The sequence below is a fragment of the Acomys minous genome (genome assembly GCF_964271855.1).
Source record: "Acomys minous genome assembly, chromosome: 13".
Taxonomy (NCBI): Eukaryota; Metazoa; Chordata; class Mammalia; order Rodentia; family Muridae; genus Acomys; species Acomys minous.
This window is the reverse complement of record NC_140495.1, coordinates 26,325,244-26,874,353: the sequence shown is the minus strand read 5'-3', so window position 1 is coordinate 26,874,353 and position 549,110 is coordinate 26,325,244. Positions and strand designations below refer to the sequence as shown.

At 44.0% G+C, this 549,110-nt stretch overlaps 6 protein-coding genes, 1 long non-coding RNA gene and 3 pseudogenes across 26 annotated transcripts in view; 5 read left to right on the top strand and 5 right to left on the bottom strand.

Annotated features, from left to right (window-relative positions):
• The window catches only part of XRN1 (5'-3' exoribonuclease 1), a 108,107-nt gene extending 18,574 nt beyond the window's left edge, over positions 1 to 89,533 (top strand). Inside the window, exons 9-43 of one of the 3 annotated variants that reach the window (XM_084751735.1) lie at positions 611 to 678; positions 996 to 1,133; positions 4,133 to 4,199; positions 4,407 to 4,512; positions 6,323 to 6,412; positions 9,516 to 9,672; positions 11,846 to 11,965; positions 14,723 to 14,892; positions 16,699 to 16,819; positions 17,720 to 17,818; positions 21,829 to 21,932; positions 30,533 to 30,664; positions 31,833 to 31,995; positions 34,407 to 34,520; positions 37,319 to 37,417; positions 40,144 to 40,259; positions 40,838 to 40,984; positions 45,648 to 45,737; positions 45,952 to 46,087; positions 52,184 to 52,240; positions 52,488 to 52,620; positions 55,983 to 56,052; positions 58,444 to 58,651; positions 60,915 to 61,010; positions 67,964 to 68,072; positions 73,154 to 73,215; positions 74,301 to 74,411; positions 74,567 to 74,689; positions 75,693 to 75,852; positions 79,382 to 79,557; positions 80,547 to 80,660; positions 81,176 to 81,278; positions 83,042 to 83,202; positions 84,281 to 84,582; positions 88,277 to 89,533. In XM_084751735.1, the coding sequence (XP_084607861.1) occupies positions 611 to 678; positions 996 to 1,133; positions 4,133 to 4,199; positions 4,407 to 4,512; positions 6,323 to 6,412; positions 9,516 to 9,672; positions 11,846 to 11,965; positions 14,723 to 14,892; positions 16,699 to 16,819; positions 17,720 to 17,818; positions 21,829 to 21,932; positions 30,533 to 30,664; positions 31,833 to 31,995; positions 34,407 to 34,520; positions 37,319 to 37,417; positions 40,144 to 40,259; positions 40,838 to 40,984; positions 45,648 to 45,737; positions 45,952 to 46,087; positions 52,184 to 52,240; positions 52,488 to 52,620; positions 55,983 to 56,052; positions 58,444 to 58,651; positions 60,915 to 61,010; positions 67,964 to 68,072; positions 73,154 to 73,215; positions 74,301 to 74,411; positions 74,567 to 74,689; positions 75,693 to 75,852; positions 79,382 to 79,557; positions 80,547 to 80,660; positions 81,176 to 81,278; positions 83,042 to 83,202; positions 84,281 to 84,577 (4,217 nt within the window). In that variant the 3' untranslated portion in view covers positions 84,578 to 84,582; positions 88,277 to 89,533. Of the gene's footprint in view, positions 1 to 610; positions 679 to 995; positions 1,134 to 4,132; positions 4,200 to 4,406; positions 4,513 to 6,322; positions 6,413 to 9,515; positions 9,673 to 11,845; positions 11,966 to 14,722; positions 14,893 to 16,698; positions 16,820 to 17,719; positions 17,819 to 21,828; positions 21,933 to 30,532; positions 30,665 to 31,832; positions 31,996 to 34,406; positions 34,521 to 37,318; positions 37,418 to 40,143; positions 40,260 to 40,837; positions 40,985 to 45,647; positions 45,738 to 45,951; positions 46,088 to 52,183; positions 52,241 to 52,487; positions 52,621 to 55,982; positions 56,053 to 58,443; positions 58,652 to 60,914; positions 61,011 to 67,963; positions 68,073 to 73,153; positions 73,216 to 74,300; positions 74,412 to 74,566; positions 74,690 to 75,692; positions 75,853 to 79,381; positions 79,558 to 80,546; positions 80,661 to 81,175; positions 81,279 to 83,041; positions 83,203 to 84,280 lie in introns of all 3 variants that reach the window. The other 2 variants (XM_084751736.1, XM_084751734.1) reach the window with 2 other exon arrangements.
• Positions 89,534 to 112,339: 22,806 nt separating this feature from the next.
• Positions 112,340 to 186,273, top strand: GK5 (glycerol kinase 5). The gene is made up of 16 exons (XM_084751757.1): positions 112,340 to 112,604; positions 122,962 to 123,055; positions 128,907 to 128,982; positions 136,764 to 136,857; positions 138,298 to 138,429; positions 144,473 to 144,548; positions 149,934 to 149,995; positions 150,597 to 150,670; positions 150,853 to 150,913; positions 153,256 to 153,382; positions 155,730 to 155,834; positions 171,204 to 171,298; positions 173,828 to 173,931; positions 175,407 to 175,466; positions 176,623 to 176,756; positions 180,563 to 186,273. The coding sequence occupies exons 1-16, from the start codon at positions 112,440 to 112,442 to the stop codon at positions 180,709 to 180,711; spliced, it is 1,608 nt and encodes a 535-aa protein (XP_084607883.1). The 5' UTR covers positions 112,340 to 112,439; the 3' UTR covers positions 180,712 to 186,273.
• Positions 186,274 to 196,902: 10,629 nt separating this feature from the next.
• Positions 196,903 to 354,709, top strand: TFDP2 (transcription factor Dp-2). Of its 12 annotated transcripts, none has more exons than XM_084751772.1 (14): positions 196,903 to 197,173; positions 203,474 to 203,521; positions 226,631 to 226,735; positions 233,614 to 233,680; positions 278,611 to 278,714; positions 293,633 to 293,754; positions 297,305 to 297,352; positions 301,460 to 301,622; positions 304,028 to 304,174; positions 307,204 to 307,272; positions 317,913 to 318,064; positions 321,805 to 321,971; positions 328,906 to 329,011; positions 351,942 to 354,709. In XM_084751772.1, the coding sequence occupies exons 3-14, from the start codon at positions 226,721 to 226,723 to the stop codon at positions 352,003 to 352,005; spliced, it is 1,224 nt and encodes a 407-aa protein (XP_084607898.1). In that variant the 5' UTR covers positions 196,903 to 197,173; positions 203,474 to 203,521; positions 226,631 to 226,720; the 3' UTR covers positions 352,006 to 354,709. The 12 variants fall into 12 exon arrangements, with proteins under 12 accessions (XP_084607898.1, XP_084607896.1, XP_084607894.1 ...); XM_084751770.1 differs by lacking the exons at positions 278,611 to 278,714; positions 351,942 to 354,709 and adding exons at positions 244,913 to 244,947; positions 329,166 to 330,379; XM_084751773.1 differs by lacking the exons at positions 226,631 to 226,735; positions 351,942 to 354,709 and adding exons at positions 244,913 to 244,947; positions 329,166 to 330,379 and having other exon boundaries at positions 196,904 to 197,173.
• On the bottom strand, positions 343,317 to 381,164 carry ATP1B3 (ATPase Na+/K+ transporting subunit beta 3). 2 transcript variants are annotated; one of them, XM_084751777.1, is made up of 7 exons: positions 380,763 to 381,164; positions 362,293 to 362,421; positions 359,526 to 359,633; positions 356,402 to 356,586; positions 354,735 to 354,785; positions 346,569 to 346,655; positions 343,317 to 344,283 (listed from the first exon to the last, which is right to left on the bottom strand). In XM_084751777.1, the coding sequence occupies exons 1-7, from the start codon at positions 380,869 to 380,871 to the stop codon at positions 344,113 to 344,115; spliced, it is 840 nt and encodes a 279-aa protein (XP_084607903.1). In that variant the 5' UTR covers positions 380,872 to 381,164; the 3' UTR covers positions 343,317 to 344,112. The 2 variants fall into 2 exon arrangements, with proteins under 2 accessions (XP_084607903.1, XP_084607904.1); XM_084751778.1 differs by lacking the exon at positions 380,763 to 381,164 and adding an exon at positions 373,188 to 373,391.
• A 12,614-nt stretch (positions 381,165 to 393,778) lies between these two features.
• On the top strand, positions 393,779 to 394,602 carry LOC311580964 (U6 snRNA-associated Sm-like protein LSm7; annotated as a pseudogene). The gene has a single exon. The product of its transcript is annotated as a U6 snRNA-associated Sm-like protein LSm7 (transcript).
• Positions 394,603 to 403,499: 8,897 nt separating this feature from the next.
• Positions 403,500 to 447,846, bottom strand: LOC311580314. The gene is made up of 3 exons (XR_014773419.1): positions 447,249 to 447,846; positions 445,022 to 445,207; positions 403,500 to 406,176 (listed from the first exon to the last, which is right to left on the bottom strand). It is a non-coding gene; the product is annotated as an uncharacterized lncRNA (long non-coding RNA).
• On the bottom strand, positions 431,371 to 432,036 carry LOC311580306 (small ribosomal subunit protein eS24-like; annotated as a pseudogene). Its single transcript has one exon. The product of its transcript is annotated as a small ribosomal subunit protein eS24-like (transcript).
• LOC311580311 (large ribosomal subunit protein eL37-like) lies at positions 438,768 to 439,115 on the top strand (annotated as a pseudogene). Its single transcript has one exon. The product of its transcript is annotated as a large ribosomal subunit protein eL37-like (transcript).
• Positions 447,847 to 490,082: 42,236 nt separating the features above from the next.
• On the bottom strand, positions 490,083 to 497,342 carry RNF7 (ring finger protein 7). 2 transcript variants are annotated; one of them, XM_084754250.1, is made up of 3 exons: positions 497,043 to 497,342; positions 492,900 to 492,947; positions 490,083 to 490,424 (listed from the first exon to the last, which is right to left on the bottom strand). In XM_084754250.1, exons 1-3 carry the CDS (start codon positions 497,208 to 497,210, stop codon positions 490,368 to 490,370), a joined length of 273 nt encoding a protein of 90 aa, XP_084610376.1. In that variant the 5' UTR covers positions 497,211 to 497,342; the 3' UTR covers positions 490,083 to 490,367. The 2 variants fall into 2 exon arrangements, with proteins under 2 accessions (XP_084610376.1, XP_084610375.1); XM_084754249.1 differs by having other exon boundaries at positions 497,036 to 497,313.
• A 4,971-nt stretch (positions 497,343 to 502,313) lies between these two features.
• Positions 502,314 to 535,230, bottom strand: LOC311581315 (uncharacterized protein). 2 transcript variants are annotated; one of them, XM_084753430.1, is made up of 12 exons: positions 534,626 to 535,230; positions 534,241 to 534,528; positions 530,631 to 530,841; positions 528,810 to 528,962; positions 526,403 to 526,551; positions 523,099 to 523,239; positions 520,889 to 521,037; positions 517,375 to 517,470; positions 509,124 to 509,256; positions 506,722 to 506,828; positions 504,016 to 504,128; positions 502,314 to 502,746 (listed from the first exon to the last, which is right to left on the bottom strand). In XM_084753430.1, exons 3-12 carry the CDS (start codon positions 530,808 to 530,810, stop codon positions 502,735 to 502,737), a joined length of 1,233 nt encoding a protein of 410 aa, XP_084609556.1. In that variant the 5' UTR covers positions 530,811 to 530,841; positions 534,241 to 534,528; positions 534,626 to 535,230; the 3' UTR covers positions 502,314 to 502,734. The 2 variants fall into 2 exon arrangements, with proteins under 2 accessions (XP_084609556.1, XP_084609557.1); XM_084753431.1 differs by lacking the exon at positions 528,810 to 528,962.
• Positions 535,231 to 549,110: the final 13,880 nt, after the last annotated feature.

Below are 549,110 nucleotides of genomic sequence, written 5' to 3'. Positions count from 1 at the left end.
ACATCTTAAAAAAGCCAGCAGACCTCATTGGTTTCACTTCATTTTGTTCATATTTCATTACAGAAATCCAGTTGTCCTAAATATACATTAAAGTTTTCAATATAAGCCAAAACAGTAAAAATAGGAAGTTGGCAAAAAAAATTTCTCTAACTTACAGGATGTTGTTGTTGTTGTTGTTGTTGTTCCTTTCTTTTTCTTTTTGAGGCAGTCTTACTATGTGTCTCAGGCTGGCCTCAAACGCAGATCTTCCTGCCACAGCCTCCCAAATGATAGGACACAGGTGTGCACCCCTGAGCCGGCCACAGGTTTTCATATATGGACATGTCAAGTTAAATATCACATACACTATAATGCACATGGCATTGCTACAGATACAGTTGGAAATATGGAAGCATTATTATTATATAACCTGGAATTTCCAATGTTTTACTTCAGTGCCCAAAATACAATAATATAAAGATTATAGAAAGTAAAGCTGGCTTATAGAAAGTAAAACAATTAGAGAGTTTTCTTCATTAGAAGAATTATTCAGTTTGTGAAAGGAAATTTAGAGAGCTATTTAGAAAATAATGTCAGTTTTTACTACAAGTTTAGATTTGGTTTATTTTAGGTTATATTAATGAAGGTGGACATCTCAACTTACCTCGGTTTGAGAGATACCTTGTGAAACTATCAGATGTGAGTAACTACAAGATTTTTTGTTTGTTTCTTTCTTTTTTACTACTCTACAGTTGCTGTAAATGACCATTAATTATTTAGTTAATACCAAAAAAAAAAACTGTTTTGTAGCTTTGTTCTGATAGTTATTCTGTATAGTTTCACTTGAATTATTTCAGCTTTACTTACTTCTGTTTAACTTTGAGAGTTAATGCTGTTATATGTGTATGTATATATAAACATTCTTCAATTTTCTATACCCCAGAAAGTTTATGTTAGAAATTTAGTTTGTATTCTTTCAGACATGTTTAGATAATTTTAAACTGTATTTTCTTTAGTTTGATCGAGAGCACTTCAGTGAGGTTTTTGTGGACCTCAAGTGGTTTGAAAGTAAAGTTGGTAACAAGTATCTCAATGAAGCAGCAGGTATGGCAGCGGCCGAAGCTAGGGACTGCAGGGAGAAGAGGAAACCAAAGGTGAGCCGCCTCCAGGGCTTTTTTTAATAAACTGTAACAGTAAAACTAATATTTCTTGTCTCTCATTTTCCTTATGTTTCAGGGGGTTGTTTCATTTTTAGTTTTTCTTAATGAGCATCTAAATCTACATTTCTTTCTGCCAATGTGGGTTTTTTTATATATTAAATATGTATTTAAGGAAAAATGAGTTTCTTATTTTCACCTCTAAGGAATAGCATTATGCTTCCTCTATTAAGGAGCTAATAGAGCCGGGCATGGTGGCGCACGCTTTTAATCCCAGCCCTTGAGAGGCAGAGGCAGGTGGATCAATGTTGAGTTCAAGGCCAGCCTGGTCTACAATGTGAGTGTCCAGGACAGCCAAGGCTACACAACATAACCCTGTCTCAAAAAACAAAACAAACAAAAAGAAGCTAATAAATGGGCTAAAGAGATAGCTCAGAAATCAAGAGTACTTGCAGAGGATCCAGGTTCAGTTCTTATGCCCCACATGGCATCTCACAACAATAACACCAGTTTCAGGGGATCTACCGCCCTCTGCTGGCCTCTGTGGGTACCAGGAATATATGTAGTATACAGAGAGACAGACAGACATGCATACATACAAGATTTTAAAAATTAAGGATGCTAATAAATTAACTTTTAGAATAAATTGTTTAAGTTGTGTTATTTGAAAATATCAGACCACTGGACTAATTTATACTTATTTGGGGCCTCTGGGGGTTATTTACTTGTTTGTTTGCTTGTTTACTTGAGACCAGGTCTCATGTAGTCTAGGTTGGCCTGATCTTCTGCCTACATCTCCTGAGTGGTAGGACATATAAGTATGTTACATGGTGGTCTTCAACTAGCTCATTAAGTGTGAATATATATAGCATTTAATTTTGTGACACTAGGCCAGCAGTGGACTGATTAAAAATAATTACTAGTATCCTCTCTAGGGGCTGGGGAGATGGCTTAGTGGTTAAGAGCACTTGCTACTCTTGCACAGGACCCAGGTTTGCCTCCCAGCACACAAGTGATGGCTTACAACCATCTGTAACTCCAGTTCCAAGGGATCTAGCGCCCTCTTGTGGCCTCCACGGGCATCAGACATGCATGCAGTACACTTCACATACATACAGGCAGACCATTCATACACATAAAATAAAGATTAATCAACCTTTGAAAAATAGTACAATATCTAGTAAATGTTTCTGCTTAATATGAGTGATAGAGTCAATGAGAATATTCTAGTGTTCTATAGAACATCTCTAATTACAGTGTCTTGTGTGTGTTAGCCTGTCTCCAGCCTATTTATAATAATGGGATCCTGGCTTTATTTAAGCTCAAGACTAGTAAGTTTTCCTCTAGGAAATGTAACTACCCTGATTTTCCCTGGTACAGTTTTTCTGTTTTAATTTTTCTTCTCATCTTTTTCACATTTATGTGGTCTGGGGTGGGTGGGTGGGTGTGTGCATGTAGAGACCTGAAGTTGTAATCTTCAGTTGCTCTTTGCTTTTTTGCTGGTCCAGGTGAACCACAGCCAAATCATAGCTCGCCATAGCTTCTCTCTAGTTTGCTAGCCACCTTGCTCAGTGTATCCCCCATGTCTGCCTCCCAAGTGCTAGGATATAGGCAGCCACCACAGCTGTCGGGCTTTCTGATGGGTGCTTGAGGTCTAACCCAGTCCTCACTTGGCATCGGGTGCTCTATCCACCAAGCTGTCTCCCCAGCCTGACGTCGTGAGTAGCTTTTCCAGTGGACCTGAGCAGTAATCAGTCTGATTCCACCACATGGATTTCTCCTAAGAAAACAGCTTTTGTTCTGGGTGTGATGGTACTAAAAGTCTTACTTGAAATTCACAGTATTGAGGATTTTGAACTTCAGATTAGCCCTGGGCTACACAGCAAGGCCACCTCAAATAGAAAGAAAGGAAAAGGAAAGAAAGAAGAAACTGTGCTATTTTGATGGGAACTTGTATTCATAAAACTCACCATGTTAATAACTCCTGCCTCCTCCACCTACCTCTGTCTTCCAGGTTATATTAGAAATACATGTAGTCATGATCCGTGAGCTAAAACTAGTGGAGGCTCGAGTTATATGACGAAAAGCTAATGGGATTCACTGCCAGTACCTAGGCAATCAAAAACAAGAGAGAAAGGATTAGATCCTAAATAAATAAAAAACAAAAAACAAAAAAATAAAACCCCATAAAAACAGATAGCCAGAACATGGCTGAAAGAATAGTCTTAAGAATAACAAGATCAAGCCAGGAGCAGTGACAACTCGGTCTCCCCCGGTACTCAGGAGGCAGAGGCAGGGGATCTCTGTGAGTTCGAGCCAGCCTGGTCTACAAAGTGAGCCTAAGACAGCCAAGGCTACACAGAGAAACCCTGTCTCAAAAAACAAACAAACAAGAGTAACAAGATCAGCTAGGTGCAGTAGCCTGTAACCCCAGCTCTCAGGGAGGCAGAGGCAGGCAGATCACTCTGAGTTCAAGGCCAGCCTGATACAAAATGAGTCCAGATCAGCCAAGGCTGCACAGAGAAGCCCTCTCTCAAACCAGCAACAACAACAACAAAAGGATAATAAGATCCAGAGATTCCGACAGCACCCATTAAATCCAATACAAATAGATTGTATTAGTAGTAGCTCAAGATTTGCTGTTTAGCAATGTTAAATTGATAGATGGTAAAATTATTTCATTTTCTTTATATTATAATTAATATAATTTTTAGATATTCTTGGTTTTGTTACATATACTTAAATATACTTTTTTTTACTTTAACACAAATTATAATATATCTGAGTTCCATATAATAAAGATGTATAACTTTAGAGAACAATTGATAACCAAAACACATATACTGTTTCAATTTTTTTTTTTTAAGTAAGCTGGTACAGAGTATCCTTTAAAGATCATTTCAGTTACAGTTAGTATTTTTCTAATCTCCCACTTACATTTCTGATTTGGAAACATATCTTACTGTTTATCTTATGGTGATTTATAATTTTTATAGGGCCAGGAAAATTCCTTAAGTTGGGCTGCGTTAGACAAGCGTGAAGGTGAAGGAGGGGCTTCTCGAGGTGCGTACACGCTCTGCGCTTGATGTCACTTCCTTGGCATCATAGTTGTCATGCCTTTCCTTTATAAGTACAACCCAGTGGCACTGGATTGGATAGATTCCTATGATAGCTTATAAGCATCAATTTTGATATGCATTGATCACCACATCACTAGGTGAAAAACAATATTCATAATTATCAGTCACATCTTTCTGGTTTTTCTCACAGATAATTTTGAAGATGAGACTGAAGATGATGATCTGTTTGAAACTGAATTTAGACAATATAAAAGAACATATTACATGACGAAGATGGGTGTCGATGTAGTGTCTGAGTATGCTTTTACCGATGGCTTTATTTTGTAATAGAAACGGTAGATTTTGCGGTTCTTCGGAAAACATGATTTTGAGGAAGTAGTGAGAGATTATTGGTTTCATAAATTATGCATTTCATGATCGTAATTCTGGCATGTGTTCTATTGTTATGATAGGATTTGCTGAATAAACCGGCCATGATGGTGCACTTTAATCCCTGCACTCAGGAGGCAGAGGCAGGCAGATTGCTGTGAGTTTGAGGCCAGCCTGGTCTACAAAATGAGTCCAGGACAGTCAAGGCTACACAGAGAAACCCTGTCTTGAAAAACCAAAAAAAAAAAAAAAAAAAAAAAAAAACCTCTACAAAGTGAGTCCAAGACAGGCAAGGTTAACACAGAGAGACCCTGTCTTGAAAAAAAAAAAAAAAAGATTTGCTGAATAGATGAACTAGGGAGACGGCTGAGGGGTAGCGTTTGCCTTACTACCTGAGTTGTGCTCCCTCGCACCCATGTAAATGCTCAGCTCAGCTCCATAGCGAGATCTTGCCTTAAAGAAGGCTCACCAACCTCTGCCTCATCATCTCTTCCCTCTGTCTCCAGGATCTGTACAACTATCAAATGGTGATTGCAAAAAGTTCCCAACAACTCAGAAAGATGCTTATAATCTAAAGACAGAAAACAAAGCCACATATTTATAATACACACATTTTCGATACTTTTTAAATTGGCTAAACAAGAAAGACTAGACTAGGTAGTGTGTGGCTAGTCTGAGCTCTTTGGGAAGCTAAACCCACAGGCTCACTAGAGCCCAGAGAGTCACTGAGCATGATAGCAATGCCTCCTCCTAACAGTGGCTGAAAGCAGCACACTGAAATGGCTAGTCATTGCTGGAAGGTGAAAGAATGGTTTTCTTAATTACCCAGGTTCCTAGCAATCAGGAAATACTTATTTAAAATAAGAAGGCAATATATTTCATGTTAAATGCATAACTACCAAGAGAACCGACTCCTGAACGTTATCCCATGACCTCCACACAAGTATCATGGCATGCATCATGGCATGCACACGCACACACAAAAATAAACAAGTTAATAATAAGACATTTAAAGATATAAGCATACCTACCGGAAATACAGAGATAAGAAATTTGTAAGTGATTATTTGTGGCTTTAGACTATGGCTTGTTTTGTTGTGGAGATTTGAAGATTGGTTTTACCTAAATCTTTTTTTTTTTTTTTAAGATTTACTTATTATTATGTATACAGTGTTTCACCTGTATGTCAGAAGAGGGCATCAGATCTCATTACAGATGGTTGAACCACCAGGTGGTTGCTGGGAATTGAACTCAGGACCTCTGGAAGAACAGGCAGCGCTCTTAACCACTGAGCCATCTCTCCAGCCCTTAACCCAAACCTTAATAATGGGATTTGGCTTGAGAAAGGAGACTAGAAGAGAATCTTGTTCAAAGGATACAGCACTTTTAAAAAGCTGTTGTAGATGCTGTTGCCAGATTTCTAAGGACCCCTGGGTTTATTCTCATTCTCACTACTGAAGAGCCGATGGTACCACTTTGTAGGAAGTTCATTAGATGGCTCTTCAAACTTTATGTGAAAATAAGACATACTAACAACTTAAGTACGCACAGCAGGCTTAACTACCTTGATAGTTGGTTTAGGAACTGTAAAGCAGCCTTTCGTGTGACAAGATGGAATTGGAAAATGTTGTGGAATTTTTCTGTTTATAACTTTTAGATATTAAAAATAATACACTATAGACATTGGCCTATCCTCAGAAAACAGTGTTGTAATGAAAATGCCCCTTTCTGTTTCAGTGAGTTTCTGGCTGACCAAGCTGCCTGCTACGTTCAGGCGATACAGTGGATCTTACACTATTACTATCACGGAGTTCAGTCCTGGAGCTGGTAACGGCATCTCATTTTATAATGGTTCCTACTAGTAGAGTCTCATCTACATCTCTTTCCTTTTATTTCTACTTATTTTTCATATACCTATGCAGTCAAGTTTAAGTTAAATATAGTTTTGCAGGATATTTGATTACACTGTGAACCCCAAGACTGTGTTGTTTACTGGGAAAACGTGTTTATAGTTATACTGTGGCTGAGCCCTAACACTACCTTTAATTCAAGACAGGATTAAATAAAATCAACCATAGGTCAAGAGGCAGAGCAAGCAACCACTTGGCAGGGCGTGAACAGAGGAAAAAAACAATAGAGAGTAAGAGGAAGTGAGGAGGCCGGAGGGAAGGAGACATACAGGAAGTAGAAGTGGGAGACATTGAGTATGAGGGCTTGAGACAGTGTGGGGCAGGAGGTTTCCTTCTGGGACATAGGCTGAGAAGGAAGGTCAGGTGGTGCTTTCTCTGCCTCTCTGAACTGGCAGGCTTTCACCCCAGTATCTCACTGGTAAAATCAAGCAATTGAGATTTTTTTATTTAAAAAAAAAAGTCTTTTTAAATGAAAATATTTTAAAGACTTTTGACTAAGATATTTATAGCCCTAGCCTGTGTTAATCTAAAGTTCCAAAATTCTCTATCAATCTGAATCAAATGGGCTTCGATGCAGCTGCCAATAAAGCACTGGTGGAAGCTCTAGGTTCAGTCTCCAGCACCAGAGAGAAAGAGGGAGAATCAAGGCTATAGTTTCACAATACAGTTGCTTATCTAGTGTGGGCGAAGTCTGGGGTTTGATTCCTAGTACCCCCAGAGAACTAAAATGAAAGAATCCGATATGAATGACGGTGTCTTGAAAATTGTTTTCAGTCTAAGTGATAGTTACATGAGAGAGTTTGTAATAGTCTCACCATTTTTGTGCACTCAAAAACAGTTCTCTTTAGCAGGAATAATTTCGAAGAATAAACTACTTAAATGTGTGGCAGAAACAATGAAAGAAAGTCTTTGGTTATTTTACTAAAAATAGTAATAATTTTTCTAATATTTCCTGTCATAGTCAGGTTTGTCACTGACAAATTTCCAGACAGAACAACTTAAAAGGAGAAAGATCATTTTGATTGATGGTCCCATGCTTCAGTTTATGCTTAGCCAGCCCCACTCTCCTTAGGCTTCCTGGCTGGGTGGGCTACAGGAGCAGAGGTGATACCTTAGTGTGACCAGAAGCAGAAGGAAAGATAGAGGAAGGCCTGGGATAAGATACAGCCCCTCAGGACCTGCCCCAGTGGCCCACATCTACCTAGTCCCACCTCCTAAAGTTTCCAGAACCTTTCTAAGAGCACACCAGGTGGGAACCAGGCTTCTGTACGTGACCACTGTACATCTGACATGCTACTTCATATCAAAAGCCTAACACTTCTGATCCAAGCAAATTGCGTCTACTCATTCATTAAAATAGAAGAATAACAGCCAGATGTGGCAGCTTGTATATGCAATTCCACCACTTGAGAGGCCAAGGTAGGAGGATCACTACAAGTTCAAGGTGAGCTGTACTGCATAGCAAGACCTTGCCCCCAAAAACCACTAAAAAAGAAAAAGGAAAGAAGCAAAAATAAACTCAAATCATAATGGAGCATACAGTAAAGACTATTGGAATGACAACTATTTTGTCTTCAAAGCACTTGTGGTAGACTGCCTTTCAGAGCAGCATCAAGCTCAAAACAATGCAAAATAATGTGGAGTTAGGTATTAATTCACTTACTAGCCAGCTCTGAAAAGAAACTCTTATAGAGTGTAACATGCTTAGGGCCTCTCAAGAATAATCTAAATTAAAGATCCTTGTTTTGTTTGTTTGTTTGTTTGTTTGTTTGTTTGTTTTTTAATTTTGTGTGCATTGGTGTTTTGCCTCATTTATGTCTATGTGAGGGTATCAGATCTTGGAGTACATAGTTGTGAGCTGCCATGTGGGTGCTGGGATTTTAACTCGGGTCCTCTGGAAAACAGTCAGTTCCCTTAAGCACTGAGTCATCTCTCCAGCCCCTTATTTGTTATTTTTAAAGAAAGCTAAGTGCTAGTCGTTTCTGTTTAATTGCCAAGCAGTAAAATTGGACGCTTCAAAATCATATTTTCATATGCTCAAAGTAAACAGTGTTTTCTACTTGCTACAGATGAAATTAAAGCTCAGAAAACTTAAGTAATTGTCCCAAGATTGTCCCAAAGCCTATCTGCTTTGAACGTCAGTTTATCTTGCGCTGTTTCATACGCCATTCTCCCTTTTAAGCCTTCCTGTCTGAGCTGTGTGCCATAATTACGGAATGTGAAAGGCTCAGGCAGCCCCGTTGGCTAAGTAGATAAAGGCGCTTGCCACCAAGCCTGCCGTCCTGAGTTCAGTCCCTGGGATCCACATGATAGAGAGCTGCCTCCCACACGTTGTCCTCTGAACTCCACGTGCACGCACACCCCCATACCCACAACTAATAAAATGTCTTTTAAAATCTTTTGGTTTCTCCCTCTTTTCTCTTCCTTTCTCTGTCTATACTCTGTCTCCCTGTGTCCAGTGATTCAAACACCTAGAGTAGATAGAAATATTTTTAATTTTATATTCAAAGCTTTATTAAAACATGCCTATGGTTAAAGATGGAAAAATAGAATGAAGAAAATGTGTGTGGATGGTTGGTTCCATCTTGATCACCAGTATAGTGACATGTGCACTGATTTGAAGATAAAAGTTCTTAGAGTTGACTAATAATGGCTGTGTGAGCCGAGACCCACTGATCTTCTCCCCTTAGGAGCTGCTTGGAGCTTTATCTCAGTAGTCAGCAGAGGCAGGCGGATCTCTGTGAGTTCGAGGCCAGCCTGGTCTACCAAGAGAGTCCAGGACAGCCAAGGCTGTTACATAGAGAAGCCTTGTCTAGAAAAGCCGTGTGTGTGTGTGTGTGTGTGTGTGTGTGTGTTGTGTTGTAAGCTAAATTTTACAAAGGTGATAATTTCTTATATTCAAGTGATAAAATTATGAATATGTTTTTAATTATTCCTGTGTTATTAAATAAATGTAGGAAAATGTTTACGATTGACCATTTTGCATAAAGTTTTCAGTGTAAAACTTATTTTTCCCACAGGTATTATCCCTATCATTATGCACCCTTCCTCTCTGATATCCGCAATCTCAGTTCACTCGAAATCCACTTTGAGCTGGGGCGACCCTTCAAGCCATTCGAGCAGCTTCTGGCTGTGCTCCCGTCGGCTAGCAAAAACTTGCTCCCCACGTGCTATCAGGTAGGCTTTGGAATTGAGTGACTTTTCTTAATGTTCTTTTTTTTTTTTCCTAAGGAGTTATGTATTTATATTAAGTGTATGGGTGTTTTGCCTCTATGTACATATATCTATGTCCATAAAAGCCAGATGAGGGCATTGGACCCCCTGGAACTGAAGTTATGTACAGCTGTGAGCTGTCGTGTAGATGGTGGGAAGATAGTTAGGGTGTTTAGCCACCGAACCACTCTCCAACCCCTTGTAGACCTTTTGTATTAATTCTTCATATAAGCCTGGAAACATTGCTACCCAAATTAATTAAATAAACAATATTTATTTTTGTATGTTTTTTGAGGTATGGTTTCTCTGTGTAGCTCTCGCTGTCCTAGAACTTACTCTGGAAACCAGGATGGCCTCAAACTCCCAGAGATTTGCCTGCTTCTGCTGGGATTAAAAGTGTGTGCTAACACTGGTTAGCTTTATTTTCAGCTAGATGCAACATTTTTAGCAAATAATTTTGGCAAATAATTCCTTTACCTTTAATTGATTTTTTTTTAATGCAAACTCTATAAACGTTTCAGTACCGGTTTTCTTCAGTTCTGCATTTTAAGTACACTATCTTAAAACAGGTAAAATCAGATGCCATCTCCATTTCTAAATATTTAAAGGATAATTCCTATTCTCTTAAGTCCTCTATTAGAGTGAGGGCAATTCTAATGAGTTATTATCTTAATACTAGTATTACCTTAAGATAATTTACATTTTTAAGCATTCCATTTATCAAATTAAAGGACTTTCCTCTTATTAACGTATTTCATATAACAAGAGGAAGACGGTCTCCAAAATCACTAAGCATACTATGCAGATTATAAAAGTAATCATCACTTATTTTTTCTAGGGTCTGTGTCAGCACCGCTAGTTCCATGCCTAGTATCACACACACACACACACACCCATTGCTCATTTAGCTTTGTCACACTCCCTTCTGCCTCTTGCTGAGCCCTGCTCTACACTTGGTCCTGGGCCCAGCCTCCCTTTCTGAAATATCTTTGACGTCTCCTTTTGTTTTTTCCTTCACCTAAACTAAGATTTGATGCCTTACCACTGTTAGCCATAAGTATGTTATAATCACATTTGTTTAGTGCTCATGCAATAGCAATTAAGTTTTAGATTATCACTTTACAGGTATGCTATTTCTTTTTTAATTTCATAATCTTCCCTTTTCATTTCCTAATGCTTTTTGCATAAGACACTGATATGCTGTCTTTGTCTCCCTCTTTTATAAGCAAAATAAAAATCTCTTATTCCACTCTGTTATTAATGATATTATGGGTCTTGAATTATACTTTTTTCCTTTTTAGACTATCTTTGATACTAGTAGTCATATTACTAGAATCAATTGGTTGGGAAGTAAATTATTAATTTGAGATTGAAATGGACAACTGTTGGGAAGTGTGTGAAAGAAACTGAGCTGAACTTATAAGAAAATAGAATTAAGGTTGTAGATCTTACAGAATGAAAAGACAATAGAAAAATTAAAATCGAACTGGCAAGAATCTCAGCAAATAAAAGTGCTCGCTGCCGTACATGGTAACTTCAGTCCCCAGTGTCTGCATAATGCTAGGAGAGAACTAACTCACAAGCTCTCCTCTGACCTCCATGGGCACACCACGACACATGGGCATGCACATACAAATACATAAAAGTTTCTAAGAAAAAATGACAGAATTAAAGTTAGTAGTTGCTGGGGTGTGGTGGAACACACCTGTCAGTCCAGCATTCTTGAGACTGAGGCAGAAGGATCTTGAGTTCAAAGCCAACCTAGACTACTTTGATTCTGTCTCAAGACAGGGGTCGAGTAAGGGAGAGAGAAATAACTCATAGTAAAGGTAATTTTGCTACATAACTAAGTTTTTAAGAAAGGAAGTAAATTAGTAAGAATACAGTTGAAATTCGTACAGTTTGCTGAACAAGCTGTCACAGGTTTGTAATCCCAACACTGGAGGCTAAGGCCAGGTGTGTCTTAAGACCAGGGAGATGCTGTCTCAGAAAAAAGAAAAAACATTTAGTTGGAAACTATAATATAACAAATACATTGTAGCCACCTAGTAAAGCAAAGAAATATTCTAAGTACATTAATGAAAATATGTATTAATTTTTCACGTATATCTCAGTTTTCCTGTTTGTGTTTTTACAGCATTTGATGACCAGCGAAGACTCGCCAATTATAGAATATTATCCACCTGATTTTAAAACTGATCTGAATGGGAAACAACAGGAATGGGAAGCTGTGGTATTAATACCCTTCATTGATGAGGTCAGGATGTCAAGTATTACATAAGGCACGGTCTTTTTATTTGAGGGGGCAAAGATAATCTTAGGTGTCATTCTTCAGACACTTTCTTGGCATTGGAGCTTGTTTCCTAAGGGCCCTCCTGTCTCCATGTGCCAAGCACTTAGCGTGCACGTGTGCACCATGAGCTGCCATGCTTAGCCTTTTACATGGGCATGCTAGGAATCAAATCCAGGGCGTGATGGTTTTTTCATCTAATCACTTTACCAACTACTTAATTTTTCAGGGTCACTATAGATTCTAGATATTAATCCCCTATCAGATATATAGATATCAAAGATTTTCTTCTATTTTATAGGCTGTCTCTTACCTTTGAAGATTGTTATTTTATTTTGTTTTACTGTTAAAAACTTCTTAATTTCACTCAATCTCGGTTTTGAATTGTTAGAATTATATCTTGTGTTCTTGGGTTCTTTCAGAAAGTCCTTGCTATCTGCTGTTTGGGGATGTGTCTTATTGTTTCATTTCTAAGGCCTTGAGGCATATTATTTATTTATTTGAGATCACTAATTTTTTTCTTAAATGTAAGCACTTACAGTTGTCAACATTCATCTTATAACTCCCTTAGCTGGACAACAGAATTCATAGTATATTGTACCTTCATTTTCAATTGATTCCAGAAACTTTTCAATTTCCTCCATGATTTCTTCAATCACCCACTTTATGCAACTGCATATTATTCAGTTTCCATGTATTTTATGGTTTTCATACTTTCTCTTTGCTATTGAAGTCTATTATTATTCCACTATGATCTGATTAGATAAACACGAGGAATTATTGTGATTCCCTTTTTTGTGACTTTTTGAGACAATCTCCAGCTTATCTTGATTTGCTGTGTAGTTGAGAATGACCTTAATCTGGTCCTCCAGCCTCTGCTTCCCAAATGCTGCGTTTGCTGAAGTGTACCACATACCTTGATTCTTTTGTGTTTGCACACGCCTTTAATCCCAGCACTCAGGCGGCAGGGGCATATGGATGGATCCCTGTGAGTTCGAGGTCAGCCTGGTCTACAGAGGAGTCCAGGATAGCCAAGGCTACACAGAGAAACCCTGTTTCAGGTGGGGGTGGGAGAAAGAAAAAAACTATAAAAAAAAATCTGTGGCCTAGACTGTGGTCTGTTTTAGACACAGCCCCGTGGGCTGCTCAGAAGAATGTATATTTGATATCTCTTGTAGATAGATGCCTCGTAAGTCTATTTGGTCTGTGGTATAGTTTAACTATGAAACTTCTCTCTTAATTTTTGTGTGGATGACAGTGCAGTACTAAAGTCATCTGTATTCATCAGGGTTCTCTGGAATAGGAGTATAGAGTGAATATATATATTCACACACACACACATACACACACACACACACACACACACACACACACACGAGAACTTATAGAATACATAAAGAGAATTTATAGAATGAATATATAAAGGATATATACAAGATTTATATATAAAGGAATATACATATATTATATGGATTTATTGGAATGACTTACAGGCTGCAGTCCAGCTAATCTGACAGTGGCTGGCTGTAAATGGGAAATCCAAGAATACAGTAGTTAGTTGCTCAGTCGCACAAGGCAGGTTTTCTTAGCTGCTCTTCTATATATGCTGGAATCCCAAAGAAATGGGCCTCAGTGCCGCTGAATGAATGGTCATGCTAGCAAGGCGAGGGCAAAAGCTTCCTTCTTCCATGTCCTTATTTAGGCTTCCAGGAGAAGGCATGGCCCAGTTAAAGTGTCTTTCCTTCTCAACATCAGATCAAAGATGTGCATCTTCCTAACTCAAAGGTCTGCTAGAAATGGATTTATCGAAGCAAAAATACTCTCTCACAGGTGTGCCCTGCATTCCTAGATGGTAGTTCGTTCCAGATGTGGCTGAGTTGACAACCAAAGGTAGTCATCATAGTCTTCGTTAGCATTCTGTCAAGACCTGTGAGGTTTGTTTATGCCTACTGGTGTTTATGAAGCTGAGAGCTGCAGCATTTAGTGCATGTATCGCAATCATTACATCATTCTGATTAATTTTCCCTTAATATGTAATGTCTTTTTATCTTTTCTAACTTATTTTGGATATGAATCTACCTTTTCTTTTTTTGGTTTTTTCGAGACAGGGTTTCTGTGTGTAGCCTTGGCTGTCCTTGGCTTACTTTGTAGACCAGGCTGGCCTTGAACTCTGCCTCCCGTGTGCTGGGATTAAAGGCATATGCCACCACGCCCAGCTGAATCTACTTTTTCTTATCCTAATTTTTTTCTATACTGAGGCAGCTCCTGGTTTACCTTCTTACTCGGTAGTCTCTTCTCTCAGGCCCTTTTTGGTTGTTTTGTTGTGTCTTTTATGTTTTGAGACAAGATGATGCATAGCTTGGTTATGACACTGAACTCTCGTTTTGACTTAGTTTTATCTCTTGTGTAATTTGTGTGTGTGTGTACCTGTGTGTGTCTGTGCGCGCACACACAAATGTGTATGCACGCACTCATTCATGACACTGTTGACAGGTGAGGTCAGGACAATCTGTAAGAGTTGGTTTATCTCCCTCCATCATATATGTGTCCCAGGGGTTGAACTTAGGTCATCAGACTGGCAACAGGTGCCCTGACCTGCTGAGCCACTGCATCAGGCCAGGCTTATATTTTTTCAGAGCTGGTAGTATACAGAGGAGAAAATACTTTTCTGTATGTTGAGATTATGGGATTTTTTTTTTAATCTTCTACTATTATTTACATCAGAAACGATTGTTGGAAGCCATGGAGACATGTAACCACTCCCTTAAAAAAGAAGAGAGGAAAAGAAACCAACACAGTGAATGCCTAATGTGCTGGTATGATAGAGAAACAGAGTTCACCTACTCCTCTCCATGGCCAGAAAAATTCCCTGCCATAGAACAATGTCATACCAGGTAATGTTATTTAGTAATAATTCTTCCCAACAATAAAAGATTTCTCTCTCTCTCTCTCTCTCTCTCTCTCTCTCTCTCTCTCTGAGTATCCGTGAGAATTAACATTTTGTTATAGTTAATTGATATTCAGTAAGCTGGGTATTCCCATCTATTTAGGAGGCTGAGGTGGAAGGATCTTGTTTGAGCTCAGGATTACGATAAAAATGAAATGAATAATGAATGAGCAACCATCTTGTTAAACATCTCTCTCCATCAATCATATTATTCTCCACTTGGAGGAGATGCTTATTCGCTTTCCTTCTACTGCAGTTTTGTATGTTTTTTCTTTCTAGTATATCTCTGTACTTATTTCTAGACAATTTCTGTTTTAAATCTTGTATATTTTTGTTTTCATTGTCCATGTCTGTATTCCGAGCATTAAGCTATAACTTGGCCTCTTACAGCCTTCAACTACCCAGCCAGAGATAAGAGAAAAATAAAGGACCCCTATTTTACTACCTTAAATCTGTTTTTTCATTCTCTTCCCATTAAAATGCTATCCCCATTGGCATTTCCTCTTTTCTTACCTTCCCTGAAAATAATGTATATGACAACTGAGTGAACAGTTTTCAGTTGTAGTATTTTTTTGTAAAAGTACAAAGAAAAACAAAACCTACTGTGGGATGTTAATCTTTTAGAACATGAGCTGAAGAGTGATGTTGTGCTTTGTGTTCGTGCATGAGTATAAGCCAGAGGTTGATGCCTCTTTCAATCACTCTGCTCCTTCTTTTCCTTTTCTTTTCTTTTTTTCTTTTTTTTTTTTTTTTTTTTTCTTTTCAAGACAGGGTTTCTCTCTATTCCAGGCTATCCTGGAACTCACGATGTAGACCAGGCTATCCTCGAACTCACAGAGATCTGCGTGCCTCTGCCTCCTGAGTGCTGAGATTAAAGGCGGGTGCCACCATACCCGGCTTATTTCCTTGAGATAGGTTCTCTCACTGAACCTGGAACTCACTAATTTGGCTAGACCTGGCTAACCAACAAGTGCAGGATCCTCCTGTGTACCCCTCCCCAGCACTGGGATTGCAGAGACATTCTGCCACACCTGCCTTTCAAGTGGATGCTGGGGATTGAACTCAGGTCCTCAAGCTTGGGGGGACAAGCACTTGACTGCCTGAGCCCCTCAGTTTTTTGAAAAAATAGATTATATGTAGGTTGTTTTAAAGTAGTGGGATTAAAAACCTTTACTTAATAATCTATAGGCCTAGTAGTATCTAGACTAAAAACAACAAAGAAGCTGGATTTCTCTGCATTTTTGTTTGTTTGCTTCACTTTAGGTTTTTTTTTTTTCCACATTTAGAATTTGGGAGGCTCTTTACCTGTGTGTGTGTGTGTGTGTGTACATTTAGATGTGTGTATGAGCAAGTATGCTATGAGTATATGGAGATTAACAGACAACTTTTCGGAGTCAGGTCTCTCTTTTTACCATGTGGACTCTGGGGACTGAACTCAAGATGGCAGGCTTGGTGGCAAGAACATGCACCCACCTCATTAGCTCCTGATTTGTTTGTTTGTTTTTGCTTTGTTTTTTTCTGTGACATAGGATTTCATTCTATAGCCCAAACTAGCTTGGAACTCAGAGCCTCACAGGTTTGTGATTATAGATATGAACCACTATGCCAAAATTTTCTTTAAAGGAATAATTCTCTTCTATTGTGTGTGTGTGTGTGTGTGTTGTGATTTTGTGAAATAGTCAAGAGAAAGTTGAAAGCTATCATTGCTTATAATGTTTGAATTTTAAATTAAATACTTTGAATTCTTTTCTAGGTATAAAATAATATCATTAGATGCTTGGCGCGTAGACATAAGCAAGAACAAAATAACCAAGGTTGACCAGAAGGCATTATATTTCTGTGGATTCCCTACTCTGAAACACATCAAACATAAAGTCAGTGGCTATTTAATTCAGATTATTTTTTTACTTTACTAAAGCGGGGGGGGGGGGCCTCCTCTTTTCTGAGGAGAAAGGGAGGGAGAAGATGGTGGGACCAGAAGAAGAGGAGGGAGGGACCTACAATAGGGATATAAAGTGAATAAACATCAGTTAGGGGACCTGACTTCTTGGACTGTATGCTCTGTCCACTCCTTGGGACACAGCCTGCTCCTGCTTGTCATTGATTGTCCTATGTTCAGATGATGATGATGATGATGATGATGATGATAATAATAATAATGTGAATAAATACTTTTTTTTAAAAAATCAAGCAAACATCTAGCCAGTGGAGAGCACATTCTCCACAGATGTGTGGAGAGCGGGGACTGACTCTGACATGAACTCTGGTGCCCCCCTATTTGACCACTTCCCTTTGGTGGGGAGTCCTGGTGGCACTCAGAGGAAGGAGAAACAGGCTACCAGGATGAGACCTGATAGGCTGTGATATATAGTGGGGGAGGAGGTCCCCTTCTGTCACAGACCTAGGGGAGGGGAATAGGGTAAAAGAGGGAGAGATGGGGAATAGGAAGATACAAGTGAGGGGACAACAATTAAGATGTCATCTGAATAAATTATTTAAATTAAAAAAACAGGAAAAAAACTGTATAGACTAATACTTTTTTTTTTTAGTTAAAAGTTAACCTAGCCAAACATGGTGGCACACGCCTTTATTCCCAGCACTCGGGAAGTAGAGGCAGGAGGATCGCTGTGAGTTTGAGCCCAGCCTGGTCTACAAAGTGAGTCCAGGACAGCCAAGACTACACAGAAAAACCCTGTCTCAAAAAAATAAAATAAAATAAAAAACAAAAAACAGCAACAAAGAATTAAAATTAAATTCTCTGAATTATTTTAAAGTTTTTTTTGAAGAAAAGTGGTGTCCAAGTATTCCAGCAGAGTAGTCGTGGTGAGAACATGATGTTGGAAATCTCAGTGAATGCAGAAGCAGATGAACTTGTAAGTACTTGTCCATTTATAGAGTATTTGCCATGCATAATACTGCTTATCCCTGCCAAGGTGTTCATGTGCCATAACTCAGATTCAGCTCTGAGGATAAGGACGGAAGCAAGCGCTAGACATCACTGAGAGCCTCATAACTAGCGCCATGAAGGAGATTGGAAGAAGAGGTAAACTCTGCTGCCTAGTGATTAGGGCACACGTGTGGCTGGGCAGAGGCCTGAGCTGGGTGCTGGCAGGGACGGAGAGGCATTCTCACCTAAGGAGGTGTTATCAACTTTAAGACAAGTAGTTGTGTGCATTGTCTTTTTTTTTTTAACCTTTCTGTTTGCCATGTTAGCATTTTTTCTCTTTGAACAATTTTGATCTATTTGAGGAGAAGGAGTAGAAACAATTGACTGAAGGGAAGGACTTGTGTTGAGAGGTAGTGGCAGATCAGGGTAAAAGACAAACTAAGGCAGATTACGGAGGATCTTGAGTACCAGGCTAAGGAATTTGGATTTTGCCTCCTCTGGCTATTATTTTGAAATGCATATCTTTATAAAGATTAATCTGATAGCAGTATTCTAGAGTAAGTTGAAAAGGGTTGTAGGCTTGAGTGCTAAGGATGTAAGTGAAGCAGCAGTAGATGTGGGAGCAGCGGGCAGCTGCACTGAGCGTGCGGGCTCGTGAGCCAGGACGTGACAGTAGTTTGCTGGACAAGAAAAGATAAGATAGGAAAGGTGGTGGCTTAGATTAACCGTGGTGGTTTTTTGGTTGTTTGGTTGTTTTGTGACAGGGTTTCTCTGTGTAGCCCTGGCTGTCCTGGAACTCGCTCTGTAGACCAGGCTGGCCTTGAACTCACAGTGAACTCCACCTGACTCTGCATCCCCAAGTGCTGGGGTTTCAGGCGTGAGCCACTGGACCTGCTCATGGTGAAATCCTAAGGTGGTTACTAAGATATTTAACTAGGGCTATCCTAGTAAGCTTTTTTAACCAGTGTTTCACAAAGGTGGAAGCATAGTACTCTCAGTTGTTCATTGTGAATAACAGCCTGTATCGTATACACTCTACTCTACACTTAGAAATGTACAGTCTTGGAAAAACTGAGAAAATATCCTGGTTATTACTTTGTACACTGTGGTTCAAATGAAGAAAAGCAAAAAAGAAAACACGACAGGACCTCACTTTTAAAGGCTGCTGATGTATAGTTAAATTCCTCAAGCTAGAAGTTGGTGACAGATATTTTTAGTGTTTCCAACAGAGAACTGATGACTAAGACCTTGAGATTTAGTTCCCTAAACAAAGTTACACTGAATATTCATGGCCTCAACACTTAAAAAAATATCCACAATTAGGGCTGGAGAGATAGTTCAAATTGTCACTCTTACAGAAGACCTAGATTTTGTTCCCAGCTCCCACAGTGGTGTATAAGTCCAGTTCCAGGGTATCCAGTGCCATCTTGTGGCTTCTGTGGGCACCAGGCACACATGTGATATATATTCATACATGGAACCAAATCACTCATATACACAAATAAATCTTTTTTAATAAACAAATGTAAGGGAAAAATAGAAACACCCACAATTATAAAGACTGCAAAAAGGAACCAGTTAAAGTGACATAGGACACAGAAGTAAAATAGACTGATTCCCAAGTTAAGTGGTGTCACAAAGACTTGGAGCAAAATCTTTATTTTACAAAACTTTGAAGGAAAGTGAAAAATGAAACAGTGTTTGAATTTCATTACAGTGCATTGGTGAAGGCAGAAAATTGGTTTTTCAAGTCAGGGTTTCTCTGTATAACAGCCCTAGCTGTCCTGGAACTCACTTTATAGTGCAGGCTGACCCCCAACTCACGGAGATCCGCCTGCCTCTGCCTCCCAGGTGCTGGGATTAAAGGTGTGCGCCTCCACTGCTTGGCTTAGAAATTTAATTCTTAAAGATGAAGTGATGGGAAGAGTAGGTGGAGATAAAGGAGGCAGGCATGATGTGCTTCACCAAGAAAGCTGTGGTTGGGCTCAAGAGATAGCCCAGTGGTTAGGAGAGCTTGCTGTTGTTGTGAGGGTCAGAGTCCTGTTCCCAGTGCCGGTTTCAGGCTGCTGTAACCCCACCTCCATGGATCTGACGCCCACTTCTGCCTAGCATGAGCACCTCACACAAATGCACTTAAACATGTGTACACATAAAATAAAAATACACTTGTAGCTACTATATATCTTTAATGCCAGTACTCACAGAGGTAGAGACAGGTGTATCCCTGTGAGTCTGAGTTCCAGGCCAGCCAAAGCTCCATATCAAAACCATCTCCAAAATTTTTTTTTCAGTTTAACTTTTAGCAAAGAGCTAAAAGCATAACTGTAGGCAGAGAAGAAGAAAATCATCCAGAAAAAAAAAATTCTATAGAAGAAAGTAGAGCTCTTGGGAAATCTTTGGGCTTTGTAATGGAAAAGGATTCATATAATAGCAAGAGAGCACATGACATAAGGGTGGGTTTCACCTAGCACCTCAGAAAGAATTAATGTGAAACAGAAAGGTGCTTTTTTTCAAACTAAAAGCAGGGCTGAGATAAGAAAAAAAACTAATACAGACAGGGGAAGAATAATTGAGGGAACCTAGTTCTAATGTTGAATTTGCTTTCTTTGACAACATTGTTTTTCTAAGTTTTAGATGTTGACTTTAAGAAAAGTCTGATTATCAAATAGAATACCAAAATAGCCATCTCTTACTGCTTAATTTTTTTGTTTATTTCTGTTTTAAGACCATATCTAATGTATTCCAGACTGTCCTTAAGTTCCCTAAATAAGTGAGGATGACCTTGAATTCCTAACCCCCTTGCCTTAATTTCCCAAGTTCTAGGATAAAACCCTGTTACGTAGTAGTGGGGACTGAATTCAGGCCTCTGTGAATGCTAAGAAAGCTGTCCAGCAGCGCAGCTGGGACTGTAGCTCTATTGCTAGAGTACCTGCCTGGGATGCATAAAGCCCTGGCTGAGATTCCCAGAACTGAATTAAGCTGGACATGGGTAAGGGAGCACATCTGCAATCTCAACACTTGATAGATGGAAGCAGAAAGACCAGAAAATTCAAGGTAATCCTTGGCTACCGAGCAGGTTCTAGGCCAGCCTAGGCTGCATGAGACCTTCCTTGTCATAAACAGCAAACAAAAAATTAAATATAATTTTAAAGAATAATAAGATTTATGTTTAAACTTCAGTTCCTATTACAAAGTTGTTCTCTAACATGTATGTGTAAGTTGAATAATAGCTTCTTTTTGTACCTGGAATTTTTACTTAAGATATTACTTTATGCAGAATACTTTATAGTATTTCACAGTAGCAAGTTTCACATGTATTATATTTCTTTATCATCAACATTGCAATGAAGACATCATCCATTCCATTGTTCATAAAGGAAAACATAATTTAGTCAAATTCTCAAAGGAGTAAAACCAAAATTTGAAACTGTGTCACTTGACTTCGAATCTAGATGTTCTTTTTATTTTTATTTCTTTAAGATTTATTTATTATGTATACAGTGCTCTCTGCCTGCATGTACACCTGCAGGCCAGAAGAGGGCATCAGATCACATTAGAGATGGTTGTGAGCCACCATGTGGTTGCTGGGAATTGAACTCAGGACCTTTGGAAGAGCAGTCAGTGCTCTTAACCTCTGAGCCATCTCTCCAGCTCTAGATGTTCTTTTTTGTTAACATGCTGCATAGTGAAATGAGATGCTTCTTTTTTTTAATGAGATATTTCTTAGATTCTGCTTTAAGTATCAACCAAAATGAAAGTAAAGCAGCATTACTACTATTCTTTTCAGTTTTTGTTATTATCAGAGAAGTAAAAAAGGTAAATATGACTCTAACCAGTAGAATCAGAGTTTTCCTAGTTAGGGGAATTTTATCATATCACTAATGCACCTCATTCATCTTACAAGTTTAAACTTAAGTGGAACTGGAAAACTTGGCCTCTGAAAAGTTTTCTCTTGCACTTAAACTATGAGTGAACTTTTCTGTTTTTGTTTTTCAGAGTATAGAGAACATAGCTTCATTGGTGCTTGGCAAGTCGGTCTTTGTGAACTGGCCTCATCTTGAAGAAGCTAGGGTTGTGGGAGTATCGGACGGCGAAACCAAGTAAGACGCAGCTTCCCGTTTCTCTGACATAGTTGCTTTGTTTTTTGGTAACTTTCACTTAATTTGGGTGATAAAATTATTTTAAGAACATTTATACTCTGGTGAAAAGCTATCCCACACCTCTTGAAGTCAACCACTATTGACAGTTGCCCCTTAGGATATTTTAAATACATAACACTGTGTTAGGTTTTGGGGCTGTTTGTTTGTTTGTTTGTTTGTTTGTTTGTTTTGGGATTTTTTGGAGGAGGGTTGTTCTTAATATGTTTGAAGTTTTACCACCTAATTCTTCTCTGATTGATAGCCACTGTAATATCTAGCAAATATATTTCTCTTTTTGATAAGAATTAATAACTGATGAAGGCCAGCTTCAACAGGTCAGATACTGAGGAGGGGCGTGTGTGGAATAAATGATTAATCAATGAGCAGACTTTTCTCTAAAGGAACAAAAGTAATTCTCTGGAGCCAGTGGAAATGGTGAGGGAGCAAACTTAACTCTTGCAGGGGCCAGCAAAACACTTTATGGCTGGTGAAAAGGGAAAAAACACATACACATACTTTACACATTACACGCACACACACCCATACACACTTGATGGATGAAGCAAGGCTACAGCAAGCTCCAACAACCTTACATATATATGTATACACACACACACACACACACACACACACACACACACACACACACTTGATGGATGAGCCAGAACTCCTACAATTTTATTTTTCCTCCACAGTTTATATATCCCAGCAAAATCTTTCAAGCAATATAAAAGTTATAGTGTTGTTACATTCTATTTTTCAAGTGAATGATTACAATGAGACATGATGTTTTCTGTACTATAAGTGAAAAAAACAAATTATTCCCAAGAACCCATGTGAATTTATATCTCAGCAACTTGCTATAGATGAACAAAGTGTAAGCAAACAAGGTTTCACTTACAGGCAGTTTGCTGTTACAAAGAAAGGATCAATCTTCTTATTATTTATCTTAAAAAGAAATCTTTGGTGTGGTGGCACACACCTATAATCCCAGCACTCAGGGAGGCAGAGGCAGGTGGCTCTCAGTGAGTTGAAAGCCAGCCTGGTCTATAAAGTGAGTCCAGAACAGCCAAGGGTACACAGAGAAACCCTGTCTTGGGGGGGAAAAAAATCTTAAATTTTTATGTATAAAAAAAAATCAGTCATTTGTACTTAAAATCTTCAGGGTGCACATCTACTCCTTAACAATTTTTTTTTACTAAATCATATCAGGAAGCCAAGGGCAAGCATGGGTGTAAGAAATTAATTATTCGGGGCTGGAGAGATGGCTCAGTGGTTAAGAGCACTGTCTGCTCTTCGAAAGGACCCGGGTTCAATTCCCAGCACCCACATGGCAACTCACAACTGTCTGTAACTCCAAGATCTGACGCCCTCACACCAATGCACATAAATTAAAATTAAATAAAAAATATTAAAAAAAAAAAAAGAAATTAATTATTCTTTTGATCAGCAACTCAGCTTTGGCAAGAGAGGCATGTCTGCTCTTGTTCTTGTTCCCTCACCGTAAAGACAGCTCTCCTCGGCTATCGAGAGTGTACCTTTCTGAGCTTTAAATCATTCCCCAAGATTTTCTATGTCAAAGCCACTAACAAAAACATTTTAACCTAACTTTATTCAATAGTCTACACCTCTTAAGTCCTCCCTGAGGGTGGTAGTTAAATCACTAATCTGCTCTAGCAGCAATGCTTGGAAAAGATCAATCACTAATATTGTAGGTGCCAATGACACTGCCCACTGAGGGGCTGGAAGCCACTTAGAGCTTTCATACAACTCTTAGATTATGAGGGAAGTAGTGACCCTGAGGGCAGCAAGCAGAGAACTCCACAACAGCATGAAGACCTCAGGACGCATAGTCCTCGGGGCGTTGTCTCTGAGGCACACACATCTTGGTTGTGCTAACCTGTGGGCCACATCACGTGAGTTCTAAAGCCATTTGATGGTTTTTTTTTTTCACAGCCACCAACAAAGAACATATGTAACCTTACTTTTTCCATATTCTTCCCAGATGTTATTTCAGTAATACACTGATTTGTGTGTGTGTGTGTGTGTGTGTGTGTGTGTGTGTGTGTGTGTATGAGAGAGAGAGAGAGAGAGAGAGAGAGAGAGAGAGAGAGAGATGGATGGATGGATGGATGAATGTGAGTGTAAATGTGGGCATGCAGTGGAACTCTGGGGAAAACGTTTGCAAGTCTGTTCTCTCCTTCCACCATAGATTCTGGGCGTTGTCAGGCCTGTACAGTAAGGTGCTTCTACCTGCTAAAATAGATAATAACATTAGCTCTTTAAATAATTAATGAGACAGGACCTTGCTATGTGGCACTGGCTTATCTGGAACATAGTATATTAGCTTGGCTTGCCTTTTTTTTTTTTCTTCATTCATTTTATGTATGTGTAAGGGTGTTTTACCTGCAGATATGTCTGCAGATATGTGTGCCATATGTATGACTGTTTCCTGTAGAAACCAAAGAGGATATTAGATGGCGTTGTAAGTGGTTATTAGCTGTCGTGTGAGTGCTGGAAATCTGGAAGAAGGCATGATGGCGCACACCTTTAATCCCAGCACTCGGAAGGCAGAGACAGAACTCATTGTAAGTTCAAGGCCAGCCTGGTCTACGAAGCCAGTCTGCCTCTGACTAAAAAAAAAAAAAAAAAAAAAAAGAATAATTTTTGCCACTTTATATAAATTCATACTCTCTTAACAATAAGTAGTTAGTCAGGTCTTTATTAGTCATTTCACACTTTCTTTTATATAATCTTGTCTTCTTTTTTGCTTGCATGTAGATAAAACTAAGTTTTGTTCAGAGAAAATTGGGTCAGAGTAGTATTTTCTAGTTACTACATTTCAAAAAACATCTTTTTATTTTCTTTGTACATAGGATTAGGATTTTAGAAGACCAGTCATTTGTCCAGTTTTCTTTTCCCTTAACCCTGTATACATCTACTAGTTGTGCTGTTTCATAAATGTTATTGATTAAAAAAAATAACTACCATTATGATTTTTTACTCTTGTTGGCAGTATTTCTCTGTGAGAAATCTTTTTTTTTTTATTAATTTATTCTTGTTACATCTCATTGGTTATCCCATCCCTTGTATCCTCCCATTCTTCCCTCCCTCCCATTTTCCCCTTATTCCCCTCCCCTATGACAGTTCCTGAGGGGGATTACCTCCCCCTCTATATGATCATAGGGTATCAAGTCTCTTCTTGGTAACCTGCTGTCCTTCCTCTGAGTGCCATCAGGTCTCCCCGTCCAGGGGATATGGTCAGAGGTGAGGCACCAGAGTGTGTGAGAAAGTAATATCCCACTCTCCACTCTACTGTGGAGAGTGTTCTGTCCATTGTCTAGATCTGGGTAGGGGTTTAAGGTTTACCGCCTGTATTGTCCTTGTCTGGTGCCTAGTTTGAGTGGGACCCCTGTGCCCAAATCTGCCTATCATAATGTTCTATTTGTAGGCTTCTAGGACCCTCTGGGTCCTTTTACTTTGCCTTTCTCCCATGAATCTCACATCTAGAGTCCCACTAGTATGTCCTCTCTTCTGTCTCTGTTTCCTGGTAAGTGAAGGCTTTTGTGGGACATGCCCATTGGGCTAATATGCAGATATAAGTGAGTATATACCATTTGAGTCTTTCTGCTTCTGAGTTAACTCACTCATTATGATCATTTCTAGCTCAATCCATTTATCCACAAATTTTGGGAATTCCTTGTTTTTAATAGCTGAATAATATTCCATAGTGTATATGTACCACAGTTTCTTTATCCATTCTTCTATTGAGGGACACTTAGGCTGTTTCCATGTTCTGGCTATTATGAATAAGGCTGCTATGAACATGGTTGAGCAAATTTTCTTGTTGTGTGCTGGAGCATCTTCTGGGTATATTCCAAGGAGTGGAATAGCTGGGTCTTGAGGAAGCCCTATTCCCATTTTTCTGAGATAGCACCAGATAGATTTCCAAAGTGGTTGTACTAGTTTGCATTCCCACCAGCAATGAAGGAGTGTTCCTCTCTCCCCACATCCTCGCCAGCATGTGGTGTCGCTTGAATTTTTTATCTTAGCCATTCTGATAGGTGTAAGATGGAATCTCAGCGTTGTTTTGACTTGCATTTCCCTGATGATTAAGGAGGTTGAGCATTTCTTTAAGTGTTTCTCAGCCATTTGATATTCCTCTGTTGAGAATTCTCTGTTTAGTTCCATGCCCCATTTCTCGATTGGGTTATTTGGTTTGGTGGTATTTAATTTCTTGAGTTCTTTATATATTTTGGATATTAGACCTTTGTCAGATGTGGGGTTGGTGAAGATCTTTTCCCAGTCTGTAGACTGTCGCTTTGTACTCTTTACGGTGTCATCTGCCTTACAGAAGCTTTTCAGCCTCATGAGGTCCCATTTATTAATTGTTGACATTAATGCCTGGGCTATTGGTGTCCTGTTCAGGAAGTTGTCTCCTGTGCCAATATGTTCCAGGCTCTTCCCCACTTTTTCTTCTAAGTGATTTAGTGTCTCTGGTTTTATGTTGAGGTCTTTAATCCACTTGGATTTGAGTTTTGTACAAGGTGACAAATATGGGTCCAGTTGCATTTTTTTACACATAGACATCCAGTTAGACCAGCACTATTTGTTGAAGATGCTATCCCTTTTCCATCGAATGGATTTGGCTTCTTTGTCAAAAATCAAATGACCATATGTGTGTGGATTCATATCTGGGTCTTCGATTCGATTCCACTGATCAACCAGCCTGTTGCTGTGCCAGTACCATGCTGTTTTAATTACTATTGCTTTATAGTACAGTTTGAGATCAGGTATGGAGATTCCTCCAGAGCACCTTTTATTGTACAAGATTGTTTTAGCTATTCTGGGTTTTTTGTTTTTCCATATGAAGTTCAGAATTGAACTTTCAATGTCTTTAAAAAATTGTGTAGGTATTTTGATAGGGATTGCATTGAATCTGTAGATTGCTTTTGGTAGGATGGCCATTTTTATTATGTTAATTCTCCCTATCCATGAGCAAGGTAGATCCTTCCATCTTCTCATGTCATCTTCAATCTCTTTCTTTAGGGTTTTGAAATTTTTTTCAAACAGGTCCTTCACTTGTTTAGTAAGAGTAACTCCTAAGTACTTTATATTACTTGTGGCTAATGAGAAGGGTGTAGTTTTCCTAATTTCTTCCTCTGCAAGCTTGTCATTTGTGTATAGGAAGGCTACAGACTTTTTTGAGTTAATTTTGTATCCAGCCAATTTGCTGAAGGTGTTTATCAGCTGTAGGAGTTCTCTGGTGGAATTTTGAGGGTCACTTATGTAGACTATCATATCATCTGCAAATAGGGATAATTTGACTTCCTCCTGTCCCATTTGAATACCCTTGATCTCCTTATGTTGTCTTATTGCTCTGGCTTAGAACTTCGAGTACTATATTGAAGAGATATGGAGAGAGTGGGCAGCCTTGCCTTGTTCCTGATTTTAGAGGAATTTCCTTGAGTATCTCACCATTTACTTTGATTTTGGCTATTGGCTTCCTATATATAGCCTTTATTATGTTGAGGAAAGTGCCTTGTATTCCCGATCTCTCTAAAACTTTAAACATGAATGGGTGTTGGATTTTATCAAATGCTTTCTCTGCATCCAAAGAGATGATCATGTGGTTTTTTGTTTTCAGTTTGTTTATGTGGTGGATTACATTGATGGATTTCCGTATATTAAACCATCCCTGCATGCCTGGAATGAAGCCTACTTGGTCATGATGAATGATATCTCTGATGTGCTCTTGTATTCGTTTTGCAAGTATTTTATTTAGTATTTTTGCATCGATGTTCATCAGAGAAATTGGTCTGAAATTCTCTTTCTTTGTTGAGTCTTTGTGAGGTTTAGGTATCAATGAGACTATGGCCTCATAGAATGAGTTTGGTAATGTTCCATCCCTTTCTATCTTTTGGAGTAGCTTGAAGAGTATCGGTATTAACTCGCCCTTGAAGGTCTGGTAGAATTCAGCACTGAAGCCATCTGGCCCTGGGCTTTTTTTGGTTGGGAGACTATCAATGATTACTTCAATTTCTGTAGGGGAAATGGGACTATTTAGCTTGTTTATCTGTTCTTCACTCAACTTTGGCAAGTGAAATTGATCAAGAAAATCGTCCATTTCCCTTAGATTTTCAAATTTTGTGGCATATATGCCTTCAAAGTAGGATCTTATGATTCTTTGTATTTCTTCAGTGTCTGTTGTTATGTCTCCCTTTTCATTCCTGATTTTGTTGATTACAATACTGTCTCTCTGCCTTTTAGTTAGTTTGGCTAATGGTCTGTCTATCTTGTTGACTTTCTCAAAGAACCAGCTCTTGGTTTTGTTGATTCTTTGGACTGTTTTTTTAGTTTCTAATTTGTTAATTTCACCCCTGAGTTTGATTATTTCCAGGCGTCTACTCCTTTTGGGTGTTTCTGCTTCTTTTTTTTCTAGGGCTTCCAGTTGTGTCGTTAAGGTGTTTATGTGCGATGCTTCCAATTTCTTTTTAAAGGCACTTAGTGCTATGAATTTTCCTCTTAGCACTGCTTTCAGTGTATCCCACAAATTTGGGTATGTTGTTCCTTCATTTTCATTGAATTTCAGAAACTCCTTGATTTCTTTCTTTATTTCTTCCCTGACCCAGGTGTCATTTAGCAGAGAGTTGTTTAGTTTCCACATACGTGTAGGCTTTTTGTTATTTCTGTTGTTGTTGAATTGCAGCCTAAGCCCATGATGATCTGATAGGATACAAGGTATGATTTCAATCCTCTTGTATCTGTTGAGGCTTTCTTTGTGAACTACGATGTGATCAGTTTTGGAGAAGGTTCCATGGGGTGCAGAGAAGAAGGTGTATTCTTTCTGTGAGAAATCTTGATTCCTTTTTGGATCAGTAAAGTTTTTGATGTAGTCCAGGTTGCTAATATTTCCTTTGAAATGCTTTATGGTTTTACTATCTTTTACATTAAGTCATTGACCTATTTTAAATGATTTATGCATAATTTTACAAGTTTAGATTGTGTAATATATTTATGTATGAATCAGTTGCTACATCATTTGTGAAAGATTTATCTTTGCTTTGTTGGATTGCATTAGTCAAAAGTTACAGCGGCTGGAGAGATGGCTCATCAGTTAAAAGCATGTGCGCTCTTACAGAGGGCCTGTGTTTGGTTTCCAGCACCAACTCAGCAGCTCACAACCACCCCTAACTCCAGTCCAGGGATACAAAGCCTCTCTGGCCTCTTCAGGCCCTAGGCATGCACGCAGGGCACATACATACATGCAAGCTTTTACACTTTAATAATAACAAACATTGTTTAAAGCTGAGTCTGTTTGTGTGCATGTTTTTCTACTTCTCTAGCATATTTGTATTTATGGACTCATTTTATGCCAATTTCTTGATTACTATAACTGTGTTCCAAGTCTTAATAACATCAAAGTGATTCATTTGAGTTTTCCTCTTAAACTATTTTTTTTTCTAAAACCATTTAAAAATGGTTTTAGTTGTTCTCATTTGTTTCCTTTTTAAGAAAGGTGGTTCTATATCTATTAATATTGAAAGGATTTTATAGAAATTTTATTAAATCTAAAGAACATAATTGCTTACACTCATTATCCCAGTGCTTCTGAAATATTGAAGATCTCTACAAATTCAAGACTAGACCAAGCTATGTAAAGTTGAAGGCTAGCCTGTACTGCACAGCTATGTAAGGTTGAAGGCTAGCCTGTACTGCACAGCTATGTAAGGTTGAAGGCTAGCCTGTAATGCACAGCTTTATAAGGTTGAAGGCTAGCCTGTACTACACAGCTATGTAAGGTTGAAGGCTAGCCTGTACCGCACAGCTATGTAAGGTTGAAGGCTAGCCTGTACCGCACAGCTATGTAAGGTTGAAGGCTAGCCTGTACCGCACAGCTATGTAAGGTTGAAGGCTAGCCTGTACCGCACAGCTATGTAAGGTTGAAGGCTAGCCTGTACTACACAGCTATGTAAGGTTGAAGGCTAGCCTGTACTGCATAGCTGGCCTCTGTCTTGAAAGAGAGATGGGACAGAGACGCGGAAAGAGGAAGGGAGGAAAACCTTAAAAACAAGAAACAAAAAAAAAAGTATACGTATAGGTTAATTTGGGAAAGTTTGATACTTTTACTAATCCATAAATACAATACCCTCTGTTATTTAAATATTTGATTTGTTAGTGTTTTATCTTTTTATTATACAGGTGATATATGCATCTTTTTATATTTATACCTAAGTATCTGATCTTTTGTTGAAGTGAGAGAGGGCTTGTTGTCTTGTGTAGGCTGGTTTCAAATTCATGGACACAAGACATCCTTTTCCCTCAGGTCTTCAAGTTGCTGGGTATCCAGGGATATACCAACATGCTCAGCAATAGAAATATCCACACATCTCTATTCTCTACTTTATTAGTATTGTATCAAGAAAAGGTTTGGGTTTGGGGGTTTTGGTTTTGCAATTGTACCATGCAAAATTTTTTTACTATGGACAATAATCCTACAAAAACTCTACATTAAAGCAAGTTTGGGCTTGTGTAATTTTTACTTTGTTTTCATTCTTAAGGTTTTGCTTGGAAGAACCTCCAGGAACACAGAAGGTTTATTTGGGGAAAACTGCTCCACCATCTAAAGTCGTTCAACTTGCAGATAAAGAACAGTCGAACTGGACTAAAGAAATACAAGGAATTTCAGAACAGTAAGTGCCGTAGAGACATGGCTCAGAGGCTAAAGCACTGGCTTCTCTTAACAGCGCTGAGACCCAGCATGATCAGCATCCACCTGGGGCTCTAGTCCCAGGGCATCGATGCCCTCTTCTGGTCTCCACAGGCACCAGTCACAAACATGGTACACAGACACAAGATAAAGGCAAAATAACCATACACATTAAATGAATACATTAAAAAAAATAATCTAGTTGAGCATGATGGCCTACAACTTTAATTACCACATTCAGGAAGCTGAGGCAGGAGGATTGTGAGGCTGATGTATTTACATGCCTAGGAAATGCAGATAAAAAAGTGTATGGGGCTAGGATATAGCTCAGTATGTTCAAGGCCTGAACTCAATCCCTAAAGCCATTAAAAAAAAAAAAGCCAGGCATGGTGGTACACAGCTTTAATCCCAGTAGTCACAAGGCAGAGGCAGAAGGATCACTGAGTTTGAGGACAGCCAAGGCTACACAGAGAGACCCCATCTCGAGGAAAAAAAAAGAAAAGATTGGAGTGCAAATTTTAATTGAAAACCAAAAGAATCAGTAAGGATAAAGTAGCTATTTATGAAAAGTTTGTAGCACATATAAGTGAAACAAACGAGCCTTTGCAATGAGTAGCATACTTAAAATACTCCTCTGTTGAGTTCCATGGTGCCTTTTTTACACTTTCTTTTACATTTAAAATTTTTATTGTGTTTAATTTTTTTTGTGTCTAGCCTTCCTTGAATGTGAAGTTCTGGAGTTTTTACAGACTGATTTCTTACTTAGTCAGACAATGAGAAATGGGCCACAGACTAAAATCAATACTATGAAAGGTTTTATAATTGCAACCCCTTTGGGAGTCAAATAGCCCTTTTACAGGGGTCACCTATGACCATAGGAAAACACAGGTATTTACATGACAATTCATAACGTAGAAAAATTACAGTTATGAAGTAGCAATGAAAATGCATAAGGAATTGTATTAAAGGGTCACAGTATTACGAAGGCTGACAGCCACTATTTTATAGGGTGTTGAGAACTGCTGTGCACTTATTTGCAGTCTATATAGGTAATTGATATTGATTGTAAGTAATTGGTTTATTAATGCATTATCACCTGGACTGCATGCATACTTCTACATATATAGCTTCCTTTTGTATTCTTCCTTTAGATATCTAAGAAGAAAAGGAATAATAATAAATGAAACATCTGCTGTTGTGTATGCTCAGTTGCTCACAGGTCGTAAATATCAAATCAATCAAAATGGTGAAGTTCGTCTAGAAAAACAGTGGTCAAAACAAACTCTTCCATTTGTTTATCAAACTATTGTTAAGGTAAGATTCCGCCAAATCTCAATTTTCTCCTAATGTACATTGTTACACATTGTATTAAAAACAAAAAATCCTTCCAGCAAGGTCAGGGCTTTAATCCCGGCTGCTTGGAGGTTGAGGTAGAACGATTACAGGTTCAAGGTCTATCTAAGCCGAATAGCGAGTTCAAGGCCAGCCTAGGCACCTGGGCAACTTAGCAAGAATGTGTCTTAAAAGTAAAAATTTTAAAGTACTAGAGATACAGCTCAGTGGAATATTTGCCTAGCATTCATAAAGTCCTAGGTGTTTGAAGAATCAGCATCACAAAAAAAGAAAAACAAAGGGAAAAGACATCGCAATAATTCATATTTATTTACGAATAGAATAGTCATTTAGCAATGTGTAATAAGGTACTTAACATAATTCAAAAAATATATTATTTGGGGGCTTCCCAAATGACTCAGCAGGTCAGAGTGCTTGCAGCCAGGTCTGATGACCTGAGTTCTATCTCCAGAAGAGCCACGCTTGAGGCCAGTCCTGCAGCCCTGAGGCAGGAGGAGAAGCAGCTCCTACAAGTGTCCCCTCACACAACACACTCACTAAATTAGTGGTTTGTTCGTCTGGTTTGCGGGGTTTTAATTTGTCAATATTATTCTGTATTAGGACTATCCATGCTCTCTCAGCGTGGTACAGGTAGGGAACATGGTTTTGATTTTGTGTTATAGGTTTTTTTGTTGTTGTTGTTCATTTGGTTGATTGGTTGGTTGGCTTTTGCTTTTTTGAGACAGAGTCTTTCAATTATGTAGTTCTGGCTGTCCTGGAACTCACTATATAGAACAGGCTGGCCATGAATTCAACAGAGATCCCTCTGCCTGTGCCTCCTGAGTATGGGATTACTGATATGTACTACCATGCCTGGCCAATTTTGTGGTAGTTCTTATTTTTATTTTTTAATTTATTTTTATTTTTATTTTTATTTTCAGTAGTTTTTAAGAACTTACTTTCTAGAATAAATTTTTTAGAACATACACCCTTTATTCTTAACATGTTGACTTTTTTTTTTTTTAATCCTTCAAAAATATTGGCCTTAGCTGTAATCCTAGCACTTGGGAAATTGAAGCCAGAAGATTGTGTATTTAGACCATCATGGGCAACATATCAATATCCTTTCTTTAAAAATTTTTTTCTTTTTCTAGAAATAAACTAATGAATATTAAAGGCTTTGCCTTTGTTTGCATAGTCTCCAATAATGTAAGGAGGCGATAGGTACTCTTTAGTCAAGGCTTGGCGTTTCACAGCCTCAGTCACCTACGTTCAACCAATGTCTAAAAATATTACCTGGGAAGTAGTATCTCAGCACCAGCTCAGCTGTGACAGTGTCATGGTGCATGGTAACATTTATGTTAGTCACTACATGACTCCAAAGAGCAAGGGTGGTGTTACCGGCAGTTACAATATACTCCTTTTAAATGAAAAGATGAGATTTTTTTTTTCCTCATATGCTGAGGATGGTCCAGTTACAGATAGTAAGGATGACTGTTCTATCTATGAAAGTAAAGGGCAGTACTAGTTTTACTACTGTACTGCACTTTAAGCTTGGAGCATACACCTATATTTCCTAACTTCCTAGTCATTCACCACATTTCATCATGGCAGTGTTGTATTGTCACATCATTACATGAAGGGAAAAGGTGAGTAATGTGCAAGACACTTTGAAGAGAAGAGACCACATTCACAGTCTTCTATTACTGTTATCTTTCAGTGTTACCTAATGCATAAAGTAAACTCTGTATAAAAAGTATTTATAGAGCTAGATGTAGTGTCACACGCCTTTAATCCCAGCACTCATGAAGTAGAGGCAGGCGGATTTCTGTGAGTTCAAGGCCAGCCTGGTCTACAAAGTGAGTCCAGGACAGCCAGGGCTACACAGAGAAACCCTGTCTCAAAAATTTAAAAAAAAAAAAAAAGTATGTTTTGGTACTGACTGTGGTTTCAGACATACATTGCATAGAAGGTACTTGAAATCTAACCATACCCCATGCATAAATAACGCTATATGTACTAACCCTGTAGTCTGGGAAATAAGTTATAGTTAGTAATTAAGAGTACAGGTTGCCTGAGGTAGCTTTTTTGCTATGTGACCTTGGACAAGATTCACCCTTTCGCGTCAGTCTTCATAAAGTGAGGTTAGTAGTAAACATCTGCCACCAATGACTGTGTAGGAAGTAAATGAACTAGATAATGTGTGAAGTTCCTAGAAGAGAATATGATAAATAACAAGTCAGTGTGTCTTAGATCTTGGTATTGTTGTATAGAAATCTTCATATTTGACATTTGTAGACAAACAGATCTAATCCCATAAGGAAAAAAACATGGTATGTGGGCTGTAGGAACACTAGCTGTGGTGATTGACTTTTATATTTCATTTTATATAGGACATTCGAGCTTTTGACTCTCGTTTCTCCAGTATCAAAACATTGGATGATTTGTTTCCTCCCAGAAGTATGGTCTTTATGCTGGGAAGTCCTTATTATGGCTGCACTGGAGAAGTTAGTTTCAATCTTTTTATTAACTTTTTCTTTCTTTTATGTTAATATAGTTATTCATCTTAAGTGTAAAATAAAATGTAATGCCAAAAGGGAAATGTAAAAAAGAGATCACTCACGTAATTTAAGAACACATACTCATAAGCAGGTGATCAGGAGGTGGGAAAAGAACTCAAAATCTTGTGTGTTGTAATACTGTTTTTTCTTGGGTTATATCTGAAGCAATTATAAAATTGTCTCATGTAGACTTCAGGTACAAGGCTAATGAGTTTTTAAGTATATTGTTATTTTTAATAATTCATACACAAAAAGCGCATATAGGTATGGAATAGGAGGAAATAAGCGTCTGTGGGCTACAGATGTGAGGTACTGTTAGGAATTCTGAAGCATGTATACACATATAGGCACATGTTTGTGTGTATATACATGCATATTTTTCTGGCTCTGTTTTTCAAAAGAATAAGAAGCAGACACTCAGGGAGCATTGAAGACACATAGTGCCCAGGCCTTGACCTCGAGCATCTGACTGTAGGTCTGGAGCGGGTAAGACAGAAAATGAGCTGCATACACCTGATGCCAGAAAGTAAGAAGCACTCGGAAGAATGCAAGGCCGTGTCAGTCAGCGTAGGAAGAAGGGGGGAGGGCTCCTACTGGCCAGGTCTTTTTTTTTTTTTTAGATTTATTTATTTATTATTATTGTATACTTTGCTCTGCCTGCATGTATGCTACCTGCCAGAAGAGATCATTAGATCACATTGTAGATGGTTGTGAGCCACCATGTAGTTGCTGGGAATTAAACTCAGGACCTCTGGAAGAGCAGTCAGTGAGTGAGTGCCCTTAACCTCTGAGCCATCTCTCCAACCCCCAAGTCTTACTAGTTTAAGTAGCAGAATAATTTAGTACAGTAATGAATTAGAAATTACTGAGGGAAAAACAAGAATTCATCATTGCATAGTAATAATAAAAAGGAAAAATGATGCTGGGTGCAGTGGCACACACTTATAATCCCAGCACTCTGGGAGGCAGAGGCAGGCGAATCTCTGTGAGTTCGAGGCCAGGTGGTTCTACAGAGCTAGTTCCAAGACAGCCAAAGCTACACAGACAAACCCTGTCTCGGAAAAAAAGGAAGAAAGAAAGAAAGAAGACAGTGTCTTTCCATAGACTGTTGATTAATTACAAGGAAAACAAAAACTGTAATTGTATAATAAGAAGCTGAGCAGCATAGTGACAGTGTGATCACTTAGTAACAGCCAGGGATAGATTGGTGTTGTGTACTTGCAGATATGATGCCCTAATGCAGACACATCACATATAGGACATCCTGGCAGATGATAACGTCACCACACAGTGAGGAACTTTAAGGGGAAGAGTGTTTGCCTAGCACACTAGTTCAAGCTCCACTATTACACAAGAAGGAGAAAGGCAGAATGAAAAGGGAGGAACAAATTTAAGGTGCACAGCAAGAAATGGCCTGGATATAGTCTAGATTATAGGACGTTCAATATACAGCTAGGAGCTGGGAACATAACAAAATCCTTTTTCAAAAAGGACAATAGTGGGTGTGAACGTGCCTACAATCTTGGCATTTGGGAGGCTGAGGCAGGAGGATGAGTTTAAAGCCTGTCTGGGCTACGTAGCATTGCCCTGCCTCAATAACAAGAAGACAGACAACTGGGTTCAATATCTGATGCGAGCTTGGAGAGGGGGGAAAAAATTCTACATAGAACATTGTTAGGAGACTGGGCGTGGTGTTGCATACCTTTAATCCCAGCACTCCCTATCCAGATCTAGCAAATGGACAGGACATTCTCCACAGTTGAGTGGAGAGCAGGGACTGATTTTCACACCAACTCTGGTGCCCCATATTTTGACCGTGTCCCCTTGATAGAGAGGCCCATTGGCACTCAGAGGAAGGATAACAGGCTACCAAGAAGAGACTTGATACCCTATGATCATATACAGGGGGAGGAAGTCCCCCTCAGTCACAGTCATAGGGGAGGGGAGTAAGGGGAAAATGGGAGGGAGGGAGGAATGGAAGGATACAAGGGAGGGGATAACAGTTAAGATGTAATATGAATAAATTAATAAATAAAAAAGTAAAAAATAAAATCCAAGCACTCAGGAGGCAGAGGCAGGATGATCTCTGTGAGTTAGAGGACAGCCAAGGCTACACAGAGAAACCCTGTCTCCAAAAAACAAACAAAAACAGAAAACAGCAACAAAAAGAATATGCACTAAAATACTTAGAGATAAAGAACATGGTGTCTGTTAGGTATCCTCAGAGCACTGAGAAGAACTGAGGATTGTAGTGCATGCTTATATCCCCAGCACTCAGGGAGCTGAAGCAGGGGGTTACCAAGTTTGAGACCAGCCTAAACAACACAATGAGTTCAAAGCTAACCTAGAAATACATACTGAAACTCTTTTCCAAAATGCTAGTAGAAATTGTTGTTGTTGTTGTTGTTGTTGTTGTTGTTCATATGTAAATATGCATGTAGTATACAAATGTTAAAGATAGATTCTTTATGGTATTAAGAGTGAGTGAATCTAGGTAAATGTTTTCAAATATTACTTGCAACATTTTGGTAACTTGAAGTTATCTATAAGTAAGTTAATGTTTATATGTGATTAATATCTACTAAAGCAAATATGAAATGACTCACTCTTGCAGTATTTTAAAATCCTGCTATAAATTACAAGAAGAGTTCCATTGTCTAATTTTAGAAGAGTAAAATGCAAATAAGGAGAAAAGTAAAGGAATATATGAAAGAGAGTAAACAGTGTTATTACCCCACCCCCAGGTTCAGGATTCAAGCGACGTGATTACAGAAGGTAGGATTCGTGTGGTTTTCAGCATCCCATGGGAACCAAATCTTGATCCTTTAATACAGAACCAGCATGTAAGTACAATAGTTGGTATTAACTTTTTTAATGCTAGGATTTTTTTCTTACCTCAAAATTAATTTCAGTATTTTAAGAATATAAGTATAAGGGCAATCTCCAGTACCCACAGATAATAACTGGGCTTAAGTGGCACATGCTATAGTGCCAGTACTGGAAGACAGGTCTGTGGAGCTAGCTTGCCCGCCAGCTGAGCCTAGTTGATGAATGTCAGGCAGAGATCCTGCCCGACAAAAGGAAAAACTCAAGAAGAGGGATGACACCATGTTTATCTTCCACACATGTACTGTGGTATGCATGCCCACTCAGAAAAATACACATACTCTGAAAATGTAAGGGAAAGTACAAATCTAGTCCCCAAAATTCATGTCAATTAGCATAGCATGTTTAAATACCCAGGTTTAATCTTTAGAATAGAAATTGTATATACAAACACGTAATTCTTTAGTAAAAAAAAATCACAAAAATTACATTATTAATTGGTGTTTATGTTGGATTGTCAAGATTTAAGGCATTAAGAATTGGCATACCCTGAGGGAACATTAGGTATAGAATGCAGAGGTGTCCCTAAAAATCTTACTGTCAGCTCTCTATTATAGAAAGAATTTAGACAACATATTCTGAAGCCATCAGATGAATAAGCTGAGACTTTGTCTTAAAGTCAGTGAAGGGGGAAGAACTTGTGTTTCTTTTAGACAGAGAACACACAAAATGTTCCTCTCACTCTCATTTTCTCTACTCCAGTATTTTAGGTTTTCTTTTTGTGTTTTGTAGGGTATTACTGATGATTTTAGTTTACTTCTTAATTGCAGCACAGCTCAGAATTCTCAAATGGAGTACCATTAGTACTTGGAACAGAACACCTATGGCAGCCATGTAAATAGGACATTTGTCCCTGGGCACTACATGATAGTAATCTGTGCTAATTATCATGACTGAATGTGCCTCTACACAGTTAAATGCTTATTAATAAAGTGATACTTCTTATAATTAAGAAATACCACTTTAATTCTTTTCATCTGCTTTGCAAAGCAAGCTTGTTTTATATTGTATTATTACTAAATCTGATGGCATTCTTGTTGAACAACATGTTCTGAGTGTCTGTGTGAGTGCTGAGACAGTGTTTCGTGTAGTCCAGCCTGGCCTTTGCCTGACCGAGTAGCCAAGGATAACTTTGAACTCCTGATCCTCCTGTCCTCATCTCGATATAAATATTAGGGCTATGGACATGAACCACCACATTTGGCTACTGACATATTTATATATTTTAATAGTAATTTGATATTGCAGCCTACCAAAAACAGTTACCTATTTGAGCATCATTGTAGATACATGTGATCGATAAAATAATGGTGGCTGATTTAATCCCTTACCAATCCCAGGAAATTGATTATATGTTGGTAAAAATATTCCTACATTCATCTGTGAGCATAAAGTAAGAATATAAATTATTGGGACTGAGGACGTAGCTCATTTGGTAGAGTGGTTGTTTAGCATACATGAGCCTCCTTGGGTTCAGTGTCCACCACTGAATAGACAAGCTTAGTGGCCCAGGCTTGTAATCCCAGCATTTAGGAGGTGGAGCAAGGAGGATCAGAAGCTCAGGATCATCCTCAAGCACATAGCAAGTTCAGGGCCAACCTGAGCTCCAGGAAACAGTCTCAAAAATAAAGTATAAAAAATAAATAAATAAAATTAAAAATATATATATATTCATATAACTTACAAAATATTAGGCTATGAATAAAAGTTAGTCTTTCTATGTACATTATAAAGAAGTAGATATGGTTGTTAGTACCAGTTGGTTCTGGATTTGTAAATTGTTTGCTTCCTCGTTAAAAAGTATCCCGTCTGATACTTGTTTTTTCTTTTTTTTTTTTTCTTTTCTTTTTTCTGTCCTGCCACTTAATATATTTTTACATTGAAAATAGATTTTTTTCTGTTTTCTGTATATGTATATATACAGTATATTCTGATCATAATTTCCTGTCCCACTTCTTTGTCTTAATTTCACAGTCATTAACTACAAAACTTAAGTTTCCATTTATTTGACTGTGACTTTCTTTTTTGTTTTGGTTTGTTTTTTTTGTTTGTTTGTTTTGGTGTTTTTTGTTTTTTGTTTTTTTTCCTGAGACAAGGTCTTTCTGTTTTAGCCTTGGCTGTCTGGGACTCACTTTGTAGACCAGGCTGGCCTCAAACTCACAGTGATCCACCTACCTCTGCCTCCCAAGTCCTGGGATTAAAGGCCTGTGCCACCACACCCGGCTTTGACTGTGACTTTCATATGATAGTAAATATTAGAGGGAAAGAGTACCTACATTCATACATGAAGGACACTTTTTACTTCCTTCACTTGCAACTGTTTTGATGATGTGTTTATGTTTGACTTCAGTGTAGTAATTTTTGAAGCCTTTTCTTATTCCATATACTTGCCAGCTAGCCCTGCTTAAAGTATGAAAAACAGTCTTTAAAAAAGGTTATATGAAAATTTTTCTGTTTAGTACTTACAGAATTTATTTATTGAGACAGACTTATAAGCCACTTCCTACTCCTTCATCCTTGGGAAGTCTGTGCTTTAAAGAGAAAGAAGGGGGGGCCTTCATATCCTTGGGTGGGGGGGGTTGTCAGTGGTGTCGTAACTATCTACAGATCTCAAAGGTAGCCAGATAGTACTTAATACATACATGTGTTTCCATAATTGACCTCTTTATTTTTATATTCAAAGAAATACTCTATAAAGTACAACCCAGGATATGTGTTGGCCGGTCGCCTTGGCGTGAGTGGATACCTTGTTTCAAGGTTTACAGGAAGTATTTTTATTGGAAGAGGATCTAGGAGAAAGTAAGTTTGTGTAGGGATATTTATTTACTTAAAATAGCAGAAAAATTAAGTGATAGCGATTAAATGCTTACTCTCTCGGTATTGATTTTCTCCAATTAATGACTGTGGACTGAATTGCCCGTACAGTCCTCCAGAGGTGGTCCCGTTCATGGCGGCATGTGTCTTAGATGCTTCCAAAGACAGTTTGCATTTTTAGCAGCTAACCTTGAAAAAAGGTATCAGAGGGTGTGTGTGAACCTCAGTAATAGATTTCTGTGAATTTTGTTTTCCTTTTTTTCTAATTACATAATTTATTTATATGCTTTCTTAACTTTGATTTTAAAATCTGTCCTGTAGCTTTTTAATTACTGCTAATTAGAATAACCATACAAACTAAAATGTAAAACGATCAGAACTAAGCTTTTCTAAAATTTGAGAGCAAATGTTGGGTTTGTGGTGTAGCAAAATGATGTACTGTTTGTCTGGCATGTGCAGGACTTTGGATTCAAGCCCTAGCACTGTCCAAAAAAAAAAAAGACTTTAAAAAAATTTTTGAACAAATTTTAAAACTCCTATGTGTATATGTGGTTTAAACTTAGCCCTCATGGAGACCATAAAGCAAATGTGGGTTTAAATCTCAAATTCAACAAGAAAAACGAGGAAGTCCCTGGATACACAAAGAAAGTCGGGAGTGAGTGGATGTACTCGTCAGCCGCGGAGCAGCTTCTTGCCGAGTACATAGAGAGGTGAGTGCAGCAGGCCTGCCGGCCTCTGAGCCCAGGCCGCACTGCTACCTGCCTGCTCAGACCCACTTGAAAGGGAGGTTGTGTTCTGCAGGAAAATGTACAGCAACAGCTAGGCGTGCTGGCGCATGCCTCCAACTCCAGCACAAGGGAGGTAAAGGCAGAGGGATCAGGAATTGGAGGCCATTCTACCTAGGTAGTACATTTAAGGTCAGCCCGTCTCAAGGGAAAAAAATATGTGCAACAACACATTTGCGTTAGTAACCCCATAGGAAATGTGTTACCGTTCCTATTAGCAAATGTTAACTGAGTTACTTAGATGTATAGTTAATATACTCACCTCTGATTTACAGCTTAGCATTCTTTCTACTGTTGCCCAGGTTTCTAACCTCCTTGTTGTGGAGGACCCCTGTACTGGTTCCCAGGGCTCTCATGGTAAAGTACCACAAGCTAGGTGCTTTCACCAAGGGGAACTTAATTGTCTCACCATTCTGGTAACCAGAGTCAAGGGGAAAGGGCGTTATAATCCCCTGCCTTTCCCTTGCCTTCCTATAGCTTTATGTGTTACCTGGCTCACAGAGCGGTCATTCCGGTCCTCTGTCTTCAGGTGACACTGTGTCTCCCCACCTGTCTTCACGTAAGCTTTCACCTGTCAGTCTGTCTACATTTCTCCTTTATTCAGTGGTACCAGTCGTATTGGATTAGAGCCCTCTCTTAATAGTTGTCTATATTAGAACCCCATTTCCAAATAAAGCCATATTCTATATCTTTTTAAATATTATTTTAAATTTACTATTAGTGTATTGTGTACATGCACAAGAGAGTGCACATACACCCAGTTCTTCATTCCCTCAGTTCCCTAGAGACACGGACATATTTCCTCTCACTACAGTTTTTACATGATTATGATAGTCACAGCTAGCCCATGTCCTGTATTATGATTTTATTTCTTCCCTGTCCACATTTTTATTTTCTCTCCTGTCTTTTTTCACTTGATTATTATCTGTGTACACATACATTAACTGCCATATGGACCAGGGGATGTGTTAGTTCATCTCTGTCCTAAAGCCTTCAGCCTCTGCTCAGCCTGTCACCCAGCTCTCTATCCAGACACGCTATCACTGTGGCCCTATACAAACCTTTACTATCCAGAGACGCTATCACTGTGGCCCTATACAAACCTTTACTATCCAGACACGCTGTCACTGTGGCCCTATACAAACCTTTACTATCCAGACACGCTGTCACTGTGGCCCTATACAAACCTTTACTATCCAGAGACGCTATCACTGTGGCCCTATACAAACCTTTACTATCCAGAGACGCTGTCACTGTGGCCCTATACAAACCTTTACTATCCAGAGACGCTATCACTGTGGCCCTATACAAACCCTTGCTCTCTGCTCCCATTCCTTATCTTTATATCTCCATGTTGGTGGTACATTTAATTCCACCCTCCGCCTTTGTGTCTGGAAATACTTTTTTTCTTTCTCTCACACTAAATTAGCTTGTCTAGGTAGAGTCCTAGATTGAGCTTCTTTTCACGCAATTTTGAAAGCATTGCTCCATCCTTTTCTTGTCCCTTTATTGGCACTGGTAAATCTTGTGCGTTTCGGTTTGATCTTTGTATTGTGATCTTTTGCTTTTTTAAAAGATACTAATTGTTTCAGGTTATGTTGTGTGTATGGGTGTTTTGTCTGCATGTGTGCCTGTGCACTGGTTGTAGGCATAGTGCCTGTGGAGGGTCAGAAGAAGGTGTCATGTCCCCTGAACTAGGTACAGATGTCTGGGAAGTACCATTTGGGTGCTGGGAGCTGAACCCTAGTCCCAGTGCTTTTAACCTCTAATCCATCTCTCCAGCCCCTTGTGACATATTTTCATTTTCTGGACTCTTTTCTGTTAATTGTGTTGCCTCTGATGATATGTGCCTTGATACAGATCTTTTCTCTCTCTCTTCTGTTGTTTAGCCCCTGGAACTGATAACCTTTTAATTCTGGGAGCCTGCCTTATACTATTTAATAATTGATAAAATCGACATTTTTTTTTCTGTTCCCACTTTGTAGGACTCTTGGATCTATCCTTTTGTCTCCTTCTCTTCATCCTTTTTTCATATTACTCTACTCTAAGAGACAGTTTGAGCTTTATCTGGTTTTTTGTTACTTTTGGATGGTTGGTTTTAATTTTAGTTTTTGTTTTTAAGGACAAGGTCTCCTGGTACAGCACCCCTCCCACATGCTGGCCTCAAACTCAGAAAAAGTATAGACTGGCCTGTAACTTGTACTCTTCCTGCCTCAGTGTCCTAAGTGCTGATATTATAGGCGTGCATCACCATACATTCATAATGTCTTTTTTTATGTGTCTGCATATACCACATGTTTGTGGGTTTCTGTAATGCCCAAAAGAAGGCATCAGATCCCCTGGAGCTGAATTTACAGGCAGCTGTGAGCCGCCTAAATGTTTGTTTTTGGTTTGGTCTTGGTTTGGTTTTTTGCTTTTTCGAGACAGGGCTAAATGTCTTTTTTTAACCTCCATTTTCTCCAAATTATTTTTTCTCCTGTATGTTAGAGTTTAGTTGTGTGTGGTGGTTTGGGTTTTTTTTCCCCTCTGCTTCCTAAGTGCTTCTTGGTGTCTGTATTTAACAACGATGTGCCAAAAAGACTATTGGGAATTTAGTGCACATGGGTGGGGCTTATCACTTGGGACGTTACTATTTCTACAAATGACCTTCTAATATCATTGCCCTATATGTATATCGTCTCTCTAAGTGGGTAATTTTTCCTAGAAAAGTATCTTCTAGCATTTTCCTTGCATGATGGATGTAAGGAACAAAACTGACCACTAGTATTCTGGAAATTAACCAGGTAAAATGGGTTTCATTGTCCCATGGATTCTGCAATTACTTCCCACTCACTCCAGATCTTTCTTAGCAGAAGGCTCTTTTCCCCTGGGAGTGGTAGCGTTGCTGGTAGCCCTCCACCTGCAAGCTCTCTTCTGGAATTGTGTGGACAAACTACTACCTCACCTTGAGCCATGTTCCCATTGCACAACACAGTGCCTGGTGTGGGAGATACGAAGGCAAATGCAACTGCCTGCCCAGTCCAGGACAAATCTCAAGGGCTCTCCCAGTTTGAGATTTTTGTGGGATTGGCTATGAAATTCACCGTCAACAACTCACAGCTCAACATGTTCCTGCTTCTATTGTCCAGGTCTCCTTGTTTTCTTTTCCCTTCCCACAAGTGTTGATTTCACAAGTCTCCCCACTAAGCGTGTGCATGTCTGTCTCCTTCTCAGAGTCCGCTTCCCAGAGAGGCTGTGCCCCTGACATGTGTGGTGTCTACACATGTGTGAATCCCAGCTGCACAGCACCTGTCCTTCCTTCTGGCACCATCCATACCCCCACAGCTCTCTGTCTCTGGTATAACCTAGAGTATTGCTGACCTGTCTAAAATATAACTGCAGGTATTATGCAGAGGTGGTAGGCAAGTAAACAGCTATCCCAACTGCATGCTATACATTTTCAGTGTAAATGCTATTAAATATGCCTAAAGTCCATACTTTGCAAATTCAGGAAAAAGAATTTTTTTGTTGTGTAAGTTGATTGAGCATAACAAGAAGGCAGTTCACAAGTGAGAAACGGAGCTAAGAGTGAGAAACTTGCTGTTAGTGCAGCTCCTCAAGCACTCAGCAGCAGTGCTGCGACACTGGAGGCTGGCCTTTCACCCGGTGACTTGCATGTCCATCGGTTCAGCTAAACCACATCCATCCAGTGTCCAATTTCTAAAGGTTTGCCCACAGATCATATGACATTACATAGCCCAGTTTTCTTCATTCCTCTTTTTTTGGTCTATGTTCAGTTTTCTATTTTATTGTTTTTTAGTAGCTTGAGGAAGGACCAAAGATTTGTTTAATCTGCCTGGATATACCTGAGAGTCCTACATGATTCCAAAAGAAACGTAATTTTAAATAATAGCATAAGAAATTTGTAAACTGTTTTAATTTGCTATATTATGAAATATTCCAGATTTGTTAAAAAAAAAAAAAGGTAGAAAATTAGCTTTGAAAACTTCCATGTTCTTGCCGGGCATGTGGCACATGCCTTTAATCCCAGCACTCAGGAGGCAGAGGTAGGCAGATCGCTGTGAGTTCGAGGCCACCCTGATCTACAAAGTGAGTCTAGGCCAGCCAAGGCTACACAAAGAAACCCTGTCTTGAAAAACCAAAAAGAAAAAAGAAGAAGAAAAAGAAAACTTCTGTGTTCTTGTAGTATTGTTATCCCAGCACTGAGGAAGCTGGGCAGGAGGGTTACCAGTGTGAGATTAACCTGGCTTACATAGGAAGCCCTGTATTTAAAAAAAAAAAAAAAGAGCCTATAAATACCGTTTTTCATGCATCTACTCTCACATTTTAATCAAAGAAGAATCAAGAGTCACAATGATTTTTTTTTGAACTATTGAACTATTTCTTTCTCAGCCAGTGGGAATATTCTTATAGTTACAGGAATACTCTGGCTATCCAGTGTTTCAGTCTCGTTCCTTATTAATACCATCCTCTAATAGTACTGTAATAAGCTTCAGTGCATTTTACATGTCCCCATTATAATACATAGCCATTTAATAGGAGATTAATTTCATATTTTAAAGCAATATTTTATTTCTTTGTTAACTAGAGCGCCAGAACTGTTTAGTTATATAGCCAAAAACAGCCAAGAGGACGTGTTCTATGAAGATGACATCTGGCCTGGAGAAAACGAGAACGGGTAAGCAGAGTGTTGGCGCTCATTGCCCGGAAGTTCCACTCCAGGCTCCCCCGTGAAAGTTCAGCTAATGTGCCCTTTTGTTTTATATTATTTCATTTTGCTTTAATTACTTAGATCTGATAATTCACAGTTTCCAGGAAGTTTATCAGATCCTTAATATAAACCCTCAGAAAGTTTTCATCAAGTAAAAAAGTCACTGCTGTTTTTATTGTAGTGCTGAGAAAGTTCAAGAAATTATTACTTGGCTAAAAGGACACCCTGTCAGTACCCTGTCACGGTCTTCTTGTGATTTACACATTCTGGATGCAGCTATTGTTGAAAAAATTGAGGAAGAAGTTGAGAAGTGCAAGGTACTAACTTTCAGTAACCATGATTACTAATGAGAGCAGAAGTTAAAATGGACAGCGTGTTATCATTTGTTTATGTGTCAGCCAACTAATGTATGTTCTTAATGATCCTGTAACATTCCTAGCAACCATTAGGAAATTTAAACAGATAAGTGTAAATATACTTCAGTATACCAAAACTATAAAGTTTTTAATTTGTTTCTCTGTAATAGTTCTAATTTTATAATTCTATTCATAAAAGAAAGTTTGTGGATGAAAAATAATGATGATTTCCTCTTCCTTACTATTGTAATTGCATCCTTTAAAGACACAATTCAGAGCTAGTGAAATGGCTCAGTGGGTGAAGGTGCCTGATGACCTAATTCAGTGACTGGATCCATGTAGTGGAAGGAGAAAACCAACTCCCCAAAAGTTGTCCTCTGACCTCCACATTCATTTCCTGGCCTATGCGCTCACACAGCGGCATGCCACACACACACCTCTATCTTTCTATTTGCTGTTTCAAAGCAACAAGTTTTTGTAGTTGACTTAACCTATTTTATCCATTTTAAATAAATGGTATAATAGAAGTGGGTTGGTTATATTGATATTTTTTAAAACTTTACTTTCTCTTAATTTGCTTTTTATTAATGATGCCTTGACAACACACTATTTTTAATTAATAGCAAAATCAGATAAGACTTTGGTTCCTTCCTTCTACACTGAACTTAAGACTCTTCCAACATTTTAATTTTTTCATGCGTCATCATTGGTAAATCAGTTATAAAATGGTGCCTACCTCACATGTTATGATCCCAGGCAGCTGGGATAAAAACATGTTCTCTTCAGGAATGGGAATGTGACTCAGCCAATAAGGTGTTTTCCTCGAACACACAGCATCCTGAGTGTGTCTCAGTACCACATAAAGCCAGGCATGGTGGTGCACACCTGTAATCCCAGCAATCCAGATGCAAAGGCAGCAGCAGACTCAGGTGTTAACAATTATCCTGTAAGCCTGCAGGTAGTCACACATGCATATAGTCCCAGCACTCCGGAGGCAGAAGCGGGTGAATCTCTTGAGTTCAAGGCCAGCCTGGTCTACAGTATGAGTTCCAGGACAGTCAGGGGTACACAGAGAAATCCTGTCTCAAAAAACCAAACCAAAACAAAAAAGGTTATCCTATATAATAGGTCAGAGGCTAGCCTAGGCTACATAAGACTATGCCTTTAAGGGTTGGAGAGATGGCTCAGAGGTTAAGGGCACTGACTTCTCCTCCAGAGGTCCTGAGTTCAATTCCCAGGAACCATATGGTGGCTCACAACCATCTATAATGTGATCTGATGCCCTCTTCTGGCCTGTGGGTGTACATGCAGGCAGAGCACTGTATACATAATAATAAGTGAAGACTATGCCTTTAAAAAAGAGAAAGGAAGAAAACTTTGCTCATGCTATGCAGCTGCTGTTACTGATGGTGGTAGTAGTGTTTGGATTGCCATGGCATATACTCAGAAACTGTGAGGATAGCCACGAAAACCAGAGCTCCATGGCCTTTTTTCTTTGAAGAAAAATCAATAGACTCAACCAAGAGAATTTTTGTGTCATGCTTTATTTTCAATACTGTGAAGTAGGCAAGGACATTATCACTGAGATAAAAAACCCTTAGGCCTCAGAGTTTACTATTCAGGCCAGGGCTGGAGAGATGGTTCCATGCTTAAGAACTCCTGGTGCTTTCAGAGAAGCCCTGGGTTCAGTTCCCAGCTCAGAGCCACCTGTAACTCCAGTTCCAGATGACCCAACACCCCTTTCTGGCCTCTGCACGCACTGCATACGTGTGGTGTACTTACATACCTACAGGCAACGTCTTTATACACATAAAAGAAATATATAAGAAGAATTTTCAGGCCAATGAGCTCATTTGGGAACAAAGGATTCTATGGTGGCTCCCATCTGTGATCCCAGAACCTGGAAGCTGGCATAGGAGGGCTGCACTAGTCTGAGGCCAGCTGGTCCGTATGGTTGAGTTCCGGGTCAGCCAGAGCTACAGAGTGAGACCCTGTCTCAAAACAAAAACAAGGTTAGGAAGATGGCTCACTGGATAGGAGCGCTTGCTGTGCAAGCAAGAGGACCTGAGTTCATCTACCATGAACTCACACAGAAGGCCAGGCGTGGCCACACATGCCTATAACCCCAGTAGGGGGCGTGGAGAGTAGTAGGCAGGCAGGGTTTCTGGAGCTTGCTAGCTGTTAGTCTAGTGGGGTGGGGGTGGGGGTAACAGCAAGTTTCAGGTTCACTGAAGAGGCCTAGTCTCAGACTAAAGCAGAGCATGAGTGAGGAGGACATTTGATACCCTCTTCTGGTCTCCCCATGTGTGTGTGGACACACTCTCATATAATACACACACAACAAAATATTTTACTCAATTTTTCTTTATATTACAAACATAAAATACATATACAAAATTGTAGTTTATTATCTTTATTATAACATATGCATATAAATAAGAATTTAAAGCTTCTTTATGTGTGAAAGGAGTGTAATTAGGGTTCTAGTGTATGATTAGACTAATAAGGACAGAAAGACAAACTAAATACAACAATCAGAAAATGAATAAACTTCTTTATACTGCATCATTAAATAAATATAGCAGTAGCTTTTAGACTAGGATGTGCCTCAGTGATAGAACACTTACCTACATGTCTAAGATTTGGATTTGATACCTCACACCACAAAAAAAAAAAGAGTTTTCTTATTAGGCAGTAGTTCTCATACTGGAAAACAATTTGGGTTCCACCCAAGAACAGTGCTTCTTAAACTTTAAGATACAAGTAAATCTCCACAGTATCTTGTTAAGTACTGGTTCTGAAAAGCCAAACATGGCAGTGCACACCTATAATCCCAGCATGTGAGAGGTAGCCACAGGAGGACTACAATAAATGTAAGCCCAGCTCATTCTTAGCAAGTTCCAGGCCAGCCATGGCTACATAATGTGCAGGACCCTGTTGGAAAGAAAAGGGAGAAATCAGATGTGCTCAGTCTGATGTGCAGAAGAAGATGGCCTATGCAAAGCCAGTCCCTGAGCCCAGAGGAAGTGAGAGGGTAAGTCCAGTAGGGCCTAGAGGGTAGTGTGAGAAACTGCACTCCGCAGTGCAGAGCCAAGCCAAGTAACACTTGGTTATGTGTAACGATTCTTGGCCAGGAACCTTTATTATTTCTTTTTTCTAATTCTTATAAAAGTTTTAATTAATTTATTTTTAAATTAATTTTAAAATAAATTTCATGCCAGGTGGTGGCAGCTCATGCCTTTAATCCCAGCACTCGGGAAGCAGAGGCAGGAACTGTGAGTTCAAGGCCAGCCTGGTCTACAATGTGAGTCCAGGACAGCCAGGGCTACACAGAGAAACCCTGTCTCGAAAAACCAAAATAATAAATAAATAAATTTCAAAAGCAAAATTGTACATACTTATACACAACATATTGTCATATTTAGAAGGAATACTTAGTAATTTTTTTCTTGTCTATCAGTGTAAAATGAGGTAGTGGGTTTTTTTTGGCAGGGGGGAGGTTGAGACAAAGTTTCTCTGTATAACCCAGCCTGTCCTGGAACTCACTCTGTAGACCAGGCTGGCCTCAAACTCAGAACTCTGCCTGCCTCTGCCTCCCAAGTGCTGGAATTACAGGTGTACGCCACCATTTCCCAGCAAAATGAGTTAGTTTTATATATAAGTTGTCACAATTATAAATAACTAGACCTTTAGAAGATGGCTGTGAACTTGACTGCAAGAGCTGTGGATGTGAGATCTAGGTTCCAGAGTATGTCAGAGAGCTTGTGTTTATGAGAAATAAAATGGTTTTTTATTGTTTTGTTTTGTTTTTTGAGACAGGTTTCTCTGTGTAACTTGGCTGTCCTAGACTCTCTTTGTAGACCTGGCTGGCCTCGAACTCATAGCAATCCCCCTGCCTCTGCCTCCCTAGTGCTGGGATTAAAGGTGTGCGCCACACTGCCCAGCTGAGAAGTAAAGTGTATTATATACATAGAAATAGAGATATGTGTGACTGGGGACAGGCAACAGAACAGATGGAATACCTCACAATTTTATGTCCCAAATCAACCTGCTTTCCATTTGTTTTGTAACAGAGTCCAAGTTTTTAACCCGTGTGCATTTCCCAGGCTGTGCTTCCCAGCCTCCTTCATGGTTAGGTGTGACCACAAATGTGTTATGGTCAGAAACTTGGGAGGAGGGCAGTTACTGCTCCCAGAAAGGCTCACTGAAAGCTCCTCCCACTGTCTCACATGCTCTTTTAGCACTCGTTTTTCGTCTTTCTACTCTCTTCCCTCCTGCCTAAAAGACTAAAGAGTGATGGCTTTGTTAGCTGTGTTAGTCTCTTACTCCTTGAGTGTGGAAATCTATTTTAACAGAGCTAGAAAGAAAAGACTTCATTTAATAATCATTTTATCCTAGGAATCCAATTCTTTTCTTCTTTCCCCTTACTTCTTAATATATGTGTATTGGAGGGATGGGTATTGACTTCTGTTTGTTTGTTTAGATTTTCTTTTAAATTAACAATAAATTCCAGTCTGTTAAAAAACAACAACAACAACCACCTGGTTCTAGATCACTTGGTCTAAGTACATACACACACACACACACACACACACACACACACACACACACACACGAGATGATTTTATAGATGAATGCTTCATATATTTTTCTCTTTAATATAAATCTTTCTTAGCATAGCATGGTAACTGGTGCCTGAAATCACAGCACTCAGAAGGCTGAGGCAGGAAGATCATCATGAGTTTGAGGATTCCTGTGTTACCGAGTGAAACCTTGGGGTAAAAAAAAAAAAAAAGCTTATGTTGACTATTCTTTAGAATTCTTTTTAGAGAAAAAAAATTATATACAGTTGAAAACAAAATATAACCTATATTAAAAGTAAGTTTCTTAGATGTAATATGAATAAATTAATAAAAATATCTATATTTTTTTAAAGTAAGTTTCTTATGTTGTGCTTGCCTCACAGCAGTGCTGGAGACACAGCTCCCAAGTAGCGTGCTTTCCCAGGACTGCTAAGGACCCTAACTTAGCCACCAGCACTGCACAGGGGGCACTCTGTCCAGACCTTCTCACCTACTCATGCAGTTAAAACTAACTTGATTAGCTCCCCTCTTACTGCTGCACTTGAGCAGTTTAAAGTACCTAATCTGCAGCTTACTTCTACCTTTGAAATTTTCTGTCTTATACTTAAAAACGATTTACTGGGCCAGTGAGTGAGGTAGCTCAGTGGGCAAAAGTGCTTGTCGTCAAGCACAGTGAGCTGAGTTTTAGTCCCCAGGACCCACATGGTCAAACAAGATTTCTGACTCCGTCGGGTGTCCTTGTATGTCCATATCTAGGCCCCGGCATACATGCACACACACAGATAATAATAAAGATAAAAATAAATAAATATAACCTAAATATTTTACTTTAAAACTTACAGATATGAATTTGGAGCCGTGGTATGTGCCTTTAGTCCCTACATTTGGGAGGCAGACAGGTAGATATTGGCGAGCTCAAAGCCAGCCTGGCTTGCATAGGAAGCTCCAGGACAACCAGCACTATATAGTGAGACCCTATTTTGAAAAAAAAAAAATTAGAGCCAGCAAGATGATTTAGCAGGTAAGCAGTATTTGCCACCCAATGATCCAAGTTTGATCTCTGTACATAAATGTAAAAGAGAGAACCAACTCCATACATATAATAATAATAATACCTAAAATAGCAAGATATAAGAATGTAGGCTATACTAGCTGGGCATGGTGGTGCAGACCTTTAATCCCAGCACTCGGGGAGGCAAAGGCAGGCAGACCTCTGTGAGTTTGAAGCCAGCCCGGTCTACAAAGTGAGTCCAGAACAATGACGGCTATACAGAGAGACCCTGTCTCAAAAAAACAAAATATAAAACAAAAGAAATGTATGCTATACTCATCTTATGAATGTGTATTTCACTCCTCCTATAGAAATAAAACTTTAGGTATTCTTAAAATTAAAACCTGTATTGGCTTTATAAAATTCATAGATGTCAGAACTGATGAATGGCTTTATAATTTTCTGTTTGAATTTTTTCTTCAGCAAAGAAAGAGTAACAAGAAAGTGCGAGTGACAGTGAAACCCCATTTGCTGTACAGAGTAAGTGTCTACAAGCTTAAAGTGCTGCTTTTACTTTACAAATATAAAGGAAACAACTTTTTTCAAGCTGTGCATGGTGGCGTGCCACAGAGTCAGAAGACCGCTAGTCCAGCATAGCTGAGGCAGTAGAATAAGTTGCAGTCTGCCTGGCCTGCCTAGGAAGACCACACTCTAAAAACAGAACTCAGATGTCAAGACAGGAGCAATCTCAAATGTTCCTTAGAATACACAGCTCTCTTCTGTTCAGCCTTTAGAGCAGCAGCATGGAGTCATTCCCGATCGGGATGCGGAGTTCCGTCTCTTTGACCGTGTTGTAAACGTGAGAGAGAACTTCTCAGTGCCAGTCGGCCTTCGAGGCACCATCATTGGCATCAAAGGGGGTAAGGCCAGTACTTGATGTCTTCAGCTGCGTTCATGTTGTGAGGGAGAACCCAGATCTGTGTGTTGTGTGCATCTAAGCAGAAAATAAGCCAGAAAAAAGGCTAAGTCCCTGTGTGCTCTAGCTGCTCTTACTCTTTTGGTTGTACTTTACAGAGAAAATTCTCCTGTCTCATATAATCATCTGAGAAGTGGTTGAAAGGAGGGGAAACTGAGAAGACCCATTGACAGCTCAATAGTTTATATATATATCACACTAAAATTATGCCATGTCTTATAGGGTGTACTTGTATTTTTATGAAACTGAAAGGAAATTTCCATCAGCTCTTAAACTTTTCTCTAATCTTATTCATAGTTTTGCCTTAATTTGCATTGTAATCTATAGATTTGAATAAGCTTTGTAATCTAGAAATCTCTCAGAATAGACAGTGTTATTTACAGTGAAACCATTTTAGATACATATTAATTTTAGTTTTATGAGTACAACTAGATTATAGCCAGTCCTGGTGGTCTACACTTGTAATCACAACACTGGGTAACTGAAACAGGAGGATTACCACAGGTTCAAAGCTAACCTTGCATATATAGAGAATTCCAGGCCAGTATAGGCTACAGAATGAGACTTTGCCTGAAAAATTTAAAAACAGGCTGGAGAAATGGCTCAGTGGTTAAGAGCATTGTCTGCTTTTCCAGAGGTCTGGAGTTCAATTTCTGGCAACTACTAGGTGGCTCACAACCATCTATAGTGTTATTTCATGCCCTCTTCTGTCACGTAGGTGCAAATGTTGGCAGAACACTATATACATAATAAATAAATAGAAAAATTTAAAAACGGGGCTAGGGAGACAGTGCTTGCTGCATGAGCATAAGGACCCAAGCTCCATCCCAAGGATTCATAAAAACCCGGGTGGTGGCGCACGCCTTTAATCCCAGCACTCGGGAGGCAGAGGCAGGCAGATCTCTTTGAGTTCCAGGCCAGCATGGTCTACAAAAGCGAATCCAGGACAGCCAAGACTACACAGTGAAACCTTGTCTCAGAAAACAAAAACAAAAAGCAAAAAAAGAAAGCCTGGGTGTCCTAGTGAGGGTTCCTCTTGCTGTGATGAAGCACGATGACCAAGAGCAGCGCTGCCCCCTTACCCCAAGTGTCCTCCATTGAGGGAGACCAAGACAGGAACTCAAACCAGGCAGGAACCTGGAGGCAGGAGCCATGGAGAAGCTAACTGTAGTTCCCATGTGTATGTTGCGTGTGGGTACATGTGGAGGTCAGAGACAATGCCTGGGAGACAGTTCTTGTCTTCGATCATCTAGGGTTCCAGGGGTAACGCTTGGGTCACCTGGCTTGTCAGCAAGTGCCTTTGACACTGAGCCACACCTCAGCTGCTCTTTCTAAATAAGCATAATAATTGAGCAGGTATTTTACCATAGAGATATGTACAGGAAAAGAAAACATGCTGCCAAATAGCAGCTAGACTGACTTAAGTGAAGAGAGGGTTGTGGATGCAGTTCGGTAGGTAGCTCACCAAGAATGCAGTGAGGCTCCAGGCTCAATGCTAGAGCCACAGGCAACACAGGAGTAGGAATAGAAGTTCAAGGTCATCCCTGGCTGCATAGTGGGTCATAGCCAGCCTGGGCTACATCAGGCTTTCCATCAGCCTTCCTCAGAATAGAAAAGAAAGAAGTGTCTACACCATGGAGTAACTGGAACTCTCCTACATTGTCAGTGAGAACATGAAAACAGCACAGCCACTTTGCAAAGTGGTTTGTTATGTTCTTTTTAATTGAAGATGGATACCCAGGCTAACACTCATGATCTTTCTCCATTTGCGTCACAAGCTTTGGAATTAGTTTGTGCACTGTGGTGTCTGGCTTCATTTGTTAAGTTTGTGTGTGACCTGGCCTTGCTATGTAGCCAAGACTGTCCTGGAACTTAATGTGTAGCACAGGCCACCTAAATTCAAACTCCTTCTGCTGCAGCATCCCAAGTGTGAGGATTATAGGTGTTCTAATAAATTATTTTTCTTTACTTTCTTACCGCTGTACAGTGGTTGTGTGTATGCTCATTTCAGTGCCTGTGTGCGTGTGTGTGTGCGTGTGCGCGTGTGCATGTGTGTGTGCGTGTGTGTGTGTGTGTGTGTGTGCGCGTGTGTGTGTTTGTGTGTTAGAGGATAATTTGCAGGAATCATTCTCTCTTTCTCCCATTGGGTCCTGGACATTGTACTTGGGTCATCTTATCAGCCCCTGATAAGTCTTTAAAATGGGAGCATCCACCATCCAACTCAGTCATTTCATTCCTAGATACTGACCTGGGAGAAAAAAGACTTGAATTTGCATCAAGCCTTATGAGGTAACCAAAAATTAGAAAAGTCCAAATGCTTACCAGTAAATGAATAAATAAATTGTTGGATGCTATACAATGAAATGTTTCTTAGCACTATCTTATTTATTATGGCTTCTTGGCTAATTACATATGGTAAGAATTATTAAATTATATAGTTTAAATATGTATAACTTACCATGCCAATTTCAATTTAAATGCATTCTTTAACAACTAGTAATTTCACTTTTAGGGAAGGATTTGCCTACATAGAGGACACATTTATATGATATTCATAATAGCATTTTTAATAATTGGAAGAGTTATAAACTAAGTATCCATCATCAGAGGAAAGAGATAAATGATGGTATATTCATGGATAGAATACGAGAAATACTAAAGCATATTCAGGAAACAGGAATGAATCTCATAATTCTGAAACAAAACAAGTGTGTTACAAGAGTACATCCCCTATGGTAGGTAGATAGGTACATGGAAGATACAGTTACAACTGTGAACTGATAATGCTTTAGGATTTGCAGACACTACTATACATTATTTCAGAAATGTCTGTAAGAGTTAAACTGTAAAGAACTATATAGGAAATCAAATTGCCATGGTAAAGATCGTGGCTGCCTGTGAGGGAACGAGGACGCAGTGGTCTTCTACCACGTTTGCATTTGTTTCTTGCCTTGGAAGAGTCCATGTGCTATGTCCGTCTTCATATTTAAAATGGGTTTTGTAAATGGCTTTAAAATAAAACATGCTTCTGAGAATTCTTAAAAACTTAACTGCTGGAGCTGGAGAGATGACTCAGAGCTTAAGAGCACTGGCTGCTCTTCCAAAGGTCCTGAGTTCAATTCCCAGCAACCACATGTTGGCTCACAACTGTCTATAGCACGATCTGGTGCCCTCTTCTGGCCTGTAGGCATACATGCAGGCAAAACACTGTATACATAATAAATAAATCTTTTTTAAAAAAACAACTTACTGCTGGTTTCTCATTGTATGGTTTTCCAGTCTGACTCATTTCTTTGTCTTTAACAGCTAGTAGAGAAGCTGATGTGCTGTTTGAAGTATTATTTGATGAGGAATTTCCTGGAGGCTTAACAATAAGGTTTGTATTTCTAAATAATAATTGTCCTTTGTGGATAGTTCATGCAGCCTCTCTCTGATTTTCTGTCACTTGTAAATGTGTCTGTTCACTGACACCATAGTAGCTACTAGTGTTAAAACAGTGCGTACCTGTCTACCCCCTTGATTTTTCACTTTCACCAAGAAGAGTCAACAACTGACTGTAATGTTAACTACTTAATTAAATGTGACAAATACATGAACAGTGGGTAACTGGGTAAGGAGGGAGGAATAGAGTGAAAATATTCAGAAACATGGGATAGAGCCTGCAACAAAGAACATTTTCTGATTAAATGGCTTTAGGAATAGAGCTGGCTGAGTCCAATGACATGTACATCTTTCCATCTGTAATGGAGACAGGAAATTTGACTGTGAAGGGAAAAGAAAGCAATAATTGGAAGTTACCAGGTTTAAGACAGTAGAGTTGAGTTGCTTTTATTTTAAAACATGAAGTATGATATAATTTTTGCGGGAGTTGTACCACAAAGTTTAAAGTTGTAGGAAATAATAGTTAGGATGAGCTCTCTCACTTATGTTGGTAGTATCGTCATCGTCATGAAGATTACTAGAATATTGGGAAGAAGAAATGAAATCCTTTTCCAGTTTTTCTTTCTAATTTAACTACAAGCTGACATCAACTTAGTTTCCTTTGCGTCTGTGTTTTGGCTAGTGGGTGATTACAGTTCTTACATCGCTGTCACTTAGGCTCCTGACATAAGTCCTCAGTGCGTACTCAGTGGTTCCTAGACGGTGCCACTATTGAGCCAGCTAGACGATGTAGCAGGTGTAAGTGACTGCTGCACACGCCTGCCAGCCAGACCTCTATCCCCAGGACACAAGAGTGAAAGGAAGGAAGGAAAGAATAGAGCCATCCTCCAGCCTCCTTCCCATGTGCACACTCAATAAAGTTATACAAACTTTGTTGTTTTGAAACTTGAATATGTTTGTTCCTCTGAGACCTTACAGTTTGTACTCTTCAAATGCAGCAACAGAATTTGGATCTTTTTTTTTTTTTTTCAAGACAGGGTTTCTCTGTGTATCCTTGGCTGTCCTGAACTCACTTTGTAGACCAGGCTGGCCTCGAACTCACAGCAGTCTGCCTACCTCTGCCTCCCAAGTGCTGGGATTAAAGGCGTGTGCCACCAGGCCCCAGGAATTTGGATCTCTTACTCAATTGTTTCATTATAATGAGTTACCTCTGCACAACTGCACATGCATTTAGTATATGCTATATGACTTTTTTTCTTTATGTGTGTTTTGAAACAAGGCCTTGATCAAAGCTGGACTCTAACCCAAGGTCTTCCTCCCTCTACATTCCAAGTTCAGGGATGAGACAGCCATGTGTCAGCACACTGTCAAAATACACCTGTAGGTTGTAGGCTTTGGGTTTTGTGTTGCTTTTTCATTGTTTTAATTTCTTGGACAAAGGGTTTCATCGACGCAGACTAGTTTCAATTTTGAAATGAAGCCAAGAATGCCTTTGAGCACCTGACATTCCTGCCTCAGCCTCCCCTATACAGTGATTCCAGGATGCGCTGCCAGACCTGACTTGGTTTGGGTTTTGGTTTTTTTTCTTTTCTTTTCTTTTTTTTTTTTTTTTTTTTTTTTTTTTTTTTTTTTTGGTTTTTCGAGACAGGGTTTCTCTGTGTAGCCTTGGCCACCCTGGACTCACTTTGTAGACCAGGCTGGCCTCGAACTCACAGCGATCCGCCAGCCTCTGCCTCCCGAGTGCTGGGATTAAAAGCGTGCGCCACCATGCCCAGCGGGTTTTGGTTTTCTTGATATCTTTTTCTCCTACTTCTACTTAAGAGCATCTGATGGGAGAGCTGTGTGAAAGATTACCTAGAGGCATATTCACTTTTATAATGCAGAATCTGTAGTAAGTGTAGTTCTCATGAAAATAGGTGTTTTGTAGCAACCTGGAACTCATAAAAGAACTCTACTTTTTCAGTGTCCTCAAAGAGGAAAAAGTAATTGAGTTGAAAAAGTTCGTGGTTGCACATGCCTTTAATCTCAGCACTTGGGGAGACAAATGCAGGTGGATCGCAGTGAGTTCGAGGCCAGGACAGCCTCGGCCACCCAGAGAGACCCTGTCTTGAAAAGCAAAACATTAAATTAAATTAAAAAAGAACAAGAAAAAGTTAACAAAGACTTTTTTACCCTTTTCTCAAGTGCTGGGATCTATCTAGCCCTGAATTAATTTCTAGTGTTTTTTTTTTCTTTTGTTTCCCCCCCTATTTTATGAGGCAAGGTCATATGCTGTAGCAAGGCTGGCCTATGTTGAACTGCTGGTCTTTCTACTCCTGCCTCTCATCCGCTAGCATTCCAGGGACGTACAACCAGACCCACCTCTAATGTAACTTCTTGACTGTAGGTGCTCGCCTGCTAGAGGATACCGACTGCCAACAAGTGCCTTGGTAAACCTTTCTCACGGGAGTCGCTCTGAAACTGGAAATCAGAAGTTGACAGCCATTGTGAAACCACAACCTGCTGTGAATTACTGTAGCTCAAATTCATCCGTTTCCTCTGGGCATTTGGGATGCCTCAATCACTCTCCTCGCTCACTTTTTGTTCCTACTCAAGTAAGTTTCTCAATCTTTCTTTCCATTCCTTTTGCAAATCAGAAATCATAGAGACTTCATTTTCTTTTTTGATTTAAAAAAAAAAAAGACATCCAGACATAATGGCACATACCTGTAATCCCAGTACTCTTGAGACACAGGCAGGTGAATTTCTGTGAGTTCGAGGCCATTCTGGTCTACAGAGAAAATCCAGGACACCCAAGGCTACATAGAGAAACCCTGTCTCAGAAAAACAAACAACAACAACAAAAACCCACCACGTCCAAAAGCAACTTGGAAAGGGGAGAATTTGTTTCAGTTTACAGTTCCACATCTCAGCCCATTATGAAGGGGAGTCAGGAGTCAGGACAGGACTGCAAATAGGGCTGGAACCTGGAGGTAAGAGTTCATCCAGAGGCCATGGAGGAGTGCTGCTTAGTGCCTTGCTCAGGTTTGTTTTGTTTTGTTTTTTGAGACAGGATTTCTCTGTGTAGCCTTGGCTGTCCTGGACTCACTTTTGTAGACCAGGCTGGCCTTGAACTCACAGTGATCCAACTGCCTCTGCCTCCCAAGTGCTGGGATTACAGGCATGGACCACCACGCCCGGCTCATTTTGCTTTCTTATAGCACCTGGACTACAGCCCAAGCCTGGTGCTGCCCACAGTGAGCTGGGCCTTCCACATCAATCATCAGTCAGACTTGCCTCCAGGCATTTTCTCAACTGAAAGGACCTCTTTCCCAATGACTCCATCTTGTATCATATTGACAGAAAGCTGACTAGCACAACACCTAAATTTCTTATATAGTCTAAATGCCCTGTGTTATCTCTGATGAGTGACAATAAGTTTGAACCATAATGAGAGAATTACATCATAGTCATCAGAAACAAGTTTCAAGCTTGGATGCAGTGGCACTCGCCTGTAATTCCAGTACTTGGGAGCTGGAGGCAGGAGGATGAGGGGTTTGAGGTCATCCTCCACTACATAAGGTTGAGGCCCTCCTGTGCAAACCTAACAAGAAGCAACTTCAGAGTCTTGCCATGCACTTCATAATTAAGTTCTTCATTTTTCTGAGCATAAAAAGACACAAGCACAATTCTCTCCAGCTTCACAAGTAATCACAACGAAGTTTTTCTTCGCTTGTGGGTTTGTTTGTTCTGAACTCATGTAGACTAGACCGGGCTGGACCCACAGGCTTCTGCTGCCTCAGGGTGAGGCCAAAGGTGCTGCCTCTAGTAGCCCAGTGTTAAGTTTTGGTTCAGGTTTTTTCCTAGTCTTAATCTGTCTGAAACCCTTTACCTACAGTGGCTAGTTTTTAAATGTATTAGATTGTTTCTGCATAAGAGGGAAATGTACTTGTCTGTTCTTAGGTAGGTTCTCACTTTGTAGCTCAGCCTGGCCTTGAGTTTGTGTTCTTGATGCCACTTCCCAAGTGCTGGGATTCGGGGTGTTTAAAGTTTTCCAAATACAAGTCCTTAGGTCTAAGTTTGACAGATTCAATAGGTTAAACATTAGAAAATGTAAAATAAATCTGTTGGTGGGGATATTTTGTATCATCCTTTGAAAGGGAGGCTTGAGGCAGGGTCTCGCATAAGCCCAAGTTGGCTTCAGACTTGTTACATAGCTGAGGCTCAAACTCATGACCTTTTATTCTTTCCCCCCCCCCCAAGACAGGGTTTCTCTGTGTAGCCTTTGCTGTCCTGGACTCGCTTTATAGACCAGGCTAACCTCAAACTCACAGCGATCCAGGAGTGCTGGGATTATAGGCATGCGCCAAACTCGTGCCTTTTCTATCTCCACTTATAAGTACCATCTTTATAGTGTGGTTGGCTTGGATTTAAATACTTTTAAAACCATTTATTTATGAAGACTGGTTACATTCCAATGTTACACTCAGCTCCAGAGCAGGAGACTGAGAGGGTCATGTAGTGTCAGTTGAGTGTTCTGTTTATCACTCAATAATTGTAATAAACAGGGCTTTGTTGTTGTCTTGGGGGGGGCTTTTTTGTTTCTGCTTTTTTCTTTTTTTCTTTTGGTTTTGTGGGGTTTTTTTGTTTTTTGTTTTTTTTGTTTGTTTGTTTGGTTTTTTTTTGGTTTTTTGAGACAGTGTTTCTCTGTTTAGCCTTGGCTATCCTAGACTCTCTAGACCAGGCTGGCCTCGAACTCACAGCAATCCATCTGCCTCTGCCTCCTGAATGCTGGGGTTAAAGGTGTGTGCCACTATACCCAGCTAACAATTTTATTTTTAATATCAAATTTCATATAAATTTTTGTTTATTTCCTAGGCACCTACAAAAGGTGATGATGAATTTTGCAACATTTGGCAATCTCTACAGGGATCTGGAAAAATTCAACACTTTCAGCCTACGGTACAAGAGAAGGTTAGCATTCTTTGTTTGGTGGACAGTTTGTTTATTTTTTGTTTTGGTTTGGTTTGGCTTTAGAGACAGGGTTTCTCTGTGTATCCTTGGCTGTCCTGGACTTGCTTTGTAGACCAGGCTGGCCTCAAACTCACAACGATCCATCTGCCTCTGCCTCCTGAGTGCTGGGATTAAAGGTGTGCACCACCACAGCCAGCCTGGACAGTTAGTTTAAAGAAGAGTTTTTCTTTTCATTTGCAGTGTTATATCTCTCCAAAGTTTCAATCATTAATTTTCATAATTCCTTTTAGGCATACATAAGTTTTGACCAGTAAGTAGGAATATAGCTTTGAAATCAGTTTTTATGTCATTTCATTATATTTGAAAAAGTTATAAAATCATAACTTTTATTTGTTCACAAAATTGAAATAATTACATTTTGAATTTAACAAAGGCCCCCTTGAATACATAATGCTATTCTGGGAAATGATTTTTTTGGGGGGACATTCTTTTTTTGTTTTTGTCTTTTTGTTTTGAGACAGGGTTTCTCTGTGTAGCCTTGGCTGTCCAAACTGGCCTTGAACTCACAGAGATCCGCCTTCCTCTCCCTCCCAAGTGAGTGCTTGGATTACAGGCATGTGCCACCACACCTAGATAAGGGGTTTCTTAAATATGAGTAGACGTTTACAGAGATCATGAAGAGGTCTGGGACCATAGGCAGCAATACTAAGCTTCCCTGTCTTCTATGAGTTTACCCTTGGCCTTTCCACACAAGACAAAAGAGGCGTTGGGGAGTTGGCTTGGTTGGCAAAGTACTTGCTGTAAAAGCCTGTGGCCCTGAGTACAATCCTCAACAGCCACGTAAGGAAGCCAGGTGCCGCCCACCTCTAACTGCATGTAATTCCAGGGCTGCAGGACCACACGGAGAATAATCCCCAGGCTAGCTGAGTCAGTGAACTCAGGCTCAGCAACAGACCCTGTGAAAGAAAGAGAGTGGTGGGCAAAACACCTAGTGCACACATGCATATGAGTGAGCACACATTCACGTGCGGCACACATGTATGTCTGTCTATACATACATACACACAAAAGAATGAAGTCCACCATTCCTGGTGCTGTCTGCCTGTTATCCAACACTCAAGTTGGAGAGGCAATAGGATCAGTTACATAGGGGATTTGAGGTCAGCCTAGGCTCCTCTGAAAACTTGTCTCAGAAAAATAAAAAACTCACTAACCTGAGAAAGTTGTTCAGTGTGGTAGTTTGAGTAAGAATGGGCCTATATGCTGATATATTTCAATGCTGATATATTTCAATGCTGATATATTTCAATGCTGATATATTTCAATGCTTGATCACCAGGGGGGGAACTATCTGATAAGATTAGAAGAATTAGGAAGGTCTGGCCTCGTTGGAGGAAGTGTGTCACTGAGCTTTGGGGTTTTCTTTTTCTTTCTTTCTTTTTTTTTTTTAAGATTTATTTATTATGCTTGCATGACAGAAGAAGGCATTAGATCACATTATAGATGGTTGTGAGCCACCATGTGATTGCTGGGAATTGAACTCATGACCTCTGGAAGAGCAGTCAGTGTTCTTAACCTGGTCTACAAAGTGAGTCCAGGACAGCCAAGGCTACACAGAGAAACTCTATCTCAAAAAGCCAAAGAAAGTGTTGAGATTATAGATGTACACCACTTTACTGGCTCAAAGAATTTTGCTCTAAAAGGAATCATTAGCAAACTGTCCATAGTGGCACATACTTGTAGTCCCAGCTTTTCTCTAAAGCTCAGAAGGCTAAGACAGAAGAGTCGCTTAAGCCAAGACCAGCTTACATAAGACAGCAAGATCTTACTTCATAAAAGGGATGAGTGGGTAGGTGAGTAGAGACATTTCCCCGAATCTTGCGTGCACTTTCTTTCTTAACTCTTGCTTTTCCAACATTTCACTAGAAAAATAATTCACTGAACTGAAAAGCTTCATTCCCCTTTTGCCTTAAGCCTGACTTTGACTCTTAACCTATCTGTTAAGTTTAACTAACCTATAATCTCTGGTTCTGACATCTCAGTCTAGTATTTAATCCAGTATTGCCAGTCTATAGGGAGAGTCCATGTGGACACTGCACTGTCACATTGGCCTCAGGATGTCCCAGAGTAACCCCGAGTGAAGCCTCTCCTTGTGTTGTTTCTACACCATCATTGCCCAAGCATCCAATCCAAACAGCTTGGAATCTAGAACTTTTGTCTCCCCCACCCCCAGCCCCAGATCTAGCTGCGTCCGTGTCTGTCCTCTTCTGTTGACACCGGTTTCCTGCTGCTGCTTTGGTATGCTATCACCCTAAAAGAAATTTTTAGTTGCTGTCTTCTTTCTGGTATCTTTTTGTAACAAGATCCTAAATCCTTGAATTTCTCAGTTCCCACAGTTAGATCCTAGCTTTTCTTCCCAGACCTCACCTAACCTCTTCTCAGTGTTCTCCCATATGTTCTCTCTTTCACTTCGCCTTCTTTGTGTGTAATAGTTCCTACTCTTTCTTAACGATCCTTTCACCTGTGTTGCCTTCAAGGCATAGTTGTGTAAAGTGTCTTCTACGTTGAAGACCAATTTATGCCCTGTGGCAGTAGATTGTAGTAAGTGTTAATAAGCCTCAAGTTCATGACACAGGTTACACAAATGTACTTCTCAGGGCTGCTGTGATGACACATATGAAATGAAGGCATTGGAGACTGCTCAGATCTTTGCCAGTCCTAAAAATGTGTTACTCTAATACTTTTGAATACATAGGACTTCCTGGTCAGTACTATTAGATTCTAGCCTGACTCCTCCCTCTTTCTTTCTTTCTTTCTTTCTTTCTTTCTTCCTTTCAGGTCTTTCTTAATCTATAACTGATGTAGAAGATAAGTAGGGAGTAAATAACTGGCCAAAAACAATAGTGTCAAACTTGGCTTTTTAAAGTATACCACCTCTACAAGGAGACTAATGGAGCCAACAGATCCGGGTTGGGGGGATGGGTGCTGCAGAGACTGACGCACCAACCAAGGACCATGCATGGTGAGGACCTAGACCCTCTGCTCAGATGCAGTAGGTAGGCAGCACAGTCTCCATGTGGGTCCCATAATAGGGGGAGTAGGAGCTTCCTGTGACAAAGACTCTAGTGCCCACTTGTTAATCACTTCCCCCTGGCAGGGCGGTCTTGCTCGGCCACAGGGGAAGAGGATGCAGGCAGTCCAGATGAGACTTGATAGGCTGGGGTCAGTTGATAGGGGAGAGGAGCTCCCCTTTCTGAAGACTAGGGGAGGAGGAGGGGAAGGAGGGAGGGTAGAACCAGGAGGCGATGAGGGAGGGGGCTACAATTGGGATGTAAAGTGAACCAATTTTTTTTTTTTTTTTTAATGTAAGGGGCTGGAGAGATGGCTTAATGGTTAAGAGCACTGACTGCTCTTCCAAAGGCCCCAGGTTTAATTCCCATCACCCACGTGGCAGCTCACAACTGTCTGTAACTTCAGTTTCCAGGGGACCTGACACCCTCACACAGACAAACATGCTGGCAAAACACCAATGTAAAATAAATAAAAATAAATTTAAAAAATAATTTTTTATTTTAATTTAATAAAGTGTTCCCCCACCTGTGACTTCATTGCCATGCACCTAATTGTGTGGTATGGTAGTCCCTGTGGGGCACTCAAGATAAAACAGTTCCCTACTGATGTGTGGAAAGATCTGTGTTCCATGGGCAAGACCCTAAGAAAAACCCAGGCTAAGAAAAGCATGAGGAGGAGCATTGACTCCTGAGATACATTAGTACTTTGCTCTAACAAGCCTGGTGTTGTTGAGTCTCCTTTCTGTCTTCCTTTGAATTCTTTTCTCTAAGACCAGAAACCTCTGGGAACTCTGGTCCAAGCATGTAACCACACTAATTCACATAAAATATGTCCAATCAGTTTGCACTCTTTGTTTTCCTTTTCCCACAACAAATGATTGCCATTTGGGACTATGTGTTCTTTTTGTTCTTTCCACTTACAATATACTCTCTTCCTGTACTACAAAATCCTTCTAGATCTGGGTCAAGGTCTGCTCTTTCCTTGAGACTCACGGGATATATTGTTTCATAATCTGCATGTAAGTTCTGTTATCAGATACAACTCATTTGAGCAGAACACAGCCAAGTTTTGTCTATCTCCTGTCTTTTCTAAGAATTGTAAGCTACCTAAATCAACACTTTTAAACTCATGAAGTATTAATATTAAGAAACTGAGGTTGGCCAGGCAGTGGTGGCACACACTTTTAATCCCAGCACTCAGGAGACAGAGGCAGATGGATCTTTCAGTTCAAAGCCGACCTAGTCTACAGAGCAAGTTCCGGGATAGCCAGACAGCCAGAGCTACACAGAGAAACCCTGTCTCAAAAAAACAAACAAAAACAAAAAACAAAAAAAAGAGGAGGAGGAGGAAGAAGAAAGAAGCAAATTCTAGGAATTTAATGAAAGTTTGAAAAAAGAATCCTAGCATTAATTAGCAAAATATAGTAATATGCCCAACACAAATATCTTTACAGAAATGTCAAACAGAATAACCCAAAGAGGGTGCTGCAGCAACAGCTTAGCAATTAAAAGTGGGCACTGCTGTTGCAGAGCGCCCGTTTAGTTCCCAGTGCCTCTGTCAAGCTGCTCACAACCACCTGTAACCCCTGCACATGCACATGCACACATAAATAAGTTGATTTGTTTTTTAGTGACCCAAAGGACTGTTGAAAACTACAGTATTTGCTTTCCTTTTGGAATTATACATCTGTGTTTTTGAAGTACATTGAACTTAAGATTTGGGAGTTTGAGCTCAAATATCAGTAATTCTTCAATGAAATTATCACTTTTGGACTTAAGCTTATTTATATGTAAAACAAAATAAAAATATATCAACATTATTATGATGGTAGCATTACTATACTGATACTGAGATAATGGAAGCAAAATACATTTAACATGCCTGACCGTAGTAGGCACACAATGCTTATTCATGCCTATCTATTGATCCTTAAGTTCTAATTCACTTCCTTAGGCCCAAAACCCTTCAGAAAGTGCTGCTGTTCCCAAAACTCTACCAGCCATCTTGCTCTGACGGTGGAGTCACGTGCCATGTGACAGTGTGTGTGAGCTCACTGGGTTCCCCCAACTCCATCCTGTACCACAAGCATTTTAAAACAAGCTCAGTGTTGGCTAAGACATGATGTTTCTTCCTACCCAATGTGAATTTGTGTGTGCCCAGAATTGAAGATAAATAAGACTTGCCCAGAGCAAAATGATGAAAATTATTTTGTATTAAAGCTCTCCAGCTTCTGCTTTTACTCCCTCAGCAGATTCAGCCATAGAAAGTTGTTTCTTTTCACTTTCCAGCTTTCTCTTCCTTTCAAAAACCAAAAGAGCTTAAGATTGGAGAGTTGGCTCAGTGGGTAAAATGCTTGGATATGAGTTTGTATCCCCCAGCACCCAATTAAAAACCAGGCATAATGTCACATGGAGACAAGGCAGAGCCTAGGGGTTTTCTTGTCAGTCAGGTCTGGCTGAAATGTTGAACTCTAGGTTCAGTGAAAGACCTTGTTAAAAAATTAGGTGAAGAAGAATTTAAGGAAGGGATTCAGACATCAGTGTGTAAGCACGTACATGCACACACACACACACACACACACACACACACACACACAGGAGAAAAATTATTTTATAAATGTTATATGAAATGTAACCATGTCATTTTACTATTGTGCCTATTTATGTCTCTTTTTTCCTATTTTGATACAGAATTTTTTTTATATGCATTGGTGTTTTGCCTGCATGCATGCCTGTGTGAGGGTGTCAGATTCCCTGGAACAGCTGTGAGCTGCCATGTGGGTGGTGGGAATTAAACCCTGGTCCTCTGGAAGAGCAACTATCGGTCTTAACTGCTGAGCCATCTCTCCAGCCCATAAACTGTCTTAATTACTGTGGGTTTGTGAGCCGTCTTTCTGGAAAACCGTGTTTCATTTGGTAGTATAAACATTAATTTAAAATCAGCTATTGGGAAAAGAACATAGAAAGGAGTGTGAATGAGTTAATATCTTCGCCTTTCATAAAACAAGAAAAAGTGTTAATCTTAAACCCTTTTCAATGGAAAATCTTTAGCATTACTGAGCCTAGATAATCATGTGGGCAACGCCACATGTCCCCATTCCTTAGCTTGCTCTTCTGTTGCACACGCTTGCTCCTTATTCCCACTAAACTAAAAGCGGGTTTGCCTTGAAGCAAATCTAGAGAAATTTTTAGAGAAGTTTCTAGAGGCTAGAAAGATAGATGTTGCTCTTGCAGAGGACCTAGGTTTGACTGCCGGTCTCTCCATGGTGGCTCACAGCCATCTGTCACTGCAGTTCCAGGGGACCTGATGCTGTCTTCTGACCTTCTCAACTACCAGGCAAAACACCCATATGCATAAAATAAAGGAAATCTTTTTAAAATATTAAAGAAGTTTTTATTAGAAGAAATGTTCAAAATTTAGTGCTTTCTTTAGTTTCTGTATTTGTTTTAAGCAAAGTTAGATTGGGGGCTGGAGAGATGGCTCAGAGGTTAAAAGCACTAACTGCTCTTCCAAAGGTTCTAAGTTCAATTCTTAATTTTTTAAAAAAAGTTAGGTTGAGTTATTTCTATTGAAAAGAGAACTGTAGGAAGGTACTTGGGTTTTTTTGGGTTTTTGGTTTTTTGTTTTTGTTTTTGTTTTTTTTTTTTACCTTGCTTTCTAATTAACACATAGAGAAAAAAAACACATAAAGGAATTCTGGAGTGTAATGGCCATTATATTGATGATTCTTATTTCCAAGAGTGATTTTTGAGTAGTTTTTAAAATTCTATATAGTTTTCTGTGTGTTTTTCTAATAAGTTATATAATTTTTATTAAATTAAAATTTGAAGTTATAATATTAAGGTTTTGTTTAATTGATTTCTGAGAATTTTCACTTTCAGGGTGCAGTTCTACCTCAAGAAATAAGTCAAGTAACTCACCCACATAAATCCGGCTTCAATGACAACAATGTCAAATATCAGCAAAGAAAACATGACCCTCACCGGAAATGTAAGTTTTAAGGTAGAAAAGTGTTTATGTGCTATCTGCTTTTGGTTGTTGGGGGTTTTTTTTTGTTTTTTTGTTTTTTTGTTTTTGGTTGTTGCTGTTCATTGGTTGCTTGTTGTTTAAACAAACAGCTTTGTTGAAATATATCTCATACTTGAAAATAAATTCACCAGGCAAGCTAGGTGGCCCTGCAGGTAAAGGCTCTTGCCGTTCAAGCCTGACAACATGAGTTCAATCCCCAGGACACACATGGTAGACGGAGAGAAACAACTCTCAGAGTTCTCCTCTGACCTGCATGTATACATGGTACGCATGCACATGCCACACAGATACACAGAGACACCAAGGATAACAGATAACATAGACCCATCATTTAAAGTCTGCAGTAGCCACGCATGGGGGCGCACGCCTGTAATCCCAGCACTCAGGAGGCAGAGGCAGGCGGATCGCTGTGAGTTAGAGGCCAGCCTGGTCTACAAAGAGAGTCCAGGACAGCCAAGGCTAACACAGTGAGACTCTGTCTTGAAAACCCAAAAAAAAAAATAAATAAATAAAGCCTACAATGATGAGGAAGGGGTAGACTATTAATGCTTTTGCAAATAGATGCCCAGTTGTTGCAGCACGGTCGTCAGAAAGACTGTTCTTCCCCTTTGCGTTCCCCAGGTTCCCTTACTAAAAGTCAGCTGACTGCATCTTTGTGGTGAGTTCTGAGCTGTGAGTCCCAGCCTGCTCATCTCTACGCACAGCGTGCTGTCCGTGCTGTCCTCCTTACGTTAGCTCTAGTGTTGCAGATGAAACAGTTTTGAGTCTCCCGGCTTTGTTTGCCTTTTTCCAGGATGGTTTCATTTATTCTGGGTCTTTGCATTTCCATATGAATTATTTTCATAGATCACATTGGATACAGTGTCTTCAACACTATCCCATTCGCCGCTCATGAACACAAATGTCTTTCCATTTGTCTAATTCTTTCTAATTTCTTCCACTGATACCTTACCATTTAGAGTACACAATACAAGTCTTTTAATACCATTATTGATGAAGCTATGTTAATTTTTGTTTTTAAAAACAAACAGGCAGCTGGGCATGGTGGTGCGCTCCTTTAATCCCAGCAGTGGGGAGGCAGAGGCAGGTGGATCTCTGTGAGTTTGAAGCCAGCTTGGTCTACAAATAGAGTTCCAGGATAGTCAGGGCTGTTACACAGAGAAACCCTGTCTTGGGAAAAAAACAAAAAGCAAAAAACAAACAGGCATCCTTGCCTAACCTTGACCTTAGAAGTAAACTTTCTGTCTGTTACAAATCAGTTCACTTAAATGCGTCTGCCTGTGCATGCAAAAACATGTGGGTGACATGTCAAGTATCTTCTTGGTCTTTCTCCACCTTTCTCACTTTTTATTACATTCATTTATTTGTTTTGTGGCATGTGTAGCAGTCAGAGGACAGTTTACAAGAGTTGGTTTTTTCTTCCACCATGGCAACAAGGACCTTTACACATTGAGACATCTTGCTGGTTCATCTACCTTTTTTGGTTGGTTTTTTGGTTCTGTTTTGTTTTTTCAAAATAGGTTTTCTTTTTGTAGCTCTGGGTGTCCTGGAACTTGCTCTATAAACTTGCTCTGCTGGCCTCAAACTCACAGAGATCCACCTGCCTCTGCCTCTCTGAGTGCTGGGATTAAATGTTGTTCCACCATGCCTGGCGTGCGTCTGTCTGTCTGTCTGTCTGTCTGTCTGTCTGTCTGTCTGTCTGTCTGTCTGTCTGTCTGTCTCTCTCTCTCTCTCTCTCTCTCTCTCTCTCTCTCTCTCTCTCTCTCTCAGATTTATTTAGGTATTTTATGTATGCAGTGCTCTATCTGCACATACACCTGCAGGCCAGAAGAGGGCATCAGATCCCAGTATAGATGGTTGTGAGCCACCGTGTGGTTGCTGGGAATTCAACTCAGGACCTCTTGGTAGAGTAGACAGTGCTCTTAACCGCTGAACCATCTCTCCAGCCCCTTCTGCCTCCTTTTTAAAGACAGAGTCTCTAAATCTGTAGCTCAGTTGGTTGAGTAGACTGGCTGGCCAGTGAGCTCCAGAGATCTTCTCATCTCCGCCCTTCTCCAAGAGCTGAGGTAAGAGATCCATGTTTCCAGTCCAGCTATTACGAGGTGCTGCTGCAGCTGACATGACACACTTCTGGATGAGCCCCGCCTGTCCTCACCACCAGATCCTTGATGAGTTATGCTTTTGTTTTTGTCTGTCCTGTTTCTGTTGGGATGATTTGTCGTGTATTCAATTTATCTGATGTGTCCAATTATATTTCCTATGCTGAGACAATGTTGGATTCTTATGATAAATTCTACTAGGTCATGGTTCATAACCATTTTGACACGTTTGAACAGTTAGATTGCTAGTGTGTTTAGAGTTTTTTGTTTTGTTTTGTTGTTTTTTTGTTTTTTTTTTGGTTTTTCAAGACAGGGTTTCTCTGTGGAGCCTTGGCTGACCTAGACTCGCTTTTGTAGTCCAGGCTGGCCTCGAACTCACAGCGATCCGCCTGCCTCTGCCTCCCGAGTGCTGGGATTAAAGGCGTGCGCCACCACGCCCGGCTCTGTTTTGTTGATTGTATATTAATGAGGGGTATTTTTAATTTAGGGATATCTTGGTAATGCTGGCCTCAGAAAAAACTGAAATTTAGGCCTTTTTATAATTTGAAGAGTTTTAGAAAGAATGGTAATATGTCCTCCTTAAATTGTTTGATAGAAATCACCAGAAAACCAACTGGACTTGAAACTTATTTCTTTTGATTTTCTATTATTCATTAGTATATTTTAGTTATAGCTATTAATATGGTTCTATCTATTTCCACGCATGCATACAACACTTGCAAGTCAAATCCAGCCTTATTTTATCGACTCTGCCAATGCACTAGCTTATTCAGCTAAAGATTGTATATTTAAGGCCGGGCGTGGTGGCGCATGCCTTTAATCCCAGCACTCGGGAGGCAGAGGCAGGCGGATCGCTGTGAGTTCGAGGCCAGCCTGGTCTACAAAGTGAGTCCAGGATGGCCAAGGCTACACAGAGAAACCCTGTCTCGAAAAAACAAAAAAAAAAAAAAACAAAAAAAAAAAAAAAAAAAGATTGTATATTTAATGAAAATGTACTAAACTTTTTCCTGAGATTGTTTCTTGTTTGTTTTTTGTTTGTTGGTTTTGTTTTGTTTTTTCGAGACAGGGTTTCTCTGTGTAGCCTTGACTATCCTGGACTCACTTTGTAGACCAGGCTGGCCTTGAACTCACAGTGATCCACCTGCCTCTGCCTCCCAAGTGCTGGAATTAAAGGTGTGTGCCACCACCACCCAGCTGAGATTGTTTCTTTACAATGATTTAGGTTTCCATACAGTGGATTATATGTCTCAACAAAGCCTTACTAATCATGTTTGTCCTCACATTTTCATTTCCTTTATAAAAGATTACTTTCTTTCTTTCCTGTCTGCCTTATTTCCTTCCTTTTTTCTTTATTCCCCCTTCTCATGTTCTTCTGCTTTCTTTATTCTCTTTCCTTTATATCTTCTTTTCTTTCTTCTCTTCTCACCTATTTTTTTGCTGCTGGTTGTGTGATGTTTTCATTGTTGTTTAACACAAGGTCTCCCGTAGCCCAGGCTTGCGGGACCCTCACTGTGTCCCTGATGATGGTGTGCCTGATCCTCCTGCTCCTGCTACCTAACTGCTGGCAACACAGGCACATGTCACCATGCCCAGTCGTTTAGCCTTTCCTCTCCACAGTGACTTAACAGTCCAGTAGTAAGGAGTTAAAAACTGAGTTATAGGGGGCTGGAGAGATAGCTCAATGGTTAAGAGCACTGGCTGCTGTTTCAGAGGACCTGAGTTCAATTCCCAGCAACCGCATAGTGGCTCACAATCATCTATAGTGGGATCTGATGTCATGCAGGTACACATGCAAAAGGATGGAGCACTCATATATACATAAATAAATAAATCTAAAAAATAATGAGCTATAGAATAACTATATAACTTAGTGTGTCTAATACAATAGAATATTGCTACCATTTTCATATCTTCATCTCCTTCATCACTATATTCTTTCATTTCGTAAGTCTTGGTTTGGGTTTGGTTTATTTGGGGGGGAGGGGTCAGGGGCGCAGTTCGAGATAGGGTTTCTCTGTGTAGCCTTGGCTGTCCCAGACTCGATTTGTAGACCAGGCTGTCCTTGAACTCACAGCAGTCCACCTGCCTCTGCCTTCCTGAGTGCACACATAAACACAAACACACATACACTCAAAAAATGAGGAAATTGTTAGTTTGGTTTTTGTTTGTTGGGTTTGTTGTTGTTGATGGTTTTGACACAGGGTTTCTCTGTGTAGCCCTGGCCCAGGCTAGCCTCAAAGTCAAGAGGTCTGCCTGCCTCCCCCTCCCAGTACTGGGATTAAAGGTGTACACCACCACCACCCGGCTTCAAAAATAAAACTTTTAAGAACTTTGTCTTCTATTCTCCGTTTATTTAGCCAATAGTATATCACTCATAATTTAATCTCACTAAATTACAATTCTGATCAGATTACTACCTGCTCAGAACCTTCCTGTGGTGTTTGCCATTGCGTACAACCTGATTCCACATGTCAGTATCCCCCACGTTGTGGCTCAGCTGCTTCATTAGTGCCACTAAGCTTAGTATCTGTCCTTAACCTCCTGCAGGGCTGACCCATTTAGAATTGCAGAAATACATTCCTTTCTGGTTTCACATCTTTTCTGGAGTCTCCCACCTCCAACATCCAATTCAGATGCCACTTTCCTTCCCCCATCTGATTATCTGCAGTTATCCTTCTCTGTCTCGCCTGGTCTTCAGTTCAAATGTCTTCTCATTTGGGGGTGTGCTTGGTGGTAGAGCACTTGCCTGGCATGGACCAGCACCGACAGCAGGGAGACGGGATGGCGAGAGGGAGGCACAGACACAGGAGGGAACTGTACACCTTCTTGAAATCTTTTAACCGCTGTTCTGCTACAGGGGAATACTTGATGAATTGAACTGGTGTTTAGTAGGCTCTTTCACGTCCCAAAATGTCTGTTGTTGTTTTTTTTTTCTCTCTCTAGTTAAGGAAGAATATGAGAGTCTGAAAGCTGAGTGTCAGAATCAAAAGTTGCCCAATAAACAGGTAATTTTTCTCTAAATGAAAATTTTAATAGCTGGATTTTTTAAATATACATGGTTGTATAGTATCTAAGTATATTTTGCAGCTTCTTCAACAATCTATAGGGAGTACAGTGAAAGCCATAGTCACAGTCACTTTGATGGATCGTTGCACAGCTGGAGTCAGGGTTCAGAAGAGAGACATCTGTCATCCTTGTTTTAACACTTAAGAGTTAGCCAGGTGTGGTGGCACACACCTTTAAGCCCAGCACTAGGGAGGCAGAGGCAGGCGGATCACTATGAGTTTGAGGCCAGCCTGGTCTGCAAAACAAATCCAGGACAGCCAAGGCTACACAGAGAAACCCTGTCTCAGGAGGAAAAAAAAAAAAGAGTACTGAAATCAGAGTTGTATGCCACTACACCCACCAGAATAATGTTTCTAATAATAAGGTAGGAAATGTAAGTTTGAGAGAAATAATGGTGCTAAAGCACAGTTAGGGTCTGGTATGGTTTGGTGTCCTCAAAGAGCTTTCTTCTTGGCCCTTAGGTAGAGGCTCCAGTCTTAAATTCTCATATGTTAGAAAGAAAAAGCTATTTTTTTTCCTTTAAAGATTGCTTATCACATCATGAGAGTTCTTCATGACCTCATCTGAAGCTGATTATCTCCTGATTGAGGAGGGGCTAGGGGCTGGGCACAAACTTAGAGTTTATATCAATGGTTATTGTCCATATTCACAACTGAAAGAAATATAAATCTTATTAATAGGCTAATGAAAAAAAGATAATTTTCCCTATTCAAGCTAGTAGTCCCTCTCCCTCTTGTTTTCTTACAGCATTAAAATAACCCAGTTCTTGGGGCTGCGCATTTGGCTCACTGGCTAAGGGCATTGTCTGCTCTTCACAGGACCTGGGTTCAGTTCCCAGCACCTACATGGTTGCTCAGTTACTTGGCATACACAGACATAAATGCATGTAAAACACCACACACATAAAAAGGAATAAATCTTTAGAGAAAGAATACAGTACATAAAGTGTTGTTTAATTTATGTAAAATACTGTTAAATAGTAACTATAAATTTACTTGCCCAAGAAACTTATTCTTTTTTATAGACTTCTGGGGCAGCTGCCAGATGTAATATTAAACTATTGAAGAGAAATGAAAGTCCAGGAGTCTCAGAAGCCCAGAAGATTGTGACTGGTTACCCATATGCTGTTGAGAAGGTAAATAAATAAATAGGTAAATCCTTTATTTGGTGTCTCTTCCTAAACTCTTACATCTAGGAAAATGAATGCATAAAAGTTGAATTTTTAGAGTAAAATCTAGCTTTTTACTATTTTCCACTTTTATCTTTATGCATAAATATTTCTTCTTTTAGCCTCACTCTGGAATTGAGAATCTTTTATCATCTTTGAATATCTCTAAGGAGAGTGAAGTACAGTTACCTCATCAAGAGGAGCCGGCAGATGAGGCGAATCTATCACCGCAGTCATTTGCTATGGTTCGTATGTTAAGCAGCTACATGTGCATACCCCATGCCTATGTTCAAAGTCTTTGTGTCCTGTTAGATGCTACCTTTCATCACTTTTATCATCATGTGAGGAAAGGCAAGATTACTTTGAGCAATTTAGCATTGGTATTTTACCCATATGTATGTCTGTGGATGTCAGCTCTTGGAGTTACAGACAGTTGTGAGCTGCCTTGTGGGTGCCAGGAATTGAACCCAAGTCCTCTGGAAGAGCTGCCAGTGCTCTTAACCACTGAGCCATCTCTCCAGTCCCTAGCCTTCTTTTTATGTTGTTGTTTTGTTTTGGTTTGGTTTGCTTCCTGAGAGAGGATTTCTCTTTAGCCTTGGCTGTCCCGGACTCGCTTTGTAGACCAGTCTAGTCTGGAACTCACAGAGATCCACCTGCTGCTACCTCATTGAGTGCTGGGATTATAGGTGTGCACCACCACGCCTGTCTTATGTTACTGTTTTTGTTTTCCCGTTAGACCATAGAGCCCTGTTGTTTAAACATTGCTATTGTTTGAATAGGTAAAAGTTAAATAGGATAAATATTATCTCTGTACTTTGAAATGTGAATGTTTTTTAGCCTTGACCATCTCTTTTTCTTAGACAAATTTAGTTAGCATCTTAATCTTTTTGTTTTGTTTTGTTTTTTGTTATTGTTGTTTTTTGTTATTTTTGTTTTGTTTTGTTTTTTAAGACAGGGTCTCTCTGTGTAGCCTTTGGTGTCCTTGACTCTTTTTGTAGACCAAGCTAGCCTCAAACTCACTGAGATCTGCCTGCCTCTGCCTCCCGAGTGCTAGGATTAATGGAGTGCACCACCATTCCCGGCTAGCATTTTAATCTTTAAGAGTGGAAGTTCTTCAAAAGAAAGAGCGAAGGCTGGGGAAGAAAAAAACTAGCCTCAAAAAATCAAGAAGAAAAAATAAATACGCTACATAAGCCTAACACTTACTTTCTTCCTACCCCATCTACCTATGAACCATTTTCTAAAAAGAAAGGAACACGGATGCTTAAAGAAATTCTAAAAATTGACAGCCCTGACACAACAGACAGGAAGAAGGACGTGAAGCCATTTGATGATGAAGTCGCCGTTCCTTCTAATAGAAGAGATGAGCATGGGCTGTCATCACATCCTAAGCCAAATAAGAAGGCAGGTGAGTTAACTGAGTGCTATTGCTAATAGTGATGTCATTTCCAAAAGCTTGGGTCATTTGGTTCCTTTGAAAAAAATCTATTTTGTTTCTTTGTTTGGTGTGTGTGTGTGTGTGTGTGTGTATAGATCAGAGGACAACTCTGGGGAGTCAGTTCTCTCCTAACATTGTGTATGTCCCAGACAGACATTGAACTCAGGTCATCAAGCTTAACAGCAAGCACCTTTACCCATTAAGCCACCTCACCAAACACATTTGTTTTTGTTTTGGTTTGTTTTTAACTAGGAGCTAGAGAAGTAGTTCAATAGTTAAGAGTACTTGCCACATATTTATGAAGATCTGAGTTCACATATAGCACACATATAACAAGCCAGTTAGCAGCTCATAAACAGCTACTGCTCCAGCTCCTAGGAAAGTAGAAACAGGTGGATTGCTCGGGCTTGCTCACTTCCAGCCTATCCAAGAAAATCAAGCCCCAGGTTCAAGAAGAGACCCTGCCTCAAAGGAATAGAAAGACAGTGATAGCAGAGAATAACATGCAATGCTATGACCTCCAAGTGCGTACAGACACACATAAATAAAGAACCAGGGCGGAGATGGCTCAGGGTTAAGAGAGTACACTCCACTTGCAAAGAGCCAGACAGATGTCAGTCCCAGCACCCATAGCAGGGAGCTAACAGCCAGTCACAGCCCCAGCTCAAAGGGACTCAACACCTCCTCATGCACCTGCCTTCATGTTCATAAACACACACACATGGAACACACACAGATAATTTAAAAATATCACAACAAATCTGTAAAAATTAAGTAGCCGGGCATAGTGGCGCACACCTCTAATCCCAACACTCAGGAAGGCAGAGGCAGGCAGATCTCTTGTGAGTTAGAGGCCAGCCTGGTCTACAAAGTAAGTCCCAAGACAGCCAAAAAAAATGAAGAAAGAAAATAAGTAGCTGCTCTTTGAAGCCTGTCATGGTGCCTCACGCAGGCTGTATCTGGCCTTAGGAGGCTAATGCAGAATTTCCATGAGCCCAAGGCCGGCCTGTGCTGCATAATTAGTTCCTGTTCAGCTGGGGCTACACAGCAAAACCCTATCTTCAGTAGCAATAATAATAATTGTTGTTGTTGTTGTTTTGTTAATAAAGCTTTTGTTTTGCTTGATTTTATTTTATATTTTTGGTCTCTTCCTTTTTTAAGATGGAGTCTCACTGTAGAGATATATAGTTCTGCAGTTCGAGCTCACCAAGAACTCTTTTTTGTTTGTTTGCTTGCTTTTTGTTTGTTTTTCAAGACATGGTTTCTCTGTGTAGCCTTGGCTGTCCTGGACTCACTTTGTAGACCAGGCTGGCCTCAAACTCACAGCGATCCGCCTGCCTCTGCCTCCCGAGTGCTGGAATTAAAGGCGTGCGCCACCACGCCCGGCCCCCTGACTTAGCTTTTTGAGTGCTGCAATTACAGGCCACCTTACTTTGCTTGGTTTTATTTGGGGATTTTTGTTTTGAGACAGAGTCTTACTTTGTAGTTCTGGTCTGGCTAGCCTAGAGCTCACTCTGTAGATAAGGCTGGGCTTGAATTTACAGAGATCCACTTGCCATCCCCCACCCCTTCCCTCAAGAGCTGGGATTAAAGGCCTATGCCACCTCACTTCAGCTGAGACTAATTTTTTAAAGCCAAATTTGGTGGTGGCTGGAGAGATGGCTCAGAGGTTAAGAGCACTGCCTGCTCTTCCAGAGGTTCTGAGTTCAATTCCCAGCAACCACATAGTGGCTCATAAACACCTATAATGAGATCTGGTGCCCTCTTCTGGTGTGCAGGTATACCTGTAGTCAGAATACTGTATATATAGTATTAAATAAATAGATATTTTTTTCAAAAATCCAAATTTGGTAAGGTACGCCTTTAATCTCAGCACTTAAGAGGCTAAAACAGAAAACTGTTTCAAGTTCAAGACCATCCCAAGGTATATAATTGGACTCTGTCCAAGATAATGAACTTTTTTTTGCCTGTATCACTTATAGAAATATAAATATGTAATCAAAATATTTGTAAGCTCTACATCTTCTTGTGACCACTTAAACTACTACAGATAAGTACACAAGCCTTCAAAGAGTGTCACATCCTTTTCCCTACGTAATTTAAAAGTGATTGTGTAACCTTGTCTCGGAAAAAACAAAACAAAAAAAGTGATTATGTATTAAATACACTTTCCCTTTCCTAAATATCTTTCCAGCTTATAAAATGAGCACAGTCATTCAGATAACTTATAAAGAGCATGATCTTACTGCCCCAGCTATCAAAATACCTACAATTAGGGATCTGCACCATCAGGCCTAGCTGTTTAACCTCTTTTCTGTGGGAAAGGTTCAAGGCTCTCATAGCTCAGCTGGTAGAGTGCCTGATGAGCATGTACAAGGCCCAGGGTTCAGTTCCCAGGGCTGCCTAGGGGTGGGAGGCTTTCGTGAATACCCCCGTATTCTCAGCCCTTGGGAGGTAGAGGCAAGAGGACAGAGGTCAAGACCAGCCTGGACTGGGTAATAAGTTCGAAGCTAATCTTAAATTTTATGAGACCTAGTCAAAAGTAGGAAGTAGGCGGTAAGTATGGTGGCACACCCTTTAATCCCAGCACTCTGGAGACGGGGCAGATGGATCTCTGTGAGTTGGAGGACTATGTGGTCTGCATAGGAAGTTCTAGGCCATACCTAGTGAGAGATCTTCTCTCAAAAGAGCGGCAGGTTCATTCTTCATTGACGTGTGCTTTTGTTGAGGTGCACTCCATCATGCCTAGTTGAAAAGTTTTATCTTGCCAGGCGTGGCGGTGCACACATTTAATCCCAGCACTCGGGAGGCAGAGGCAGGGGCAGGTGGATCGTTGTGAGTTCAAGGCCCGCCTGGTCTACAAAGCAAGTCTAGGACAGCCAAGATAACACAGAGAAACCCTGTCTCAAAAAAAAAATTATTTTTATCTTGGTAATTATCATTAATTAACTATATCCATCTAAATTTGCTTCTTGGTAATTTTTTTTAACCTTTCTATTGGTTCTTGGAGACAGAATCTTATTTTGTATCCCAGACAAGATTCAGACTGGTGACAGTGCTTCTACTTCAGGCTTACAGGAGCAAGCCACCACGCCCACCCTGTCACTTTTTAACCACTTAGCAGTTTTCTGTGTTGTCTACATAAAACTGCAGTACCCAGTGGTTTGGTCACTGTTCTGTTGCTGCCCCCCCTCCAATGACCAAGACACTGCTTATAAAAGGATTTAATTGTGGGCTTGCTTAACAGTTTCAGAGATTTAGTCCATAATTATCATGGTCCCACTCATGGCTCTAGAGCAGTGGCTGGCAGAGAGACAGCCTACCATGAGCTTTTGAAATCTCAAGCCCACGCCAAATGACATTCTTCCCCCAACAATCTTTCTAATCCTATCAAACAGTAATATTCCCTGGTGATTAAACATCAAATGTATTCACACCACACAACTGGATAGCCCGAGACCATTCTGTTAATATGGATATTCCCTTTCTTTCATGGTAGCATGCTATATGAACAAGCCTCACAGTACGAATGAATACCAACATGTTCCATCTGTGGACAGTGTATGTTGGCCGGGCCAGATCCCTCCTGTGTCCACACCAGTGACTGAGCTTTCCCGAGTTTGTTCCCTTGTGGGAATGCCACAACCAGATTTCTCCTTTCTGAGGACAACACAGGTATGGTATACTGCTGTTTGATGTCTACACAGATATAAATCTTTAACTGAGCATAACTGACTATAAATCTTTAGGTGGAAAAAATAGAGTGGTATTGAGGTTGTTTTGTGTGTGTGAGGCTTTTTGTTTGTTTGTGGTTTGGGAAGTTGGTGCTATTTTTTTCAGCAGCATTAGGAATTGAACTCAAGGCCTCACATGTAAGAGGCACATACTGTTACAACAGAATGTATAAGATCACTCCTAAAGCTCAGTAACTCAGAAGTGAGCAAGACATTTAAATAGGCATTTTTTTTTTCGAGACAGGGTTTCTCTGTGTAGCCTTTGCTGTCCTGGACTCACTATGTAGACCAGGCTGGCCTTGAACTCACAGAGATCCACCTGCCTCTGCCTCCCGAGTGCTGGGATTAAAGGCGTGTGCCACCACGCCCAGCTTTAAATAGGCATTTCTAATCTATAAAGGTAATATAGCGGGGCATTGCGATGCATACCTATAATCCAGCACTGGAAGCTGAAGTCAGCCTGGGCTACATATCAAGGTCTTGTCTCCAGGGGCTGGAGAGGCTCAGTGCTTAACACTGTCTGGGGCAGGGTGTGGTGGGGCACGCCTTTAATCCCAGCCCTCGGGAGCCAGAGACAGATCATTGTGAGTTCAAGGCCAGCCTGGTCTACAAGGCAACTCCAGGACAGCCAAGGCTACACAAAGAAACCCTGTCTCAAAAAGCAAAAAAAAAAAAAAATAGATAAATAAAAAGAAATGTTATACTAAGTGAAGCAAGCCACATGTCTGATGTACTTAAATAGTGGTTTCCATGGCTTGAATGGAGGGGAAATTATTGATTAATGAGTATAGAATTCATTTAGAGTTTTGGTTTGCATTTGGGTTTGGGTTTTTAGTTTTTTATTTGAGACAGGGTCTCTCTGTGTAGCCTTGGAAGAAGTTGGGTTCCTAGACAGATAATCTTACAGACATCTATATTTTCTGGTTTTAGACAATGACAGTTTGTCAGGTAAAATTGTCTAATGGCTTATTGGTCCACGGGCCACAGTGTCACTCTGAAAGTGAAGCCAAGGAGAGAGCTGCACTTTATGCTTTACAGCAACTGGTAAGAATCATTCATGAGTTCTCTACTAAGTTTTTTAAATTGGTGTGTGTGTGTGTGTGTGTGTGTGTGTGTGTGTGTGTGTGTGTATGAGAGATGGGGGGCGGGGGAGAAGACCAGAAGAGGGAAGGAGAGACAGAGACAGACCAGAAGAGGGAAGTCGGATAGATCCCCTGGAGCTAGATGCATCATGCATGCTGGATATCAAACTTCCATCCTCTGAGATAGCCTGTCCATTAGATTTTATTTTATTTTTTAAAGATTTATTTATTTATTATTATGTATGTAGTGCTCTGGCTGCACGTACACCTGCAGGCCAGAAGAGAGCATCTGATCACATTATAGATGCTTGTGAGCCACTATGTGTTTGCTGGGAATTGAACTCAGGACCTCTGGAGGAGCAGTCAGTGCCCTTAACCTCTGAGTCATCTCTCCAGCCCAATGTCTGTTAGATTTTAATTAGTCTCTCTAGAAGGTCTTGTTGGTTTTTGTCTTATAACTTTTAAATACTTGCACAGGGTTCCTTGGGTGTGAATTTTCCTTTGCTTCCACCAATATTTCCAAATTATCCTCCTGCTGTACCACCAGGAACCGTTCCTCCAGTTTTTTCCCAACCTTCAGGTAATAATTTTGCTTTTCTAAGTAATTATTCTTAAAGTATTATTTTCTCTAAATTCTTTTTAAAACTACATTTTTGTTGAAGTTTTCTCAGGGAGTTTAAATTATATTTAGTGTGTATACACATACATCAACATATCCCATTTTGGGGGTTTGGGATTTACTTTTTTTTTTTTTTTTGACAATGTCTCCAGACCAACTTTGAATTTCTAGTTTTTCTCCCTCTATCTCCTGAGTGCTGGCATTAAGGTGTACCCACCATACCCATACCCAATTAAAGAACGATCTTTAAAAATCAAAAAAGTTTACAATCTGCAGTTACCTTTTTTTTCTGCCCAAATTCTATTAAATTAAATAATAAGTAATTTTAAAAACAAAACCTCTGAGGATAAGTAAATAGAAAAAATGTCAGCAGACTAGAAATTTGAAAACAGCCGAGTGGTTGTGACTCACGCCTTTCATCCCAGCACTTGGGAGGCAGAGGCAGGCAGATCTCTCATTTGGAGGCCAGCCTGGGCTACAGAATGAGTTCCAGGGCAGCCAGTGCTACACAGAGAAACCCTGTCTCAGAAAAGAAAGAAAGAAAGAAAGAAAGAAAGAAAGAAAGAAAGAAAGAAAGAAAGAAAGGAAGGAAGGAAGGAAGGAAGGAAGGAAGAAAGGAAGAAAGAAAGAAAGAAAACAAAACTTGAAAACAGTTTGCAGTGAATAGTCAATTTAGCAGAGCAGGGTTCAGGGGCAAATCACAGCCCTGGAGTAGAGGATGCAAGAGTTCTTCATCCTCCTCACAGACTGCACTTGCCAGGTATATGCAAAGCCCTGGGCTTAATCTCTAGCTCTGTCTGCAGAACTAGAAAAATGAAAACAAGATTTATGAAAAAAGAATAAATGCTGGGCTTAGTGGTGCATGCCTGTGATCCCAGCACTCTGTGAGGCAGAGGCAGGTGGATCTCTGTGAGTTCAAGGCCAGCCTAGTCTACAAAGTGAGTCCACAGCTACACAGAGAAACCCTATCAAAAAAAAAAAAAAAAGAAAGAAAAGAAAAGAAAAAAGAGTAATTGAAAACAATGTTACTGTTACTTCCTGTTGCTGCAGTAAAGCATTTTGGAAAAAAAAAAAGGCATCTTGCAGGAGTTAGTTTAGCTTACTGATCCAGGAGAGGCACGCCTGATGACAGGGAGGCATGGTGACAGACGGTGGTGGCCAGAAACTGAGAGATCACATAATCAAGTACAGGCTTGAAATAGAGAAAGCAAACTGGATGTGGAGCAAAGCTATAAACTCAAAGCCTGCCCCCAGGGACATACTTTCTCCAGCGAGACTACACTTCTGAAGGGTCCATAACCCCAAACAGCACAACACACTGGAGAGCAGGTGTTCAAATATGTGAGCCTATGGGGCATTCTGCTCTGGCTTCTGTGGGCGCGTGGCTGTCCCATAACACAAATTGCATTTACAATACTAGAACAGAGAAAACTCTTCCTGAGCTTTGGGGCTTTGTGTATGTTCATCTCACTGTGGAAGAAACTTAGCATTTGGTAAAGTGATTTGTGTCTTTGTTTCCAGGCCTTTCTTAAGGAATCACTTCATGATCATGTGTGTGTGTGTGTATATATATATCTGCAGTTCTGAGGCTAGTTCAGGGTTCTAAGAAAGGACCTCAGGAGTGAGTGATATAGACAAGATTAGTTACAGTTGCCAGATGAGGTGGAGAAGCTAAAAGGGCTGATAGAGAGGAGTCTTAATCTCTGGATCTTGGTTTTTGACAGCCAATATAATGCCTTCATCGTCTCATTTCTTTGGCTCAGTGCCATGGAGACCACCAGTGCCAGTGGCTGGGAAGGCCTTCCATCATCCTTCATATCCTGGAACCGTGCCCTTGGCTGGAGGAATGCCAAGCGGGGTGCACAATCAGTTCATACCTCTGCAGGTGAGAGCTGCAGACAATTGTAGTTTGAACAGTTACTTCTTTTCTTCTTAATATTCAGAACAAACTATTGATAAAAATTTATCTAGTTAGTACTGACTAGAAATCTTGTGTATATGAACTAAGCTGGCCTCTCTGGTCTTAGTTTATGTTCTAATAAGGATAGCAAGTAATATAAATATCTTTTAAAGATTTATTTTGGTTTAATTATGTGCATGGGGGAGTGTAATAGATAATTTGTTAATTCATAGGGCTTTTCTAGTCACCTGTTCTAGCTCCCAAATAAAAGACACAGAGATTTATTAGATTTATTAATAATCTTTAGATTCAGTAACTGGGCAGATATTAATCCTCTAAGCTAGACTGGCTACTTTCTAGCCATAGGCCCCAAGTTACTTGCCATATTTGTCCTGTCTGGGCTGTTTCTCTTCCATCAGTCTAGCTCCTCTTGATGATGCCCCCCCCACTCTTTCTTTTTCTCCTCCTCTTCCCCTCTTCCTTCTGGTCCCCCCCCACCTGAGACCCTAAGCCTGGGAACGGAAGTTCTTGCCTACCTCTCTCCTGCCCAGCTACAGGCTGTCCAGCTTTTTTATTAACCAGAGATAATTGGGGAGAAAAGTTTATAGAACATTGTTCAGAGTGGCAATGCACTCATCTGGACTGCAGCCAGATCTCAGGGCCCAGAATTCAGCATTTGTACACATAGAGCACCAGACCAACCCCCAACAGGGCAGGGTATGTGTAGACAAGCTCAGGTGCCCTGGGAGGCCAGAGGTATTGTAGCCCCTGAAGCAGAGTTACAGCCCAGCAAATATGGATGCTGGGGACCAAACCCAGATCCCCTGCAGGAGCAATGCACTCTCATCTGCAGAGCCATTTCTCCAGCCCCTATTGCAAGTATGTTTTTGCTATTAGTAGGTGGAAGTCAAAAACCAGCAGTGAATAGCAAATATTAGTAGCCTGGTTTATGGTGTTTTCTAACACAAGCGTGTGTGTGTGTGCACACGTGCGTGCATGTGTGTGCATACATGTGCATGCGTATGCCTAGATTGTTAGTTAATAATGCTTTTATTCCTTAAAGGTTACAAAAAAAAGAGTTGCAAACAGAAAGAATTTTGAGAATAAGGAGGCCCAGAGTTCTCAAGCCACACCACTTCAGACTAGCAAATCAGGGTCTTCTGAAGCCACCAAAACGATTCCACAGGAAAGTCCATCAGCCTCTTCAGCATCCTCTCAGGCTGCGCAGCCTGCATCTTCTCAAGTTGAAACTGCCTCCCAAGGCCGTGCTGTGCCCCACCCGAAGTCAACGCCAAGCTCCTCAAGAAGAAAATCAAGGAAACTGGCTGTCAACTTTAGTGGTTCTAAGCCTTCTGAATAAATTTGGTACCTAGGAATTCATTTTCCTTATCTCCATCTACCTTTTTATAAATTGATATCTATATGTCAGAAATATATTATTTTAGGATATGTTTAGATTGAATATTTTTTATTTTTAAGTTATCAGGCACTTTTCATGCTATTTAAGACTATATATCAAATTGTGCACTTTAAGTATGTGCAATTTGTTGTACATCAGTGATACCTCAATAAAGCTGTAAAAAAAAATAGATCAAATTAAATCTTGTATTAAAATAAATATCAAACTGGGCATGGTAGTAACCTGTAACACTCATGCGTGAGAGGCTGAGACAGGATTGCCATATATTCAAGGTTTTCCAGGGCTTCACAGTCAGTCCCTGGCCATCCTGAGACCCTGCTTCAAAAACCAAAAAATACGTATCAGTGGGCTAAATGTTGAAATGCAGCACTCTAACCACTGACTTCGTCATTAGAAGTACCCTTGAGCTATAAATTACTCATCATGTTGTTATCATAACAAGCTTTTTTACACTATTATTGAGGGATAACTAAATGCAGCATGAATTAGGCCTCATAATTTCCTAAATGTGGTTTTTATCTCTTTTTAATGATGTAGCAACACGACTGGGAGAGTGGCCCTTGCACGGTCATCACATCAGTCTGTTGCCAGAGTTGGTCAGTCCTCGGGTGCTGTGGAGCCAGCACACTGGCTGGTGCCACCAGAGTTGCTCTGCTCTAAATCTTGTACAAAAGCAACTTTAGAAAGTTCAGAGTGTTCATCTGACTAATTTGAACTAGGAATAGCGGTCTAGATTGGAGAAATGATGTTTTGGTTTTATTTTTAGATTACTCAAGAACCAGCATTAAGAATTTCTAATAAAATTAAGTTTCAAAATCTCTACAGGGTACAGTGATTAAAAAATCAGTCTTCAAGTAGAGAACAGTACAGAGTGTCAGGCACTGTTCTTTTTTAGGCTTCTTAGGTTCTGCTTGGTTGGTTGGTTGGTATTTTTTCCTTTGAGACAGGATCTTGCTGTGTAGTCCTGGCTGGCCTAGTACTCATAGCAATCCTCCAGCCGTGCATCACCACACCCACTTGTGCAGCTTTTTCTCTGCTTGCTTCACATGTGTGAAACCTCACTGTGGGTCCATGTGCAGAGCCTCCCTGCACTGGTAATACTTTAAACTTTTTAGGACATCCAAGATGTATGTTTATGTGGCCATTACTGCCTGCCTGCTCCATTCCAGCTGTTCAGCACCTGCTGAGCCACTCAGTGGCACCACGTTTTGTCTCGCATGTCACTCGTGGATGCGTGCTATTCACACTGTTGAAATGATTTGGAATTTAAAAAATTTTTCTCAATGACATCAGGGCCTGCATTTATATATAAACATATATTTATCTTTTAGTTTTGTGATATGCTTATATTTTTAAGGAGTAAATTGATCATACTTTTTAAAAAGTAGGAACCAGTCTTAATATGGAGCCACTTATTGCTGTGTGTGATTTTATTTAGCTCATGGAAAACTCTGCCATACGTCTTAAAATAGTCTTACTGTTTTTTAAATGCTAGTGTTGAACTTGATGAACTCCTTTCTCTGCTGACTTCAGTGTTTCTCTGAGTGCCGGCAGGGTAGATGTGTAATAGTAGTGCCTTTAGTATTAAATGATCGTTATCTTTATTTTCTATGGTCATGTGAATTTTTGTAATTTTGTTTTCTGTTAATAGAATTTAAGCTGTTTGCAGTGCCCAGCACTTACTCCCTTACAGTGGGACCCTGTGGGTAAGGCCCATGCTTGTCTCCAGTGCCTCACAAACTCTGTTTTCAAGGGAAATATCCGATGGAGACACAGGGGGAAGTTGAGTTGTGACAATGTGATGGCAACTCCTTCTGAGAACTTTGTACTGCTTGTTACCTCACTTCACGTTTACTCTGCCATTCACTAACTCGAGTGAGATAATTCATGTTCAACTGTGTTCCCTGGCAAACACAGAGGAAGTTGTTCTTTTGAAAATTCTGTGAGAAATTTTAATAAACATGCCATTGAATCTGTGAGGATATTTCTCTAAAATCTGAGCACAACAAACTAAGTAACTCTGTATGGAAAGCCAATAAGAATTTTTGACCTTCCTCTTAAACCAAACAAACAAACAAGCAAAACAAATTCTAAGGGTCAAGCTTGAAGAGAAAATAAGAGAAGATTCCATATTGGCAGATACAGAGTAGTGAGGTACTCTCTGTTCCGGGCCCCTCACAGCCCTGTTCAAATGCAGGCCTGATACGTGTGCAGCCTCTGGAAGGTGCGAGAGGCCAAGACTTGTCTTAACAGCAGCATAGCTATGAGGACAGTGGATCTGTTGTCACGTGTGTGCAGGGGTCTGGCACATCTCTGAAACAGCTGGACTGTGGCAACCATACAGTTTTCCCTTTGGGATAGAGCAGGCCAAAACCACCCTTAAGCTTGTAAAATATGCTCAGCCAGCTATTGGCTCTAAGAATTTTGGGTGGAAATGGTGGACTTTGGTGACAGAAGGAAAAAATCTCCCAGATTGTCTGTGTTTCCTTGTACCTAGAAGTGTTATTTGATTCAACCTTCCTCTCCTCACCGGAAATTGTTGTAAATATCCTTGTTGAGCACGTCTTTATTTTTCAAGCAAATTAAGTTCATCTAAAGATTGACCCTCTCAGCCATTGTTCCTTTCCACAGTTTTGTACGTTACCTGGTCATTGCCCTCGTTTTATAATTTAGCAGATAAAATGCGTTCATTGGCTTAAACACTTGAGAGACTAAAGGCTTAAACGTCTAAACCTCTGTTGTATCAAAAAAAATTACTCATCTGAATCTTAGTTTCAATTTAAGATTTCCCTTCTCTGGGCACGGTGGCGCACATCTCTATCGGCAGCACTCGGAAAGCGGCCGCAGGAGGACTGTGAGGTCAAGGCCAGCTTGGGCTACATAGACCCTGGCTAGAAAGAAAGATTCTCCTTACTTTTCAAAGCAGTAAGGAATAAAGCCTGGAGGGCCCCCTCCTCCCCTGACGAGCAGAACAAAGGACGTTGGTGCCGCCTCTCTGCTGCAGTGTTCTCTCTCCCCTGATCGGACGCTTGCTGTGTCTAGATAGTTCCAGATTCTTGGTTCTCAGTTCTCAGGGAAGGAGGCAAAGAGAGGGAGCCAGGTAAGATGCAGTAGTGTCTGCAGACTTCCATGTACCTTTTTAGCTCAAGAAGATAAACTATGGGGTCATTTTATTCACTCCCTTCTTTCCATAGCTGTTGTATTTGTATCAACAAATACTTTTCTAGTTTCCACCTTGTGTGACGGAACCCCATGGCTCTCCACTGAAGGAGGCTCCCACATACTTCTTCTCTGAGGAATTGTCTTGGTACCATCTGGCTTCCAGCTCTGCATTTTGCTATAGAAGAGAATTTGTTAGAAATTTCGATGAAAGGTATCCTGTATCTTTTTGTTTTTTAAATTGGTCACACACACACACACACACACACACACAAAATCATTATTTTTTTAGAGATAGGGCCAGGACTCAAACTGCAGCTGTTTGTGTGCATTTTATGTTGGTGGTGGTTGTTGTTTTCAACAAAGTGGTCTTTTTTTGCAGGTATTCTCTTTGCTTGTAAAAAACAAAGCTTAAGTTTTTAGTGTCTCTCAGACTGACTTAGTTCGTATTCCTGTTCAGACATCCTCACTTTCTGCCAGGGTACAGCAAGAGACAGCTGGAGAGCAGCGGCAGCTCTCCTGCAACAAGGGAGAGCAGACAAGCAGCGCCACCTTTACCATAACACGCTGTGTAACTCACCCAGGAGAAAATAGTCCAAGTGTCAAGAGTGGTGAGGACCCCCTGCCTGTGGGTAAAAACTCCAGCACAGCTGCTGAAGAAGACTGCTCTCCAGGGGCTACAAGCTGGCCTGGAGAGGTTGATCTTCTCACCAGCTGGCCCATTACTGCCAGTTATTGCAGCAGGTGATGGTCTTTGTAGCTGCTTGTTTCTCTCAAAATGATGGGGTGAGAATTTGCTCCACGGCCTGCTTTAAGTGCTTACTCTTGCTCACCCGGGCTTTGTCTCTCTTCCCCCTCTTCACTCCATTCTCCTCCCTCTTGCTGCACCGCCCTCCCTCCTTCAGTCCCCCTGCCTCGGCCTTATAAATTCTGAGGTTACAGAATGTGGTACCATGCCCAATATGCTTTAAGCTCTGTTAATCCTGCCTTTCTTTTACAGTTGCAGGCTGGAGGGTAGGGGGATTTTTGTTTTGTTTCTGTTGTTGTTGTTTGTTACTGAGACAGGGTTCCTCTGTGTAACAGAGCCCTGGCTGTCCTGTAACTCCATATGTAGACCAGGCTGGCCTTGAACTCACAGAGATCCACTTGCCTCTGCCTACCAAGTGCTGGGACTAAAGGGGAGAACCACCATTGCCCAGCTAGATTTTATTTTTTAACCTTTTGTGGGGAGGGGCTCAAGAATCTTGTATTTTCTTTTGCCTGCATAAATTACTTTTGAGTGTTTTCACTTAACTTTTGAGTGATCTAAGGTGTGCTGTGTAGTAAAGTGTTTAACATTTTCTTCATTTAAATACTGTGATTTCATACGTATCTATCTTCCTTGATTTCTTTCGTCATGTAACTATTTTGTAAATAACTGGAATTTTTCATTAGATCTTAGACAGAGCAGTATTTTATTAAAAATTCCAAAGGGAAGACTTCTTTGTGCTCATTTTGTAATTTTTATTTTAAATATCTTTACATTGTATGTCAATTGCAGTTAAAGATTTTTTAACTTCATGGAATGTACTCCAAATGTATTTTTATGTTGTACATTTGTAAATTCATAGCACGAAGTTAGCCTCAAAATGTTGTGCAAAGGGATTTTTAACATGCAAATGTCACTGAAGGTCTAGACATTTATTTTTAAGTGTTAAATGCTCTGTGGGTTTGATTAAAGACTGAATGACGGCACAAGTGCTTGTTCTTTACTGTTCTGTGCATTAACATGAACACTGGAAGTGTCAGCTTTTATCTCAACCCTGCTGTGCTTAAGATTTAGTTGGAGTTTTTCTTGTTTTAAGTCAGGGCCTCATTTCCCACGCTGGTATCAAAACATGAGATTCTCCTGTCTCAGACTCCAGAATGCTAGTGTCACAGGCCTGTGCCACCATGTCTCACCTGAGTGTCCTTTTATTTCTCAGTCTGCTGCTCCATTTCTGTGTTAGCTCATCATGTTTGCTGGAAATCTGAATTACAGAATCAGAGGGTATCACTGACATCTTGGCTCTATATCTTACTATTTGTAAGTATGTCACAGACAAGTCATGTGAAGTTTTTGTTCGGACTTTGCACCCCCTAAAGGAAGGAAACAGAGACCCTTCCCCAAGGTCTACCTGGGTAAGTGACGGAAGAGAAAAGACCCAGAAAGACTGATGTCTTGTGTTCTTTCTCATCTGAGCCTCCTAGCTCTGAATCTTCAGATGTGAATACATGGCCTGGAGTAACTGCAGCAGCCAGGAAAAGTGAAAGGGGACCGTTGTTATAATAAATTGTATCGATTCGGCCTAGGAGGCCAATAACTGACATAGAGAGACTGAAACATACTTTAAAGCTGCAAGCACTACTCCTGGCAGAATCTAAACTGATACTAATCTACTCGTAAATTAAAATAAACTACTCTAAACCTCATAACATGCATATATCCCAAGCACTTGCCAATCTGATCCTTGAAGGCTTCCTCCTTCCCCGTCAACTGTCAACCATCTTCTCTCCCCATTAACTGTCAATTCTGGCTCCTTCCCCTCTCCAAGAAGTCCCACGGTCCACTTCCTGTCCTGCCTAGCTTATTGGCTAAACAGCGCTTTATTGACAGTTGTTATATCCACTCAAGGCATTCCTCCACAGACGGGTGCATGGCTTGGGGGATCTAAGCTCCAATTTTTCCAATCCTACGTTATTTGGGCTTCTTTAAATGCTTATACCTCCCTTCCAACCCACCTACCCTAGATAGGAGATAAAGAGGGTTTATGGGAACAGGAGAAGTAGACCTTGTTGGATTCAGTTCCTGTGAACGATTTCCCTGGCATCAGCAGGATTTCAGCACACCAGCAATTCCACCAAAATTGCTGCTGGAACCTAGAGCAACCAGAACCCGGAGCCTCAGCCGGAGCCCAAAGCCTTGAAGCTTTCACCAAAGCAGTTCTCTCTAGGAGCTTCTCAAAGTGGAGCCATAAACAGCCAAACAATACCAAGACCCAACCCAAAAGGTGTGTGTGTGTGTGTGTGTGTGTGTGTGTGTGTGTGTGTGTGTGTGTGTGTGTGTGTGTGTGTGTCCTCTCACAGTCTGTACTAGGATTTTTTCAGCTGGCAAAAACCAACCCTACTTCACCCCCCGACGAAGTGGTTCGACTTCTAAGTGGATAAACATCACCTGCTCTCTCACAAGTCTGTTCCCCATCCCACACTTGGGATCAAAACAAAAACATGTTTATATCCACGACAGGGGCAGCACACCAGGCACAGGGCCAGAGGCCCCTGAACTGGATCTGATCTGAAAATCTCTCTGAAGACGGCCTTGCATAGTAGCAGAAGATTCCGTGCAAACTTCCAAAGGAGAGAACAACCAACCAACAGTACTACCAAACTATGATGAATCAACAACATGGTACAGTAACCATGAAGGTGCAGCAGTGGGTGAATGCCCTGTTAGTAACCAACAAGCTCTAAGTGGAAGTGACCCCCTTAATAAGACGAAAACAATTACTGGTAGTAGAAACCTAACCAACAATCTAGGGCTAGTGAAGGCACAGACAGATCTTGGAGGAGAATCTGGAACTGCTACTTTACTAAGCCAGTGTACTAATCCCTAGCTGCATCCCTAAACATCTGTCTTTATACATATGAATATAGTCTTCACCTCTCATTAAGGGAATTTCACTTTGCAACAGATGGAGACCATTTAGAAAACTACGACCAATGAAAATGCACAGTTTTGCGGCCCAGTCCCAGTTGATAAAACAACACAACTCCTGCACCTAAAGGTCAGATACCATTGAGGAAGAGGGGATGGAAGATTGTTAAGAGCCAGAGGAACAGGATTGGGTCTCCTGAGATGTCAGATGCTATACCCATGAAGTCTTACCAACATGGCTGTCTGAACATGACACCAAGGGATGGGGAGGCTAGTGTGGCCTCAGCTCTTGGCCAAGAACTACAGGCAGCTAGGGAATGCTGAGAGCATGGAAAAACTTCCCCCAACTGATTGTCCAACACCAAATGGTCAGCCCTGGAGACATGTACATACAAATAACATACAGACTGTGTGGGTTGTACTTAGGCATTTAGATACACACGCATTTGTATGTAACAACCACTTTGGGGTTTTTTGTTTTGAGACAGGGTCTCTGTGTAGCTCTAGCTATCCTGGAACTCACTTTGTAGACCAGGCTGGCATTAAACTCACAGAAATACACCTGCCTCTGCCTCCCAAGCTACTGAGACTAAAGGCGTGCACCACCACCACCACCACCTGGCTATAATAGTTTTTAAAAAGAACCCACAAAATGTTTCTTTCTATATAAAGTATGAATTTTATTTCAGGCTTTAGATCCCAATCAATTACAAAACAAAAACAAAAAAAAACCTCTGCTTTCTCTCCTTAGAGTAGCTGCAGCCTGCATGTTGGGGTGATCTCATAAAGGCAGCACATTTCATCAGACTTGGCAAGAGTAAGTCCCTGATGCCCACCACACCCCAGCCTTAGGAAGGGAAAGAAACAGAACTCACCACCACAGGGCTGGACAAATGGACACACACACACACACACACACACACACACACAAATGAATGAGATTGGGGTGGGGGGGTACATTAGAAGGTTTGGAGGGAGGAGAGGGAAGAGGGGGAAATGACGTAATTATCTCAATTTTCTTTAAAGAGATGATGTCTCTTGATCTGTTCATGTGCACAAAGTGCCAGATACACAACGGATGCTCTTCTGGTGTTAGCAGTGATACAGACTGACCATCTGAGAGCTCAGCTCTGTTAACTGGATCCCAGGCACACCCAGGATCCTCTGCGCCGTGAGCCTCAGGTCCTGTGACCACCTGTATATCAAGTTTCTATTGATGTGTTAGACCAGTGATTCTCAAACTCCCTAAGGCTGCAGCTCTTTAATACAATTTCCAACCATAAAACTGTTTTCATTGCCACCTCATAGCTGTAGTTTTAATACTTTTATTAACCATCATGTAAATATCTGTTTTCTGATGGTCTTAGGTGACCCCTGTGAAAGGGTCCTTCAGTCCTTAAAGAGGCCACAGCCCATAGGTGGAGAACTGCTGTGACAGAGGGACAAGGAGGTAAGTCATAAGGGTTGGCTGTTCCTCCTGCGCTCTTGGTTGACAACACATTCAGAATTCTCTGGTACTTGTGTAACCACTGATTACCCTAATCCCAGAAGTCTTGGTTTGGTTTGGGGGGGGAGTAGGGAGGAGACAGGGTCTTAACTCTGTAGCTCAGACTGGCCTGGAACTCAACCTTGTAGCCAGTCTGGCTGTAAACTCCCAGGCATGCCTCAGCCCCCCCCCCACTCCCCGCCCCCCACGTGTTGAGGTTTCATGCTTGTTCCTCCAGAAGTTCCAGTCCAATTGGTGTTATGGTTTGGATGGAAAGTGTCTTCCACAGGTTCATGTGTTTGAACGTTTGGTCCCCAGATAGTGGCAGGGAGGTTGTAGAACCTTTTAGAAATGGGTCACTGGGAGCTGCCCTTTGAGAGCTAAAGCCCTGCCTTTCCTAGCTCTGTTTTCAACCCACTGGAGGGGCTGATGTGTCTTTGAAGCCGGGCGTGGTGGCGCATGCCTTTCATCCCAGCACTTGGGAGGCAGAGGCAGAGGCAGGCGGATCGCTGTGAGTTCGAAGCCAGCCTGGTCTACAAAGTGAGTCCAGGACAGCCAAGGCAACACAGAGAAACCCTGTCTCAAAAAACTAAAAAAAAAGAAAGAAAGAAAGAAAGAAAAAGTGTCTTTGAGCTAGGCAGTGGTAGTGCACGCCTTTCATCCCAGCACTCGGGAGGCAGAGGCAGGTGGATCGCTGTGAGTTCGAAGCCAGCCTGGTCTACAAAGTGAGTCCAGGACAGCCAGGGATACACAGAGAAACCTTGTCTCGAAAAACAAAACAAAACAAAACAAAACAAAAAAGAAAAGAAAAGAAAAGAGTCTTTGAAATGAATTCAGGAGAATTGGTAGCAGCATGTGAAAGAGGCAGCCAACGAAGTTCTGGGAGTAGGAGTCAGGAGTTGTCTTAGCATGTTGCTATAACCATAGGGTGCTGTAGAGAGTAACTTGGAGGATGGGCCCAAGATCAGGATGCAAGAGGATTGGGACTCAGGCAAAGGCTTTCTCTTCTTGAGAAGCAAAGCCCAGCTGGGCGGTGGTGGCGCACGCCTTTAATCCCAGCACTCGGGAGGCAGAGGTGGGTGGATCTCTGTGAGTTCAAGGCCAACCTGGTCTACAAAGTGAGTCCAGGACAGCCAAGGCTACACAGAGAAACCCTGTCTCGAAAAACCAAAAAAAAAAAAAAAAAAAAAAGAGAGAGAGAGAGAGAGAAAAGCAAAGCCCTCTATTATATATAATTAATAAATAAAAACGTAACATATAATTAATAAATCAAAAGTTTCTCTCTAATTATTATTATTGTTGTTGTTGTTATTTTGGTTTTTTGCAGTTAGAGGTAGAGGCAGGAAGGCCAGAAGTTCAAAGTCACTCTTGTTTGCAAAGTGATTTCAAGGCTAGCCTGGGGTACACCAGACCCTGTCTTCAAGGAGAAAAGAAAAGAAAGCACATACGATGGGAACCTAGGTTCAATCCACAGTGTTGCATCCAAATGTCTGAAGTATAAAACTTTTAAAACTTAGATCAAAAACACAGCTTCAAAGAGAATAAATTGAAAATGGGTCAGAGAAGTTACCTATAATGTATTACAAAATAGTAAATACAATAACAATAGGGATCTATGGGGGATACTTAGAAAACAAAAGAGAAATCAGATGTGGTCTGTCTTTGAGTTCCATCTCAGGTACCAAAAGAAAGGAAGGAAGCGAGGGAGGGAGGGAGGGAAAGAGGGAGGGAGGGAAAGAGGGAGGGAGGGAAAGAGGGAGGGAGGGACAGAGGGAAGGAAGAAGGGGAAAAGTACCTTTACTAATTTATACAAAAGGAAGACAAACCAAAAATTAATTTGCTAAATCAGGCATGATAGCTCACACCTGTAGTCCAAGCATTTGGGATCCAGGGTTCAGAAAAAGAAAGATGGCCAATAAGAAGCATATACACACACACAAACAGGAAAAAGAAATAGATACACTCAGGAGGTAGAAGTAGGCAGATCTCTGCGAGTTGAAGGTCAGCCTGGTCTACATAGTGAGTTCCAGGACAGCCAGGGCTACATAGAGAGACCCTGCCTCAAAAATTAATTAATTAGCTGGGCATGGTGATGCACGTGTTTAATCCCAGCACTGGAGAGGCAGAGGCGGGTGCATCTCTGTGAGTTCAAGGGGAAGCTGGTTTACAAAGTAAATTCCAGAACAGCCAGGGCTGTTTCACAGAGAAATGCAGTCTCAAAAAACCAAAATAATAATAATAATAATAATTAATTAACCAATTAATTAAATATAACAAATGCAATTTGTGATAGGCTGAAGATGCAGCTTTAGAGAGAGAGAGGGAGAGAGAGAGGGAGGAAGGGAGGGAGGCGCAGACAGAGGAAAAGGAAATGAGTAGGAGAGATTGTCGGGCTAAGTATGGAGGGTGGGAAAAGAACAGACAAATGAGAACAAGATGGATGGTGCTCCCTGAGCACAGCTTTGTATAGAACTATGCTTTTCTAAAAGATGTGAATGTTTACATATTCAAAATATGCAAACGAATAAAACCAACAAGCCCAAGGGACAGCCTAAAAGGGAATGCAAACAGAAATAACTCTAACACTCTTTTTTTATTGTATTTTATTTTTCAAGACAGGCTTCCTCTGTGTAGTCTTGACTATCCTGGAGCTTGCTCTGTAGACCAGGTTGGCCTTGAACTCCCAGAGATCTACCTGCCTCTGTCTCCCAGATTTTATTTTATTTTTGCTTGTCTGTTGTGCTTAGTTTTTTGATGGGGTCTCTTATGAAGCCCTAGCGAGCCTGGACCTTGCTATATAGACCAGCTGGTCTCATAGCTGCATTGACCCTCCTGCCTCTGCCCCTCAAGTGATGGCATTACTGTTAGATACCACCTACATGATTTCTTAAATCATGTTTCAGCCCCAAGCTCTAACCAACTGAGCAAAACAGCTGGCATTAAATCATATTTCAAATGAATAATGCATCCACATTTTGAAGGACAAAAAGAATTACAGCAAAAAAAAAAAAAGAATTACAGCAATGAACATTTGACCCTCTGCCATCAGGTTAGACAAATATTGGCCTCTAGATAGTAGACTTTGATTTCACACAAAGAGTAGACATTTTGGAAGTGATTTATTTGCATTGTAAGATCAATTGAATTAGTAAATATACACGAGTCTCAGGAGTGAGACTTCCCTCTTACAAAGTAAATGAGTTACAGATTTGGGGAGAGGGGATTAGAAAAACTCTCCTCCAAGGAAACTGGAAATGTCAGTATAAACCGTTCCTTTAAATGTGGGCGGGGCTGGAAAGATGTCTCAGCCCTAATTTGCTGTTCTACCTGAGGACCCAAGGCTGGTCCCCAGCATCCATGTCAGGTGGCTCACAACTGCCTGTAGCTCTAGCTCCGGGGGAGTCCAACACCCTTTTGTGACCTTTGCACATATCCAAACACATGTTCCATCCACTCACACAAACACACTAATAAAAGTAAAGAATAGATAACGGCAGGCTGGGCCCAGGCAGAGGTGAGTGGATCTCTGTGAGTTCAAGGCCAGCCTGGTCTACAAAAGGAGTCCAGGAAAGCCAAGGCAACACAGGAAAAACCCTGTCTCAAACAAACAAACAAACAAAACAACAACAACAATAAAAATAGATAGTGGGGTCCAGAGAGATGGCTCAAGAAGTCAAGGCACTTGCTGCCTGATTACTGAACACACACTTCAGTTGCCCTCTGACCCCTTGTACCAGTGCATAGATTGCCTGTACACATCATGCGCGTTACACATGAGAGGTGGGGGAAATTTTTTTTAAACGTTTTTTATTTACGTATATGAGTGCTCTATTTGCATGACAGAAGAGGACATCGCATCCCATCATAAATGGTTGCTGGGAATCAAACTCAGGACCTCTGGAAGAGCAAGTAACCAGTGCTGTTAACCCCTGAGCCATTTCTCCAGCCCGGGGGGAAAAAATTATTTAAATAAAAATATACTTAAGGCCGGGCGTGGTGGCGCACGCCTTTAATCCCAGCACTCGGGAGGCAGAGGCAGGCGGATTGCTGTGAGTTCGAGGCCAACCTGGTCTACAAAGTGAGTCCAGGACAGTCAAGGCTACACAGAGAAACCCTGTCTCGAAAAACCAAAAAAAAAATATATATATATATACTTAGAAAGCTGAAGAGATGGCTCAGCTCTTGAAGAGGAACTTGGTTCCTTTCCAAGCAACCACAGCAGACAGCGCACAGCTGCCTGAGACTCCAGCTGCAGAAGAGCTGACACGTCTCTCCTCTTTGGGCATTACACTTGTGTGCACATACCTGTCTGCATACAGTTTCAAAAATCATAAAAGTAAATCCTTTAAAAATAGATGGTTAGATAAATATAAATGCAGGCAGGTCTAGAGAGATCCATGTATACAAGTGTCAGAACCCAGATGAAATTCTTCTGCAGTGGCACTTGCATAGCTAGGGCACAGATGTGCCTTTCAACACCCATGTACACTTAAAGGCCTCGGCTTCCTTCCTTCTTTCTTCCTTTATTTCTTTTTTTCTTCCTCCTTTCTTCCTTCCCTTCTTCCTCCTTCCTTCCTTTCTTTTCTTTTCAAAGGTTTCCTGAAGAAGTGGCAGTGTCCAGGACTCAGGTAAAAGGATAAGGTGTCCAGATTAAGGCACAAGAATGTCATGGAAAACACAGAAGGATCAAAGGTCCCTGGTTCTCGGGAGGCAGAGGCGGGCGGATCGCTGTGAGTTCGAGGCCAGCCTGGTCTACAAAGTGAGTCCAGGACAGCCAAGGTTATACAGAGAGACTCTGTCTTGGGGGGAGGGGGAAAAAAAGGTCCCTGGTTCTATCAGAACACAGGCTGAGCAAGCTACGAGGAGCAAGCCAGTAAGCAAGCAGCAGCCTCCAGGGCCTCTGCATCAGCTCCTGACTCCAGGTTCCAGCCTCGCTTGTGTTCATGTCTGACTGTTTTCCCGTGATGACTATGATCTGGAAGTGTAAGCTGGATAAAGCCTTTCCTCCGCAACTTGCTTTTTAGTCACGGCATTTTCCTTGCAGCAATAGAAACCCTAACTAAGACCTGGAGATCAATCCCAGGGACCATGGTGGAAGGACAGAATTAACTCCTAAAGGTTGTCCTTGACCTCCATATGCATTCTCCATGGTGTTAGGCTTTGGGAATAGCCACATACTGACCACTCAGACAGCAGAGTCAGACTGACAAGAACTGACCACTCAGGGCCACGATCATTGGTCTGTTTCTAAGGCAGGCTTTTTAATAAGAAAAACTGTAATCAGGGTAACAACCAGGTAACCAGGTGGGAAGCAAGGAGGAGGATGTCATTACATCATTTTGACCAGTTAAACACAAGAAGTATCCATTTTGTTCTGAGCACAGTGTAACCAGGTGGCTAGACAAAGCACTTTAAGCTGATTGGCTGGGATTTAGAGTAGGGAGAGCTCTTGGGGGCTTTCCAGCCTTCTGGGAGTAAGGAACATAGCAGGATGTTGCAGTCTTAACTCTAATAGAACATAAGCAGAATGTGCATTTATCACCTATTTTGTAAAAGGTTTATTTATTATTATGTATACAGTGTTCTGCCTGCACATACACCTGAAGGCCAGAAGAGGGCATTAGATCACATTGTAGATGGCTGTGAGCCACCATGTGGTTGCTGGGAATTGACCTCAGGACCTCTGAAAGAGCATTCAGTGCTCTTAACCTCTGAGTCATCTCCCCAGCCTTATTCTTTTACCGAAGCAGCAAGCATTGAACCTTCCTGGTTCTAGGCACGTAGGGCCTAAGAACTTGAACTTAACTTCACCTTATAATCAAAATGGAGACTTGGAATCAAAATGTTTTCTGATGTGCTAAGAGCTACAATCATGCTAAGAATTAAAATAGATCTCAACAGAGGGGCTATAGAGGTTACAACACATGGTACTCACCTGCACATGCGCGCGCGCGCGCGCACACACACACACACACACACACACACACACACAAATTTTAAAAATCTAGCTGGTGTTATTACCTAGGGTTCTCTAGAGAAACAGAACCAATAGAACATGTAACAGACAGCTGTAAATGGGAAGCCAAGCACCACAATGCATGCCCACAACAACAACACTTGGGAGGAAGAAACAAGAGACTCGGAAGCTCAAGGTCATCTTTGGCTACAAAATAAGTTTGAACCAGAGGCTAGCCTGGGCTACCTGAGACCTCCCAAAGCATCAGAATTATAAGAGAGCTTTATTGGCTTCACTTCATTGATCAGGGACTGCGTAGTCCACAGGGGCCACGTGAATACTGGAGAGGCAGAGACCAGGAGCTACTCAATCCAGAAACCTGGAAACCTCACAACACTGGCAACCAGTGAGGTAGCCCTGGTCCAAAGCTGAAGGCTCAGACGCCTCTGGAGTGTCAGTGTTGTAAGGCTACATTGGAAGGTGGAAGGAGCAAGATGGCTAGCGATGGTGGCGACAGTAGACACTTAGGGAGAAGGGCACTCATACGCTGCCTGCCCTTCCTCTCTTGTCTATTTTGACATTCAGTCTACAGACATTAAAAGGCATGTTCAAGCATAAAAGGCTCTGTTGTTAGCCGAATGGGTTCATGGCTGTCTCCTCCTCCTCCTGCTCTTCCCTCTCTTCTTCATGTTCCTCCTCCTGCTCCTCTTCCTCCTGTTCCTCCTTTTGCCCCACTGTCTCCTCCCCCTGTTCCTCCTTCTGCTCCACTTCCTCCTGCTCCACTTCCTCCTCCTCCTGTTCCTCCTTCTGCTCCATTTCCTCCTCCTCCTCCTGCTCCACTTCCTCCTGTTTCTCCTCCTCCTGTTCCACTTCTTCCTCCTCCTTCTGTTCCACTTCCTCCTCCTACTGCTCCACTTCTTCTTGTTCCTCCTCCTATTCTTCCTTCTGCTCCACTTCCTCCTCCTCCTCCTCCTGTTCCACTTCCTCCTGTTTCTCCTCCTCCTGTTCCACTTCTTCCTCCTCCTTCTGTTCCACTTCCTCTTCCTCCTCCTGCTTCACTACCTCCTGTTCCTCCTCCTCTTCCTCCTGCTCCACTTCTTCCTGTTCCTCCCGCTCTACTTCCTCCTGTTCCTGCTCCCCTTGCTCCTGCTGCTCCTTCTCCTCCTCTTCCTGCTCTTCTTCTTTCTGAGATGGTCTCACTTGTAGCCCTGACGGGCCTGGACCTTCCTATGTAGATCTGCCTGTCTCATATGAATGCTAAAATTAAAGGTGCATACCACCAAGACTATTTATTTATTTATTTTGAAACAGGGTTTCTCTGTATAGCCTTGGCTGTCCTGGACTCACTTTGTAGACCAGGCTGGCCTTGAACTCACAGCGATCCGCCTGCTTCTGCCTCCCAAGTGCTGAGATTAAAGGCGTGCGCCACCACCGCCCAGCGACTATTTATTCTTAATTGATTGATTCTTTGTCATTATAGAATGTCCCTCTGGCAGGGCATGGTGGTACATGTTTTAATCCCAGTACTCGGGAGGCAGAGGCAGCAGGATCTCTGAGTTCAAAGCCAGCCTCTACAAAGAGAGTCCAGACTAACCAAGGCTACACAGAGAAACCCTGTCTCGAAAACTCAAAACTAAATAAAATGTCCCTCTTTGTCTCTAATAACATCTTCATTTTAAAATCTTATTTATAGGGTAATAGGGCATCCATTTGGAGTGATTTTTTTTTGTATACTGTATCTTCTTCCAGACTTTTACTTATAGTCACTTTGTGTACTTAAATATAAACCGTATCTCTCAGCCACTTTGGTGGCTTACATACTGCAATCCTGATACTCTAAAGACTGAGGCAGGAGAATTACTGTTAGTTTAAGGCCATCCTGGGGCTATATAGCCAGTTCCAGGCCAGTTTAAGCTACAGTGTAAGAACTTGTCTCATTAAAAATTAAAATTAAAATAAAAAAGCAGCTCTTCAATGTTTTCCCACCCCCTCTGGGATTTACTAAGTAGCTTAGGCTGACTTCAAACTCACAATTTTTCCCTTTCCCCTTCTTCCCTCCCTGTATTTCCTTTTTCTTTGTTGTTGTTATTGTTTGTTCATTAGTTGTCTCTCTACATATTCCTGGCTAGCCTGGAATTCACTATGTAGACAAGGTTGACCTCAAATTCACAGAGATTCACTCCTTGCTGAGTGCCAGGACTAAAGGTGTGTGCTACCACACCTGGCTGCTGTTAGCTTCTTGACACAGGGTTGAATAGAGCCCAGACCTGCCTCCAACCTGTTAGTAGCTGTGAGTGACTTTGAACTCCTGCTAAACCCAGCTAAACTCAATCCTGCCCCAGCCTCCCAGCCCCAAAATGGCTTTTGAATAACTTGAAGAAAATCATTCATGCCATTGTCTATAGTATCCTTGTGTGTTCCCTTTCAAAGATAAGCTGTTTTCTTCTGTGCTTTCAAGGTTTTCTTGTCTTGGAAGCTGGGCTTTGTACTCTGGGTTTTTTTTTGGGGGGGGGTTGGGGTTTTTGTTGTTGTTGTTTTTTGTTTGTTTTTTTGAGACAGGGTTTCTCTGTGTTGTCCTGGCTGTCCTGGACTCACTCTGTAGACCAGGCTGACCCCAAACTCACAGAGATCCACCTGCCTCTGCCACCCAAGTGCTAGGATTAAAAGCGTGCGCCTCCACGCCAGGCATGGCTTTGTGCTCTGACATGCCTGTTCGTGGATTTCTTTGTGTTTTTCCTGTTGAGTCCACTGAGATTCGGGGATATATAGGTTAATATTTTTAGGTAACATAGGGAAGTAAGCAGCCATTATTTCTTTGACTTTCTTGTCTCTTCACTCCTCTGCTGTTTTTTAAAATTGGTACTGGGTTTGAACATAGGTTCTTCTCTAGGTCTGAAGAGGCCAGGCAAGTGATCTACTACTAAGCTGTAGCCCAACCTGCTCTCCCTGCCCTTTGCCACAGCTGCTGAAACAGTGTAAGGTACAAAGGACCAATTATGAGCCTGGTGTGGTGGCGCACACCTTTAATCCCAGCACTCGGGAGGCCAAGACAGGATGAGCTCTGAGTTGGAGGCCAGCCTGGTCTACAGAATGAGTTCCAGGACAGACAGGGCTACACAGAGAAACCCTGTCTTGAAGAGAAAAAAAAAAAGACCAATTATTAGATACTGGTTTATTTATGATTTACCTGAAGCCTTCCTTGTGCTGCAGGCTTTTCAAGCATAATTTCACTTCCCACCTGGAACAGAATGACCTGAAAAACAGCTGAAACAATGGGTCTTTTTTTTTTTTTTTTCAGAGACAGAATTTGTCTATGTAGCCTTGGCTGCCCTAGACTCATTTTATAGACCAGGCTGGCTTTGAACTCACAGAGATCTGCCTGCCTCTGCCTCTGCCTCTGCCTCTGCCTCTGCCTCTGCCTCTGCCTCTGCCTCTGCCTCTGCCTCTGCCTCTGCCTCCTGAGTGCTGGGATTAAAGGTGTGCACCATCACCGTCCGGCTAACAATGGGTCATTTTTCATTTAAAAAATTTTAGGGGTGGGTTTCAATACAGAGTTTCTCCATGTAGTCCTGGCTGACCTGGACTCTCTTTATAGACCAGGCTGGCCTTGAACTCACAGAGATTCGCTTGCCTCTGCCTCCCAAGGGCTGAGGTTAAAGACATGAGCGACCATGCCCCTTCCCATATGGTCCTTTTGATGTAATGAGAATTTTGTATTTTTGGTTTCTTTTGAAAACACAGAACTAAGGGCCGGGCGTAGTAGCTCACACCTGTAATCCCAGCACTTGGGAGGCAAAGGCAGATAGATCGCTGTGAGTTCGAGGCCAGTCTGGTCTACAAAGTGAGTACAGGACAGCCAAGGCTACACAGAGAAACCCTGTCTTGGAAACACACACACACACACACACACACACACACACACACACACAAATACCCCCCCCCAAAAAAACCCCACAGAATTAGCTGGAGAGATGGGTCAGTGGTTGGGAGCCCTGGCTGCTCTTCAAGAGGACCCAGGTTCAATTCCCAGCCCCCATATGGCAGCTCACAACTGTCTGCAAATCCAGTTCTAGGGGATCCAAGACCCTCACACAGATATACATACAGGCAAAACACCAATCCATATAAAATAAAAATAATTAAAAACACAGAAATGTTATAAGAATAAGCTTTTTTTTTAAAATCCCAGGTATGAGGATAAGAGGTTGCTTCACAACAGATGACGATGATTTGCCTCATGGCATGATTTTGACAGCTGCGAGAGTGTGACATTTGGAATTCTGGGAACTTTCAGAGGATTAAATACTAGAGTCACCATAGGTGGGTGGGTGGCTGTTTGTTATTAGTGGTCCTGTGCAAAGAGGAAACAACAAGAAGAAATTAGATATCCTGACAGTGAAGATTAACTTGCCCCAAGGAGCCCGGTAGGGTGGCGCAGCCCTTTAAAGTCCCAGCACTTGGGAGGCAGAGGCAGGCGGATCACTGTGAGTTAGAGGTCAGCCTGGTCTACAAAATGAGTCCAGGACAGCCAAAGCTACACAGAGAAACCCTGTCTTGAAAAACAACAACAACAAAAAAGACCAAAGAAACAAGCAAAAAAGCAAAAACAGAAAACTTGCCCCCAAGGACTTGATGCTCCCAACCAGCAGGAAGTAGTCTAGGGATAACATCACCCCCGCCCCCATCCTTTTTTCTGTCCTATCTAGTGTTAGGGGGTTGAAAGGGTGGAAGAAAAAAGTGGCAAACGCCAGCTACCTTTTTATACTTTCTATTTTATTGACATTCTTTACTTGGCTGGATGTTTCATACATGTTTATAATGGCTGCTTTGAAGTCTTTTCTTCTCAGTACAACAGTGACAACTGTTCCTGTTGCCCGATTCCTCAGGGTGTATAGGCCACGCCCTTTAGCTTCTCTTCATGCCTTGTAGATTTCTTGTTTGTTGGAAAATGAAAAGATACCATCGCATCTCTAGGTCCAGTCCTCCCCTCCAGAGTTCATTGCCTGTAGTAAGCAAGTTTCTCCTTCTGAGAGTCTCACTACTGTTCTTAGCTTAAGAAGATTGTCCTGGGCCAGAGAAATGGCTCCGCAGGGAGGTGTTTGCCACCACTGCTGGCAGCCTGCGTTCAATCCCCGTGTGGACAGAACCAATTCCCACAAGACCTTCTTTGTCCTCCACAGCTGCAGTGGCAGGTGCGTGTGCAAAGAAGTCTGCCGCTGCTGTGGTAATCCATGCCTATAATCTTTGACACCTGAGAGGCTTAGGAAGGCCAGGAGTCATTCTTGGCTACATCACACGTCCAAAGCAACAGGGAATATGTGAGACCCTGTCTCAACCAAAACAGGCCAAAAAAAAAAACGTGACCGAAGGTTTGCGGGAACCTGAATCTCAAGTTTCTTCTCAGAGCAATGGTCCAGTGTTTGCTACTTCTGCCTTAGAAACCACTATTGTATTTATTTTCCAGACATGTGCTTCCGCATCTAGCTTTTTGTGCTCTTGGAGATGCAGCCCAGGGCTTCAGACATGAGAAAAAAAAAAATCTCTACCCACCATTTCCCCAGCCCTTGTGTGTGTTTTGCAAGACAAAGTCTCCCTCTACCCCAGGCTGGCGTAGTAGGGATTGTGGCAGTCGTGTTGCTTCAGTTGTGCATTGCCAGCAGCCATACCTGATTTAGCAGAGATGTAAGTAATGAGTAGCTGTAGTTTCTTTTGTTCTGCACGCCCTCCGTGTGTGTGTGTGTGTGTGTGTGGTGTGTGTGTGTGTGTGTGTGTGTGCGCGCGCGCGCCCCCCCCCTGCCCCCCCCCCCCCCCCCGAGATCAGCTCCAGGGTCATTCTTCAGGTGTTGTCTACCTTCTTTACTGAGCTGTTGTCCCTCACTGGCCTGAAGCTAGCTGGCCAGCAGGCCCCAAGGATTCACCTGGCTTTACCTCCCCAGCACTGGTATTACACATGCGCCCAGCTCTCTTTAAAAAGCAGTTTGAGGGGAGCTGGAGAGATGGCTCAGAAGTTAAGAGCACTGGCTGCTCTTCCAGAGGTCCTGAGTTCAATTCCCAGCAACCACATGGTGGCTCACAACCATCAATAATAAGATTTAGTGCCCTCTTCGGGTATGCAGCCATGCATGTGGACAGAACACTGTATACATAATAAATAAATCTTTGGGAGGAAAAGCAGTTCTAGGAATTAAACATAGGCTTTCATACAAGGACTTTACCTACTGAACTATCTGCCTAGTCCCTGTGTTTTGTTTTTGTACGGCTTTTTTTTGTTTATTTTTGTTTTGTTTTGTTTTTTGAGACAGGGTTTCTCTGTGTAGCCTTGGCTGTCCTGGACTTGCTTTGTAGACCAGGCTGACCTTGAACTCACAACGATCCACCTGCCTCTGCCCAGTTTGTTTCATTTTAAAAATAATTTTTAAAAAAAGATTTATTTATTACTTACGCAGTGTTGTGCCTGCAGGTCAGAAGAGGGCACCAGATCTCATTATAGATGGTTGTGAGCCACCATATGACTGCTGGGAATTGAACTCAGGGCCTTTGGAAGAACATCCAGTGCTCTTAATCTCTGAGCCATCTCTCTAGTCCTGCCTCCATTTGTTTTAAAGACCCTGGCTGACCTGGAACTTATTATGTATACGAGGCTAGCTTCAAACTTGCCGCACTTTTTCCACCTCTGCCTATTGAATGCTGGGTTTACAGGCCTGCACCACCACAGCTGCTGTTTCCTTTCCCTTCTCATCCTGGCTTTACCCTCATTTGTTTGTTTTGAGACATAGTCTCACATACCCCATGCTAACCCACTCCCGATTCTCCTGTCTCCACAGTCCAGGTGCTGGGCTTACAGGTGTGCACCTGGGTTGAGCGTTCCTTTTCCAGCATGTTCCCATGTGCACTCACTATTTTTGTCTCGTTGTCATTTTGGATTGCATTTCCTTATATTGAATTACCACTCTGTTAAGAGTTTTAATAGGAAATGTCTCTCTCAAGATTCATGTTTTTGAAAACTTTATCCCCAGCTCGTAGTAGCATTTGCGGTTCTGAAAACTTTGGGAAGTGGAGCCTCATTAGAGCAAGTAGTCCCTGGAAAGCAGGTCCTTGTGGGTCCCTAACCTGGGTCCCTTCCTCTCGCCCTGATGTGACCTTCTCTCCCAACCATGGCGTCTGTATTAGGCAGGGCTCACTACAGACCCAGAAGGCATAGCCTGTGTATCAACTAGAAAGGAGTGTTATTCGAATGGCTTCCGCCCCACAGCGTGGGATAGTCCCACAACAGCCATGCGCACACTGGAAAGGCTGAGAAGCCACTAGATGCTCAGCCCACAAACCTGGGGGCCTCAGCACTCTCCATCTGGCCCTGAAGGCCTGGAGGATTCTTGGGGAGTCATGGGTCTTCAGTTCATGGTGGAAAGCTGAAGAAGCAGCTCTCTGCTATCAAAGAGGGATGGCCAGGGTCACCAGGAGCAAGCAAAGGCAGAGAGACAAATGACAAGCTTTTTCTTGGGACTTCTTCCTGTGTACTGTCTATCAGGAGGTGGTGCCTACTCTGTGAGAGGGTCTTCCTCCTCCAGATAATCCTCACAGACCTGCCCGGGTTAATTCCAGCTCCTGCCGTGCAGACAATCAGTATTAGCTGTCACACCCTGGATTGGCTCTTACTTCTGAAACCATGAGCCAAAAATTCGCAATTCCTCCTTCTCACAGGTGTCTTTTGTTGTTGTTGTTGTTTTGTTTGTTTGTTTGTTTGTTTTTGGAGACAGGGTTTCTCTATGCAGCCCTGGCTGTTCTGGACTCACTTTGTAGACCAGGGTGGCCTCGAACTCACAGTGATCCACCTGCCTCTGCCTCCCGAGTGCTGGGATTAAAGGCATGCGCCACCATGCCCGGCTTCTCACAGGTGTCTTATCAAAGCAACTGAGATCTGCTATTAATGTGCATGCTACACCTCACAAATCTGTAACTGGCCAGGTGTGGTGGTGCACACCTACCATCCCAGCACTTGGGAGGCAGAGTACTGCTAGGCTGCAGGGTGAGCCGCTGTCTCAGAACAAGAACAAATATGTACACTGGAAATAATGATCATCTTGCCGGGCGTGGTGGTGCAGGCCTGTAATCCCAGCACTTGGGGAGGCAGAGGCAGGCTGATCTCTATGATTCTGGGGCTAGCCTGGTCTACAGAGTGAGTTCCAGGACAGTAGGGGATACACAGAAAAACCCTGTCTCAAAAAAAAAATTAATCATCATCATCATCTTTAATGACTTAAAACTCATCTGGAAACTGCAACATGCTCAGATGGGCCACATCCATGATCATTGAGACCAGTGCCAAGTTCAAGAATTTTGAGTCACCTAAGTGGAAAGAACTGGCTTTTGTGCTCACCTAAAGCACTGTGCCAGACAGGCCTTCCCAGAGGGTGGAAATGCTCTCCACCTTGACCCGGGTGCTGACTACACTGCTGCCATTCCTCCCTTTTGTCAAAAATCACAAACTTGGCTGGAGAGACAGAGAGTGAAGGTACCTACAGCCAGGGCTCTCAGAGACCACATCTCACCGTGGTGCTCACCGAGGCCACCAAGGCTGCTCTGGGCTAGTCCCGAGGTCTCCATTGAAATAACCTCTGTTTCAACTCTAGTGTAAATGCCTTATCTGGCCTGGTGACCTCAAATTCCACTATGCTTATCTTTTTTTTTTTTTAATTTAAAAAGGGTTCATTTACTTTTATGTGTATGAGTGTTCTGCATGTGTCTGTGCACCTTGTGTGCGCCTGGTGCCTTATCTGTAGCAGAGGTCTGGAAGAGGGCACTGGATCCTCTGGAACTAAAGATATGGACAGATGTAAGCCACCGTGTAGCCGCTGGAAACCAAACCCAGGACTTTGGCAAGAGCAGCAAGTGCTCGGCACCGCTGAGCCCTCTCTGTAGCACCGCCTTTCCTACCCTTGCTAGTGCTTGTGTTTCATTCCTTTCTCCTCATCTGGCCCTTCCCATGAGATCCGGGCAGGGGCTCTTTAGCACAGATCTACCTTGTCCTCCCTAGTCCTCTTGTATATCCAAGTTCTGCACAAATCAAAGACTAACTCGGAGGATGCTAGCTACAGCTCCCTTTTTGTTACGATGTTTCCTTTATACAAACAAGTCCCTACTTGGCTACAGTCTTGGCCTCAGATGCATTTCTTACTCCACACAGAATCGGTCAGGTCGCCTTCACAGACACTGATTGATAATCTCTGCCCCAGCCTGCGGGGGTTCGACTAAAGCTCGGGTGGAGATTCACCTGTATGAAAATACAAGACACAAGCTGGAGAGATGGCTCACAGGTTAAGAGCACTGTCTGCTCTTCCAGAGGTCCTGAGTTCAATTCCTAGCAACCACATGGTGGCTCACAACCATCTGTAATGAGATCTGATGCCTTCTTGTTGTGGGCAGGCACACATATGTGCCGAATACTGTATAAACAGTAAATCTTTGAAAAAATGTTAAAAATACATACACATACATATATATTTAAGCCGTGCGGTGATGGCGCATGCATTTAATCCCAGCATTCAGGAGGCAGAGGCAGGTGGATTGCTGTAAATTTGAGGCCAGCCTGGTCTACAAAGCGAGTCCAGGACAGCCAAGGCTACATAGAGAAACTCTGTCTTGAAAAAACACACACAAGAAAAAAAAAAGAAAAAAAAAAGAAAAAGAAAAAAAAAAGAAGACACAAAGAAGGAGAGCAAGTCTGAATCTTTGATCAAGCTCTCAAATTTTATTTTTCAAGCAGCAGTATTTATAAGGCAGGATATAGGGAAGCCTATTGCTATGGCAACCCAGCAGCAAGCTATCTCAAGACAAGGGGAATTCCAAGCAGGTCATAACGTTCTGCCACACCGAATATTTTGCTCTATCTTTTTCTAGTCTTAACTGATAAACTACAACAGGTTGGCTCCATCTTAATCTTATCTTTAATCTAACTGCCGAACCACAACAGGGTCAGCTGGTTTCTGGTAAATGACAGACTGCTGGAGAAATAGAAACCTAAAGGTGCAGGCTCTGACAAGATGGCTGAACATTGGCCACATGGACTAATGTCCCCAACAATCTCAAGTCGTTTTTTTGGTTTGTTTGTTTGTTTGTTTGTTTGTTTTGAGACAGGGTTCCTCTGTTTAGCTCCAGCTGTCCTAGAACTCACTTTGTAAACCAGGCTGGCCTTCAACTCAGAGATCTGCCTGCTTCTGCCCCCTGAGTGCTGATATTAAAGGCATGGGCTACTACTACCTGGTAATCTCAATTCTTATGTGCTCCTCTCAAAGACTACAAAAAATATCCCTAGGCCTTTAACTACTCTCAGGGTACCTCCACAGTCACCCACAGACCCCACTCATCAAGCTGGTATGCTACCCCTTATTGCATAGATGACGACTGTTTTCCCAGCTTTCCACCCACAAACATTCTAATTACTGATGTCTCCGCTTTAGTTGAGCATCTCACTCACCATAGCAAGAACCATGCACCTGCCGCCATAGCACTACCACACAGAGAAGAGACGGATGTTTTGGGATGCCCTCCAGGGACACTCCACCTCAGGCTACTCAGCCTGGGATGTGTGCCTTGTAAGTCCAGAACCATGCAATCATCCCTCCTCTTTGAAAAGCATTGCTGCCAGGTGGTGGTGGCGTATACCTTTAATCCCAGCACTCAGGATGCAGAGGCAGGCAGATCTAAGTTTGAGGCCAGCCTGGTCTACAAAGTGAGTCCAGGACAGCCAAGGCTACACAGAGAAACCCTGTCTCAAAAAAACCAAAAGAAATAACAATAATAATAACAATAATAATAATAATAATAATAATAATAATAATAATAATAATAATAAAGCATTGTCACTGAGAGGAGAACAAGATGTAAGTGCTTCTTTCAAGCAAAGGACTTTCTGAAACGTATCAGTACTGTGTGCTTTCTTCCCTCCCACAATTTGATACAGATAAGTCAGTGGACAGAGGGATTTCCTGCCATTTAATACGCTTCAGGAGGGATGAATTTAAAAGCTAAGGAATGAACCTGCTCATGTGTCTGACACTGGATGCTTCTCAGGGGCCCAGAGATGGGCAGGTACCCAGGGCAGGTGAGCCACAGGACTTCGGGTTCCCTTAGTTGAGAGGCCAATCCTGTTGAAGTCTCCCCAAAGATCAACTACAAGAAAGACCACAATTTCTGCCCTGCCTGAAACCGTGTAGCCATTTAAGTTCCTTTCAAGGCTGGAAGCCAGACTCAGTGTTGGCTTTTGTGCAGTCTTATCTGGGAGACAGGTCACACTTTAATTCTTACCTCTGGAAAGAGAGGAGGTTTCAGGATTCCCAAAGGACTATCAGGTAGGGAGAAATCCTACTCCCAGCATTTATGGGCTGTGCCGCTCCCCCCCCCCCCCCCCAGCAACGTGGTGGTCCACTGCTGGGTCCTGGGAGACTTAACTGGGGTTTCCATTGCTGTGACTGGGGTGGCTTCTGGCTAACCCCAGCGCCAGGGACTCTGTCCAAACGTCTGGAGCATTGCGGCAGGTTGGTACACAGAGTGGTAACCCCGGGTCTGCTGAAAGAGGATAGGGTACGAACGGTGAGGAGGATGAGGAAAGAGTCAGGACAGCAGCCAAGCCCGGAAGCGGAGAAACAGCTGCCAGCAGGAATGAAGATTAAGGCGATCAGGTGGTGAGGATCAACGAAGCAGTGGCCTCTGGATCAACAGGAACACCTGTAATCCCCGCTCTCGGGCTGAAGCAAGCGGACTGAGTTTGAACTTAGACTGAGATACAACGACACTGTAATTAAAAAGAAAAAGAAGAAAAAAGAAAACAGCAAAAAAGAAAAAGAGGAGGAGGAAAGCAAGCAAGCTGACGTACTATCTGACTAGGGAAGGGCATTTGAGGCCTCCAAGGCCTTGGCCTATATACCCTCTCTAAGGGGAGGGCACAAGGAGGTTCCCGGCTTTGATTGCTAAAAAGAAGGGAACCAAGTCTCTTTACTTGAATTGCAAAGTCACTGTCTCCAGTGTGAGGAGCCTTCTGGCATTGTGAGTTCAAGGCTGGCCAGGTCTACACGGTTCCAGGCTTGCCTGGCCCTCCAACTGTGTATACCAAATTCCTCAAAGTCTCTCCCTCAGGTACTAAGTGAGATGGCTCAGTAGGTAAAGTGTTTGCCAGTCGAGCATGAGGACCTGACTTTGGTGCCCAGCACCCATGTTAAGAGCATACATAATCACAAAGCACTCTGGGCCCTAGTGAGAGACGGCCTTATGGGACAAGCTCAGACTTAAATTGTGACTCTCGGGCTCTGTCTTCCTTCTGGTATTTGTTCGGTTTCAGTTTCTTAGGAAATCTAGAACAGCGTGACTATCAGTCAAGTGTACAGCGCTGGGAAGTCTCACGTACACAACACACACACACTCCTAACCCCAAATGGTTAGCAATGGTAGGGCAGACCACTGCTGCGCTGTTGTGTAAGGTAGACTACAGAGAAGCAAATAAACATGGGATTCATGTTCAAGCTTTAAGTAACACAGCCCATTGGCAAGCAAGTAGGCTAACAGGATAACGTGAACAAGAAAACAACATTCCGCCGGGCGGTGGTGACACACGCCTTTAATTCCAGCACTCGAGAGGCAGAGGCAGGTGGATCGCTGTGAGTTTGAGGCCGGCTTGGTCTATAGAGTGAGTCCAGGACAGCCAAGGCTACACAGAGAAACCGTATCTCGAAAAAAACAAAAAAGAAAAAAAAATATTCCTTTAAACTAACAAATTATCCACAAAACATTTTCATGATATCTAAGCTTTCTCCATGGCGGCGAAGGTCCTTTAGTGCCGTACATAACTTGGACATCTATTAATTTCTGTGTATTATACGTGCAAGCTTTTTCTGGGCAGAGGAACCTTGTTTACTTTTGACTGAACATTTTTTTTTCATGAGACTGGAAAGAAGGCTCAGTAGTTAAGGGCACGTGTTGCTCTTGCAGAAGCCCAGGGTTCGATTCCCATCACCTACATGGCAGCTCCCAACCGTCGGACGGCACGCACGTGGAGCACCTACATAAACGCAGCCAAAGCACATACATTCTAGAAGAAAAAAACCTCAAAACTTTTTCTTCATGCCACTTGATTTTTCTCCTAACACACATCCGTTTAAAGTAATCCGGGTTAGAAGGGAACTTAAAGTTTCAAAGTAACGGTCGTTGAACCGCGACACCAACAACACCGCAGCGGCAAACGCCATCTTCAACAAGTTTCAACGCGGCGCTGGGCGCAGGGCCCTGACGTCACGGCGCTAGGGGGGCGGGGAAGTGGGGAGGGGGAAGCCGGGCTTCGCTAAACCGGCTGACTAGGCGGGGCGGGGTCTCGTGAAAGGGGCGGGGCCGAGTCTCGCGGAGGGGCGGGGCGCTGGTCTCGCGGAGGGGCGGGGCAGGGCGCGGCGGGGGCGGTGTCCGGGCTGCGCGCGCTCTGCCCCGGGGTCCGGCGTTTATAGCTTCTGCGCTGACCAGCCACAAGCTGGGGTACGGGGTCGCGATGCCGGTGCTGAAGGTTGCTGCAGAGCGGTGGAGCGTGGAGGAGGCGAGCGCGCCGGCCTCGCCCCACTCTCGCTTCGTGCTGGGGCTGGACGTGGGCAGCACGGTGATCCGCTGCCACGTCTATGACCGGACGGCGCGGGTGCGAGGCTCCAGCGCGCAGAAGGTGACTGGGCGCGGCCGGCGGGTCTGGGGCTCCGACTGCACCTATGCTTTTCCTGCACCTCTGGGGGTTCGAGCCGGCGTGGCCAGGTGCCTGTCGCTCGCTTCCGCGGGACTCCTCACGTTAGCTTTACCTGGGTGGAACCGAAGTGACTCAGGGCAATGCGGGCAGGCGTGTATGTGGACAGAAGGTGGTTTATGATTTGCTTTTTTTTTTTTTCACTTCCTCATGACCTTCTAACTCTTGTTTTCACACATTTTATTCAGTTCTTCAGTTTTTGACGGGATGTAAACTGTTTTTCGCTTGTCTTATTTTAAAAACAATTAATTGCTTTTATTACGCCTGTATCTGTCTGTGTCTGCTCACATGCTAATAGTACACATTTAAGAGTCAGGACAACTTTCTTTTCCTTCCACCAAGTTGTTCCCTGGGATTGCACTCAGGTTGTCGGACTTGGCAGAAGTACTTTAACCTGCTGAGCCATCTTACTGGTTGTCATCTTTGTGTTCCTAAAGTGCTAGGTCCTCACACTGGCATCTGACTTCCGCAGCCGCTGGAGATACTGAGCAAGTTTTGAAAACTCAGTTGGCCTTACTTCTTTATATCTTTGAGAATTTACAAGAAATTTCTTCTGTCTTGAACTTTGCCAAGGCACTGGTTGGTCTTTGTTAGGAAAGCCTCAAACTGCAGATATTGGTCAACAACCAACACCCATTTCAATGAAGCACAGATTTCTATACAATAGTCAATGCAGTTGATTGGGCGTAGTGTTCTTACTTACTTGCTCCTTTCAATACCAGAGTTTTCTAATGTTTAAAATACTAGAGAAGATAAGAGCCATTTCACTCCTTCCCTACAGTGTTGGGCGCCTCCCCCCCCCCCCTTTTTTTTTTCAGTGCGCTACCCTGCTTCTTACTCTCTGGGTGTTTTTCATCTCAGCAATTTGCCAGGACCCCGTGAGCTAGGGTGAGAAAGTAAGTAATGACTGGCCTTGAGAATTTGCTGTGAGGAAATAGCTTCATTCAGTGTTCTGTAGCAGGAGGTGAGTTGCAACTGCGGCAGTTCTCTCTGGCTAGCTGTGTAGAAGCCCTGGCCCGCCCACTCAGCCCATCCCTGTGCCAACGAACTACCCCGAACTCTTGTTTCTTTGCAAGTCTTTCTCACAAGCACAATGATATGTCTTAGTTTTTCCTAGTTCTGGGCACAAAGTCCTTCTGCGTAAGCAGTGTGCTTTACAATTGTTTGAGATGGATGGTTCAAGTAGGTAAAGGTGGTTTCCATTGCTCCTAAGCTTGACAGCCAGAATTGGATTCCTGGATCGGACATCTGCAAGTTGTCCTCTGACCTTGGCACTTTAAACTATGGCACAAGTGTGCCCCCACCCCACCTCGTAGTAAATATAAATTTGGGGGAAAGTTCAAAAAGTTGGTAGACAGTACAGCTGCATAGTTGTTGCGTAGTTTGAGGAAAATTGATGTTTTAGAAAGTATTGGGGTTTAGTGGCAGACACCTTTGATACCAGGGCCCAGGAGGTAGAGGCAGGTGGGTGTCTGAATTCAAGGCTAAGCTGCCCGGTTTACAGATGGAGTTTCTAGCCATAGCCAGGGCTGTGTGGAGAAATGTAATGTGAAGAACCCTGCCTTAAATTGTGATGGTTGATGGCAGTACTTAAACCTGTGCTTCTGGGGCAGATAATTAAATATATAAATAAATAAGTCGTGGTAGCCTTTTTGTGTGTGTTTGTGTATTTGTGGTTTTAGGATCTTGCTCTGTGTCCAAGGCTGGTCTAGAACACTTTCCTGTAGCATAGGCCATGTTGGCTTTCTCCACCCCATCCCACCTCTGCTGAGACGCCACCAGTGTAGTTTTGAAGAATAATTGTCTGTTGTCTCTATGTAGTGATAAAACACACGTTTTTGTGTGTGTGTGTGTTTGTTTCCTTGAGTCAGGGTTTCTCTGTGTAGCCTTGGCTGTCCTGGACTCACTTTGTAGACCAGGCTGGCCTCGAACTCACAGACAACTTCCTGTCTCTCTGAGTGCTGGGATTACAGGCGCTTGTCACTATGCTCAACTAACAGGGTTTTCTTTTGGCATTTTTCTAGAAACTTAATTGTGTATTAAATTCTTAGTTCAGGAGTACTTGCCTAACATGTGCAAGGCCCTGGGCTTTATTCTTTAACCCGCCCCACCCCCCTACCCCCCCCCCCAAAAAAAAAGAAAGAAAAGAAAAGGCAACATCTGGAGCTCTGCTGCGGCGAGCAGACTGCATTAAGAATTCGGTCTTGCTGTCTATGTTGTTATTTAGCACCTGTCTTAGTACTTCACGGGTGCAGAGTGAATTATATGCAGGCCGGGCATAGTGGTACACGACGCCTTTAATCCTAGCGCTTGGGAGGCAGAGACAGTCAGATGTCTGGGAGTTCAAGGCCAGCCTGGTCTTCATATAAAATTCCTGGCCAAACAAGGGCTGCACGGTGAGAACCTGTCTCAAAAAAAGAGAAACTTAATAGAATAAAATCAAAACAGAATAAATGCTAGGAATCTAGTTTACTTCGTGGGTTCTGTGACTTAGCCATATAACATCTGTCTTCTCAATGGAAGGTACACCCCTTCTTATATAATGGAAAGATTATCCATAAAACCTAAAATCTTAGTTGAGGAGGATTTGATTCATATAGCCAAACAAGGCATGTGGAAAAGAAATAAAAAAGGGAAAGAGACCATCCTTTGGATATGGGAGCAAGACAGATTTCCATGATCTTTAAGTTAAAATTGAAGTCCAAACATGTATGAGGCTTCTCAGGAGACGTTGGTTATATTCCTTTTTATTCTTATTGTCATTGTTATTATTATTATTTTAACAGTGATGCTGGGGACACCCCACCCTCACGCTCACACACACACACACACACACACACACACACACACACACACCAGATCCTACATGTTACATCCGAAGTCCCAGTCCCAGCAATTGTATTTTTTTCCCTTTGGGCCATTGAGATGGCTGAGCAGGTAAGGACACTTTCTGTCAAGCCTGGTGACCTGGGATTGATTTATGGGCCCCACATGGTAGGAGGAGAGAAATGACACATCGAAGTTGACCTCTGACCTTCTTACATGCTCTGTGGCATGAGCATTTATATACACACACAAAATACCAAAAGAGGTTTTTTGTTTTGTTTTGTTTTTTCTTTTAGCCTTGGCTGTCCTGAAATTGCTTTGTAGACCAGGCTGGCCTCGAACTCACAGAGATCCGATTGCCTCTACCTCCAGAGTGCTGGGATTAAAGGCGTGCGCCACCATGCTCGGCTCCAAAAAAATCTTTAGTGGAACCTTAAATATTAGTGTTAAATACTAAACAGTGGTTGTTTTGTTTTGTTTTGAAACAAGGCTTCTCTGTCACTCTGGCTGTCCTGGACTGGCTTTGTAGACCAGGCTGGCCTCGAACTCACAGAAATCTACCTTCCTCTGCTTCCCAGTTGCTGGGATTAAAGGTGTGCGCCACCACCTCCTGGCTTCTTTTGGTTTTGTGAGATAGGATTTCTCTGTGTAGCCCTGGCTGTCCTAGAACTCACTCTATAGACTGGGCTGGCCTTGAACTCACAGAGATCCACCTGCCTCTGCCTCCCCGAGTTGAATGCTGGGAATAAAGGCGTGCGCCACCACAAGCTAGTGGTCCATATCTGAAGCCCTCACGTGTGTATATGATAGCTTACTTTGGAAATGAGAGAAAATTTATCATGTCCCTTCTCACTGGGAGGGACATCCTGCTTCTCTGAAAACCCATAAATGTGACGGTTGGAAGAACAGGATAGAAAGTCCCAGAGCAAGGGTGTGGGGCCCTCCGGCATTGGAAAGCCGAGTTCGCTTGAAAAACAGGCTCTGGAGATACTTTCCTCCGGGCCTTCACTGTTTTCTTCCGTAGAAGGCACGTGTCTCATGTTACTTGTTGAGGGTTGCCGGTGGTTTTGAGTTTGTTCCTGAGGATTAAGGCTGTTGGAATCTTGGCAGCCAGTGTGGTGCTTTGGGGAGCTGTAGAATCTATAGGAAGTGGGTCCCAGGAAGAAATCATTACATCTTAAGGGAGCTGTCCTTAGAGGGAATTAAGGTACTTTGCCAGCTTAGCACACAAGAGACGGTGTTGTAACTGCTAGAACAATTCCTTCCTGCTCTGTTTCCTGTCTCTTGCCCCCCCCACCCCGCTACCCCCCCCCTGCGCGCTCCGTTTTCTCCCCTCCCTTCTCTTTTCTTTCCCTCTTCTCTCTAATCCCCTCTTTCCTTTCTCCTCTTCCCACTTCTCTCTCCTCCTCCCTCCTCCTCCTCTTCCTGTCTGCTCATCGACTCCGCAAGATCAGCCTCTCCAGAGAGTGACCTTGGCACCTGGTGCCTGCTGATGCGAAGCAGCGGTGTAGCTGACGAAGACTTCACCCGAGCGGTCCCTTTCCCGGGGCTCAGCCTAGAATCTCTGCCCTCTGCTGTGGGCTGTTCTCAGGGGCGTGCACCCCCTTTATCTCTGCAGCGCCTGTAAAGCCCTGGGCACTCACAGATGCGGAGGGTGAGATAAACAGACGTCTCCTGCGGGTGAGGGGAGGCGACCTGACTCGGGTCTCATAGAGCGTGAGGAACGGCTCTTCCGTTAGTGAGATGGGGAGAGGGCATTGATTGGGGCGCCCGCTGTAATCCGAGCAGGGCATTGTCTTCTGTGCCAGGCTTTACCCACCTGCCTGGCCCCTGTTCATATTAAAAACACCTGTTAAATCCGGTCTGCTCCTGTTTGCCCTCTTCTCTTTGTCCTTGTCCTGGTGCCTTCCATTTGAGACAGGGTGTCTGTAATCCGTGCTGCCCTGGGCCTCAGCTGACTTCCTTAGTGCTGGGATGATGGGTGCCTAGCCCATACCTGGTTATCCTTAAGCCATTTTTTGATTTATTTATCATTTTATATATAGAGAGAGAGCTCTGCCTGCATGTACACCTGCATGTCAGAAGAGGGCATCACATCACATTACAGATGGCTGTGAGCCACCATGTGGTTGCTGGGAATGGAACTCAGGACCTTTGGAAGAGCAGACAGTGCTCTTAACCTCGGAGCCAACTCTCCAGCCCACTTAAGCTATTTTTGATGTTTTTCTGTTAGCAGAGTCTTGAAAAGTATCAAGGGCAAACACATACATTCAAGCCATCAGTTAAACTTTAAGCTATAGGCTCTTAAAACATTTTTAAAAGATTATTAAAATAAAAAATTGTGCTGGAGAGATGGCTCAGAGGTTAGGAGCACTGGCTTTTCTTCCAAAGGTCCTGAGTTCAATTCCCAGCAACCACATGGTGGCTCACAACCATCTGTAATGAGATCTGGTGCCCTCTTCTGGCCTGCAGGTAAAACACTGTGTACACAATAATACATTTAAAAAATTTTTAAAGATTATTAAAATAAAAAATTGCTGGAGAGATGGCTCAGAGGTTAGGAGCACTGGCTGTTCTTCCAAAGGTCCTAAGTTCAATTCCCAGCAACCACATGGTGGCTCACAGCCTATAATGTAGGCACACATGCAGGCAGAACACTGTTTAAATACTAAATTGAAACATTTTTATGTGTATGTGTGTTTGTGTGTGAGAGTGTGTGCCACATGCCTGCCAGTGCTTGCAGAGGCTGGAAGAAGGCATCAGAGTCTCTGGAGTTGGAGTTAAAGATGGCTGTTGGAGTTAAAGTTGCCTGGGGTGGGGAAAAAAAAAACACCAAAAACCAAAATACAAATTAGATGCAGTGTGCAAGGCTCACCTAGCCAGGTACCAGGAGTTGAGGGCTAGCCTGAGCTACATAGCAAGTCCTCATTGAGGAAAACATCAAGGCTGGGTCGAGGCTCTGTGGCTAAAGTGCTTGCAATGCCAGCATGAATATCGAGTCACAGCGAGCAACAGCGGCAGAGGCCGGCAGATCACTGGGAGCCTGGTGGCCAGCCACTCTACCTGAAGCAGTGAGGGACCATATCTGAAAAACTGAGAGAGGAAGGCTTCTGGCCTCCCTACAGTACAGACATGCATACCTGCATGTGCACATAAGTATGCACACACAATCATACATACACACACACACACACACACACAAACACACACACACACACATCACCTCCACACACCAAACTCCCACCTCCCAATAGCAAGAAGGAATGGTTTTATTTTCTATTTTTTAGTTGTTTTTTTCCAAGACCGGGTTTCTCTATGTAGCCTTGGCTGTCCTGGACTCACTTTGTAGACCAGGCTGGCCTCGAACTCACCGCGATCCACCTGCCTCTGCCTCCCAAGTGCTCGCATTAAAGGTGTTATAAAAGCTGAGCGTGGGACTGGGGGTGTCAGTGGCTACTGTATACTTGTCATACGAGCATGAAGACCAGAGTATGATCTCCAGCAGCAATGTTTGTGATCCCAGTGCTTGTGTGGTGGAGGGAGGGGGTCTTGGAGCTAACTGCCTAGCTAGACTAGCTGAGTGGATATGCCCCAGGTGGAGGAGGTAAGAGACTCTTCATCAATGGCCTGCGTGTGCAGTTAGTGCTGTCAACCTGACCATCTGGGAGTGGGAGTGTGCCTCTGCCTGTGGTCCTGAGGGAGAGTCTTGAATAGGCTAATGGTGGGGGAGGACCATCTTACCTGTGGGCGGGGCCGTTGCCTGGGCTTCCTGGACTGTGCGCAGAACCTTGAGCTCTCTGCTCCTGAGCATGGATGCGGTGTGACCAGCTCCTGGCACCTTGACGTGCCCAGCATAATGAGCTGGGCCTTTGTTTTTTTGTTGTTGTTTTGCTTTGTTTTGTTTTTTGAGACAGGGTTTCTCTGTGTAGCCTTGGCTGTCCTAGACTCTCTTTGTAGACCAGGCTGGCCTCGAACTCACGGTGATCCACCTGCCTCTGCTTCCCAAGTGCTGGGAGAGCTGGGCCTTTGAACAGTGACCCAGAGTAAATTCTGCCTTTGAAGCTGCCTTAAGTTGTTGTTCTTTTTTCCCCTCAGAAGGGAGAGCCTAGGAGAAGGGAAGCAGACGGCTCCTGTGTAGCTGGAGTGGGTCCCGAGAAATGGTTACCCTTCGGTTGGCTTTTATCCGGGGCATTTTGTCATAGCGAGAGGCAAAGGAGGAAGGCATCCATCCCCGCACACATGCACACACACATGTGCACCCACACACACACACGTTGGATATGGTAGGGCGAGGCCTGAGGCAGGAGGGGCAACACAAGGTGGTTACTCTGCAGCCTGCCACCTCTTGCAATGTGCTACATAAACACTTCTTTCTATTGGAATTTTAAAAAGAAAATGAGAACTGTCGGGAAAAAAAAAGAAATGTCTCATATTGAATCATACAATAAGTAGGTGTCTCAGGGCAGCGTTATTCACCTGATTTTTTTTTTTTTTTTAGATTTGCCCGTGCTGTGTATATTCACAGTTCATTGCTGGTTTGTTCATTTGTTTTCTTTCTGGTCCTGAGGACTGAACCAGGGCCTTGCACTTGCTGGGCAAATGTTCCACCATTGAACTGAATCCCAACCCCGCCCGTTCCATCTTATTTCTGGTAGTAATCTGTCATACACACGTCCCACATTCATTCTCCTATTGAGGTACATTTATTTAGATTGTTTCCAGTTTCTGGCAGTTGTGGATAGATTTGCTATAAATGTTTATGTACAGATTTCAATGGGAGCACGTGCTCTCATATCTCCGGGGTAAATACTTAGGAGTGGGTGTGTTGGGGCATATAGGAAATGAATGTTTATCATCTTTTCCCCCCAAGACAGAGTTTCTCTGTGTAGCCTTGGCTGTCCTGGACTCACTTTGTAGACCAGACTGGCCTCACAGAGACCCTCCTGCCTCTGTTTCCTGAGTGCTAGGACTAAAGGTGCCTAGCATACCTAGAAAGGGATGTTTATCTTAATAGGAAATTGCTGAGCCCGGGGTGGGTTGGGGGTGGTGGTGTGTGGGGGCACACACCTGTGATCCTATACTTAGAGGTCGAAGCAGGAGAATTAGCCGTTCAAAGCCATTTTAAGTTAAGCCGAGAGTTTGGTCCCAGCCTGCTTGCCTGAAGGACATTTGATACTCTGTCTCAAAACAGATCAAACTACACCAAAAATACATACATACCAAGCAAAACATCCAGACCTTCTCTAGATTGGTTGTGCCATTTTGCCTTCTTACTAGCAGTTTGTTGAGACCCAATTATTCTTCATACCCGTCAGTATTTGTTGGTTTGGCTTATGCATTTTTCTACAGTTACTATTATTATTGACTGTGTGTGTGTGTGTGTGGGCATGCATGTGTATGTGTTGGCATGGTGCCATGGCACTCGTGGATGCCAGAGGAGCAGCTTCGTGACATTGGTCTTCTTTGAACCTTGATGTGCGCGCTGGGCCTGGGGCTCAGGCACCTTCATCTGCTGGGCCACCTGGCCAGTACCCAGCTTCCTATTGTCACCTTTTATTTACCTACAATTGCTGCCAACACATTGGTTTTGTTTGTTTGTTTGTTTAATTTTTTGGTTTTTCGAGACAGGGTTTCTCTGTGTAGCCGTGGCTGTCCTGGACTCACTTTGTAGACCAGGCTGGCCTCGAACTCACAGCGATCCGCCTGCCTCTGCCTCCCGAGTGCTGGAGTTGAAGGCGCGCGCCATGATATCCGGCCCTTATTTATTTATTTTTTTAGATATAATTTTTTCATTAAGTTATTTCTATTTTATGTGCATTGGTGTGTTTTGCCTGCAAGTATGTCTATGTGAGGGTGTCAGATCATGCAGTTCACAGACAGTGGTGAACTGCCATGTGGGTGCTGGGACTTGAACCCAGGTCCTCTGGAAGAGCAGTCTTCGCCACTGAGCCGCCTCTCTAGCCCCCTTTCCCCCCAGATTTAAAAATTTTTTTTTAATTTAAGTGGATGGGTCTTTTGCCTGCAAGTGTGGCTGTGCACAGTGTGTGTACAGTGCCCATGAGGACCAGAGGGGCGGGTGTTAGATCCCCTGGGAGTGGAAGATGGATGTGCACTGATGTGTGGGTGCTGGGACTTGAACCCAGGGCTCTTAACTGCTGAACCATCACGCCAGTCCCAGCTGCTTGCTTTCTTTCAGTTGTTTGTTTGTCTATTTATTTATTTTAAATTTTGGGACAAGGCCTTCTGATGGAACCTTGGCTGTCCTGTGACTCCCTCTGTAGACCAGGCTGGCCTCAAACTCACAGAGATCTACCTGCCTCTGCCTCCCAAGTGCTGGGATTAAAGGTGTGCATCACCACCACTCAGCTACACAAAACTTTTAATTTTTTTTCTTTTTTAGCATATACATTTATTTTATTATACACGAATAAAACAAGCTACATACAGCAGGGAAAACCATGTGACAATCATGAGTTATATAAATGTTATATTCATAGTGATTTGGCTATTTGTATTTGTCAAACTTGAAGTAAACATCTTTCCTATCTTGTTGGGTCTAGATTTCTGAATGAAACTCAATATCTATCATATCTCATCTCTATTAACTTAAATCCTTTATCTTGATCTAAATCGATCTTATTCCCTAACCAACTGAACTGATTGTAAAACTAAACTATCTGGTTAAACCCCCCTCAGACTTGAAAAGGAATAAAACTTGAATGCCTTAGTGAACGGGTAGTGCAGGTTGGCGGCTTCCAAACTGAAAAAAAAATGACTGAGACAGACCCAGTACTCTGCATAACATTGGAGCCTCATCTTCGGCCAATATCTCTGCCAGACTCATTCGCAAGGCAGGAAGTATTGAGGCCCTGTCTTGGCAGAGTTCGGCTGTCGACTCTGCCTGCCTCCAAGCTTGCCCATTTTTAGGCAGAATTCTGTCCGCAGAAATGCGGACATTTTGCCCAGTGTCTGTTTGCCACATTTGAAGCCAACTACATAAGGAGGTTCTTTGATGCTCGTCATCCTCTTTGAGGTCGGCTGGGTGTTACCAGCAGTTAACTTGTCTTATTGTCAAAAAATCTTTAGAATAATAAAAACATTTTTTAAATGCCATATTCTGTGGATCTCTGAGGCTTTTATAAGACTTTATTTAGGTATTTTACCTTCTTTATCTATAGAATCATATCTATCTGTTAGACTTAGGATATACATTCTTGTGCTAAATCAAACTAGTATTTGACATGACCACACAAAGCTTTTTAAAGAAAGGTTTTTATTATTAAAAAAGACACCTTTGGGGCTGGAGAGATGGCTCAGAGGTTAAGAACACTGTCTGTTCTTCCAGATATTAATTAAATGCAGATATGTGAATTATTTTAACCAGTAGTCTTGGGATGCAGATATTCTCAGTATGGTCTAATGGCATTTTCCCTAAATCTTCTGTTTTCCTGACTAGGTAGAAACTATTTACCCCCAACCTGGCTGGGTTGAGATCGACCCTGAAGCTCTCTGGACTCAGTTTGTTGCTGTAATAAAAGATGCTGTCAAAGGTAATGGGGTTTACAAGGAGGACCATCGTCTTAAGGTGGACTTCTTCCTGATGAGTTCTCCTTAGATTTGGGAGAATTTATAATATATATATACACAAAATATAAATTATATAACATATATGGTCTTTTTATATTTATATATCATATACATTATTTGTCATATATATGTATAAACATATTTATAAATATAAATAAGTATCAAAGCCAGGCATGGTGACACACACCTGTAATTCCAGCTCTCTAGGAGGCAGACGCAGGCCAATCTATATAAGTTTGAGGCCAGGCTGGCCTACAAAGCGAGTCCAGGACAGCCAAGGCTGTCACAGAGAAACCCTGTTTCAAAAACCAAAACAAGGGGTTGGAGAGATGGCTCACAAATTAAGAGCACTGGCTGCTCTTCCAAAGCTGAGTTCAAATCCCAGCAACCACATGGTGGCTTACAACCATCTGTAATGAGATCTGGTGCCCTCTTCTTGTGTGCAAGGGTTCATGAGGCAGAACACTGTATATATAATAAATAAATCTTTAAAAAAAGAAAACAAAAAAAAATACAGATGTATAAGCATTTTTATATATCACAAATATTTTTATAATATATATTTTATACATATGGTTTATATTGTATGTATCAGTTGTCATAGATATGATATATAAATATGTATTTATAAATATAATTAATAGTTTATGGATACATAAACATACTTTACATATTACATATATTTCATTATGAAAAATATATATATATACTTTTAAATGTGGGTTGTTTTTTTTTTTTTTGGAGGAGGTGTTACAGTTTTCCAGTATTCTGCTGGGAGATTTGTGGTTTATAGTCAACTACTTTATAAAGGAAAAGTAAGAGCAGCCATGTCCTAGTTTGCCTCCTTTCCACTGTAGGATAACAAATGCCCCAGGTTAGCGCTAGGGTGGGTACAGCATCCAGGGTTAGAGAAGATTAACACAAGCCATTCCTTCTTCACCCATTCATGGCCCATTTACCTTTGTTGTAAAATATGTTTTGTTTTCCTACATGGTCATTTGGTGCAGTGTGTTGGTGTCACACACTTGTTGTAACATTTGAGATCAGCTTAAGCTACTTAGGAGACCTTGTCTTAAAAAAGGAAAAATGAGGCTGTGGGCATGGTGGCACACGCCTTTAATCCCAGCACTTGGGAGGTGGAGGCAGGTGGATCGCTGTGAGTTCGAGGCCAGCCTGGGCTACAAAAGAGTCTAGGACAGCTAGGATTGTTAAACAGAGAAACCCTGTCTCGAAAAACCTTTAAAAAAAGGAAAAATAAGAGGGCTTAGGAGCACTTGCTGCTGGCTCTTTCTTTCTTTCTTTCTTTCTTTTTTTTTTTTTTGAAATTTATTTACTTTACATCTCAACTGTAGACCCTCCCTCCTCTCCTTCTGTTCTCACCTTTCCTCTCTTCTTCCTGTCCCCCCTCCCCTACTCTTCAGAGAAGTGGAATCCCACCCCACCGCAGCCCACCACACCCTACCCTGATTTGCTGCTGTTTCAGAGGATCCAATCTGGCTTCTCAACACCAACATCCACACACCACATACCACAGCTTGTAAATCCAGCTCCAGGGATCCAATGCCCTCTTCTAGTGTCAGCAGGTGCTGTATTCAGAACATCCACACACATATACACAATTTTTTTTAAAGAAGAAAAAGGGGAAACACTGGCTTTAGTATAATGTTTAAGAACACATTTGGGGGGCCTGGATTGTTTTTGCTGCTTGTCTTTTTAGTTTTTTTATTTTTATTTTCTTTCTTTCTTTTTTCTTTTTCTTTTCTTTTCTTTTTTTTATTTTTTTTTAATTTTTTTTTTTTTTTGAGACAGGGTTTCTCTGTGTAGCCCTGGCTGTCCTGGAACTCTCTTTGTAGACCAGGATGGTCTCACACTCAGAGATCTGCCTGACTCTGCCTCCCCAGTGCTGAGGTTAAACGCGTCCATCACAAAGCCCAGCCCTTTTAGTTTTTAATATCTCTGAATTTCTTTTACCAATTGCAAGAATAAAAGTTTGGGGCATATCTCAGTAGTAGAAAATGTGCTTCATAATGCCTTGTTTTTAATCTTCAGTTTCTAAGAAAAAAAAGAGAGAGAGAGAGAGCCAAAGACTGTACAGTGAGCCTGTTGTTAGTAATAGTAGGGAACACTCTGACCAAAAGCAACATGGGAAAGAAGAGGAGTTATTTCACCTTACAGCTTAGAAGTCAGTCCTGTGATCACTCAGGGAAGTCAGGGCAGGAACCCAAGGCAGGAACCGAAACAGTGGCCTTGGAGGACTTGCTTCCTCTGGCTGGATACCTGCCCTGCCATAGTACAGTAGGCTGGACCCTCCCACATGAATTGTTAATCATATGTATGATTAAGTCCCATAGGCCTGCCTACCAGCCAATCTGATGGCCGCATTTTATCAACTGAGGTTCTTTCTTCTTCATCTTTTTTTTGGTGGGGGGATTTCTCTGTGTAGCCCTGGCTGTCTTGGAACTCTCTTTGTAGACCAAACTGGCCTTGAACTCACAGAGATCTGCCTGTTTCTGCCTCCCAAGTGCCGAAATTAAAGGTGTGTCACCACCACCACCTGGCTTGGTTCTTTCTTCTTCTTTTTTTTTTAAAGATGTATTTGTTTATTATGTATACAGAACTCTGCCTGCACGTACACCTGCAGGCCAGAAGAGGGCATCAGACCACATTATAGATGGTTGTGAGCCACCATGTGGTTGCTGGGAATTGAACTCAGGACCTCTGGAGGAGCAGTCAGTGCCCTTAACCTTTGAGCCACCTCTTCAGCCCAGTCCTTTCTTCTTAGGTGACTCTAGCTGTGTTAAGTGAGCAGGCCAGGCTGTACAATCTAGAAGCATAGTTTTGCTTTGTTTATGGTTTTCTGCTGAGCTCTTTGGCCAGTTCTGATGTAAGTTGTCACACCTACACACTACAAAATGATCTCATAGGAAGGTGCACTTCCTGTGTGACTAGAACACAGTCCCCACACTCCATAGCAAGTATTCATTAAAACTACTTCCAGCCGGGCAGTGCTGGTGCACACCTTTAATCTCAGCACTCGGAGGCAGAGGCAGGCGAATCTCTATGATTTTGAGGCCAGGCTGGTCTACAAAGCGAGTTCCGGGACAGCCCGGGTTACACTGAGAAGCCCTGTCTTGAAAAAAACTAAAAACCAAACAACAACAACAAAAAAGATAACTTGATTTTCAGTCTAGGATCCAAGCATGTGTGGCTTTCATGGCAGTCTGCTCTGCCCATCTATCTAGAGGCACTCTCTTTGAGACTGACAGTTAAGTTTATAAAAACATTTTTAAGATCTATTTGTTTTTCTTTTATTTGTATACGCAAACTTTAATGTACGTCTGCCCACCGTGGCTATACCTGGTGCTTGTGGAAGCCAGAAAAGGACATCACATTTCCTGGAACTGGAGTTACAGACTCCAATTGGAAGCCTCCATGTGGGTGCTGGGTGTCGAACCCAGGTCCTCTGCAAGAGCAGCTCTGCTCTTAACCACTGAGCCATCTCACCAGCCCTTTTTCATTGACCCTTTTCAAAAGCACAGGCCAGTTTAGTAGACTGTTTCTCATTTTGGGTCGTCCGATTCCCCCTGGGTAGATTCTGGGTTAAACATTTTTGGAAGAAATACTATATAGGAAATGACATACTCTTCTCAGTACTCACATAAATTGATTCTAAAAGAATATGACAAGCCGAACATGGTGACGTGCCATGTCATCCCAGCACTCGGGAGGCTGAGACAAGAGGATGGAGGCCATCTTACACTACATAATGAATCCTGGTTGCAAAGAAGAAAAAAAAAAAAGAACATTATAAGAACACACATTCCTAACTCAGGAGGCAGAGACAGATCTCTGTGGCTTCAAGGCCACCCTGGACTTGTGTGTTCCAGGACAGCCAAGGCTGCATAGTCAGATCCAGTCTAAAAACAAAACAGAACCCACATGTCTATGTTTTAGGACATTTGGTTCACGATGCTCATTTTTTGGCCTCTGACCTAGCTTAGTGGTGTACAGTGCTTACGTAGCATCCTTGAGGCCCTGGGTTCTAGTCCCAGCAGCATGAAAGAAAAACAAGAACTCTAAAACTCTGCACAGGGCCAGCGGGAAGGCTCGCTACGTAAAAGCACTTGCTGCACGCACGCCTGGTGACCTGGGTTTGATCACTGGACCCACGTAAAGGTTGAAGGAGAGAACTGACTTCACAGATACATATATGTGGCATGTGTTTACACCCCCAATCATATAACTGCCCCCCCCCCAACAAAACAACAGCTTACTGGTTAAGACTGCTTGCTACTCTTCCAGAAGCTCAGTTCAGCTCCTAGCACCCATATGGGGGGGGGGGGCTCACAGCTGCCTGTAACTCCAGCCCCAGGCTTCCAGATTCCTCTCTGGCCTTCACATGCACCAGCACATATGTGTCGAACACACACAGATATGTACACACACACACACACACACACACACACACATACACACTCTTTACAAAATAACAACAGCCAAACCTTAGAGGGTTGCTGTTGGCCTACGTAATGAGATCCGAGGCAGCCTGGGCTACAGAGTAAGACCTGTCTCAGAAAAACAGAACATACGAAACCAAAACTCAAGGTTTTTATCTCTATACTTAACATTTGTTTGTGTTGAAATATTTTATCTCAACTTCAGTAATTAAACTAATTTCTGTGTAAAATAAAATCTAGGGATAGTCCCAGTACTTAGGAAGCTACAGAGTGAGTTCCAGGACTGCCAAGGCTACATAGAGAAACCCTAATTTGAAAAATCAAAATTAACTAATTAATTAATAATATAATGAATCCAGGGATTTTCATTCAGCTTCATCATGGTTATTGCCTAAACTAAGATTCAGGTATTTAGCTGGGAACAGTGGCGCACGCCTGTAATCCCAGAACTTGGGGAGGCAGAGGCAGGTAGATCTCTGTGAGTTCAAGGACATCCTGGTCTAACAAGTGAGTCCAGGACAGCCAGTGCTACACAGAGAAACCCTATCTCAAAAAGCCAAACCCAAGGCCGGGCGTGGTGGCGCACGCCTTTAATCCCAGCACTCGGGAGGCAGAGGCAGGCAGATCGCTGTGAGTTCGCGGCCAGCCTGGTCTACAAAGAGAGTCCAGGACAGCCAGGACAGAGAGAAACCCTGTCTCGCAATCCCCCCCCCCAAAAAAAGCCAAACCCAAACTAAACCAAAACAAAAAATCCAGGTTTTTCTTAGTATTATCAGGGAAAAAAATATAGTGTGATTGACAGTATTTTTTTTTATCATTTTAATTTTTTAGATAATTGATTTATTTTTATTTTACATGCACTGATGTTTTGTCTGCGTATATGTCTGTGTGGGGTGTTATATCCTCTACAACTGGACAGTTGTGAGCTGCCGTGTGGTGCTGGGAATTGAACCCACCCTGGTCCTCTGGAAGAGCAGCTAGTGCTCTTAACCACTGAGCAGTCTCTCCAGCCCCCTATTTTAAGGTTTTTGTTTTGTTTTGTTTCGAGACAGGGTAAGATTTCTCTGTGTCGCCCTGGTTTCCTAGAACAGGCTGGCCTTGAACTCATAGAGATCTGCCTGCCTGCTGGGATTAAAAGTGTATACCACCACTGCCTGGCCTTTTTAAGTTTTAAAAGAACAGTTTTTTTCATACCTAGGGTATCTTTTTTTCCTTTTAAATAAAAGTAATTCAAAATTTATCTTAGTAATGCTTTGCTTATTAAACTCAGCCGTTGTTGTCAGAGATTCCTTACTGTATGCTTACACAGCTAAACTTCCCTGGCTTTTAAACATAACTCACCTGTCTTTGTCTTTAGCCGCAGGAGTGCAGATGAATCAGATTGCCGGTCTCGGCATAGCGACACAGAGAGCCACTTTTATCACGTGGAACAAGTAAGTGCTTTTTGTGTGGCCAGCACTGTTTCAGGGGGTTGGCTGCTTGGGGAACCTGCCTGGGAGTTTCAGTTTGTGTTTAGAGGGCACTTGTATTTGGCTAAGAGGGAATAAAATGGGCTTCCATTTGGCTCATCTGTGTTGCTTGTCATCTGAGCTTAATTTACCATACTTAAAATAATGAGAAAAGCCAGGCATGGCATCCACTTCAGTGAACTCGAAACCACAGAATAGAAGGCAGCAGAGTAGCGCATAGCTACACTTCCAGCGCTCGGGAAGCCGAGGCAGGAGGATTGCTGAGTCTGAGGGCAGCCTGGATAATACAGTGAGTCCTCATTTCTTTCTTTTTTAAAAGATGTATTTCTTTATTTTTATTTGCATTGAGGTTTTGCTTGCATATATCTGTGTGAGAGGGCCAGATCCTCTGAAACTGCAGTTACAGGCAGCTGTGAGCTGGGAATTGAACCTGGGTCCTCTGGAAGAGCAGCCACTGCTCTTAACCACTGCACCGTCTCTCCAGCCCCGTGAGTCCCCACTTCAAAAGAAAATTTGAGCTGGGCATGGTGTCACACCCATGTAATCCCAGCACTCGGGAGGCAGAGGCAGGCAGATCTCTTGTGAGTTTGAGGCCAGCCTGGTCTACAAAGGGAGTCCAGGACAGCCAAGGCTACACAGAGAAATGCTGTCTTGAAACTCCTCTCCCCCCATAAAAGAAAGAAAGAAAGAAAGAAAGAAAAGAAAGAAAACTTGCAGTTACAATAAGGAGATTGCTATTTTCATAAATGTTCTCTATTGCTCTATTGTCTTTGTGAACACAAAGGTCTGCGAAATTTGCCTCGTACTTACAGAGAGTCAGAGGTCCTGGCAAGTGTGAAAAGCGCAGCAGTGGGGTAGGCTATATGTTCTCAGACTTGGTCACAGTCGTGCGCATCTCTGCAGCATCTGAAGAGGACACAGTGCAGACACAGTAGCAGGGCTGTCATAGCTGCTGAGGGAAGAACGAGTGCCTTCGCTGCTCCAACTTTAATTATATGAACAGCAAACCAGGAAAGAAACTGAAGCTTAGAAATCACTAAATTGTTCAAGGTCACTCAGTGAATACAGCCAAGGTTTCAAACTGCCCATTTGGCTTTGTTTTATGTTTAAGATTTATTTATTTATTTATTTATTTATTTATTTATTTATTAATTATGTATACAGTGCTCTGCCTGCATGTACACCTGCAGGCCAGAAGAGGGCATCTGATCACATTATAGATGGTTGTGAGCCACATGTGGTTGCTGGGAGTTGAACTCAGGACCTTTCAAAGGGCAGTCATTGCTCTTAACCTCTGAGCCATCTCTCCAGCCCTTGGCTTTGTTTATTACTTTTTTTTTCAGTGCTGAGGATTAGACCAAGGCCCCAAGGGGCTAGGCCAGCACTCTTCCACTGACCAGCACCCTGAGCCCCTAATAATTTTGTGAGGGTTTTTGTTCTTTTTGGGTTTTGGTGTTTTTGTTTTGTTTGTTTAAGATTTCTTTATTTATTATGTATACAGTGTTCTGCCTGAGTGTCTGCCTGCAGGCCAGAAGAGGGCATTAGATCACATTATAGATGGTTGTGAGCCACCAGGTGTCTGCTGGGAATTGAACTCCGCACCTCTGGAAGAGCAGACTGTGCTCTTAACCTCTGACACATCTCTCCAGCCCCCTGCTTTTTGGTTTTAACTGTGAAGCCTATTTTTTCTTTGAAGCCTATTATTTTTAATCACTACCATCTTGCCTTCAACGCATGTCTTCCCCCCCCACCACTTTTAAAATAAAACAATAAAAGGAACCCAGACACGGTGGTAGCATGTGCCCAATATCCCTGCACTTGGGAATTTGAGACTGGAAGACCAGCCTAGCATTGTAGAGACAGGCATCAAAATAAAACCAGGAACAAAACTGTAAAATGTTTGCTCTGGACTCTGTAGGACATCTTGAGCTTGGGCAGCCAGGTGAGCAGGTGAGAGGAGTTAAGCCTGCAGAGAAAATCAGGGTGAGTGAATCAAAGGCTTTGATGGCATATTAGGCTGGCGGGAGAGTTGTGGCTCGGCGTGGTGGCTCACACTTGTAATCCCAGCGCTCTGGTGGCTGAGGCGGTATGGATGCAACCAGTTCATGGCCAGCCTGGGCTACACAATGAAACCTTGTCTCAAAACACACACACAAATGGTAATAACTGAATAAATCCAAGTGAGCTGTCCAGCCAGTGGCACCTTGCTTGCCCTCCTCTGCAGGATGGTGGATGTTTTGTGCATTGTAGATGTCCCATCCCTTGGGACAAAATGTCTTCACACATTGTAAAATTGCTCCCCCTTGAGAATTGCCAGAAGAAGCCTCCAGAAGTAGCCATTTTCTCTGGTAGAGACTATGTGGAAGAAAGAGAAGCAGGCCACAGTTTTACAATTGAGGTTTTCTTCCTTCCCAGATGATTATTATTATTATTATTATTATTATTATTATTATTATTATTATTATTATTATTAGTTTTTCAAGACAAGGTTTCTCTGTGTAATAGCCCTGGCTATTTTGGAGCTCTCGTTGTTGTTGTTGTTGTTGTTGTTGTTGTTTTCCTCCTCGAGACAGGGTGTCTCTGTGTAGCCCTGGCTGTCCTAGACTCACTTTGTAGACCAGGCTGGCCTCAAACTCACAGTGATCCACCTGCCTCTGCCTCTGCCTTTGCCTCCCGAGTGCTGGGATTAAAGGTGTGCGCCACCCCGCTGGGCTCTGGAACTGTCTTTGTAGACCAGGCTGCCCTTGCACTCGCAGAGATCCACCTGCCTCTGCCTCCCTAGTACTAGAATTAAAGGTGTGGGCCACCACGCCCGACTTCCCTCCCAGATTTAAAGAGATTCGGAGTGGGAAGAATGCTGGCAAAAGGTACCAGGCAGATGTGAGAATTATAGGGAGGTGACAGCTAGGGAGAGTTCCCAGGGAAGGAACTTGCTGGAAATGTCCCTATTGGTGACAGTTGGAGATGAGGTCATTGGTCCCCTAGTTTGCTCTCACCAGGACCAGGTGGCTGTGTCATCCACGGCCGGAAGGACAAGTATTAGACAATAGTTTTTCTGTGACAGTGAGACAGCGCTTTGATTTTTGAAAAAGCAGGTGAGGCCCTGAGATAGCTTAGGTACCGAACTGGTATAGAGCAGTCAAACAATTTATTATCTTGAAATGCTTATATTTTATGAAGTTTGGAAAAACTTTTTGCAGGCAGAGTCTGGTTTTGCAGAAATGAGTGTGGCCCTGTCCTTGTCCTTGATGATGACAAAATGGAGTCTTACTCTGGGCCAGTGAGCCAGTGTGGTGCTTTTATGCCCACTGCACAGTCGTGAGCCATTGCGGCATGTCATGAGGGCAATATCTACCTATTCCCACAAATGCCAAAGCCAGCACCAGAGTAGATAGCTCCGAGTGAGCAGGAAGTACGTCTTGTTCCACTGAGAGAAGGGCAGACCGGAGCCTGTGCAGCAGTCACTGTTTGTTCTAGCACAGTCAGCATCTCACCCCCACCCCCACCCCAGTGTGTGTGTGTGTGTGTGTGTGTGTGTGTGTGTGTGTGTGTGTGTGTTCATGAATGCACACGGGTATAGAGACCATCAGTCAACATTGGGTATCTTCTGTTGGTTTCCACCTTAGGTTTTTTTGGCTTTGTTTTGTGTTTTTTGTTTGTTTGTTTTTTGTTTTTGTTCTGTTTTTGGTTTTTTGAGACAGGGTTTCTCTGTGTAGCCTTGACTCTCCTGGACCTGCTTTGTAGACCAGGATGGCCTGGAACTCACATCAACCCACCTGCCTCTGCCTCCCGAGTGCTGGGATTAAAGGTGTGCGCCACCTTAGTCTTGAGTCAGGGTGTTTGACTGAACCTGGGCTGACCCGTTGGCTAGACAGTCTGGCCAGTAAGCACCAATGGGTTCTCTGGTCCTCACCTCCCCAGCTCTGGGGTTACAAAAGCACATTGTATGTCACTTATTACCCACTGGCCGCTCCCTGGCCATGTGGCTTTGTTTGAGAAAAAGCTTTCATTAAATATGCCCTCAGACTTATAGCAATCCTCCTGCTGCAGCTCCTTGACTCTGAGGTTATAGGTTTGAGCCATTGTGTTCGGCTTTACTGGTTTTTGTTTGTTTGTTTGTTTTGTTTTTGTTTTTGTTTGTTGTTGTTGTTTTCAAGGAGGAGGGGGGCGGGGCATGGCACATTCCTGTATTCATAATCACAGAAGCTGATCTTCCTTGTGGTATTAATATCATGTTTTTCCCTTGAATTCGCCCCCATATGCGTACAAAGCCAGGAAGCTCAGTGTTAGTGTTTTTCAGTCCTTAATTTTTTCCCCCATATTCTTCTGAGCTAAACTTTTTCTGTTTCTTTTTTTAAGTCCGTGATGTACTTAGCTTGCTTTCTGCAATAATTAGAAGCAGCATATTAGCTGCTTTTGATAAACTACCACTTGTTTTTTACTTCAGCTGCCAAGTCCCCGAGGGAGACCTTGCCAACCAGCCCCAGATCGGGGCATGTGCCAATTAGCAGTGTAAATGTGGGTCACAAGCTGAGATCCCTCGGTGACTGCTGAGGCTCTCAGGCAGGAGCTCCCTGTGTTGTTTGAGGAGCCGACACTAGCCCTTGGGGCTTTTATGTTCTGTATCCCCAATTGTCTAAACTATTCTCTCCCTAGTCAAATGGAGCTTTTGCTGTAGGATTTGATGCTTTGTGTTAATGGTTATACTAATTGTCTGTAACACAGACACAGAAGGGCATACACTGTTACCAGGACGGAAGGCAGTTTGTTTATGATACTGTCATTCACGTTCCTCCCTGTTTTCTCCTTTTATAGAGCTAAACGTGTCTGAGCTCTATGCTAGATGGACGTTGGGAGTATATGCTGCCACTGCAGACCAACTTCTAGCTTCCTTTGTATTGTGTTTTGAGTTAACCCCATTTTCTTTCCTTTTTGTTTTTTTGTTTGTTTTTTTGTTTTTGTTTTTTCCTGAGACAGGGTTTCTCTGAGTAGCCTTGGCTGCCCTGGACATGCTTTGTAGACCAGGCTGGCCTCAAACTCACAGTGATCCACCTGCCTCTGCCTTCCGAGTGCTGGGGAGTTAACCTGTTTTCTTTTCTTCTTCTTTTTTTTTTTTTTTTTTAAAGAATTATTATTTATTTAGTGCTCTGTCTGCATGTATACCCGCAAGCCAGAAGAGGGCACCAAATCTGACTATAGATGGTTGTGAGGGGCTGGGGAGATGGCTCAGAGGTTAAAAGCACTAATTGCTCTTCCAAAGGTCCTAAGTTCAATTCCCAGCAACCACATTGTGACTCACAACCACCTATAATGAAGTCTGGTGCCTTTTCCTCGTGTGTAGGTGTACATGCAGGCAGAACATTGCATATATCATAAATAAATCTTTTCTAAAAAAAAGATGGTTGTGAGTCATCATGTGGTTGCTGGGAATTGAACTCAGGACCTTCGGAAGACCAGACAGTGTTCTTAACTTCTGAGCCATCTCTCCAGCCAGAGTAAACCCCATTTTCATCTTGTGATTTTTCTCCTTTAGCCATGCTAGCCTTTCAGCTCTGCTATGTGTCACCTACCTGAGGATCTTTGAGCACAGAACACAGCCATTCTGTCGGAGCGCTTACCTCCTACACGGTGCTGTGGCGCCTCAGAGCCAATTCCAGTGTCATTTCTCAGTGAAGCCTTTTTTCCCTCCCTGCAGGCAGCGTGTCCTTAACTTACTCTCAGATTCCTGTGTTTTCTTCTTCATGGGCTTCGCTCTTGTTGTCTGTAAGCGCTGGAGAGGTTATTTCTTTGAGTACCCGGGTAAAAGTACATTCACCAGGGCAGTGATGCCTGTGTTCTGTTCTCTGTACTGTCTCCAGCGTCTGGAACACAGTCCTTCAAAACTGTTTGCTGAAGCCATGAAGGCGTGGCCAGGGGTGCGGGCTGCCCAAGCGAATGGTAGAGTGATAGCATTAGGATTGAAGATGGTTCAGTTGGCAGAGAAAAAGAACTCCTCAGGTAGGAGAGGCCGGGGCTGGGCTGTCCATGTAGCTCAGGTTCAATCCCCAGTACTGCAGGAGCGTCAAAAGAAAAGGCTTTTTTCGGGCTGGAGAGATGGCTCAGTGGTTAAAAGCAACTATCTACTCCTCCGAAGGACTCGGGTTCAATTCCCAGCATCCACATGGTAGCTCACAACTGTCTGTAATTCCAATTCCAAGGGATCTGACACCCTCATAACAATGCACATGAAATAAAATTAAATAAATCATTAAAAAAAACCCAAAACACCTATATGCACGGATAAAGTGGAATATGATCATATGTGTCTGTATGCTTTGTAGACCAGGTTGGCTTTGAACTCACATTGAACTGCCTGCCTCTGCCTCCTAAGTGCTGGGATTACAGGCATGTGCCACTGGGCCCAGCTCTTTTTTTTTTTTTTCCCCAGGCAGGTTGTCTATGTGTAGCCTTGGCTGTTCTGGGCTCCCTTTGTAGACCAGGCTGGCCTGAAACTCACGGAGATCCACCTGCCTCTGCCTCTCCATGTACTGCAGTTATAGGCATGTGCCCAGCTGACCAAAGCAACTCTTAGAAAGGCAAACATGGAATTGGGGCTGGTTTACAGTTTCAGAGGTTTAGTTCATTGTCATCATGGCGGGAAGCATGGCAGCATCCAGGCAAACATGGTGCTGGAGGATCATGCTATGTCTTCATCTAAAAGCAGCCAGGAGGAGACTGGATCTCCACACTGGGTGGAGCTTGAGCATAGGAGACCTCAAAGCCTGCCCCCACAATGACCCACTCTCTCCAACAAGGCCACACCAGTAGCATCGCCACTCCCTATGGACCAAGCATTCAAACACATGAATCTATTAGGGCCATTCCTGTTCAAACCACCACAGTGAGTGATGTGTGTGTGAGTATGGCCATGTGTCACCATGTGTCTGTAGAGGCACTTTGGGGAATTGGTTCTTTCTTTCCACTGTACACTCCTGGAACTGGAGTTACAGACAGTTGTGAGCTGCCATGTGAGTGGTGGGAATTGAACCTGGGTCCTGTGAAAGAGCAGCCAGTGCTTGTAATCACTGAGCCATCTCTCCAACCCCTCACCCTTTTTTTTTTTTTTTAGACAGAATCTTACTATGTAGCCCTGGCTGACCTAGAGTTCACTGTGTAGAGCAGTCTCAGCTGGAACTCAGGGAAATGCCTGCCTTGGCTTCAGCCTCTGCCCCTGCCCCTGCCTCTTACAGAGCTTGTCTCTAAGGCCTTGTCAGTAATTTTGTTGTTACAAGTATACATGTTACATTGTTTCAAAAAGACATTTTGGGTATAGTCTATTCAAAACCTGACACTATATGTTACATAATATTTTTAGGGTTTTTTGTTTGTTTGTTTTGGTTTTTGTTTTTGTTTGAGGAGTAGTATAAGACAAGGTCTCACTTTGTATTCCAGGCTAGCCTGAAACTTACGGCAATCCTCCTGCATCAACCTCTCAAGTGCTGAATAAGCCATGATCCAGCTAACATCACATATTTGTTACGTCATGTAAAGAGAACACAATAAAAAGTGCCATTTAATGTATTGTATTTTAAAATTGTAGTGTGTCTTTTTTTATTTGTTTTCTCTTTTGGCGTATTTGTTTTTTTCAGGGCTAGGATGGAACCCGGGCCTCACACATTCTAAGTGTCCTGACAATATCCCTGGCCCTCTGTGGCAGACCTTTAGGGTAGATTTGATTTATACTTTACTATTTCCATCTTTCTTAGGAAAACAGGACAGCACTTTCACAACTTCATTAGTTGGCAAGACCTAAGGGCAGCTGAACTTGTAAAGTCGTGGAATAATTCTCTCATAATGAAGGTAATTTTCTTAATCAAATGTTTTTGTTTTTCTATAACTGTCTCTTAACTTTAGACTTAATTGTAGAGTCCCCTAACTTGTTTGTTTGTTTGTTTTCTTAGAAAGTGAGCAGACAGTGACATAGCCAGCAGGCTTTCACAGCTCAGCACATTATAGTTGCTGCAGTGTAGACCACCAGAATACACTGGCGACAGTGCTGACAGTGAGAACAGTGTTGACATCACTGCCAGCTGCTGTTGCATCATTTCCCTATAGAACCCCACAGTCCCAAGTGTGCTGCTATTCAGGGAAAAGATGAGGCTCCTCAGACGGGGTGCAGCTTGTAGATTTATTACCGATACTCAGTATCTCTGATCTTGCCTTCCCCCCCCCCCCACCTCCCCATGCCCCCAGACAGGGTTTCTTTGTGCAGCCCTGGCTGTCCTGGAACTCACTTTGTAGACCAGGCTGACTTCGAACTCAGTGACTTGCCTGTCTCTGCCTCCCAAGTACTGGGATTAAAAGCCTGTGCCACCACCACTCAGCTCTAATGCTGACTTCTTTTGTTTGTTTTTGTTATTGTTTTTTTTGGAGATGGTTTCTCTGTGTAGTCTTGGCTGTCCTGGACTCGCTTTGTAGACCAGGCTGGCCTCGAACTCACGGCGATCCACCTGCCTCTGCCTCCCTGAGTGCTGGGATTAAAGGCGTGCGCCACCACCGCTCAGTTCTGATGCTGACTCCTAATGCCCGTCTTCTCAGCTACTGCAGTATTACATGGTGGCTCAGGAGGTGTGTCGGGGGAGTTGCAGCTGGGCCTCCACACCCATGTGACATTTACTTCGGTTCTGGGAATCAGAACTTCAGTCCTTTTATGTGCACAAGCTCCTTGACCTCAGAGCCACCTCCTGTTCTTAGGGGCATTGGCTTCCCCTACTGCTGGAGTTTCAGAGAGTTATGAGCCACCATGCGGGTGGTGGAACTGAACCCAGGTGCTCTGCAAGAGCAGCAAGTGCTCCTAATCACTGTGCCACCTCTTCAGCCTTTGTGTTTTGTTTTTATAAGAAACTGATTAAGTTGGACATGGTGGTACACATTACTAATCCCAGTACTTGGGAGGCAGAAACAGGTAGGCCTCTGTGAGTCTCAGGCCAGCTACAACTACATAGTGAGACCCTGTCTTAATAAAGGGGGTGGGGGGGCGGGGAGAAGAGGTAGGGAAGAAGGAAAAAGAAAATCAAGTACTCTTTCTTTCTTTTTTTTTTTTTTTTTTTTTTCCTGAGACAAGGTTTCCCTGTGTACCCTTGGCTGTACTGGACTCACTTTGTAGACCAGGCTGGCCTTGAACTCACAGAGATATATATGCCTGCCTCTGCCTTCCTCAGTGATGAGATTACAGGCATACGCCACCACCACCCAGCCTAAATGTATTTTCTTGTAAGTATCTTTTGTTTTTTAAAACAGCTACTGCGTGGTATGTGTGGAGTCCTTCACTTTTTCAGTAGAAGCAAGCTCATGTCAACGGTCAGCCACTTCTATTTCTCCACCCAACATGCTACCTTGAGATTGATCTGGGTTTTACAAAACCTATCTGAGGTAAGAAAAGATGGTGTGTGTGTGTGTGTGTGTGTGTGTGTGTGTGTGTGTGTGTGTGTGTGTGTGTGTGTGTGTAGAGGGGTTCGTGACTGTGGGAAAGGAAGACAGCAGTCTTCACTTGATCTCTGTTTAAAATCGTGTCTTGTCATCACACCGATAGGAGGGTAGGCAGAACGGAACATGCCACTCAGCAATGTCTTGTGGGGTAAATGTCTGTGTGACACCACCCAGGTCAAGTGCTGGGCATGGTGGTGCACACCTGCAAACCCAGCAATTGGCAGGCTTGAGGCAGGAGATTGACAGTAAGTTTGAAGCTGGCCTGGGCTACATTCAGGAGCTCTAATAGTGGCGTGACATTCCTATAGGGGACGCATTCTATAACCCTGCCGTTACCTGTCAGACTGTTAGTGAGTGTGCGCCCTGGACAGGTTCTCAGCTCTTTGGGTAAGTGAGGCATGCTGTGAGGAGCTGAACTTGAGTTAGACGCAGGTAAGAGCCGAGTTGGTCAGGCTCTGCCGAGCTGATGTCCCTCCTGATTGCAGACAGTTTTAAGCTGGACAGCCCAATCTGGCCTTATTTCGAGGTGATTATTTCACTCCCCCTGCCAAGCGCGTAACCTCTAAGCCCCTGGGCATTCTTATCTCGGAGCAGGCGTAGCTCTGCTGCGGCACTTAGTCCCTTGCTGTACCATCCTCCTCTGGCTCCTGCGGCAGGACGAGGCAGCTGGTACCTAGGCGTTCTCGGTATATACCTGTGTTTCTAGTTCTTAGGACAGCTATTTGTCCTGTGATGTCAACCCTGACGGATCAGCGAAGAACTGAACACCTGTTCCTCCAGCCTCTGCCTCCTAAATGCTGGGTTATAGGTGTGCACCAACGTGCCCTGAAGATTTTCCTGAATTCTATCAGAAAATCCCCATTGATCTTAGTCATCTTTGGCATATGAGGAAAGCTGTGTCTTGTGCTTCCTTGGGCAGCACACTTAGTAAAACTGTAACAGTCCTGAGAAGATGGGGGAGGCGCCTGCACACATTCCACGTGCAAATTCATGAAGCATTCCATTTTTTTCTTTTAAAGTTATATGTTGAAAAGACTTTAGATTTTAAAATTTTAACTTAAGAATTCTAAGTTGAAAAGACTTTAGATTAAAAAAATTTAAGAATTCTAAGTAAGGGGGCTGGAGAGATGGCTCAGCAGTTAAGAGCACTGTCTGCTCTTCCAGAAGTCCTGAGTTCAATTCCCAGCAACCATGTGGTGCCTCACAACCGTCTATAATGGGATCTGATGCCCTCTTCTGTCATACAGGCATACATACAAATAGAACACTCATATGTATACATAAATAAATCCTAAAAAAAACTAAGTAACTTTAATCCCAGCACTCGTGAAGCAGAGACAGGTGGATCACTGTGAGTTCGAGGCCAGCCTGGTCTACAAAGCGAGTCCAGGACAGCCAAGGCTACACAGAGAAACCCTGTCTCGAAAAACCAAACAACAACAACAAAAGAATCCTAAATAAGATATTACTTTAAGCTAGGCATGGTGGTGCACGCCTTTAATCTCAGCACTGGGGAGACAGGGGCAGCTGGATCTATGAATTTGAGGCCAGCTCGGTCTACAAAGCGAGTTCCAGGACAGCCAGGGCTGTTACACAGAGAGACTCTTGTCTCTGAAAACAGGGAAGGAAGGAAAAGAGAGCAGTGGAGCTAGATCTTTGATGCTGACTTTTGACCTCTGTATACATGTGTAGGTGACTGACTGCAGGTGTACAAACATGTATACACTTGTATATCACACATAATGAATATAAATAGTAAGTGCCAATTCCCCGTGGGCATGGGGCGGTCCAGTAAAGATGTGGTAACTGAGGTAAAGGCTACAGGGGGGACGCCCACAGTGCAGTGTGGAACGAGTTAGAGGTGAGGTAGAGAGACAGGTTGAACAGATGAGACCAGAAGAGGTAAACCATGTTTTAGGAAATCATTTTTGGGGTCTAGTACTAAGATCCAGAATTTCCACTTTTGTATTATCTGATTTGAAGGTATTTGACACCTGTTTTCCCTCTGGCGTGCTTTGGATCTGGGCTTGGTACTTCGCTGAGCAGCTAGAGGATGATGTTTCAGGAACTGAGGACCGTATGAACTGTGTCGAACCTGCTCAGCGGTTGTAGCTTGAACAATTAAACCTAGCTGGACCAACTCAAACTTTACTTAGAGGTTCTAAAATTTTAATTTTTTTATAGTTTTTGCCATAAAATATCTGAGTTTTTTTTTTTAACCAATATCATGACATAAATCCTTCAGTAATTTTAAACCAACAATCTTGAGTCTTCGTAGTGTTTATGTGCAGCAGCTGTGATGGAAAATCTTGAGACAAGAGTTTAAGCCAGGCGTGGTAGCGCACGCCTTTAATCCCAGCTCTTGGGAGGCAGAGGCAGGTGGAGCTCTGTGAGTTCGAGGACAGCCTGTCTACAGAGTGAGTCCAGGACAGCCAGGGCTACACAGAGAAACCTTGTCCTGGAAAAAACAACAAACAAACAAAAAACAAGAAAAAGTTTATTTCAGCTCATAGTTCCAGGTTATAGTACGTCACAGTGGCAGGAGCTTGAGGCATCTGGTCACAGAGAACACAAGGTCACATTACATCTTTAACCAGAACAGAGAATACAGGGTCACACTGCATCCTTAGTCAGAACAGAGAACAGAGTGCATGATGCTGGTCAGTACGTGTCCACTCTCACTCTAGCTTTGACTTGAGATAGGGTCTCTCTAAGTAACCCTAGCTGTCCTGGAACTCTTTTTTTTTTTTTTTTTTAATTTATTGTATATGAGTGCTTTTTCTGCAGGAGAGGGCATCAGATCACATTATAGATGGTTGTGAGCCACCATGTGGTTGCTGGGAATTGAACTCAGAACCTCTGGAAGAGCAGGCAGCGCTCTTAACCACTGAGCCATCTCTCCAGCCCTGTCCTGGAACTCTTATTAAAGACCAGGCTAGCCTAGAGATTGCAGAGACCCTTTAGAGGCCTCTCCCTCAAGTGCTTGAATTAAAGGTGTGTGTCACCATACCTGGCACGTTCTCTGCCAGGTCTGTAAACAGACCCAAATACAAGGAACAACAGAGCTCTCTTTAGGCTCAGTCTACCTACATCAACCAACATAGTCAAGACATTTCCTCCACAGATGATTCTAGATTGTGTCAAGTGGACAACTAAGACTCCCACACCAACTGTAACTTAGAGTATTTGGGTAAAGTTTTCAAATAACAATAAGTGTGCCTTGGATAAACCTCACTGTCTGTGAGACTACCATTTTTCTTTTCTTTTTCCTTTGAGACAGGGTTTCCCTGTGTATGCTTGGCTGTCGTGGAGCTCACTCTGTAGGCCAGGCTGGCCTTGAATTCACAGGGGTGGATGCCTCTGCCTCCAGCGTGCTGGGATTAGTGTGCCACCGTCACCCAGTGATACTGCCATTTTTCAAAGCTTCTTTTAAATTTTTAGCCACTAAATTTTTTTTTTTTGGTTTTTGAAACAGGGTTTCTCTGTGTAGTCTTGGCTGTCCTAGACTCACTTTGTAGACCAGGCTGAGTTCACAGCGATCCGCCTGCCTCTGCCTCCTCCCAAATGCTGGGATTAAAGGCGTGCACCACCACGCCCGGCTAGCCACTAAAATTTGAGATTACCAGGGCACAGTGGTGCAGGCCTGTAATCCCAGCACTCAGAGAGACAGAGGCAGGTGGATTGAGGCCACCCTCGTCTACAAAGCAAGTCTAGGACAGCCAATGATACACAGAGAAACCCTGTCTTATAAAAACAAAACAACAACCAAAAAAAATGAGATGGCTGAGGGATCAAAAGCACTTACTTCCTGGTGTTGCAGAGGAGTTGAGTTCAGTTCCCAGCACCCATCTGATGGCCCACAAATCTGAAATTCTAGTTCCTGGGAACCCCCACATACTCTTCTGGTCTCCAAGGATACATACCTGACACATAAGTGGTGCACATACGCGCATTCAAGCAAATGAGCACTCATCCACACACAAAAATATAAAAGTAGATCTTTAAAAATAAAATAGGGCTGGAGATGTAACTCAGACGGTTAAATACGTCCTTAGCATGACCAAGCACTGGGTTCAGTCAGCAGTCCCCCAAGAAAAGGGGGTCGGGGAGCAGGAGTGTAATCTTTTGTGGAGCCCTTGATTAGCCTGTCTGAGGCGACGATCCAGCATTCGTATACAGGGGTCGGAACGCTCTCCACATTCCTGGAAGTCACATCCCTCGGAGGCCGCAAGCATCAGGAAGGGAGAATGGCTTTATAAAAGCCATCTTAGCAAAACGAGGGCACAAACACAGCTAACAGGATGAGTCTTCTTCCTGTTGCTTTCCTGAGAATCTATTTAGCACTGGCGCTCCCAGCAGCCTAAGTCCTAGAAGCCTTTTGTATCGATGATCCCCACTACTGCCTCAGCTCTGGGTGTGTGTGCACACGCATGGGCATGCGCACCAGCCGCTTGTGGGTGCCTGTGCAGGCCAGAACACATTGGATCCCATAGAACCAGAGTTAGAGGTGGGCGTGAGGGGGAGCATCAGAAGCGCCTGATGGTCTCGCAGGAAGCTCTTTTAACCGCCCACTTCTGCCCCCTTCTCCCTTCCTCAGTTTTTACATTTAAAAATTGTTTTGTTGAGGCTTTCAGACCTGAGTGCCACATGTAAATCACTTCTACCCCTCCCGCTCCACCTTCTGCCTCCTGTGTCTTTTACGTTCCTTTTCAAATTCATGACCTCTTCTTTTTTTGTTGTTCTTTGGTTCATTTTGTTTTTTAAGAGAGAGTCTCTCTGTGTAGCCTTGACTGTCCTGGACTCACTTTGTAGACCAGGCTGGCCTTGAATTCACAGCGATCCGCCTGCCTCTGCCTCCCAAGTGCTGGGATTAAAGGCGTGCGCCACCACCGCCCAGGTCATGACTTCTTCTTTAATTATTTTTAACATATTATAAGTGTGTACATACATATAAATACAACCTGCTAAAACCACTTAGTGCTGCACATTATGTCTATACACACACACACACACACACACACACACACACACACATGTCCGTGTATGTACACTTAGGGCTCACCATATCGGATTGTATAGCCTATTAGGGGACACAGGCCAAGAGAATACAGATTTTCTCTCTCTACATCAGGCAATGGGGCCTTGTTTGATCTCCCCTATCCATGCTGGCATATAATAGTGTTCTCACGCAGATCTTCTTTATGTAGCCATATTGTTGTGGTGTCATGGGTGCAACTGCCCCATTGTGTACAGAAGACACACTGTCTAGCAACAGATGTCTTTGTCCTCTGGCTCCTTAAATCCTCCCAACCCCTCTTCTACAGTGTTCTCTGAGACTTACATGTAGGAGTTGTATTGTAGGTGTGCACCCCACAGTCACTTATTCTCTCTCTATTTTAACTAGCTTTCGGGGGGCGTAGTAAAAATTTTAAAGAATAGTCAGTTGGTTGAATTTAGTTCTTGAGCCGTACATATAGTGTGTTATCACTTCAGGTTGTACTAGTGTATTTAAATTAAAAGTATGCACGCTCTGCTTTTTTTTTGTTTGGTTGGTTGGTTGGGTTTTTTTCTTTTTCTTTTTTCTTTTTTTCTTTTTTCTTTTCTTTTTTTTTTTTTTGAGACAGGGTTTCTCTGTGTAGCCTTGGCTGTCCTGGACTCACTTTGTAGACCAGGCTGGCCTCGAACTCACCAAGATCCGTGTGCCTCTGCCTTCCAAGTGCTGGGATTAAAGATGTGCACCACCACCGCCTGGCCCTCTGCGTTTTGTTTTTAACTAAAAGTTTTCAGGGAGCACAGAGAAGAAAGGAGGAACTGTCCCCTAAATCCCGCTCACCGATAATTAAAACCTTTGGACTGTGTTCTAGAAATGGTCTTTGTAGGTGCATTTCTCTTGATTGGGATTACAGTGTATCTATTGATCTCTCTTTTTTCCTATGTTTGATACTGTAGGCAGCTGTAGCTGACTAAATGTTCTTCTGTTTTCAAGGTGAAAAGGGCAGTTGAAGAAAACAACTGCTGCTTTGGGACAATTGACACCTGGCTGTTATATAAGCTCACAAAAGGTAAAGGTGACCGAGGGACCAGAATTGCCTAAAATAGAGTGGACGTTCCATCCGCCACAGGTGTTCGAGACAGGGTTTCTCTCTGTACCCTTGGCTGTCCTGGAACTCACTCTGTAGAGCAGGCTCATATTCAGAGACCCTCCTGCTTCTGCCTCCCAAGTGCTGGGATTAAAGGCGTGTGCCACCATCATCCAGCCCACAGTTTTTCTTAACATATTCCAAACATTCTGCTGTTTGGCACACTAGTAACTACATGTTGCGCTAAAGCCAGATATATTGTCATTTATTTAGAAGAGGGAGATTGGTTTAAAAGTCTTGATGAACTGGGTGGGATCCGATGCCCTCTTCTGGCGTGCAGGTGCACATGCAGGCAGGGTACTCATGCACTAAGTAAATAAATGTAAACACAACAAACACTGGAGGAGCTAGCCAGATGGCAACACAGACACAGGACAAGATGAAGCCACATGACCCCCTCAAAGGTCATAACTTCTCTTACATTTTTGGTCATGAGCCTAGCCTTTAACGGCTGAGCCATCTCTCCAGCCCAGGTCATAAGGTCTCAATGACCAAGCCTCATTAAAGCCAGTGAAGCAGGTAAAATGGGAGGTGACGATTTCACATTGATTGGTTTAAAAAGTGATGGTGACATGAAAGAGGATACCAACAAGCAAATTGATGAAATTCAAAGCCCAGAAAGGAAGGTCAATATTTTAAAAGAAAACATCAACCATCTGGATGACCACATGGAGGGAAAATCCAGCAAGAAAATTGATATTCTGAAAAACAACAAATAGAAATGTTGGAAATGAAAAACTCAGGGAATCAAAAAATAAAAAAAAATTAAAAAAACAGTGGAAAGTTTCACCAAGATAGTTGACCAGCAAAAAGGATAAATAAAAGGAACAGAGGATAGTATTCATGAAATACTACATCCAGAAACCAAAAGGGGGGAAGGGATGAACAAATATGACTACAGCATCCAAAAAATCTAGGATGTTATCAGGAGTCCAAAGCTTAAGCATCCATGGAATAGAAGAAATGAATAAACACTAAAAAGCACGATCTAGTCAATTAAATTATAGCAGAGAATTTCCAAATCAAGAGAAGAAATGGGGGCCTAGAGAGATGGCTCAGAGGTTAAGAGCACTGGTTGCTCTTCCAGAGGTCCTGAGTTCAATTCCCAGCAGCCACATGGTGGCTCACAACCATCTATAATGAGATCTGGTGCCCTCTTCTGGTGAGCAGGCACACATGCAGGCAGAGCACTGTATATATAGTAAATAAATAAATCCTTTTAAAAAAGAGAGAAGAGGTGGATGTCCAATAGAAGGGGCATTTAGAATCCCAAATAGTTAGTACCACAGAAGAAACTTTTCGTGGTAGAGTCAAAATCCCAAAACACAAAGCAAAGAACACCAAACGCTGTAAGGAGGAGGAGATGCCAACTCACTTAGAAAAGCAGCCGCATCCGAGCTACATCCGATCCCCCGGCGACAGCCAGCTCAGAATGATGTTCTCAAGCCCTGAAAGTAAATGACTGCGGGCCAAGCCCAGCAGAGCTGGGGAACAAGGGCCAGTCAAGCCAGCGATGCAGAAGATGCATCAAGGAATACTATACACAGAAGAGGAAGAGCGTCTCAATCGTAAGACCACAGGAAAGAATAAATTTGATGAGAGGAATTGGTCCACAGAGAACAGGGAAGGAACCCACCATGTCCAGCAAGGCCTTAATACCAAAGAACAAAGGTGCCACCAACTAGAAAAGTGACCAGGAACATCGTAGTCATCCGGGCCTGTGGAAGTCAAAGGAAGAGCTGCTGGAGTCTGTTCTCTCCTTCCACCACGTGGGACCGGGGGATGGGGCTCAGGTTGTGAGGCGTGGTGGCAGGCGCCTTTGTGGATCCTTCTCACCAGCCCGCAAAGGCGTTCTTCGCAGAAAGCAGTCCTGGAATTGGTGCGACATTCCTCTAGTCCCTGCACCTCTGAAGCAGTAGCAGGTGGATCTATCTCTGTGTGTTCAAGACCAGTCTGGTCGACACGGCAAGGTCCAGCCCAGCCAGAGCTACACAGTAAGACTCTGTCTCAAAACAGAAAAAGAACACAGAATAGCTGAGTGTGGTGGCACACGCCTTCCAGCCCATCACTCAGGAGGCAGGGGCAGGTGGATTTCTGTGAATTCGGGGCCAGCCTGGTTCACATAGCAAGTACCAGGACTGCATAGAGAGACCATGTCACAAACAACAGAACAGATTATTTGGGCTTGGAGAGATGGCCCAGTGGTTAGGAGCACTTGCTACTGCTCTTCCACAGGACCTGAGTTTGGTTCTCAGTACTGTCTGTCACTCTAGCTCCAGAGATCACACACACACTTCTGGCCTTCGTGGGCACCTGCACACGTGCACATACACTGATGAAGAAATAATAAAACTTAAAAAAAAATGGCTCTTAATATAAAACATGAAACAAAAATGCTTAGAATATAACATGGGCAAAATATATGAGGATATTATTGGCAAGGAGTTTCTGGAAAGCACCCTGTTAGCACCAGAGTAATTCCAATAATCGGTTAATAGGGTTGCTTGAGATTAAAAGCTTGTGCACAGCAAAGGAAACAGTCATTTAAGTGAAGAAACAGCCTACAGAGTGGGGAAAATAATCATGTTTTGTCATGTACACGTCAGACAAGAGGTTAATATCTGATTGTCTACAGCAGAATGTAAAAGTTAGACACAAAGCTCCTCAAATTTCCTTAAGAAGGAACAGAAATGAGTAATAATTCCTCTTGAAAGTTTCCATAATTTAGTCCTGAGAGGAATACAAATTTAAACTGTTTTGAATTCTTTCTCACCCAGACCAGAATGGCTATCATCAAGAAAATAAAATGGGGCTGGAGAGATGCCTCAGAGGTTAAGAGCACTAACTGCTCTTCCAGAGGTCCTGAGTTCAATTCCCAGCAACCACATGGTGACTCACAACCATCTATAAAGTGATCTGATGCCCTCTTCTGGCCTGCAGGTGTACATGCAGACAGCACTGTATACTGTATATGTATTAAGTAAACAAATTTAAAAAACAAAAAACAGAAACACCGAACATGGTAGCACATGGCTTTAATCCCAACACTTTGGAAGGCAGAGGCAGGGGGATCTCTGTGAGTTCCAGGCTAGCCTGGTCTACAAAGAGAGTTCCAGGACAGCAAGGCTACACAGACATTGTCTTGAGAAGCAAACAAACAAACAAAAAAGAGGATAAATAAAACCAAGTGTGGTGGCTCGGGTTTTTAATCCCTGCATTTGGGAGGTCTATGAGTTTGAGGCCAGCCTGGTCTACTTAGGAAGCTCCAGGACACCCAGGACAACACAGAGTGACTCTCTAAAAATCAAACAAACAAAAAGAGGGCAAATGTTAGCAAATGCGAGCGAGGATGTAGGGAGAGGAGCCTCACTGTTGTGGCTGGGAATGTGAGCTTGTGCAGCCGTGATAGGAATCAGCACAGAGACCTCTTGACAAGTAAAAAAAAGATAATTACCACGTGACCTGGCTGTCCCACTCAGGCATGTCACTGAAAGACTCTTAGGTAATGCCACAGAGGTACCTCCATACCCACGTTCACTGCTGTACTATTTCATACAGCCCAGGAAAGAACCCGGCCAAGAAGTTCACCAGAACCTGAACCAGTGCAAGAAAAATGTAGCACATACACAAGATGCAGTTTTAAAAAGGAGTCACCTGAGTGTGGTGGTGCACGCCTGTAATCCCAGCACTGGGGACGTAGAGGCAGGCGGATCTCTGTGAGTTTGAGGCCAGCCTTGTCTACAAAGAGTTCCAGGACAACCAAGGCTATTACGCAGAGAAACCCTGTCTCAAAAAACTAGAAAAAAAGGAGCCTCGAGACTTTCAGGAAAAATGGATGGAACTGAAAATCATGTTAAGTGAGAAAACCTAGGCTTAGAAGAAAGGATGACACATTATCTCTCAAATATGGAACCTATATTTGAGAGTGACAGAGCTACTGTCTGAGTGTCTGGGTCTGCTCATTAAACCAGAGAGTCATGAGAGGAGGAAGGGATTGTAAGGGATGGGAACACAGAGGGTGGGATACATGTGACATCAAATGAAAAGGCCAGGCCGACTCGGGGCAGGAAGGGAAAAGTTAGGATGGGTGTGGGGCATAGGAGGAGGGTCACATTAGAACAGAGTATAATAACATGAAAATGCCATAATGAAACGCATTGCTTTGTGTGCTAAGTTTAAAAAAAAAAAATTTTTTTTTTAAGGGACTGGAGAGCTGACTCAGCTGCTGATTGCCAGAGACCCACGTGTTGGCTTCACCGCCATTTCTAACTGCAGGTCTAGGGGTCTCCGTGCCCTCTTCTCACCCCCAAGGGCACCAGGCACAAACGTGTTTCACAGACATAGGAAACACATAGGTGAAACACTAATGCACATAAAGTAAATAAATCTAACTTAAAAAATTTTTTAAAATAAAGTAGTGATAGTACTTGGATATACTCGGGGGGTGGGGGGTGGGGAGTGCCACGTAGCATCTGTGCACCTCTCCCTTAAAACTCAGGACCCTGATGCTCTATCTGTAAAATTACTTTGGTAATGTTTAGGAGCTGGTAAGATAGTTTAGCTGGTAGCGCGCACAGTAGCTACACAAAGAAACCCTGTCTCCAAAAACGGGGGCGGGGAGGGAGGGTGTGGAGGAATGGCATGGTCCCTAGAGCCCACGTGGTGGAGTGAGCTGACTCCCAAAAGTTGACCTCTGACCTCCATGTATGGGCATTGGTGAGGAAAGCAAAGGCCTAGTGGGAAGGTTTAGCCAATAAAGGCATCTACTGCAAAGCCTGAGGACCAGACATGATCCCTGTGACCCGCATGGTGAAGAGAGAACAGACTCACAGGGTTTCTCTGTGTAGCCTTGGCTGTCCTGGACTCGCTTGTAGACCAGGGTGGCCTCGAACTCACAGTGATCCGCCTGCCTCTGCCTCCCGAGTGCTGGGATTAAAGGCGTGCGCTGCCGCCACCACCACACCTGGCTAAGAACAGACTCTTGAGATTGTCATCATATCTGCACGTGTGTGCTGTAGTACATATGCATACATACATAATTGTAATTTTGAAAAATCTAAATAAAGTCCCAATCAGAATAAAACACTATAAAGGAGAAACCCTGTCTTAAAAAACAAAACAAAACAAAAACAATAAAAACACTATAAAGGTTCATAAAGATTAGGTGGGTATTTTCCTGGAAATTTGAATGTTGCAAGCATCCATTTTAGGATGAATTTGAAGATAGACAAAGGTCTAGATTGTAAACCAAGATTAGACGATGTATATTTCCTGATAATAAATGTGTTACTTCTAATGTAAATTTAGGTTCTTCATTTGCCACGGATTATTCAAATGCCAGTACAACTGGATTTTTTAATCCATTTAGGGTAAGGACTTCTATGTTCTTTTTTGATTTACCAGTCTATAAAGTAGGCTAGATTCTTCTTTAATTGACTGTAGTTGACAACTCTTGTATATGTTGTTGCATTCAGTATGATGTTTTGAAATGTGGGTAGGGGTCTGGAGAGATGACTCAGACGTTAAGAGCACTGGCTGTTTTTCCAAAGGTCCTGAGTTCAATTCCTGGCAACCACATGGTGGCTCGTAACCATCTATAATGAGACCTGGTGCCTTCCTCTGGCCTGCTGGCTCACATGCAGGCAGGATACTGTATAAATAATAAATCTTTAACAAGTTATAAAAATGTTTGAAAAAAGAATTTCATTTAAAACAAGGCAGTGGTAGCACACTCCTTTAATCCCAGCACTTGGGAAGCAGGGGCAAGCAGATCTTTGTGAGTTCGAGGCCAGCCTGGTCTACAAAGCAAGTCCAGGGCAGCCAGGACTACAAGAGAAACCCTGTCTTGAAAAATAAACCAACCAACCAAACAAACAAACAGAATTTCATTTTTATAAAAAAAGGAAGAAATGTGGGTAGGGGGTGAAGCATTCAAGCTTTCATATCCTGATGCCGTATTTTCATGTTCAGATGCGATGGAGCAAGCTCCTGGCCACCATACTTTCCTTACCTCTCTCTATTATGCCGCCTGTGAAGGATACAAGGTAAATTCGAGCACCAGAAATAGACTGACACAATTGCCTTTGGGTTCCTTTTGCTTTGCTGGGGAAATTTTTTTTCTTACGTGCTTGACACGCCTGTGCTGTGTTAAAAGCAGCTTGCTGGATTTTTATAGAATGAGTATGGCCAGAGCTCCAATTAACTCTCTCACCAATCTCTTTTGAAGCCATAATTTCGGATCAGTGGATGAAGAGATATTTGGTGTGCCTGTACCAGTTGTTGCCTTGGTAAGTAGAAGACATGGGAGTAAAGACTAAATAAATATGTTTGGTTAGCTGGGACTAGCGTTGAAGAGAAACAAAAGGTCCTTAGGAAAATTAGGCTCATGTCTGAGCCAGGTATGGTGGCTCCTGTCCACAGAGGCAGAGGCAGAAGCAGGCAGATCATTGTGAGTTCAAGGCCAGTCTGGTCTCCTTTAGCAAATGCCATAGTTTCCAGCCAGGGCTAGACAGTGAGACCCTACTGTTCTCAGGGTTAGTGTATGAGCATCTGCCACCACGCACAAGGCCCGGGATTCAGCATCAGCGCTGAAGAAGAAACCAGTTCCCATTATATCCAGTGTGTCTTTTGTTTTTCTTTTAAGTTGAAAGAGTAACGTATATAAGGAAAGGCATCCCTTGTATTCTCGGCAGGGCGCCACTGGCCAATCCTCTACTGTGGAAATACGCTGTAACCATTTTCAACTATGTCTGTGTTGCTCTTAGATACCGTGTCCTGGGCAATAATATACTTCTGTAGATGCTGTGATTTTAGAAGCAATAAAGGGGCCACTGCTTAGCTTAGATTTCATCAGAACAGCCAAAATCAGTAAATAAGCAGTTGACACCAGAGGAGAAAGTTGTGTCTGGATGTTATAAAAACCCTTACCTTGCAACTGCCAGCGTAGATGCTGGTGTAAAAATGGAATAATTTCTGGGGTTTGTTAACTTTTAGACTTATTTATGCTTACTGTATATGTTTAGACATGTTTTAGTGTATATGCTTAGATATCTTTGCCTGCTTGTATATCTATGCACCACATGAGAGCAGTGCCTGCAGAACCCAGAAGAGAGCATTTGATCTTCTAGGACTAGAGTTACAGATGGGGATGAGCTGCTGTGTGGGTGCTGGGAATCGAACCTGGGCCCTTGGCAGGAACAGCAAGTGCTTGGACCTCTGAGCTACCTGTGCAGCTCCTGGTTTTTTATTTTAGGTCCTTTTACTATTAGATTCTTGCTCTCTGGTCAGAGGAGAGGGTTCGAAGATGACATGCTGGGAAACGTCAGGTGATGCCTTGTTCCTTCAGTGGCTTAAACGTGGGGTGGAGGCCACCTTTCGTGCGTGGGCTTCTCTGCAGTAGCTGGGGAGTCAGGAAGGGAGGGGGAGAAGTCAATTTATTTTCTTATAAATTACAGGGTCTTATTATGTAGCCTAGGCTACCCGTAAATCTCTACGTAGGCCAGGCTGTCCCCAGCCTCAAAACAATCCTTAGTCTCCAACGTGCTGGGAATGCATACGTGTGCTCCCATGCCCAGGTGGTTTTATTTTTATGATTTTTGGAAACACAGGTAATCTTGTTATTAGCCCAGGCTTGCCTCTGACTTAAAAATCCTCCTGTCAGACTCTCCAGGCTTGCCTCTGACTTAAAAATCCTCCTGTCAGACTCTCCAGGCTTGTGTGTTCAGCTATGCTTGGCCTCAAAAGGGTTTCCTATATGAGGTTTATCTTTTGTTTTTATTTTTTTTTTAACATGTATCACTTTGCGTGCATGTGTGTGTGTGTGTGTATACATGCCATGACATGCATGTGGCGGTCAGAGTCAACTTCCAGGAGTTGGTTCTCTCTTTCTACCAAGGAGCAAACTCGGGGTGTCAGGTTTACCAGCAAATGCATTTCTCTGCTGAGCCGTCTTGACAGCCCTATTTTTATTTTTTAATTCTTTATTTAATATGGTGTTAGTGACCATGACCGTGTGCAGATAAGGCAAGGACTCTGCAGTGATTTGTGTTTACTGTAACAGTCTTAGCTATTTAGAAGGCTGGTCCTAGCTACTAGGCTACCTTGGTAAACATGGCAACCTGTCTTCAAAAAGAGTAAACAGAGTTAAGAGTATAACATAGTGTTGAATACTTTTCAGCACATAGGAGGTGTTAGGGTCAATTTCCAGCACTGCAATAAGTTAAATAAGCAGCTTTATTTATTATACCTCTGCCAGTCTTAGTAAAAGAAATTTGTGAGATCAATTATCTTGAGAGATGAACAAACCGTGTAAGGTAAAAATTAAAAGGCACAGTTTTTTTTTCTGTCGAGCAGTTTTTCTACTGACATTTCTAAAACCACTCACATGCATAAAAGTCATGAACTAGATTGTCCCCAGAAGCCCTTAGGTCAGTCAGTTGCCCACAGTGCTGGCCCAGAGAGACCTTTGCCACTGTTGCCTTTGGGGGGTTTATTTTGAATTTAAGGTAATGGGGAAAGAGAAAAAAATAGCAAGAGAAATATGTAATCATGAGAATCTTGTGAGTGGGGACTGGCTCTAACGAGGCAGGCGCTGGTAGAGTGCGCACCTGACGCTTGAATGCCTTGGCAGGTTGGTGACCAGCAGTCGGCCATGTTTGGTGAATGCTGCTTCCAGAGGGGAGATGTGAAACTAACTATGGGGACCGGGACGTTTTTGGACATCAATACAGGAAACAGCCTGCAGCATGCTAATGGAGGTAAAGAACCAGGGTGTGTCATTTGTTTATTTGTTCTCATGTATGTTAGTGTGTGGACTGCATGTCTGTGTGAGGAGTTATAGATCGTTGTGAGCTGCCGCATGGGTGCTCTGGAAAAGCAGCCAATGCCATCTCTTTAGCCCAGCCCAGTGTGTCTTGTTAATAAGATAAAATTACACTGCTCTTTGTTTGTAATGTGTATCACATACCAATTCCCCATTTTATGTTAAAGATATCCTTTGAAGTATTATTGTTGTTGTTATTGTTGTTGTTGTTGTTGTTGTTATTATTATTATTATTATTAGCAATTAATTCCCATTGCCTTTGTTTTATTTTTATTTTTTGAGACAGGGTTTCTCTGTGTAGCCTTGGCTGTTCTGGGCTCACTTTGAAGACCAGGCTGACCTCAAACTCACATCGATCTGCCTGCCTCTGCCTCCACAAGTGCTGGGATTACAGATGCAGGCCACTAGTACCTGGCTCCCATTGCTTTTAGATTAATTAAAATAATTAAATTGGCAGCATTAAAAATAAAGATGCTAGGCTGGAGAGATGGCTCAGAGGTTAGGAGCACTGACTGCTCTTTCACAGGTCCTGAGTTCAATTCCTAGCAACCATATGGTCGCTCACAACCACCTATAATGAGATCTGGTGTCCTCTTCTGACCTGTAGGCAGAATACTGCATACATAATACATAAATAAATCTTTAAAAAAAAAAAGATGGTGCCAGTTATTGGTGGTACACACTTTAATCTCAGCACTCAGGAGGCACAGGGGGCCTGATCTCTAAGTTCGAGGCCAGCTTGGTATATAGAGTGAGTTCCAGGACATCCAGGGCTACACAGAAAAATGTCTCATAAAACAAGAAAACCCAAAGATGTTAATAGAAAAAAAATCAGATGGATTAGTCTATTTTGGTCATCTTTCCAAATATTTATTTGTATTATATGTTATATTTGTTTAAAATTTAGTATTAGAGTCTAAATCTCTTTTTGCCCTATATTCATTTATTTATTTTTGTGTGCTACTGCTAGGGCCTTACTTGCTAGCCAAGTCTTGTACGCCTTGGGCTGCAATTTTAATTTCTCTTTTCTGTGCATTAGAAACTAGTTGGTGGTAATTGCCAACTAGTGATCAATACATGTTTAGGGCCTTCTTAGTTTTATGAGACCACATCTCATGTAGCCCAGCCTGGCCTTGAACTCGCCATGTAGACAAAGATGACCTGGGACTACCTACACTTCCCCAGTGCCAGGTTCTAGGCTTTGCAGCCATGCCTGGTCTATGTGGTGCTGGCAGTGGCACACAGGGCTTCCTTTGGGCAGGCACTCTTCTAACCAAGCTACGTCCCAGCATTTTCCCTCCTTTTCTTCTGTGTAGCCCTGGCTGTCCTGGAACTCTGTAGACCAGGCTGGCCTCGAGATCCGCCTGCCTCTGCCTCTGCCTCTGCCTCCCGAGTGGGTTTAAGGTGGGTACCACCACTGCTCAGCACCTCCAGCATTTTCAAAGATGAGACTTTAAAAGCTATTCTCCCTGCCTTCGCTCTGCAGCCTGATCCCTTTCCCCAGCTGGCAGGAGCACAGCTGATGGCTGTGTCCCATTGTCCTGGTGTAGGACTTTGCTTGGAGCCTACATAGAAGCACAACTCTGTAGTTTGTGCTCTGGCTAAGTGAGCGCTAGTAACCTTTAGTTTGCAATTAAAACACTTATTGCCATGTGTCTAGAGACATGGATGTAGCTGTGGCTATTAAAACCTAATAGTTGGGCTGAGCGTGGTGGCGCACGCCTTTGATCCCAGCACTCGGAAGGCAGAGGCAGGTGGAGCTCTGTGAGTTCGAGGATAGCCTGGTCTAAAAACGTGAGTCTAGGACAACCGGGGCTTGAGAAACCCTGTATCAAACAAGCAAATGCACAATAGTTTGGGGCTGGTGATATAGCTCAGTGGTGGGGTGTCTACCTAGCATGCACGAGGCCCTCGGTTCAATTTCTGGCTCCCCAAACCAAGACCAGCCTTCCAACAACAGAACAAACAAGAACAAAAGCAGAAACCCACCCTTTATATTTATTTCCTATACCATATGCCAGAACCTGTGCTTGAGTCACTTGTACGAGTTAACTGTTTGTGCATACAAATGCTCTCTAGGGGACCCCTCTCTTCCCTTGTGGAAACGAAGGCTGAAAGTCTAGAAACCTGGTGTGGGCTGAGGTTTGAACTCGGCCAGGCTCCATGCTTAAGCACTCTGCCGTTGTTTATATCCTTAAGCCATTATGTTGTGGTCGCTGCTGCAATGAGTTGTGTATTTCCTATATGATTTATATTGTTCATTTGTGTGTTTGCTTCCTAAGGCTTTTATCCACTCATTGGATGGAAGATTGGACAAGAAGTTGTATATTTAGCTGAAGGCAATGCAGGAGACACGGGTACCGCTATAATATGGGCTCAAAAATTAGGTATGTCACCTTCCAACCAAATCCACAGGCCAGGCTGGAATTCAAGTTTGTCACATGGTTTTAGATCAGTAGGCAAAGAGTGGGCCATTCAGATGAGACATTAAAATAACATAGCCAGGCACTGAGGTGCACACCTGTAATCCCAGCACTCAGGAGGCAGAGGCAGGTGGATCTCAGTGAGTCCAAGGCCAGCCTTGTTTACAAAGCAAGTCCAGGACAGCTAAAGCTACACAGAGAACCCCTGTCTCAAAAACCTAAACAAACAAACAAATAAACATGTTCTAGGAGAAAATATAGACTATTCCTCTAAAAAAATATTGGGTTGGTAAAGGTAAGGTCAGGAATCTCAAAGAAAAAGAAGATGATGCTCCAACATTACAGAGAGTTTTGGGAGACTGCTCAGGTAGTAAACTGTCTCTGTCATCTTCTCATTTGGGAAGCTGCTAACCTGCACTCCCTGTATACTCAGGTAATTGATTTTATTCCTTCTCAAGTCTCTGATGGGGTTGAAGACCAGATGGTTTGGTTTTACAATTAAGCTTAGTTGTTTAGGGGTCAAGATATTTTTAGGTCTAGATAGATATTTTAAGTTGATAATGATGAGATATGATAGATATTGATTTACAGTCAGAATTTTAGATGCACCAAGATAGGAAAAACATTTTCTTCAAGGCTGCCAAATACAAACAGCCAAAACACTAAGAATGTAACATTTATATAATTCCTGATTGCTTCATGGTTCTTCTTGTTGTAGGTAGTTTATTATATATATGTCTAATAATATAAATGTATATGTAAAAATTTTTACAAATATTTAATAAAACAAAAAAAACAAGAAAGACACGAACAAACATCAGTAGAAATAGATGGGTTGGTAGGTAAAGGTGCTTGCAGCCAAGTCTGACGGTCATGAGTTCAGTCCCTGGGACCCACATGGTAGAAAGAGAATTGGCTTTCACTGGTTATCATCTGACTTCCATGCATGGTCACCCATGCACATATGTCTCCCCCACCCCCATTATATAAATCAGTGACTTTTAAGAATTTTGCTTTTGCCAGGCGTGGTGGCTGGCACACGCCTTTAATCCCAGCACTTGGGAGGCAGAGGCTGGCAGATTGCTGTGAATTCACAAAGCAAGTCCAGGACAGTCAAGATAACATAGAGAAACTCTGTCTCGAAAAAAAGCAACAACAACAACAACAAAAAAAGAATTTTGCTTTTCATTGATGAATAATAGTCCACTCTATGAACGAGCCATCATTTATCTGTTCATCAGTTGGTGAGCATTTTGGCCGGCTACGTCTTTAAGAATTTTTATTATGTTTGTATTTACTCTGTGTGTGTGTGTGTGTGTGTGTGTGTGTGTGTGTTCCATGGTATGAGTGGAGGTCCCCTGTAGGAGTCAGTTCTTTTTTTGTCATTTGTCTGTCTGCCTTACTATGTAGCTTTGACTGGACTGGAATGCCCGATGTAGACCAGGCTGGCCCTGAGTTCACAGAGCTCTGCCTGCCTTACTCACCTCTGGGATCAGAGGCATTCACACTACACTTAGCTATGTTGTTGTTGTTTTTTTAATCACATTTTATTTATTTTGTATGTATATATATGGGGAAAGGTGGAAGTCAGAGTACAATCCAAGGGAGTTGGGCTCGATCACACCCTCTGTCTGTCTGTCTGTCTGTTTGTCTGTCTCCACCACACGGATCCTGGGGATCAATCTCAGGTTGTTAGGTTCAGCAGCAGGTCATTTTTGCCTACTGACACATCCACCAGCCCTGGGGAGTTAGATCTCGCTAGCACCATAAAGGTCCTGAGGATTGAACTTAAATCATCAAGCTGATTTTGACCCACTGAGCCATCGTGCCAGGCTCTGCGTTTGTCCGTTATGAATAACAAATAACCCGTATATTATAAGCCATATTTCATGCACAAAATGTGAAATATATACCTGTCTTAAGTCTGATTTCTCTTTCTTTTTGTTTTTTCGAGATAGGATTTCTCTGTGTAACCCTGGCTATCCTGGACTTGCATTGTAGACTAGGCTGGCCTCGAACTCACACAGATCCACCAGCCTCTGCCTCCCTGAGTGCTGGCATTAAAGCACCATGCTCAGCTTAAGTCTGCTTCCTATTGCTGTAATAAAACACTGTGGGGAGGAAAGGGTTTATTTGGCTTGCATATCCAAGGTCCCAGTTGACCGAGGGAAGCCAAGGCAGGCACTGAAGCAGAGACCATGGAGGAGTGCTGCTTACCAGCTTGCTCCCTGCCATTTACTCAGCCTGAGTTCTTACACAGCTCAGGACAACCTGCCGATGGGTGGCACCACCTGCAGTGAGTGAGCTGTACCTTAGTCTAGAAAAATGCTCTACAGATTTGTCTGTAGGTAATCTGATAGAGGTATTTTCTCAATAAGGTTCTTCTTCCCAGATAACTCTAACTTGTATAAACAAAACACCACCCAGGACAATGCCAGACTGTTTACAGTGGTAGTGATTATCATTCAGGAAGGCATGGTGTGAGCTGTGACTTTCTGCTTTATTGATTCGAATTAAGCTGATTTATTTAAACCAAAAAATAGTTACGTTGGCAGAAAACCCAGTCTCATGGGAAGATGCCAAGAGTGTTTCCCCTTCCCTGGGCCAAACTCTGGGTCTTGCACATGTTATGTACTGACATTACCACTGAACCACATTCCTGCCCCCTCCCCCCTCTGCACCGCACCATGAGTCATAAGCATGCCGTTAGATGAGGGTTGATTGAGTCCGATAAAAGATAAAAGAAAAAAGGGCAGACTGACTGCCGTCAAAGCAGAGTGTCATGTTAGAATGGGAAGAGACTGTGGCAGCCCAGAGAGCAGGGGCCTTAAGCGTTTTATAGGGCAGAAAAAGGAACCTTTGTGATGGAAAATTACATCGGCAAATCTAATCTCAGGGCCAAGGCCAAAAAAAAGATTGTTTTTTTCTGATGTTCTTATCATATGTTGACCTTTATGTCCAGAGTATCCCAGCTCCTAACTCCCTGCAGATGGTCTCATTGTGGTGGTGGCGTTCTTTGTCAGGCACTGGGCTCCTCAGCTCCCCAGGCTCTTTGTTTTCTACATTAACCTTTACAGTTACTTACCAGGAAAAAAACACCTATCTGAGAGCTCTGTATCACCAAGCCTCCCTTCTAACGTGCACTTCCTCTAGCATCCTCTAGCAGCCAAGGGGCCGGTGAGGTGGCACTTACTGCCAAGCTAGGTGACTTGAGTTGGATACCCCAAACCTAATGATGGAAGGAGAGAAGTGAATCTTACACAGTGTCCTCCCCAACCCCCCAGCCCCCACCCCTCCCCCCACTCCCACCGGCACCATAGCCATACTCACCCCCCCCACACACACAGAGGCACCATAGCCATACTCACCCCCCCCACACACACAGAGGCACCATAGCCATACTCACCCCCCCCACTCACACACACACACACACACACACACACACCATAGCCATACTCACCCCCCCACTCTCACACACACACACACACACACACACACACACACACACAGGCACCATAGCCATACTCACCCCCCCCACACACACAGAGGCACCATAGCCATACTCACCCCCCCCACTCACACACACACACACACACACACACACACCATAGCCATACTCACCCCCCCACTCTCACACACACACACACACACACACACACACACACACAGGCACCATAGCCATACTCACCCCCCCACTCTCACACACACACACACACACACACACACACACACACACACACAGGCACCATAGCCATACTCACCCCCCCACTCTCACACACACACACACACACACACACAGGCACCATAGCCATACTCACCCCCCCCACTCACACACACACACACACACACACACACACCATAGCCATACTCACCCCCCCACTCTCACACACACACACACACACACACACACACACACACACACCATAGCCATACTCACCCCCCCACTCTCACACACACACACACACACACCATAGCCATACTCACCCCCCCACTCTCACACACACACACACACACACCATAGCCATACTCACCCCCCCACTCTCACACACACACACACACACACACACACACACACACACACCATAGCCATACTCACCCCCCCACTCTCACACACACACACACACACACCATAGCCATACTCACCCCCCCACTCTCACACACACACACACACACACCATAGCCATACTCACCCCCCCACTCTCACACACACACACACACACACACACACACACACACACACACACAGGCACCATAGCCATACTCACCCCCCCACTCTCACACACACACACACACACACACAGGCACCATAGCCATACTCACCCCCCCACTCTCACACACACACACACACACACACACACACACACACACACACACACAGGCACCATAGCCATACTCACCCCCCCACTCTCACACACACACACACACACACACACAGGCACCATAGCCATACTCACCCCCCCCACTCACACACACACACACACACACACACACACCATAGCCATACTCACCCCCCCACTCTCACACACACACACACACACACACACACACACACACACACCATAGCCATACTCACCCCCCCACTCTCACACACACACACACACACACCATAGCCATACTCACCCCCCCACTCTCACACACACACACACACACACCATAGCCATACTCACCCCCCCACTCTCACACACACACACACACACACACACACACACACACACACCATAGCCATACTCACCCCCCCACTCTCACACACACACACACACACACCATAGCCATACTCACCCCCCCACTCTCTCACACACACACACACACACCATAGCCATACTCACCCCCCCACTCTCACACACACACACACACACACACACACACCATAGCCATACTCACCCCCCCACTCTCACACACACACACACACACCATAGCCATACTCACCCCCCCACTCTCACACACACACACCATAGCCATACTCACCCCCCCACTCTCACACACACACACACACACACCATAGCCATACTCACCCCCCCACTCTCACACACACACACACACACACCATAGCCATACTCACCCCCCCACTCTCACACACACACACACACACACCATAGCCATACTCACCCCCCCACTCTCTCACACACACACACACACAGGCACCATAGCCATACTCACCCCCCTACACACACACACACACACACACACACACACACAGGCACCATAGCCATACTCACCCCCCTACACACACACACACACACACACACACAGGCACCATAGCCATACTCAACCCCCCAACTCCCCACCCTATGAAATTCAATTAAAAATTTGTCAGGCCCCCAAGGGAACTCCATTTCTCCAAATTCCAAAAGGCAGAAGGGACAAATGGCTACCTGTGGTGCCTGTTAGCACACCAAAGCCCAAGCTGGCCTTTAGTATCCCAAGCACCGAGCACCCATTACGCATTTCAAAGTCCACGCTATGGGCCTAGCCCTTCTCACCCTCCCCGCTGGCTTCCTTCCTCCCCGCCCCCTCCTCTGTCTGTTCCTGCTTCTCTCATGGCCTGATCCAGTCTGCTGGCTGTGTATAGTCTACCTCTTTATCTCACTGCTCTGGACTCTTCCAGATGCCTCTGGCTGTGCTCTCATACCCACAATAAAAACTTTCCCCCTAACTATACCATGGAGTGGTCATGTCATCAGCTTATACAGAAGTCACTTAAAAAAGAAAGTTGAGGAAACTGCAGAGATTGTTCAGTGGTAAGAGCACTAGCTATGAGGTTAAAAAGTATTTTTGAAGCTTTAGAAAACTTGGTGGTGCACGCCTTTGATCCCAGACCTCGGGAGGCAGAAGCAGGCAGGTCTTTGAAACTACAAAGCTGATTTCCAGGACAACCAAGGCTGCCTGGAGAAGTCCTGTCTGGAAAAACAAACAAAAAGAGGGTTGGAGAGATGGCTCAGAGGTTAAGAACACTGTCTGTTCTTCCAAAGGCCCTGAGTTCAATTCCCAACAACCACATGGTTGCTTACAACTATCTATGTCTTCTTCTGGCCTGCAGACAAACATGCAGGCAGAATACTGTACAAATAATAAATAAATAAATATTTTTTTAAAAAGAAAAGAAAGAAATATTAAAAACAAAACCAAAAACACCACCACTATCCCACCCCTCAAAAAACCCTTCTAGATTATGAGAAAAAAATCCATATAGCTTACATATTTCTTTTCTTTTTAGTTATAATGCTTTTCAGTTTTACCCCACAGACGTAGGAAGAAAAACCCAGTATACTTAATTTCACGTTTGTTGTATTCCAAGTTCTATTTGATGCTACATGCCTGTTAGAGAGTCTGTGCTGGTCAGCAGGCTGGGGCTGTTCCTGGCATTTCTCACAGGGAGAAAGCCTGCCCTGAGAGCCAGGATCCCGACCTTCCTTGGAAAGGAGCAGGGCTCCTGGCTCTGGTTGGAGACAAGCTCTGCCTGAGGCCACTGCTGAAAATGAAACAATTGTTTCAGCTAGAGACAGCGGTCTGTTGAAGAGTTGCCTTTGAGTCCCAGCTGTAGCTAGTTCTTCTTCCACTTATCTGAAATCCACATAAAAAGTAAACATGCATTTGAATGTATCCCTGTTAAATATGATATATGCGCCACACAACATACATTCTATAAGATTTATTGTAAAAGAATAGGGGGAGAAGGAAGGAAGGAGCACAAGGGGGGGGGCAGGAGGGGAAGATATGAGATGGGTTTGCCCTATTTATAACTGGGCGGGGATACACCTTGTAGCAGGCAGGTAATGACATCATAGGTAGGGGCGTGCTAACATTCCTTCTCTGAGAACCTTAATGAGTACATTGAAAAAAAATTAATTGAATTCTGGAAAACAGGGCTTTTCAGACTGAGTGGCCCTGCCATTCCCCCAGGGTGTAAAGTAGCCTGAGCGATCCCCACAGGTTCTGGGCCAGGCAGGGGTACTTAGAGACTCTGTTAGTTAGCATCTCCCCCCTCCCGCTCCACCCCCACCCCCACCCTCACCCCCAGATGGTGTTTCTCTGTGTAGCCCTGGCTGCCCCGGACTCGCTTTGTAGACCAGGCTGGCCTCGAACTCACAGCGATCTGCCTGCCTCTGCCTCCCAAGTGCTGGGATTAAAGGTGCGCACCATCATGCCCGGCTTCTATTATCTGTATTTATTTCAAGTTTATTTCTTCCTTTTCACAGTTCTCCACAAGCCCTTTTCTAGACTTTCTGCTGTGCTCCCTTGCCTTCCTCTTCTTCACTGTCTTTATTATTTCAGTCTGAACAAACATTTCACATCTTTAATCTTTACTCAGTTCATAAAGTGAGTGAATGTGCCCGGAACTGCATGTCGGATGGCTCAGGTGACAGACACTCCAGCCCTTGTGGGAGTTCTAGTCTCCAAGAAAGGCGTGCATTGACTGTAAATTTAAAAAAATACTGATGTGGGTGCAGTGGTGTGTATCCTAAGGCGTAGCTACGGGAGACAGGAGGATTGCTGGAGCCTAGGTGTTCTTCAAGGTTAGCCTGTGTAACATAGCAGGGCCTTGATTATGAAAGTAAATCTACCATCACATCCGCTCCGTGGAGGACTACGTCAAATTTGAAACTACCCTGATCACCAGGCCAGACAGCGGCGAGCTACCGGGTGAGATCGTGTCCATGAATATTGGGGGATATTATGGTACAGTGTTAGCGTGCTCCTAGCATGTTTAAGGCCCTGAGTTTCTTGCAAAAAAGTTAAAATTTAAAACACACACATTCATAAATATTTACAAAGATTTTATTTTTATTTATTTATTCATTTGTTTTTGGGGGACAGGGTTTTCTCTGTGTGGCCTTGGCTGTCCTGGACTCACTTCGTAGACCAGACTGGCCTCAACTCATCAGAGATCTGCCTGCCTCTGCCTCCCCGATTAAAGGTGTGCAGCACTGTGCCCCGCTACAAATATTTATTTTATACATACCTATCAGTGCTAACTGTTAAGTAGAGGCAGCAGCAGAGTAAGTGCTTTCTGCCTGAAGGTCAGTAGGCTTCTTTAAAAGTGGTTAGGCTTGCCAGGCATGGTGGCGCATGCCTGTGATTCCAGCACTCAGGAGGCAGAAGCAGGCAGATCTCTGAGTTCGAGGCCTGATCTACAGAGCAAGTTCCAGGACAGGCAGGACTACACAGAAAAACCCTGTCTGGGAAACAAAACAAACAACGTGGTGGGGCCTGGATGCAGAAGAAAGGATTAGGATGCTTGGTCAGGTGGAGGAGGCCTGTGGTCAAGGAGTGGTCCAAGCCCTGAGGACCACTGTGCAAAGATGGCAGTTCACAGCTCCACCACCCTCGGCTGACAAAGGTCAGGGGACATCAGTCTTAGCAGAATCATTTTTAATTGCTAGTTCTAGTGTTGTCTGCCTGCCCCAAGGAATCCCCACTCGACTTTCTTTTTTAATCTCTTTTTTAATATTTTATTTGATTTTAATTCATGTGCATTGGTGTGAGGGTGTCAGATCTTGGAGTTACAGACAGTTGTGAGCTGCCATGTGGATGTTGGGAATTGAACCTGGGTCCTTTGGAAGAGCAGGCAGTGCTCTTAACCACTGAGCCATCTCTCCAGCCCCCGCTCGACTTTTTTGTAAGTACACATTCCAGCCTTTTTATTTGAAGTAAATGGCTCCCGCTTTCTGACTCTTCCCCAAGTGAGATGAAGTCTGCCTCATTAGAGGAGATGGTTTTGTTTTTTTAACATGCCCGCAATCTCAGCACAGGAGGAGGTGAAAAGGGAATGCTGTGAGTTCCAGGTCAGCCTTGGTTAGAGTAAGCCTGTCTTCTCTGTGATAAGACATTGACCAAAACCTACGCCCGGGGTTACCTGGGGACCATAGTGGAATGCTGCACACTGGCTTGCTCCCCTTGGCTTCCTTATACAGCCCAGGAGGACCTGCCCCAGGGTGATCCCATCCCCAGAGGGCCAGGCCTAGTCACACCAGTCACTAATCAAGAAAGTGTCCCACAGACAAGGCCACAGGCCAGTCTTATGGAGGCAGTTCTTAGATTACGGTTCCCTTACCAGGCAATTCTACTTTGTGTCAACTTGATAAAAATGTAACCAGCACAGAGACCCTGACCAAAAATAAACACGTCAATAAAAATTTTAAAAACTTACTTATTTGGCTGGGTGTGGTGGCATACACCTGTAAATCCCAGCACTCTGGAGGCAGAGGCAGGTGGATCTCTAAGAGTTCGAGGCCAACCTGGTCTACAGAGGGAATCCAGGACAGCCAGGACTACACAGAGAAAACCTGTCTCAAACAAACAAACAAACAAAACTTATTTATTCATTTAAAAGACAGGGTCTCATTGGGTAGCTTCAGCTGGCCTGGGATTTACTACATAGTCCAGCCTGGCCTTGAACTCAAAATCCTCCCACCTCAGGCTCTTGAGTCCTGGGATTACAGTCATGCACCACCAAGCCGGGATTATTTTACTGTTTCAATGTGGAGCACTCTCGTGGTTCCCCAAAACAGAGCCGTGTAAGTAGGTGCGCCAAGAGGAGATGATACATGTCTCTTCGCTCGGTCTCCCTGTGTTCTATATTGTTAATGGCCTCACAACTTTCCTCAGGCTGGCACACAGGCACCCTTACTCCCCCTTTCTCGTTGAGCCATCCTGCTGGCCCTCCTTACCCTAAAAACGTGCGTGTCAGTTGGTAACAAATGTTCTTAATTCTCCTTCAGTGGAGATTACGGGGTTTTTGGTTTTTGGCATTTTTGGTGGTTTTTTTTTTTCTTCTGAAATTTTAGTTTCTCTGGATGTAAAATTCTGAAACAATAGTCTCTTTCATTATTTAAAAGATGTTCTGGACTGGAGTTAGCTCAGTGGCAGAGCACTTTCCTGTCACACCCCAGACCCTGGGCTTAATTCCCAGTACTGCAAAAATAAATAAATACAAATAAAAGACAAAAAGCGCCGTTATTCTGTTAGCCTTTGGCTTCAGAGTTTCTGGTGAGAAATGTCCAGTTCACCATCATTGAGATTCTTTTTCCTCACGATGTAGTTTGGCTGCGGTTTGTTTGGATCTCAGGTATACCAGGCTGTCCTGGACCTGCCTAGGTAGCGGAGGAGGACGGTGAATTTGAGATCCTCCTCTCTCTCCCAAATGCTGGGATTACAAATCTGCACCACTGCCTGGCTTATGTGGTGCTGGGGACGGAGTCCAGGGCGTCATAAGTGCTAGGCAAGGGCACTACCAACTCAGACCCAGACCCAGACCCTCAATTTTGTTTTTCCTTTGCCTTTAGTTGTTGGCTTTTAGCTCTGTTATGTGTGTCTAAGCATGTGTTTCTGTTTGGAATGTGTTGAGACTCTTTTCTATTTTCTTGGAGCGCCCCCACACCCAGCCCGCCCGCCCGCCCGCCCTCCCTCCCTCCCTCCCTCCCTCCCTCCCTCCCTCCCTCCCTTCCTTCCTTCCTTCCTTCCTTCCTTCTTCATGAGTCCGTTCTCTGTAGCTCAGCCTTCCAAATTCTCCCCGTCTCAGCCTCTCTGGTGCTGCGATCACATGCTCGCACCACCGTGCCCAGAGTAGCGTTATCTGATACCTACATATCAATTATAAGCCGGTTGGTGGTAGCGCACGCCTTTAATCCCGGCAGAGGCAGAGACAGGCAGATCGCTGTGAGTTCGAGGCCAGCCTGGTCTACAAAGTGAGTCCAGGACAGCCAAGGCTACACAGAGAAACCTCTGTCTCGAGAAACAAACCAACCAAACAAAAATATCAATTATAGAAGCTTGGGGTGTAGTTGGACAATAGGGTATTTTCCTCTAGTAAGGCCCTGGGTTAGACCCATAACACCTCATAAAAGTCATAAAAATCATGTGCATTCACAGGGCATGGTAGTATATACCAATACCCCTGACACTTGGAAAGGAGGTGAGGGTAGTAGGACCAGGAGTTCAAGGCCACCCTTGACTGGAGTGAGTGACAGCTTAGGCTATGTGAGGCCCCATCGTTAAATATAAAGAAACCGTTCATCTTAAAGGGGTGCCATATGAAGGTTCTGTTCACGTGCTGGACTGGAGAAATGCATCTATTTCCTCAAACACATAGCCCTTCTTTATGGTGAAAGCCTTGAGACATCTTCCTTCCAGCTTTTGCACTGTAGACCTGGGATCTTTCTGTGCTCGTACCCTACTGAGCAATAGCTTTTGATTTGGGGGTGCTGAGGGTCCAACCTAGGGCTTTGTGCATGATTTCAGGAACCCCTGAATGTATAGGGGTTTTTTTCTTTCACTGTTGAAGTTTATAGTAATTTATTTTTCTTTCTTCTTTTATTTATTATTTTTTTCAAGACAGGGTTTCTCTATGTAGCCTTGGCTGTCCTGGAACTTGCTCTGGAGACCAGGCTGGCCTTGAGCTCACAGAGATCCACTTGCCTCTGCCTCCCAAGTGCTGGGATTACAGGTATGCGTCACCACCGCCCGGCTATCCTTGTGGTTTTTGGGTTTGGGTTTTTTTTTCCTTCCCGTAGTCCTAAAGGCTGTTTCTTCTGTTGGCTTCTTCAGCATTTTTCTTTTACCATGATAATTTCTGCTACCCTGCCTCCAGTTTGCCAGTGTCCCTCTGTCATCTCCATATTTTGAGCCTATGCAGTGAGTTCATATTTTTAATACATTTTTCATTTCAAAAATTTTCATTTGGCCATTCTTCATATCTTCTTCTTTTTATTAATTGAGAAAGAATATTTTTAAAATATTTTTTAAATTTTTTATGTGTATATTTGTACCATGTATGTGCTTGGGCCCTCAGAAGCCAGAAAAAGACCTCAGATCCCCTGGGGCTGGGCTCACAAACAGTTATGAGCCGCCATGTGGGTGCAGGGGCTCAACATGCGTCTACCAGAAAAGCAGCCAGTGCTCCTATGGCATCTCCGTCTCTCCAGCTCCCTTCCTTTGCTTTGCTACGCCAGTGTCTTGTTTCAAGTCTGCTTCTCAGACCTTGGCCATCATAGCTGTCTTGAAGTTTTTCTCTGATAATTTCAGTGTCTGTGGCATTGTGGTTTATTGCCTTGATTCCTTGATTCCTTGCAAGGGATTAAGACGGTCAATTGAATTCTGACGTTAGGCTGTTTATGAGACTCTTGTTTAAGTGCTATGGAGCTTTTTGGGGTGTTTTTTTTGTTTTGTTTTTTGGAGACAGGGTTTCTCTGTGTAACCCTGGCTCTCCTGGACTTGCTTTGTAGACCAGGTTGGCTTCGAACTCACAGAGATCTGCCTGATCTGCCTCCCTAGTGCTGAGTATGCCAGTTGCCTGGAAAATTTTGTTTTTGTTGTTGTTGTTTTGTTTGTTTTTTGTTTTTTTTTAAGACAGAGTTTCTCTGTGTAGCCTTGGCTATTCTGGACTCACTTTGTAGACCAGGCTGGCCTTGAACTCACAGCAATATGCCTGTCTCTGCCTCCCGAGAGCTGGGTTTAAAGGCGTGTGCCACCACACCCGGTGCCTGGAGAATTTTGATATTTTAAGTTTTTCCTTTTTAAATCAATATTTTATCTACTTACTTTCTGCTTGCCAGTGTTTTGTCTGGTGCCTGTGGAGGTCACAGGAGAGTGTTGGTCCTAAGAACCAGAAGTGTGTATGGTTGTGAACCACTGTATTAACTGGCAGCTAAGCCCAGGTCCTCCGCAAGAGCAGCAAGCACTCTGGACCGTTGAGCGGCCCCTGCACCCCTAAGTTGTTCTTGTAGGCAGTACATTTGGATGGGCAGAGATTGCAAACTCCCTACTTCTTTGGGCTGTGTTTCCAACTGTCTTTAATGTTTTCCAAGCATTTGCTCTGTTGTTGGGCTCTGTCTCTCTGTTGTGCCACCTAGTGGTCAGTATTGGTGGTGTTTTTTTTGTTTTTTTGTTTTTTTTTCTAATTTTTCGAGACAGGGTTTCTCTGTGGAGCCTTGGCTGTTCTGGACTCGCTTTGTAGACCAGGCTGTCTTCAAACTCACAGTGATCCACCTGCCTCTGCCTCCCTGAGCGTTACCACGCTGTGCTTAGAGGCTCCTTCTTAATGACTCTGGTTCATTATCTGTGGTCACATAGTCTTCTCTTGGGTAGCTTTGGGGGTAAGGAGAGCCTTTAAAAAAGATCTTTATATAGCTGGGCGGTGGTGGCACAGGCCTTTAATCCTATCACTTGGGGGGGAGGGCAGAGGCAGGGGGATCTCTGAGTTTGAGGCCAGCCTGGACTACAGAGTGAGTTCCAAGTCAGCCAAGGCTATACAGAGAAACCTTGTCTCCAAAATCAACAACAACAACAACAAAATCTTTACAAAGTCATTGTCTTGAATACCTCTCTTTCAGGGGTCTTCCTCATAGTTTGGCAGAGGCTGTGCCCTGGGGTCCTGGCTAGGGCAGTGTTTCAGTCTCCCTCGCTGAACACATTTCGTCATACTTTCATCTGCATGGCAAGAGGGATGAGAGAAGAAAGGAAGCCTTTCCGTGCGCCCGTGACCTGATGTTGTTTATCCACAGTTTTTTTTTCTTTTGTTGAAAACAGTTTTTTCCTACATAATATATTCTGATTACACTTTCTCCTTGTATGAAAAAAAAATGAGGACATGACTACTAAGTATGGGTTAAGAAGGTTTATTGTGGAGCCTGGAGAGATGGCTCAGCAGTTAAGAGCACTGTCTGCTCTTCCAGAAGTCCTGAGTTCAATTCCCAGCAACCACATGGTGGCTCACAACCATCTATAATGTGATCTGATGCTTCCTCTGGCCTGCAGGTGTACATGCAGATAGAGCACTCATACATAAAATAAGTAAAATCTTAGATAAAGAAGGAGGAGGAAGAGGAAGAGGAGGAGGAGGTGGTAGTTTATTGTACATAAAAAGGAAAGTACAGCCTGAGGTATCTAGAAGGGTCCAGACTGACCCAGGCCATGAAAGGAGAGAGATGGGGAGAGAGAGAGAGAGGGCGGGGGGGGGGGGGGCGGGGGTAGGAAGGAGAGCCGTAGACCAAAAAGGACAATATTAAGTCAAGTGGCCAAGCAACCGCAGCCGAAATGACTGAGGTTACAGAGGGCAGAGCCTCTGCCAGAAAAGCAGCTGCCACAACGGCAGTGAAGCCCAGGGCTGGGCGGGGTGAGAAGTGCTGAGGAGCCATGTAGGGGCTGAGGGAGGCTGGCACCCAGAGTCCTCTGTCAGCCATGTGTCCAGAATGAGACCTAACACCTTTCCCTTTACACTTTCTAGTTCCTTCCATCCTCCTTTCCCAGCCAGATCCGTTCTTAGCTACATAGTGTTTTGGGGCAGCCTGGGCTACATGAGATCCTGGTTTGTTTGTTTGTTTGTTTGTTTGTTTAAAGGCCACCTGGAGCCGGGTGTGGTGGCGCATACCTTTAATCCCAGCACTCAGGAGGCAGAGGCAGGCGGATCTCTGTGAGTTCGAGGCCAGCTTGGTCTACAAAACAAGTCCAGGACAGCCAAGGCTGTTCCACAAAGAAACCCTGTTTGGTGGGGGAGGTGAGGGAAAGAAAGCCACCTCAGAGGATGAAATTCAGGGCTTTATACCTAAATAACCAATGAAAAGTCTTTAGCAAAGTAAACAGGGAAGTGAGACCCAGATTGCCATGGAAACCACCAAAATAGCTAACGGGCAACCACAGACAACAGGCCTGCCAGCCCAAGGGACTAATAGTTCGTTTGTTGCTTTAGAAATGGGAATCTTACTGTGTAGCCCAGGCCAGCCTTGAACCTATCTACCTACGGTGGTTCTCCTGCCTCAGCTTTCCAAGTGCTGAGATAAAATCACTGTGTCCCGTTGGGGATAATATATGACAACGACAACAAACAACACCTTAGAATTGACTCATCAGCTTACCCAAATATCTTTAGTGAAAAAAGGAAGGCTTGGGGCTGGAGAGATGGCTCAGCGGTTAAGAGCACCGTCTGCTCTTCCAGAAGTCCTGAGTTCAATTCCCAGCAACCACATGGTGGCTCACAACCATCTATCATGAGATCTGGTGCCCTCTTCTGGTGTGTAGGTGTACATGCAGGCAGAACACTGTATATGTAATAAATAAATAAATCTTTAAGAAAAAAAAAAAGGAAGGCTTGCTACGTACAGAACTTGTCTAAAAGGACCTTCAGGGCGGGTCTCCCTTGTCCTGACCTTTGCTGTAAGCCCCTGCACAGTGCTGGGTCAGGACAGAATGCCTTTTGTGTTGAGCCTTTTCCGTTCTAGTCCTAATTCGTGGGACCCCTCTGTCTACTGGTTGTGTAACGTGATTGTTTGTCGTCCCTCCCCCCCAGCCCCTTCCTTTTGTTTTAGGTTTTTGTTGTTGCTCCTGTGTTTGTTTTTGCAGATCTCTTCAGAGATGCTGCTGAGACTGAGAAAATGGCCCTGAGTCTGGAAGATTCTGAAGGGGTTTGCTTTGTCCCATCTTTCAATGGATTACAGGTATTCTTTTAAAAACTTTAGAGCGTTCGCAGCTTCTCCTCCAGCCCCACCTGGAATTACGTGGCTATGCATTGTTACCTGGATGAGCAGTCAAGGTGTTGAACAGAACTAACATGAAAAGCACATTGTAGGAGGAGGGAGCTGTGTTGAGTTAGTACAGATCCTGCAGGGATCAGTGCGCTCTCTACAGGAGACCCTGATGGTTTGCTGACGCCAACAGAATTCAACAGCTGCCAACTTTCACCTCTGTTGAATTATCTCCTTTTTTTTTTTTTTAAGACAGGGTTTCTCTGTGTAGCCCTGGCTGTCCTGGACTCGCTTTGTAGACCAAGCTGGCCTCGAACTCACAGCGATCCGCCTGCCTCTGAGTGCTGGGATTACAGATGTGTGCAGCTGTTTTTCATGCTTTCACATTGAGGTTTTAAAATAGCCTTGTCGCTTAATATTCATGTTGTATGGCAGACTACACACACACACACACACACACATATGTACTCACAACAGAAAGAGAACAAATGGCGCATCAAATAATGACAACACATTCCAACTTGGTGAACCAGTGTGTTTTATTGCGGTTACTAATTGAGAGTATGGCTGTTTACTCACAAGGTCAGGGATGACTCAAAAACAAACAAATAAAACCGGCCCTGTTAAGCAGCTGGGTCAACTAAAATCCCCTCAACACAGGTGACTCACGGAGGCTGCCACCCAGGAGCTCTGCACAGTTTGCCAGCAGCTCTACAGGTCAGGCAAATCTCAGACACCCCCGGGAGTCTCCTCCCCAGGCACTTGTTCCCTCCTTAAAGACTGGCAAAGTTCTCCTCTTAGGCAGGTGGCCTTCCTCAGCCCCTTGCCCTCCCTGCTTGAGGGAATGTTTCAGTTTAGAGGAAACGGATGTGCAACAATGTAACATTCCCCCTCGGTTTGCTGTATGGTAAGGAGCCGGAGTTTACGAGGGTCTTCTGAGATTGAGTTAACGTAAGTATGGTATTCCAGACAAACTGTACAAATCTTGATCCAGCGGTCGCTGCAAAAATGGGATTTGGTTAGATCACTGCTGATCCATCCGAAGTGCTCAGGGACTTTAGTGACTTTGTTTTGAGCACTCTCTGTAACTTCCCATCACCTCACACAGCTCTAAGATAAAACAATGTATACAGTTTTAAGAGGTGAGGGTGAGGGTGAGGATTCAGCTTGCTGCTCTTCTACAAGGGCAGTGCTTCCGTGTTGTAACCATTGCGTGTAATGTGTGTAATGTTCCAGGGGATCCAGTGCCACCTTCTGGCTTTCATGTGTATCTACACATTTGTGGCACCCAACCACAAGGACATAGGCTGTACCTAAAAATTAAACAAACAAATGAAAGAAAACTTTAAAAACTTCAACATGGCCAGCCATGGTGACTGATGCACACATTCAATCCCAGCACTCTGGGAGTCAAATGCAGGCGGATCACTGTGAGTTCGAGTCCAGCCTGTTCTACAAAGCAAGTCCAGGACAGCCAAGGCTACTCAGAGAAACCCTGTCTGGAAAAAACCAAACCAAACCAAAAACAAAAAAACAACCCTCAGCATGGTGGCTAAAGCCTGTAATCTCAGCACTTGTAAAATGGGGGTAGGGGCAAGCGGAGGTGGGGGGTGGGGAGGTGCGAATTTCAAGGCTAGCTTTGCCTACATAGTGAATTCAAGACCAGATTGGTCTATTTGAGAACCCTACCAAAAGACAACAGCTAAGTATGCTGGGACACACCTTTAATCTAAGCATTTGGAAGGCAGCTCAGTTTCTCTGAGTTTGAGGGCAGCTTGATCTACATAATGAATTCCTGACCATTTGGGGCTACATGATAAGACCCTGTCTTTAAAAAAAAAAAAAAAGTTATCCTAGGCCAGGCATGGTGTCACGTGCTTTTATAATCCCAGCACCTGGGAGGTGGAGGGAGGAGGATCATGTCAAGTTTGAGGACATTGGAGGATACATGAGACCTTGTCTTTAAAAAAAAAAAAAAAAAAATAGCCGGGCGTGGTGGCACACGCCTTTAATCCCAGCACTCGGGAGGCAGAGGCAGGTGGATCTCTGTGAGTTCGAGGCCAGCCTGGTCTACAAAGGGACTCCAGGACAGCCAAGGCTACACAGAGAAACCCTGTCTCAAATAAATAAATAAATAAATAAATAAATAAAATAAAATAGTTATATTGCTTAACGAGTACTTTGGACTATAATTTACTTTGAATTATTTAAATAAGGGCTGGAGAGATGGATTAGAGGTTAAGAGCACTGGCTGCTCTTCCAAAGGTCCTGAGTTCAATTCCCAGCAACCACATGGAGGCTCACAACCATCTATGATGAGATCTTGTGCCCTCTTCTGTAAGCAAAACACTGTGTATGTAATAAATAAATAAATCTTTTTTAAAAATAAAATAAATTGTTTAAATAAGTATTCTTCTAGCTTGGCTGTGTTTTATGATAGATATCAAGCCTGCAGATGTAATTTAGAATGTAAGATAGTATTCTTTTTATCTCTTACTTTAGGCCCCATTGAATGACCCCTGCGCCTGTGCCTCTTTTATGGGTTTGAAGCATTCCACTAGTAAATACCATCTCGTCCGAGCAATACTAGAGTCAATAGCCTTCAGGTAAAGCCTGCCAGACCACCCTCTGCCACCTTCATACTCTGTCATCTTCTTTACAGATGTGCTGCCAAAATTGAAATTTTCTTTTTGGTGGAAGGATTCTCTTTCTGTGTCTCTTTCTGTCTCTGTCTCTGTCACTGTCTCCCCACCCCGTGTGTGTGTGTGTGTGTGTGTGTGTGTGTGTGTGTGTGTGTGTGTGTGTGCACTCTATTCAAGTAGCAGTCCTCAGAGGTCAGGAGTTACAGACAGTTGTGAGCTGCATGTGGGTGCTGGGAACTGAATCCAGGTTCTCTGCAAGAACATTAAGTACTCTTAATCTCCGAGCCTTCTCCCTGCCTCTTGAAGGGTTGTTTTTGTTTTTAGACAGGGTATCATACTGCTCAGGCTGGCCCGGAACTCATTTTCTAGCCCAGGCTGCCTTCAGAACCGAGTCGGACTTCTCTCTCTTCCTCTCTCCCGCCCCCCTTCCCCCTCCCCTCCCCCCTTTTGGTTTTCCAAGACAGAGTTTCTCTGTGTGTAGCCCTGGCTATCCTGGACTTGTTTTGTAGACCAGGCTGGCCTTGAACTCACAGAGATCCTCCTGACTCTGCTTCCCTGAGTTGAAGGACTTCCCCCCTCCTCGCCTCCTTAAGGACTTCTGGGAAAATGTAAAAGCTGACCTACCCAGTTCTCCCTTAAGGACCCCCATTAAGGCCAAAGTCTATAAATCGTATCTGCTTGGCGAGTACAGTTTGTCCCAAGGACAGCCAGCCTGTGCTGAGCGTCTATCTGTCTATATTTATCTAGATATAGATATAGACATATAAAATGAGGGACTGGAAAGATTGCTCAGTGGTTAAGAGCACTGGTTGCTCTTACAGAGGATTTGGTTCCCAGTACCTACGTGGCAGCTCCCAACCATCTGTATCTCCAGTTCCAGGGCCTCTGATGCCCTCTTCTGGCTCTCACAGGCACTGCACTCATGTTGTGTACATACACAACTACAGGCAAAACACCCATCTTTTAAAATAAGTGCTTCTTCAAAAATAGCTGAATTGTCATATATAAGCAGTGTTTCTTTTGCTAAAACAATTGTTTATGAATACAAAATGATATGTTTAATACTTTAACATGTTGTTTGAGTATATCATAGTAAAGGCTACTGAGTAAACAGATAACCACTTGAAGTGTTCCTTTATAGACTGGCAATAAATTCAACCTAATTGTAAAATAAAAAGTACACTATCATGCCTGAAGAAGAAAAATACAAGGCCCTGAGCTTTTGTAGTTGAGCATGCGTTAGGTGATATCTGGTCGGCCAGTATTTCTTTAATAGTTTTTTTTGTTTTTGTTTTTGTTTTTGTTTTTGTTTTTTTTTGTGTGTGTGTTTTTTTGAGACAGGGTTTCTCACAGCGATCCGCCTGCTGGCAGTTTTTTTTTTAACATCAGACTGAAATTATGATGAGTCTGTCCTCAATATTTATCTTGTCTTTGACTAGGAACAAACAGTTATATGACATGCTGCAGAGGGAAATCCAGATTCCGGTCACAAATATCCGGTATGTTGTTGTAAGCTTCGTTTCTGCCAGGTCCACTTAGGAGCTACATGGTACTCAGCCTGATGGGTGGCTCAGCGACAGTCTCCTGGTCTGAGCCCTATCACCACAAAACTAGGACGTAAGAGAGGAGGAGGAGAATGGGGAGGCAGCAGCTGTTATTTATTTTCACTTTTTCATGGCTTCCAAAGCTTATGCCTAGGTCTTTGGCAGTAAAATCGTTGGTCATAGCACTTTGGAGAGAAAAGCGCTAGTTTTAGGTCTATGAGAATATAACACAATATGAAATTTCTGTTGATTATATACAAATCATTAACATTTTGTTGCTGTGTTGGAGGTGTCCTTTTGATGTGGAAGAATCAAATTATTTTACCTTCCTTAACGTCCATACGAGCTCTTCTGTTGGCTTCCTTCACTTTACTTGTCATCATGTTGAGCTAGTGGCAAAACAAATGGCAGATGCCCACACTTGGACCTGAGTAAAGAACAGTTTTCATCCGGGGGAAGGATTTTCACTTGGACCCACTGCCGAGCCCACTGGGCTCCAGAGCTCCAGAGCCATGGGCACAGGTGGCCCTGGTTAAACACAGTGGGCCACAAAACAAGACACATAGACAGGGACATGGGGGGGAAATGTCTAGGGAAGGGTGGGTTGTATAGAAATGGTGGGCGATGGGGCACAGTAGGGGTGAAAGTGGTTAATATGAGTGATGTGCACGTGTGAAATTCTCAAGGAACACATTTAAGTAAGAGTAAGGAGATGAGTGTTTGAGGATTACCTGGTGCCTAGTCCCAGCACTCGGGAGGCAGGGGCAGGAGGATCGGAAGTTTGTGTGGTTCCTCTCTAACTAGTTAGTCCAAACCCAGGCTAGCCTGGGCTTCGTGAGATCCTTGGGGTTTTATTTCTGTTGTAAAGATCTTGCCGTAAGTTTAGTGCTAAGTGATAAGATTTTGAAAGTAAAATATAAAAGCAGAGCCAGGATGAGGACGCTGCTCTGTGGTGCCCACATCCTTAGCACCTGCCAGACTCTGGCTTGACAGCATCCCGCACCTCCCCCCCCACACACACTTCAAAAGGTGAATTTTAAGTCTAGTTACCCACACAAAAACAGTTAATGGTTGTCTAACAGTAACTCACCTTGGATCCTGCTTCCCACAGGGCGGATGGAGGCGTCTGTAACAACACCTTTATCATGCAGATGACTTCAGACTTGATTAACGAGAAGATAGACAAACCTGCCCACTTCGACATGTCCTGCTTGGGTGCAGCCACACTTGCTGGCCTTGCTGTGGGTACGTGTACAATTTATAAAACTGAGCACTTTCTTGTGAGCGGTTTCTGCGATGCCACTGCCCATCCTCAGTCACAGATGACAGAGAGCATCAGGGAAGTCTGTGTTTATTCATGGGTATACAAGCCTGACTGTCCTGTCCTAATTTTACTAGAAGAACTGTAACGTGAGGGCATCTCAGTGTCGCCTACTTTGGTCTCTTAAGAAGGGTTGGTCTTTGGATGGACTTTCTCAGTATACAACATTAAAGAAAATAACTAGAGGACTGGAGAGATGGCTCAGAGGTTAAGAGCACTGGCTATTGTTCCGAAGGTCTGGAGTTCAATTCCCAGCAGCCACATGATGGCTCACAACCATCTATGAGATCTGGTGCCCTCCTCTGGCGTGCAGGAGTACATGCAGGCAAAAACAGTATACGTAATAAATCAATCAATCTAGGAGTCCACTGAAGAATGGCAAGCTCCGTAGTTTCCCTTGGAGTGGACACCACAAAGAAAACAGAGTTCAGAGCCTTAGAGCAGGGTGAGGCTCAAGAGGTGTAAAATAAAAAGAAATGTTAGGCCGGGCGTGGTGGCACATATGCCTTTAATCCCAATAGGGAGGTAGAGGCAGGCTGATCTCTGTGAGTTTGAGGCTAGTTTGGTCTACAAAAGCAAGTCCAGGACAGCCAGGGCTGCACAGAGAAACTCTATCTTGAAGACCTTCCCTCCCAAAAGAAAGAAAGAAATGTTAATAATGAAGAGAAATTCTAGCTAACCCAACCTGACAGGATTCTCGCTGGGCGCAGGCCAGAGTTACAGGATAGCACCTAGGATGAACCTTGAGGCCCAGAATGTTGAGGCATAGTTGAAAAGAGATCAGATACGTGGCGGTGCACACCTTTAATTCCAGCGCTCAGGAGGCAGAGGCATGTGCATCTCTTCAGCTTGAGGCCAGCCTGGTCTATAGAGCAAGATCCAGGGCATCCAGGGCTACACAAAAGAAACCCTGTTGCAAAAAAAATAAAAGAAGAAATCAGCCATTTGGTGAGTGCCTGCTACAAGATGAGCACTCCTCAGAATTAAGACGGTCTCTGGTGTCCTCAGACAGATGATAAACTGTGATTAGATCTGTGATGAACCCAGCAAAGAGCGATGGTATGAAGCCACGAGGTAGGAGTTCCAGAAAAAGCTAAGCTATGACTTACAGAGCAAATTGAACAGTGTATTTATATGTACACACACAAAGACACATACAGAACACATACAGATACACATATAAACATACATTCACACAGATGCACCAAAGACACACAAACACATAAACATGTACAGATGCACACAAAAGCACACAGACACAGATACACAGGTATACATACAAAGACAGATATACACACAAAACACACAAAAAGATACATATGCATACACACAGATACACATATACAGAGATATACAAACATAAACACAGATAACAAAAAGATTCAGATACATATACACACAAGCACACACATACATACAAAAAACACACAAATATACACAAGTATATGTCATCTAAAATATTTTGCTGTTGGTAAGAGAAAATGTAATTTGTAAGAAATAATTGAGAGCCAGGCATTGTGGCACACACCTTTAATCCCAGCACTTGGGAGACAGAGGCAGGCAGATCGCTGTGAGTTCGAGGCCAGCCTGGACTACAAAGTGAGTCCAGGACAGTCAAAGCTACACAGAGAAACCCTGTCTCAGAATAAAAAATAAAAATAAAAAAAATAATTGAGGTTGATCCTGGTTCTGAGGAGAGGGCGGGGCATAGATGCAGTCAAGTCTCGGAGTCCGAGACCAGCCTGGCCTACAGAGTGAGTTCTAGGACATCCAGAGCTACACAGAGAAATTCTGTCTCAAACAAACAAATAGGTATTTGAAGCCGGGCGTTATGGCTCACACCTATAATCTCAGCACTAGGGAGGCAGAGGCAGGTGGATAGCTGTGAGTTTGAGGCCAGCCTGCTCTACAAAGCGGGTCCAGGACAGCCAAGGCTACACAGAGAGACCCTGTCTCAAAAAAAACAATAAATAAATAAATAAATAGGTATTTGAGTAGTGAGCTTCTGATAAGACACCTTAATCGTTTGAGGCTATGATATAGTTCCAAATGTGTTCTTTTGTCACGTTTGTTATTTTTGTTTTTTGAGACAGGGTTTCTCTGTGTAATAGCCCTGGCTGTCCTTGTACTCTCTTTGTAGACCAGGGTGGCCTCGAACTCACAGCAATCTGCCTGCCTCTGCCTCCTGAGTGCTGGGATTAAAGGCATGCACTACTACATCCAGTGTCACTTTAAAAAAAAAAAGACTTATTCATTTTCTTAATTGCATATGAGTGATTTATCTGCAGAGGAGGACATTAGATCACATTACAGATGGTTGTGAGGCACCATGTGGTTGCTGGGAATTGAACTCAGGACCTCTGGAAGAGCATGCAGCTCTCTTAACCACTGAGGCATCTCTCCAGTCCCTTTTGTCATTTTTTATTATGAATTAAAAATCATCTTTTTATCTGGACGTGGTGGCACACGCCTGTAATCCCAGCACTCAGAAGGCAGAGACAGGCGGATCTCTTTGAGTGTGAGTCTAGCCTGGTCTACAAAGCAAGTCCAGGACAGCCAACGCTACACAGAAAAATAGTAAAACAATAAATCCTAGAACTATAATGCTATGATTTTATCTTGGATTGGAATTTAAATAACTTGTATGTGGGGCCGAAGAGATGGCTCAGCAGTTGAATGCATTGGCTGCTCTTCCAGAGGTCCTGAGTTCAGTTCCCAGCAACCACATGGTGGCTCAAAACCATCTGTAATGAAATCTGATTGCCTCTTCTGGTGTTCGTGAATATAGAGCATTCATATACATTAAATAAATCCTCTAAAAATAATTTTTAAAACTTGTATGAAACACTATTTTTTAAAAGAAATTATGAATCTCATCTTTGATTTTATCTATATTATTCTATTTTAGTTGCCAGTTACCTCCATTTATCTTCATTAATTTTCATTGTATAAAAAGAAATTTCAGCCGGGCGTGGTCGTGCACACCTTTAATCCCAGCACTTGGGAAGCAGAGGCAGAGGATCCTGTAAATTTGAGACCAGCCTGGTCTACAAAGCGAGTCCAGGACAGCCAAGATTACATGGAGAAACCCTGTCTCAAAAAACAAACAAACAAACAAACAAACAAACAAAAAAAATATTTCAAGTTGTATGTGGTGGCTCATACCTGCATTCCCAGCATTGGGGAGGCCAAGCCAGGATAACCACAAGTTCAAAGCCAGCCTGAATAATTTAGTAAGACTGTGTAATAAAGTCGAAAGAGGTTTAGGGTGTGTGTGTGTGTCAGTGGGAGAATACTTGCCTGTTGTGTGAGGCCCTCTGTTCAGTCCCAATACAAACAAAAAGTGTTATAATGCCATTCAAAAATAAAACTAAGAGATAAAAAGGAAAAAAAAAATTTTTTTTTCCAAGCCTAGGTTTCTCTACCTAGCTGTGACTGTCCTGGACTCACTTTGTAGACCAGGCTGACCTCGAACTCACAGAGATCCTCTTGCCTCTGCCTCCCCAAGTACTGGGATTACAGGCCCAGCAGCAAAATATTTTCTCCTAGTGCCTCTTTCCTCTGTTGTATCTATTTGGTTGTGTATATACTTCTGAAGCAACAAGTGATCTGGTCTGTGTTCTAGCATACTAACGGTTTTCCTAGGCAAAACTCACATAGATTGGTGAATATATTCCATGAACTCATTATTTGCCTTAAATTTTGAGATTTTTATTTTTTCAATCTGTAGGATTTTGGTCTGACAAGGAAGAACTGCAGAAGCTGAGGCAAAGTGAAACAGTTTTCAAGCCTCAGAAGAAATGGCAGGAATATGAAGCAAATATGGAAAACTGGGTGAAAGCTGTGAATCGCTCCATGAATTGGTATAACAAGACGTAACACCAAGGAGCCGTTGACAGGATGTGCTGATGGGAGAAGCTCAGGAATTGTCATCCTGACCGTGGCCAAGAGAAGATTCAAAATGAGCCTCACAAGCTGAGAGAAAAAGCATTGCTCTTACACACACACACACACACACACACACACACACACACACACACACACACACACTACTTCTTACTTTTTAAATCCAAATCTTAGTGAAATGCTTAGGCAGAGATACCTCAAAATTGTGTCTTCTTTCTTCTAGCTATTTCCAAAGGTCATTGTCCACCCCCGGCTGCATTTTGACAGCTGTAAATCCTCTTTTTTTAAACAGGGTCAATGTCACATAGGTCATAGTTATTTGCCCGTTGAGAGCTAATCATTCTGGATCAAGCACCATCACGTTTTGTTAAAAATTAAGAAAAAAAATTATATTTAAAATCAAGCGGGCCATTTGAAATTCATGTAGCTAAGAAAAAGGAACCACTGAGAAAACATTTTATGTATAAAGCCATAATTTCTAAGTGTCCTATCGTAATATGAACTCTTAGCCACTGAGATGAGCCCTAGCGAGCACTTTCCTTTGTTGTGCATAAAGACGCTGCCTGCGGTCTTCTTTGCACAACCAAACCATTCTGTTTAGTTGTTGCTGAGCTATGGCGTCACTAGGGAGCTCAGGATGGCTTGAAACTTGAGATGCTCCTGCCTCAGCCACTCTGATTCTGGGATTATAGGTGTGCACCATCACACCTAACTGAGGGGCTCGTTTTACATTGATGAACAAATTTTAGTTTGTGGCTATTGAGGCTGGGGATGGTGGCAAGTACTGGGACGTTTAAGGCTGAGGCCAGAGGGACATGAGCTCAAAGCCTGTCTGTACAGTGCATGGGTGACAGTAGTAAGGGCCTGTCTTTACTAATACCTTTTATTTTGTTTGCTTGAGAATAGATGTTACTGTCTAACCTATGCTGGTTTCTAACTCTTTTTTTTTTTTTTTTTTTTAATGTGAGGGAGTGCTTTGCCTGCATGTATGTCTGTGTGAAAGTGTCAGATCTTGGAGTTACAGACAATTGTAAGTTGCCATGTGTATGCTGGGAATTGAACCCAGGTCCTTTGGAAGAGCAGTCAGCGCTCCCAACTGCTGAGCCGTCTCTCCAGCCCCTGGTTTCTAACTCTTAAGCCTTCTGCTTTAGTCTCCCGAACTCTATGTGGTGTTACGTTTTTTTTTTTATAAAATGCAAGCAGTTAATGTAAAACATTCTTTTTAGTTCTTTATCTTTCTGTACTTGTTGAAATGCTTGCATATATGTCCCCTTTTTTCAAAGAGCCCATTTGACAGCTCAAATTATTATTAGTACTTTTGGCAACAGAGTCCATTATGTAGCTCAGGCTGGCCTAAAACTCCAGGCCCTCTTGCTACAGTCTCCTGAGGTGCTAGGATTCTAGGAAGTGTGCCACAGCTGGCATGAGAGTCTACTGTGAAGTGCCCTAGTTTATCGGTAACTTAAGAGTCACCTTCATTGGTTACTTGATGTGCCTTGCTGTTTGTCTGTCCTGCTCACCTCTGAGAGGTAGCACAGGCTGGCTAAGATGACAGACCGTGTGCTTGGTATGACTGCATGAGCCAGCCAGCCACTGGGCCAGAGTCCCCACCTTAATGCTATGCAGAGGAGCCTCTGGCTGGGTATAAAATTGTCCTAGGGCAGTTGATGGTATTCCAACCCCCTCTCCATCATGCGCCCCTTTTTCACTGGGGATTTGGATTTTCTTGAGTGTGAATGACCTTGTTCCCATCCTGGCCAATATCACATAAAAGTGCTACCACTGTGGAACTATCTGCTACACAATTACGTTACTAACAGAGCAGCTGTGAGAGGGGATCGTGCTGCTGCCGCCATATGTCCGTTTGGGAGTCAGTTATGCGAGAATAGGTACGTTGAGCTTTCTGTAAATTATTTTCCTGGGCTCCCAGTGTCTTCAATTGTTTTTGTTTTTGTGTTTTTTTTTTAAAGTTTCTTAATGGAAATATTTTTGTTATAGGCATCTTTGTTGACTGCAACAAATCAGATCTTGTGCAGATAATATCTTACTCTTTCTCTTTTATGACATTTTCACACAGCTTTGTGGCCAATGACAAGTTTTCCCATCCATCATGTGAAAGCTGCATATCGGAATGTTTTTGTAGGCTCTGCTGATAGGTATGGTTTCATAGGAAGTAAGTCTATGTGTCAGGGAGGCTAAATTGTGACGTTAATCACCAAAGATGTGTTTGACATTTCTTCCCTGTGCTCGCCCTAACTTAGAACTGTAGAGTGAAGAGTAAGTACGTGTTAGATAATGTGAAAATAACTAACATCTCATCCAAACTGAGCCTCTCTTGAAAGATCAGTGACGACTCCTCCTCCTCCTCCTCCTCCTCCTCCTCCTCCTCCTCCTCCTCCTCCTCCTCCTCCTCCTCCTCCTCTTCCTCCTTGTGGATATAGAAACTGGTCTTTTGCTTTTGGGCATTTCTGGCCGTATTTTAATGACAGGGCTTAGTGACTCTTATAAAAGTAAATTAAAATCAGAAATATTATGTCATTTGCTTTTGTGGTTATAGAAACGATTGTTAATCGAAAGCAGTTGAAGAACATTGTCCCTTCATCTACCTTTTGAAAATAATTTCCAATATGCTAATCTTTCTTAGCATATTTTCTTTTCCCATTATAGATCTACAAGGCATTTTAAGGGGTCTCCAGCAAACTCAGGACAGTGTTCCTGTGCAGCCTGTCTTAAAGTGGTACCAACTGCTTTATATATGACTTCCTGATCCTCAAATCTCTTCCATCTATTGGTGGTATACGGCTTCTCAATGTCAACTTTGATCTTAGTTTTTGTGACAGGGTCCCACTATGTAGCCCTGGCTGGCCTGGAACTCACTGTGTAGACCAGGCTGTCCCCACACTCACAGAGTTCTGCCTGCTGCCTCTGCCTCCTGAGTGCTGAGGTTAAAGACTTGTGCTACTACACCTTGCAGCACTGCGGGCATTTTGAACTGGATTTGTCTTTGCTTCAGGATGCTATGCAGGACACAGTGGGGTGCTGGGCAGGATCCCGGCACTGTTCAGCAAAACCTGGTGGTTTTGTTTTGTTTTGCCTTGGGTTTTGGTTTTTCGAGGCAGGGTTTCTCTGTATAGCTCTGACTGTCCTGGAACCCGCTTCTCCTGGTTTTTATGGCTCCAAGTACCTGCCAACATTAGTCATCCTGAGAGACAAAAATCATTGTCGTTCGAGAATCACTGATAGTGGCTATTAGAAGAAAAAAGAAGATTAGGTGGCTATACTAACATTTCCAATATTCTCTGCATTGTTTTCCCCTAGGACATGGAATTTTAACAGTGAAAAAATAGGTGGTAGCCTAAAATACAGATTCTATTTTGCTGGGTAGTGAAGAAAAAGTGTTGATTGGTTGTGACCTCACCTCTGTGGATCACACCTAGAGCCTTGAGCCAGATAGTCAACTGTTCTACTCCTGAGCTGCATCCTAGGGGTACGGCTCTGTCCCTGCCCCTGTTTCTCAGAGACAGAATCTTACTCTGTGGCCTAGGTTAGCCTGGAACTCATGGCAGTGTCCCTGCCTCAGCCTCCTGGGTGCTGGGATTACAGACATGAACCGCCAAGCCTGCCTTTGCTTCCCGTTCATCTCTGAACAAGCAAAGGATCATTGTCCCAAACCTCCACTCCATGTGGTGCTTCCTGAAGCCGGAGCCACGTTCGCTCCTCTCGGAACTTAGTGCTGTGCCTTCATGTTTATGGAAGGATTTCTACTTCACGTTTTTCCCTGATCTTACATTTACTGATCGTGTCTTATACTTGTCAAAAAGGAAGATATTTACAGCTATAGACATGGTGTTTTTTGTTAAAAAACAAAACAAAAAGCCACATGCCTCTGTTTTCACATATGTTTTGTGGAGACATACAGCCATAGATACACATGGATATAGCAGCTTTTCCGAGGCTGGTTTGGGAATTTACCCTGGAGAATGGTGCATGTTAAAACATGCCCAGCTATTTTTTTGCTTTTTAAGGTATCATTGAAACTTTCATTCACAGGTTTTATATATTAGACATCAGATAACTAACATCATATTTTAAGAGTGCCCAACACCCTGGTGCTATTGAAGAAATCTCAGAAGTAGCCCCTTAACTAAGCAAAACAGCATACTGGGGACTAGTTTTTGTTTGTTTTTATTTGAGACAGGGTCTCACTATACAGCCATGGCTGTTCTGGAACTCACTATGTAGACCAGGCTAGTGTCAAACTCACAGAGGAATGCCTGCCTCTGCCTCCCAAGTGCTGAGACTAAAGGTCCCCTAGCGCCACTTTGCTCTGCTCTGGGGACTGGTTTCTAATGTAAAATAGTACATACAGCCCAAGAGGCTGTTGAGACTTTTACAGTTCTTTGAGGAGAGATGATCTCTGTGCCTGAGATTTTGAGTCGCCGGTCACCCAGGAGTAGTCTACAGAAGGCTTGAATCCACTCGTTCTGCATCCCTTTAGGAAGTTTAGACTGGTTTTCAAATACGGGCAAGAAGTTTCAGACACACCCTGAACCTTTACAGTTCTCCTGGCTGGGAATCCAAAGCCCGAAGGAGGCTTCAGAACTGAGTAATTCTGAGGTTCTGTTATTCTATTCTTACAGCCTTTCTGCCCTTTGCCTCCCCCCTCCCCCCATATCTAGAGAGCTATTGGGATTGCTTAGGGAAAAATGATACAGGAACTCGTATGTTGGGAGGTAGGTCAGTATGGTAAAGTGCTTGTCTAGTGTATCCAGGGCCCTAAGTTTGATCGCCAGAACTGTAAAATGGGAAGGGAAGAATAAAGAGCCTTTATACAGAAGGCTGTCCCATTTTACGTTTCTTGTTTTGTTTTTGGTTTTCTGAGACAGACTTTCTCTGTGTAGCCTTGCCCGTCCTGGACTCACTTTGTAGACCAGGCTGGCCTCGAACTCACAGCGATCCATCCGCCTGCCGCTGCCTCCCGAGTGCTGGGATTAAAGGCGTGCGCCACCACCACACCAGCCTTATTTCAAGTACTTTTCGCCATCTGCCACTGCCATCCTTTAAATCTCTGTTCATATCTTTGTCACTTTGTCAGTTGAATTGTTTGTGAAATGAGCCGTATCTTTTTAAAAAAGGTTTTAAAATAAAATCAGACAAAAAGCTACAGCATTGTCTTACAGTGTGCCCAGCAGAAGGGCTTTTAGTTCTGTGCTCACTCCATAGTTCAGGGCTCATACTGTGCAAAAACAGGTTTTAAAGGCAACTTTACTTAAGATTTCCTGTAGTGTGTCCGTGCACACATATAGCACTCATCATGTTTCTAACTCTGTGCAAAACTATGTGATTTATATAAAGGTTCGGAATGATTTTTGTGAAAAAAAAATTAGAAAAGATGGATAAATATAGATTTGAGTTTTCATGTATCAGTAAATTTATGATCTTATTTCTATTGTTATGAATGTCAGCTTATTTAATAGTAACTGAAACTGTCATAAATCATTTTAAAGATCTTTAATAAAATTAAAGATGAACCCAGCAATAGCATACAGGGTTTTTTTTGTTCAAAACATTCTTGTTTGCTCATTTGTTTTGTTGTTGTTGTCTTTCTTTCTTTTTTGTTTTGTGTTTTTGTTTTTTGTTTTGTTTTGTTTTTTTGAGAAAGGGTTTCTCTGTGTAGCTTTGGCTGTCCTGGACTTGCTTTGTAGACCAGGCTGGCCTCGAACTCACAGGAATCCACCTACTTCTGCCTCCCAAGTGCTGGGATTGCAAGCGTGCGCCACCACACCCAGCCTGTTGTTTTCAAGACAAGATTTCTCTGTGTAGCCTAGCTGACCTGGCACTCACTCTGTAGACCAGGCTGGCTTCAGAGATCTGTCGGCCTCTGTCTCTTGAGTGCTGGAATCAAAGGCGTGTGCCAACACCACCTAGCTTTGTTTTTTCTAAATAACCTAAAATATCCTAGGTAGCTGAGAATGACCTTGAACTCCCTTCTCCTGTCTCCATCTCAGTGCCAGGCCGACAGGCATGTGCCACCACACCTGGCTTTTTAAAAAAATTATCTAGGATCTGGGAGTCAAAGTCAGGCTCTCATGCTTGCATGGCAAGCTCTTTACTAACAGGATATTTTTCTGTTTTAGCTTATAGATTTGTTTCTTGCCTTACCTGAGCATTTTTATTGAACACTACTTTCTATCCTGATTTCTGCACACAAAGAAAAGCCCCAGAAGGGACTGGGATTATCCCCGATAGCACAGAGCTTTCTTGGATGCCTAAAGCTCTGGATTCTTTCTCCGCTACTGCATAAACTAGGTGTGGCACCGCACACCTACGCTCCCAACATTCGTGAGGTGGAAGCAGAGAGGCCAGGAGCTCAGGGCCAGCCTCCGCTACCTAGCAAGTCCCAGAGTAACTAGGGCCATAGTGCAGTGGTAGAGCACTTACTGCAGGGATGAAACCCCCAGGCTCGTTCTCCACCACTGCATAAAAGAATGAAAGAAAATGGAAGAAGCCAGAGAAATATGCATGTTAACTACAGGTGTCACTCGGGTTAGATTTAGGCTTAGTATGTATGGAGATTTAGGCTTAGTATGTATGGTTAGAGGGGAAAAATGGGCTTTATGGAACCTTGCCTCTCTTCCCCCTCTCTCTCTTCCCCCCCCCCTTTTTTTTTCTTTTTGTGTTGAGACTAGGTCTCACTCTGTAGCCCAGGCTGGCCTCAAATTCATTATGAAGCCCAGGCTAGCCTTGACCTTGTGGCAGTACTGTTTTCATCCTCTTTTTTAATTTATTTGTTTCACTTTATATGCGTTGGTGTTGTGCCTACGTGTGTGTGAGAGTGTTGGATCGCCCAGAACTGGAGTTATAGACAGCTGTAATCGGCCCTGTAGGTGCTGGGAATTGGGTCCTTTGGAAGAACAGCCAATGCTTTTAACTGATGAGCCATCCATCTCTCTAGCGCCCCCCCACCCCCACCCCCACCCCCGTGTCATCCTCTTAGGTGCTAGGGTTACGTGCATGAGCCACCACACATGGCTTTTAAGATTTTTGAAAAAATATTTTATTATTATTAGATATACAGTGCTCTGCCTGCATGTACACCTGAAGTCCAGAAGAGGGCATCAGATCACATTGTAGATGGTCGTGAGCCACCATGTGGTTGCTGGGAATTGAACTCAGGACCTCTGGAAGAGCAGACAGTGAGTGCTCTTAACCTCTGAGCCATCTCTCTAGCCCTTAAGATATTTTTTTCCCCAGAGCTGAGAACCAAACCCAGGGCAAGTGCTCTATCACCAAGCTAAATTCCCAACCCCCTTTAAGATATTCTTTACATAACTTTTTGTTTTCTGAGATAGGATCTCATTGTGCAGCTCAGACTGGCCCCAAACTCATGGCAATCCATCTCCCAATCCCAAGTCCTAGGATTGTAACCATATTCCACCCTCTAGGTCTCCCTAGGTCCCCTTTAAACTTCCTTTTAGCCCCCCTCTGTGTAGCCCTGGCTGTCCTGGAAATTGCTGTGAGGACCAGGCTGGCCTTGAACTCACAGAGATCGGCCTGCCTCTGTCTCCCAAGTGCTGGGATTAAAGGTGTGCACCACCACACTTTAAATAAAGTCTCTTAGTGTTGTGTAAAAATAAAGTATGGGCTTTTCTATGACGTAGAGACCTATTGCGTTTACTAATAAGCTTCAAAGCACCATAGCTCGGCAGACACTCATGTACTCCTCTGCACTGGTCTGGACTGTTTCCCAGCCACATGTCCTGCTACCTGCCATCAAGTGTCGCCCTGGCTGCCCCTGCTCCCATCTTTGTCTTCATGCCAACTCTCCTGCTCACATCCTCATGGTGACGTCTCTCCTACCCTCTTCTCTCTCCTCCACCTGAGACCTTCCTCCTGGAGTGCAAGTCCTGCTTCAACTCTCCTGCCTAGCTATTGGCTGAAAAGCTCTGTAGCTGGTCAAAGATGATGGAGAACAATTTTTACACAACACTGAGACAGGAAATTCTTCAGTAATAATGACAATGCCCAATCTCTGGGGTGCAACCAGATCTCTGGACACAGAAATCAGCATCTGGAAGCTGGGTGTGGTGGCGCACGCCATTAATGCCTGCACTTGGGAATCAGAGGCAGGTGGATCTCTGTGAGTTGAGGCCAGTCTGGTCTAACAAAGCCAGGAACAAAAAAACAAATTTAGCATTTGGGGCTGGAGAGATGGCAGCTTTTCCAGAGGTCATGAGTTCAATTCTCCACAATCACATGGTGGCTCACAACCATCTGTAATGGAATCTGATTACCTTTTCTGGTATGCATGAAGACAGAGCACTCATATACATAAAATAAATAAATAAATCTTAAAAAAAAAGAAAGAAATACACAGTGCACAAAACATCCCCCAACAATGCTGTGTTTAGATTGCATTTTAAGATAGAGTCTAAAAAAATAATAATAATAATAATTAAAAAAAAAAGATACAGTCTAAAATATTCAGCACATGACCTTGAGCCCCATCTCCCTCTGAAATGCTGGGATGACTAGTGTGCTACTATGCTTGGTGAAAAGCAGCTCTGATAGCATCAGAGTTAGTGTGTGTCTGAACCCACTCTAGGATTTTCACACACATCAAATGTGAATGTAGTAAAAGGTTGGCACTTTTGGGTAACTGTTAGAATGGAGCTAGGGGATGGGGGGGGGAGGGGGGCTGGAGAGATAGCTCAGAGGTTAAGAGCACTGGCTGTTCTTCCAAAGGTCCTGAGTTCAATTCCGGCAGCCACATAGCAGCTTGTAACCATCGGTAATGAGATCTGGTGCCCTCTTCTGGTGTGTAGGTGTACATGCAGGCAGAGCACTGTATAAATAATAAATAAATATTCAAAAAAGAAAGAATGGAGCCGGGCGTGGTGGCGCACGCCTTTAATCCCACCAGCACTCGGGAGGCAGAGGCAGGCAGATCACTGTGAGTTTGAGGCCAGCCTGGTCTACAAAGTGAGCCCAGGACAGCCAAGGCTACACGGAGAGACCCTGTCTCGAAAAACAAAACAAAACAAAACAAAACAAAACAAAAGAATGGAGTAGAGATCCACTGTATAAATAATGCACTCTCTCTCTCTCTCTCTCTCTCTCTCTCTCTCTCTCTCAGTTTTTTTTTACTATCATTTACATTTTTATGTACCATCCATCATAAAAAAAAAAACTACTATGACAGACTGAATCTAGAAAAATTATTCCTCTCTCAGCTTCCCTTTAATCTCAGCACTTGGGAAGCAGAGGCAGGAGGCTCTGTATGAGTTCGAGGCCAGCCTAGTCTATATAGTCTATAGAGTCCAGACCAACCAAGGCTACACAAAGAAACCTTGTCTAGAAAAATAATAAATAAATAAATAAGATAGAGAAAGAACCAGTGTTGACCTCTGGTCTGCACAGGTACATGTAGATGAGCATGCTTGCTCTCATGTGCACACACATGCATACACCACACACACTAAATAAAATTATTATTTTTCTTGGTTTTTTGAGACAGGGTCTCTCTGTGCAGCCTTGGCTGTCCTGAACTCACTTTGTAGACCAAGCTGGCCTTGAACTCACAGTGATCCACATGCCTCTGCCTCCCGAGTGCTGGGATTAAAGGCATGCAACACCACACCAGGCTAAACAAAATTATTTTAAAAAGGAATTTTTGTGACAATGTTTGCAAAAGACAAACTTAGTTCTCTGCATTGCTAGTTGCTAAATTTTGTTGTTGTTGTTAAATATTTTGACTCTTACTCATATATAAGCCAAAGACATTTCTACAGACTCAAGAGATAAGGGCAAAGACAAAGCAAAATAGGAGAAAGAAAGGTAAAAAGCCAGAATGTTTATTAGCAAAAAAATTTATAGATATTTTAAGTTTATTTAAATTTTTGTTGTTGTTGTTTTTCGAGACAGTGTTTCTCTCTGTAGCCTTGGCTGTCCTGGACTCCTAGACCAGGCTGGCCTCGAACTCACAGAGATCCACCTGTCTCTGCCTCCCGAGTGCTGGGATTACAGGTGTGCAACAGTGTTTCTTAGAATAGCCCTGGAACTCACTCTGTATTTCAAGGCTGGCCTGGGACTCATAGAGGTCCACCTGCTGTTAGGATTAGAAATGAGATGCCGTGAAATTGATATGATATGGAGAGAATTATTGTAGAAATGAGGGGAGAGAAAGAAGGGGGAGAAGGGCACCCCAGGGAGAGAGAGGGGGGGGGAGGGGAGGGGAGAGAAGAGAGAGAGAGAGAGAAAAGTGCAGGAGTAAGAAATGGGTGGTGGGTTTGTCCTTCTATAGTCTAGCACACACCTGGTGGCCGGCAGGCATGATCAGAGGTTGCTAAGCAACCTAGAGGCAGAGGCAGATCAGATAGGCTAGCAGATTAGCAGATCTGCTTGTGAGCTAACACCTGCCTCTGATGCCCAAGTGCTGGGAGGAAAGCTGACTTCTGGATGTTTTCTTATTTATTATTACTGTGTGCATGAGTGTGCACTTGTGTCACATGACAGGCATGTGAGGTCAGAGGACAACTTTCAGGAGTTGTTGGTTCTTTCCTTCCACAGTGAGGTCTGGGGATTTAACTCCTCATTAGGGCAAGATCTTTACCCATTGTCTCGGCTGCTTTTATGTCAACTTGACACAAGCTAGAGTCATCTGAAAGGCGGGAAACTCAATTGAGAAAATACCTCCGTAAGATCCAGCTGCAGGGCATTTTCTTAATTAATGGTTGATGGGGTCATCTCTGGGCTGGTGGTCCTGGGTTCTATAAGAAAGCAGGCTGAGCAAGCCATGAGGAGCAAGCCAGTAAGCAGCACTCCTCCATGGCCTCTGCATCAGCTCTTGCCTCCAGGTTCCTGCCCTGTGTGAGTTCCTGTCTTGGCTTCCTTCATGATGGACTACAATCCAAATAAACCTTTTCCTCCCCAAATTGCATTTTTGTCATGGTGTTTCATCACAGCAATAAAATCCCTAACTAAAACAAATAAATCCATGAAGAAAGAAAGAAAGAAAGAAAGAAAGAAAGAAAGAAAGAAACCCTAAGACACCCATGTAGCCATCTCACCAGGCCCATATTTGTTTGTATTTGGGACATGTTTTCTTGCAGGATTTCTTCATTTGGGCTGGCCTTGGACTCACTGTGTAATCTCTTTGAATTCCTGATTTTCCTGCCTCTGCCTCACAAAAGTGCTGCTAGTTCAGGCAGGAACCACCGTACCTGACCAAGGGTAACTTTATCTGTTTATCTCTCCATCTGCAGTGGTGACCACACCCAGGTCATTGTAAACCACGGGCAAATACTCTCCCAGTGAGCTACACCCCCAGTTTTTGTTCTTTTTAACACTTTACTTTTTAAAATAGATTTTCTATTGTTATTATAATAATAATAATAATAATTATTATTATTATTATTATTATTATTATTATTATTATTATTAGTGTTTCCCCAAGACAGAGTCTCTAAACCTATCAAGTTGCTTTTGAACTCACTCTGTATTCCAGGTTGACCTTGAACTTGCAACTCTCCAGTCTCCGTCTTCTGAGAACCTAGGGTTACAGGTGTGCCCCACCACGCCTTGTTCATTATTTTTTGCTTCTCTTTCCGAATATACTTATTGGCTAGCTGCTGTCTATCCATCAATAATGACACTGAAAATCAACAGCTCTGACTCTGAAGGCACTCAAAGCCCAACAAGCTGCGGATCCAAGCGAATCATTGCAGCTTTAATAAATGTTAGAAAAGCAGACAAAATTTCATGGGGAGAGAGCTGGAGATGGGTGGTCAAGAGATTCCTTTTTGGACTAAATGTAGCTGATAAGGCATACAATGACCTGGGTGAGGTAAGGGACTGTTGAAAGCTCATGAAATAGCACCTAAAAGCTCTTGAGACATTTATATTTGTGCTTCCACTCTGTGCACAGTATTTGGCACACAGCAAGTGCCTAGTAAGTGCTGAATCAATAGATGTGCCGTGACAGTTCACACATCTATTCTCTGGCATTGGCGACCATAACGACATAATTTCTTTTGTCAAAGGAAACAGGATCCTCTAATGGGCAGACGAGGAGGTAGACAGAAAGCTGTTTGTGCACATTACTAAACTGACACCATGAGTGGGAATGACAAATCGATTTACATGAATTTTCATCCCTGTAGCAACTCAAAATTTATTCTGTACCGGAGAACTTTCAGTATTTGGCTTGAGAACCAAGCTGTTCCTCCTTGTTCTGAATTCTTGGCCTGCTGTGAAACTACCATTTACTTGTGTTCTACAGCATACCCTCATTAGGTCATGGAAATTCACAGCTAGATCAAGGTAGTGTGTGGAAAATTTGAAGCCTGCTGCTGTGTATTTTACTCCGTGGCTTTGGAAGATAGTGTGGAATGTGGACTTTTACCTTACGTGATTCAGAAGCAAGACTAAAGAGCAACTGGAACACTTATTGCACACTTAGTGTGCACACTGCGTGTCTCGTGCTGCCTCCCACAGGAGCACACCAAACCATATAGTAACTTCATCGTTTGCAACTGAGGTTTTTGTTTGTTTGCTTGTCTTTTTGAGACATCTTTTATGCAGCCCCGGCTTGCAATTTGTAGATCAGGCTGGCCTGGAACTCACAGATATCTCTATGCCTCTGCCTCCCAACTGCTGAGAATAAAGGCATGTACCACTGTGACTGATTTAACTTATTTATTTATTTATTTTTTTTTACTTCAAGCTTTTACCTTAGAAAGAGGTTAAGAGAGCCCGGGAGCCGGGCGTGGTGGCGCACGCCTTTAATCCCAGCACTCGGGAGGCAGAGGCAGGCGGATTGCTGTGAGTTCGAGGCCAGCCTGGTCTACAAAGTGAGTCCAGGACAGCCAAGGCTACACAGGGAAACCCTGTTTTGAAAAAAAAAACGAAAACAAAAATAAATAAATAAATAAATAGAGCCCGGGCACAGTGGTGCACGCCTGTAACCCCAGCACTCTAGGAAGCAGAGGCAGGCGGATCTCTGTGAGTTCAAGGTCAGCCTTGTCTACAAAGTGAGTCCAGGACACCCAAGTCTACACAGAGAAACCCTATCTGTAAACAAACAAAATAGGTAAGGGGCCAGTGGTGCTATACGGAGAAATCCTGTCTTGAAAAAACCAAAAAGAGAGAGAGAGAGAGAGAGAGAGAGAGAGAGAGAGAGAGAGAAGAAGAAGAAGAAGAAGAAAGAAGAGGAGGAGGAAGAGTTGAAGGAGGAGGAGGTGGAGGAGGAGGAGGACAAAGAGGAGGATTAGGAGCTGGGTGAGATGGCGCACGCCTTTAATCCCAGCATTTGGGAGGCAGAGGCAGGCAGATCTCTATGAGCTCGAGGCCAGCCTGGTCTACAAAGTGAGTCCAAGACAGCCAGGGCTACACAGAGAAACCCTGTCTCAAAAAAAAAAAAAAAAAAAAAAAAAAGGAGGAGGAGAAGAAGAAAGAGGTTAATGGAATAATGCAAGATGGATCCGAGGGTAAAGGTGTTTGTTGCCTGGAAACCTGAAAACCTGATGTGAATCCCTGAGACCCACATAATAGAAGAAAACAAACAGTTCCTGCAAATTGTACTCTGATCTCTACACCCATGCGTTCCCTCCCAATGTCAGCACGGACATGTAGTTAACTTGACAGGTGATGAGATTCTTGGCACTCTTTTCTCCACATTGGCCTCAGCGTTTCATGAGTCTGCTTCTGTTGTGGTTGTGCGTGTTCAGGTGCTTCAAAATTTTTCTTGTTTTTTTGTTTTGTTTTGTTTTTTAGAGACAGGGTTTCCCTGTGTAGTCTTGGCTGTCCTGGACTCACTTTGTAGACCAGGCTGGCCTCAAACTCACATCGATCCTCCTGCCTCTGCCTCCTGAGTGCTGGGATTAAAGGTGTGCGCCCCCATGCCCAGCTAATTTTTCTCTACTGGATTGGAGTGATGATTTTTTTTTCTGTCATGCTGATTTTTGTATCTGTAATGCCAAGATGGCTAAATATTTTGCTTGTTTTTTGTTTGTTTGTTTGTTTGTTTGTTTTTTGTTTTGAGACAGAGTTCCTCTGTTTAGCTCTGGCTGTCCTGGAACCCACTTTGTAGATCAGGCTGGCCCTAGAATTCAGATATCTGCCTGCCTCTGCCTCCCAAGTGCTGGGGCTCACTAAGGGTGTGCACCGCTACTACCAAGCATGGTAAGTATTTGTTAAATAAGCTGAAGACAATACCTTAACAAGAATTCTTGTGGAAATTAAATAAGTCTGCATTCACTTGTCAGTGGAAAAGGCAATCAGTCAAATGAGGTTTTTTTTAATTTTAGAATCAGTCACCGGACTACTGCGTGTGGTATTTTTGAAATTTTGGCAGGATTTCACCTATAACAATTATGCAGAACTTGTCTCCAATTCTTCCAATGAAAGAGCCAAAGGTATTTGAGAAAGCATCTCATTATATATCATCTATATCTATCTATCTATCTATCTATCTATCTATCTATCTATCTATCTTTTTGAGAAAGGATCACACAGACCACATTGTTTTCTCTCTCTCTCTCTCTCTCTCTCTCTCTCTCTCTCTCTCTTTCTCTCTCTCTCTCTCTCTCTCTCTCTCTCTCTCTCTCTCTCTCTGGTTTTTCTAGACAGGGTTTCTCTGTGTAGCCCTGGCTGTCCTAGACTTGCTTTGTAGACCAGACTAGCCTGGGACTCACAAAAACCCACCTGCCTCTGCCTCCTGAGTGCTGGGATTAAAGGTGTGTGTCACCACGCCCTGCTCTGGGTTCATCTCAAACTCCCGGCTCTGCCTCCCAGAAACATGTGCTGACATAGGGCTGGCATTTACTTTAACAGCACCCTCTCAGAATTGTTTTCCTTTGTCTCACTACTGAAGTTCTGTGCTTAATTTGTTTTTATAACCTGTACCCACATAATATGTAGTAGTTTTGTTGTAGTTGGGGCCTGTTTTTGTGAAATACAGCCTCATTTGGGCCAGGCTGGCACCAACTGGCTTTGTAGCTAAGGATGACCTTTTTGCCTTCACCTACTGAGTATTGGTGTTACTGTCACTTGAGGGTTTTTTCCCCCCCATCCTAGTATTTTGAAGGTTCATCTTTCCTGCCTCATTGGAACATAAGCTCAATGAAGCCAAGACTTTTTGTCTCTTTTGTATACATGTCCCCAGCATCACCAAAGTATTTGGCTCATAGAGCTATCAAGAAATTAAAATGAGACAGATCAAAGTATGATTTTAAAGTTGGATTCGCCTATCTTACCTCTGAACTTCCACAGTAACTATGGCTCACACCAGAAAGGGCCAAAAACTTTTGGGGGCCTGGGGTGGTGGTGGGGCCGTGCAGGATCTCACTGCCTAACCCTGGTTGGCTCAGAACTGGCTATGTTGACTAGGCTGGCCCCAAACTCACAGATAATTTGCCTTTATGTCTGCCTCCTGAGTGCTGGGATTAAAGGCATGAGCCACCACGCCAACCTTAATTATTTAAAAAATGACTAGGTATTTGCGAGTCTGTGTCTCCATTTTCTGCTTAACTTCGATATGGTTGATGTTATCTGGCCTGATTTGCATCTACACGTTTCCAGAATTGAAGCATGACCACCTCCTCAGTGGTCCACGCGTGGCCTCAGGGTCACTGTTGTCCATCTGCCTTCCCGCTGCTCCTGGAGTAGTGGCCCATCAAAGGTCCACGGGCGAGATGTAAGGACGCTGGTTTCGGTCATATGAGGAGAGATGGGATGGAAAAGAGAACCACACTCCAGACCTAAGACAAGCGAGGTGGTGGACAGAGGTGAGGTGAGGGGCTGAAGTGATGGAGGGGAGGGGGGAGGGCGAGCATAGACACCCAAGTTTCAGGCCGCCTGGCTGCCCCCTAGATGGCAGGCCACCGGCAGCGGGCAAGGGTCTTAGGGCGGCACCTCGCGGGGAGCGCGTTGGGAGGTGAAAGGGCCCGGTGCAAATTCCTGGGAGACCGCCACCCACCGCTGCCGCTTGCCTCGGTGGCCAACCTGGGGGTGCGGGGGTGCGGGGGGGGGGGAGGGTGTGGGGGTGTGGGTTTTGTTTACTCCCTCCACGCACCCCGGCCCGGCCAATCGGCGGAGAGCGTCTCCGCGCGTCACGCCACCCGAGAGCCAATCGGCGTGCACCCTGCTGCTCCGCCGCCAAAGCGAGCGCGGGGGAAGCGGCGCCGGGGGCCGTGTAGCCGAGGGCGGACGGCGTCGGGCGCGCTGGGCTGTGCGGCCGTCGCTGCCTGGCACGCGGGGCGCGCCTTGGCTCTTCCTGCACTGCAGGCTTCAGATGCGCGCGGGAGCGTCCCGAAGACCGCGGCTGCGCGGCCGTGAGCTCGCTGCGACCGGACCTGGCTCTGCCTGAGGATCGGCGGCTCCCGGGAGAGGGCCGAGGGGGCTGCGCGGACCTACAGTCCCTCTGCACCGAGCGGCGGTAAGGTCCGGGAAAGGGCGCGGGGCCTGCACGCCCGGGGCCTTTGGACCGGGCGCGGCCCCCGCAGGCTGTCTGGCCCTCCCTGCCCTGTCGCTGGATTCGCAGCTTGTCCCCAGGGTTTCTTTGCAGCCCGGTCAAGCGGGCTCCCCTTTCTCCGGGATCAGAAGGGGCAAGGGCTGACTTTGGCTTCTCACTCTGGGCTTCTATCTTTTCCTCTCCTCCCCCTTCCCCCCACCTCCTCCCGGTTGGTGATCCACAAGCCTCCGGGCTGTTTCTGCCTGTGCTTTTTCAGAGTTCCAAAGCTCTAAGTACCTGGAAGACCCTCAGGTTCCCCAAGGGAACTTTTTCTTTCAAGTAGAGGTTACTTTCTCGGCCCGAGTTCTTGGAGGAATTCTACAAGGCCGTGGTTGCTGTGCACAGTGCAGCGGGAAAAAGTGTCAGCCGGCTCCCGCCGAGAGATGGCACAGTGAAGTGCGTGGACACTCGCCCGTGTTCCCGTGTTTTGTGTGGGCTCAGTTCGTTCCTTCAGTGAAGCAGATCTGCCTATGGGAGGAAGGGGAGGGTGTTGCGAGAGGGAAAAGGTGTAATCTCGGGAATGCACTTGAAACAAAGCTCACCTCTATTAAATGCATAACTACCCTGGATGCCGGATGAGACTCTGGACCCCGTGTTGTTTCTTTCACCTTTTCGGTGGAAATAGTTGCCAGGCTTGTAGCCTAGCCTGGTAAAATGTTGGCTTAGCATTCCTAAAGCCCTGGCTTTGGTTCTTAACACTGCAACGACAACAAAAATCCCAGTTTCATTCCTTTTTCCATAGTAGTTGCTGAAAGTGCCTTTGAGCCTTTGAATACTTCTGTCTTTCCTCGGTCTATCCCAAGGGGCTCCAATTCCCTACCCCACATAATCTGCTACACCAGTGATTCTCAACTTTTCTAATGCTGCGACCCAATTAGTTCGTTGCTACTTCATAACTGTAACCTTGCTACTGTGTTTTCCGATGGTGTTAGGCACCCGACCTTCCAAAAGGGGGGTCGCGCGACCCACATGTTGAGAAACACTCCTCTACTGACTCAGCGGCTGTTTTGACTTAAAATTTTTTTCTGGGTCACGTGTTTTGTGTTCTCTTAATGGTTTGAAATCATCTTTTTCGTTTCTTTTTTTTTTTTTTTTGATTTGAAATCATCTTAACTAGGAAATACGGTTTACGTTGTTTGTCTCTTTTCAGTGTGGCAGAATTCAAAATTGAGTATAAAGCGTTGCTTCTGCCTTTTGCCTTTTCCATTTCACTGTTAACTTAGGGTTTAGCTAACGCTTTACCATTATCCCTTCACTAGAATCAATGTAAGTGTCCATTGTCACATTGCATCAGGAGATAAAGTCGACGGCCAGACCCCAAGTTCTGTCATGCTTGTGTACTGGCTCTGGGCGCACTTAAGTCTTAGAACATCTTGTGCCTGGAACTAGCTTAATGTTATGGCAGACACGGTATCTGTAGCACAGTGCTGGCAGGTGGTTGCAGTTTCAGGAATGCGGCACTTACATTTGTTAAGAAAATCCCAAGACTTATTAAACTCTTCAGTTACCTTAATTACAGGCAACTGTAAATTACTTAAGAAATGCAATAGTTTCAGTCATTCACTTTACTATTTTTGTGGCCATAATCTTCCCTGCCACCATTGTGAATGTGTAGTTCTTGGCATATGCAAGCTTTACCCTGGCAGCCAAAATTCTTAACTAAGCTCTGAGCTCCCAATGCAGCTTGAGGGCCAGGGCATAGCTCCGTGGTGGGGTAATTCCCTAAACCCTAGATGGATTGCCCAGCACCAGGAAAATAAAATAGCAACAACTAAGCCCCACCTTGAAATAGGATATGCATCCTTTTCATCATCTTTTAGATTTATTTTGGTAGGTATCATAATGGATCTCAGAAGAGACTAGGTTGGGAGTTTGTAAGGATTTTAAAGATGATTAAATATAAATTGGGGCTGGCAAGATGGTTCAGTGTGTAAAGGTGCTTGTCACCAAAGCCTGCTCACCTTATCTCTTTCTGTGGGACCCAGAGGGCAGATGGGGAGAACTCACTCCTGAAAGGTAAAGTTATCCCCTGGCTTTTCCACACTTGTGCCCTCAAAAAAAAAAAAAAAAAAAAAAAAAAAAAAAAAAAGGAAATTTAAATATACTTGATTTTTTAAAAAAAAAGATTTTTTTTTTCATTTTAAACTTGTGATAACAGGATTCTAAATGTCTGAATAATTTGAATGAAAGCTAATGAAACTTTAGAAATGGTTTGCACAATAAATGTACACATTTGCGTTTATACATTTCTGAGAGATCATTCACAGTTTCATAGTTTCAGAGATAGAATTATTTGAGTAACTAACTTTGTGTATGGTTTTGTTTTGTTTTGTTTTGGTTTTTTGAGACAGGATTTCTCTGTGTAGACCTGGCTATCCTGGACTCACTCTGTGGACCAGGCTGGCTTCTAACTCACAGCGATCCCGAGTGCTGGGATTAAAGGCGTGCCCCACCATGCCCGGCGTGTGTGTGTGTGTGTGTGTGTGTGTGTGTGTGTGTGTGTGTGTGTGTGTGTGTGTATGTGTATCTGTGTGTGTCTGTGTCTGAGGCAGGTTCTTGACTATATATTCTAGGCTGGCCTTAAGCTCACCATGTAGCCTAGGCTGGCTTCAAATTAGCAGTAGCCCTCATTCCTTCGCCCCGCCCCTGCAGTTGCTAGATTTACAGGCATGCACCACCACAGCTGACAGACTTTTATACGTCCATCATTTCTTTTACTGAACTGGAAATTGTATTTTCACGGTATGTTCTCGTTCCTGAAATTTCAAGATGCTTACCATTCATTGTTTCTCATCTTCCTTTTCCATTCTCTATTTTTTTTTTTTTTTTTTTTTTGGTTTTTGGGAGACAGTTTCTCTGTGTAGCCTTGGCTGTTCTGGACTCACTTTGTAGACCAGGCTGGCCTCGAACTCACAGCGATCCGCCTACCTCTGCCTCCCGAGTGCTGGGATTAAAGGCATGTGCTACCACGCCCGGCTTCTCTGTGGGTTTTGCTGTATAGCCCAGGCTGGGCCTTTTACCCACTAGGTAGCTCAGGCTGGCCTAAAGTTTACCTCAATTTTCTTGCCTCAGCCTGCTGAGTGCCTAGATTACATGTGTGCACCATTGCACTGGGCTGTTCTTTCTTTTTCTTTTCTTCTTCTTCTTTTTTTTTTTTAAAGACAAAGTAGCTCCACCACCTCCCTTCCCCACCTCACCCCAGACATGGTCTCACTATATAGCCCTGGCTGTCCTGGAACTCACTATGTAGACCAGCCTGGCTTTAAACTTACAGAGATATGCCTGCCTTTGTCCCCCAAATGGTGGAATTAAAGGCTAGAGCCACTACACCTGGCCGACAAAGTATTTTTTCATCATTAAGCTTCTCTAAAGGATTTTTTTTCTGTCACTGTTTTCGTCTGAAATTCTTCCGAGGACCAATGACTCATCGACGGGTTATGCTGTTCTCTCTGTTTTAGTGTGTATGTGGTGTATGTGCACATGTGAATGTCATTGCCTGTGAATGTGTGTGCATACGGAGGCCAAAGGTCAAAGCCTTTTTTCTCTAGGGCTCACCTCCCTGTCTTTTTGAGACAGTCTCTTACAGAGGCATGAGCCCACTGATGGGCTAGACTGGCTGGCCTACCTGGGGCCCCCCTCCCCCCTTCCCCCCAACTCCCCCTCCCCCTCAGTTTCTCCTTTCTCAGTTCTAGTAGGGTTACAGATGAGCCTCTATTCTTGGCTTTACATTGGTTTTAAGACAGTAGATTTGTTTCTTTGGCAGTCGCATCTGCTAATTCATAGCCATATAAATTAAACTCTTGTTTGTTGGTCAGGGCCTCACACACTGTCGCACAGCTGACCTAGAACTTAATATGTGGCTGACCTAGACTTGCATTAGTCTCATGAGTGCTGTCATTACAGGCTTAAGTCACTGTGCCTGGGGCAGAAGTTAACATTTTAATTTCTTAAATGTTTTTAATTTTATAATTTCTTAAATATTAATTAAGAAGACAGATCCTGGAGCTGGCTTTCCTGGTTTTGTGTCCTGGCTGTACTACAAGCCTCAGTCCTTCCTCTGTACAATGGAATTAATGTTAGTGTCTTGGCGCACGCCTTTAATCCCAGCACTCGGGAGGCAGAGGCAGGTGGATCGTTGTGAGTTCGAGGCCAGCCTGGTCTACAAAGTGAGTCCAAGACAGCCAAGGCTACACAGAGAAACCCTGTCTCGAAAAACCAAAAAAAAAAAAAAAAAAAAAAAGTTAGTGTCTATCTCGTAGGATTTAAATTCTATTTCAAGGAAGGGGAGAGGACTTTAAAAAAAACAGCTGTAACCACCTAACTGTGGGCCAGGACTTCTTAATAGAGAACCAACCAAACTGTTTGTCTATACTCTTTTAAGTCTTGATGTTGTTTTTGAGAGAGGGTCTTGCTATTTTCTTCAAATTTACTGGTTTCTGGTGGAGATTATAGGCACAGCCCATCATGCCTAGTTTTGGCATTCTTCTTTTTAAATTTGATGGTGGTGATCATGATGATGTGTGTGTATGTGTGTACATAAGTACTTGTGTACTTATGTGCCTCTGTGACCTCCAGTGACCAGAAGATACCATCAGATCAGCAGAGATGGAGCTATAGGTCGTTGTGAGCTTATAGAGAAGGGAGCAGGGAACTGAACTCTTGTCTGCTCCTCTGCAAGAACAGAAACCACTGCTGAACTCTCTCTCCAGCCCACAAATTTGTACATAGATGTATATTGTTAAGCAGGATTTAAACGCCCGCGCACGCACGCACGCACGCACGCACGCACACACACACACACACACACACCAGGGTGTAGCCCTGCCTAGACCAGGCTGGCCTTTAACTCACAGATATCTGCCTGCCTCTGCCTCCTGAGTGCTAGGATTACAGGCATTTGTCACCACAGCCCATCATAAATTGTAATTTCTAAGGCTTGCTTGTATTTTTCAAAGTTATGGGTATGTGAATGTGTGTCTTTGTGTATGTCCATTGAGTGCAGCTCCTCAGGAAATCCAGAGGTGTCAGCATCCTGGAGCTGGAGCTACATACAGATGGGTGCGAACAGCCCTACATGAGTGCTGGGAATTCATTTTGGTTCTCTGCAGGAGTACTGAGTGGTTGTAACAAATGAGCCATCTCAATCCCAAGCAGATTTTTTGGTAACAGAATATTTAAGGCATAATTTTCTTTTGCTACATTATAGGTTTGACTTATTAGAAACTAAATCATTGTAAGGCAGAAATAAAGAGGAATATTGTGAAATGACGTAAAAAACTAACAACTGTGGAGGGAGCGCTGGCAGGTGGTTCAGGTAAAGGCTTTTACCACTCAAGCCTAATGGTAGGTGTTTGACCCCCAGATCCCAAGTGAGGGTGAAAGGAGAACTGACTCCATAAAATTGTTCTCTGACCTCCACACTGGTGCTGTGGCCTGTGTGCTCCCCAACAAACAAAACACATTTTATAAATTTAAAAGCTAACGAAAGAAAAGAAGAGCTGGAGAGATGGCCCAGAGGTTAAGAACACTCTCTGTTCTTCCACAGGTCTTGAGTTCAATTCTCAGCGACCACATGGTGGCTCACAACCACCTATAAGGTAGATGCCTTCTTCTGGCTTGCAGGCAGAATACTGTGTAAATAATAGATAAATAAACAAATCTGAAAAGAAAAGAAAAAACAATATCTTTCAAAGGGACAATAAAAACACAGTAGCGATTGTAATGTACATCATAAACATGCTGTGGCTAATGTTGCTGTTATGGACATGAGTATAGGCCTGGTAAATTAATTATGAACCATGAAAAGTGTATTTAAAAATGAGGTTATAAACTGGGTGTAGTGGTGCACGCCTTTAATCCCAGCACTCGGGAGGCAGAGGCAGGCGGATCGCTGTGAGTTCGAGGCCAGCCTGAACTATAAAAGTGAGTCTAGGTCAGCCAAGGCTACACAGAGAAACCCTGTCTTGAAAAAAAAAAAAATGAGGTTATAGCTAGGCTGTGGTGGCTTATACCTTTAATCCCAGCACTTGGGAGGCATAGGTAGGTGGATCTCTGTGAGTTCGAGACCAACCTGGTCTACAGAGAGAGTTTCAGAACAGCCAAGGCTACATAGAGAAGCCCTATCTTGAAAAACCTAAAAATAAAAAATAAAATAAAATGAGATTATATATGTCTCTATTATAAAAGTAGAAATATTACATAAAAATATTTTTTTCTCTCTTCTAGGTTTGTATTGAAAAACTGCTGAACAGAGAGTCTTGATAGACTGTCTAGGTAAGTATGTGTTCCTGTCCCTATATCTATATATGTATTTACATACACATGTATATAAACATACATATATATGTGTGTGTGTGTGTGTGTTAAGTTTACTGTACGAGGAAGAGTTTGAAGCTTGTTTCCTCACCATCCAGGACACTAGTGTAGGAGTCATGTGCTTCATGCCAGCCTGGGCTACATAGGGATTTTGAGGCTAAAGGTTACACTGAGTGACATAGTAAGACCTTATGTCAAAATAAGCAAATGCACATAAACAAGCACACATACATACATACATACATACATATGTACATACGTACATACATACATATCAAGCATGAACTTAACTCAGATTGTTGCTGAGTGAAACTACTTACTGAGTATTTTGGTCTGTATGTGCTCATGTGTATGTGCCATGTGGTTCTGGTACGTGTGTGTGCACACAGGAATGTAGAGGCCAGGGTTGAGTGTCAGTCACCTGTCACTTTATTCTTTGAGACAGTCTCTCACAGAACCTGGTGCTCACTGACCACCTTAGTGTTCGCCGAGCCCACGGGGCTGCCTTCTGGTGCTGGGGTACATGCACACGCCACTGCAGCTTTTATGTGTGGGTGCTGAGGCTGTGATCTCAGGCCCCATGTCTACACAAGCACTTTACTGGTTGAGCCATCTTCCAGAAGCATTTTTTTCTTGCTTACTGCACGAAGGATAGAGGAAATTTTGGCGTGCCGTCTAGCTATTAGGACTCCTGCAGCAGTAGGCATGCATGATAATCTACCCTCTCCCACCCCGCTACGGTTTGATCTGTTTTGAATAACAAATGTGTTTTTAGTCAGGTATTTATGTCTAAAATCAGAAGCCTTCTTACTCTTTTCCTTCCTCCCTCTCTCCCTCCCTCCCTCCCTCCTTTCTTTCTTTCTTTTCTTTCTTTCCTTTTTGAGGCAGGGTCTCACTATGTAGCCCCAGCTGACCTGGAGCTTCCTATGTAGAACAGGCTGGCCTCAAACTCACAGAGACCTGCCCACCTCTTCCTCCTGAGTGCCGAGACTAGGAGTGAGTCAGTCACCTCACAGCTCTAGTGTGTACTGTGTAATACCTACTGCCTTAGTTACTCTATTTTATTGTTCTGATGAACTATCTGACAAAGGCAAATTGAGGAAGGAGAGGGTTATGATTTATTTATTTTGGTTTTTCGAGACAGGGTTTCTCTGTGTTGCCTTGGCTGTCCTGGACTCACTTTGTAGACCAGGCTGGCCTCGAACTCCCAGCGATCCACCTGCCTCTGCCTCCCGAGTGCTGGGATTAAAGGTGTGCGCCACCACCACCCGGCTCGAGTTATTTTTTTATTTTTGAAAAGATTTATTTTAGCCGGGCGTGGTGGTGCATGCCTTTAATCCCAGCACTCGAGAGGCAGAAGCAGGCGGATCGCCGGGCTGGGAGTTGCAGACTGTTGCACATGCTGAGTTAGTACTCTATGTCTTTATGTATATATAAAGATTCAGTATTTTGTTTTTATTTATATGTATGCATGCCTGTGTAAGTGCGTGCCGTGTGTGTGCAGTTACCCTCAAGAGGCCAAAAGAGGGTGTTGAATCTTTTGGAGTTGAAGTTACGTGCAGTTCTGAGTCGCATGATATAAGTGCTGGGAATCAAATTTGGGTCCTTTGGAACAGCAGGGAGATCACCACCACTGAGCCATCTCTCCGGTCCCCCGCCCTGCCCCACCTTTCTTTTTTGAGACGAGATTTCAAGCTGGTTTTGGTCTCTATAGCTTTGAACTTCTGATCCTTCTTCCTCCCCTCTCCTGAGTGCTGGGATTAGACACGGATCACTATACCTGTTTTGTTTCTGTGTTGTGCTAGGGGTTGGAATCAGAGCTTTATTCATGCGAGGCAAGTAGTCTACTAACTGAGCCATGCATGGCCCAGCCCAACTGTTTGACTTTGAGCTAATTTAGGTCATAGAAAAGTATGAAAGTAATGGAAAGTGTTTTGTTATAGTCATTATTCAACCCCCACTAGTATTAACAAGTTTTTGTATATGTTGTACATACATGTTTTCATGTGTGTGTGCATGTGTATGTATGCAGCAAGCCCCAGGTATCCAGCTGTTGCATCCCCCCTGCCTCCCCTGCCAGTGCTGGGGTTACAGATGTGCTTCTGCACCCGGCCTTTTTATGGAGGTGCTAGGGATCCTAGGTCAGATTTTCATGCTTTGTGTCAACTAGTGTCTCACTAGCCTCAGCATTAGCAGTTTTACATAACTGTGGTAGTGTCACAAGCTGCATAACAGTCAGTTAACAGTAGACTACATACGTGACAGTGGTTCCATAAGGGTATAATGGTGATAAAAAATTCCTATGACTTAGTAATGCAGTCCATTGTAGTCTATCACCTTATTTATATACTTGTGGAGACGCTAGTCATAAAAGACTATGATGAATATCATTGTGTATAATACATAATACTTGATAGTGATAATAAATTGTGCTACTGGTCTATTTGGCGTATTATGCTTTTTCATCATCATTTTAAGACTGCATGCCCTCTACTTATTAAAAAAAGGGGGGGTATACTGTAAAACTGTATGCTTTGTCACACTGCTGCCAGTACACACACACACACACACACACACACACACACACACACACGATCACTAATAGTGTGTAGTTTGTACCATCTAGGTTTATATAAGCTCTTGGTTATGTTTGTTTAACAGACTAACAACACATTCCTTAGAATAGTCTTTTTGTTTAGCTGTATATGACTGTGTAACCACCAAGAGGGTGATGGTTAAGTCTTTTTATTTTTAAATTTTAAATTTTTAAAAATTTTGTGTTTGAGGGGCTGGACAGATGGCTCAGAGGTTAAGAGCACTGGCTGTTCTTCCAAAGTTCCTCTTCTGGCATGTAGTCATATACACAGGCAGAACATTGTATACATAATAAATAAATAAATCTATTAAAACTGTTTTGGGTTTGAGCATGTATAGGTAGGTATACATACATGGGCATAGGTGCCAGTGGAGGCCAGAAGATGGTGATGGGTACCCTGAAACTGGAGTTACAGGCAGTTGTGAAGTAGCTGATGTGGGTGTTGGGACTTGAACTCAGGCCCTCTGGAAGAGCAGCCCTTAATCACTGAGCTCTCTTCAGATCCTGATGGATGGCTAACTTATTATTATTTTTTAATCCTCTGTGTTGAATTTCCTTTGAATTTTGAGTGCTTTGTATTTTCCAGAAGCACATGCTGTGGAAGGGCTCCTGTAGTCTAGGCTGGCCCTGATCACCCCGCTTCTGTCTTCTGACACCTGGAATTGTCTGTGTGTTTACCGTACCTGGCTGTTAGAAGGTCTGTATGGAACGTCAGGCAGAGGCAGATGCATTGCTGTGATTTCAAGGCCTATAAAGTGGTCTACAAAGTGAGCCCAGGACAGCCAAGGCTGCACAGAGAAACCCTGTCTTGAAAAACAAAACCCAACAAAAAATAGAAAATCAACTTTTTAAAAAAGATTTATTTATTATTGTGTATACAGTGCTCTGCCTGCATGTACACCTGAAGACCAGAAGGTATCAGATCACATTATAGATGGTTGTGAGCCACCCTGTAGTTGCTGGGAATTGAACTCAGGACCTCTGGAGGAGTAGTCAGTGTCCTTAACCTCTGAGCCATCTCTCCAGCCCGAAAGTCAACTTTTTATTTATTTTTTAAGAAGGAGTCTTTATAGCTGAAAATAGCCTTGAACTCTTTTTTTTTTTTTTTTTTTTTTGGTTTTTCGGGACAAGGTTTCTCTGTGTAGCCTTGGCCATCCTAGGCTTGCTTTGTAGACCAGGCTGGCCTTGAACTCGCAGTGATCTGCCTGCCTCTGCCTCCTGAGTGCTGGGATTAAAGGCATGCGCCACCACACCCAGTTTAGCCTTGAACTCTTTTTTTTTTTTTAATTTTATTTATGATGTATACAGTGTTTTAACTGCATGTACGCCTGCAGGCCAGAAGAGGTCACCAGATCTCATTACAGATGGTTGTGAGCCACCATGTGGTTGCTGGGAATTGAACTCAGGACCTCTGGAAGAACAAACAGTGCTCTTAACCGCTGAGCCATCTCTCCAGCCCTAGCCTTGAACTCTTGATTTTCCTGTCCATCTCCCATGTGCTGCTGGGATTACAGTGGTGCCCCACCACATTTAGCTTTGAAAGTTAACTTTTGAAAATCTATTTCCCCTGCATTAAAAGAAGATTCTATTTTTATTTATGTATTTATGTTTATATAGTTTATGTATGTATACACATGCATATGTTTGTGTATGTATATATATTTATGTATATGCATATGCCATTGTGTTTGTATGCTCCATATGTGCAGGTGGCTGAGGTGGGCAGAAGAGGGCATCAGATCTCCTGAAACTGGAGTTACAGATAGATGGTTGTGAGCTACCCAATGAGGTTGCTAGGAATCAAACCCAGGCCCTCTGCAAGAGCAGCAAGTGCTCCTAATTACTGAGCCATATCTCCAGTTCCCTGCCTGAAATTTCAAAAGTAATTAGGTATTATGTTTTGATACTAACCCTCCAGAGTACCTTGAGGGCATTGCTTTGTTTCTAGTGTTGTCGAGAGCTTATTTATTTATTTATTTATTTATTTTTGGGTTTTTTTGAGACAAGGTTTTTCTGTGTAGCCTTAGCTGTCCTGGACTCACTTTGTAGACCAGGCTGGCCTCAACTTCATAAGAGATCTCCTGTGTCTGCCTCCCCAATTGCTGAGATTATAGGTGTGTGCCACTGCACCCAGCATTATAGAGAGATCTTGTGCAGTGTAATTGTCATTCTTTTGTAGATAGTCTATTTTTCTCTCTGCCATCCTTTTCTTCTTTTTTTTTCCAAGACAGGGTTTCTCTGTGTAGCCTTGGCTGTCCTGGACTCACTTTGTAGACCAGGCTGGCCTTGAACTCACAGTGATCCGCCTGCTGTGCCTCCCGAGTGCTGGGATTAAAGGTGTGCGCCACCACGCCCAGCTTTCTTTGCCTTCTTTTTTGGTCCAAGGTTCACCCCCTGCCCAATACCAGGGACCAAACCCAGGGCTTTTCCTCTGCTAGGCAATCACTTTACTGTTCAATATAAACCTGGTCCTCCTTTTTTTTTTTTTTTTTTTTTTTTTTTTTTTTTTTTTTGGTAATAAAATACAAGTAACATAAAATTTCTCAACTAACTTTTAAAATAATTATTTATTTTTATTTTATGTGTGCTGGTGTTTTACCTGCATGTGTATCTGTGTGAAGGTGTTGGAACTCCTGGAGCTAGAGTTACAGATAGTGATGAGCTGCCATGTGGGTCCTGGGAACTGAACCCGAGTCCTTTAGAGGAGCAGCCAGTGCTCTTAACTGATGAGCCATCTCCCCAGCTCCTAACTCAGCTATTTTTAAGAAAACAGTTTAACCTATCCTGGTCTATAGAGAGAGTTGCAGGACAGCCAGGGCTACACAGAGAAATCTCATCTCGAAAAACCAAAACAAAAGAAGAGAACACAGTTTAGTGTTTCAAGTACTTTTATCCCGTTGTGCAACCCCCAGCCACAGCACCCACTTCCAGAACTTCTTTTATCTTGCAACATTGAAACTCTATCAGTTAAATAATAGTTCCCCATTTTATTTCCCTCAAGGCCTGGCAGCCACATTTTATTTTTTTGACATCAGCTTCTCTAGTTATCTCATTAAATCATAAAATGCTTAGCTTTTAGTCTGGGCCTTTTCACTTCATTAATGCTACAACATATACGAGAATTTTATTCCTTTGCCTGCTCCACCTTGATTACAAATTCATCCTTCAATAGATATTTAGTTATTTGTTTGTTTGTTTTTAACTTAACTATTAGCTATTGTTAATCTTAACTATTGTGACTAATGCTACTGTGTACATGAACATACAAATAGATGTTTGAGGCAGGACATGGTGACACCTGTAATCACAGCATCTGGAGGGCAGAGGTAGGTGGATCACCAAAAATTCAGACCAGTTTAGTCTACAGAGCCAGTTGCAGGCCACCTACCAGTTGCAGACTTCTTTGGGCCTCTACTTTTAGTTCTTTTGGGTATGTACCCCAAATGTGGGACTTTCCCACGCCCTAGATGTGGATTGAAAGCAAGGATGGCCAGGACACACTAGGACCAAGTTCTCAGCATAAAGAAAATGTATTTGTCCTAGAGGGACAAAGGCCAGGGAATCAGAGACTAAGACAGGAGGTAGAGGAAGAAGGAGGAGGGAAAAGGAACAAGGGGGAGAGGAAATGGACATTTGCCCTGGAGGGACAAAGGACAGTCTGGATAGAGAGGAGACGGATGTGGCTCCTAGGCAGAGGCAGCTTATAAAGGGAAAAAAGGAAGCCAGTGTTAGGATGAAATGTTTGGTTCAGAGTAGAGACGTTAATTAGGGCAGCCAAAGGGGGCTTTTGATTGCTGGACTTCAATACTTTGATAGCTGGACCATGGTTGTCAGCCTCAGGAGGAGGAAGTGGCCAAATAAGGGAGTAGACCTTGGTGCTTCAGGAATGTAAGCTAATGGCTTAACAAGTCGAGGGAATGGGGAGAAGGTACCGCAGCGGCCATGCTTGGGCCTGCTCCAGCCTGTACATGACTGCATCGCACGCCTAGTGTGCTCCCTCAGTAGCCGGGACCACGAGTATCCTTTGCCCATTTTAAAGTTGAGTTTTCTTATTTGTGGTATAGTTTGAAGAGTTCTTTATGTGTTCTGCATATTAATCCTTTGTCCGTTAGCATTTTAACTTCTTTTTGTAGTGTCTGGAATTGTGTGTGGAACTTCATACATGTTGGGTAAACACTTTACAATTGAGCAACAAACACTTGTCATTTCCTCCCCCTCTCTCTCTGTGTCTCCTAGTTAGGTTTGTGTTCCTATGATAAATATTGTGACCAAAGCGACTTGGGAAGGAAAGGGTTTCTTTCAGTTGTAGTCCATTATGAAGGGAAGTCAGGGCAGGAGCTCACGGCAGGGGCCTGGAGGCAGGAACAGAAGCAGAGGCTGGGGAGGAGTGCTGCTCACTGGCTGGCTTCATCTTTTGCCTTCATTTTTTGCTTTGTTTTCTTTTCCTAAAAATATTTATTTATTATGTATACAGTGCTCTGCCTGCATGTATGCCTGAATGCCAGAAGAGGATATTAGATCACATTATAGATGGTTTTGAGCCACCATGTGGTTGCTGGGAATTGAACTCAGGACCTCTGGAAAAGCAGTCAGTGCTCTTAACGTCTGAGCCATCTCTCCAGCCCTGTTTTTTGGTTTTTGTTCTTTTGGTTTCTCGAGACAGGGTCTCTCTGTGTTGTCTTGGCTGTCCTGGACTCAACTTTGTAGACAAGGCCTCAAACTCACAGTGAATGATCAACCGGCCTTTGCCTCCGGAGTGCTGAAATTAAAGGCGTGCACCGTTACGCCAGACTCAATATAAAATGCCTCACGAATTTGCATGTCATCTTTGTGCAGGGGCCATGCTAGTCTTCTCTGTGCCCTTCCAATTTTAGTATATGTGCTGCCGAAGTGAGCACCAGTTTGCTACCTTGTACACCCTTGGTTGAGTTACTTAGGGATGGCACTGCCCACAGTGGGGTGGGTCCTGCCACATCAATCATCAATTAAGGAAATGTCCTACAGGCTTGCCTAAAGGAGGCATTTTCTCAGTTGAGGTGTATTCTCTGTGTGTGTGTGTCTGGGTCTGTGTGTGTATGAATTAATGTGTAAATACAACTTTCTGAGTCCACTTAGTATTATTTTTCTGTATGTAATTTTTAGGGCTATTTGGTATTGGATGACCAATTATGGGGAGCTCATCTTTGGGAAAGACTGATTGTCCCTTTGTCAGCTGTGATGAATTTTCTGTAGCTCTTCCTGTGGGACTTTGTGCGATTTCCTTTATTGTTTGAGTTTTGTTTAAGCAATCACGTTGTAGAGATTTCATAAGAGCGGCTTCCCTATCATAATGAGAAGACAGTGTTTGACACAGTTGACATCCTGTCTCTCTGGTTTTTGCAATCTTCTGCCTCCTGTTCTCTGATATCCCCTGAGCCTTAGGTGAAGGTGGTGTTGTCAGTGTAGCCATTGAGGCTGCCGTTTTGCCCAGTTGTAGCTTTCTGTTTCTGACTGCCATAAAAAGAAGCTTCTTTGGCGTGGGATCAGACATGCGCTCATCTGTGGGCAAGTACTAAGATAAGTGTAACTGCTGATGCAGATTGCATCGGATAACCTTATAAATGGGGTAGGTGGAAAATAGGAGGTAGAGAAAGGTGCTGGAAAGTGGCGTCTCAGTGTACTTTAAAAAATATCGCTGGGCAGTGGTGGTGCACGCCTTTAATCCCAGCAGAGGCAGGTGGATTGCTGTGAGTTCGAGGCCAGCCTGGTCTACAAAGTGAGTCCAGGACAGCCAAGGCACAGGAAACTCTGTCTCAAAAAAACAAAACAAAACAAAACAAAACAAAACCAAAAACAAAAACCAAAAACAAAAACCAACCCAACCCCCCCAAAACAAAACAAACAAACCAAATATACATATATATATATGTATAACTTCTCCTGTTTGCCAATATTGTTATATTAACAATTAAAAATAAAAGCTACATGGTCATATTTTCTCTGTCTGCATTTGTCTTTTTTTTCTGGACAGTGTCTCACTCTGTAGCTCAGGCTGGCTTTGAGCTTGTGAGTCTCTTAGATTAGCTTCCAAAATTTTGAGGTTGCAGATCGGTGCCACCATACCTGATTCTGTTTGTTTGTTTTGTTTTTTGAGACAAGGTCTCTCTGTGTAGCCTTGGCTGTCCTGGATTCACTTTGTAGACCAGGCTGGCCTCGTCTACAACTCACAGAGATCCACTTGCCTCTGCCTCCCGAGTGCTGGGATTAAAGGTGTGCGTCAACATGGCCAGCTCATACGTGATTCTTGTCGCATGTTGCATGGTGTTTGTGTATAATGTGTATGCACGTGTGTGTGTCTGATTTGTTTGGTTGTGCATGTCCTGTGTGTGTGTGTGTGTAGGACAGAGGACACAGCCTCTGTTGTGTGTCTTCATTCACCTTGTTTGAAGTCAGAATTCTTTGTGTTTTCACTGCGTTGTAAGCCAGGCTATCTGGAGAAGTGCTGCTGGATTCTCTTATCTCTGCCTCCCATCTCACTGAAGAGCCACTCGGGTGATGGACATGTGTTGTGTGCTTGGCTTTACACTGGCTCTAGGATTCGAATTCAGATCTTCACTGAGCTATCAAGCCTAGCCCTTACTGTTTATTTTAAAAATGGCAGTAGACTCAAGAAATTTTGCAAGCTGGGTGTGGTGGTACACACCTTTAATCCCAGCAATTGGGAAGGCAGAGGCAGGTGGGTAGCTTTGGGTTGGAGGCCAGCCTGGTTTAACAAAGTGAGTCCAGGACAGCCAAGGCTACACACAGAAGCCCTGTCTCAAAAACAAAACAAAATAAAAAAACACAACAAAAAAGTTGTTGCAGACTAGAACAGAGAGGTTCCATATGCCCATTACTCCTCTTGGCTCTTGTGAGAGCATATGTGAATTACTTCACTATATGTCAAAACCAGGAGATGGACTTTGATATAATACGATCAACTGTACTATGAATTTTACAGCTTTGCACGCACTTATTCTTTATGATTTTCTGTATAATTTATGACATATTATCATTACAGATTTATATAACTATCACCATATTCTAGCTACAAAACTCGCTATGAAAAGAGCTAGTGCTATTGATAGACAATATGTTAAATAAGAAAACAACATTGTAGTACAATATCATTTAAAAATGCTAAAAGAACCCAGCACTTGGGAGGCAGAGGCAGGTGGATCGCTGCGAGTTCAAGGCCAGCCTGGTCTACAGAGCGAGTCCAGGGCAGCCAAGGCTACACAGAGAAACCCTGTCTCAAAAAACAAAACAAAACAAACCAACCAAACAAACAAAAAGCTAAAAGTAAAAAAAATGCATCTACATGCATGCATATTTTTCTTTTCTTTTTCTTTCTTTTTTTGTTTTTTGTTTTTTTTTTTTTTTGTTTTTTTGAGACAGGGTCTCTCTGTGTTAGCCTTAGCGGTCCTGGACTCACTTTGTAGACCAGGCTGGCCTCGAACTCACAGCGATCCGCCAGCCTCTGCCTCCCGAGTGCTGGGATTAAAGGCGTGCGCCACCACGCCCAGCTCATATTTTTCTTTTTATATATTTTAAGTTTATTTTATGTGCATACATGTTTGTCTGTGTATATGTCTGTGCGCCACATGTATGCCTGATGCCTGTGGAGGCCAGAAGACGGCAACAGAGCCCCTGGAGCTGGAGCTACAGACGGTTGTGAGATGTCATGTGGCTTCTGGGACTTGAACCCAGGTCCTCTGAAAGAGGAGACATGCTTTTAGCTGCTGAACCATCTCTATAGCACGTGCGCGCACACACACACACACACACACACACACACACACAGAGGTGCGCGCGTGCTCTCTCTCTCTCTCTCTAATATACATATATTACATATATAATATAATATACATATATCATATATATTTCCCCTTTCCCTTGTTGATTTTGAGACATGGTCTTGCTAAGGAAATAGCCAAGGCTGATCTCAACTTTTAGATTTTCTTGCCTATCTATTCTAGATATTGGGGTAACAGTTGTATGGCATCTTGCCTAGATGTAAAGCCTAAAAAAACAAAACATACAAACAAAACAGTCATAGTGGTGCAAGCCTTTTTTTTTTTTTTTTTTTGACAAAGGGTTTATTTGTATAGCCTTAACTATCCTGGACTCGCTTTGTATACCAGGCTGGCCTCGAACTCACATTGATCCGCCTGCCTCTGCCTCCCGAGTGCTGGGGTTAAAGGTGGTGCAAGCCTTTAATCCCACACTCGGGAGGCAGAGGCAGGTAGGCAGGGCCAGGTATCTCTGTGAGTTCAAGGCCAGTCTGGTCTACAAAGTGAGTCTAGTACAGTCAGGCTGTTACACAGAGAAACCCTGTCTTGAAAACCTTTAAAAAAGGCCGGAGGTGGCACACGCCTTTAATCCTAGCACTTGGGAGGCAGAGGCAGGCAGATCGCTGTGAGTTCGAGGCCAGCCTGGTCTACAAAGTGAGTCCAGGATGGCCAAGGCTACACAGAGGAAAAAAAAAAAAAAAAAAAAAAAAGGTGCTGCATTTCTTTACATGTCAAATTGAAGACAAAAATACTAAGAATGAGCTCTCTGCAGTGACATTTACTGTACTAACCCTGATTTACAAATGAGATTTGAATGTTCAGTTAGGGGACTTTATTTATATTTTTATGAATAGAGTGTTTTTAGTTACCAATACTTTAGGTGTTTTTTTTTTTCCAGAATATATATATAACCAAAACCATAAAAGTAAATTTCTGATTAACTACTCATCCAGTGTTAAGAATTTTGGATGAGGTGCAGGGGGCAAGGTCTGAAGGAGGTTTACTTTGTGTGTGAGTTGGTTTTTTTTTTTTTTATTGTAAGCATGTATAAGCTCTTTGATTAAATTATTTTTTGAAAATAAGTGTACTATGGAAATTTCTTTTTTGACGTAGGGTCTTGCTATGTCCCTCTCTGGCTTGGTATTTTCTGTGTAGCCCAAGGCTTCTTCTTTTTGAGGCTGAGTGCAAGGTGTGTGCCAGCAGTCCATCTTTTTTTCTCTTTCTTATTAAAGAGAGTCTTGATATGTAGCCTACGCTGTTCTCCAATTTGAGCTCATCTGATCTCAGTCTCTGGGGCAGTGGTTCTCAACCTTCCTAATGCTGCAACTCTTTAATACAGTTCCTCATGTTGTGGTGACTCCCTCAACCACAAAATTGTTTTGTTAGTAGCTCATAACTTAATTTGGCTACTGTTATGAATTGTAAATACCTGCTATGCAGGTCACTGATATGTGATATCCAAGGAGGTTGCAATGCACAGGTTGAGTACCACTGCTCAGGTGTTAGAGTTAGAGTAAGAATGTGTGCTTGTTCTGTGAGTCCTCTTGGGTCAAACTAGCAATGAATGTATGACTTGTTTATGCACCTTTTTATATATTCATGTTCTGTTTATGTGTATTTATTTGTGTGCATATAGGTAACCTATAGGCATATGTGCAAGTACCATTAGGTTTTTTACTTGCAGTGATAAGACAAAGAGTTAATTTCTTCAGGGTGGTGGCTCATGCCTTTAATCCCAGCACTGGGGAGGCAGAGGCAGAGGCAGGCTGATCTCTGAGTTTGAGGTCAGCTAGGTCTGCAGAGTAAGTTCCAGGACAGTCAGGACTACACAGAGTGATCTTGTCTTGAAAAAAACAAACAAAAGCTCCACACACCAGTAATCCTAGCATTGGGGAGACAGAGGCAGGCAGATCTCTGTGAGTTGGAGGCCAGCCTTGTCTACAAAGAGTTCTAGGACACCCAAGGCTACACAGAGAACCCTGTCTCAAAAAGCAAACAAAAAAATTGGTTTAATTTTCTTTGTGATCTTTTATATATCTGGATTTATTTATTGATTGATTTATTTTGGTTTTTTGAGACAGGGCTTCTCTGTGTAGCCTTGCCCGTCCTGGACTCACCTTGTAGACCAGGCTGGCCTCGAACTCACAAATATACGCCTGCCTCTGCTGAGGGCTTGGATTAAAGGTGTGCGCCACCACACCTGGCTATTTATTTATTTTTAACAATAAGCATGTATGTCATTCTCCTTTATCTCCTCTTCCCAAAGGTGTTTCTCAGGAAGGAAAGGAAAAAGGAAAAAACAAAACAAAAAACTATTATCTTCCTTGAACCTTGAGAAAATCAGTAACAGCTTTTGTTTGCTAATTTATAATTATTTCAGATTTTCCATAGTCTAGAGTCTGATAAGGGGTATGACTTTTTTTTTTTTAAAGATTTTACTTATTATATATACGGTATTATATATACATACGTGCCTACAGGCCAGAAGAGGGCATCAGATCCCATTATAGATGGTTGTGAGCCACCATGCTGGGAATTGAACCTGGGTCCTGTGGAAGAGCAGATAGTTCTCTTAACCGCTGAGCCATCTCTCTAGCTCTTCTTTCTTAATAGATCCACTTTATTCTTTTCCCTTTGGAGAAGGTCACCATCTGAACTTTTTATAATGTGAATTATAGAGTTGTTTTACTTTTCACTTGTCTATTAGTTAGACATTTGTATAAGTACAGCGGCCTAAATAAGCGCTTGGTGGTTGTTTCTTACCCTTCTGGGTCAGTAATGAGGCTTTGCCTGAGTTGCTGTGGTGGGCATGGTTGTTTGCTGGCTCTAATTTGACTGTTTTGTCATGGAGTGTGTGCTTTAATGTAGTTGCGTGAAAGAGACTGTCTTCTTTCCCTGTACAGTATTTCATTAAGAGCTTTTTCTGCAGGCTTGAGGCATGATGGTGTACTTCTTAAATCCCAGCACTCTGGATCTCTCTGAGCTCCAGGCCAACCTGGTTTATGGAGCAAAATCAGGGCAGCCAGGACTACAGAGAAAAACCCTGTCTCAAAAAAACCAAAAAAAGGGGCCTGGAGAGATGGCTCAAAGGTTAAGAGCGCTGGCCGTTCTTCTAAAGGTCCTGAGTTCACTTCCCAGGAACCATATTTTAAGATCTGGTACCCTCTTCTGGTATGTTGGCTCACTTGCAGGCAGAATACTGTATAAATAATAAATAAATAAATCTAAAAACAAACAAAAAACAAAAAGTGGGGGGGGGCGTTCTGTAGTGCTGGCTCGGTTGCCATTAATTGGCTTAATTTGTTTTTGCCTTGAAATTCTCTTATTTTTCCATCAATTTTGAGAGATAACTTTTGCAGGGCATGGTGTTCTTCTTTTACAGTTAATATACTTTTAGAGCTTGACATTTCATTCTGTGCTCTTCTGGCTTTTATGGGTCCTGATGAAAAGTCTGGGGTGATTCTGATTTTTCTTTCTTGTATGTGAGTTGATACGTGGCCCAGGCTGAGCCCCCCAATCCTTAGGATTTCACTGTGTAGCCCTGACTGGCTGGAACTCATATGACCTCAAACTCAGAGAGATCTGCTTCCTAAGTGCTAACGACATGTGCCACTCTGCCCGACTCTAATTGGTTCTTGACAGGATTTTGAAATGTGATTTTGTTCTAAATATTGTCATTTTTATTTGGCATTAGGGCAGAAGCAACAAAGGATTTTTTTTGTTGTTGTTGTTTTTTTGAGACAGGGTTTCTCTGTGTAGCCTTGGCTGTCCTGGACCCGCTTTGTAGACCAGGCTGGCCTCGAACTCACAGCGATCCACCTGCCTCTGCCTCCCGAGTGCTGGGATTATAGCCACCACGCCCAGCTAACAAAGGATATTTTCTTAAGCTTTTATTATCATCAGTTAAGAATACTGGGCCTCTGTTAAAATTACATGAACTTGAAATTTAAAAGTCTTTAAAGTTTTAGCAATATATCAAATTTTTTTGCCAGGGATCGTGAGAGGAATTCACTTTAGGGAATTGACATTGTGGCATATAATAAGATGCCCAGTTGCGCTTTAGTGGGAAGTGGCTTTGTAGGGTCTGGGACTGCAGCTCAACTGAATACTTGCTTACCATACCTACCTTGGTTCCATCTCTGATACTTGCAGCACATGCTTGTAACCCTAGCATTTGCGAGTTGAAGGTAAGAGGACGTTTAAGGTTGCTCTACACCTTGGCTACATAGAGCCCAGGTTCCAAGTAACACTGTTTGGTTTTGTTTTTTTCCAAGACAGGGTTTCTCTGTGTAGCCTTGGCTGTCCTGGACTCGCTTTGTAGACTAGGCTGGCCTTGAACTCACAGAGATCCACCTGCCTCTGCTGGGATTAAAGACGTGCGCCACCACTGCCTGGCCTTGTTTTTTTGTTTTTGTTTTTAAAGGAAATCCAGAAGCAAAATGAATAGAAAATAGCTGGGTACAGTGATGTACTACTACTACTACTACTGTAATCTTAGCCCTTGGGACATACAAGCAAGGAGGTGGAGGCAGCAAGATTGGAGAGGTTTTTTGTTTTTTGTTTTTTGTTTTTTTTGTTTGTTTTTTTGAGACAAGGTCTCTCTGTGTAGCCTTGACTGTCCTGGACTCACTTTGTAGACCAGGCTGGCCTTGAACTCACAACGATCCACCTGCCTCTGCCTCCCGAGTGCTGGGATCAAAGGCGTGCGCCACCACACCTGGCTTTAGATTGGAGAGTTTTATGCCAGCCAGTGCTATATAGCAAGGTTCTGTCTCTAAATAAAAGTAACAGGAGCACAAATATAATTGATATTGTTGTGTTTAAAGAAATTAGAATGCAAGGCTGGCAAGATAGTGTAGTAGGTAAAGGCACTGGCTGCCAAGCTGATGTTCCTGAAGGTTGTTTTCTGATCTCCGCACATGGACTTGGCCCGGGCATTCCATCTCCCTTCTGAATAAATATGTATACAGAATATATATCTACACACACACAGATATATATACATGATATATATATATATATACATGATATATATATATGTATATATATATACAAGGATAAATATATATACAAACATAGTAGATTTTAAAGAATTAGGATGCAAATTAATTTTAGATTTTTGGAGAACTGAATTTCTAGTTCAGGTATTATAGCAGTTTATCTAAAATATTTGTTCTGGTTCCATTAATCTGAAAAGAAACATTGTTCTGTATGATCAGGCTTCTAATCTCTCTCTTAGCACCCTCTCCCTGCTTGTTTTAAGAACAGATTTCCGGAAACTTTTCTATATGTTCTTACTCCACTTCCCCTGTGCTGTTACCCTTTGGCTGTACTGCGTTCCTTTCTCTCAGCCATCACTTTACTAGGTTGTTTTTTTTTTTTTGTTTTTGTTTTTCTTTCTTGTTTTTTGAGACAGGGTTTCTCTATAGCCTTGGTTAGTCTGGACTCTCTTTGTAGACCAGGCTGGCCTCAAGATCTGCCTACCCCTGCCTTCCGGCAGGCTTTTTTTTTTTTTTAAGTGCATATCTGTGTTTTGTTGTTTTGGAGCTTTGTTTAAACTCAAATTTAAGTCTTCTATAAAATTGCCACATTCCCATTCATCTTTTATATGTATTTCAGCAGTTGTATTAATCATCATTAAGTGGTTAATGTGATGTTCACTGGTAGATGGATGTTTTCATAGTTAAAATGTAAGCACCATGAGGGACAGATTACGTCATTGTTTTCTGTGGCATCTTTAATATTTGGCATTTAATGCTCATCTTTACTATTCAGTGTTTGACATGTACCTGATAATCAGGAACAGTTTATTTAATAAGTAAATGAATTAATAAATATAAAATACTTTTTTATCATTTCAGTGCACATTTGTGTTATTATTGTTTGTAATATTATACTATTAGCCAGGTTTTGTCATTGTAGGATTTGTATAAAAGTTTATGTAAATCTGGATTTATAAAAATTTAAAACATAAGCAATGAACATAAAAATAATTTAGTATTTTTCTGTGTGTTGTTTGTTTATTTGAGACAGGGTTTCTCTGTGTATCCTTGGCTGTCCTGGACTTGTTTTGTAGAACCAGGCTGACCTCTAACTCAGTGATTCTCCTGCCTCTGCCTCCAGAGTGCAGTGATTAAAGGTGTGCACCACCACGCCTGGCTTCTAAAATCCTTTTGTTTATTGTGATGAGACCATGATTCTCAGAATTTTGCTCGTAGCTTATTGACATTTCAGATGTGTGCATGTGCTAAATGTTTATATGTCTTCATTTTCCACTGCTAAGTCATATTGCATAGGCTTTTCATGTATTTAAATTTACTGATATAAACTGGGTGTGGTGGTGCACACCTGTAATTCCAGCACTCAGGAGGCAGAGGCAGGCAGAGTGAGTTTGAGGCCAGCCTGGTGTACAAAGCAAGTCCAAGACAGAAACCCTGTGTTGAAAAAACCAAAGTGTGTGTGTGTGTGTGTGTGTGTGTGTGTATGAATGTGTATTGTGTATAGTCTTACCATGTTGAGGCTTTGGATATATAGTAGTGAACTAAATGAGCAGGGCTTCTGCCCCCATAGAATTTACACTTTAGTTGGCAGAGACAGACCACAGACTGATAATCACAATAATAAGTGTATTATGGCAACTCAAGGTATGCCAAGAGAGGAGAGAGCAGCTGAGCTGTAAGTAGAAGCCTCTGACCTGGTCCAGGCGGAGGGATTATTTTCCTTCAGGAGGGACATCTGAGAAGAGATCTGAAGAGGAATTTAGCAGATAAAACTCTTGGGCAGGAGAAACAGCTCATGCAGAGGCCTGAGACAGGAGGAATAGGTGTGTGAAGAACTGTTGAAAGGCCAGTAAAGTATGAAGAGGTGGCCTGGTAGATAAAGGAATGTGGGGCCAAGGACCTGACTTTGAACTTGACGGCTTGAGTTTGATCCCCTATGACCCACATGGTGGAAGGAGAGAGCCCATTCCTTTAACATGTGTGCTGTGGCACATGTGTACCTACACACACACACACACACACACACAGTAATAAAATACCACTTCTTCCCCATTTAAAGGTAATTGGATCAACAAGGGATATGGGCGGTGGTTCAGTAAGTCCCTAGCACACATTCTATACCTCACTTACACTCCCAATATGGCTGGTGCTTCAGTATTTTTTCATTGATTCATCTGTTTATGTACATATTTTTGAGGTGCTGGGTATTCAGTCCAGAGTCTCCCACATGCTAAGCAGGTAGTCTGCCACTGAGTTTCATGGCTAGTGCTTATTTTGGATTTGTTTTGTTTGTTTTGTTTTTGTTTTTGAGACAGGGTCTCTCTATGTTATCTTGGTTGTCCTGGACTCACTTTGTAGCCCATGCTGGTCTCGAACTCACAGTGACCCGCCTGCCTCTGTCTCCCAAGTGCTGGGATTGAACTTTGAATCATGAGAATGTATTTAAAATTAGTAATGCCTGTTATTTTACTTGTTATCTTTGATGAACCTTAATTTTGATTAATTTCTTTTACTGGCACTATTAGAATTGTGACAGAAGCCTACAAATTACAACTGAATGGATATTGCCTGCTCTTTCCTGAATTTTGGTTAGCATATCATCTTGGGTTATTTGTGCTGGAACCTCTAAACTGTTAAAAGGGTTTGCGTGTTGAGGCCATCTGTGGGAGCTACATTGTCTGAAATTTGACAGGAGACCACGGCAGATGGTGAGGTCAAAAGATTGGCTTTTTGAGCTTGACATAATAATGTGCTCACAAAGCTGGAAGGAGAAATCCAACTTACATTTTTAACAGAAGACTTGGAAACAGGAAGCGGTGTGCAGTTGTTGAGTTGGGGTAAACATCACGCATCGGCACACACGGCTGGTTTATATCTGCGACTTGTCAGCAACTTCTGAAAACATTTAGTGTCCCTTTTTCTTCTTCACATTTTGGGAAGTTTAAAGTCACATACTGAACATTTGCAGATAATTTTTACATTAGTCAATACAGAAAAGCTTTTAAAAACATTAAGTTATTTAACCTTTGTAATTGTAATCGCTACATTTTTCCCCCTACATTAAAATTGGGACTTGTATTGTGTTTTTTTCTTTCTCCTGTACACCAGTTATTCATTACTTATTTTGGAAGAAGAAACCTTAACTCTCTGTGGGAAATCCCTACGTTGATTGCTTATCCTGTGTTAGTAACGCCATATGTGTCATCTAATTTAATGAAGTACATATGCCTTTAGTACATGGCAAAAACAGAAATGGAAGCAGAGAAATATAATGGTAAATTTGTTCAATGACCATTTAGGCACCTTTGGCTTTATTGCAAACATTTATCATTTAGGCAACGTTTAGATTCTAGTCTGTGCTGAACTCTGGTAAAAAGATACAAAGTGAATACTAAACAGCATTGCACTTGGCTCCATCAGGTTCATTGATGTGGATGAACAGTGTTTTTATTGGTAGCCTCTTACTGTAGTGTTCGGAAATAGTTAGGTTCTGCTAACTTCCTAACATTTTTATCTGCCCCTCCGTGAGATCCTGGGGATCTAACCTGGGGTCCTGGCGAGCACTCTAATTATTGAACTACGGCTCCAGCCTTTCGTTAGTTTCTTTGTATTTGCTTGAGTACCACAGTGCCACTCAGTAGCCTAGTTGTTAGGAAATATGATACAGTATTAAATACTGAGTACAAAATAAAGCAGATGCATAGACAGCAGCTGTAGCCGGTGCAGCCTGCTCTGGGCCCAGTGGGGAGCAGGAAGGGAGCCTTTGTAGCCAGTCGGCTGCCTCCCTTCATTAGTATTTGCTATGTCGTGTTGGCCAGCATTAAGTCATACGTTATATGGTCAGACCATCTGTGAGAAAGGAGAAGGGAGCATTTTAGTGAACACATTGCCACCTTCAATGTTTTAAGGAAGAGAAAAATAAGGAATAATATCTGCCCTGGATCTATATATAAGAAAATTCATAAAGTTTAATGTGTTCTGTGGAAAAGACTTAATTGTTTTATGTCATAATTGTATTTTAGTATGTCATAAAGTAATCTATTTTTTGTTTTCTATTGTATTTGTTTGATATTTATCTTTTAAATATTTAAAGTATTTTTATTCTTTGATCATTTCAAACATGTATACAATGTATCTTTAGCATTCAGGTGCCCTTTTCTGTTTATAAATTTCTCTTACATCCCACTGAGTCCAGTTCATGCTGGCTGTATGTGCATGGATGTGGGAAATTTGAAAAAAAAAATTTTTTTTTTCGAGACAAGGTTTCTTTATGTAGCCTTGGCTGTCCTGGACTCGCTTTGTAGACCAGGCTAGCCTCGAACTCACAGCGATCCACCTGCCTCTGTCTCCCGAGTGCTGGGATTAAAGGTGTGCGCCACCGCCGCCCGGCTTGAAAAATATTTTCATTCATTACTAGTGTATGTGATATGTATGGGTGCACATGGCACAGCATGCTTACGAAGGTCAGTACAACTTGGTGGAGTCAGTCCTCTCTTTCTAACTTTACTTTGGTTCCAGGATTGCCCAACAAATACGTTTACCCCCTTAGCCATCTCTCTGGTACAGCTGTGTTCTGAGGCAGAGTCTCATGTAGCTTAGGCTGCTTTGGAACTTGGCTGTCATCCAAGGCTGGCCTTTAGTGATCTTCCCACCTCTACATTCTAAGGTGTGTGTGTGTCTTTTTTAACCCTAGTGCTTTAAATTTTATATTAAAAATTTAATATACTTCTGTTTCAAGATACTTTAACATTTATCTATTTACTCATTTATTTTTGAGGCAGAATTTCACTGTATAGTTTAGGCTGGCCTGGATCTTTCTGTGCTGCTATATTGTCTACACTGGACTTGTAATCTCCCTTGCCTCGGCTTCTTTTCCTTCCTTCCTTCCTTCCTTCCTTCCTTCCTTCCTTCTTTCTTTCTTTCTGTTGCTTTTTTTGTTTTGTTTTTTTTAGACAGGGTTTCTCTATGTAGCCTTGGCTGTCCTGGACTCCCTTTGTAGACCAGGCTGGCCTCAAACTCACAGCGATCCACCTGCCTCTGCCTCCCGAGTGCTGGGATTAAAGGCGTGCGCCACCACCGCCAGGTTGCTTTAGCTCCTAAGTGGTGCGAACTCCTGTGGCTGGCAAAGAAATGTTAAAAGAAAAATAATGAAACTCTCAAAAATTCAAATACACAAATGTGAGAATAGCTACAGAAGGAGGACAAGGAAACTCCCGAATGCCTTTCCCCAGATTTGCCAATTATAAACATTTTTTATACATGCTTTATATTTTCATTTCTTCTGTATATTTCTCATTCTTGTCATCATGCCCCTTGCCTTCTAAAGCATTTTATTTTCTGAGATAAAGGATATTTCATGTATAGAAAGACTGTAGTTTATGAACTAATGTCCAGAAACAATAATGAAATTTGGGCTGGTTGCTTGTACCTGGCGTTTATAAGGCTGAGGTGAGAGCATACCTATGCGCGTGAGGCCAGTTGATCTGCATTCGGAGTTCTCACAGAGTTCTGGACTTGCCAGGGCTTGGTAGCCAGGCCTTTTCGAGAAAAAAGAAAAGGAGCCAGAGAGAAAGGAGAGAAATAGAACACCCATACACACGCTATCTGAAATGTGGACTTTTTCAGTTACCTCAATATTGGCCTTTGCGGGAATTGTGTTTTCTGATCTAGTGTTTATTTTGAGGTCATACATTGAATTTTCTTTTTCTTTCTTTCTTTCTTTCTTTTTTTTTTTTTTTTTTTGGTTTTTTGAGACAGGGTCTCTCTGTCTCTGTGTAGCCTTGGCTGTCCTGGACTCGCTTTGTAGACCAGGCTGGCCTCGAACCCACAGCTATCCGCCTGCCTCTGCCTCCCGAGTGCTGGGATTAAAGGCGTGCGTCACCATGCCCGGCTGGATTTAATGCCCTCTTCTGGCCTGCAGGCATATATGCAGGCAGAGCACTGTATACATAATAAATAAAAAAAATAGTATATGTCTCTCTGTAGTTCTGTAGTTTTTTAATTCATTTGTGTTTTTATTTTTGTTTTTGTTTTAAGAGAAGGCATCTCTGGGTAGCTTTGCATGCCTGGTACTCACTCTATAGACCAGGCTGGCCTTGAACTCATAAAGATCTGCCTGCCTCTGCCTCCAGAGCGCTGGTATTAAAGGTGTGTGTCACCATGGTCCAGGTTAACTCATTTTGTTAAACAGAATGCCCAGTACTTATTTTATAAGAAGGCAAAGGATGTTTTCCAAAAGGGATGGATTTTAGATTTAGACAGTGTTCCAGACTAAGGAAAACCATTGATTTTTTTTTTTTTTCATATGGTGACACTCATTCCGTCAACCAATCCAGAAAACTGAGGATGGTGAGCATAAAGGTTTTTTTTTGTTTGTTTTTTGTTTTTGAGACAGGGTTTCTCTGTGTAGCCTTGGCTGTCCTGGACTCGCTTTGTAGACCAGGCTGGCCTCGAACTCACATTGATCCGCCTGCCTCTGCCTCCCGAGTGCTGGGATTAAAGGCGTGCGCCACCACGCCCAGCTTTCTTTCTTTCTTTCTTTCTTTCTTTCTTTCTGTTTTTGTTGTTCGTTTTGTTTGTTTTCAAGATAGGGTTTCTCTGTGTAGCCTTGGCTTTCCTGGAACTCTCTCTGTAGACCAGGCTGGCCTTGAACTCATAGAGATCCGCCTGCGTTTGCCTCCCGAGTGCTGGGGCCCCGCACCACCACTCCCTTCCCCTCACCCCACCCGGCTCTTTTTTTTCCTTTTTTAAAAGCTTTTCTAAATAAGGGTGTTTCTTAGCTTCCTTTTAGGCCGTTATTTTGAAGAACATCTTTCGCTACGTATTTCTCTGATTTTTTTTTTTTTTTCACGATTAAGTTTTGCATGTTGGACAGCAGTGTCTCAGATATCACAGCCATCTCAGTGCACTCGGGACACATGATGATTTGTCTTGACTGCTGCTGGCCATTTGATAACTTCCATCACTAAAGTAGTGTGTGTGTGAGGTTTTCTTTTTTTTAACTGGAAAATTTGAATTTTTATAAGGAGGTATTTCATTATTATATTACTATCTTGCTACATATTTCTAGTAACTAGTGTTACCTTTTGTTGATGATTCTTCCCTTACCAGTTTATTCTAATGGTTATATATATGGTGGAGCGTTCTATCTGATGCTTTCCATTTCTCTCTGTTATCTCTTAATTGTTCTCATGATTGGGTTTATAATCGATTGCTATCGCTAAGATATTTTGGTGTTTAGTTGCCTCAGGGTGCAGTTCAGTGTTCAGTGCGCATGCTCCTAAAGTTGGTGCTTGTGTACTTCTGACGTGTGCCTGTCAGTGTAGGAACATTTTGTCCTTTAGAACAGTAGAACATGCTAGGTTTATCTTGTACCTTTCCTGTCTTCCCTTGGAATCAGCCCTTTCTCCATATGAGGACCTGCATCATCTGACGCAACATAGTATAGCTCTACTGTGTCCCTTGAGAGCAGAGCTGACTTGTCAAATTAACTGCTTTAAACCCCAGTTCTTATCTGGAATGGAGATCAAATGGTACATATTTTCATAGTGCTGTTCTAAAGATTGATGTAGACAATCCACTTGCAAGTACGTGTCTCAGTAAACATGACATAAATATTGCCTATTATTACATTACTATTCCCTCTTTTTCCCTTTAACAGGATATTTTAAAGAGCCGTTGAAGACGAAGGTTTTTATTTTTGTATATTTTTAAATGGCTTTACAGAATATTAAGTAGAATACAGTTTGACATGACGGCAAAAAGTGTAAGTATTTGTAATAAAAAAAATAACTTTTTAAAGTAAGCCTATGATCTTTTGCTATACAGATTTTTTTTTCACTATTCTGGTTAACAAAATTCAAAACATTGCCTGGATTTATAATTGTTTTTGATTGTGTAGTGTGTTGGATAAACTTACTGCTATTGAATACAGGATTTTCATGGCCATTATGGGATTCTTGTATTTTGGTGCCAAGCTGTTCTTTTTCAACAGCTGCAAATTGCTATCTCCAGAAAGTTTTTAACTTGGCTCCTTTTCTGGGGACTGTTACAAATTTGTTTCCTTTGCTAGAGAGGTACTTGGCTTTACTGAACACATCTCTGGTTTCTTTGACTGAATTTTTCTTTGTGTTTGCTCAGGGAAATGTGTATGCTCTGATGTTATTTGGAAGCAGGTTGCTACATTCTCTGAGGTGTTCCCTGAAGACAATCTAAACTTTGCATGTGTTGGAAAACTTGTGTAATTTCCTCCCTCTTTTTGAATTGTTATTTTATTTTTTTCTGTCTCTATTTTAAAGATGAAGGGATGTCTTAGGAATTCACAAGTGGCAATTTAGTAGCCCCCAGAAAGATCTGGGCCCACAAGCTGGAGTCTGTCGGGAGTTGGGACAGTATTTGTTTTTACAGCTTACTTCTTTCTGTATGTTATTCATCTGCTTCATTTCTTCCTCTTCCCCACTGAAGATCATCGTAGGTCCATAGCCATCTCTTATCTGCCTGTTAAGGGACTGGTCTACTCAAAGAGAGATTTACAGGAGGGGAAAGAAGCAGTCTGACTTTTTTTTTTTTTAAAGATCTATTCAGTTTGATTTGATTGATTTATGTTGGCTCTGTTTCTTAACAATTAAACTTTATTATACAACCCAGCTAGCTTACACAAGAGGTAAAAAAGGTTAAAGGGGAAAAAAGAGTGAATCTTCCGGTATCTGTTCCATGGGACGGGCCCCTAGGTGTCTCTGGCCTGCGTGCTGGTCTGGCCTGTTTGCTGATCCTTTTCCCAATCCATGTGTGCTCAAGCCCAGTCTGAACCTGTTGTTCCTTTCTGTCTTCCCTGCTTGTCTGTCTCTCACATGAAGGGGTGGTCTCCTCCTCCCATCGAGGGTGGATTAGAAACACAATAGTCCAGGTGGAGTTCCCAGATCCGCTTCCTGAATTCCAGGCCCAGGATGGCTCCACCCAGTCTATCTCAAGGTTAATCTCAGGGAGTATCCCTGGTGTGTCCAAGAGCAAAGCCCGCCAAGACTGCTTTCACCTGTGACAAAGCTTACAATCCTTCCCACAGATTTATTTACTATTTATACAGTATTTTGCTTGCATGGACACCTGCAGGCCAGAAGAGGGCACCAGCTCTCATTGTAGATGGCTGTGAGCCACCATGTGGTTACTGGGAATTGAACTCAGGACCTTTGGAAGAGCAGACAGTGCTCTTAACGTCCGAGCCATCTCTCCAGCCCCAAGTACTTTTTCTTATCTTGATACTTCTGCAACATTTTAAGAGGCTATTTTATGTTACCCATGGTGTGGGTAATGTACCAGTTTCCTAATATTAGTCATTATGGTTTTCCCTTTTTGTTGTTTTTCTTGTTGTTTTGTTTTTTGTTTTTTCTTTTCTTTTCTTTTTTTTTTTTGTTTTTTCAAGACAAAGTTTCTCTGTGTAGCCTTGACTGATTACTAGTTAGGTTAAACTAATGTCCTATGTGTTTACTGGTTATTTCCATTTCTGTTTGTAAATTGCATATGTTGAAGTGTTGGAAGCTATTGGCATTTGAATAGCAGCTAAAACTTAGATATTACTTCACCATAAACAAATATGCACAATTGTTTGATGTAAGATATTCAACTCTGTTGTTTATATATGTACTTTTCTTTCAGTTTTTAGTTTTTTAAGGCAGGGTTTCTCTGTGTAGCCCTGATTGTTGTAGAACTATGTAGGCCAGGCTGTCCTCAAACTCAGATCCACCTGCCTCTGCCTCCCAAGTGCCGTGTTAAAGGCATGCACCACCACTGCCCAGCCCTACATACATGCACTGTATACTGATGATTCCAAAATCATCTTGTCTGTAAAAGTTAGAGCATATCTTTAAGTACAGATCATTTCAGTTGAATTTGTTTTCTAAGTTATATCAGAAATATTAAATATTGAGGAATATGATTTGTTAAAAAGTAAGCATAAATATTTTTATCTAGCATACAAGTAAGTAACTGCTCACACTTCGTAGCACGACATTGGGATGCTCAGTTATTATTCCGTATATATTTATCTTATGTTTTATAACATTAAACGTGTTTAAATTCAGAAAATTTGTAATAATACCCAGATAGAAGGTATTTCTTAGTATCTGATTAGGCAAAAAGTTTAACAGGAAATATAAGTTCTTTTTTCTCTTGTTTAAGGAAATACTCTTTTTGTTATTTGTTCTGAGACAGGCCTTCACTGTGTAGCTTAGGCTGTCTTGAAATTCACTATTGATGATCAGTTAGCCATGATTTTGGGTTCCTCCCAGGTCAGCCTCTCATTCTGGGATCATAGAGACATGCCCACTTAGTTCCTTGTGGAGAGCTGCGAGGTGCCGCGCCTTAACAAGGCGCAGGTTTCCGCCATCCCGACGGCGAGCGCTCTCTAAGATAAACAAGTCCTTATATGGCAAAAGGCTGCGCAAGGGTAACTGGTGATCTGATGACGAGCAGTCCTGCTCTGACACGAACCTATGAGGAGGTGACACCTGGCATGAGCTGATTGGCCCTTGAGTTGTACTTAAGCTTGGCCCTTCCCTTCTTCGGGGCCATTCCCACTGAGCTTAATCCTGAGTAAAGATCTCGAGAAGTCTGGTTGTTGGTGTCTTATTTCCGCTGGACAGTGCGGCGCCGACAGTTCCTTTTTCATTTGAATTAATCCATATTAAGATTTATTTTTATTGATTTGTGTGTGTGTACGTGTGTACATGGTAGTTTGCATGTGTGTGTGGTTGTCTGTGGAGACTAGAAGAGGGTGCTAGATCCTCTAGAGTTGAAATTATAGGCAGTTGTAAGCTCCACCGCCTTCACCAAACTGTCCTCAGACTCACAAAGATCCACCTGCCTCTGCTTCCTGAGATTTAAGGCATGTGCCACCAGGTCCTGCAGAGTGTGTGTGCCTGCGGTGACCAGAAGCACTGGTTGCTGGAGCCTGAGTTACAGATGTTTGTGAGCTGCCTGGCATGGGTACTGCATATATACACTCTTAACTGTTGAGCCATCTTTCCAGTGTGGGAAAGAATATTTTAAAGTGCCTTCCCTAGCCAACTATTTTACTTTTAAGTAGTAATGTACTTTGAGTCTTTAAGCTACAAAGTATAAAAAGTAGAATTTAATATGTACTTTAACTTATTAAATGGATTTTGGCAGTATTTTTAGGAACTTTACATTAAAATACCTTCCTTCTAATATTAAAATTAGGGTGGGTGGTGGTGGCTCATGCCTTTTATCAATCCTGGGACCCAGGGGGCAGAGGCAGGTGGATTTCTGAGTTTGAGAACAGCCTGAATCAGTTCTAGGACAGTCAAGACTACACGGAGAAACCCTGTCTTGAAAACAAACAAACAGGCAAACAAACAAACAAGATTAAAACTAGGCTTTTATACTGAAACACATTTGACCTTTATCTAAATTTTAAATGTAAATTAAGATGTGGGTATAGGTTTGTGGATATGTTTGCTGCTTTTGCTGCAGAAACTGACTTGAAGAGCAGGTGTTTAAACTTAACAGTCACCCAGTAACTGACGGCTCTACTGTGACCATGTGGGTTTTGTTGAGGTTTTTTTTTTTTTTAACTGTTATTTTTATAAAATGAGAAAAATGTAAAATGACTTTCCTGAAGTTATTATATGTATTACACAGTCCTATGTTAGTCATGGGATGAACATATTTAAAAGATGTCTGTCACTCTTTCTTTTCACAGTAGGGCAGACTAAAGTTTGACTTCTCTTTGTAGCTGAAGCACTCACAGTGTGGGCTGGGCTCCTTAGTAATGACAGCACACAGCTCAACAAATGTTCAGTCGCTTGAATGTTTAATGCTGTCTTTATTAGCAATCTGCGAGAGCCATGATGTAGCGATTTGTTGCAGTTTTTTATTTTTATTTTAAAGGTAACTGAACTTAAATCTCAGTGCAAAGTATCTACACCAATACATAGAATTGAAAAGCTGTGTCAAGTGATATATAGAAATATTTTGGTAAAAGGGAACTACACTTAGTAAAGGATTTTAACCACCGAATAATGAAGCCAGTAGTTCTTAAACTGTTAAATTATAAAGGACCAAGTGAGGACCTATGGAGGATATGTAATGTAAAACATTAAATTATTAAAAAAAAATAGTTCCGTGTGGGGCCTGAGGGATGGTTCAACAGTTAAGAGAACTGACTGTTCTTCTAGAAGTCTTGAGTTTGAGTTCCAGCACCCACATGGCAGCTTACAACTGTCTGTATAACAACAGTTCCAAAGGATCTGGTCCTCCCTTCTAGCCTCTGTGACACCAAGCATAGAGTTCATAGATACACATGCAGACAAAACACACATACATGTAAGATAATAATAAAAAAATTAAAGTCAAATCCACAATGTTTCAAAGCTTTGTGTTCTTTAAAATTCTTTTAAGTTGCCTGGTGGGGTGGCAGATACCTTTAATCCCAGCACTCAGGGAGGGAGAGGCAGATGGATCTCTGTGACTTTGAGGGCAGCCTGGTCTACAAAGGCTACCATGATGATGATGATGATGATGACGAAACTACTACTCCTACTCTTACTGTAGACAAGGGCTGGAAAGATGGCTCAGTGATTGCTCTTCCAGAGGACCCAGATTCAGTTCCCAGCACCCACATGGTAGTTCACGATATCTGTGACTGCAGTTCCAGGAGATCTAACGCCCTCATCCAGACATACATTTGGGCAAAATACCAATGCACATAAATAAAAAAATTAAAAAAAATAACATAGACATGTATCAAAACATCAAGATAAGGATCAGTCATTTAAGTCCATATAATACCATATTATACCTTTAAAAGATATCTTTGAAAAGATATCTACCAAACTAAAATTTGTTAGAAATTTGTAGAGTATTTTAAGCTTGTAATGTTGCAAGACTACAACTCTATATAGTGTACACTTTATAGTTTACACTTTATGATGTGTAAAACTATAATATATAGTAATAATGAGTCCATTTATTATAACTTGTTTTGAGCTGTTTGTTTTGTTGTTTCTCTGTATAGCTCTGGGTGCCCTGGAATAGCTCTGTAGACTATAGACTGGCCTCGAACTCAGAGATTGAACTAATTTTTTTTTAAAGATTTATTTATTATGTATACAATTCTCTGCCTGGTACACCTGCAGGCCAGAAGAGGGCACCAGATCTCATTACAGATGGTTGTGAGCCACCATGTGGTTGCCGGGAATTGAACTCAGGACCTCTGGAAGAGCAGTCAGTGCTCTTAACCTCTGAGCCACCTCTCCAGCCCTGAACTAATAATTTGTGTGTATGTGATGTGGGGACTGCCTGTAAGGCACAGTGCACTTGTGGAGGTTAGAGGACAGCGGTGTGAGATTGATCCTCCTTTTTACCTTGTGTGAGTTCAGGCTGGAGCAGATCTTTAGCCTCCTCAGCAAGCACTTTACCTACCGAGCCATTTGATGGCTCCTGTGCTATGTTTTCAAGATGGGAATTTTCCTAGGCTCTGAGACAGATTTAAAAAATTTGATGAAGCCGGGTGTGGTGGCGCACTCCTTTAATCCCAGCACTTGGGAGGCAGAGGCAGGCAGATCGTTGTGAGTTCGAGGCCAGCCTGGTCTACAAAGTGAGTGTAGGACAGCTAAGGCTACACAGAGAGACCCTGTCTCAAAACCAAAACAAAAAAAAAAAGAAGAAAAGAAAAAAGATTTTTTGAAGACGGAGTATGGTCGTGCATTTCTGTAGCTTCAGCACTCTTGAGATAGAGGAAGATCAGAAGATTACTTCTCAGCTATATTGTTTGAGGCCAGCTTGGGGTAGATGAGGCCCAAAATCCAAAGTGAAAAATCACATATTTCTTATCTATGATACCAGGTAGCCCTGTAGGTATTATAAGTGAAATAAACCATCTGAAGTCATATTATAAACATACTTCCTTCTGTCGAGATTGCTGATACATAGTATAACTAATAATGAATGTTGACATATTCAAGAGCGTATGCCATGTACTGTGCTGCCTGCTTTGCATCTTTTGGGTCTTTATAACAACCAGCATTGGTAAGTACTGGCAGCACATTCTGATTTGCAAAATTCTAACTTGAATGGCTTAACCAGGGCACACAACAGTGGGCTCTGTAAGCCAGTACGAACCAAATAAATGGACGTGAGGCTGCTGTCATTATACTTAGGGCGTTCGTGGTACTTATGTGGTAGTTCTTAAAAACACTGTGGAAGTGACTTTTTAAAAAAAATACTATTACTTTTATAGTGCTAGAGATCAAATCAGGACACTGTACATGCTAGGCAAGTTTTCTGCTGCTGAGCCAAGCTCCCGGCCCTAGGGGTGGCATTGTGACTCATCTGTTGGCAACTGCCATATTACTCACCTTCAAAATATTTAGAAAATTTGTGTATTTTGATTTAACTCATAAGTAACACTCCATTAATTTTTAATCTAATCTAAAATTCTTAGTTTTCTCATTTCAAGCAATATGGCAACATTTTTTTTTAGTAACATATTCCAATGGGTGATAAAAACTAATTCATTTCATAAGACTATATATAATACTTGATACAGATATCTCATGGAAGGAATAAAATAGTATATTAAATAATTCTATAATACTTCAGATCTGAATATTAATTTTTTTTATTCAGGTTGGTTTGACATCCACAAATGCAGAACTGAGGGGTTTTATAGATCAGAATTTCAGTCCAACAAAAGGTAAGGATTAATGAATAAAAATTTTCTGGATTTAATTTTGTCCCATTTCTATAACAGATGCAGTTATAAGTACTCCTTTGAGTACAGTAGTTGTATAATGTTCGGGTGTTGTCACATACAAAATGAGTCACACGAATGTCAATTGTCTCTAAGGTAGACGCTCTTTGTGTACAATTTTTCTTCATCTCCTTCCTTAGAAGTCTCAAAGCCCCTTAACCAATGATCTTACTCCAATTGACACTGTTAACTCTACTTTTTTTGATGTATAGTAGCACACAGCTATAGTTCTAATGCTCAAGGAGCTGAGTCAGGAGGATCGCTATGAGTTTGGGACCAGTATGGGCTTTAGATTGCCTTCCAGGCTACCCTGGACTATAGGGCGAGTCTTTGTCTCCAAACCAAAACAGAACTAGGCTGGCCATCCTGGGGCTCAGTGGGCTAACCCGCCTCATCGTATGGAGTTATTGGCTGATACAGGAAGGAAAGAGTTTCTTCAGAGGTGTAGTGACTGGTAAGGTGCCTGCGCTCCTGAAATAACCTTAATGAAAGCTATTGGATAAAAAAAACCAAAACAAAAACTGAAAGTAGAAAGAAGGCTAGCTGGGAAGGGAAGAAAAGTGGAGGTAGGATAAATGAGTGCAGCGTGGAGACAGATGGGATTGAAATCCATTGTGTATGTGTACAGACTGTCACAGCGAAATCTATTGTATATAATTACTATATGCTAATAAAACATTTAAAAGTTAAAAGATTTTGTCCAGTTTTCTACTTTTAAGTTGTTTAACTTGTAAGAAAATGCAGTAGAAAAAATGTAATATATATGTGCTTTCTAATTGATAAATTTCTCTAATCCATGATTTGCTGGGGTATGCTTAATATCAGAAATCTGACTCACCAACATAAGAACTTCCATGAAAACTTGCAACATCTTTATATAAATTTTTCTGCAGTATCTTTAACATGTAGGCATACATGATGACATATTTATGGATGGAGTGATAGGGTGTCTGCAGCTGGAGTCAGAATAATCTTCTGTAAGGAGGTAGGATATATGGGCGTTACAGATAAAGCGATATGCGCTATACGGTGATTAAGTATTTAAAGTGAATGATGGCTATGTAGGGTTTCATTTTTTTCCCCCTGGTTTGTAAATGCTCGACATTTTCCATTGTACAAGGTAGGAACAAAACATTTGCCACTGTATTCCAGTTTTCAGAAAACACCAGCTTCCCTAAATCATTTTGTGTACCATATAAGATGTGCCACAGAGGATACTGAATTCTGTACTTTGCATAAAAATGTCTAGCTTAATAAGTAATATTAATGGTCTATAGGATTTACTCTGAGAGTTGATGTGTTATAAAAACAAAAGGATTGCTGAAGGTCATAAGTACGATACCTAGGAGCTATAGCAATCCCAAGTCATGGGCAGAAGGAAGTCATTTTTATTTTTATGTTTCGGTTTTTCAAGCAGGGTCTCTGTGTAGCCCTGGCTCTTGCTGGAGCTCACTCTGTAGACCAGGCTGGCCTTGAACTCACAGAGATCCATCTGCCTCTGCTTCCTGAGTGCTGGGATTAAAGGCCTGTGCTGCGATCATCCGTGTGTGTGTGTGTGTGTGTGTTCCTAAATATATAAATACAACCTGTTACTTGTATGTATATGTATATTATTTCAGGGCTGGTCTAGGATTGGGGCTCTGTGAGAATTCTTCCTTCCACGTTACTGTGTTGATTGGTGGTGTCGTCGTTGAGGTCTTGTTTAGGTAGCCATGTTGTTGAGCTATCGTGAATGTAGCTTCTCTGTCATTTCTAGAAGACACCCCCCCCCTCTGTCTCTGTTTTTCGAGATAGGGTTTCTCTGTGTTATCTTGGTGATCCGAAACTGGCTCTGTAGACCAGGTTGGCCTTGAACTCACAGAGATCTGCCTGCTTCTTCCTCCCAGGTGCTGGGATTAAAGACATGCACTGCCACCACGCCCAGATCTTTGTTTGTTTTTCAAGACCAGTTTTCTCTGTGTAGCCGTGGATATCCTGGAACTTATCCTGTAGAGCAGCCTGGACTTGACTTCATAGAATTCCGCCTTCCTCTCCAGAGCTGGCATTAAAGGCGTGTGCTGCCACTGCCTGGCTAGGAGACACTCATAAAGCAGACTTCTTGGTCCTCTGACTCTTGTAATGTTTCTGTCCTCTCTTCTGTGATGTCCTGAGACTTGGGCGCAGGAGTTGTGCTGAGTATGTATCTACTGAAGTTGGGCACCACACAATTAGTTGTTGTCTGTTCGTGGACCAGTTGTGGTTTTCTGTAATGGTCTCTGTGCACTGCAAAGAGAAGCTTCTTTGATGAAAGGCCGGAGCTGTTCTTGTCTATGGGTATACGGATAAGTTAGGAGTTGTGCTGGCTTAGTAACGTGGCCAGCATAATTAGTTCTCCTCCAAAGCCCGTGATCTCATTTGCCCCAGGTAGTGGTCAGCTTTGAAGACAAGCACTTTTTATCTGCTGAGCCATTTCACCAGCCCCCAACAACTCAAATCTTAATTTCATTTTTTATTGTTTTTGTTTTTGTTTTTTCTTCTTTGAGGTAGGATCTTGCTAGATCTTGAAATTTGCTACATCACTGTAATAGGATTTAAGTTTATTTATCCCTAGTACACATCCTTCAGTCTAGGGGTTCTGGGTCTGCATATTGGCTCAAGTCTGGCAATTGGGTCACAGGCTGAGAATCCCTTTTGCCATGATCCAAGGTAACTTTTCTTTCATTTGTCTGAGAACTTTTCCACTTACACAGATCAAACAAAAATTCAGTAGGCTTCTTGCTTATTTCATGCCTGGAAACACTGTCTTTCTGCATCCAGCAGGTTGGTTCAGATGCGATTTGCTTATGGGTGGGAACAGAGGGACCCCTTGAGGTCAAAGGTCCTTTTTCTCAGAAGCTGCGTACCGAGCTCAAAGCGAGGCTGTGTGCTAGGTGAGGTTTCCGGTCTCACTGGGGGAGGTGGAGATGAGTTTCCCACTGGGTGTTTAACAGTTAGCTGTTTTAAAATGAGATTGTTGGTGTCAAACAGCAGTGGAAACTTGGGAGTTCCAAAGCCCAGGATATCGAAAGTGTTTGTTAAGCTGCTGTGCTAAGCATGGCAGAGGAAGTGCGCAGGTGTTTGAAACCTGCCAAAAGGCAGGTCCAGTAAGATGTAGGCCTGGTGGGTGTTTTGCTGGCGGTCAGCATGTCTTTCAAGGTGATGGAATGGGCTTTAGTGGCTGCCAGGGTAGTTCTGCCCTCAGGAGGCAGTCTACAGAATAAGTAATGAAGCTCAGACTTGCGGTGGAGGAGTGGAGTGAGAGAGCATTATAAGCCTTGAGCTTTTGAGGGTGAATGTGTTTGATTTGCTGGGTCCAGCGGTGCCAGGGATACTTGATCTACATGTAACAAAACAGCCCTATCATAAGAGAGAAAAGCAGTATTTAATTATTATATGGGTAGGGGAGAATCTCTAGGTACAATTAAAGGTCATTGGTTGAAAGCCAAGACACGAAGATATTTTATTGGCATGGGTGGGTATCTCCCCAGGTACTGGATGAACAGATTTCTTACCAGAAAAGAATCTTCCCTGAGGGCTGTGTGGTGCTTCTTAGGGAAACTAGGATTCTCCAGACCAGGCAAAGAGGGAAACCCGCTGAGAAAAGGAGTCCACCATCATATACTGAGCTCAGAGGCAATCCAGGAATTCCAGGCTTTGACCTCAAAACCCTCAAAAGCAGGGTTCCAGAAAACACCATGACTGATTAGCCAGTACTAGAGGTCCATATGAATTATGCTACCATAAAATTCACTTTGTCTGTGCTGACCACTATAGGTCGGACCATTATGGACACTGTCTGTCCTGCAGTCCGACACTGGCTACCATCACCTTGCCTTTGGTGATTCAATGCTGCCACTTGGCCCCTGCTACCTCAGGCCCAATTATAAAGCCATTGTGTTTAAATCATCCAACCAAGCAGAACTGCCTCCAACCCTAAGGTTTGGCATAAGGACAAGGGCGACAACAAGGTTCCTCAAAAGCGTTGGTGACCCCCTCTCTCACCTTTTGCATCTTCTAGGATTAGTGAAGGATGTGTTTTTTGGGCCTTTTCAATGTGGAGGATTAGGTTTTACACAGAGTACCCACTCTAGCATTGCAGTTTCCGGGGCCTTAAGAATCTCTTCAGAGGCACTGGCCTTTAATCCCAGCACTTGAGAGACAGAGGCTGGTGGATCTCTGTGAGTTCGAGGCCAGCCTGGTCTACAAAGTGAGTCCAGGACAGCCAAAGGTACACAGAGAAACCCTGTCTCGAAAAACAAACAGACAGACAGACAGACAAACATCCCTTCACCGACTCACGGATGGTTTGCATCTCCAGGTCCTTTTCAGAAGGCCATCTTTTGACAAATTCTTTATACAAATTTTTGATACTTTTTTTACTTGTCCAAGCTACCATACTAATTCCAGAATTTCCACTCGGAGGACTCCTATTAATAAACTCAGCTTGACCAGTTTTATGTTTGTTCACCATTATCCCAAGCACTTAACATCCATTCCCACACATGTTCCTCAGACTTGTGCTTGAATGAATTAGCACACTCATGAAGCTCTACTGTAGTGTAGCAGACGTTCTCACGGACCACACTTGTGTTTCCCCTCTAGATGCCTGCTTAGCCTTGCGTCCAGCTACAGGTCTAGAGGCAACAGTTGGTGGCCCCGAGGGACATCAGTGCTGTCTTGTCTGTCTTCTTTTTTGGAGAAAGTCACTGCTGGTTTAGCAGACAACAAAGGATTAATTTTCCCAGTCAAAGGTGGAAAAGGCAATATTTCAGAGGGTAGGGCGTGTGAGGACATCATCTGCTCAGGGTAGAGAGACTGTCGGGTCCCGGCCCGCTGGAAAAATCGAATCAGGGTTCACCTGAAAGAGGGAGTGGGGATTGAAAGGAGGATACAGAAACATGAGAACTAATGAGTCAAGTCAGGACATTTCTGATCAAGATTCACTTTAACGCCCAACTGGTAAGAACATATATAGGGCAAGGTCAGTAGGATCTATTCTAATCTCACTCACCCTAGCCCCCAGGCGAGAATACAATAGCCTGAATCGCTCCCTGTGAAACGTCCTAGTCCTGAGTAGTTCCCTGTAAGAACTTCCTTGATCCTCTGGGTGGTTCCGAGTTGGGACTTCCCTACTTCTTTCAGAGGTAAATAGTCCAAGGATAGCCTGGAACACAAGACCTCGTGAGGCAAAGGTCAGCAACTCGAAAGTCACAGAATACAGTCTAAGCACTGGATTTCTGACATGGCAGAATTTAGCATGGGTTCCCATAAGAGACGACTTCCTCAGGTGAGAGAAACCCTTAAGAATCTGAGAGTTCGCCGGGCGTGGTGGCACACGCCTTTAATCCCAGCACTCGGGTGGTAGAGGCAGGTGGATCACTGTGAGTTCGAAGCCACCCTGGTCTACAAAGTGAGTCCAGGACAGCCAAGGCTACACAGAGAAACCCCTGTCTTGAACCCCCCCCCCCAAAAAAAAGAATCTGAGAGTTCAATCTTCTCAACTTCAATAGGGTCTTCCCACACATCCACATCCTAAGTCCAGGATCCCTTTTTTTTGGGGGGGGGGGCGGGGTTGAGACAGGGTTTCTCTGTATAGCCTTGCCTGTCCTGGACTCGCTTTGTAGACCAGGCTGGCCTTGAACTCACAGTGATTTGCCTGCCTCTGTCTCCCAAGTGCTGGGATTAAAGGTGTGCACCACTACCGCTGGCCCTCAAGATAAAAAAAAATATGTGTGTTTGTTTACATGTATGTTGTGCCTCATATGTGTGCCTAGTGCCAGAAGAGGGCATCTGAATCCCTGGAGCTGGAGTTACAGCTAACATGTGGGTGCTGGGAATGGAGCCAGGGTCTTCTGCAAAAGCAACAAATGATCTTAACCTCTGAGTTCTCTCTCTAGCCCCCTCTTGCCTTTAGTTTTGTTTTGCTCGATTTCATTTGGGTGTCCACTTTTTTTTTTTCAAACACAATTCTGAGCCAGGTGTTCCATGTTTTTTATGTAAACTTTAATAGTTCCTTATTGCCCTCAAGATAAAATTCAAACTCTAGTTTAAAAGACTTTATAACTGAATGTGATTGCCCATCTCTGAGTTCAAGGCCAGCCTGATCTACTTAGTGAGTTCTAGGACAGCCAGGACTACAAAAAGAGACTATGTCTCAAAAAGCAAGACATACATGTATGTATGTATATATATGTGTATATATATATATATATATATATATATATATATATATATATATATAAAATTTTTTTTTCTGATATAGTTACAGCTTGCTTCTCTGGTCTTATTTTAGATACATCTCTTCCACCACACTGAACTACTCTTTATTCTCCATTCTTACTCCTTTCGTATAGCCTTTCTTTGTTCTCTTTGAATGCAGTGCCGTATTGGCACCATTCTTTTTTGTGTGTCCTGTGTGCATGTTTGTGCTCTCTACTTCCCTGTTGCTGTGATAAAATACCCTGGCGAAATAGTTCGAGGGCATGGGCCATCGTGGAGGGGAATCATGGTGCCAGGCGCTTGAAGCATCATAGCATCCATAGCAGGGGACAGGGAGATGCCTAGAGGCTTGTCTTGTAAGTGATTCTAGAGCCTACCAAGTTGATCTAGAGTGCGCATGAGTGCGCACGGATACATATGGTGGAATTGCATGCACATTAGTGTGTGTGTACAGAGAGACCAGAACTCAGCCTTAAGTGTCTTTTCTCAGGTGCAGTCTTTCTTTATTTGAAACAATCTCTCATACTCAGCTGGTGTAGGCTAGGATGGTAGGCCAGAGAACCTCAGCGATTATAAACACATGCACTGTCTTTTTTTTTTTTTTTTTTTTCATGAGTTGTGAAGATTGGATTCAGGTCCTTTGCTTCTGATTTACAAGGCAAGCACTTTACCTACTGAGCCATTTCCCCTGGCCTCTTAAAATCATTCTTGCTATGACTGCTACCCACATGTACATATGGCAGGACTTTTGTGACCGGCCTGCAATTTAAATAAGGCACAGAGACTTCTTATATACTTTAAAGCTACTGGCCTTTCGCTGGGGAAGTTTCTCAGTTACTCCTAACTAACGTAACCAGACTTCCTGGCTAGCTCTTTACCTCCAATTTCCTTCCTTGTCCTCCTCAATTAAGCTGCGTCAGCATTTTTCTCCTCCTGGCACACACTCTTCCCACCCCCATCTGTCTGTCTGCCCCCCCCCCCATTTATTTATACAGTATTCTGTCTGCATGTGTGTCTGCAGCCAGAAGAGGACACCAGATCTCATTACAGATGGTTGTGAGCCACCATGTGGTTGCTGGGAATTGAACTCATGACCTTTGGAAGAACAGCCAGTGCTCTTAACCCCTAAACCATCTCTCCAGCCCCTTCCTCCAGCACTCTTTCAGCCCGGAAGTTCTGCTCTCTCAGTTCCTGCCCCATATTTCGGCCAGCAGCTCTTTAGTATAACCAGCCAGCAGTGAAACAACACCTGACACATCTCTTAGATTGCATTTAGGCATAGAGGGCTGTCTGACCTTCTGGTATCTGAGCAGGTGTGGAAAGACAAGTAAAAGCCAGTCATGGTCCATAGAGACAGCAATACCACATCCTGTTAGCCCTTAGCTCTCTGCCAATAGAGAACTAACAATTGAAGATACAGACACAGCTTCACACAATGTAAGGAAAGTCACTCCAATACTCACTCTCTCTCTCTCTCTCTCTCTCTCTCACACACACACACACACACACACACACACACACACACACACACTCACTCTCTCTCTCTCTCTTTTCCCCCCTCACACATACACATACACAAACATACACATTTTTATCTGTTTCTTTCACATTTAAACTTCAGTCGTGTTAGAGCTTCTGAGTTGGCTAGTTTTATGTCAGCTTGACACAAGTTAGAGGCATACATGAGAAGAGGGAATATTTTTTTTTATAAGAGCTGAGGGCTGAACCCAGAGTTTTGTGCTGGTTAGGCAAGCAAGCGCTTTACCACTGAGAACAGGGAAACTTAATTGAGAAAAATTCCTCCATAATAATGACCTATAGGCAAGTCTTTAGGGTATTTGCTTTTCTTTTTTAATTTTTATTAATTTATTCAGATTACATCTAAATTGTTATCCCATCACTTGTACCCTTCCGTTTCTCCCTCCCTCCTGCTTTCACCCTATATGGGACCTCCTCCCCCACTATGTGGTCATAGGCTGTCAAGTCTCAACTTGGTAGCCTGCTTATTTCTCTGAGTGCCACCAGGCCTCCCCACCAAAGGGGAAGTAGTCAAATGGGGGCACCAGAGTTCATGTCATAGTCGGTCCCCGCTCTCCACTCAACTGTGGAGAATGTCCTGTCCATTGGCTAGGTCAGAGTAGGGGTTTGATGTTTACTGCTTGTATTGTCCTTGGTTGGGCATTTTCTCAGTGATCCATCTAGAAGCCTTAGCCCATTGTGGATGGTTCCCACCCCTTGGCAGGTGGTCCTGGAATCTGTAAGAAAGCAGCCTGAGCAAGCAGCACTTCTTCAAGGTCTCTGCATCAGCTCCTGCCTCCATGTTCCTGCTTTGAGTCCTTGCCCTGACCTCCTTCCATGATGTGTTGTTATGTGGAACTTAAGCTGAAATAAACCCTTTCCTCCTGAGTTGCTTTTGGTCATGGTGTTTTATCACACCAATAGTAACCTTAACTAAGATAGCTTCTAATACTACACACTCTGTGTGTGTGTGTGTGTGTGTGTGTGTGTGTGTGTGTGTGTGTGTGTGTACGCACCTGTCTTCTATATATTTTGCTGTGTAGCTCAGGCTGACTTTTCACCTCCTGGCCTTCCTGCCTCTACCCCAAGTGCTCTCCACCATCCCAGGCTGCAGTAATTTAATAGAATTGCTGGTCACTGTCACTTGGCTGCAAGGCTAGGAAGTCAGAGACTTTTATTCATTATTGCATTCATCATTGTCCTAGAGGATGAAGTTTTACAGAATCTTTCTCAAAGTGGGAACATTGAAAGAACTTAGGGTATCCACCTGTAGATACTTTGACACTGGCTAAGTTCCTGTTTACTTTTAAAATCTAGCTGACTGGAATCTCCCAGTCCCTCCTTGATCCTGTGTGCTGTGTAGGATACCTTTGGCCCTGTGCACACTTTGTCACTGCCTCATCACGTGACTGTCATTTTCAGTCGGATTCTCTTTCCTAGACTGGGAGCTCCTTGAGGGCAGGGTCCACCTCTTACTTTCACTTTCGAGTCTCATTAACTGTCTACAGTTAGTAAATATTGAGCTGTAAAAGCCTGTTTGCTATAGCCTACTCAGAGTTGTTTTCAAATTAATTAACTTTTGAGAAGGGAAGTGCCTTAAACACTCACTTTTGAAACAAAATGTGAATGCACTTACTGGAGAGCGTGTTCTGAGGTTTTTGTTTCAAGGAGTATGGGTGTGGTGGTGTTCAAAGTCTTAACAAACATCTCTCCCAGCACCATATTCTTTTCTGTCATTTACTTGACAAACCCAAGCTCTGAGATAATTAGTAATAAACCTTCTGTTTTATTTCATACTACTTTGAGGACTAGGGAAAGGGCATATGGCTGCTATTTCTATAATAGTTCCATGGCAGACTTCTGAAGATGAGGTCATGTTAGGGTGAGGGCCTTTCTTACTGGGCTAGGCTTGCTTGAGGTTGGATTTTAGTGAACATGGTGAATGGATTTCTTAGTCCCTGAGTCTGTAATTTGGTTTCGAGATATTTTAAAATATCTCAATGATCTGAACATAGACTTTTGCAAACTGTTCTGTAAGTAGTTTATTTATGGACCTATTCACTCTATTCACTTTTCTCTGAAGGAAGTGAGCTACCAAATAATTTCCTCTTGCTTGTATATTCTGTTTATCTACAAGATAAAGTATATTGAAATAACAATGCTAAGTTTGTCGTGTTAAATAACCAAATAATAGAATAAATGATAATTCACTTTTAGAAATGAAAATCTAGAGTCAGATGTAGGAGCAGGTGCTAGTAATTTTACACTTAAGAGTCTAAGGCAGGAGGATCAAGTGTCCAAAGGCCACCTGGGTTACACAGTTAAACCTCCATCTCAAAAAACAAAACAAACACGTACAGCAAAAAATAAAATAAAATAAGAGAAGATCCAAGGAGTTTCCCATTTAAAACAAAAGATAAAGGAAAAAGGCCAAAGTGGGAAGAGAGTGGGCCCCACATCTTTATCCTCTCTCTTAGCTGCTTTCATGGCGTGTTCAGGGTGGGCAGGACTACATAACGTTGTAGTTTTCAGCTGCATATTCTAAAGGCACGAATGGTAGAGTTTGTTTGTTTTTAGATTTATTTATTTACCCTATGTGTGGGTGTTTTGCCCGCATGTACATAAGTGTACTGTGTATTTGAATGGTACTCACAGAAGTCAGGTGTCTAATGTCCTGGAACTGGAATTCGAGATGACTGTGGGCCACCGTGTAGGTGTGGGAACTGAACCTGTGTCCTCAGTAAGAGCAACATGCGCTGAGCCATCTCTATAGCCCTTTAAGGAACTTTGGTAATGTAGCATGTTATGCCTGATCCACAATAAGATGACAGGCTGGCTGCTCTTCCCCTGCCATTTATAGAGATATATCTGCCTCTGCCTCCTCAGTACTGAAATTAAAGGCTTATGCTGTCTTTTTTGTTTATTTATTTATTTTATGTTTTGGTTTTTCGAGACAGGGTTTCTCTGTGTAGCCTTGGCTGTCCTAGACTTGCTTTGTAGACCAGGCTGGCCTCGAACTCACAGTGATCTGCGTGCCTCTGCCTCCCGAGTGCTGGGATTACAGGCGTGTGCCACCATGCCCACCTTGGCTTATGCTGTCTTTTGTCTTTATCTTTTTCATTTCTTTCAACACAAGGTCTCCTATAGCTTAATCTGGACTCAGACTTACTTTGTAGCTGAAGATGGCCTTGAACTCCTGTATAATTCAGTGCTAGGGTTACAGACAAGTGCTACCATTGCTGGACTTCAGAATTTTTTGTGCTACTAGCTTTTAATTTGACTGTGTACCCAATTTGTTTATCCATTCATGGGTTGTTGAACATTGGTCTTGTTTCCAACAGTTATGACTATTATGAATAAAACTGCTGAAAGCATTCAAATAAAAGTTTATGTGTTGACACACGTTTTCATTTTCCTAAGGTAAATACCTAGAAGTGGAATTGCTGGGTCATGTGGTAAGTAGGTGTTTAACTTTTTAAGAAATCACAGAGTATCTATATAAATTGGTATCCTCAACTAGCAGTGCTTTTTATACAGATACCTAGCCTGTAAAGCTAGACTCTTCTCTGACTAGCTCATAACTTGAATTAGTCCATTATATTAATTTAAATTCTGCCATGTGGCTGGTCACCTGAGCACAAGCACCATGTGCCCATCTTCCTCTCACCTTGCTGGCTCAATCTCCTGTACCTGTCTGTATCCCACATTCCTCTCTGCCTGCCAGAAGTCCCACCTGTTTCCTGCCTCAGCTGTAGGCCATAGGTTTTTGGGATTTAAAAAAAAAAAATATATATATATATATATATATATATATATATATATATAATTATGTATACAGTGCTCTGCCTGTGTGTGCATCTGAGGGCATCAGATCACATTATAGATGGTTGTGAGCCACCATGTGGTTGCTGGAAATTGAACTCCGGACCTCTAGAAGAGCAGTCAGTGCTCTTAGCCCCTGAGCCATCTCTCCAGCCCTGGCCATAGTTTTTTCTTTCTTTTTTTTTTTTTTTAATTGGCAGGTGTTGCATCCATACAACACACAAGAGATTCCTTCTACAATCCCCTATTTTAGTTCAATAAAGGGTGCGTTTTCTTTCACTAGCAATGTTTTTTGCTGTCCTTTCCAGTACTTTGAATGGCCACAGGGCTTGATTTTGTTTACTTTCTTTGTTCTGTTGAAGTGAATTTGTATGCCATCTCAAGGCTTACTGAACTGTTTACTTGTTTTTTTGTTGTTGTTGTTTTTTTTGTTTTTTTTTTGCTTGTTTGTTTGGTTTGAGCAGTGCTAGAGAAATGGTTTAGCAGTCCAGAGCATGGGCTGTTCTTGCAGAGGAAATTCCAGCATCTACACCCCAGCTTACAAACGTCTGTAACTCCAGTTCCAGGGGGTCTGGTGCCTTCTTCTTAGTCTACACAAGCACTAGGGACACACATGGTGCACAGACACACATGCAGGTAAAAAAAACTCTCACACATAAACAAATTTCAAACGTATTTATTTGAGAGGGTGTGCATCAGGGTGTAACACCACAGGTATGGTAGAGAATGAGACAACTTTCAAGAGTTAATTTTCTCATTCCATCATGTGGGTTTCAGGAATGTATCCCAGGCCATCAGGCTTGCGACGTGTGTCTTTATATGCTAAAGCATATCAATGCCCCTGTCTCAGGATCTTAATTTGTACCTCTCTGAGGACTAATGATGTTACCGAATGTTTTTGTGGTGTGGGAGGGGTTTGTTTATTTTTGCCATCAGTGTATGTTTTTTTCAATGAGTAGTTATTTAAATCGTTTTTTAATCTCTCCATACCCAATCTCTTTTCTCTTTGAAATAAGATCACATAGCTAGATCCTAGGCTGGTCTTGTACTTACTGTGTAGCTGAGGATGAGCTTGAATTTTTAATTCTTCTGCATCCACTTCTAGAGTACTGGGAATCCATGCAGATGACACCATGTGCAGTTTGTGGAGGTGAAAAGAGCTTTGTGCATGTTAGTAAAGCACTCTCACTGGCTGAGCTACATCCTCCACCCTCTTGCCTAACTTTTTTATTGGGTTATTTGTCTTACTGTTTAAATCTGGATATGAATCTTTTATCGTGTGTGTATAGCCAATATCTCCTACCTTATTAGTGTAATTTTTTAACTGCATTCTTGAAGAGCAGTTATTCTTACATGTTACTATGAACTTTACTAACTAGGATATGGTTTTAAGTTAGGCATGTATCACATTCCTGTAATTAGAGGCAGACACAAGAAGTCCTAGAATTTAGGACCAGCCTGGGCTACATAGTGAATTCTAGGACAGTCTGGGCTGGGTAGCTAGATTGTGTCTCAAAACAAAAGAAAATATAGGCTTATTTTACTAAAACTTCTCCCTGCATTTTCATTTAGAAGTTTTATAATTATAACTCTTAAATTTAAGCCCAGTAAACTTAACTAATCTTGTATATGGAATGAGATGAAGGATACAGTTGCTATTTTTGCATGTGAATATCTAATGACTTCAGTGTCATATATTGACAACACTATACTTTATCATACAATTATTTTGTGCTTTTGTCACAGCGGGTGATTATAATTGAAGATTGAGTTCAGACTTTGTTCTGTTGATCCGTGTCTTCCACGGAGGCTACACTGGTTCTTGTTTAAGAGCCGCTTGGTCCTCTGGGGGATACTTGGCAATCTAAGAGACATATTTAAAATTTTTATAACTGGAGGTAGAAAAGTTTCCTGGTAGCTGGAGAAGGAGGCTAGGGGTGCTGCTAGTCATCCTCTCATGCACGAGGTTATCCTTATCTGTATAATGAGTTTAAGGCTAGCCCAGACTGTGTGCGACACTGCTGGGGCAGTGGGACTGGGGAGGTGGGAAGGAAAAGGAGAAAGGAAGAAAGAGTAAGCCGAACCAGTGTGGCAGCCCTACCTGTAATTCTAGAGCTTGGGGAGGCCGAGGCAAGAGGGTCACTTCAAGGCCAGACTGGCTGCAGAGTGAGACCCTGCGTTACAAAACAGACAGACATCAGGGCAGGGCAGCAAAGGCAAGTGGAACTCTGTGAGTTCAAGGCCAGCCTGGTCTATATATCGAGTTCCAGAACAGCCAGGACTACACAAGAAGACCCTGCCTCAAACAAACAGAAAGGTGAGGCCCCAGAAGATACTTTCATGAACCAAACTAAAGATTTCAAGACAGAATAGCAGGGATGTAGTGTCTTACTTGAGAATTTAAGGAAGTGCTATTCTTCCTGTTTCGCTACTTGCCCTGCTCCCTGTGTTGCAAAGCCTCTCTATAGCCATTGCTTCAGTGACCACAGTTCTCTGTGGGCAGCAGTCTATGTTGACATGTAAGGAGAATACCAGTACAAAGCAGCAGAGGAGACAGTCAGTAGGAACAGTGCTTCCCCCCCCCCCCCCCAGCTATGTCCTGGTTCATTTCATGTGGCTGTAACAAGATACCTAAATACTCAATAAAATCAAGCGGGTGTTTAGGTAATAGTTTTAGAGGGCACAAGGGCAAAATCAAATCGACCTTTTGTTAAGTTCTCCCAGCCGCAATAATAGTATAGCAGGCAGTAGCATCATGACATGGACGAGGAAAGAAAGAGAAAAAATATGAACACAAGGTAAGATAGGAAGAAAAGGAGTAGGGGAGGCCAAGTGTCAGCTTTTTATAATAGTCTGCTCACCAGGAATAAAGACCTAAGTGTTCTCTGAGGCCAGCTTTGAGTTTCCATACCTTAAGTGTTCTGCTGCTTCTTCCCGGGGCCACACTGGGAGCCGTCCTTCAGCACATGAGCATTTTGGGAACACAGTCATATCTAAACTATAGCAAAGTCCTGTATAATATTAACTTTCAAAAGCGTTTCACTGTAGTGTTACAACAAATGGATTTTGTTTGTTCTTCAAAGGTTCATCTTTTAGGGGCCTGTAAGATGCCTCAGTGGGTAAAAACACTTATTGCAAGGGCCTAGTAACAGAGTTGAGTTCAGTACCTGAAATCCTTAGTGGAAGGAGAGACCTGAGTTCTGAAGGTGTCCTCTGGACCCCCAGATCCATGCCATGGCACAGCATGTTCTTGCTCTTGTGTGTGCGCTCGCTCGCGCTCTCTCTCTCTCTCTCTCTCTCTCTCTCTCTCTCTCTCTCTCTCTTTCTCTCTCTCTCTCTCTCTCTCTTGCGCGCGCGCAAAAGTCTTTGGCATGAGTTCATTAAGAAAAGGTATGGAGGGACCCCAGAGAGATGACTTAGTTGTTCTTCCTGTTTTCAGACTAGGCTTGACTTAACAATTGTACGTCTATTGCCAAGGGATCTGATGCCTTCTTCTGTTTCCCGTGGGTACTGCATACACATGCTGCACAGATGCGCATACAGGCAAATGCCCATGCACATAAAACAAAATAAATCTTAACAACAAAAAAAGTTCATGTGTTGAAAATTTAGTCCTAAGTAAGGCAATAGCAGACCTTTAAGACTTGGAACCTGATAAAGGTCCTTGAATCATTGGAGGTGCTTCCCTCTGAAAGCAATATGCTTTCCTGAAATATGTTCTCATGAGAGTGAACCTTGACTGTGTCTGGCTTCATGGCTTACTATGTGACTGTTTGCTCTTGCACATGTTTCTGCCATTGTCATGGATAGTAGGGTGTAGGATGTTGAGAGCTCAGCCTAAAGAGTTCTTTTCTGAGTCCTCCGCTCAGGTGAAATGGGCATCCTTCATTTTACATCACACAAGAGTTTCCTGGTGATTCGGTATGAAGCAGAGTTAGAGTCTAAGAAAATATATCTACACATCTATGTGTGTATGTATACACACACAGCTGACAGAGGTAAAAGAAAGATGCTTAAGTGGTAGTGGTGCACACTTTTAATCCCAGCACTCAGGGAGGCGGAGGCAGGCTGATCGCTATCGCTATTGAGTTTAAGGTCCATCTGGTCTACAGCGTGAGCTTCAGTACAGCCAAGGTTATACAGAGGAACCTTGTCTCGAAAAACAAATTAAAGAAAGAAAAGAGGGACTGGAGAGGTGGCTCAGTGGTTAAGAGTGCTGCCTGCTCTTCAGAGGTCCTGAGTTCAGTTCCTAGCAACCACATGGTGACTCACAACCATCTATAATGTGATCTGATGCTTTGTTCTGCAGATAAAGCACTCATATACAATAAATAAATAAATTTTTAAAAAAAGAAAAAAAGAAAAGAAAGGTGCTTAGGGGAAACATAAGACACATGCAAGTGTGAGTGTGGGCTTCTCAAGGGAGACTTTTCCCTAAATGTTTGTACAGTACTCATAGATACCATTTTGGTGGCTTTTAAAAGTTTTGAAATGTCAAAATGTTGCTAAGGAACTTAAAAGATAAAATGGTTGCTGAGGTATATTGGATAGAATTGCAGTTGATAAAGTAAAACCATAGGTCAGAATATGATGCAAGAAGTTAAGATAATTCAGTGTAGCAGGCATGTCTTGTATACAGTGGAGGTTTGCTGTCATCTAGTTTAACACAAATGGTAAGTCTACTTAAAACATGATGAGATTTTCATTTGTTTCATTTTGTTTTTGATTTCAAGTGTATTTCAGGCTCACCTGCAATTTACTGAGTAGCTGAAGAACACCTTGATATTCTGAATTTCCTGCTTCATGCTGTGCTTATCATTATGAGGGCTTTGTTATTGTTCATTTGTTTGTTTTGTTTTTTCGAGACAGGATTTCTCTGTGTAGCCCTGGCTGTCCTGGACTCGCTTTGTAGACTAGGCTGGCCTTGAACTCACAGCAATCCGCCTTCCTCTGCTTCCTGAGTGCTGGGATTACAGGCGTGCGCCACCACACCCGGCCCTTTGTTGGTGTTCTTGTTACTTGTGATTCATTTGTGTGTTTCTTGAGCATGAACTTTGAAGATAACATCACAGTGTGGCAGTTAAGTGTTAGACATGCTTGTGAGTGTAATCGAAAGTTTATAATTTTGTTTGAGTATCCCAGAAATTTCTGGTTTTCGATTAGCAAAAGGATGAGGTCATATTATATGCTTAGGCCTTAAGTATGTATGGTTCATAACTATTTTAACCCTCTTACTTGAAAAATATTCATTTATAAAAGGAATATTGTCTTTATGTAGGCCATCTTCAGAGAAAATGTTAATTATACTGGAATTTGTTCTTTTTAATTATTTTAGCTATGTGCATGTGTGTGTGTAGGCATCCTTGCCCATAGGTTAGAGGGAAAAGGGTATGTAGCCATCTTTAGACTAACTACTTCCTGCTGATTAGGGTCATTGGGTTCCTAGGAGCAAGTGCAATCTTTGTCAGAATATCCAGCAGTTCAGCAATCTAGCAGTAGCAAACAGCCCCAGGGGAAGCAGCTGCTACCTCAGGCCCTCTTTGGGCTCCCCCATTTATACCCCCTCAAGACTTCCCAGAATTAAACCAGCTGCAGCTGGCACAAATCATGCCCTTGCCAGAGCACAAGGCACATTATAGCCAGCTGCTGTGGACAGTCTGAAGCAGCTCATATCCCATACCTGGGATTAAAATAACATTCACATAACTGGGTTTTTAAAGAAACCAAGAGTCTCACTACATCTTTCTTCCTCAGTTACTTTCTAGTTTGTTGTTTGTTTTTGTTTTTTGTTTTTCGAGACAGAGTTTCTCTGTGTATCCTTGACTGTCCCACACTCGCTTTGTAGACCTAGCTGGCCTGGAACTCACAGCAATCTGCCTCCCCAGTGCTGGGATTCTGGTTTGTTTTTTGATACAGTTTCTCACTGAACCCAGAGCTTGCTGCTTTGGCTAGACTGACTGGCCAGGGAACGCCTGGGACCCTCACCCCCACCCCCACGTGCTGAGGTTACAGAGGCTTGCTGCTGCCGTCTGGCTTTTGTGGAGGGATTCAAACTCAAGTCTTCATGCTTACACAGCAGGCACGTTACTCACCGAGCTATCTTCCTAGCCCATGTGGAAGTCTTCACTGTTGGCTGCTGACAGATGTTAGCTAGACTCTGGAACGAAGAGCTCCTTTTCCTTTAATATCCTTTTAACCTTCTATCCTGCCTCACCACTTCCCTTCTCTCTGAAGTCCCCACCGAGTCCTGATTGCCAGCTTCTTGATACCTCCAGAACTTTCCAGTCAAATAAACCTTTTTAATTCTGTCATACAACTGGTTTGCTTCTTGTATTTCATTATAGTAATGGAAATGGACTAAAACATAGGGGAAATATTTTTCTTTTTCTTTTTCTTTTTTTTTTTTTTTTTTTTTTTTTTTTTTTTTTTTTTTTGAGACAGGGTTTCTCTGTGTAGCCTTGACTGTCCTGGACTCGATTTTGTAGACCAGGCTGACCTTGAACTCACAGCAATCCACCTGCCTCTGCCTCCCAAGTGCTGGGATTAAAGGTGTGCGCCACCACTGCCCGGTGGGGAAATATTTTTCAAAAATGTATCATTTTGGATTTTTTTTTCCATCTTGGATTTTAGAGACAGAATTTCTCTGTTGTTCTGGCTGTCATGGAATACATGTTTCCCAGGCTGGTCCTCTGACTTCCCAGCTCTTGTGTTTTGTTGTTGTTGTTGGTTTTTTTTGTTTGTTTGTTTTTGTTTTGCCTGGACATTCTGAGTACCTGGAAGTAGAGGCTCATGTTACAGGGCCTTCCTAAGAGAACTGTTACGTTGCACTAATTCCTAGTTTGAGCCATACTGGCTAGGTTCTTGTTTTGACTAGGGATAGATTATATTCAGTTCCAAAGTACCTGTAATTGCCAGTCATGTATGTACACATGTAAAAACACGGCCACATTGGTTCATCTTAGTTTATCAGAGCTATAGCAGATTAGGATCCGGAAACCTAAATTACAGGAATTGACTTCTGGGTTTTACAAACTGAATTGGAGAACAAAGTTCTGTACTCTGGAAGATGTATATTGAAAAGCCTGTGGCCAAATGGGCACACACCAATGATTTCCTCGATATGTGTGTACTCACATATCACTGTGCATACTCTTATGTATTTTGCGCTTGGAAGGCTAAGGCAGGGTTGTACATTCAAGGCCAGTCAGCCTAGCCTGCATAGGTTCAAGGCCACCCTAAGCTAGGTAGGGAGATACTCTAATGAAAAGAGAATAGTTGGGAATCAGAAAACAGAGCCAAATCTTAGTGTTATCTCAGAATAGACTGCTGACAGATCATTTATCTTCTCTATTTAAGTGGCTGTTCCACATAGCTTAAGCTACTGATTTTAGTGTCCATATATTCGTTACTGTAACAAGTATCTGAGGTAGATCAACTTAAACAGAAGAAAAGCTTGTTTTGGCTCATAATTTTGGAGGTTTTAGTTTATAATTGATAAACTCCATTGCTTTGGACAGACAGACACATCATGACAGATGCACATAGCAGAGAAAGCCCACTTTCCTCATGGTTGGAAACCCAACTTGATGGTTCATCATTTCCAAAACCTGCATGTCTTGTCAGGCTCTATACCTCAAAGTCTCTGCTACCTCCCAACAGGATTACTGGCTGAGAGCCAAGACTATTGTTGTTGTAGACAGGATATCTTTATATAGCCTTGGCTGCCCTGGAGTCACTGTGTAAACCAGCCTGTGCTCAAACTCACCGAGATCCACCTACCTCTGCCTCCCAAGTATGGAGATTAAAGGTGTGTGCCACTCTGCCCAGCTAGGACCAAAGCTTTTTAACACCCGTGCCTTTGAGGGATAATATAAATACAGACTGTAGCAGGCACCCATGGTAGAACCTTGGAGGATGTCTACACTAAAAATGGGACGTGAGCAAACAAAGATAAAAGTGTTTATTGTGTGAAATTGTAAGAAGTAAATATTAGCTGCATTGTGCTGCTGCACATCTTTATCCCAGCACTTGGGAGACAGAGACAGGCAGATCTGTGAGTTTGAGGCCAGCCTGGTCTTCAGAGTTGCAGAATAGCCAGGGTTACACAGAGAACCTCCTGTGTCAACCAAAACAACCCAAACAAACAAGCAAAAAAAGAAGAGAGAAAGGAAGAAAAAAAGAACATAAATATTTATTCAAGCAAGTGGTTTCAGGGACCGTTTACTTTGTTCTTATACTAGCTAAGATTAGACATTTTGTTTTATTTTTTTTATTTTTATTTTTTGGTTTTATGAGACAGGGTTTCTCTCTGTAGCCTTGGCTGCTGTGGAACTGACTCTGTAGACCAGGCCAGCCTTGAACTCAGAGATCTGCCTGCCGCTGCCTGGGACTAAAGGTGTGCACCAAGACATTTAATGTGTGAAAACACAAGTTCAAGTTTACTAATTGCCGTTTTTCATGTGACCAACTAGCTATCATTGTACTGCCAGTATCATTTTTACCTCTAAATCCATAAGTCTGTCATTAAATCTGAATGTTTGGTCAGGTTGCTAGTAAACATAGCAGATTCCAGTTCAAAAAAATCAATATGTAAATCGGGGAAACAGGATGCTCAGCCCCATCCTGTTGTCTAGTAAGTAGTTATAATGAGTAATGCATAAATAGATTTTTAAATTTTGTGTGTGTTGCTGTTTTGGCTGTGTATGTGTGTGTACCACATCTATGCAGTGCCCACAGAGGCCAGAAGAGGGCGCCCCATTCTGTGGAACTACAGTTAGCGACGGTTATGAGCCACTGTGGGTGCTGGGAACTAAACCTGGGCCCTCTGGAAGAGCAGTTAGTGATCCTAACCACCTAGCCAATTCTCTAACCCACAAATAGAGTTTATATATAAAAGACTGAGAAAATAATTTAAGAGGATGCTTTAAATTAAAAAAAAAAATGCAGTGTGTGTGTGTATGTGTGAGACAGAGGGGGGAGCGCACATATGGACTTTGTGTAACTTCCATCTCGTATTCAAAAAAAAAAATTGAAATCAACTTAACATATTAGCTGATTATTTTTAAAAATGTGTGTAGGGATGGGTGGACAGGATTTTTCTGTATACCCCTGGTGTTCCTGAAATTCACTCTGTCAACCAGGCTGGCCTTGAACTCTGATTCTCTTGCCTCTGCCTCCCGAGTGCTGAGATTAAAAGTGTGTGCCACCGTTGCCTGGTGATTTTTTTTTTGAAAGATTTACTTATTTATTATTTTTGTACAGTAAATATTCTGCCTACATGTGTGCCTGCAGGCCAGAAGAGGGCACCAGATCTCATTATAGATAGTTGTGAGCCACTATGTGGTTGCTGGGAATTGAACTCAGGACCTCTGGAAGAACAGACAGTGCTCTTAACCTCTGAGCCATCTCTCCAGCCCTGGTGATTAAAAAAAAAAAAGATTTATTTTTATGTGCATTGATATTTTTGCCTGCATGTATATCTGTGTGAGGATCCTGTATCTCCTGGAACTGCAGTTACAGACACGTGTGAGCTGCTCAGCATGGATGCTGGGAACTGAACTTGGGTCCCTAGAGAGTGCAGCAAGCATCTGTGCCACTGAGTCATCGTTTTATTCCCAGGCCATTGGCTTTTAATAGATTATACAGTAGGCTCACCATTGATACTTCAAGAAAGTAGGATATGAAGATTTGGGGTTCTATGGGTTGTGTTTTTTTTTTTTTTTTTTTTTTTAGCGTGTTTACAAACAAACTTAATTCACACCCCTTATTATAATCATTGTTGGTACATGTCTATATGCTTGTTAGTATAATATGTGTTAGCAAAAGAAAAGTTTGAATAAGAAAAGTCATCTGGTCTCTTTCCGTCAGTACTGACTGGAGGTATGTTTATGATGCTGAGGGTGCAGTGCTAAAACCAAAGCACAAAAGTCTTGCCTTCCTGGAACTGTTGTCAAGAAGTACATTTTAAAAATGTGTTTGGTGACTCAAGTCTTATCATCTCAACACTTAGGAGGCTGTGACTGGATTTCCACATGTTGTGGGCAGGTCTGGGCTACAAAGTAGGAGGCTGTCTCAAGCAACATATACAACTACCCAGAGCTCCAGCTCTGGATAGAGAGAAGAAGCAAGCAAGCAAACAAACCATAGAAACTTTGTTTTCAAAGGGGAATTTTTCCAGTGTAGGTGATGAGTGATAAGGAAAGGCACCTTAGTCATTGCAGATGGTGGTACTCCCTGGGAACTGAGCCCGCTGGAGACGGATTTTGTTTGATTTTGTTTGTTGTTTTCACTTCTACTGTATCCCCAGCTCCAAAATACCACTTGGCTTATGATCAATATTTGGCAAATACATGTTGATGAAAGTGCTTGTTTTAAAGTTACACAGTGGCAGTAATTTCTTTTACATGTAGCCAGTTGAAATTGTATTTCCGTTGCCTTATTTGTAATGTTATTACGCAAAAGTGTATTAAAATTGGTAGCTAATCTTATAGTTATCTGGTATTGCAAAGAGTAGACTTGGAAATGAACTTAAAAGGTCATCTTTTGTTAAATTTTCTGCATAGGGAAATGGAGTAAGATGATTAGGTATGCAATTTTAATTATCACTTAAAAAAACAAACAAACAAGACAACATAATTGTGCCCTCTCTTGAGACAATGGAGAGAGGTACTTAACCCTAGATAAAAAAGGACTAACCCAGAAAGTCTAAGACTCTAACGGTGCGGGAAAGTGGGAGGGAAAATAGGGCACAACTAAGCTGCTCTTTGTTGATATCAGAAACGGGCCTGTCATTCACTTTGGCGTTGAAGCATGGCCTATCTAGGGGGCAGGATGAGGACTTTTTTTCCCCTCCCACAAGGGCAGGACAGTTTCTCCCACAAGGGCAGGACAGTTTCTCCAGGCTCAGAAAGCCCTGAGCAGTTTCTCTGGAGTTTCTCCTCCTTTTTCTCTCGGAAATTCATGGTGCATTTGCTCTGCTTTTAAAATGCGTTAAGGTCTTCTTTGTGACTTGGAGCTAGCAGACAGCTGGACATGTATAATTCGAATTATGCAGGTCTTGTGAGTAAGTTAATTTTATTTTTAAATGATTTAAAATTCAGATGATATTTAGAAAAAGGATAGCTTGGAGTTAGGCATTTTATCACTTTCTACCTTTAAGCTTTTTTTTTTTAAGCTTTTGTAATTTAGCAAGAAAGAGAAGCTTCATTCAGAAAAGCTTTCTCGGCACTTGTATTTTGAGTGTGTCTGTGGATGTGTCTTTCTTACTTGAGCAGTCGCACACATCTGTACAAGCCACTTGTCCAGTTTTCTTGAGCATCTTTTTAGTTTTATTGAGAAGTGTTTTAAATTGAGCTTGTCTGAGCTCGATTGCTTACGTCTGACACAGTCTCAAGTTTCCACTGAATGGTAACAAAGACTGTAGAGTGTTGTTGGTACTGCAGTGAGAGGCATGCTTCCTTAGACCAGGTAAGAGAGACCACTTTGTTTCTCAGCTGGGTGAGTTTTTACTGTGTTTATATTTGTTAGGCAGCTGCAATGCTAAATAGAAAAGTATCCAGGAGCATGCTGATTTCAAGACGTCCTTGCTGGTTACAGATAGAAAAACTACAGAGCTTGGGGGGAGGGGTGGGGGGAGGGGTAGAGCCAGTCTAGTTTATCCTCAGCTATTTATATAAATTAATTAAAATGCAGAAATAATCCCAGAATTCAGTTTTTTTTCCCCATTAGGAGTTAAAGAAGCAGCTGAAGATATCAGTAATTTTAAAGGTACTTCACAGTTATTCCTCGTGGAAGCAATTCTACTGGTAGTTTTTACTTTCATTTTTTCCCAATAAATAAAATAAGGCTTCCCCTTATTAGATATTTTTTTTCATTTATGAAAACTTTTAAATTGTCAACAACAAAGTATGCTTTCTCAGAATCTTTAGAAATCAACCTGACACATGAAAAAAAATCAGCCTTTGTAGTTATTTTGTTCCCTTTTTCCCCCCCTAGTACAATTTTCTTAAAAGTATTTGTGCTTTGAAAATGTCAGCTGTATTCTAATGAAGCTCCGGCATTGTTTGCTCATAAAGGAGCCGGTGCATTCCACTGCTTGATGGTTTATTATGAGGCACAGTGTGAGAGTGGGTGGCACCATTTGGTGTCTGCCTCTTGGGGTAGTGACTGCCATTATGTTAGCTTCGGATTGGCAAAGAAAATATAGCATGCAAGATGCTATACAGAGAGTCTGGATACTGCGAAGAAGATCTTATTCCTAAACAATTCTTAGTGAGCCAGGAATGTGTAACAGCTTGATTGAGTTGATCATTTCAAGTATACCAATGAAGTCTGCATTGTGGTTACAATTTATATTCTGTGAGGCACATAGCTTGTTGGTGGTGCTTTTTTTTTTTTTTTTTAACATCATTCTATTTGCTTTAGTAAGGAAATAAGTTTTTGTAAGCTATAATATTTTAACGGATATGGCAATGTTTTAAATAGTTTACTTCAAACAAGTTTAAGGAAAGAAGTTTAAGGGACTTAGCATGGGTAAGGAGGAGGAGGTGGAGAGGGGCAGAGAGCCTCTCTTTCAGTTAGGAAAGCCCTGAAGAAGAAAAAAAAAAGCAACAGATGTTTCTTCTGTTACAATTGAAGTTGTTTCATTCAAAATTCAACAGTAGCTGGAAAGAGGAGAGAGGGGTCATAAATCCGACCTAAATGGTGAATAAATAAAACAGCCATTTATCACTTATAATTTGTTTAAAATTTATCCTTCCTATTCAGGATTTGAGAATCAGCATAACAAAAATGAGTATAAGCTTTTATTAAAGATGTTTTTTAAAAGAAACCTCAAAAGTTGTGTAATGAAAATAGGAGAAAGTTCTAGTGCATTTAAGTTAGAGGAAATAGACCATTCTATTAGATATAACTCTCCAAGCCCCAAATCAAAATATATAGAAAATGCTTAGTTGTAAAAGTTTGTAATTGCACAATAGATACAAAGGCTTAAAATGAAATAGGACCCATCAGTTGTCCAGGCTGGTAGGTCATTTCTATAAGAAACATGAGACTTACTTCACAAGTTTTATGGATGAAAAATGTGAGAGAAATGTTTTGAGTGTAATTGAAGTGATAAGCTTAGGTTGGTTGCTCGTGGGAAAAGGTGATGTTTATTTGCTGGAAAGGACAGGAGGGAAGATAATACAATGAGAGCAGTCACATTTTTTAAAAAAAAAGTTGTATTCATCAAATTCATTGTGAGTACAGTAAAAGCCTTTCCTTTTATAAGTAGCACAAAGGGGAGTTCTGTGCTCTTATATAATTTGCACTTATACATATTAAAGCTATTTTGGGGTAGGGGGAGCTATAGGGTCTTATATGTAGCTCAGAGTTTTAGAACTTTTCTGGGAGGGGGTTGCAGCGTAGAGGGTCTCACTAGGTGACTGGCTTGGAACTCAGAGAGATCCACTTCTCCCTGCCTCCCATGTGCTGGTTTTAAAGGTGTAAACACCATTCTGGGCCTGGCCTAGAACTTTTGATTCTCCTGCTTCTGTCCCCAGAGTGCCAAGATGATGGAAATAGGCCACCACGCCTATTTGGTTTTGGTAGTGTGGGTGATTGACATAAAGCATGCTACCATTGAGCTGTATCTTCAGTCTTTATGCTTTTCTTAAAAGTGTATTATCATTAGTCTGATGCACTGTGACTGCCATAGCAACATGTGGAGTCAGTTCTCTTCCCCTGCCTTTATGTGACTCCTGAATCCTGAGATTGGACTCAGTCATCAGGTTTGAGAACAAGCTCTTTACCCACTTAGCTATGCCCTTTGTACTTTTCCAGATTTGCCTTTTTGTTTGTTTCTTTGGTTATTTGGCTTGATTTGATTTGGTTTTTGGTTTGGGTCTTTATTTTTTTTTAATTTTTTATTTTTTTAAAGACAGGGTCTCTACGTAGCCTTGGCTGTTCTGAAACTCATTCTGTAGACCAGGTTGGCCTTGAACTCATAGAGATCTGCCTGTCTCTGTTTCCATACTGCTGGGATTAAAGGCGTGCACCACCACACCAGGCAGAGTTAGCTTTTCAAAACTGCTGCTGAGCACCAAACCTTTTAAAAATGTCAAATGTGTAAGTGTCTGCCTGCATGCATTTTTGTTTACTGCTTGGCAGTCTTGGAACTCTGGAAGAGCATCCAGTGGTATTAACTGCTGAGTTGGGTTATCTTAAGACCTGGTATCTCCATAGGAGTAAATTATGTAATCATTGTATAGAATATATAAATATATTATGTGTATATGTGTGTGATATGTGGATGTGTACATCAACCATATATATGGTGTTTAGAGAACCTTGTGGGGTTGTTCTTTCCTTCTACCTGTGTGTGTTCCTGGGACTGAACTCAACATTTCAGGGTTGTGTGGCAAATGTTTTTACATGCTGAGCCTACATTTTTTTTTTATGTATTTATACTATATAGGGTATATTATATATAACATGCTACATATTATATATATTATATTAAGTACATATATCATATGACTATATAGTAAATATACTAAATATAGTATATATTATATTTATACTGTGTATTATACTATATCTTTTGTGCCCTATATCTCTATATCTGTGTATACCCTATATTTATATATCTGTTTATACAGGATACACACACACACACACACACAAAACACACCCTATATAAAAACCAATTTTTATTATACTACAGAGTTATACTTAAAAAAAAAAAGACTTATTTATTATTTGTACAATATCTGCCTGCATGTGTGCCTACACACCAGAAGAGGGCACCAGATCTCATGATAGATGGTTGTGAGCCACCATGTGGTTGCTGGGAATTGAACTCAGGACTTTTGGGGGAGCAGCAGTGCTTCTAACCTCTGAGCCATCTCTCCAGCCCCCGGAGTTATACTTTCTTATTTACTTATATGACATGGTCTTTTATAGTTGAGGGGAGCCTCAAGCTGTATAGCCAAGTCCAACCTTGAATATCTAATACTACTGCTTCCTTGTCAGCGTTGGGGTTACAGGCTGCTACTCACAGCTTTCTGTGGTTGGGATATGGGACCCTGGACTACATGCTTGCTAAACAAGCAATGTACAGCAGTTTGTTTATTGAGCCAGGCTCTTCTCTACAACCCAGGCTGACTTTGAACTTACTGTGTAGTCCAGAGGTAATTTCTTTATACACATGTATTCCTTAATTTACATTCATTTATATTCATTCTCCTTTCTCTCCCTCCTTCTCTCCCTCCCCCTCCATATACACACGCACGCACACACGCACGCACGCACGCACGCACACGCGCACAGTCTAGCCTGGCTTCTGACTTGCCACAGTTCTGCTGTATCAGCCTCCAGAGTACTGGGATTGAGATTATAGGCATATGTCATCATATCTTAATTTCCAATAAACTCTACCACAGTTAATATACTGCTCAAAGCATGCAATGATAGAAGACGTTAGGAATAAGGTGTACTTGGGCATTTGTCTTCATTGTGAGCTCTTCAGCATAAACCTTAGGGAAGTCAATACACCCAGAGAGTAATCGATGTAGTTATTCTCACAGTCTTACATAGGCAGATACAGCTTGGAATACCCGATGACTACCTATGAGTTTGTCATCTGTGGAGTACGGCTTAAGAGGGAAAAGTTGCTGCTCCTTATATTTCTTATGGAAAAACATTTTACGTTGTTTAGAAATATGTGAATGTTTCAAGTAACTTTTAAAATGTATCCATGGAGTGAGTGAGTGTGTGTGTGTGTGTGTGTGTGTGTGTGTGTGTGTGTGTGTGTGTGTGAGTGAGTGAGATGTTATATAGCCCATGCTGGCTTTCAACTCCCTATAATCGTCCTGCCTCAGCTTCCCAAATGCTGGGATTACAGGTATGTGCTGCCATGCTAGTGAGGATCCAGAAAAATTCCCTCTCTCTCTCTCTCTCTCTCTCTCTCTCTCTCTCTCTCTCTCTCTCTCTCTCCTTCTTTCTCTCTTTCTCTCTTTCTCTCTTTCTTTCTTTCTTTCTTTCTTTCTTTCTTTCTTTCTTTTTGTTTTTGTTTTTCAAGACAGGGTTTCTCTGTATACCCTTGGCTGTCCTAGGCTTGCTTTGTAGACCAGGCTAGCCTCAAACTCATAGGGATCCACCAGCCTCTGCCTTGAGAGTGCTGGGATTAAAGGCTTGCGCCACCACTGTCCGGCAGTGACATTGTTTTCTACCACATCTCAGGCAACAGATTTTCAAGTGAATGTCAGTAACAGTTCTAAACATGGAAAAAGCACAGAACTTTGGTTTTGGTGAATTACTCATTTGTGGTGAAAATCTGGCAGATTTATGACACTACAAAACCCACTGACTTGTAGTACTTATTATGTGCCAGGAAGACAAGCACTTTCTTTCTTAGTTTTATTAGGGTTTGTTAATTACACATAATGGATTTCACTGTAATGTTTTTACCTGTGTATATAATGTATCCCGATCATAGTCACCCCTTCTTTACTTGCCTTTGTTTTTTCTTTTTCTTTCTGTCTGTCTGTCTGTCTGTCTGTCTGTCTGTCTGTCTGTCTGTCTAAAGTGTTCTGCCTGCATGTACACCTGCAGGCCAGAAGAGGGCACCATATCTCACTGTGGATGGTTGAGAGCCACCATGTGGTTGCTAGGAATTGAACTCATGACCTCTAGAAGAGTAGTCAGTGCTCTTAACTGCTGAGCCATCTCTCCAGCCCATCTTTTTTTTTTCTATTGCTGCTTCTAGTCACCTTCCTCTTCCCAGTTTGCCTGCCTTCTTCATGCCTCCTCTTGATTTTGTGTGTGCGACCCCATGAGTTTCCTCAGGGATATCCATAGAGGCCAAAGTGGGAGTTTGTTTAATAGGAAGATGTGCCTTACAAAAAGGCCGTGTCACTGAAATAAAACATTTCTCCTTCTTTTATCAACCATTAACTGTGTACAAATCTTCAAGGAAGGATGAGGGAACAGAACTTTTAATAAGATTTTTTTTGTGTGTATGAGTGCTTTGTCTGCACACCAGAAGAGAGCATTAGATCCCAGTACAGATGGTTGTGAGCCTCCCTGTGGGTGTTGGGAATTGAACTAAAAATCTTTGCAGGAACAGCCATTGCTCTTAAACTCTGAGCCATCTCTCCAGGCCCAGAGAGAGGACTCTGCCTGCCCCCACACCCAGACAAGGTTTCTTTGTGTAGCCTTGACTGTCCTGGACTCCTTTGTAGACCAGGCTAGCCTCGAACTCACAGAGATCTGCCTGCCTCTGCCTCCCGAGTGCTGGGATTAAAGGTGTGCGCCACCACGCCCGGCAGGACTTTTAATACAAGTATGTAACTCAGTTTGGCCTGGATCTTGTTATTTCCTCAAGGCTAGTTTCAAACTCATGACCCAGTTTTAGCTTTCTAAATACTAGGATTACAGATGGATTGTGGGAATGGGACACCCTGCCTAGAATGTCTTTTAATAGATATGGTGTGTGTGGGGTTCTCCTTAATCTAGAGCCTTGTGTATCTGCTCACGCACTCCAAACATTGAGATACACCCCTATCTGCCTTTTCCACTTAAAAAAAAAAGCTGAGTGTGGTGGCGCACGCCTGTAATACCAGCATTCGGGAGGCAGAGGCAGGCGGATCGCTGTGAGTTCCAGGACAGCCTGGTCTACAAAGTGAGTCCAAGGCAGCCAAGGCTACAGAGAGAAACCCTGTCTGGAAAAACAAAACAAAAAAGTCAGGCACTAGTGGTGCACTCCTTTAATCCCAGCACTCAGAGGCAGGTGGATCTTGTGAGTTTGAGGCCAGCCTGGTCTATAGAGTGAGTTTCAGGACAGTCAAGGCCACATTGAGAAACCCTGTACACACACACACACACACACACACACACACACACACACACACACACACACACACACACGCTGGGTTTGGTGGGCACGCCTTTAATCCCAACACTTGGTAGGCAGAAGTAGATGGGTCTCTGAGTTCAAGGTCAGCCTGGTCTGCATAGTAAATTCCAGGACTACAAACAAAACAAAACAAAAGTATTTTTAGACATTTGTCTTGTATGTACATAAGCACACTGCTGCATATATGTGAAGGTCAGAGGAAGATATGTTTCCCAGGGATCAAACTCAGAATGGCAGGCTTAGCAGCAGGCATTTCAGCCTATTGAACCATCTTGCTAACCTCTCACCTTTTGAGAAAGGCTAGCAGGAAGTGCTCAGGCTGACCTTGGAAATTTCTTTGGACTCATCTTCTCTTCGGGCTAGGATTTCAGGTCTTTCTCACCAGGCCTAGCCATGAGTAAGTTTTTAGTACACAGTAAATTTTTGTTGATGTTGATATCTAATTATGAGATTTCTGGCTTTTTGTAGTCTTCTGAAATTACAGGGCTGATAGAATGCCCTGTGGCTAAAGGTTTTTGCCACCAAGCCTGATGATCTGAGCTTTGCTCTCTAGAAGCCGTGTGCTGGGAGGAGAGAAAAAACTACAAGTTGTCTCTGACTTCCATGCTTATACGGTACCTACAAATAAACAAGTGTGTGTGTGTGTGTGTGTGTGTGAGAGAGAGAGAGAGACAGAGACAGAGACAGAGACAGACAGACAGACACAGAGAGAGAATGAATGAAAGCAAGAGTGTATGTAATGAGCTAATATAGGAAGCATCATGTAGCCCTGGACTGTGGGTCTTCTTGTCAGATGAGAACATGAGTGACGTCCAGCGGCTCTGAGTGACCTCCTTAGATGATGCTATGGAACATAGTAGCCCCCTTTTTCTAAGGCTAAGGACTAGAACTGCCTTGCGGCTCTTCATTCATGCATGATCCTTGTTCTGCTTCTGCTCCTGTCCTAAAGTTATAAAATCTTCAGAGCCCAGCTTTGTTAAGACCTATTTGCAATTATTGTTAACTTTTATAATAGTAAAAAATATCTTACTTGAATGTAAATTAAAAATGATTTATTTGTTAATACAGTCTGCCTGCCATCTGAGAGGAATTCATAAGCTTCATGAGATTAATTTCCAATTAAGTACGGGAGTTATTTTACAATCATAATTCTGATCCTGTGGTCACACCCAGCCACTTCCATCTACTTCAGCCACTCAGTGCCTGTTTGTCTGAGATAAAATGTGCCGCTTTCTGCTCATTCTCTTCCTGAGGCCTGTGAGCCAGGCTTACTTGCCATCTGGTGGATACATCAGTGATGGTGACGGTCGTGCTTGAAGAGGGCTGAACATTAAGACATTGGCGCACGTACAAAGAGATTATAGAAATGAGTTACTAAGCACTTTCTCTTGTATAAAGGTAAATCCGATGTGGTAGACATAGTTAACTTATAATAACTAATTTCTTAACTTGAAACAGAACAGAGAAGGGAGGACGGGGTATAAAGGAGTTCTTCCCAGTCTTGCCTGATTACAAGAATCAGTTGAGGCACTTTTAAAAACATGAATTTTCACATAGTTTCTGACTCAGTAGGTGTCCAGTGGAGCCCTGCAGTGCGTTCTGAATGAGAACTCTTGCTGCCTCTCCCCTCGCGGTGCACAGTGTAACCAGACACCTTGCGAAGGACAGTTATAAAGGACAAGGTGAACTAGATTGCTTGAGGATTTATACCAAACTTACCAAATTATTTGTCAAAAGTTAGGTTGTACCAAAATAAGTATTAGTTAGGTTGAGTGGAAGAGACATGAGAAAATTAAGAATTAGATGTTTCTAAGATTGAATAGATAATAGAAAAAGCCCAACGTCATGTTTTATATAGACATAGGTAGAATCTACGTATATAGAATCAAGTGAAAAAATAAGTAGAGGAGGCTAGTAGGTGAGACAAGTATTTTGGAGGTGACTATCTTTAAAATATTAAAAGAGAGGACTAGAGGTGTACCTTGTGGTGCTAAATAAACTCTAGTGCCTGTACTGAGGGTAAATGATGAGACTGGGATACACTGGAAACACAGCTGGTTAAGGTAAGCAGGCTGCGACTGTGTGTGTGGTCGTCTGTGGCTCCGTCCGTCTGTACACCCAGATAGAATATTACACTTCAGGCTGGGGAGCAGAAGTGAATCAGCGTGACTTTGACCTCCTTCATTTTAATATTAAAAATTTTAAGAGAAAAAAATTTATAAAGTTGACTACTTCCAAACAAATGTGGAGAATTAAATATAAAATCAAAACCTGCAGGCATAGTGACTCATACCTGTAATTCCAGTGCATGGGAAGCTGAGGCAGGAGAATTACTGGGAGCTAAGACAAGACAGGTCTCAGAAAAGAAAAGAAAAGAAAAGAAAAGAAAAGGCAGACCTGGTAGCATATGGCATGCAGAACCATCACTTACGGGGCTGAGGCAGGAGGGTTCCTGGGAGGCCAGACTGGGCTACATAGTTCCAGGACAGAGTAAACTAGAAAACGAGATCCTGTCTCAAAGGAAAACAAAAACAAATAGCAAAAACTATCAAATTGGAAAAAAATTTGCTGCAAGCACAACAAAAAATCTTATTCCTTCATTATTTGAAGAGGTCCTATCAATAAGTGACTAACCACTAGAAAGACAGGAATAGTTCTTAAAACGAACAGTTGCATAGCTTTTTTTTTGTTGTTGTTGATCTGAGTTCACCACGTAGCTGAGGACGGCTTTGAACTCCCTTTTCTTCCCTCCACCTCTTGAGTGCTGAGATTATAGTCATGCGCATCAGATCCAGCTTCTAATGACATAGCTTTCAATTTTTTTGTAACTGTTGTAGAATATTTATTAATTCTAGAGGGCTATTCTATGACATGGCTACCCCCCCCCCCTTAATTAAGACAGAGACCTATAGATTTATTTAAACCTAGTATAATAACTGGGCAGGTATGATTTCAACTAGTTTTCTAAGCTAGTCTGGCTATCTCCCAGCTGCATTTCCCAAGTTACTTGCCGATGAGTCGTCCTGTCTGGGCTGGGTCTGCTCCATCAGGCCACGTCCTCTGCGTTCTCCCACCTCCTGGTTTCCACCTGAGACTCCTGTTCCAGGAACCAGAGCTCCGCCTACCTGTATTCTGCCCACCTGCAGGCTTTAGCCTTGATTAGTCCATCAGCGATCATAAGGGAGCAAAGTTCACACAACATCATTTGTTGTAATGTGAGATTGTAGCCAGATCTAGGGAGCCAGTATTTTAACATTTGAATACACAGCACCACCAGACCAACATTTCCCCTTTTTTGTGTCAATAAAAAGGCTTTTTTTAAACAATAATAAACTTTATATAGTAAGAGCAAATATGAACTAATTATGAAAACTATCATATAATAATTATATTCACAATGTACAGTCCGTTTGTATTTGGCAACTGAGGAGAAAGTCCTCTGCTATCCTATCTTGGTGAGTTCAGAGTAGTATACCCAAATCATTTTCCACCACAGCTTCTTTTTAACAACCTAAGAATCCATCTTAGACTTAAAAATATCTTTGAAAACCATTTTTTATTCTAAGCAATGTAACTTAATTGTGAGACTGGGACTACCTAGTCTTCAATCTCGTCAGAGGCCCTAGAAGGATAAATATTAACTGAGTTTGTGGGAAGTGTAGAGAAGCAGCTTCCAAAATATAGAAATGACAGGCAGCGGGAGGCCTGGACGGTTGCCCAGCTTCCTTCTGCAGCGTTGGGGCATCATTTTCAGCCTTCTGGCCCAGCGTATCCGACAAACGCTATTGTGAGGTGGGAAATATGAAGGACTACCTACCTTGTCTTGGCCTAAGTTTGCCAGTCGACCTCTTTCAAGTCCTGTTTGTCCATAGCTTGGACAGTGTGAGGCAAGGACAGTTTTTGCCTAGTGACAGCCTTTTACTTTTGAAGCAAACTCTATCAAGAGGTTCGTTGATGGCTGATAGCTTCTTTTAAGTAGGCTGAGGGTGCTACCAGGAGCTGACAGGTTTAATTGTCCCCCCAAAAAAATCCTTAAAATGTTTTCCTTTTAAAATGCTGTATTCTGTAGGTCTCTGGTTTTTGAAGACCACCTATTAATTTATAGTATATCTGAGTAGGCAAACATAGCTTGTTTTTAGTGATTACTTGTTCAATCTAGGATTCATATTTCTGTAATAAACTAGACTAGTATCTAACATGACCATGAATTTGATTGTCTGACTTAATTTGCATTTCTTAATTATCCTAAACCATTTGTAATAGCAACTTTTAAAAGGACTAGAACTTCACATTGCATTTTAAAATGAGATGTGTAGCACAGGACCTTATACAAGAGTTGAAACATGCATACATTATGTGTATCCAAAATAGCTAAATATGTATCAACACGCAGTAATCTAAGCCAATGTAAACCTTAATTTTGTATCAATATATAAAATCTGTATCATTGTAAAAATGTTTGCGAATAGTAATAGCTGTATAATTTAAGAGTGGATGCACTGGGATTGGAGAGGGCTCAGTGGTTAAGAGCACTGTCTACTCTTTAAGAGGTCCTGAGTTCAATTCCCAGCAACCACTTGGTGGCTCACAAGCATCTATAATGAGATCTGGTGCCCTCTTCTGGTGTGCATGCAGGCAGACACTGTATATGTAATAAACAAATCTTAAAAAAAAAAAAAAAAAGAATGGATGCACTAATTTACGCTTTTATAACCTGTTATTTCTCTTCAGTAATCTACTCTTTTATCCTGTTCCTCTAGCCAACCTCCTTAAAATGACAACAAACATCCATCACCCATAGAACAACCAAAAACCATCCACCCCTCCTCTTGGGAACGGGGCATAGTTCTCTTAAAATTGATTTCTGTTGATTTTGGGTGTCATTTTCCTTTTTGGGTGCTCAAGAAAATTGGAAAGATGACTAAGTCTTAAGAATACTAATTGTAGGCCAGGTGTGGTGGCTCATGCCTGTAATCCTAGTGTTCTGGGAGGCAGAGGCAGGTGAATCTCTGTGAGTTCAAGGCCAGCCTGGTCTACAAAGTGAGTCCAGGACAGCCAAGGCTACACAGGGAAACCCTGTCTTGAAAAACAAACAAAGAGTACTAATTGTAATATTTGTCCAGTCTCTACATGCAGTAAAAAGTCAGGCGTAAGTGATTGGGACAGTCCTGATTTGAACAGTCTGAAAGGCTGGATCAATTGGGATCAGCAGCTTTCTGTGAAGCGGTCCTGAAGCAAGCTGCAGTGCAACAGGAATCGACGCAGTCTGAGGCTGGATCAAGCAGGATGCTAGAAATACCAGCGTCTCAGCATCCATCAGGATGAATCCTGACAGGGCTACTCCCAACTTCACTGGTGTCTGGTCCTTTTGTCCTGTAAACATATAAACTTTTACAAGTAATATACACTTTTGTATAGACACATGTATGGAATGTGCAGTATACACAATTTAGCTGAAAATATTTTCTGCTCTTTGTTTGAGCAGGTAAAAGACATCTTTCTTTCTTTATAAGCCAGTTTGGATTGTATTCCAAACCGTAATACTAACTTTTATCTATGCCATATGAAAGGATGGCATGTGTAGAGGTCAAAGGACAACTTCCGGGAGTGGGTTCCCTTCTTCTGCCTAGGGATATTAGGGGTGAAGCTCAGGTTGTCAGGTTTGTGCAGCAAGCACTTTCCGCTCAGGGCCATCTTGCTAGCCCTAGTAGCTACATTTGAAAAGAACATGGTTAAATTACGTTTTAAGAACTCATTCTTTAAGAATCCCGTCTATGTATAAATGTATTGCGGTCATGTGCACCTCCATTTCTTCTCCCCAGGCTTGGCTGAAGGTGTCTTTATCCACTGAACCATACCTCTGGCTCTGTGATTTTTTTTTTTTTGTAAATTTTTATGTGCATGAGTATGTGCCTGCATGTGTGTCTGTGCACCACATGTGCCTGGTGCTCACAGAAACCAGAAGAGGGTGTGATAGCCTTTGGAACTGGATTTACATACAGATGGTTATAAGCTGTGGATACTAGGAACCAACCCTGGGTCCTGGAAGAGCAGCCAGTTCTCTTAACTGCCAATCCATGCCTTTAGCGCTGGTGTAATGCCCTCTTGGTGGATTAGTCCCTTGAATATAAAGTAAGATTTGTCTATTTTGACTAATTTTGGTTTGACAATTATTTTGTCAGCTACTAGAACCCGCTATGCCTGCTTGCTTCTTATTTCCATTTGCTTGGAATATATTTTCCTTAAACTACTTTTTCATCCTTTCACCCTATAGTGGTACCTATCTTTGGTGGTAAGATGTATTATCAGGAAGATTGGGGATAAGAAAAAGATGGATTGGTTTTGTAATCTAGTCTGCTAGTCCGCGTTTTTATTGTAAAATTGAGGCCATTGATAGAGTTATTAAATGTACATTACTTCCTGCCACTTGGTTGAGTTGACTTCTTTTGATGAACGGCCTCGTGGATGTGTGTATTCTTCTCTTCAGTCTGAAATAGTTCTTCCAGTATCCTCGGTAGATCTGGTTTGTTTATTGTGGAAAGTTTTCGTTTCTTCTCAGATTGTAACACACTGGTTTGCTGGCCAGTTTCACTGTCAGTTGTGGTCGCTCAGAGCTTGGAGTATATCTTCCCAGGTTCTCCTGGCTTCAGGTGTTTCTCTCAGATGATCAGCTGTGGTTCTGGTGAGCCTGCTTTTATAAGTGATTTCTCCCTCCTCCCTTACAGCTTTCAGAACTTTCTCTAATCTGGTTTTAGTGTTTTAAGTTTAATGTGTCATGGAGCCAGGGTGTGTGTGTGTGTGTGTCTGTCTGTCTGTCTGTCTGTCTGTCTGTCTGTCTGTCTCTCCCTCCCTGTGCCCCTTTCTCTCTGTCTCTTTCTTTCTCAGTGTAGCCTTGGCTGCCCTGGATCTCGCTCGGTAGACCAGGCTGGCCTTAAACTCAGAGATATGCCTGCCTCTGCCTCCCAAAGTGCTGGGATCAAAGGCGTGTGCTGCTACCACCACCACCACAACCATGACCTCTACTTAATTTTGAGATATATAATATATATAAATGTAATGTAATTACATTTCTCTCTTTCCTTTTCTCCCTGTAAACCCTGTACCCCTCTCTGCTCTCCTTCAAATTCGGGGCCTCCTTTTTCATTGTTAGTGCATGTATATGTGTATAATTATATACATATTTATTCCTAAATATAACATGCTCAGCCCATATGATGTTACGTGTATGTGGTTTCAAGGACGATGGGTTTGCACTGGTCTAACTTCTACTTCTTGTACTCCCAGCTTTCCTCAGTTGCTTACAGTTCTTTGTGTAGGGTTGAGGCCCCAGGCTTTTCCCAGTCCACTTTGGTATTTCCCAGTAGACTGGTATTGTCCTGTTCCCCTCACATTTGGAAATCATGTTGGTGAGACTTTGTAGGTGTAGCTTCTGACATTACTAGGAAACATAATCTCCTAGCAAACTCTTTGATCCTCTGGCTCTTAGAGTCCTCTTCCCCAACCCCACCCCAATGTTCCCTGAGCCTTAGATGTGAGAGTGGTTTTTTTTTTAGATGTGTCTATTGGGACTGGGCTTCACAGTTCTTTGAATTGATTGGTTGTGGTTTCTATAGTGTTTCTCATCCATTGCAAAAAGTTTTCCTTGATTTTGGGTGAGGAGTACAGCTATCTTTTGAGGAATGAGGACAAATGTTTATAGATCATTATTAAGGATTATGCTGATTTAGTAAACAAATTAATAGTAAATTGTATTTTCCTCCAGTGTCCATGATTTCACTAGCACTGAGTAGTTTGCTAGGTTTCTAGTACCAGGCATGATTTCCCACTTGTTGAGTGGGTCGTAAGACCAATTAAAGTGTTGTTGGTTGTCACCAAGGTGTGTGCTCCATTACTGCATCCTTAGGTGTTATGCTGTGCTGGTTGTTGATGTGGGTAATAGGTATCTCAGCTGAATATGACTGTTAGGTGCCTCCCTCCTTCAGAATGTAACCCTCCAGTACCATGAGAGTTAGTTAAGGGGACTTTTTTTTCTGCTCTTGTTTATTTGATACTTTGTAAGCTTCTTATGCCTGGATATTTTCTAGACTTGGATGGTCCTCCTCCCATGGTTATACTGAAAATACTTCCTTAGTGTGGTATTCTTCTCTTCCCTTTGTATGCATAATTTAAAAAATTGTTCTTTTCATGGCTTCTAAAACCTTTTTTTTTTTTTTTTTTTTGGTCATTTATCTTTACTAAACGGTGGAATTCTTCTTCCTTGTCTTCTGGTCCTAAAGCTTTGTTTTCCATTGGCTCTATTCTCTTGCTGAGTCTTCCCACTGAACTTTTTATTTTTAATACTTTTTAAATACTTAGCATCATTTTAGTTTGGTCTTCAGAAACCCTTTATCAAAATCTGTTTCCACATCTTGAATTGAAATTCCTAATTTCACATCTTGGATTCTTTATCTCATTCAGCTCTTTTAGTTTTGTTCTCTTGGAGTGAATTTGTGTCGTCTTTGAGCTGTTTGCACATGGTTACTCTTGCATTCTTAGGAAGGTTTTCCAAATAACTCATCGGGAGCCATTACTAAGGGAGGAGTAATTTTTGGAAAAGGCATGTTATTTTGTTTGTAATGTTGCTTTTGTTTCTGCACTTTGCATTTGCAATTTGTTTGTTGTTTTTGTTTTCTTTGTAAAAATTCAAATCACTGTCTTTTGGTGGAGGAGATTACAGTGTTCAGGAGAGGTAGTTTTGCTCTGTGGGACTGAAATTCAGGGATGCAGCTTCCTTCCTGGTCTGCAGCTTCCTGGCTGTGGGCCTTACCCTGGGTCACCTCAGGTCCCCATCTGGGGTCTATAGCTTCAACTTTAAGTTTTAGTCATATGAATTTTGTTTTGTTTTGTTCTGTTTTTTGAGACAGGGTTTCTATGTGTAGCCTTGACTGTCGTAGACTCGCTTTGTAGACCAGGCTGGCCTCAAACTCATAGCGATCCACCTGCCCTTGCCTCCCAAGTGCTGGGATTAAAGGCATGTACCACTACGCCTGGCTGTCATATGAATTCAACAATAGATTCTTTTTGCTGTTGTTGTTGCTTTTATTTTTGAGACAAGGTCTCTGTACATAGCCTTGGCTGTCCTGGAACTTACTATGTAGGCCAGGCTGACCTCCAACTCAGATTTCTGCATGCCTCTGCCTCCCGAGTGCTGGGATTAAACTATATGCCAGCACACCCAGCTAAGGATAGATCTTTTTTAAAATTTACACTTGTTTGTTTGGTTATTGTGCGATGCTACTGCATGTGGAAGTCAGAGGACAACTTAAAGTTGGTTTTCTTCTTCCACTATGTGGCAAATTGAACCCATGTTACAGATTTGGAGCAAGTGCTTTTACCCACTAAGCCAACCCGATGGCCCAGGATAGATTTTTTTTAGCCAAACATTTAGTCAACATATTGTCAATACATTTTTCTAAAGCATCATTCAAACATGAAATTGACATTAATGTTAATGCCATTATAGTTAATGCTATATTGCTATTTTATCAATATGTTAATATATTAATGTTATATAGCTATAAATTTTTGTACTGTCTTCAAATGTTTAGGTATATTTTATACTAAGAGCACATCTAAATTTAGATAGCTGAATATTTAAAGTGAAATGAAATATAATACTACATAATAGTAAGCTTGTGCTTAATGAGAAAAGACTTTAATTTGCTTTCGTTTTTGTCTTTCTGGGATTTTTGGTTTGCTTGTTTGTTTATTTATTTTGCTTTTTAGACAGATCTTACTATGTAGCTGGGGCTTGCCTGCAACTTGGTTTTTAGACCAGCCTGACTTTGAACCCACAAAGATTCTTATGCCTCTGCCTCCTAAGTGCTAGGATGTCTTTTTGTTTTGAGACGGGGCTTCTTGTCACCCAGGCTGTTGTGGAAGCAGAGGGTGACTTTGAACTCCTGACCCTTGTACCTTGACCTCCTGAGTGCTGAACTTATAGGTGTATACTGCCATGCCTGGCTTGGTTGAGGTTTTTAGTTGGAATTAACCTTAAGCCCAAGATTCGTGTATTGAGTTGCACTAACCACATTTCCTGTATGTGTTTGGTAACTTCCATACTCAAATGGAAATGGTCTTGTGAGTTATGGAGTGGAAAAGCAAGAGATGAATGACAAGTTATTACAGCAGTCAACAAGAGATGATGCATTGGATCAGAGCCGTGATAGTAGAGGGTATGAGAAATGGTTGTATTTAGGATACATTGTAACTATCTAGTCAGCAGGATTTATTTGTTGATTATGTGTGGGGCATGGGAGAGGACTCAGCAGTGACCTTTTCTATCTGGACATTTAAGTGGGAAGGTACAATGAGGAGGTAGTATTCAGGAGTTAGCTTTTTAAATATGTTCTTCGGATACTCTCAGCATCAAAATGGAGACAGCTGTCGATGTGAATTACCTTCGTTTGTTTTCTATTGCTATGATGAATACCATGACCAAAATCAACTTAGGGAGAAAGGGGGTTATTTTAGTTTACATGTCTGGGTCACAGTCCGTCATGAAGGGAAGTCAGTGTTGGAACTCAAGGCAGGAACCTGGAGACAGGCGCTGAAGCAGAGACCAGAATGCCCTTTACCAGCTTGCTCTCCTTTGCTTTTTCAGTCTGCTTTCTTACACAGCTCAGCCCCAGCAGTGTGCTGGGCCCGTTCGCCTTTGTAATTAATCAAGAAACTGCGCTGGAGGCTTGCTTACTCGAACCGTGTCAAGTTGACAAGCTAACCAGTACTTGAATCTAAGTTCAGCAATTTAATCCAGAGATCGTCAGACTTTTCATGTATGTAAAGGCACGAGGCTGGGACCAGTTTATCCAATAAGGGAAGGTTGACAAATGAGCTTGGAGCTCTAAAGCTGAGGCTTCAGAGCAGTTCAGAGGCAAGAATCAGCCATCGACAACTGGAAGAGCCAGTTGGCTAAGAGAAAATTTAAAAGAGGAGTGGCTAAGATGCCAAATGAATAACAGCAGCCTTGGGGCTGGAGAGGTGGCTCAGAGGTTAAGAGCACTGGCTGCTGTTCCAAAGGTCCTGAGTTCAATTCCCAGTAACCACATGGTGGCTCACAGCCATCAATTATGAAAGCTGGGGCCCTCTTCTGGTGTGCAGGTGTGCCTGCAGATAGAGCACTCATATGCATAATAAATAAATCTTTAAAAAGAAAAGAAAAACAACACCGTCAAAACATGTAAATGCTATTGAGAGGTTAACTTGAGTTGAGATGTGACCCTCAATTCAGCAACATGGAGCGGGTATTGTTAAGAGCTACTTAAGTGAAATTTTAAAGAGGAAAATGGGAAGGTTCTAGAGAACCAGCATGGAGGCTATGCACACAGCAAATGTCCATAGTTTTTGAGAGTAATTTACTGGGGAGGCCAGCAGGAATGAGTTGGTAGCTGTAGCAGTTAGGATTAAGCAGCAGAAAGTAGCTTGGCGGATCCTGATGCTACACACCACACCATGCAACAGATCTAACACAACAGGTTTGTTGGGGGCAGCGTGTGTGTGTGTGAAGGGCTGTCCAGGAGTGGAGACTTGAGAGAGACTGCAGGACTGAGCAGCAGAGTGAGTGATGTCAGTAGGCACCTCTCAAAGGGAGTGTGTGTTGTGTATGCACCACACCTGGCAGTGCAGGGAATGGCACAAGCTGCCAACACCGAGTCGCTGAAAGGCAGGCTGGTGGAGTGTCTGACTTGTAACAGTAGTACTGTGCATGATCAAGAAAATTGGATGTTTTTGTTTTGACTTCAAGATGGAAGAAATAATGCATATTTATGTGATAATGAGACTGATCCAGTAAAGAGAAATATGATTTTGATGCAGGAGACGTTTGTTTATTTTGTTTTTTCGAGGCAGTTTCTCTATGTAACAAGCCCTGGACTCTCTTTGTAGACCAGACTGGGCTCAAAGTGCCTCTGCCTCCCAGGAGTGCCACCACTACAGGAGACTTTTAAAGGGACAGTGGCTAGAGTAATGTAATTTAAACAAGTAAATAAATTACCTGGTTTAAAAAAATAAAAGAGCTGGTTGAAGTACCAGGTGAGGAAAAGCCCAGAGAAATGTATGATGTATAGTAAACTTCTTACTAGTGAGCATGAATTTGCTCACACCATTTTCTCTATTTTGAGTCAGGGCTTCCTTTTCTTTTCTTCCCCCCCCCCCCCCCCCCGCACAACTGAGATTTGGCTGAGGAGTACACCTGGACACCAGAAGAGGGCATCAGATCTCATTATAGTTGGTTGTGCGCCACCATGTGGTTGCTGGGAATTGAACTCAGGACCTTTGGATGAGCAGACAGTGCTCTTAACCGCTGAGCCATCTTTCCAGCCCCCAACAATTCAATTCTTAACACAAGTACCCAGACTCTGAAGTCACATGTTGTGTTCATGTACCCAAATGAAGAGCTGTATGCTGTCTCACTTTGAACTTATTCCAGGGACGTTCTGACGTTCCAGACTCAAATTTGACAAGTTTTCCTTACAACGACCTCACATAACAACCAAATGCTCATAATCCTCAATTCCACTGACTCACAAGTTTATGCCACAAACAGTAAAAAATAAACAGGTTTTATGAGAAGCCTGGAGGGATATCCAGGACGTAGATGACAAGCTGGGCACAAGTGTTTAGGGTGAGGTGACGCAGTGTCGAGCCTCTTAGATGGAACATCTATGAGATAGTGTACAGAGTACTAATTTAATTGAATTTCAGCTTCTTTGTGGGTAAAAGCTATTTTACAGGATTACCTTAAGCATTAGTGAGATCCCTGAGGAAAATGCATACAGCAGAGAGAACTGGGGGAGTGGAGAGGTGACTCCGCTGGTAAGGGCTGGCTGCTCTTCAGCACCTAGGTTGGATTCTCCATACCCACATGGTGGCTCACAATTCTCTGTAACTCCCGTTCCAGGGACTCTGGCACCTTCTGCAGGCTTCTGCAGGCACCAGGCATGCGTGTAGTATACAGATACACATGCTGACACAACACCCAGACACATAAAAAAAAAAATACTAAATTTATAAAAAGGAACAGGGAATATTGCAGTTCAGAGGGAGAAGTAACTAAGTATGTGTGAAAGTACAAATAAATCTACAAACAAAAGAGGCCGTGGTATAATTTTACCTGGTCTGATTTATGGCTGGCAAGTGTCTGCTGAGGACTGAGAAGTAGGAAAGAGATTAAGGGGTGTGATCAGCTTCTGTTGGTTTCGGTTTTTTTGAGACAAGGTCTCCAATGTAGCCCTGGCTGTCCTGGAACTTACATTGTAGACCAGGTTGACCTTGAGCTCAGAGGTCCTGAGTGCTGGGATGAAAAGTGTGTGCTGGTGTCTGCGTCTGATCAGGCTTTGGGAGTGTGAGGAGGCAGGCCATCTGCAGAGGGACACCGTGGGAGGCGTCTTTAGGTTGGATCTGCAGTGTTGGTTTCTGCTTTGCCCTCAGGCGTCATTTAGAGCTGGCCTCTGTTCACAGCCCTCCCGGGTGATAGCTTTTTCCGATTATGTCACTATCTCCCAGGTAAAACACCGAGAAACTGTTAGTCCAGGAAGCTCAGTAATTGTGATTTGGAATCTAATTGACTGTTTTTGTTCTGGAGAAATGTTTTTGGTTTTGTTTTCTATTTTGGAATGACTTTCCTAAACTAGTTTGCAATTTTAAAATGTTAACGCCACTTGGAATCCCCGCACCAGCCTCCCTGCTTCGACCGTCAGTCGCTGTGGGGCTCAGTAGGAGAACACTAGTGTAGAACATGTGAACCTTCTGCTTTCCTCACAGCATCTCAAAACAACAGCCAAAGGGCCACTAGTTACATATTTTCTTTAATATTGAAAATACTCCACATCTATCCATTTGGCATTCCGTAAACATGAGCTTCCGCTGTAGTAAGAGTAACTGCAGACACTCATAATTTGTCAAAATGCGGAGAACAAGTAACCTCCATCTATAAATGGAGCGCCTACATCCCTCTGGTACTCAGGGAACATTTTAGAAGGAATAGAAAGAGTATAAGAGCCAGAGGTTGGAGCAGAGTGTTGGGGAATGTTGTCTTCTGGGTGTGACATAGCTACGACACTCTTGAACGCGCTGCAGCTATTATTAGCTACATAAGACTCGCACGAGGTGGGGCCCGTCAGCATCTCATCGTGGAGTAGGAGAGGGACTCATTAGTGTGCCCCTGCCCGAGGGTCTGCAGGTTATTGAAGGTTATTGGAGGAGGTAGAGATGTTTTTCTTCAGTGGCCGAACTCTGGTTAGGTGCCCATGCTCCTAGCCTCTCAGCTATGATGAAACTCATTGGATCACCCCCCTAGGGGCGGAATGAAATAGGGAGTCTGTAGTAGTAGTCGGAGGAATGATCATGTATGTACATGTATGTACATGTATGTACATGTACAGTATGTACATGTAAGAAGATATAATGAAACTCATTATATGTAATTAATATGTGCTAATAAAGCCCTAAGTTTTATTATAAATATACTATATTTTATACTTTATATACTATACTATATATAGTATACTATATATACTATACTATACTATGTAATTTTACTATATACTATATATATACTTATACTACATACTATAAATTTACTTATTTTATGTTAATATTATACTTCATACATTTTTATATTCTATACATGTAATAAAGATCTATTTGGTTTTGTTTAATTTTTTATTGCAAAACAAATACACAACTTGGAATGAATTTGAGGCAAACTGGCCATAAACAGACTTTCTTTAACGTGGCTAAGTTTAAAAAACAAGTAACAAAAGAAACAGTTTTTGGTACAATAGCAGCATCACAGAAAAAAAATGTAAAGTACCTGGATAAAACACTTGTTTTATGATGCTGCAACTTTTTGTTGCTGTTAAGTAGACAAACTAGTTTATAAATTTCCTGTTAAATACAAATACGATTATTTAAAAGAACTGATTATATTTACTTCAACAAAGAGGTTAGTGTGTATTTTTAATTAAGACCTCTTGGTTTTCTTGGTTTGGTTTATTTGTATTTTTTTTTGTATTTTCCAGACCAGGCTTCTCTGTGTGTAGCCCTGGCTGTCCTGAAACTCACTCTGTAGACCAGGCTGGCCTGGAACTCAGAGAGCCACCTGCCTTTGCCTCCCAGGTGCTGGGATTAAAGGCTTGTGTCACTACTGTGTTTTAATCCCAGCACTAAAGGCAGAAATAAGTGGATCTGTCAGTCTGAGGCCAGCCTGGTCTACAGAGTGAGTTCCAGATAACCAGTGCTACACAGAGAGAGTGTGCACAGCTACCCCAGGTACAGTATGTTTCTAAATGTTAGTGGGGTAGGCCCGTTGGCATGTGTATGAACTGCAGGCACTGACGTCTTTCTTCTGCTGTCATTTCAGGTAACATCTCACTTGTTGCATATCCAGTTTCCAGCACCAACTCACCAACAAAGATTTTACCAAAAACCTTAGGGCCAATAAATGTGAATGTTGGACCCCAAATGGTAAGAGAATTATCAAATCTCAGAATTGACACTTTGCTTAGGCAAGACTAATTTATAGAGCTGAAGATATTTGGTCAATCTGTCTTCTGCTTTCTTTTATCTATAAAATAACTTTTGTGGGCTGGAGAGATGGCTCAGTGGTTAAGAGCGCTGCCTGCTCTTCCAGAGGTCCTGAGTTAATTCCCAGCAACCACATGGTGGTTCACAGCTATCTATAATGTAATCTGATACCCTCTTCTGCAGATAAAGCACTCAAATGCAATAAATAAAAAATAAGTACATCTTTTAAAAAAATAATAACTTTTGTGGAAGCCATGTGTTCTCATGTAAATTGAAAGTATAACTAAACAGTTGAACTTATACCTGGAACTATAAATCTTAGTTTTTTCTATTAAAATATTATTGTAGGTAAGCTCATGCTTGAACTTCACATTTTGGGAGCCAGAGGCAGGAGGATCACCACAAGTTCCAGGATAACCTGTCTACTTAGTGATTTGCAAGCGATCCAGGGAACTACATAGTGAGGCCCTGTCTGGAGAGAGAGAACAAGAAGAGAGGATGGAGAGAGAGGGTCAGGTAGAGAGGGAGTGAGAACAAGAAGAGAGGAAGGGCTGGGGATGAATAGCCAGGGAAGCAACATTCCAAGACAAGGTTTCTCTGTGTGTCGCCTTGGCTGTCCTGGAACTTGCTTTGTAGACCAGGCTGGCCTCAAACTCAGAGAGATCTGTCTGCTTCTGCCTCCCAAATGCTGGGATTAAAGGCATGTGCCACCACTTCCTGGCTAACATTTTAGTCCTTCACCCAGGGCCTGGAGTGATAGCTCAGAGGTTAAGAGCACTGGCTGCTCTTCCAAAGGTCCTGAGTTCAATTCCCAGCTACCACATGGTGGCCAACAACCATCTACAATGATACAATGAGATCCAGTACCCTCTTCTGGCATGCAGGAGTACACGCAGGCAGAACACTGTATAATAAATAAATAAGTCATTAAAAAAATCCTTTACCCTAAAAATAATAGATGAAAGATAAATATGTGGGTTTTTTTCCTCTAAAGGCATTTATTAATTCTGTTAGAGCTTGAAATATGGAAACCTTGTTTATAATCAGAATTGCATTAAATTACTTTGGCCAACTAGCTGCTTCCTGCCTATTAGCCCTGTACTCAGGAAGCTGAGGCAGGAGCATCTTAGTACATTTGAAGTCGAGAGGACTGTCTCAAAAGGCCTACTATAGGGGGCTAGAGAGATGGCTCAGTACTTAAGAGCACTGGCTGCTCCTCCACAGGAATCCTGCTTTGATTCTAACGCCTACATGGAGCTCACAACTGTCTATAATAGTTTCAGGAGACCTAATACCTCTTGTGGCCTCCATGGCACCAGGTCTGTAAGTGGTGCCCAGACATACATGCAGGCAAAATACCCATACATGTAAAATGCCTACTGTTAAAAAACAAAATAAAAAACTTATACCTAATAAAAAAATTTTTTTTCCTTGAGAAGGGTTTCTCTGTGTAGCTTTGGCTGTCCTGGACTTGCTTTGTAGACCAGGCTGGCCACAGAACTCACAGAGATCCTCCTGCCTCTGCCTCCCGAGTCCTGGGATTAAAGGCACTACTACCCGGCCTAAAATCTTTTGTTTTTAATTTTATTTAATTTTATGTAGATTGGTGTGAGAGTGTCAGATCCCTTAGAACTGGAGTTACAGACAGTTGTGGGCTGCCATGTGGGTGCTAGGAATTGAACCCAGATCCTTTGGAAGAACAGACAACTCTCTTAACCACTGAGCCATCTCTCCAGCCCGTGTAATTTAAAATCTTAAACAAACATTTTTAATTTTAAATTATTCATTTACTTGTATGTATACATGTGCGTGTAAACACACAGCATGTGTAAACACAGGGCATGTGTAGAGGTCAGAGGACACCTTGCAGGAGTCAGCTCTCTCCACTGCAGTTTCTGGGGCTCAGAATTCAGGTGGTCAGGCTTGGTGACAGATGCCTGTGCCCGCTGAGCCATTTCAAAGGGACTCTACTGAAATGTTAAAGAATAATTCTTCACTGTCAGTGCTTATATCTTTTCATTTATAGAGCAGTACTGGTAAATGTTGTCTGTCACACGGAGCATTCTGTGGACTATGTGACTTCAGAGTTTAGGTAGAACTGTCTTTTAATTCTTTCTGGTTTCAGCAAGTCTTTAAGGTATTATAAACATGACATTTCTTTTTGTCGGTTGAAGACTGTTAATCATCTGTAGAATTCGAGTTAAAGATGAAACATGATCTACTGTAAGCATTGAAGAATGTAATCCAGCTTCCACCCCATAGAGACTCAGACTCAGATAAGTTGTCCCCATCCGACAGGGGTTTAGCCACTATAGTCGATACAGATGAGATAACACTCTTAGCTAAAGCCTGTACTTTGAAATGGAATTATGTAAGTACTAAAATTAAATAGTAACTAAAAATTTAATTTTTATGCAAACAGTGCCTTTAGAGTATGCCTGTACTTGCAGAATGACTGAGCTCCTAATTTTCCTTCTGCAGCCTCCTGGGTGCTTGGTGGAAAACATTCTGATAAGGCTCCTCATGGAAGTGAGGGAAGATCACTGGAAAGTGAAAGAAAGGCTATCCTATTACAGAGAGGCAAAGAACTTGGCTAAAGTCTATAAGCCCTGGTGTTGTGTAGAGGAAGAACTTACGAGTAGTGAAATAAAGTATAACATACGCAGGGGTGGTGTATTACTTGTCGTTTCTGGCCAATATTTGAGAAGAAAGAGTTATATATTGAATTTATAATCAGAGGGAAACAAAAATTTAAGGATATGAAAAACCGGGCCGTGGTGGCACATGCCAGTAATCCCAGCACTTGGGAGGCAGAGGAAGGCAGATTGCTATGAGTTCAAGGCCAGCCTGGTCTATAAAAGTGAGTCCTGGGCAGCCAAGGCTACATAGAGAAACCCTGCCTTGAAAATAAAATTTATTTATTTTTATTTTTTTTTAAAGGATTTGGAAGATTTGAGCCTCATGATGCTTGGCTTATTTTCTTACAGACTTTAGTGCTTTGTTGGTTGAGGGGTGGAGGTTGGAGGAGGTTCTGTGTAGCCCTGGCCAGCCAATTGCTCCAGCCTTCAGGGTGCTGTGAGTGCAGGTCTGAAACACCACCCTACTGGCCATAGTTTAAATCTGAAGAATTAAAAAGATTGTCTGAACACAGCACTAAGATATGCCCCAAATGACCTCTTGATACTGGGTATAAAATGCTGAGTGGTTTTATATAAAAACCTGGTGCTGCTAATTACCACAACAGGAGAACAGATCTGGAGGCATTCCAGGATCGTATGTGCTGCCTTTCTATCATGTGTCACAGAGCCGGAGGGAAGGGCAGAGTGAGGAGAGCATGTGTTTGGGGGATCTCGGCAGCGGTGTCCATGTGTCCGTCTCCACCAGAAGACAGAACACTTAGATTTCAAAGAACCCTTCAGGGAGCCTCAGGGACCAGAGAGGACTATTCCAGGGTTATGGCCTCTGAAGAGACCTCATTAGAATGCTTGGGGGAGCTATGGTAAAGGGGCCACCCACAATAGGGCCACCACCCTTAGCACCCTCAGCAGGGCCCCTGGAGTTTTAAGGACTTCACTCTGGCTAAACCTGAGTCTGTGGCTTCCACACTGAAAAGAATTTCAGGCCTACCCAGCTCAAGAAACAGAATTGGAGATTTTATTAAAGATATTGTATATTGATTTAATTTTGTGTAGATAGATGTTTTTCATGCATGTATGTTTGTGCATCACATGCAAGCAGTGCCTGTGGAGGTTGGAAGAGGGCATGGAATCTCCAGAAACTAGTTAACAGGTTGTTGTGAGTGACCATGTAGGATCCTGGGTGTCAGACCCGAGTCCTCTGAGCAGTAACTGCTCTTAACCAGAGCCTTCTCTCCAGCTCTGTTATTAAAGATATTCTAAGATAGGTGTAAGCATCAGGTCAGGAGAGAGGTGTGCAGAATAAAGAAAGGCATATTGGACAGTATGTTCAGCGATTTTCTGTGATTAGCAGCTCCTGGATTTTACAGTAGTTAGACACAGTGTTTGTGGGATTTGAAGTTAGTGATTTACCACTGGGTGATTAGAGAGAAAATCCCAGCCCACAGAAATACAGGAAACAGTTTCATTTGAGGTTCTCGGGCAGTATCTGGGGAATGGAAAGGGGACCCACCCGAGATCATATACATTCACGTTTTAAGCCTAATTTATTGTTACCTTGAAATGAAAATGTCTGCACATGAAGGAAATAGTATTTCTGTACGAGCAACCTTCATAGCAAATGCTGATTGTGCAGCGGACTGTAATCAGAGCTCTGCATGGGAGCCGCTTCATGTGCCCCATGTGTCCCTGCCTTTCTCTCCTGCCTCAGGAGGACATAGAAAAAGCCCTCCACAGTATAGACCCTGCAGCCTCACGTGAAGACAGTGGGCCGAGACCTGACAGGTCTATTACCCTCTGTTTGGTGGGACATCAAGCTCCTCAGAAATAAGTTGTTAAAACAGCTAACCCTGGTTTAAAGCTTCAGTAGTGCCTCTGCCCCACTGCACAGCAGCTACCTGGAGGCCCTGGAATTATACCCAGCCATGCGGAAGCACACCTGCTCAGGGCAGAGCTGGTGCCAGAAGTCTACGTCCAGTTCTACTAAGCTGCTCTGCTTGTCTTCCTTCCTTCCTTAATTTAGTTCAAGGTCTCTCCGGCTCTAAACAGATGGCAATAGTGAGGGAAATTGTGAGTGATGGTGCCCGGAAGGCACGCTTAGCATGATTTATATCATCCACATGGCTATTGGCTAGAGATACGTGGAGGTGGGGGATGAAACAGTGAAGATATGCAAGGAAAGGCTCTAGAGATGTGCACATACATTACTTCATTAAGAATATAATTATTTCCAGGCATGGTGGCACACCCCTTTAATTCCAGCATTCGGGAGACAGAGGCAAGCCAAGCTCTGTTTTGTTGCCAGCCTGATCTGCAAAGCAGGTTCCAGGATAGCCAGGGGTACACAGAGAAACCCTATCTTGAATTTAAAAAAAAAAAAAAAGGAAGAAGAAAAAAATAATAATTATTCTTTCTTCTTAGCTTGTCTTCACATTAACCTGCTACCCTAAGGAATGGTCTCCTGCTCAGATGACTGACAGGTCCAGCTGGGTTAATGCTCTCTTTACATTATATGTCATCCTTTTTATGTGTATGGGTGCTTTGGCATATATGTCTGTGTGCCATCTGTGTACAGTACCCATGGAGGTAAGGAGTCATCAGAGAACTGTGAGCTGCTGTGTGGGTGCTGCGAATTGAACCCTGGGTCCCCTGATAGATAACCACAGATCCCACTCTCTAGCCCCGAGCTGGGCTAACTCTTAAGATTGGGGACAAGAGTATGTAATGATTTGGGCAGCATTTTTTCACCCAGGGTGAACTAGAAGTCATATTCTAGTTTGTTTTTTTACCAGAATATTGTAGCTTTCCTTTAATAGGCTCAGCCATGATAACTCCACTTTTTAAAATCTTAAGGAGAGATGTCCTTGGTGGTCTTTCAAGGGAAACAGTAGGTGGGGTTCAAAGTTGATGCAGGGGAGGCCTGTCTTTAGTGGGCTCCACACCTGCCATACATGTCTGACTACCGCATCGGAACCCTGGCCCCTTCTGTCCCCAAAGGATGCTTCAAGAACTATCTTAGAAGCAGAGATCCAGCCTTTCCCAGACATTGAATATGCTGGTGCTTTGATGTGGAACTTCTCATTTGCTTCCCCCCACCCCCCTGGCTGTCCTGGACTCTCTTTGTATATATACCAGGTTGGCCTTGAACTCACAGAGATCCACCTGCCTCTGTCTTCCTAGTGCTGGGATTAAAGGTGCGCGCCACCACGCCCAATGAATTTGTCATTTGCTAGAGCTGTTTTCTGGCTATGAGGCTCCTCACAGATTGGAAATTAGATACAAACTAGTCTTGAAGTAAAGGAAAAGGAAAAGTTTATTGCAGAAAAGAAGTGCAGTAGGGCTGCCCCAGAAGTAGAGTAGCCATGAGATGAAAAGAAACACAAGGTGCCCTCGTGAGGGCGGAGTAGCCAGGAACAAAGATAGAGTTTTCACTTCATTGCAAAGGGATGAAGTATTCATGCTTTTTCCAGGAAAGGTTTTGAATTCTCGTGTGTGCCGTTTTTTAATATTGCTCACAATGGGCCTGCATTTACATGTTCCAGCTCCTCCTCTGAGCAGAGTTTTCACTGTGTGTTAACATTACAATAAGCTATTCTGGAGGTTTGTGGATGGTCGCCTTGATGGTCACTGGTCTTAGCAGTGGCCTGTAGCTACCTGTTTTTCTGCCCACTTATAAAAAGTGCAGCTGGCTGCCTGTTACCATAAGGTGTCCAGTAGTCTTCCTGTTTGTCGATGCCCTACACCTGCCTGCCATTACAGCCAGACTCCTTTTCCTATATCACAATGAGCTATACATGTCTGGTTTTTTGTTGTTGTTGTTGTTTTGTTTTTGTTTTTGTTTTATTAATTACTGAGTTTGAAGTATTGTCATATACCATGAGTAGACTAACATCCGGGAACATCATTCCTTGGGTCTCCTTTTCTTCATTACTCTTTTTTTTTTTTTTTTAAGATTTATTTATTTATTATGTATACATTTCTCTGCCTGCTTGTACCCCTGGAGGCCAGTAGAGGGCATCAGATCACATTATAGATGGTTGTGAGCCACCATGTGTTTGCTGGGAATTGAACTCAGGACCTCTAGAAGAGCAGTCAGTGCTCTTAACCACTGAGCCATCTCTCCAGCCCCCTTCTTCATTACTCTTTTTCCTTCCTTACTAAGTAGCCAAATGTGGCCTTGAAGTTACGAGCGCTGGCCGCTCTTCCAGAGGACCCGAGTTCAATTCCAAGCATCTGCATGGCAGCACTCAGCCATCTGTAACCCCAGGTCTAGGGGATCTGAAGTCTTCTTCTGGCCTCCATGGGCATCAGGAATGCAAATGGTGCACAACCGTGTATGCAGGCAAAACACCTATACATACTAAATAAGCGAATGAATGAATGAATGAATGAATACATACTTTTTTAAAAGATAGGGTCTCATTATGTAGCCCTGGCTGGTCTGGGGCTCTCTCAAATGTTCAGAGATTTGCCTAGCTTGTTACTGTCACCTTTTTAAAAAAAAAAACATTTATGTAATGTGTGTGTGTGTGTGTGTGTGTGTGTGTGTGTGTACACATGCATGTACGCATGTGCACACACACACTTGTGCTCAGGTGCACATGTAGAGGTGAGTGTGCTATGTAGGGGTCAGTCTTCTCCTACCATGTGGTCTCCAGGGACTGAACTCTGCTTTCAGGCCTGGCAGCGAGCACCTTTACGTACTGGGCCATTTACCCCTCTTCTTGTCACTTTTAATCATTGTCTCGTCAGGGAATGTAGATCGCTGATAGGATACTCACTTCAAATGCACTAGTCTTGGGTTCAGTCCCCAGAACTTAGCGGGAAAGGGAGGAAGGGAGGGAGTGAGGGATGGATGGATGGATGGAGGGAAGGAGGGAGGGGGAAAGAAAAGAAAGCCAGAATTAAAAACAACATTGTTCTTCACCTCTGTTCATGATCTAACGTTTTATAAAACTTTGTATTTGCTCAGAGAATTCTTGGCCAGACTATTGCTTATCACCCTTATTCTTTTTTTAACCTCTTCTTTCTTTCTTTTATTGTAAATAGTTTTTTTCCTCACATAATCTCTCCTGGTTACAGTTTCTCCTTCCAGACTCATCAGTTTCTTAAAGTCTTGTTTCTGCCCTGCCCTTTTGAGCTCTTGGAAACCAGATCGTCACTGATGGTAGAAATTTCAAGCCAAGGATGAGTAAGATTGCTCGGAAAGTAGAGGCACTTGCTGTAGACTGTGATCCAAGGTCCCTTCCGGGAGCTGACATGATGGAGAGGAGAGACCCAGCTCCTGAGCGCTGTCCTCTGCCCCCACATACGTGCTATGGCGTGCACATGCGCTCACCCCCAACATAAACACCAACACGTACACTCACAAACATACAAATAAATTTAAAAGGCTTTATGAAAAGAATTGTCATTGGTTGTAAAAGTTAATTTAGATTTATTTTTACTTGTTTGTGTGTCCCACATGTGGGGGTCTCAATAGAGGCTAGAAGAGGCCATTGGACCCCCAGAGCTGGAGTTACAGATGCTGGCACTGGTGCTGAGAGCCTAATTCGGGTCTTCTAGAAGAGCAGCAAGTAACTGCGGACCCATCCCTTCAATCTGGGAAGCTAGCTTAGCAGTCCTTGCTTTAGTATTGCCTTTCTCACAGGTTAGCATATAAAGGATATATATCTTATGAATATTCGTGAGTATATTATGATGATCTCCTGGCTATTTTAGTCCAGAAGAAAAGAAACTACTCACATAGTGAGGCAAACATGTCATATTGATTGAATATAATACTTGATAATTATGAAAATTCTTCTTCAGCTTTTCTGACTGTAGGTGGCAGTAGTACTTCTGATGTGTTGCTTGAGCGGCCAGGTTTCTTTTTAAAGAGGTGTAATTACTATTAGATCATATTAAAGATGTGTGAGGTTTGAGGAACCGTTGACGCTAAACTTTATAATACTCCAGGTTCCCTTTGTTAGTACTAGGAATTAAAGTTGGGGTCTTATGCTTGCTAGACAAATGCTCTGTGAGCCTCATGTTCAACCTCCATTATTTTCTAAGCTATCTATAGCCAATTTCTGCTTGATAGAGAGCATTGTGATATATGATATAATTCGTGAGAACTATGTCCTTTGTGTTACAGGGTGTTGTTCTGTGAGATAGGGTCTCATTGTGCTGCCCTGGCTAGGCCGGAACTCAGTCTATAGACTAGGCTGGCCTCAAACTCACAGAGACCTGTTTCTCTGCCTTCCAAGCTCTGGGATTACAGATTTATTTATTTATTCATTCATTTATTTATTTTATTTTTAAAAAATTTTTATTTAATTTTAATTTGTGTGTTTTGGTATGAGGGTGTCAGATCTTGGAGTTACAGACAGTTGTGAGCTGCCATCTGGGTGTTGGGAATTGAACCCAGGTCCTTTGGAAGAGCCGGCAGTGCTCTTAACCACTGAGCCATCTCTCCAGCCCATATTTTTTATTTTTTAAAGACAGGGTTTCCTCTGTGTAGCCTTGGCCTTGGTTGTCCTGGACTCGCTCTGTAGACCAGACCAGGATGGCCTTGAACTCACAGAGATCTGCTTGCCTCTGCCTCCCAAGTCCTGGGGCTAAAGGTGTGTGCCACTACTGCCTGGCTTTTGAGGGTAGAAGGGGCAGGGAGGGGATTACAAATTAGAACCACCACTTCCAGCTTTTCTGTGAATGGCTCCTGGCATTTGTATAGGCCCTGCAGACAGTTGTGGTCCATAAGACACATTCTCTTGTCGTGTGAGGTGTTACACTGAAGTAAGTGACTTGTGTGGATCGGTGGCTATGAATGTATTTTGAATGCAAGACAGAATTTTATGAGAGGCACAAACATGGCCAATTTCATATTTTTCTCATGAAGCAAGCTTCTGAACACCTTAGTATTCTTTTTTTTTGTTGTTGTGGTATTTTGAACATTTAGAGAATGTGTAAGGTGTGCGTGTGTTAAGATTTCTGTTGCTGCCAAGAGATACTACGGCCAGCCATGTCAACTCTTACAAAGAAAAACATTTAATTGGGGACTGCCATACAGTTCAGAGGTTAAGTCCGTGTCACCATGGCAGGCAGACATGGTGATGAATCCATAGCTGGGTTGGCAGGCAGCAGAGCAGGAAGAGAGAATGACAGTGGGCCTGGCTGGAGCTTCTGGAACCTCAGAGCCTGCCTCAGTGACACACTTCCTCCAACGAGACCACAGCTATTCTAACAAGATCATACCCCTAATAATGCCACTCCCTACGAGCCTATAGGGGCCATTTTCATCTAACCACCACAGTGTGTGTGTGTGTGTGTGTGTACGTGTGTGTGTATACATGTATATACACATGTATATAAACGTGCCAGTGCCATAGTAATAGTATAGATGTCAGGAATCAGTTGTCTTCTTTTAAACATGTGAATTCCCAGGCTTTAACTTACTTACATTATCAGGGTTTGTGCAAGTGTCTACTGGCTGAACCATCTCACTACCCTGTTGCTTTTAAAACAAGATTTCCGGTCAAGCCTTCCTGTCAAGGCTACCTGGAACTCCTGATTCTCCTACCTCTGTCTCACAGGTGTGTGCCACTGTGCTTGTATCCAGCTCTCTCTTTGTTTAATAGTATGTAGATTTTTAAAAAGATTTATTTATTTTTTATTATCATGTATACAGTGCTCTGCCTGCACGTATACCTACAGGCCAGAAGAGGACATCAGATCATATCATAGATGGCCATGAGCCACTATGTGGTTGCCGGGAATTGAACTCAGGACCTTGCTCTTAACCTCTGAGCCATCTCTCCAGCCCCCTGTATCCAGCTCTTAATACATTCTTAACAGTTTTTATTTTGCAGATGGAATTTTTCAGATACCTGTCAGGTTATAGTCTCGTTTTTTATTTTTTAATTATAGAATCAGTATACTAAAATTATTTGCCAAACATATGTATCTACAAACATTTCCCTAAGCTCAAGCCAGTGTAATGCTAGATGAAAAATTGCTAAATCCAAGCAAATAATAACCATTCTTACAGCCAGGCAGTGGTGGCCACATGCCTTAAATCCCAGTACTTGGGAGGCAGAGACAGATGGACTTCTGGATTCAAGGCCAGCCTAGTTTACAAAATGAGATCCAGGATAGCCAGGGCTATACAGAGAAACACTGTCCCAGGGGGAAAGAAAAGATTCTTAAATATTTAGTAAATAAGGAGCCAGAGTTTGAGCATGGAGACAGTGCAGATTAGTATTTCAGCTTTCAGGAGACAGTGAAAATAAAATTGTTTCTTTTACATACAATCTATACTGCTTTTTTTTTTCCTCCTGAGGCTTCACCGAAATCTTACTAGTATGGAATTTTTCAAATTTTTATGAAAATAGGGAGCGTTCTTGCGTACCCAGCACATCATTTATCCGTTGAGGGGTCAGTGTTGTATTAAACTCCCACTCACTGGAGGATGCTTCTTTGAGACAGGGCCTCACTGTGTAGTTCCGGTTAGTTTAAAACTTGCTGCATACATGAATGCCGGCCTTGAAGCGTGTGGAGGATCCTTCTGTCTCTGCCTCCTTCGTGCTGAGATTACAGGTGTGCACCACCACACCTGGCTTTCTTTTTCCTTTCCTTTCCTTTTTAAAATTATTATTAGCAATTCCTTCGAGGTCTCATGAGATGGTTCAGCATCTGTCACCAAATCTGATGGCCTGAATTCAATGCCTAGACTACATGATAGAAGGACAAAAGTGATTTCTACAAGTTGTGTGACCTCCACTTGGGTACCACACACTAGTCTTTTTTTTTTTTAATGTTGTATTAATTACATTTCTATTGTAGTAAAACACCTCTAGTGAGGCAGTTTATAGAGAAAGTTTACTTGGACTTACGGTTCCAGAGGAATAAGAATCCTTTATGGTGGGGAAGCACTAGCAGTTACCGTATCAAGCTGATAGTTCACAGCTTGAAGCAGAGAGCAGACTGGGAGTGGCTGGAATCTTTAAGCTCTCCAAGCCCACCCCTCCTGCCGTGCTCCTTCCAGCAAGGCCCCAGCTCCTGAACCTCCTTCACCACCAGCTGAGGCCCAAGTATTCAGATACCCAAGGTTATGGTGGACAGCCCATTAAAACCAACCCGGGGTTGGGGGGCGGGGACAGTCTATGCAAAGACAGGGGGGAAAGACCTTTGAAAAAAATTACCTAGTAACAGATGCTCTGTTTTTCATCTTTTGCTACAAAGTATGTTCTTTGACCAGTAAAAATGATAAGCCCTAGAAAGCAGTTTTAGTTGTAAAAGTTGACACGGAACACAGCTGTAACCTGAAAAGAAATAAACATTTTGTTTTGAGGATCCTATGAGTGACCATGGTGCAGGAACACAATTCTTCTATGATACGTTGGCGGGAACATCAGCCAGCAGGGGGCGTTCTGCTATAGGTTTCAGATGCTGTGTGATGATACCCTTAGTTTTGGGGTTGGTGGATGCTAGTGAGGCACTAAACACATTCTGAGGTTTAAACTTAATTAATAGCTGAAAGAAATTTAGGACAAATACAGATGAGCAGTAAGCAGCCTCCCAGCATTTGGTAGGTAGAAGCAGAAGGTCAGGAGCTGCATGGTGAGTTCGGGGCCAGCTGGGGCTGTATGAGATCCTGCCTCAGAGAAAGCACACACTAAAACGCAAAAGGGAAGGGAAAGCTGGGCAGTGGTGGCACACACCTACAATCCCAGCACTTGGGAAGCAGAGGCAGGTGAGTTCCAGGACAGCCAAGGTTACACAGAGAGGGGGCACAAAAGGAAAAGGAAAAAGATATTAAGACCAAGATCATTGTGCAGAAATGGTTAACGTTATTTATAATTTAATAACTATCCATCACTGAATAATTTAAAGTTCATATGCATCTAATAATTAGAGATAATAAATTCACACGGTACAGTGCTTTATGTATTTTAAAATGGTTTCCTGTGGCCTAGGCTGTCCTCAAGCTTGCTTTGTAGCCAAGAATGACCTTGAATTTCTGATCCTCCAGGTGCTCCCTTTCAGACGCTAGGATTACAGGCGTGGCCATCGCGGTGGTAGGGGTCAATCCCAGGACTTGGGGTTGGTCTGGTGCTATGGATTCTAGTGCTAATTACTGGCCCCCAGGATCTGGTTGCCACCCAGATGAGTGTAATTTGGAAGAAGAGTAGGAGGTGGGGTTTATGGTCCTGGGCTTGCGGGGAGGGGAGCTTAGAGGGAGTATGTGGCCAGGAGGAAGGGAGGAGGGAAGAAGCAGGAGAGGAAGCCGGAGAGAAAGAAGCTTCATGGGGCAGTATGGACCATGAGCATGTGGCCATGAGGGCTGGCCTGATGGAACAGAAGCAGCCCAACAGAGCATATGGCAGCTAATATTGGGGTACATGTAACTGGGAGATAGCAAAATAGCCTCAAGAGTTAATACCTGCCCAGTTACTGTGCTTTGAAGTGTTTATAATTCTAAAAGGTCTCTGTCTTGATTATTTGGGAACTAGCTGGGGTAGATAAGCCTTCTAGAGTCTACTATCAATTCAGCAACTAAGCACTCTACCTAAATTTAGCTCCATCCTCATTGTATGTATGTATGTATGTATGTATGTATATATGTACGTACGTACGTATGTAGTTTTTTGATACAGGGTCTCACTGAGTAGCCCAGACTAGGTTTGACTTGCTATGTAGATAAACCAGGCTGACCTTGTCCTAGGTCACGTAAATCAGGCTCTACTATAGTTTGCATACTTAATTCTAAGTAAAGCCTTTACTTCTCTTTTTCTCAGGGGTAAAGTTTGGAAGTTTTCTTTGTTTGTTTGCTTTTGGGGGTGGCTCATGACAGGGTTTCCCTGTGTAACAGAGCTCTGGCTGCCCTGGGCTCAATTTTTAGACCAAGCTGGCCTCACAGACATCCACCTGCCTCTGCCTCCCAAGTGCTGAAATTAAAGGAGTGCGCCACCACGCCTGGCTCTGTTTGCTTCCTTTTAAGGTGGTTCTAGTTGGCCTCAAACTTGCTAAGATTCTCCTACCTCTGCCTTCCAAGTGCTCGAATTAAAGATTGATTTGTGGGGAGCTGGAGAGATGGGTCAGTGAGAGCTCCTCCAGAGGTCCTGAGCTCAATTCCCAGCAACCACATAGTGACTCATGACCATCTGTAATGGAATCTGATTCCCTCTTCTGGTGTGCAAAAACAGAGTGTTCGTATGCATTAAATAAATAAATAACTTGATTGATTGATTTGTGTACACAGTGTGTGCTTGAAGACCAGGAGTGTACATTCATTATCTTCCTATGTTCTTTCTGGGAATTCATACAAGGCAGGGTATCTCCCTGAACTTGGGGTGCATAGTTTTGGCTAGACTGCAAGCTGGTAAGCCCTAAAAGGCCTTCCATCCCTCATTCCCTCAGAGCTGGGTTACAGGTGTGTATGGTGCGTCCAGCTTGTTATGTTGATGGGAATCAAACTGCAGTCCATACAGTTGCACAGCAAACACTGCTGACCAAGGCACCATCTCTCCAGCTCCCAAACTGCTCCCCATGTAAGACAGAGCTTTTCATTTTTCTGATGGTAAGAAATTGTCATTTGCCAGTCTAATCCTTCTAAATTGCTGTTCATTTCCTCCAATCTGCATTGTGATGTTATATCAGGAACCAGGATTTTAAGGTATTAGAATGGAAATGACTCTTAGTGCTACTGGTAGGCTAGATGATTGGTAGTCGGAGCTGTCACACAGCACTTGCCTCTCACGTTAGCCAGCAACACCATGTCTGCCTGCCTGTCTGTGCATCCATCTCTCTATCTAATACGTGGGTCTTTTACTTGCATGTGCACATGCGCCATGGATGTGCCTCATGCCTGAAGGGGCCAGAAGAGGGCATTAGATCCCCTGGAATTGGAGTTACAGGTGGTCGTGAGCTGCCACGTGGGTGCTGAGAACCAAATCCAGGTCCTGGAAGAGCAGCCGGGGCTCCTAACTGCTGAGCCATCTCTAGCTTCCCCCTTCCCTCTTTTTTTTTTTTTTTTTAAGTTATAATTTAAATGTTGCCTTTTAAAAATTGTTTCTTTCTTATTTGAGACAGGGTCTCACTATGTAGCCCTCCCTGGCCTGAAACTCTCTATGTAGACCAGGCTAGCCTCAGACCCACAGAGATCCTCCTGCTTCTGCCTCCCTAGTGCTGGGATTAAAGGCGTGGACACTAAATTTTATTTTCTTGTTACCAACTCTACAGATTATAAGCACACCACAGAGAATCACCAATTCAGGAAGTGTTCTGATTGGGAGTCCATATACCCCTGCACCAGCAATGGTCACCCAGACGCACATAGCTGAGGCTACTGGCTGGGTTCCCAGGTAAGAGTATCAGAATTTACTGTTTCTAAGCCCCCCACCCCTTACTGTCTTACTGTGTTGTTGTCTTTTTCCTACCTCCCTTTTTTTTTTTTTTTTTTTTTTTTACATTTTACATTTATTTATGTGTGCACACATAAAGCCATGGAGCATGTGTCAAGGTTAGAGGAAAACTCTGAGAGTCAGTCTCTTTCCACTGTGTGAGTCCTAGAGATGAAACTCAGTGTTGTCAGGCTTGCCAGAGGTGCCTCTATCTGTCATGTCACCAGCCCAGAGATTTTAAACTATGTATATATGTGTATGGGGGTGTGTGGCATGTGACTGTGGGTGCAGGTGCCTCTTGAGTACAGGAGAGAACACTGGCTCCCTAAAGCTGGGGTTACAGGCAATTGTGACCCACCCGAGGTAGATGCAGTAAGCTAAGGAACTCTGCTCCCCGAAAGAGTAGCATGCACTCTTATCTGCAGGGCTGTCTCCAGAACTTTTTTCAAAATTCTGTGTCTCTGGGTGTGTGATGTATGTGTTCAGTGTTTGTGTGTTCAGTGTTGGGCATATGTATTGTGACTGAACATGTGTATGCATCTGTACATACGGAGGCCAGAGGTTAACATAGAGTGTCTACCTTGACCACTCTCCATTTTATTTACTGAAGGGAGGGCTTTTGTTGAAGCCAGACCATTGTACTTTAAGGCAACTATTTTTATTTGGAGATCCTTAAATCTCTTTCTCCCTACTCCACCCCAATCCCAACACCCCAACACCAGGTAGGAGAGAAGGAAGGTTTGTGGGGAGAAGGGGCCTAGTTTTCCTTATCTGTTTCCTGCTGTTCAGTGTCATCGGGTTCTTTGGGGCAAGTCCAGTCCTCTCCCACGACTTTTTCTCGTCACACTGCATCCACAGCACCCAGGAGCAGGGTGGGGTGGAGGAACACCAGCAGTCTCTCTTTGGGTCTGGCGTTTATCCGCACTGACAAAGACCACACCCTCACATGAGGTAGTTCCAGCTGAAAAACACCATGCGCCCTCTCATGAGGCAGTCATCAGTTGTGGACAAACTGGAGCAGCCCCCATATCCCACGCCTGGGATTAAAGCAAAAACATAAACCAAAACTTCCACAGCACCAGACCTTGCCAGTTTACCCCAATAATCCCCTAACTGGGCCTCCTGAGTAAATGCTGGGATTAATGGCAGGTCACCCCACATTCCTATCTTTTATATGTGTTCTGGGGTCTGGTCCGCCGCCTTGCATGGCAAGTGTTTCTTACTCTGAGCTCTGTACCCCCCTCCCTTGTTTTGTTAGTCTGGTTCTTTTGGTTGGGGGAGGGGGTGTTTATTTGTTTGGGGAGGTTTTGCGATAGGATCTCATGTAGTTTAGCCTGCCCTCCAGCTCACTAAATCAGCTAAAGTAGCATCTTGAGCTCCTGATCAGGCTGCCTCCACCTTCTGAGTGCTGGGATTACAGGTTGCTTTGAGTGTGGTGCTGTTGTTTGAGAAGTCTTGGGCAATAGCTCTGGCTGACCTGTACTTGATTCGTAGCCCTGATGGGCCTTGAACTCTTAGTGATCCGTTTGCCTCAGTCTCTTGAGCATTGAGATTACTGTCATTTGCTACCATACCCAGCTAGTTCATGCCTTTAAAAACTCATACATTGTTTTAAAATCACCAGTTATGATTGGACTCTGTATGTAGCCTATGTTCAGTGAGTATAGCCTTATTTATGCTGAGAAAAATCAGTTTAACAACTTTTAACTACATCTTCTGACTTTCAAAACTCTGAAATAGGACTTTTCATGATTATAATACTTAGCTACTTTAGAGATATAAAAACTAATTTTATATATATTTAAAAATATTTATTTATTATTTATACAGTGCTGTGCCTGCATGTACTTCTACAGCCAGAAGAGGGCACCAGATCTCATTATAGATGGTTGTGAGCCACCATGTGGGTGCTGGGAATTGAACTCAGGACCTCTGGAAGAGCAGTCAGTGCTCTTAACCTCTGAGCCATCTCTCCAGCCCAATTTTATATTTTATTTACATATTTACTGTTTGTTTGCTCCGCACTTACCTAGGCTAGAAGCCAAGCAGTATATCACCAGGTTTATAATGCCTCAAGTAATAAAATTTCAAAAATGATTTCATATATTCACATATATGTATATATTTATATATATGAAAGGAATTGTGTTAAGTGTTGGTTTTACTCATAATTTTCCCTTTGAGTTACTTAAAAGTCAGAAAAGAAACTAGAAAAAGAGGACAAAATATTAACATTTTCATTAAAACTTCCCTTCATAGCTGGGCACAGTGGTGCATGCCTGTAATCCCAGCACGTGGGGAGCAGAGGCAGGTGGATCTCTGTAGTTCGATGCTAGCCTGGTCTAAGTGAGTCCAGGACAGCCAAGTCTACACAGAGACACCCTCTGTCAATAAAACCAAAACCAACCAACCAAACAAAAACAAGACAAAAAGCTTACATTTTAAAAAGTAAATGCAAAAATACATAAATAAATACTAGGTAATGGGATAGCTCTCTTTGTTATCATTTTACCACCATTATTATCAAACCCTCTGGGTCTCTTCTTTGTCTATGAGACAAAGCTTTTTGCTAGCCTTTCTCCTCCGTTACTTCCGCCCCCTATCCCATCTTCTGTAAAAGGTAACGGAGCCAGATGTGGTGGTTGGTACATTACTGCAATCCCAGTACTTGAAAGGCTGAGGCAAGACGACCACTGAGAGAGTTCAAGGCAGCTTGGTGGCATAATAAAACCTTGTCTCTCAGGGATGGAGTAAGTGGGGGCAGCATAGGCATGCAAGAAAGAAAAGGAGGGGCTGGAGGCAGGCTGACTGGAGGCAGGCTGACTGGAGGCAGGCTGGGTAGTAAAGAACACTTGTTCTTCCAAGAGAGCAGAGCTTGGTTCCCAGCATCCACATCAGGTGGTTCACAAGCAACCTCCTAACCCTAGCTCTAAGACATCTGGCACCTTCTAGCCTCTGTGGGTCCCCACCACATGCATGTTACATATACATACATAGACACACATACACATAAATAAAAATTCAATGGACAAAAGGAAAATATTAAAATAATAACCCCAACCTTTTTTAAAAAATCATTTTTGAAATTTTATTACTTGAGGCATTATAGACCTGGTGATATACTGCTTGGCTTCTAGCCTAGGTGAGTGCGGAGCAAACAAACAGTAAATGTTCATTAAGAATGACCTTACTTCAAGGATAAATAAGTTAATGAAGAAACGGCCCATTTAAGTGCTTTATGCCATATATAAATTGACAGGCAAGCATTCATATGCTATAAAGACAAGAGTTTCATAAAAATTAATTTGTGAATCTGTACTGTTTTTCTCCCCCAAGTATTCATTGAACTTATTCCAATTTAAGGATATTGTATTGTCATGTCTTTATCCCATCGTAAAAATAGTTTTTGTATGTGTACATTTAGTGTAGAGTGAGACAGTTTATAGTAAATTACTTAAGAAATAGAGTTGTGTTTATGTGTTGTGCTTAAGCTATCTTTTTGTCTTTTTAGTGATAGAAAACGAGCTAGAGAATTTATAGACTCTGATTTTTCAGAAAGGTGAGTATCAGTGTATTTTGTTTCACATTCCACTAAGAAAAGAGGGGATTGTCCTTTGGATAACTTTAACTTTATTTAGTTTCTACCATTATTTCATTCTGCACTGAGGTTTTTGATCCACTTATTTGCGGTTTCAATAGATACCCTGTGATATTAGTCACTTAGGCCTCTCCCTCCTCTGGGGAGGTGTCCTTCCAAAATGAATACTCCATAGTACTCTAAATTGCCCACAGTTTTAAATGAGTTTTTTTTTTAAATAGTTCTAGATCATAATAAACACTTTTTCTCTAGACCGTTTGGGCGTATGAGACCATCTTTTCTTAGAGTATTATTAGCACAGTGGTTCTCACTCTTGCTTGTAAATCAGAATCATTGCGGTCTCTCTTAAGCAAGTCTGTCGGTTTAGAAGCTAGGAGTACAGCTTCGTGGGAGAGCGCTTGGGTAGCATTCATTAGTCCTAGTTCCATTCCCAACAAGAGGGGAAAAAAGAGCTACTGTCTTACAGATCCTTTATATGAGCCTAAGCTCAAGATGTCATGCAGGCCACTGTAGTAGGTACCGTATTAGCATCACACTATATTAAAATGAGAGTCCGCACCTCAGAGTCCATTTACCTCTATAAGATGATTGTTCTGTTAGTAAAGCTTTGCCAGTGGTTTTTATAACAGCCTCAGCTCACAGGAAATGGTAAGCTAGCCTAGGCTAATGTGAGACTCTGTCCTCAACTGACAAAACAAAATAATAGAACTCTTATTCCAGAAGCAAATAGAAATACTCATCAGCATTAGTCATTAAAAATAAATATTTTTAAAAAATCAATAAAAACCGCAGTACTACTCTATATCTACCAAATAGCTACTGAGGGGAGTATAAAATTATCACAATAATTTTTGGAAGTTGGCATTATCTGTAAGACTAAACATAGATAAACCCTGACTTATCAGTGTTTTAAGTATGTTCTGAACAGGAATTTATACACATACCCACTGTCTGAGTTAGGGTTTTATTGCTGTAAAAGACATAATCAAGGCAACTCTTATAAAGGAAAACATTTAATTTGGTCTGGCTCACAGTTTCAGGGGTTTAGTCCATTGTCATCATGGCGGGAAGCCTGGCGGCACGCAGGCAGACACGGTGCTGGAGAAGGAGCTGAGAGCTCTACATCTTGATCTGCAGGCAGCAAAAGGAGACTGTGTACCACACTGGTGTAGCTTGAGCCCAGGAGACCTCAGAGCCTGTCCCACATAGGGGACACACTTCCTCCAACAAGGCCACACCTCCTAATAGTGCCGCTCCCTGTGGGCCAAGCATTCAAGCACACGAGTATATGGGGCCTGTATCTATTCAAACCACCACAGCAACAAAACACTTTTAAAAGTTTTCTTAAATGTATTTATTTTTACACATCTGAGTGTTTTGCTAGCATATATGTGTATGTACCACATGCATTCAGTGCCCAGGGAAAAGAGAAGACGTCTATCTTCTGGTGATGGAGTTAACAGATAGTTGTGAGCTACCACGTAGATGCTAGAAAGCAAACCAGGTCCTCTTCAAGAGCAACAATGGCTCCTACTGAGCCAACACTCTAGCCTCACACAAACACACAAAAAGGTTTCTTAGTGAAGTGAGCTGTTTTGTTTTGTTTTGTTTGGAAGGGGAATTCAGTGTTTTGTTATTGGCTTTGTTTTTTTCTTGTTTGAGCCTCCCAAGTATATCACCGCACTTGGCAGTTAAAGAGGGTTTGTTTTGTTTTTGAGATTATTTGATGGGGGGTGTGTGTGTGTGTGTGTGTGTGTGTGTGTGTGTGTGTGTGTGTGTGTGTGTGTGTACACACTTGTATGTTTCACATACATGTGAGTGCCCTCAGAGGCCAGAGAGAGCGTTGGATCTCCTGGAGCTGAAGTAAGCTGCCTGGTGTGGGTGCTGGAAACCAAACTCTGGTCTTCTGTGTTTTTAACTGCTGGGTCATCTCTCTAGCCTCTAGCATTTTGAAAACTTATATTATATTATATTATATTATATTATATTATATTATATTACCATCATGTGTTCATCATTGTTGGTGCACATGTGCCACTGATGCATATGGAAATCAGAGGACAATTTGATAGAATCAGTTCTTTTCTGCAGGGGCTCAGGTCTAACTTGGGCCATTGGGCTTATAGGCAAGGACTTTTTTTTTTTAAAGATTTAGTTATTTATTGTTATTATGTATACAGTACTCTGCCTGCATGTACATCTGCAGGCATAGGAGGACATCAGATCACATTATAGATGGTTGTGAGCCACCATGTGGTTGCTGGGAATTGAACTCATGACCTCTGGAAGAGCAGACAGTGCTCTTAACCACTGAGCCATCTCTCCAGCCCCGGCAAGGACTTTTATCCATTGCACCATCTCTCTAGCCCCTCAGTGTACCTACTACTACTCAAATACTCAGTCCAGACTCTGCTTCTTCTCTGTTTCTTTCCGTAGCAATCAGATGCTTAGTTTTACTACTTTTTCCCTTTCAAGTTTTGCAATTCTGTCTGTCCCTCTTCCCTTCCAGGGACCCAGTTCCAGGTCATCAGTCCACCTGATTATTTGTTCACCTCCTATTCCCCATAAATTCACTTCCCAATTTAACACAAGAACTTGCAGTGTTTCGTTGGGCAACCCACTGAGTGGTTCCACTGCCTTCCGAGAGTAGCCTGTGAGACACAGTGCCTGTGCCCGGGGACATGTCGCTGAGCCTTTGCTCATTGTATTAGTCAGGGTTCTCTAAAGGAACAGAAATCATAAAATGAGTGCTGCAAAATACTATTAGAATTAATAGAGCACGCGCGCGCGCATGCACGCATGCACACAGGCGTGTACTACTGAAAGGCAATTTAGACTGGTTTACAGGGTGTGATCTGGGTAGCCCAGCAATGGCCAAGAGGCCAATAGTTATTTGTCCGTGAGGCCGCATGTCTCAGCATTTCCAGTCTGAGCTGGAGTCCTGGAGATTCCTGGAGAGCTACTGGTCTTTGGTGTATGTTGAGATCCTGAAGGAGTTGTGTTCTAAAACCACTGGAGGAATGCCTCAGCAGCAGGGTAAATGAGCTTGCAAGCGATAACAAGGACAGGCGAAGTTTCCTCCTTCCTGCCCTTTTAATGAAAGAAACCCAGCAGCTTGGGCTTTAGTCAATTCTAGATGTAGTCAGGCTGACAACCACATCAGGAATGTAGGGAAAAGAAAGGATCGCGTGTTCTGATCTAGCTCTTTTGAAAAGAGCATATTTAGTGCTGTTTTGTACGTAATATAGAACATATAAATAATTTATTAATAAGTCAGCTGATAAACATGATGAGACAAAGTCAGACTTGTGTGCTTGTATTTGAGGCACAGTCTGATGACATCACCATACTTGTTTTCAGTCTTTCCTTTTCTCCATCCTGATTGGCTGCTGCTTCTCCTGACAAAGCGCTCCTCACTTCTTTCCTCCATGTGGGCGACTCCGGCAAGTCATCTTCCTGTAGGTTAGCACAGCTGCCTGTTCCCACAGAACACTGTGGGTAACTGTGGCCTGGCACTTTTACCTTTGGAATTATCTGCCATTATGTATGTGTTTTATCTTTATGCTCTAAGACTTACTCAGGGAAAGAGTTTCACCAAATTTTTATACTTCTGGCCCCTGAAACAGGTCTTACATATACTTGATGTTCATATATTGTTAGAACCAAAGTGACCCCTCAAGTTTTAATAGGTAAGAACTGAGATAGTGATAGTTTTAATGTCAAAGAAAAGATAAATATTTACGAATGCATTATCTCCAGAAGGTAGAGTTATTACAGTTTTCATAGATTTATTTCCAGCATCTAATAGTGTCTGGCACATAACATTTATTTGTCAATACTTGCTTACTGAATGAATATTATAGAAAAACCATTCACTGTATTGTTAAACTCTTAATCTAAAAATTAAATTTGAAGACATTTTCTCTTCAATTTTTTTTCACTTGAAACAGAAACTAAATGACTGTCTTTTGGCTTTATTTATTTATTTATTTATTTTACATAGTTTTGTAAAGGAAATCTTGAGTATAAAGGAATATGAATTTTTTCATAATTTTTTTTCTCTTCTAGTAAACGAAGCAAAAAAGGAGATAAAAATGGGAAAGGCTTGAGACACTTTTCAATGAAAGTGTGTGAGAAAGTTCAGCGGAAAGGCACGACATCCTACAATGAAGTAGCTGATGAGCTGGTGTCTGAATTTACCAATTCAAGTAACCATCTGGCAGCTGATTCGGTAGGTGGATCACGAATTTCACACGGACTGGGAGACCTGCATTCAGTTTACCTATTGCCTGTGTCGTAGACCTGAGGAACCGGGGAAGCTTGGGATCCCTTGAGTGTTTCCTATGTATTATTTGTGTGTTTGTGTGTGTGATGTGTGTGCCATGCCATATGCAGGAGTCAGGACAATGTTGTAGACTCAGTTCCCACCTTCTACCTTTACCTGGGACCTGGAATTCAAACTCCAGAACTAATGTAAGAAATGCTTTACCCAGCTGGCGCATGTGTAGTCTCCAAAGATGAGCTCTTTTTGTCGTCGTCGTTCTCCGCCCCCCCTCTCCCCCCCCCCCCCCCCCGTTTTGTTGTTGTTTGTGTGTTTGTTTGTTTTTTGAGACAGGGTTTCTCTGTGTAGCCAGGGTGGCCTCGAACTCACAGAGATCCGCTTGCTTCTGCCTCCCAAGAGCTGAGATTAAAGGTGTGCGCAACCACGCCTGGCTGCTTTTTTGTTTTTTCAAGACAGGGCTTCTCTGTGTAGATTTGGCTAACCTGGAACTCGCTCTGTAGATCAGGCTAGTCTAAAACTCAGATCTGCCTGCCTCTGCCTTGTGAGTGTGGGGATTAAAAGTGTGTGCTACCACTGCTGGGCAGTAATTTTAAAATGTAATTTTGGGGCCGTGTAAATTCTGGGACACTTAAGATATTATTAAAGCAGGAGAACATCCACAAAATTGAAGCCAGCTTGCAGTATATAGTGAGTTCAGCACTAACCTGGGCTACAGAGTGAGATGCCCCCCATGTCAAATAAACAAAAGGGCAAAAGTTGGGGTACTAGTGGTTTACCCAGAAAATGACGTTAGATGTAGCCTGTACTGTCAAGAATACAGTATTTACATTCAGTTTCATAACTTAAATTTTCTGTTGGTTGAGAGTTCAGTGTTCCCCACAGTTCTTTTTATCAGAACATTTCACTGGTTCAGTTTTCTCTTTAAGAACTTCCTGTGTACAATAAGATAAGAACCTTATAATACAAATCAATATAAATGTATTAGTCTTATTACCAAAAGAAAGGAAAAGTTAGCTGAACCAATCAGTGTGCTGAGAATACAGAAATATTTTGGGTCAAGTTTCTGGTTTCATAGATTGAAAACAGCTGTTAAGCACTGGTCCATTGTAAGAAGCACAGTTTTACATAGACCTTGAAACATGCATCTTTGATGTGTACATGTATGTTGTCTGTGTTGTATACATGTGTGTGGAGGCTCATGCATGAGTGAGAAATGCCAGAGGTTAATATTGGGTGTCTTGCTCTGTCACTCATCACCTTATTTTTTATTTGTGTGTTGTTTGTTCATTTACTTATTTATTTATAGACAGGGTCTTCGTTTGCATCCCTGACTGGCCTGGAAATCACTGTGTAAACCAAACTGCCCTTGAACTTAGAGAACCCAGTGCTTCTGCTTCCCAAGTGCTGGGATAAAGATGTATGGTACCACTCCTGGCATGCTCACTTGAAGCCTGGGTTCTCACTGAACCTGGAGCTTCCTGATTGGCTAGCTAGGAGACCAGCCAGCACCTAGAGTCCACGTGTCTTCCCCACCCTTCACCACGGGGGTTACAGGCACACGCTGCTAGAGTTGGCTTGTACGTGGGGGACCAGGGCCCAAACTTAGGTTTTCATGCTTGCATAGCAAAGCACTTTACCCACTCAGCTATCTCCCCAGCCCTTGATGTTTTTGAAGTATAAAATTCTTCCAGATAATTCAGGCATCTTAATTTCTATATATTCTGGACTTAACATAGCTTTATGCAGCTGAGATTTACCCATATATTCACGTTCTCTACATCTCCAAGCTTACATTTTTAGTAATCTTCTCCCACCTGAAGTCCCTGCAGTGTTTTTAAATGTCAATCCAGTGGTAGTACGGTATTTGTTTCTGAAGTTATTTTGTGTTAGAATTGTCTTCAGGGCTGGAGGTATAACTCAGGGGTAGAACACCCTTTTAGCATGCACAATGCCTTGGGTTCAACGCTCAGAGCAACCTAAAAACAAACAAATAAAAAAATGAAGGGGGAATGTCTGGAGATGGTCAGATGCCTCCGCTGACAAAGGCGTTTTACCACCAAGCCTGATGAGCTGAGGTCAGTCAGATGATTCACGTGGTGAAAGAAGAGATTGGGCTTCCACAAGTGGTCCTCTGAATTCTGCATGGGAATGTGCCTGTCCACTCACCCCTTACCCACACACAAGTAACTGTTTTTAAAAAAAAAGTTTCAAAGTGTCTTCACTACATTGAATTCTGAAAATGTTTTAATAGGCATAGAATTTATTTTTCCAGCAGTTGGGAGATACTATTGTTAACATCAACAGCATGTGAAAAATAACCTTTACAACTTATCACTTAATAAAAATATTTTTAGCAGGCTTATGATCAGAAGAACATTAGACGAAGAGTTTATGATGCTTTAAATGTGCTAATGGCAATGAACATAATTTCAAAGGAAAAAAAAGAGATCAAGTGGATTGGCCTGCCTACCAATTCTGCTCAGGAGTGCCAAAACCTGGAAGTAAGTGGGACGTGCTGTTGGGTCGCAGGTGGTTTTTCTGTGTTTGTTTTACATGTGAGACATTTTCATTTAAAAATACCATGTAATATTAAAATATTCCTAGTTAACATTTACTCTCATTACTTTAAGACTTCATGGAGGATTTGAACTGGAAGAGTTTTAGAGACACATTTTGTAGTTTACTTTACAAAACCTGGAACTGAGGAACAAAATGTCACCGAGAGGTCTGGGCATGAAGGTGATCATACGTGTACCTGTAATCTCAGCACTCGGGGAGAGGAGGGGGATCTGGGTCACGGTTGTCTCGACCACATAGTTCAAGGCCAGCCTGAGTACATACCCTATCCCCACACAGACCCACAACCAAGCGTCCAACACAAAGCAACAACAAGAAAGTTAAACGAGAGCTGGAGTGGTGGCGCACGCCTTTAATCCCAGCACTGGGAGGCAGAGGCAGGGGGATCGCTGTGAGTTCGAGGCCAGCCTCCTCTACAAAGTGAGTCCAGGACAGCCAAGGCTACACAGAGAAACCTTGTTTTGGGGGTGAGGGAGTTAAATGAATGAATTTCATCTTTTGTTTTTTCTTAGAAAATATCTTTATTTCATTCTAATTTAATTCTAAGTACCTGCCAATAAATTTTTGGTAGTTCATCTAACAGATCTAATCTTTTTACTTGATTACTTATTTTGATGCAAAGTAAATCTGTAAGAATTCAGACAACAGCTCAAGCTGGTGGCTTATTTCCTGTGTTGCTTATCCAATATCCTGAATGTAGCTACTAAAGTTAAATGCACTTTTGCCTCTACTGTCAGTAAGTGGCAGAATGACATTTTGTACAGGGCCTTCACTCATTTTGGAACAATGTTAAAAAACTATTTTTAGCTTGGTTAACTATAAGCATTATAGAGAAATTCCCCTAAACAATGTGTTTTCTGACATATTTTCTAAATTGGTTTGTTATAATTTTACTGTTATGACCATGAATAATATGAACTGAGGTAAACAGTAGCTCTTGGAAATAATTACAGTTGCTTTCAAATTTTACTCAGTACTTTTGTACTACCCCCAACCTAGAATTATATATTATATTATATTATATTATATTATATTATATTATATTATATTATATTTCTGATGAATGATTAAAAAAAGCCACATTCATCAAAGGCTATGGGATGGTGATTTTTTAATTTGGTTTTTTCTTTTTCTTTTTCTTTTTTCTTTTTTGGTTTTTCAAGATAGGGTCTCTCTGTGTAACCTTGGCTGTCCTGGACTCGCTTTGTAGACCAGGCTGGCCTCGAAATCACAGGGATCTGCCTGCCTCTGCCTCCCGGGTGCTGGGATTAAAGGCGTGCGCCACCACGCCCGGCTTGGTTTTTGGTTTTTTGAGACAGGGTTTCTCTGTGTAGCCTTGGCTGTCCTGAACTCACTTTGTCTACCAGGATGGCCTCGAACTCACAATGATCCACCTGCCTCTGCCTCCCAAGTGCTGGGATTAAAGACGTGTGCCACCATGCCCAGCCAGGATGGTGTTTTTATGTGCTACAGTAGGAATGTCACCCTTTCTCTTTTCCTTCTTGATTCAGATTTGAACATCATATTAATTACATTATGAATAATATTAACCTGATACTAAAGACTCATAAGCTAAATTTTAACATTACCATGTCCTTAACCACAGAAGAGACAAAGTGTAACATGAAAATCAAGACCCCTCAAGAAACTATTGCTTCAGTAGAGGAAATGAGAAATTGAAGAGTTGTCAGAAACACGATTTAATCTGGGCTCAGGATAACAGCTGTGTAATAGAGCTTTTGCTGAGTATGAATGAAGATCTAGGTTCCATCTCGGGTGAGAAAGGAAGAGGCGTAGAGAAAGAACAACCGTGAAAAAAGTGTCTAGATGACTTAGAAGGAGGAATCAGATAAATTTTTGCCAAACAAATAATCAACTAGTTCACTTTTGAGAGGGAACAGAAGTTTGTCAAATGTTTACAGGCATTTCTTGGACCAAGACGGGAGCTGTGCTTATAGCTGAGTGCGGCCAAGTTATATGGCTACAGAGAAGTGAGATAGCAAGTTTTCTGAATGCCAGGCAGTGTAGAGCTGATAGGGAAACATGGGTAGCTACGTTTTAAATGCTAGATCCAACAGTGTGCACCCCGATCCCCCCATTTGGAAGGTGGAGGCAGGAGGACTTCATGATCTGTCTTGTCGGGGTTACACAGCAACTCTGTGTCCCTGAAAAAAATTTTTTTTAAATAAAAATACTTGATAGAAGAGAGAAATGGGATAGAAAAGGAAGGATTGGATATGATCTGAGCTACGTAGGTAAGAAAGGCAGATGAGAGAAGGACGGACGTGGGCAGAACCGGCAGGTAGGGCGTGGCCTCTGTTCTTACAGCAGTGCCACTGATGTTCATGTGACTTTAAGTAGTACAAAGGTGATAATGGCTGACAGAACTATGAAAAGGAACTCCTAGTATAGGCCAGAGTACGTAAGGAGCAAATAGGAAATAATTGTTGGAGCAGATAAATGTGCTTTACTCGATGTGTCATAGAAGCAAGCAAGCTGGATGCGATGCCACACACTAGTACCCAGCACTTGGGAGGTAGGCAAGAGGGTCTTGGGTTTGAGCCTAGCGTGCACGAGTAACATAGGAGAGAGACCCTCTCTCCAAATTCAACAAAGGATGACCGTATACCTTTGTTCTAAAGACTCTCTGGGGATAGAGAGGTGGCTTGGCAGCCAGGAGCACTCGATGCTCTGGGATCAGGGTTCAGTTCCTGACACCGACATGGTGCCTTAGAACCATCTGTAACTCCAGGGGAAGCAGTGGCCTCTTCTGCCCTCCAAGGAAATCAGACACCAGGCACACGTGCAGTGCACAGACATACATGGAGAGAAAACACTCATAAAATAAAAATAAATCTTTTAAAAATGATTTAAGGATTTGTTCGCTGGTTTGGCTTTTTGTTGTTGTTTATTGTTTGTTGTTTGTTTGCTTTTAACAACGTCTGTCTTAAAGATAGAGAAGCAGAGGCGGATAGAGCGGATAAAGCAGAAACGAGCCCAGCTGCAAGAGCTTCTCCTGCAGGTAAAGACCTGTTGTGTTTCTTGCGGCCTTCCTTGCCCAGGTGGCGATTTTTTGCTCATTTGCGTCTAAAGCCGGTGTGTTTGGTAGCTGTGGTGCCATCAGGTAGCACCGGGAAGAATGCTAGCACAGCCCTCCCATGTAGCTCATTGATGTTGACCGCTTAGCCTCCAGGTGGCCCAGCTGCCCTCACTCGTAGCCCTTCCCTAACATCCAGGCTCCCACCTTGAGTGCAGCAGCCTCTTTGGGTGTTCATTCTTACCCACGAGTTGGGATAGCAAGGAGTTTCGCTGTTTGTTGTTTTGTCCCAAAAGTGGGATCCTTTAGACTTCTCACAACGGGTAAGGCAGATGTGGCCTATAGCCTCCCCATCCAGCCTACACTAGCACGTGTGTATTGGCTTCCACCAGAAGCAGACATAGGTTCCCTGTCCGAGGCAGGATGAGTCCCACTTTATGCTGAGAGGAAATATTTCTGTCCCAAAGGGGAGGTAAAATGAGGAATGAGTTTAGGAAAAGAAGGTCTGCAGAAAAATGAATTACTCTTTTTAAATTAATTCAGTAAATTATTGCAACCGCAGTTTTCTTTAATCAATTAGTCCCCCAATGATTGACACAGAGAGACTATGAATTAAGGCACTATGCTGGGCAGCTTCTGAGCTATTTTAATCCTATTACCTTTAAAACCCACATAAAAGCCAATCACTTGCCACTCTGATGACTCCCAGGCAGCTTCTGCTCCATCAGTCTGTAGCCACATGCTCATTGCTGTCTTGCCTCATGGTGACATCTCTCTCTTCTCTCTCTCTCTCTCTCTCTCTCTCTCTCTCTCTCTCTCTCCCCCCCCCCTCTCCCTTTCCTCCTGCTCTCTTTCGCTCTTATCCTCCTCCCTCCAAGCCCCAAGCCCTGGCACCTAACTCTCCACTCCCTCTCTTCTGTCCAGTCTTAGGCTTCAGCATCTTTATTTAGCCAATCAGGGGTAGTTGGGGAACTTAGGAGATAGTTCAACATTCATAACAATGCCCATGGCAGGGCGGTAGCCAGATCTCTAGAGACTGAAACCAGCCTTTGTAAACACAGTTGGACCATCCTCTAACATCTCCCCCTTTCTGTCTAATTAAAAGGACCATTTTAAAAACGATATACAGTAAGAATAATTACAAACCAATCATAAAAAACCAATAGGTCAGACATACACATAACGTCTAAGTCAAAAAGTATTTGGTAACCTTGAAGAAAATACTATCTATTCTATCTTGGTGACTTTAAAGTTTTGTACCTAAATTATTTTTTATAATACCTTGTAGCTATCAATCTAAAAACATCTCTAGCTCAAAACATCTTCTTAACTCCTAAGTACATAACTTAACTGTAAAACTATAACTATCTGGTTTTCAACCCCATCAGAAACTTGAGAAGGAATGTAATTAATTACCGAGTAAACAGGAAGTACAGGCTGGCAACTTGGAAAATTAAAAAGTGACAGAGAGGTCATTGCCTGGACAGCCACCCAAAAATTCTGTAACATTGGAGCATCATCTTCAGCCCTCTGGCCCAGTATATCTGATGGTGATTTGTAAAGCAGGAACTATTAAGAACTTGCTTACTCTGTCTTGGCAAAGCTTGGCAGTCAACTCAGCCTGCATCCAAGCTTGCCCATTTTAGGCAGAATTCTGTCTATGGTAGAAATGAGGGCATTTTCTTTGCCCTGGGGGCTAACTTGCCATTTGAAGCCATCTCCATATGGAGGTTCTTCGATGTTCATCATTTTCTTTGAGGTAGGTTAGGTGGTGCCAAGAGTTGAGCTGTCTTGTCAAAGAATCCTTAAAAAAAAAAAAAAAGATGTATTTGTTAAGTATACAGTGTTTCACCTGCATGTGTGCCTGCCTTCTAGAAGAGGGCACCAGATCTCAGAATAAATGGTTGTGAGCCACCATGTGGTTGATGGGAATTGAACTCAGGACCTTTGGAAAGGCAACTTCTTAACCTCTGAGCTATCTCTCCAGCCCCAATAAAAACATCTTTAAATGCCATATTCTCTAGGCCTCTAAGGTTTTTGAAGACCTAGTTATCTGTTCATTTTTTTTTACATGATCTATCTATAGAATCATATCTATCTGTTAAACCTAGGATATATATTCCTGTGACATGATCTTGAGTTGATCAACTAACAATTAACTTGTATTGTTTAATTATCCTAAACAATTTATAATAGCAGCTTTAAAAGTACTGGAAGTAAACCTTGTATTATGAATGAGTTGTATAGGCACAATACCTCTTACCAGAGTAGAAAGTGTGTGTGTGTGTGTGTGTGTGTGTGTGTGTGTGTAACAAAGTAACCCTGAATTGTACCAAAATGTATACCAATGTATCAAAATAACTTTATTTAAAAATAACAATATTGCTAAGTTGAAGAGTAGATACAATAGTCTGTCTACCTTTTGTCTTGTTATTCCTATATTTCTACATCCCCCCTTCTTTCTCTTTAGCCCCTTTCTCCTTGCCTAAGAAAGAAAGAAAAAAGAGAAACCCCAAGTCTAAGTTTTTATACCTTGCTTTTAAAAATAAGACCAGTAATAACTTACAGCCATCCCTAATAAACATCCATAGCCCCCCCCCCCCAAATATCCAAAAACCTAACTAACTCCCTTCAAGGGAAATGGGACATTATTCTCTTAATGTTGTTTCCTGTTGATTTGGTGCATAGGCTACTTTTTTGGGGACCCAAATAAAATTGGGGAACAATGACTAAAGCAAGCTAGCAATAACATTTGTGGTCCAGTCTCTTAAATGTTGTGAAGTTCCATGCTTAATAAAAGTCCTTTTTGGAACAGTCTAAAAATGCTGGACCAATTGAAATCAGCAGCTTTATTTGAAGCTGTCCTGGGAGCAGGTTTTTAAGGAACAGCAACTGAAGCTGCTGTGGCTGGAACATGCAGGCTGCTGGAATAGGACGAGGGAGAAAGAGAGCAGAAGATGTGGCAGGAGGAAAGGAAGCCAGACATAGAGCAGTAGCCATGAGGTAAGATGGTGATGAGCATGAGGTTACAAGGACAGACCAATGGAGCGGAAGCTGCCTGGGAGTCATCAGAGTGGCAAGTGATTGGCTTTTATGTGGGTTTCAAAGGTAATAGGATTAAAATAGCTCAGAAGCTGCCCAGCATAGTGCCTACAGCTTAATAATAAATCATAGTCTCTCTGTGTCAATCGTTGGGGAACTAATTGGTTAAAGACAACTGCTGTTAGCTGGGTGTGGTGGCACATGCCTTTAATCCCAGTACCCAGGGAGGCAGAGGCAGTTGGATTTCTGTGAGATCGAGGCCAGCCTAGTCTACAAAGTGAGTCTAGGACAGCCAAAGCTACACAGAGAAACCCTGTCTCGGGGTGGAGGGGGGAGAAAAGAAAAGAAAAAAGACTGGAGTTGTAATAATTTACTGAATTGATTCATTTAAAAAAAATAATTGATTTTTCTTCTAATGGGACCTAATGTGGGGCCGGTAACCAGATCTCAAAGCATTGAAATTAGCATTTGAAAACACAGTTGGACATTCCTCCAACAAAGGTCTCTGTTGACAGGCAGGAGGCTATGTGAAATATCCCAGGAGCTGGCCCAATTCATCCCTTACAGTGGCTGTTTCCTGGGCTTGGGGACCTGGATAAAAGGGCAGTATGAAACATCAGGCTTCTGTATCCACTAAGAAGTTCAAAGCTCCCTGGGCTCCTCAGGTGGGACTGCTGTCAGGGATTCTGGAGAGTGGAGCCCCAGAAGACCCAGCGATGTTCAGATGGGGGAGCTGCTTTCAAGTTCTTGCTGCCCAAGGGCCACCTTGCCCTCCAGTACTTGCCTTGGGAGTTGGGAAAGGTTTCAGGAAAGGGCGAGGTGGCATCCTCAGGGTTCTGTCCTTGGGTATTCCCTCCAGAAGTACCCTGGCTGGCCACAGAGGACGCATGTCCTAGGGGGATACTTCAGGATGGCCCTTCCTTGGGTAGCTTTCCTAACAGCCAGTAGGTTTTTCAGTCATTTGTCGTGTACCTCGCCCTTTCCAGGTTCTGTTTGTAATACACTGAGGTAGTGGTCTAGACAGATTGGTCCAAGTTCTTATTTGGCTTAGCCAACAGTTTTTGCAGTTTTCTATGAATATCTGGGCCTGATTGGGTGAAGAATTTGCCTTTCAGGAGTACCTTGTCCTCCAAAGACTCTGCTGTTAGATCAGTATGTTTCCTAGTAGTCTGCTTTACTGTCTGGAGAAAAGGAATAGGTTCAATTTTCTCTCTGGTAAATGGCCTTTGGCTGGTAGTATTGAAGGATTTGATCTCTGTTTCCCTTAAATCTTCTAAAATATGATAAAGTGCTTTCTCTTGCAATGACCATATGGGTCTTTGCGTGGATCACTCAGAGGGAACACCTGGACTCCTGTGGGAACACAGGCCTGGGATACGGCAGTCATTACCAGCCGCTATGGCCCTTTCTTTTACCTTTCTTCTTCTAAGATCAAAGTCTGGTCTAAAATGAGCAGAGACTTTCTCTACGCCATGCTGTAAAGACTCTTTAGATGCTGTGCGCCTGTATCTACTGGCCAGGATTCTCAACGGAACTGCATAACTCCCCTTTTGATATCTTTAAGCTCTGCTAACAAGCAGGCTCTGTAAACAATGGTGTGTCTAAATTCGTCCCTCATCTCCTGCAAGGGAACTGTGCCAAGGACCTCAAGGGGACGGTCAGGAAGCCTGGGTTGAGCAACGTCAGTTCCTCTAGGGTATGATGGGCAGGGTTTGAGGGAAACCAGAGCAGCCAAGTTAGAATATGTGGGTTTTGAAGGAAAGAAGACTCAGGTGATGGGGTTACAGGGCTCGGTAGTGGTTCTCTTGACTTGAGAGGTGCAGAGCCAAACCACAGAGGCTGTCAAGGGAGCAGGGGCTAGCTGACTACTCTGGGCCACTTCAGGAGGTCTTGATGATAAAAGAAAGTTGAAGAAGCTGGGCATGGTGATGCAAGCTTTTAATCCCAGCACTTGAGAGGCAGAGGCAGATGGATTGCTGTGAGTTCTAGGCCAGCCTGGTCTACAAAGCAAGTCCAAAACAGCCAGGACTACAAGAAAAACCCTGTCTTGAAAAACAAGTACAAAACAAAACAAATAAAAAATTGAACATAGGGAATGTTGGATCATTTTCCTTCTCTTGCAGAATTGGGCTAGTTGGAGAATAGCATAACTGAAGATTCACGGGGCATCTGTGTTTGCTTTTTTTTCTTTTCCTTTCTTTCTTTCTTTCTTTCTTTCTTCCTTCTCTTCTTTTCTTTTCTTTCTTCCTTTCCTTCCTTCCTTCCTTCCTTCCTTCCTTCCTTCCTTCCTTTCCTTCCTCTTCCTCACCCCCCCCTCCCCCTTTTTTTTATCTCTCTCCATATCCCTGGCTGTCCTGGAACTCACCATGTAGACCAGGTAGGCCTCAAACTCAGAGATTCACCTGCCTGCCTTGGAGTGCTGGGATTAAAGGTGTGCACCACCATGTCCAGTTAAGGCATCTTTTTTTTTTTTTAAACTAGCACTCAGGAATTACTGGGAGCATGCTTTCTACCAAAATCAGATTTATTTATTTATTTATTTATTTATTTATTTGGTTTTGTTTTGTCTCAGTGCCGAGAGTCTCGTTCTGCTCGTTGTGAAGAGAGTCAAGTAGTGACTTCCAGAGCAATCTTAGAGCCATTTTATCCCACCTGCAACATGAAGGAGGACAAAGGAGAGAGAGGTCTTGGGATGTGGTTTCCCTTTCCCTTCCTGAATTCCCTCGTCCACCTGGAGGGGCATCGGCAGCCTGTTAACAGAGGATAGCTAGTACCAGTCCGCCCCAGGAAGGGGCTGGATCAAGTGGGGGGGATTTCTGCACCTGCCGATGGCTCAGCCTCTGCCAGTTCCCAGGGTTTTCCTCTACTCCTATTGTGTCACTCTTTCATCTCAGGTTTCATATTGTTGATGCCATTGTCCCTCAAAACACTTGCTTTGCCATCTGTGTACGTGCAAGGAGAGTATCAGTGGCCTAAAGCCATCCTGGTGGGGCAAGGGTGTCTAATCGGGAGGAAATGGCCAGAGTCCCTAGGATCGTCAGAGCAGAAAGATGCACAGTGCAGCCAGTGGACAGCTGCAAGGAACCTCACGTTTAAGAGCATGGCTGTAGTTCCCTCTGTGTTAGAGCAGTGCTGGATGGGAGTATTCTCATCAAGTGGCACTGTCAGGCTGGGTACAGTTAGGGGAGTGCTTGCTTAGCTTTTGAAAGACGTGCACAAAGCTCTGGGTTCAATCCCAGCATTTCAATAGTCAGCTTTAGTGGTACATTCCTATAATCCCAGTGCCTGGGAAGTAAAAGCAGGAAAATTCCAAGCTTAGAGTCATATTCATATCCTCAGCAGGTTCAAGGTCATGAATCAATAATAAAATAGAATAAAGCAGAGCTTTCAAAGTGTTTTAAGTGCCCAGCTGAGTATTTATTTTCCTTTGCTTCTTGATACCAGAAACATGTCTCTAATTTGTAAGTCCTAATTTTTTTCTTCTACTTTTCTCTCAAGCCAAACATTTATAGAAGATTTTAACCTGAGGGCAGCCTGGCAGCATTTGTAGAAGTAGGTAGCTCCAGACTGTAAATGAAACAAATTATTACTGAAACCAGTAACTGCAAGTTTTCTGTAGGCATACAACTCAATTCCTCTTAATTTTTCATTTTTATTCCTTTCATCAAATGAGATTTACAGAGTAGTCATAGAAAATAAATTATGCAAGTTGTCCCTGTGCATTGTTATGGCTAAGCTGGTTTGATTTTTCTTTTTTTTGTTGTTTTTTTGTTTTTTGTTTTTTGTTTTGTTTGTTTGTTTGTTTTTTGAGACAGGGTCTCTCTGTGTAGCCTTGGCTGTCCTGGACTTGCTTTTGTAGAACAGGCTGGCCTTGAACTCACATCGATCCACCTGCCTCTGCCTCCCAAGTGCTGGGATTAAAGGCATGTGCCACCACGCCTGGCTTGATTTTTCTTAGTATGTCACAACTTGCTGTTCTCATGACACAGATTAACTATTACCAAAATGCCACCACCTCCCTTTTATCTTTGTATATTAGGTACTTTTCTCACATGTCCTAGTTAGGGTTAACTATCAACTTAACACAGCCTAGAGTCTTCTGAGAAGAGAGTCTCAATTGAAGATGTTAGGGATTATCTTATTAATTACTGTAGGGGAGCCCAGCCACTGTGGACGGCACCATTCCCTGGTCCAGTGGTCTGGGCTGGGTAAGAAAGCTCAGTATGTGATCTGCGAGCAAGCCAGCAAGTTTCTGCCTTCACGTTCCCGTTGAGTTCACACAGTGATAGACTGTGACTTGAAATAAACCCCTTTCTTCCCTGAGCTGTCTTTGGTCAGAGCATTTTATCACAGCAACAGAAAGTAACCAGCACCCCACCTGGCTATTATCAAGGTAGCCCACACGGGCACAGCAGAGGTCAGTCTGCCAGGTGATTTTTATCAAGCTGACAGTGGACATAACGAGCTTGACTGTATTATACCAATAGATAACTCATGCCTTTTATGTACGTAAGTGTCCTTTCCTGTCTTTAAACCTTTCCCATAAGGAACACACTTAAAGCTGTTCAGCCTCTGGGACAAATGACATTGAGTCTGAAAAAGAACAAAAAGCCAAAGGGAGTCAATAAAAGGGCAACAAATAAGGAAGTCAGTCCACGGTACATGGGAGGTAATTTTATTCTTACTATTAAAATAACAGTAGTAGGTTAGGGGTGTAACTGGGTGGTAGAGTGTTTGCCTGGTGACACCAGGCCTTTGGTTCACTCTCCAGCAAAACAAACAGGACTAAAATAACTGTGTTTCAACTGCTTCCATCGTCCAAGACAGTTTGGATGCTATTAAACAGCAAGTCATGAGTATATAAGGATCTTCCTGATCACTGTCTATATTTCTTCATATATTGAGACTCTGCTACAGCACGAGGGGCACAGAGTTGGGCAGCATGTGTGAGCAGCTCCCGAGACAGTGTGGTCTAGTTCAGGTTTTTCCACCTAGTGACCCTTCTAGGCTGAGGAGTCCGAATATGACATGAGTATAGAGGTATACAAATCAAACACTTATTGATAATAAACAATGAAGACATTTATTTCAAAGTCATTCTTGTTAGAAAATAATTTTTACTAAGCCGGACATGGTGCTTTAATCCCAACACTTTGGATTGCCGTGAGTTCGAGTTCAAGGCCAGCCTGGTCTACAAAGAGAGTTCCAGGCCAGCCAGGGCTATTACACGGGGCTATTACAGAGAAACCCTGTGTTGGGAAAAAAGAAAAAAGAAAAGAAAAGAATTTTACTGTTTATTAAAGGCAAAGCAATTTTGCATGTAGAAGATGAATGTGGCTCTTTATTTTTACATAAAATTTGAGGCCAGCATGATGGCTAGCAGGTAAAGACACTCTGAATGTAAATCTGGTGTGTTGAGTTCAGCCCCTGGAATACCACATAAGGTAGAAGGAGAGAACCAACTCCCTAAAGTTGTCCTATGACCTTCACATTAATATATATATATATATATATTGAGACAGGGTTTCTCCATCTTGGCTCTCCTGGACTCACGTTGTAGACCAGGCTGGCCTCGAACTCGAACTCACAGAGATCTGCCTGCCTCTAACTGAGTACTGGGATTAAAGGCGTGCACCACCATGCCTGGCCTAATCTATTTTTTCTTTTTATTAGATTTATTTATTATGTATATATTGTTTTGTCTGTATGTGTGCCTTCACTCCAGATGAGGATAGCAGATCTCCTTGTAGATGGTTGTGAGCCACCATGGTTGCTGGGAGTCGAACTCAGGACCTTTAGAAAAGCATGGAGTGCTCTTATTCTGTGAGCCATCTCTCCAGCCCCTAATTTAATTTTTTTAAAGAGTTAAAGTTTGGCCAAATATTTGATACTGCAGGTCAGGAAGTGTCTTCAATATCTTTCACAGTTGATTGTCATTTTTATTTTATAATTTTCAGAGAATGTCACTTTGTCAAGTATGTCATGCACGATGGTGGAAGTATGTTTAGATTACAAAAATTGTTAAAGCTCTTCCCTAATCTCAAGCCAAAATTAATTTAATGATTTATTAATCTCAAGAAACATTTTGTTGTTAATTGTTTTTGAGACGTGGTCTCTCTCTATAGCGCTTTGGCTGTCCTTATGTAGACCAGGCTGGCCTCAAACTCTCAGAAGTCTGACTGCCTCTGCTTCCCAGCTGCTGGGATTTAAAGTGTGCACCACCATGCCTAGCGCAAGCAGTAGTTTTTAAAAATCAAGCATTCTAACACAGTGTAATCCAAAGATAAATTAATTTTGTATTGGTATAATGCTGAGGGACGGTGGTAGAAGACTATTACAGGCTTTGTTTTTCATAATTGATTATATTTTCTACAAGAGTAGAAAACTCTGGAGTAAAATCGCCTCAGTTCACCTTATGCAGTTGTCTTAACTGTGGTGCATCAGGCAGTGGTTGTCATTGCTGCATGGCGTGAGGACATAAACGTGCAGTATTCGTGTTGTGTGCTTCAGTAAAATCATACGCTACAACACAGGTGAGCCCTGTCAGAAACACCACAGGTTCATGTTATGGTAGACTTTGAATTAATTTGTCATGACTCAGAAAACATCTGCTGTTGCCAGTTTTGTTTTTGTTTTTGTTTTATAACAAAACATAACCTCATGTGGGATCTTAACCCACAGTCTAAGAAGCTGTATTTCTCACAGGACAGTGACAATAATTATAATAAATAGTGGTAAAATCTATATGTTTTATATACTAAGACACAGTATTCTCCTCAGGAAAATGTCAGGTTGGGGAAGCTTGGGCTGGATTCCAGTGTTACCCTGAGGGAAGGTTTTGAGTTATACAAACCTTAGAAACCGCTGAGGCAGGGATTTGGGGGCACGGTTGACAAGGGCTGGGAACCCACTGTCCTGCAGCCAACCAGAGCAGTGCTGCTTCCATCTGTTTTCTTTTGTGAGTGTCCCAGCTATGACCTGGAGAAAGAATTCTCTGCCTTAACATAGCTGTGTTTATCTCTGGGCTAGATAGAAGCATGAGATGCATTCACCCCGAGCTCTGGTTGCTGTGTGAGGGGATTGAGCCAGAGCTTAGATGGGTTCGCTGTGAGCAGGACCATTGCCTGTGCTGCCGGGCTCTGCCATAGTTCTCGGAGCCTGTTTTTCCGGGAGGTGGGAACCAGAGCCACAGTATTCACCTAAGTTAGACACCATCGAAGTACATGTGTTTTGCCAGGCCTGGCGGTGCATGCTTTTTAATCTGAGGACTGGAGAGACAGAGGCAGGTGGGTCTCTGTGAGTTTGAGGCCAGCCTGGTCTAAACAGCGAGTTCCAAGACAACTTAGGGCTGTTACACAGAAAAACCCTGTTTTGAAAAACAAAACAAAAAAATAAAAGTTTTACCCTTGAAATGTGTTTTAATCTTTTACCATGTTTAACTTTTATTCACTAGTACAGATGGGCTACCTGTTTAAAGTCTCTAAATTTGAAATAGATATTTTAAATATATTATATTAATTCATTTAAATTCCAAGTGACTTTTTCATTTTAAATGACCACCTTTTGTTTATTGAACATTACAGCAAATTGCTTTTAAAAACCTGGTACAGAGAAATCGACAAAATGAACAACAAAACCAGGGCCCTCCAGCTCTGAACTCCACCATTCAGCTGCCCTTTATAATCATTAACACAAGCAGAAAAACAGTCATAGACTGCAGCATCTCCAGTGACAAGTGAGTGGGGACCTGGGGAGGGTACAGGGCTGGCCTTCTGTTCATGTTCTCCCATGCAAAGTCAGCGTACCCCACTATCTGCAGCCCTTAAGACCGACTTCCATGGGGTTTGTGAAATGCCTCCTCAGACATGGGTCCTGTCTGCATGCCTGTGACATATGCATGGTGGTCTCTGGGTCCAGTCTGTCATGTGTGACACTTGTGTGGTAACTGAGCAAGTAACTGCAGCAAGTTAGACAGACCATCACTGAGGGCCCAGGAGGAAGTCCGGTTGTTGGTGAGTCACTGGGATAGTTTATTATGAGGATATATCAGACCAGTATGTGGCATGAAACCAGTTGTTTATTATATCGTACTTACATAAGCTTCTATTTCCTACAAATTTTTTTAAAAAGAAGGCGGTCTCACCCAGCAGGTGGTGCACACCTTTAATCCCAGCACTTGTGAGGCAGAGGGAGGTGATCTCTGAGTTCAAGGCCAGCCTGGTTACAGAGCAAGTTCCAGGACAGCCAGAGCTACATAGAGAAACCATGTCTCTAAAAACCAAACAAAAAATAAAGGGCTCTCAACTGACTTCCTCCTCCTTCCTCACCTCCCACGTGCTGAGATGAAAAGGTGTGGCCGGAACACCCGCTGCTTTTGTTCCTTGATCAATAAGTGACCATTAAAATCCTGGGTACAAGACTGGGGATATGGCACAGTGAGCAAAGTGCTTGTGCAAGCATGGGGTCCTGAGTTTGGATCCTCTGCACCCATATAAAAGCGGGGTGTGTACCATGCTGACCTATAACCCTAGCTGTGGGGCAGGGTGGGGAGGGTGATAGCAGACAGGTTGGCCAGGGCTTGCTGGCTCATTGAGAGAACCTGTCTCAAAACAACACGTTGGAGAGCGGTAAGGGAGGACAGCCAGTGCCCTCATCTGCCTCCACACACGGCAGCACGCGAGCCGGTGGACCTTTAAACAATCTTCTGTAACAGTCAAATCCCCGACACCATTCACAAGGTAAGAGGTAGCACTTTGCAGAGTGGAACATTGTTTGTCTTACCCTTCCTTCTTGAGGCAGCTAGGGGTGCGCAGAGGACCACACAGGTTCCAGCTGTGGACTGGAGCTCCTCCACCTGCCTGCCCCACGGAACTCTGCTTACTCGGAGCAAGCTGGAGGGGACAGCACGCTCACTTCCCAGCCTTGTGGGACTGAAGGGGACGATGCTGTTTAAACAGCAGCTTTGCAGCTTTGTAAGCGCTAGCTGCTGTTCTTAGCAAATCAGCAGTTTTCATTCTTTACATTTCTAAGCCTCTCTGAGGTCTCATTCCTTCCTCCACAGGAATTAAAGTTAGGGCAAGCAAGATGGCTCAGTAGATAAAAGTGCTGCCTGCCCTGATGGCCTGCGTGTAATCTCAAATCCCACATGGTGGGAGGAGCCAGCTCTGACCATTGCTCACTGACTCCACACATGCCCACGGCACACACTGTAAAACTAAAGTTAGTAATTCACTTTGCCAGTTTATAAAAGCTGTAGAGAAATTCACACAGTATCTATCTAGCCCAGTAAAGTGTTACATGTCAGAATAATTGTTCGCAGCTACTACAGAGTTTGTATGTCAGGAAGAACTGTTAACATGGTAACACCAAGAAGTCTTCAAATGGTTAACATCTCCAGAGTGGACTATAAATGTCAGACTGTAACCTGTCCACTGTGATTGCCTCTAAAGCTCGACTCTTCTTTTATGAGGGACTATAAAATTATCTTCTTGGTTAAAGGGTTTCAGAGGCTGAGCATGTAGCCCCTCACCTATAAACCCAGACTCTGAAATTGAGCAGAAGATTGCTGTGAATTGGCCAGCATTGGCCATCCAGGAGACCTGCATAAAAGAGAACTGTCTTTAAAAATAAATACAGCGCCAGACGTGGAGGCACATGTCTTTAATCCCAGCACTCGGGAGGCAGAGGCAGGTGGATTGCTGTGAGTCTGAGGCCAGCCTGGTCTACAAAGCGAGTCCAGGATAGCCAAGGCTACACAGGGAAACCCTGTCTCGAGAAACCTAAATAAGCAGATAAATAAATAAACAATAACTATAATGATAAACAACAATAATAAATTATTTTAAAGTAAAGAGTATCAGGAAAATTGGGAGCCATTGACCTTAGCAGGCTTTGGACCCTGTTTAGCGGGCTGGGATCTGTTTTGGTTCTGTGCTTGGGTGGTCACTGACTCATGCCTTGCCTGGCATCCCTTCGTAGAGCAGCTTGTGTGCACTCGTTATTTTAGGTAGGTCAGTAATCTTGTCTGTCAGGTACTTCGGTGGAGCAATCTTGCCCTTAATTAGCCCGCAGGCTTTCCCACAGTGAAATTAAGTTTACAAAGCATGTAAGTGATGCCCGAACTCATCTCTCTGGCAAGTACCCATTTCAGAGTAAGTTTACGCTTGTTAATGTACTTTATTCTGACTCATATACTCAGGCATCTTGCTTTACATTGTAAGGCTGCCCTGGTGTAAGATGTTGTGTAAGTCTCAGCCTCACATGATTTTACTAGAGAATTCCATGGCGGGTAAGCCCCACTGTTCAGAGGCTGCAGGAGAAGAGCTGTGTCTGGACACGACTGAGGCGTGCAGATGAGGCCTCACGGCCGAGGGGGACTAGCTTAGGCTCCATCTTGCTGGCCCATCTTTGCTTCTTGATCGTTGTGTTGTATAGCTGACATCTAAACTGACTACTTTTCAAGAACATTCTAATAGGTGCTGTGTACTTTATACATGGTACTTTTGTTGTTGTTTGTGACAGAGTCTCACTATGTAGCCTAGGCTGCATTAGAACTCTTGAAACCTAAGGTGGCTTTAAGCTCGCAGGAATTATCCTGCCTTAGCCTTCCAAGTGATGGCATTTCAGGCGTGGGCCACCCTACTCAGCTCTGTGACACTGGATTAAAATAGTTTGTTCTTGAGCTCCTCAAGAGAGGATTTGGCTGGGTTTCATTGGCTCAAATTGTCTTCCATGTAATTCAAGTGTGTTTAGTCCAAGTGCCTGAAGTCCCACCTATCAGGAAGGATCCCTTGAGACCAGAGTTCAAGATCAAACTGCAGTGTAGCACAACCCGTATCAAAAAAAGGAAAGGTCTTTATGATTGACAGAAGTATGCCGAGGTTAGCGTTGACTCAGGAAAATGAAGTAAGCATTCAGAGTGTTTCTTCAGGGCTAATGCCAGTCTGCTAGAGAGGATCCAAGGTGGGCGTGCTCTGTGGCTGTAGACAACTTTGGAGAGTGCTGGGTTTAGGACTGAATCCCTCTCTGCTGTCAGTAATGTCTCTGCAGCTGGCGTGTGAGGACTTCTGCAGGCGGACAGCCTGGAAAGGCTGTGAGTGCTTTGTTGGAGAATGACCAAGCACTCTGTTTTTGCAGCTCAGTGCTCTCTACGGTGGCTGAGCTCAGGCCCTTGTTCCATCACTTAATGTGCAGAAAAGGCTGGGGTAGAGCTCAGCCTGCTTTTGTCAAGCATTCACAACAAGTAAGTTAAACAAAGCATGGGATATAAACTCTCTCAGAGTTTGTCCATAGTACCCAAAGCCCCCATGCCTCCTTTAATTTTTAAAAACAAAATAAATGTATGTATTTAGGGGTGGTGTATGTGTGTGTGTGTTGTGTGTGTGCGTGCACACTTGAGATCTCGGGACTTGGGCTTAAGTTGTGAGGCTGGCGTTCAAGCCATCTCACGTGCCCCTTCTGTGCTTTCTTTTGCAGGTTTGAATACCTTTTTAATTTTGATAACACCTTTGAGATCCATGATGACATAGAGGTACTGAAGCGGATGGGAATGTCCTTTGGTCTGGAGTCAGGCAAATGCTCTCTGGAAGACCTGAAAATCGCAAAGTCGCTGGTTCCAAAAGCTTTAGAAGGCTACATCACAGGTATTCTGGCTACACTAACACATGTCTGACTGAATGCCAGACTCACTTGTTAAACGTTCTCACAGAATGCTGTGGTTTAGAGAACCTGTGCTAGCTTTGCCAGGTACTTTAGTTCTTTATATAATAAATTTCTGACCTTTCCCCCTAGGAATCAGTAACTTTTAGAGGATTACAAACTTACAGAAAAATATTGACTGACTCGACACAAAGTTTAGATGTACAGCGACGTATAATTCTGAGAGTTTACTTATGTAGACTCTTATAAAGCTTTTAGTCAAAAGCTTGGGCTTTTTGTTTGTTTGTTTGTTTGTTTGTTTGTTTGTAATTCTCCTAGGAAAACTTAGTTTGTCCAAAAACAAAAAACCTCATTTCACTCTAATGGAATGCTTTACTGTATTTATTAAGTAGAACTGAATTCAGAGAGCAGACATTTCTTAATTGTCTATTGCTGGGATAAAACACCATGACTTTAAAACAACAACAACAACAACAACGCCATGACTTATAGAAGGAAGGGCTTATTTTGGGCTTAGAGTTACAGAGAGAGAGGAGCCCATGAAGGCAGCAGAGCCATGTTACTGGGGGCCATTGCATGTCCACCGTCCTATCTGTGTCGTTCCCGTACCTTTAGATGTAACTACTCCCTTGAGTTTCTTCTTGCAGACAAGATTTTGCTGTTTTAGTCCATCTTAGCCTCTAAACTTGACTTTCTTACCTCAGCCTCCCAAGGGTTATAGGTATATCTCACACTCTAGGATTAAATTTATTTATTATCATTTGCTTTTTTATAGAGGCAAAACCAAATATGACAAGCTGTCTCATGACATTTATAAATATAAGTTTGTCCTTCTGGTTACCTCACTCTTAGCACAGGCTATCTTGGGACTCACTTTGTAGCCCAGGCTGAACTAGAACTTACAGTACCCTGTCTCAGTTTCCCTAGTGCTACCTGCCTGGAGTGGTTTTTCTGGAGTGATTTGATTTTCTTTAGCCTAACATTATGTCTCTCAGATTCCTTTGTCTGATTTAATGTAGCTATAATACATATCTTTTTACTTCTATATTAAATTTTGTTGTATGAATAGATCACAGTTTATCTTAGTGGTAATAAACTTTTAGGGTGCTTGCTTATTTTTTTTTCCAATTGTTATTAAAATGCAGTGCTGCTTTGAAGATTCTATGGATGTGTCCTAGTACAATGTACAAACATACAGTTTGAAATTGCTGGGTCTGCATTGAGTGGGACTTTAGCTTTCTTAGACGATGACAAGTTTTTTCAGTTTGATTTTACTTTTCCCTGAAAAATAGAAGTAGTCTGCTTTCCTAGTCAGCTTTTGAATTAAGATTTAATTCTCATAAAATGAAACATCTATTTTTTAAAAATCTTATGTGGATGAGCATTTTATCTACATGTATGTCTGTGCACCACCTGCCCAAGGAGGTGAGAACAGAATGTCAGAATCCCTTGAGACTGGAGTTACAGACAGTTGTGAACCACCATGTGGGTTCTGGGAATTGAACCCAGGTCTTCTGGAAGAATAACCAATGCTTATAAGCTGTGAGCTATCTCTCCAGCCCTGTAAATACCCATTTGTAAAAGTATGTAATTCAGTGGTACTTCACTATAGTCACAAAAGTATGTAACCACCACCACTGTTTAATTACTGGACACTTTTTTCTAACATCTATCTGTCTCTCTGTCCATCCATCCATCCATCTATCAGCAAAATCTGGCTGGCCTAGAACTGACAATAGAGACCAGGCTGATCTCAAAGTTACAGATGGCCTTGCCTCTGCTTCCCAGAGAGTAAAGGTGTGTGTGCACCTCTGTGTCCAGCTGAGAGTAAAGGTGTGTGTGCACCTCTGTGTCCAGCTGAGAGTAAAGGTGTGTGTGCACCTCTGTGTCCAGCTGAGAGTAAAGGTGTATGTGCACCTCTGTGTCCAGCTGAGAGTAAAGGTGTGCACCTCTGTGTCCAGCTGAGAGTAAAGGTGTGTGCACCTCTGTGTCCAGCTCTTGGGCGTTATTATAACCATGAAAAAAATTTATGCTATCAGCATTCCCTGCATCCAGTTCCTCACCCACCCGCCTGATCTTGGTGTTGTTGGATTTGCCAGTAATAGACATTGCATACAGATGGAATTGAACACTGTGTGGCCTTTTTGATGGCCACATGTGGCCACTTTGCATAGTATACTTCCTGTACTCAGTAGTCATCCACACTAGCCCATGCCTTTGTATGAAGTAGGTACCCGGTTACACAAAACCAGAGTGTTTCAGATTTGGGTGTTTTATTTGTTTTTGTTGTTTTTACCTTGAAGTCTTTGAATTTACCTAGTAAAGTTATTTGAGAGATTGAACCCAAACCTAAACATGAGATTTCCTTATGTGTCATACACAATTGTACCCAATTGCTTTATAGGATATTTTAATATGGAATTTTATACTTTTTGGCATTTTGTCAGTGCTTAGAAATGTCAGATTTGGGAACATTTCAAATTTGAAATATTTAGATTAGGGAGGCCCAATTTGTACAAATTCCTTTTTTTGTTTGTTTGTTTGTTGGTTGGTTGGTTTGGTTTGGTTTTTCGAGACAGAGTTTCTTTGTGTAGCCTTGTCTGTCCTGGTCTTGCTTTGTAGACCAGCAATCCTCCTGCCTTTGCCTCCCAAGTGCTGGGATTAAAGGCGTGTGCCAACACGCCCAGCAACATGAATTCCTTTTTATTGGCAAATATTTCATTTTATGGTTGTATATTTTCATTCTTTATTAGTTGGTACATATATGGGTTGTCTAGACTTTTGGGTTATTTTGAATGATGCTGCTTTTTAGCATTCTTTTGTAAGTATTTTATTTTTATAGGCTTTTTTTTTTTTTCAGTTTTATTGGCGTAGAACTATCGGGCCTTTACGAAATGCCAAATGCTTTGGAGTTTTTTGTTGGTTTCTTCTGTATAGCCCTGACTGTCCTGGACTCCCTTTGTAGACCAGGCTGGCCTCAAACTCATAGAGATCCTCCTGCCTCTGCCTCCTGAGTGCTGGGATCAAAGGTGTGCACCACCACACCCGGCTGCTATGTGGTTTTTAAAGTGACTATACCATTTTACAATCCTATGAGGCTTTTTTGGGGCGTTGGGGGGTGGCTGTTGGTTTTTGTTTTTGTTTTTTTGAGACAGGGTTTCTCTGTATGGCCTTGGATGTCCTGGATTCACTTTGTAGATCAGGATGGCCTCGAACTCCCAGCAATCTGCCTGCCTCTGCCTCCTGAGTGCTGGGGTTAAAGGTGTGCACCACCAACACCCGGATTGCTTTTTTTTTTTTTTAACACTCTTCTCAATACCCTGCCCATCTCAACTTTTGGTACTAGTGATTGAATACATGGCTTTGTGCATGATAAATATACACTCTGCCACCAAGTTACTTCTAGCCCTGCCCATCTTTATAATTTCACACTCTGGATGTGAAGTGGTAATTCACAGTGATTTTTATTTAATTTCCCTAATGACTTAGGGTTTTCTATCTTTTCATGTATTTATTGGCTACTTGTATATTTTTCTTTTTAAGCATAAGACATAATTTCCTTTTTTAATAAATTGAAAAAGTATACTAAGTATAGTTAATAAAAGAAATTTATGGGCACTATAATTCATGTGCTTTTCACTAATTTGAAAATACTGTGGTTTTTCTAATTCCAACAATATTATCTATTCTGCAAAGGTAACTTGAACATTTAAAAGTATTTTTGGCTTTGGTTTCATCTAGAATGTTAATCATTTGTTTCGGTTGCTGTTGCTCCTCTCTCCCAGAGGCGCTCTCGCCGTTGTCTAGGCTGGAGCTGACCTCCTGGGCTCAGGTGACCCTGCTGTCGGGGCCTGCAGACTAGCTGAGGCCACAGGCGCACACCACTGCACATCTCCTTAACAGAGTTTTAATATTAGTTGTGAGGTATATACAATCAAATATCAGCAAAAAGGTAGTTCGCTTTAGCTGTTCGCTCGCAAGTTTGTTGATTGAGATTTTTCTGTTGTGCTTCATGTATTAAGTTGGTACCATCCGCCTTCTGCGAGTGTGACCGCTGTCCCCTCTTGCACCTTGGCTGATCTGTCCCATTTATGCACTGGTCCCTGGTCCCTTCGCTGCATGTTCCTGGCACAGATCTTGCTGTTTCATTAGTGGCCTCGTCGGACTGGAAGTCCAGCAGTGTCTGAATGAAAGGGCTTACTCAGGAAATCAGAGAGCGTGTTTTCACTTATTCCCAGTGGAAAGGCTCAGGGTGATTAGCAGCTCGGGGGTTTGATCTCTTCATGACCTCATCTGCCGACTGGGCTACAGATTTTCTTGTCAGTTCAAAGGGACATGTGGCTTTAGTGTGGAACTGAGGGAAGGAGCGGCTCTTGGACAGGAGTGTGAGAAAGTGTGCAGAGTCCGTAATAATGCGAAGGAAACGTGGGCTTTCCAAATCCATTGTAGAGAGGAATATAACCTGCAGTGTTCACAGCTGAATAGCTGTGACCCAGCAGAAAGCTGTGTACTAATTCATATTCAGCACAGGATTCCAGCTTTAATTTCATCTTCTTGTTCAGACTTGTTCTTATTAAATGTATTCACAATCTGCTATTCTTCTTAAAATTGAACTCTTTTTTTTTTCCACAGCTGCCTTAGCGTGTGAAAGAAAAAGGCTCACAAGGCCAGTCTAAAATTAATGTAGTCATTTCGTTTCCTCAGCCCTACATGGGAATAGTCTCTCAAGTGGCAGAATTCTAATCTTTATACACATAGCTCCATATTTTTTGCACAGTAATTACAAAAATAGTACAATACAGGGGCTGCACAAGCCTGACTACTTGAGTTTTATCCCCAAAACCCACATAAATTCCATATGTGGTAGTGTGTGTCTTTCATCTCAGAATTCCTGCAGGGAGATGAGGAGAGAGACAGAACTAGCCAGAAGCTGGCAGAGCTACTACCCTGGGAGCATGCAGTGCAGCAACAGAAACAAGACCCTGCCTCAACAAGCTGGAAGGCAAGAGCCAACTCCCGAAAGTACTGACCCTCACAAGCACACCACGGCAGGCACGTACCACACTCACACACATACATGCACACACAAAAGCTCCGGCTGACAAGATGGTTTGGTGGGTAAAATGTTTGCTGCCAAGCCTGGTGGCCTGAGTGCAAAGGAGAAAGCCAACTGCTTAAAGTTGTCCTCTGATTTCCACACTCACGCCATGACATGTGCACAGCAACATACATACACAGATCTGAAAATAATAAAATAAGTAAATTTAAAAACATAGTAAAAGCTTATTTGACCAAAGTATATTTTCTGAGTATGTATTGGGCTTTTTGCCTTCTTATTTTTTAAGATTTTATTTTATGTCTGACTGCTCTATCTGCATGTGCGCCTGCAGGCCAGAAGAGGGCATCAGATTCTAGTGTAGATGGTTGTGAGCCACCATGGGGTTGCTGGGAATTGAACTCAGGACCTGGAAGAACAGACAGTGCTCTAATCCACCTAGCCATCTCTCCAGCCCGGGCCTTTTTTTTTTTTTTTTAAAGAGATAGGGTTTCTTTGTGTAGCCCTGGCTATCCTGGAACTAGCTCTGTAGACTTGGCTGGCCTCAAACTCAGAGATCTTCTTGCCTCTGCCTCCCCAAGTGCTGGGATTACAGGTGTGCTCCACCACTGCACCCAGCAAAAGCGTGGTCTTTTAAAATAAGGACTGTTAGATGACACTGGGGTGTGGGGTGTGGGGAGCATAGGTCATTGATGAACAGTGGTATTGAGTGGTATTAAAAAGACAGTACCCCAGGGTAAGAAGCTGGTTCAGTTGGTAATATGTGATGATGTGCACTAATATTCAGTGCTAGGGAGGCAGGTGAGAGGATCCAGGGGCTTGCTGGCCTACTGACCTAGCCTAAGTCTCAGTGAGAGATCCTGTCTAAGACACATCTGCACACATCATGCATGCACACCAAGTGAGAGGCTGGGGAAGAGGTAACGAGTCTGTCCATCTGCCTGATTCATAAACTATGTCTTCGTCTTTGCTAAAGTATTTCTGATTTTTTCTTCTTTTTCTGGGGGAAGAGGGATTTCAAGACAGGGTTTCTCTGTGTAGCCTTGCCTGTCCTGGGCTTGCTTTGTAGACCAAGCTGGTCTCTGCCTCACAGAGTGCTGGGATTAAAGGCATGTGCTACCATGCCTGGCTATATTTCTGGTTTTTCATGTGTCATCCCAACCCTGGCTTTGGCTGTTAACATCACAGTTTTGGTGTTTCGTGGTGCAGACAACAGATGTCCAAGATGTCTACATTCTGACCACTGTTCCCTGCTCCGTCGGGTCTTACAGAAAGGCGGCTTAGTTCATATGAGGCACATCGCGGCTCTGGCTCCGGGGAACTCCAACACTTCTTTGCATTGGCATCTGCTTTCAGACACCCCCTACCGCACTCAGTCCTTCACACGTACACACGCTTTAAGGAAATGTCTTGAAAGAAAAGCATTGGAGAAAAAGGGACCAGTGATGGTTTTAGTTTGAATTCTTTATTCCTGAGGTCGGTCTTCCTATTTTTTTCATTCTTGTTCAAGAATTTATTTGTGACTCCTCCCCTCAAATAAAAGATGAAGAACACCAAAGTTTTCACAGGGCAGGAGAGGTGTCTACCATTTATCACTAAGACATATAGCCTGGGCTAGAGAGATGCCTCTTCCAAAGGTCCTGAGTTTAATTCCCAGCAACCACATCTATAATGCGATCTGGTGCCGCCTTCTGGCCTGCAGGTATATACCTGCAGATAGAACACTATATACATGATAAATAAATCTTTTTTAAAAAATAAAAAAGGATACATAACCCATGCTTACTTCAAACCACAGCAGAATAGCCACAGAGTTCAGAGCCTACATTTTCTCTATTTTTAAAATATATTTTGTCTTGCAGATATCTCTACAGGACCTTCTTGGTTAAATCAGGGGCTACTTTTGAACTCCAGCCAATCGGTTTCAAATTTGGACCTAACCACTGGTGCCACTGCACCCCAGTCAAGGTATGTATTTTTTTCAAGGTGAGAAAAGCAAACCACAGAAAGCTGACTCTGCTGTTGCTGCTGCAGTGGGTGGGTCATATTTATTCCTGTCTTGTGCAAAAAGAAGTGTCTACACTGCGTTACTGAACCTGTGTGTTTTTAACTTACTTGCTAGTGTAAACCAAGGGTTGTGCTTGGATGCTGAAGTGGCCTTAGCAACTGGGCAGTTCCTTGCCCCAAACAGTCACCAGTCCAGCAGTGCGGCCTCTCACTGTTCAGAGTCCCGCGGCGAGACCCCCTGTTCCTTCAACGAGGAAGATGAGGAAGAGGAGGAGGAGGATTCCTCTTCCCCAGAATAAAGACAGGAGAAAACTCGTGTTTTAATACCTGATGCTCATGTGTGTCTTTAGTGTGAGCTCTTGTGTTTTGAAATGATTGCTTCAGTCTTTGCCTTTGTTTGCATTTGTGTTTAGTGAAAACTAGAGAAACACAAGCAGCAAATTTTATGAAGGCCAAGATGATTGAAATGGGAGTTAACATAGCGTGAAGGAAACTGAGCAGCAGAGCAGTAGGGCACGTCGCGAACAAAGCATGCTTTCTGAAGAAACGGAGGGGCAGCAACCCATGAAAAACAGATGTGAAGGAAGTTCAGGGAGGTAGGATTTAAAGACCCCTCAGTGTGTGAGCATTTAGACTTGAGATTGCTGCAAGGAACAGTATGCAGTGTTGATTGTTTCCTCCCTCGCTGGGCTATCTTTTATAGGCACAAATGAACTTGAAAGTCCCAGTGGGTGTACAGTGAGGGATCTAGATTGCAGTCCTTGCAGCCTGAGCAGCACAGGTGAACTGCTGAGCTAGTTAAAGTCTAGCTGAGGTGCTTTGTGCATCTGCTGCCTTAGCTTCTAGAAGGGAGCAAGTGCTAACTTTTAAGTACCTAGGTGACATTTAGAATAATTGACAGTAAACTGAAGTGACCACTTGTCAATGTGTAGGTGCAGAGGAGTGACTAGGGCTACTTCTGGAAGCCACCTAGAATAGCATTTTCATGTGCATTAAAACCTTCGCCAGCACTGCCTTTTTGCCAGCATTCTAGATTCGGAGTTTTACTGAGAAGAAAACTGTGCTTATAGTTTTAATCAGAGCTATGCAGCCTTTTAATTTAGAGTGAAACAAAGCAGCAAATTCCTTTGACCAAATTGCTTGTCTATAGCTGTCTGCAGTACTGTATGATTTTACCCATGTGCACTTTGTGAAAATGAACCAAATGTCATTACTTTATTTCAAGAATATGGACATCATTGTTCTCTTGTACATGTTACCTTGTTCATATTTTAATTATCAAAATGACCTTATCAGATTTATTTCTGGGTAAATTGCATTTCAAACTAACTCAATATTCAGTGTTTTTGTTAAAACCTTGAATACTCCAGTTGGCTTCATCCATGCTAGCATGGCATATCACATGTGATTTCAAAGCCAAAGATGCCATGAGGATTCTGCAGTGTGTCTGTGACTTGTGCTCCTGAGACATCCACTGCCAAGCCAAGCTCAACGTACTAACACATTAAGGCCTTGAAAGGGAGCAAAGAATGGTAGGCAAGTCGATTCTGAAGCCAGCTGAAGTCACAGGTGTTTGTCCTTAGCCTGTGCATCTGGTGTCTGTGAGCTCTTCAACAAGTTCAGTCCAAGCTGATGCTCTTTTCAGTCCTGTGAGGGAAGTACAGGTTCTGTCCCATGATGCCTTTCTGAAGCTGGAGGTAAAAGCTTTGGCTGGATTAAACATGTTATTGAGGCCATGAACAGTGATAACTATGAATGTGTGGATTTGGCTTAGTTTGATAGGGAACCCGTTCTATCTGAAGGAAACTGTAGTTCAATCCCAGAGTGTTCAAGGGGTACAAAGGTCCTGGCAGGTTTCACAAAGTTTTGTGTTGGCATGAGTTCTGGAATACATCGTGGACTGTCAGAGCAACACTATCCAGAATGCAGCAGCAGAGGCTATAGGTTAGCACTACTGGTTCTGTCTTTTTTCCTTAAGGGAGACTAGTAAGAACTGGAGAGGTCAAGGGCCACAGATGTTTTCTAGTCTTCAAAACACGGATCGACTAAGATGTTTCAGAACTTAAGGCAAATGCATGCGCTCCATCCCTTCCTTTTACCAGACTGCAAACTCCTTGCAAAAGTGTTCTTAAGGAACTGTTTCCCTTTCCCTGCGTCCTGCTGCTGTGCGCTTCACACTGACAGAACTTGGCCTTTAAGCAGGCAGTCATGTTGAGCACATTGTTTCCTCTAACCCCAGCATTTGGGACATGGAGGCAGGAAAAGTTAGGTCTTGAAAGTCAGCCTCGGCTACATGGTTCAAGGCTAGCCCTGGGCTACATGAGGCCCTGTCTGGGGTAGAGGGAGCCAAAGACTCAGTCTTTGTGTGCCCCACCTCTGGACATCCTTGCTATCACTGTGCCATGCTGTCAAGCATAGCCCTGTTCTATGATGTACCGCTAAGGACATCTCAAAACTAGACTGAACCAGGAGTGATAACACAATACTTACAGGCAAAAGGGTCACTGTGGTGGCTTGAAGCCAGCCAGGGCCACATAAGGAGCTCATACCCCCATCCCCAAAAAGGGGGAGGAGGTGGGGAAGGGCCTAAAATGAGATGTTGAAAAAGATGAACTCAGGTCTTCTTTATCTCCACTAAACATATTGCTCTTAGTCCAACAACATGAATCATAATTTAACGCAGGAACCAAAATGGAAGGGAGAGAGTTAACCTGTGGCCCTACCATCTGGGTCTCTCCGTGGGAGAGGTACCTAGGTTCCTTGTACACAGCATTATCTACCCCAGAGGTACTGGCCACGCTGCTTAATGAGGAGATCAAGAGGCTTTCCCCTCTTGACGGTCAGTCTGTTATTTCTCAAGTGTGTAGCACTGTTGTCAGTCAGTTGTCACTCTCTGATCACCTGTGCAGTAGGTCCTCAGCGCTTAGCAGGCTTCCCTTCATCCGTGGCCACTGGAAGTCTGTCTGGTGTTTGCATTTATTGTGCCTTACACGGGAAGGAAGGGACTCAGCCAAATCTCTCCTCCCTCTAAAAAGAACCCCAGAAAACGGGCTGGTGGCCATGACATTTGCATCTTACTTATTTGATTCTTTTAAAGAAGCAATGGGGAGAAAATCTGTCACTTGTTTTTGCTTGTTTGTTTTAGCAGAATGGAGGAAGATAATGCCTCCTCTTAGCAACAATTGTACTTGAAGCAGTAGCAGTACAGTCCCAGTTTCAATGCCCAGGTCTGCGCTCACAAAGGAAGTGCCCTGTCAGATGATCCAGATGAAGAAGTGGCCCCGGTATCCACACACAGATTCCTAACTCTAAACCAATATGTCCGAGACAGTCTGAGCACAGACAGACAGACAGACAGAATAAGCGGATGACAGGAATGGCCTCAGCTGTTTATGCTGTAACCACGCCCAGAGTGAGAAATCTGCTGTTTTATAAGCTCACTTCCCAAACAAAATGGGTTGTCCTTATTCATTAAATCTGTGACAGAAGGCCTTGCAGTTTTGTTCCTTTAGCGGTAAGCATGAGGCAGGCTTTGTTTTGGGGGGAGGGTGTTAAAGTACCTGAAAGCCTGGCGAGAACAGCAGCAAGCCCACGACGTTCTCAGTCAGCCTCCTTACCTTGAGCTCACCCTGCGCTGCAGACCAGCAATCTGAGATAGAGAATTCATGTGTTAAGTCGCCAGTACAGAAAGATCTAGTTTGCAAATTGAACACAGGGAAGATGATCCTCCTGCTGCATGCGCACTGTCTGGTGAAATGCAGACTAGATTCCTAAGAATCAGCTTCCCGGGGGGGGGCTCCCTATTTTTATACACCTCAGGCAATGCCTCCATACACTAGTGCTCGTTGATACATAGTTTTTAAAGACCACCACACATGCCAGGAGCCTGCAGCTCACCTCCTAAATGATCCTCAGAAACGTGCCTTCCAGCTCACTAATTCAACTCACCTATGTTCTGTTCACCTGAACTTGAGCCAAACACTGTCACTCAAAGGGGAGAGCCTAATGTGAAGATTCTTCAATTTTGTTTTAATTGCTAAAAGTCTTTATAAATTATAACAAGCCTCAGGAAGTAGCCTCTTACATATTAGCAAAATACCTGAATAGTTACTTAGCACAGAAAACTTTGCCATTTCATCTGTGTCTTGGGAGCCCCGACAGGTACAACCACTGACCTGGTAGGTGGCCATCTCTCATGGCGTCAAGAGGAAAGCTACTCATTCATACCGTCTGTTCTGTACAGTTCTTTCAGGAAAGACAAGAGCTTGGATTATTATGTAGAAAAACCCTGTAGAACCAGTGCTTTGGCCCTTTTCATCCTAGCAGAGTGGACCTTGGTCCTCCCTGCTTAAAGAGCTACTTCACAAGCCACTGTAGCTTCTTTCTCCCAGAGTCTCAGAAAGGGAGAGAATATTGCTTGGGACTTTCTCAGAGGTGGGACATATGCAGAGCTCCTGGCCCAGCAACCCTTAGCCTCTGTAGAGTGTGCTCAGCAGCCCCGCTTGCCACTTCCCTCAGGCCACCACTGCCTATTGCAAAGCATGCCTTCTCCAGGCCCAATCCAGACAGCTCCAGGCTTGCCACCAAGTGCCAAAAATCTGAGATGTCCAAGGGAATCTCTTCTCCCAAGCCCTACCAAGTAGTGTCAGCTTGGGGCCTCTCAGGACTCCGGGTGGATATGGTCACAGTCACAAGAAATTCTCTTCAGGCAAGGGCCTGTTCACTCTGGATGTTAGTGGGGGTGTGAGAGGTGGGGTTGCCACTGGCCACAGTGGCTTGTAACCAACCAAACAATTTTGACTTCAGAAGCAGTCCCTTTGCCATGCTTGACTTCAGACTCAGTTACTCCACCTCACATCATCTGAATACAAAAGCTGGGCTAGTTTTGTATGTTCAGAATCTTCTGGATTTTTCACCCCTTCATTCTGAAGTGTCTTCCATGATCCAGCTGCTTCTCTATGAAAGTGGCTTCTTTACAGGTTGCTATTCTGTTTTTCCCAGTAGTACTAGGACAGCATCCTGAGCAATGGGACCAGCCCTGCACCTGCTCTGGCTGCTCAGGAGGCCTGAGTTCTGGGGACCCCCATCAGTGCTGTGAAGGGCCAAGGTGCCCCGTTTACCCTACCACACTTGACCTTGGACAGAAGGGAGAAGGCTATTGGCCTAAGTCACCAGGTGGCTCGCTTTCCATTTGGAGACTCTTTGCTTTGCTTGTGTGCTGCTAGCTGCTGTCTCCAGAAGTGTTACTTCGCTCTTTCTGCATGAAGCAGACGCTGGTCTCACACACTAAGCCTCCCAAGTGAGGTAAGGGAAAATGCAAGCCCACATCTCACCTGCATCTTAGAGTTTCCTTCCTAGACTCAAGTACATAGGCTAATATATTATTTTTGTAGTATCTCAGACTTTGCATAAATACTATTATTTTTGTATGGGATTTTTTATAGAAGAGCTATTTCTGTATACTTTTTTTTTTTTTTTTGAAATGCCTTCCAGTAGGTAACCGACAAGTCTTAAGCAGTGTTCCACTAAGGGTGGCTCAGGGACCACCTACCCAGAATAGACAGGGAATTTAACTTTATCACTCCCTGCACTCCAGACAGAAGCTCAGGGTGTGCCTAGGAAGCAGTAGTTTTAATAAGCTCTGAGAGATTTTTTCATCAACCCAAACACCTTTGTCCATGCTGTAAAAGAAGAAAACATCTGAAATGAGTATGTTAAACTTGAGACAAATTGTATCATACTATTCTGTGATTTAAGATACAGAAAAAAATAAATAATTTAAAATAATGTTGGTGTCATCATTAATGGCTGCTGGCAATGGATGTTGTAGGGCACTCTCAGCTTCCCACTGTTTAAGGCTGAGGCCGTCATTCAGCCAGTGAGGAAGTACACACACCCTCATGCCCTAGTTCTGAGTCTCCGAAGGGCTACCCCCAACATCAACGTAATCTATGGGACTGGCAGAGGCCTCTGGTAACAGTGTCAGCAGGCCACCCGGCTTCCCAGGGCCTCCCCAGGGTGTATGGCCCACAGAGGATGGCAGGCACCTGTGCCACCTGGGAAGAGTTCTAAGTTCAATTCATGAATTCAAAGGCTGCGTTGAAGGCAGCATAAAGAACTACCTTTAAGATCCTAGGAACGATGCCCTCGGCTTCCCTCATACTACCCGCATTAGAAAAACAACAGTAAACACTGTTGTCCTTGAGCCTCAAGTGTAATATTTGGCCTCAGGACCACCTCAGCATTTCTTCCAATGCAGCTCTCACCTTTCCAGGGAGCAGATGGTCAGGTGACATGTGTCTCAGCAAGCTGCACACAGGACAGGAGGTGGGGCACTTAAAGGATCACAGCATGCCAGCAGGTTTTTAAAAGAACTCAGTGGGGCTGGAGAGCACAGGCTGAGAGCCAGGACAATCATGTGTCAAGTTGACAAAAACAAACATTTCTTTTTGCTTGTGGAGCAGTGAAGGGCCATTCCACACAAAGGGGACCAACCACGGGGACGAGAATGACAGATTTTTACCTCGACACATGCAAACTGTTTTTTAAAAAACCAAGCCGAGCATCGTGATGCATTCCTGTACTCCTAGGATTCAAGAGTTTATGGTAGGAAAAAAGATCTTGAGTTCAAAACTGGGTTATATGATGCTTCTCTCAAAAAGGGAGAGAGGAAGAGGACAACCCAAGTCTTGTTGAAAGGATAAAGGCATATGAAGATGCATGTCATGAGATCATATTGCTCAGAGGGTGGTCAGTACACCCATCCTCTTTCCCAGCCCAAACAGGCGGGCAAAAGGTCAGCACAACAGACAAGGCAAAAAGCTGAAAAGCTCAGGGCTTTGGTGCCATCTGCTGAGTTCCAAATGGAGACAGAGTATGCAGTTGCAGTGGGCAGCACAAGCTCCAGGCTTCTGAGCAGTTTCTCGGGGCATTTCTGTATATCCTCCCTTGAGGGTCACTACCACGAGGGCGGCTGTGACCTCTCTGCTGGGCTGGTGCCAAGGAACTTGTCTCTGTGCTGATTGTGCAGGCAAAAGGCAAGCCTGGCCAGAGAAATAAGCATGCCTAGACAGAGGGTTTCCCCTTATTTCCTCCTTACCCCAAATCCTTCCCGAAAGGTTTCTCAGAGGCTGGAGGGCAAAAGCATAAGCAAATCAGGGCTGGGCTTTGGCCAAGGAGGCAGGTGCTTGCTGGGACAGGCTGGGACAACTCAGTCATTGAGGCAAAGGAGACAAGGGGCAGATGGGGAAAGCCTTAGCGGACAGACAGACACCGGGGTAAGCAGCGTGGCGCAGTAGACTTTGGGGACACGCAGCTTACCAGTTGGAAGCCAGCTCTGCTGGGCTTCAGGTCCTGAGGGAGGGCTGGCACTTCTGTCAAGATGAAGACTCCAGCATCCTTGGCAGCCCTTGCTGGGAGCAATCTGCTGTTTATCAGGCCCCATTCACAAGACTCAACAAATACCTACAGCTGCTATGAATTCCTGGTTGTTAAAGCATTGTTGTCTAAGCCCATGGATTAGCAAAACCGGTCATTAATTAGTTACCACTTGACATCGCTTTAAAACTGTTTATAGTATTCCAATTCCCATCCATATTTTTTTTTCCTTTCTTGTTTTTTCAAGACACGGTTTCTCTGTGTATCCTTGGCTATCCTGGACTCAACTTTTGTAGACCAGGCTGCCCTCGAACTCACAGAGATCTGCCGGCCTCTGCCTCCCGGGTGCTGGGATTAAAGGCAGGTGGCACCTCGCCCAGCATGGTCATATTTTTCAACTGGACATGGTACACATACACCTGCAGTTCCAGCAGTGGGGAAGCTGAGGGAGGATGGAACGAGAGAACTTCAAGTTTAAGGCCATTCTCAGTTACAGAGCAGTTCTGAGCCATGCTGGGCGAAATAAGGAACACTGCTCAAATCATTTTTTTTCCTATAGTTTGTCACGTTGTGTAACAGTGTTAGATATTTGTTTCTTGGTAATCTGCATCTGTGTTTGTGTGTAGGTTACTGTGTGTGGATAGAGCTAGGTTCTCACATGTGCTAGCCAAGTGCCCTATGAGTAAGCTACAACCTTGTCTGTATGTGGTATGTGTGCACTTGAGCACCAATATATGTATGGAGGCCAGAGGGCAGTAACAGAGTCAGTTTTCTCTTTCTGCCTTCACACAGAACTCAATAGGCCTGAACTCAGTCCTCTGGGCTGGAGTGGCCAAGTGCCTTTACCTGTGGTGGAGCCATCTCACTGGCCTTCAGCTTTAGTTTTTTGAGACCAGTTGCTCAGCCAGCACTTGGAACCTTCCTGTCTCATTTTCCCTTGCCCTACCACTGGGTTCAGAGACACATGCCACCAGTCTGGGCCTTGTTTGGTTAGGTTTGGTTTTTGGAAACAGGGATTCTCTTGTAGTCCTGGCTGTTCTGGAACTCACTCTGTAGACCAGGCTGGCCCTCAAACTCAAGAGATCCACCTGCCTTTACCTCCCAAGTGCTGGGATTAAAGGTGTGTTGCCACTACTCGGCAAGATTTAAATGTGTTCTGTTTGCATGTATGCATGCACACCCCATGTGTGCTTAGTGTGCACAGAAGTCAGAATGAGGGTGTGGGATCCCCTGGAACCATAGTTATGGATGGTTGTGAGCCACCATGCAGGTGCTGGGAATCAAACTCAGGCCCTCTGTGAGAATAACAAAAGCACTCTTAACCACTGAGCCACCTCCCTAGCCCTGCACTGAGCATTTGTGTGTGTGCCGGGCATCCTGACTCAGACTCTCATACACGTGCGGCAGGCACTTTACCCAGAGAGCTCCAAAACTTTAAGAAGAAATCACTCCTAGTGAAGGAAAAGTGGACTTGGGTTTTGCGCTCTCCTGGTGGAGTCCTGTCTTGTGTCACAGTTACCTTGCGGTGCTTGGGGGTTTCCTAAGAACTTGGCTCTCTGTGGCCGGAGCACATGGAAGAAGAGGGAAGGAGCAATGGCTGCGTGCCAACCACACTCACCCTCGGTCGTCTTCTGCCTCGGGGAATCTTTATTTCTTGGGCCTTAAATGTTCAAGGAGAAAAGCATAGAAAGTTGTAGGAGTGTGGCATTTGCCTTGTGCCAGAAGTGACGAGCTCGGAGTAGCAATAAAATGAGCTGATCCAAGGAGAGGAAGGGACACGCCCAGCACACCCCATGCTATCCTTCCTGCCTGGGTCCCTTTGCACATCGCACCTTCCCCCTCCCCTAGAATGGTTACGTTTGTAGCCACAGAGACCTGGAAAATATGAGGGCGCCTGCCCTTGTGTCTCAGATACTAAACAAGTGCTTCATCCCCCCCATGCTCACTCCAGTACCAGACAGCTCCAACCAGAAGCCACTGTGACCTTCCATGCCTGGGTGTGGGCAGCTGGGAAGAATACTGGCCAATGGGTTCAGTAAGAAAAATCTCACACCTTTCATCACAGCACTTGAGGGGTGAGGGGGCAGAGGGAGGCAGAGACCGCTCTGTGAGTTCGAGGCCAGCCTGGTCTGGAGTACGTTCCAGGACAGCCAGGGCTACACAGAGAAACCCTGTCTCAAACAAAACAACACGACAAACCAAACAAACCAAACAAAAAACTTACAAAAATCTAGATGCTTCAGCCCTAAGCAGGTAAAGGCGGTATCAACATGTGCTTTGTGAAGTTGTCTTCTCCAGCACCTTCGCAGACACTTGAGCAGGAGAGGGACAGACAGAGAGCGAGACTAAGGCAGGGTCTCACAGAGGTCCAGGCCCTTGCAAGGGGCGGCTCTGTACTCAGGTTCCAGATGTGCCCAGTCCTGCAGTGCTAGTTTCAGACGTCTCAAGACTTGAAGGTCTGGGTCTTAGATGACAGCCATTCATGGCTCCAGGTGTCCAATGAGGAGGCTTATAGCTGGTGTTGACACTGGTGGCCTGGTATTTAGCAGCTTGTGAATTCCTTAGCTCCAAGCAGCAGCTAGGAATAGTAGCTGAGAGTTAGCATTCCAGCTCCCAGGAACCTCTCCAGGCCTACAGTCTTCATCGCCTCTGGCTGCCCTGCTGTGCCCTCTTATTCTCCCGTTCTTCAGGCTACCTTTCCTCTTTCCTGCTTCTGCCCCCAAGCTACTCAGGGACACCATGGCTGACCCTAGGCAACTATTGCCTGTTCCTTTCCTGTTACCAAAGCAGCTTGGTCTCCTTACTATAAAAGCCACAGAAGGCAAGTGTGGCCGTTTGAGATGGCCCCAGTAGTGTTAGGTGTTAGGACATCTGGTCACCAGCAGGCGGCGATGTTTAGAGGCTTAGGCGGTGTGCACAGTCTTGTTGGAGGAAGTGGTCCCTGGAGGTGGGCTTTGAGGGCCACTCCTAGTTCTCTCTGCGTCATGCTTGAGGTGCAAGACTGTGAGCTCCTGCTGCCATGCTTGTCACTTCCCTGCTGTGATGGGACTCTTCAACCTCTGGAACCATAGGCGCTTCCTTCTGTGAGTTGCCTTCGTCATGTTATCCCAACAGTAGAAAGGTACACTGGAGAGATGTCTCAGCAGCTAAGGGCATCTGTTGCTCTTACAGAGAGAGGATCCAAGTTCAGTCCCCCCAGCAGATGGTGGCCCACAAACATCTCCAACTCCAGTTCTAGACCTGACACCCCCGTCTGACCAGGCTCACGCATGGTACACATACATAGACATTGAATTATCTAAAATAGCAAGAGACCAGTAGAGAGAATGAAGTTTAAACTGTTGCCTTTTCGTTTTGTTCCTGAATAACTCCGTTAATCAAAATAAACAGCCAGGGCGTGTGTAATAGTAATCACTAGCCCTAAACATGGAACCCCATTCCGTGAACTATTCTTGAAGACCCAAAGCCACATAGCTCTGTCCAGGGCCAGAGGCTCACACCTGGTACATGTTTCCAGATAGGCCAGGAATAAATTAAAGCAGCCCCTGTCTCCTCTAGGGCAGCCCTCAGACCTAGAAAGAGTATGTAAAACCTAAATTTTACACGGACTAACCCAAGTCAGAGAGTAGTCTTTCATCTGGCAGTTGGTCCGAGCCTATTACATCTTCCTCTGCCTCCCATGGTCTCAGGACAATCTGACACGCCTGCTTCCATCCCACACTCCTACCAGGGCTAGACAATTATGTCTCTGAACAAATCCAGACCTAGCTGGCTGGTAAGGGTCAAATGTTACATGTTCTTATGAGGATCCTTTGGTCACTCTAAGGCCACAGTCTGTGAGGACAGATTTACACGGTCAGTCCCTTTATGAATTTTTCCTTAAGCACTTGTCTTGACTCGAGTAAATTTTGATTGTTTTTAAAATGCAAGTTTATCTTGTCACTTCTAACAGTAGCCAAAACCTAGGCCACGCATGGACTGTTGTTCCAGGCACTATGTGTGGGCTCCTCCTCTGCTTTGCCTGGACTCCCCTCTCTGGGTGACAAATAAATAAATGCTTAATCTCAGTAGCAGAACAACTGGGTAGTGTTCAGTTTGCAGGAAGATGCTCTCAACAAACATGAAGCCTCAAAAGGAGGTTGAGCACTTGAGAACATACTGTATGTCCGCACACTGTGTGCTCTGACTAATCTCAAGGGTGGGATTACTTTCACTTTGCAGATAAGTGGAGCTCAGCAGCTAAGCAATTTGCCCAAGATTTCTAAGCAGCCCAACGTAAACAGGATTGAAAGCCAATTCTCTATTCTTATTCAAAAATGGAAGCTGACTCATGCTGTTTGACTGTGATCTGAATCTGAGACGGCCTCCTCCGTAGAGGCTCCGCCTTCAGTGCCAGGCAGCTCTGCTACCTGGTCTGCCCCATAGGATCCCATCTCACCTGAAGGAAGCCACCTATTCTCATAGAGCCTTCTGGATAGGACTCGCCCGGAAGCCCAAGTGTTCAAAGGGGGACAGATGGACAGTCATCTTGAAACCAAAATAAAACTTTCTAGCTCCCAGTTCCAAATAGAAAACAGCTTGGAACTCTTTTAAAACTTACCTCCAATTTTTCCTTTAGTCAGGAATATTGCACACTGGTTCAAAATGCCGTGATTTAGCCAAATAACTGACAGCAAACCTTCTCCACCTACTGGACAGTTTGGCTAAGTGCTAGTCTCAGTCACCAAGGTGCAAGCTGGCGGCTCCATCCCTCTGCTCTGAATGAAAAGCCAGCAGAGAGGTTCCTGGAGACAGACGCACAGCCTGGCAGGGAGTGACATGCAGAGAACTGTGTGTATATCCTAGGTTCTGAGGAAAATCTGGAGCAGATGCCAACTGACCCATGGCTCCCTCCATCCCTAAATTCAACTCATTACACACAGGACTCAGACCCAGCTCCTACTCACTGTGCCTCTCAACAAAACACCATTTCCACACCAGTTCCGGAGGGGCACCTGGAATGATGTGGTCCTGAGCACCACCCCTGGGCCCCCTGCACAGCACCGCCCTCAGTGGAACCGTGCTAACTCCTAGGCTCTCTCTTGTTCCCTTCAAGTTTAAAGACTCCAATAGGCTGTGTCCTTCTACTCAGTATGCTTCAAACCTCAGCAGATTGAAAAACAAAACAAAAGCAAGCAAGCAAGCAAACAAACAAAACACCCCAAAACCAGAAGAGCTGAGGTCAGCTGAAGTCACATGTCAGAGCTGGGCCAAGTCCAAAAACAGCCAGGAAAAACAAAAACAAAGCAATAAGATTTAGGGACTTGCATCTATGTCCCTGCTCTTCAGAATCCACCTCTTGGGATGACATCATTCTTGCTATGCAAATCTCTTCTACTTTAAACCTTTTTTTTTTTAAACCTGAATGTATGGCTGTACACTTGACTTGCGTGCGTGGCATCGGATCCCCTGGAACTGGAGTTGTGAACCAGCTGTGGGTGGTGCTGGGCATCGAACCCAGTGCTCGGACCTGCTCTTCTCCATTCCGCTCTTAAGTGTGTTCATTAGCACAGAAGTAACACTATGCCTGTGTGTCTGGTACTGAAACCAGGGCCTCATACACACTAGGCAAGCACTGACGTACGTTCACAGACCTTAAGTTTTTAAACACAAATACAAATTTAATCAAATAGTTTATAGAAATGGCATGTGAGCCAAAGTTGACAGCTACTAAGGACCTGACTTTTGCGTACCTGCAATCTTTTTGGAGACTCCATAAGACCAGGATGGCCTGGCTCACAGAACTCAGCTGTGTGTGCCATGCTATACAGAGCTGTAATCTTTCCTTCTTACTTTACGTTCTTAATAGGAATTGGGTGGTTGAGGCAGGAAGGCTGTGGTGGTCTCAATGATGGCCCCACAGGCTCACATATTTGAATGCTTAAGTCACCAGGGAGTGACACAGTAAGGATTAGGAGGAAGTGTGTTGCCTGGGGTGGGCCAGAGTCTGTCTTCTGCCTGTTGATGAGGCTGTGGCTCTCAGTCACTGCTTCAGCATCTGCCTGTATGCTGCAGTACGTCCCACCACCATGACAGACTCACCTTCTGAAACTGTAAGCCAGGTCCCAATTAAATGCTTCCTCTGGAAATAGTTGCCTTGGTCATGGTGTCTCTCCACAGCAATAAAAGTGACTAAGGCAATGACTTGATAGTTCAAGGCCATCTGAAACCACATAGCAAGATCAAGACATGAAAAGCACAAAGAAGGAAAAAACCTAGAAAAAGTTTGAGTTTGGCAAGACTCACTGAGTTTGGATGCAACGAAAAGGTGACACCTTTATCACTGACTCGGTGACAATGATGAGCAGAGCTTCGCAGAGCAGCATGACCACCTCCAGAGCACAGAAGCCACATCTGGCTTGCAAAAGCACCTAATTCTTTTCTAAGGCTGCTTTCCCAGTTTTCCAAACAGTCAACCCGAGCCAGCTAGGTTCTGTCCTGCCGGGCCTGGTTTACAGATCACAGAAAACCTTAGAGTGTGGCTCTGCGCCAACCATGAGAAAACAGCTCTTTAAACATGAGAGGCTGGAGAGCCGGCCCACCGGCTAGGAGCACAGGCTGTGTCTCCCAGAGGACCAAGGCACCTACATGGCAGCTCACAACCATCTTGTCACTGCAAGTCCCTTCTGACCTCACCAGGCACTCAGGCGGCGCACATACATGTATGCGTGCTATCAGACAAACACATTTTAAAAAAAGAAAAGAAAAAGAAACCCACAGGTCAAATGGAAGAGTGTCCTCAGTACAAAGAGAAGGGAGCTCCAGTTATAACTAAACCCGCAGGGACAGTCCAGGGCGCCAGCCAAGGTGTGAGAGAAGACTCTGTCATATGTTCCAAGTTTTGAATCAGTTTGAAGTTTCACAATATATATTTTTATTAGGGTCCATAGTCTGCTAATTAAAAGCAGTAACAAGACATTTTTAAAAAAACTATACAAAAAACAAAAAAAAGGTGCACATTCACCCAAAAAATGCTGTTTCATCTATGGTTTAAGATACCTGAATGTGGAAGATTTGATTCCATCAATCAAAATCACCCCATTAGTATTTTTAAAGTATGTACTCATCCTCTCAATAAAAGGTCGATCCCGTCTAATTCAGCATGTAAAAAATAATTTAAAGCATACACACAGGCACACACTCACACATACACAAAACCAAAGCTAATACTTTCAGATCCTCTTTTATTTTGTTTTTCCACCTCACATACAGAACTTCTCACACATTTCTTGCAGCTATAGTCACTTGATGTTGGCAAGGTACCATTTTATCCCTAAAACTTTTGTTGGCATCAAAATATGACAGTTACCAGTGTTAAATCCATACAATATTTACACAGCACAGCACATTAAGCTTTAGACGTTTGGCAATTACACACACGGAAGACGAGACCCCCACTCGGCATGTTTGGGACTGGGAGCTCACTGGTCCCTATGGCGACCGTACACTGGTTCAAAGGGCAGCAGAGGCAGCAGGCAGTTACTTCAGGACACTGAACACTATGATCTGGAAGCACATTATGATGTCACCCCAGTGTGTGTACCACACCACCTCCTCCTCCAAGGTGGCCTCATAATCCTAGAATGGCAGGTCCAGCTGATACGAAATGGAGACAGCACGACATTTATTCTGTAGACGCTCTACTCCTAGGCACGCACTGTGACTTTGAACATAACTCGTCCCAAAAACTTGTCACGTTCGTCCTGGTTTTTCAGGTTGTGAGATCCGTCAATTTTGCACTCAACTGTTGCTTCTTTCTTGGTAGCGCTGGAGTCAAAGGTGACCTGGACGGCAACTAGAGGCTGACGGTAGCCGGCCTGGCAAGTGAGGGACAAGCATTAGCTCCAGCTCTTTGCTTAACTTCACCTACACTTAGGAACTCAGCTTCAAGTTATCGCTCAGGCTGGTTTCACATTTTTTAAGCCTCCTGCCTCAGCTTCCAAGAGTTAGGGATATAAGCATGTCCTACCACACCTGATCTACTTTGTCAAGTCTACGGACAGCCTATTCTATGTCTGTCGCCTTTCTTCTTACTCTGGAAGTTTCCGTAGCGTGGCTTTGGAGGGCTTCCTGTTGGGCGGCTGCACCCATCATTTGACTCACCCTCTGAATGCCTCGACTCCTAGCTACTTTAAAGTTACAGCATTATTGTATTCTGATCCTAATTTATTGGTTAATAAATTCCACTTAAAAATGTATTTTTATGAGATTCCAACTGTTCCATGCATGCTTAAAAATGATGTATATTTGCCATGGATACATCAGGATACATTACTGTATTTGACAAGTGCTCATAAGCTCAACCATTGTGACTATTTCACAAGTCTATGGGCCATGCCTATTCAAACTACCACAGCAAAACTGGGACATGTGCAGCACGGCTTGTGATCGCTGTGGCCACTATGTAGGAACAATCCTACTGGTAACTGACTCCAGCAGTGACAACAACTTTACAGAAAAGCAGATACGTAAACTGTCTTAAGTTTCTATTCTCCTCACATACTTACTGATGAACAAGCAAAGTGTAACTTCACAGCGTGAAGCTTGACTGACCATCTTAAGAGACCATCATCACCTGATAACAGAACCAGTCAGTAACGCCCCTTCCCGTGTGATTTTTGAGAATATATTCACTCTCCTCAAAAAATACACAAATTAATTTAATCACAAGAATAATTCCAAAACCAAAAACCTGCACCATGCATACAAACTTCTATCCAGCCCCTCCCCAAAGTCCTGACCTCACTCTGAAGCATATAGAAACACGAAGCAGAGGGGTAAGGAGCTTCTCCAGACCACAGGCTGCTCAGCTGCCACAGCAAGGCGTCTGCTGCAAGGAAGGCGCCTTATCCTGCTGTGAGGGCCAACGCTGGGACAGTGGGACATCTCAAGAATGTCTAGAACGGATACAGGGACAGTACCGTGTGAACGGCTACTGAGAAGCACACAGTGGGCATTACTGCCCTCACCTCTAGGAAATACATGCTGTGCACTTCAGAACAAAGCCACCACCAGGGACTAATTTACAAGCATGATGGAAAAAAATCCATACGTGGCTGTGGTGGTCTAAATAGGCATGGCCCCATAGACTTGTGTGCTGGAATGCTTGGCCCATGTGAAGCGGTCCCTATGTTCACGCTCTGCTCAGTATGGCACACAGTCTCCTGCTGCCTGCTGTTCAAGATGTACAACTCTCAACTCCTCCAGCACCATGTCTGCCTAGATGCTGCCATGCTTCCTGCTATGATGGTAGTGAACTGTAGGCCAGCTCACTGAAATGTTGTCCTTTAGAAGAGTTGCTGTGGTCATGGTGTCTCCCCACAGCAATGAAACTACTAAGACAATGGGTAAGATACAGGATCTGGTAATGTGCTTTCAGAAAATATACTGTTCTAGGCATTTTGTGGGAATAATTTCAAAGTAAGTTTTAAAATATGGCAAAACACCCGGGTGTGGTGGCTCAGACCTTTAGCAGGCAGACTGCTGTGAGTTTGAGGCCAGCCTGGTCTATAAAGTGAGGTGTCAAGGTCAGCCAAGGATACACAGAAAAACCCTGTCTCGGAAAAACAAAAAAACTATACACACACACACACACAGACAAAACTTCATAAAATGGCTTTATGTACATATCCTTCAAAAGCTTAAAAATCACAAAATACTGTTGTGTCTAAATACTGCATTTTTACATCTGGCCTGTAAAGATGTGCATATTGTTTTTCAAACAAAAGCAAAGCTGGTATTCTGAAAACCCCCATCCTTGAATCTGGATGAAAGCTCTACTGCACTCAGTCAGCACAACATCTCCACTCTACCTATTTGTACTTGCATTTTTTCTTTTTTTAAAATATAGTCTTGCTCTGCCTGCATGTAACCTACATGCCAGAAGAGGGCATCAGATCCCTTGATCAGTGGTAGGAGCCACCATGAGGTTGCTGGGAACTGAACTCAGGACTTCTGGAAGAGCATTTCACCAACCCCTCTCCCCATTTGTTAAAAACCCAACAACAATGTAGATGGTGAGCAAATAACACACACGTGTGCGACTAGATACATGGGCGGCCTCAATGCAGGCAGTATCCTAAAGAGGACTCTAAATACTTACATGCCGTTTTTTCCCATAGTATGGAAAATATTTCAAGTCTATAAGTCCATGATCAGGATAAGTTGATATATTTGCTGCGTTTGTATCCTAGAGTTGAAAACAAAAGAAGTCCTTTTTAGGTCACAGTAAAGATTTTTCAAAACCATGTTTATAATTACTGACAGTTATCAATTAGGACAAAATTGAAGAGACTCCCCGTGAGGTGCTTCAGCCACAACACAAACACAAGTGTGTTTCTGAGGATGACTTGCCGCTGTTGAGACAGGTGTCACTCACTGTGTAGCCCAGCCTTGACTTAAAAGCATGGCAGTCGGCCCGCGTCAGCCTCCCAAGTGCTAGGATTTCAGGCATGCACTACATACCTGGCTGTACAGCCTGAATACAAAGTTCACATAATGAATTGCTTCAAAATAAGCCACCCAGGTTCTCCTCACATCCCTGCTACACCCCATGAGCGTCTCCCTCAGTTAGTTGCTCCCACTGCCTATGAACTATTATCTGCCCTCCACTGGTGCAAAGCCAGCTGCTCACCTCGGACAGCACAAATGCACCATTAAGTTTGGACTGAGGTTTCCTCAAGATGGATGAAATACTGTGCTTCTAGGCTGGAAAGTAATGATGCCCACAAGCTAACAAGCAAGAAAGCAGCACTCAGACCCAGAGGTGGGTCAAGATTACTGTTCAGAACTGTAAAAACCATGATATGACCAACAGAAAAAGCATCCATAGTTCCCATGAATGGGTAGAGAAAAGCACTAAAACTCTTTGTCAACCACTATGTATCTGCACATTTCATGAATGGGAGCCTTGAGCCCCAGCACTCAATAAACACAAACCCCAACAAGCCAACCTCAAACTGACAGGCACTACTAAACACCAGGGGCTTTGGATCCGATTAAGACTTCTGCGTGCGTGCTGAGCATCCTGTCTATACTGACCTGCAGCCCAGCATGTCATCTCTCCGTCTGAAAGCACACAGAAGGTATGGCAAACTCAGACTCTGCAAACAGCAGTCATGACTGGGAGATCATGTCTGTGGGACACAGTCAGCACAGTTGTAAGAGGCAGACAGGGAAGGTCCCCAGCAAACTGAGGACTCTGGGATGTAGGCTGTTTTGTTTTGTTTTTTGAGACAGGCTCTAGCTATGGAGTCCAGATTGGAGTATAGACATTTAGCACCACATAAGAAAACAAACTAACAAAAACAGAAAAACTCAAGTTCTTCCGAGTTTTCTCTCTCAGAACAGTAGATAATGTTTGAGATCTTCTCAAAAACAGTAGATAATCACTAAGAAACAATGGCCACATTTAAGAATGACCACCCCAAAAGGTGTGTTCCCATAAGAGTGTTTAGGGCAGGTGTTACTCACCAGCACTGCGTGCCTTAACATGGCAGTATAAGTGGTTTGAGTCCCAGCGCTGGGAACAAAACTTAAAATTTTGTTTTACATGAAGAAAAGTCCCACTGATGAGTGTTTCTCTGCATTTAAGACACTAGTTAATAGTTTCTTGTTGAGCCTGTTTTACTTTTAAATGTGATGCTAATGTGACTTACAGGCAACACTATGTTTTCACATTAAGAGCTCGAGAAGTTTATGTTAAATAGATTTTTAGAAGGATTTATCAAGAAAAGCTCAACTACCAGGCAGATAAGGTGGCTTAGTGGGTAAAGTTGCTTGCTGCCAAGGCTGACAACTGGAATTTGACCCTCAGAACCCAGAGTAGAGATGATTACTTGTCCTCCAACTTCACAATGTGCTACTGTATACATGTACATGCACACATACGCATAAATGACAAATGTCAAACAAACAACAAAATGCCTTCTGCTGACCTGTGACCTGCACACAGTTTTATTTTAAACCAACCCCCTTTCTGAAGCATAATCTCACTATACAGACCAGGCTGGCCTCATACTGATTAGCCTACCTTGATCTCCCAAGTGCTGGTTAAGGGCAAGCACCACCACTCTGAATTCTCCTGTCTCCCCGCCCCCCCTCCAGTGCACATGTTACAGGCATGTGACATCATGCTCGGTTAAAGATTCTAGTGTTCTATCTAAGTTTCTTGGAGAAGTGAGTGTGGCATGAGGGGGAAGAGACTCTGTCTCTATTTTACATGTACACACCCACCTAGGAGAGAAGCTACAGACTTTGTTCATGTCAATGCTAAACACTGGATAATACTCTTAACAATTATAAAGAATTCTCCAGCAGGGCATGGTGACACACACCTTTAATCCCAGCACTCAGGAGGCAAAGGCAGGTGGATCTCTGTGAGTTCAAGGACAGCCTGGTCTACAGAGGGAGTCTAGGAGAGTCAGGACTGTTACTTAAAGAATCCCTGTCTCAAAAAACAAAGGGGGACTTCTCCAAACCAGCATCTCACAGTTAGGAGTACAAATCCTGGACTCCCCCAAGACCTGCTGAGGCAGGAACTATAGGGAATGGGGAACCAATAACCCTAAGTGATTCTGAGGCTTAATGGTGTTTGTGAGCCCAGGTAGGAAATCCATCTCTGGCCTAAGGAGCTATGATTTCTCAACTTCAAAAGCGAGTCCAATGCAGCATTTTAGGTAGCTGGTTCTGCCTTACAACTGGAGATTATTGCTGTTATTTTATCAGTCTGGCCTATAATTATTATTATGGCAATATTTTCTAACTCGTTAGCAATCAATCAAGACACAGACACCTGCTATATTTTAAGACAGCCTTAGTTAACCTGGGGCAAAGCAGATATTAATCCCCAAACTACTTCCTGCCCCAATCCCGTGCCATCTGGTTCTAATAATTTCTATCAAGCTACCTTCCATCTATAATCCCAAACACTTGCTAATTATCATCATCTGGGCCAAATCTCCATCCATGTCAGCCACATGCTTCTCCTCCACCTAACCCACGGTGCAGCCTCCTTCTTCCTCTCCTCCTGTCTCTCCTCCTCCCAAGATTCTCTCCGTCTCTCCAAGCCCTGGAACTTTAGCCACACCTATCCCATTTGCCCTGCCCAGGAGTGGGGTTAGGCTCTTGGGCAGTACAGGTGGAGCACAGAGACAGCAAGCAGGGATTAGCATGAAAATACATCAGACCAAGAGCATCCATGGGCCAAAACATTACACAGACTGCAGCTCCTAGCTGCTTACAGACTCTCACAAAACAGAGATGGCTACAGACACATGACAGGTTAAAGAGGCACGACTAAGAGGCTGACAATCTTCTAAACTGACCTGGGGAAATGGAGTTAACCGCCTAAACAAATAAAAAATAAAAATAAAAACTGCTATAATCCCTTTCTAAAACATCAGAACAAAAGGCTATTAGATCTTTTTAAACTGTGTTTTGGCAGTTCTGGACTTGTTTACAATGGACTTAATGATAGCCATACTTCTCCACACCCTCTCTAAAGAACTTCAAGGAAAAGGACAAAAAGTCAAGAAATGTGAGACTAAGTTACTGACAACAAAAAGAAAAAGAAGAAGAAGAAGAAGAAGAAGAAAAAAAAGGCCGGGTGTGGTGGGGCACGCCTTTAATCCCAGCACTCGGGAGGCAGAGGCAGGCGGGTCACTGTGAGTTTGAGGCCAGCCTGGTCTACAAAGTGAGTCCAGGACAGCCAAGGCTACACAGAGAAACCCTGTCTCGAAAAACAAACAAACAAACAACAACAACAACAAAACCCAAAACTAAACAAACCAAACTCTTCTCCATAAAGTTGATAACTGCTAAAATTCAAAACTCTATAACTGCAAAATGTTAAGCAACTGTTTCTGAAAAGGACCCACCAATACAAATTAACAATAACTAAATTCCAAAAAATGGACAGGGATTCACTAATGAAATTCTAAATTGACACAACTGACCCAAGACTTAAACTTTTCTTATTTCCTGACTTGATTTCTAAAGATTTTTACTGGAATTAAGATAAAATATCTAAACAGGATGATGATGGCACATACCCTTAATCCAATATAATAAAAACAAAGACAGGCAAAACTCAAGTTATAGACCAACCTGGTCTCCACAATCAGGACAAGACCCCCGCTGATAAGATAAACTACTTACAAAGACAGTCAAGGATTCAAAATGACAAAATTTTCCGTAAAATTAATATGTAAGTTCCTTTTTCTTCAATCTTAGATTTATACAAGGAAAAATGATGTCACTGCTCTAAAAAGACCAGCCAATCGCCTTAAAAGTAGAGTTTCACAGGAAAACTGGTCCCAAAGAGTAAATTGGTCTAAGAGATATGTTCTGTTGGTCAACATAAGGACCAAGGCTGGGCAGGCAGGCAGACATGCAAGCTGCACGCCTCCCACGTCAAATGTGTGCCGAGTTGAAGTGTCACTGCTCTGGCAGACGTTCTCATCCCTCAAACGTGAGCCACTTTCACGGAGGACAGGTGGTGGTCACACTGTATGCAAAGAGACACAGAGGACTTACAGGTGACAAAGTACACATCAACCTAGTTAGGTCCCAGAAACTCAAAGGCTACAATTCATATGCCTAAAAGGTGGAAGTGTCCGTTCCCTATGGAGAGACGGGGTGACACAAAAACACCTGCAACAAATGTAAAACCCAGGGACAAGATGCCTAGGGTAAGCTTAATGGCTTTTCCTTTGCTCAGGGCAACTGGCCTGTCTGTAAAACGGGATGCCCTTTCTCAGGAGACAGGCAGCAGCCTAGCCATCATGTGCCATAGAGCCTAGAGAAGGACACTTAGAACTTAAGGGTGGACGTGTCCATCCCCCTGGAGAGAAGGGTGGGACAAAAACACCTGCAACAAATGTGAAAACCAGGCACAAGATTCCTAGGGTATTATACATAAACTCTAAAATAAAATGGGAGTTTATTTAAGTTTACTTAAAGTTTAATGCCTTTTCTTTTGCTCAGGGCAACTGGCCTGTCTCTAAAACAGGAAGCGTTCTCTCGGGGAAGCAGGTAGCGGCCTGGCCTATGCATCAGGCACCACAGAGCCTAGAGATTGTACGTTCATTGGTAATGGTGATATTATACTTCCTCTTTGAAAGAGGTTAAATGAACAGAGCTGGAAGAAAGAGAAACTGCTAACTTTAAGTCAGTCTAACTTACATGAATTCAAACAGGTAACCTGTATTGTTAATCCTATTACAAGGGAACAGCTCTGAGACTGGCTGAGACATGAATATCTGTGCATAGACAAGGCTTCCTGTTGGTTACAGAATCCCCATGATTTATTATTGGATGCTATTCTTCCTATGGCATGAATGAAGATTTACAGATGTCTTTCTTCTGCTCATACAAAGAGCAGAGAACCAGCCTTAATTGTTCTGTGCATCCTGCACACCAAATACATTCATAGTTTTAGGACTGTATAATCTTGTGAAAAATTATATGTTTTCAGAACAAAAGAACTGGACACTGACGCTGAATCAGACCTGACAGGATTCATTCCTCCAGCATGCTGAGACGCTGGTAGCCTGCATCCTTCATGTTCCTGCCCCAATGCTTCAGTTGCTGCTGCTCATCAGAAAAGGACAGCTTCAAAGAAGGCTCCTGATCCCGATTGGTCCAGCATTTCAGACTGTCCCACACAGAACTTATATTTAGCCTGAAATTTCTCAACATTTAGAAACTGGACCACAAATACTATTCCTAGTTTGTTTAACCATTTTTCCCAATTTTATTTGGGCCCCTACATAGGTATTATCTGTTCCAAATCAGGGGGGGAAAAAAAACACCTTAAGAGAAAGACGCCCTGTTTCCCTTAAGGGGGGTTGGGTAGGTTTTTGGTTGCTTTCTTGGGCTATAGATGTTTATTGTCATTGGGAGTTGGTTATAAGCTGTTATTGGTCTTATTCAGAGAGAAAACAAGGTTAGACTTAGAGATTTTTCTCTTTTCCTTTATCTTTCTTAGGTACGGAGATAGGGGTTAAAAAAAAGAAATATAGGAATATGTAGGGATGATATGGCAAAAAGTAGATTATTGAATCTACTCTCAACTTAAAGCCTTGTTACTCACAAATAAGGTTAATTTTAATTCATTGATATAAAATTTTTGTATATTGATACAAAATAAGTTTTATTTTGATACACTGGTATAGAATTCAAATTTAAGATTATTCTTCACATACATTATATGTAAATATTTCTACTCTAATATGAGGTGTTGTACCCATACAACTCAATTAAAATACAAGGTTTACTTCCAGTACTTTGAAAATGTTATTGCAGGATATGTAGGATAACTAAGCAATACACGTTCATTGTTAGTTAATCAACTCATGGTCCTGTCAAAAACTAGTCTATTTTTATCACAAGAATATACATCCTAGGTTTAACAGATGGGTATGATTCTACTGATAGGTAAGGCAAAATAGATGGTCTTCAAAAACTTCAGAGACCTACAGAATATGGCATTTTAAAATACTATTATTTTAAGGATTCTTTGACAATAAGACAGATTAACTCCTGGCCCATCTCAAAAAAGATGAGAATTGAAGAATCACCTTATGGAGATGGCTTCAAATGTGGCAAACCAGCCCCTGGGCAAAAATGTCCTTACATCTGCCACAAACAGAATTCTGCCTGAAATGGATAAGCTCGGATGCAGGCAGAGTCGACAGCCAAACTTTGCCAAAACAGGGTAAGCAAGTCCTCAATAGTCCCTGCTTTACCATTATATCTGTCAGATATACTGAGTCAAAAGGCTGAAGATGATGCTCCAACATGTTAAAGAGTTTTGGGTGACTGCTCAGGCGGCAAACTGTCTCTGTCACTTTTTCATTTTGGAAGCTGCTAACCTGCACTTCCTGTTTACTCAGGTAACTAAGTTTTATTCCTTCTCAAGTCTCTGATGGGGTTGAAGACCAGATAGTTTTAAAATTAAACTCAGTTGTTTAGGAGTTAAGAAGATACTTTAGGGTCTAGATGGATGTTTTTAGGTTGACAGAGATGAGCTGTCATAGATATTGATTTGGGTTCAAAAACCAGAATAGAAAAGATCATATTTCTTCAGTGTTACCAAATACCTTTTAATTAGACATTATGTATGTAAGTCTTACCTATTGGTTTTTATAATCTTTCATAATTGCTCCTACTGTATGTTTTTAATAGCCTTTTTATTTAGACAGACAAGGGGAATTGTTGGAGGTTGGTCTGATGTATTTTGATGCTAATTACTGCTTGCTGTCTCTGTGCCCCATCTGTACCTTGCCTAAGAGCCTAACCTGTTTGACCAATAAAAGGCCATCACACCTGGGCAGGGCAAATGGGATAGGCGTGGCTAAGGCTCCTGGGCTGGGGGAAGAGAGAATCTGGGGAGGAAGAGAGAATGGAGGAGAGGGGAAGAAGAAGGCGGCTGCGCCATGGATTAGGTGGAGGAGAAGCACATGGCCGGCATGGATGGAGATTTGGCCCAGATGATGATAATTATCAAGTATTTGGGATTATGGATGGGAGGTAGCTTGATAAAAAGTATTAGAAGCAGATGGCATGGGATTGGGGCAGGTATCCCATACCCACCCTACTATGGGAAGTAGTTTAGGGGATTAATATCTGCCCTGCCCCAGGTTAACTAAGGCTATCTTAAAATATAACAGGTGTCTGTGTTTTGCTTGATTGCTAGCAAGTTAGAAAATACTGCTGTAATAATAATTATAGGCCTGGTACTAAACATTATTAGGCCATACTGATAAAATAACTACACCAGGAGATGGATGCTAGCATCTAACACTACGACAACTGCAGAGCTTAACTGTGTCTTTAGAACGCTCACCATTGTTTGCACATTTGTCTCAGGTGCGTTTGCAGCATGGAAAGCACACAGAAGGTACAGAGTGAAAATGCACAGCACTCCAGGAAGGGAAGGGACAGGAAGGAGAGAGAATGCCTCTACTTCAAGGAAAAACAGCACATCCCATTAATTCTCAAGTGACGCTGGTAACAAGCACAATTTTTAGACTTGAAAGAAGAATTCCATATACAGAACAGAACAGGTTGTAATGTCAACTTCATTACTAAACTAGAAAAACACATCTTCTAAGATTGGTGAAATGTGGCGTATGTAAAACAAGTAGGTGCAAAATAAACAGAATTTGTCCTTATAATGATCTATTAGGAAGAACAAGGTCATCCTAGAAAGTGTGATATTTGAAGTATTTAAGAAACATGAAAAGTTAATGATCTGAATACTAACCTTTGCCACACATGCTATCTGTGGTGCTCCATTTGGGGTTAAGTCAATTATCTAGGGTCAAAAAACATGGACCAGTTAGTCAGCACATATGAATACAATGGAACCTCCTCTTCTGTTGTTAGGGACACAGCAGCTGCGATTAACACTACTCTGCATATTCAACTCAGTCATACTAACCTGTACTTCAGGATATAAAATTGAGCCTTCCAATATAGCTAGGCACTGTACTGAAGCAATTCAGTCATATACCTGCCACATTTAAAATAATAAACATTTAAATTAAGGAATATAATAAACTGTTATGTTTGCTTGAGAAAGGGTCGCGCTTGCAGCCCAGGCTAACCTTGGGGATGGATACTCCAGCCTCCGCCTTCCAAATGCTGGGATCACAGGCACGTACCAACATACTCCCCGAGAAGAAAATATTCGCTATGAAAATATGCTCACAGCTATCTCTCCTCTTAAGGCACGTACTAAGAAGAATCCCAACTTACGTCTCCTTATGGTGCTAGGGCCTTGACTGTACTAGGTAACACTAAATCCGAGCCTCTGGATCCACTAGAGGCACCCAATTACTCAGCCAGGCATGGTGGTGCACGCCTGTAATCCCAGCACTCGGGGAGGCAGAAGCCAGCCTGGTCTACAAAGTGAGTCCAGACAGCCAAGGCTACACAGAGAAACCCTGTCTCAATAAAACAAAAACATAAGTAACACCACCACCACCACCACCATCACCACCACCACCCATTTATTTATTTAGCATGGATCAAACTCAGTTTAGACTAGTTGCCAGTGCCTTTATCACCAGCCCTATCTTCTAAGCTTTATTTTCTTGTTATCATTGTTTTGCATTCTGATCCAAATGCCATTCTGGGCAAAAGTTTGCAAGATGTAAGAGGGCTCCAAAGGTCGAGCTGTTGAAGAAGCCTATAGAGTGTTGTAGACAGCCGTACCTAGTCTTCCGCTCATAACAGCTCTGGAAGCACACCGGTGAAAACCCTACCAGCTGAATCTGATGCTGACCTATGTTCATTAGTATTTTGCCTGTGTGGATGTCGGTGTGAGGTTCTCAGAAGCCCTAGAACTAGAGTTACAGACAGATGTGAGCTGCCATGTGGGTGCTGGGAACTGAACCCTGGTCCCTGGAAGATGCTAAGGCATTCTTTGATTTTCAGCAATATAGCAAGTACAGTGAAGACAGACCTTGCGGGCCAGTGTTACTAAAGACAATCCCCATTAAATGAATGTATAGCTCACCTTACAGTACTGATCAAGTTCCACACTTCTTCTGGCTTACTTTTTGGCTTTAATTCTTAGTTATGTCTGGTTAAACCACCATTAGCACTGGCTATAACTACAACACTGTATTGTGCTCATTAGAATGTGGGTTTTATTTATATTCCCACTACTCAAACTACTTAATTACATACACCACTATAATGCTTTAGTATGTAAAAAATTACATATAATCTACAATTAAACTATGAACATTTTTGCCATATTCATCTTCCCCAAGCATTAACTAGCACTGCTGGTCTTTAAAGTAAATGAGATGACACTTAATAAGGCATTAACCCAAGCAAAACAATCTAAAAAGCAGTTGTCAGCATAACAGGTACATCATGTGTACATGTACCAGCATCAGCAGAGGTAAGACAAGTACGTACTCTATTCATTTTCACAAGAATGCAAGGCTGTCCTTTGGAATAGCCAAAAACATCATCATTCACACCACTACATTCTTGAAGCAGGGAAACTGGAAACCGACAGGCACTATAAACTGGACCTTCCTGCTTAAACAGTGCTCCATCAGGACAGTCTGTGAGATTCTTCTGTTCTTCTACAGAATATGCTAAAAAGGAAACATGTGTACCAGATCAGACAAGATACCACACTCAAGAAGCAAGTCAAATCAGTCATTGAACAAATATTTTCAAAGACAAAAAAAAAAAAAAAAAAAAAGCAACATGAATTACCAGGTAACAGCGCTCTAAAGCTACTGTGCCTGGCATCAGGCACAACTACATAACTATCAGAATGGGTGTGTGTTGCTACCGCCCCCTTGGGGCTTACAGCCTAGGAGGGAAAACAGTGTAAGTTAAACACTACAGGGGCATGAAATCAAACAGCAAATTTATGACAAGGGGACTCTACCGACCAGAAAGCAGGGGGAATTTGTGAGTTATGGTGGCTGGTATGATAAAGGAAGGCAGAAGCTGGACCATGTAAATTTGGCATAAAAACTGGTTTAAAAACTGAGAAGGGCTGTCAAAAGAACCATCTGCTAAAAGATGGGGGTGGGGGTGGGGGGAGCTCAAGACAGGGTTTCTGTATGTAATAGCCTTGGCTGACCTGAAACTCCCTTTGTAGACAAGGCTGGCCACAAACTCACAAAAATCCCCCTGCCTCTGCCTCCTGAGTGCTGGGATTAAAGACGTGCGCCACCATGCCCGGCCCACTAAAAGATTTTATACCAGGCAAAGTAGTCACAAGTATGACTGTATTTATGCTAGGAAAGTATTTATGCAATGGAGAGAAGAACCATCCAGAAAAGAGTAAAGTGCCCTAGGAAGTGAAACCCACTCCTGATCAGCACTTAACGTCAGCTGAAAAGGCTGTGCCGAGCAGATGAGGTAAGTGGATACACCTGAACCACGAAGACGTGACATGTTTAGAAACCAGAAAGGAGGAAAGGAAAGCAACACAGGTACAGAACACAGTCTCGGTCTGTGCCACCTGAACTAGTGACATTCAGTGGCAGGAGCTGATAGGCCTGCCTCTCAGTTAGTCTGCTCTAGCGAAAGCACGCAGAATTAAGGCAGATGGCAAGAGCCTGTCACACGCACACTAAAACCTGCTGGAGAATTCTGCAAGGTTCAGCCAGGCAGGATACAGCAAGGAACTAGTGCTTGCACTGAAGGCTTACCATTACTTTTTAAAACAAAATATTCTCATAAAACTTTGAAATTATTTAACTATTAAAGCAAAAAGATTTAAAGACAGTGTGGAAGGGATCAAGGGTTATTTTCCTCAAGATAGGGAGAAACTGCAGACTTTTCTATCAATAAAGGGAGTGTACCCAGTAAGATGTTTCTGAGACAGAGAGGGGATTAGAGCCAAAGAGTAGATGGTTCAAGTAGCCTTGCAAGAAGAAAAAGAGACCAGCAGTCCGTGGCAAGTGTAGGTCTTTACCAGTAATGGAGAAACTGGAAGACTATCCACCTGAGTACTTCTATTATTATTATTATTTTTTTTAAGACTGGGTCTCATATTGTACAAGGTGGCCTTGAATTTACTATTTAACTGAGTTTGAACTTCTGATCCTTCCACCTCCACCTCCCAAGTGCCAAGGTTTTAAGTAGGTATCACGGCAGATTTAATGGTGAAGGAGATGGGGCCCAGGTGTCTGCATGCTGGCCAAGCACTCTATTAATTCGGATACGGCCCAAGCCTTTCTTTCAGCATTTGGAGCAAGATGCTATGTTCTGTGATGGTGAGTTATGGGAAGGAAAATGTCGAGAGGCTTGAGCAAGGCTAGCAAGCATACCTTCAGGCACCAGAGACAGGCAATGGGTCACCAGGCAGTGAAGCATGCCCGCCTGAGGCAGGCGGTGCTAACCACCTAGTCCGGTCTCCCCTGTGGCTGCTCTGAGCTGGGTCAGAGAAGGAGCCTAACCCAGGAATTAGGTGCTTTTATCCAGAGCTGGGCTCTGTCACAAGTTATTGGCAGACATAAAGACAAGGAGTTTTAAAGTGCTGTAAAAGTAAAAATGAAGTGGAAAAATCGTGCTGATCAACTAGATGAGGAAGAACACTCGAGGAAAGAGGCTAGATCAGTAAAACCATCAGCACAGAATTTGGGAGAAAGACAAATAAGCAAATTAGGAAGAAGGTGGTGGTTCTGGGAAAGCTTATTCAATGGCTTTGTCATCTAGAGAAAAACTGGTATATTATGGCTGAAAAGGGGACAAGGTGATCAAAGCAAGTGAACCAAAACTGTTAAAATTTTTTTCACTTGATTAAGCCAGCTGGAATAAGGAGAATGTGGGCTACAGTGCTTACTTAAAAACACAGTACATACTGGTGACTTTTTTTTGTTTTGTTTTTTAAAGATTTATTTATTTAGCCAGGCGTGGTGGTGCACGCCTTTAATCCTAGCACTCAGGAGGCAGAGGCAGGTGGATCACTGTGAATTTGAGGCCAGCCTGGTCTACAAAGTGAGTCCAGGACAGCTAAGGCTACACAGAGAAACCCTGTCTCAGAAGGGGGAAAAAACCGCACAAGATTTATTTATTACATAGTGTTCTGCCTGCATGTACGCCTGCACTCCAGAAGAGGGCACCAGATCTCATTATAGATGGCTATGAGCCACTATGTGGTTGCTAGGGATTGAACTCAGGACCTCTGAAAGAGCAGGCAGTGCTCTTAACCAATGAGCCATCTCTCCAGCCCCCATACTGGTAACTCTTAAACAAAATAAATACATTAAAAATCTGACATAGGCCAATTTCAGTAGAGTGTTTGCCTGACACCTGAGGCACCATGCTACAGTCCCAGCACCACAGAAAAGCATTCTGTCAGTCAGAGGCACTGTTTTCTATGACATAGACTTGGCTTTATTCTTTCAACTAACAGTGAGTTCACTTGCAGATCCTCCCAGCTGTGTTTGAAAGGGAAGAGAACAAAAGAGTAAAACAAACTAAAAACTGCTGCTTCTAAAGGCGGTCACAGTGTGGCGCTGGGCTCTGCACTGAGTACAGCGCTCTCCCTCGCCTAGAACCACACACTTACGCTCTAGGAACTTCTTCAGGTCCTCAACGAACTTTGTATAAGTAGTTGAGTCAGACATACTGTATGTATATTCCAAGGCAGTCTGTGGTTTTGGAAAAACCATAAGTCCTGAAAAGAGACATGGAGAGGTATTAACAGTAAGAAATCCTCCTCTGTCCTCACCTTTATTTCTAAAGGGCATGGGTCCACAGATATGTTACAATTATCTATTTGGATCCAATTATGAAAGGCATATAAACTCAAATCTTTAGAACTAGTTATACAGTATCAAGTTTAAAAACAGCCTCTAAATTTGATTATTTTCAGTTAACCATCACTCCTTACTTTAAAACACACTATTTTACCCTGAACTCCGTACATATGCACACAGGTGCACATGCACAATACTGCACACCGGAGGACAATAGCAGTTTCCACCTTATCCTTGAGCCAGGGGTCTCTCAGTGAGTCTGGAGCTGGCATCTTTTCTGCTAAGCTGGCTGGTCAGCAAGCCTGTGACCTTTTTGCTTTCATCAGCCTCACTGGAGTTAAGGAACAAGTGGCAATGCCTGGCTTTTACAACGACTTAGGACTCTGAACTCAGGTCCTTGTGTTTACTTAGCAAGTTCTCTTTTTACTGAGCTATCTCTATGGCTTACCTTGAACTTTCTAAACTCAGGTTTCCACCAAATACTATTTTAGGGTTGTTTTCTTTTTTCTTTTTGGTAATGCTTGCTTTGCTGACTAAACAACAACAAAAATAAAAATTTTTAAAAATGAGCATACCAGAAAAACTAAGTCTACAAGTATGAGCAACCAGACAGGTGCCCACCTGTCCAGCCATTCAAAATACAGCTCTATGGAAACATGTAACAGTCTACTTTTTTCAGTTAAAGAGTTTCCTTCCTTCAATAAGCTTTGCTGCAGCACTCAAGTATGTTTCTTATAAACCACACTGGGATTACAATCAGTAACAATTTCGTATCAGGAGTTGATGCTTATGCATATAGAGCAAAGAAAAGGCAAACATACTTGTCTACAAAGAATAATTTGGCTTCTAACTTTAACATAAACATTTCTCATATCTAAAAACTTTGTACTAAATACACATATGTATGTATATGTATATATTTACTTAAAACTATCAAACAACGCATAGTTTTATAGAACTCAGTTTTGAGCACACTTTACCGTTTAGATGGTTTATACAATTACAATTACAAACAGCTTAGTACTACTGAAGCAGATCAGACTATGGCTGATAATAACCAAGTCATGTATAACTTAGTAAGAAAATGAACTTTAAATTAGTGTAGGCAGAGGGCAAAAAAAGTATATTAGGTATAAACACAAGAAATGGTAAAAGAAGAAAAACAACTGGAACATGAGGGTCTAAGAAAAGTGACGGGGGAAGTTGGCATGGTTTGGCTGGTGTTATCGCTCAGAGTCCTCTAGGCGAGCAGGCAGAATATAGACTAGGGTCCCTTAGGCTCAGCATGAGTTTGAGCTGGATAACTGCTGGGAAGGCAAGGCTGTCCTGCTCATCAGGATCCTTGCCAACAGCACCTCTCAAGCTCTAATAACTAACAAAGACTCCAGACATATAGCCAAGTGGTCCCTGGAAGATACATCAAAAGTGGCTGAAAAACTAAATGTTCTAGAGAGCAGCCTCCCACACTCCCTGCCTGCTAGCCACACACTCTCCTTGTTACCCAGACTCTACCCCTCTAGACAGAGGCTTCCCTGCTCTATTGCTGTCTCTAGAAAACCGTTTACATTTGGGGGATTCCATGCACTACTTTTCCTCTCTAGCAAGACCAGGTATTCACTCACTCTCTCAGAATCTGTCTTATTTTATGGAGTTCTTTTTTTTTTTTTTTTTTTTTTTTACTTTACCTAATAAACATTTAGTTTGCTGAAAATGCTAGGACCAGATTAGGGATCTAACTCGGTGGCGGTGGTGGTGGTGTGCCTGGGTTCAGATTTCCAGTATTGCCAAACACTGCCAGGTCCTTGAGGCCAAGAGCCATGTCCAAGTACTGAAGTAGAGCTGGCATTCAAAGATTGTTTCAAAAGAATAAAATCAGGCATAGAAAATATGCCCTGTATTTCAGTTAAGTTTTTTGCTTAAAAGTATATTCTCTAGTAAAACAGATTATTTGGGGGAGTGGGGGCTGGGGGCCAGGGGCTTGAGGCAGGGTTTCTCTGTGTAGCCTTGGCTGTCCTGGACTCGCTTTGTAGACCAGGCTGGCCTCAAACTCATTGCAATTCACCTGCCTCTGCCTCCCGAGTGCTGGGATTAAAGGTATATACTACCACTGCCCAACAGTATAACATATTTTTATAACAACAGAGAATTAAGCAATACAAAGAATACATTGATTTTATTCTCTAATAATGCAGTATTTTTATCACTTTCATACCAACCAATTAAAACCACAAGATACCTATTTTATAAGGTTAATGGTTTAAAATCAAACCAGAGCCAAAATGTGCTTTCTACGTAACTTACTGAAGGCAGAGCGGAAGTGCTATCCAGTACTTATTCAAACTCTTTATAGCGATTCCAACACTCACTTCTGCTTATTCCTGTCAAAGGATTCAAAACTTATACCAGTAAATGATCTAAAGGTCTTTAAAGCAGCATGTAAATATGAAAACAAATCACTCACATTACCCAACTCTCAAGTTTAACTTTCCTCACCTGCTGTAGTATAAAACTGCTTTGTGGTAAGATAAATAGTAACCCAAATTTGTCTAAAAGCTATGATATCTTCAACACAATTACCTGGACTAGGAATCTGGTCTTGGTATTTCGGAACATCATCATTCAGAGTCTGCAGCATGACCCACATTGTGAATGAGAAGAGTGCAGCCAAGAACCCATAAAAAACTAGGTAGAAGAGCAAGATCAGACCTGCAGAAGAGAAGGACATGTGAAATGTGGAGACACACAATTTGCTAAAGAGCAAACCAACTGCTCGCTGCAAGGCTATGAGCCCATGCTTTGCCATGCACACAGCCAAGTGTCGTCACACTGAGAGTACATGGAGTTGCCTAAGCAAGGGTGCTCTGGCGCCCACCAATCCCATGAGCCCTCCTCTCACCTTGTCCTTCCAGGAAAGAAGTTGTCACTACTCAGATTCCAGTTCAATGTCAAGAGCTTTAAAAATTCAACACATGGGGGGGGGTGTCTCCCCAAAAGAATCTCATGTCCTCAAAACTAAGATGATTTTAGGTGGGACAGCCTCCCCAGACATACTTACACATTTCTTTAAGGGACAAATTGGGGGGGGGAAAAATCTTTCACTATTCCTGTATTTCAGACACTTTATATATACTAAAGTTGTTGAGTTTTGTGTTTTGTTTTTAACCTTTTTTGAGACAAGGTCTTGATATGCAGCTTTTAAAGGGTGAGTTGATTTGAAGAATAACCAAGAATAAGCTGGATGCAGTGGCACATGCCTATAATCCCAGCACTCAGGGAGGCAGAGGCAGGCAGACTGCCCTGAGTTCAAAGCCAGCCTGGTCTACAAAGCGAATCCAGGACAGCCACGGCTACTCAGAGAAACCCTGTCTCAAAATTTAAAACAAAAAAACTGCAGAAGGAAAAAAATTCTGTATGATATTTTAAAAAACTTTTTTTTAACACTGGTTAGGTAGAAGGGCTCATGCAACATACAAAAGGAAGAGGACAAGAGCAGAAGCAAGCACTGCACTCCAGGGCACAGCTCTTCAGCCAGGCACAAAGCATCTGTGACAGACAGACCACAACACCCAGACTAGACCCACCTCCCCCTATAACTGGGAAACACTTGGGCCTATCTCAAGCCAATGATTTGTTTTGGGAACACCAAAAATAATTAGTATTTTTTCCCTCATCACCTACATCAAAGTTCTAATATCAGAAATGACTATCCTCAAAATTACATATCAGAATATAGTTCAAGTCTTTTACTTATATTGAAATGTTTTTTAAAGTGATGGGGATACTAAGGAAACACTAAGGAATATTCAACTCCACTGAGTTGCGATCTTAACAGCTTTACTCCCATCTTAATGCTTCGTTTGCCTAAGTCCTGCCCTGGCATAGACAGGCAGGGACCCTAAGAGGACCCCCAAAGAAACAAATTCAAAGGGCTTATGGAGCCTTAATAATGAAAATGTGAACATTTATTCACCCGCACCCCAACAAGTGGGTATGCAACTTTCTTCTGATTTTCAAAGAACAAGATCCCAAAACAGATTATGCCCAAAGCTAGATAAACTTTCTAAATTGCAAGCCAGGAACCCTCCAAAGGGAGATAGTCTAAGCAATTCCATGTTAATTTAGAATAGATCCTACCCTTTCCCCAGTTACCAGGAGACAGAGTGAGAGGACAGAAGGAAGAATGTCACCTTCGGGCAGCATCACTTCCCACCACCCACAGTGGTCCTGCTGCAGAAAAAGAAAAAGAAAAAGAAAAGGGGGAGGAGGGAGCGAATCCCATGTGCCACACTGGGAAAATAGCCCACAGCCACCTAAGTGAGGTGTTCAGATCCAGTGCTCACAGGAAATGATAAGCCACTGTAGAGCTGACCACAATCAGTAAATACATACTGATTATACATACTAGTACACACACTGACAAAAACAGCAGGACTGCTGCCAGAGAAGCTTGTTGGCAAATGTGTATGAAACTGAAGGCGTTGTAAGAAAAGTACTTAAAATCATCTCAAAACGTTCTCATATTACATGAAACTTATGAATATTCCAAACAAGACCTACTTTCTAAAGAATCATTACACAAGAAAAATATAAGTGTCAAAACTTCACATAAAGATTAATGGATTAATGAGGCCAGGTGTGGTGGTGCACGCCTTTGATCCCAGCACTTGGGAGGCAGAGGCAGGTAAATCACTGTGAGTTCAAGGCCAGTATGGTCTACAAAGCAAGCTCAGGATAGCCAGGACTACACAGAGAAACCCTGTCTGAAAACACAAAACAAAGAGTTGGATTAATAAAATACATATTCAAATTAGGGCTGGGGATATAGCAGACAGCAGAGTGCTTGCCTAGCATGCACAAAGTCCTGGGCTCCATCCCCAGCACCACATATACTGGGTATGGTAACTCATGCTTGTAATTCAAGGCCACCCTTGGTTACATAGAGTTAAACTAATCTAGAATATATGAAACTCTGACATAAAACATACTCCACCCCACTCTGTACTAGTCAGTGAGTTATTTTTACTGCTTATATGCCAAAACTTACACCTAAAAATTTAAAGCTAACCTTATAAATGCCATCTAAGACTACACAGGGGTCCTGACACTCAATATAACCACCTCCTCTTATTTGGGTAGAAATGAAAACTAAGTTGTAACTTGCTCTTCTTGCCTCAGGACAGACTTGCAGTGGTGGTTCTGTTAAGTCTACAGATAAGCTGAATTCAATGAGAGGTTCTACCTAGAGCATCTAAATGAGTTAATGGGCACCTTGTGGAGCCTTCACTGCAATCTGCTTTGTCTACTTAACACAGCAGCAAACAATGAAAACTATTCTATCACATTACTGATAAACATTCACTGGTTTAAAATCCTTCCAGAGATTTTAAGCCATTATCCAATGGAAGAAACTAGCACTGTTGAATACAGTGGTGCACATCTGTAAAACCAGCACCTGGGAGACTAAGGTAGGATCAATTGCATGTGGACACTAGCCTAGAAGACACAGAAAAATACCCCGTCAAAAGCATAAATCAAACCATCACCACCAACAACAACAAAAAACCCCAAACAAACAAAAGAAGCATGGACTTAGAATAAAAACAAAAAAAAACTGAAGAAATGGTGCTGCAGATATGCAATTAAGACCATTTGTTGCTCTTGTAATAGATCCAGGTTCGAGTCACAACACCTTACACTGGCGGTTCACAGCCATCCTTGACTCCAGTTGTAGGAAATACAATACCTTCTTCTGCCCTTGAAGAGCACCAGGCAAGCTTGTGGTGCACTTGCATGCATGCAAAACAAACATTTAAAAGGAAAAAAAAAATCTGGAGCAGCCAGGCATGGTGACTCACACGAGGAGGGCTGGAGCAAGCTAGTCACAGATGGAGTCCAGCCTGAACTACATAGTGAGTTCTAGGACCCTGCCAGAAAGGAAGAGAAGGGGAAGGGTGAAGCTCACTACTGAGCAGCACTCTCTGTAAAGGCTATGCTTACTGTAAGGGTACCCTCTAACACCTGCTGCTTCTACTCTGGGTACAGCAGTGTGTATGTCCAACTGGAAGCCTGGCCCTCTTCAATGGGCGCTGACTCTCCTCAAGCTTTCCTTTCTTTTTTTTCCTGTCATACTGGGGATTGAGCCCAGGGCCTCATAGAAACTTAACTTCCAGGCTATCCTTTTATTTCTCTTCTTGAGAAGCCCCTCTCTTGTTCCTGATGAAGAGACAGAGTAGCCAGGAGGATGGCTATAAGCATGGGTCTTGTTAGTTCGAACTGGCTTGCCTACTTTTTTACTATATGATCTTGTACTAGTGTCCTGACCTTCTACTCCCAACTCTACATCCCAAAAAGAAGTTAATAGGAGTGTTTATTTTACAGAAAAATCAGAAAGCCAGGGTATTTGTTTTCACAGTCTTATTTACTGTTGTGTGCATGTGCCAAGGCTGAACAACTTCCAGAAGTCAGTCCTCTTCTCCAGCATGCGGGTCTCGGGTTCAAACTCAGGAGATGCCTTTAGCTGCTGAGAGCTGATAAGATAAAAACAAAACTCCTGAGGGAGGAAAAAGGCCAACAACTAGAAACATGCTTGGAATGGAATTGCAATGAGGCTTCACAGCAAAGTTTCAAGTTTAACCTAATCAACTCATCTACTCTCAAAAAAAAAAATGGCTTACTTGAGGCCTAGTTCATGTATTATCTATACAACTAAGAAGCAAGAAAACTGGCCACGGTTTACTCTGTATCATGAAAGAAACAGAAACCAGTCCCTCCTGCCACTCTGGCTCAGCTCTAACTGTAAAATTTAGTCCTGCCACCAAGTGGATACAGGCAGTCAGGTGCTCCACCAGAATGCCTACACAGGAGGAGGCTGGGTCCCTGCTGTCTTGAAGTACTTTGCTCCTCAGCCCTCAGCTTCCATTCCTCACTTAGAAAACCCCAACGGAGCTCAGGAGAGCCGTACTTGGGATTCTGAGTCATAAAGGAAACACACAGGCAATGGTCCAGGAGAGACCCAGTGTTTCTAGCAGGTCCTAGGGTCAGGGAAAGTATCCAGCACATCTGTGCCATGCCCTGGGGGCCATTAGGATACAGCTTAGTTTGTACTGGGGTCTCATCTAGTGAGGCTTTACTGACTCCTAGGCTGTGCAAGGAACTCAGTTTACCTTCCTTCGCTGGAGGACTTGGGTGATCTTTCATGGAACCAGCCTACATTCTGAAGCTAGGGACCTAACTTAATTATCTTCCAGAAAATCCCAGGGTTTTAAAGCTCAGGTCAGAAACCTGGGATACAAAACATACACCACCAGCTTCATCAAAACTTGGAGATACACCACCTGTGGTGCCAGCATCTAGAGGGCTGGACAAGTGCATGGCAGTGGAGGCCTCAAAAATACAAAACCAAACCAAAAGTAGCCCTGGGTACAAACCCTCAGCACATTTTGAGCCTTTCAATTTGATTCATCATATTGTACATGTTCTAGTTATCCACAGGAACCTCACATGGTTCTGTGATCAGAAACTTTTACTTGGTAAATAATCATTATCGTTTTAAATTGCGTAAGGCAGAGGCAGGTATACTTCTTTTTTAAAATTATACAAGCCATACAACGTTTAAAATGTTTAGTATGTCTGAACTTTTCATCGTTTATTCTGACAGTTTCATCTGTGTACACACTGTGCCCTCTCCACCTCCTTCCCCAACTCTCCTCCTCTTTCACTTATTTTACTGTTGTGCATCTGCTGGAGTGCTGAGGTTTTCTGCAAGCTATCAGAATTTAAACAACAACAAAAAGTTAGGGGGAAAACCCTAAAAATGTTACTAGGATATAGTTTACCACTTAAATTCAGATGTATTATGTAGTTTAACCATTTCTATCATGTGCAGATTTACGCAATCTCTACCACAATACATCCTAGAATATTTTCAACGAGATCTATAACCTGCCCCGCCATACTCGTTTCTCTATCCTCTACCCAGCAGGGCCCTGCAATCACTAATCTACTGTATGAATTTTGTATAAATTTACCTATTTTCTAAAAATGTCACATAAACAGAACTGACTTCCTTCGTCTACATCTAAACATGTATGAGCATTTTGCCCTTTTTTTGTGGCTACTGTTCTAGCGTACTGATATATACTTCACTGACCTTTGAACTACCACTACAAACTGTGTTTGAATATTCCTGCATGACGTGCTGGGTATCACTGTTTTCATTTCTCTTAGGTCTCTATCTCTAAGCCAAACTGCTGGGTGCTATGTACTTCTATACTTAGTACTTCTGTACCTAGTAAGGTCTCTGCCCCCACTGTTGGGGATCGAACCAAGCGCTGGTAAGCATTCTGCAGCTGAGCTATACCTTCAGTGCTGTTTAGCATTTTGATTTACTGATTTGCAGTGCTGCACAAAGACCTCAGGGCCCCATGCATGCTGGGTTACATGAAACCCTGACTCAAAAGAAGAGACATAGCAATACAGCTAGGAACCTCCATGACCTTGGGGTTCTTCTTGCTTTATGTATATAGATAGATATAGATATATACATAACCCCACAATCATGAGTGAAGATTTTAATGTACCTTTGCCATATGTCCAGAATTGAGTGATAACTAGGACAGCAAGTAGGTTTCAAACACAGCCAAGTTGCTTAAGACACGCAGAACTTTGTAGTAATCAGAAAACACACTCTTCAAACCTAAAAGCATCGGTCCATAAATTAACCATGAATTAAATGAGAAAGTGGGCTAGAGTGTAGCTCAGTGGTAAAACTGCTCAGCAGCTGTGAGGCCATGGTTCAATATCTGGCATCTCTTAGACCCCAAGAAAAGTACTTGTAAAGACTCTAATTATAAAACAAAGTAGAAAAGCCAGGCGAAGTGGCGCACACCTGTGATCCCAGCAGCAGGCGGATTGCTGTGAGTTTGAGGAGGCCAGTCTAGTCTATAAAGCAAGTCCAGGACAGCCAAGGCTATACAGAGAAACCCTGTCTAGAGAAAAAACAAAACAAAACAGGAACAAAGCAGGTGCTGGGCATGGTGGCACGTGCCTTTAATCTCTCACCACTAAGGAGTCAGGCAGGGGCTAAGGGATCTCTGTGAGTCTGAGGCCAACCTTGTCTACAAAGCAAGTCCAGGACAGCCAGGGGCTATTATACAGAGAAACCCTGTCTGGACAACAACAACAACAAAACAAAAACAAGAAAACCTTTAATCTAAATTGAATTACACACTGTCAATAAAAGTTTAGAAAAGTTTCTTGAAATAACCATTGGGCTAAAAGTACATTTTATTAAAAAAAAAAAAAAACTGGCCTGTGGACATAGCTCAACAGTAAAGCATTTGCTTAGTGTGGCCCTAGGTTCAATGCCAGTTATCATTAAACAGAACAAAAAGGGCTGGTATGCCAGGCCAGCAGGCAAAAGGCACCCACCACCAAGCCTGACCACCGAGGGTCAGGTCCCTAAAACCTGTATGGTGGAGGATGAGAGTCCACTCTTCTCTCCTCCACATGCATATTACAATAATGCGCACCTTCCCTCCAAGTAAATGCACGTGATAAAAATAAGGCAAACACTGTAAAATACTGAAATAATAGAAAATAAAAATGATGTAGTCCGATCACAAACCAAAGTAAAATCTATAGAACTCTCTTCACTAGAGCTGGTTCGGCATGTACTACTCTTCCAGAAGACCCAGGATGAATGCTAGAACCCACAACAATCGGTCACAAGCACAGCTCCAGCTCCAAGATGTGGACTGTAAGCTTTGTCCCAGGTGAAAGCAGTCTTGGCGGGCTTTGCCCTTGGACACACCACGGTTAGACTGAATGGAGCCATCCTGGGTCTGAAATTCAGGAAGTGGACAGGGGACTCCAGCCGGGCTATTGTGTTTCTTCTACTCAAACATCGATGGGGGCAGGGATCCTGACCCAGACCGGCCATTGCACGGTGGAGAGAGACAGAGAAGACTACATCTTTTGGAACAGGATCGCACGTGGATTTGGGGAGACACCAGCTTACAAGCCAGTCCCGCGTACAGACCAGAGACACCTGGGGATCTGTCCCGATACCGGAAGGTTTATTCTTGTTTCCCTTTAACCCCTTTTTCCTTCTTGTATAGGATTGTTAGATTGTATATTAAAGTCTAATTGTTAAGAAACAGAGCCAACACCAGGAGTGCCTGACACCTGTGATCTGTGCTGGCACCTGCACTCATGCATATTCCTACCACACACACAGTAGAAGTGATTAAAAATAAAAGAAAATATATTGACTAAAAAAGTAAGATGAGCAAATGTTAAGTTTTTAGTTAGTTGAGTAAAGTGGATTGGGGATGTAGCTGAATCTGTAGAGTGCCTGTCTAGCACACATGAAGCCCAGGGCTCGATTCCTAGCACAGGATGAAACCAGGTGTAGTGACAGAGACCTGCAATGCGGCACTCTGCAATGAAGGCAGGAGGATGATAAATTTCTGTTCCAGACAGCCTGGACTACAAGACCATGCTTAGGCTAATTAAAATAAACATCATTAGTTAAGACAATGTACAGGGCTGGAGAAATGGCTCAGAGGTTAAGAGCACTGACTGCTCTTCTAAAGATCCTGAGTTCAATTCCCAGCAACCACAAGGTGGCTCACAGCCATCTATAATAAGACCGGGTACCCTCTTCTGGCATGTAAGCAGAGTACTGTTTAAAAAAAAAAAAAAAGACAAAAGAAACATAGGAGTCAAGTCTGGAATATACATGAAACCCTGTCTTAAAAACACCCAAAAGAGAAACTAGGGAGGAAGAGCGGCACCCACACTGTAGCTCCAATGCCACCCTCTGGTCTCTTTGGGCACCAGGAACACATATGGTGCATACGAATACATTCAGGTGCGCCTAACAGCTAGCCCATGATATCACTTAGTAGGCAGAGACCAACAAATTGAGTTTGGGGACGGCCTGGTCTGCACAGCCAGTTCCTGACCAGCCAGGGCTATATAGTGAGACCACCGTCTGAAAACCACAGTGGAAATACAGTTCAGTAGTACAGCACTTAGCTAGAATGCACAAAGCTCTTTAATTTTTTAAAATTTAATTGCCAATAATGAACACACACAATATAAACTGAAAAAAAGAATTCAAATATTTAAAAAGAATAAAGAAAAGCAAAAATAGCTAAAAATAACAACAAAACAGTTGTGAGGAGGCAGCTCAATCAGTATGGTGTTCAAGCCTCCAACATGCATGTAAAAGGCTAGGTATTGATGAGCCTGCCTATAATCCCAGCATTGGAGGCAGAGACAGGCAGACCCCACCCTCACCCCCAGAGCTCACTGGCCAGCAGGCCCGCCAGCCCACCTAGCCAAAACATGGACATCTAGTTCTTCAAAGACTCCATCTCAAGGCAGAAGGGGCAGAGTAACAAAGGAAGACGCCGAACACTGCTCTAACTTCCAAACGCACTCACAGGAGAGCACACTCTCGGGCTTACATGCATACAGCACACCCGTAAAAGCTGCTGCAGGAGCCGCAGGGGTCTGAATTCCCAGCTTTGTGGATGTTGAGCCAGGCAGAAACCTGGGGCTCACTGGCTGGCCACCATCTACTTGTTGGCCTCCAGGTCAGTGAGAGACTGGCTTACAAGAAACAAGGTGGAGACTAGCAAGATGGTTCGGTGTGTAAAATGCTTGCTAAGCAAGTCTTACAACCTGAGTGCAATTCTCAGAACCAACTCAACAAAGGCATCCTCGAAACTTCACCAGCAGAACACAAATACTAAATAAAATTAAGGGGAAAAAATCCACAAACCTTTACATTACAGAATTTTAAACAATTACTCAAAGGAATTAAACAAATCTATATATATTGGCATGAAACACAGTTAAGACATAGTAAATAAAAAACAAACCAACAACAAAGCCCAAACTACCTCTTCATATAAAAATAGAAAATAAAGGGTTGATGGAAAAAACAAAATTTCTTTAGAAAACAGGCTGGTGATGACATTTCAATCAGCATTATTTACAAATGCACAGGCAAGATGAATGAAATTTAACAGTGAATACCCAGAAACCCACTCAGAGTCTACATATATATTTTTCCTTCCTGTGTCTGGATTCTGAATGCAGGTCAAATAGCAGGTATCAACGCCCTTTATCCCCCCAAAACAGCTCAGCATCCTACAAGCTAAAGTTGAGGGCAAAGTTTACATTCTAAAAAATACGTAAGCCTCCAACTGATAATTACACTTGTTCATCTATATGATCCCAACTCCTACGAAGACATAGCCTTCCCAGTGGATGTCTACACCCACAGCTCTAGACGCAGCCACCCTTCCAGACATTTTTACAACATACAAATGAAAGCATCTAGTATGTACTTTCTTCAGTGAAGCTTTCTTTCCCATCAAATTGTAGACAGGGTTTCTCTGCACAGCCCTGGCTGTCCTGGAACTCCGTATGCTGACCATGCATGCTCATCTTGAGTATGGCCTTGAGAGACCTGCCTAACTCTGCCTCCAGTCTGCCGGGATTAAAGGCATTCATGATTTTTGTTTTGTTTTGTTTTTTAATCCTAGGTCTCATGGTGTAGCTTTGGCTGGCCGGGATGTCCCTATGCATACCAGGGTAGCCTCAAACTGCCAACTCCTGGGATCAAAGGCATACGCCACTACACTGAAGCATCACCCCAGTTTTCTATGCCCTTGAACACATTTCTTACAGTTGAGTCATATTCCACTGTGCAGACATATCAGTTTGTTTGTCTATTCTCCTACTGATGGACACCTGGGCGGTTTCCAGTTTAGAGCTATTATGAATAGAACTCCCATGCACATTCTTGTACAGTGTTTCTGTGGACATGTTTTCCTTTTTCTTGGGTAAACACAAAGGAGAACTGCTGTTATAAGAACCTGCCAGACTTCTACCCAAAATAGATACTTCATGTTATCACATGTCTAAAAGTACTAGCACAGCTAATAGTTGCCCAGAGAAGCTGATTTGAGCAATGGGTCTACTGACTATAGACAACTGTGTCTGTAAAACTACAAACAAGTTTGCTATTTCTGTTACATGAGAGTAGGAAACCGAGTCTACATGCCATTCAGACCAATTCACAATTTCTTTTTCTCCCCTTTCTTGCCTTCAATGGTTGAGACACAGTCCCATGCAGCTCCGGATGGCCTCAAACTCTGCAGTGTTGCAAAGGATGGCCTTGACCTTCTGATTCTCCTGCTTCCGTCTCCCAACTGCTAGCATTACAGGTGTACACTACTGAGCCTGGTCCACTGCAGTATCTCCTGAGTCAGTCTACAATGAGTACTGACTTTAATACTGACGGGCAGGCTAGCCCACACAAACTGTCACCCATTTGAAGTAGCAGTTAAATTACAACAGGCACTGTATAGCCACAGAACCTAAAATCCTTCAATATTTGCTGCTTTCTAGCTGAAGCACTTAGGCAGGCTATCGCGGTATTTGAAATTACATACCCTTTCTCCTTTTGGGAAACTAAGGCCAAGAGGTTTTTCAAAGAGAAGCCTGAGCTTAAATACAGGTGTGGAACTGGAATTTAGGTCTGTATTCTGTCCTGGTTTGGTTGATCTTCTCAGTGAACTTTCTCAGACACTAGGTAAAATACATGTGCACGGGCTCACCTTCATTATGATGCTGTAAAAGTCACAATCACTGTGGAGTTTGGAGCTCACAGTAATCTGAATTACGCCTTCTAGTACAATGAACTCCACAAGACTGTCAGGACAGAGCTAAAGCGTATAGCTCAGTACTCTCAACTTTACTTCAAAAACTAAATGAAACTTTGTTCATTAAAAAAAAAGTATGTGCTGACTGTACACTAGCTGCTATAAGGATATAAATGCAGGTATGAAACCTGCATTATGGCCAGGTGTGGTGGCGCACGCCTTTAATCCCAGCACTCGGGAGGCAGAGGCAGGTGGATCTCTGTGAGTTCGAGGCCAGCCTGGTCTACAAAGTGAGTCCAGGACAGCCAAGGCTACAGAGAGAAACTCTGTCTCGAACAAAACAAAAAAACTGCATTATGGAATACACACACAAGATTAAGATATTATTAGAAATAAATGGCATTATTTTCACTTATCAGAGTATATCAAAAGGCTTGTGGCAGATCTGACATGAAGAGTAAGTGTTACAAATAGGGGAGAATTAATATGCAGAGACTGAACGGCGTGAGGAAAGGAATAAGCTGGCCATTCCAGACCAGGGTCACCATACACATCAAGGTGGCTACTACACGGGGTGTGTGATGCGAAGGGATAAGATGGAAAAGACGGGATATAAGGCTTAGCTCCAACACAGGAGTCTGGAATGCCATGGTGACAAGAACTTCCTGGTGGTGATAGCACAATCCATGATGGTAGCACAAATGAGGCTGCAGCTTGGAAATAATCTGGCAGTAGTAAGGCCACACTGACTTAGATCACAATGATTGCAGGTGAATGCTTGGATCTTTCTGGACATGCATCACAGCTGCCTTCGCTGCTGGGTTTTGGTTGTTTCCCTCACTCCCTAAGCACTGAACACTAACCCAGGGATAGTAGTAAAAATACTAAGCATTTTACCACTGGGCCATAATCCCTAATGCTTTAAAGAGCAGCAGAAGTCATCATCTACTTGAACTAGAATTACTTGAAAAATTATAAACTGGGAGTACAGAGTTTGCATAACTCCTCAAAAATGAGGACAGGGGGAAACATTAAGAGCTAGTGATACATCAGCTCCACTGATGACTAACCTTAAAAAGTTTACGTACGTACGTAGAAGGCTCTTAAGCTAGAAAAGGCACTCACCTATTAAACAAAGAAAGCCCCATTAAATGTCAGATTCAATAACCTGGGGTAGAGACTTATGAAAGTCAGCAGCAGCTGAGAAGGAGGCAGGAGACCTTGACAATAACCCTTGTATCAGATACACAGCCCCACAGAAGTCACAAACTTAGCTTGGCTTCCCTTCAGAAGTGGAGACTTGTGTCTACAGTCCTAGCATTTGGGAGGTAAAGGCAGAGAAAGGTTTGAGAATAGCTTGAGCTAATCTACATAAGATCTTGCCTCAAAAACAAGTGAAATCATCTCCTCAGGGTCCCCTTACCCTAGTGATAGCGAGGGCTCTTAGGGCTCAGCCACTGAGCTATAACCTCAGCTCTAAGGTTTTTGTTTTTTAACACAGAAGTTCTATGAAAACCCATCAGTACTGTAGAAATAAGAGAGAAAAATGTCCAAATATTGGCAGCACAATTTTACTGTGGGGTAGCAAAACATTCAACATTGAGGATACTAGGTTGCCCACCATCTGTAACTCTAGCTCCAGGGGATCCAGCTTTCAGCCTCTGCACCCACAGGCGTGCACACACATACACATATTCTCCCCGTCTCTAATAAATCTTTATAGAGGGTCAACAAAGTATCTCAGAGGGAACGATGCCTGCCACCAAGCTTGACAAACTTAGTCCAATCCCCAGAAACCGCATGGTGGAAGGAAAGAAATGACTCACAAGTTGTTCTCTGACCTCCACGGATCCACAGTGGTGCACGATGCTGAATGTGTGCACAGGCATGCACCCACCACCCACACCCACTCAGGTAACAAGTGTTAAAAACAAAACAAAACAAAACAAACAAACAAACAAAAAAACAGGGCTGGAGAGATGGCTCAGAGGTTAAGAGCACTGACTGCTCTTGCAAAGGTCCTGAGTTCAATTCCCAGAAACCACATGGTGGCTCACAACCATCTATAATGTGATCTGATGCCCTCTTCTGGCCTGCAGGTGTACATGCAGATACAAGACTGTATACAAAATAAATAAATAAATAAATCTAAAAAAATTAAAAACAAAACAAAAACAGCTGGGCATGGTGGCACATGCTTTTAATCCCAACACTCGGGAGGCAGAGGCAGATGGATCAATGTGGGTTCGAGGCCAGCCTGGTCTACAAAGTGAGTCCAGGACAGCCAAAGCTACACAGAGAAACCCTATCTCTTTAAAAAACAAAAACAAAAACAAAAACAAACAAACAAACAAACAAAAACCACAAGTAATTTACAGCAGGGCTAGGAGTACAGTTTCATGGGAGATTGTTCAAAGCCCTAGGCTGGATCCCCAGCACTGGAAGTGGGGGGACAGGAGGGGAGCCAGCAAACAGTATAGTATAGTGCTAGTTAATAGCAACAATGACATGTAACAGGGCCAAAGGCCAGTGAAGACATTATGGGTGTTGGTAGAGTGCTTGCTTAGCAAATACAAGGCCCTTGGGGAGGTAGGTGATGACCCACACAAGGAGTTCTAGAGGTGCTAGGAGAAACACAAGTTAACCTGATCTGGGAGGTTAACTTCTGGCAAAGGGCTTATTTTACCTCCGCGGAGACTACTCTATCAAACCTAACAGCTAAGTAGCAAGCAAGGATGTAGTGAAGGGGTTGGAGAGAACAACCAGGAACACTAAAGAGCTGACTGAAGAGAGATGAGCCAGAGATGACTACAACAAGCCAACTACATAGGTGATTTTCAAAAAGCCGGACATAATCCTAGCACTTTGGAAGCTAAGGTAGCAGAATTGCCACAAGTTCAAGTCTTTATAGTAAAACTGTGTTTAAAAAGTAGGGTGAGAGGCCAGTGAGATGACTTAGTGAAAAAAGCACCTGCTACCAAACTTGACCTGAGTTTGATCCCTGGGAAGCACAATGGTAGAAGAGAACAGACTTTAACAAGTTGTTTTGTGTTTGATACATGTGCACTGTTAAAACATCACACACACACACACACACACACACACACACACACACACACACTCTCTCTCTCTCTCTCTCTCTCTCTCTTAAAAAAAAAGGTAATAGATGAGAATACCATATATATATGCTTTGAGATGACAAACTAAAAGTCATTCTCTTTAAACACAGAAAATCAGCTATATATATTTAGATATTATAGGCTTTAGATTTTAATTTACATATAGGGTACCAACCACCCACAGGATGCACAGGCATGCATGCAGGCAAAATACACATAATCTAAATTTTTAAAAAAGGTAAACTTAAAGTAAATGCTTTTTAAAAATAAAATCAGTGTTTAAATAACTAGTCCTTCATCAACTATAATGATAAGCCATAGCAAAATTGTTACTGTAGGTAGGCCTTTGCTTTGTTTTTCTGAGACATGTCGCCCTGATTGTCCTTGAATTCAGTATGTGAACTAGGCTCTCCTGGAACTTGTAGTAATCCTCCTGCCTCTACAATTCCATTACCAAGTAATGGAAGACTTGGGGAAGAAGGGAAAGGGAAAAAAAAAAGTGAGGTTCTTTAACAATATTAAAACACATACGCTCAATTATTACAATGGTTCTTATGACCTCCTTCCCTCCGTCCACTCCATGTACACTGCTGGACAGTTAAGGAGTGCTGTCTTACTCTTGCTGGGTGACATGGCCTGCTCTGGGGGCTGCCCCCTGCCCTACACTTAGAACCTGCACACAAGGTAAGGTACGTCTTGTTCGTTTTCAAAAGTGCTCATATTTGTATTCCTACTTACTGGACAAAGACTACAACATTACAAAGCCACACAACACTGGGACAATAAACACACTCGCGTTCTCCTCAACCGGACAACTAGCGTGAGATGGAACCAATTCTCCTGAGCAGAGCGTTTGCTGAGGCATGGCCCTGAATGAAAGCAAGTGACTGCCCAATGGCACTGCATGGGCCTACAGCGAAGGAAGACACGTGAGAAAGATGCTGCCAGCTACTAGTTACGGACTAGAATTTATGTGACTATGCTTAGAAATCAGAATCTTGAGTCATAAGTCATAGCATTCTGTTCTCTCACTAATGTACCCAGTAACTTTTCTCACCTGTTTTGTATACAATTTCTGCTGGAAACATATTTATGTCATGGTATTTGCTACCTGATGTAGCAAAGGAAGCTACTCTTCCTTAGATATATATCTTTTTCTGCTATTATATTCCATCATGATCTGTTAATTGCAAGCCAGATGTGGTAACAAATGCCTACACCTCAGTAGAGGTGGGAGAGCTTGAGTGTGAGGCCAGCTGGAGGCAAAACAACCAAACAAGTTAGCTGCAACACCCGGCTCACTGCCTCCCTTAACACCTGATGATATCCAAACCTTACTCCATTGGCTCTAACTGTACATACTTACTGTTCAGCCTGAGAGGCTAACTCTACGTTTGCTTCAGTCTCCCTCTGCATCTGCTCTTTAGGGCTGTTAGAGAAACCAAGCAGGGCACATGTAGGTTTATTCTAGCACCGCTGTAACCTAGGGTCCAGTGTTAACAAATAAACACACAGGGCAGCGCTACTCAAGTGCTCCAGACAGCTGTTTCTGGTTTTTTGGGTTTTGGGGGAGAGGGTTTTCGAGACAAGGTCTCTCTGTGTAGCCTTGGCCATCCTGGACTCACTCTGTAGACCAGGCTGGCCTCGAACTCACAGCGATCCGCCTGCCTCTGCCTCCTGAGCGCTGGGATTAAAGGTGTGCACCACCACGCCCGGCTCAGCTGTTTTCAATATGGTAATGTGATGCAACATGCAGAATTTTCATTTCCTAAAATGTTTACAGCAACACTATGTTTTAAATACAACATTTTTAAAGTATCTAGTGTACTGAAAGGGAAACACCTCAGAGCGCAATGGAACCTACTGCAGACCTAAGTATCAAAAAACCAGATGTGGACATCTTCATAAAATATTGGGAGGCCTTTAGACAAAACAGACCGAGCAACTTTACAAAGTTAAAAAAAAAAAAAAAGTACCTTTTTCTACTACACACATTAAATTTATGATGGAGGAGTGCAGACACAACTAGAAATAAATATTTGCCCATATAAAGAGGGTTTGGTTTGGTTTGGTTTCGGGGGGGAGGGGCTACGAAAAAGCAATCACAAAGTTAAGAATAGCGTCAGTGCTGAAGGTAAAACACCTTTATACCTTTTCTGATGGGAATACACTGACAAACCCATGAAGGCACCATGACAACATGCTTTCAAACTCCAAGAGGTTTGTATGAGCAGTCTAGAAATCCTACCAGTACAAACAGACCCCAAGGAAAACATTTGAGAACGGTGCATACAAGGGAGGAGGGGATGAAGGACCAGGACATATAATAATGAATGGGAAAACAGGGTCCTTATACGGTGGGACGCTAATCAAGTAAATTATTAATAAAAATTGAGACACGGATCCTTACTTAACATGGGCTGGGGTTTACGGCCTACTTAAAAGATTATACTGTTATGATCTCTTTTAGCTTAAAGAAAGGATTGAACATCATACAAGTTGCAGAAAGACATACCGGAATGTTACCATGAACCGGGTGCCTGGCTTGTACAGAGCAGAGAGCACCACAGGCATACAGATGTCCACACGGACGTTGAGTTTTAGTGTAGGTGCCCTTCACCACAGCAGACCCAACATGCCTGGAGATCCAGCCTTGAAGGCTGACAATGGAGTTCACCCTTCTTTCACCCATATGGCCCAGCCAGTCATGCCATAAGAGGTCTTACCTAACTCTTTCAACAATGAACCAGACTTTATGTTCCACTACAACCCTCTGCACAATTCTGAGATACTCTGTTATCTATTTAAATGCATATCACCAAGGAAATCTGCACCCTAAAACAATACTGACTGAGTTGCCACAATGGTCCCTCATGTAAGTGGCTGAGACAAGAGGACTAACAAATGTTATTTGAGGCTAGTCTGGGCTACAGTGAGATCCTGCAGAAGAAGCCCTAATGAGGATCTTAAGTGCTAGAAACGAGAAGGCAGAGAGAAAGACGAAAAGTGGCCCACAAAACAAAACAAAACAAAACGAATCTCTCTCCACCATCCCAAAATCTCCTCAGTTGAAAAGTGCACTCTGGAAACCCTTTAACTCTGGGTGGAAGATTTATTTCTTCATCACTTACTGAGCTCCCAAGAAAAAGACAGCAATTTAAATAAAAATTGTACATGATTACTGAGTAGTTAGGCAAGGCATCTGTAAGATAATACAACCACTGGACTGGGATTAAAGGAGACTGGACTCTTGGCCCCGCGGAGTATGTAATTTCACACAGGCAAAGTCACAACGTCTGGGTCCTATTTTCCTCAAGTCAAGTCGCCTTCCACCCTGGAGGAGCTCGCTTTTAGTGAGCAAGTTATTTTCTGAGCCACAGTTCTTCTACAGTGCTCATGCTTCCCTTAAAAATGCCATGCCCCCAACGGTTCTCAGCTCTAGAAATCTATTCTTGTCCAAATTTTTAAAAATAAATCTGTCCAGATCCACTAACAAAATACTCTGAAGAAGGACTTCAAAAAGGTAAAGTTGTTTAAGAATAAAGTCAGTAAGTGAATACATTTGTCCACCTTCACTAAAATTTTCTCAACAACAAAAAGGCACCTTAAAACAGGCACAAAACCCAGAAGACGGACTCACTATTTCTTTTTAAAACAATGACTTCGCGCAGAGAAAAAGCTGCTACCAGTCAACCATCACTCAGATGTTACGAAGGCACCGGGGAGGCGGGGGACAGATAGGACAGTCTTCCCCCAAAGCAAAATCTGCAAGGCAGAAAAGCGCTGTGATCTCCGAGGACGAGGAAGCCCTCTCCGAGCCGGCCTTTCTCGGCTGGAATTCAAGTGCATTTTCGCCGACAATGTGCCCCAGTGATTAACTCCCCGTCACAGGTCCCTACAACCCACACACAGCCGGCGCTGGCCCGCACTCTCCCGGGGCGTCCGGGTGGCAGCGCCGCCGAGTCACAAGATAGCGGGCAGTGGAAATTTCCTCTCCCTAGGCAAGCGAGGGGCAGGTCCGGCTTCCCCAGTCGGCGAGGCCCGGGCCTCCAGGGCGCGCGCCCCACAAAGGAGGCCCGGCCCGGCCGGCGGGTCCCGCTTCCGGCGCCGCTCGCGGCGGGAACCGGCAGCACGTGCGGCCCCGCTCCGGCCGGGGAAGCGGCCGTTCAGCCTCGGAACCGGGCCGCCAGGCCGCCGGCAATGAATGGGGCTGTCCACCGCGCCGCCCGCCCCGCCGCGCGCTCACCCCAGCTCTTGGAGGTGCGCCCCAGAAACTCTCCGCTGGTCGGGTTGTAGATGAACAGCTTCCACTCGGCAAGGCTCTGGTGGAAGGACTTCTTCTCGGTCTTCGTCATGGTGGGCGTGCGGAAGGTGAGGTGAACGGAGGCCGCGGGGCTAGAGGCGATGAGAGGCTCGGCGGCGCGTCCTGGCGACGGCGGCGGCGCAGCCCAGAGACGGCGGCGGAGGACGGCACGGCCGGGAACAACTCTCCGTTACGAGACCACTAGAGCCGACTGCGCCGCGCCGCGCCGGGCGGCCGCTGGGGCCGCGGGAGCCTGACGTCTCCGGCCGCCGCAGCCAATCCCCGCGCCGCTGGCGCGCACCGCCGCCGCTGCCTCCCGCCCGGCTGGGCGCGGCCCGAAGGCCCTGCGCCTCCCGGATGGCCCCGCCCCCGAAAGCCACGCCACACCCAGCTATCCAGGACACGCCCATGACGCCCGGGCCCCGCCCCCCAGATCAGGCCCCGCCCCCGGCAGGGCTCCTTGCGCTTGTGGCCCCCGCCCAGGTGCGAGGAAAGCCAGCGCGGCGGGGCTGCCGGCGGAAATCTGGAGGGCGCAGTGACGCGGTGACCCGCGGAAGGTGGGCGCACGGGGCTGCAGTGTTCTCCACTGGAAGCCCAGGCACGCGGCCCGCAACCTGCAGTGCAGTTTGTCAAAGGCTGGAGGGCGTCCTCGGCCCGGGAGCCTGCAAACCGCCGCCGCACGTTCTGCTAGGGGCTCTGTGACGTCGCAAACAGGCACCTGCAGCAGGGGCTCGGCAGTGTTTGCAATGTCCAGTGTGGACTGGCTGCTGTAGGCTGCTTGATCCGGGGCCTCGGTCATGGCAAAATTATTCTAAATATGCTATTGTTAGCGAAATGGAGTGCCATATACTTTTTGTCCCGATTCAGTTGAGCATATCAATGAAATCAATATAAATGGTTCCCACTAAATGTGTCTACTAAAAGATGCCTTGCTTTTTTTTTTTTTTTTTTTTGGCCGAGCCACTCCAATTGTTAACTACAATACTTGATGGAGTATAAATACTTGAACCACTTTGCTGGTGTTTTCTTTGCCACTGGTGGCCGCTACGCCCGGGCGGAGCCCAGAATGAATACAGGCAGCATTCTACAGGAGATGGAGCTGAAGAGCAAAGTGCTCTCACAGGATAGACTGGTTTGTTGGTTTTTTGTTTTTTGTTTTTTTTAAGACTCAAAATGAGAGTTTGAGCAGAAGGTGAGATTTTCTTTTTCGGAAAAGAAATGGATCGTGGCCTCTGTTAAATAGTAACGAGCAACATGCTTTGTTTGCAATAATTTTCTTCATTATCCCCCCTATACATTTATGAGTATGCAAAGTCCAGTTTGATTTGGTTTATGACAGGATCTTGCTATGTAGTTTCAGCTGACTTGACACTATGTATCCCACAAGCTCTAGTCCTCCTGCCTCAGCTTTCTGGGTACTGAGATTATAGGCATGTGCGCCAAAACATGCCACAGTTGCCTGTTACTTTTTTTTTAACCGTGGTTTTGTTTGTTGTTGTTGTTTCAGTGTTGGGGATATGGGGTGAGGAAGGAGCCAAAAGCCTCATGCATACATAATAAGCAACCGAGCTGTATCCTCAGTCCCCCAGTTATTTAATTTCTGAGACAGCGTCTCTCTGTGTAGCCCTGGCTGTCCTGGAACTCACTCTGTAGGACAGGCTGTCCTGGAACTCGCAGAGATCTGCTTGCCTCTACCTCCAGAGTGCTGTGATAAAAGGCCTGCACCCACCAACAGCCCCACCCGCTCCTGTTATTTTCTTTAAGCTAATAACACCAGGTTTGCAGAACCAATTTGTAGATTGACACAGAACTGATATTACAAATACCAAAATATTATGCAAGGAGCCTAGAATGCTTTTCTTTCTTTCTTAATTTTCTTTCTTTTTTCTTTTTCTTTTTCTTTCTCCTTCCCCCCCACCCCCCTTTTTGAGTTTCTCTGTGTAACAGAGTCCTTGCTGTCCTAGATTCACACCACGCTGGCCTTGAACTCACTGAGATCTGCCTGCCTTTGCATCTCAAGTGCGCCAGCATCCCCTGCTTAGAATGCATTTCTTTAGATCATAGGCAAGGTTAAAGATTAAGGAATAGAAATAATTTTACCTCAAAAACTGAACCTCACACTAGGGTAGTGCTAGAGTACTGATAGAGTTAACTACGAGCTTTTCAGTTTGGGTAAGAGAACAGATACATAATCTATCTGGAATAAGATATAAAATCTGCTTTGTGTGTGTGTATGTTCACGTGCATGCGTGTCTATGACAAGCATGCTTTAAGAAATAATTACCTTGAGCCGGGCATGGTGGCGCACGCCTTTAATCCCAACACTCGGGAGGCAGAGGCAGGCGGATCGCTGTGAGTTCGAGGCCAGCCTGGTCTACAAAGCGAGTCCAGGGCAGCCAAGGCTACACAGAGAAACCCTGTCTTGAAAAACCAAAAAAAAAAAAAAAAAAAAAAAAAAAAAAAAAAAAAAAGAAACAAAGAATTACCTGGCTCACACAAGGAAAACATAGAAAATAAATTATGAAATCATGTTTCAAAGATGTTAGTGGCCGCCTGAGGATTTCCAGATCCTCAGGCATAGCAGCTGTGCCCAGGCTGCAATTAGTCAAATATGGCCATACTGGTCTGCTCAGACCTACTGGCATCAGGATGGGGGGGCGGGGGCTCTTCACCAGAGCCCAAACGGTCTCCTGTAGGCTGGGCTGACTGTTGTGGAACAACAGGACGCACATAACACCCAGGAACCCAGATTGGTACTTCATTGTCCTGTGGAAAGACACAAGCAGACCCTCGGGCCCACACCAGTATGGGGTCCGGTGGAAAGATCTTTCCATTTAACCAGTCCTTTATGGGACTTGGGAGGTCTCCAATGTCTATCCACAGCAGACAAGCCTGAATCGTCCACAGTTAAAAAAAAATGAGAACATACAAAATATAAGCTAATTGACAATGCGGGGAGGAGTTTCCTCCATACTCCCCCTTCTTTATTTTAGCAAGAGAAGCCTTAATGGTGCGTTGTGCACGTTCTACCAATGCTTGTCCCTGGGGATCATATGGAATCCTGGTTTTATGAATGATCTCGTAGTCATCTAGAAACTTGGCAAGGCCAGCACTAATATATGCAGGGCCATAATCAGTTTTTATTTGCTTGGGAGTGCCCATACAGGCCAAAGCCAAGAGCAGATGTGCCTTAACGTTTTGTATCTTTTCCCCTGAGTGGGCTGAAGCAAAAAGTAAACCTGAGTATGTGTCTATAGACACACGAACATATTGTAATTTACCAAAGCTGGGAAAAGTTACATCCATTTGCCAAATATGATTCGGCAGGAGCCCTTTAGGGTTGACCCCAGTTTGCAGAATTGGAAGGAACTCTGTGCAAGATGGACAGTTTTTAACTATTTGGGTGGCTTGATCTTTGGTAACACCAGTATGATAACGTAAGGACCTGGCATTGAGGTGGAATTTATGGTGTAGTTGCTGAGCTTTATCCAACCCAGTGATTACTGTCAGAGCTATGGGCTCTTGAGTAAGGGCATCCACCATCCTGTTTCCCTCACTCAAGGGTCCAAGCAGCAATGTGTGTGCTCTTAAGTGTCCAATAAAAAGAGGATGTTGTCTCAGCCAAATTAACCCCTGAATCTGTAAGAGAAAGTCATGTACCGAAGAAATAGGAGCTACAAAGGCAGATGTTTCCAGGGGAGGGAGAATTTGAGTTCCATATTTACTATCAGAATAAATGTTTATAGATGTATTAGGAAATAATTGTAGAGCCAAAAGAACAGCCTGCAATTCTGCCACCTGAGCACAAAGGGTGGCTACCATAATTCGTTTGATTACCTCCCGGGAAAAGACTGCTGCAATACCTTTAGACGTTCCATCAGTAAAGACCACCCTAGCATGAGGAATAGGCTGCTTCTGTATACTTTTAGGAAAAACAACAGGGTGCATTTAAAAAAAAAAGTCAACTAACTTATTTGGAGGATAATGATTGTCAAATTTGCTAAGGGTAGAAGACATAAAAATTGCCCAATCATCGTTATTATTTTGAAGCCATGTTACTTGGGCCAAAGAAAAAAGAGAGATTACTATATCAGGCTCTTTTCCAAAAAAATGCAGGCTGGATTTCTGGGCCTGAAATAATAGCGTTATTACAGCTTAAGGACAAGGAATTACTACTCTAGCAGGTGACGCCTGTGAGTGTACCCACAAGATAGGCCCGGTCTGCCAAAAAACTCCAGCAGGACCATGGGCTGTGCAGAATATCAATATCAATAACGGTTGGTTATAATCTATATAATTAACATGGACCTGACATAGGGCCTTTTGCAGAAGTTCTATGCAAGTACAACCCTCCAGTGTTAAATGTCAGGCAGAAGTAGGATCCGGATCTCCTTGCAAAATATCAAACAGCAGTTTTAATTGGCCAGAAGTAATTCCTAAGCTGGGACGAATCCAATTAATATCTCCCCGAAGCTTCTGAAAATCATTGAGAATGGAAAGGGAATCCAATCTCAAAGTAATCTTTTGATTTACTTTTGATTTGGTTTAACACCGCTCTGAAACAACTGCTGACCTAAATATTCATAAGGGAACTGCTTTTGAATTTTCTCAGGTGAGATCTGTAAATTAGCCTGTTTCAGCATCTCCTGTAAGTCAGCTAAAGCAGATAACACCTCCTCCTCTGTCTGTGCAGCCAGCAAAATATCATCCATATAATGAATAATATATACAGCAGGGAAATGCGTCCTGACAGGCTCTAGGGCAGATGCCACATAATTCTGACAAATGGTGGGACTATTAGCCATACCCTGAGGTAATACTACCCATTGATATCTTTTATAAGGTTTTCGCAAAATAACGGAGGGAACACTAAAGGCAAACCGTTGTGAATCATTGGGATGTAGGGGAATAGTAAAGAAACAATCTTTCAAGTCAATTACAATCATATGCCAATACTTAGGAATGGCTACTGGAACATGGAGGCCAGGCTGAGTGGCCCCCGTAACTACCATTGTAGCATTGACAGCTCTAAGGTCCTGTAACACTCTCCATTTTCCTGATTTCTTTTTGATAACAAAAATAGGTGTGTTCCAAGAGAATGTAGAATGTATAATATGACCTAGAGCGAGCTGTTCTTGTACAAGCATATTGGCAGCCTCCAACTTCTCTTTAGACAGGGTCCATTGTTCAACCCAAATTGGGGTATCATTTTTCCAGTTAATAGGAATAGCGGGACTTGGAGGCTGTTCAACAATGGCCCCTATGGAAAATACCCTAGCCCCTGTTTATCAGAAGGGTGGCGGAGAGTTATCTCTTGGTCTGAGACAGGACGGTTATTGCCCTGTAGGTTTTTGCCTAAACCTTGTCCTGGTCAATATCCTTGTTGATTTAACATTCTTTGTACTGGCTGTGTGGTCAATACAGCCCCCAATCCTTCCAGTATATCCCTTCCCCATAAATTAATAGGAATATGAGGGAGGACATATGGCTGAAATATTCCCTGATGTCCCTCCTCATCCTTCCAAGTCAACATCTTAGTACTGCGAAAAGGAGTGTTGGCTGTTCCCACTCCTTGCAATTGGGAATTTGTTTGTTGCAGCAGCCAGGCCATAGGCTTATAAGAGAGCAAAAGGACCGAGGTGTCCACTCCCATGTCCAGTAGGCCTTTAAAGTCTCTGCTATCAATTTTCAGTGTAAGCATAGGGCAGTCATTAAGGGTTGCACTCCAGTAAGCCACTGGCCCAGTAGAGCCGAAGCCTCCCCCATCTCTTTTTTCCTTTAAAATGGGTTGCGTTGCTCGGAATTGAGGTACTAGGATTATTTGAGCTATACGGGCTCCTTGGGGAATCACCAGAACACCCTTAGTAGTTTCCACCATAATTTTTATTTCTCCCCTTGTATCAGCATCAATGACTCCAGGAATAACTTTGAGACCTCTCATAAGGGCACTACTTCGACCCAGCAACAGTCCCAATGAGCCATCAGGTAACGAACCAATTACTCCTGTCCCAATGGCTTGGGGGCCATCTGAGGTGTTAATGTGACTCTGGTGGAGGTACAGAGGTCCAATCCTGCACTGTCTGCTGTCCCCCAGGTGAGGTCTCGGTTACAAATGGGTTTCTTTGGGGGATAGAACGCACAGGTTGAATCATTTGAAGGGTAGGTGTCTGCAATGCTCCGCACACCTGTCTTGACGGGGCCCCGGAGCTGACCCCGGCCCCGTTTCCCTGCTGTAGCCTCCCGTGCCTACTTGTCCTAGAGAGGCACTCATTCCTCCAATGATACCCTCGTTGGCAACAAGGACACAAACCTGGCTTAGTATGATCAACTCTATCTCGAGCTTGTCCAGTCTCCCTTCGAGTACATTCTCTCTTAAGGTGTCCTGTCTGGCCACATCTAAAACATGTTTTCGGCCGGACTCCCCCAGAAGGTGACCGTCCCTGAACAGCAGAAGCTACTACTTGTCCCATTATGTGAGTAGTATCTATACTTCGGCAAATTTTCAGATAGTCATTCACACTTTTGTATTTATAAGGCCGAAGGGCTTCCTGACAATACTTATTAGCATTTTCAAAGGCCAATTGTTTAATAGTAGGCATGGCTCCTTCCACATCTCCAAAAATCCTCCCTGCCAATTGCATAAGGCGATCAACAAATTCCTGGAAGGGCCCCGAGGGTCCCTGGACCACTTTAAACATCTGTTCTCCTGCCCCCTTTTAGGCAAGGACTTCCAAGCCCTCGTGGCGCAAGTTGCAATCTGCGCATACACAGCTGGGTCATATTGTATCTGGGCACTAAGTTCAGTACACAAACCCATACCTGCTGGCATATCCACGTTTCTCTGTGGAACCCTAACTGCTGCATTACGTGCGGCGGTCTGAATACACTGTTCTTGATCATCACTGCGCCAAAGCAAATAATCACCCCCACTGAGGACTGCTCTACGCATTTGTTGCCAATCACTAGGTGTTAAGAATTGTCCTGTGAAGGATTCAAAAATGGCAAGCGTAAAAGGGGCATGTGGACCATAGGCCATAACTGCCTCCTTAAGCTGTCTTATGTCTTTAAACTGGAGGGCTTCATGCTGTCTCTGTGTTTGCCCTGGGTTAGTTGGGTGAGGCACTTCGACTACTGCAAAGACTACTCCCCGAGAGGGAGCAGAAGGCTTTGCTAAAGATAATTGACTTTGGTAATCTGGGTTATACGCTAGGGGTTGCTCTCCTCTAGTTTCTTTTCCCTCAATCTTACACTCCCTCAACTTCTTCATTAGAGCCTGTATCTCAGAGGTTAAAGTTGCCTCTTCCTCCTCAGAATTAGAAGAAGATCTATCAGAGGCAATCTCAGACGGGGCCAAAGATTTTACAGATTGCTCCTTCTGCACTTCATTTAGGGCAAGTTCCAAACTTCCTAGCTGCTCTCTTATTTTCTCATCCTCGCTCCTAAGCGCATCTCTAACAAGACGCCATAACGAAAAGGTAGCGATAGGAACACTGTTGGACCCTTCATTTCGTAAAGTCCTCTGGAGATCAGACTTCACCTGATCCCAATCTTGGCTATTTAGCTCTCCCGATACCATAAACCAAGGACTACTCAATTCTATTGTTTTCATAAAATCTTTAACACTCTCATCCTTAATCCTGGTGCCTTGTTCCTCTACCAGTCTCAATACTTGATCCACCAAAACCGTGGACAAACCCGCGGCACCCATTTTCCCGGCGCCTTAATCACTAGTCCACCAAAACCGTGGAAGAACCTACGGCACCTATTTTCCCGGTGCCTTAATCACTAGCCCACCAAAACTGTGGACAAACCTGTGGCACCTATTTCCAATACGCCCATTTCCTACCTCCTTGAGGCGCTGGCCAGCTTCCCTGGGCGATCTGTCAGTTTCCCTGAGCTCGGTGGGACCTCCACTTGTGGCGCCCGCTCCACCGTAGTACTGAGTCGAGGGCGAGGGACTGCAGATTTAACTCATGCACACACACACAATAACACAGCGGGTCCTTTGTGCTAAGAAAGCAGCAGCCGCGGCAGTGGTTTATTATTCTTGTCGCAGAGTTCCAAAGAGCCTTCTTATAGGCAGCAAGACAGGAATCCTCCTCCCAGGTGAAATCCCTCAAGAGGTGATTGCACACAGGAGGAAAAGTCTCGAGGAAGGGAGGGGCTCGTTCTCAGAGCAGTAAACACGACTAGCTAACCAAGATAAATAAACACAGACATGGAAGCTGCTAGAAACAGGACATGAAACAGCAAGACAGGCAGGCAGCCCAGTTGGGCCTGGTTCCTACTCCCTTAATCCCAACAGCTGGGACTAGGGTTAGTTACTTTTCTATTGTGGTGTCAAAACACTCAGACCAAGGTAATTTATAGAATTTGGGGGGGAGGGGCTTACGGTTTCAGAAGGTAAATCATAACCATCATTGAAGGGAGCACGGAAACTGGCGGGTGGGCATGACACCGGGGCTGAGAGTTTACGGCCACGCCTCCTAATCCTTCCCAAACAGTTCTACCAACAAGGGACCTAATATTCAGACACACGAGCCTATGGGGGGTCATTCTTATTCGGACCACCACGCAGGAGAATGGCTGTACATTTCAGGGCAATATGGGATATATGCTGTGTTCCAGGCCAGCCTGGGCTACAAAGCAGGTCTGGGGACATCATAAATAAAAAAATTTTTAAATTTAAAGCGGCCAGCTAGACAGCTCAGCAGATAAAGGTACTTGCTGCAAAACCAGGAACCTAAGTTCACTCCTAGTGAACCCTCTTGCAAATGGAGATAGCCCACTCAGTATCTGGCTTGAAAAGTGCCCCCAAAGCCCCCAGATTGGTAGCTGTTATTTGTAGTTATAGAGCTGAGCTTCTTATATTTTTTTATATTACACTTATTTGTCTTTTATGCATGTGTACGCATGCACACGTGCCACGTTGCCTTTACTCACTGTGCCGTATTGTGGAGACTGGAACCCAGGGCATCACACATGGTAGGCAATCTCAAGCCAGATTCCCAGCCCATGTTCTTTTTTTTGTTTTGTTTTTTGTTTGTTTGTTTGTTTGTTTTTCCAGACAGGGTTTCTCTGTGTACCCTTCGCTGTCCTGGGCTCACTTTGTAGACCAGGCTGGCCTCGAACTCACAGCGATCCGCCTGCCTCTGCCTCCCGAGTGCTGGGATTAAAGGCGTGCGCCACCACGCCTGGCCCAGCCCATGTTCTTAATCATCAGCTACCAGCATGGTGTGGGTGTGACCTGAGTGTGGCTCTCAAAGGACCATGTTCCTAGGATAGCGGTATTGAGATAGTAGTACGTTTTAAGAAATGAAGCCTTGCCCTGAGGTGAGCCTACCACTTATTCTGCTAGATCAGTGGTTTTCAACTTTTCTAATGTTATAACCCTTTAATAAAGTTCCTCATGTTTTGGTGACTTCCAACCATAAAATTATTTTCATTACTAATTCATAATTGTAATTTTGTTACTTTTATGAATTGTAAATATTTGATATGCAGGATATTGGCTATGTGACCTCCGTGAAAGGGTTGTTTGACACCTCTCCCAAAAGGGGTCATGACCTGCAGGTCAAGAACTACTGTGCTGGATGGGCATACTGTCAAACAGCCTTCTAGATTGGTATCTCTGTACCTGCTGAGTAGCACAACTTGAGTCCTCATCAGAGAAGTTTCTTTGTGCATCAGTGTACAGAAACAACTGGGCAAAACACAGAGACTACATGTTTGTAGAGCACACAGCCACAATGAGACCTTTATTTCACATTCCCTTCTCCCAAAACTCAGGGACCTTCAAGGAAGATGGGGAAGAAAAAAATGTAAGAGACAGAGGTCAGGGAAGACCGCAGTAGAAGTGTCCTCTGGGCACGACAGAACCACTGCACTCACGCACTCAAACCCTGTCGTTGAATCCAGTCAACATTCCAACACTGAGAGAGGCTTTCATGGCCCCACTCCCAGCTAAGGATGATGGGCTGTTAACAACTGGTGACTTCTGGAAGAGGGAGAGTCCATTTCCTTTAAGGGTGTGTCCGCAGTAGAGTGACCACACTCCAGTGAATGGTCCCATACCCAGGAGTATAAGGGCAGCGCAAATTGGACTTGGTGAGTTAGTTTAAAAGCAGAAAAGAACAGGCAAGTAAACACGGAGCTGTTGGGGGGACGGGTGGTAGGATCTGGGAAGAGTTAGGGGAAAGAATTGGGGTGAATATGATCATTATTGTATGCATGTATGGAATTCTCAAGGAATTAACTTTATTTATTTATTTATTTATTTATTTATTTTTGGAATTAACTTTAAAAATGTTTTAAAGAAAAAGAACAAAGGGCTGGAGAGATGGCTCAGAGGTTAAGAGCACTGACTGTTCTTCCAGAAGTTCTGAGTTCAATTCCCAGCAACTACATGGTGGCTTACAACCACCTATAATGTGATCTGATGCTCTCTTCTGGTCTGCAGGTGTACATGAAGATAAAGCACTCATACATAAAATAAATAAATCTTTAAGAAAGAAAGAAACAAAGACAAATAGAAAAAGAACAAACAGAGCCCAAGTCTGGAGATGTAGGTCAATGGCAGAGCATTTAGCATAAACACACCCTATGTTCAAACTCCAACACTGACAAAAAAGAGGAGGAGGAGAGGAGAAAAGAGTTAAATAAACCTAATTTCTTTATAACGAAACCAGCTTCAGGGCTTTGCTTATAACAACATAAAGCAGATTATGTAACGGCTGTGTTTGCGGTTCACAAGAAAAAGATCATGTTATAGGCCTGGTGTGGTGGCCCATGCCGGAAATCCCAGCACCTGAGAAGAGAAAGCCGAAGAATCTCTGAGGGTTTGAAACTATCCTGATTGACATAGCAAAGTGAAGGCCAGCAGGGCTATAAAATGAAACCCTGTCTCCAAAACAAACAAACAAATAAAACAAAAAACCCAACTGGTTTCTATGATTTAATCAGTCATACCTTAAAAACAGTAAGTCCAAATGACAATAAGTCCAATAAGCCCACTATGAGAGGTTATTTACTTAATTCCGTTATAAAATTTTACAGCACTGAGGGGCAGTAAACCACCAATGTTGACTTACAGAAGGTGGTCGATGGATATAAGGGGTCTACTAAAGCTGGTCTGCTTTGTGTATTGCTGAGATGTCCCATAGCAGACCCCTTTAAAAGTATTGGCAGTACTCAGGGGTCAAGTAGCGCTTGAGCAGCATCTGTGATACCTTGAGCTTAAACCTAGGACCAAATATGGGTGGGGATAGGCAACCTCCCCATATGCATATTTCTGGCTCATTTAGTTGAAAAATAGAAGGAGCAATAAATTTAATGTGGGGTTTTTTTTCCCCAAAAGTGTATGCACCTGTGTATGGTACTAACCACGGAAGCTGGGACCTCAGCAATTGCTAGGCACCCTACCTAAGCTAAACTGTAGCCTTCTGTTTACTCTGAGAGAGACTTTCACACACTCAGGCTAGCTTTGAACTTAAAATCTTCCTGCCTCAGCCTGTTAAGTAGAAGGAACTGCAGACCTCTATTACAAGGCCTAATTAGAAGTCTTTAAAATTTTTTTCTTTAAAAAAAAAAAATCAGGGCTGGGGATGTAGCTTAGTTTATAGAGTGCTACATTAGTATGAATGAGATCACCAGTTTGATCCCCAGCACAGCAAAGGTGTCACACACCTACAGCTTCAACACTTGCGAGGTGGATGAAGGAGGATCAGCATTCCAAGGCCATCCTCAACTAAACACTGTGTTCCAGGCAAGCACATGGGTAGGAAACTAGTTCCAAAAAAAAAAAAAAAAAAAAACACCAGGTCAGGTACAGTGGTGCACATCTGCCATCTCAGTACTCAGGAGACAGATGCTAAAGGATGCTCCAAATTCAAGGCCAGCTGTGCAGAAAGCCCTTATCTCAAAAAATAAAAATAAAAACAACGGAAGAAAGAAAAACAAACAAGGGCTGAAAGAAAAAACTCATGGGCTCCCAGAGGTAACATGAAAAGACAAAGGAAATATTGTCAGAAGTCCAGAGACATGATAAGGACCAGAAGTCAAGACAAGTGAAAAGGGCTGGGGACATCGAGGCAGGCTGCTGAAGAATACCCACTCAAGGGAATGGTAGCAAGGACGGTTTTTATTTATTTTTGTTTATCTTTATATCTGAGTCACACGGTGCTGTTGGACATTTTTAAGGGAGGCAGAGGCAGGTGGATCTCTGTGAGTTCAAGGCCAGCCTGGTCTTCATAGTGAGTTCCAGGATAGCTAGTGCCACACAGAGAAACCCTGTCTCGAAAAACAAAAATATAAATAAAACAAAACTTGAAAAGGCTGGAAAAAAAATACATTTAGTAATTTGACTTTTACAAGAAAGACGGCTATTATAATTGGAATAAAAAGAAAATGCAAGAGAGAAATAACAAAATTTCCTGAGGCAAAGGGACAGAAAATTTCAGACTAAAAGAACTAAAGTACTCAGCAGAAGAAATGGAAAAAAAAATACATCTATACATACCTTTAACTTTGTAAATTAAAAAAGTTACATTTAATTTGTTTTCTATGCTTGTATGAATGGGGTCCATGTATGCCGTGGCACATGCGTGGAGGTCAGAAGACAGCTTCCAGGAGTTGGTTCTTTCCCGCCATGGGATGAGTCCCTGAGATTGAACTCGGGTTGTCAGGCTTGGTTGCAATGCCTTTACCTACTGAGCTAACTTTGCAGTACATAAAATACAAAGCGGGCACTTGGACACACGGCTCGGTGGTTAAGAATGCTTGCTGCTCTTCCAGAGGCCCGAGTTCAGTTCCCAGCATCCGTATTAGGCGGTTTTTACAACTGACTCCAGATGCACAGGATCCAACGCCCTCCAGCCTCTACACGCACATGCTGCCCATGAACTCATGCAGGCACACGTGTGCACGGACACACACCCACGCAAATAATCTTTTATTTATTTTATTTTTTTATGAAAACAGGCTAAAAGAGAACTGGCTCAGCAGTTAAGAGCACTTCCTGCTCTTCCAGACGACCCAGGTTCAATTCCCAGCAACCCCATGGCAGTGCACAACCATTACAGAGGATCTGATGCCTTCTTCTGGCCTGCTTGAGCAATGCGAACATGTGGTGCATTGGCAATTGTGGGCAAAATACTCTTACATATAAAAATAAATTAAGGCGGCGCGCGGCGGCAAGATGGCGCAGGACAAAGAGAAAAAGAAGAAAGAAAGCATCTTGGACCTGTCTTAAGTACATAGATAAGACCACCGAGTGAAGTTCCAGGGTGGCCGGGAAGCCAGCGGCGTCCTGAAAGGCTTTGACCCACTGCTCAACCTGGTGCTGGACGGGACCATCGAGTACATGCGAGACCCGGACGACCAGTACAAGCTGATGAGGACACGCGGCAGCTGGGGCTTGTGCTATGCCGAGGCACCTCCGTGGTGCTCATCTGCCCGCAGGACGGCATGGAGGCCATCCCCAACCCCTTCGTGCAGCAGCAGGACACTTAGCCGTCGGCCGGCGGAGGGGCCGGAACCAGGGACCTCCCTCCCGCAGTGAACTTCCGTTTGGTGGTTTGGTCTTTTTGGTTTTGTTTTGTTCTGTTTGTTTTTTAATAAAAATTGCCCGCTTGAGCAAAATAAATAAATTAATTAAAAAGAGAGAGAGAGAGATAGACAGGGCATTTTATTATTACTTAGCAGAGTAGTGGTACTAGATTCTTCCTGAGGGTCTGGGCCTGGCCAGCCACAGGCTTTTGGTCCAGGTAATAGTACCAAGCATGAGTTCCATCTTGTGGGGCAGACTTTAAACGCAATTCAAGAAGTGGTTGCTTACCACGATAACATTCATGCCCACCGACGCACCACCATTGCCATATCTTGCCGGGCCAGTCGCTGTTGTAGCTTGTGGGGCTCACAACCAGGTAAGACTATCGATGGCGTTTCTCCCTCGTAGTGTGCACAGAACCTTCCAGCACTGTGAAAGCTAGCCAGTAGAGATGAAAGCCCCAGGTGCTCAGCACTCTTCCCCTCTTGTCCAAATAGGCCACAGCTGGAGCAAGTCAAAGTTTGAATCCAGTTTTCTAGTTGTCACGATGGTGCCACTGGCTTTTGTTAGCAAATGCCTGGCACACTATTGTAGAAGCAGTTTCTCTTCCCGTCAGTCTGATGTTTTGTTTTTAGTGAAAAATGATTGTGTCATAGAAGTGACTATGTCCTTTTACACAGGAAGTCTGGCACAATCCGACTAAAAGGAACATGAGGGAGGATTTAAATGGCACTTTAAGCAATGTCACCATATTGTTTTCTTTTTTAAAAAACACTTATTTATTTATTTATTTGTTTGTTTGTTTATTTATTTATTTATTATACCTGTATTATACCATGTACACCTGCAGGCCAAAAGAGGGCATCAGGTCACATTATAGATGGTTGTAAGCCACCATGTAGTTGCTGGGAATTGAACTCAGGACCTCTGCAGGAGCAGTTCAGTGCCCTTAACCTTTGAGCCATCTCTCCAGCCCCCAGCATATTATTTTCTAAGAGACTTGATAATGTATTCCATGGGAGGGAAGAATTCCAGCTCCTGTCTTAATACCATAGCTTTATTACTTTTATACACATCTACTGTTTTCCAATGCCCTGCATGTAAATATGTAACTACCCCTTCCAGGGAATATTAACAGGGGGGGGAAATGTCTTTTGGTTAAATGTAAATGTTGGTTTGGAAACTAGGAAATTTCCATAAATTTTTATTGTGTTTCACATTCTTAAAAATAATAAAATTGGAGCCAGGTGTGGTGGCACACGCCTTTAATCCCAGCACTGGGGAGACAGAGGCAGGTGGATCGATATGAGTTCGAGGCCAGCCTGATCTACAAAGCAAATCCAGGATAGTCAAGGCTACACAGAGAAACCCTGTCTCGAAAAACCAAAATAAATAAATAAAATAATAATAAAATTGTGTTCACTGTTGATCTTTCCCTAACAAGAAATAGAGAGTACATAAACCACAGGTTCTTGAACGTCCAGCACCATAGCTGGAATACATGCCTACGAGCTGTTGGTCTGAGAGTTCCCTGCAGCCCCCTACTCTCAATATAGGCCATTGAGATTTGTGGTGGTTTGAATAAGGATATGGCCCCCAAAGGCTTGTATGTTTTAACGTTTAGTCATCAGGAAGTGACGCTACCTGAGAAGGATTATGAGCTGGGTGGTGATGGCTACTCTTTTATTCCCAGAACTCAGGGAGGTAGAGGCAGGTAGAACTCTGTGAGTTTGAGACCAGCCTGCTCTACAAAGAGAATCCAGGACAGCCAGGGCTACACAGAGAAACCCTGTCTCAAAAAAAAAAAAAAAGAAAGAAAGAAAGAAAGAAAGACAAGAGTTATGAGGTATGTGGCCCTGTTGGAGGAAGTGTATCACTGGGAGTGTGGGGCTTTGAGGTTTCAAAAGCCCACGCCAGGCCCAGTGTCTCTCTCTTTCTGATGCCTGCAGACCTTGATGTAGAAATCTCAGTTCCTTCTCCAGCACCATGTCTGCCTGCACGCTGCCATATTCCCTGCTATGATGATAAAGCTATGATAAATTCTTTGCTTGTTTGTTGTTTTTGAGACAAGATTTCTCTGTGTAGCCTTCACTGCGCTGGACTCACTCTGTAGACCAGGCTGGCCTTGAACTCACAGAGATCCTCCTGCCTCTGCCCCCTGAGTTTCTGGGATTACAGGCGTGGGCCACCACGTCTGGCCAGGCTTCCTTTTATAAGCCTTGTGGTCGTGGTGTCCCTTCACAGCTATAGAACAGTGACTAAGACACCATTGCTCTTGATTGCCAGAATTGTGTGGTAAGACCCTTTTGCTGAAGACACCACACATGCTGGTTGTAGAACATGGAAAACTCCAGCTGTAGATTTTCTCCTTGCTGTCTGGGAGGTCTAATGCATGCTTCTCAGTGGAGTATGAGGGGTGTCATTAACAATCTTATTCAACTGTGGACTCTGCATGCTACACTACTGACTTTACAGGAAAGATGTACACACTGATACAATGGTGACATCACTATTATGGGGGTAAACACTGCTTTCTGATTGGACTTGTGACCTGCTTCACAGGAATGAATTCATAGCTGATGATATAAACAAGGTAATAATTCACCTTACTGTTTAAGTAAATTTAAGTTGCTCATGGCTTAGTAAATTATAATGTTGGTTTGATAAATGGACATGTTGTGCCTGTCAAACTGCTTTCTAAATATTTCTTTCTTGTTTTTGTTTTGGTTTTTTGGTTTTTCCGAGACAGGGTTTCTCTGTGTAGCCTTGGCTGTCCTGGACTCACTTTGTAGACCAGGCTGGTCTCGAACTCACAGCAATCCGCTTGCCTCTGCCTCCCAAGTGCTGGGATTAAAGGCCTGTGCCACCACTCTCGGTTTACATATTTCTTTTTATATTGGTTGCTTTGATAAAACACCATGACCAAGACAATTTGTTGAAGTTGTCTATATAAAACAGTGTTTGTTTCTCTTAGCTTATTTCTTAACGCGCCTGTCACCCAAATAATTGAGACTTTTATTATACGAGGCCTCACAACACAGTCTGAGCAGTTTAAGTCTGTTCTTAATCCTCTGTGCTATTTTTGTCTTACTCTCAGCAAACATCCCAGTGATATTTACACTTTGTAGCTTTCCTCGGCCCCAACTCCTTCCTCCTGGTTTTCCTTGGATCTCCCCACTTTGCTCAATTCATTGCTTCCTCTCCTAACTCCTATGCCCCGACCCCTGGCTGTCAGGAAGTCCAGCCCTATTCTCTCCCCTGCTCATCGATTGGCTGTAAGCTGTTTTATTGACATAACCAGGGGACAATTGGAGAGCAGAGTTTACACAACATTTAGACAGGAAATCAGAACTTAAACTACACAATAACCTTATGCCTACAACAAGCTATAGAAAAAAACATTTATTTGGGCTTATGGACCCAGAGAGGTGTGGCCCATAAAGGTGGGGACAGCCTGGCAGCAGGCAGCAGACATGGAGGCTGGAGCTAAAAACTGCCCTGAAAGCTGACACTTTGCACAACAGGCATGAAACAGAGAGCAAACTGGGAATGACACGAATCTTTGAACTCTCAAAGCCCACCTTCAATGACATACTTCTTCCAGTAAGGCTGTACTTCCTGTGTCCCCAAACTTACTAGGGACCAAGTATTCAAATTCCCAGATGATGGGGACACCTTATCCAAGCCACTGTCATGTTGATCCTCATGGGTTAGGTCTGCTTTCAGTTTCAGTTTCGGTCACAGAAGTTTGGGTTTTTGTTTGTTTTTGTTTTTTGTAGTACACGACGGTTACTACAGAGACTCATAGCTGCCCAAAGTGCTGGGAATCGGACACTGTTGAGTGCTTAGCCATAAATGGGAAATCTACATCACCTCTGCCAGGGTTCAGAGAGAGCAGAGAGAGTGTAAGAGAGAAAGGGGAGGGATGCTAGGGGTGCTAGGGGTGCTGCATTCCTAAATCCCAGCAGCCTCAATTATCCGCACAGGCTCAACCTAAGACTGAGCCCAACAGACTCTGTGGAGAACAGAGGAGGGGTGTATGAGGCTCCACCCCTCCGTGAGAGGCTTGTAGTTTCTTGGGGTGGGGAGATCTTTTCCCCTAGACTGGGAAAGGGAGATAACTCCTCACCTGTGCTTATGAAAACAACCCTAGGGTCTAGAAACATGGCTCAGAGGTTAAGAACACTACACACACAGACACACACACACAGACACACGTACACAGACACACAGACACACACACACAGACACACACACAGACACATGTACACAGACACATGTACACAGACACACACACAGACACACACACAGACACACACACAGACACACAGACACAGACACATGTACACAGACACAGACACACATACACAGACACACAGACGTACACACACACACACACACATACACACACACACACACAGGAGTGTCTTGGGATAAGAGAGGATAACTGGGTGAAAATATGATTTTAAAAAATACATTACTACATGAAAAACAGGTGTAAAATAATAAAAAGTAAAAATAAAGAAAAAAAAAACAGGCAAGATAACAGAACTGACTTGGACAGTAAAGGGAATTTACAGGTGAATGCTGCCGGAAAGTCCTGAGGTTACTGGCTTGAAGAAAGGTTTGGTTCGGGGCCCAAATGATGTGAACAAATCCTGGAATCTTGTTTTCCACTGGTTGTTCCATTACCTCACCATTTCCTACACATTATTTCCAAGAGTGTGTAGGCCTGCAGGATTTCACACAGAAACCCCCACATGTCGCATCACTGACCTTGGTGGCCCTGACTGAGGGTCTTTGTGCATTGAAAGCAGTCATGGGGACCGGAGAGAAGGTGTGTGCTGATTGGGTAAGAAGAGACTTTACTCTTGACCTGTGTGTACTGGTTGGTTCAGAAGCTTGAAATAGTGTTAAGAAGAAAGGAGAGAGGAATCCTATAATCTATTTAAATGCCTTCAGGGACAGGGTATGTTGCTCAATAGTAGAGAATTTATCTATAGCTTAATCCCCAGTGTGCCCCCCCCCCCCAACACACACACGGAGTGGGTGAGGCTAGCTAGCACTTGAAACCAGAGCCACTCATGTATCTGCTGACCCATTAGGCAAACCTTAAGTCTCACAATATACAAGTCCTTGAAGCTGTCCACCCCAAACCTGTTAGGTAAACACTACAGAGTGAGATCCAGTATAGCCAGGGCTATACAGAGAAACCCTGTCCAAAAAAAAAGAAAGAAAGAAAGAAAAGAAAGAAAGAAAAAAAGAAACTGAGTCTCTATATTGTGTGTGTTGCACAGGAGTCACTCATACCCTTTGGACATTGCCACTTGCCTGAGCAGGAAGCTGCAGGATGACAAGGGATGACTAAGGCCTCTCTTTCCTCAGGCTCCCTTCGGGAAAACACGTGAAGGCATGAGAAGCTCAAGTGAAACCACACCTTAAATGTGCCCGCCCTGTTTACACAGAACTCTGAAAGGCCCAAGAAGTTGCCACAGGTCCACAAAGAGGGAGCTCCTGTCATTGTGCCGTTCCTGGTGTCTGCCTGTCTTAGCAGGCTGTGTCTGTGGACCTGGGGGATCCATTCATCCTTCCTTTCCTCGGCGTCCAGTGGTTTGCACTGGGCCTCACCGCACAGGCGTCAGGACCTGTTCTAAGGTCATCCAGGGAATGCACACCTGAAGCAAAGTTGGGAAGGAGAAGAAGACGAAAGATAAGCTGGAAAGTAAAGAAAACAAAAGGCTGGCAAAATGCCCAGAAGTAAACCCCCTTTGTGATTTCCGGCCAGGGTTAGACTATCTGGTCTGTGGTAAACATTGTCACGGAAATCTTTTAGATGATGTTGAGGGAGAAAATGGCCATCTAGTCGAAAAATCTAGTGTGTGTGTGTGTGTGTGTGTGTGTGTGTGTGTGTGTGTGTGTAAGCCAAAGGACAACCTAAGATGCCATTGCTCTTGCTTGTTTGTCTTGTTTTTAAGACAGGGTCTCTCAACGGCCCCGTGCTTGCCCTGTGGACTAGGCTAGGGGCCATGAGCCCCGGGGATCTGCCTGTCAGTAGGATTGCAGGCCCCCAGTACTAACCTCGCTGTTTGATGTGGCCTCTAGGGAACTAAACTCAGGTCCTCATGCTTGTGGCTTAAGCCATCAACCCAGGTTTGAACCTGAACTATTTCATTATTTTGTGTGTGGGGGTGGTTTTTTTTTTGCCTGCGTGACCATCTGTGCCCCGTGTGCACGCAGTGCCCACAAAGTCAGGAAAGAGCTTCGGATCCCTTGGAACTGGGATTACAGAGGACCCTTTGGAAGAACAGCTATCGCTCTTAACCTCTGGGCCATCTCTTTAGTCCCTGGACCTATCCTAAGACAAAAGTAAGTCGGCCTAGAGGAAACCCAAATCCAAGCTTGGCCTTGGACTGTGCACACACTCTGATAGCTCTGGCCTTTAGGGATGAACTGTCTTGAGAATGGAGTGCTAACCAACACTAGCTTCCTTCTATGTTCCTCCGTTTATAAACAGGGCTGATCTCCGGTAAGTGGTCCTCAGTCTGGTTTCTGGAAGGTCTTTTCTGTTCGGCATCTGACGCACCTGCACCTTCCTGCACTCCAGAGCACCTGCCTTTGGGGCCCACAGCAGCTCCTCTCCTTGCCTAGTAGTCCTTGGGGAGAAGGGCTTGTCTAGGCGATGGCCTCGGACCCTCTGGGCTTCCCGGAGGAGCCAGCTTTCTAAAGCAAATGTGTTTTGACTTCTGGATTTAAGCTGGAGGTTGCTGACACACCAAGACTTCTTCATGAGCTCTTCCAAGGGTCTGTTTCTCTTACATCAGGAAAGCAAGAGGCTCCTCCCTCTCTTCCTCTTTCCCTCCCCGTCCTCCCCCCTCTCATCATGGAATCCAAGCTGGCCTCAAACTCACTATGTAGCCAGTGATGACCTCCAACTCCAGATCTTCCTGCCTCTACCTCCGAGTGCCAGAGTTACAGGTGTGCACAGCATAGCTGGCTTCCTTTCGCAACAATACCTTGTGAGCCTTTCTGATAGCAGCTCAGATGAGAAAGAAACAGCTGACGTTTCTAGGGGGGGTGAAAGGACTTGTTCGGGGACCTCTCCTGGCTCTTAACTAATCCTACGGCTTAAATCCAGGCTCAACGCTACTGCCTCTAACTCCAGACAACTCTAGGGCGGGCTGCTTCTGTTTTATCCTTTGACTGTTTTGACCTTGACCTCAAGATTCCTAGCAAGTAAGTGCCTGCCTCCTTTCCCCCACCTTTGGTTCACCCTAGCTTTGTTTCTAAGTCTCTCAGGTCCCCGGGAAGGCGGCTGTCTTCTCTGCTTTCTTAACTAGATTTGTCCTAAACTCCTGCCTGATTCATCACCCCACATGGCATACTTCCTGGGCCTGGAGCCTCTTGGCAGCTCCCCCAGAAAAGGCATGTTCTCATGTGAGGGCATGTAGCATGTTTTCATTTAACTTTAATTTTATATGTTAGGTGGTTACTTGGTTTTGTTGTTGTTGTTTTGGTTTGGTTTTTGGTTTTTCGAAACAGGGTTTCTCTGTGTAGCCTTTGGCTGTCCTGGACTCGTTTTTGTAGACTAGGCTGGCCTCCAACGCACAGCAATCCACCAGCCTCTGCCTCCTGAGTGCTGGGATTAAAGGCGTGCGCCATCATGCCTGGCATAATTTTGAAGTGTTTAGTAGGCAGAAAACTTCATATCTGCATTACTAATTCATTTCATATTCTTGTGATATTTAATATGGGTTGTCAACTTGATAAGATTTGAAATCACCAGAGACATAAGCCAGCCTCTGGGCATGCCTGTGAGAAATAGATGAAGTAAATTTACATCCTAAGGCCAGCTTTAACTTGGGGAAGAAGCACAGACCCAAGGGCTGGAGTCCTGTCCAGACTGAAAAGGAGAAAGTGGCCAGGTGGTGGTGCAGGCCTTTAATCCCAGCACTCAGGAGGCAGAAGCAAGTGGATCTCTGAGAGTTCGAGGCCAGCCTGGTCTACAAAGTGAGTCCAGGACAGCCAGGGCTACACAGAGAAACCCTGTCTCAAAAGTAAATAAATAAATAAATAGGGAGACAGAGAGAGAGAGAGAGAGTGAGTGGGCTAGTCACTAGAATTCACTGCTGGTGTTAGATTCAGGATGGAAGCCAAGAAAACTCACTTCAGACACAGAAGCTTAAACTGAAAGCTTTATTTCCTGAGCTCAGGGAGGCAGCCAGTTTGGGATCTGAACCATGAGTCCTTGAGGGGGAAGTTGTATTGCATATTTAAAGGTGAAAACCCCAATTAGTTCATACAGGGGGGAACAGATGGTGGAACAGGGTGGTCAGCTTTGATTCAAGTTATTTTGCTAACAAAAAGTTCTAGCTGACCTTGAAAGTATGCCTGGCAGTGTTTAGGGTCTATCCAAAGTGTAGCCAAGTATGTAGGTAGGAAAACGCGAGTTATGGCACCGTTGAATCGTAGATAAAAAGAGGGCATACAGAATGTAGCTTAGGATAAGGTCGGCTTGACCATCTGGCAGGGAAGTTTCCCAGAGATGCGGTCTTTGCGATGGACTTAGGCTGCTTCTAACAAAATGGAGTCTGACAGCTTTTAACACGATCTCTTCATTGGCTGCTCCCTGCAGGTGGATACGGTGTAGGCAGCTGCCTCAAACTCTTGCAGCCATGACTTCCCTCCAAGGACTGTCCACTCAAACTGTGAGCCAAATTAACCCGCTCCTCCCCACCCCCACCCCAGGGTGCTTTTGTCATGAATGCTGCTCCAGTAACAAGACAAATAACTAATAAGATTAATGTTACCGAGAAGTTGGGCCATTGCTGTAATAAGCCTGATCCCAGGGTTCTTAGGCCTTCAGAACTGCTTTTGGGGGGGATCTGTAGCAGGTAGAGGTAGAAGAATTTGGGCTGGAGAGATGGCTCAGTGGTGAAGAGCGCTGCCTGCTCTTCCAAAGGTCCTGAGCTCAATTCCCAGCAACCACACGGTGGCTCACAACCATCTGTAAGGTGATATGGCGCCCTCTTCTGACTTGTAGGAGTACATGCAAGCAGAGAGCTGTATACATAATAAATAAATAAATAAATAAATAAATAAATAAATAAATCTTTAAAAAAAAAAAAAGGTAGAAGAATTTGCAGCTGTGAGCTACAAAAGGCCCCAAAGTGCTAAAAATCAAGCTTAACGGGCCATTCTGATAGGAACTTGGAAGACAAGAATGCTGAGAAGTGTTGCCAGTTGAGCTTGGGCTCCTGCGGGTTCATATGGGGAACAATGACTACTCGGTTGGGAACTGGGCTACAGGCCACTCTATTGTACTCTGCTTTTTAAAAAGAAAAGGAAAGAAAAATCTGTTTGCAAGATTGGTGTGGTGGTGCACAACTTTATACTCTGCAGTTAGGAGGCAGAGGCAGATGGATCTCTGAGAGTTCAAGGCCAGCTAAAAGCTACCTAGTGAGACCCCTCTAAAAAGAGGGGGTGGGGAAGGGGCGTGGGTCAGCACTCTGCCCGTGCCCTGCGAACTTGAGTGAGGTTGAATACAGGAATGAAGGACTAATTTCCTTGGCAAAGGAATTTTTCAGATGGCAGTCTTTGACGCAGCTACTTCTCGGTGCTTTTCAGATCCACGGGGAGAAAATGCAAAGAGAGAATAAAAGCCCGGAGTCCGGCAAGGGAAGATGTGTGAGCAAATTTGAAAGCACGGACAGAGAGACTGTGTCTGTAACCGTTATGGAGAAATCTTGCTCCTTTCTTGGGACAAAGGGTACCTGAGGGTGAGACTCCACCTAGGAAGGTCGCCAGCTTGTGAAAGGCAAATGTATGTGAGAGAACAGCCAGGGAACTCACTGAGAATGCGACAGAAAGCCCTGTCACACACAACCGCCTAGAAGGTGGTCTTGTTGGTTACTCTTTCGCTTGCTGAGCAGCTCCTGGCCCTACAAACTGTAGGTAAGAGCTGTCTCTCTCTCTCCTCTTAGGGAGCGCTTCATCTCTCACTAAAGAGCATTTCTTTTCAGGTGGGATACGTGGCCTCCTTAAATATGGCTCATATGGACTTTTTGGTTTTCCCTTTTCTTTTTTGGGGGGGAGGGAGGTGTTTTGAGACAGGGTTTCCCTTGTAGTTGTAGCTGTCCTGGGCTCGCTCTGTAGACCAGGCTGGCCTCAAACTCACAGAGATCCATCTGCCTCTGCCTCCTGAGTGCTGGGATTAAAGTCCTGCACCACCATGCCCGGCCTCTGTTACTCTTTATTTGGTGTCAAATGGTGACACAGACTAAGTGTCTGCAAGCCCAGGCTGGCCTTGAACTCACTTTGTAAACAAAGATGATCTGGACCGTTCCATGCCCCTCCCCCCCCCAACCTCCCAGGTACTTAGATTACAGGCACATTTCCCCCAGCCACGTGGGAACTTTTCATTTTTGAAGGTAAATCTGAGATTATTTGTATCTTGTTGGTAAATTCAGCCTTTCTGCTTCCTGGATCCCTTTTGGTAATTTGTATTTTTCTTGGTGATCTGAATCTTTAAATCCATTGGAATAAATGAGCACACAGTATCTAAAGGAATTTGGTATCTCAGCATCCTGTTTTTATTTGGCTGGTGTGTCTTTTTTTTTTTTTTCTTTCTGGCTTATATTTGCCAAAGGCTTTTTGTGTTCTGATCTTATCACACCATAGAACCTAGGTCTACTGCCTTTGGTTTTCTATTTGATGGTATCTATTTTACTTTATTAATTCCTTTCTTTTGTTTGCTGTTCTGCTCCCAGTTTCTAGGGGTAAAAGCTAAGTTCATTGACTTTTTAGTCGTCAGTGCTTTTCAACATCTGGATTTGACGTCGCATTTTTCTCCCTAATAAACAATTTTGTTATGTCTCAGTTTGGGATGCTTTGTTCTGCTTGTCACTGATTTCCAGATAATTCTACTGCCCCTCCCTGTGGGAGAATTAGACCTCCTTACTGTACAGATGCTAGTCTTGACCATGTGACTTGCTTTAACCAATCAACATGAAGGAAATAAAGTCAATGGTAGGGCTCCACCTGAGGGACAAAATGAAGGGGCTTGTCCATGCGCATGTGTCTTCCATGGCAGCCCTCCACCTTAAAAAATGTTTAAAAACTGGGTATAGTGGCAAGTGCCTTTAATCCCAGAACGCAGAGGCAGGCAGGTCTCTGAGTTCAAGGCCAGCTTGAACTACAGAGAGAGTTCCAGGACAGCCAGGACTACACAGAGAAACCCTGTCTGGAAATAAATTAATTAATAAATAAATACAAAGTAAAATGAGAATTTTTGAGACAGGGTCTAAGCACAGGCTGGTGCCACACTATGTATCTGAGGCCTGGTGCTGACTTTTTTTTTTTTTTTTTTTTTGAGACAGGGTTTCTCTGTGTAGCCTTGGCTCTCCTGGACTCACTTTGTAGACCAGGCTGGCTTTGAACTCACAGAGATCCACCTGCCTCTGTCTCCCGAGTGCTGGGATTAAAGGTGTGCGCCACCATGCCCGGCTTCTGGTGCTGACTTTTAAAAACAAAGTCTCACCTTCGCATTCAGTGCTGGCATTGCAGACATACTGACACATTTAGCCACACTTGCAAGCGGGTCCCGGGGATCCGAACTCAGGTCCTCATGCTTGCACGGCAGGAGCTTTATTGATTGAGCCACTCCCCAGGTCTAGTTATCTTCCATTTCCTTCTGTGATATACCAGCATATCCCAGATGTGGCTGTTCCGTCAGCCTGCATTCCACGTGATGAGAGTGGCAACCGGCCCGTGATTTGTTGAATGAGAACTCACTGTTGGGTCCAGCAAGATGGCCTGGCAGGTAAAAGTAAAGGTAAAGGTTTGTATCCTGGAAGCCACAGTGGTGAAAGGAGAGAACTGACTCCCACCAGTCGTCCTTTGACCTTGACATACAACTTGGCAGGTGTCTACCAATCAATCAATCCATGTAAGAAATAACTATTATTGCACACTTCTTACAGAGCCTTAAACAAAGATTTCTTTCTCTGTTTTGGGGCCAGGAGGGTTATTGAAGATGAAACCAGATCTTGGGTGTAGTAGGCAAGTACATATCCACTGATCCACAACTCCAACCTTGGCTGTGTGGCCAACCTGTTTTCACCCGGCTTTGTCCACAGGTCAAGGATAGGGGGTTGATCTCTGGAATATAAACATCACACCACAGGGAAAAATCAGGCAAACAACCATAGATAATATCCCCTTGCAGCAGGCAGGTGTCTTGGGTGACATACAGAGCTAGTCAGTCACAAGGTGAAGGTCATAGCTTACATTTGTAATCCCAGCACTTGGGGAGCAGAGATAGGCCAGTCATGAGTTCAAGGTCAGTCTGATTTACACAATGAGACTATCTCAAAAAAAAAAAAAAAGAGTTTAGAATATATCCTGGCATTAGAATGCTTGCCTAGCATGCACCCTGGCTTTGATCCCCAATATCTCAAAGCAAACAAACAAAAAACTAGCATCACTGAATTACAGTCCTTTGGGAAGCACCATTAAGTCAGCAAGCACTATCTTTCTGTAGAGGTCTTAAGCACTACAGCTGTGGTTGGAATGAGACCCTATAGGCCCGGTGGAAGCTGTTGGTATTTTGAGTCAGTTTCACTCTGTGGATTGATAAGGTAGTCTGATTGAGAAAGACGCCATTGGCCTCGATGTTTGAATGCTTGGTCTCTAGTTTGTGGCGCTGTTTGGGTAGGTTTAAGGAGTGTGGCCTTACAGGAAGGCATGTTATTGGGGGTGGGCTTTGAGGTTTCAAAGCCACGCACCATTCCCAATTCACTCTCTGTTTCGTGCTTGTGGTTCAAAATCTGAGCTCTCAGCTTCCGTTTCCACCACCATGTCTGCTGCTCACTGCCACAACGCCTCTGCCATTATGGATCCCGGTCCATAAGTTGCCTGGGTCATGGTGTCTTACCACAGTCACCAGTGGAAAAGTAACTAATATGATCAGGTTGGCCCAGAGCTCACTGTGTGGCCCCTGATGGTCTTGGGCTTGTAATTTCTCTCCCTCCAACTTCTAAGTGAAGAACGGGATCAGAGAAGTGTACCACCACACCCAGATGGCTTTTATTGTTTGAAGGTGAAGTTTAAAGAAGACAGACAAACTTAAAAATAATGTCTTTGAATAGTGGTTCAATGCCAGATGAGGTGTGCTCTTGAATTCCAGACTAAACAGAAAAATGAAACTTTGTAAATAGGACCTACTGTTTGGTTCTCAGGAAGAGGAGGAGGGGGCAACTAATGCCAGCTTCTTTTTCCTCTCTTCTTTTGGGGGGTGGGAGTGGGGGGTATTTTTTTGAGGCAGGTCTCACATAGCCAAGACTGGCCTCAAGAAAGAGCTCACTATGTAGCTGAGAGTGACCTTGAACTGGTCTTTCTGCCTCTACCTCCCAAGTATGAAATTGTGGACATATAGTAACGTGTTTGACTTGTTTTGCTTTTTGACAGAGAATCCTGCTTTTTATGCCTGCCTGGCCTGGACCTTCCCCTACAGACAAGGCTACCATTTATCTTAAGTCAATCCTCCTGCCTCAACCTTCCAAGCCCTGTGCAAGCTCTTAATTTTAAGCCAGGCACGGTGGGGCATGCCTGTAATCCCAGCACTCAGGGAGACAGAGGCTGGTGGATCTCTGAGGCCAGCTTGGTCTACAAAGTGAGTCCAGGACAGCCAAGGCTACACAGAGAAACTCTGTCTCAAAAAAAAAAAAAATTAAGTTCAAATTAAGTTAGTACCTAGGTTCAGAAACCTGTCTTCCGACATTCTAAGTTAGTGATGATTAATATACAAGGATTATTGGGGAAAACACGTTGAGACAGAAAAGTGGTTTGCTTCCTTAGACCCACAAGCCCAAGAATACCTGGGGAAAATCCAGGCGCCACTAGAGGCTGCGGCCACCTTGTAGTTGAGCAACTGGCTATTATTTGGGACAAATCACTTGTCATACAAGTTCCAGGATAAGATTAGATAGAAGAGGAAGTAGTGTTTAATGTCATTTTGGTTTAGTTTTTAATAACAGGAGACGGTAGGCATTGTGCAAGAGCACAGGACATGACATCAGGAGACCACTATGAGCCAACCTCTGCCAACTTCTCAAAACTGTGTGACCTAAGGAGGACTTACCCACTCAAACCAAAACCCAAAACAACAACAACAACAAAAACCCTACATCTCCCTCATCTATAAAGAAGAAGACCTTCCTGACATGGTTTGAAGGGAGTTTACATGGAGGTGCTATAATGTACAACAGCGTGTTAAAACCTTCCATGTTCAGAAGAAGCCTGCCAAACTGGGTGTGGTGGTGCATGACTTTAATCCCAGCACTTGGGAGGTAGAGGCAGGCGGATCGCTGTGAGTTCGAGGCCAGCCTGGTCTACAAAGTGAGTCCAGAATAGCAATGGCTACACAGAGAAACCCTGTCTCAATAAGTAAATAAATAAATAAATAACAACAACAACAACAACAAAACCAAAAAACAAAAGACGCCTGCCTTGACTTCTTTAGACTCCATTCTTGTTGTTTCTTAAGTGGGGCCTGCTGAGCAACCCTGCCCTGCCCCCCTGCTTGTCAGATCTCTGGGCATATTAGACTTGATAGATAATGGAGACCCATAAAACCATCATGAAGGGTGAGATTCTCCCCCTACTGATAACCCAGTAACTCAGTCATAAGAGATTTTAATTTTTAAATAGCCTTTATATTAATGCTTTGAGAAGTCCATGCACTGTATTTTAATCGTATTCACTCATCCCCATTCCTCACCCTAAGTCTTCCCAGATCTACCTCGTCTCCACCCCCAACCTTGTGTGCTCTTTTTTTTGTTTGGTTTGTTTCATTTTTTTTTTCTTTTTCCAAATAACCCATGGAGTTCAGTCTGTGTCGCCCATATACCTTGGGGTGCGTGGCTATGCACTGGATCATGGTCAACTTAACAGGGGTCAAACTCTTAAGGAAAGCAGACTCTCCTTCTCTCAGAAGCCATCAACAGGCCATAGCTCCTCAGCTGGGGTGGTACTGCTTGTGAGCCATCTCCCACCCCATCCTAGGATGCCAACTAGCTTGATCTAGTGTAGGCAACACCGCCGCCACAGGTTCGTAAGTGCCGCAGTCGCAGTCCCGGCATGTTCAGAAGACACTGGCTCACTCTGCTCCTCCCTGAACCTCAAACTCTTAGAATCTGCTTCCTCAATGGTCCCTGAGCCTTGATGGTGTGTGTGTGTGTGTGTGTGTGTGTGTGTGTGTGTGTGTGTGTGTGTGTGTGATAAAGATGCCCCACTTGAGACTGAGCACTCCACTGACACTTACCCCTTTGCTCTTTGACCAGTTGTGAGTTTCTTTTTTAACAAATGGTACTAATCAACAAGTAGAGAAAGATGAAATTAGAGGGCAATTTGATACTACATCCGTATAGTAGGAAGTAGAATGTGCTTCCTCCCGTAGTTAGGCCTTAAATCCAAGCAACAAGGGGTTGGCTACCCGTATAATATTTGTGCCGCTACTGTACTTATGGCTATATCAGGTCATTATTGTAGTTCATAGAGTTCACAGCTGGGTTCGACTTGACGACTTTCCCTCATAATGGCTTACACAGCACTTTCTAGCACGATGAAAGCCAGTCATCAGGGAGGGAGCTTCCTGGTCAATTCCAACGTGATTTCGCCATGTTCCTGTAAGCAACGTGTCTGATGTCTCCAGCAATGAGGTCTCACTATCAACGTTTTTGTGGAGAAGCAAGAGCAATGACAAGAGTCTGTATTGTTTTGGGGTCTCCAAGACGCCTCTGTCTGACAACTAAAAGGAGAGATGTTCCACACGTAGCACTGGCTTCTTTATTTAGCAACTTCTGGCTGCTGGGAGGCGCCTAGGCCATCCTGTGAGGTTTAACTCTAATTAAACTCTACTGTGTGAATATAAAATAGTAGTCTTCCATACGACTTTTTCAAACATCCTTGCTGTTAGCTATCCCAACCCCTCTCTCTCCTATGCTCTACCCTCCGAGCTCTCTCCCCTCGGAAATCCCTGTCCACCCTTTCCCCGTCATAGGACCTGTCGTCTATTATTTCACTTTTGTTTATTTTATGCGTGCACACGTGGGGGCCATTCTTGCGCCACAGCGAGTGTGTGGAGGTCAGAGGGCAACCTGCAGGAGTCCGTTCTCGCCAACCACATGGGTCCCGGAACTCCAACTTGGGTTGTCGGGCTGGGTAGCAAGCGCCTTTAACTCACCGAGCCATCTGGCCCTCACACCAGTGTTTTGTTTTGTCTTTTAATGATGTGAAGATGAAGGTTCCTAACTAATAGGCCATTTTTTAAATATATATTTTGTTTTGTTTCTTTTTGTTTGGGTTTTAATATGTAGCCCAGGCTGGCCTAGAGCTTGCATGGATCCCCCAGCTTCGGCCTCCCACTTTCTGGAATGACAGGCATGAGACACCACACCCAGCCCTGCTGTTTTGCTTTTAATATAGTTCTAGGGGTGAAATCCAGGGCCTTTGACATACTTACCATGCACGGCTTTTCATCCGGTCACATCCCTTCCCCTTGTTTTTATTTGGCTTGGGACATACGAATCACCTGTCTCCTCTTCTAGGCTGGATTTGAACCTGTAGCTGTCTGTCTAACACAGTCCCATGGCAGAGGGAATTCTGTTGAGCTCCTGAGCCTCTAGATGGAGAGCTGAACAGTGATGCACAGACTGTCCCCTCTGGATATCAACAGTCACCCAGAGGGTTAATTGAACTTCTATGCACAGGAGCTCCTGGGTAGTGTAAGCTTAGTGTAACTAACACTAAGGTCTTTCTTTTGTTTTGTTTTTTTGTTTCTGATTTTGTTTTTCGAGACAGAGTTTCTCTGTGTAGCCTTGGCTGTCCTGGACTTGCTTTGTATATCAGGCTGGCCTGGAACTCACAGTGATCCAACTGCCTCTGCCTCCCGAGTGCTGGGATTAAAGGTGTGCTCCACCACGCCCGGCACTAAGGTCTTTCTTATCACAGACCATATGCAAGGAAACCTTTGGGCCCCTGGGTACCACTCAGGAGATGGTATAAAACAACATAGCACACTGGAGAAAACGCCCAAGCTCATTCCTCCTTTGGTCATTCACACACAAGTCCACGTGAGGCAGTGTGGGGTGGGTACAGTTTCATTAACTGTAATCTGGAAAGTAACCACACCCCTCGCAGGACTTTCCTCCCACCCTTTTGAAATGAGATACCAGTTCTATTCATAGAAGATTTATGTTCCTGTTTTTAAAAAGCTGTAGTCTAAAATTCAATGAGCTTCTACATGGTGTCAATGCTGAACCTTTGCCCTGAGGAGCAGCCTAAGTGTAGGAGGAAGTGATGGGTCCCTCTGAGAATCACGGCCTAGAACAGAGCAGAGCTAACACAGCTTTCGTTTTTTCCTAAGGGACCAGACTGGTGAAGGCTCACACAGAGGAAAGCATGGCGGCGGAGTAAGACAGATGAAAGAGAGCTGGGAAGGGTGGCAAGAGGGGCAGGAAGGAGTTCAAGGTTATCTTTGGCTACTAGCAAGGTTAAGGCCAGCCTGGGCTCCCTAAGACCCTATTTTAACAAAAACAAAAGAGGAGAATCTGTCCCATCCCTCCCTGTCCCCCGACCCCGTGTGTATGTGTGTGTGTGTGTGTGTGTGTGTGTGTGTGTGTGTGTGTGTGTGACAGTATGATTGTGGCATCTTGTCTCTTCTTCTACCACTGGGTCCTAGAGACCAAACTCCACTTGTCAGGCTTGGTGGCAATCACCTTTGCTCACTGTGCCATCCCACCTGCACCAGCGTGCTTTAGCACAACTCTAAGAAGTTACATCACACATGCTGAATACTTTTCAGGAATTCCCGTATTTCATGCAACCACCTGAGGAAAGTATTACTGTTAATCCCTATCTTAAGACACTGAACCTCAAACAGAAAGGCTGGGCAACGTGCCTGATATTACTCAGTGCACCCCAGTCTTTGCCTGACATTGCACGCCAGTCTTTAGTGAGAAGCCCCCCACAGGCTGTTTGTTTTCTCCTATGAACAGCTTGGGCTTAACCTCTCTTAGAAATGGGGTCTGTATTCTTATTTCCTGATTCAAAACTGTGAGACCCAAAGATCTTATCTGGAGCTTGGGGTGTAGTTCAATGGTAGAGTACTTGCCCAGCACTCACAAGGCCTGAGTTCCATCCCTGAATCCTAGCACCACAGACACACACACACACACACACACACACACACACACACACACACACACAGAGAGAGAGAGAGAGAGAGAGAGAGAGAGAGAGAGAGAGAGAGAGAGAGAGAGAGAGAGAGAGAGAAACTCTCAATTGTGACCATTCATGAAATGCTTCTCTTTGTTGGCTCTGAGGCCACACCTCTGGATTTCTTAAGAGTTTCATTTTCTGCCATTTTTTGCAAGTTCATGGTAGTTCCACAACCCACACAAACAGGCTTGCCTGCACCCGCCCGGCTACCGCTGCCTTGGCTGTGACTGCCGCCCCCACCATCTTGACCTCCCACCTGTGTCCGAGGCCAGCTCTTTACTCACCAGATCTATCTGTTCTCTCTTCTTCCTTTGGGGTTAGGTGTGGCCTCGGGGCTGAGTTCTGAACAAGGGAGTATGTAGTCCCCTGCCTGCACACTCATAGCCTGCACACTCATAGCCTGCACACTCGGAGCCTGGCAGAGGTGGGTGCTGAGGCCCTGGAGCCCCGCCAGTGGAAAACTCACACCACAGGAACCGGGAAGCCCAAAATGAACCTATGCTGAAGGGTTTCTCTGTTCCATCAATCGGCGTCCACGGATACACACCTAAACAGTCACTTACCCATCCCCATGCCAGACACCGCGGTTACCAATAAACTTTCCCGCTCCACTGTCTCTGCCCCACCCTTCCTCAACACTCTCCCCGCCCTCATTTTTCTAGCACAGCACTCTCAGTTCTGTGGCAGCACTCCCTTCTTTGCCCTAGACCTTTTTATCTGTTTTGTTTTGTTTTACTTTCATGTCTTTTTTTTTTTTTTTTTTTTGGTTTTTCGAGACAGGGTCTCTCTGTGTAGACTTAGCCATCCTGGACTTGCTTTGTAGACCAGGCTGGCCTCGAACTCACAGCAATCTGCCTGCCTCTGCCTCCTGAATGCTGGAATTAAAGGCGTGCGCCACCACGTCTTTAACTGCTTGCCGGTGCCTCTTTCCAAATCTGGCAAAGCCAGAAGGGAGACTGAAGTCCCCTTTCTGCCTGTGCTTAGCCAAATGTGGCCTGGATAAGCATCTGGACCTGCTTCTCTAAATATGAATGACCAAATGACACCCTAGGCCAGGCTTTGCTGAGTTCTGGCAGGGGACCTCCCACACAGCTACTCCAGCCACGCCTCATCTCGCTAGTCTTCCACACCCCGTTAGCTTCCATCCTAGCAGCCGGTTTCCAGGCAGAAAACAGAGGCAGTGGAGACATCACTCCTGCTGCCACAGAACCAGCCTCATGAGGAAGCCTGCGCCCAGCACCTCTCCGCCTCTCGGCATGTCCTTCCGGCAACCTTCTCTCTTCCCTGCAGCGTATTTATTCGGCTTTACGTCTTTGAAAATGTACGGATGCTCGGTGTGGGTGTGCACGCTTGTGATTCTAGTATTCGTGAGATAGGAGCATTGTAAGTTTGAGGCCAGCCTGGCTTGCACAATGAGACTCTGTCTCAAAAGAAAAGAGAAGAAATACAAATCAAGGGAAGGCCGGGCGGTGGTGGCGCACACCTTTAATCCTAGCACTCGGGAGGCAGAGGAGGGTGGATCGCTGTGAGTTCGAGGCCAGCCTAGTCTACAATGTGAGTCCAGGACAGCCAAGGCTACACAGAGAAACCCTGTCTCAAATAAACAAAAACAAAAAACAAAAATCAAGGGAAGATAATAAAAGGTACACACACTTTAGATACACTGGAGAACAGCACGCTTGAGTGTGTCACTGCCGAATGTTTGTGCAAGTACGCACCTGCATTACTGGCACCAGATCAAGACACAGAGAACTGTTGTTGTTCTGAGTGAACTCCTACATCCTACATAGGGAAGGATTCCCCACCCCCTGCCCTCTCAGAACTTACAACCCCCCCACACTGGTTATATAAACAAAGCTATATATATATATAAATGCACCATTATAGAGTGTGTTCCTTTGTGCCTAACATTTAGCATCATGTCTTAGTAGCAATACATTTTTGTTGTTGTGGCTGTGTCTTGTTCCATTGTATGAATACACAGTTTACCATTTTCTTAATTATGGCATAATTTAAGATGGCTGCAAATTATTTGATATTCCTCATACTGAGCATGGGGGTCTCTGTACCTGTGAACAGGCCTGTCCAAGAGAATATGGTAGGTAGTTTATACTTCATTTAACTTTTAACATCTGCCTTTCTCTTTCCTGTGCATGGGGTGGGGAGGGGAGGGGGCAGGGAGAGGTGATTGTGGATGCACAAGTGTCACTCTGGGTAAGACAGAGGTCAAAAGATGTTCTAATTAGCTTTCTATTGCTGTGATTAAAAAAAAAAAACACTGACTGAAAGCAACTTGCAGAGGACAGGGTTTATTTCATCTTACACTCCCAGGTCACAGTTCATCACTGAGGGTAGGAACTCAAGATAGGAACCTGGAAGCAGGCACTAACAGGCTTCCCTTAGTTTGTTCAGCCTGCTGTCTTATACAGCCCAAGAGCAGCTACCCAGGAGTGGCATGGCCCCACATTGCATGGGGGCCTCCCCCATCAATCATTAATCAAGAAACCTTGACCCCAAGATCTCATGTTAATATCACCCCATAAAACAGTATGATTTCCAAGTCCAATTATCTTTAAAAATTCCTATGATTAGCAGATCAGTAGTGGCCTTTAATCCCAGCACTGGGGAGGCAGGAGGCAGAGGCAGGCAGATCTCTGTGAGATCGAGGGCAGCCTGGTTTATAGAGGTAGTTCCGGGACAGCCAGAGCTACATAGAAAAACCCTGTTTCGGGAAAAAAAAAATCCAATGATTTAAAAGTCTAAGTTCTCCTTAAAAATCCAAAGTCTTAACTGAAGGCTCCTGTAACATCCAGAACAAAGAACTAGGGCACAGTTGCAACCAGATCAAAGTGAAACCAAAATCCAACAGTATAAATAACACATTGCGTAATGTCTGGGGCTCACTCATGATCTTATGGGCTCCACAGGGCTTGGGTTGCCTCACCTCTTCAGATAGCACATAAAGCTTGTCCTGTATGCTCAGGCCTGCTCTGCTCTATACCTTCCACTTGTCCTTGGTACTCACCTCATGGTCCTGGTACTTTCAATATGTTTGAGTTTCCTCTGCAATGAAAGGTGTACCTTTCCTAACAGCCTCTCTTGGCCTCTTAAGGGATTCTGACTTTGCCACATGGCGCCAAGCCTGAAGGTTTCCACATGACCCTTTTAGTTTTTCAACTTAACTCTTAAATATTATTTGCCAAGTGTGCTGCTTAATATGCAGATAGGTTTTCCAGATAGGGTTTCTCTCTGTATGTAGCCTTGGTTGTCCTGTAAGTTGCTCTGTAGACTAGGGTGGCCTTGAACTCAGGGATTTGCCTGTCTCTGCCATTCAGTGCTGGGACCAAAGGTGCTCACCACCACCCCCAGCTTCAAAGCTGTTTTTTGAAGGCCCAGCTAACTAGCATCAATTGTCCCAGTAAAGCAAAGAACGTTCCACTTTCACAGATGTTTGTAAAAGGAAAAAAGTTGGACTCTCCTTCAAGTTTAGTTAAATCACCAAAATAAGATATCAAATATTATTTGGATATTTATTATAGATGAAGTTGTTTGCGTGTGTGTGTGTGTGTGTGTGTGTGTGTGTGTGTGTGTGTGTGTGTATGTATGGGGGCAGCTAGGGTTCAATATCAAATATTTATGATATTATTTGATAGAATTATCCTCCTTGAGATTTCACTAAGCTGAGGAGGCCACCCAAGCAATTTAAATCTTATTAAAGAATGCTTTCTTCTCCCAGAAGTGGACGCCATCAGTCTTTACTGTGACCTGGATCCCTGAGTGGCCACAGAGGAAAGGGAGACTGGCATGCTGATGTTGCCAAAGCAGTTTGTGCAGGAGGAGGAGCGGCTGCTCTTCTCTCCCTGAAGGAGGTTTGAGTCTTTGGTTTCAAAAGAGTACAGATTTAGTACCATGAGCCTACTCTCCCTCGTTAATGGAGGTGCAGACCCCATGCCCCATCCCAATAAACAGTTCAGCATAGAACTTTACAAAACGATTTAAAAGTTAAGTATGAGCGCGCGCGCGCGTGTGTGTGTGTGTGTGTGTGTGGCTATGCACATGTGTAGAGTGCCTGCAGAGTCCAGAAGAGGATATCAAATCCCCTGGAATTATAGGCAGTTGTGAGCTGCCTGATATGGGTACTGAGAACAGAACTTGGATCTTCTGCTTTTAAACTGAGGAGCCATTTCTATAGCCAGTGTCCTCCCAACTCTTTTTTTTTTCTCTAATGATCAGTGATGAAAGCTAATTAAAACCAGATTAGTAAAGAAGAGTTGATTTTTTAAAAATTGTTTTTGAGACCCAATCTCACTCTGTAGACCTTCCTGCCCTGAAACTTCTTATGTAGCTTGGGCTGCCCTCAAACTTTGCACCATCGCCTGTCTCTGCCTCCCCCAGTGTGGAGAATACTGACTTGGACCACTACACTCAGCTTTAAAACAGTTTATATCAACAAACATTAGCAAGGCCTAGTGGAGCATGCCTGCCACCCCAGCGGGTGGGAGACAGAAACAGATTTGATGAATGAGAAATGAGGATGTGATTATGCCTAGATATGGCTGAGGTGAAGGATTCATTGTAGAAGTTAGAAAGAGCCAGGTGTGGCGGCGCACGCCTTTGATTCCAGCACTCGGGAGGCAGAGGCAGGTTGATCGCTGTGAGTTCGAGGCCAGCCTGGTCTACAGAGCGAGTCCAGGACAGCACTGCCTCCCCAGTGCTAGGATTAAAGACGTGCACCACCACGCCTGGCAGGACTTTTTCTAAAACAGAAATATCATATTGTTAAATATCATTTTGCAATGGTTTTTCCTCTCTTATGGTGTTTGGTTTTGGTTTTTAGAGACGGGGTTTCTCTGTGTAACAGCCCTGGCTGTCGTGGACTCACTTTGTAGATCAGGCTGGCCTTGAACTCACAGAGATTCGCCTGCCTCTGCCTCCCGAGTGCTGGGATTAAAGGCATGTGAGACCACAAACAGCTTTTCTCTTTTATGTTAAACAGTGTTCCACGCCACTGCACGGTCTTTGATTCCCCTAAGGATGTGCAAGGATTTATTGAAGTGTTTCCTCTCTGTAGCTGGGCTGTCTCCAGTTTCCTGTATTATAACGTTCATGTTGTCATAGCCCCTGAGAGCTTCCTTAGGGAGGCTTCCAGGAAGCAGAGGAGGAAGAGCCAAAAGAAAGGCACACCTTCCCGGCTTCGGATTCCTATTGCCAAATCGTCCTCCCTAAACATGGCACCGGTCCTGTTCTTGCCGGTGATGCGTTGTAACACCCCGAAACACTGCAAACACAAAGCAAGCCCTAGTAGTTGGGTGGTTCCTCTCGTGGGTGACCCCTGGAAACCTCATGCTACAGAAAGAGCCTCAGGGGCTGGTTCAATCCCTGCAGGGAGGTCTTACTCTACCCAGCCTTAATCAGTAGCTCGGCTGCAAACAGCCTGTAGGTCAGAGAGACAGCCTGACACACACACACACACACACACACACTGGCTCAGTTAGCTCGGCACCCTGCCTGCAGCTCCTCCAGGCCCACCTCCTAGGAGCTCAGCTGTGCAGCACGCTCGCTGCTGGCCCACCCAGCTCCTGGCCCTTCTTGCAGGGCCTGCAGCTGCTGGCTCCACAATCTTCTCCAAAATGACCTAAAGACCATGTCCTGGGTAAGGGCAGAAGCCATGACAACAGGCGGTGCTGTTTGCCCCTCCCCTGCGCGGAGGTAGAACCCCTTCTCCCCAGCTCCAGCTTTCTAAAAGCTTAGGCCTAATTCCTGGGAATATCACAAACTCAGCACTTTTCCCACCATTTCCCCCAGCCCCGAAGGAAGTAAATAAGAATGCTTTTCATGCTTTTAAGTATTTTGTGTGTGTGTGTGTGTGTGTGTGTGTATGTGTGTGTGTGTGTGTTGTTATTGTTATCGTAAGTCAAATCTGAAGCAGAAAGGAAGGGGGACCTCCGGCAACTCTTTGGCCTCTTATTTCTTTACTCAGCCAAGGTCCCCAGCTTGTGTGGCAGGGCTTTAACATTTCCAGAGGAAACGCAGACAAGGTGGTAAGGGACGAGGAAGGGTGTGTTTCTAGGGAAAATATTGTTTCTGGACAGCAGAGGGATAGAAAGCACCTGTGCGCTTGTAAAAATGACCTCTGACCCAGCATGGGAGGGATTGCCAAAGCATCGTTTCCCATTGCGGTCTCAAACTGGAAGCACTCCATGTCTACGGACACCACAACAGAGAGTTCACTGCTAGCGCATCGTATAGCAATGAAAAACCCAAACTGCTCTTGCCCCAGACTTGGAAGTTATTACAAATACATCATTAGCTGGGGGGGGGGGGGGAAGGGGGGAGGCAGGGGGACACCCTGACACAGAAGGTGGCCTATTGAATGACACCATTTATGCAAGATTCAGGAACTGCCAAGAAGCCACCACAGTGTGTAGACATGATTGTGAGGTATAAAAAGGAAAGGAATTTCACATAGGGGCTGAAGGGGCATGAGAGGGCTTCTGTGAGCGGTTGGCAATCCTCTCTCCCTTCTTCCCTCTGTCTGTCTCTCTCACTGTCTCGCCACTGTCATGGAACGTATTATGCAGCCCCAGGCTGGCCGCAGACTTGCAGCAATCTTCCTGCCTCAGGCTCCAGACTTGGATTGCAGACGTGTGACACCATGTCCAGCTTGGGTCCTGGCTTTCTTCTTCCTCCTCCTCCTCCTTTCTTCTTCTTCTTCTTCTTCTTCTCCTTCTTCTTCTCCTTCTTCTTCTCCTTCTTCTTCTTTTCTCTCTCCCTCTCTCTCTCTCTTGCTCCCTCCCCCTCCACCCCCCCTCTTTCTCTCTCCCAGGAACAGCATTCTGTTATTACCTTTCTTGTTGCTGTGACCAACATACTTAAAGGATGAAGGACTTATTTTGGCTCACTCTCCAAGGAAATTCAGTCCATTGTGGAGGGGAAGGCATGGTGGCGCCACGGTGACAGGAGTGTGCACCTAAGGCTCCTTGCCTTCTCACTTCCACGACAGCCCTTCTCTTTTTCTGTTTTTGTTTGTTTGCTTTTTTCGAGACCGGGTCTCTCTAGCTTATCTTGGCCATCCTGGACTCACTTGGTAGACCAGGCTGGCCTTGAACTCAGAGCGATCCGCCTACCTCTCCCTCCCGAGTGCTGGGATTAAAGGCGTGCGCCACCACTGCCCTGCCTGTCACAGGCCTTTCAGCAGTGCCTGACCCTCTCAATTTACCAACCACAACGACTGTTTACAAAATTATTTATGCTTTGGAAATTTAGTCTGGGATTTCTAAACGTTTAAAAAGCAAAATTTTAGGGCTCTTCAGATGCCTCAGAGGGTAAAGGAGCTGCTGCCAGGCCTGACAATGTGAGTTTAATCCCTGGCCCCCACACGCTGTAAAGAAAGAGCCAATTCCTAGAAGATGTCCTCTGACCTACACATATATACACTGTAAAGTGGGTATCCTTTCCAAATAATTATCTAAATAAATAAATGTAAAAATTAAAACAGAACAAACCTTTTATCTTTGAATGTGATGTATAGATCAGTTAGAAGTTAGAATTCCAAAAGGAAATGACTGTGTTTGAGTCTTGGGAACTGAAATTTGGGAGGCACAGGTTCAAATGATGCTAAATTAGTGTGTCAAGAAAGGGAGGAAAAGTGGGTGAGTCTGTTTTGAGAATGGCAGTGGCTCAAGGAAGGGGTAGAAGATAACAAGAAGGATAAATAAACAGAATATAATTGCCTGTAAAACAAGAGCCAGTAGAGCATATGCGTGCACACTTGAGTGTGTGTATGTGCACATGTATGTTTTACTGGGGGTTGAAACAAGTCCCTTACACACGCTCAGCAAGTCCTCCACCAATGAGTACCGTCATTAACCCTTTTTAATTATGAGACAGGGTCTCACTAAATTGCCCAGGCTGGCCTTGAACTTGTAACCCTCCTGCCTCCAGCTTCTGAATATCTGAGCTTATAATGTGTGCCACCACCCAGCTCAATAGCCTCTTGCTATACATCTCAAGCCTCTGGCACAGAAGTGGCCACACGATCCACTGTACAGACACAACATGCCCATTTTCTCTCTTCTATGATTTCATAAGGTTTTTCCAAGTTCCAGGACACAATCCAGCCATATTTATATTTTCTATTAATTCTAAAATGATGAGCAAATCAGTATTCAGAACATATTTCAGAGACAGTCATGCCCCTCGATGTTGGTGACAAATATTCTTTCTCTTGCACTTGTGAAAAATAACAGGAAAATTCCAACAAATGCAACATTGAAACCTTCAAAAATAGAGCTGGGAGGTTACTGCCTGGGGGAAAGTCTGGGATGTCAGCTCTGTGCCCAGAGGGAAACTGCAGTGTCAAAGGACAGAATTACAGTTTAGTTGAGTCTGGAATCAAACAACATTTTGTTATGTAAAATACAATTAAGTGGTCGAACAAGAATAGTAGAAGAAGTTTGGGGTTTTTTTTTCCACCCCTTTCATTTAAAAATACCTCAGGTTGGCCTCAAATGTAGCTAAGGATAGCCTTGAGAGCCCTATCCTCCTGTCTCTAACTCTGAAGTGCTCGGATTACAGGCACGGACCATCCCATCCCGCTTATGGAGCACTGGGTTTGAACTCAGAACCTCTTTTGTGCTAGGTCAACACTCTACCAAGTGTGCTGTGCCCCCAGCCTTGAGAGGTGGGTTTTGTAAAACCAGAAAATGTCTTAAAAAAAAAAAAAAAGACACTTGAAGACTGCTTTCCTTGGGAGTCAGGGATGCGACTGGGGAGAAGGCCACAGGTTACTTCAGGCTGTTGGTCTTGTATAAGGGCTAAGACTTTGGGAACTTCCTCGTCATGAGTATCGAAACTGGCCTTTCGGAGGAATTTGGCTCTGATCTTTCTAATCCTGACTTCTCGGACGGTTGGATAAACAGGGTAGTTTCCGTTTGTCCGGGGAGGAAATGGAGCGTGAGTGACTCCATTTTTAGTTTGCTCTTCTGAGGGCTACTTTGGGAGCCGAGTCCAAAGCAAACAGCCTCGTGTAAGTGTTTTGTTTAACGACTGTGATGACAGTGTGGTGGTAAAGCCCGGGGAAAGAGTGAAGAAAGAGGAGCAGCGACACTGCAGGCCTTGGGGAAACAAAAGTGTTAACAAGCTATAATCAACAGACACAATTCCCCAGAAATCAGGGTGCTGAAGACTGGCATTACACATAGAGGTAGGGACAATAGTGTCTAATAATAGTAAGACATGCTAAGAAGCCACTGAAATGCGCACCTCGGTAAAGAAAACTTACCCAGGTATAGCAGTGCACACCTGTCATCCCAGCTTGGGTGTGGAAGATCTGGAGTTTGCAGTTAGCTTGAGCTTACGTAAAGAGTTCAAGGTTAGCCTAGGCGACATTGGGCAGCAGGAAGCTGAGATGTCTTGCCAGAGACTAGGGGAAAGGGGGGGGGGGAGGGAGAAAGGGAAGGAGGGAGGGAGGGGGAGGGAGGGACGGAGGGAGAGAGAGAGAGAGAATATGGATGTATTTGGCTGGTGCGTTCAGCGTGTTCTCTGCCCCATTTTTTCACATTCTTCCTGAACTGCCTTCTTGGTGGCCCTCAGTCATGGATGGGTTGCCTGAATCTTGTAGCCAGGGATCCATGCAGCAGGTCCACCGATGCTGAGGAGGGAGTCCAGGGTGTTCCAGCTCTTCTGTCTCCAGCTCACAGTCCCACTTCACATCACAGAACACATCGTGATGGTTCCTTTCTGGTCCTGATGAAAACATGTCCCGGCTCCTGGGGTTTATGTTGCTGGGCAAGCATTGGCATCAGAGGAGATTAATTTGAAGCCTGGCTTTTCCTCACACAAGAAAGGAAAAACAAAACAAAACCAAAAAAGCAGGTAATTGAAAAAACTAAGGAAGCAAGCTGAGAAAAGGGCCAAACAAAGAACAATGGTTGGGTGATTCACGAGGTGGGGTTCTCTTTTCTCACACACACATACAATTATTATCCCAAGATTGCAATCTGCCCGAGGCTGTCTTATTCTTTAATGACCGTATTCTCTTTCAGAATTTTAAGTGTAGGTTAGGCCTGGACCCAGGCAAGAGGAGAAATGAAAGGCCTTTGTTATAAGCAGGCTCAGTGTCTCCCGCCAGGCCTTCCCTTGAGGACTGCCGCAATGACCCCTTGGCCAGCTCTGCAGCTCAGCCACGGGGGCCCTGACCTGCTATGTGATTCCTTATGTGCTACTACCTTCGGGCATATCAGGAAGAGATTTTTTTTTTCCGAGACAGGGTTTCTCTGTGTAGCCTTGGCTGTCCTGGACTCGCTTTGTAGACCAGGCTGGTCTCGAAGTTACAGCGATCCACCTGCCTCTGCCTCCCGAGTGCTGGAATTAAAGGCGTGCGCCACCACGCCCGGCAGGAAGAGATTTTTAAGACCTGCCTGAGACTCGAAGAACTCCGTGCAGTTGTCTTATTCCAAGGCCCAACAACGTCTCACTGCTACGGCGAGCGCTTTCGGTTGTTTTAACCCAGGTCCAGCCAGTTTGCTTGACTCCAGACAGGAAGACCCTAGGGAAACCCCCGGGGAGAGCAGCCAATCCCTGCTGTTCACGACACAAAATGGGTGGCGCCTGCCATTTGTAGAGCTAGACGCTTAGCCCTTCAACTCTGACCAGATTCTGTAGAAAAGGACTGTGAATGCGTCTCAGAAGACGCCAGGAAAGAGTTTGCTCCGAGAATGACAGTTTTCTACTCACCAAGTCAGACTTAAATCTTTCCATTAGGCCCCAGTGGGTAGGTGTTGGGGTGGGTGGTGTTAAAAAAAAAAAAAAGCGGGCACAAGATTCCAGGCACACACGCGTTCCTGGAAAATTGGGTGGGGACCAGCCTGGCCTGAAAGGAACTTAAGAAAGAATAGTTTTCTTTCGGGGCTAAGGGCATAGCTCAGTAATAGACATATTTGTAGAATGGAGTTGTATTCTCAGAACTGCTGGGGGGGGGTGTTGTTGAGGGGGATGGGGGGGCTGCCAACAATTAAAAACTAAGGGACGATCTGGGAGTGGCAGCAGACACTGGCAATCCCGCCGGTACGAGGCTGAGGCAGAATCACAAATTCAAGGCTAGTTTGGGCGATCTGAGAACCTGTCTCACACACGTTTAAAAAAAAAAAATGATGAAAATCCAGAGCTAATTTGTGGGTTTGGGAAACAGCCCAGAACTTAGTGTGGGGTTCTCAATGTGTTTGTAGCCTTGGCCCACACTCCCAATGTCCCTGCGCTGCTGGGTTTGTGTCAGTGTTACAGGGCTGGGGCTGGGGGAGAGATCAAACGGTCACCTCAGACATCATGAGGGAAATGCTGAACAGATCTTAGCTATGGGCTGTCAAGCCTGTGAAAGCATGCAATCCTCCCTGTAACAGAGACCTGCCAGCATTTTAGCTTTTAATTGTCTGTGTGCTTTTAGATCTAACTTTCCTCATCTATAAAATGAGAGAGGAGCTGGATCATCTGAGAGCCAAGATGACTTTTAAAGTGGAGAGTTACACAGTTTTGCATTGTTTTTTTTTTTTCTACTAAAAATAATGAAATAGGAGTTGGAACGTGGCTGTCGGTAAAGCGCTTGCCTCGTAGGAATGCGGACCTGAGGTTGAGTCCTAGCCTTCAACATAAAGGCTGGGCACAATGGTATGTGTTTGCAAACTCAGTGTTCCGGAGGAAGGGAGTTAGAAAGATCACAGAGTAAACCGGTGGCCAGTCAGGCCTAACTGGTGCGCTCCAAGGCAGTGAGAAAACCTGTCTCAAAGGAGGCGAGTGACAGCTGGAATTATAAGGCATGTGTGCGTGGACACACTCCTGAATGTTGTATGCACTCATTAGGAAATTAATTAGCTAGCCCAACAGTGGCGTACACACCTTCAATCCCAGCACTTGGGAAGCAGAGGCAGGCAGATCTCTTGAGTCCTAGGGCAGCCTGGTCTACATAGCAAGTTCCAGGACAGCCAGGGCTACACAGAGAAACCCTGTTTTGAAAAAACAACAAACAAACAAACAAACAAACAAAAACACAAAGAAACAAAAGAGCAACAACAAAATAGGTCTGGTGTCCTGTGCTCATAAGGCCAGCACTGGGGAGGCAGATCACGGGGGCTTGCTAGACAAACGGCCTGGGCTAATTAGGAAATGTCAGGAAGAGATCCTGTCTCACAAAACAAGAAGGTAAGAGCCTAAGGAGAGACACCTGAAGTCAACCTCTGACACACATAGCTAAACATGTATACTTCACACACACACACACACACACACACACACACACACACACTGGGAGTGGGGGTGGGGAGGGGAAGAATTTAAAAAGAACCTTTAAGAAAAAAAAAATCAAATAATGTCTGTCTGTCTGTCTGTCTGTCTGTCTGTCTGTCTGTCTCCTGTCTCGGACTCTTGAATGCTGGGTTCTCTGTGTGTCAGGGCACATCCTATCCTAAGCTATACCCCAGCTCACTTTTATTCCTCAAATGACAGCAAAGACTCAGAAATTCAGCTACCAATGTTCATCTCAACTTTAAAGAGTCCAAATGTGGCACATGCCTGCAATCCCCAAAATTTGCTAGAAGAGGACGGAAGCTTAGGGCTAACCTAAGGTAGACAAACTTTTTAATATATCAAACGAAGCTTATTGTGTTCAGAAGTACGAAGAGGTGTCTGATGGGTCGGTGACGACATCCGGGCTGTTCCATTGGGCCTGCCTTGCACGCTGCCCCTTTTCTGGAAGTGCACAGCTTGTGATCTCAAAATATCTGCAGGGCCAGGCAGCATTGCCCTCTTATAATATGGTAACACATTTAGAAGGAGAGAGGCGTGGCTTTCGAGTATCTTCCTCTGAGATTAAGAAAAACAAAACAGCCAGGCGTTGGTGGCACACACCTATAATCCCAGCACTGGGGAGGCAGAGGCAGGCAGATCTCTGAGTTCAAGGTCAGCCTGGTCTACAGAGTTAGTTCCAGGACAGCCATAGCTACACAGAGAGACCCTGTCTCCAAATAAAACAAAAAACAAAACAAACAAACAAAAACAAAAACAAAAAGAAAGAAAAAAGAAAAATAAAACAAAGCAAAAATCATTCAGAAAGCATCTTAATAGCACCTGGTGACCACCCTTTGCCACATGTGGCAGTTTGAATAGGATTGGCCCCCATCGACTCATGTGACACTGTGTCACAGTGTCACAGTGACACTGTTAGGAAGTGTGGTCTTCTGGAGTAGGCGTGGCCTTGTTGGAGGGAGTATGTGACTGTGTGGGGTGAGCTTTGAGGTCTCATATGCTCAAGCAACAACCAAGTGTGGCTCATAGTCCCCTTCCGCTGCCTAAGATCAAGATGTAGAACTCTCAGCTCCTTTTCCAGCACCATGTCTGCCTCTGTGTCTGTCTGCCTCCTTGTCTGCCTTCGTGTCTGCCTCCGTGTCTGTCTCCATGTCTGTCTGCCTCCATGTCTGTCTCAGTGTCTGCCTCCATGTCTGCCTCCATGCCATCATGTTTCTTGTCATGATGATAACAGACCAATCCTCTGAAACTGTAAGCCAGCCCCAGGTAAATGTTTGTTTGTTTAATAAGAGTTTCCATGGCTGGGTGGTAGTGGTGCACGCCTTTAATCCCAGCACTCAGGGAGGCAGAGGCAGGGGGAGCCTCTGTGAGTTTGAGTCCAGCCTAGTTTACAGAGCAAGTTCCAGGATAGCCACGGCCACACAGAGAAACCCTATTTTGAAAAAACAAAAAACAAAAAAAAAGAATTGCTGCAGTTATGTTGTCTCTTCACGGCAACAAAATCCTAACTAAGACACCGTGACTACACCAAGACCAATCACTGGCAAAGAAAACAAAAGTGCTCTTCGAGCATTCATGACTACAAACAAGCCCACAGCGGAGGCAGAAATCCGTCCTGTACACAAGGCCACACTGCCCCCCATAAGGTGTCACCTTCATGCAATAGGAAGTGGCAGCGGTCACATAACCTTTTTGATCCTCTTACGTCCTTCCTTCCCAAGACCTGGGAAGTGCATGGGCTAGGCCAGGATCAAAGACACAGAAGGAAGGCTGTGGCATAATAACTGGACAAGAGAGCAGATCCTTCTAAGCTTAAGTGACTCCCAGCCAACCACACCTGAAGCCTGCTGTAGTGGCTCACACCTGTAGTCCCTGTTCTTGGAGGCTGAGGCAAGGGGATTACCACGAGCTCCAGGCCTGCAGAGTGAGACTTGTCTGAAAAGTGGGGACAACTCTTAGAAGGAAAGTTAGGAAAAAAAAAATATAAATAAAAATGAAAAGGATACTAAGAGACAGAGGATAATTAAGAAATGCAAATTAGGGGGCTGGAGAGATGGCTCGGAGATTAAGAGCACTGACGGCTCCTTCAGAGGTCCTGAGTTCAATTCCCAACAACGACATGGTGGCTCACAACCATCTATAAGGTGATCTGATCTGATGCCTTCTTCTGTCCTGTAGTTGTATGTTATATGTAAGCAGAGCACTGTATACATAATAATAAATAAATAAATGTTTTTAAAAGAAAGAAATGCAAGTTACTAGTCAGCTAATCAAACTTGTGGTCTTATTAGTTCCTAGTTTAGTTAATCATAGAAATAAGCTTTATGTAGCCTCCTGCAGATGTTTTCAAAGTTAATCAGATAGTCAATAGCTAGAAACAGGCAATATTTGGCTATTCATATATATACTGTAGATAGATGAATGATCTTCAAAAACCACAAAATATGGCATTTAAAGATATTTTATTAATAAAAGGTGTTTCTGACAATGAGATGTGGCAGCTCCTGCCAACCCCTCCCCGACCCCCCCCCCAGCCTACTTCAAGGAGATGATGGACATCAAAGAGGCTCTATATGGATTTTGCTTCTAGTGTGGCAAGCTAGCCACTGGACAAGAAACTGCTCTCGCCTCAACTGCAGACAGCATGCTGTCCAAACGGGACAAACAGGATGCAGGGAAGTTGACTGATGAGCTTTGTCAAGACAAAGCAAGCAGTTCTCCATAATTCTTGTTTCCCAAAAAGAAGTCTGTCACATACTGTCCCAGAAGGCTGAAGATGATGTTCCCCAATGTTGCACAGGAATCTTGGGTGACTGTCCAGACAGCCAGCTGTCCCTGCCGTTTCTATAGTTTTGGAATTTGCTTGCTCTGCACTTCCTGTTTTCTCAGGTAATACTTACCTGTCTCAGGTCTCTAACGGGGTTGAAGACTAGATAGTTATAGTCTCATAATTAAGCTTAAGTTGTTTGGGATTTAAGAAAATGTTTTAAGGGCTGGAGGGATGACTCAGCGGTTAAGATCACTGGCTGCTCTTCCAGAGGTCCTGAGTTCAATTCCCAGCACCCACCTGGTGACTCACAACCATCTACAATATGATCTGATGCCCTCTTCTGACATGCAGGTGTACATCCAGATAGAGCACTCATATGCATAAAATAAATAAATCTTTAAAAAATATGTATTAAAAGAAAAGAAAATGTTTTAAGATCTAAGAAGATATTTAAGGGTTGATAAATATAAGTTGTGATAGAAAAAGATTTGAGTACAGAACTTCAAACTCACGAAGATAAGATCTGTAATAGAATGCTTTCCCCGAGATTTACTTATTTAATATATATATATGGGTTGTTTTGTTGTTTGGTAGTTCAGGCTGGCCTTGAACTCTTGTATGGAAGAAGAAACCCTCGAATATGTGGCCCTCCCATGGCTGGAGATTATAGAGCCATGCCTCCACTCTTACCCTGGTCCTGCCTCCTAACTCTGCGAGGTATTACTGGCTTCTTCACAAAGAGGTGCAGAAAGCAATCCCCGCCCCCACCAACAAAAACCAGCTATACCTTCTGCACGTCTCCAGTGTCACAGACAAGAAACCGTCAACTCAGTGCAGCCTCTGTTGGCTAGTTCCTGGAGCCGATCGGTCCAGGACTGTGCAGAGACCAGGCAGCGGGGTGAGTGGGGAGAAGGTGAGCAGATGTTACTTAGCATCTCAGAGAATCACAGATTTCAGTTAATGACTTCGATCTTTTCGAGTTCCTGCGCCAAAATCAAACGGCTGTGTTTCTCGCTCCCTTCTGTCAGCCTCACACACAGTGGATGAGCACTGTGAATAGCAAAAGGACCAGGAGTGGACTGTGCAGTAGAGAGACGTGGTGACAGACTCCAGGATGCGTTTCAGCCTAGAGTGACTAAGCATTGGTAGAACAATAAATGGGGGTGTTAAATGTTTCCGATAAAGACTTGCACGGTCCAACAATGCTGAAAACCCACATGCTGGGACAGGGCCTTATACTGAGTCAGCTTTGCCTTTATAGGCCTGGCCCTAGAACAGGAGCAGGCGGAAAAGCCAGGCCTGGAGGGCACACCGCCCCCCAGAAGCGAGGTGCTGACAAGGGCATGGCAAACGTGCTCGGGCTGTTTTCAACCATTGTCTGCTGCTTTACTGGTCATGACATGTGTGGCATCAGCGCTCACCCCCCTCATTCTTCTGGCATCCGCTAGAACAACACTTGCCAGCCCCGGTCTGGATGTGTCTTTCCGCCTGGCCGTAACTTTCCACTCTCATGGGGGAGTGTTTCGAGAATGTACAAGATTGAATCTGACAAATGTTCTACATCAGAAACTTTGAGAAATTCTTCTCAAGAGGAAACTGGATCTGACATCAACTAAAGCATAACAAGCGTTAGATGAAAATGACAGGAAGTGGCCTGAGAGATGGACCAGGGAGACTGACCTGACAGACTCAGTTTGATCCCTGGATTCACATGGTTGGAAGAAAGAATCAACTCCCCAAAGTTGTTCTTTTATGAGTGTGTGAGTCCATGTATACACAAATCTGTGTACGCACACACACACACACACACACAGAAAGTAAAATGTAATAAAAAGAAAAGTGAAATTTGCAGATAAGTGCAGCTTCCACCCTCCATCAAAGAAGCATCTTTTGAGGCAGATGGAGGCTACTTCAGAGACTCACAAATGATCAAGAGGCACACAATAAGTGCCCATGGGGAGCCCAGCCCCAACTGGGACATCTATAACACAGCCCTGTGCTCAAACCACAAGGAACATTTCAGAGGAGGGGATAAAACGTTTGTAAGAGGCAGAGGCACAGGACATCTGCTGCAAGACAGTGTCTTCGGGACACGGCAGGCAAGCTTCACCCATGAGCCCTCGGTGCCACACTGGCTGACATGCCAAGGTGGACGGCAGAAACTTCCACAAGGTCCCATGCTTAGAAAAAAACGATCTACAAGCAGCCAATGACTGCTGAGGGAGAGAGTAGGGTTTTTCAAGGGATAAGCCTTCTGATATGCTCAACACATGTGGGTAAGAGTAATTTGATTCAGGAGAGAGAGAGAGAGAGAGAGAGAGAGAGAAGGAGGGAGGGAGGGAGAGAGAGAAGAAGGGAGGGAGAGAGAATGTGTGTAACTAATTGTAAATTATAGAAGGGATCGTGGATTTGAGGAGGACACAGGAGGAATTGCAAGAGGAAAAGGGAGGGCTGGAAACGAGGTAAATACAGTACTCATATATAAAATTCTCAAATAATTAAAACTACAAAAAGGAACTATGAAAAATTAAATTACTTTTTTTTAATGTAATAAAGCTGGGTATGGTTGTGTATACCTTTAATCCCAGCACTTAGGAAATGGAAGCAGAAGGCTCAGGAGTTTAAGGATAGCTTTGATTACATGAAACCTCGTCTCAAACATACACACACACACACACACACACACACACACACACACACACAACCCCCCCAAAAACAGGGACTGGGGAGATAGCTTAGTTACTAGTGTCTTCCTAGGATGCCCAGAGTCCTGGGTTCAATTCCCAACATTATCTAAAGGATACACAGTGTCATACCAGTACCTGGGAGCCAGAAACAGGAGGCTCAGAAATTCAAGAACAAGGGCTGAGAATGTAGCTGAGTGTGTGGTAGAGCACCTTCCAGAGCCACGTAAGCCAGGCACCGTGCCTACCATGCAGCCTGTGCTCTTTAGATGGGCTCTCCCCAAAGCACTGGCAGGAGCAGAGGTCTGGTGATACAGTGGATTTGCTCAGGTGGCGTGATGGCTCAACAGGTAAAGGTGCTTGCAGCCAAACCTGATGACCTGTGTTCAATTCCCGGAAGTTTCATGGTAGTAGGAAAGAAGCAACTCTCAAAGGATGTCCTCTGAGCTCTGCATGGGCCCGCGCGTAAGCACAAATGGGTGGATAGATACATATAGTTTTAAAAACCTCCGACAGATGGCTCAGAGGTTAAGAGTACTGGCTGCTCTTCTAAGGGTCCTAAGTTCAATTCCCAGCAACCACATGGTGGCTCACAACCATCTATAATGAGATCTGGTACCCTATCCTGGCATGCAGATTTACCTGCAGGCAAAACCTGAACACTTAATAAACAAATCTTTAAGATTAAAAATAAGAAATAAATAATTTTTTTTTAATCCCCTAACACTAAAAGGCTACACCCAAGGACAAATCTGGCAGGCCCACATCAGACTCAGGCTGGCATTACACAGGGCGTGTTACATGTAAAAAATAATGGCCTTTTCTATGCCTGCTCTATCTCCCAAATAACGACATGGAGACCTATTATATTTACTAGTAATATTTTTTTCAAGCTTTTTAGTTTATTTGTCCTCTTAGAAATGTGCACATCAAAAAAGAAAAAAAAGAAAAAAAAAAGAAAGAAAGAAAGAAAAGAAAGAAATGTGCACACCACAGCAGATCAAGTCACAGCAGATCTACCCCTTTGGCTGCGTCTAATCACCACTTACTTTTCACCAGTACCAACATTGGCCTTTGAGTCCTCCTAACCTTCTTCATCCTGTTCTTGTGTTCCTTTCGCTGTTTTCAGGAGGTCTTTCTCTTCTCATAAAGGCCGTGTCTTGCAAGTCTGCGTTTAGGGTCACTCTTCTTTGCATAATCTAAAGACTCATAGATCATGCCAAAGCCACCGCCAAAATGGGTTCTGAATCCAAATACAAAGACGGCACCTGGTGTGGTTCTGTGCATTTTGGCCAGCTTTTCTCCAGAATTTCTATCTTTGCCCTATTGTTGCCCTCCCGGGGTGAAGGACATCAGTGACCATCTGTTTCCTCTGAAGCAGACGGCTGTCATGAACTTCCTGATCTGGACTCTCACTGTGTCATTCATGATGGCAACAGTGCCTGAGCTGCAGAGGAGGAAAAGAGGACCGAACTCTGTCTGCCGACCAATCACATCAACGTGCCTATTAGTCATCCTTAAGCACCATAGTGAAGTGGAAGTTTCTGGCTTCCTTAAAAACTCAGTTGTGTCATGTGATTTTTTCCCCCCCTGCCAGCTGTCTTGTGAGAGGGCATGTGACGACGATCTGCTGAAAACAGACATGTGAGAGGGTGTGCAATGTTCAGAAAGAATATAAATAGAACCTCATCGACAGTGAGACAAGCCTTTTGCATCGCTATGCCGTGCAATGCTTCGCTGGTCTTCTTCACTTTGTAGAGAGAGATGCACCAGAGAACTTGTTGTGGTATTCCGGCTGATTCTGGCCGCTTTGGCTGACTTGTGCTGATTTGACGGAGCCTTGCTGTTTCTGCTGGATCAGGCCACCGATACTGATTTGTGTTGCTGTTTGGTGTTTGCTGTTAGACTGGACTGTTGGTTTCCTGACAACGCGGAGTGGAATTGGCCCAAGAAACTACATCTAAACAGGTCCATAGCCCCCTTTTCCTATTAATCTTCTTTCTTCCCTACTTGTGGTCAGTGGGTTAAGAGAGAGGTTAAAAAAAAAAAAAAACCAGCTAAGAACCCTAAAGCACATTTTGAAAAAAATTCTATGCTTACACTACAGGGGGACAGACACTCATCTATTCTAATTCGACTATGCAGGCCTGGCCTACTTCCCAGCATGTGCCCCATTTTCCTGCCAGTTTAGTCTCTCCCTGGCTGCTCCTGCTCCCTCTGTGTCCCCACAACAGCTCCCGCCTGGCAACCTCCACATTAGCAAACTTCTCATGGCCTGGTGACTCTCTCTGTGTCCTAGCAACCTTCTCACTTTCTCTCTCCTCCACCTGGGACCCTCCTCATGAGATCGAAAGTCCTGCCTTAACTCTCCTTCCCAGCTATTGACTGGTCAGCTCTTTATTAACCAATCAGAGATGATGGATAACAATTTTTACAAAATACTGAGACAGGAGGGGTTCTTCTATAACAATAATGACAATGCTCACATGGGACTGCATCCAGGTCTCTGCGCACAGAAATCAGAATCAGAATACGCAGTGCACAAACTGTCCCCGAACAGTTACATTATTTTAAGTTAATTAACTTTCCCTGCATCGTCATTGAGCCTGGCCATAGTCTCATCTTACTAGATCTGTGTATTAAGACTACAGGAAAGGTGTTGTTGTTGTTGTTGTTGTTTTCTGTTTTGGTTTTTTTCGAGACAGGGTTTCTTTGTGTAGCCTTGGCTGTTCTGGACTCACTTTGTAGATCAGGTTGGCCTCGAACTCACAGAGATCCACCTGCCTCTGCCTTCCAAGTGCTAGGATTAAAGGTGTGTGCCACCACCGCCTGGCTTACAGGAAAGTTTTTACTGTTAAGTGTGACCTTTCACACATCCAGAAAAGCCCTATTCATTTTTCCCCCTGCAACTCAGATTTAGCTGGTCATCCTGCTTTTTTTTTTTTTTTTTTAATGTGGCAGTCCTCAGGGAAGTTGGTGCAGAGACCCAAGAATCACACCAATCACACCTGCCTTGGGTGTGCCTGGAATGCAGCTTACACCATGGCCCTGGGGCTCAGCACGCTCTGCTCTCCTAGTAGATGAACCACTGACATCTTCCTTGTATTTTTTGGCTCCTGGCTTTCTCCCCTGGTTGCTCTCCTCACCCCCAACAGCCTCTCTTGCTACACATAGGAACTAGCTGCAGGAAAGGACTAGACAGCTGGCAAGGCAGAGGGGCAGGCTGGTTTAAAAATATACAATGGTGATCTGGCCACATGCGTCTCACCCAAAGCTTCCTGGGAAATGGTGGCTGTCTTCTGGGTCGCCAACTGCCCCACCCCACCCCCTCATTTCCACCCTTCTTGTTTAAGGGCTCTTCCTTCTTCTTGAGAAGAAAAGAAGAAAGCTAAGAACTTTTACTTGTGGAACAAGCCTTGGGTTTTGTGACGTCATAGGGACATGTTAGTTTGTGTGACTAGGTAGGTGCCCTTCAAATAAAGATAAAATCATGACTGCCACGCAGAAACCAAAGTGAACATATATTCGGTTTAACTCAGTAATGAAGACACTGGTAACAACAACCTCAAAAACGTGAAAGGAGGAAAGTACAAATTCATGAAAAGCAGTGTCGAAATGGACGAGCAAATTGAGCTAAAATTGGCTTGGTGGTGTTCTGAGGCCAAACTGTGTCTCTCCAAATTCCAGTATTGAAGTCGCAATCCCAGGTACTTGGGAAATGTCTGGATTTGAAGCTAGAATCTTGAAGAGGTAGCTATGTTAAGGCGAGGTCAGTACAGTGAGACCTAGCCCAACCTAAAGGGAGTGCGGGAGATTAGGCTGCATGTAGCGGGGAAGATCCCAAGTGGGTAGACAACCACTATAAGGCAAGGAGCCAGGCCTCAGAAGCCAGCCCTGACCTCAGATGTCAAGTCTCTCAAGCTGGGGCACATCCCTAGGGCTTTGCACAGGCTTGTGTTCTACCACTGAGCCGCACCTCTACCCCCTGAATTACGTAGCAGGCTTTGTGTTAAGATTTATTTCATCTGTGCATGTCTCTCTGTTTGTGTATGCATACTATGGGTGTGTACACATGAGTGTGTGTGTGTGTGTGTGTGTGTGTGTGTGTGTGTGCTCTCATACACATGGGACCAGCAAATGACGTGGGACCAGCGAATGGCATCTACTATCCTCAATCAATCTCCACCTCAGTCTTTGAGGGAGAACACCTCACTGAACATGGAGCTCACCGACAAACAAGCTTCCCAGTCTGGGATCATCCCGAGGCTAGGACTAAAGGCGCTCGATACTACAGTTAGCTGTCTTTTTTTTTTTTAAGGCAGTGTTTCTTTGTGTAGGTACCTGGCTGTCCTGGAACTCACTCTGTGGACCAGACGTAGCCTCAAACTCAGAGATCTGCTTGCCTCTGCCTCTGCCTCTCTGAGTGCTGAAATTAAAGGTGTGCTCCACCACTGCCCAGAACTAGCTGGCTTTTTATATGGGTGCTCAGGATAAAACTCAGGTCCTCGGACCAGCAACTGCTCTACCAAATAAGCCATCTCCTCAGCCTTACTATCCAGCCATTCATAGAAGAGAGTTCTGAAGCTTCTATAAGACTGTGCATTGTTTTCCATTGAAGCACAAATGTATCCCTATAATTATAATGTAGCTCAAGGTCATTTGGCCTAAGGATGTCATTTTGAGATTACACAAGTCAGTAAACTAAAAAAAAAAAAATATATTTTTTTTGAAGGCTGGCCCCTGGCCCTACAGTCTCCAATGTCTACTTGCATCAAATAGCAACTAGATCATTAAAAAAGAGCATTTTAATTAACTACCCATAAAATAAAATGTCCTACAGCATGTGGAAGGCTGGCCACATTATCCTCTCTTTTATTTCTCTGACTTGTAGTAAAAAAAACTTTACCTTTGACCAGATAGTACATGGTCTGGATTGTGCAATCACTGCTCGGCCCAACCTTGGGTGCCAGATGCTGTCTGTGTCCAGGGAGATTGCTGGCATGGATTCAGAGTCTTGGCCTTCAGAGTCTTGGCCTTCAGAGTCTTGGCCTTATGCCCAGACCCAGACCCATGGCCTCTAGGGGAAGGGGGTTGTCTGGGAGTGCGGACTGGCTGAAGCCACAGTCAGCCCAGGCATGTGCCTCACCCCACTCCAGTTATGATGGCTCCCTTACTTTCTTAAATCACAGATTTATATATAAGGACATGTTCCCTGTAGAAATTTGCTGAAATGTGCAAATTACAGATTTCAAGTCAGTTCAGAGAGGTATATAAAGATTTATTGTTTTATATCGGGCTGAGGAGACAGCCAGCCTGGAGCAAAACTAATGTCAAAGCATGTCCATCTTGAGACGTCAGGAGCAGGACCATTCCTTTGCAGTTCTGGGCCTGCATGTCCCAGGATGTACAGCCTTATGGCCTCCACCTCTGACACCCATGAAGTGGTCACAGAGCCTGGCTGCCAGGTTACAAGTTAGACTTTCTCTCTCCTTATAAGTCATTGCTAGGGCTCTGCTTCAGTCCTCCTACCTGTGACGTCATTGCTTACCTGCCCAGGGCCATATAAAAGAACTGACCCTCCATATGGTCTCTCTCTTATTCTTCCTCTCTCTCTCTCTCTCTCTCTCTCTCTCTCTCTCTCTCTCAGGTACCCCTCTTCCTTTCCTTTTCTCCCCATGCTCACTTAATAAAGTTCCTATAACATAATCTCTGGCATCTGATACCTTTATTATCCTATTACCTTATCTTATGATCTTACTGCTTTATAATTATTATAAATCATAAAAGTCATGTCCAGCAAGCACCTGGAATTCCTCTTGATGCAAATAAGGCATTCCCAGCACCTCAGCCCTTGTCAGTGATGTACACTCACCCTGAAAGCCTCTACTCACTCCCCAAAGATTTAAATAGCCTTTGCTCCCCCTACTTAAATGAGCCATCTCACTGAAGCTGTCCCCCAAGAAGTCCGGTGCTCAACACCTGATGCCCCCATCCCGGTCATTTCTGCCTTGCTCCTCATCCCAAGATCCTCTGGTTGTGATGAGGGCAGTCACACCATTACAGGTGAGAAAGCAGAGCTAGGAACAGGAGCTTCACTTCACAGAGGGACTATTAGAAGATTTTTCTAATCTACTGCTCCCAAAGAGACACAATCCAACATATTCCCCCTAAACCAAAATTGAGGCCGACACAAGACAGGCACCAATGTCTATTGAAAGGATAACAAATTAGAAATCTCTATAATTATTTCCATAGATAATCCAAGAATTCAGCAAAGTGTCTATTTTTTTTAAGATATTGAAAATCATTGTAGTAAAACTTCTAATGGGGAACTGGAGAGATGGCTCAGGGGTTAAGAGCACTGTCTGCTCTTCCAGAGGTCCTGAGTTCAAGTCCCAGCAACCAATGGTGGCTCACAACCAACTATAATGAGATTTGATGCCCTCTTCTGGTGTGCAGATGTACACGCAAGCAGAACACTGTATATGCAATAAATAATAAATCTTTAAAAAAAACACCAAACTTCTAGTGTTTCAAGCACATTTTCCGTTGTATCCTGATACCACCCCTCCTTTATGCTTTATGTTGCTAAGAACAACTACTGAAGAAAAAAGAGCTATTTGTTTTTACTAATTTATTTTCACCATCACATTTGACTGTCCAAGATTTTATAAGAATGAAGTCTTCCTATTCAGCTCACTCAGTGATGCATACCATACAATGATCTTTACAGAGTGGCTGAAGAGCTGGTCGTACACACTTATGATCCCAGTACTTGGGTGGTAAAAACAGGAGGATCTGGAACTCAGGGCCAGCCTACATCACATATTGATTTTGAGACAAGCCTAAACTACATAAGACCCTACTTCAAATATATGAGTAAATAGTACTTTTCTTTCTTTCTTTCTTTCTTTCTTTCCTTCTTTCTTTTTGAGACAGGGTTTCTCTCTGTAGCCTTGGCTGTCCTGGACTTACTCTGTAGACCAGGCTGGCCTTGAACTCACAAAGGTCCACCTGCCTCTGCTTCCAAAGTGCTGGGATTAAAGGCATGCATCACCACACCCAGCCTGTAAATAATATTTTTAAGTTGAGACAACGTTTAACCTTTTGTGGCTTGTAGCATCCAACATTAAGAGCTCACTACTATTTTCTATGAAATATTGTCCATGTCTTCTGATTTGCAGAGATAGCCTAAGCCCATTTCAAATAGGTCATCAAAGCTGTCTTCCTGCATATAGGCATGTGACTCTGTGGTACAGGTTGCTTAGCACCCTGGGTTTGGTTCCCAGAGACATCAAAACAAACAAAGCAAAATCTATCTTCTCTCTTTAAGAAGCAAATGCTCAAAATAATCCCTGAAAAACTGGAATGATGAACTGGGCGTGGTGGCGCACGCCTGTAAATCAAGCACTCAAGGAGGCAGAGGCAAGCAGATCTCTATGAGTTCGAGGCCAGCCTGGTTTACAAAGTGAGTCCAGGACAGCCAAGGCTATACAGGGAAACCCTGTATTGAAAAACCAAAACAACAAACAAACAAATAAAACCAAAACGCAAAAAAACAACAAAAACAAAACAAAACTGGAATAATAAAATTTACTTCTTTACTGATAATTAGTTTGGCATGTGCACATATGTACACCCCACACACACACACACACAAATATGGGAGAGGGTGGGGACAGTGGATAGGACACAAAAGGAGGCAGGGGTAAGTTAACTAAAACTAAAACTATATTAAAAAGCCTTGTGGAAATCCACTACTATCTCCACTAATTAAAAAAAAAATTAAAGACGTTTAAGTAAGCATACCCTCTCAGGATATAAAACACCAGTTATTGCCTTTGCTTCCCCCCTCTACCCCCCTTAACCCAGTGGCTTTGGGGCATTGATTGAGACAGATCTCACTACGTAGCTCTGGCTATCCCGGACCTCACAGAGGTCCACTTGCCTCTACCGCCGGTGTGCTAGGTTTAAAGGTGTGTGCCACTGTTCCCTGTTAATGCCGTTGCTGTTGATTGGCCACCATCACCAGATAGATGGTAAGGTCTCATTGCTGAAGGTATTACACACTTTAATTGCAGGACATAGAGAAGTTACAGTGGAACTAACTTGGCTCTCATAGTGCTAGGAAGTGTTGTAACAGGCTGATGGGAGAGTGGTAAACTGTGTGTGTTACACTACTGACTTCCTAGGCAAGATGTATCTACTAGTGCAATAGTGATGTGACTATTATGAGGCAACCAACCATTTCTGATTATATTTAAAGCATTCTCCACAGGAAGGAATTCAGGTCTAGCACTCACACACAGACAAAAATAATAAAATGAAATAATAATTTAAAAATGGTCTTCCGGTCTCTTTGGCCTCGGCGGCAGAAGCAAGATGACAAGAGGGAAGTCATTCTTTGGAAAGTGTCGCAATAAGACGCACGCGTTGTGCCGCCGCTGTGGCTCTGAGGCCTACCACCTTCAGAAGTCAGCCTGTGGCAAATGTGGCTGCCCTGCCAAGCGCAAGAGAAAGTATGACTGGAATGCCAGGGCTAAGAGGCGAAACACAACCGGGACGGGCGGATGAGACACCTAAAAATTGCCTACCGAAGATTCAGACATGGATTCCGTGAAGGAACAACACCTAAACCCAAGAGGGCAGCTGTTGCAGCATCCAGTTCATCTTGAGGATTTCAATCAGTCATAAAATAAATGCTATGGTTTAAAAAAAAAAAATGACAAAAATACATGTTTTTGGTTCATCTTTATCTAAATATACAACTCATGTCTTCATATTTACTAATGTTTCATTTTCATTATTAAACATTTCTATAAAAATATAAGTTCATTTTTTCTGAGAAATATTTTACTTCAGGGCTGGAGAGATGGCTCAGCAGTTACAAACACTTGCTCTTGCAGAAGAGCCAGGTTCAGTTCCCAGCACCGACATGGTTGTTCACAATCATGCTCCTGTCTCAGGGGATCTGATGCCCTTTTCTGACCACAAGAACACGGAGTTCCTTTCCAATAAGGCATTCCCAGCACCTTAGCAATGATGTACACTCAGCCGGAAGGCCTCTACCCACTCCTCAGAGATATAAACATCCTTTGTTCCCGCCAGTTAAAGGAGCCGCCTAACAAAGCCTGACTACTGAGAGTCTGTTCTCCTGCCACCTCCATCCCCTACCCCACCTGCCCCCACCCCGCCCCTCCCCCGTAGCCCCCCACCCCGCCCCTCCCCTGTAGCCCCCCACCTTCCTGCCCTCTGCTTCCTCCACTCAGGATCCCCAAGTCACCATGCTGGGAAGATCAGGGGAAGCAGAGCCTAAACAACAAAACAAAAATCTCCAAAGTAAATAAGAATAAAGTAATCCCGTTTTTAAAAAAGTAAATGTATATTTATTCTGTGACCTTATTCAGCTTATGACCTAAAAACTTCACTAAAAGTCAACAGGAACTGTATTTTCTTTAAAATTTTTAAAGCTAAAGCGTAATTACTTCGTTCCTTACTTTTCCATTTCCCCCTTCCATCTCCTCCCACGCTCTTACTCTCTCATCCCTTTCTAAAAACCACTTCCATTCTCTGATAAGACATCGCCTACATTTTCATTTTTATTGTTATTTTTTGTTTTTCAAGACAAGGTTTCTCTATGTAGCCCTGGCTGTCCTAGAACTCTCCATGTAGACGAGGCTGGCCTTGAACTCAGAGACTGGCCTGTCTCTGCCTCCCGAGTGCTAGGACTAAGAATGTGTGCCGCCAAGCCTGGCTACCTTCATCTTATTAAGCCTTTCCTCCCCAACACAACATACACCTATTTCTTTTTTTTTTTTTTTCTTTTGGTTTTTTTGAGACAGGGTTTCTCTGTGTAGCCTTGGCCGTCCTGGACTCACTTTGTAGACCAGGCTGGCCTCGAACTCACAGCGATTCGCCTGCCTCTGCCTCCCGAGTGCTGGGATTAAAGGCGTGCGCCACCACGCCCGGCTTCCTACACCTATTTCTTTATGCTTGCTTGTTTCCCTTCATCTCCCTACCAGGCCTCACTCACTGTGCCTTTCTTAGAGTGCTGATGTCTCTCTGATGCTCGCCCCCAACCCCCAAGCCCCCCCCACCCTCACCCAAACCACAAAGGCTCAAGGTATTTTAGGCCTCAACACAACCATGGTGGTTCCTACTTGTTACTCAGTCACTTATTCGGCTGTTTTTCTGAGTTAGTTCTGAGAGATGATTTTAAAGAGTTTAAAAATTATACCGAAGAACCAATGTAGTAAGATATTTACATTATGTTATGTTTCCTTTAAGTTTTTTTTTTTTTTTTTTTTTTTTTTTTTTTGTAATTGAGGTATATCCTAGCCTCTTCCCAGTCTACTGGGACAGAGTATCGTGTAGCCAAGGCTGCCCTTAAACTTGCCACAGAGAGTCTGCCTCTCAAGCACTGGGGTTACAGGTGTGTGTAAAAGTCACTTTTATTCTCCTGGCTCAGTTGTTGTCTGGGACGCTTACTGACTATTTCTGCTAATCTAGGATTAGTCCTGGAAGCTTCTAACCTCTGAACAATCTAGCCTAGGCCTAGAATGTTCTCAGCCTCTCAGACTTACTGCTTACTAAGCTCACCCTTTCTTGTTCTTTCTGGGCTCTGGGCTGGCTGGTTCAACTCAGCTGTTCTGGCTCAAACTCTTCTCCCCAGCTGACTTACTCAATCTGGCTTCTCTCTCTGCCTGGAATTACCCTGCTCGGCCTCAAACTAACTCAGCAATATGCTCTAATCTTCTGGCTTTTTCTCATATTCTGGCCTGTTCCATCTTCACTTGAGTTCTCTCTCTCTCTGCAACCCAGCTCTCTATTACTGTCCTGGTAAAACTGCCTCTTAAGTAGCTTCCCTTTCCTTTCTCTTCTTGTGAGAACTGGGCGTATCCTATTCTGCCACATCCTCTCTGACTCATCACCATGCCTGTCACTCAATTAGACATCACTGTCAAACATAGGTGCTTCCTCCTACAAACTAACTACTTTCCCTTGAGATTAAAGGCGTGTACCACCACACCTGCATCTAAGCTTTTCTTTACCGGAAACTTGCTCTATGCCAGGCTGGCCTTGAACTCATATCTGTTTGCCTCTGTCTCCTGGATTAAAGGCGGGTTTGTATTCCAGCTGGATCACACAGCCCTAGAGGGTCTTTGGATGTGAGCAGCCATGCTCTGAATTAACTAACATCCCCCTAGAGGTGTGCTTCAGCCTTCTGTTGCTGTGATAAACACTAGGACCAAAAGCAACTTGAGGAGGACAGGGCTTATTTGCCTTACAGGTCACAGACCTTCATCCAGGGAAGCCAAGGCAGGACCTCACGGCAGGGACTGAAGGAAACCTGCTTTCTTATACAACCCCAGAACCACCTGCCCACGGGTGGCATTGTCCACAGAGGGACGGGGCCTCCTGTATTAACCATTAACCAAAAAATAAAAATAAAAATAAAAAAATAAAAAAAAATAAAAGATAAGAAAAAACAAAACCCTATATAATGCCCGCAGGCCAAGCTGATGGAATTAATTTCTCCATTGTGGTTTCTTCTTCCCAAGTGACTCTTCTGTGTCACCTCAACAGGAGCCTAAAGAACACACCTACTATGCCAGGTGAACACGGTGCTGGGAATCAAGCCCAAGGCTTCCTGTGTGCCTGTGCCGAGTGAGCACTCCATCAACCGAGCCTTGTCCTCGGGAGCTTTCATTCATTTTTTTCAAATGGGGCTACTTGTCTTTGGTTATTTATATGAATGTCTCCATACCAACCAGCTTTATTAGATGTAATTGGGTCTAGCCAATGGCTCCCTGGATAAGAGACCTTGCTAGAGGCATGAGGACCCCCAACACCTATATAAAAACAGAGGGTGGTCTTGTAACATCAGTGGTGGTGGTGGAGCAGAGGCACGCAGAGATAGGATCTATGGGGCTTCTTGGTGGCCAGCCAGCCCAGCTGGAAAATAGGGAGCACCAAGGTCAGTGAGAGACCCTGTGCCTAGAGAACAAAGTGGGGCATGATAGGACAGGGTACCTATCACACACACACACACACACACACACACACACACACACATACACACACACACACACCTGGCTTCACATGCACCTATTCACCTCCACTTATGTATATCACACATACCGAAGAAATTATAGAGGAAAAAAGGCTGTAATTGATAAGACCAGGCCTGGTGATGGAGGCCGATAATCTCAGCATTCCAGAGATAGTGAGCAGGACATGGGCCATCCTTGGCTGTACAGCTTGAGGTCAGTCTTTATTAAATGACACCCAATCCTTATACAATGTGGATTTTTAGATGTTGGAACATTGTGATAATAAACTGTCCCCAAAGAGGTTGGTTACATTGAAGTTAGTCTATAATCTGAATATTGCCAAAATACTATAGTCCATCCCTTCTGTGGCCTGGGAAATAGGAGTTCCCTCTTTTGGGTTCTTAGTCTCTAAAATAAAAGGCTTTAGGCTACGCCAAGTTGACAGTTATAACTGACTAGGGTATCCAGCTTCCTTCTGAGCCCATTTCTGGAGTTATCTGAGAGGAAATTCTTAGCAGAGAAATCTCAAAATCAGATTGGCCTGTGAGCACATCTGTGGAGATGTCTTGATTGTTTTATGTCGTTTGGTTTGGTTTGGTTTTTCGAGACAGGGTTTTTCTGTGTAGCCCTGGCTGTCCTGGACTCCCTTTGTAGACCAGGCTGGCCTTGAACTCACAGAGATCTACTTGCCTCTGCCTCCCAAGTGCTTGGATTAAAGGTGTGCGCGCGCCACAGCCTGCCTTTACAATCAAGATGTCTTGATTGTTAGTTGATATGGGAGGGACTAGGCCACTGTGGGCGGGGCCACGCCTAGGATTGGTGGGCCTGAGCTCTGTAAGAAAGCATGGGCCTTTGACCAAGCCAACAAGCAAGAGTTCCTCGGCAATTTGTGCTTGAGTCCCTGCCCTGACTTCCCTCTATGAATGTGAGTCGAAGCAAATCTTTTCATAGTTGCTTTCAGTCATTAGTTTATTACAGCAGCAGAAAGCAAACTAGAATGCTCAAGGATGGTTTTATTAGAGTTTGGAAAAAAAAAAAACAACAGGGCAGGCAAGCTGTAAATCTTAGCAGCTTCCAGCATAAAGGAGAGAGAGAGAGAGAGAGAGAGAGAGAGAGAGAGAGAGAGAGAGAGAGAGAGAGAGAGAGAGCAGCCGGATAGTGGACAGGAAGCTATAAAGCGGAAACGGTGGTGGGTGGAGAACTTCAGAGAAGTGAGAAAGCCTGGGGGTCTGGGAAAGGTTGCCTAGGCTTTGGCCAGCAGAGAAAAGAGGGAAAAGAAAGAGCTCCACTTCTCAGCATCGCCCAGGAGAGCAGCCAAGTGCCTCAGTGCTCCTGATGGAAACTCTATATGAAGAGGTGGCCTCTGGGAGGGGAAGTCCCATTACGGATAATTATTCCTCCCATCTCGGAAGCACGGCTTCACGACAAGCATCTCTCCTGGAAGGGGACCTCGTGGCCAAGTGATAAGACAGGTCCAGCAGGGTTAACTCAAAAAGGAAGGACTGTCCTAGGTCATGCTTTGCATAATTTAGAATGTCAGGTCTCTACCCAGGGACAGAGATGGAGCTTAGAGTCTATTCCTTTGACTAAGAGGTCTCAACAGAGCTCACATTCCTTCAGTGTTATTTATTTGTTTATCTGCCTCTGTCTGCCTAGGCAGGGTCACACTGAACAGCCCTAGCTGGCCTCAACTCATAGAGATTCATTCATTCACCTGAGAGCTAAAAATGAAAGTTTGACACCACCCCGACTCCCACCTCTCCACTTTTTCTTAGGGTTCGTGGAATCTAAGGAGTGGCAAGCTGATATTTACTCATCTGGTGTTACCAGGGAAACAGGAGGTAAGGTCCAAAGTGGACCATGAGGGGAGTTCATCCTCACTGCCTCCCCACCGAGGCTGTCAAACCCCTGGAGAACACGTTTTCAGGGAGAACATCTATTTCCAGCTTCAAATCTTTTTTTTTTTCTTCTCCCCTGCATAGAAGCAGGATGATACACAGGAAGACAGGAAGAGAGAGAAATACAAACAAAGGGACAGTGAAAATGACTATTTACTAAGACTTGGAAATGCTCATTTTCCAGGCACGCCACAAAGCTCCCATTCTCTGTCACAGGGCTTTGCATAACTCAGGGAGAGAGGGTGATGGCAGACTTCTGCCTTCCCTTATCAAAATAAACCAGTGTTCCTTCTCCCAGCCCCAGTGACCTCACTGATTTCCATGGGGGGCAAAGAGGAAAAGAAAATGTGTCCTGGCTGTAAGCCTCTCGAACGATCCATTCTGATTCTCAATTCACACTTGGAAGGCCTCCCTTGGGGCCCTTCATCAGGACCGAGCTAGGCACTATGTATGGAGAACTGTGTCAGCAGAGACTCCGAGCTCCCACTGCCTGCTGCTGCTGCCTTGGCCAAGAACAATGTACAATAACAAATACACTCCAGGCTCAGTGGGTTGCCCTTCCCACAATGTCATGGCCTGTCGGGGTCACTCAGCTCTGCAAAAAGACCCATTTCTACCACTCCTTCCTGCCCTTCAACGGAGGAAAAACACCTGCTGCAAATCTTTGGAAGAACTTACCTCAGCTGTGGACTCCCATGACCCCCAAAACTCTGGAGAAATCCTCCATTGTATCACTGCCATGGGTGCCTGCGTAAACCACTGAGAGATCTGACAGAAGCGAGGGGAATCAATAAACTGGCTTCCAGCAAGGGGGCATTGGTGGTTTTGAAGAAGAGGAGCGTCCTGGGTTCGCCGGACTTTTCTCTGCCGGGAAGATGATTGCAAGAAACAGCTGAGTGGCCTTGATAAGAAACATTCTAACAATGTGCTGGGCCGTCATTCTCACATTCCAGTTTGGTTGCAAAGAGGGGGATTTTATGATGTAACTAATTGCTCCTAGGCGGAAGAAGAGACAGCCGGCTGGGTCAGAAGGGCTCACTGCATTTCCTTTTTTTTTTTTTTTTTTTTTTTTTTTGGTTTTTCAAGACAGGGTTTCTCTATGTAGCCTTGGCTGTCCTGGACTCACTTTGTAGACCAGGCTGGCCTCGAACTCACAGTGATCCACCTGCCTCTGCCTCCTAACTGCTGGGATTAAAAGTGTGCGTCACCATGCCTGGCTTCGCTGCACTTCCTTAGCACCCCACTTTGATTCCTAGCACCCACACTGGGTGGCTGCCAACCATCAGTATCTTCAGGGGACCCTGCTTCCTTGTCTCAGCTCTACAGATGTCTATCTGTATTTACCTACATAAACTTGCACACATACCTGATTTTAAAGTAATTTTTTTTTTTTGAGATAGGGTTTACAATATAGCCCTCACTGGCCTAGAACTTACCAAAGAGACCAGGCAGGCCTCAAACTCAAAAAAACAAAACAAAACAAAAACAAAACAAAAAAAACCAAAAACAAAAACAAAAACAACCCTCTGCCTCCTGAGAGCTAGGATTAAAGGACTGTACCATAGTGCCTGGCTTTTTTTTTTTTTAAGTAGAATTCCTTGGAGAAGCTGAGAGTGTTGTTAAGTTGTTAAGTGTTGTTAGTGTGCATGAGGCACTGTGCTCAATCTCCAGCACCTGTAAATAAAGATTGTTGAGGCATGCTGGCATCCCAGCACGGGAGAGGGGAGTAAAGCCATCCTTGGCTGCGTAGAGTTCCAGACCAGCCTGGGTGTAACAATTTGAGAAATGCTCCCCATAGGCTCGTGCAGTTAACATTTGTCTCCACTTGGTGGCGTTGTTTTGGGGGAGGTTAGAGATCCTTTAGGAGATACGGCCTTGCTGGATCAAACACATCAGTGGAGTCCGCCTTTGATGGTTTAGAACCTTGCCACTTCTTGCTATCTGACTCATGTCTACAGAATAAATGTCATCTCCCTGTTTCTTCCTCTGTCTTTCCTGGCCATCCTGGGTTCTGTCTCCCTGGAACCTAAGCCAAAACAAACCTATTCTTACTGAAGTTGCTTTTGGACATAGTATTTTATCACCACAACAGAGAAGTAGTTAATACACTAGATAGTATGAGACTCTTTCTCAAAAACCAACAACAATGAGGAAAAAACCATGAAATAACTCAGCTGGGTAGTGGTGGCGCATGTATTTAATCCAAGTACTTGGGAGGCAGAGACAGGTGGGTGTCTCTGTAAGTTCAAGGCTAGCCTGGTCTACACACTGAGTTCTAGGACAGCCAGAGCTACACAGAGAAACTCTCTCTCAAAAAACAACAACAAAAACCAATAAATATAACAACAGCAACAACAACACTGAACCTACTGATGTATACCAGAATACAGAATGCTAGTCAGACAGTTTAGCCAAATCAGAGAAGGAAGAAAGAAAAGAGAAAGCAAGCCTGTATACTTTGGTCCTACAAGGTGAAATATTGACAAACTTCCTCCAGGGAAAAAATGCCAGCAGTGGCTTCTTCACCCAGTGAAGCCCTCTCAGAAAGCATCTGTTGTTGTGACTGGTTGAAATAAAACTGTTTGTGACGTTGCCGGAAAAGCTTACAGGGAACAGCTGCTCTGTGGAAGAGAAAGCTGCCAGCACTTTCATTCCAACGCTGTGCCTTGGGACAACTCATCCGAAGGAGACATTGGCTATATGTTGCAGTGTCCTCCTGAGCTGGCAGATTCCAGGCCGGTGCCAACCCAGAGCCGAGCCCAGCGACCCCCTGCCTCCTCCATTCACAGGCTTTTGAGATGCGTTATATCCTTAGGTTCTTACAAACCTAAAAGCTAAGGATCAGAGTCAAGGATGACAGAAGCAAAGCAGTGTCTTTTGGAGATGGCAGGGGTGCTGCACTCACCCGTGACGGCAGCTGTGGCTCCTTGCACAAGAGCTGCGTGAGATCAGGCCAGTCACCACTCCAGTTCATGACAGGAGAACAGGTTCACAACCCTTCTCTCCTAACTGAGGAGCTATGGGCCGCTGCTGCTGGCCTCTTGGGTGGAGAGTCAGTTTTCTTTAGCGGCGTGGCCCCTGGAAAGCAGCTACGTCTCCTCTCGACGAGTGGCTTGACATCCAGGAGTACGGGGACAACAAACGAAACCTGGTGGGTGTGGTGGCTTCAATAGGAATGGCTCCCATAGACTCATATATTTGAATGCTTTGGCATCGCCATTTGAAAAGTAGGAGTGTCGGCGCCGCACCGTCCAGCAGAAATAAGACACCAACAACCAGACTTCTCGAGATCTTTACTCAGGATTAAGCTCAGTGGGAATGGCCCCGAAGAAGAGAAGGGCTGAGCTTAAGTACAACTCAAGGGCCAATCAGCTCATGCCAGGTGCCACCTCCTCATAGGACTGCTCGTCATCAGATCACCAGTTACCCTTGCATAGCCTTTTGCCATATAAGGACTTGTTTATCTTAGAGAGCGCTCGCCTTCGGGATGGCGGAAACCTGCGCCTTGTTAAGGCGCGGCACCTCGCAGCTCTCCACATAGGAGTAGGAGGTGTGGCCTTGTAGGAGAAAGCGTGTCAGTGGGGGTGTACTTTGAGGTTTCAAAAGGCCATGCCGGACCCAGTACCTCACTGCCTCCTGTCTGTCGATAAGGATGTAGCTCTCAGCTACTTCTCCGCCACCATGTTCCCCTGCCATGGTGGGGAAATGTGTTCTAAGAGTTGCCTTGGTCATGGTGTCTTCTCATAGCTAGGGGTGAGTGGGGGTGGGGAGGAGATGCAACAACCTGAGTTATTAAAAAAGAAAAAAAAAGGAAAGAAAGAGAAAAAGAAAAAAAAAGGTGGGATTGGGGGTGGGGTGGGGGTGGGGGAGTGGGTGGAGGGAAGCCAGGTATGGTTGGTCACAGCTTTAATCCTCAATTTCAGGACGCAGAGGCAGGTAGAGCTCTAGGAGTTCAAGGTCAGCCTGGATTACATAGCAAGTTCTAGGCTTACCAGGGCTATATAGTAAGACCTTGTCTCAAAAAATAAAAACAGTGGGGACAAGGGGGAATGGTAAATGTGGGAGGAGTTAAGGAGAACAGTAGGGGTATGTTGCGTCCTCCCACCGGCAGGAACGACGCAGACACCAGTCGCGCTTTATTGGGAGCGCCCTTGAAGCTGAAGCGAAAGACCTCGAATGCCTGCGAGCACACCGTTTAAATACTGTCTGCACGTGGCATGTCAAAGTCTCATTGGTTACATTTGGATGCCTCATTAGCATGCCCCATTAGCATGCCCGCAGTCTAGAGGGCTGTGTTGGAGTGCTTCATTTGCATACCCCTGTTCGGGAGGGGTGCATTGAGAGGGCTTATGTCTGCGCTTGCGCGGGAGCATTAACGGGTGCCGCCAAGTGGTAACGGTCGCCGCCATTATCGGGTGTGGCCGCGCCTTACAGGGGTAAACATGATCACAATATATTACATTAAATTCTCAACAAATTAATAAATATCTCTTTTAAACAACTCTAAAAGCTGGGAAATGTAGCTTGCCTAGCGTGTATTAGGTCAACATATGACTGCCAGCACTGTATAAACCAGAAATAGTGATTGAAGTACACACAGCACATGGGGTGGAGGCAGGAGGATCAGGCGTCTAAGGCCATCCTCATCCACATCATGGGTTCAAGGCTGGCCTCAGTTGCATGGAACCCTGTCTTTAAAAAGAATTCTGGTTGGGCATGTGGCATACACCTTTAATCTGAGCACTCAAGAGTCAGAGATGGATAGATCTCTTTTAGTTTGAGGGCAGCCTGCTGTACAGTTTCAAAACAAAACAAAACAAGAATCCTGGTAGGGTGGTGCACACGTGTAATCCTAACACTCAGGGAGGCAGAGGCAGGAGGATCTCTGTGAGTTTCGAGGCCAGCCTGGTCTACAGAGTGAGTTCAGGACAGCCAAGGCTACACAGAGAAACCCTGTCTTGAAGGGGGAAAAAATGGTGCTGACTAGGTCCAAAGGCAGGCATGAGTCAGTATGATACTGCCGTTGTCACCATAGCTAGGATATAATTTGGGTGGCATATAGTTCAGCTTTCCTGGGACAGTCCTAGTTTACATTTGTCATCCTGGCATCTCGTCTGATTTTGCATTTGTCCAGACAAGAGGGGCCTGTGGGCATCTCTGAAGCCCACGATGGCCCTATTCATCTTTGTATCCAAACCCAGACACTTAGCAGAGAGTTTTCCTTGGTGCACATCCAACACAATGATTGTTAAGTAAATAACAGCAAGTAGATGTTTTCCAGGTCAGTGTGCAGCAAGCATTTATTAAGCCGTACTCTGCAATGAGTTCCCAGGGTATGAAGGCATAGAAAGTTCACTCTGCCTTTGATAATTTAGACTGGTGGAGCCAGACAGGCCAAAAGGTCAACTCCATACAGTAGAATAAATGGTAAAATGGAATGTGAAGCAATAATAAAGAGCTGTGTGCAGGCACGAATGCGTGTGTGTGTGTGTGTGTGTGTGTGTGTGTGTGTGTGTGTGTGTATGTGGTGTGTCTGCATGTGTGTCTGTGTGTATGTGGTGTGTCTGTGTCTGTATGTGTATGTTTCTGTGTGTGTGTGTGTTATGTCTGTGTCTGCGTGTCTGCATGTGTGCATGTGTGTGTCTGTGTGTGCATGGGCATGTCTGTGTGTGTGTCTGTGTGGTAGGGTACTTCACAGAGGTGTATCATGCTGACAGTGTGGTGTGTCACAGCTGAAAGGCTATGCAGGTAATTAGCATTGCAAGACACAGAATCAGGGGAAATATTCAGGAACCTTTCGACAAATCTATGTTTCTGGAATGTATTTTTCTGAGTCTGTGACAGGCTATGATGGGTGTGGGTGGGTTCTGGAGTTACGTTGTCAAGTTATCCACCAGAAAAGCCTGCTGTGACATGGGTTTAAGCTGATAGAAAGGCTTTTCCTAGCCAGCTGGTGACCACACTGGGTGTCCAGCATCCCAGAGTAGCCCCGGGGTTTCTCAGGGTGAGCTTTACAGCACAAAAACCACGTTCTGGGTTGACATACTTCAGTTAACCAAAGCAGCCAGCCAGAAGTGGAACTACAGAAGCCCAAAAGCAAGGTTGGTACATTTAGAGACTTTCCCCAAACTGTGGACTATGGTGGATTAGGTCTTTGTGGTCGTCTCTTTGTCTCCATGTTGAATTTTATGGCCTGAATGGCACTTCTATTATGGAGTCAGTTGTGCTAAGGTCTGGGGGCTGTTATAGTTAGAGGTATGGGTAAGGTTGAGAAATTCCCTGCCAATACAGAAAAAATCCACTGTCCATCTTCCGGTTTCTCTGCCTCCACCTACCTACCATAGAGGTCAGATGTCTGAAGACACCAGCTTCCCACACTTTTGCACCTTTAAACAGTAGTGTGGCCTGAGCTTTGAGAGGTGTGCAAGTGGAGGATGCTGAGCGGGGAAAAGCGGAGGGGACTTGTTTGGGAGTAGAACTGCGTAGGATGGCTTAAATGGATGGAGGATGGCTATCCGGACAGACAGCTGCCTGCCAATGGCAGAGAGAATGGACTATTGTGCAGTTAATATAAAGTGTAATTGCCATGACAATGATGGATCTTGAAGACATTATGTTCAACAAAGGAAGTCAGTCAGAAATGATTTATATTTTATATAAGCATATTCACCTCAAGTGTCCAAAATAAACAGTTCCACAGAGCTGGAGAGATGGCTCAGAGGTTCAGAGCACTGTCTAACTCTTCCAGAGATCCTGAGTTGAATTCCCAGCAACCACATGGTGGCCCACAACACCCTATACTGGGATCTGATGCCTTCTTCTGGCATGCAGGCGTACATGCAAATAGAACATTCATATACATAAAATAAATAAATAAATCTTTCTTTAAAAGTACATGTTTTTTTGGAATCGGAGCACAGGAATGGCCTAACACGGATTTTGGTAGCATCTGCATATCTCCATGATTGTTAAAAGCAATAGACTAAGAACTGCAGAGATGGTTTAGCAGTTACGAACACTGGCCGTGGGCTGGAAAAATGACTCAGTGGTTAAGAGCACTGACTACTCTTCCAGAGGTCCTGAGTTCAATTCCCAGCAGCCACATGATAGCTCACAACCATTTGTAATGTGATTGGATGTCCTCTTCTGGCCTGCAGGTGTACATACAGGCAGAGCACTGTATACATAGTAATAAATAAATAAATCTTTAAAAAAAAAAAAAAAAGAACACTGGGCTCTTTCAGAGAACCCAGACTCAATTCCCAGAACCTATATGGTAGCTCACAATCCTCCATAATTTCAGTCCCAGCAGATGTTCTCTTTCTGCCTCCAGGCATGCATGTAGTACACAGACATATATATATGTATAGGCAAAAAATCCAAATACATAACATTTGTTTAAAAAAAAAAAAGACCAGACTTTTTATAGGCAGATTTTTTTTTTTAATTACAGCTCAATAAAGTACCTAAAAACTGACATTTGTATATACTCTGGACAGTGAGTGTTAACTCACAAGCAGATCCACTAGCCTGCCTTTAGGTTGCTTAGCAACCTCTGACATCATCACCTGCCACCTGGCTATTTCACATGTCCTGAGTGTAAAAATATCTCAACTTTCTTGTGTATTTTAAAAAATGTTTTATATTATAATATAGAAAAGGAAAAAAAAACCAAAATCCATAAAACCAATGGTAAGCTGGCTGCTGATTCGTCAGACTTGAGAGACTCTTCTAGAAGGGTCACAACAAGGAACCACAAGAGAGACCAGAGGAAGAACCCACCCTTCCTATCTCCCTAACAGCTAATCAAGGATTTATCCCCAAAGCTTACTTGTCTGAGTTTCGAGACTTAGCATTCAACCACGGCATAACATATTTCACCCTGCTGAGAAAGTGAAGGCAACTTGGCCTAGATGAATTGTAACTGGGCTGGTCGGGGAGAGGGCTGCTGGGAGGTGCCTGAGGCCTGATGCCCAGTACCAACCTAACTTGAGGTCATGAAATTTCTCACTCTCTGCATCCCTGCTGCTGGTTTATGAGTGGATTCCTGAGGCCAGAAACCAATTTCCTTACATAATTTGATCATTTTCTCTCTTCTATTTTTCCTTTTTTTTTTTTTTTTTTTTTTGGTTTTTCGAGACAGGGTTTCTGTGTAGCCTTGGTTGTCCTGGACTCGCACTGTAGACCAGGCCGGCCTCGAACTCACAGCGATCCCCCTGCCTCTGCCTCCCGAGTGCTGCAATCAGCATCCTTTTACACTTAAAAGGGGTAGAGAATTTCTTCTACATTTTACTTGAAAACAAAAACAAACAAACAAACAGGCATTTTATTTTGGGAAATTTCAACCATTCCAAAAGGAACCTATCTAGAATAAACTGTTGTTAGGATAAATGCCAAGAAAGGTACCTTGGCCGGTTGGGGACCAAGGTGTGGCACCACGAGATCACACCTAGCAACAGATCTAACCCAAGAGGTTTATTGGTAGAGGGAGGAGAGTGAAAGAGCATCTTGAAGTAGAGACAAGAGAGACAGACAGACAGACCAGACAGACAGACAGACAGACAGACGGAGCCAGAGAGAATGAGAGGAGGAGACCTTTGAGATAGTGCATGTTGCTAAGGAAACCGCACAGCTCACACTGACAGTGGGCGTGCACGGCACTTGGCAGTGGTGGGCGACGATGTATCCTGCTGGCCCTGAGTCGCTGAAAGTCAGGCTTGGGGGCGCCTGATTTACAACTGTACCCTTTCTGTTCCTTAAATGTCTTTACTCTCCCCTTCCCTGGACATTAGTCATCATATTATTGGACCTTCACTGTAAATCTCTAAAAGATGGTTGAGTTGCCTGGGATACAGCTCAATGGCAGAGCACTGGCCTACCATGTGCAAATAATTGTGAGCTAAGAGGGGAACTGACAATAATTCCTGATAAGACTAAGTGTTTATTACATGCTAAATAGTTTCAGTGCTTGTATGACTCTCACTTTTATTCTTCATAATGACTTTATGAGACAGCCACTGCTTAGAAAACAGAACCAAAAGACATGAAATACTGCTTGAAGTCATCTTCCTATGTGTCCTACACAAACCCTTTTTTTGTTTGTTTGTTTGTTTGTTTGGTGGTTTTGTTTTGTTTTGAAGGGTCTCATGTAGCCCAGGCTGGTCTTTAAATTTTTTTTTTATCCTCTCATTTTTTTTTATCCTCTCACCTCCACTTCCCAGATGGCAACAGGTGCCACCACACCTGTCTGTTTTGTTAATATCGTTCTGGGAGTCAATTCAAGGCCTTGACCATGCTGAGCACATGTTTCAACACCAAGCTACATCCCATCCTAACAGACCTACATCATCGTCGTCGTTGTCGACTGGACTTTGAACCCAGGGCCTCAAGCAGGATGCTAGACAAGTCCTGAGCCTGCATCTGACATCACAATACCTCTACGGAAATGGATGAAGTAGCTTTTCTTCAGTCCCCAGTCCCATCTGCTGTTATGTCAAGATGCTAACCGGCTGGAGTGATGGCTCAGAGGTTAAGAGCACTGACTACTCTTCCAGAGGTCTTGAGTTCAATTCCCAGCTACCACATGGTGGCTCACATCCATCTATAATGTGATCTAATATCCTCTTCTGTCATGTAAAAGTACATGCAGGCAGAACACTGTATACATAATAAATAAAATCTTTAAAAAAAAAAAAAATGTAGCCGGGCGTGGTGGCGCACGCCTTTAATCCCAGCACTCGGGAGGCAGAGGCAGGGGGATCGCTGTGAGTTTGAGGCCAGCTAGTCTACAAAACGAGTCCAGGACAGCCAAGGCTACACAGAGAAACCCTGTCTCAAAAAACCAAAAAAAAAAAAAAAAAAAAAAAGATGCTTCCGAGAATGTACCCTGCCCTCTTTTCAAGGCCAGGTTTCTCTGTGTGGCCCTGAGTGTCCTGGAATTTGCTCCATAGACTAGGCTGGCCTCAAACTCAAAGAACTGTGCCTGCCTCTGCCTCCCAAGTGCTTCCCTACGTATTATTCCAGTAAATTATCTGTGTGTTTCCGGTGGAGCAGGCTGGCTCTCCTGCTCCACCCAACAGAGCTTCCAGGTGTTCAGATTCTGCCTGCCTGCCTAGCAACCTGTAATGTCACTGCCTACCTGCCACTGGCCTTCCCCCTGGCCAGGAGTATATAATAGGACAAACCCACTTACCTCTCTCTCTTGCTCTTCCTCCTTCTCTCTCTTTCTACTTCTCTCTCTTTTTCTTGTTTCTATTCCTCTCTCTCTGCCCCCCTGCCCCCGTTTCCCTCTCTCCCCATGCTCATAAAATAAACCTCTCTACATAATATCTGTTGCCTGCCATCTTCTTTCTTTCTTTTTTCTTGCCATCTTAATTTTTAATCATTAAAACCAGGGACTTAGAAACTAGACCCTGAGACATACTCTGAGATGACCTTTCTCCCTCCCCAAGGAGGCACGGTGAAACATACCTGTAATCCCGACAGACAGGAGGATCAGAATTTCTTTTTCTTTCTACCCCCCCCACCCCCCGCCCCTTAGGATCAGAATTTCAAGGCCAGCCCTGTCCACATAGTGCGTTTGAGGGCAGCTTGAGCTCCATGAAACCTTTTGTCAGGAAACAAAACCACAAACAAAAGAATTGGCCTGTCCTCTGTGCAGCCCTTGGGCCCTCGGTGTAAATAGAAAGAGCAGAAGATTCATTCCAAATGGTTTTCGGGACTAAATTACCTATTTGGTCCTAAAGAGAAGCTGTGGAATCTGAAGGGCCCTCTGGGAGGTATTTCCCTGAGAATGGAGGCAGGGGTGCATGCCAGACGCCCACATTCCATCACAGCCTCCAGCTGAAAAAATTAATTGCCTGCCCTGTGTGCCATTTGTCTTCTTCATGTGAACTGCGTCCGCGGAGTCGCGTGGGAGGGGAGGACGCCAGGCACTCTTGGAGCAGGGTCCAACTATGCTGGTCTCTTGTGGCTCTTTTAACTCCTGCAGTGACAGATCCTCCTGCGCATGACTCCTTGGCATCAAAACAGCCCCCCTGGTCCATGTGACCAGAACTGCCATTGCCCGGGCAACAGCCAGCAGCCCACAGACCCATCAGGTGGAAGCCCTGTTATTTGCTTCGTGTGGGTTTGCTGTTCGTTTTTCAGTTTGCCTTTGGTACAGTCACACCTGCCCAAGCAAAAGGAAGAATACCCAGCATTGCCATCGTATCTCAGCCTTCCTTGGGCCACGGCAGAGGGCACTGTCATGGTCTGCCCACTCCCTCACCGTCCTCACCCGAGAGTACGAAGTCTCTCTCGCTCAGCGGGTAGCTTAAACCCACTTGTCATTCGCAGGTGACCTTGAAGGTGGAAAGATCGTGACTCAGACTCAGATCCTATGTGAACCTGCCATCAATTACTATTCCCCAGACTCAAGAGAGAAAGGAGGCGCGGTCCGGGCAGAGCAGACCGCACCCTGTGTAGTCTCAGCGTGATCGAGCACAAGAGTGGGCTGTGACCTTGGCTGAGACCAAAGCTGGCGGGGCTTTTCGTTGGAGCTGAGCTGAGAGAAGCCGAGGATCCCATCTTAACAGTTTTACAAGTTCTGCGCTGCGGTTCCTTCAAAGCCGAGGTCAACCTGCAGCACACACTACAACACATCCCGTCATCTAGTGCAATGCCCGCGTGGGGCCCTGGCGTGTCCAGGCGGTCTTGGCTGGGGACAGGCAGGGCGGACAGAGTTGCCCTCATCCGGCAAGTCGAGCCAGAGCCGCCTGCGAAGCCTTTCCTCCAGCTCTTCAAAAAGCAGACCCAGTCCGCGGCGCAATCCAAACACGGGAGGGAATCAGAACGTACATCTTTTGTTTGCCGTGGCAGGAGAACTGTTGAGCAGAGGAAAAAACAAGCTGAGCTTAGCGCTATCAGCTGCTTCCTGGGGCTCGCTCCTTCCTTCCTCCGAGGGGGGCCTGGCCGCTTTGTTCTCGTTCCCAGCTGCTCCACTGCGCCTTTAAGCGGTGGCCTCTGCAGACCTCGGAGGAATGCAGCCCTGGGACCCCAGGAGACTTGGCTCTAGGCTCCGCCCGATTACGGCCCCAGGCTCCCAACCCGGGTGCTCCTGGCCTGGCTAGGTATCGATCTTTCTGCCAGCCACTTCCTGGCTTGGGGGGCGGGAGGAGAGGGTGAGCCTCCCCAAAGGGGCTTCCTGTTTTCTTTGACAACCCTGAGAGGACACCCGTTCCAAAGACTCCCACAAGGAGTCCAGAAAGGGGTGGTCCGTTGTAGTACTTCATGCGGTGATTGTCTGGGGTAGAGTGTGTCCATTCTGACATCTGTTTGCCCCGGTTCAGATGCTAGCGGTTTCTAGCCTGTCACACCCTCAGCCAGCTGCTTAACTGCTCTGAAGCTGAGTAGCTTAGCTACCTAGAGAAGATTAAAGCGCTAACAGAAAATTTGGATGCCTTCCCGATTCTTGGCCCAGAGGGGCCCCTCAACAGGTGTTGGCCAATTGTCACTATGCTTGGGTTTTGGTTACTTAAGTGACACCAGAAAACTAGCATTTTGAAGGAAAGGGTGTGCCACACAGAGCTCAGCAGCTGGGCTTTCTCTGGAGAGTGTTCTTCAGTGCTTTCATGATCCGTGGATCAACCCCCTTCTACCCCCACCCCGTCCGTTCCTACACACACACACACACACACACACACACACACACACACACACACACACACACACCCCAAGATGTGGCAGATTTCCCACAGTGCCTCTAATTCGGTTGAATAAAACTGCAAGTGGAACCCTAGGTGGTTGCATTTCCTGGCGGAGCGGAGGCATGACACCTGCAGGTGCCTGGGTTCAGCCAAAACACGCGGCAAGTTGCATCCCCTCAGCCAAGGCATGGAGGACCTGGAGGACCATGGTCCCTCTCCGAGATGGAACTGTCGTGACCACTGACAAGAGGATCTGCCACAGTGGGCACTGTGGCCAAAGGGCTGGCATCCACTTCTTTATTTTTTGTTGGTTTGTTTTGAGACCTTGTTTCAGGTAGCCTGGACTTGCTTCAAATCCCCCCCCCCCAAAAAAAAGTAGCCAAAGATGACAGTACGCAGATCCTGAAGTCTGGGGATGGAACCCAAGGTTTTGCACATCTTAGGTAAGCCCTCTTTCAATGGAGGGATGCCCCCCTCTTCTCCTCTTTGAAACAGGAGCTCGCCAAGTAGCCCAGGCTAGACTGGAACTTGTAATTCTCCTGCCTCAGCCTCCCAGATACTGGGATTATAAATTTATGCCCTTCACTTGGGCCCTCTTCTTCCCTCTCTCCCTCCCTCCCTCCCTCTCTCCCTCTGTCCCTTATTTATTTATTTATTTATTTATTTAGACATAGGGTTTCTTTGTGTGGCCCTTGCTGGCCTGGACTCGCTCTGTAGACCAGCCTAGACTCGCACTCACAGAGATCCGCCAGCCTCTGCCTCCCCCTGGGATTAAAGGCATGTGCCATCACTGCTCTGCAACCTCCCTTGGACAAGGATAATTGGTCGACTAGGCTTAGAGAAGGTGTCTAAAGTACCTGGGAGGTCACATGCAGGGCTGTGATCATCCTGTGTGCCATAGCTGTGCCAATAGGAAGACACTCTGACAGATCTGGTGTGTGGGGCACTGGCTGAATGTCAGCCCATTCCCTCTCCCATAGCCGGGCACCCCCTCCCGAGGAGTCAGCTTGTCCATCCGCAGGCAGCAAGCAGCCAGGCAACAGAGTCAGGACTCTACCCCTGGAGGAGGAATCCACTCTTCCATCTCGCTCCACATTTCACTCACTGTGCGTGATCAAAGTGCAGGGTCTGGGCCTCCTCGGTCTTCATCAGATACCATCGGCTGGACTATAGTGTCCCAGGGCAGGAGACGGCCCTCTCCTGACATTTCCGGGAAGGCTCTCCACTCAGTCTCCCACAGCTTCCTGAGGCATCTCCTTGTTCATCCAACCCCCTCTTTTACTGACCTTCCTTTGAGGGGGATTTCGTTACCTCTTCCCTCTCCCTTTCCTCTGCACTTACTTCCGCGTTCACAACTTCTTCCCGCCCCCCTCCCCCTCCATTATCTGATAGTTGATGATAGGACTGTGCCCCATTCCCAGAGGAAGGACCAGCGAGGGAAGAAGCTGCGTAGCCCGGCCTCACTGGCTTCCCCACCCATCTATCAGATTAGACTCTTCGTCTGTTTATATTTCTACCCATTGTCCAGGCTTCAGTGAAATCTCTCTAAAGCCCCAGGACAGAGTTCAGAGCTTCCTTCCAAGCAGCTGACAACATGGAGGCTCACAAAGGTGGCAGGACAGGACAGAACATGGAAATTTCTCAATGCTGTTCTTCTTCATTCTTTGCCCCAGGCAGCTCTCAGTCTGTATACCTTTTTATAATGTCTGCCCCACACAAACCAGTGAGTGTGCTTCCCAATCTATGAGCCACTTGAGCATATTAATCAGCACCAGAGACGGCCGATGGGAACTGAACTTTTAGTAAGCAGGTCAGGGATACAGGTAAAACGACTTGGTGGGGTTGGGGAAAATGGCTCAGGTTGCTCACTCTGCAAGCAAGAGGATCCGAGTTCAAATCCCAACAATGTAATAGGCTGGGCATGGCCATGTATACTGTGTGTGACGTCAGTGGTGTGGAAGGCAAGGCCAGGAGACTCCCTGGGCTTGCTGCCAACCTAGCTCCGGGCTTACCTGTCTCAGGGGAAAAGGTGGACAGTGACAGGGTAGGACACCTGCTGTCCCTCTCTGGTCTCCATGTGAGATGTGCAAAGGGTCAGGCACACACTGGTCTCCATGTGAGATGTGCAAAGGGTCAGGCACACACTGGTCTCCATGTGAGATGTGCAAAGGGTCAGGGGCACACACACACACACACACACACACACATCACACATCAAATAAACAAACCGAGGCTTGTGATTGGCATCTGAAATGGGAGTGGGGAGGGGTGAGGTCCTGAGTGACTGAGCCCTCAGTCTGCAGGATCTGATGCTGTCTCCAGGTACAGAGTCAGAACTGTGGGCCAGGCGGGGTGGTGCATGCCTGAAATACCAGCACCCCCGGAGGTGGAGGTGGGAGAATCCAAGTTCAAGGTCATTTTCAAGATGAAATATAGAATTCGAGGCCAGACTAAGTTACATGAGACCCTGTCTCAAAATGGTCTAGCACATAGCCGGGAACACTGAGTTCGGAGTCAGACCTTTGGGTTTGTCTGTTTTCCCTATTTCGTTCCCCCACTGAGAAGCCTCATTGGCCCCTCAGTACCCTTGGCGTTAGGTTTGAATGCCCTTGTTCAGTGTCCAGTGCCTTCATCCCTTTAAGGCCTGGCATCCACTAGGCTCTCTGATGGATTCTTTGTCACCTCCTCCTACCTGGGACTCCATGCTCCCGGCATGAACTGCCGGGCCCCACACCTCAAGGTATTTCAGCTGCCCCGGACACTGTGGGCTGGCTCAGTTTTGTTCTTAGGGCTGGGGCTGTTCTGCCACAGGTCTGGTGATCACTCCTTGTAGTGACAATCTAAGCTATCTCCAGACATTGCCTTGCTGTGGCAGGGGCAAATTGTTCACCTTTGCCTTGCCCAAGCTTGCTTTTCTGTCTAGTTCATGCTTTTTGCATTTCTCCTAGGTTGTCACTTTCTCCTTTAAGCCTTTCCAGATCATGTGACTCCATGTCCCCACGGTGGGTTGGGAGACTACCCTCTGTTTTCAACTCAGACATTTCTGTCGGCAAACAGAAACAGTATCTATCCTTGCTGCCCACTGACCTGCCAGGCTCTTCCCTTCCCAGGGGCTTCCTGAAAACCCCTGGTTCTCTGTTGTATGCTTGGGGGCCTAAATCAGTGCCAGTGAGACAGCCAGATGCGTGTAATAGACCAACCTTGAAACCGCGTCTCCCTTAACCCCACAGCCATCCCGTTAATCCTCCAAATGTACCTGCTGCGTTCTACCCACACCGTCACCTCCTGATCCAAGCCAACTCTCCTGCCGCCAATCCCTAAGTCCCTCTAATCAGCTCTTGCTTCAGCTGGAGATAACCTTTTCAAAGCAAAATGCTAAGCAGATTGCTCCCCTGACTAAATCTTTTTAAAGGCTTTACAGGGCTCCAAGGTAATAACAATGGAAATCCTTTTCCATGGCTTGCAGTGCCAAGGCTCAGCATGGGCCCCTGCCACTCACCGGCTCCGCTCAGTCCAGATGCTTTGGGCCACACACTTTTCTCTGGCTCCCCTCATTTCCCCAGAGAGGATGCCCCAATCACACAAAATCCCCGCTGTGAAGGATGCTGGACCCACACTCTTCCCTCTGAGCTCGTCTCAGCCTCCTCTACCCAGTGGTTGGGCCCAGAGCAGCTTCTGGCGACCTTGTTGGCTCTGAGCTTAGCGACATTCCTCCACTCAAGCTGCCTGTTGTGAAGCCACTGTCTGCACACGTAGTAACGTATGGCTTGTTTGTTTGTTTGTCTTTGTTTTTGTTTTCGAGACAAGGTCTCTCTGTGTAGCCTTGGCTGTCCTGGACTCACTTTGTAGACCAGGCTGACCTCGGACTCACATCAGTCAGCCTGCCTCTGCCTCCCCAGTGCTGGGATTAAAGGTGTCTGCCACCATGCCCAGAGCAATTTGTTTTTTTAAAGAGAAATCCAATGAGGCAGGAGGGCCCAGGACTTGGAGCCTCAACGCATACGGTCCCACCTGCTACCATATCCTTGGCTTCTAGAGATAAATTTTTGGTTGTTTGTTTTCCTATCCCAATGCTTTTAAAAATCAATCAAGCGAACAAACAAACAAAACAGGTTTGGCCTTAAAGTAGTGTACAGTGAGAGTTGGGGTCAGACACACGGGACCTGGGTGCCTGTAAGAGCTTCTTCCATACATTTGGTTGGTAATTCCAGAGGAGGGGGTTGTGGGGCATAACATTAAATAACAAATAAAGCCGGGCATAGGTAATATGAAATATGTGCCACACGACAGATACCACATGGAGAGGTTTATTATATGAGCATGGGAAGAGGATGAAAGGGGCCCCAGAAAGGGGGCACCAGAGAGAGACAGAGACAGAGGAAGAGAGAGGAGATGGGACAGCAAGAGAGACGAAGAGAGGAAGAGGGAGAGGCAGGAAGATAGGAAGAGAGGTAGGTGGGTTTGTCCTTTTATAATCCTGGGTAGGGCCATGCCCATTGGCAGGTAGGCAGTGACATCACAGGTTGCTAGGCAGACTGGAGCAGAATCCTAACAATAGGGATAAAATTAAAGCCAGACCTGTAATTTTTTTCTTTTTTTTAGACTTGTAATTTCAGCACCCAGGGAGGCTGAAGATTAAGCTACAAAAGTGAGACCCTATATTAAAAAAAATAAAGATAGACACTATGGCCAAATGGCAATGGGAGCTTGGGTTTTTGTTTTGTTTTGTTTTTTCCTCTTTGTTTTTGTTTTGTTTTGTTTGAGACAGGGTTTCTCTTTGTAGCCCTGGCTGTCCTGGAACTCCCTCTTAGATCAGGCTGGCCTCCAACTCACAGAAATCCACCTGCCTCTGCCTCCCAAATGCTGGGATTAATGGCGTGCGCCACCACCGCCTGGCCTTTTTCTTGACATTTTCATAAGGGGAACCACATTTCCTCTTTGTATTGAGTCCTGAAAATTACGTTGACAGCTCTGGCGAGGCACCTACCTGCCCATGGCTCATGCCTGCCCCTTTCCTGTGATTAGCCTCTGTAGAAGGGACCTATCTCCTAGCCTCCTGCCTCTTTGTCCAGCCTGTTCAAGGTCACTGACTGGGTCTGTAGGGATCTGGAGGCCTGCACCCCATCTCAGTTTAGGACAGCTCAGAAGAGACGTCCAACTTCAGAGTTTCCTGAAGCACTGGCTGTCGCTTTGTTTGCTGTCGCCTCTCTGGGGTTGCCTTCTCCTTCTGCCTACGCCCCGCCTTGGTTGTAGTCCACAAGACTCAAAGGGCCTGCTGCAGGGCGTGGCTGGCGTGCTCTGTCTTCTACCGAGGGGCGGGGTTTCTCCTCTCCCAGAGACTCACTATATAAAACCAGACATTGTGGGGCTGGAGAGATGGCTCAGTGGTTAAGAACACTGACTGCTGTTCTAGAGGTCCTGAGTTCAATTCCCAGCAGCCATATGGTGGCTCACAAGCATCTATAATATGATCTGGTGCCCTCTTCTGCCCTGCAGGGGTACAAGCAGGCAAAACACTGTATACATAATAAATACATAAATTAAAAAAAAAAAAAACCACTAGACATGTGGCTCAACTCCCTCTTTCTGCTGTTCTTGCCCTTTGGCCTTTGTCCTTTTCCCACCTCTCTGCTGTCTCCCGTTCCCTTCCTCCAACCCGTTGGCCTCCCTTCCCCTCCCCCTCCCAGGCTGCTTTCCCCTCCCCCTCCCAGGCTGCTTCCAATAAACCTGCATTTATATACTACAACTTTGTCATCAGTAGTTCATTCAGACTATTTAATCAATCAAAGAATAGCTCTCCCCCTCCCACACACAAACCTCCTATGCATAAATCTGTCTTAGAGTCCAATTTAGGAAAGTAATAGAGACAGAAATCCAGAACCGTGCTGAGTGATGGCTTGGGTGGTACATCCCATAATCCCAGCACTTGAGACACCAGGCAGGAGGATCACAAATTCAAGACCAACCTGGCCTACATAGTAAGACCCTCTCTTGCTGGACATGGCAGCACACACCTTTAATACCAGCACTCAGAAGCAGAGGCAGGTGGACCTCCGTGAGTTCGAGGCCAGCCTGGTCTACAGTGAGACCCTGTCTCAAACAAACAGACAACCACCACCACTACCAACAACAACAACAAAAAACTTTTCTCAAAACGCAGCCAACCAGCGAACCAAAAAAAGCATGTCCATCCAGAATCCTAACAGCAACTTTTATATGCCCGACTTTCTGATTATCACATATCAAGTCAATAGAAAGGCCAAGCTCTGCCTCCCAGAGTAGCTCTGCTTCCGGCCAGGAAGAGGTAGCTCACCCGAAGCAAGCTGCTAAATTCTTGCTCCAACTTCACTCCCAATCCTGACAAAATATCAAGTTTTAATGACTCATGGCGCATAAACTCTGAAGGTCACTGTTCCCCAAATAGAATGCTGAGTTTGAAAAGTCCCAGGGTGTGCTCCCTGTGTTCATTTTTCTCATCTCATTCCTCCAGAGTCACTGAAAACTAATGTCAGCCTCACTGTACGCATGTCAGTGGCCACCAGGCATGGGGCAGTGGCACCTCAAAGGTCTTAGGAACGAATGCCAGCTGGGCATGGGGTTCGTGCCTGTAATCAGCACCTGTTGAGCCTGAGCTACACTGGAAGACACTGTCTCAAAATAAATAAATAAAAATAAATAAATAAATAAATAAATAAATAATAAAGGAGAAACAGAGTGCCAACAATGGCCAGGGCCACACTTCACTTTGTCAAGCCTGTGTCGGAGAGGCTGGCTCTGAACCACAGTCACCAGCATTCCCCGTGTGGTGTGAGGGCCTCCTCTGCTTGGAGGTTCACTTAAGCGTGTGGTAAGTGTTTCCATCACACAAAGTCTCATATTACTGCACGCTTAACCTGTGTTTTGTTAGCCGGGTGTGGTGGCGCACACCTTTAACCCCAGCACTTGGGAGGCAGAGGCAGGTAGATTGTTGTGAGTTCAAGGCCAGCCTGGTCTACAAAGCGGAGTCCAGGACAGCCAAGGCTAACACAGAGAGACCCTGTCTCAAAAAACAAAACAAACAAAAACAACAGTCTGAGTCTTGTTTGTTTTAATAATTTATTTGTTTCATGTGTTTTGGTGTTTTTGCCTTGAACTCTTTATTTATTTATTTATTTATTTATTTATTTAGGTTTTTTGAGACAGGGTTTCTCTGTGTAGCCTTGGCTGTCCGGGAGTCGCTTTGTAGACCAGGCTGGCCTTGAACTCACCCTCCTGAGTGCTGGGATTAATGGCGTGTGCCACCACGCCCAGCTTTTCTTTCTTTCTTTCTTTCTTTCTTTTTTTTTTTTTTTTTTGAGACAGGGTTTCTCTGAGTAGCCCTGGTTGTCCTGGAACTCACTCTGTAGACCAGGCTGGCCTTGAACTCAGAGATTCACCTGCCTCTGATGAGGTTAAAGGAGTGTGCTACCAATGCCTGGCTGGCCTTCAACTCTTAACCCGCCTCCCACGTGCTGGGATTACAAGCATATGCCACCACATCTAGCCATCTGAGTTGTTGTCTTTGGAGGGGAACGGCGTGTTTGTTTGTTAATTTGTTTTTAATTAAGTAGAAGAAGCCAAGGTAGAAGAATCTCAAGTTCAAAATCAGCCTGTGCTACATGTTAAGCCTGTGGAGCGGGGGGAAAGGGAAAGAAGTGATTTATAATGTATGCACTACATACTCAGCCAACTAAGAACAGAGTTCAGAGGCAGAGGATTGGCTGGGAGTGTTGGGGGCGGTGGCATAGTGGCTCTCTGGGAAGTGGGCTCATCAGTCAGACGGCAATCCAAGGTCTAGGTCAGGCCGGAGGCCAGCTCTCCACAGTAGCACGCAGCCCAACAACTTCTTCCAGTGTTCCCGCCCCCTGGATTCCTGTGTCAGCTCCTCTGTGGGTGCACACACAAGCAAGGGACTTGGACCTCAGCCTTCTCCTTCTCTTGTGCTTCAGCCCACACGTTCCTGCTTCCCCCACTTGGCTTTCATCTGGGCAGAGGGAGCCTTTTGAGTTGGTTTTTATTTTGTGTGCATGTTGAGGGTGGTGTGCCCATCAGAGTACAGTTTGCAGGGGTCATTCCTTTGAGCAGGCAGGTTCTTAGAACCCAGGCTGACAGGCTTGGTAGCAAGTACCTTTATCAGTTGTGTCATCTCACTGGCCCAACCTTCCGAGTTTTACTGCACCCTTTAGGCCAAAAATGAGGCACTGTAACTGGGTGTTATACATGCCTTTCATTTTAGTACCCAGAAGCCAGAGGCAGATAGATCTCTATGAGTTCAAGGCCAGCCTGGTCTACATGGAGAGTTCCAGGACAGCCACAACTACACAGAGGGACCTTGTCTCAAAAACAAACAAAACAAAACAAAAAACCCACAAAAAGCAAAAAGAGGCCTCATGGTGAGTGTCTTAGTTAGGGTTTCTTTTTTTTTTTTAAATTATTTTATTTATTTATTTATTTATTTATTTATTTATTTATTTATTTATTTATTTTAGTTAGCGTTTCTATTGCTGTGATGAAACACCATGACCAAAGCAACTTGGGAGGAAGGGTTTATCTCATTCACAGTTCCATATAACAGTTCGTTCACAGTTCATTATCAGAAGCAATGAGGATGGAACTCCAGCAGGGCAGGAACCTGGAGGCAGAAGCTCATGGTAGAGACCATGGAAGAGTGCTGCTTACTGGCTTGCTCTCCATGGCTTGCTCAGTTTGCTTGCTTGTTTTTTTTTTTCCAGATAGGGTTTCTCTGTGTAGCCTTGGCTGGCCTGGACTCACTTGTAGACCAGGCTGGCCTCGAACTCACAGAGATCTGTCTGCCTCTGCCTCTGCTGGGATTAAAACCAGTTTGCTTTCTTATAGACCCAAATCCACCAGTCCAGAGATGGAATCATCCACAATGGTCTGGGCCTTCCTGCATCAATCACTAATTAAGAAAATGCCACACAGGCTGGCTGATAGCCTGGTCTTTGGGAAGCATTTTTCTTGATTGGAGGTTTCCTCCTCTCGGGGTGACTTTAGCTTGTGTCAAGTTGACTTAAAACTAGCCAGCTCAGTGGGGAAAGTGATGGGAGCAGCACCAGCTGTGTCCTGGGAGCATGAGGCAGCTGATCACCCAGCGGGGTGTGGCTTCCACGAGCCAGGCAGTACTGCCCACCACTCTCCTCTCCTTTGCTCTGGCTCCCTTCCTAGAGATCAAGTCATCAAGTCATCTGGAGCCTCAGTTGAGAAAATACACCCATAATGTCAGGCTTGTAGGCAAGCCTGTAAGGCATTTTCTTAATTAGGGATTGATCGGGAGGGTCCAGCCCATCGCTGACAGAGCCATCCATCCCTGGACTGGGGGTCCTTGGTCTATTATAAGAAAGCAGCCTAAGCGAACCAGTAAGGAACACTCCTCCATGGCCTCTGCACCAGCCCCTGCCTCCAGTTCCTGCCTTGACGTCTTTTGATGAAGAACAGCAATATGGAAGTAAACGCTGAAAAAAAAAAAAAAACCTTTCCTCCCCAGCTTGTTTTTGGTCATGGAGTCGCATTGCAGCAATAGAAACCCTCAGACAAGTTGCTGGTTGCAGCTTGGTGCCAGCCTTGCTTCTCCCACACTAACTAGAGCTTCCTCCACTCCCCAAAACAAAACAACAAAGGTGAAAACCGTGCCTGTGGGAAGGATTGCAAGCTTTGTCACAGGTGAAAGCAATCTTGGCGGGCTTTGCTCTTGGCGGGCTTTGCCCTTGGACACACCACGGATACTCCCTGAGATTAACCTTGAGATAGACTAGGTGGAGCCATCCTGGGCCTGGAATTCAGGAAGGGGACCTGGGGACTCCACCTGGACTGTTGTGTCTCCAATCAACCCTCGATGGGAGAGGGAGACCGCCTCTTGCACGTGAGAGACAGGCAGGCGGAAGAGGACAGAGAGGAGCAGCAGGTTCAGACCCGGCTTGAGTGCACGTGGATCAGAAAGAGTATCAGCGAACAGGCCGGACAAGCGCGCAGGCCAGAGACACCTAGGGACCCGTCCTGTGGAACGGATACCGGAAGGTTCACTCTTGTTTCCCTTTAACCTTTTTTCCCTCTTGTATAAGTTGGTTGGGATGCATAAGAAAGCTTAATTGTTAAGAAACAGAGCCAACACAGGCCAAGGGAGGTTTTCCTGCAGGTGGGATCAAGCAGGCGGCATGAGTTCTGTGTAGGGTGTCCGATGGCTTCAAAGAAAGCTCCTTGGCGGGACACGCTGCGCAGTTCCAGGCACAGCCGTTGCCTCCTCCTCCTTCTTCTCTTCTTTTTGACCCAAGGTCAGATAGCCCAGGCTAGCCTAGAACTCGCAACTTTCTCTTTCAAGGACTGGGATAACAGGAACATATTTCCACACTTGCAAATGTCCTTTGCTCCTAATGCTTCCTTATTTCTCCCTGGAACATGATCCTGATGTCTGGAGGCACCGCAGTCACCGTTTTCCTGTTTTCTTTCTTTCCTTCCTTCCTCCTCCTCCTCCTCTTCTTCTTCTTCTTCTTCTTCTTTTTTTTTTTTTTTTTTTTTTTTTGGTTTATTGAGACAGTTTCTTTTGGTAATAGTTCTTCTGGTTGTCCTGGAACTCTCTTTGTAGACCAGGCTGGCCTCGAACTCACAGAGATCTTCTTCTTCTTCTTCTTTTGAAACAGGGTTTCTCTGTATAGCCTTGGCTATCCTGGAGCTCGCTCTGTAGACCAGGCTGGCCTCGAACTCACACTGCCTGCCTCTGCCTCCCGAATGCTGGGATTAAAGGTGTGTACCACCATCACTGGTACAACCATCTTGTAACACCCAAAAAAAGACCAAAATTTGGCTGGAGAGATGGCTCAGAGGTTAAGAGCACTGGCTGCTCTTCCAGAGGTCCTGAGTTCAATTCCCAGCAACCACATGGTGGCTCACAACCATCTCTAATGAGCACTGGTGCCCTCCTCTGGTGTGCAGGTGTACATGCATTAAAAAAAGACCAAAATTGTAAAGAAGTCAATCTTCTCACCTTTTAACTGATGATCTAGTGGCAACAATGTCTGGTCCCACCTTGTCCCACAGGAAGCCACTCTGCTGCCCTATGCCACACAGCCCTGACCCAGCTCTGTGTTTGTAGCTTCTGCCCTTTTCTCTTCATCGTTTCCTAAGTGACTTAGGAGAGCCTGCAGCTTCCCAGGATGCCTTGAGATCTCTATATCTGGCCAGGTTTCTCTTCAGGCACTTAGAGGGACTACAAGTTTAGATGCCCAGAAAGCTTTGCTACCACCTCATCTCTAAGAAGAACCATCGCGGCACACGCCGCTTTCTGGCAACTCTGCTCTGGCTCCTGGGGTTACAGACCCCTCTCACACAAAGCACATTATGTAAAATATAATGTTCCTTATTGTCTTCCTGGAGCCTCACAGTCTCGTTCATAGAAAGTCAGTCTAATGACCTGCCCGGGCTGCGAAAATCTGTGTTGTTCTGTTAGTACAATGGCTTGTGTCTTTGGTTTTCTACTGCTGTGATAAACACCGTGGCCGAAAGCAACCTGAGAAGTCAAAAGGTTTATTTCAGCTTCCAGTTCCATGTCACAGTTCATCATCAAAGGGAGTCAGGGCAGGAACCTGCAGACAGGAACTGGAACAGAAGCCATGGAGGAGAGCTGCTTACTGGGCTTGCTCCTCATGGTTTTCAGCCTGCTTTTTTTATAGTATCCAAGTCCGCAAGCCTAGGGTTGGCCCCACCCACTCTGATCTAGATCCTTCCACATCAATCATTAATCAAGAAAATGTGCCACTCTTTGAACAGCTGCCCTGAACATTCATAGTGTTAATAGACACCAGAGCCCAAAATGGGCAGCAACCCAGTGCCACCAACAGGTGAAGGGACAAGTGACACACAGCAGACTCAGACAATAGGATGCAAAGAGCCACACACTGCAGGAAAATCCGTGCTTGGGTGTCCCCTGATGGCTCATGTGGTAAAGGCGTGGTTGCCAGCAGGTAGACTTTGGGGAAGTGAAGGGAGCACAAGGGCTTTGACCTAATCAAGAGTGTGGTCCCAAGCCAGGTGTGGTGGCAGAGGCTGTCGATCCCTGTAAATTCAAGGCCAGCCTGGTCTACAAAGTGAATCCAGAACAGCCAAAGCTACACAGAAAAACCCTGTATTGAACCCCCCCCCCCCAAAAAAGAGCTTGGTCTCTAGAAAGGTTTATTACGGAAGTACACACTGTGCTAGTTATGATTTGGTGTTTCATTTTCTTTTCTTTTCTTTTCTTTTTTTTTTTTTTTGGTTTTTCGAGATAAGGTCTCTCTTGTTAGCCTTGGCTGTCCTGGAGTCACTTTGTAGACCAGGCTGGCCTCAAACTCACAGCGACCCGACTGCCTCTGCCTCCCAAGTGTTGGGATTAAAGGCATGCGCCACCATGCCCGGCTTGCTTGTCTCTTGTGCCATCCTTGGAACCAATAAATAGAGAAATGGCTTGGGGGCTGGTGGCTTCTCTTCTGGCCTGCTATTCAGGGACATTCGCCTGTCCCCAGCCACCTTTGCCCTGCACATGGAACGGGATGAGGTACTAACTCAGATCACCTCCCAAAAGTTTCCACTGCAGACCCTTGTAATAGTCTTGGAATCGTGGCATGGACCTATCCTTCTTCCTGGGGGCGCCCTGTCCACAGCCTGTCCACTGCAGCTCTAGGCCCTGTAGGCCTGTGGAACAGCGTGTCCAGGTTCCCACATCCACCGTGCCTGTGTACCAGCTGGCCCAGGTGCTGCCTGAGTTCAACTAACATGCCGGGACTGACCGAGGGACCCATCAAGACAGACATAGAGGTTTCCAGTATGAAGCGTGGCTGCTTTGGACAGCCAGGCAGCTCTGCATCTGAGCAGCCTGCAGGCATGCTCCATCTAAAGTTGGGTTGGGCCTGAGGACAAAGTGACCCGGCACACCTTCTGTTAAAATGAAACAGAGATGGGTCACTCTGACCGTAAACATTAAGTGGTATAAGCAGAAAAGGCCCAGTTCCTAAACCAGAGCCATGAAGGAGTCAGCTTGGAGAGTGGGCTCTGAATGACGCAGGAATTTTCCATGACTCCAAAGACAGGAAGCCGGCCACCCTACAGCACGTGGTCTGGCTGTTCCAAGGACACAGTCTAACAAATGGACTGTGGGTGCCAAGGAGTCTGTGGGACACCAGAGCGGTGACGTTCCAAGGGGGGCAGGTCCACATCCCTGTCTACAGCAGCAAGGCTCAGGCCGGAGCACGCAGGGCCCAGAGAGCTCACAAAAGGGAGAAATTGTTTTAAAAGACCAAGCTAAGCACCTCCGCTCCAAAAATAACATCTGTGTCCTGAGAGAAAGAATACCCAAGCCTTTACATATCAAGGCTAAAACAGCTTAAAAACAAAGCCATTCAGTGTGGAGGCACAGTGAAGAGAGAGACAGATTCCCTCCCCAGCCCCTCCCCCCCACAAACAAACAACCCCTCTCACACTGTCTAAACATTGTCATTACTGCCTGTCAGTCCCTGACTATTTCCCAGAGCAGATAGAGCTCGGGAAATTATGTAATGAACTTGTGGCAGCCCATTGACCTAGCCTGCTGAACTGCAGACAAGTCACCTGTATTACAGAGACAGGTGACAGGCACCAGGAGCCATTACGCAGCACCCTGCCATCGGCTCGGATACCCCGCAGGAGGGACAGAACTGTGTTGTTTTCTCTCTTTTTTTAAATAGGTTTTTAGCTGGGCGGTAGTGGCACGGGCCTTTAATCCCAGCACTCGGGAGGCAGAGGCAGGAGGATTCCTGTGAGTTCGAAGCCACCTTGGTCTGTGGAGCTAGTTCTAGGTCAGCCAGGGCTACACAGAGAGCTCCTGTCTTGAAAAACCAGAATGAATAAATAAACAAATAAATAAACAGTTTTTTAAAAAGGTGTTTGTGTGTGTGAGCACGCACGTGTGCTTGTGTGGAGCTGGGGTTACTGGGTGTCGATGCCGCCCCCGACCAGCAGGAAAGACACCAACACCGGGAACTCTTGCCGCAGTTTATTCAGGATCCTAGACTACCGGAGTGACCCCTGGAAAAGCCTTTATAGTGTGCCTGGTCCTATCAGAGACTGCCACGTTGTCGCTCTTGGTTGGTGCGTTCGGATCACGCCACCTCACGCTATGCCTTCAGGCATGCACATAAGGGGCTTGCTCAAAGGCGCACTGCGCATGCGCAAAAAGGGGCGCGTTGCACCGGGGAAGCAGCAGGGGGCGCTGCTATCTGTGGCTCTCCGCAATTGGGTGCTGGGAGCTGAACCTGGGACCTCTGGATGAACAGCGTGTATGCTCTTGGCCACCGAGTATCTCTCTAGCGGCTGCCTTGTTATTGATCTATTATCCCAGATGCGTATTTCTGAGTAGAGAAAATTCAGTATGAGAATGCCTTCCCCTGAAAAAAAAAATCCCTTTCCCATGATTCTTAGGGTCATGGTTGCAACAGCAACCCCCCTAGGGCAGAACTCTGAGAAAAAAAAAAGTAGCTTTGACTCCACACAGGCATCTGATATGATCATCAGTGGAAAAGTACCTCACTGGTGATGGTACGTGCTGTGAGCTGCTGTGGCTCGGCCGGGCGTGGTGGTGCACGCCTTTAATCCCAGCACTTGGGAGGCAGAGGCTGGCGGATCGCTGTGAGTTTGAGGCCAGCCTGGTCTACAGAGTGAGTCCAGGACAGCCAAGGGTACACTGATACTATACCTCAAAAAAAATAGTAATATTCATTGTCAAAATTTTCGACCTAGTGTCGAAAAACCAAAAAAAAAAAAAAAAAAAAAATCTGAGTCACTTAATCTAGCTCGGTCTTTTGATACTGACGTTGTCAATTTCCTCTGGTTCACAGTCTCCTCTGACTAAAACCTTCCATCTTGGAGGAAAACTTAAGGCATAAGATGTAAAAGAGAAACACAACACCGGGTATTACAGGACAGGTTAGTGACAAAGAGGTGAGACAACAGAATGTTCCAAGAAGAAGTGAAACCCTCCCATACTGCACGGGAGAAGCTCAGGAAGGAAATGACTCAAAATGGCTTCCGGAAGTTCCTGAGTCTGACCAGATGCACTCGGTCCCTCCCTCCCAAAAGGATAATAATCAATAAAGACTGCTGAGAGTTACTCTCAAGACAAGATGAGCTGCAAATAAGACTGCTCAGAGTTGCTTAGAAGAGGCTCAGACCAACTGAGCCCCTGGAAAGGACACTCTCCACCCCGTTGAGCGGTCTGCAGGCTGTGCAGCAGGCTCCAGGTTGCCAGCTTTTGTCAGCTGTCACCCAGGCTGGGGTGATGCAAATGGGGGAGTGTGTACACACCGCAGAGAGTGTACGGAGGTCAGAGGACAACTTTGCCAGCTGCTTCTCTCCTTCCACCTTTGTGTGGGTTCCAGAGATCAGACTCAGTTATCTGGCTGAAATGGCAAGTACCTTTATCCACCTAGACATCTTACTTGCCCAAGAACTGGTGTGTGTGTGTGTGTGTGTGTGTGTGTGTGTGTGTGTGTGTGCGCGCACACACACACACATCTTCATGAGTATGTATGTGTCACTCTCTCCCCCAGAATCATTTTCATTAAAATCTTTTTATTTACTTATTTTTATTTTTTGGTTTTTCGAGACAGGGTCTCTCTGTGTAGCCTTGGCTGTCCTGGACCCGCTTTGTAGACCAGGCTGGCCTCAAACTCACAGCGATCCACCTGCCTCTGCCTCCCGAATACTGGGATTATAGGCATGAGCCACCACGCCCGGCTTTCATTAAAATCTTGATGCCAGGTTATCTGTAAAATTGAGTTTAGCAATGGGGACTCTGCAGATGTTCTGGGTTTTGTTTTTTTTTTTTTTTTTTTTTTGTGACAGGGTTTCTCTGTGTAGCCGTGGCTGTCCTGGACTCGCTTTGTAGACCAGGCTGGCCTCAAACTCACAGTGATCTGCCTGGAGAGGTGGTGTTTTAATTGAAAATCCCAGATTGTTCTATTTTACCAGTAAAGACTAAGGAGCCAGATGCTGTGGTGAAAAAAGACAGAGAGCCCAGAGAGACAGGGAAAGCACCCAGCTGACCTTCCTACTCAGCTCATGTCCCAATGGAAAAGGCCCCAAAGGCTCACTAGCTCAGCTGACAGCCCCAGGAGGAAGAAGCCAAAAAACCCAAGGCCAAAGCCTCGCTAGCTCAAAGCCCAAAAAAGCCAAAGGCCAAGGAACTGAGGAGCTAGAGAGCGGAAATCTAAAGATACCTTCCACCCCTACACACTGTCTTAAATACCCTTAAACTCAAAGCCTTTCCTACTCGTTAATCCCTGTCAACTGGTTTCTTGCTCTACCTCTTGCCCTAGGGTTAACTTTACTAAATCCTGTGTCCAGATAGCTCATGGATTAAAGGTGTGTGTTAGGGCTCAACCACGCCAAAGAAAAGACAGGTTTTTACAGGGATCACATTGGGATCAAAGACAGGTTTTTACAGTTCACAATCTCTGGGATCAAATCTCTTGCAACAGAGAGGCACCCATCCAAGGGTTTGATCCGTTTCCTGAGAACCACAGAAGGCTGCTGGCATTTAGTTCTACAACGGGGTTATGCTTGTGTTTTAATTGACCCTAATGTTGGGGGGCAGTGGGGGTAAACATAGTCATATTTAAGGATGTGTGTGAATTTGCAAAACAAGCAAACAAGGAAAAAAAAAAAAAGACAAGGGAGTCTTAAGTTCAAGGCCAGTCTGGGCAAGTAAATAGAAACCAAGATTCTTTTTTTTTCAATGTAATTTTTTAATTAATTCATTCATATTACATCTCAATAGTTATCCCATCCCTTGTATCCTCCCATTCCTCCCTCCCTCCCGCTTTCCCCCTACTCCCCTCCCCTATGACTGTAGCTGAGGGGGACATCCTCTCCCTGTATATGCTCATAGGGTATCAAGTCTTTTCTTGGTAACCTGCTATCCTTCCTCTGCGTGCCACCAGGCCTCCCCATCAAGGGGACATGGTCAAATATTGGGGACCAGAGTTCGTGTGAAAGTCAGTCCCCACTCTCCACTTAACTGTGGAGAATGTCCTGTCCCTTGGCTAGACCTGGGTAGGGGTTTGATTCTCACTACACATATTGTCCTTGGTTGGTGTCATAGTTTGAGCAGAACCCCTGGGCCCAGATTTATTAATTATTATGTATACAGTGCTCTGCCTGCATGTACATCTACATGCCAGAAGAGGGCATCATATCATGTTGTAGATGGAATTGAACTCATGACCTCTGGAAGAGCAGTCAGTGTTTCTAACCTCTAAGCCATCTCTCCAGCCCCAGAAACCAAGACTCCAGTTATTCTGAAGACAAAATGGACAGGATCTATTGACATGGAGGGTGGGGAAATGGCAATGCAGGCTGATTCTGGGAGGTTCTGCTTTGGTCACGTCATCCACCAAGTCAGGAAAATCCAAGGAAAAGGTTCAGTTTGCATTCAGACTGGGGCTGCCTGGGAGGTATCCAGATGGGGACGCTGAGTGGGGATGGTCCTAGGAGGTCCCGGGGGCTCCAAGGAGAGATTAGGGAGACAGACAGTGTCTAGTCTCAGTGGTGTGAGTGGTATTGGGGAATCAGTCCCAGAAGAAACTGTTGAGAGACACAAAGTGGGGCAGGAATTGTGCCTTGAGGACCATCAACTTTCACAGTCAGCAAGAGGAGGACCGGCCAGTAAAGGAACGACCAGAGGTGCCAGGAAAGCAGGTTGGCTGTGAACTCACAGAGATCCTCCTGCCTTTGCCTCTGAAGTGCGGGGACCAGAGGCCTGCCCTCCCACGCCCTGTTTTGAATGCAACAGTTTCACGTGCCGCTGGGGCAGGCGGAAGAGAAAAGCTGCAATGCGGCGGACCCCTGCCAGCGAAGAAGAAAGTAAAGGAGACCTGGAGGAGGCAAGAAAAAACAAGTGGTGCTTCTTAATGTACGCCGCCGAGAGCTGGTATCTGATAAGGGGAACATGGCTGAAAGACAAGAAAAATTACTCAAGGAATTCCAGGACGCTGGCGGGGGCCTTGGAAACCCACGTGGGCTCCTGCGCAGTCACATGGAGAGAAGAGGGGGGAATTGGTTGTAAAGGGTTGAAGACTGGGAGTTCAATTATGAAAAAACCCTGATACAGTGCGCTTAAAAGCTATTATACAGGCAGGCACCAAACGGAATGAGGGCGGGGGCAATTAAAACGCTCCAGTGCAGGCAATGTCTGTTTAAAACCAAGTGTTTTCCTATTAGCGGCAGACATCGCTTGATGGGCACACGCTTGTTTGTTAAACGCCAGTCTGACGTCTTACTGAATGTGACAAGAACTGAGACCAGAAAACAATTTAGACTCGGACTTGGACTCAAATCCGGACTCTTTTCACGGCGCGCCCTCTCTGGCCGACAGTAGCAGCTTGAGATAAAGGCATCTAATCTGACACCAAGAAGAGAGATGGGATTGCAATTTACAAATGTTATGGCATGCTGGCACCCACGAAAACCGCAGAACTTTCATTGGAAGCCTCCAGATACTAAGGTATTGTGGAACAGAGCTAACAGCCGAGGCCCCGGCTCCTCCAGTCAACAGTGACAGTCTCTATGCATCTAAAGAAAACTCCCTTTGGGGCTGGAGAGTTGGCTCAGTGGTAAAGAGCACTGACTGCTCTTCCAAAGGACCAGGGTTCAGTGGTTGCTCACATGGCAGCTCACAACTGCCTGTAACTCCAGCTCCAGGGATTCTGACACCTTCATGCTAAGGCACATGGAACAAATTATTGTTTTATTAAAAAAAAAAAAAAAAAAAGGAGCCACCCCAGTACTCAGGAGGCAGAGGCAGGTGGATCACTGTGAGTTCGAGGCCAGCCTGGTCTACAAAGCTAGTCGAGAACAGCCAACGCTACACAGAGGAAAGAAAGAAAATGCCCCTTTTACCCTGCCCAATTTGTAATTCAAACAAAAACAGAAGTGAGAAATGGTGCTCTTTGAAGCTACTTTATACAGAAATCTCATGTGTTCTCAGAGGCAGAAGCAAATCTGTAGTCCTGTTTATTTCTACCATAAATTACATTATAACATCAATCTTGGCCTTTAGGATCTACAGTTTGGCATACACTGTCCTTTCTGAATGAAGCTTTAATTTATTATATTTATTTATATTTGTTTTTTCAAGACAGGATTTCTCTGTGTAGCCCTGGCTGTCCTGGAACTCACTCTGTGCACCAGGCTGGACTAGAACACAGAGATCCGCCTGCCTCTGCCTCCTGAGTGCTGGGATTAAAGGCACGCGCTGCCACCACCTGCTGGGGCCTTAATTATTTAAACAATGACCACACACCCATAACAAGGAGTGTGCTTTATTATTACTACCCCCCTACCCCCACCTTCCCCCACCCCCCCACCCCCACCAGACAAGGTACATAGCCCTGCTGTCCTTGAACTCACTATGTAGACTTAGCTGGTCTTGAACTCACTCACAGAGATCAGCCTGCCTGGTGCTGGGATTAAAGGTATGGATCACAACGCCTACCCAGGAGGGTGTGGCAGCGCACGCCTTAATCTCAGCACTCGGGAAGAAGATCTCTGAGTTTGAGGCCAGTTAGAGCTACATCAGGAGAATTACAAATAAAAACAAAAGCTGAGAGAGTGGTTGGTTTATTGGAAGGAAATGACACAACAGGCCCTGACAGAGAGTCAGCGTAGGAGTAAGTTATGGGAAGTACAGAATCAGAAGTGAATCGTGTATATCCACACGGTGAGATTTCAGGGTTCTGTCACTGCTCTGGAAAGGAAGCGATCAGAACTTAAACAGCGCTAGGTTAACAAACAACGGCAAAGTCAGTTCCACAAGACACATATTTCATCTGAGGGGAAGTCCATGGGAACTGTGTAGGAAAAAGCTTTGTGGTTATAAAAATGAAACAAGGGGACCAGAGTTCAGTTATTTTTAGTAGAACACAAAACACTTTGTATCCTGGAATGGAGGCACGTGAAGGGTTTGCTATTCACTTTTTCAGCAAGTCAAGCTTTGCAAAAGTGTCACCCCCGCCTCCGCCCAAATCCAGTGGAAAATTTAAATATTTGAGAATTACAAGAATAAAGGTATTATAGAGTAAAATACTTAAGCTCCTGCTGGGGAGAAGGAGCGACGTTAAGAAATATGTTAAAGCCGGGCGGTGGTGGCACACGCCTTTAATCCCATCACTCGGGAGGCAGAGGCAGGTGGATCGATGTGAGTTCAAGGCCAGCCTGGTCTACAAAGTTAGTCCAGGACAGGCAAGGCTACACAGAGAAACCTTGTCTCGAAAAAACCAAAATAAAAAAAAAAAGAAGAAGAAGAAGAAGAAAGAAAGAAAGAAATCTGTTAAACGGAAGCTTCATACGCAAAGCATAGCATCTTTATGTCCATAGGCACGGGCCAGGACAGAAAGCTGGACTCCTGGCACAGACTGCACCCGACTCAGTGGCCCTTTACCACCTCTCTTCACAAGGGATGCCTGCGGTACCCAAGCAGGATTTAGTAATGTGGGTGTCACATAGCAACCGAAGCCCCACCCATGGTGCATTGCTTTTCCTGGGGCACGTGACCAGACATCCATTTACTAATCGTGTGGGTCTCGCTGATGGCCAGCTTGGGAAGCCAGAGTGTTTACTAGGCTTTCTAGGAGTATGCGTGAGGGGCTGCTTACAGGAGTACAGGTGGCACCTCAGACAGATGCATCACCAACATTCCCACCCCATCGTGGGTGATTCCTTACAGCAGACACATCCTGGATCCCTCCAGTTAACTTCTTGTGTCCTATGTGTTGCACCTCAGGTGCTCCCAAGACCACCTGCAGCTGGGAAGCAAAAGATAGTGGAGGGTGGAATACACACACACACACACACACACACACACACACACACACACACACGCCCCAGCCGCCACCCCACCCCGAGCTGCTGCTAGGTGTGTTAACAGCCCATCACCTCCACCACAGAACCAGCTATCACTGTGATTGGCTTATTTTCTTGTTACCACTACTGGGCCAGAGTTCTCTGTATTCCATTGTTGGTGATGGTGTGGACATGTCAGGGCCGTACCAGACAACCTCTCTTTACCCCACATTACTCTCCCGCATGCTTTTTATTTATCTATCCAATCTCTGCATTCATCTCACAAAAATGTGCAAGTCTGTATACATAGATTTGCCTTGATTGGGCAACTGTCTGTTTGCGGTGAAGCCATTTCTGGTCCTGTGTAGGCTCACTCATGGCTGTGTGGGTCAGCAGCTCAGCTGGCTGACTCCTGTGGGCTTTCTTCCCAGGCATCCTTAAAGTGCAATGCTCTTGGGGCTGCTTTCCACAAGGGCCAAGGCGGAGGCTGGGAGTGTCCTCAGGACCCTCCCAACTACTCCAGGCTTTGGAGTATCGTAACTTCTGGCATAATCTCTTGGTCAGGATGAAACCATCTTACATTAATAAGAGTAGCTGTGAAATACCGTAGCTACGCTGCAGATGGTAAGTGCTGACTATCTATCTATCTATCTATCTGTCTGTCTGTCTGTCTGTCTATCTATCTATCTATCTATCTATCTATCTATCTATCTATCTATCTCTTTGAGACAGAGTTTCACTGTGTGGCCTAACAGTGGGTATTAAATATGAAAAATAAAGTGCCAGGCAAGAGCTGTGATATGGAGAAGTTTATTGTAGGAGTGTGGAAGAGCAGGGAAGGGGAGGAGCGCCCCAAGGGGAGAGAAAGACAGAGACAGAGAGAGAAAGAGAGAGAGACAGAGAGAGAAAGGGGTGGAAGAGAGGGGGGAGAGAGAGAGAGAGAGAGAGAGAGAGAGAGAGAGAGAGAGAGAGAGGAGGGGACACGAGGTGGGTTTCCCTTTTTATATCTTGGGCAGCTGGCACACCTAGTGGCAGGCAGGTGATGGTGTCATAGGTTGCTAGGCAGACTGGGGGCAGTTGTGCTAACAGTGGGAGCACAGTGGACGAAGAGGACCCCAGCATTCTTGGACTTTATTGGGATGACGGTGTGTGATCACATGACCTTAGCTATGAGTCCACAGAGACCCAACAGTACAGCCTCAGGGCCAGTAAGGGCTCTTTTTTTTTTTTTAAAGTATAAGACAAGGGAACTGAGGTGGAGGTTGGGACAGCGTTCTGTGTAATTTTTACTGCTGACCAGACTGGGTTTGGAACCGGCTAGGAGGCACATCTCTGAGAAGGTCTGTGAAGGGGTCTCTAAAAAGGTTTACCTGAGGAGGGGAAACTCGACCTGATTGTGAGTGGCTCCATCCATTAGACTAAGGCCCCAGACTGAATAAAAAAGGGAAAAAGAGAAGTTGAGCCCAGCAACAGCAGCCGCGGCTGCTGATTTCTGCCAGTGGAAGCGTCAGGACCGGTTACCCTGTGCTCTCACTCCCACGCTACCTTGCCACATCACCCTGTACCTTCAAGCTGGGGACCCAAACCAACCCATCCTTCCTTAAAACCAACCAACCAACCAAGCTGCCCAGTTTAATGTGCACAAGGCTCTGGCTGGGCCCCAGCACGTCACAGGGGCAGGGGTGGGGTGGGGAAGAAAATAGTATGCATGTTGGCTCTCACCTGTAATCCTGGCACTTAGGAGGCTGACAAAGAGGACAGCCTGGGCCCCAGCGTGAGACTCTGTCCAAATAAATAAACTTAAACCCAAAGTCAAAGAGGCTCCGAGCCTGTTGTTAGAGACGCCAGAGTCTGCACCAACAACCTGCCTCACTGAATTCCCTGAAACACATTCCTAAAGTCATAGGGCTTGAATAAAATATGTTCCTCTAAGAAATACCTCTCCCATCTCTTATTTCCTGTCCGTTTTGATAAGCCTCTGAAAGTGCAGCGCTTCTAATGAACTCCGAGGAGCTTTCTCAGGTCGACTCTACCACGGAGAGAGAACCGCAATTATCTTGATTCGAGTGCCTCGGTGAAGGGCTGAGCGCCAAGACGAATGGAACAGCATTAGCAGTTTCCCCACACTCGCCACTTAGCAAACTTCAGTGCATCTGCTGATGACGGTCTTAAGTAAGCCACGTTTAAGTTTAAATGCATTCTGGTTTTCTACCTTCCCTATCTACCCTCCCCCCCACCCCCACCCCCCATGTGAGGAATTGAACCTACCTGCTTGCTGGACAAGTGCTCTGTCCGTCACTGAGCTCCACGCCCAGCTCCTCAAGTCTATCTCCTATAGAGCAAAATGCACAGACTAAGTGTACAGGGCATTGCATTTGGGCAAATTTATAAACCCACGGGACTGTCGCCTGAATGAAGACAGTGTTTCTGTTGCACGCTGAATGCTTTCCTGCGGGCTGTTGCCCTTTGCTCATCTGTTGATTGCTCTCTCAGCTCTGCATCCACCTCTACTTTATGCCATTTGTCATTTGTGTTGCTTCTAGCCTGTTCTAGTCGCTAGCCCAAGCTGACTAGGACAGGGCTATTGTTACTAATAAAAACATGAAACAACAGCTTTGAATGTTCCCTTAAAAGTCTTTTTTTTTGTGGTCACAAGTTTTCACCGGTTTTGGCAAATACCTATGGATAGAGCTGCTGAGTCACAGAGGACATGTGGACGGAACAATTTTTTTTCTTGCATTATTTCATATATACAGATTCCTGGCACAGCACACATGTGGAGGTTAGAGGGCAGATGGCCCGGCCCGCAGGGTCTTCAGTGGGTACCCGTGGAGGGGGCAGACAAGTGGGGGGACAGGAGACACAAAGAAATGAGGGCAAGTCTGGGTTCTGATCAAGCCCCGTTTATTGAAACATTTCACAGAGTTTTTATAAGGCAGGGGGCAGGGAAGCATATTGCTATGGCAACCCAGCTGCAGGCTATCTCAAGATGCGAGGAATTCCAAGCAGGTCACAACGTTCTGCTACACCGAATATTTTGCTATCTTTGTCTAATCTAACTGCTAAACTACAGCAGGGTGGCTACGTCTAAATCTTATCTTTAGTCTAACTGCTGAACCATGACAGGGTCAGGTGGTGTCTGGTAAATGACAGACTGCTGGAGAGATAGAAACCTAGGCTCTGACAACATGGCTGAACATTGGCCATATAGCCTGTCCCCAACAGGCAATATGGGGAGTTGCCTCTGCTCTCTGATTCTGCGGGTCCTGGGGATCCAGCTCAGGTTGCCAGGTTTGGCAGCAGGTGCCCTTTCCTGCCGAGCTATCTCACAAATCCCTGTTCTAAATGTTTCAAAACTATAACAGCCAAGGCTGTTACCAGTTTTTAAAACTTGAGCTTTTATGTATGTGTGTTGGGGGGACATATTGTCACTTCATTGTGATTTTAAAGATTTATTTTTTATTACTTATTTATCTGTTACTTATTTTTTTTTAAAGTGTTTCTGCCTGTGCATGTATGTGTATCATGAGCATGCAGTGCCCTTGGTGGCCAGAAGAGGGCATCGGATCCTTCAGAACTGTAGTTACACATGGTTGGTACATACGATGTAGCTTCAAGGAACTGAACAAGTTCCTCTGGGAGTAGTAAGTGCCTTGGCCGTTTCAGTCTTTTTTTTTTTTTTTTCCTGAGACAGGGTTTCTCTGTGCAGCCTTGGCTGTCCTGGACTCACTTTGTAGACCAAGCTGGCCTCGAACTCACAGCGATCTGCCTGCCTCTGCCTCCTGAGTGCTGGGATTACAGGCATGTGCCACCACGCCCAGCCCTAGCCGTTTCAGTCTTATCTTCTGATGAGAAACACCTTTCCACGGCTCTTGTCTTTTTTTTTTTTTTTTTTTAATAGAGAAGGTAGCCCTGTGTAGCCCAGGGGAATTCACTATGTAGACCAGGCTCAGGCTGGCCTGGAACTCACAGAGAGATCCACCTACCTCTGCCTCCCCAGTGCTAGATTAAAGGTGTGTGCCACCACACCTGGCTACATATTTCTTTAGTATGGAGTTACATTTTCAGGCATGACATTTTATTCAAGGGTCATCCTAGCTTGTATCGTAAGATATATGTTCCTAAGGTCTACTACATTTTCTTCCTTTACTAGCCAGTGTATCCAGAACACAAAGACGCTGCTTCAGAGAAAAATGATCTCTGGTTCCTTCCTGGTTCTGAGTCATGAAAAGAAAGTTTACATGGCAACATCAACGAAGTATTAGTGATTGTTAACTGGTTTTGTGTTTTGGTTGTCGTCTGTGGTACCGGGAGCCTCACTCAGGGTATCAGCGTGCTAGAGAAGTGCTCCACCACTGAGCCACACAACCTTGTCCCCACCCCCACCCTCTCTGTGTTTCCCCTACCTAGGGAACTAAAAAAAACAAAAAAAACAAAAAAACTCCATCTCTGCAACGAGGTGTAACTGTGGACATCTATAGTCCCAATATTTGGGAGTGTGGGAGGATCAGGAATTCAAGGTCATCTTTGAAGACACAATGAGTTCCAGGCTATCCTGAGCTACAAGAAACAGTCTTAAACAAACCAACAAACAACAACAACAAAAACAAAAACACCAAACAACAAGAAGGAAGCAAAAAAGCACAGGGCTAAGGGCTCGGTTGGTGAAAGCAGCTGCCATGCAGCCTGTAGACTTGAGTTCCAGCCCAGAACCTGAGTCAGGCGGCAGCAACCTGCAATCCTAGCACTCCTGGGGCAAGAGGGCAGACAGGGACAAGAAGCCATCCTGGGGCAGTCAGCATGGCAGGAACAAGAAACCCTAATAATAAGGTGGAAGGTGAAAACCAGCTCCAGAAAGATGTCCTTGGACCTCTACATGCATTCTGTGGCACGGTCATGCCCAGTCTCTCTCACATAAAAACGATTTTTAAAAATTTATATATACATGTATATATTATATAGTGTGTGTGTATGTATATGTGTGTGTGTGGTATGTGTGTGATGTGTATGTGGTGTGTGGTGTGTATGTGTGTGTGTGTGGTGTGTGTGTGTGGTGTGTGTGTGTGTGTAGTATGTGTGTGTGTATATGTGGTGTGTGTGTGTGTGTGTGTGTGTGTGTGTGTGTGTACCTACAGAAGCCAGAGGAGTCAGATTGTCCTTGGAGCTGGAGGTACAAGTGGTTGTGAACCTCCTAATGACCTTAACCACTGAGATACCTCTCCAGCCAATACAAATTACTTATTTATGATGATGATGATGAGGAGGAGGAGGAGGAGGAGGAGGAAAAGGAGGAGGAGGAGGAGACAGGGTCTCTTTATGTAGTCCTGGCTGCCCTAGAACTTGCTATATAGACCAGGCTGGCCTTGAACTCACAGAGCTCCTCTTGCTTCTGCCTCCCCAGTGCTGGAATTGAAGGTGTGTACCATCATACCTGCTGGCTAAAGACTGACTTTAACAAAACCAAACCTCCGTTTCTGGTTTTCCTTTACATCCCTAAGCAGCAGCGTGACACAGTTCTGGCCAGTCAGGTAGACTCACGATACTAAAGGAGGCTCCCACCCAAAGCCAAAGTGTGGGAGAGAATAACAGTCTTAGTAGCCGGGTGTAGTGGCACACGCCTGTGATCCCAGCACTCGTTAAACAGAGGCAGACAAATCTCTGTGAGTTCGAGGCCAGCCTGGTCTACAGAGTGAGTCCAGGATAGCCAGGGCTACACACAGAGAAACCTTGTCTCAAAAAACAAAAAAAAAAAAAAAAAAAAAAAAAACAGCAAAAAAACCCAAACCTAAATACAGTCCTGGTGCCCTCTGTTTTTTTCCCCAAGATAGAGAACACAAGTCTGTTCAGGCGTCACCTCAGGGTCAGGAAAGAGGACTCGAGAATAAGGCCTCATGCTGACCACACCCAGAGCAGGAAGCTGGGAGCCTGGCTCAGGATGACACTGCTGACCTGCTGGACCAAGCCTGGACTTCCCATCCCAGACTCCTCATTGTGTGGGACAATAAAGCCGCATCTGTGGTGGCTGAGTCCGGTTTCTGAGATTTGCTGCCAAGCGTGTGTCAGCTGATTAGCTCGTGTTTGAGTGATGCTGTGATGTCAGCCTTTTCCATCACTCACCGACACCCTCTTTTCTCAGCCTGCTTTATCCAGGACACTGTGACTTAAAGAACTCCTGAGACAATCACACTTTAACACGGGCAAAAGGGCTTAACCTTTCAGTGGATTAAAAATAGTGACGGCAGGATATTATTTTAGCATTTTATGGAACATGTACTACATATTTTAATTAGTTGTGAGATAGGGCCTTGCTCTGTAGCCTGGCTGGCCTAAACCTTGGTGTGCAGACTAAGCTAGCCTTGGATTTCTGACAATTCTCCTGCCTCAGTGCTGACTCCTTAGTTCCCAGGATCATGCTACTAGGAGGTGCCATGGACCCTCAGGAGGTGGGTCTTCTGGAAGTTTCTTAGGGTACTGGGGACCTGGTCCCTTTCCTTCTCCTTTTGACTGCTGTGTCTTTGCCACTGCCATCTGGTGCTCTGGCCAGAAATCCAAAGCTAAGTGATTGTCCACTCTTAAAGTGTGAGCTAAGTAGCATTTTTTTCCCTCTTCAATCTTTTTTCTTTAGTGTGTGAACGCGCCACAGTGTGAGTGCAGAGATGAGAGGACCACCACCTGCCGGGGCCAGCTCCTTCCGTTCCATGGCACTCGGTGGGGAGGTGGGCAGTGAAAAGGGGCTGAACTCAGGTCAACAGCTGGTGCCTTTACCCACCGAGCCAGCCTGCTGGCCTCCATTTTCCTGTTAACCAGCTCCTATACTCTATCACAACGCAAAGTGGCATAGAACACATAAGCTTTGGCTAATAGCTGAAAAACAATATGTAGCTCTGAAAGCGCACATGTAAATGAGTCTGTGTGGTTTCTTGGGTTATTTTTGTCTTCAAATGTACCCTAAGAAGGCCTTGATCTCCAGCTCCTGTTACCTCAGCTTTACCAACTAAACTGCCCTATAGGGGCTGGAGAGATGGCTCAGTGGTTAAGAGTACTGTCTGCTCTTCCAAAGGACCCGAGTTCAATTCCCAGCCACCACATGGCAGCTCACAACTGTCTGTAATTCCGGTTCCAATGGCTCTGATACCCTCACTCTAAAATAAAATTAAATAACTTATTAAAAAAAAATAAACTGTCCTATAGCCTCTCCTTCCTAGGCCAGAAGGGTGGCCTAGCAGAGATGGAATTGGTGCAAACTTAACTCTCCATTTGTGCGATGGGTGGTAGCACACGCCTGTAATTCCAGCATGTGGGAGGCTGAGGCAGGCGGATCTCTCTCTGAGTTCAAGGGCAGCCTAGTCTACAGAGTAAGCTCCAAGACACCAAGTCTACACAGAGAAACCCCATCTCATTACAAACAAAAAACAACCAACCAAAAAACAACAACAACCCCCCCAAAACCCAAACCCTCATTTGCATGTGAGGCTGTGTGTGTGTGTGTGTGTGTGTGTGTGTGTGTGTGTGTGTGTGTGACTGGTGAAAGTCCTTTCTCTTGCTTTGAGCAAGCTCATCAACCTCATTCAGCGAGGTGACTGGGAGACAACACGTCCCTGTGCTGCCCGTGGTGGCTGTCATATTGGTTGCTTCTCTCAATTGGTTTTTTTCTTGTCTGCTTCTGTAGTACAGGCTGAGCTGGTTACACAAAGCAGCCGTGGAAGGCAGAGGTGACAGTGGCAGCAACAGCTGAACAGCTGGAGAGCGCAGCCAGAGAGGCAAAGTAGAAGCAAGAAAACCATCTCAGGCTGAAGGACAGAGGGCCAGTAAGAGCCACTGAAAGGAACCAGCAGGCTCTGCTTGCCGGAAGTTCCCGAGAGCTTCAGGCCTTCAAGGCAAAGGGACACTTGTCACTCAGGAGCTGTCACGCTGGCTGCTTGTCAAAGGCTTCAGAGACTGAGCAAATCTTGATCCCTAGGCCTACCTGGAAATGGCAATGCCAGCGGCTGCCAAGGGCTAAGGAATCCCAACTTGCTAGACACCCAAGAGCTGCAAACACTTGTAAAGCTGTGACAGTAGAGGGCGCTGCAGGCTGCTGCTGTCATTGGATGCTGACAAGCACCGAGGGATTCAAGAGCTGCAAAGACCAGCAACTTGGACCGAGGTTCTACCCAGCAAGAACACCTCAGCCAGCAGAAGGGCAGAACCGGGGAAACTGGATGGTGGGGCAGCATTTGGAAAGTGGAGCCAAGAGAGCAGCTAGTTCAAGGCCAGCTTGGAGCACACAAGATCCCGTCTCAACCAAAACAAACAAAAAGGGCTAAGGTTCTACAGAGATGGAAAGTCTAACATTAAACTTCTTTTTTTCTTTCCAAGACAGGGTTTCTCTGTGTAGCCCTGTCTGTCCTGGACCTCACTCTGTAGACCAGGCTGGCCTTGAACTCAGCGATCTGCTTGCCTCTGCCTCTTGCGCCACCCCATCTGGCCTCTAAACTTCCAATATTTACAGCCCTTTTCTTAATATGAATCTGAAAATCGTGTTAGCTATCTGGAAAGCAGTTGCGGCCTCATTCCATGCTGCACCCATGCCATTTACTCTCTCCTCTGCTGTCTGCCTCTTCCTTTCCTTTTCGACTGAGGACAGTTGGGAGGGGGCTTTACCCCATAACAGGGCACACGTCTGCTAAGGCTTTCACAGATGCCGAGCATTAGTAGCCTTTACCAGCACCAGGGACGCCTTAGTTTACCTACGGAATCCCTGTCATGTTTATACTGTCAACAGCTTCTGGAATCACCTAGAAGCTGCACTGTGAAGGCGTTTCTAGTCAGAGTTAACTGAGGTGGAGGGCCCACCTTAGCTGTGGCTGTATCACTCCTTGTGCCAGGGCTTGCACTGAACACAAAGCAGAAACCCATCCGGGCAATAGCATTCATCTCTGCTTCCTGCTTCCGGCCAATCGTCTGCCTGCCATGATGGGTGCGAGCCAAAACAAACCCTTCCTCACACTACCTTGTTGAGTGTTCAACTGCACCAAGGAGAAAAGTAACATCCTGGGTCCTGAATCCAGTGAGGCTGGAATGCTTATCACACATGGGTAAACTGAGGCAGAGAGGTGACATTCCTAGCCGAAGTTGGTCCCCTGTTCAGTTTCAGTTATTATTAATAATATCAAACTACAGAAAACCTTGTCCCTGGGGGACATACTGTGACGAAACCTACCCATGAGGGAGAAAAGGATGATAAAAAGGCAGTATAGGGGCTGGAGAGATGGCTCAGTGGTTAAGAGCACTGGCTGCTCTTCCAGAGGATCTGTGTTCAATTCCCAGCACCCACATGGCAGCTTGCAACTATCTACAATGCAACTCCAATTTCAGGGGAACTGACACCCTCACTCATATACATATAGGCAAAACACCAACACATTAAATACATAGATCTTTAAAAAAAAAAAAAACAAAGACCAGAGAGGATCAAGAGTTTGGAGCCAGGGCTGGAGAGATGGCTCAGAGGTTAAGAGCACTGGCTGTTGCTGGGCATGGTGGCACACGCCTTTAATCCCAGCACTTGGGAGGCAGCGGCAGTTGGATCCAAGGAAGCCAGTCCTGATTTCAAAGAGAAGTTTTGGAAGTGGGAACTTTTTGGGATCCGGCACACTGGGGAGAGAGGAGGACCTTAAGATGAAGATGGTACCACAGGACACTCATGCTCTCAGCCCTCACCAGCAGCCCACAGCAGGGAGGTGTTCACACTGACAGGCGCCTGAGATCACCCGGCTGCTGTCTGTCTGTTCTATAGTTCTAACATAACGTTTGCTAATATGTAATTAAAGGCATTAAATATCATTTAATCATCTGGAGAGGAAACCCCGCTTGCTGCTTTTGGAACCTACAACTAACGCACCCCCACATGTTCCTTCTGGGGAGACGGTATGTACGGAACTCTTGGGAGGCTGGGCGGATGGGTGGGGTCAGAGCCCAGCTTTGTCTCAATCCTGCCTCCTCCACCCTCAGACTGAGTGTAGCACAAAAAGGGCTTTGTCAGATAGTCTCGCTGGGTGGAACGGTCGCCCTCCAGACTTCACTCACAAACTGTCACAGCACCTAATGATCATGACAGGCCGACTACTTCCTTCCTCACAGCAAAGGCAAACATCTAGTTCAACTTTATAACTATGATCTTTAAAAAAAAAAATGTCAAAGAGGCTACTAATAACTACACAGTGACAGATATGTCCAAATGACCAAAACCATTTGTATACTTAAGGTACCTAGAAAATTTAGAAAATATTTACCCATACTCTTTCAGGGGGTCTGCTGACAGAAGCAACGTTTTCAGAGAAACCACACTAATAAAAAATAAGAAAGCTGGGTATGGTGGCGCACGCCTTTAATCCCAGCACTTGGGAGGCAGAGGCAGGTGGATCACTGTGAGTTCAAGGCCAGCCTGGTCAAGGACAGCCAAGGCTACACAGAGAAACCCAGTCTCAAAAAACCAAAGAGAGAGAGAGAGAGAGAGAGAGAGAGAGAGAGAGAGAGAGAGAGAGAGAGAGAGAGAGAGAGACAGACACAGAGACCATAACTCAACGAGACATAATGGTGCATACTTGTAATCCTAGCACTTGGGAGGCAGAGGCAAGGAGTTTGCCACAGTCAGAGGCCAACCTCCATTCACTTTCAGTACAGCTAGGGCTATAGTGAGCCCCTGCCATCCTCTGAAGAAACCCTCTGTAATTCTCAATGAATTTTTATTTTAAATCCATTAAAAACATTTTGGAGCGTATGAGTGTTCGCCTGCATGTCTGTCTGCATGTTTATATGGGCACCCTGTACATGCAGTACCCACAGAAGCCCACAGGAGGATGCTGGATTCCTGGAGTTAGTTGTGAGCTGCAACGTGGGGGCTGGAAACTGAATCTGGGTCCTTTGCAAGTGCTCTAAACTACTCAGCCAGCTCTCCAGCCACTCCTCGCCCTACTACCCCTGCTCCCCGTGTTGTTTTTTTTTTTAAATTCCTATCAGTAATTTCCACTTTAGAATAAAAAATTATGGCCCCAAATAACCTTTGAATGAAACTTGTATATGTTTGTCCCTGTATGTTCACAGGCCAGAAGCTCAGGTTTCCTTCAATTGTCCTTATTTTCTGAGACAGGGCCTCTCGCTGAAGACTTTATCAATTTGGCCTCAGGCTGGCTAGCAAGCCCCAGGAATCCTCCTGTCTCTACCTCCTGAGTAACAGGGTTGGGCTATCCCATGAAGTCTAGGGAACAGAAGTCTGGTCTTCAGACTCACCCAGCACTATACACAGTGAGATACCTCCTCCCCAGCCCCACTGGGTGAGTTTGATAAAATTTTGTTTGTGTGTTTTCACACAATTAAGTTTACTGACAAATAATTAAGTTTTATTGACTTAATATAGTCTATTATTTTTTCAAATTATTTACTAAACAAATTAGCAAGTTTAAGGGTATAGAAAAATTTAATAACCCAAAGCAGAGTATTTCATTTATTAAAACACTGCATAATACACTGCAATGTTGCACTGGTAAGCATTTTCCCACTAATATTTTGGTATAACCTTACTAGGAACAGAAAATGCTTCTTTAAACCAAGTGACTGAACAGTGAGGTGAGTGCAATCTACTTTTCCTTGATGAGTCAAAGGTGAGAACTAGGAAGACAAAGTCCCACTTACCTGAGAGTTAGTTTATTTACCCTCTTCATGGATCTAAAAGTGAAAGTCTTGTTCATAGCAAAAGAAACCATGGGCTGCCTCTCTCCCAGCAACAGAAAGTATCAGGAGCAGAGTAGGAATTGGGTTCTTAAATGCATTTTATTTGTTCCTGTAACATTCTTTTATTTATTTATCTATTTATTTTGCTTTTGTTTTTCGAGACAGCGTTTCCCTGTGTAGCCTTGGCTGTCCTGGACTCACTTTGTAAACCAAGCTGGCCTGAAACTCAGTGATCCGCCTGCCTCTGCCTCCCAAGTGCTCAGGATTAAAGGAGTGTGCCACCACACCTGGCTTTTCTTTTATTTATTTCTTATCCAACCAAGCATCAAACAAAAATGCTCTTCTGTGAATGCAATGCTCTCCCCGCCCTTGTGTGCTGACAGATAAACAATAAAGATCCTTCTGTTTTCAGTGTTTTCTCTTATTGCTCTTCTAAGCAGTACGTATCACACACACAACCGAGGTAGGAAAGGACAGTTTTTAATAAATTATCTTCTTAATTGTAGAGACTTTTTCAAAATTAAACAGACAAAACACTAAACCGCGCCTTGGATGAGTCTCCAAGGACCACACGTCATCTGTTCTATCTGAAGAATGAGTGAACTCACTGGAGAGTCTCGTCTTTCTCTCGTAACGGCAAGATCGTCCAGGGCTGCCAACCACAGCAGGAGCTCCTTCCACTACAGCTCACTTGCCGATTCTCTGGACCACCCAGTCCTGCTGGCAGAGAGGGCAGCGATTGTTCTGTTTCACCCACAGCGACATGCAGCAGTTGTGGAAGGAATGGTTACACTCTCCCCAGACCACTGGAAGAAAGAAAAGAACAGCTGAGTGGGTGCATGCATGCCTGTAATCTGAGCTCCAAGGTGGAGGAGCGCAGCCCATTCTAGGCCACTGTAGCTACAAAGCAAGACATTGCCTCAGAATCAGACAAGGAAACAGACAAACAAATCAACAGAGGCGACATAGTTCAGTTTAGATATGCAGGCTCAGGGGGGCAGGAGAGGAACACACGAGGGGCAGTGGGGCGAGCAAGGGGTAGGCATAATGAACATACATCGTGTGCTCATGAAATCATCAAAGCAAAACTGTATTTTTTAATTTTTTTTTTTTTTTTTTTTTTTTGGTTTTTCAAGACAGGGTTTCTCTGTGTAGCCTTGGCAATCCTGGACTTACTCTGTAGACCAGGCTGGCCTCAAACTCACAGCGATCCGCCTGCCTCTGCCTCCCAAGTGCTGGGATTAAAGGCATGCGCCACCACGCCCGGCTTCTGTATTTTTTAAAACTAAATTACTAAATTCAAAACTAGAGTTAAAAAACCAAAGAAAGGGCTGGAGAGATAGCTCAGTGGTTAAAAGCACTGACTGCGCTTCCAGAGGTCCTGAGTTCAATTCCCAGCAGCTACATGGTGGCTCACAACCATCTATAATGTGATCTGATGCATACTGTATACATAATAATAAATAAATCTTAAAAATAAAAACCCAAGAAAACATCCATGACTCACAGTTCTGAAAAAAGTTGAGTAAGTGGTCAAAATACGTTTTTTGACCTTATCTACAAAAATATTTACATGTTACACTTAGGAAAGGTGCCAGTGAGTTTCCAGGTGAAGCCACACCCTGCTCCTAAGCAGCTTCACTAGCTGTCTTAAGTTAGGAGACTAAAGGGCCTGAACCTGCTGTAGATCCCAGACCTCCTCAGTCATGGGGCACCTTAGGGAGCTTCTGCGCCCCGCTTTACTAAAAAACATCTTTCTCACTTTTTTTTTTTTTTTTTTTGGTTTTTCGAGACAGGGTTTCTCTGTGTAGCCTTGGCTGTCCTAGACTCACTTTGTAGACCAGGCTGGCCTTGAACTCACAGCGATCCGCCCGCCTCTGTTTTTCTGGTTTTTTTGAGATAGGGTTTCTCTGTGTAACAGCCTTGGCTGTCCTGGACTGACTTTGTAGACCAAGCTGGCCTCAAACTCACAGAAATCCACCTGCCTCTGTCTCCCTAGTGCTGGGATTACAGGTGTGCACCACTACACCCGGCATCATTTTTCTTACTTTTATTTACCAAGATACAACATTTTACAGGCTCTCAATTTATAGCTGGCTATTACAACAGATGGTATAGAACATCACCAGCTGTACATCCAGTGAGCTGTTGTTCTACAATCAACGAATTATGCTAAGCCATCCAGCTGGCTACAGTCCCAGCACTAAGGAGGCAGCAGGAGAGGTTCACTCAAAGACCAGCCTTGTCTATATAGCAAGTTCCAAGTCTGAGCCACACAGTGAGACCAAAAACTAAAACCCGCCGTCACCCATACCCAAAGTGCCCACACCAGCAAGCCGTGCAGCTCTTCATCTGACAAATCACATTTGCAGAGTGGCTGGAGAAAGGCATCTGTGGCTGGAGTTCTCTGCTGAGGCAGGGCCTTGCTATATATAGCCCAGGCTTCCTGGAATTCACTATGTAGGCCATGGCAATTGCCCTGTCTAAGCCTCGCAAGGTTCTGGGATTAGGCCACCATGCTCAGGTCTTGAAATCTGTTCTTTCTTTCTCCTGTCCTGTTCTTTCTTTTTTTCTGCTTCTGAGACAGGGTCTTACAGCACAGTCTTGACAAGCCTGGGATTTGCTATCATAGACCAGGCTGGTACCCAACTTGCAGTGACCCTTCTGCCTCAGAGGCTGGAGGTATAGGTGTGTGCTACCAGTTCTGGCTTGACTGTGAATGGAATATATATCCAAGTCTTAATTAAAATAATAAAATAATTTGCAAATTTATTTTAATAAGGTCTTTTGAGAACTAAAACATTATTAAAAAGATGTTTGTTGTTGTTTCTTTTTCCCTCCTCGAGACAAGGTTTCTCTGTGTAACAGAGCCCTGGCTGTCCTGTAACTCCATATGTAGACCAGGCTGGCCTTGAACTCATAGAGATCCCAATGCTGGGATTACAGGCATAAACCACTGCATTCAGCAAAAAGATGTTTTACCAAGAAGTCTTCTGTTACAATTCATTCCCTTCTAGTTTTAGTTCTGATTTTGTTGATTTTTATTTATGGTTTATTTTTATGTACTGACAAAGCCATTTCTCTTTTTTCTCTTTGAAAAACAGGTTTCACTATATAGCAAAAGCTGGTCTCAAGCTCTCTAGTTAAGTGTTTACAGGTCTGGGTTACCATAGCCAGTTTAATAAAGTCAATTTCAATTGCATATTCCAACATTCAAACATCAAACAGAGACAGAAGAAAATCTTTAATTGAAAAGGCCAGAGAAAGAAATGACCACATACCAACACAGTCCTCTTGTTTATTTTCAGCTTGACATCTAAGACAGGCATCTAAAAGTAAACAAAGCGAGTCTCATCTGAGTTCAGGAGGCAACACTGGAAACCCAGACTTTCAAAATCAAACAAAAGCCCCAAGGATCAGAGATGAAGATAAATCTCATATTATTACTTTCTCATTTAAAAAATAACTATTTAAAGAGAAATAAAATACATGGCATTCTACTAATTTATTAATGTTTCACAAGGGCTAACGATTTTTTTTACACGCTCTTATGACAATATAGCTTGGCAGTGGCAGGAAAGAAAAGTCAGAGTTAAAGATGGCAACTCCACCAAAACAAGTTTCTGTAAGCTGACCACCAGCTTGCTCACTCACATGGACCAACTTTAAATAAATAAGCCATATGCATGGATTCATTATTTGCTTATACACTCACAAGGATCTAGGATACTGAAGGAACCAATAAAGGTTTTTGTTTTTCTTTTCTTTCCTTTTTCTTTTTGGTTTTTTGAGATCTGGTCTCTCACATAACCCCTGCTAACCTCTAAACTGAACTGCCTCAAAGTCCTGGGATTACAAGCATGTGTCCCTGGCCCCGCCCAACAATAACATGTAGCATGGACCAAGAAGGAGTTTCCACATACTCAACAATGGCAAAGTACTTGAATAAATGATGTAGTAAATACTAAGAATGGGACCCTAAGGGGTGCGCAACAAGTTTCTAAAATTCAACCAGTACTATGCCTTAGGACAATGACATTGATTCATTCTTTAACTGTATACATCATCCAAGTTAGGTAAAAGGAAGCTCAAATCAACAGAAAAGGCTTTTGTTTCTAATCATGTGTGGGGGCCTAAATCTGGGTATGCTCATGTGCATGCAGATGCCGCTGAAGGCCAGAGGTGCTGGGCGGGGCAGCCCTGGGACTGGAGCTACAGGCGGTTTGTGAGCTCTCAACACTGGTGCTAGCTACTGATTGCAGGCCCTCTGCAAAAGCAGGACAGGCTCCTAAGCACAGACCATTTGTCCAGATCCAGAAAGAAAAGGGAGGTTAGAGAAGACAGTGTGAGTGTGGGGATCCTGGCTTGTAATCAGTGTGCTGAGGAGGCTGAGGCAGCAGGGCTGCTGTGAGTTCAGGACAAGCTCCCCCTTCCTGTGGCCCTTTTAACTTCTTTTATTTTTATGTACATTGGTGTTCCGTCTATGTGACCTCTGGAACTGGAATTACAGACAGCATGAACTTCCATGTGGGTGCTGGGAATTGAACCCAGGTCCTTAGGAAGAAAAGCCAGTGCTCTTAACCTCTAAGCCATCTATCTCTCCAGCCCCAGGACTAGCTTTTTACACACTCAGTGTGTTGTTAGGAAGAGTGACTTGTGTCTATCTCTCCAGCCCCAGGACTAGCTTTTTACACACCCAGTGTGTTGTTAGGCTTTTGGTAAAAATAGCCAGTGCGGAGTTGAAGATTGCTCGCTGCCTCTCCTTACTCTGGCTCAAGCCCGGGCATTTACTGCTCGCTTCTCCATACACTCTCGCCCTCGACAAACAAAAACCCCACAGCCACCCTGGCCTCTTCCACACAGATGAAAACTGCCTCAAGGCTGTATCCATAACTCCCAAGCATCCAGTTGGGATGTGTGACCTGGTAGGACAAAATGGCCAAGGTTCCTGGAGCTCACTAGGAAATGGGCAGTGAGGCAAGACACCACCAGGTGTGCCAATCACACGCTGGACCTGGGCCTGCCTCCAGCACTGGGGGACGACCCATTGCCTCTTTTGTCAAGTAGGAAACCAAGGCTCCAAAAAGGCCATGTGAAATGTCTAAGTTACCACAGATACTCTACTCTTGCTTTGAAAACCTGGCTGCACAGGTGAACTGGCCTCCTCTCTACGCCAATGGCTACTTTCAGGAGGAAATGGGCTATGGGTGGAACCCAAGGGAGGGAGATTACCCATAGTGCAATGGGATGACAGGTCAATTTTAGAATAAGAAAATAAGTAACTTTAAGATTACTGCCAGGTGTGGTGGCACAAACCTTTAATCCCAGCACTCAGGCAGAGGCAGGCGGATCTCTGTGAGTCTGAGGCCAGCCTGGTCTACAAAGAGAGTCCAGGGCAGCCAGGGCTCTGTGTAACAGAGAAACCCTGTCTTGAAAAACAAAACAAAAAACAAAAAGTCAACCTTTAGCCAGCTAGACTGCTTGCTCAGCAGGTTAAGACACAGGCCTGAGTGAAGTCTTGGGACCCACATGGCAGGAGAGAATCAACTCCCCAAAACATCCTTGTAAGCCCCCCAAAATAAACAAATGTAATTTTGTTGTTGTTTTGAGACAGGGTTTTTCTGAGGAGCCATGGCTGTTCTGGCACTCAGGGATCCCCCTGCCTCTGCCTTGTGAGGGCCCTGAGGAAAAATCTCAATTCTATGTTTAAGTCTCACTGCCAAGAACCAAGCACAGTTTTCTTTTTTTGGTTTTTTGTTGTTGTTGTTGTTTTGTTTTGTTTTTCGAAACAGGGTTTCTCTGTGTAGCGTTGGCTGTCCTGGGCTTGCTTCGTAGACCAGGCTGGCCTCGAACTCACAGTGATCCGCCTGCCTCTGCCTCCCCAGTGCTGGGATTAAAGGCGTGCGCCACCATGCCTGGCTCAAGCAGTTTTCAAATTACAGAAAATCAGTTAATTTCAACTACTCTAAAAAAAATATTTTTTAAGAAAATGGCCTTTTAGGGTGTTTTCACAGTAATCTAAAATTTTCTGTTTATGTCACCTGCATCTGTGTATGCATACCATATGTATGTGGTGCCCTCTGGGGCCAGAGTGAGGTGTTGGATCTACCGGAACTGGAGTTACAGAGGGTTGTGAGCTGTCCTCTGCGTGTGGGAAACCAAACTGGGGTGCTCTGTAACAGCAGCCTGCGCTCTTAACTGTGGAAGCACTCTCCAGGCCCTGGCTTTTGCTCTGTTCAAGGCCGGGCTCGCACTCACTTATATCTTGCGGCCTCAGCCTCCAGAATGATGGTGGTTTGACAGGTCTAACACCACTCTCTAGCACTTGGGAGGAGGAAGCAGGAAGATCAGGAGTTCAAGGCCACCCTGGACTACATGAGATAGAACCAGTCTAAAAAAGCACAGAGCCTGGCAGTAGCGGTGCACACTTTTAAGGCCAGCACTGAGGAGGCCGAGTTTTCTGGGGAGGCAGACCATTCTCTGAGTTTGAGGCCAGCCTGGCCTATAAAGTTTCAGGACAGTCAGGGCTAAACAAAGAAACCCTATTTGAAAAGAAAAGAAAGCCGGGCGTGGTGATAAATGCCTTTAATCCCAGCACTCGGGAGGCAGAGGCAGGCGGATCACTATGAGTTCAAGGGCAGCCTGGTCTACAAAGTGAGTCCAGGACAACCGAGGTTACACAGAGCAACTCTGTCTCGGAAAAAAAGAGAAAAGAAGGAAAAGCCAGCATTCTTTTCAAGGTGAACTGAGCTCTTAAAACTTATGTAAAACTCAACTAGAGTTCCAATATTCTCGTTGAAAATACTAAAATAGAAGACTATTTATGAAAAAAGGTTCTTTGAGAAGTCACAAAAGAGGAGAGCAGTATTTTCTCTAAGAAACGGTACCCTATGGTGACAAGGGGGCAAGATGACGTTTCCTGTTGTGAATCAAGCAATCCTTGTCCCTCGCTTCAAGACAAGAGAGCCCTATCTGACTCGTCTTGTCCAGCTTAAATCTAAGAGCCAGCCAAACAGCAGCAGCGAATCCGGAAACGGCAACGGTTGTCTCTGGAGGCAAACTGAGACTGAGTGAGCATCATTCGGTTGGTGACAGACAGAACCGTGACGCGAGATCCGCACGGTGGCACAGGCTCGTCATTTCCAGAGTCTGGGAGGTGCAGGCAGGCAGGCGCACCAAGGGTTCAAGGCCAACCTCGGTTAAACGGGCAAGTTCTACGGCACCCCGGGGAGCGCGAGCGCCTCTCAAAACCTCCGCTGTGAGGTTTGCTGGCCGTCCGGCTGCCCACACAGCCTCAGCTTCACGGGTCACGCCCACCACCTGCAGGAATCACCCGGGAGCCGGGCGGCCGGGCCCAGATGTCGCCGCCGGGACCCGCCCAGCAGGCCGCGTCACAGCTTCGCGTTGCAGCGCTTACCCATCACCTGGACCCTGCAGATGGCGCAGGTGTCGCATTCGACGTCCCAGCTCCACATGGCTACCGCGTTCCACTTCTTAAGGGAGAACATCTTGTCGCCTCCCGACTTGGAGCCTGCGCTCCCGGAGTGCGAGGACAGGACGCAGGGCTCCTCGCCGTCCTCCACGTCGGCCATGGCGGCGGCGCAGAACGGCGACGCGGACGTTGGGCGTGGGGCAGGGAGCTACGGCGGCTCAGCAGGGTCTCAACACGAGCCGCCGGGCTTCCCGCAAGCTAGGCCGCCTAGCTCGAGCCAGGAAGAGCTGATTGGCTGGTGCGGTTCGGTGACGTCACCAGGGTGGGCGAGGCCTGCCCAAGGAGCCCGTGCTCCAGATGTTTTCCGGTATTGGCCACCCGCCGGTTCCTGCGGAACAGGCAGGAAGGTGGACTGCCCTGCGTCCTAGTGTATTAAGTTCGCAGCTCTCAGAAATCACCTTGTTTTTGTCTTCGTTTGTCTCGTCTCTCCTAAATGTAAACTATCAGAGTAGGGAGAGATGTCTCCTCAGTACTGTAACTTTTGCATCTTACAAAATGAAAGCTCGACATATTGAATGACGTTGTTGGGTTGGTTTTTTTGTTTTTGTTTTTTTGAGACAGGGTTTTCACTGTATAATAGTCCTGGCTTTCCTGGACTCGCTTTGTAGACCAGGCTGGCCTCGAAGTCACGTCAATCCACCTGCCTCTGCCTCCTGAGTGCTGGGATTAAAGGCATGCGCCACCACTGCCCCTGCAGTCAGTTGTTGGTTTTTTGAGACAAGGTCTCACTATGTAGCCCTGGCTGCCCTGGAACTCTAGAAAGACCAGGTTGGCCTTAAATTCACAGAGATTCATTTGTCTCTGATCCCCAAGTGCTGGGATTAAAGCTGTGCACCACTATGCCCAGCATCTTGGATTCCGTTACACTTAAAACCTATTTGAATCTTAACTTTTTTCGTTTCGATTTGGTTTGGTTTTGTTTAGTTTTCCCGAGACAGAGTTTCTTTGTGGCACCTTGGCTGTCCTGGGAACTAGCTTTGTAAACCAGGCTGGTCTCGAACTTACAGAGACCTCTCACATGCTGGGACTAAAGGCATGCACCATCATGCTCTACTTCTGTTTGATGTTTTGAGACAGGGTCTCACTACCGCAGCCGCAGAAGGCCTGGAACTCAGTATTTAAACCAGGCTGGTTTTGTATTCACGGAGGTCCATGACCAAGATCCAGCTCATGCCCCAGAGTCTCTTGGAGTGAAAGCTCAGGGGAACAGTGTTTTAAAAGGTGAAAACCACAAAGACCACCACTCACTTTAAAGTCAGATGACAGAGCAACCTCGAAACATTCATTTCTGGCCGAACATGGTGATTATTTCAGCTATAACATGAAAATTATTTTTGATTTATTCCTTTTTTAGTTGTTTTAATTGACAGTAATTATTTTGGCTAATATATCTGGACCATGGTCAAGGCCACAGAAATCTCAAATGTGTTGACAAGGTAGGTGTGACCATTGTGGGGATGGAGGTGACCAGGTAGAAGGCTGAGGACTGTCTACACAAATGGAGTCGGGACATGATGGTGTTTCCTCGGCCACTTTACTTCCTCAGCAGGGCAGTCTGTATTCCTTCGTTCAGAACATTGAAGAGGTGCTAGGTTTGTTTTAGAGACTTTTCTTTGATGCAAACATGTTTAAGCCCTTCAGGAAAACCCTATTCCCATCACAGGTGAATGTTTACACTGTTTATTTCTTTGATCTTCAGTCCTTCACGACACTCATCCTTATGAAGACAGTCTTTCCTGTGGTTGACGAGGAAAAGCTCTCCAGGCTTTCTTAAAATCAGTCTGTGGCGGCTTGTGAATTACACAGACAAGTTAGCAAGAGAAAAGGCAGATTTTTATTTGTAGAAGAAGAAGGAGAAGGAGAAGGAGAAGGAGAAGAAGAAGAAGAAGAAGAAGAAGAAGAAGAAGAAGAAGAAGAAGAAGAAGAAGAAGAAGAAGAAGAAGAAGAAGAAGAAGAAGAAGAAGAAGAAGAAGAAGAAGAAGAAGAAGAAAAGACAGGGCTGGAGAGATGGCTCAGAGGTTAAGAGCACTGGCTGTTCTACCAAAGGTCTTGAGTTCAATTCCCAGCAACCACATGGTGGCTCACAATCATCCGTAATAAGATGTGATGCCCTCTTCTGGCATGTAGGCACACATGCAGGCATAGTAGTGTATAAATAATAAATATTAAAAAAAAAAAAAGACAAAAGGCAGCCTGGATTTGGAGTTTGTACACCAGGTAAATGAGGGAAAGGGAGATTTTTAAAAAGGTGTGTGTGTGTGTGTGTGTGTGTGTGTGTGTGTGTGTGTAAATTTGCCTTCTGTTTCTAAGACAAAAGCAACTTAGGGAGGAAATGATTTGTTTGGCTTATATATGTAGATCACAGTCCTTCACAGAGGGAAGCCAAGGCAGTAAAGAACTCAGGATGGGAAGGAACCTGGAAACAGGAAGTGAAGCAGAGAACACGAGGAACGCTGCTACCTGGCTTGTGCCCCATGGCTTGCTTAGCCTGATTCCTTATGCAACCATAGAACCACCTGCCGGGGGTCAGCACCTCCATAGTGGGCTGGGTTTTCCCACATCAGTGGTTAATCAAAACTTGACGACAGACTTGCCTACAGATCAGTGGAAGCATTTTTACCAATTTAGGTTCCCTCTCCAAGATGACCCTAGTTTTGTGTCAAGTAGACCAAAACTAAGCACGGCAGGGTACTATAGGAAATTGACTATTAGGAAAGCTAAGTGGATTCCCATTGTTAGGTCAAAGCTGGGTCAAGTCTCATTTAGTATCTGCGGCTTCCCCTGGCACTTCTCACCCCGCCCCTACCCTAAACCTCTCCCTCCCAGGGGCTGGGCTCACTTCCCCTGTAATTCAGCCCAGGCTGCCCCTCTCGCTGGCTGGCGCTGGCTGGCGCTGGCTGGCGCTGGCGGCTCCTCTCTGGTTCTCCTTTCTCTCCTCTCCTCTCATGGTCTGGTTTAGTTAGCCTGCCATGTTCAGCCTGGGTTCTTCCTTCTTCCTGCTATCTTCCTTATATCTTCAATAAAAATCTTCTTTATACTTTCGGGGTAGTCAAGTCCTCCTCTTTTTATTTAATTTTTCTTTTTCTTTCTTTCTTTCTTTTTCTTTTTCTTTTTTTTTTTTTGGTTTTTCAAGACAGGGTTTCTCTGTGTAGCCTTGGCTGTCCTGGACTCACTTTGTAGACCAGGCTGGCCTCGAACTCACAGTGATCCCCCTGCTTCTGCCTCCCTGAGTGCTGGGATTAAAGGTATGTGTCACCACGCCTGGCTCAGTTATTTCTTTCTTTCTTTTTTGGTTTTTTTCGAGACAAGATTTCTCTGTGTTAGCCTTGGCTTTCCTAGACTCACTTTGTAGACCAGGCTGGCCTCGAACTCACAGCAATCCGCCTGCCTCTGCCTCCCGAGTGCTGGGATTAAAGGCGTGCGCCACCACGCCCGGCAGTTATTTCTTTTTGTAGTTTACAAAAGGACAAATCAAGATACAGTGAGCTTAACTGACTTGCACCGCTGAAAACCAGAAGGCTTTTCATAGAAAATTCTGGTTGCTCCAATGGCTTCTCAGCTGTACCATACTGTGAGGACATAGAAAACTCATTTAATCCTAATTATCATCCATAAACCATACCTCTTCCATTTTTTATGAGCTATCTGGCATTGGAGCAAGGGTTTGTGTAGTGATTCTAAGTGTCCTCATTTGGAAAATATTCTAATTCTTAGGGTGCTGTCCGTTAGGAAGTTGTGCCAGCTTGTCTTTCTGACAAAATGGCTACCAGAAGGAACTCTAGAAAGAAAAGGTGGGGAACGCAGGGCAGCCAGAGCCAGGCTAGCTGGGCACTGGGGTCCCCAGTCAGGAGTAGGGAAGTGAACGCTGGTGCTCAGTTCTTTCTCCTTTTTATTCAGTCTGAGACGCCAGCCAATGGGATGGCGCCACAGGCGTTTTGGGGTGGGTCTTCCTGCTTGGGTTAAGCTTCTTTGGAAACACTTAGGCCCTGCTGGAAGGACCCTGCTGTTTGAGGTTGCAGCCATTCTGAGCTCAGCCTTAGGTGTAGGATTCCCCCTCCCCAGCATGGCCTCCGGCTCTCTGCCTGACTCCATCTGGAGAGTGTCTTTAGACATAGATGCCCCTAACCACATTTGATATATGGTTCTTGACACAGCTCCCTGCTAGCTCTCCCCACCCTGTTCCAATAGGATAATTAGGTACTTCATTGCCCTTCATATGATAGGAGCGTGCTGCCAAAAATGAGCATCCTGAAAGTGCCTGGTTTCAACCCAATTATGAACACCTATCTCGGAAGCCCCTACCCACTCCCCAAGGGCTGTATAGTCTTTGTTCTCCCTGAGAGAAGTTGAACTAGCTCCTGAAGTGGTTCCCGGAGTGTTTGACCTCTGTCGTGCTTCCAGCCTTCCAGGCCCGGAGTCTTCTGCTCCCCCTGCCGTGGGGGGCTGGTGGCCAACAGCCCCCCAGGGAAGAGGAGAACACACAAACAAATCCAAAGGTGTGTCTCCCACATGGTTCCAAACCGCAGCAAATTAACAGTTAATAATAATCGCAGAAACGGTCAGTCTCTAAACATTCTTTTTGTTTGTTTGTTTTGTTTTTTTTCGAGACAGGGTTTCTCTGTGTAGCCTTGGCTGTCTTGGACTCACTTTGTAGACAAGGCTGGCCTCGAACTCACGGCGATCCGCCTGCTTCTGCCTCCCGAGTGCTGGGATTAAAGGCGTGTGCCACCATGCCCAGCTCTCTAGACATTCTTACCGGTCATGTTTATAGTCATGTTTATGTCTGTTTAAAGTAAAGAGCAAAACTTTCTTCACATTGTTTTTCATGCACAAAAGAAAAAAAACTCAAGAATTTTCTTCCCCTCTCCATCCCTCTTTCTCTCTTTACTGAGATCTACTTGTAAAATCCACATTTAAAATTTTTTATTTATTTATTTATTTATTTATTTATTTATTTATTTATTTATTTTGAGATAGAGTCTCACCATATAATGCTGGCTAGCCTGGAGCTCACTCTACAGATGAGACTAGCCTTAAAGTTACTGCGATCCTCCTGCCTCTGACTCCTGGATGTTGCTGGTATTATGTCGGGCTATTTGTGGTTGTCATGTGTTGCTGGGTCCTTAGGGCTATACATCTGCTGCCTCGTTAAAAAAATAAAAATAGAAATAGAAACAGAAATTGGTAAAGGAAAATGGGTTTATTTACTGTTTGGCCAAACTGAGGAGAGAACCATTGCCTGCTCCTCTCTGCCCGCTCTGTGCCAGTGCTACAGTTCGGAAGATTTGGGGAAGCAGAAGTCAGGAGAGGACCCTGGGATGCAACCTCTTCCACTGCACCCAGGATCCCATCACCCTCCCCAGCATGCAGGTTGACTTATCATTTATACAGTATTCTGCCTGGATGTACACCTGCACACCACAAGAGGGCACCGGCTCTCATTGTAGATGGTTGTGAGACGGCACCACATGGTCGCTGGGAATTGAATTCAGGACCTTTGGAAGAACAGCCAATGTACCTAACCGCTGAGCCATCTCTCCAAGCCCCGAAAAGTCTCTTTTTAGCTATGTCTGTCTAGACATGAAAATAGGTGATATCCACTGGGGGGAAAATGGCATCTGTATTCAGTTTTTTACCTGTGGAAATAATGAACAGGAAGCCATGAGTTTAAAAAGTAGTAAATGAGCCGGGTGTGGTGGCGCACACCTTTAATCCCAGCACTTGGGAGGCAGAGGCAAGTGGATCAATGTGAGTTTGAGGCCAGCCTGGTCTACAAAGTGAGTCCAGGACAGCCAACGCTATACGGAGAAACCCTATCTTGAAAAACAAAACAAAAACCCAACAAAACAAAAGTAATAAATGGCAGTGGTGGCACATGCCTTTAATCCAGCAGAGGCAGATGGAGCTCTGTAAGTTCAAGACCAGCCTGGTGTGGCATTGGTGGTATAGTAGTGAGCACAGCTGCCTTCCAAGACCAGCCTGTTCTACAGATCGAGTCCTAGGACAGCCAAGGCTGCACAGTAAAAACCCTGTCTCAAAAAATAAAATAAAATAAATTAAAAAAATAAAAAAAGCAACAGAAGACTTGCTTTTTTCCACCTTGACAGGATCTCATGTAGTCAGGCTAGCCTGAAGCTTGCTCCATTAGCAGAGGCTCAAATTGATTAGGATGATGGTATGAGCCACCATGTATAACCTGTTTCAGGTAGAAATAATTGTGCTTTTAAAACGCATAAGGAAACCAGGCATGGTGGCGCACGCCTTTAATCCCAGCACTCAGGAGGCAGAAGCAGGCGGATCGCTGTGAGTTCGAGGCCAGTCTGGTCTACAGAGCGAGTCCAGGACAGCCAAGGCTACACAGAGAAACCCTGTCTCAAAAAAAAAAAAAGTTATAATACGAACACAAACCTACACAGTGGAGACTATTTACTCACTGAATGGTAGTAATGGTGCTGGTATTTTAGCAATCAGCAGTCTGGGTTTTAAAATGCATACCTTTTAATTTTCATATCAAAACTCGTCCTTTATCTAGTACTTATAACCAGTTCATTCCGTATCATGTTTTCTTCCTGTGCCATTAAATATTTTCCCCATTCTATGCAAATCATCATTTCCCAAGAGGCAGCATCGGCGCCTACAGGCAGAGATGAGGCTCCTTGTAGGTCTGCGGAGACCTGCAGGGACACGCTTCTGGCAGGGAAGAGGGCTTGAAGCCGGAGGCAGTTTTCACAAATTTTTGAGAGAGATGATGATGTTGTCTTACTGCTTGCCTCTTGATTAAGCCGTTTAGGGGGAGGATGACCTAGCCTCTATAAACTCTGGCGCCGAAGGCACCCCTATCGCCACTCCTCATGCAGCGCCCCCTGGTGGCTGCTACTCAACCACAGAGACGTTAAAGAATTCACCTTTTTCTTCTTTTTACGGGTCGTTTTAGATTTCTTGCTAAGTTTCCAAATAGATCTGAAGGTGTCCGAAGAAATCCGGGGAGTGACTGTAATTCTTATGGGTGGTAGTTTACCTGAGCAGAGAGAACATACGTATGGATGAACAGAACGGCTCACACTGTGTAGGGGTGCTCTCAGGTTTAGGGTTCGGCAGGAGTTCCATCGTTAGAGTTGGCTTATGAACTCCCTGCTAAAGTCTGCCGTGATGGTACTAGTCTGGAATCCTTGGATTCCGGAGGAGGAGGCAGGAGGACTAACTTCAGTTACTTATATACATACAATACAATACATACATACATACATACATACATACGTAGCCAGCTATATAGACACTGTCTCAAATAAATCAAATCACAGCCAGAGGAAGAGGAGAAGATGGGGGAGAGATAAAGGCAAAGCAAATAAGTTAGTCTGATTTCTTCATGAAAGAATTAGAAACTTTCTTGTTGATTTGCAAATGATATGAACACAGAAAACACTAGAAGAACATTAGTGGATTTTGGAGGGTTTTGTTTTGTTTTTTAATATAATCAGTGATATTTCTAATGGCTCGTACGGTTTAAAACGATGCCTTTAAGGCCAAACTGCAAATGCGTCACCCTGTGAATTCCAAGCAGCCTATCCTTTTTTTGAGGACTTTTCACTGGTGTTCAAACTAGCAACCTAATTAAAGTGCTCCATCAGAAACAGCCGGTGATGATTCCAGCTCAGGAAATAAGCGCATTAAGGTTACTCGTGATGCGCACTTAGACTGCATTTCAGAAACGCTGAGTTCTCGAGCCGCAGATTGCCTCTTAACGCTGTTTAAATGAGGACTTGCATTTTCAGGTGGGCCACTCCAGAGTCAGCCTCTCCCTTATGTAGATTGGGCCATTTACTAAGCAGGCCAGGCATTTTCCAACCCAGGTACTTATTCCTGTGGAAGTCATTTCCCGTCAAGTCCCCCCTCCCCCTCTCCCCTCCCCTCCTCTCCCCCCTCCCCTCCCCTCCCCCGCCCCGCCCTCCCCGGAGACTAGTCTCTTTACTCGCCCCGCAGCAATGGTGAGGGGAGTGCCTGCTTCCCAGTAATGGGTTTCTGCTGCCAGGTAGAGCAAGAAGTGACTGCGCCCCAGGAAAAAGCAAAGCAGTCATTACCCGCCTTTTGCTCCCTGCACTTAAAGTTAGGCTTAACAGAAAAATCCCGTGGAACTTCATCTCAGCTCTAATGGAACAAGAAGTGGGTGTTCTGCTTCTCTAAAAGAAAAGGATAACTGAAAAAAAAAATCTTAGAATCATTTAATTGCTCATTAAAAGATGCATGGCTTTAGTTTGAAATAGAGCAACGCAGCAGACCACAATCACCCTGTAATTCTCTTTAAAACACCGCCGACAAAGGGAAAACCCGCAACCTCCGACCGTTTTTGCTATCACGATGAGGACAAGATGGCGCCACCGGCGGTGAATGCTCCCCACTCGACCTTCCCCCAGAACAGAGCCCTTCTCACTCTTCTCAACACTGAATTTCATTTTCAAATATGTCCATTTAAGAATCTGTGGCAGCAGCCGGGTGTGGTGGCGCGCACGCCTTTAATCCCAGCACTCGGGAGGCAAAGGCAGGCGGATCGCTGTGAGTTCGAGGCCAGCCTGGTCTACAAAGTGAGTCCAGGACAGCCAAGGCTACACAGAGAAACCCTGTCTCAAACAAACAAACAAACAAACAAAACAAAAAAAAAATCTGTGGCAGCAGTAAAAGCAGCGGTCACCAGCTCTGGTCATGCATACTAAAAGAGAGGCCAGGGCTGGTCACCGTTAATTGAACTGGAGTCTCTCAATTTCAAAGGGCAACATGGCCATAGACACTCAGTACCACTTGCCAGTTAGAGCCAAACCCTCTTGAATGATTTTGAGGTACACTGTGGTCTGTGTTCTCTCTCTCTCTCTCTCTCTCCATGTTATCCTTATGTAGCCCAGGTTGGCCTCAGATGTGAAGGGCTCCTGTCTCACTCTCCAACACCCAGCCCAGCTGTGGTCTTAGGATGCTGGCCACTTCTCCGGACAAATCACGTTAGGTTAGGTCGAGAGGAGAACAGAGAACAGGAGAAAACTTTCTTGAAGAATAAGAAAGGGAAGAGAAACAGCAAAATCAATAGAGAAAAACTTGTAAAAACAACAATCAAAAGCCGGGCATGGTGGCGCTCGCCTTTAATCCCAGCATTCAGGAGGCAGAGGCAGGTGGATCTCTGTGAGTTCAAGGCCAGCCTGGTCTACAAAGTGAGTTCAGGACAGCCAAGACTACACAGAGAAACCCTGTCTCAAAAAACAAAACAAAAAACAAACAAAAAACAACAATCAAAACAACCAAAACCAGACAGCTTGGGAGGAAGCATCTGGAAGCTCCAGCTACTTCAGAGGCTCAAGGTAGGAGACAACTGCCTGGACACTAGCCTAGAAATATATATATATATCAACAACAACAAAAAAAAACCTCACTACTCCAAGGGCCAAAGGGCACACACAACATTGTAAACATTCTTGAGCTCTGTAAAGCCTCCTGCCACGTTGACACGATGACCCTGCTTATTGAACTGTTTAGATTTGTTATTTAAACACAAACAAACAAACAAACAAGCCAATGGGGCACTTTTGACGAGGTCAGGGCTTGGGGACGAGAGGCTGAAACTTCTTCACCTGTCTTCCTGGCTCTCAGTGCTTCCAAGATGTCAGCTGCAGCCTTTTCTCCCAGGTGGTTGTTTCCAAGGTCAACTTCCCTTAAGTGAGTGGAGTATTTGATCAGGCTGTATAGAGAAAAATGAAAGAAAGCAAAATGGCTTGCACGGCTCATGGTCCCCCGGAAAAGGCAACCCGGAATTTCGGAGAATGACCTTTCTTCTCCAGCTCTCCCTCCCCACCACTTGATGCAATGATCATCCGACTTGGCACTGGAGGCATGCTGAGTCCCGCTTGCCCTGGATGAACCTCTCTGCTTTGGAATATTCTGCTTCGCTTAGGGACGCCAATTCAAGCATTTACTACCGTGAATCAATCTTTCTTTCTTTCTTTTAAGATTTATTTATTTATTATGTATACAGTGCTCTGCCTGCTTGTACCCCAGGCCAGAAGAGGGCATTAGATCACATTACAGATGGTTGTGAGCCACCATGTGGTTGCTGGGAATTGAACTTAGGTCCCTTGGCACAGCAGTCAGTGCTCTTAACCACTGAGCCATCTCTCCAGCCCATGCCGTGAATCTTTCATTCATTCATTTATTTTTAAGAAAAGTTACATGTAAGACTTCTTAGTCATTTATTTGACATACTAAAAATGATCAAGCCCTTGTCAATCTCTCTCCTGATACACAACTCTTATCTGGCGATATTAGTTCTATTTACTTATTTATTAAATTTCATGTGCATTGGTGTTTTGCCTGCATGTATGTCTGTGTGAGAATGTCAGATTCCCTGGAGGTGGAGTTAGATTCATGAGCAGCCACATAGGTGCTGGGAATTGAACTCCGGTCCTCTGGAAGAGCAGCCAATGCTCTCAACCACTAAGACATCTCTAGTCCTTTTTTTTTTTTTTTTTTTTTTTTTTTGGCTGGGCCTCTCTATATAGCCCTAGATGTCCTAAAACTTGCTATTGCAGACCAGGCTGGCCTTAAACTCATAGAAATCCACCTGCCTCTGCTTCCCAAGTGCTGGGATTAAAGGTATGCCAGCATGCCAGGTTTATGGCAACATTATAAACAAACAAATATTTTCACATAAAGAAAGGCAAGCCTGAGAATAGAGATCTTAAAATCAGATGAATTTAGCTTTGTGAAAACAAAAGCCATTGTATTTTCCTCCCACCCAAGAACTCTAGGCTTGCCCTCCCCCCCCCATTCCTAACTTTAGCAGAGACTGGGGATGCGCAGGGTGCTGTGGCATTGCATTTTCTTGATCTCTTGGTGGGCTATTGAAAATTTCTGGCCTGGCGGGGCTAGAGAGATGACTCAGGGGTTAAGAGCACTGACTGCTCTTGCAAAGGTCCTGAGTTCAATTCCTAGCAACCAATGGTGGCTCATAACCATATAAAATGAGATCTGGTGTCCTCTTCTGGCATTGAGGTGTACATGCAGGTAAAACACTGTATATGTAATAAATCTTTAAAAAAGAAAGAAAGAAAGAAAGAAGAAAAGAAAAAATCCCAGCACTCAGGAGGCAGAGGCAGGCAGATCGCTGTGAGTTCGAGGACAGCCTGGTCTACAGAGTGAGTCCAGGCCAGCCAAGGCTACACAGAGAAACCCTGTCTCGAAAAAACAAAACCAAAACCAAAACCAAAACACAAACAAAAAGCTGTGCAGCTTAGCTGAATTAAGAACTCTTACTGTTCCCTGTTGGCATAGGGTAATTGTTTAATTCAAAATGCCAATTTCTGTACCCCCCCCCCCAATCTGGTGGCAAGCCTTGTTCTGAGAATTTCCTGTCTAAATGTTGTGTAAACTGTGCTCCCCAATTGTCCACTCTAATATGTCAATAAAGCAGCTTAGAGCCAGTTGATGAGCAAGGGAGAGAGTAGGGCTGGACTTCCTGCCAGCCAGGGGAGGGAGGCGGAGTTAGAAGAAGAAGTCAGGGATTAAGCCGGGGAGCTGACCACAGGCAGGGGTGCGGGAGAGACAAAGTAGATTCAGCTGGAGCAAAGAAAGAACTAAAAGACAAGTAACCTGAAGATTGGGGCAAAGATGGAGTCAGGATAACATAGAGGGTTAAGAACAAACTTAAATTGCTCAGTATTGTGTTGTAAAGCTAGTATAAAAGAGTCTCAGCAGGTGTGGTGGCGCACACCTTTAATCCCAGCACTCCGGTGGCAGAGGCAGGTGGATCTCTGTGAGTTCGAGGCCAGCCTGGTCTACAAAGTGAGTCTAGGACAGTCAAGGCTACACAGAGAAACCCTGTCTCGAAAAACCAAAAAAAAAAAAAAAAAAAAAAAAAAGAAAAGAAAAAAAAAAAAGAAAAAGAAAGGACTCTCAATTATTTGTATGACAGCAGGGTTAAGAGAAAAACTAAGAGGAATAAACACTGTTTTAGAAAAGTAACACCAGCAGTTCCCACCAGGTTAAGGCCCGCGTGAATTCCAGCAGTCTCTCTCCCTCGGCTCCCATCCCGTCTATGCTGTTATCTGCCAAATGCATCGTCACGACCCAAGGGCCCGATTCCATCGGGCTTCTGACTTTTCCCCTGATTCCTGCAAGGAAAATCAGAATATTGGTATTACTTTTAGATGAGGGTCCCTTTATTTATTACTAGCTAAACTGATTCTTCAAGGAAGTTTGCACATAGATGTGTGAGTAGATTTATTTTTGCAACACAACCAGTGGAATGGAATCTCTGTGATTTTGGAAGTCCTGGTTTTAGGTTTGGTTCACCTTTATTCTCCCTGCTTCAATCTTTACACCTGGAAGCTCCAAATTACCCGATAGACAATTCCATCCTCCTCAGAGGCAGACAGTCAGTCTAACTAAAGAGGAAAATTGATGGCCCTAGAAATTTCTTGGTAAATGAATTATCTACGAGCCGGGCGTGGTGGCGCGCGCCTTTAATCCCAGCACTCGGGAGGCAGAGGCAGGCGGATCGCTGTGAGTTCGAGGCCAGCCTGGTCTACAAAGTGAGTCCAGGATGGCCAAGGCTACATAGAGAAACCCTATCTCGAAAAACCAAAAAAAAAAAAAAAAAAAAAAAAAAAAAAAAAAAAGAATTATCTACTGACTGACCCTGGGGAGTCCATCGTTTTGTTGTTGTTGTTGTTGTTGTTTTTTTAAATAGAAAAGGGGTTTAGTTCTTTGTAAAGGTCTGAGAAGTCTCCTTTTCTGAGCTTTCACCTCTACATAATATCAGAAGAAAGGAGCATCTGCCGTAGTGACTCATGGCTGCATCACTGAGGTCAGGGGTCCTGCGTCTGGTTTCAGCTTCAAGGGGAGAAAGCAGAGAGCAGTGGTGGGGGCCGTCCTGCGTTCCAGGCTGACCCCTGAGCTTTCGCAGCGCTCACACACACCATGTATACACACACACAGGGTCTGAGTGGCTTCTTTGGCTATAAATCTAATCTGCTGGATTGCTAGATGGAATGGATTTTACTTGAGATTATAGATGAAAACTGGCCCGCCTTTCGTTTTTTTTTCCCCCTTTGGAATAAATAACATCTAGGTTTTGTCATTGTACTCACAGCATGGCCAGGGTAGTAGCTGCCAGCTGTCGAGAATGACAGGATCAATATCCTAGAACATAGCGTATATGTATGTGTCACATGGCAGATACTTGAATGTTCATGAATGGATGAATGCCTCCCGGACTGTCAAGCACAATCAAGTCATTGAAACATTTACCATTCGTTGCTATTTCAGAGCACAATGTCTTGATTCCATTCATGAACATGAATGGAATGTGCTTTCTCACTCATAAAAACTTTTCACAAATCTAAAAGCCTTTAAAAGTTGATTCTCTGAGGCCAGCCTGGTCTACAGAGTGAGTCCAGGATGGCTACACAGAGAAACCCTGTCCTGGGGAGGCGGGGGTGGGAGAGTTGAGTCTCAGCCAGGCGTGGTGGCTCATGCCTTTAATCCCAGCCCTCAGGGAGGCAGAGGCAGGTGGATTGCTGTGAGTTCGAGGCCAGCCTGGTCTACAAAGCAAGTCCAGGACATCCAAGGCTACACAGAGACACTCTGTCTCCAAAAGCAAACAAAACAAAACAATAAGTTGAGTCTCTGCCCTGTCGACAGGGAGCCTGACCACTGCCTCTCGTTTCCTTCACCCAATTTCCACACACCAGAAAGCGGCAGTGGGCAAAACCTGAGGCACGTGGACAGGGATGAGGGCTGAAGGCTGCATTGCTATCCAGATGCTCAGCTTCACAAGGAGAACCACTGTTAACCGGCGGCATGTTCTTATCAGCTTGGTGTCGGTGTGCATCTGTGGAGAGGGGAGCCTGCCCCCCCTTCCCCCCCTCCCGGTGATGAACTGGGCACGGCTGCCTCCCTGTGGGAAAACTCTCTCAGCTGCTCCAAAACCAGCATCGAGGAAGGTAGTGAAAACACCATCTCTGCCCACAACAAATGGAACGGGGACCTCTCGGGAGCTTCAGGAAGGCAGGAAGACAGGTGCGGCTCAGGTCAGCCTCGCCTGCCCCGAAGCAGCGGCTTTAACCAAAGCAACACCAAGCTCCTCCCGCTGGGTGGAAAACAAATTCCTGGCAATACGAATGAGAACGCGCTCAGCCCCTGGTCATACTTGATCCGCCCCAGCTGTATTCACTCTAATCTTTTTTCACTCAAGCTTATTTTTACTACATTAAAACCAAGCAAGGTGTGTGGTGAGGAGATGGCTCAGCGCTTAAAAGCACTGGCTGCTCCTCCCGAGGACCTGGGTTCAGTTTTCAGCACTCAGCCAGAGGGCTACAGATGTGTCTAGAATTCCAATTCCAGGGCATCCAGTATTCTTTCTCTGGCCTCTGTGAGCACCAGGCACACACGTGGTGCTCATGTGTGCACAGACAGAATATTCACACACATCCAAAATAAGAGAACCATCAGGTTTGCTAACAGTCACTGTCTGGATGCGCCCCTCTCACAGAGAACCTGGCTGCGGCATAGCCAGGCTCTGTGGTGCTTGAGAGGTTGGGGGGGGGGGCACAGGGAAATGCACAGACCCTTGGGTTGCAGACCTCTCTTGAAAATGTCCTGTGGCTCTTACAGGGTACCTTAGCATCTCTGAACCTCATTGTAAAAGAGAGGCCACGAGCTCCCAACATCGCTGTGAGGGTTGGCTGGGAACCACTTCCTTTTTTCTTCTTTCTTTTCTTTTCTTTCTTTCTTTCTTTCTTTCTTTCTTTCTTTCTTTCTTTCTTTTTGAGGCAGGGTTTCTCTGTGTAGCCTTGGCTGTCCTGGACTTGCTTTGTAGACTGGGCTGGCTTCAAACTCACAGAAATCTGCCTGCCTCTGCCCCTCAGAGTGCTAGGATGACAGGTGTATGCTACCTCGTCCGGCTTTCTTTTTCTTTTTTTTTAAAAGATTATTTATTTATTTTATGTATATGAGTGCTCTGCTTTCATTCACACCAGAAGAAGGAATTAGATTCCATTACAGATGGTTGTGAGCCACCATGTGGTTACTGGGAAGTGAACGCAGGACCTCTGGAAGAGCAGCAGCCAGTGCTCTTAACCACTGAGCCATCTCTCCAGCCCTTGGGAAGCACTTTCAAAGGCCAGTTGTTGAGAACCGTAGTGCACGGCAAATAGTAGCACCGCAAACGAACGAAGGAACAAACACTCAAAACCATCGTGGCTCCTTGTCATTGAATGCGAAATGCTCACAGGCTCACGCGTTTGGACACATGGCTCCCCTCTGGAGGCGCTGTTTTGGGAGGCTGTGGAAACTTGGGGACGAAGAGCTTAGCTGGCAGTCGTGTGTCACTAGATACCACCCTTGAGAGCTATTCCCACTTCTGGAACTAGCCTGACTGCTGTGTGTGGGGCGCTGCCACACACTCCTGTTGCTCTGAACTTTCTGCCATGATGGGCTGGGACCTCTCTGAAAGTGCGAGCCAAAACCAACGTCCTCCATTAATTGTTTCCGGCAGGTATTTCGTCATAGCAACGAGACTGCCCCAGCTTGACACCCAGCCTCAGGGGTCACATCTGCAGCAGCTCCCTCACCCTCTGAGCTGTTGCTCATGGCGGTGGTGGTGATGGGGTGGGTGGCACTGCTTAGAACGTCCTCTCCCTAGCTCTGACCTCTCATGCCTTCCCCTGAGCACTCTCTGTGGGCCAGATGCTCAAGGTCTAGTGTAAATGTTTTGTGAACATTTCCCAGCATCCTCCCAGACAGCTTGGTCCTCTCTCCCCTTCACCATCTGGTCCTCCTTTGGGTCCAGCAGCCCCTGCATATTCTACAGTGCTTATCTGTAGATACCAGGCCTGGTGGGAGCTATTCCTTATGGTAAAGAGAAAAAAAAAAAGTTAAAGTTGTTTAAATGTAACCTCTTCCCATTTACAATAAACATGTGCAGTTCCCTGTGCGCCGCCTGGTTTTATGAGAGGGAACAGAAAATTCGTCTGTTTGTTTATTTATTTATTTTGGTTTTTTTTTTTTTAAAGATTTATTTATTAAGTTTACAGTGTTTTGCCTACATGTACCCCTGCATGACAGAAGAGGGTACCATATGACATTATAGATGGTTGTGAGCCACCATGTGGGTGCTGGGAATTGAACTCATGACCTCTGGAAGAGCAGACAGTGCTCTTAACCACTGAGCCATCTCTCCAGCCCCCTATTTTGGTTTTTTTTGAGACAGGGTTTCTCTGTGTAGCCTTGGCTGTCCTGGATTCGCTTTGTAGACCAGGCTGGCCTCGAACTCACAGCGATCCGCCTGCCTCTGCCTCCTGAGTGCTGGGATTAAAGGCGTGCGCCACCACGCCTGGCTTTGTCTGTTTATTGATGAGACCCAAGAAAGCAAACTGTGATGAGTATTGGCTGGTTCACGCTGGGGTCCTGGCGCCTTCTTCTTCTTCTCCTTCTTCTTCTTCTCCTCCTCCTCCTCCTCCTTCTTTTTCTTTTTCTAAGATTTATTTAATTTATTGCCTATGCCTGCTTTATCTGCAGAAGAGAGCACCAGATCCCATTATAGATGGTTGTGAGTCACCATGTGGTTGCTGGAAATTGAACTCAGGACCTCTAGGAAGAGCAGGCGGTGCTCTTAATCACTGAGCCATCTCTCCAGCCCCCTGGCGCCTTCTTATAGAGGTTTTCATTCCTTGTTCGGCTGTCACCCCAGGATGAAACCATGAATACAATGACTCCAGGATTGTAACTGGTAACTTCCTGTTTTTGAACTAATACAGCTTTTGAAGATTACATCTTGATTCTTGCAATGGTCCCTTGAATTCCTTAACGCCACTGGTATTTCTGCCATTATGATATAAACAGCAACGCCTTATTTGCAGACCTGAGCCCGACACTTGGGCAGCTTGGTACTCACCCAGGGTCCTGGGCATTGGGGTTGGACATTGTTCCTGCTTTAAGTCACACCTTTCTCATCCCAGATCCTCCAGAATTAAAGCAGCCCTGGGGACAGCTACACTGTGTAGCTTCATCTGGGAAAAGAACAGGTCCAGATGACAAGACACTCCTTGGTACCCACTGGGTCTTTTGGGAATTTGTGTGTGTGTGTGTGTGTGTGTGTGTGTGTGTGTGTGTGTGTGTGTGTACACGTGTATGTCTCGGGGAGTGGGGGTGGGGGGACGGCTTAAGATGACAAGGTGGGACCAGTGGAATGGCTCAAGAGAACCATGTTATCACCAGCCGGCCACTCCTGGCGACTTCGACGTTCATTTCACCATCTTCTGCTGCTATTTGTGACTAGGCTGTGGCAAAGCTGGATGCCACCTGCTTGAAAGCCGACTAACCTCCAAACTCTCGTACTCTTGTGGTACACAGATCCTAGGTCTCTGAGCTGGATCCACTGAGGCTGCATAAACCTGATTGACCCAGGAGGCATCGGTTGAGGAGCCCGATCAGCTTCTCTTCCGTCTCGTTCACTGAGCAAAACAAACCAAGGGAGGCAGTCAATGTTTTCAAGTCCGAAGGAGTGGTTCTCCAGGTGACTTCTTCTGACCTCAACCTCACTGGGGACCTGGGCAGAGATCAAGCTCTCGCGGGGCCTCTGATGACTGGCAGGTTCGCCAGCGCCGGTTTAATGACTCTGTGTGTTCCGCGGTGCACCATTGCAGAATGGCTGGGACGGGCATGGCTAAAACTGTGACAACCACACGGAAGTCCATCAAGCTATACATGGCTGCCCAGTGTCAGTTTGTCACATTTTTGTGGTTATCATGGTAAACATTCTTAGGAGTCCAAATGGGAAAACTGTGAAGGGAGGGGCTAGGTTTCTGAGTGGAGTTTGGCCTCAGAAGGGACCGTGGGGATGGCTTTCCAAACATCGGGCCAAAAAACCTCCTGTCCGCAAAGGGGTGTGCATGAAAATATTTTGGCTGTTTCCAATTAGGACCAAATGGAAACCATCTGGTCTCCGCCCCCAGGAGCATGGCGCCAATCAGCGCATCTTGTCCCTTTTGAAAACAGGTAGAGTCCTATCAAGGCCCAGATTCTCTCCCGCAAACCCCGATTGCGGTGAAAGCAGCCGCCCAGTGTGGGAAGGCCACTATGTAACCCTGGCTAGCCCCCAGCTCTCCATGTAGACCAGGCTAGCCTTCAGCTCTCATAGCTCTCCCTGCCTCTGCCTCATGAGGCATGTGCCACCATGCCCTGCCTTTGGGAAGGTGTTTTGAAACCTATGACACTATAAACATATATAATAGATGAAAATTGTTTCCTGTGGGTTCAGGCTGAGGAGACTAATTGTGTCAATTGTTTACTGGGTGAAATCCAAGCCTTTGGCCTGGCTTGTAGGCCCTTTAATGTGATCCATTCCCTCAGGTGGTCAGCCCCCTGCATCCTCCTATCTTAGCCACACCTGTGGCCTCCTGGATGCTGTTGGTAAGGTCCTTCCTACTTAAGCCCTTCCTCATCCAAGTTCTGTCTCCTTCCCACCCTAGGTCAGCTTGTTCACAAAGCTTTGCCTCCAATCTGACCTCCAGTGCAGAACGCCTTTCTGTGGGCCCAGCGGACACACCAAAGGCCACTCTCTTAGACTTGGAAACACTGACTGCCTTCTCCAACAGCACCACTCGACGGCAGGCAGCACACCAGGGCCTGCTGGGCTTCCTTGATTTATAGTCTCCTCTTTCCTCCTTTCCCTCGACTCTTCTCTCCCTGCCCCACCCCCAGGGTCTCATGTAGCTCAGGTTTGCCTGAAAATTTCCTTTGTAGCTGAGGATCACCTTGAATTTCTTTCTTTCTTTGTTTGTTTTAAAGACAGGGTCTCTCTGTGTAGCCTTGGCTGTCCTGGATTCGCTTTGTAGACCAGGCTGGCCTCGAACTCACAGCGATCCGCCTGCCTCTGCCTCCCGAGTGCTGGGACTAAAGGCGTGCGCCATCACCACCCAGCAACCTCGAACTTCTTCTCCTCCTTCTGTCTCCCATGCAATGGGCTGAGGGGCATACAGTCTGCTTTATGTTTCATGTGGGCTTCGGACCACAAGAGTTTGTCATTTCTAATGTGGCAGCATTTCACAGAGAAGATTAAAAGATAATTCAAGCCGGGCATGGTGGCACACGCCTATAATCCCAGCACTCGGGAGGCAGAGGCAGGTGGATCGCTGTGAGTTCGAGGCCAGCCTGGTCTACAAAGCAGGTCCAGGACAGCCAAGGCTACACAGAGAAACTCTGTTTCAAAAAACAAAACAAAAAAAAAGATAATTCAAAGGTGTGTGGGGGGGGGAGACCACACAAGAACAGATTAAAATTAAAGAAGAGCTGGGCAGTGGTGGTACACACCTTTAATCCCAGTACTTGGGAGGCAGAAGCAGGTGGATCTCTATGAGTTTGAGGTCAGCCTGGTCTACAAAGGGAGAACCAGGACAGCCAAGGCTACACAGAGAAACCCTGTCTACAAAAATAAAAACAAACAAGAAAAATTGAAGAAGAAGAAAGAGCCCAAAGGGTTTGGAGGGGGTGTCCACTCAAACAACTGGTTGCCTTGTCTACAAATGCAAAATACAAACCACTGGGTGCTCAGAAACACAGTAGCACAGACTCAGGTTGCCCCACGAGGAGCTCCCCAAAGGCTGTATTCATGACACAGTGTTCCTGCATTACACGATTAGAACCTCCATGGGTTAGCGCTTGGAGAGGTGTGTGTGGTGCCAAGTCCGCCCTCTGCAGAGCAGGATGCTGAGAGCCAGGAGCAGGTTCTGAGGCTACAGCGACCCTCTGGAAGGCCTGCTTAGAGTTCAGTTTTCCTATCTCCCTCTTCTTCTTCCACTTCTGCCTCCCTGTCTCTCTCTTTCTGCCCCTCCCAACCTCTCCTCTCTCTCTGTCTCTCTCTCTCCCTCCCTCCTTCCCTCCCTCCCTCCCACCCCCAACCCCCCCACCCCCGTTAGGATTTCTCAAAATTCCTTCATGGTCACCCAGCTTCTAACTCGAGTAACCCCAAGGCTGAGGCCTCCACTGGCGGCTCCTGGAAGGATCGTTCCAAACCATGCTTTTTTGGAATGTCCAACTGCCCATGATGACTTCCCTGGCAGACATGGTGGAACTGCTCATGGGTGGTTCGCGTGAGGTCACAAGACATCGGCTCTGCTTTTTCTCCATCCTAAGCCTTTGTTTGGGCTGATTATGCACAAGGGACACACAGGGAGTGAGTGAGAAGGCGAAGGGAGTGGAAGGAATAATTAAAACGACAACGAAAATACCTTTTCCTCCCCTTTTCTTCTGTGAGGTCCTTTTTGCTGTTACAGCTTCGGAAGGTTTTGCAATCTGGCTCAAAGCCGAGCTTCCTCTCCGGCATACTGGTTTTAAAAAGAAAAGAAGAAGAAGAAAATAAAAAGGTGCAGGATTAGAGTCAAGTAAGTGAATTGTTGGCATCCTTTGGTATCGGCGAGTGATTGCCTTTATTCCATGGACACTTTGTCACGGGTAGTTCTCTTGGGAGAGACTTAGCTGAACATCATAAGGATCTCTTCCTTTCTACCGTATTTATTTCTCTGCTGCAAGACTAGAGATTAATATGCCACTAAGCAGGGCCAGGCCAGGTAGGGCTCCTGGAGCCATCCTGCAGCCCCGCTGACGATTTCATGCCACAGCCTATAACCATGGCTCCGTGTCCCTGGCTTACTAAGAACAAGGGAGGGTGAAGTACACTTTGTTGGCATATGTTAAAAACTGTGTAGGAGCCAGGCAGGGTGGCCCACACCTGTAATCCCAGCATTCGGGGAACCAGAGGCAGGTGGGTTGCTTTGAGTTCGAGGCCAGCCTGGTCTGCAAAGCAAGTCTAGGACAGCCAAGGCTACTCAGAGAAACCCTGTCTCAAAAACAAACAAATAAACAAACAAGCAAACAAACAAACAACAAAACAAAAAACCCAAAAAGAAAGAAAGAAGTTGATACAGTCGACATGCAAGCATACTTATGAGCAAGCATGTAGTGTTCCCAGATGTCTCAAGGGCAAAATGCTCAATTTTCTTTACATTTACTTATTTAGGTAGGTGGTATGTGTATGCATGTGTAGGTATGCAAGTGTTAAAGTCAGTGGACAACTTTTGGGAGTTGGTTCTCTCCTCATCAGGCTTGGGAACATGTGCCTTTCCTGCCGAGAGCTCTCACTAACACATCCCAATCGTCCAGGAGTACTGGGGACATAGTGGGGCTTGCACGTGCACATGTGAACACATGAAGAAAGGAAGGTGTTGGGCTGGAAAGGTGGCTCAGAGGTTAAGAGCACTGGCTGTTCTTCCAAAGGTCCTGAGTTCAATTCCCAGCAACTACATGGTGGCTCACAACCATCTATAATGAGATCAGGTGCCCTCTTCTGGTGTGTGGGTGTACATGCAGGCAGAGCTCTCACTAACATGTCCTTTTCCCTCTCTGCCTCTTACTCCTGTCCCTGCCTGCCACACTCCAAGCCCTCGAGACATTGCCTTTACATTTATAACATTAGCCAGGCGGTGGTGGCACATGCCTTTAATCCCAGCCCTTGGGAGGCAGAGGCGGGCGGATCGCTGTGAGTTCGAGGCCAGCCTGGTCTACAAAGTGAGTCCAGGACTGCCAAGGCTATAACATTAAAAAACAAACACCCCCACACAGGGCTCACTTAGCCATTTTGAGGCCACAGCCACAGTGCAGGACTCACAGTTAAGACTGTGGCTCTTTACAAGGATGTCAAAGCAGTACACAGGAAGTGCAGCAATGGTAAGCAGTGTTTTCCGGTTCCTTTTGCTCGACAAGTGACCTGTGTGATTCTGATCCCATCAAAGTTCCTACGTAGGTGACAGCCACTGACAGCTCCAGGTTCTTAGCAGTCTTCTCCCCAAAGGCGTCTTTCCTCAGCTCCTCACTCCTCTCCTCCCCAGCACATAGACCAGCCAAGTTTCCCACTGTGCTATAGGCCCCTCCTCTCCTAGGAAGCACTCAACCTGCTGTGATGGTGAGGACTGAGGACGAATTCATAGCCTGCAAGTACTTGCCGCTCAGTCCTTACTGAACACCGAAGGTAACTATTGAAATTATTCAGAGTCACACACGAGTTTGTAAACCTCAATCTGTGTCATTGCTATTCAATACTGACAACCAATTATTACAATTTAAAATGTACCATAAATATGCATTCTTAAGATTCGCTTCAACAAGTGAGAAGGCACTTTAGGGGAATAAATGAGATGGTTTATCTGTCCTGCATCTGTCTGCCTGTTATATGAGTGAGGGCATCTCTCTTTGAATCATACAATGTTGGCACATCCTCTGCCTCCCCTCAATTTAGGTATGTGATGAGTTCTGTCAATCATATCTCATCATGACCTGGGCCATAGAGCCTGGACCATAGGTAGGTATGGGGACCAAAGATGACCAGAGCTGCAAACTCAAGGCTTCTTGCTGCCATGAATTTAGCCAGCTCTGTAGACAGCTGTGTGTGTGTGTGTGTGTGTGTGTGTGTGTGTGTGTGTGTGTAGGTGGGGGGCAGATATGTGTGTCACACATAAATGAAGTATTCTTTAATGTGGCGCCCGTGCCACCGCAGTACCGAGTCGAGGGCGAGGGACTGCAGATTTAACTCATGCACACACACACACACACACACACACACACACACACACACACACACACAATACAACACAGCGGGTCCTTTGTGCTAAGAGAGCAGCAGCTGCGGCAGCAGCCATGGCAGCGGTTTATTCCTCTTCCAGAGTTCCAAAGAGCCTTCTTATAGGCAGCAAAACAGGAATCCTCCTCCCAGGTGAAATCGCTCAAGAGGTGATTGCACACAGGAGGAAAAGTCTTGAGGAAGGGAGGGGCGCGTTCTCAGAGCAGTAAACACGACTAGCTAACCAAGATAAACACAGACACGGAAGCTGCTAGAAACAGGACATGAAACAGCAAGACAGGCAGGCAGCCCAGTCGGCCTGGCTCCTACATTGTAATCCCATTTGAACTGCTTTTTACTAACTTGATGGTCTGATCAATACGGTATGTTAGTCTCCCGTCACTGCTGTGATAAATGACCACACATTGAGTTGCTTAGCAGAACATGAGTTTAGCATCTGGCAGTGGTGGCTCACACCTGTAATCTCAACACTCGAGAGGCAGAGATGGGGCGACTAGCAAGCTTTCGAGGCCAGCCTGAGCTACATGGCAAGACCCTGACTCACAAAACTGAAGGAAATAGAGTCAGAGGTGTATGTGTGTGTGTGTGTGTGTGTGTGTGTGTGTGTGTGTGTGTGTGTGTAGGAGTGGCTTGAGGGAACACAAGCTTACTTCTCTGCAATCTGGAAGTCTCCTACAAATGACTGTAAAGACATTTGCAGTCCAGTGACGATTCTGGGAATTTATTTATTTATTTATTTATTTATTTATTTATTTTGCTTTTTCCAGAGACTAGAGGCCACCTACTTTCCAGCTCAGCCCACATGGTCTCTGTTTCCACTGTCATCTTCTCCCGCCCTCCTGTCTGCCTCTTAGAAAGGTCATTGTGATTACACTTGACCCACCAGGCTAGTCTAGGAGGGCATCTCCATCTTCGACTCCTCCTGACTTGAGGTCCATCATGTGAACATAGTCACAGGTTCTGAGGGTCAGGACAGAGACCCCATCACGGCCTATTATTCTGCCTCCCACACACTCCAGCAGTAGTGCTAAGAAGGTCGCCTAGTTACTAAGCAGAGTCCTCCTTCAGGAAGCAACAGGGGCTGCCTAGAAGTGGCGCACAGTGCTCACCTTGGGGAAGCGGAGGGGGATTTCCCTCGTGTGACGATGTCAAGGCGGCGGCCTGGTCTGTCCCCTGCATCTCTGCATATTCTGCTATGGGTCTGAGTAGAGCCAGAGCCCCAGAACACTGCAAATAATTTCCATCCAGGCGCAGCTCACTGGGGAGAGAGGACAGAAAACATTGCTCATTGGCTGTCAGGCCCACTACAACTTTGCATTTAAGATCTTTATCTAATATAACTAACTAGTCATAAATGACATAGCAGAGTCAGTGGCTAATTATAGTAACCATACACTAGACTATGTGGCGAAAAGCTGGCTGTGCTGACAGCACAAACCATGCCTTCAGCAGACACCCTTGGTCTTCAAAGTTCACTAAATGCCTTTTCTTTTCAGGGTAAGAAAAATCAAAGAGGGGGGCTGGAGAGATGGCTTAGAGGTTAAGAACACTGCCTGTACTTCTAAAGGTCCTGAGTTCAATTCCCAGCAACCACATGGTGGCTCACAACCATCTACAATGAAATCTGGTGCCCTCTTCTGGCCTGCAGGTGTTATATGCAGGAAGAACACTATATACATAATAAATAAATAAATCTTAAAAAGAAAGAAAGGAAGGAAGGAAGAAAGAAAGAAAGAAAAATCAAAGAGGGGCCAAGGAAAGAGCTTAGTAAGTAAAGTGCTCACCAAGCAAGCACAGGAGCCTGTGTTTCATCTCCATAGAAAAACACTGGGCATTGCTGAAACACTTTTTATAAAACCAAGAGTTCAAATCTCCAGCACCCATGTAAAAGCCAGCCATGTCCACAAGTACCTGTGCATTGGGAGGTAGAAACAGGTGGGTGTTTGCAACTTTACTAGCCTGTCTACCTGAAATGGAAAATTTCCTGTTCATGGGAGACATTGTCTCAAGAGAGAGAGAGAGAGAGAAGAAGAAGAAGAAGAAGAAGAAGAAGAAGAAGGAGAAGGAGAAGGAGAAGGAGAAGGAGAAGGAGAAGGAGAAGAGAGGAGAGGAGAGAAGAGAGAAGAGAGAAGAGAGAAGAGAGGAGAGAGAGAGAGAGAGAGAGAGAGAGAGAGAGAGAGAGAGAGAGAGTAATAGAGAAATACATTTGATGTACTCCTCTGACCAGTGTGCACGGGTCATATACATGCATGTGTACACACACACCATAAAAACAAAATTTTTTAAACAATATAATTTTCTTATCTTTTAAAAAAAGTTTTGAGTTTTTGTTTTTTCGAGGCAGGGTTTCTCTGTGTAACAGTCTTAGCTGGAACTGTCTCTGTAGACCAGGCTGGCCTGGAACTCACAGAGATCCTCCTGCCTCTGCCTCCCAAGTGCTGGAACTAAAGGCATGGCTTACAAACAAAATTTTTAAAAGATATAAGTTTCTTTCTTTCTTTCTTTCTTTCTTTCTTTCTTTCTTTCTTTCTTGTTTTTTGGGACAGGGTTTCTCAGTGTAGCCTTGGCTGTCCTGGAACTCTCTTTGTAGACCAGGCTGGCCTCAAACTCACAGAGATCTGCCTGCCTCTGCCTCCCGAGTTCTGGGATTAAAGGCACACGCCCACCATGCCCAGCTAAGATACAAGTTTCTAGTAAAATTTAGAAAGCAACAGCGGCACTGGGAATGGCATTGCACTTTGAATCCCATTGTCGGAAGGGGAGAGGCAGGTGCATGCCTGGAGCGCTCTGGCATCGGGCCTAGCCTGTTTGGTGAACCTCAAGCCAGTGAGAGACCCTGATTCAAGAACAAGAAAAGAACACTGAGGGGCTGGAGAGATGGCTCAGTGGTTCAGAGCGCCGCCTGCTCTTCCGAAGGTCCTGAGTTCAATTCCCAGCAACCACATGGTGGCTCACAACCATCTGTAATGTGATATGACTCCCTCTTCTGGCTTGCAGGAGTATATGCAAGCAGAGCACGGTATACATAATAAATAAATAAATAAATAAATAAATAAATAAAAAACATAAAAATAAAAATGTATCATATATTAAAAAAAGAAAAGAACACTGGAGGAATGATATCTGGTCAAGTTGACCTCTGACCTCCACATGCATGCATATGTACCCACATGAGCATATACACTCACCAAAAAAAGAGAATAAAGAGGGAGGGAGGAAGAGATGGAGGGGGGGAAAAAAAAACAAAAATAGCCAACAGGATGCATTGTGCAATCAGTTAAAATAGAGACAAGGTGCGCAGGGGCGTAGGGTGGCTCACCAAATGGCACTCTGACTGATGACCGAGCCCAGCCTTGGCCCACTCTGGGGCCTCAGCCCACAGTAGCGTAGACTGAGGCCTTGGAGGCTTTGGTTGTTTTCCAGGCATGAGAAGACACACTCAAGCTCCTCATTTCCAAACCTGAAGAGAAATGACAGGACAGACTGCACGCATGGCTTTTAAACCTGAGGGAGAGCCTGCAGGTGGCCATGGCCGGTGAAGAGGTGAGAATGAAAACTCAGTTCAGACTGACTTCATCAACCTGGATCAAAATTTCAGGGAGTCTGATGCCAGGCAGTTTATTCCTAGCACATTTAAACACAGTATAATTTGGCGGGGGGTGGGGGGGTGGGGGGTGAGGGGGTGGCGGGGGGGGGGTGAGGGGGTGGCGGGGGGGGGTGGGGGGGTGGCGGGGGGTGGGGGGGGAGTTTCCTGTCGTAATACAATCCCAGTGCACAAGAAAGCATAATTACATCGAAATTCAACTCATGGTACATGTGATTTCTTTGTTTGTTTTGTTTTTTGGGACAGGGCTTCTCTTTGTAATAGCCCTGGCTGTCCTGGACTCACTTTGTAGACAAGGCTGGCATCGAACTCACAGAGATCCGCCTGCCTCTTCCTCCCAGAGTGCTGGGATTACAAGCGTGTGCCACCACGCCCAGCAAGGTACATGCCATTTCTTCAAGAAGATGGGTTCTTCAAGATAGGCTGCCTTGGCCAGTGCTTAAGGGCCTAAGGAAGGGTCTGGCCTGATCTTGGTTGTACAGATAGCGTTAAGGTCATTTGGGCTGTTAGCCACCACTGGGCTGGTTCTAGGAGCTTGAGGAACCTCTGGCTATGCAGATAATGTAAGGGCCATTAGTATTAGGTATCTCTGGTTCCGGTTGTGGGAGCCTGGGGAGCCCTTGGCTGTAAGGGTCACTTAGATTACTAGGCACCTCCGGTCCTAGATGTAGGAGCTTGATACGGCCTGGCCCAAAAGACAATGCAGATCACCAGGTTGCTAGTCACTTCCAGGTCCCAGCGTTCTGGATATGACGATGTGGAAATGGTGATGTGGATATGATAATGTGGGCATCGTGATGTGGATATGGTGATGCGGGCATGAAGATGTGGACATGATGATGTGGGCATCATGACGTGGACATGATGATGTGGACATGATGATGTGGGCATCATGACGTGGACATGATGATGTGGACATGATGATGTGGCCATCATGATGTGGACATGATGATGTGGACATGATGATGTGGGCATCATGACGTGGACATGATGATGTGGACATGATGATGTGGCCATCATGATGTGGACATGATGATGTGGCCATCATGATGTGGACATGATGATGTGGACATGATGATGTGGGCATCATGACGTGGACATGATGATGTGGACATGATGATGTGGCCATCATGATGTGGACATGATGATGTGGCTATCGTGATGTGGCCATCATGATGTGGACATGATGATGTGGACATGATGATGTGGACATGATGACGTGGACATGATGACGTGGACATGATGATGTGGGCATCATGACGTGGACATGATGATGTGGACATGATGATGTGGACATGATGATGTGGACATGATGATGTGGACATGATGATGTGGGCATCATGACGTGGACATGATGATGTGGACATGATGATGTGGGCATCATGACGTGGACATGATGATGTGGACATGATGATGTGGCCATCATGATGTGGACATGATGATGTGGCTATCGTGATGTGGCCATCATGATGTGGACATGATGATGTGGACATGATGATGTGGACATGATGATGTGGACATGATGATGTGGGCATCATGACGTGGACATGATGATGTGGCTATCGTGATGTGGCCATCATGATGTGGACATGATGATGTGGACATGATGATGTGGGCATCATGACGTGGACATGATGATGTGGCTATCGTGATGTGGCCATCATGATGTGGACATGACGATGAAGCTGGCAGTGGGACTCTGAGAAAGCCCAGCCTCTCTAAGAAAGCCTGCCCTGTTTGAGTCCCTGTCCTGGCTTCCTTTGATGATGTGGACGTATGTTGTTGTTAATTTAGAAGTATGGCCTAATAAATGTTTATTATTAGGCTATAATTTACTACAGTGGTATTTCCTAACCTGCTATCAATCAATAAAAACACAGACACCTGGGGCAGGGCAGATATTAATTCCCTAAACTACCTTCCATCCTTCCCTGCCCAAATCCCATGCTGTCTGCTTCTGTAATTCCTATAGAGCTACTGCATATCCATAATCCCAAACACTTGCTAATATTCTTCATCTGGGTCAAATCCTCCATCTACACTGGCCATGTGCTTCTCTCATCTCCCCTTCTCCTTCCCAAGATCCTTCACTCCCTCCCGCCCCCCCAACCCCTGCCCCCCCCCCACCTCACCTGTGAACCTTTGCCACACCTACCTTCTTCCGGGGCCTACCCAGGTATCAGCGTTTTATTGGTCAAACAGGGAGGCAAGGTAACAAATATCATGTTGGGGCACGTGAGTGTCTGTTCATTTGGGCGGCAATCAGATCTTGGGGCCAATAACTAGCACCAGAATACATAACACCAGACCAACTCCCAACGGAAGTATAAACTGAATAAGCCCTTTCCTCCCGGCTTACCTTTTGGTCATGGCAGTGCTAGAAACACAGGCTAAGATGCTCGCTTTCAACAAACACTTGCTCAAAGAACAAACGGGAACGCTAACATCTACTTGGGCATAGGAGGAAGGCTAGAGAGATCCCTTTCTTTCTTTCTTTTTCTTTTTCTTTTCTTTTCTTTTTTTTTTTTTTTTGGTTTTTCGAGACAGAGTTTCTCTGTGTAGCCTTGGCTGTCCTGGACTCGCTTTGTAGACCAGGCTGGCCTTGGAACTCACAGTGATCCACCTGCCTCTGCCTCCCGAGTGCTGGGATTAAAGGCGTGCGCCACCACGCCCGGTTCTTTCTTTTTTTTTTTTTAATTTTTAAATTTTCTTTTGTTTTTCAAGACTGGGTTTCTCTGTAGTCTTAGCTGTCCTGGACCTTACTCTGTAAAGCGAGGTCCAAGACACTCAGGGATCCACAGAAGAAACCCTGTCTCAAAAAACCAAAATAAGTAAGTAAGTAAGTAAGTAAATAAATAAATAATTAATTAAAGGCGTGCACCACCATCTCCCGGTTTAGAGGGTTCCTTTTCTCTCTGGATGAGGCACAAAGAAAGTGGGTGTGGCCCTCCCCTCCCCCTCCCTCCTCTGGCAGTAACCATGTAGGGCCCGGCCTGCAGAGCTCCACTTTCAGCCTTACTTGCAGTAATCAAGGGCCAGGAAATGCAAACTGCTGAACTGCAAGGCTTTCCCAAGTCGCCCCAGAGACCACCGATCCATCTTGCAATCAACAATTTCCAAGGTAGTAACCGGGCAAGCGGCTTGCCCCTTCTGCTCCAGAAACAAAGCCTACAAGATGAAGAAGTACTTCCATCAGGGCTACTTTAGGTGCTTGGAGTTTTCAGATAGTCCCGAGCCAAGCCTATCAATGACCTCAACTTTTTTTGCTTCCAAGTTGATTTTCTACAAGGAAAGGTAGCATGAAAATAAAGGCGGTTTCCTTTTTAAAACAATGATTCCCCGAAGAATCCTGTGCGACCGGAAACCCTGTGATGAGATACACTGCAGGCGCTGGGAGGTTCTAACCCCAGCCATCTCTGAGGCTCAGGTTACAGCCCCCTAAGGATGTATTTTGGAGACAGGTGCCTGTGTTTTGATGAGACCTTGGGATGACCCCCAACTTGATGCCGTTAGTGTCCTCATAAGCAGAGAATTGTGTTAAGACACAGGAAGGAAATATCAGCCTTCCTGACACCTTGATTTTAGGCTTCAGCCACACAGCCTATGATATTGACGGCTTCTGCAGACTATGGCAGCTGTCGTTGCTTTTTTGTTTTTTGTTTTTGTTTTCTGTGTAGCTTTGACTGTCCTGGACTCACTTAGCAGACCAGGCTGTCCTCGAACTCACAGAGATCTGCCTGCCTCTGCCTCCTTGAGTGCCAGGATTATAGGTGTGGGTCACCATGCCAGGCGGCAGCTGTTGATTTAAAAAACATTTTTTATTTAAAAATTTTTATTATTAAAAAATGTATTATGTTGGGGGGGGGAAGGGATGTGTTCTTACTGTGGCATGGGTGTGGAGGTCAGGGGATAATATTGTGGAGTTGATGCTCTCGTTTCATTTTTTACATAGGTTCTGCGGGTGGAACTCAGGCTTGCAAAGCAAATGCCTTTACCCCACTGAGCCATCTTGCCAGTTCAAGCGTAAGCAGCAAGTGCTCTGCCTGCTGAGCCACCCCACTGTCCCTGAGATACTGATGTCTTAATGATGAAGTGTAGCCTCCTGTACTGGTGCTCTTTTTAATAGAGAGGCGTGCTGTGTGGCCTTCTTTGTGTGTTGTCTTGTTGTTTTGTTTTGTTGAGATAGGGTCTCATTATGTAACCCTAGGTGGCCTGAAACTTGCTATGTAACCAGGGTGGCCTGGAACTTACAGAAATCCACCTGCCTCTGCCTCTCTAGTGCTAGGACTAAAAGCGTGCGCCACCACATCCAACTTAGTTTCTTACCATGTTTCTAAGTTTCTCAACTATCTTTTTAAAAATTAAATATTCTAGCCAGACTCGGGGAGGCAGAGACAGGCACATCTCTGTGAGTTCAAGGCCAGCCTAATCTACAAAGTGGGTCCAGGACAGCCAAGACTACACAGAGAAAGCCTGTTTCAAAAAAACAAAACAAAACAAAACAAAACAACAACCCCCTCCCCCCAAAAAACCCCAAGGATTCTTTTCCCCAGGTCTCTGACTGCCGTGCTCCCTGGGATCACGTGTGCATGTGTACACACATATGTACATGTATGTTTAGCTTATCGAGTTCTCAGTGAAAGAGTTGGTCTGAATTATCTGATCTGTCTTTTCCATAAGTGAAGTTCTTACTTGGAGTAAGAGAAGTTCAAATTTTAAAATTGGTCAGTCTATAATTGCATACGTAATAGGATAATGGTTAGGATTATTGAACATGGGTGATTCTTGACAACGTAACATGAAAGTCTGATTTGTAAAAGTATATATATGTAGACAGCATGCAGGCATACATGTAAAAGTGTTAGTGTATGCGTGGTGGATGCACATCTACGTTAGGCAGATGCCATCGTTGGGAAGTAGGTGGGAAAAAAGTGATTGAAGCTTGGATATTGGTCAGCATCTGCACATTTCAGTCTCTTAAAGGAGTATATCATGGGGCTGGGGAGATGGTAAAGTGGTTAAAAGCATTTTCACAAGACCTGGGTTTAGTTCCCAGCACCCACATGGCAACTCACAACTGTCTGCAACGCCAGTTCCAGTTGATCCAACAGGCGGGCAGGCGGTGCACATACATCGCTGCAGGTAAAACCTTCTTCATACACGCGAAGTTAAATAAATAAGTCTTTAAGAAAATTAATTTAAAGGGGTATATTACATTCTGAATGTGGGTTTATGGATATTAGTTGTTATTTTCCACATTTTAAAATAAGTTTGAAGTATCTCATTAAAATAGTGTTATTTTTTTAGGAAAGAAAATCTTGCAGCCTATCAATAAATCAGCAACCAAACGAACCCCATCTGGAATGCAGGGTGTTGTTTGCTTGTTTTTAATTTTAAGGTTTAAAGAAACTTAAAACCCCACTCACGAGTCTGGCGACCTCCGGGTTGGTCAGCTGAAGGCCCCAGATGCAGACCTCCTTGGCCGGCTTGTAGCTCTCATCTCGGATGGTCATGAGCAAAGGCTCCAAGGAAACCGGCAGGCTGCATGTTGTGGCATCACCAGCTCTTACAAGCATAAACTGGAGTGTAGGAAAACCACAGGTGGCCATCATAAAGACACAACCATGCCTCTGACTGTGTGGGAAAGGCTACTGCCACAAGATGGCTGGATGAGTGTCCGAGGTAGTTACTACCCATGCATCTTGTTTCTGCCATGGACAGGCCACGGCACTGTAGGTCAGATTTACCACAGGTTACTGCACACTATTACGTTCCAAAATCAAGTTAGTCCGTACAAACAGCTTTTGTTTTCCTTTAAGGGACTAGAAAGGCAGGAAGGACTTTACATCCCATCTTACGTAGCAAGGATGATGATTGTTTCATAAGGCTTTTTTTTTTTAAGCCTTCTTTATTTTAATTTTATGTGTACGAGTGTTCTGCTTGTGTGAATGCCTGGGCAGCACCCTTGGAGGCTGGGAGAGGCCGTCAGATCTCCTGGAACTGGAGTTGGAGACGCTTGTGAGGCCCCCCACGTGGGTGCTGGGAACCAATCTTGCACTCTGTTCAAGCATCAAGTGTTCCAAACCACTGACCTGTGTCCCCAATCCCTTACAAGGCTCTTAATGATCTTCATAGTCACAGCGTGCCACCGACTTATGCTGCCCTTTTAGTCGTGTCTACCCAAAGATTCATCCCGGATGGGATGTCAATTGTATTTCTCATGATGGCTGTATTAAAAAGTTTGGTGAATTTGGCTAATTATAAGAACTTCAGTAAAAAAACAAAAATTAATTAGTGGGCTTGGAAGGTGACTCCATGGCTAAGAGCATGTTGGGCGGCTAACAGTGGCCGGTAGCTCTGTCTCCTTCTTCTGGCTTTCATAGGTACCTGCACTCATGTACACCTCTCCACATACACATAGTTTTTTAAAAAATCCTAAAACTTTTTACCAATGATTATTTTATCCCTCGAGAAGGATGATTGTGAGGCTGGAAAGATGGCTCAGCAATTAAGAGCACTTGCTCCTCTTTGCCGAGGACCAGGGTTTGGTTCCAGCACCAGGCTATCTGCTGGCCTCTGCCGCCCTCTGCTGGTCTCTGCCGCCCTCTGCTGGTCTCTGCTGGCCTCTGCTGTCACATGTGTGGTTCACATACAGACAACCAGGCGCGCGCGTGCGCGCGCGCGCACACACACACACACACACACACACACACACACACACACACACACACACACACACATACGCGCGCGCGCACGCGCGCGCAAGCCATTTCTTTAAAGAATGCTTAAGCTCTTCACCGAGGCAGGGAGATGTATGTGGGAACTTGGTCGAAACTGGAAAAAGAAAGGACTAGAAAAACTTGGAGGGCAGGTGAAGTGGGCAGAGCAGAATAGGTGTGAAGAAAGGCCAAGAGGGAAGGAGGGGTGCAAACTGGGGAGGCTGGAGTCAGAGGAAAGGGGGGCCCTTAGAGAGAAACCTGGAAGGTGGTATTATTTGAGGTGTGGTGGACTCAATTCCTGGCCCCACAAAACACATCCTGGCAGGCGTAGCAGGGCAGGTGCGTGGGTGCAAGAGAGGCCGACAGCGGGGCAGGCCCTTGGTGGCCAGGGACACAGCAACGTTGTGAATGTCACTTAGTCAAGGAAATGCAGAGCTGGTGGCGCAGTCAGCTTTGGGCTGGAGGAATGTCCCTAGAACTGAACTCCAGGGAGTCTGTTTCAAGGAAGGACAGGTCCCCGCCTCTCACCTTTTTAAGGACCTGCTCACTGTCAATGGCGTTCTTCAGGTCTCTTTGGATGGCAGGACACACGGAGGTCCGCGTCTGTGTGCAGTGCCTCTGGTATGTCTTCAGAAACTTCTGAAGCCCAGGGACCGCCGATGGGGGAGCCCCTTTGGGTTTTTGTTTTCTTTCCTTTGCTCTTGGCATTGTGTTGCAGTGTTCGGCTCCACTTTGATTTCTGAAAACGGTAACTTAAGTTGAAATCCAGCACAGAATGTGCCTCACTCTCGAAATCCCAGAAATAAAAAAAAAACAACTGCTGTGGCCCTTCTCTGAGAATCTTTTTTTGTTTTTGTTTTTGTTTTTGTTTTTTTGAGACAGGGTTTCCTCTGTGTAATAGCCCTGGCTGTCCTGGACTCGCTTTGTAGCTCAGGCTAGCCTCTAACTCAGAGATCTGCCTGCCTCTGCCTCCGCAGTGCTGGGATTAAAGGCGTGTGCTGCCGCCACCACCTGGCTGAGAATCTCAGAGGCCTCGCTTTAGCCTGAATGCCCTGGTGAGTTGAATTGGAGCCATTATCGCATGGGTCCATAGTTTTTGTCTGTTTCTTTATATGTGTATAATGTACATTTATAATATACATGTATACTTATAACGTACATTTATAAAATTTATAATGTACATTATATTGGTAAGTTGTCACAGCCACTTAAGTTTCACTGCGAAGATGGTTCTCCAAGTCCTTCAGATCTAAGCATGGTTATGTCAAGACAAGGCCTCTGCCTGGGGATGGGCTGAACTCCTAACTCCGTGACAAGGAGGGGAGAGAAGAGTGAAACAGCCCAAGAGGTAAAACGTGTGACTTTGAGGACAGCTAGAAACATACCATCTCCAAGAGCCACTACTATTGTTTACCTCATAATATAAAATTCCTGCCATGAGAAAGGGAAGCAAAGCTCAGCTATGGAAGCTCAGCCTTGGAGAGAAAGTTCAGTCAGGAATTCGAGCTGCCCAGTCTCAACTTCCCCAGTGGGTTTCTTTTCTTTTTTTTATTTTTAATTTCTTCTTATTTAGTTTTGGCTTTTTGAGACAGGGTTTCTCTGTGTATCCCTGGCTGTCCTCAGCTCCCACTTCTGTTCTTTAAAGCAGCCAGTCTCCACTTGGTGTTTGGTACAGGAGCCCGGCCAGGTGTCAGGTGGAAAGCCTGCAGCACTGTTCATTCTAGGGAGCATTTTTCACCAGCTATTCTGAAGTTTTTACTGATGATCAGACTACACATGCACAGACTCTGCAAATGTTCTCCATTAAGAAAATTGGTGTTGGGCTGGAGAGATGTCTCAGTGGTTAAGAGCGCCGCCTGCTCTTCCAAAGGTCCTGAGTTCAATTCCCAGCAACCGCATGGTGGCTCACAACCATCTATAATGTGATCTGATGCTCTTTTCTGCAGATAAAGCACTCATATACAATAAAAAAGAAAAAAGAAAGAAAGAAAGAAAATTGGTGTTGCCAGGCGTGGTGGTGCACGCCTGTAATCCCAGCTCTTGGGGAGGCAGAAGCAGGTATATCTCTGTGTGTTCGAGGCCAGCCTGGTCTACAAAGAGAGTCCAGGACAGAGACAGGAACCCTGTCTCGGAAAAACAACAACAGAAGTTACATTTTGTGTTGTGTGTGTGTGTGTCCATCTATCCAGAGGTCTACAATTCTTTTCTCAGGGACAAAATCTGGCCAAATGTAGCTACATGACTAAAGAAAGCTACAGGCAAATGAGACCCCAAGGTCAGCAACGTGTAGGCAAAGAAACTGATAAAGAGGCCACAAGGACTTTTTGCTCGAGCCTTGCTAGCTAAGTGCTATATAAATAGCAATGGGGAGTGAAAAAGAAAAGAGCTGTTCATCCCCAAAGTAAACCCAGAGCCCTCTGCCTCTGTCTGGCATTACCATCCTTTCCAGGTCGCTGCATTGCCCAAGGCTATGCTGCTCGTGGCCCAAGTGTCAGTCCCAGGGTGCCACAGGGAGGGTCAGAGGACAGTGTATAGTAGTCAATGCTCTGTTTGCGCCTTGCACTTTCAAGAATTAGAAACTGGTCTCCAGGCTTGGTGGCAAGCGCCTTCTACTGAGCCCAGCAAGTATGGCTTTTGATTTGTTTGTTTGTTTTAGTTATGATTTTATTTAAATGACTGGCCTGACAAGATATTGCCCGCTGGTGCAATGGTGCCACAAATGTCATGGGAATTACCAATTGCCTTCTGATTGCATCTAATGTCCAACCCATGAGATGGAACTTACACCTGACGCTGTTTACGGGGCCGAGAATATATGGGTTGATTGGTATCAGCCCTAGGAGAGAGTACCTAATACTATTATTCTGCTAAATTGATATAGCCTTAAAACGACACCTAATGACTTAGTGCTATACCCATAGATTTGTGTATTCAAAGGTTTCCAAAGGACACCAGGAGGATACCGCCCTCCTCACTCCACCCCCCCCACCCCCCCACAGGACCTGTTCTGTGCTTCCCCACCTCCACGGTAGCTGGGGTCACCCTGTGCTCCCTTGGGCAGAGCTGCCCTGACTCCTACCACCTCAGTCTATGTCCCCAGTCCCTTTTCAGGGAGACACTCAGCAGAGAGAGAATAATAGTATTAGGTTGTCCCCTAGGACCCAAAACCTATCTAGCCATAAGTTCTTGGCCCCACTAACCGTGTCAGATGTGAGTCCCATCCCATGAAGAGGACGTTAAATACAATCAGGAAGCAGTTGCTACCTCCCATAATATACCATTTATTGTTCAGCCCTTAGGGAAGACTACTCTCGAAGTCGAAGACAATTAACACGGAGACCCCCTATCTGGTTAACGTGCAGAGAATAAGAGACCACAGAAAGCTCATCTCAAAATGGGTTATTCATATTGCATCCTTTCTCCCAAAGTTCAGGGAACTTCTCCAAAGAGGGGGGCAGGGGGGAGCGCGGCAGGATTCTAAGAGCCAGGGGTGCCGGGTGACTTCAATGTAGCCTTGTTTTCCAAGCAGAGCAGAGCAGGCACACAAATGAATTCACGGTAACCGTGACAATGTGCGTAAGAGTTTTGCAAGCCAGACAAAAATCACAGCATGGGGTGGGGGGATGGGGTGCATTAGAAATCCCACCAGTGGCTGAGGAGCTAGTGGCACCTCATAGCTGATGGGAGGGAGACTGAAAGTCTACCACACTCGGAGGGCAGTGCCAGCTGGACTCAATGGGAGGAGGCGGGAGGGACAGAAGGAAATTAAAAAGTGGGGGAGGAGGTGCTGAGGGTAGAGAGAAGTTGGGAGGAGTGCACGAAATTCTCAAAGAATTAAAAAATATTATTTAAAATGAGGGAGAGACAGACAGAAAAACAGACAGGCAGGCAGACAGACAGAGACACTATGCCTGTGTGGAGGCATCTATGAATCCACTCTCGGCTTCCACGATTCCTTCTGGAGGCTTCTGGGGATGCACTCATGTCGCTTGTTAGGCTGTCATGTGGTGCGACATCTCTCTGGTCCAAGACAATCAGTGTTTTACCACAGCAGTTTTTGAGGTTGCATGAGGTTGGGGCTCCGGTGCTCGATTAATCATGAGTGAGCGCTCACGGAGGTCTCAGGTGTGCGCCTTACCTGTGCAGCTAGGCTTTAGCATCTATCTGAAGGCCACTCTCCCTTCATTGTGTCTCTGGACACGGTGACACAGGCTGAGGCGGTGGCAGGCAGAGTCCCAGGAGACCGGAGAATCTGTTACCCCAGAGGTGAGGGAGTGCAGAGCAGGTCCTGTGAGATGTGGAGAGGGCAGGGTCTTCCCGCGGACCTGTGAAACCCCACAGGTGCAGGAGCTGCGCTCTGTCCAAGTGTCGCAGTCCAGCTTCCCGCGTCGTCCGTTGCCATGGAGACGGGAGCTCCCGAAGGAGGCTGAAAGCAAAGAGGGCTGTAAGATCCCCATCCCGAGGCGTGGGGCAGGGCACCTTATTGGGCAAAAACAACTTCCTGTATGATTAGGGGTCCAGACCTTGAGAGGCTTGGCAGGTCTGTCTGGAAGGAGCCTGAGAACCTTCCTTTGAGGAAGTGGAGCGATGCCACAGGACTCTGCAGCTGCTGGCTTTGAAGGGACGCTTGAGGCAGGAAGTATGAATGGCTTCCAGACGCTAGAAGAGTGGAAATGCTTCTCCCCAGAGCTCCGTAGAGGAACGCAGCCCTGATGAACCTGCTTTGATTTTAGTTCAGTGAGACCCCGTGAGACTTCTTGCCTCCATCTCCCCCTCCCCCCTCCAACCCTCTTCCTATATGAGTGCATATGGAGACCAGAAATCCACTTTAGGTGTCTTCTTCAATCACTCTCTATCTTGTTTATTTATTTGGAACAAGGTCTCTCATTCAACCTGGAGCTCCCCGATTTGCCTAGAACAGTAATTTCTCCGGATCTTCCTGCCTCTACTTCCCCAGTGCTGGGATTACAAGACTCACAGCTTGGCCCCGGCTTTTCCATGTGAGAGCTGGGTGTCTGAACTCAGGTCATGATGCTTGCACCTCATGCCTCAGTGGGCTTTCAGGAAAGCAGCTGCCTTTGAGCGGATCCTCTGTGACCTCATTCACATTCGAGTAAGTAACCCTAGTAAACGCACTGGTTCGCCAAACTGGACGTTGGTGGTGGTAGCTGCTGGTTCCCTATCTGTGCTGGGTAAATATTTGTTCACATCTCCCCAAGAATGATGTCATGCAACTTCCCTCACCTTGGCTCCTACTCCAGGAAGTAATTGAAAGTGTAAAAGAGTTAGATGGCTTGCACACAGAATTCTCAGCCAATGGGCAGCAGCCATCAGACATGTACTGCTCAGACCTCTGGTAGTCGGAAGTGCTGGTAGTTTGGTGACTCTACGGTACAATGAATGCAGGATTTCTCTGGCCCCACTCTGCCATCCTTAACTGGGGTGGGAGGTAGGGGGTAGGGGGGTGGGAGGTGGGGTGGGAGTGGGCAGGGAAACACAGTTTCCTCCTTTGATGGGGATCAAAGGGGTCTCCAATGAAGTGCTCTCTAGTGGAAAGGAAGTTCAAGCCCCAAGCCCTGGAAGCTGTAAGGAAAACAAAAACACTAGCTGAACAAAAGCCCCCTTGTTTTTCCAGAATATATATATGTGTGTGTGTGTGTGTGTGTGTGTGTGTGTGTGTGTGTGTGTGTGTGTATCTTTTGGTGGTACTTACATATGAGTGCAGACGCCCATAGATGCATCAGATCCCCCTGGATCTGGAGTTAGAGTTGTGAGCTGGCTAATGTGGATGCTGGGATCAGAACTCACGTCCTCTACAAAAGCACTCTCAACTCTTGATCCGTCGCCTCCCAGGCCCATTTCTTGACAGGGCCTGCCTGGAGCACAGCTACAAAGCTGGAAAAGCAGCAGATGGTGGACTGCAGGGACCATCAGAGCAATCGGGACAGTCATTTTTGACAGCTTTTCCCTGATTGGTCCCATTTCTAACCTTATTTGCATACCCGCATCCAGTCTGTCAGTGTCCAGCTGACATTCGGTAATTCAGAGGTTCTGGGGCTGCAGGAAAGGAAACCGTGATGAGAGTTTGATAGAGGAGGAAGAGAAGGAAGACTGGGGACACAGACTCTTCCGGAAGCTCCCTGCACCTGTTCTACCCTGGGCAGGGAGCTCACGGGATCCAGGCCATGAGGCTCACACAGGAGTTTGTTACTGCATCTGCATCCGGCCTTTGAAATCTGCCAGAGACGGGGGATGTGCCAGCCTGGTGAGCTTCTTAGTAATCTGCCTTCTGCAAACTTGCTCTGCAAGGGACCCCTCTCTAGGTTGACACCCCAAGTCCTCTGAGAGCTTCCCTGAGCTGTGACACTTCTCAGAGCAAGTGGCTCTTGGCTAGCATCCCCTGCTCGCAAATCTGATATCCTACTTGACAGTCTATTTAAAGTTAGTTAATCTCGAGGCGGGCGTGGTGGCACACACCTATAATTCCAGCACTCGGGAGTCAGAGGCAGGTGGATCGCTGTGAATTTGAGGCCAGCCTGGTCTACAAAGCGAGTCCAGAACAGCCAAGGATGCACAGAGAAACCCTGTCTCAAAAACAAACAAACAAACAAAAAAAAAAAAAAGAAAAGAAAAGAAAGAAAGAAAAGAAAATGAGTTAATCTCAAGTCATTTACTCCCAAATTAGTAATAAAGCACCTCTTGTCTGAAAATTCTTCACTCTTCCCATTCTTGAGTGAATGGTGGACGACTGGAACACGGCTGGGGACAGGATACAGCCTCTTGCTGACAGCTGTGCGTACAGAGGTACTGTTAGATGCTGTAGGCCAGGCTCTCTTTGTCTTTTGACAACGGTCAGCCAGTCAGAAAAGAAGAGTCCTTTAACAAGAAATGCCATCCCGTATCTCGGGAACGCGTGTCTTCTATCTCGCTAATGGAAAGACATCGGTGAGGCGCCATTCCTAAGAGATGCAGCTGGCGCAGTGGGGTAGGCGTCGAGGCACTTAGGGTGTACGGCTTCCTGAGTGGCAACGGGGTATTGCAGAAGGGAGCTGGGAGGGTGAGGGGCCTAGAGTAAACAACCAACTTGTGCCTGCCCCAGGGAGCCATATTTTTCATTTAAAGACATTTAATAGAGTGTTATTCATACATACAAAAATGAAAACTACGCGGGTCAGAACTGACAGCGCATTTACATGAATGAGAGGGATCATTGAAATTAAAAACGAGGAGAATTGGCTTCCTACAAGGTCGGCCTGACCCTGGGCCCACATTGTCACTGGCTAAGCCTCCTCAGAGTTTAACAAAACCACTAGCAACAACAACCTAGCAGAACAGAAAGCACCGCCCCGCGGGGGGCGGGGCACCACTTTGAAACCCGCCTACAGCACCATGGCACTCTTTTTCTCCAGGAACTTGGACCAGTGGAGAGACGCCTCTCTTGCTCCATCTCCAGCCTTCGACCCTGCTGGGGCCAGAACCAGGGCTTTGCGCATGCTAAGTAAAGGCTCCACCCCTGAGCCACACCCCAGCCCTCAGCTGTTGCTTTTGATCAGCAGACTGTTCTGAGTGAGCTCCTTTGCCCTACTCCTGCTGAAAGCAGCTGAAAGTTTTAACATTAACGCTCTCCCTGGGTTCAGCCAGCTTTGCTGGATCAATTGTCATAGTGCAGTTGGTCACATCCAGACAGCTTAAAGCATCCAAACCCTTCAGCCAGGGGTAGGTAGGGTGTGTGGAAGGGATGGCTGGAAGAGAAGCAGTTTGGATGGCAGTGTGGTGACTTTCGAGCAGTAATAGATAGCTCTAAAGTTAAGGATTTTTTTCTTCTTCTTAAGCTGTCCACCGTGATGTCAGTCTCCTATTGTATGTAGACTGACCAGTTGTGCAGGCTGCAAACCATGCTGCCTGGTTACATTTCCCAGGTCACCTAACTCCTAGAAAATACTGTCCCACCCTCTCCAAGTTACTCTTTCTGCTAATAAGGGTGGTTAAGATTTGGTGGGAGAGGAAAAACTACTGATTTTTTTCTAACTGAAATGTGGTTGATTATAAAGAACCTTAAATGTAGACAGATCTCAAAATTCATCTCTCTCGCTCTTCCCCCCCCCTTGTTAAACCTATGAATTTATTGGGGTTACTAACAGGAGTCTGGGTGATCAAAATTCATCTCTTATTTTTCCCTCAAGGCCCATGCTCCTGTTTACCCAGGACAACCACAAGCACTCCTGCAGGCTTTGTAAGAGTCTTGCCAGGCTCCTCTGTTTGCTTTGCAGGAAGGCTACATAGGGACTCATGCTGCAGAGGCTGGGGGGGGGGGGGGGAGGGGGTCAGCTCATTGCGCATGCTCCGTGCTGCTCATGGTTGCTGGGCTGCTTCACGTTGCTTCTTCACAGCCTCATTTATCACAGAGTGGATTCCAGCTTCCACGGGCTCGTGCCGGTGGCGTGCGGCTCGAGAAAACAAAGCCAATCATTTTGCTTTCAGCCTTCAGCAAAAAATAAAACTGTAGTAACTGGAGAAGTAGGCCAGGGTTAGACCACTTGCTCTGCATGTGCAAGGCTTTGGGTTCCATCCCCAACACTGCAAGATGATGATGATGATGATAAACAAAGACATAAATAAAAGTGCAGTATAGATACATCTGAGAGGACTGAGTCAAGTTCCTTATAATGCTTAATTGTCCCCTTCCATCCTGTAGACTTAGTCTTGAAGTACAGAATAATTGTCCCTCACAGACAAGAGCTATTCTTGGTCCTTTTCACTTTCACATTCATTTGATTTGTTTGTTTGTTTGATGGCACTGAATTACAGCCTCAACCTTTCACATGAATTTCAAGTCAGCTGCGCAACCCACAGAAAGTTCTGTTGGAACTTTGATGGGGGTGGGGTGGGGGTGGGGTGGGGGTGGGGAGGTGGTTTTTGAGTACAAATGTTAACCAGCCATACAGGCCTGACAGACGGAGCTCCATCCCTGGAGCCAGGTTAAAAGTCAGACCTTTAAGCATCTCTAATTTGGGAGGCAGAGACAGAAACACTGCCTAGAAACTGTGGGAGTTCAGGCCAGCCTTGGGAAGAAAGCCTGGAATCTGAGGTGCTTCCTCACTGCGGCCTCATTGGTGGTCACTTTTAAGTCTTCTGGTAGGCTGGAGGGTTTTGGGTTAGGGAGCAGATCTCAGATTTATCAAGTGCTGTAGGTGAGGGAGGCTGTAGGTGAGGGAGGCTGTAGGTGAGGGGTTGGCATTCCCAGACCCTGCAGGCCTGAGAGCAGGGGTAAGGAGAACCTAGGATAGATAGGGAGTTCACAAACCAAGGTTGCTAGTGGGGTCAGTAGGTGGCTTTGTATCCAGACTGACTGGCAGCCATCCTGACCTTACAGTAGCATTGGCGACCTGTACGTACTCAGATGGTAAGTGCTTTATGATGTCTGTTGAAACCACTGCACTCTGGCACGCAGTGCACAAGCAGGAGGTGCAAACAACACGTGAATGAAGGAACACCAGTGTGTTCCCAGAAGACAATATTCTCGAGCGCAGAATCTCAAGGGCCACAAGCGTTTACTTTTTCTTCTGAGTTTCAGTAATTCAAAATATAGATGCCAGACGGGGGTGGTGGCACACACCTGTAATCCCAACACTCTGGGAGGTAGAGGCAGGCTGATCTCTGGGAGTTCAAGGCCAGCCTGGTCTACAAAGCGAGTCCAGGACAGCCAAGGCTAACACAGGGAAACTCTGTCTTGAAAAACTAAAGTGTGTGTGTGTGTGTATAACAATATATATATTCTATTCCTGAGCATAGTGACTGATTCCTGTAACCCCAGCCCTTGGGAGGCAGAAGCAGAAGGACTGCTGCTAGTTTGAAGCCAGCCCTCGCTACATGGTGAGTTCTAGGCCATTCAGAACTACATAGCAAAATGGCTGTGTCAAAAGAAAAAAAAAGAATCATCAGAAGTAGGCATGCTGGCCCACACCTATAACTCAGGAGGCTGAGGCAAGAGGGTCTCAAGGTTGAAGCCAGCCTGGCCTACATAACAAGACCGTGTCTCAAACAACAATAAAACCACAACCAAACAAAAACCAAACCAACCAAGCAAAAATGATGCTGTCTGCATGCCTTTAATCCCAGCACTCAGAGACAAAGGCAGGAAGATTGTTGAGTCGAGGCCAGCCTGGCCTATGTAGAAAGTTCTAGGCCAATCAAGGTGATATAGTGAGACCCTGTTTTGTTTTGTTTTTTGGGTTTTCTCTTTTGTTTTTGTTGTTGTTGTTGTTTTGTTTTAAGGGCTGGGTTGGCAAGATGACTTAGAAAAGATGTCGAGTTCATTTGAGTCCAATCTGCGGGACTTCCATCTAGAAAGAAAAAAACTTTGGCAGGTTGTCCTCTGACACCCACCCTTGTCCATGGCACACATGTCTCTAACCCTTATACACATAAGGAAATAACTGTTGGCTGGGTGGTGCTGGTGGTGGTGGCGGCACACGCCTTTTATCCCAGCACTTGGGAGGCAGAGGCAGGTGGATCAGTGTGAGTTTGAGGCCAACCTGGTCTACAAAGTGAGTCTAGGACAGCTAAGGCTACACAGAGAAACCCTGTCTCGAAAAACCAAAAAAAAAAAAAAAAAAAAAAAAAAAAGAAAAGAAAAGAAATAACTGTAATGAAGAGGATTTTTTAAAAAATATAGGATGACTACTACCAAATACAGAAGAGAGAGAAAGGGAGAGGGGGGAAGGAGGAGGCAGGAAATGAAGAAGAGGGGGAGGAAGAAGGGGAGGAAGAGAGAGAACACAAAAAGTGAGAGTTTTAAAATGGTTTAAAAAAAAAATAGAACTACCATATGGACCAGTAATTGCATTTCTGGGTATAGCTCCAAGAATTTGAAAATAGGATCTCAAAGAGACATTCATTCACCCATGATCCTGGTGATATATTTATGAGAGCCAAGAAGTATAAACAACCCACATGCCAATGACAGACAAGTCATTGAACAGATGTGACAGAAGGACATTCTGACACACATACAACATGGATGACCTGGATGAAGAATGCAAAGTGAAATAAGCCACTCACAAGAGACAGGTACCATAGTCGATAAAAAGCTCATCGCAGGGTCTGGTGGCTCAACCTGAGGACCCAAGTTCAAATCCCTGACACTCATGTAAAAAGTCCTGCTTGACTCTGCCTGCCTGTGAACCTGGTGCTGTAGGAGGCTGGTGACAGGAGCAGCTTTCGGACTTGTCCCAGGTTCATCGAGAGACCCTGCCTGAAAGGAATACACCAGAGATGATAAAGCCGGGCACCTGACATCCTCCTCTGGCCCCCACACTTGCTCAGGGACCCACATAGCTGCACATATACCACCACATTCACACATAAGTTCACATACCACACATATGCACACACATAAAGTAATAAAAAGTTCACTGTATTAACTGTAGAGAATGGGCCAGCAAATGACTGTGTGAGTCCACTTACTTATTTTTCTTTCTTTTCTTTTTTTTAATGTTTTTTTCTTTGTTTTTTGTTTTTGAGACAGGGTTTCTCTGTGTAGCCTGGCTGTCCTAGAACTTACTCTGTAGACCAGGGTGGCCTTGAACTCACAACTATTTAATAAGATTAGAATTTCAGTGGATTAAAGGAAGATGTAGGAGTAGCAGCAGTAACAGCAGCAGCAGCAACATGTGTGTGTGTGTGTGTGTGTGTGTGAGAGAGAGAGAGAGAGAGAGAGAGAGAGAGAGAGAGACAGACAGACAGACAGACAGACAGACAGACAGTGTGCATACCATGCGAGTGTAGCAGTGTCTTTTCTTTTTCTGTGGAGAGATGCCATGACCAAGGCAACTTACAGAAAAAAGCATTTCAGAAAGTGAGTAATGACCACCAAGGTAGGGACCATGGCAGCAGGCAGGCACGGTGCTAGGGCAGCAGCTGAGAGCTTACTTATCTCAAGCTGGAGGCAGAGAGAGAGAGAGGGAGGGAGGGAGGGAGGGAGGGGGGAAGGGAAGGAGAGGGAGAGAGGGAGGGAGGAGAGATAGGTCCTTTTAAAAATATTTTATTAATTTATTCATATTACATCTCAATTGTTATCCCATCCCTTGTATCCTCCCATTCCTCTCTCCCTCCCACTTTCCCCCTACTCCCCTCCCCTATGACTGTGACTGAGGAGGACCTCCTCCCCCTGTATATGCTCATAGGGTATCAAGTCTCTTCTTGGTAGCCTGTTATCCTTCCTCTGAGTGCCACCAGGCCTCCCCTTCCAGGGGACGTAGTCAAACACGGGGCACCAGAGTTCATGTGAAAGTCAGTCCCCACTCTCCACTCAATTGTGGAGAATGTCCTGGACTTCAGGTGAGAGATAGGTTCTTAAAATCACCCCTGTGACAGATCTCCTCTAAGAAGGCCACACCTCCCAGTCCTTCCCAAAACAGGTCCACCAACTAGGGACCAAGCATTCACACCCATGAGCCTATGGGGGGCCGTCCACGGTCAGACCCCCATACAAGGCTTGCATGTGGAGGCCAGAGGACAATTTTGTGGAGTCGGTTTTCTTCTTCCACATTTCCCTGTTACTTCTTGGAACCAAACCCAGGTCACCAGGTTTATGTGACAACTGACTCACCCCTGAACCATCTTAGCAGCCCGACTTTCAGTTTTGCAAGATGAGAACATTCTAGAAAATGATTGTGTGACCATGTGAATGACAATGTGCACTTTACACCACTGAATTGTACATTTAAAAGTGGTCAACGTGGTAAGTGTCGGTTCTCTGTGTACTTTATCATAATTATAAAAAGACTGTACAATGGGACTGCTGAGATGACACTTACCTGTGGCCTCACAGCCATCTACTCCAGGGATTCTGACACCCTCTTCTGGATTCCACAGATCCTGCATACAGGTGCCTGCGCTATGGTTGGCCAACCCTGTTTTGGAAAATTGAGTCAGCCTCCACCTTCGCTAGCACTCAGATGGCCACAAATGCCATGTGGTGAGACAGGGGCCCACAAGGCCTTGGGGAAGGGGTTAGGTGAAAATGTTTGCTTCACAGTAAATGAAAAGGCTGACCTAAAGCTGAATATGCAGTGCTCCCCTTTTTCAGTGGGGGAGCTCCTGTGCAGATGGGGCCCTGCTCTTCCTTCCAAGCATGAAGGAAGGAGTTAATTCCACCATGCTCCACCCTCCCTTTTTTTTTTTTTTTGAGTGAAAAGTGTCAGTGCTTCTTTGCCCCAACTGATGCATTCTCTGCTACTTTTTTTGGGAAGGAGTTTCAGCTAACTGGTGCTTTTTTTTTTGGCTCCTTGACAAATTGCATTGTTTCTATAAAAAGCTCACTTGTCAACTGTAGAAAAGGGAGCGAAGGGCCATAAAATGTCAGCTGCACATCCCGTGGGCCTTTAAAGGGCTATCTGCGTGTGGAAAATCTTCAAGTGGGACCGTGGAAAATATTCTTCAAATAGTTTGAAGAGGAGAAAAATAAATAGGACCTCAGCCGGTCTAGCCGTGTGTGTCACTGAGAATGGGAGGCATTTTGCTGCCTGTGGCTCTGGGTCTGAGGCTCTGAAAGGGATTCAAGAGCCAGAGAACCAATCCTGCCTCTCTCAGCCCTCCCTTTGCCATCTCTGAGCCCTGCTGGGTCTCACTTCTACCCTCTGGGCCAACGTGAGAGCTGAAATATCATGGCATAGTGGTTATAATCATTTTAAGGAAAAGATACTTCTGGTTAATCATAGATACTTCTATTATATAAAAAAAATTTAACACTCCCGTCCTCCCCGCCACCAAATGCCAGTCATGGTAGTGCACACCATTAATCCCAGCACTTGGGAGGCAAAAGCAAGTGGAGCCCTGAGAGTTCGAGGCCAGCCTGGTCTGCGAGCCAGTTCCGGGACAGCCAGGGCTGTTACACGGAGAAACCGGGTCTCAAAACAAGGACAAAGGCTAGGCATGGTGGCGCACGCCTTTAATCCCAGCACTCGGGAGGCAGAGGCAGGAGGATTGCTATGAGTTCGAGGCCAGCCTGGTCTACAAAGTGAGTCTAGAACAGCCAAGGCTACATAGAGAAACCCTGTCTTAAAAAACCAACAACCAACCAACCTAACTTTTTAGAAATACATATGCATGAACAAAATTCACTTGTAAACTCAGCTAGACAGGGCTGGTTTGAGACAAGACTGAGTCCACAGCCACCTCTGGTTCCTCTTAGCACCCCCTTGTAGCAGAGAAAGAATGGGAAAGAGGCAGTGTGATTTGAGGATGTTGGGTCAGGCACCTTCTGTCAAAACTGGCTTCTTTTTCCACTCACTGACCTTGCATTTTATTGAGACCCAAGAAGGCTGTAGCCTTGACACTTAAAACATAAGGATTCATGCATTGAGGTCTTAATTAGAAGGGGACGTCTGGATTATTTACCAGTTAATGCTTACTCCTTCTCAGGGGCAGGGCTTTAGCCCCCGGGGTTCTATAATCTTGTACGAAATATTTCCACCATTACGAAGCTCATTCAAAAAATAAATAAATAGCAGCAGCCCCACAGATGTTTCCTTATTTGCCGAAGGTAAAAGAAGATAAACACACTTACTGTGATCCACAATATTTGTGTAAAAGGCACCACACTAGAGCTGTCCTAAGGACGCTCAACAATAATATTTGGGGAACTTTAATTTCTTCTCTTGCATGGCTCCTTGCCACGTGGACGCAGCTTCGGCTTTCTCTCCCAGCGTCGACACCTCCAAGTCAGAAGAACCTGTTCTTCCAGGAATTACCTTCCCCCAGTGAGGCAATGAGGACAAGGCTGGGTTCCCTCCTCAGTGGGTATCAAGTAGAGACTGGTCACTCAAGGTCTGCCATGCACAGTTGCATCCACATCCAGACCAGCTCGCATGGCTCACACAGGCTCTCCAACTTGAGGGACCTTGGAACCCCAGGAGGGCAACCCTCTGTTGGTCCAGGGTGTCTGGGTTGGCTAATAAGTGCCCAGGCATTGGCGCCTCACTTTGGGAACAACTAGCTTAATCCATCTTTCCAAAACTTCTAAAATTTTAACTCATGGCTAGGAAACTGGCTTGCAAAGGTTGGAGAAGGGACGCGTTTGCACTTTCTTAAGCCAGATGTGGTGTTGTATGCTTTTGATCCCAGTATTCAGGAAGCAGAGGCAGGAGGATATCTGTGAGTTTGAGACCAGCCTAGTCTACAGGATGAGCTCTAGGCAAGCCAAGCTTAGTTAAGATACTGTCTCAAGAAATAAGTAGACAAATAAATAAAACAACAAAAAGTCCACCATGGCTAGTTCCTAGGTGCCATACTCCGGGGACCAAAAATCTGCCTGGCACCACTTTCTGGAGGGACCCAGATAAGGAGGTGTTTATTCTATTCTTCTGTGCCTGGATGAACTTGCTAAGATTTGGGTGTGTAAGCCTGGTGCCTAAGGCTGAGCTAGAGAAAGGAGGAGCCAAAGAACCACTCTGTTCAGGTGGCCTGGGAGGATGTCCACAGGCTAGTGGCTCTTCAGAGGACAGGGGAAGGCCCTGTGAGTGAATAAAGCATTGGTAACATGTACATCATGGCTGAGGGCCTGAGGCCAAGTGCCCACGATCAGCAAGCACACTAAGAAGGGAGCTGAGCAGATTGTAGGGAAATGCATGTGAGGACAGTTGTCCTAGTTTGCAGTCCAAGGCCAGAGTGACAGCACCACTGTGGCACAGTGCCCTGTTCTGGAAGCACTGTGCTACTCACAGGCAGGGCTCATCTTAGTGATCTAGGCCCAGAGCTATCATTTAATGCATCTGTCACCTCAGGCCACACGTGCCCCAGGTTACTGTTGACTGCTGAGGCTGTCCTCTACACTTCCTACTGGACCCGCTGAAACCATAGAGAAACATTCCTGGGTTGTCTAGCGTTACATGGTGGCTTTGAGCTGGGATGTATGTCAGCCCCCTGAAAAGGCTGGCCCACAAACTGCTTTGCACTCCTGTAATTGGCTTCCTTGTTCTCACTCTCTGGGCTTCTCTTTAGGTGTCTCCCATTTTGGGGATGGACAGTGGGGCTGGTAGCATCGCCCACTGAGGACAGGGGCACTCACTAGATGCCAGGCAGTTCTGAAGCCTTACCCTTGGGCTCCTGCTGCAGGCTTTCCAGTTTGCCCAGTACCGAACTTGTCTGTTTTTAATCCCTAATGTTTTGGGCATCTTTGCCAAGAACCATACAGTTACAATTGCATGAGTTTATTTTTGAGCCATTTATTCACTGGTCTGCATTTGTGCTTTGTGCCAGGCTCCATGCTGCCTTGGCTAATACAGCTCAGTTGTACAAGGTAAAATGCAGCATTCTATCTGTAGCATTGTTTCTTTGCTTCAAATTGCATTGGCTATTTGGTTTACATTTTGGAATTTTTTTCCTTCTATTTTTGGAATAATCTCATTGGAGTTTGAATAGGGATTGTGCTGATTGTGTAAATTATGTAAATTCAGTTGCTATTCCTACACTAGAAATTCTGATCCATCACTACTGGAGGTTCATTTTTAATTTCCTAATGTTTTCACCTGACTTCATCTTTTCCCTATTTATATTCCGTTTCTTCAATCTTATTGCCCTGGCAAAGGTTTCAAGCACCATTTTGAAGCAAGAGTAGTGAGGACACACATGCTTACCTCACTCAAAGTTTCCCTACTCAGAGCACGGACAGTTGTCAGTCTGTTGTATGAGGCTTTTGTTTGTTCCTTCTTCGCTTGAGAACTTTATCAACACATGTGAAATGCTCTTCTGCACTAATTGGTGTTCTATTTGTGCTGTACTGTATTTGCTGAATTTCTGGAATGAGACCAATTTGACCATGCTGTATGATCTTTTTGTGCGCGCGCACGCACACGCACACGCGCACACACACACACACACACCTACCTGCAGGTGGCCTTGAACTAAGTAGTTGAGGATGACCCTGAAACTAAGTACTGGGATTTTAGGCATGTGTCACCAAGCCTGGATATTTGCAATTTTAAAAAGGATTTATTATGATGTATCCTGTGCTCTGCTTGCATGTACACCTGCATTGCCAGAAGAGGGCATCAATCACATTATAGATGGTTGTCAGCCACTAGGTAGCTGCTGGGAATTGAACTCAGGACCCTCCAGAAGCGCAGTCAATGCCCTTAATTTTTGAGCCATCTCTCTAGCCCTGCAATTTCTTTTTGAGGGCTTTCACATTGGTTTATGAGTTATTCCCATCTCTGCCTATAAAATTATGATGCCGACTCTATCTTTTCAATTCACCTCTTCTCTCAGCCCCATTCCTGCTGGCAGATTCTGATCTGCCTTGCGGAGCCATAGACCCCATAATGCATTTGAGAATCCATTTAAAACTAGGGCGCCTTAACTCTGCAGACAGTGTGGTTGAGGATAGAGTTAAGTGTATTTGATGTAGAAGGGAACGCTGTTTCTGCTCCAGAGACTTAACTCCATCTCAAAAAACCCATCAGGAAAAAGGTTCAAATGGAATGATGAAACAATAACATTATTAAACAGAAGGCACTAAACAAAACACAACAGAGCTTTAGGCAGGTTCCACCCTCTAGATGTCAGTGTGACACACAGGCCCAGTATAGGTGCTGTCCCTAAATAAGTCACATGATACAAAGGCACACCTAAGGCATGAGTTTTTTCACTGTTAGCCCAAAGTTACCCTTAAAAATGGCAGCACTGATGACAATGTCTTAAACAGGTCTTTGGCTGGGTACACAAGGATTGTTACTGGGTAAACAGGGGCTTAATGGTGGGTTTCTGATTAACAGAATCTTAATCTCGCTCCCAAAGGTCAACTACCTTGGGCAAGGCCATCTGCTTCCCTGTCAATATGAGTAGCCTGTATCAACTCAAGGACACGCCCACCCCCATTGACTATCTGTATACGAATCGTTTGATTTTCTGCTATTTCTCTCTTATTTCTGCCCCCTGGCCCCTCCCTGATAGTCGTAGCAGTTTGATTCCCAACGAACCTTTCTTTCTACCCATGGAGTGCACTAGTTCAGTGTTTTTACTGCACCCTGACATTTGGTGCCGAAATCCCAGACCTAACTGTCACCAATGATGGAACTTCAGGTAAAGATGCATACAAAAAAATTAAATCAAAGGATACTGGTCAGTTTAGGCCGGGCGGCGGTGGCGCATGCCTTTAATCTCAGCACTCGGGAGGCAGAGGCAGGTGGATTGCTGTGAGTTCGAGGATTCTACAAAGTGAGTCCAGGTCAGTCAAGGCTACACAGAGAAACCCTATCTTGAAAAACCAAACCAAACCAAACCAAAACCTAGCCCAAAAACAACAACAAAAATAATTATTTTTAAAAAAGGCATCATGTGAAAAGCTTGCAGACTAGTGTAGTAGTTGGCACTTGAGGAGAAAGGGACGTGGCTGGAGCTCCCCACTCCCTCCACCAAGATAGGGTTTCTCTGTGTAGCCTTGACTGCCCTGGAACTCAGTCTGTAGTTCAGGCTGGCCTTGAACCCTCAGATCCTCTTGCCCCTGCCTCCCTGGTTTTAGGCATTTTTTAAAATTTTGGAGTCCTGTAAGTTACAAAGGGAAAAGTCAAATTATGGCTCTTCTCTTTTAAAGAACAACATGTGTATTCAGGATAAAGAGCTAGACATGGTGGCACATACTTTTAACCCAGCACAGGGAGTGCAGGAGTTCAAGGCCAACCCTGGCTACATGAGAATTAAAAAAATGGAAACCAACCAACCAACCAATCCTGCCTGCTAATAAACCATCCAAAAGAATACTGGCATTTATTACAAGTTTTAGTCCACACATGGCTAGTATAAAAGAGGTTTCGATCCCCCAATTCTTCTTTGTTAACCTTAGACTCCTATGGAGCCATACAGGGAAAGATCTGCTTCTCCTATGTGGGCATCAGTTATCTCCAGCCTAGTCTATGGTGCTTTCATTTATATCCTCAAGCTAATTTGTCATCAACATGGCCTAACATGGTCAGATGTGAACATCCAGAAGATGAGGTGCTGAGGTAATAC

Excerpts from the sequence above, each read along its gene's own strand:
- GK5 (XM_084751757.1), top strand. The coding sequence starts at position 112,440 with ATGCCGGTGCTGAAGGTTGCTGCAGAGCGGTGGAGCGTGGAGGAGGCG. Across the intron at positions 123,056-128,906 it reads AATAAAAGATGCTGTCAAAG|CCGCAGGAGTGCAGATGAAT; the intron begins GTAATGGGGTTT and ends CTTTGTCTTTAG. Across the intron at positions 171,299-173,827 it reads CATCTTTCAATGGATTACAG|GCCCCATTGAATGACCCCTG; the intron begins GTATTCTTTTAA and ends CTCTTACTTTAG.
- TFDP2 (XM_084751762.1), top strand. Across the intron at positions 301,623-304,027 it reads ACCATCTGGCAGCTGATTCG|CAGGCTTATGATCAGAAGAA; the intron begins GTAGGTGGATCA and ends AAATATTTTTAG. Across the intron at positions 304,175-307,203 it reads AGGAGTGCCAAAACCTGGAA|ATAGAGAAGCAGAGGCGGAT; the intron begins GTAAGTGGGACG and ends TCTGTCTTAAAG.
- ATP1B3 (XM_084751777.1), bottom strand. The coding sequence starts at position 380,871 with ATGACGAAGACCGAGAAGAAGTCCTTCCACCAGAGCCTTGCCGAGTGG. Across the intron at positions 346,656-354,734 it reads AGATAGCATGTGTGGCAAAG|GATACAAACGCAGCAAATAT; the intron begins GTTAGTATTCAG and ends TTTCAACTCTAG. Across the intron at positions 344,284-346,568 it reads ACTATGGGAAAAAACGGCAT|GCCGGCTACCGTCAGCCTCT; the intron begins GTAAGTATTTAG and ends CTCACTTGCCAG.
- RNF7 (XM_084754249.1), bottom strand. The coding sequence starts at position 497,210 with ATGGCCGACGTGGAGGACGGCGAGGAGCCCTGCGTCCTGTCCTCGCAC. Across the intron at positions 492,948-497,035 it reads CTGCAGGGTCCAGGTGATGG|ATGCCTGTCTTAGATGTCAA; the intron begins GTAAGCGCTGCA and ends GTTTACTTTTAG. Across the intron at positions 490,425-492,899 it reads TAAACAAGAGGACTGTGTTG|TGGTCTGGGGAGAGTGTAAC; the intron begins GTATGTGGTCAT and ends TCTTTCTTCCAG.
- LOC311581315 (XM_084753430.1), bottom strand. The coding sequence starts at position 530,810 with ATGCCAAGAGCAAAGGAAAGAAAACAAAAACCCAAAGGGGCTCCCCCA. Across the intron at positions 509,257-517,374 it reads GAAGAAAAGGGGAGGAAAAG|GAATCAGGGGAAAAGTCAGA; the intron begins GTATTTTCGTTG and ends TTTTCCTTGCAG. Across the intron at positions 506,829-509,123 it reads TTCACGCGGGCCTTAACCTG|CCTGATCAAATACTCCACTC; the intron begins GTGGGAACTGCT and ends TTCTCTATACAG.